We start from the raw sequence: 558,807 nt of genomic DNA on the forward strand, positions 1-558,807 counted from the left end.
AAAAACAGATACATCAACCAATGGAATAGAATAGAGAACCCAGGCTGGGCATGGTGGCTCATGCCTGTCATCCCAGCACTTTAGGAGGCTGAGGTGGGCAAATCACGAGGTCAGGATTTCGAGACCAGCCTGGCCAATATGGTGAAACCCCATCTCTATTAAAAATACAAAAGGTAGCCAGGCATGGTGGTGCCTGCCTGTAGTCCCAGCTACTCGGGAGGCTGAGGCAGAAGAATCACTTGAACCCGGGAGGTGGAAGTTGCTGTGAGCCGAGATCGTGCCTCTGTACTCCAGCCTGGGCAACAGAGCGAGATTCCATCTCAAAAAAAAAGAAGGAGAAGAAGGAGAAGAAGGAGAAGAAGAAGAAAGAAGAAGAAGAAAAAGAAGAAGAAGAAGAAGAAGAAGAAAGAGAGAAAGAGAGAGCCTGGACAAATCCACCCATCCATGGTCAACTGATTTTTCACAAACATACCAACAACACATAATGGAGAAATAAAAATAGAATAAAAAGAGAATAGTCTCTTCAATAAATGGTATTGAATAAACTGGATATCATATGCAGAAAAATGAGAATGGACCCTTGTCTCACCTCTTACACACGAATCAACTCAAAATGGATTAAAGACTTAAACATAAAACCTGAAAATATAAAATCGCTGAAAGGAGACATGAGGTAAATATCCACAACATTGGTCTGGGCAGAGATTTCTTGGATATGACATCAAACCACAGGCTACAAAAGCAAAAATAGACAAACGGGATTGTATCAAAATAAAAAGCTGCTGCAAAGCAAAGGAAACAATTAATAAAATGAAGAGACAACACAGGGATTGGGAGAAAATATTTGCAAATCATACATCGAGTAAGGGGCTAATATATACAAGGGACTCAAACTGCTCAAGAACAAAGAAAACAAATAACCCTATTTTAAAATGGGCAAACAACTTGAATGGAAATTTTTCAAAAGAAGACATAAAAGTGGCCAACATATATATGAAAAAAATCTTCAATATCTCTAATCATCAGAGAAATGCAAATTAAAACCACATTGAAATGTCACCTCACACCTGTTAGATTGACTATCATCAAAAAGATGAAAGATAACAAGTGTTGTTGAGGATATGGAGAAAGGGGAACTTTCATACACTTTTGGTAGTATTATAAATTAGTACAGTCATTTTCTCAAAAAACTAAAAATAGAATCACCATATGATCCAGAAATCCCACTACTGGGTATATACCCAAAGGAATTCAAATCAGTATGCTGAAGAGATGCCTGCATTTCCACGTTTATTGCTGCATTATTCACAATAGCTAAGATACAGAAACAACCTAAGTGTCCATCAATGGATGAGTGGATTTTAAATTGTGGTATTTATACATAATATTATTTGGCCTTAAAAAACACACAGGAAATTCCAGGCCAGGCACAGTGGCTCATGCCTGTTATCCCAATGCTTTGGGAAGCTGAGGCAGGAGAATCCCTTGAGGCCAGGAGTTCAAGACCAGCCTTAGCAGTATATCAAGACTCTGTCTCTCCAAAATAAAATAAAATAAATAGCCAGGCATGGCATGCACCTATAGTCCTAGCTACTTGGAAGGCTGAGGCAGGAGAATTGCTTGAGCCCAGGAATTCAAGGTTATAGTTACATCACTGTACTCCAGCCTGGGTGACAGAGAGAGACCCTTTCTCTAAAAACAAAAACAAAAAATAAACAGGAAATTCTGTCATCTGTGACAACATGTATGGACTTAGAGTATATTATGTTAAATGAAATAAGCCAGACATAGAGAGACAAATGCTGCAGGATCTCACTTATACATGGAATTTTTAAAAGTTGAACTCATAGAAGAAGAGAGTAGAATGGTGGTTACCAGAGGCTGGTGGTGGGAGGGGGATGGGGAAAGGGGAGACATTGGTCAACAAGTACAAAATTTCATTTAGACAAGAAGAATAAGTTCTGGTGTTGTATTGCACAACAAGGTGACTAAAGTTAATAATGTATGTTTCAAAATAGCTAAAAGAGAGGATTTTAAATGTTCTCACAACAAAGAAATGATAAGCATTCAAGGTGACAAATACGTTAATTACCTGATTTGATCATTCTGCAATGTGTGTATGTATTGAAACATCACATTGTACTCCATAAATATATGCAATTATTATTTGTCAATTAAAAATTAAAAAGAACAAAGAGGGCTAACACTACCTGATTTTAAGACTTCCTTTAAAGATACAGTAATATAGACGGCATGGTATTGGTGTGAAGATAGACAAATAGATCAATGGAATAGAATAGAAAAACCATAAATAGACTTTTACATGTAAGGACAACTGATTTTTGACAAAGGTGAAGAGGCAATTTAGTTGAGAAAGGATACCGTTTTCAATAAATGATGCTAGAGCAATTAGATAGATATGTATATGTCAAAAAAGAGAAAACACAAATCCATATCTTGCATCTAAAAAAAATAGTCAAAATGAATCATAGACTTAAATGTAGTACTTCTAGATAGAAGAGCATAGACCTAAATATAAATTTCTAGAGGAAAACATAGAAAAAAATCTTTGTGAACTTGGATTAGGCAAAAAATGTCTTAGATATGACACCAAAAACACAATACGTAAAAATGTGATAAATTGAACTTCATTAAAATTTAAAACATCTGTCCTTTAAAAGACATGGTGAAGAAAAGAGTAAGATGACCCACAAAATGAGAGAAAATATGTGCAAATCATATATCTTATAAAGGACATGCACTCAGAATATATAAAGAACTGTCAAAACTTATCACTAAGAGAACAAATAACTAAATTAAAAAATGGGCAAAAAATATGAAAAGATATTTCACTAAAGAAGATATCTGAATGGTAAAAAAAGCACGTGAAAAGATGCTCAACACTGATAGTCCTTAGGGAAAAATAAATAAAATTACAATGAGATACCAACTATTAGAACAGTTAAAACTAAAATTTTGACCATACGGAGGCTTGGCAAGGATGCAGAGGAAATGGAACTCTCTCATACATTGCTGATGGGAATGTAAATGGTACAACCATTTTTGAAAACAGTTTGCAGGTTCTTAAAAAATTAAACATACATTTGCTATAAGATCCAGCTTAGTCCATTTGTACTGCTATAACAGATTACCTGAGACTGGGTTATTTATTTATTTGAGATGTAGTTTCACTCTTGTCTCCCAGACTGGAGTGCAATGGCGCAATCTCGGCTCACTGCAACCTCCGCCTCCCACATTCAAGCAATTCTTCTGCCTTGGCCTCCGGAGTAGCTGGGATTACAGGCACTCGACACCACGCCTGGCTAATTTTTTGTATTTTTAGTAGAGACGAGGTTTCAACATGTTGGCCAGGCTGGTCTCGAACTGCTGGCCTCAGATGATCCACCTGCCTTGGCCTCCCAAAGTGCTGGGATTACAGGCATGAGCCACTGGGTCATTTATAAGGAACAGAAATTTATTTTCTCATAGTTCTGGAGACTAGGAAGTCCAAGATCAAGGTCTGGCATGTTCACTGTCTAAGGGCCGCTCTCTGCTTCCCTGATGGTGTTTTATTTGCTTCACTCTCTGGAGGGGAGGAAGACTGTGCTATCACATGGCAGAAGGGTAAAAGGAACAAAATCCTGTCAGCCCCTTTTTAGAGGGTACTTAATCCCATTCACAAAAGTGGGGAACCCTCATAACCCAATCACCTCTTAAATGTCCCACCTCTTAATACTACCACATTGGCAATGCCTGAATTTTGGAGGAGACACATTCAAACCATAGCACCAACCACACTACTCTTAGATTTTTACCCAAGAGAAATGAAAGTGTGTGTCAGGACAAATACTTGTACGTGAATGTTCATAGCAGCTTTATTTGTACTGGCCCAAAAACTGGAAACAACTCAAATGTTTGGAAATGGATAAACAAACTGATATATCGACACAATAGACTATTGCTCAGCATTAAAAAGGAATAAACTGAGTGAATGGCATAACGTGGATGAATCTCAAAAGAATTAAGCTGAGTGAAAGAAGCCAGACAAAGTGTTCATATTGTATGATTCCATTTATGTAAAACAAAAAGAAATGCAAACTAATACGTAATGACAGAAAGTAGATCAGTAGTTCCCTTGAGACAGGGCTGAAGGGGGAGAGATTAAAAAGGGTCATGCAGAAACTTTGGAGTAATGGGTATGTTCAATATCTTAATTGTGGTGGTATATACATACAACAATCTCATTAAATTGTATACTTTAAATGTGTGAAATTTTATTGTATACCAATTATATCTCAACAAAGCTGTTAAATTAAATGATCCCAGCAACATTTTTTTTTGTGGCCATAGACAAGCTTATTCTAAAATTTATATTGAAAAGTACAGGACCTAGAATAGCTAAAGCATCTTTAAAAAGAAGAATAAAATGGGAGGAATGAGTCTACCCAATATGAAGTCCTGCTACATAGCCACAGTAATCAAAACAGTGTCATGTTGGAAGAAGGATAGACACATAGATCAATAAAATGGGATAGAGAACCTAGAAATAGACACACACAAATATGTCCAATTGATTTTTGATAAAGGTGCAAAACCAATTCAATTGAGGAAGCATAGACTTTTCCATAAATGATCCTGGAGCCACTGAGCATCTATAGGCAGAAAAATGAACATCTATCTAAACCTCATACCTTATAAAAATTAACTCAAGATGAATTACAGACTTAACATAGAACTATTATTCAAAAGCTTAGAAAAATAGAGGGAAATCTTTCAGATATAGGGCCAGGCAGAATTTGTAGACTTTATACCAAAAGCATGATCCATAAAAGAAAAAAATTGATAAATTGGACTTTATCAAAGTTAAAAACTTTTGCTTTGTGAAAAAAAAGTGTTAAAGGAGGAAAAGATAAGCTACACACTGGGAGAAAACATTTGTACAACACATATTTGAAAAAGGATTTGTATCTCATATACTACAAAGAGCTCTTAAAACTCAACAATATAAAAACAATCCTATTAGAAAATGGGCAAAAGACATGAAGAAACCAAGGAGATGGTCAAATAAGCTTATGGAAGTATGTCAACACCATTAGCCTTTAGGGCGATAAAAATTGCCCTGTGTGAGGGCATAATGAGATAATCACTGTACACCTATCAGAATGGTTAAAATAGAAAAGTGACAACACCATATGCCAGTTAGTATGTAAAGACAATGAATTACCAATATGTTGCTAGTGGAAATATAAAATGGCACAGCCACTCTGGAAAACAGTTTGACAGTTTATTATAAAACTAAACATGCAATTACTATATGACCCAGTAATTACACATCTGGGTATTTATCCCCGAAAAATGAAAATTTGTATTGACATAAAAGCTTGTACATGAATGTTAATAGCAGCCTTATTGATAACAGTCAAGACTGGAAACAACTCAGGTAACCTAAAATGGGGGAATGTTTAAACAAACCACGGTACATCCATACCATGGATTACTACTTAGCAACAGAAAGGAACAAACTAGTGATACACACGTCTTACTCTGTTTTGTATTGCTATAATAATACCACAGACTATGTACTTGATAAACAATAGGAGTTTATTTGGATCACATTCTGGAGGCTGAGAAGTCGAAGAGCATGGCACCAGCATCTGGTGAGGGCATTCATGCTCCATCATCCATCCCATGGCAGAAGGCAGAAAAGCAAGAGAGGTACGAGAGAGAGAGCAAAAAGGAGGCCAAACTTGCTTTTATAACAAAACCATTCTCATGATAACTGACTCACTCCAGAGATAAGGTTATTAATCCATTCATGAGAGCAGAGCCCTCAATGACCTAATCACCTCTTATTAGGCTCCGTCTCCCAGCAATGCTGTATTGGGGGTAAAGGTTTCAAAGCATGAACTTTGGGGGAGTCATATAAACCATAGCAATGGATTACATGTGCCTTAATCTTGGACTTTCCAGCCTCCAGAACTGTGAGAAATAGATTTCTGCTCTTTATACATTGCTTATGTGAGGGTATTTTGTTATAGCTGCCTAAACAGACTAAGACAGGTCCTCATGTAGAGAAGTACTGTCTCATGTAGGAAGGATGGAGGGATAGGGGAGACTGAAAGGCAGTCTAGGCAGAAGGAACAGCAGGTGCAATAGCCCTGAAGCAAGAGAGAAGTTGAGTGGGGTTGGAGGTTCAGGACAAAAAGAACGTAGTTGAAGCAGAGAATTTCACCAGGGAAAGGAGATGAGCTCAGAGATGTGGCTTAGATCAAGATTGTATATTGCCCTGTAGACAGTTGTAAGAAGTTTAGATTTTATTCTGGTTGAGATAGAAATCATCTTATGGTTTTGAGCAGGGGAGTACCATGATCTGCTTCGTAATTTAGTCAGATCATGCACACTGGTGTGTGAGCAGAACAAGGAAGAAAGTGGAAAGGCCAATTAGAAGGTTGTTGCAGTGATCCAGTTAAGGAAAGAAGGTTTCGCCTAGGGTAAAGGGACCTGTTAGTTCTGGGAAGTAAAGAAATGGTCCATGTTATGGGTATGTTGAGGTGTCACGTTAATGTCTCATACAGAAAGATGTGTTTAATGTGAGATAGTGGCAAGTACCTCCAAATGACACTTACCAGCAGGTAGTTGGAACTCCAGAAGAGCATCAAGAACTAAAGAGATAGATATAGGTCATTATCATTAAGGGTATGATTGAGTGCTTGGAAATAGATGACATCACCAAAGAAGCAAAAGAAGCAAGAGAGAAGAACAGAGAAGACCGAAGGTAGAATTTGGGATAGCACCCATATTTATGTTATTTCTTCTGTTAAAATTACTTTAAATTATGAAAGTAATATAAATATATTACAGGAAATTTGAAAGTAGAAAAAAGTAAAAATCTGAGGATCTAAATCGACCATTTTATTATTTTGAAAGATTTGAAAGGAAGCAGAAGAAAGGGAGAAATTGGAAATGTTGTTGACAGGGTATGGAGCATAGTCTCTACAGAAGTAGGAGGGGTCTGGATTAACCGCTGAGAGAGATAAATTTCTTTCTCTGACATAGGAGAGAAGAAGAAGAGATTGGGTAAGGGAATTTTTTAATGTATCTGTTCTCTGGAGATAGGTTTTTATACAATGAAAATGTCTATACAATTGTGTGTTCTATTTTTGTCTCTTAACATTATTGTGTTTAGATTTTTCAGCGTTTATTGCAGTCCTCAGAAGTATGATTTTATTGCTTACATAATATTCCATTCAATCTATTTGGCTTAATTCTCTTAACTATTCTGATTTTGTTGGACATTTGGCTGTTACCTTTTTTAAAAGATTATGCATAATGGCATTGTAAAATGTATTTGTATATATAGTTTTTTTTCCTTCTTTTGAATGATTACCTAATGAAAAATTTCCAGGAGTGGAATTACTGTGTGAAAGGGCATGAATTATTTTTATGGCTTCTGATATAAATTGCCAAATTGCCCTTCAAAAGAATTGTCCAAATTTTTCCCGCTGCTCATACTATTGTATGAGGATATCTTTCCATTCTCTCTCTCAGAGCTGAATCAACACATGCTTGATGTTTTTTGCTACTTTAATAAGTATAAAATAATATCTCATTATTGTTCTTTAGTACCAGCATGATTGAATGAGTTAAATTATATCATCTAAGAACCCAATCTCAGATCTTGAATTAGAACTGGTGGCTCCCAACTCCTAGTCCAATGCTTTTAAAAAAAAAAAAAACTGTGCGTGTGTGTGTGTGTGTGTGTGTATGAATTGTGTGTTTCACACCTTTCCCAGCTGCCTAATGGTGTGAACTCATTGCTGGAGAGAAGATGAAGAGAAAGGCGGCAACTACAAAAGGGTTGAAGTTACTCCCTGCCATATGTTGCTCTTCCACACTATATAAGAGATGCCAGGATGCCAGGTATCACCAAGTTAATCAATGAAAGGCAGAGCAAAACTGGAAGCTGATAAGCACTGCTGAAGAATGGAGAAAACTATCAATGAAAAAACTCAGGCTTGCTTTTGATTTCTGGACCTGTACTGGTTTTCAGTCATACATAAAACCCAAAGGTATACAGGCACTTAATAGAAAATCAGTTACACAATATGTGAAGTGCTAGAAAAATTGGCAGAATTCTTCACAATCCTCCCTAATGTGTTCCTGAAGTTTCCTAGTGAGCCTACTCGTGAGATTGTATTTACTTGTACTTTGTTGCCAGGCAAGAATCAAGGTGTTGTATTTCAACCAGATGTCTTGAGCTGGGTTTTGCAAGATAGCGTAGCAAACAGGGAGACATGTGTTTTCCTTTACACAGACCTTCTTAGGCCATCACCAGCTGCTTTCAGTCTCATGGGTGGATCTCTCCAATTTTCAGATTTCCTAGCTCCTGAGGTTTTGGGAAAGCCACTCTTGGTTTCTTTAATCCATTTTAGGCATTGCTAATTCTCTTTTAGGTGTCAAATTACACTTCCAGCAGTTTCTTAGGCCATCCCTTAGGCTGCCTCCCTAACCTGGGCCCCAAGGGTTATGGGGCCTGCTGACCTTAAGGCAGTCTGATTGCAATAGTTCTCTTTAGTGTCAAGGAAAATTATGAAAGACTGAATGGGCAAAAAAGATTACTAGATGTTCTGACTTGTGCATTCTTCTGGGATATCTGCGCCTTTTATTGGCTTTGAGCTATTTAACAACTTTATAAGTGGTAAAAAACTGAAAATACTGCAAAATACTCTTATCCATAGAAATGCAAAGGAATTTTGTCTGATGCCATGCAATTGGTTATTGTCCTGGATATTGGATATTGACCAGTTTTGTATCTATCTGAAAACTCGATCCAGTATTCTTAATTGCCTGTAAGAGTCTATGTTCTTCAAATCCGCCTTTGAACTGGTTGTAGCATCTTACTGTTTCCCTCATTAAATAATGAGTTCAATAAAAATTTTTGACATGTGTTTCTTTTATATTTGCATGAGAGTCATGATTTTTTCTTTAAAAATTATCCTTTAACACTAGCCTGCCTTTCTGCAGAGGCTTGCAGGTCCAAATGAGCCTCTCTTTTTGCCCTTTTGTCTGAACTGGAAGCATTTAGCTCTGTTCACCATGATATTTCAATTTAACTATTTTTAAAAAGTTAGAGAAGAATTCAAAATGACAACTATATTAGCTATAACTTCAACTAATGCTTCCTCCAACCAGCTCTTCTCAGAATTCTGTTCTCCAGCTTCCCCAAAAGACACTTTTGGAAGAAGCAATTTACTTTGATAGCAAGTTTTTGGCCCCATCAGAATCTGGAGAAAGAAGCTCCCTGACTTGTTCACAATAGATACAATCACTCCCTTTGGAGGTTGGGGCTTCTCACAAGTCAGGTGGTCGTTTCTTGGTAAGTTTTGACCTTTCTAAAAATGTAGTTTTATGTAAAAAATGATTGTTCTATGTAGAAACTTTTCATTTCCCCCTCAAATTTCAAAATTTTAAAAGTGCATTTAGGGGACAGCTTGGCAGCCGCTTCTTCAAAAATAAATGTTACCAATTAAAGTATAAAGGTCAGTTGCACAGAGCCTTTTGGTGGCAGGATTCTGAAACAGTCAAGGTATGGTGAGGATTTGCACTCAGCTGGTTGAATACAGGAATGAGGCTGGATAAAATGGAGGAATACCTCAAGGCAAAGTACAAACCAGGAAAATTATTAGAGATTGGTAGGGAATGAGGACTAGGAATCAGAAGCTAAGCCAGTGATTTCTGGTTGATTTCCTATTTCATGCTTTTAGCTCAGCGGAAGTAAAACAAAAGTAATTCATGAGTTTTGAAAATGCCTTAAGATTGTCAGGTATAGATATGTAAGGTAGTAGCTTGAGGGGAGAGGGAGGAGCAATTGGTTCTAGTTCAGCTCATTCATTAACTTAATGGGCACGATTCTTGGCCCTTCTGGCCTTCAGTTTCTTCTTTTGAAATTGGTTGGACTGGACTCGGTGGTTTCCTAAGGGTCTTCCAGTTCTGACCTCTTGAGTTAGTTATAAAAGCTGAGAAAAAAAATGCATGTGAGTTTTGGAACTCTGGAGGTTAAAGTAAAACTCTGCTAAACTTGGGTTGTTACACCTGGTACTGCAGGCCTAAGGCCTTTGGGCCCAGGAGCCCAAGATCTGGTGGGTAGTAGTGATGCTTAGGTCATATAATTTATGGGGCTGCCAGCTCCTTCCCTCTCAGCAGCCACTCTCCTTTCTCAAGCAATTTGGCACATTCCTAAGGGCAACTTCTTTCCCGCAGGCATGGGCTTGGTGTCTCAAGTCCTGCTTCTGTGGGTTCTGCTTTCTGTTGCTACAGAAAGCTTAGTTTCCAGTCTTTTCACAAAAGAGTCAGTTTGTGGAAGCTTATTCTTCAGTAGCCATTGCTGTAAAGCACATTTCAGTCAAGCAAAGTCTGTGTTCCCAGTGTTAATCAAAGATAGGTCACAATAGGAAAATAAAATCCCTAAGTTGACTGAACTGAATTTGTATGAAAAGAAGGGTTAAGATAGTGGTCAAGACCGCTGTAGGTCTATGACATGCTGGATTTGGCCACCTGGGTATTCATTTATTAGTTCACACAGTTCACTGAAGTTCTGTGAGCTGTGAGTGCCTATAGCCAGTGCTCAAAAAAACTCTTTGAGAAGCACATGGATGAATAAATGAAGTAACAAATGGGCAAATGAAAGAATCAATATAAAACCCTCTGGGAATTTTTTACTGAAACGGTTATTTTGTAGTAGCACTTTGCAAACCCCCTCTCCTAGCAGGTACCCCACTATTTTCTCCTTGACTCTACCTCATGCAATTTCTTAAAGGGTCTCCATTTTCTACTGCTGCAATTTTCTGATTCAGTTTTGTGATTTTTCAAGATCTAATTTGGCGTGGCTGCAGTATCATACCTTCCCATTGGACTGTAAGATCATATTGGAATGAAGAAAAAGTACCACCATCTATTATCTATTAGATTCTAACTTTAAAATTAGAGAAAACTCCTTATTCCTTAGGTTTCGGAGTATGCAAAATAAATTGTTCATCATGGCATAATGAAAAGAATGTGGGCTTTTCAATCAGGACAGATTTGGATTTGAATCTTAGCACTACATCTACTAGCTGGGGGACATCAGACACAGTACTTCACTTTTCTCTGGACCTGTCTTTTTTTTTTACATGTAGGAAAATGAGCAATTTGCCTTGTAAGGTTATTCTTGAAGATCAACTTTGCCAAACATAGTGCCTGGCACATAGTAGGTACTCAATACAAAGTAGCTATTATCTTAATATCTTACATTTGTATAACATTTTATATTTTACAAATTCTACCACATTTTCTTTTACTCATCCTAATTCTAGCATCATTATTTATTAATAGAGTATATATATATATATATTCTGTATATATTATACATATATATACACACATTGATACCATAAGACTCAAGATCAACTTGGAGCTCATCTTCGCACACCAACTGTTCACCTTGGACCTAGGCTTCCACGATTCCCATCCTTCCAGGAGCCAGACTGTTACCCTGTAGAGTCCTTTCCTGAGTTTTTACTCATCAAGTGTTAAGCAGCTTAGAAGTGTGCTTAAATTCCAATAGGCTGTTAATTTAGCATTTTTTAGCCCAGGACTGCTAGTTTTCTGAGTTGTTTAAAGGCAAGCTTTTGAATTGGGGTGATTCACATCTTTTTTGTGCAATGTTTGAAGACTCTAAAGCTGTTAGGACATGGCATTTCCCAACTTATAGGAGTATGCCTGTGAATCTGGTCCAGCTCAGAGGTGTAGTGGGAGGAGGAACAAGGCCATTTAAAAGCTTTGCTGTTATACTGAATTTGTGAAATAGAGTCCTTATTTTTCAAATAAAGATGTTCTCATTGTACATTAATTGCATTAATTCTTTATTTTGTCCACTGATGTATTCCCAGCACTTAGACTGGTGCCTGGCACATAGCAGATACTCTATGAATGCTTATTGAATTATAAAATATCCAAAGGTAAGTGTATTACCTCAATGTAATCTAGTTGCGGGCAGCTGGAGTCAGTTTGGGAAAGTTATTATAACTCTAGATTTTCCAAGCCTGTCACAGGTTGCTTATCACAGAACCAAGATTGGATCCTAGAGAGTGCCTGACTCTCCAGGGTTCAGATCCCTAAGATCTGTTCTCTAATTCTCATGACCAAGAAATGCAGATTGTGGGCACAATTAGCTCTTTGGCCAAATGGAGCAGGCAAACATAAGTGTAATGAGTAAATATGACAGTTTTAGTAAGAAAAAGAACCCTACGCTAAGTCAGGTACACTGACTGTGTAACCTTGGATAAGTCATTTAAGTAGTCACCTCTCTAAGCTTCAGTTTCCTCCCATTAAATGAGGTCAAACCACTCTACCTACCACACATAGTTGTTTGGAGGATGTGAGAACCTGTGAAAAACAATGCCAGTGATTCTCTTAAAGTCCTACTTTGCCAGAACTGAATCTGCAATCTCCACTGTGGTCCTGATGTGACATGTGGCATGGCTCTGTGGAATATGTAGTGCAGTATGTGTTTCTAGGCTACTTGGTGGCCCGAATGGTGGTGCTGACACACATTGCAGGGGACACAGATGCAAATGACATTCTGCCAGCAACAGGATTTTCTATTTTTGAATGAAAAATTCCTCTCATGGAGTGAGAGCCTCCCCATATGCTCAGCCACCCATGAGTAGCCAAAGACTTTATTGCAAAAATGAATATTCCATGTTAATGTTGTGCCATTTTGCTCCCTATAGCAAGAAGAATTTCTGTCTCCTTATTATTGCTTCATGAATTTCTGCAAACATTTCCATGCCAGTCATGGCTATAGTCATTTCTCACAGCAAGCAAGAGGTCTGCTTTTCTTCCCCCTTCTTCAGTATATGTTTAATTTTTTTCCTAAATACTCCTGACAGCCTCGCTTATATAAATGTGCTCAGCATTTTATTTTACTTTGCTTTCCACCTAGAGCATCTGTCTTCTCTCCATCAAACCCAGACTCCTTCTGCCTTCAAACCACTGCTAAAATTCATCTCTTCAGAGTCTCCAATCCATTAACAAAGATTTGGTAAGGAATGGCTTGAGGTAGGTTCTGTAGGGGCTAAGACAGGGTCCTGTCCTTTGAGGAGTGCTGGCTATAAGCTGGAAAAATTAGACCCTCACACAGAATGGGGGAAGAATTAGCAATTGTGAGTGGCATACTCTGAGTGTCAGCTGTGTTGTATGGGCAGGGTGTCCTGATGGAGAGCCCTGTGGGCAGGCAGGGTCAGGAGGGGGAGCTTGAGCTGGGCCTTGAAGAATGAGCCGATTTCAAATAGGCAAAGGGGAAGGGAAAGGAAATTGGAAAGGGGAAGTGGAATAATGTCAGCAAGAGGCGAAGAGGCAGGAATGTAGACATTTGTTCCTGGACAATGAGAGCCAAGGTTATGCAGAGGCAGAGGTTTGTGGAGCCCTAGCAGTGGCATAGCTGGAAAGATAGTGTGGGGCCAGACTGGAGGACCTTGGATGTTAAGCTACTGTTCTGAAGTCAGTGGGATTACTGTGCAGAAGAATGACCTGATAGGATCCAGATTTAAACACCTTCATCTAATTATAGTATACTCAGTGGCCTTGGAGTTAGGGCAAAATGGTGGTGGCAGTAGCAGCCAGGCAGGAGGGAGAAGAAACTCTGACTTCCAGCCAGTTTATCACTCTGCCACTCCAGAAATCTCACAATTGCTGTGTGTCTAGCTCTATAAAGCTGACACACTATCTGTTATCACCTGGGAGGTAAGGTTGAGAACATGGAGCATGGAATCTTTGAGCCAGTCAGACCTGGATTCAAATTCAGACTCTGCCACTTAGTTGCTTTTGAATATGGGCCAGTCATTTAACCTCCCTGAGCCTTGGTTTCCTCATCAGTGAAACATGGAAAATACTAAACTCACACAGAAGTTAATGAGAAAGACTGGCACATCAAAGATAAATCTTCAACCAATGTTCCTTTCCTTCCTTCTCCCCTCTTCTAGTTAGCTCTGTGACCCTGAGTATATTTATCTCTGGGAGAACTGCCTCGTGCAAAATGAGACAGTTGTCCTTTCCTGCTTTACTGTGCTAAAAGAAAAGGTCTTGCCTATCCAGTAACACATCTGACCAGTCCTTCTTTCTCCTTCTTCTTACTCTACTAGGGATGGAATTCATTCAGCCCATCAACAAACATTTACTGAGAGCCTACTATGTGTCAGGCACTATTCTTGGTCCTATAGACAAAGCAGTGAACAAAACCAGACAAAAATCTCTGCCCTTGTAGAACTGATATTCTAGTTGTGGCTGCAGAGGAGTCATACAATAAACAAATAAATATATAATATGTGCTAAGAAGAAAAATACAGCAAAGTAAGGGGACAGAGAATGATAGGTTGATAGAAAATTGGCCAAGGAAGGGTTCTCTGATAAGGTGACATCTAAGAAGAGTCCTGGAGGAAGTAAGGGAGAAGCCATGTGGCTGTCTGGGAGAATAGCATTCCAGGCAGGAGGAAATACAGGTAAGAAGACCATTAAGTGGGAGCATTCTTTGCAGGTTCAAGGAACAACCAAGAGCCCAAACATGACTGGAGCAGAGTGAACAAGGAAAATAGAGGTAGATTACAAGCCCAGGGAGGCAAACAGCAATCAGATAATGCATGGCCTTGTAGGCCAAGATAAGAACTTTGAGAGAGATGGAAAACCATTGGAGGATATGGAGCATAAGAGTGATAGACTCTGACTTAACATTTTCACAGAATGTCTCTGACTACAGGGTAGGGAATAAACTGTAGGATGGCCAGGACAACAGCATGGAGACCCTGTATACATTTATAGTAATCCAGGTGAGACAGCACTGGGGTTTGGACTAGGATGATGACAGGAAGGTGGTGAGAAGTGGTCAAGTTCTAGATATATTTTAAAGGCAGAACTGACAGAACTCACTAACAGATTTGATGTGGAGTGTTCAAGAAATCGTTCAAGGATGATCTCATGGTTTTGGGCCTGTCCAATGGAAGGTTGGCGTTGCCATTTGCTGAGATGCAGAAGACCAAGGGATAAGTACATTTTGGGGGAGAAGAGGTTTGGTTTTGGTCACGTTGAGTTCGAGATGTCTATTAGACAGTTAAGTGAAAATGGAGAGGATGAAGTTGAATATACAAGCAACAAATCAGGGGAAGTTGGTGAGAACATATTAGGTCCTATCTCAAACTTTAAGTATGCAGAAGCAGGGCCAGGGACTTAGTGAAGGCAAATTATGCAAATGCTTTTCTACATTTCTGCCATGTCCTTGAGTACTGCTACATGTTTTTCCTCTCATCCTTTTTTGATGGAAATCTCCTACATAACAGGGACTAACATTTACTGTACATTTATTATATGCCACACAGCGATAGCATCTGAAGGAGTTGAGAAAGTGCCACCCCAAAATATGCCACTTTGGACTTCAAACTGAGGGCGTTTGGGGAACAGCAAATTCAGGGAGGGCTTTCTGAACTTTCCTTTTCTGTCTAAAGACAGATCCTCCAAAAGGAACTCAATCGTTTTGAATCCCCTCCCTGGAAATCTCATCAACCAGGGAAGATTAAACCCATATTACAAGAGAGGAGACTGGAGGTTGACATCAGATGACCTTTATCACAGGGTGTCACTTATTTTTCTGAGGTCTCATTTATCTTTCCCCAAAATCATTTATTCCTCCTAGTGGCCTACTTCCCCCCTCCCCTCTTCCCTATGAAGAGGGTCTATAAGCTTCCAGATCTTGCTGGGTTGGGCATTCACTTTTTGTTCATGTGATGTCCCCATGCATGTAAAAAAAATGTGTATACCTGCTATCGTTTGGATGTGGTTTGTTTTCCCTACCAAATCTCATGCTGAAATTTGATTCCGAACGTTGGAGGCGGTGCCTAATGGGAAGTGTGTTGATTATGAGAACAGATTGCTTGTGAATAGATTAATGCCCTCCCTAGGGATGAATGCATTTTTGCTCTGTTAGTTCACCCCGTAACTGTTTTTTTTTTTTAAAAAGAGCCTGCCCCCACCCCATCTCTCTTGCCTCCTGTCTCCCGATGTGATCTCTGCACATGCTAGCTCTCCTTCACCTTCTGCCATGAGTGAAAGCAGCCTGAGGTCCTCATCAAATGTCCAGTCCTAAACTTTTTCCAGACATCAGAATCATGAGCCAAATAACCTTCTCCTTTTTATAAATTACCCAGCCTCAGGTATTCCTTTATAGCAACATAAAATAGACTAAGATAATATATTTTCTCCTATGAATCTGCCTGCTGTCAATTTATTTCACAGACTCAGTTACCAAACCATCTGAGGATGGAGGAAAGCCTTCCCTCTCCTACACATCCTGTTTAAGACAGCTGTCTTGCAAAATATATACTGTCATCTCTATTTTGCAGATGAGAAAACTGAGGCTCTGTAAGAGAAGCAAAAATCACTTGTCCTAAGTCACATAGCTCATAAGTGAATAAGGTGGGATTCAAACCAGGATCTAAGTCCAAAGTTCGTGTTCCTTCCAACTATCTGCTGATCGCTAAGTAGGTCAGAGTCACCTGATCTCTATGTCGATTATTTATTCTGTGGATTAACCAGAGCTAAGAGGTATTTAAAACCTGTTCCTGCCTAACTCCTTAGCATATTCCACTCAATTGGTGGGTATTCAGTGGTTGTCAACATATTTTGAATCTTTATTATTTGGGGGTTGTCAACTAATATTGTTTTGTTTTATTTTATTTTATTTTTTAAGATGGAGTTTCGCTTTTGTCACCCAGGCTGGAGTGCAATGGCATAATCTCGGCTCACTGCAACCTCTGCCTCTCTGGTTCAAGCGATTCTCCTGCCTCAGCCTCCTGCGTAGCTGGGATTACAGGTGCCCGCCACCACATCCAGCTAATTTTTGTATTTTTAGTGGAGATGGGGTTTCACTATGTTGGCCAGGCTGGTCTGGAACTCATGACCTCAGGTGATCTGCCCGCCTCAGCCTCCCAAAGTGTTGGGATTACAGGCATGAGCCACCATGCCCAGCTATATTATTTTAATATTAGGCCCAGACAAACAAAAGTAGGAAGGGAAACTTGATGGGACAGACAGGTCAGTGAAATATTACAAACCAACTATATTTGAATTTCTTGATTATTTATTTTTCTGGATTATCCACAACTCCCATAGCAGTGCAAGTAAGAGGATAATTTCACAATTTTCATTTGGTTCCATTTCCTTTGTATCTTTTCCGTAATGTATTATGCAGCTATTCACCCAGGAAGTGTTTCATAAGTGGTACGGACAGGCATCCCTTGGATCAGTTCCCTTTTTGGAATTCTAGGTAGTCTAAGTTACCATGAGTGACTTCATGTCTTATTCATTTGACAAACAATATTGGTGCCTACCATGTGGTAGGTGCCATGCTAGGTATTAGAAATATCAAAATAAAACAGTATTGGTGTCTACTATGTGGTAGGTGCTATACTAGGGATTAGAAATATCAAAATAGAAAGGACACAATTCTTACCATCAAGGAGCTCATAGTTTAGTGGTAAGAAATCCATGTAAAACATTCAAAATGCAGTGTGGTAAGTGATATCATCGAGGTATGCTCAGGGTGTAATGAAAGCATAAAGGGAGTCTGGTTAGAGTGAGTTGTGGGGCCATACCAGAGAGAACATGTGAATTGATTCTTGAAGAATTTATCAGGTTTCCAAGGTAGGGGCAATCTTGACAAAGAAACTAGCTTGTTCAAAGGCATGGTGGTGTGAGAAGTGTCAGCAAATTTAGTAGTGTGCAAGCATGACTTCCTTGTAAAATGGTGGAAGATAATGTTGGAGAGACAGATTAGAGGTCATGTTAAGGAGCTTGTATCTTGTCTCCCGTAGTACATGGGATCAGACAGGTAAGGTGAATGAGTGATGAGGACAGTATTGAAGGATAGAAGAAAGAGGTGGTGATGGCTGTAGAACTTGATTGTTCATGCTTGTTTCAAGGAGGCAGTTCTAGCTGAATGTAGCCACATGGGAATGTGAATCCAGAGTTATCAGGTCTTCTGGTTTTTTAACAGAAAAGCGGGAAATCTGGATTTTTTAAAATGTGAAATCTCCAGAGTTCCAATAGCTGACAATTGCTTTTTTTTTTTTTTAAATTCAAAGGTTTAGTCAATACTGCACCAAACACTACACTGGATGTGGTCTGCAGACTGTCATTGAGACCTGTGCTTTAGGGGACAGGATATGTATGGAAGCATAGAAGCTAACTGAAGCAACACTTTAAAACACTTAAAAAATAACCACATACATTCCTCTCTGGATTGCCCCATTCCAACATTTCTACTGCATATGATGACACATGTTTTTTCTCTGGGGAAGCAAAGAGACGTCCCAGGTCAAATGCAACCCTCAGGGCTTCTGAGGGCAATGGTGTAATCCAGAGTCTTAGTCAAGCCTGGTAGAACATGGTAAGGTGAGACCAGTGTGGCCCCTGAACATCACCGTCACCACCAGGAGATGGCTGTCATTTGTTTCCTTTTCATTTTAGAGGAAGAAAGGGCAGCCTGTTTAAACTGTGTATGCAAGAAAGTCAACACAGCCAGTGACAACACAGATAAAATACAGTGTAAAGGCTATTAAAGTTCAAACTCCTCATTTTACTGCCAGAGAAACGAAGGCCCTGGAAAAGCACAGTGACTTGCTCAGAGTGACCCAGCAACCTAGTGGCAGGATGAAGTCTCCTGACTCCTGGTCTAGCATTCTTTCCAATAATCCTGGGCTGTGATAATTAAAGTAAATCAGCCTGGCAGTTTTCCTAGCATCTAGAATTCCTGGACTGGACAAGCAGGACTTGAGAGCAGCTGTTAGACACCTTTTTTCCCCTTAGCTCTAGCATGATGATATTCTTTGTGAACTTTATATTTCATGGGTAGGGGTTAAAGAGAGGACACGAAGATGTTTTTGAAGCACTGAGACCATTCACAAAGTGTATAGAGAAAAGTTGTCTGTGGCTAATATATTTAAGGCTTATGACCTCTGTGCTCTCTGGACTGACCTGCCAGCAGATGCTTTTGGTTTTGTGTTTTATTTCTCTTCTTTTGTCTTCTTTTCTATCTCTATCTATGTTTTTCTTCTCTTCCACCAGCCTAGGTCTTAGGCCTACACATAAGTGCTCCTGGCATTGCTGAGCCTCCATGATGACACTCAAGTCAATGAAATTGTTAATTATTCATTACTCAATTAATAACATGGAATGAGAGTGCGTAGTGACTATGAAGTGTACATGCTTCCCCTGCTGTAGTCATTTCACTTTCTATAATCTCAGACTAGTAACTCTTGTCAATTGTGACTCTTGATTTAACTAATCCTTTCCATCCTTCATTTCAGGGTCTATTGTTCTGCCATTTGCCACTTTTTTTTTTCTTTCTCTGAACCCGTTTCTGATTGGTGCAGCTGTTGAAGATGCTGCAGTTGCAGCAGTGTACATCTGGAACATTTGGCTGACTTGTTGAACTTCCCCCAGGGAGTACTCCAGGAGAAGGATGGGAGGGGTGGAGAGGCCAGAACAGTTGCCTGTAAATAAAGATGCCAGTAGTGTCTGACCATTCTGTGGACCACCCTTGTAAAAATCCACTTCATTCTGGCCCTCGGTTTCCCTATCTACTCACTGAAGGCGTATGTTCTCCAATCAAAACTGCTGCAGTGGTAGAAATCTATTCTGGCTGTGGATGCTCTCATACAGCATTTTCTGCATTGTATCAATAGATATTTGTTGAATTAATTAAGAAATCCTAGGAGACTGTTTTACCCTTCATGGGACAACATCATTTCAGTTCCGCTTGGCATGGGTCGGCTTCTCTGTTACTTAGATTGAGCCTTCAGAGTCACTCCAGGAGTGAGGCTGCTTGAGTCCCACCCATTCCCATAGTTCCCAGGCTCCTGGGTCTCCTTTTCTTCGGGCGAGCCATTGAATTGCAAACACAGCAGGCATGGTTTCATTCCAAACCCGGAGCTGTTTTAATTAGTTTAACGTCTGTTAAACGCTTTGAAGATTGGAAGCAACAGATAAGTACTGGATGATGTTATTAACAACTGCAGTTAATTGCGAACATTTCTATTAATGCTAGTTTCTGCCTCCTTTTCTTTGCTCTACTTTCTTTCCAAGGTTCCCAAATTCGTAGCCTCCCCCTCTTTTCCTCCCCGTACTGGTGATATAGGGTTAAACTGGGGCGGAGCCCAGGGATGAACGACGGCGCCAGTCACCAACTGGGACGGGGCAAGCGGGAAGAGCTGGGTGGGGCGGCCAGACAGAGGCGAACCCTCACGCCCCCAGGCCCCGCCCCGCGGCTGGACGCCCGGTTGGAACGGCACGGGGCGGGGCGCCGAGGCTTGGCGGCCCCGTGGTTGGGCGTCCCGGCAGCCGCTTGAGGGATGGGGCGGGGTCGGCCGGGACCTCCTCCTTCATTCCCTCGGCGGGCCGAGCCGTCCCTCTCTCCCGCCCCTCCTCCTCCCTTTCCCACCCCTCGGAGTGGAGCTGCACATGCGGCTGCTCCCTGCTCCGTCCCGCCCAGCCACCGTCGCGCAGGAACGGGTCCCTGCAGCCCCCAGCCGATGGCAGGACAGTAGCCGCCTGTCAGAGGTCGTGAACGGCTGAGGCAGACGCAGCGGCTCCCGGGCCTCAAGAGAGTGGGTGTCTCCGGAGGCCATGGGCTACCCGGAGGTGGAGCGCAGGGAACTCCTGCCTGCGGCAGCGCCACGGGAGCGAGGGAGCCAGGGCTGCGGGTGTCGCGGGGCCCCTGCCCGGGCGGGCGAAGGGAACAGTTGCCTGCTCTTCCTGGGTTTCTTTGGCCTCTCGCTGGCCCTCCACCTGCTGACGTTGTGCTGCTACCTAGAGTTGCGCTGGGAGTTGCGGCGGGAACGGGGAGCCGAGTCCCGCCTTGGCGGCTCGGGCACCCCTGGCACCTCTGGCACCCTAAGCAGCCTCGGTGGCCTCGACCCTGACAGCCCCATCACCACTCACCTTGGGCAGCCGTCACCTCAGCAGCAGCCGTTGGAACCGGGAGAAGCTGCACTCCCCTCTGACTCCCAGGACGGGCACCAGGTGAGTCACCTAGTAGGGGCGGCGGCGGCCCCCTCCCCTCGCGGGTAGGGCGAGGGCCCTCCGCCACAGGGGCCTGGGGGCACTCTGCCACCTCGAGCCAATTTAGAGGGCAGGACCAGGGAGGGACCAGGCGAGCAGGGGAGAGGTTGCCCAGGGCAGGTTGTCTTCGGTCCCTGGCCCAATCTGGACTCCCTGGGGACCCCTTGACTTGGAAAGTCTAGCGCGCGCCCGCGGCCCCTGGCTGCGGGCTGCCTGGAGAAAAGTTGGCGAAGCTCCCGTCGAGGAGGTGCCTGCGCTGCCCCCCGGCCGACTAACGGCTTGGCCCTTCTGCTCGTGATGAGGTTCTCTGCCCGCGGTGCTTGTTTTTTCGTGTCTAGAGCTGATGCCAGAACCAGCAGGCTCCCCTTTGGAGTTGGAGCTGTAAACAGCTGTAATAACTGCTCCACGCCCGCCTGTTGAAACAACTTTTAACCGCATTTTCAGCGCGGGTCCTTGTGCGCTGACCAGAACGTGGGCTTGTTCACACTTACCTGCAATTTGAGACTGATTGTCCTCAGCGTTCTAGTGAGGATCAGCGCCCCTGAGGAATTCTGGTAGAAATATGCCGTCTTGCTAGACAACTTCTGAACAGCAATTTTAAAAATCTATGGAAATAAAACTCACCCTTTGCATGCCGGTTCTGATTCTTAAGCGGGGTAGGTGTGCGGTGGGAAGGGTGGGTGGGAAGCGCTTTTGCTACTGCTAGCTTGAGAACAGGAATCTGCCAGTGGAATAATTACTCAGGACTAGTCCCCCAAGAGCAGTTTTGTTTTGTTTGTTTTTGCAGCCTTTATGGTGTTTGTGCCCTTATTAGCAAACTATTAGCTTTGGCGTTTGTTTTCCACTCTTTCTAGCTCTTTATTCAAGTAAATTTAGTTCACTTAATGTAAATATTGTCTTCGTTGCCATATGTGAAACTTAGGAGAAGCATCCAAGGATCCTTTTGAGGTGGCTAAAGAATAATAGTAAAATTGTACCTCTTAGGGAAGAGAGCAAGTTGTACAAATAAGTTCCTTGAGGTGAGGGACCCAAGCCTTCTATATTTACTTCCACATCCAGAGTCATTGTCACAACTCTGTAAACATTATTTGTGCCACTTTGACCTCCCATCTAAAGTGGTACACTTGATAGAGACATCACATTCATGATCATAGTGTAATGTTAGGACTGATACTTTAAAAAAAAAAAAAAAAACAACAACAACAACAAAAAAGATGTCCGTTGTAAAGTTGCCTTGAGCCTTAAAATGTCTTACTAGCACACTCCAATTTATATAACCGCTTATCAAAGAAGAGAATCAGCAGACATGCTTCTCATACTTGAAACTTTAAACATTGTAGCTAAACGATAATTAACTAGGATTCTGACTCCTTTTATTTATCTACTGCCACTCCCCCCACACCCCAATGCCCAGTAGAAATATTTAGCAGCTGAACATTGATATTCTGTGAAAAGATGAAAAAATTAAACTTCTTTAGTCAAATGTTGGCCAAGACTTTTTGGCATTCAGGATGGACAGAGCCGCTTTTATAGACTGGGGATTAGCAGAACAGCTGTACTCTAGGGCTTCTGTGATGGCATGAAACTCTTACAGGTGTGTAATGGCATTTAGTTACCTCCCTTTGTGTGGCACTAAAATAGTTCTCTCTAGGTTTAAACACAGCTTCCTACCTTCTGTCCTTTATTCTTTCTGTTTTAATATTTTTGAGCAATAGAAGCAAGGATACTAGCTCTTTACATTTGTTGACATCAGTTGGAATCAGTTTCCTAGAGTTATGAAGGGCTTATATGAGTCCATTTTGTTTGATTCCCTTGGGAAACATAGGCCCTAATGGGAAAGTGACTTGCCCAAGGTCACATAACTAGAGTCAAAACTGGGATGATAGTTGCTCTCTTAACTCCTAGTTCAGTGCTCATTCCCTCAACTACCTCCTGGGACCTTTTGCGAGGGAGCAAGATGGAGCTCCATATTAGAACTTTTGCAAAGTAGAGCACTCAGATCTGCATCATTTTGTTCTACTGTACCTGTATTTTGACCACAGTAAGTTTAACCATGTATTCCTTATTCTTCCTGAACTTCACTTTCAGATTTGGAGTATACTTTGAAGGAATTTTAGCCCAAATTCAACTTAAGTTTAAGTTATTCAACTTGTGTATCTTATCTTGTATATTAGTTTTAGTATACAAAAATAAGTTTTTTAAAAAGTTGATTGGGTATTAAATTAATACTGCTACAAGCTTGGGTAAAATTTCTAGTGCCCTGGTGCACCCTCTGCTGGCTTTACAGGGACATTTAATTTTCAGTATCTGCTGACACTCAGAATTCTACATTGTGCTGACAGATTCTGATTCGGTAAATAAGGAAGTAAACAGCCTTGTGGGATTTGGCCACGTAGGTCATATTTTTATATTTTAGTTTTTCAACACAAACAACTGCTGTTACAGCAAATCTTGGATGGAGAGGAAGAAAGATAAAAATATACATCCTTCAACGGGCAGTACATTCAGGTTTCTTACTAGTTTATCTGCAAGGAGTGAAGGCAAGCTGATGACAGTAAACTGCAGGAAGCTTTCATGAGACCAAGTGGGCAGAACAGTCAGAGACACTTCATGCAGGTAGGCAAAAGTAAACCTATTCATTCTTATGAGATGATGGGCTCTGGGCTCTCAGTTATGACTCAAGAAAGGGACCTGGAAATCACTGTAGATGTGTGCATATCATCTCTCAATTTAAAAACTTTTTAAGCAGGGCACACAAGGAAGTTAGGGCAGGTAGGATACAGAGCAGAGAGATGAGCACATTTCTCCATGTGAAATGTTAGAAAAGTCTCCCCGGTAGGGGCACACTTGCTGATGATAAAGTGAGAGAGTCACATCAGACCTTCTGTAATCAATCATCTCCTTCAGCTGGAGCAGCCAAGTAGCTGAGATTTGTCTGGATAGTTGGTGGAGATTATCTCAAGAGCAAGGGATATCTCATTTGTGTCTGAATTAGGACAATATACAGTAATATGATTGTCAGCGTAACAAACTAAAAATCAGTGTTGATCATTCTGTGGAGATGTTGCTCCAGTTGTGATTGTGGTCCTCAAAGGCCAAGAATGTAGTGGGTATCATCAGGAAGGGTGTCAAAAACAACAAAACACTTACAAAACACTTATTTTTTCCATGTACAAGATCAAAAGCAGATTTGCTTCTACAATCAGACAGGAAATTCCGGTGACTGCTCCTCAAGAAAAGCCTAACAGCTGATAAAAGTCCTCAGAAACCCCATTAAATTGATCAAAAGGATGAAGGGATTTTCTAGTTTTTTTCTCAGTCTGGATAGAAAGAGGCTGAAGGAGGAATATGATCAAAGTCTACCAAACCATGAGCGAGATGAATATGGTTAATATATTCATGTAACTTAACAATCCAGTTCAATAAATAGAAAGCCTGCTTTGCCAGACACAATGTTAAGTATTAGATACTTTTTAATGTTTGAAAAATTATTTTCAAGAGGAGGCAAATAAAGGTAGTATCTTATTCAACTCATTGTCTCAAGTAATAGTCAAAATTATGGGTAGATCAATACGGATTTACTTAAAACTGTAGGGCTATTTGGAGTATGTTCCTAATTATTTGAGGTGATGTCATAGATGTCAACCTTAAAGTTCTACAAAACGTTGCTTGACATAACTAGATAGACCATTAGTGTATCCAGAGTTGACATTACCTGTGTTAAGGCTTTTTGATCAAGAACATAACTAGGAATCATTTGAGGTGATTCAAGGTGAGCACAATGAATAAATCCAAGGATTTTTTTTTTTTTAATGGAGGTGGGATCTAGATAAAATACATTTACTGTGGGTTTAAATACAGAACTTTTGATCAACTTGCTTCATTATTCCCATCCCATTTTCTCTCTCACTAACTCTGCTGCAACCCAGCCACCATATCCTGCTTAGAATCATTCTTTAGTTGTTATTGCTGTTGTTGTTTTTAAATACATTTTATGTCTTTACATTAGAGCTCCTTAGAAATCCGCCTTCATTTTTGTCTTTCTCCATAATGCCTGACACAGTGCTAGTTACAATTACTGTACTCAAATACTTGTTGAGTTGAATATTCTTTTGGGACTATGGACGTGTTTATGTAAAACAAAGACATTTTCTCTTTCTGTAACAGGCCTGTTTTCCTCAGGTCTTGCTAAGCCTGTGACCTGTCAGCTATGCTTAGGTGAGTAAATAGTTCCACTGGCAATGTTTCACTGATTTCTAGAATAATTAGAAAGTGAAATGGAGAAGGGCCTTAACCATGTGGTCAGTCTCCCAGTTTCACATCTTCTCTCTAAGATGGTACAAAAAGCTTCCTGTAATATATTGTTTGATGTTTTGTTTTATTTGCTTTTAGGTCTCATATCTTTCTTTCTGTCTTAGATCTTGTGAAAAAATAATCTGTAATTTATCTGTAACTACCTTATAGAGAAGATCTCTTTGTAGTAGAGAACCTCTGAAGCCATTTAATTCCCAAGAACATTACCAAGAGAAACTACCTTGCCTGTAGAGGACCATTTTATCTGACTCCTCTGTAAATACTCAGGACTTAGCTTTTCATTTCATTTCTTTCTTTTATTAAAAATCTTTTCTATTGAAGTATAACTCATACACAGAAAAGTATATAAATAATATTTGTACAGTTTTATGAATCATTACAAAGTGAATATACTCATGTCACCAGCACCCAGGTCAAGAAATAGAACATTATTATATTCCACAACTCCTACTTATATCCTATTGTTATCAGTATATCCTCCTCACTCTCTCAAGTTCTAACACCATAGATTAGTTTTTTTATCTTTCTCCACAGTGCCTGACATAGTGCTAGTTGGATTAGTTCATTAGTTTTGTTCATTTTGAACTTTATATAAATGAAATAAAACAGTGTGTATTCTTTTGGATCTGGAGTTTTTTGTCAATACTGTTTTTGTGACATCCGTTCAGGTTGCTGCATGTGGCTGTAATTTTTTATTTGTATTTTTTTTGTGTGTGAGACAGGGTCTTGCTCTGTCACCCAGGTTGGAGTGCAGTGGCATGATCATGGCTCACTGCAGCCATGACCTCCCAGGCGCAAGCGGTCTTCCAACCTCAGCTTTCTGAGTAGCTGGGACCACGGGCACATGCCACCATGCCTGGCTCATTTTTAATTTTTTTATAGAGACAGGATCTCTATATGTTGCCCAGGCTAGTCTTAAACTCCTGGCCTCAAGCTATACTCCCACCTCAGTGTACCAAAGTGCTGGGATTACAGGTGTGAACCACCATGCCCAGCCATTTGTTTGTATTTTTGTATATTATTTCATTGCTTGAATATACCACAGTTTATTTACCCTATTTTTAATGAATTTGTGGATTGTTTCCAGTCTGGGGCTATTATGGATGCTGATGTTGTGGATATTATTATACATGTCTTTTGGTTACATATGCTTGAATTTCTATTGCTTGTATACCTAGGATTGGAGTTGCTGGGTCATAGGGGATGCATATTTTTGACATTATTGATAATGACAGTTTTTTAAAGTTATTGTATCAGTTTACATTCTTGCCAGCAATGCATGAGAATTTCAGTTGTTTCATATTCTTACTAACCCTTGGTATTGCCAGTCTTTTTAAACGTAGCCATTCTGGTGGGTGGCTTTGTAGTAATATCCGGTGATTTTAATTGGCATTTCTCAGAAGACTGATGAGGTTGTGCTCCTTTTCATGTTTATTATGCATTTGCATATCTTCTCTGAAGTGCCTATACAAGTTTTTTGCCCATTTTTCTATTAATTTGTCTGTCCTTTTCTTATAGATTTGTAGGGATTCTTTATATACTCTGAATATGAACTATTTTTGTATTTTTTATGTTGTAAGCCATTCCCAAATCTGTGATTTACCTTTCTTTATGGTATCCTTTGATGAACAGAAGTTTTTAATTTTAATGTGTTTAATTTTTCAGTATTTTCCTTTATGGGTAGCGTTTTCTATGTCCCATTTAAGAAATATTTTCTTACCTTGAAATTGTAGATATTCTCCCATATTATCTTCTAGAGGCTTTATGTTTTTGACATTTACATTTAGGTCTATACTCCACTTGAAATCAATTTTTGTGTATGCTAAGATACAGAAACAGCTTCATTTTAAAAAATATAGATATCCAGCTGATCCAGTACCATTAATTATAAGGACCATCTTTCCCCCAGTCCTCTACAGCATCACCTTTGTCATAAATCAGGTGCCTGTATATGTGCAAGATTGTTTCTGAACTGTTTATTCTATTCTGTTGGTCTCTTTGTCATTGCATCGCTACCACAATCTTAATCACTGGACTTTATTATTATCTGGTAAAGCAAGTCCTTTTACCTTGTTCCTCTTATTTAAAAGTATCTTGGATATTCTTGGCCCTTTGCATTTAGAATCAGCTTGTCATGTTGCACAAAAAAGAAAAAAAAAGAAACGTGCTGGGATTTTTATTGGGATTGCAGTGAATCCAAAAATCAATTTAGGGGGAACTCATCATTTTATGGTATTCAGTTTTCCAATCCATGAACATGCCCAGCAGATTTGGTGTTTGGTGAGTGCCTTCTTCCTGATCCATAGAATGACACACTCTTGCTGTATCCTCACGTGGTGGAAGGGATAAATGCACTTCCTTGGACCTATTTTAAAAGGAAACTAATCTCATTTACAAGGACTCTGCCCTCATTATTTAATTGCCCCCTAAAAGCCTCATCAAATACCATCACATTGGTGATGATATTTCAACATATGAATTTTGGGGGGAACACAAACATTCAGATCATAGCAAACCTGTTTTAGACATTTTCTCAGCATCCTTTATGTCTGTTACATACTTTTCTCTATATTCTATCCTTTTTTTTCTCTCTATACTTCATTCTGGGTATTTTTTTTTCTTTTTGAGACGGTTGCCTCTACATACTTTATTTAAAAAAAATCTTCACAAGAACAATGCAAGGTAGATACTGCCGTCTCTATTTTTACATGTGGAGAAACAGACCCAGAGGGGTTAGATAACTGTTTGCAATCATATAGCTGATTCCAGAACTACATTTTAAATAGGAATTTTATGAACCATATATAGAACTTGTATCAACTGAACCATTTAAAATGTGCAATGGAGAAGTTTCTATTTAAAGGGCTCCCATGAAAGGTAGATTAATTCAATAAGTGGTATTGGGATTTACTGACTTGCCATTTTGGGGGTTTAAAAAAAAGACAAGTAAAACTGGATCCTTATCTCACCTCTTATACTAAAATGAATTCCAGATGGAACAAAGATTTACATGTAAAACATGAAATCACAGACATCCTAGAACACATGGATGCATATTTTTATAATCTTACATTCTGGGTATTTTCCTGTGACTTAACTTCCAATTCATTAATTCTGTCTTCAGCTTTGTCTAAACTCCCTCTAAACTCGCTCATTGAGTTCTTAATATAATTTGTCATTTTTTTTTTTTAATTTTAGAGTTTTCATTTGGTTCTTTTTATAAAATAGTGTTTGGTTCTCTGCCAAAATTCACAATCAACTATCTTTTAACATACTGACCATAATTATGTGAAAATTTTCATTTGATTACTCATTATTTCAATCCTTGAGGGTGTGTTTCTATTATCTATTGTTTGTCTTAATTTTCTATCACTTTGCCTTTCTCCTGGTTAGTTTTGATTGAATGGTAGGCATTATATATGAAAAATTATAGTAGAGATGGTTTGAGGCCTCAGTTATTTTTATCTTTATCTAGAAAGGATTTATACTCACTTCTGGCACATGGTTAGAGACACTAGCAATCTCACATCTCCTTAATTCAATATGAGACTGAGATAATTTAAAGCGGCTCTTCAATCCAAGTGAAGGTTGACTTACCCTTCCTTTTAGTATTTATGCCTTCTAAGTTGAAATCCAAGGCTTGGGCTTTTTTTTTCCCTTGGGAGTTCTCCCTCTTTGAAGGGTCCTCAATTCCAACTTTTGTTCTTGTAGCTTCATGAGTCTGTCAGAAGCTCCTCTCTCTCTCTCTCTCTCTCTCAGCTGACTCTACTATATCAGCCAATGACCTTAGGAGAAAAACAGCCTCTCTCAGTTTTCTTTTTATCCTGCATTTTGGCTTTATAATATTGCATTACTTTATTAGATCTCAGATATCTTGAAACGTGTATCATTTATATCTTGCCCCAATATTCTTGTGTTTTTTTAAGCAGGAAATTTAGCCCAAATTACTTTTGCTTCCATTACTAGAAGCAGAATCAGCTTATCATTTCTTCAACAAATATTTATTGATCACCTCCTATGTATCATGCACTGTACAAAACAATGGAGAAGCAGCTATTGAACAGATTAGAGGGGATTCCTGCCATTGTGGAGCATACAGACAAGTAAACAGGCACATATAATACAATTTCATAAAGCAATGGTAGGGTTAATCATAGGATAATCTAAAGCACTAAGGAGGAGTACCTGACCATGACTTTTGAAATCAAGGAACATGTTCTTGACAAAGCATCTTCTGAGCTTAAACCTAAAAAGTAAGTAAGAATTATCTAGGATAAGACTGTTTTAGGCAGTAGGAACAGCAAGTGCAAAGGCCTGGAGATCAAAGAGAACATGGTACATCCAGGAATAAGAAAACCTAGTTTGTATGAAGCTACTATTATCAAGACAGTGTGGTTCTGGCATAAGGACAGGCATATAGATCAATGGAATAGGATTGAGAGGTCAAAAATAAACTCTTACATTTATAATCAATTGATTTTTGACAAAAGTACCAAGATGATTAGTTGGGGGGAAAAGATAACCTGTTCAATAAATGGTGTTGGGAAAATTGGATATCCACGTGCAAAAAAGATGAACTTAGATACTCACTAGAGACCATACCCCAAAAATGAACTTAAAATGGATCATAGGCTTAAATGTAAGTACCAAAACAATAAAATGTTTAGAAGAAAACATAGAAAATCTTTAATATCTTTGAGAGCAAAGATTTATTAGATATGACACCAAACACATAGTCTAAAAAAGAAATGAACCGTTTTGGAAAGAAACTTTTTTTTTTTCCAAAAGAAAACCTTGAAAAATGAAAAGAAATGCAACAGACTAGGAGAAAATCTTTGGAAAACACATATCTGGTAAATAACTTATATTCAAAGGAATTTACAAAGGACTCTTGGAATGTAATAATAAGAAAAACCAAACAAAAAAATGGGCAAAAGATATGAACAGATATTTTACCGCAAATGAAGATGCACAAATGGCTAAATAAATACATGAAAACATGTTCAACATCGTTTTGCATTACAGAAATTTAAATTAAAACCACAGTGAGATACCATTTCACACCCACTAGACTGGCTATAATGAAAAAGACAATAAGAAGTGGAGATGTGGAGAAATGGGAACTCTCATACATTGCTAGTGGAAATGTAAAATGATTCAGCTGTTTTGTAAAACAGTTTGTCAGTTCCTCCATAGGTTAACATAGAGTTACAATATGACCCAGCAATTCCACTCCTAGGCATATACCTAAGATAATTGAAAACATATGTTCACACAAAAGCCTCTACATTGAATGTTCATAGCAGCATTATTAATAATAGTCAAAAAGTAAAACAGCTCAAATGTCTGATGTGGTATAATGTGATATAATATTCTATACAATGCAATATTTTTCAGCCATTAAAAGGAATGAATTATGAATAATGTTACAACATGGCTGAGCCTCAAATATATTATGCTAAGTGAAGGAATTTAGTCACAAGAAAACCACATTGTATGATTCCATTTATATGAAATGTCCAGAATAGGCAAATATATAGAGACAAAAATTAGATTAGTGGATGCCTGGGGCAGGGGGTAGGAATTAGGATTAACTAAATATGAGCATAAGGGCACTTCTTGGGGATGAAAATACTCTAAAACTGGTTCACCACAGCCAGGGTTATAGCAGTGGAACTAGAAGTAAAGAAAATGATGCAAGAGATATCATGAAGTTACACAATTTGTAAAGTTACTAGAAATTACTGAATTGTACACTTAAAATGGATGAATTCTACAGTATGTGAATTATATCTATATAAAGTAGTTATTTTTTTTAAGTGTCTGGCACATAGAACATGGTGAATAAATGTGTAAGGGGCGTTGGTTGTTTCTGAATGATACCTATCTTTAGAGGAAGAGAATCTTCAAGGCTGTTCCATTTACTTCAGATATTTCTCCCTCTAACAGATGTGTCCAGGGTCCCAATGTAGAATCAATTGAATCAGAAGCTTCAAGGATGGAAGTCTAGTCATATATAATTTAATAAAGCTCTATGGGTGATTTTGCCAAGCACTGCAAAGTGAGACTCTGTGATTTATGGAATTGTGAATGGCTTAGTATGGTCAGAACCTAGGGTGCATGTGGGGCCCAGTAGGTACTTGCACTAGAGTGGGCAGTAATCAAGAAGCTTGGCCCAGAATCATCTCTCTCTTCCTCTCTTTCCCTTTTTTCCTCTCTACATCCCTCTCCCTTTCTGCCTCCCTGCCTCTCTCTCTCTGTCTCTTACTCTTATTCTCTCTGATAGAAATAGCTAACTAGCTATTCCCAGATCCTACTTAGAATTTTTTCAGAATTGTCGGGTTAAAATATATCATACAGATCATCCGTGGTAGTGGTTCTTAACCAGGGATGCATAGTAGTCTTACCTGGAGAACTTTTTCAAGATATGCACGTCCCTGGGCACACCCAGACATACATCATTAGAGTCTGTAGAGTGAGACCATGGGCATATATAGTTTATAAAAAGGGTTTTCAGGTGATGCTGATGCTCATCTCCATTTGAGAACTTCCTGCTCTAAAGGAAGAAATAAAAGCATAAAGAAGATGAAATTTGGTTCCCCATGCCTAACTTCAGCTTCCCTGTTACAGATTGTTAGGTCTGTATCACCTATGTTACTGAAGCTACTTTGGAAGGCCACTAGACCATGAGCTTGGGTGGTAGTGAATGCTTAATGAACACCACTGTGAAATACCATTTGGAAAATCAATTCATAAACTCTGGGGGGAGAGGGATTAGATTTCAGTTGCCATTTCCTCAGCCAGGTGATAGTGCTGTGTGCTTGGAATAGCCAAGAAAGAGGGTGGTTTCCTGTCTCTTGTGGCTTCCCGGGGACTTCGCTTGCTGCTAGCTGCTGAAACCACTTTAAAATAATAGGCTGTTGAGTAATTTTCTCCATGTATATCCACCTGTCAGTGGACCTGCACTTCAGAGATGAAGAGTAGTTTTTATTGGCGTGATGGCATATAGCAGGGATTTAAACCAAACAGCCACAATGAAATTGATTTTCAAAAAGAAATTACTTCTCAATTTTATTCTGTGGTTTGTGGATTGTTATTGTTACTTCATCCTGCCACACCAGTGGCCTACAAGGACAATGAAAGCTTGAACATGAGTAAGAGTTTTGGATCAATCCACAAGGCTCTGTGCCTAGAAAAATTGCATGCTGCAAAAGCACTTTTGCTATGTAGTCTAAATGCTTAAGTTGGGGAAACTCTGAGGGTTTCTTCTGTAAGGATGGACCTTAATACCTGCCACAACTAGTCAGACTGAGGGAAAGAAGGGCGAAGAGTAGATTTCAGGAGTTCTTTCGACTCAACCCCCACTCCATTGAGTCCCTGTTTGGTATAAGATAATGCTAGTGGGGGGATTGTATCCTCAAGACAGATTCAGCTAACAGAACCAATGAAGGAGTACAAACTTACTTCGTCCTTAATGACATTAGACAAATCCTTTGGTGCAGCTTGTTTCTGTTTGGATTCCCAGCTGACATCTCAAGTTTAGTAAGCTAAACTGAACTTATCTTCATTCCTCTCCTTCCCACCACACACACCAAATTTTACAAAAGTAAACCCTGGTTTCATGCTCTCAATCACTTACGCATAAAACTTGGAAGGCATTATATTTTTACTTCTCCCTTGTCCTTGCTACCTATATTTAGCAATCAATTGTTAAGTTGATTCCTACTTTGTGATGTTGATTTACAGTGTTCATGATGTCTCTTGCATCACTCCCTTTCTTTCTAGTCCCACTGCTATCACTCTGGCTGTATTTGGCTTAGATGATCTTCAAGGTGCCTCCCAACAAAGAAAATCTGTGACTCTTTCTCAGCTCCTTATTACCTCACTCCTACAGTGGTTGTGTAGCTGAGAGTTGCTTTGTTCTCTAGTCCATCTATACACCTCAGCTAGATTATTTTTCTTCCAGAGCTATTTTGTCATGTCACTTCCTCATCAGAAACCTTGTTATCTCCCTACTGCCTGTAGAATAAAGTTCAAACTTCTTAAACTGGCCTTCTAAGCCCCTTTGCAATTGGTTTTAAACTACTCTGCCACTCTTCTTTTTATTCTCTGTCTGAACCTTGTTTTATCCAGACTGACAGGCCTCTTGCATTCTGGCCTTCGTTTACCTGTTCCCCCAAAGAAGAATGTTCTTTCCTCCAACCTGTCTCTTGGACCCCTCCAGGTCCTTCAAAGCTCAACTTAAACCTTAACTCTTGGGTGCATTCTTCCTTGCCCATCTATCCATCCCAGCACCCTAAATTCCTCATTCCACACTGTGCTATGTTGTAGGTGCTCTTGTTTCCTTAACTAGATGTGAAGGTTTTTGAAGATACTGAGTGTTACATTCCTTTATAGCTCTTATACCTACAATGCTAACTGTACTCTTTTAGTTAAATACCAAAGTGAATCTTAAGGTATTGAAACATTCCCCCTAATATTGGACTCTAAAATATAGTTGTACACATTGATTGTGAGGATTATCATGCTACCTTAAGGATCTGGTGATTATTAATGGAGTCTATCACTAGGGCTTCTTTCCTTTTAGAGCCCTGCTTAAGGTCAAGCACCCTCACAGAAGGTTTATTAGATTCTAGAGTTTCCTTCCTCAGTTCCTTTCCCTCCTTCAGATCTTTAAAAGCCTTCCACATAACAAGTATTAATATTCCACTTTGACCTGGTATATACCTCTTGATTTCCTCAACACAGCAAGTCCTTACCTTCAAAATGCTTTTGGAATTCATTTCTCCCTGAATACTGAAGGTACCTCAACTTCTTGGCTTTTAGATTCTAACTCACATGCCAGGTCACGAGAGGCTCCATACCCAAGTTTCTTTTCAAGTCACAAACCCCATACACCCCCATTGTATATCAAAGTTCCCTAACCTTCTTGTTTGTATTTTTAACAATAACTCATTTAAAGGTGTAAATGTGGGAAAGCCCTTAAGGTCAGGACTCTCTCTGTTTGTCTTGTATGGCACAAAATATGCTGGTGTTCCAAATAATAAAGGTTTAGGGAAAAGCCCAGGTTGTGGTTATGTACATGTCTGTGTTTGTCTGTCTGAGGGAGTGAAGGAAGGGGAGGGGGAGAAAATGGAGGGACTGACTTGTGTTTTTATGTGTTTGCATATGAATATTAAATGCTAGAATTCTAGCATTTAATTTCTAGGAGAAATGTGATTCACAGTTCAAAACATAAGACCAAGTACTACTACTGTTTCATAAACTACACTCTTACATTTCCAGTTAACCCATTTTCTTCTCAGCCCCTGACTTTACCTATTCATTCACAAAGTCTGCCTCCCACCTGCTAAACCAGAGTGCTTCATGCTTATTTTGGTCTATTTTGGAGATCTTTGTTATCCTGGAGATTGTAGAAAGAGTACTGGAATAAGTTCTGGCTCTTAACCAACTAGCACAGTTCAATGTCCTTATTTGTAAAATGGGAAAGACAATACCTTCCCTGTCTCCTTCGCACTGTCTTTTTGAGGATCAAACAGAAATATATGTGAAAAATATAAAGTCTTGTGGTTATTTCTTTGAGGACTTATTGATAAATCTGTCTCTTTGTCTTGTTAATTATGTAAAACCTTTTTTCTAATTACTACCTTATATTTTCCATATAGTTGCCCTGTCTGTTGACATAAATTCACAGGCGTTGGTAATGGTACTGTATTTTTTCAAATCATGCTTTTATGTTATACTCCCTTTTTGTATTTACAAATGCTTTCTTTCAGCCTGGCCCTCTGATAATTTATTTCCACAAGTTGTAGAGGGGTAACTAGATTGGAAATTGGGATACAGTAGTAGTGGTCCCAGGTCTGTGTTTAGTTATTCTCCTCTAGTTAAGTTGGTTCACCTTAGGTAGGTCATTTCACCTTTCTGGCTCTCAGTTTACTCATCTGTAAAATGTTGGAGATTGAAGTTGGTGATCTATTAAGTTCTGTTCAAACACTAACAATTTATCGTTACAGCTAAATAGAATTCCTGATGCTGGCCCAGCACAATGGCTCACACCTGTAATCCCAGCATTTTGGAAGGCCGAGGTGGGTGGATCACCTGAGGTCAGGAGTTCGAGACCAGCCTGACCAACATGGTGAAACCCCGTCTCTGCTAAAAATACAAAAATTAGCTGGGCGTGGTGGTGGGTGCCTATAATCCCAGCTACTCAGGAGGCTGAGGCAGGAGAATTGGCTTGAACCCGAGAGGTGGAGGTTGCAGTGAGCCAAGATTGCACCACTGCACTCCAGCCTGGGTGACAGAATGAGACTCTGTCTCAAAAAAAAAAAAAAAAAAAAGAAGAAGAATTCCTGATGCTTTTTTTTTTTTCAGTTTTTCCTGCCACACACCCCGCTCCTTGAGAATCACTGGCCTAATGAATATAGTCCAGATGCCAAATTCAAGACCTATATCAGTGTTGGCTTTCCAGCATTATGTACTGTTTCCAACAAGAACCCCCAGTTATATATAGATTGGTTTTCTTACTGCACATTCCTACCTTCATTGCCACTGTGTCTTTCCCCCTGTTAAAATCTTTTTTTTTTTTTTTGTGTGTGTGTGTGTGTGTGTGTGTGTGTGTGGTAGAATACTCCTTTGTCTCTAAGGACAAGCTTAAATGTTATACTTTCCTGTGAAGCCTTTCCTAATAGCTTAACCCTTAGTAATATTTTTTCTATTTCATCTGAACCACATCTGCATTTATGATATGCCAGACACTATACCTGGCATTGTAGGAGACAGAAAGATAAAATAAGTTCCTCCCATTAGAGAAGGCTGAAATTGGGAATTAGCATTCTGGGCAGTGGTTAGCAGCATCAGCAAAAGACTTGGAAATAGTAGAGTGGAGTAGAGTGGAGGGTGAGTTTAGGTAAAGGCTTAGAGTCCATGGACCTTACTTATTTGGCCTATAACTATATATCCTTTTATGACAGTTCTTGTGATAGTATGCTACCTTATAATATGAAATTGTGATTTATTTGTCATTTATTGGCACCTAGCTGTCATTTCCTTTTCCTAATACCATTGCAGTTTCTTTTTGGAGTAGTCCCTTTCCATTATTGGATGGTGTAATAGGAAATCCAGGCGCTTGTATCCCACAAGAGAAGCCAAAGGGGTCAAGTCCTTCTACTTCCCCAGTAAAATCAAAGAGCAGTAGCCATGTGATGTGTGGTCAAGCAACCTACATTCTCTTGTGGGATTGGCTTGACTTCTTGTCTTACAGTCTATATTCTTTGGCCCATTGCTCCAATCACCCTCTTGCAATTTACCTCAAGTCTCCTGAGTCTCTGTCCCCAGTCCCCCTGCCTTAAAACCTCAGTCTAGGGTCAGCCCTACCATTTGACTTTACCAGTTCTACATGAAAGACTGTTGAATAGGACTGCAGAGAATAACCAATTACAGTCACTACAAATTCAGGCCCCAACCTCTGCTGGATACTTAGTTACCTAGCAATCTTTCTTTCTGTGAACTGAATTAGCTTGATCTTCTGAACTCAGCAGCAATTCTGTACTCTCACTTTGGTCCTCAGACCTCCTGCTCTAAGACATACTTCACTTTCAGCTGTTAAAGCCCGATCCCTACTCCCCTGAAAACAATCAAGACTATCTGTGACATCACCTGCAAATACATTCCCCTCACTCACTATAATACCACCTATGGATTTTACTCCACTTGCCCCCACTCTTGTGCTCCTGTCTCCATAGAGGAAATGTGTTCCTTTGGTTCAAGACCAGTCCTTTCATCTGAGCTTTGGATCTTCTCCCCTCTTACTATCTCATAGTCCTTTCTCTTAGTCATTTTCTTCCTATCCTGTATCTTGGATCTCTCTCAAACTTCTTTTTTCCTTCTTAGCATGTAGTCATGCTCACCTCTCATCTTTGGGGGGGACCTTTTTTGACCCAAATCTTCCTAAAACTACCCTTTCCTACTTCTCTAAATAGTTAAACTTCCAAAAAGAGTGGAATAAACTTGCTATCTTTACATTTTAACCACTCATTGATACCTAATTGTCCTGTGGTTCAGTTTCTGTGTCCTCCTCCCAAGAGTTCGTGCTTGCTCACCAGTGACCTTCATATTGTAAAATTTAATGGGATACATTTATTCTAATCATATTTTACTTCTCTGTCAAGTCTTTTATTTTATTATTTAAAAATTTCGATAATAAGCAGAGAAAGCCACTTGACATTATGAATTTACTGGGGATAGTTATTTCAATGATTAATGTTCCTCAGTGAATGTTTATTATGAAGTTTAAATTTTGTTTTAGAATTTTGTAATTGAGATATAATTTACATAACTTAAAATTCATCCTTTTAAAGTGTACAAACACTGGTTTTTAGTATATTCATAGAGTTGTGCAACTGTGACCATTGTCTAATCCAAGAACATTTTCATTGCCCCCCAAAGAAACCCTGCATCCATTAGCAGTCATTCCCCAATTCCTTCTTTCCCCCATCCTCTGTCAACCACTAATCTACTTTCTGCCTCTATGGATTTACCTATCCTGGACATGTCGTATAAATGGAATCATGTAATATGTGGCTTTATGTGTCTGGCCTCCTTCACTTAGCATAATATTTTCAAAATTCATCCATGCTGTAACATGTGTCAGTACTTTATTCCCTTTTACAGGTGAATAAAATTTCATTGTATGGATATACCACATTTTGTTTATATATTTTGTCTATTGATGAACATTTGAGTTGTTTCCACCTTGGAGTATTATGAATAATGCTGCTATGAACATGGAGGCGTACAGGTTTTTGTTTAAACATCTGTTTTCCATTCATTTGGGGTATATACTTAGTGGTGGAATTGCTGGGTCCTATGTTAATTCTATGTTTAATGTATTGAGGAACCACCAAGCTATTTTTCACAATTGTTGAACCATATTACATTGTCACCAGCAGTGTTTAAGGGTTCCAGTTTCTCCACATCCCTGCCAACCCTTGTTATGATCTTTTTTATTGTAGCCATCTTACTGAGCATAAGGTGTTATCTAATTGTTTTGATTTGCATTTCCCTAAAGACTAATGATATTGAGCATTTTTTCATATACATATTGGCCATTTGTATATCCTCTTTGAAGAAATGTCTATCCAAATCCTTTGTCCATTTCTAAATTGCATCATATGCCTTTTAATTTTTGAATTGCAAGAGTTCTTAATGTATTCTGCATACTAAACCCTTAGTAGAGATAAAATTTGCAAATATTTTCTCCCATTCTATGTGTTGTAGTTCTTTATTTTTATTTTATTTTGAGACAGTGTCTCATTCTGTTGCCCAGGCAGGAGTGCAGTGGCATGATCTTGGCTCACTGCAACCTCCATCTCCTGGGCTTAAGCGGATCCTTCCCCATCAGCCCCCCAAGTAGCTGAGATTACAGGCTTGTGCCACCATGCCCGGATAATTTTTGTATTTTTCTTTTTTAGTAGAGATGGAGTTTCCCCATGTTGGCCAGGCTGGTCACGAACTCCTGACCTCAAGTGATCTGCCCACCTTGGCCTCCCAGAGTGCTGGGATTACAGACATGAGCTACCATGCCCGGCCTCCTTATTTTTTGAACCCTCTCCTCTTTTGGTTTCCATGGCAATAGGCTTTCTTATTTTTTTTTCCTACTTCTCTGACTATTCCTTCTCAAGTTCTTTTAGAAGGTTCTTTCCTACGTATCTCTTAAATGTTGTTACAGTCATGTGCCACATAATGATGTTTCTGTCAATGATGAAGTACATGTACAATGAGGGTGGTCCCATAAGATTATAATGGAGGTGAACAATTTTTATTGTCTAATGATGTCTCATAGCTGTTGCAACATTGTAGTACAATGCATTACCTTTTCTATGTTTGCATATGTTTAGATATACAAATACTTACCATTATGTTACAATTATCTATGACTTTATGAGTATTATGTACAGTGTTCAGTATAGTAACATGTTACACAGGTTTGTAGCCTAGGAGCAATGGGCCATACCTGTGTAGTAGGCTATACCATCCAGGTTTGTGTAAATACACTCTATGATGTTCACACAATGACAAAATAACCAAATGATATATTTCTCAGAATGTATCCCCGATCTTAAGTGACACATGACACTCTTTCCTAGATCTACACCCTTGACTTCTTTACTCTTGTTAGTTTATATATTCTCCCAGCGTGACCTCTTTAAAATTCATGGCTTTTAACTGTCATCTATGTAGGAATGATTTTGAAGCCAAGATCTACAGTATATACAGTTCAGACCTCTTTCCTATGCCTCATACCCACTGGGCTCCAGTAGTATTTCTATTGGAAATCTTTTGAGTATAGCGTAGGCAACTTGAAATCAATTTATCCTAAACTGCATTTATCACCTTCCTACCCCAAACCTGCCTCTCCTTTCCTGTTCATCTCAGTGAGTAGTACTACCATTCATTTACTTATCTAAGCCAGAAGTGGGAATTGTTCTAGATTACTCCTTCTCACTTCCTTCCCACTCACATTCTAACACCATATCTTTTTTTTTTTTTTTTTTTTTTTTTTTTTTTGATGCAGAGTTTCACTCTTTTGCCCAGGCTGGAGTACACTGGTGTGATCTCGGCTCACTGCAACCTCCGCCTTCTGATTTCAAGCGATTCTCCTGCCTCAGCCTCCTGAGTAGCTGGGATTACAGGCGCCTGCCACCTTGCCCAGCTAATTTTTGTATTTTTAGTAAAGATGGGGTTTCACCATGTTGGCTAGGCTGGAGTCGAACTCCTGATCTTGCTAACACCAAATCTTATAGATTCTACCTCTTTAGTGTTTCTTCGATTTCTCTCATTTCAATACTTACTACCTCAGAGGCCACTACCAACCCAGTTTAGTTTAACTTCTACTTTTTTTTTCAACTTGAGTGTCACCTACTCCAAAAAACTTTCCTTGACTATTCTTTGCCAAGTCTGAAATGTATGCTCTTTGGAGTTCCTATAAAATTCTATGCTTACTCCTGTCACTGCACTTAACTGTAAGACACTGTACTCTACTGATATAGTTCTGATGTTTTTCCCCTCCAAATCTCATGTTAAAACATAATCCCCAATGTTGGAGATGGGGCCTGGTGGAAGGTGTTTGAGTCATGGGGGCAGATCCCTCATGAATGGCTTGATGTTGTCATTGAGATAGTGAGTTCTCATGAGGTCTGGTTATTTAAAAGTGTGTGACACCTCTTCCCCTCTTCCTTGCTCCCTTTCTCACCATGTGATGTGCTTACTCCCACTCCACCTTCCAGCATGATTTTAAGCTTCCTGAGGCCCTTCCCAGAAACCAAACAGATGTAGGTACCATGCTTGTGCAGCCAGTAGAACTGTGAGCCAATTAAGCCTCTTGTTCTTAATAAATCACCCAGTCTCACAGTCTCAGGTATTCCTTTATAGTAATAGCAGTGCAAAAATGGCCTAATACATCTGTGCATGTTATTTAACTTGTCTGCCTTCTCTAGTAAACCGAAGTCCTTCTCTACTAAACCCTTTCTTATATGACTATGTCCTCAATACCTAGAACAATGTCACGCACACCATAGGTGCTCAAACTGGTTCGTGGTTTTTTTTTTTTTTTTTTTTTTTTTTTTTTTTTTTTTTTTTTGGTGTTCAAGCTTTTGAAGGAAGGAATTAGAATGTGATACTTTATTATGAATCCCTAGGCCGAATATGTTCAAGGAAACTATTTCTTCTTGCTACTGTAACTTTTTGTTATCACAGCTTTCTATTTATTGAGAGGATTATGTTTTTCTTGGGACCTGAACTTATGTGAAGTGAACAAAACAAGATTAATTGTGTTCTGTCTGACATCCCACCTCACTTTCTCTATCATGCTCCAGTGGGGTGTTGCAAGGTTGTGGCATTGTCATAAGTGGGACGAGGATTGGAAGGGCAGGACAAGCAAAATTTTCAACCAGCAATTTTTTTAGCATTGCCCTGGGAAATCACACAATAGTAGAGCTGAAAAGAATTTCAAGAGACGTCTTATCCAGGCCCTCTGCCTTCAAGCAAGTGAATTTTAAAGCATTCATGATAAATCGTCACTCAGGAGCCCCTAATAATCTCACTAAGAAGAATATTCAATGGGGATGGGAAGAAATATAAAAATGCAAAAGTTATGTATGCCAAGTAGTCCACAGGTATACTTCAATATAGAGAAGGATATATTAGGAAATGACTGTGCTGCAAACCTACATATAGATCTGTGTTTTCTCATTGCCTTTTATTAACAAATGGGAGGTTTCATTCCTCAGATAACTGAGCATGTTATCTGGTGTGGAGTCAAAGAAAAGAAGGAATTAGAGAGCAAAGGAGGACTCTGAAATTGTTCCTGGAATCTGGGCTAATGGAATGAACAAGCTGCCTTGGGAAAGACTTGTGTCAGATAGATGAGTTAATGCTGCCTCAGGCTGTTTAATTAATGAGACTGGGTTCTGTAACTGACTTGTGGATATAAAATCTGCAGACTGAGGACAGAACATACTATTGTAAAGCAATTTTGCATTCTAAGTGGAGGATTGTGGAGTGGTACTCTACATGGCAGTTAGATACATGGACTTCGTAGCCTGAAGTCAGGATTTGAATCCCAACCCTGCCATTTACTACAAGTCTCCCACTAGTCTTCTCCATTTCTTCATCTATAATAAAGATAATAAGATGTTGACTTGATAAAGTTGTTATGAGACTCGAAGAGGCAATGGATATGAAACTTAACTTATAGCATGGTGCTTGGCATATAGTAAGTCCTCACTAAATGTTTACTACTACTACTACTACTACTACTACTACTAGTAAACACTAAATGTTTACTACTACTACTACTACTAGTGTTCTAATCATTATTGTGCTTTACTAAAGAGACAATGAGCAAGCAAAGGGGGATATGCTTGGTTAGTCTTAGCAGGAAATTCATGGTTATTTGGTGGTGGTGGTGGAGGCAATGAAAAAAGGTTGCCAATAGTATAAATGCCTAGAGAACCTTCTCATGGGTACTTGAATTCTATCACGTTTCCAATATTAGATGTTTGCCGATTATATGAGGGCTACAGCTATCATACAGTATTTCACTTAAAAAATGTTTCCATTGTCTTAATACTTTAGGCTCTCCTACTCCTTGCAAAGATCAATACAAATCCCCAAATTACCTGGAAAGCCTATTTTACATTCTCTTTCTTAAGAAATACTGTTGTTGCCCACCCCCATAATGTTGACACTTTGCCAATGAATTATACAAAAAACAAGAAAAGAAATAAACAATCATGTTGTACTAGAGGCAGCCAGTATTTCCAAATAATGGGTCCATGACATACAAGCAAGAGAAGTTCATGAATAGTTCAGTACTTGGAATTTGAATGTTGGCTAGGTTGGGAAAACTCATGTAACAGTTTTTAACCCCAGTTTGAGGGAGCTGTTTTAAAAAGAACTTCCTAATAATCATTTACAGTCCAGTTAGCCATTTTGCCATTTGTAGTAAGGGTTTTTATTTAGCCTTGCTCATTTAAAATTGGTCTTCAGTAATGCATTTAGGGCTTGATAACTGCAAATGATTTTCTCAAATAGCATTGTGATGATGCCAAGAGCTCTGAATGCTTTTTATGGCTTCACCCCAATTCTACAGAAGCATGAATGTGTTGAACAAAACTTTCTCTGGGTTAGTCTGAGCAGTAACTTCTAGTCTCTGTACTGTAAGCCTATTATGTAGGTAAGATCATAAGCTATATAGTCACAGACCTGCTTTATTGTTGTTTATTTCTTTATCGTGGTAAAATATATGTAATGTAAAATTATCATTTTAATCATTTTTAGGTGTACAGTTCAATAGCATTAAGTACATTCACAATGTTGTGCAATGATTGCCACTATCTGTTTCCAGAATGTTTTTATCCTTCCAATTGGAAACTCTTTCTACCCATTAAACAACTCACTACTCTCCCCTCCCCCCAGTCTCTATCAACCATTAATCTAACTTTTTTCTGTGAATTTGGCTACTCTAAATACCTCATGTAAGTGGAGTCATACACTATTTGTCCTTTCATGACTGGCTTACTCAGATTAGCCAAGGTTCACTTATGTTGTCACATGTATCAGAATTTTATTCCTATGATGGCTGAATGATACTTCATTGTATGTATATACCACATTTTGTTTATCCCATTTATCTGTGGATGGACACTTGGGTTGCTTCCACCTTGGGGTATTGTGAGTAATGCTGCTATGAACATGGGTGTACACATTTTCATTTGAACACCTGTTTTCAATTCATTTAGGGTACATACTGAGGAGTAGGATTGCTGAGTTGTATGGTAATTCTACCTTTAACTTACTGAGGAATCACCAAACTGTCTACCATAATTTTTGAATAATTTTCGCATTTTTACCAGAGGTGTATGAGGGTTCCAAATTTTTCCACATCCTTATCAACACTTGTTACTATCTTTTTGATTATACCCATCTTATTGTATGTAAAGTGGTATTTAATTATTGTTTTGATTTCCATTTCCCTAAAAACTAATGATATTGAGCATCTTTCCATATGCTTATTGGTTATTTGCATATCTTTGGAGAAATGTCCATTAAAGTCCTTTATCCATTTTTTAATCAGGTTATTTTTGTTGTTGTTGAGTTGTAAGAGTTTTTTTTTAATATATTCTAGATATTAACCTCTTATCCATATATGTGATTTGCAAATATTTTCTCCCATTTTGTGGGTTGCCTTTTTACTTTGTTGTTAATATCTTTTGATGCACAAAATTTTAAATATTAATGTAGTCCAATTTATCTATTTTTTGTGTGCGTGCTTTTGGTATCATATCAAGAAATCTTGAAATTTCCAATTTCATGAAACTTTTCTCCTATATTTTCTTCTAAGAATTTTATAGTTTTAGGTCTTTTGTTTAGGTCTTTGAACTGTTTTGAGTTAATTTTTGTATATGGTGTAAGGTAAGGGTCCAATTTCACTCTTTTATATGTAGATATCCAGTTTTCCTAATGCCATTTGTTGAGAAGACTGGCCTTTCCCCACTGAATGGTCTTGGCACCCTTGTTGAAGATCAATTGATTATATATGTGAGGATTTATTTCTGGTCTTTTTATTTTGTTCACAGACCTGTTTTTGATTCTTGGCTTTGTTACTTATTGGGTGACAATCTGTGGGTTACTTAACCTCTCTCGTGATAACTCCCATGATAGAAAGTAAGCTTCATGAGGGCTGACATTTTTGTGTCTTTTGTTTACTGTTATATTTCTAATTAATCAATATTTGATTATAAATAATAATATTTGTGTTGAATGAGCAATAATCTCAGAAGCCTGTTGTAAGAATTAAATGAAATAATATATGTAAAATGTTCAGCACACTTACTGGCACATAGTGTGTGAGAAACGTTAGTTATTTTACTTATTTTTCTATTAATTGTAGAACTCCGAAGAATAAATTAAATGGTAAATCTTAAAATGGTACTATTCAAAGTGGATCTCTCTTCAGATTCAAAGGACAGTTTGGTATGGGTGTGGAGTTACCTTGAATTGAGTGGCCCTCAATTGGAGGGGCACACAAGAACGCAGCACAACCATCTTCCCCTCTCATAAGTTGTTGAGACTGGCTCCCTTGTTTCTGGCACTCCAGAGACAAAGGCTGGATGAACACTGCTGCTGAGATGCCAAAGAAGAAAATGAGGGTTTAGAGTGAAGTGGGGTAAGGAGAGCAGATATTTAGGCATTTGATAGGCAGCTCTTGAAGTCTGAAAGGAAAAAATATGTGTCACCATGATGTACTAACACCAGGCCTGGCAGGAGAATTAGGGTGTTTGGATTTTTGAGGATCTACCATGGGCCAAAGTGTCAACCATTGGACTTAGAGATTTACATACATTCTAATTTGTCTTCACAATTTCCCTGCAAAGTAGATATTATCCCCATTTTACAGATGAGAAAACAGCCTCTGAGAGATTAAATAACAGATTGTAAGTAGCAGAACTGGGATTTAAACCCAAATTTATCTTGACTCCAAAGCCTGGGACCTGAAACAACATGGATTTTATTTAGTTTCCTTATAAATTCTAGCCCTTCTGGTAACCGTGAGAACAGTTAATAAAAATTTTGGGCTCATGTAATGTTTTTATTTGTTGTTTTTTTTTCCTGATACATAACTGCTAAGCATTTACATTATCACCATGTCCTGTTCTGTTGTTTTAACTGGCAGATTGGAGGTTCCAAAGCTGCTAGCAAACCGTTTTTCTGAGAAATGTAAAATTTTCTAAATTATATACCTATGCATTTTTATAATTTGCAGTGGCAATTATAAAATGCAATAGCAATTATACTATTTGTACTTTGTTACATTTGGCAAGATATGTGGTGGGGTGAGTGGTTGGGAGAGATGTGAGGGGGTGTGTGTGTGTGTGTGTATATATATATACACACACATATATAATTTGTGTATATACATACACACATGAAAATAGTGGGAAACACCCAAGTCAGTAAAATGGACAAGCACATTGAGGAAAATGCCTTTAAAGGTTTCTAACAAAAATAATGTAATTCTTGTGCTAAGTATTAGACTAGTGTATTGCACTCTGCTTCTAAGCCATGCCAGTCATTTTTATAAACTCATACTGTTGTTTGCAATGTAATAAAAATGCAGTTGGTTCATCAAAGTCACTCCCTTTGTCATAACTTTATATGGAGGGGTATTACACTATTGGTGCCAAGTTTATGGAAGGACAGGCTGTTGCTTGGATGTATGCATGTATATATATAATGGTGCAGCAAGAATTATGCTAGGACTCTCATGGGTACATTCCATTTGGACTAGGAGAAGATGAGCTCGGATTATAGAGCTAAACTGCATAGCTTTGAATTGTTGTTCTCACAGTAGCTTTGTGACCTTGAACAAACTACATAGGGAAACTGAGGCTCACACTTGATGTGAAAAGTGGAAAAAATAACAAGCTGTCTAATTCATAGGGTGGTTATGAGAATAAAATACCTGTGAAGTATTTAGAAAAGTTCCTGGCTTACAGAAAGCGTTCAATAAGTGTTAGCTGCTATGTTTGTTATTGTTGATTACTGTTGTTATTTTTACTGCCAGAAATAATAGTAGTAGTAGTTGGAGAAGGAGGAGGAGAAGGAGGAGGAAGAGGAGGAGGAGGAGTATAGGTGTGTCACAGACTGAAAATGAGTGGGGAGGCAATGCCCTATAGTGCAAAATTTTAGCTTTAGAGGCTGAAAGGCCTGGGTTTGATTACTGCTTTTATTATTTATCAGCTGTGTGACTTAAAACTTAACCTAGTTGTTCTTTCATGAGTAAAGTGAATAAAATAATATGTAAATGATTACATTTCAGTATTATTGTGAAGACCACATTAATAAAGTCACATATATAAAAATACTTGATAAACTGAAATACTATATGTTATATGTGTATATTGCTATTTGCCAACTCTCTTAAAAAGAACCAAGAAAAGTTGGCAAATAGCAATATATACACATAACATACTGTATTTATATGTTTTATTCTTATAAAGAGCCAAAGAGAATTGAAAATGACTTATAAAAATGACAAAGCATTTATATTGTCAAAATTGGTATAATATAGAAGATAAACCCAGACTAGAAAGCTTTGAATTATTATTATATCATTTATTGAATATTTTCTTTGTGCTATGATATACACTGTATAAATCTTGCCTCATTTATTCCTTTCAACACTGCTTTAGTTCTAAGGCAGGAACTTGATTTAATTCAAGTTTTGAAATATAGCTAGCTTCAATGTAAAGACCTCACAGAAAACAAAACAAAACAAAGCAGAACTGAAGTTCAGAGAGGTTAACTTGCCTGTGGTCACAAAGCCAGTAAGCCAGTAAGCTACATAGCCAGGACTGGAATCTAACCCTGATTTCAAAGCCTCTTAACTGAACTTGAAAGATGGCAGTGGGCAGTGAAAAACCTGCATGTTATGCACATGCACCCTACAACTTAAAGTATAATAATAATAAATAAATTAAAAAAAAAAAGTTCAAAAAAAAAAAAAAAGAAAAGAAAACATAAACTAAAAAAAAAAAAAAAAAAGATTTTGAGGAAAATACTACAAGAGATGAGTGGAAGCTAGACATTATTGAAGATATGCTAAATAAATGTTGTTTCTTCTTCTCCTATTTTCGACCTTAGTAAAAATGTTCTTGAGGAAAATCTAAACCTAGTCAATAACCTAAGGGAGCCAAGGAATGTAATGTAAGCCCAATGAGAGCAAAGACTATTTCTTCTTTACCACTGTATTCCCTGTGACTAGAACAGTGCCTAGCATATAGCAGGCCCTCAATAAATAATAACTATTAATTTTATGTATAAAATACATCAAAACGTATGTGGCAAAAAAAGACCTAGTCATATTTTTAGATTCTTTTTACTTAGATCTCTTTTTTTTTCTTTTCTTCAACTTTTATTTTAAATTCAGGGGTACATGTGCAGGATGTGCAGATTTGTTACATGGGTAAATGTATGCCATGGTGGTTTGCTGCACAGATCATCCCATCACCTAGGTATTAAGCCCAGCATCCATTAGCTATTCTTCCTGATGCTCTGACAACTCTAACGAGAGTTGTTTGTTTATTTTTTTTCTTGTAAATTTGTTTAATTTCCTTGTAGACTCTGGATATTAGACTTTTGTCAGATGGATAGCTTGCAAAAATTTTATCCCATTCCATAGGTTGTCTGTTCACTCTGTTGATCCTTTCTTTTGCTGTGCCGAAGCTCTTTAGTTTAATTAGATACCATTTGTCAATTTTTGCTTTTGTTGCAATTGCTTTTGGCATTTTCATCATGAAATCTTTGCCCATGTCTATGTTCTGAATGGTATTGCCCAGATTTTCTTTTAGGGTTTTTATAGTTTTGGGTTTTACATTTAAGTCTTTAATCCATCCTGAGTTATTTTTTGTATGTGGTGTATGGAAGGTGTCCAATTTCAATTTTCTGCATATGGCTAGCCAGTTCTCCCAACACCGTTTATTAAATAGGGAATCCTTTTCCGAAACCACTGCTTGTTTTTGTCTGGTTTGTTGAAAATCAGATGGTTGTAGGTGTGCAGTCTTATTTCTGAGTTCTCTATTCTGTTCCACTGGTCTCTGTGTCTGTTCTTGTACTGGTACCATGCTGTTTCTTTAACCTTGTAGTATAGTTTGAAGTTGGATAGCATGAGGCCTCCAGCTTTGTTCTTTTTGCTTAGGATTGTCTTGGCTGTTTGGCTCTTTTTTGGTTCTATATAAATTTTAAAATGGTTTTTTTCTAATTTTATGAAGAATGTCAATGGTAGTTTAATGAGAGTAGTGTTGAATCTATAAGTTACTTTGTGCAGTATGGCCATTTTCAAGATATTGATTCTTCCTATCCATGAGCTTGGAACGTTTCTGCATTTCTTTGTGTCCTCTCTGATTTCCTTGAGCAGTGGTCTATAGTTCCTCTTGAAGAGGTCCTTCACTTCCCTTGTTAGCGGTATTCCTAGGTGTCTTATTCATTTTGTAGCAATTGTGAATGGGAATTAATTCATGATTTGGCTCTATGCTTGCCTGTTGTTGGTGTATAGCAATGCTAGCGATTTTTACACATTGATTTTGTATCTTGAGACTTTGCTGAAGTTGTTTATCAGCTTAAGGAGCTTTTGGGCTGAGATGATGGGGTTTTCTAGGTATAGGATCATGTCATCTGCAAACAAAAATAATTTGACTTCCTCTCTTCCTATTTGAATACCCTTTATTTCCTTCTCTTGCCTGATTGTCCTGGCCAGAACTTCCAATACTATGTTGAATAGGAATGGTAAGAGAGGGTATCTTTGTCTTGTGCCAGTTTTCAAGGGGAATGCTTCAGCTTTTGCTCATTCAGTATGCTATTGGCTGTGGGTTTGTCATAAATGGCTGTTATTATTTTGAGGTATGTTTCTTCAATATCTGGTTTATTGAGAGATTTTAACGTGAAGGGATGTTGAATTTTATCGAAGGCCTTTTCTGCATCTATTGAGATAATCATGTGGTTTTTGTCTTTAGTTCTGTATATGTGATGAGTCACGTTTATTGATTTGTGTATGTTGAACCAACCTTGCAACCTGGGGATGAAGCTGACTTGATCATGGTGTATGAACTTTTTGATATGCTGCTGTATTTTATTGAGGATTTTTGCACTGATGTTCACCAAGGATATTGGCCTAACGTTTTTGTTGTTGTTGTTGTTGTATCTCTGGTGGGATTTGGTATCAGGATGATGCTGACCTCATAAAATGAGTTCAGGAGGAGTCTTCCTTTTCAATTGTTTGGAATAGTTTCAGTAGAAATAGTACCAGCTCTTCTTTGTAACTCTGGTAGAATTCGTTTGGGAACCTGTGTGGTCCTGAGCTATTTTTGGTTGGTAGGCTATTTGTTACAGTCTCAGTTTCAGAACGCATTATTGTTCTATTCAGGGATTCAGTTTCTTCCTGGTTCAGTCTTGGGAGGGTGTATGTGACCAGAAATTTATCCATTTTTTTCTAGATTTTCTACTTTATGTTCATAGAGGTGTTTATAGTATTCTTTGATGGTTGTTTGTATTTCTGTGGGGTCAGTGGTGATATCCCCCTTATTTCTGATTGTGTTTGATTCTTCTCACTTTTATTCTTTATTAGTCTAGTTAGCGGTCTATCATTTTATTATTTTTTTCAAAAAACCAGCTCCTGGATTTGTTGAGTGTTTCAAGGGTTTTTCATGTCTCTATCTCCTTCAGTGCAGCTCTGATCTTTGTTATTTCTTGTTTTCTGCTAGCTTTGAAATTTGGTTGCTCTTAGTTCTCTAGTTCTTTTAGTTGAGATGTTAGGTTGCTAACTTGAGATCTTTCTAGATTTCTGACGTGGGCATTTATTTAGTGGTATAAATTTCCCTCGTACCACTGCTTTAGCTGCATCACAGAGATTCTGGTACGTTGTCTCTTTGTTCTCATTAGTTTTAAAGAACTTCTTGATTTCTGCCTTAATTTCATTATTTACTCAAGAGTCATTCAGGAGCATGTCGTTCAATTTACATGCAGTTGTGTGGTTTTGAGTGAATTTCTTAACCTTGAGTACTAATTTGATTGTGCTGTGGTCTGAGAGACTGTTATGATTTCCGTTCTTTTGTATTTGTTGAGGAGTGTGTTACTGCCAATTATATGATCAATTTTAGAGTAACTGCCATGTGATGATAAGAAGAATGTATTATGTTGTTTTGAGGTGGAGAGTTCTGTAGATATCAGGTCCACTTGATCTAGAGCTGAGTTCAGGTCCTAAATATCTTTGTTAATTTTCTGTCTTGATAATCTGTCTAATATTGCCAGGGAGTGTTAAAGTCTCCCACTATTATTGTTTGAGAGTCTAAGTCTCTTTGTAGGTCTCTAAGAACTTGCTGTATGAATCTGGGTGCTCCTGTATTGGGTGTATATATATTTAGGATAGTTAGCTCTTCTTGTTGAATTGAACCCTTTACCATTGTACATGCCCTTTTTTGTCTTTTTTGGTCTTTGTTGGTTTAAAGTCTGTTTTGTCAGAAAATAGGATTGCAACCTCTGCTTTTTTCTGTTTTCCATTTACTTGGTAAATTTTCCTTCATCCCTTTATTTTGAGCCTATGTGTGTCTTTGCACATGAGGTGGGTCTCTTGAAGGCAGCAGTGCCGATGGGTCTTGGCTCTTTATCCAGCTTGCCATTCTGTGTGTTTTTTAGTTGGGGACATTTAGCCCATTGACATTTAAGGTTAACATGTGTGAGTTTGTTAGTTATATGTGAGTTTGATCCTGTCATCTTGATGATAGCTGGTTATTTTGTAGACTTGTTTATGTGGTTGCTTCATAGTGTCACTGGTTTGTGTACTTCAGTGTGTTTTGTAGTGGCCAGTAGCAGTTTTTCTTTTCCATATTTAGTGCTTCCTTCAGGAGCTTTTGCAAGGCAGGCCTGTTGGTAATGAATTCCAGCTTTTTCTTGTCTGAAAAGGATCTTATTTCTCCTTCACTTATGAAGCTTAGCTTGGCCAGATATAATTTTCTGGGTTGGAATTTCTTTTCTTTAAGTATGTTAAATATTGTCCCCCAATCTCTTCTGGCTTGTAGGGTTTCTGCTGAGAGGTCTGCTATTAGTCTGATGGTTTTCACTTTGTCAGTGACCTGACCTTTCTCTATGGTTGCCCTTAACATTTTTTCTTCTATTTCAACCTTGGAGAATCTGATGATTATGTGTCTTGTGGTTGATCTTCTCATGGAGTATCTTACTGGGGTTTTCTCCTTTTCCTGAATTTGAATGTTGGCCTGTCTTGCTAGGTTGGAAACATTCTCCTGGATGATTTCCTAAACTATGTTTTCCAGGTTTGTTCTATTCTCCCTATCTCTTTTAGGTTCCCCAGTCAGTCGTAGGTTCAGTCTCTTACATAATCCCATATTTCATGGAGGTTTCGTTCATTCCTTTTCTTTTTTTGTCTATTCTTGTCTGCCTGTCTTATTTCAGAAAGATAGTCTTGATGTGCTGAGATTTTTTCCTCCTCTGGGTATATTCTGCTATTGCTACTTGTGATTGCATTGTGAAGTTCTCGTGTTGTGTTTTTCAGCTCCATCAGGTTGCCTGTGTTCCTCTCGAAACTGGCTCTTCTGGCTATCAGATCCTATATTATTTTATCATGATTCTTTGCTTCTTTGCATTGGGTTACAACATGCTCCTTTAGCTCAGCAAAGTTTATTATTATCCATCTTTTTTTTTTTTTCTTTTGAGATGGAGTCTCACTTTGTCGCCCAAGCTGGAGTGCAGTGGCGCAATCTTGGCTCATTGCAAGCTCCACCTCCCAGGTTCACACCATTCTCCTGCCTCAGCCTCCTGAGTAGCTGGGACTACAGGCACCCGCCACCACGCCCGGGTAATTTTTTTGTATTTTTAGTAGAGATAGGGTCTCACCCTGTTAGCCAGGATGGGCTCGATCTCCTGACCTTGTGATCTGCCCGCCTTGGCCTCCCAAGGTGCTGGTATTACAGGCATGAGTCACCACGCCTGGCCTATTATCCACCTTTTGAAGCCCACTACCGTCTATTCAGCCATCTCACCCTCAGCCCAGTTCTGTGCCTTTGCTGGAGAGGTGTTGCAGTCATTTGGAGAAGAGGCACTCTGGCTTTTAGAGTTTTCAGCATTTTTGCATTGATTCTTTCTCATCTTTGTGGGCTTATCTACCTTTGATCTTTGAGGTTACTGACCTTTGAATTAGGTTTTTGTGGGTTTTTTTGTTGATGTTGTTGTTTTCTGTTTGTTTTCTTTTAACAGTCAGGCCACTGTACCGTAGGACTGCTGTGGTTTGCTGGTGGTCCACTCCAGACTCCAGTTGCCTTGGTTTCTCCAGTACCTGCAGTTATCACCAATGAAGGCCATGAAACAGCAAAGATGACAGCCAGCTCCTTCCTCTGGAAGCTCTGTCCCAGGGGGGTACTGACCTGTTGCCAGCCCACACGTACCTGTAGGAAGGAGCTAGAGACCCCCATTGTGAGGTCTTAGTCAGGAAGAATGGGATCAGAGACCCATCCAAAGAAGCAGTCTGGCTGCTTTTTGGTAGAGCAGGTGTGCTGTATTTCAAGGGGACCCTTCCTTGTCCAGACCACCTGTATTCTTCACAGCCAGCAGGCTGGAGTGTCTGAGTCAACCAAACCTCAGAGATGGGGGCCACCCCTTCCCCTAGGAGCTCCATCCCAGGGAGAGATCAGAGCTCTATCCATAGAACCCTGGCTGCAGTGGCTGAAGCCCCCACAGCCCCACAGGGAGATCCTGCCCAGTGAGGAGGAATGGATCAGGGTCCCACTTAAAGAAGCAGTCTGGCACTGATCTGGCAAGGCAGCTGTGCTGCGCTGTGGGAAACCCTTCCCCATCCAGGCTGTCTGTATTCTCCAAAGTTGGCAGGTTGGAATGGCTGAGTCTACGGATCAGCAGAGATGGTGGCCGCCCCTCCCCACAGGAGTTCAGTCCTGTCTCAGGCAGACTCCAGCCTGTCGCCTTTGGCAGCTTGAATTCCAAGCTAGTGCATCTTAACGTGTGAGATGCTGTGGAAGTGGGGCCCACAGAACTGCTTGGCTCCCTGGAATCACCCCGCTTCCTAGGGACATGTATGGATGGACTTGCCAGTGATCCTGAGGTTGGAGTATGCATTATAAAACTCCTGGGTTTCTGTGTGTGCCTGAGTGGCTGCTCTGCCGAGACTCCACACAGCTCTGTGTATTGGACCCAAGGTCCTGGTGGTGTGGAGTCACAAGGTGATCTCCTGATCCATGGATTGTATAGATCCGTGGGAGAAGCATGGTTTCCTGGGCAGGGTCATACAATCACTCACGGCTTCCCTTGGCTGGGGGTGGAGGGTTCCTTTGGCTGCATGTCACTCCAGGGTGGGCCGTCATCCCTCTCTACTTTTCTTCATTCTCTGTAGGTCGAGTTGTTTGCCTAGTCAGTCCCAATGGGAGAACCTGGATATTTCAGTTGAAGGTGCTGAATTCACTCACCCCTTTCATTCCTCTCCATGAGTGCTGCAGACTGAAGCTGCTTCTAATCGGCCATCTTGGCCCCTCCCATATTTTTAGATTCTTATGAAATAGAATGTTAGCTAATGCATGTTAGGTAGTTCCTGAAATGGTTTCAGTGAATTATGTGTGCATATAAATGTGAAGCATCTAAATGACAGGTTGATCTATTTAGTCCAGTTGTTGGTATCAATAGGAGAATGGTAACTCTATTAATTTGTGTAAACAGTGCAATTGTGGTGGCTATCTGGGGATTAGATACTGGGAACCTATTGACTGACAAATGTGTAAGGTAGGGCTATTATTTCTTTACTTTATTTGGCTTATAGCAAGCTTCCATGTAGAATAATATTAAATGCTATAAAATAAGCAAAGTGAATACTCAAACCTGTTTCCTTTGTGCCCTTGTAGTATGTGAAATACAGTCTTTTTTGTTTGTTTGTTTTTGAGACAGAGTCTCACTGTCACCCAGGCTGAAGTGCAGTGGCATGATCTCAGCTCACTGCAACCTCTGCCTCCCAGGTTCAAGCAATTCTCCTGTCTCAGTCTCTGGAGTAGCTGGGATTACAGACATGCCCCACCAAGGCTGGCCACTTTTTGTATTTTTAGTAGAGATGGGGTTTCACTATGTTGGCCAGGCTGGTCTTGAACTCCTGACCTCAGGTGATCTGCCTATCTTGGCCTCCCAAAGTGCTGGGATTACAGGCATGAGCCACCGTACCCGGCCAATACAGTCTTTTTTTTGAGGGTAGGGAAAGAGGTAGTACTTATCTCAAGGAAATTCTTTAAACCAAAGAGTTGGAACTGTGGCTGCCATATCTTTATGGGAAATGTGGCTTAATGATTTATTATACTATTTGTGTTCATACAACAAAGAACACTCCCTGTTCGCTGAGGTAGTATAATACAAGAACATTGGGTATGGAGTAAGAAGACTTTGGTTCTACTACTTACTATGTGACTTTGAGCAAACCATTGACTCCCTCTATGGAATAATAATATCTTCCGTATCTCATAGGATACTAGGAATGTCAAAAGGAAATGATGGGTGTTTGTTCACTCATTCCTTTCAAAGATACTTATTGAGTTGCTACTTTATGCCACGTATGGTGTATTAGATATTGGATATATTATAGCGGCAAACAAAATAGATAGTGCCTCTGACCCTGATGTAATTCATAGTCTAATGGCAGAGCCAGCAAATATATAAGTAAATATGTACTTACAAAGGGCTATAAATAGTGGTTACCAGAGGCTGGAAAGGGTCGCAGGGAGAGGGGTCACAAAGAGGGGTTGGTTAATGGACACAAAAATACAGTTAGATAGAAGGAATAAGTTCTAGTGTCTGATAGCACAATAGGATGACTATCATTAACAATAATTTATTATATATTTCAAAAAGGCTAGAGGACAAGATTTGCAATGTTCTCAACACAAAGAAATGATAAATGTTTGAGGTGATGAATATCTTAATTACCCTTATTCAACCATATTCAACCATTACACATTGTATGCTTGTATCAAAATATCACATGTACTCCAAAAAATATAATATGTACAACTATTATGTATCCATTAAGTTAAAAAAAGGGGTTATGAAGAGTGCTGTGAGAGAATAATAAAGGAGAGTCTGCTTTAATTAGAATGAACAGAGAAGGTTTTGCTGAGTAGGTAGCATTGATACTGAGACACAGGATGAGAAGGGCATTGGGGGAGGGGCCACATACCAGGTAATGGGAAAGCCTATATGAAAGTCTTGAAGCAAGGAAGATCATGGGATGTTGGAGGAACTAGAAAAAGAGCACTGTGACTGGAAAGCAGTGAGTAAGGGGGAAAGTTAGGCAAGATGAGAATGTAAAGATAGGGGGATCCATGGCTTCCTCACCAAAGTTAGCAGTAGAGTTCGGATTCTGTTCTAAGTGAAAAGTCCTAAAACAGGAAAGAGTTTGGCATATTCAAGGTACAAAAGGATTCCAGTGTGACTAGAGCCTAGTATGAGTGGAGGGCATGTTGGTGAGACAAGAAGTTTGGATTTTTACCTAAGTAAAATGGGAAGACATTGGAGGGTTTTAAGATTTTTATAGAAACAATTAGTGCAGATGTGGATTTTTAAAGAAGATTCCTCTAGCTCATGTGTGGAGAAGAGAGAATCAAGAAGTGAAACTAGAAGAATAGTTGGATGTTCTTTCTTTCCAGGTAAAGAAGGTGATGGCATTGGACTAATGTGGTAGTAGTGAAGGGGAAATGATGTAAAGGGGTTCAAGACATATCTTGAACATAGAGCTGAGAGAACAAGCTTTCTGGTATTGGTATCCAGGTATAGAATCTATCTACTGATGTGGGGAAAATTTGGGGGGGTCAGTTTTTGAGAGTGGGGGAGGTGTAGAAATCAAGACTTTAGTTCTGACGAAGTTTGCTTCTAAGAAGTTTAATAAAATGAGGAGCAAGGAGTATCCATTTGTTTATTTTTACAACTTGGAATGCATTGATCTTTTATAAGAGCAGTTTCAGTGGCATGGTGGGATGGAACAGTTTAAGATGGGAGTTACTGGAGTTTAAATGCCTGAGGATAATCTATAGAGATTGCTGATGCAGGAGAGAGATGCAATAAACAAAAATATAAAGTCTTTGAAAGGGGTTGGGGGAAAAAATGAGATATAGAGCACAAATGGAAAGTTTGGCCTTTGAGAGGGACAGAAGCAATTCATCCACTATAACAGGAGGAAAGAAGAGGAGAAAATGTTGATGGAGATCACCTGATGAATTTGTTAGTTGGAAGTGGGGTGAGCCCACTTCTGATGATACCCTTCTCAATTAAGTATGGGGGCAAGATCATCAGGGCAGAGAGCAGAGGAGAATGATGAAAGTCCTGAAGAGAGAAAATAGTTGTCCTGGAAAGCAAGCTTGATAGAGTTGTAGATTTCAAACAAGCAGCATTTAGTACCTGTTTGAGGTCTGTGATTATGAGTTTAAGTATAACCTGTCACTGAGATTGTGTGATTTCTTCTAGCAACATTTAGTTGCTCAGGTGCAAATTCAGAGCAGGCAAATGACTGAATTTATCCAGGGTCAAGGACTTGCCAGGCTAGGGCAAGCAAGTTGAGGAAGTGATTACAATGGCAAACCACTGAAAATCCTGCATAAGGAGGGAAGAGGTTGACAGATAATGACAAAGTGGCAGGCTTAATAGATTGGAGTCTTGATGAAGTTCATTTACTCATTTAACAAAGAATTTTAAAGACAGAAATTATAATACATGGTATTGACGGGGGATAAGGGAAAATTAGAAAAGGTAAAGGGATCATTAGGGACATGTTTTTGGCACAGCTTAAGAAAAGAGATTCTAAATTTCTCAATATATTTCATATCTGACTACACAATCCTTCATCTTACACTTTTAGTAGATTTCTAGCTTAAATACTCCCAACAGAAAGTAGCTTTACTGTTAAACAAATTCGCCATTCTTGTCTTTGACCTTTAACCTCTGGCCTCCATGGAAGTGGTCCAGGAAATAATCTTAGAATTAATTGCTTAAACTTTCCAACTATCTTGTTGAGTTACTGCCAGTCCATAAATATCTTAAGAAATAAATAAGATATAGTGCTTAAAATGTGTATGAAAGTGTTAGAGAATATTATATTGCTATAATCATAGAAGCAGCTTTCATTTCATATGATTTATTATTAAGAACAAAGTCCATACTTGATTTTGGATAGCACTCTCAGGTATAAACATATTTTCTCATTTCACTTAATAAATGTTCATAAACTTCTGCTATGTGCTAGGCTAAATGCTGGAGATACAATAGAAAATAAAACAATAGACTGGGCGCGGTGGCTCACTCCTGGAATCTCAGCACTTTGGGAGGCCGAGTTGGGCAGATCACCTGAGGTCAGGAGTTCGAGACCAGCCTGGCCAACATGGAGAAACCCCATCTCTACTAAAAATACAAAATTAGCTTGACGTGTGGTCCATGCCTGTAATCCCAACTACTCAGGAGGCTGAGGCAGGAGGCGGAGGTTGCGGTGAACTGAGATCGGTGAGCCGAGATCACACCATTGCACTCCAGCCTGGACAACAAGAGCAAAACTCCATCTCAAAAACAAACAAACAAAAAGACAATAAAGGTCCCTTCCCTCAGGAATCTTACATTCCTATGCGGAGACCTTATGATTGTGTAGAGAAGGTATTTTTTTCTTTTACACATGACAAAAGTGAAGCTCAGATTACTCAAGTCAAACTAGAAGCTAGGTCTTCAGATCCTCAGTTTTGTCTGTCTTCTGTAATGCACTATTTCCTTATTAGCATGATAATACCTACCTTTAATGATCACTTTTGGATAAATTTGAAGGATTTGGACCACATATTTTCCCCATGTGTCTGAATTCATTCCAGTTGTATGTATGGTGGAGGGGGACTATCTTGAGAAAGTTCTCCACTATTATTTACATCATTAGAATGTATATATATATTGCACTTTGTGATTTAAATTATGCTGCAATAGGTAAGGAGGATGAGAGGGAGACAAACCTCACAACAAAATACCTGTTCCCCTGTCCCATGATTCATGTCTCCATTGCTCATTCTGTCCTAGGAACTCATTCTGCCTCTCCACCTCACTACCACTTAGGTGATAATCTACTCCATTATACACTGATCTCCTTGCCCACCATCAAACCTACTGCCAATTTAGGCAAAATTACCCTTGTCTTTCCCTCCTAATTTCTCAAGCTCACCATTTGTCAGATATATGCCTTGTCTGTGCCTCTCAGGTAGCTCAGTATTTGAGGAAATCTAGGTCTACAGCTGACCTCACAAATTCCACCTGTGCAGGCAGTACTGTGTGCACATCAAGTGTTCAAATGCTATTACCTGACTAAAACCTATATTGAGGCATTTTTGAGCCTTTCACAATGCTCCTTAGTCCTATTAATCTAATCTTCAGAAATCTTTGTCATATACTTTTCTATTTCTACTGCCAGCGCTCTAAGTCAGACCCCTTGCAATGCATATACCATCAATTCCCTTTCTCTCCCTCCCTTCTTTTTATTCACTTGGCAAAATCAAAATCACGATTCTAATAACATTCTGCCTCCTTGGTGTTTTTACCCATGCAATAAAAGTGGCTGGAAAAAAACACATGACCACACTGCCTGATCTCACTTTATGTATGTATGTATGTATGCATACATATATGTATTTTAGATTCAGGGGGTACATGTGCAGGTTTCTTATATAGGTATATTGCAGGATGCTAAGGCCTGGGATATGATTTATCCCATCACTCAAGGAGTGAGCATAGTACTCAATAATTTTTCAACCTCTGTACTCCTCCCTCTCCCTGCCATTCAGTAGTCCCCAGTGTCTATTGTGGCCATCTTTATTTCTATGTGTACCCAATGTTTCACTGTCACTACAAGTGACAACATGTGATATTTGGTTTTCTGTTCCTGCATTAGTTTGCTTAGGATAATGGCCTCCAACTGCATCCATGTTGTTGCAAAAGGCATGATTTCATTCTTCTTTATGGCTACGTAGTATTCCATGGTGTATAGGTACCACATTTTCTTTACCCACTCCACTGTTGATGGGCACCTGGGTTGATTCCATGTCTTTGCTATTGTGAATAGTGCTGCAGTGAATATATGTGTGCATTTGTCTTTTTGGTAGAATGATTTATTTTCCTTTGGGTATATGCCCAGTAATAAGATTGCTGGGTTGAATGGTAATTCTATTTTGATTTCTTTGAGAAGTCTCCTAACTGCATTTCACAGTGGCTGAATGAATTTGCATTCCCACCAACAGTGTATAAGTGTTTGCTTTTCTCTGCAATCTCACCAACATGTTCGTTTGCTTTCTTTATAATAAAAGCTATTCTGATTGGTGTGAGATGGTATCTTATTGTAGATTTGATTTGCATTTTTCTGGTGATTAGTGATGTTGAGCATTTTTTCATGTTTATTGACTACTTGTCTTCTTTTGAGAAGTGTCTGTTCATGTCCTTTGCCCACTTTTTAATGGAGTTACTTGGTTTTTTTTCTTAAGTTCCTTATAGATTCTAGATATTAGTCTTCTGTTGGATGCATATTTTGCAAATATTTTCTCCCATTCTGTAGGTTGTCTGTTTACTCTTTTGGTAGTTTCTTTCACTGTGCAGAAGCTCTTTTGTTTAATTAAGTCCTATGTGTCTATTTTTGATTTTGTTGCATTTGCTGTTGGGATCTTCATCATAAATTCCTTGCCTAGGCCAATGTCTAGAAGAGTATTTCCTAGGTTTTCTTCTAGGATTTTATAGTGGGACACCTTACATTTAAGTCTTTAAGCCATCTTGATTTACTTTTTGTATATGGTGAAAGGCAGAGAGTCCAATTTCATTCTTCTGCGTATGGTTAGCCAGTTGTCCCAGCACCATTTATTGAATAGGGTATCCTTTCTCTACTGTTTATTTTTGTCAACTCTGTCAAAGATCAGTTGATTGTAGGTATGCAGCTTCATTTCAGGAGTCTCTATTCTGTTCCGTTGGCCAGTGTGTCTGTTTTTGTACCATGCTGTTTTGGTTACTATAGCTTTGTAGTATAGTTTTAAGTCAGGTAATGTGATGCCTCTATCTTTATTCTTTTTGCTTAGGATTGCCTTGGCTATTCAAGCTGTTTTTTGGTTCCATATGAAGATTCGAATAGCTTTTTTCTAATTCTGTGAAAAATGACATTGCTAATTTGATAGGAATAGCATTGACTCTGTAGATTGCTTTGGGCAGTGTGGACATTTTAACAATATTGATTCTTCTAGCCCATGAGCATGGAATGCTTTTTTGTTTGCTTGTGTCATCTCTGAATTCCTTCAGTAGTATTTTGTAGCTCTCCTCATAGAGATATTTTTACCTTCTTGGTTAGCTGTACTCCTAGGTATTTGTGTGTGTGTGTGTGTGTGTGTGCGTGCGTGCGTGTGTATTGTAAATGGGATTGCATTCTTGATTTGGCTCTCAGCTTGAACATTATTAGTATTAGAACATTATTAGTATAAACTGATCTTTGTGCATTGATTTTGTATCCTGAGACTTTGCTGAGGTCTTATCAGATCTAGGAGTCTTTTGGCAGAATCTTTAGGGTTTTCTAGGTATTGAATCATATTGTCAGCAACAAGAGATAATTTGACTTACTCTTTTCCTATTGGGATGCCTTTTATTTCTTTCTCTCACTTTAAATTCATGAATGTAGAACTCAAGTTAGACCCTTATGCAGCCTTTCTAGTTCATTCATTCCCTTCCTTTTTTTTTTTTTTTTTTTTTTTTTTTTTTTTTTTTTGAGACAGAGTCTCGCTCTGTAGCCCAGGCTGGAGTACAGTGGCCGGATCTCAGCTCACTGCAAGCTCCGCCTCCCGGGTTCACGCCATTCTCCGGCCTCAGCCTCCCGAGTAGCTGGGACTACAGGCGCTGCCACCTCGCCCGGCTATTTTTTGTATTTCTTAGTAGAGACGGGGTTTCACCGTGTTAGCCAGGATGGCATTCCCTTCCTTTTTAAGATTTTGTCATACTTTCTTCTCAAACTCTCGACATCACTGCCCACATGCTCACTTTCAACAGAGAACGCTGCTTCCTATGTTTGCATAGTACTAAAGAGTTTACAAAGCACTTTTGCATGCCTTTTCTGATTTTATCTCTCCCTCTTCTGCAATTGGAAATTGCTAGTTTAAGCAGTATTCTTCTTTAGAGCAAATAACTCTTGGTTCTTCAGTTGGTTCTAGTATCCAGTTTACCTGTCCTAACCATTTAAGCTGCACAGATCAACCTGTGCTTGCATTTCAGTCTGTAAAAGTAGGATCCTTACACCTACCATTTTCACTCACAGGAACATTGTGTAAGCATTTGTCTTTACTCTGATTCTTTTTAAGTCTTTGAGTACAAAGAAACTGATTTTCCATCCACACCCACAGCACTACAAAAAACAAACAAACAAACAAACAAACAAAAAACCTCCCTGGACTGGAGATTCAGTGATTTTTTTTTTTACTCCAAAGTGTCTGATCTGCAGTTTGATAATAAAAAAAAAAATCCATTTGCATCGTGGCCTAGACTAGCTTCTAGTCTAAATATTAGTGTGCCCTGTTTTAATATTTCTCCATGTATTAAATTGAAGTTTTCAGAGCAAATAAAATAAGGATGAGCTTTAATTTTCTGAAAGTATTTCTTTACCAAAGGATTCCTTTTAGGTTGAACAGATTCTTGGTAGATTTTAAATGAGTTGACTGATACAAATTCAGTTTATACTACATTTCAGGAACATCCTCTTGTGAAAAATGAGCTACATTTGTACAGGCAGTCCTCAATTTTCACCGCAGTGGTATTCCTGGGAACTGTCATAAAACATCATATTTTCCTACAGGAACAGTATTACAATTGGGGGTTGTGTTCCTGACCAAAGATGTAGCATCAAATAAATCATAAATATAACCAACAATGTGACATAAAAGCAAAGATATAGGAACTAGAAATCTATTATCATTTTAAGTAGTTAAAAATTATGCTCCAAATCCTACAAAATGGACACAAATGTGCTATATGCAATCATTATACAAATGACACCACTGCATTAGAAAGTGTGCATAATGCCCTTAAAATACAACCCAATTTTACAGTAAATTTTACCAAAAATAACCTGCTAGTCACAAGGGATCTATTTGTAGGAATAAATTCTTTCTTTTTGCTATCTTGTAAGGCAAAAAATCTTGTGGGGTTGGAGGCAGTGTATGGTCTAAATGATCTAACTTTGTTTCCCAAACCTGGCAGTGCATCAGTCACCTGAGGAACTTTATAGATGCAGGTTTCTGGGCCTGAACCCCAGAGATTGTCATAGAATAGAACTGGGGAAGGCCAGGAATATGTATTTTTAAAAGTTCCCTAGGTGATTCTGATGCACAGCCAAGTTTAGAATCCTAGGCATGGATGTGTCAGTACCTATTTATCTTTCCCATCCCTTTTTTCAGCAAGCTCATACATTCAGCATCATTCCACTGACCATAACATTTGTGCCGGCAATAGGTTTAATAAGTGTTTCCAAGGTGTTCCTTTCATTGAAAAACATTTTAAAAAGTAAAGGCTGTCTTGAAGTTTGAAAAACATTTCAGTAAGTGAGGATGAAGTCCACATTTCTCTACTCACCCACTACTATATGTAGCTTTGAATAGGCTTAGGTATTAAATCATGTCTTAGGAAGTGACAGTTTTTTTGACAGCCATCAGAGTTCTTCACAGTTGATTGGGAAGCAAGAAGAATTACTAGGTGATTAATCACTAGTATTTTTTTTATTTTAAAAAATTCTTTTTTTATTATACTTTTAAGTTCTAGGGTACATGTACACAACGTGCAGGTTTGTTACATATGTATACATGTGCCATGTTACTGTGCTGCACCCATTAACTCGTCATTTACATTAGGTATATCTCCCAATGCTGTCCCTCCCCCATCGCCACACCCCACGACAGGCCCTGGTGTGTGATGTTCCCCACCCTGTGTCCAAGTGTTCTCATTGTTCAATTCCCACCTATGAGTGAGAACATGCGGTGTTTGGTTTTCTGCCCTTGTGATAGTTTGCTGAGAATGATGGTTTCCAGCTGCATCCACGTCCCTACAAAGGACACGAACTCATCCTTTTTTATGGCTGCATAGTATTCCATGGTGTCTATGTGCCACATTTTCTTAATCCAGTCTCTCATTGATGGACATTTGGGTTGGTTCCAAGTCTTTGCTATTGTGAATAGTGCCACAATAAACATACGTGTGCATGTGTCTTTATAGCAGCATGATTTATAATCCTTTGGGTATATCCCCAGTAATGGGATGGCTGGGTCAAAAGGTGTTTCTAGTTCTAGATCCTTGAGGAACCGCCACACTGTCTTCCACAATGGTTGAACTAGTTTACAGTCCCACCAAGAATGTAAAAGTGTTCCTATTTCTCCACATCCTCTCCAGCACCTGTTGTTTCTTGACTTTTTAATGATTGCCATTCTAACTGGTGTGAGATGGTATCTCATTGTGGTTTTGATTTGCATTTCTCTGATGGCCAGTGATGATGAGCATTTTTTCATGTGTCTGTTGGCTGCATAAATGTCTTCTTTTGAGAAGTGTCTGTTCATATCCTTTGCCCACTTTCTGATGGGATTGTTTGATTTTTTCTTGTAAATTTGTTTAAGTTCTTTGTAGATTCTGGATATTAGCCCTTTGTCAGATTGGTAGATTGTAAAAATTTTCTCCCATTCTGTAGGTTGCCTGTTCACTGTGATGGTAGTTTCTTTTGCTGTGCAGAAGCTCTTTAGTTTAATTAGATCCCATCTGTCAATTTTGGCTTTTGTTCCCATTGCTTTTGGTGTTTTAGTCATGAAGTCCTTGCCCATGCCTATGTCCTGAATGGTATTGCCTAGGTTTTCTTCTAGGGTTTTTATGGTTTTAGGTCTAACATTTAAGTTTTTAATCCATCTTGAATTAATTTTTGTATAAGGTGTAAAGAAGGGATCCCGTTTCAGCTTTCTACATATGGCTAGACAGTTTTCCCAGCACCATTTATTAAATAGGGAATCCTTTCCCCATTTCTTGTTTTTGTCAGGTTTTTCAAAGATCAGATGGTGGTGTGGTATTATTTCTGAGGGCTCTGTTCTGTTCCATTGGTCTATATCTCTGTTTTGGTACCAGTACCATGCTGTTTTGGTTACTGTAGCCTTGTAGTATAGTTTGAAGTCAGGTAGCATGATGCCTCCAGCTTTGTTCCTTTGGCTTAGGATTAATCACTAGTATTTTTTTAAAAATACATTTCATTGTGTATATTTACGGTATGCAACATAATGTTATGGGATACATATACATAGTAAAAAGATAATTACAGTGAAACACATTAATATATCCATCTTCTCACATAGTTACCTATTTTTTGTTTCTGTAGCAAGAGCAGCTAAAATTTATTTATTTAGCATGAATTCCAAATGCAGGACAATTTTATTACATATACTTCTCATGTTGGACATTAGATCTCTAGACTTGTTTATCCTATATATCTGCTATTTTTTTTCCTCCGACCTACATCTCTCCATTTTCTCCCCCAAGCCCCCGCCCATAGTAATCGCTGTTGTGCTGTTGTGTTCTCTATCTTCGTATATTTGAACTTTTAAGATTCCATATATAAGTGATGTCATGTGATATGGTTTGGCTGTGTCCCCACCCAAATGTCATCTTGAATTGTGGCTCCCATAATTCCCACATATCATGGGAAGAACCCAGTGGAAGGCAATTGAATCATGGTGGAGGTCTTTCCTATGCTGTTCTCGCGATAGCGAGTGAGTTTTCATGAGATCTGATGGTTTGATAAAGGGGATCTCCCCTGCATATGTCCTCTCTTGCCTGCTGCAATGTAAAAAGATATGTCTTGCTTCCCCTTCACCATCTGCCATGATTGTGAGGCCTCCCCAGCCATATGAAACGGTGAGTTCATTAAATGTCTTTCCTTTATAAATTACCCAGTCGTGGATATGTCTTTATTAGCAGTGTGAAAACAGACTCATACAGTAAATTGGTACCGAGGTAGTGGTACACTGCTGTAAAGATATCCAAAAATGTGGAAGCATCTTTGGAACTGGGTATCAGGCAGAGGTTGGAACAGTTTAGAGGGCTCAGAAGAAGTCAGGAAAATACGGGAAAGTCTGGAACTTCCAAGAGACTTGTTGAATGGCTTTGACCAAAATGCTGATAGTGATATGGACAAAAAAGTTCAGGCCGAAGTGGTCTCTGATGGAGATGAGGAACTTGTTGGGAACTGGATGACTTTTGCTATGTTTTAACACAGAGACTGATGGCATATTGCCCGTGCCCTAGAGATGTGTGGAACTTTGATCTTGAAAAAATTCTGGGAAGAAATTTCTAAGCAGTAAAGCATTCAAGAGGTGACTTGGATACTGTTAAAAGCATTCAGTTTTATGTATTCAATGTGGTTTGGAATTGGAAGTTATGTTTAAAAGGGAAGCAGAGCATAAAAGTTTGGAAAATTTGTAGCTGGATGATGCAACAGAAAAGAAGAACCCATTTTCTGAGGAGAAATTCAAGCTGGCTGCAGAAATTTACATAAGTAATAAGGAGCCAAATGTTAATTGCCAAGACAATGGGGGAAATGTCTCCAGGGCATGTCAGAGGTTTCCACGGCAGCCCCTGCCATCACAGGCCCAAGGCATAGGAAGAAAAAATGTTTTCGTGGGCCTGGACCCAGGGACCCCCCTGCTGTATGTGCAGCCCAGAGACTTGGTGTCCTGTGTCCCAGCTGCTTCAGCTGTGACTACAAGGGGCCAAGGTACAACTCGGCCTGTGACTTCAGAGGGTGCATGCCCCAATTTTTGGCAGCTTCCATGTGGTATTGAGCCTGCAGATGCACAGAAGTCAAGAATTGAAGTTTGAAAGCCTCTGCCTAGATTTCAGAGGATGTATGGAAACGCCTGTATGTCCAGGTGAAGATTGCTGCAGGGGTGGGGTCTTCATGGAGAACTTCTGCTAGGGCAGTGCAGAAGGGAAATGTGGGGTGCAAGCCTCCACCCAAAATCCTTACTGGATTCTAGTGGAGCTATGAGAAGAAGGCCACCGTCCTCCAGACCCCAGAATTGTAGATCCACTGACAGCTTGTACCGTGTACCTAGAAAAGCCACAGACACTCAACGCCAGCCTGTTAAAGCAGCTGGGAGGGGGGCTGTACCCTGCAAAGCCACAGGGGTGGAGCTGCCCGAGGCCATGGAAGCCCACACCTTGCATCAGTGTTACTTGGATGTGAGACATGGAAGCAAAGGAGATAATTTTGGAGCTTTAAGATTTAACTGCCCTGCTGGATTTTGGACTTGCATGAGGCCTGAAGCCCCTTTGTTTTGGCCATTTCTTCCATTTGGAATGGGTATGTTTACCCAATTCCTGTACCCCCACTGTATCTGGGAAGTAACTAACTTGCTTTTGATTTTACAGGCTCATAGGCAGAAGGGACTTGCCTTGTGTCAGATGTGACTTTGATCTGTGGACTTTTGAGTTAATGCTGAAATGAGTTAAGACTTTAGGGGACTGTTGGGAAAGCATGATTGGTTTTGAAATGTGAGGAAATGAGATTTGGGAAGGGCCAAGGGTGGAATGATATGGTTTGGCTGTGTCCCCACCCAAATGTCATCTTGAATTGTAGCTCTTATAATTCCCATGTGTCATGGGAGGCACCTTGTAGGAGGTATTTGAATCAAGGGGCATGTCTTTTCCATGCTGTTCTCTTGATAGTAAGTGAGTTTTCATGAGATCTGATGGTTTTATAAAGGAGAGTTCCCCTGCACATGCCCTCTCTTGCCTGCTGCCATGTAAGACATGTCAAGCCCCTTTGCCTTCCACGGTGACTGTGAGGCTTCCCCTGCCATGTGGAACTGTAAGTCAATTAAACCTTTATAATTACCCAGTCTTATATCTTTATTAGCAGCATGAGAACAGCTAATACATCATGCAATATTTTTCTTTCTGTGTCTGGCTTATTTCACTTAGCATAATGTCCTCCAGGCTTATTCATGTTGTGGCAAATGGCAAAATCTCATTTCTTTTTAGACCAAATAATATTTAATTGTGTGTGTGTATGTGCGTGTGTGTGTGTGTGTGTGTGTTACACACTACAGTTTCTTTATCCATTTGTCCATTGATGAACATTTAAGTTGTTTCCATATCTTGGCTATTGTGAACAATGCTGCAATGAACATGAGAGTGCAGATATCTTTAAGAGGTGGTGATTTCATTCCTTTTAGGTATATGCCCAGAGAGGGTCTTATGGTAGTTCTATTTTTAATTTATTTAGAAACTTCTGTATTGTTTTCCATAATGGTCATACCAGTCTACATCCCTACCAGTAGTGTACAACAGTTTCCTTTTCTCCATGCCTGTGACAACGTTTGTTATCTTTTGACTTTTTGATAATAGCCATTCTAGTGGGTGTGAAGTGGTATCTCATAGTGGCTTTGATTTGCCTTTCCCTGGTGACTAATGATGTAGAGCATTTTTTCATATGCTTATTGGATATTTTTATGTCTTCTTTAAAGAAATGTCTATTCAGGTCTTTTGACCATTTTGTAGTTAGGTGTTTGTTTTTCTGCTATTGAGTTGCATGAGTTCTTTATACATTTTGGATATTAATCTCTTATCAGATATATGATTTCCAATATTCTCCCAATATGTAGACTGCCATTTCATTTTGTTGATTGTTTCCTTTTCTGTGCAGAAGCTTTTTAGTTTGTTGTAGTCTCATTTATTTAATTTTGCTTTTGTGGCTTGAACTTTTAGTGTAATATGTAAAAAATCATTTTCAAGGCCAATATCCAGGAGTTTTTCTCTTATATTCCCTTCAAAAAGTTTTATAATTTCTGGTCTTACATTTAGGTCTTTTATCCATTTGAATTTATTATGGTATAAGCTAAAGGTCCAATTTTATTCTTTTGCACATGGAAATCCAGTTTTTCTAGCACCATTTGTTGAAGAGACTATCCTTTCCCCATTGTGTTCTCTTGGTGCCCTTGTCACAAAGTAATTGACTGTATATGTTTGGATTTTTTCCTGGGCTCTGTATTCTGTTTTGCTGGTCCATGTGTCTGTTTTTATGCCAGACCAATACCATTTTGATTACTATAGGTTTGTAATATAATAAATTATATAATATAATCAGGAAGTATGATGCCTCCAACTTTGTTTTCCTTTCTCAGAATTGTTTTGTTTATTCAAGGTCTTTTATGTTTCCATACAAATTTTAGGATTGTTTTTGCTATTTCTGTGAATAATGCCATTGGAATTTTGATTGGGATTGCATTGAATCAGTATATTGTTTTGGGTAGTATGGACATTTCATCAGTATTAATTTTTCCAATCCATGAACATGGAATATCTTTCCATTTATTGGTATCTTTTTCAGTTTATTTCATCAGTGTTTTGCAGTTTTTGGTATACATATCTTTCACTTCATTGGTTGAATTTATTAAGTATATTTTTGATGCTATCATAAATGGGATTGTTTATTTCTTTTTCAGTTAGGTAATTATTTTTGTATAAAAATGCTACTAATTTTTGTATGTTGATTTTGTATCCTGCAACTTTACTGAATTCATTTATTAGTTCTAACAGCTTTTTATGGATTTGGGGTTTTTTACATATAAGATCATCTCATCTGCAAATAGAGATAATTTTACTTCTTCCTTTCTTATTTGGGTATCTATTGTTTCTTTTTCTTGTCTGATTGTTCTGTCTAGTACTTTCAGTACTATGTTGAATAGAGTTGGTGGGAGTAGGCATTCCTGCCTTGTATCACATTGTAGTGGGCAAGCTGTAAGTTTCTTCATATTGATTATAAGGTTAGCTGTGGGTTTTTCATAAAATAGCCTTATATTATGTTGAGGAACATTAATACCTAAACTTTTGAGAGTTTTTTTCAAGAAAGGATGTTGGACTTTTTTGAATGCTTTTTCTGCAACAATTGAGATGATCATGTGGTTTTTATCTTTCATTTTGTTAATGTCATATATATCACATGGATTGATTTGCTTATGTTAAACCAGTCTTGCATAACAGGGATAATTCCCACTTGGTCAGTTTATATAATCTTTTTGATGTATTGTTGGATTTTGTTTCCTAATATTTTATTGAGGATTTTTTGCATTAATGTTCACCAGTAGCCTTTAGTTTTCTTTTCTTGTGATGTCTTTATCAGGTTTAAGAATCCAGGTGATACTGGTCTCATAACATGTGTTGGAAAATATTCCTGCTAGCTCTGTTTTTAGAAGAGTTTAAGAAGTATTGATATTAATTCTTCTTTGAGTGTTTGGTAGAATTTAGTCATGAACCTACCTGGTTTTGGGCTTTTCTTTGTTGTGAAGTTTTTTGTTTTTTGTTTTCCAAATTATACTTTAAGTTCTAGGGTACATGTGCACAACGTGCAAGTTTGTTACATATGTATACATGTGCCATGTTGGTGTGCTGCACCCATTAACTCGTCATTTACATTAGGTTTATCTCCTAATGCTATCCCTTCCCCCTCCCCCCTCCCTGGTGTGTGATGTTCCCCTTCCTGTGTCCAAGTGATCTCATTGTTCATTTCCCACCTATGAATGAGAACATGTGGTATTTGGTTTTCTGTTCTTGCGACAGTTTGCTGAGAATGATGGTTTCCAGCTACATCCACGTCCCTGCAAAGGACATGAACTCATCCTTTTTTATGGCTGCATAGTATTCCATGGTGTATATGTGCCACATTTTCTTAATCCAGTCTGTCACTGATGGACATTTGGGTTGATTCCAAGTCTTTGCTATTGTGAATAGTGCCACAGTAAACATACGTGTGCATGTGTCTTTATAGCAGCATGACTTATAATCCTTTGGGTATATCCCCAGTAATGGGATGGCTGGGTCAAATGGTATTTCTAGTTCTAGATCCTTGAGGAATCGCCACACTGTTTTCCACAGGGTTGAACTAGTTTACAGTCCCACTAACAGTGTAAAAGTGTTCCTATTTCTCCACATCCTCTCCAGCACCTGTTGTTTCCTGATTTTTTAATGATTGCCATTCTAACTGGTGTGAGATGGTATCTCATTATGGTTTTGATTTGCATTTCTCTGATGGTGAGTGATGAGCATTTTTTCATGTACCTATTGGCTGTATGCATGTCTTCTTTTGAGAAGTGTCTATTCATATCCTTTGCCCACTTTTTGATGGGGTTGTTTTTTTCTTGTAAATTTGATTGAGTTCTTTATAGGTTCTGGATATTAGCCCTTTGTCAGATGAGTAGATTGCAAAAATTTTCTCCCATTCTGTGGCTTGCCTGATCACTCCTATGGTAGTTTCTTTTGCTGTGCAGAAGCTCTTTAGTTTAATTAGATCCCATCTGTCAATTATGGCTTTTGTTGCCATTGCTTTTGGTGTTTTAGACATGAAGTCCTTGCCCATGCCTATGTCCTGAATGGTATTACCTAGGTTTTCTTCTAGGGTTTTTATGGTATTAGGTCTAACATTTAAGTCTCTAATCCATCTTGAATTAATTTTCGTATAAGGAGTAAGGAAAGGATCCAGTTTCAGCTTTCTACTTATGGCTAGCCAATTTTCCCAGCACCATTTATTAAATAGGGAATCCTTTCCCCATTTCTTGTTTTTCTGAGGTTTGTCAAAGATCAGATGGCTGTAGATGTGTGGTATTATTTCTGAGGGCTCTGTTCTGTTCCATTGCTCTATATCTCTGTTTTGGTACCAGTACCCTGCTGTTTTGGTTACTGTAGCCTTGTAGTATAATTTGAAGTCAGGTAGCGTGATGCCTCCAGCTTTGTTCTTTTGGCTTAGGATTGTCTTGACAATGTGTTCCATATGAACTTTAAAGCAGTTTTTTTCCAATTCTGTGAAGAAACTCATTGGTAGCTTAATGGGGATGGCATTAAATCTATAAATGACCTTGGGCAGTATGGCCATTTTCATAATATTGATTCTTCCTATCCATGAGCATGGTATCTTCTTCCATTTGTTTGTGTCCTCTTTTATTTCACTGAGCAGTGGTTTGTAGTTCTCCTTGAAGAGGTCCTTTACATCCCTTGTAAGTTGGATTCCTAGGCATTTTATTCTCTTTGAAGCTATTGTGAATGGGAGTTCATTCATGATTTGGCTCTCTGTTTGTCTTAATTACTTCTTTAATCTGTTTATTTGTTACTGGTCTGTTCAGGCTTTCTATTTCTTCCTGACTCAATCTTGGTAGGTTGTATTTTTCTAGGAATTTATCTATTTCCTCTAGGTTATCCAATTTGTTGGCATATAATTATTTATAATTGTCTCTTTTAATTTCTTTCTTTCTTTCTTTCTTTCTTTTCTTTTTTTTTTTTTTTTTTTTTTTTTTGAGATGGAGTCTCACTCTGTCACCCAGGCTGGAGTGCAGTGGTGCGATCTTGGCTCAAGCTCTGCCTCCCAGGTTCACGCCATTCTCCTGCCTCAGCCTTCTGAATAGTTGGGACTACAGACATCCACCACCATGCCCAGCTAATTTTTTTGTACTTTTAGTAGAGACTGGGTTTCACCATGTGAGCCAGGATGGTCTCAATCTCCTGACCTCATGATCCGCCTGCCTCGGCCTCCCAAAGTGTTGGGATTACAGGCATGAGCCACCGCACCTGGCCATCTCTTTTAATTTCTTAAGTGTCTTATAATTTTTTCACTTTCACTTTTATTCTATTTGAACCTTTTATATTTTTGTCTTAGACTGGCTAAAGATTTGTTAATATTGTTTATTTTTCAAACAACCAATCCTTAGTTTTATTGATTTTTTTTTCTATGGTTTTTCTGTTCTCTATTTGATTTATTTCTGTTCTGATTTTTATGATTTCTTACCTTCTAATTTTGTTCTTAGTTTGTGTTTCTTTTATTAGTTACTTAAGGCATAATATTAGACTATTTATTTGGGACCTGTCTTAATTCATTTTTTGTTGCTATAACTGAATACCACAGACTGGGCAATTTATAAAGAAAAGATAAATGTTTTTTGTAGTTCTGGAGGCTGGGAAGTCCAAGATTGAGGGGACTGCATCTGGCGAGGGCCTTCTGGCTCTGTCGCTCCATGGCAGAAGGTGGGAGGACAAAAAAGTATGAGAAAGCAAGATGGAGCCAAACTGTCTTTTATTACAAGCCCACTCTCACAATAACTAATTCACTCTCACAGTAATAACAATCTATTCATGAGGGCAGAGCCCTCATTACCTAATCATCTCTTGTAAGGCTCACCTCCCATCACTGTTGCATTGGGGACTAAGTTTCTAACGCCATGAACTTTGGAGGACATATTCAAATAATGTCAGGATCCTTCTTTTTTAATGTAGGCATTTATTGCTATAAACTCCCCTTTTAGAACTGCTTTTGCCATTATCCCATAGGTTTTGGTGTGTTGTGTTTTCATTATCGCTTGTCTCAGGATATTTTCAAGTTTCCCTTTTGATTTCTTCTTTGATCCATTGGTTGTTCAGGGGATGTTTAATTATTTGTGAATTTTCCCAGATTTCTTACTGTTACTGATTTCTAGTTTTTTTATAATTATGGTCTGAAGTGACACTAGATATGATTTCAATCTTTTGAAATCATTTATTTCAATTTATTAAGACTTGTTTTGTGGCCGAACATGGACTATCCTGGAGAATGTTTCATGTGCATTAGAGAAAAATGTATATTCAGCTGCTCTTGGATGGAAAGTTTTTTTAATACATTTGTTAGGCTCATTTGTTCAGAAGTACAATTTAAATCCAGTATTTCCTTATAAATTTTCTGTCTGGTTGATCTACCCATTGAAGAAAGTGAGATACTGAAGGTCCCTACTATTTATTTATTTATTTATTGGAGATGATTTATTTATTTATTTATTTATTTATTTATTTATTTATTGGAGATGAAGTCTCACCCTGTCACCCAGGCTGGAGTGCAATGGTGCGATCTTGGCTCACAGCAACCTCCACCTCCTGGGTTCAAATGATTCTCCTGCCTCAGCCTCCTGAGTAGCTGGGATTACAGGCACCCACCACCATGCCCAGCTAATTTCAGCTAATTTTTATATTTTGAGTAGAGACTGGGTTTCACCATGTTAGCCAGGATAGTCTCGAATTCCTGATCTCGTGATCCACCCACGTTGGCCTCCCAAAGTGCTGGGATTACAGGCTTGAGCCACCATGCCCTGCCTGAAATTCCCTACTATTATTGTATTGCTATCTATTTCTCCTTTTATGTCCATTCATATTTACTTTATGTATTTAGGTGCTCCAATGTTAGATGCATAGATGCATAACAATTGTTATGTTTTCTTGATGAATTGACTTCTTTATCATTAAACAATGACCTTCTGTGTTTCTTGTAAAAGTTTTTGACTGGAAGTCTATTTTGTCTGATATAAAGATATAAGCATAGCCACTCAGCTCTCTTTTGGTTACCATTTGTGTAGAATAGCTTTTCCCATCCCTTTGCTTTCAGCCTATGTCCTTAAAGCTTAAGTGGGTACCCTGTAGACAGCGTGTAGTTGGACCTTTTTTTTTTTAATCCATTCAACTACTCTATGTCTTTTGATTGGAGAATTTAATTTACTTACATTCAAGGTTATTATTAATAGATAAAGACTTACTACTGCCATTTTGTTGTTTGTTATTTGTTGGTTGTTTTTTTAGCTTCTTTGTTCCTTTCTTTCCCTGTCTATCTTTGTGATTTGTGATTTGATACTTTTCTGTAGTGCTGAACTTTGAGTCTTTTGATACTTTTGATACTTTTCTGTAGTGCTGAACTTTGAGTCTCCTCTCTTTATCGTTTGTATATCTGCTGTAGGTTTTTGTTTTATGTTTACTGTGATGCTTACATAAAACATCTTATAGTTATAATAAACTATTTTAAGCTAATATCAACTTCTATCACATACAGAAACTAGACTTTTACCCTCCTTTTCCACATTTATATTTTTGATATAACAATTTACATCTTTTTATATTGGGTATTTTTAACAACTTATTATAATTTTAGTTATTGTTAACCATGTTTTTTCTTCTTCTTTTTTTTCAACTTTTATTTTAGATTCACATGGTACATGTGTAGGTTTGTTAACTAAGGATATTGCATGATGCTGAGGTTTGGGGTATGAAAGATTCCATCACCCAATTACTGAGTATAGTACCTAATAGTTAATTTTTCAAACCTTGCCTCCCACCCCATTCCATTCTCTAATTGTTCTCAGTTTCTATTGTTGGTATCTTTATGTCTATGAGTTGTTCACCGTTCTGATTTATAACCATACTAGAGATATGTATGATTTACACACCATTATAACAGTACTGGAATATTCTGGATTTGAGTATGTATTTACCTCTACCAGTAAGTTTTAGATTTTCATATGTATTCATAATAGTAATTATCTTCTTTTTGTTTCAACTTGAAGAACTTCCTTAAGCATTTCTTGTAGGACAGGTCTAGTGGTGATGCATTCCTTAAATTTTTTCTTGTCTGGGAAAAACTGTCTCCTTCATTTCTGAATGACAGACTTGCTGAGTATAGTATTCTTGGTAGACTGTTTTTTTTTTTTTTTTCTTTCAGAACTTTGACTGTATTATTTCATTCTCTTATGGCCTACAAGGTTTCTGCTGAGAAATCCATTGATATTCTAATGGATATTCCTTTGTATGTGACTTGCCATTTTTTGCTTGCTGGTTTTAAAGTTTTCTCTTTGACTTTTGACAGTTTGATGATAGTGTACCTTAGAGAGGGCCCCTTTGGGTAGTAGCTGTTTGTGAACTTTTGAGCTTTGTGAATCTGGATGTTCATATCTCTCCCAAGACTTGGGAAGTTGTCAGCAATTATTTCATTAAATAATATTTCTGTCCCTTTCTCTGTCTCTTCTCCTTTGAAACTCTCATAATGTGAAAGTTTGTTTAATGTTTGCTTAATGATGCTCCTTAAGTCCCATAGGCTCTTTTCACTCTTTTTCATTGTTTTTATTTTTACTGAATCATTTATAAAAACAAAAAACCCCCGCATTGCCAAGACAATCCTATGTCAAAAGAACAAAGCTGGAGGCATCACGCTACCTGACTTCAAACTGTACTACAAGGCTACAGTAACCAAAACAGCATGGTACTGGTACCAAAACAGAGATATAGACCAATGGAATAGAACAGAGCCCTCAGAAATAATACCACACATCTACAGCCATCTGATCTTTGACAAACCTCAGAAAAACAAGAAATGGGGAAAGGATTCCCTATTTAATAAATGGTGCTGGGAAAATTGGCTAGCCATAAGTAGAAAGCTGAAACTGGATCCTTTCCTTACTCCTTATACGAAAATTAATTCAAGATGGATTAGAGACTTAAATGTTAGACCTAAAACCATAAAAACCCTAGAAGAAAACCTAGGTAATACCATTCAGGACATAGGCATGGGCAAGGACTTCATGTCTAAAACACCAAAAGCAATGGCAACAAAAGCCATAATTGACAGATGGGATCTAATTAAACTAAAGAGCTTCTGCACAGCAAAAGAAACTACCATCAGAGTGAACAGGCAACCTACAGAATGGGAGAAAATTTTTGCAATCTACTCATCTGACAAAGGGCTAATATCCAGAACCTATAAAGAACTCAAACCAATTTATGAGAAAAAAGCAAACAACCCCATCAAAAAGTGGGTAAAGGATATGAATAGACATTTCTCAAAAGAAGACATGCATACAGCCAACAGGCACATGAAAAATGCTCGTCATCACTGGCCATCAGAGAAATGCAAATCAAAACCACAATGAGATACCATCTCACACCAGTTAGAATGGCAATCATTAAAAAGTCAAGAAACAACAGGTGCTGGAGAGGATGTGGAGAAATAGGAACACTTTTACACTGTTGGTGGGATTGTAAACTAGTTCAACCATTGTGGAAAACAGTGTGGCGATTCCTCAAGGATCTAGAACTAGAAATACCACATGACCCAGCCATCCCATTACTGGGGATATACCCAAAGGATTATAAATCATGCTGCTATAAAGACACATGCATACGTATGTTTATTGCAGCACTATTCACAATACCAAAGACTTGGAATCAACCCAAATGTCCATCAGTGACAGACTGGATTTCAAGAAAATGTGGCACATATACACCATGGAATACTATGCAGCCATAAAAAAGGATGAGTTCATGTCCTTTGTAGGGACATGGATGCAGCTGGAAACCATCATTCTCAGCAAACTATCACAAGAACAGAAAACCAAATACCGCATGTTCTCACTCATAGGTGGGAATTGAACAATGAGATCACTCAGACTCTGGAAGGGGAACATCACACACTGGGGCCTATTATGGGTAGGGAGGAGGGGGGAGGGATGGCATTGGGAGTTATACCTGATGTAAATGATGAGTTGATGGGTGCTGACGACTTAATGGGTGCAGCACACCAACATGGCACAAGTATACATATGTAACAAACCTGCATGTTGTGCACATGTACCCTAGATCTTTAAGTATAATTAAAAAATAAAAATAAAAAAATAAAAAACACAGTGATGAAAAGCAAAAAACAAAAAAAAGAAACAAAAAAAACGCACCATGTTCAGATTAACAGATTCTTTCTTCTGTTTGATCTAGTGTGCTATTGAAGTTCTCTATTGTATTTTTTTTATTTCACTGATTGAATTTTTCAGCTCCAGGATTTATTTTTGGTTCTTTTTAATGATAACTGTCTCTTTTTTGAATTTATCCTCAGATCATAAATTATTCTCCAATTTCATTGAATTGTTTCTGTATCTTCTCTTGTATCTTGCTGAATTTCCTTAAGATTAATATTTTGAACTCATTTTTAGGTAATTTGTTTCATTTATTTGGGGTTAATTATTGGAGAATTATTCCATTCCTCTGGTAGTGTCATGCTTCCTTGCTGCTTCATGTTTTTTGTGTCCTTGCATTGATGTCTGTGCATCAGGTGGTGTAGTCACCTCTTCCAAACTTTACAGAGTGGCTTTTGTATGGGAAGACATTCACCTGAAGATGGGCCTGAGGGTGACAATTGAGCAGACTATGGTGACTCTCATTCCATGTGGGCACAATGGTGTAGCCTTTGTGCAGCTTATTTAGTTGTAATCAATGTCTGTGATGACTGCAGGTGCGTCAGTAGTCTAGGCTATTGGAGTTTGTGGCAGCGATGGTGGCTTCATAGGTTATTAGGGCAAGGACTGTAGGGATCCTCCTGGTCTTACTTTTCCCACAGTGGGGTGTCTGAGCCGTAGGTATCTGTGTTGGTGTCAGATCTGACGTGGCCAATAGGCAGCCACAGTAGTACTTGGATCCAGGGTACAGTTGCTCAGAGTAGCTGTGAAGATGATTTCCTGGGCTCAGGGTCTTGTGAAACTATGGTAGCACCCAAAACTTGAGGCATACGTTCACTCTCAAGGCATGAATGACTGTGGTTTCCCATTAACCAGGAACTGTTGCTCTATGGCACACTCCAGAAGCTTGGGTCCAGGGGGCTGTGATATAGCTGTGGTTCTGACCAGCTGATTCCAAGCTGCTTCCAAGCTGATTCTGAATGGGGGAATAGGGTGGCAGAGGCAAGGTGTTTCTTTCCCTTCCCTAAGCAGCCATCCTGGGTTTGTGTGCTTTATAGGTTTTCTGCTGCTTCTTTGATGTTCTCTGGTGCTCTCCTTTAGTCATTTCTGTCAAAAATGTAGTCGTTTATTCATTGTTTTGTTTTTTGTGTTTGTGTGTGGTAGATAAAACAGTATTGGGAACTTCTCTTTGGCCATCTTGCTAATGTCATTCTTTTCTTCCTCTCAATCACTAGTCTTTTCAAAAGAAACTCCATGTGTCACCTATTAGAGACACTTATAAAAAGTTTTTCTTCCCCTAGTAGATTGAAAGCTCCATGAAGCCAAAGACTAGGTCTTAAATATCCTCTATTCTTGCCCATAAATCCTAATACATAGAAGGAACTCAGTAATTATTTATTTATTGAACAGTGAATAATAGCACTTCTGCCAATTGGTAAAACAGGCATAAGATGGTATTTCCTGACTACTGCTTGTTCACTTTTGAGAAAATTCTTCCCTGCATAGTTTGCATTCATAGGTCTGGATATGTGAATGTAAGTTTTAGAGTTGTGGAGGGGAACTTAGATCATGTTATACACCTACCACGTTTTTACATGGGAAAACTGAGGTTTTGTTTAAGGTTACCATGCCAGGTTTTTCTCCATTTCATATTTTTCTTTTTATCCATTTATCACATGTTTGAGTACCTGCTATGTATGAGCCCCAAAAAGCAAATGGTCCATTTCCTTTATGAAGTAAGAGACAAGGTCATTTTCTGAAAAGGGTGGAGCTGGGGAATAGTGCTCTGGAAGACTGAGAAGATTGGAGAATTTTTAAAAGTTGTGGCAGAAAGTGAAAAAGAAAAACACAGCAAGATTGGTGAGCAGATTTCAGGAGTCTGCTGCAAGTGATTTTTATTTTATGTATTGAAACAAATCTGCCTGTTTAACAAAACATGCCCCATAACTTGGCTACTGGATACAGGCACAGAGAAAGTGAATAGTAGGAATGATCAATGGTTAGAATTTGGCCTAGATGAGTACAAAAACATCATTATCAATAACAATAACATCATCATAGTGAGTTAAGAGGTTTTGTGGTTTTGGCAAGAGTGTAACAGCATTGATACACTATGGAACCTAAGCTGGATAGGGAAGGAAGTAAAGAAAATTTTGATTAATAGGGAAAAAGTAGAGGAAGAAGGGTCAGTGAACTAGAGGTCTTGATGACCTGAAAGAAGAGTGATAGTAGGAATAGTTGAACCAGCAAAGCTGGAAGTTTGTGATCAGAGAATTTCATGTTTGAATTAGTGATTTTGGAGATGGAGTAGGAAAGGGTGATGGAAACTTCCGAGGTGTACAGAATGAGTGGCTCATGTGGAGTGGAAGGATGAGGTCATTGGAAATGAAGAAGTTAAGGAACGGAAAGGTCAGCATATTCGGTATGCTATACCACATTTTCATGAATTTATCTTCCTTTTAGATGGTAACAAAAATACATCCTACACCCAGGCAATTTTACTGTATTCAAAAAAAATCATTTAGAAGCAAAGTTATTGGTGTGAGGTAAATATATTCTATAGTCTGAATCAGTTCATGAGATCTAATAATGTTGAGTAACTATTTCCTCCATGATCAGTTTTACTATGAAATTTATTGTCCAAATCAAACTTTGCCTTAGGTGGAGGACGGGGTCTTTATTAGTGTTCACAAGAGACATGTTTAAATGTCAGCTCTAGGACAGCTATTCTAGGCTATTCAAAGTCTATTCTCCAAGGAATTTGAAGAGCTCTCAGAATGGATATATTAAATTAGCTGTTGCAGTAAGAAAGATGTGGAATTTTCAATCTCTGCCTCTTTGCTATCCCCTTTGTCTTTGGGCATGGTCAGATTCCCTCTTCTAAAAAACATTTCCTGGAACCCTGCTGCCCCATCAAGCTACCTCTCAATTCTTTTCTTCCTTTCCTTGCTATAAATATTTACTTTTCTCTTTATTTATTGAAAACAGCTAATTTTTATTGAACAATATTGTAGGAAAAGCCTATCTATCTATCTATCTATCTATCTATCTATCTATCTATCATCATAATACATAGCTTTTGTTATTTGGGGTATACTTTTCTCTGTTACATATGTACCTTTTTTCCCCATAGTTTGAATCACAAACTGTTAAGTCTTATGAGGGTAGAAGGTCTGTCTATTTTGTCTGTCACTATATATCTAGTATATATGCCTATCACATAAGAGGGACTCCATAATCAAATGTGAAATGAATGAACGGTGTATATTTTAAATTTGTATTTTGATTTTTTTCTATTTAACATGATAAGTATTTCCCTTTTTCTTCAGTCTTTATTATATTCAAAAAGTATTTTATTGTTTTAATAGATCATAAATCACTACTTTTTGTAGTTGGACATTTCAAGTATTTTACAATCGTTTACTATTACCAACAACCATGTAATGTACAACCTTTTGCATTAATGTATTTGCTTGCTATTATTCTTTCATGGAACAATTTTTTAAAAGTTAAATTCCAGGGAGTGGGATTACTGGGCAAAAGTGAGCATTTTTGTTCTGGTGAGCTTGTTGAAAGAATTGAATACCTTTTGCCTTCGTGTCCTGACTCTTTCCTAAGTGGCTTGGAATTTGGCTCCTGCCTCTACCACTTCAAAGAAATACTTCTTCCAATGGCTTCCTGTTTGCCAAATCAGCCTGTTTGTTTTGAGCTTTAAGAACCTTCTTGACTTTTTTTTTTTAAATTTATTTATTATTATTATACTTTAAGTTGTAGGGTACATGTGCATAACGTGCAGGTTTGTTACATATGTATACTTGTGCCATGTTGGTGTGCTGCACCCATCAACTCGTCATTTACATCAGGTATAACTCCCAATGCAATCCCTCCCCCCTCCCCCCTCCCCATGATAGGCCCCGGTGTGTGATGTTCCCCTTCCTGAGTCCAAGTGATCTCATTGTTCAGTTCCCACCTATGAGTGAGAACATGCGGTGTTTGGTTTTCTGTTCTTGTGATAGTTTGCTAAGAATGATGCTTTCCAGCTGCATCCATGTCCCTACAAAGGACACAAACTCATCCTTTTTTATGGCTGCATAGTATTCCATGGTGTATATGTGCCACATTTTCTTAATCCAATCTGTCACTGATGGACATTTGGGTTGATTCCAAGTCTTTGCTATTGTGAATAGTGCTGCAATAAACATACGTGTGCATGTGTCTTTATAGCAGCATAATTTATAATCCTTTGGGTATATACCCAGTAATGGGATGGCTGGGTCATATGGTACATCAAGTTCTAGATCCTTGAGGAATTGCCATACTGTTTTCCATAATGGTTGAACTAGTTTACAATCCCACCAACAGTGTAAAAGTGTTCCTATTTCTCCACATCCTCTCCAGCACCTACTACCACCTTCTACTCTCTTGGTTTCATGACATGTCATTATTTTTGTTCTCTTGCTGCCTCCCTGACTGATGTTCTTCCTTGAACCCCTGAAGTGTGACCTTTCCCAAGGTTCTGTCCTGTCCCCTCCAACACTATTATCTCTGTTTTATTTTTTTCTTTTTGTGAAACAGGGTCTTGCTTTGTTGGCCAAGTTGCAGTGTAGTGGTGCGACCTTGGCTCACTGAAGCATTGACCTCGAGGCTCAAGAGATCCTCCCACCTCAGCCTCCTGAGTAGCTGGGACCAAAGGCACATGCCACCATGACCAGCTAATTAAAAAAAAAATTATAGAGATGAGGTATTGCTGTGTTGCCCAGGCTGGTCTCAATCTCCCAGGCTCAAGCAATCTGCCCTCCTTGGCCTCCCAAGGTGTTGGGATTACAGGCGTGAGCCTCCATGCCTGGCTTCTCTCTATATTTGAGTAACTCCTAAATTATTATATCTAGCCCTGACTTCATTCTTAAGCTTCAGATTTGTGTTTCATTTCTTGATCTCCCATTAGTGTTCCATATTGTATACTCATCATATCTAAAAATGAATTTCCACTTTCCAAATCAGTTCCCTGTAACTATTCCATTTCTGATAATGCTGTTGCCATTCCTAAAATCTGGACACCATGGAGACATTTTGATCCTTCCTCCTTTTTTGCTCCACCTATTCCATTAGTTGCCCTGCTATATGAATTCTAATTCTTCACTGTCCCTAACATTTTTTTTCAAAAAAATTTTTTCTGAATTGATTCATTTATTTAACAAATATTTATTGAGAACTACCGTGTACCAGGTACTATTTATGGCACCAAGGATATAGTAGTGAACATAACACAAAAATTCTGGCCCTCATGGAGCCGATAGTCTAGAGGAGGAAGACACACAAGCAGATAAGTAAAACATATAGAATGTCAGATAATAAAATGTTATATGGAGAAAAATTAGGGAAGTTGGAGAGAGAAGACAGGACAGGATGTGTATGTATATGTGCACATTTTTAAATTGGGTAGTCCAGGGAAGCTAACTGAGAAGGTGATATTTGAGCAAAGATCTGGAGACAGTCAGGAAAGAGCCAGGCAGATATGGGAGAGGATAAGGGAGCATTCTAGGCAGAAGTAGTAGCAAATGTAAAAGCCCTGAGATGGGGGAGAACATGAGTGTTCCAGAAATAGCAACATGGCCATTGTGACTGAAGCAGAGTGAGTAAAAGGAAGAGTAATAGAGGTGAGGTTAGAGAGGTAAAAGGACAGAAACAGATGATGTAGGGCCTTGTAGGTCATTGTAAAGACTATGGCTTTGTGTTATGAGTGAAATAGGAAGCCAATGGAGGGACCTGAGCAAAGGAATGACCTGATTTGACCTATTTTATTGGTAGGAAAACTTTAGCTGCTGGGTTGAGACCAGACTATAGCAGGGCAAGGGTAGAAGCAAGGCATAAGTAAGGGGGCTATTGCAGTAAGCTAGGTGAGAGTTGATGGCTTGGACCAGAGTAGTGGTAGTGAAAGTGGTGAAAGATTGTTGGATTCTGAATTTACTGTTGATTGAACGTGGCATGTGAGAGGAAACAGTGAAGTCAAGGATGTCTTTGAGATTTTAGCCTCGAATGGAAGAATGAGTTTTTCTGTGTGTGTGTGTGTGTGTGTGTGTTTGTGGGTGTGTATTTAATCTCTAATTTCTTAGACTCTCATAATATGTATTTTATTCTGTCTATACTATAATTACTTTTCACCTGGGCTGTATCAATAATCTTGATAAAGGTTCAGTGGTGAATCAGATCTCCTCTTCCAGCCTCTCTTCTCACTCCAGTTCACCCTTTATAAAGTGACAAACTAATCATATCTTCAGTGGTTTCCCATTGCACTTAATTCAGCAGGTGGACTCGCCTGTCTTGGATTCAAGGCCCTCCATAATATGAGCCCAACCTATTTCTTTGGCTTTATCCTTTGCTATTCCCTTATATCTTCCAAATAAAGTGGCTTGCTGCTCCTCGAGTTTAGTGTTTATCCACATGTAACACGTTATAGATGATGCTTATTTGGAATCACATAATGATTAAGAATATAGACCTCTGTAGCTGGATACCCCAGGTTTGAATCATAATTTCATTTCTCATTGTGCCTTTGGACAGTTTAACCTCTATATCTTAGTTTTCTATCTCTAAAATAGGGATAATATTAATAGTAATCTACTTCATAGAGGTGTTTTGAGGATTAAATGGGTTTATATTGAAAACACAAAAATCAGTGCCTGACCAACATGTTAAGTGCTCTAATATTTCGGCTGTCATTGTTGTTATTATTGTTACTATTTTTATTGTCTCTTTCTCTCCCCACTATAATATCAGGTCCCTGAGGGCAGAGATTTTTATCTGCTTTGTTTACTGTTCTATCCCTATTGCCTACAACAGTGCCTGGCATATAATAATAATAATAATAATAATAATAATAAATGCTCAGTAAATATTTATGAAATGAATAATTGAAGTTTCCTTAGCCCAAGATGTCTACTACTGCTGTCTCTTCCCCCTACTCTCTTCTCTTAAGAACCTGTCCAAACTACAAGGCTTATCATGAATGCCATGTATTCCATGGAATACTTCGTGATTTTCTGATCCTTCTCCCCAAGCTAAGTTTAATTTCTCAATTCTTTGAATTCCCATGATAACTTACTTATGGTTTTCTTACATCTATTACATTTCTTTGCCTTTCATCTTAGTCATTTTTATCTAATCTCGCTTACTAGATATTAAGTTCTTAAACCACGGACTGTGTCTTATTTTATATCCCTTGTGATGCTAGTATAATGCCTTGAACATGGTAGATGCTCAATAGACATTTGCTGATTGAACTAAATCTGTTTTACTATTTATATACTTAGTTGTGTACAAATTTTCAGATTTCTAAGTCATACTTCCAAGGTATTAAATCTCTGTGCAATTTATTTCTTAGGTATCCTAAATGTTCAAGCTTAGAAAGACTATGCTTTTTTTATCTGCAGTTGCAGAAGAAATAGATTTGTCTTAAATCTTGTTTTAACTGCCTAAAGACCTTATACCAGATTATGAAATTGTCCTGCATATATGATCCTAAAGGGGAAGGTTTATCAAATATGGCAGTATACAGCTGGAATTCAATGATCTAGTAACATCACCTAAGAACTCAGATTTAAAAAGGCTTTGTGCAGATAAAGTATGTGTCATGAGATCCATGCACTTAAACTCATGCATGTTATATAGTGTAAGCTTCTGAAATACTCACTTATGATTTATTTACTCATCATTATGCTTAAATCATGATTATCAGATTTCCTAGCCAACAGCTGTGGAGAAGTCATTTAGAAATGTTAACAAGGCTCATCGAATAGTAGGAGGGAGAGACAGCTGACTCTAAGGAAGGAGACAGAAAAAACAAAAAACAGCCAAGAACTCATAGCAGTGTGGGGCTAATAGCCCTATATGGCTTAAATAAGTCTTGAGGGCATCAATGTGTTATAACATAGCTCAGTAATTGATGTTCATAATAAATGACCCAGATTCATCAAAAAACAATTAAATTGTGATCATCTACTATGTTCTACTTGTGAAGATAAGCAATGAGTATTGAGTGTTTAGATTTCCATCCAAAAGATTAAATTTAAAATGGTTTTGTGTATAAAGTAATAAACCCTGAACTAGCTGGATGACTTGACTAACTCCTTCCTGAGTTACAATCAAGGTTTTCCTTCATTCAATATATATATACCTTTCTGTTCAAGCCCCTCTAACTAGAATTGAAATGCAATGGTAAGGCAACATGAGGTAGTAAATCTATAAAAATGAATTGTTCATTCACACTACATTTATAAAATAGGCAATACGATTATAGAACAGATGCTGACTGATTGAAATGCTGTATGCTCAATCATGTTATTGTTTATTTGATAAGGAATGCCATTTGTTTAGCTTTGCTCATTTATTCAGTGACTGTGGCCTGGAATTTTATTAGATGCCATATAGCTTTATATCTTGGCCCACCAGAATGCTGAGAGAATCTTAGCTTGAATGAACTGGATAAGAAGTTGGAGCTGTTTAGCTTTGGGAGTGAAGATGAGAAGACTTTAGTTTTGAAGGTTTTCCACTTGAAATGTCTTTGTTTTGTTTTATTTCATTTATATATGGGTGCCAGAACAAAAAAGTGACTAATAGTCTGGAAGTATTCATTACTTGTTTAACTTTATTCTGAAAACCTTCATCTTCCTAAAAGTCTTTCAGTGACTACCCAGGGAGAGATCGAGATCCAAGAAAATTTCCTGAAATGGAACCATTTATAACTGATGTGTTTCTGAATAATGGAGAAAACTTAAATTTAATTTTAAAAGTACCACAATACTAAACAGCTCTTATATTTGAAATAAATTATTCAACTAATTTTTTGTTCTCCTTTGGAGCCAGTTAGCAAATATCTTTTGTGTTGCAGTGAGATTACAGCAGATGATTTCATGGGAACATTTATTTAGATTTTGTATTTTATTTTATTAGTTGATAATATCTGGGCCTTTATGATATAGAAACTAGTACAATAAATATTTGAATGAATAGATTTAGGAACCAGATAATTTGGAAGGATAATTTCAAAACTTGAATGAACTATGACATTTAAAACCAGCATCTTGGATCATCTTGTAACATATTGTATAATACACTTTATAGTGAAATAGATTTTAAAATTTAATATCTTGAGCAAAATATTTTAGGAAGAATTTTTCTTTCTTTTAAAGAATAAGATAAATAGGTTTCTAGTTCCCCACATCCACATATTTTTGTGTCCATTTTACCGTATTGATAAAGGCAGAAAAGGGTTTTTAATTGTTGCTAATGCAGAATAAGAGTTGTTAACCTCTACGAACTACATAACCAAACTAAAGTCAGTTCAGAAGGATGTGGTATCTTATATAAATATAGTATGTTATGCAGCATTACAAGTTCCTTATAATCTCTACAAATAGCTTTTATAATTTACTAATTGATTTAAAAATAAAAAAACCCAATGCATGTTAACAGAAATAACGTAAATAGCATTTTACAAACAATAATTTCTACTTCTTTTTTTTTTTTTTTTTTTTTTTGAGACAGAGTCTTGCTCTTGTTGCCCAGGCTGGAGTGCAGAGGCACGATCTCGGCTCACTGCAACCTCTACCTCCCAGGTTCAAGCGATTCTCCTACCTCAGCCTCCCCAGAAGCTGGGATTACAGGCGCCTGCCACCATGCTTGGCTAATTTTTGTATTTTTAATAGAGACAGGGTTTCACCATATTGGCCAGGCTAGTCTTGAACTCCTGAACTCAGGTGATCCGCCCACCTTGGCCTCCCAAAGTGTTGGGATTACAGGCGTGAGGCACCGTGCCCGGCCTGAAATGGCATCTCTTTCTCTGAAAATGCATGATGGTAAAGAATACGATGGCCACTAGTATAGTTTGGTGTCCCTGCCTTAATCCATGCAAGGCACTAACAGTTTTTCCACCACTATTTTTTTTAAATAACAACTTTATTAAGATATAATTTACATACCATATACTTCACCCATTTAAAGTGCTAATGCATTGGTTTTTAGTACATTCACAGAGTTGTGCAACTATTATCATAATCAATTTTAGAGACACAAAAGGAAACCCTGTACCTATAAGTAGTCACTACCCATTTTTCCTGAACCCTCCCCTCTTCCAGCCCCTAGGAATCATTTATCTACTTTCTGTCTCTATAGATTTGACCATTCTGGACATTTCATTTAAATGGAATCATACAATATATAATCTTTTATGATTGGATTTTTCACTTAGCATAATATTTTCAAGGTTCATCCATATGGTAGCATGAATCAATATTTCATTCTTTTTATGGTTGAATGATATTCTATTATATGGTTATATTACTTTTATCCATTCATCAATGGATGGACATTAGGTTATTTCCATTTTTTGCCTGTTATGAACAACGCTGCTCTCAATATTTGTGTACATGATTTTGTGTAAACATTTGTTTTCAATTCTCTCGAGTATATACCTACAAGTGGAATTACTGGGTCATATGGTAACTCTCTGTTGAACTTTTTGAGGAACTTCTAGAATGTTTTCCAAAGTGGCTGCACCATATTACATTTCCACAAGCAACATATGAGGGTTCCAATTACTCTTCATCCTTGTCAACACTTGTTATTGTCTATTTTTTATTACATTCTTCCTACTGAATTTGAAGTGATATTTCAATTGTGGTTTTGACTTGTATTTTCCTGAAGACTAATGATTTTTTCATGTGCTCATTGGCTACTTATATATCTCCTTTGGAGAAATGTATTTTCAGATCCTTTGCCCATTTTTCCATTGAGTAGTTTTTTTTTTTTTTTTTTTTTAAGTTGTAAGAGTTCTTTATATATTCTGGATATGAGTCCCTTATCAGATATTTAACTTGCAAATATTGTCTTTCATTCTATGAGTTGTTTCTTCACTCTTATTTGTGTGAAGAAAAAGAAAGGGAGTATTGCCATCTTAACAATATTAAGCCCTCCAGTCTATGAACGTGAGATGTCTTTTCATTTACTTAGATCTTCTTTACTTTTTTTCAACAGTGGTTTGTAGTTTTCAGTATAAGTTCTACCCATCTTTTGTTAAGTTTATTCCTAAACTTTTATGCTACAAAGTTTAATGTCCAATTTATCTAATTTTCCTTTTGTGGCTTCTCCTTTAGGTATCATTTTGAAGAAATTATTGCCTAACCCAAGGCCATAAGGATTTACATTAATGTTTTCTTCTAAGAGTTTTATAGTTTTAGCCTTTATATTTAGGTCTGTGATCCATTTTTAATTTAATTTTATTTTATTTTTATTTTGGCAAGCCTGTATTGGCAACCTGCACTGAGGGATGCATTGATGCAGTCAATATCTGAAAATGAACTATTAAAAAATAAGTGTAAAACAGTGTCTTAGGTTAGGGTCCCTGAGAAATACACTCTAAGATGGAGTTTAGAATATAAGCAATTTGTTGGGGAATGCAATCCAATCAACCCCTGCGGGGACGTGAAGGAAAGCATTGAGCAGTGGAAGGAGTCGAGCTGTTAGTACAAAGTCTTCACAGGAGCTCTGGGGCTGGGATGGCAAAATGAGAATACTCTCACATTGAAGGGGGCCTTTGTATCCTACCCTCTTCACAGACTAATCAAGGGATTTGTACTGCCCTGGGAAAAAGAGGTTCTTTCTGGACAAGGGTAATTTCCTTGAGGGATTTGGCTGAGACTCAGTACCTCACTCCTGAAGCAATGAACAGGACATGCACCTCACAATGGTAGTGTTAATTCTCAGTGGAGGAACTGTGTTGGGATACTATGGGGGAAAGAAAAGACAATTAGTATGTGGATATGCCTCTATGTCAGTGAAAACTTTCATAGAAGAGGTGATACTTGGACTGCCTTGCAATATGGAGGTGTATTTATCAGGTAGTATAGAGAAATAGTATTCCACAGATATACATAAGCAAATCCTGGTGCTTTTTATTTATTTTTTTTGAGACAGAGTTTCCCTTGATTGCCCAGGCTGCAGTGTAATGGCGTGTTCTCGACTCACTACAACCTCCACCTCCTGGGCTCAAGCAATTCTTGTGCCTCAGCCTCCCAAGTAGCTGAGATTACAGGCATGCACCACCATGGCCGGCTAATTTTTGTATTTTTAGTAGAGATGGGGTTTTGCTGTGTTGGCCAGGCTGGCCTCAAACTCCTGGCCTCAAGTGATCTGCCTATCTTGGCCTCCTGAAGTGCTGGGATTACAGGCTTGAGCTACTGCACCTGACACAGTGGCTTAGAGTGTACGAGCCAGGAGGAGGATTGAAGAGGAGGATAGTGAGGTGGTGACAAAAGATGAAACTGCAGAAGTAGCAAGGTCTAGATTATGGAGAGGTAAATGGCATGCCCAGAAGTTAGTATTTTATTCTAGCAGCAAGGCAGGCCTTTAAGCAAAGGAAGATCTTGTATGATCCATGTTTTATTTAATTTTTATATGTGGTGTGAGGAGTGGATCCAACTTCATTCTTTTACTTGTGGATATTCAGTTGTCCCAGCACCATTTGTTGAAGAATGTTTTTCCCCTATTGAATTCTCTTGGCACTCTTGTCAAAAATCAATTGATTGTAAATATAAGAGTTTATTTCTAGACTCTCAATTCTACTCCATTAATCTATATGTCTGTCCTTATGCCAGCAGTACTACATTGTCTTGATTACTTTGTAGCTTTGTTGTAAGTTTTGAAATCAGGAAGTATGAGTCATATAACTTTGTTCTTCCTCTTCTTTTTTTTTTTTTTTTTTTTGAGACAGAGTCTTGCTCTGTCACCCAGGCTAGAGTGCAGTGGCGCGATCTCGGCTCACTGCAAACTCTGCCTCCCGGGTTCAAGCAATTCTCCTGCCTCAGCCTCCCAAGTAGACGGGATTACAGGCACCCGCCACCGTGCCTGGCTAATTTTTGTATTTTTTAGTAGAGACAGGGTTTCACCATCTTGCCCAGGCTGGTCTCGAACTCCTGACCTCATGATCCACCTGCCTCGGCCTCCCAAAGTGCTGGGATTACAGGTGTGAGCCACCGCACCCAGCCCAACTTTGTTCTCCTTTTTCAAGATTGGTTTTGGCTATTCTGTGCCATATGAATTTTAAGATCAGCCTGTATTTTGATAAGGTTTTGTTTAATCTGTAGATCAATTTAGGGAGTATTGCCATCTTAACAATATTAAGTCCTCCAGTCTATATTGTGGGATGTCTTTTTCGTTTACTTAGATCTTCGTTACTTTCTTTCAACAGTATTTTGTAGTTTTCAGTATAAGTTCTACACGTCTTTTGTCAAATTTATTCCTAATGTTTTATTTTATTTTGCTGCTATTGTAAATGGGATTGTTTCTTAAATTTTATTTTTCAATAGTTCATTGCAAAACTAGAATTAGAGCTAATTTTTAATATTGACCTTGTATACTGCAAGCTTGCTAAACTTGTTTATTAGCTTTAGTACGGTCTTTTTGTGTGTGTGTGTGGATTCCTTAGACTTTGCTCTATGTAATATTATGTTATCTGCAAATATTATGTAATATCCAGTTTTCTGGATGCCTTTCATTTCTTTTTATTGCATAAGTTCATAACTATAACCTCTAGTAACAATGTGTTGAATAGAAGTGGTAAGAGCAGACATCATTGTCCTGTTAGGGGGAAAATATTCAGTCTTTTATCACTTAGTATAATGTTAGCTCTGGGTCTTTCCTATGTACCCTTTAATCTGGTTGAGGAAGTTTCTTTCTATTCCTAATTTGTTGAGTATTTTTATCATGAGAGAGGGTATTGAATTTTGTCAATATTTTTCCATGTGTATTGAGATATTCATGAATTTTTTTCCTTTATTCATATGATATATTAATTGATTTTCTGATATTAATCCAACCTTGCATTCCTAGGATAAATTTCATTTGGTCATGTTATGCAATCCTTTTTATGTATTACTGGATTCAGTTTGCTAGTATTTTGTTGAATATTTTTATGACTATATTCTTAAGAGACATTGGTCTATAGTTTTCTTGTAATGTCTTTTTCTGGTTTTGGTAACAAGGTAATACTGATGTCGTAGAATGAGTTGGAAAGTATTCCCTCCTCTTGTATTTCTTGGAAGAGTTTGAGATGCATGGATATTAATTGTTCTTTAAATATTTACTAGAATTCATCAGGGAAGCCATCTAAGCCTGGGCTTTTCTTTGTGAGTAATTTTTTTATTACGAATTCAATCACTTGTTTTAGGTCTATACATCTTTTCTACTTCTTCCTGAATCAGTGTTGGAAGTTTTTGTTTTTCTAGGTACTTTCCCATTTCGTCTAAGTTATATAATGTGTATACATACAGTTATTCATTGTATTCCCTTATAATCCTTGATGTATGTTTATGGTTAATAGTAATGTCCTCTCTTTCCTTCTGAATTTTAGTAAATCAAGTCTTTATTTTTGGCTTCATCAGTCTAACTAAAGGTTTGTCAATTTTGTGGATATTTTCAAAGAAAAAAATAGCCTTTTGAACAGGGAAGTAGTAAATTAATCATTTGAAGGCAGCTAGTAGCCCCTATATAATGGCCTCACTGACAGTGTGTTCTTGGCCATATGTTTCTTAACCTCCTGGAACCTCAGTTGCCTCATCTATAAAATGGGGTGATATGGCTTGCCTCATAGATTTGTCTTTAAAATTAGATGAATTAACGTGTAAAATCTCTAGCACAATACCTATTTATGACAGATATTATACCTTTCAGTGAATGCTCATATCTTTTTCTTCCATATTATTGTGCTGACTCTGGTTTTTACTGCATTATTCTTCAGTAGCCAGCTTTAATTTAATAAAGTAAACATTAAAAATGACTTCTCTTTTAAAGTCTGAAAAAATATTTTTGTGCTTTTTCTTCTACCATATAATCAAAATGATACTTATTTTCACTAAAATTTAGGCATACAACCAATTTCAGAATGTAAGCAGGTGAAACAGCGGATTAATATTAATCATAGATGAATGTAAAAGCACAGCTGAGATTGTACATAATAAATTATCATGCTCTGTATTATTTTCGTCTTCTTCTCATCTCAGTAGTAATTTTATTTCCTATTAAATAGCCATAGAGATAATTTCTTTCTTCTTAAAGTAGAGCACCATCTCTCAGATAACTTTAACATTTCTGAGACAATTCTGACCTTTTAATGAACTTTATGATAGTTCAGCAGTGTTATAAATAATGAACCTGAAACTCTAAAAAGTTATCAAAACTTCTTTCAAATTGTGGTATATAATTTATTCAAGTAGAGAAAGGTAACTCTAATCAATTTTTATATGTTATTAAAAGTTTCTACGTGCTATTAGTAGGATTTATATTCTCTCTTTCCTAAGTATCTTTTGTCCTAACTTCCTCCATAGGTATGCACCTTTATTGCTTGCCTGTAACTTGAGGAAATAAGAACATTTCTTCTAGACTGTGAGTCAATGAAAAGTGACTCCCCTATGGAAATAGGAATTGAATGCTACAGTCTCATGTATGAACTCGGTATTTGGCCTAGATATTTTCCCTTTCTCTGAAATGAGGAAGATGTTATGGCACCTCACTTCACATTTGCCTGACCAGCTGTTGTAAAATGTATCTTCATGAACCCTATTTACTGGCTTCACTCTATGGATTACCTGTAGAGCAAGAATAATTGAATTGACAAATAGGGTTATGATTAGGCTATGATAGAACCTCTCTAGCCCAGCCTAACACAAGTAGATCACAAAACACCTTTATTCTAACACTGATGGTAGGAATGTCAGGGATGTCAGTAGAGTTCCCAGGGGTAACTTTCATCTCAATAGGTCTCCAACTCCAACCAGAAGACAGGTTTTGCCATGGAAAACAGAGAGTGAAAACTCATGAATGAATGAGAAAAATTCATTCTCACGAGACCTGCCTTAGCTAGCTAACACACATCATTAGCAATGCGATCTTAACGGAATTGTTAAACATCTCCAAGCTTCAATTTCCATGAATGTGGGTGGTGATAACAGGATTGCTGAGAAATTTTAATAAGATAATTAATGTAAAGTACTTAACACAGTGCCCAGTTCATTGTAAGGGATTTTCATCAAGTTTTGTCAAAATAATTTCTCTCCTATGACCCACTTGGGTGTTGTAACAGGTCCGTTAAAGCTTTCTTTTACTATATCTGAAATTTTTGTCCTATATTCTTTAGATCAGTGCTTTTATTATTGATGGTTTGGGTTTGTGTCCCTACCCAAATCATGCTGAATTGTAAGCCCCAATGTTGGAGGAGGGACCTGGTGGCAGGTGATTGGATTATGGGGGCAGATTTCCCCTTGTTTTTCTCAAGAGAGTGAGTTCTCAGGAGATTTGGTTGTTTAAAGGTGTGTAGCATCTCCGTCCTTGTCTCTCTTCCTCCTGTTCTGGCCATGTAAGATGTGTCTGTTCCCCCTTGCCTTCGCCATGATTGAAAGTTTCCTGAGGCCTCTCCAGCCATGCTTCCTGTGCAGCCTGTGGAACTGTGAGCCAATTAAACCTTTTTTTCTTTATAAATTACCCAGTCTCAGGTATTTGTAGCAGTGCGATAACAGACTAATACAACTATTTAAGATAGCTTTTATGGGTCCTCTTACTTTTACCTCTATGCCCCAGTTTTTTTCATTCCTTTCTTTTATGAGTGATTTTCAGGCTTTTTATCATTTTGGAAACCCTACTTGGATCCTATTCTCAGTTATTTATTTCTTTTAACATGTAGCACACAGAACTGGACCCCATACTTTAGAGATTATTTGTCCAGCCTAGCCTTCCTTTAATTCAGCTATTAGACTTTAATCAGTGTAGACTAAGATTACTGTAGAATTTTCTTTTCAGTGGCTATTTTATGACCTTGTGGCCAGATCAAAAGAACCATTTTTGAGATAAGAGACATATCTGAAATCATAGTTCTGAACACTGATTCAAGAATTGTTTTCTTCAGCTCTGAATATTTACATGCTGGTTTCATCAGTAATCTATTTGCTTAGAGACTGATTTACTGGAAAAATGAAAACAGCATTTGTAATTATATATTAGACATTTTATTCTTATACCTATGTATCTAGATTTGATTGGTTAATTTATAAGCACCAACATTTTCCACACTTGTTCAAATTTTATTTAGGTGGACTAGCTTATAGACCATTGACTTCGAATGGAATCGCGAAGCTAATCTTTATCTGAAGTTTAGGTGATGAAAGGCTTTCTTTGCCAAGCAAAACTAATGACACTCCCGAGTTAAATGGAAATGGCCTAACATGGAAACCAAGAGTGTGTTGCCTCCTCAGCACTGCTTTCTTTCTCTGCCCTCTGGGAGGAGGGGAGAGGGTTTATGGGGAAAGGCTGCAGGAGTCAGAGCAGCCAACCTATGGCTGACCTGAATGATATTGTTAAAGGTAAAATAAATTGCAGAAGAAAGAGAGAATCAGTTTTTATTGGAATTTAGACACCATTACTTTTGCTTGGATGATTCAGAACACACTTTTAAAGGAGAAATGTAGAAGAATAAGAGGGAAGCACTAAGGATTGAGCCTCTTTTTTACCACACTTTAGATAATGTCAGAATTATTTTGTTACATTGCTTTAAGATGTGAATGCTTACTCACTCTAGTATATAGGACCATTATTTGCAAATATTTAAGGTTTTTTTTGTTTTGTTTTGTTTTGTTTTGTTTTGCTTCTGGAAAACCTCAGCTCCCTAGACTGCATTCTCTGTATCTCAATTTCCTTATTTGTAAAATGAGGACAATAAGACTACATAGAGTACTCCCTAACTTCCCAGTTACCCCATAAGGTAAATCTTTTGTCTCTAAACTACTCTTAGGACCTCATATACTGATTTGTGTAAATTGTGGTTACTTGTGTATGTATGTTTTGTTCCCTACTAGATTATAATCTCTTTGAGGTCAGAGGCTAGCTGAGTTTTCATCTTTTTTGACCTTCATAGTTCCTTGGGTTAAAAACTTCAGTGAAATCACAAGAAAGTAATCAGAAATATAATTGGGCAGGTGGAACAAATTTGTTAAATCTGTGGGAAAACAATAACTGGTTCTTAAATAATAAATCAGCCTCAGGTTCGCTGTTCCGTAATCAGGGTGGGAACAAGGGAGAGGGGAAAGTATATGTTTCTGAAGATATCTGAGAACAGAAGCCCTGCCTTTAATATGGTTGATTTCATTGGATAATGGAGGAATCTCTTCCTAGTTATGTCCAGAAAAATTGGGAAGCTTGTCATTAGCTGTACTGTGATGCAGATGTGACTTCAAAGAATCAGTTCACTTCATCTTGTTATGTTGTGGCAGAAAGCAGTATTTCAGACTATCACAAAGCAAGGAATTTGGGTATAAGATTAAAGTCTACTATGTTCTGCATGGACAGGCATAATTTCTATTAAGTATTGATCCTTAAGGCAAAGCTAAACAGTTATAATTAGCATAGGATTTTTATTCGAAAATATTGATTTTCTACCCTCTTTCTCTAAAGCAGAGACTAAAAGTGTCATAGAATCTCTGGGTTAAAATGGAGATAGAAGTCATCCAACTCAAGATCCCATCTCCTTTGTCAATCACTTCTGCAATATCTCCATCAAGTTCTCACCATCCTAGGCTTGAAATGTGTCAGCAATGGAGAACTTGTCCTCATGGGAGATAGCTAATGTCATTTGTAGGCTGATCTAGTTGTTACAAAAGTCTTCCTTATTTAATACCACAATAATAAACTCTGCCATACCATAGTTATTCAGATGGGAGAAAGATCCCCACATCCCCCTGACTAGTCTCCAACGCCCCAACTCCAAACTAAACATACTTTCAACTGTTCCTTTGTTATTTTGTTGCACTTTCCACACTGTATATTGTAGTCATAGTTTGTAGCTGTATTTTTACACATCCTCTGAATTGTGAGCTCCTTGAGGACACAAACCACATCTTATATTTGAATGCATCTGGTATATAATGCCTTTGAGTGAGAAAAACATAGCATTAAATCTCTGCATTATCTAGGCTACTCTTGTTTGGATGTTCTCTGAGTTATCCTTTATTAAACATATATTTACTGAATACCTTTCTGTCAGTCAGATACTGTGCCAATATTTAGGAATACAATAGTGAAAGAGAAAGATATAGTTTCTGACTTTGTGAAACTTAAAATGTGTGAGATACAAGGAAATGGGCAGTACAAAACATGGTGATAGGCTGCACTAAAGGAAGGATATAGTGCATGGTTTCCAACCAAGGCTTTTGGGATCAAAGAAGGCTTCCCCCCGCCCCCATTTTCTTGTTAAAATGGGGAAAATATTTTAGATGTGGTCTGACCAGCCCTGATGATCACAGTTTTGATCTGAGTATTTCTGGATATATATGTTATTGTAGGTTAAGGTAATATTTGCCTTTATAATGCTACTACATTATTGTTCATTCATTCAATAAATATTTATTGAGTACCTATCATCTCTTTAAATCTTTAGGCAAATTAAAGTTAAAGATTATACTTTCAGGGATCATTTCTACAGTTTATTACTGGAGAAGTTTCTTTGAATGTATAGAGCACTAAAAAACATATTATCTCCCGAGTGTAAAGCTGCCTCTTGGTGTTGGTTTACTTCAATTGCCATTTGCCATTAATGATTGTTCTTCTTTTCTTTTGGGAGAGTAAGAGACAGAGGACACAGTCTGGGTGGGGAAAAATATTAAGTTTAGCAGTCTAATTGAGCAAAGAACTCTTCATGAATTGAGCAACCCTCAAAACGAGAACAAAGGGAGGGGAGAGAAGGAGAAGATGACAGGGTTGGCAATCACTACTCTGCTTTCTCTGTTTAACCACCATGACTATGATAGCTCTTCCTCACACAGGCCAAAATCAATCTGATCTCCAGAGAATAGTTTAGGTGAGTTAAGTATGGACATAATGACATACTATACTGGAAAATACTTTATAAATTAAGTGCTATGTATATACTATAATTATAATAATAATATTTCCACCTAATTCCTCCCAGTAAAACTTCATTCTCTTCCATGTCACCCAGCTCTCTGACAGAGTACCTCTGATCATACCCTTCTACCATATCACATCTTCTCACTTCCCCATTGTAAATAAGCTTCATGAAGATACAATCCAATTGATTCAGTTAACTTTGCCAGTTTCAGTTTTTAGATGCCATTTGTCCTTTCAGTCTTTCCGGAAGACTGAGGGTGATAAAGACAATGATAATGCCATTGTGTTCATGACACCTTATTCAATTGCTTTATAATTTGTCCAGTAAAATAGTACTTCTATTGCTGGAGATTTCTCCAGGAGTGCTCCATAAAGGAAATACATGTTTTAATAACCTTTTAGCTACTGTTATAGTATTGGCCTTCCTACATGGAAAGCTCCTATCCAATCAGAGAATATAGACTATTATGAGAACATACTCATATCCCATTTAAGATGGCAAATGAATGAAATTCCTCTGTAAATGTTCAAATGGCCCATCAGAAAATAGAAGTGTACCACCTGAAGTTTTTATTGTCTTCCAAGGATTACGGGTTTGACAAAGCAAACATTGGTTATAAACCATTTTGGCAATTTTAAAATAATCCCTACACTAATATTTTTTCATAATTGGCATAATTTTTTTATACTCCATGATGAGTTAGGGAGTACAGAACTTTTAATAATGAAGGCTTTAAAGACTTGAGAAAGACCAGGTGGCCATCTGTGCCCTCCATGAGTCCATGCTTAATACTGAATTTATATTCTTTTAAATATCAGATTTGTTTCTCTAATTCAGGTGTAGCACTGTTTATTAAATAGGGTAAAATAGGTATTCTGACCTCAATCAGTCTTACAGAGTTCTTTTAAATTGCGTATCTTAACAATTTCAGTACTGGCTAACTTGGTGTGAAAATCTGCGAAACCTTTTCCTTAGTATTTAATAATTCTTGTTCTGCGTTTGGGTTAGCAGTTTTATAAAACTAGTTTCTTCATTAGAGATCTGGAAATTCTCACCTACTCTAATGGTATGATATTAAAGTTATCAGAAATCTGTACTTGTCAGAGTCCTTTCCATGAATCTCCTTGAAGACAAAACACTTTAGGCTTATAGTTGCTCAGGAAAGTACCAGAGTAAACAACCATCTGTGAATAACAAGGCTTAAAATGGCCATGGATAAAGGCCTGTTGAGAGTTCACTACAATGTTGATGCAATTGACAAGGAAATTCAGTTATTTTTGCTGCATACAACATTTTAAGATAACTAGATTTATGACATCATTATACCAGGACTACTAGTTTTCTATGAATTTTATATAATTTCTGAAACACATATTAATAACACATCCATAAAAATATAACTCAAAGGGTTAGCTTTACTTATTATTTGACAACACTTTGCATATAATTTAATATATCAAGTAAGCCCAGTTAGTTTATATTTATCTTTTCATAAAGAGAGGTGTCCTTTTGAGATGTTCCAAGGGCCTATCTGGAAAATCCCAAAGTTAGTTCAAAGTCAAGAAAGAGACTTAAATTAGAATTTGATTTTGTGAAGTTTGTAAAAAATATCAAAGGTTTCAGCCTGGCATGGTGGCTCATGCCTCTAATCAAAGCACTTTGGGAGGCCAAGGCAGGTGGACTGCTTGAACTCATGAGTTTGAGACCAGCCTGGGCAACATGGCAAAACCCTATCTCTACTAAAAATATAAAAATTAGCCAAGTATGGCGGTGTGCCCCTGTAGTCCCAGCTACTTGGCAGGTTGAGGCAGGAGAATCGCTTGAACTTGGGAGGCAGAGGTAGCAGTGAGCTGAGATCGCACCACTGTAGAGAAAGAAAAAGAAAAAGGAAAGGAAGAAGGAAGGAAGATAAAGAAAGAAAAAAATATATATGGTTTGAAACACTTGATCAAAATACGATGATAAGTGACTGTGAAATAACAGTAATCATTTAAATAGAGTGATAGTTAAAAGACTTTAAAAGGCAAATATAGAAACATGGTTGTAGAAAAATCCTTAGCTCTTTTAGAGGACTCAGTTTTCCTTCTTTCTTTTTTTTTTTTATGGAGTCTAGCACTATAGCCTGGGCTGGAGTGCAGTGGCACGATCTTGGCTCACTGCAACCTCCACCTCCCAGGTTCAAGCGATTCTCTTGACTCAGCCTCCTGAGTAGCTGGGATTACAAGTGCCCGCCACCACGCCCAGCTAATTTTTAGTAGAGACAGGGTTTCACTATGTTGGCCAGGCTGGTCTCAAACACCTGACCTTGTGATCCACCTGCCTCCTGCCTCGGCCTCCCAAAGTGCTGGGATTACAGGCATAAGCAATTGCGCCCAGCCTCAGTTTTCTTAAATAATCAAAAACCCAATATAGAGCATGAAGCACAAGGAATCATCTTGATAAAGCATAGAAACTTTGTTCCTAGGCCAGTTACCTACTAAAAAGGTAAAGAAAAAACTTTCAAAATTTCCTATTAAGAGCAGATCAAAGGCCAGGTGCAGTGGCTCACACCTGTAATCTCAGCACTTTGGGAGGCCAGCACTTTGGGAGGCCGAGGTGGGTGGATCACCTGAGGTCAGGAGTTTGAGACCAGCCTGACCAACATAGTGAAACCCCATCTCTACTAAAAATAGTAAATTAGCTGGACGTGGTGGCACATGCCTGTAATCCCAGCTATGTGGGAGGCTGAGGCAGGAGAAATGCTTGAACCCGGGAGGCAGAGGTTGCAGTGAGCTAAGATCGCACCATTGCACTCCAGCCCGGGCAATAAGAGTGAAACCCCGTCTCAAAAAAAAAAAAAAAAAAGAAACAGATCAATATTCCAAGAAAGCCTTATTGTTTCAACACAAGGTACCAAATTCTAGTTTTGCATCAGTGTACATTCAGTAGTAAGGCTCAATTTTTAGAAAAACTTGTGAATAATTCCCTTCTAATCTTAGCTTGATCACACATAAAATTACTTTCATAAGATTCATCTTCCACAAGCCTTCTATACTCTTTTTATGTTTCTTATTTTTCCTATACCTTTTGGTTTCTCATTTTGGAACAATCAATCATTCTACTTTAGAATAAAAATTACCCTCTTCTTTTTTTCTTCCATACCTCATAGCTTCACTTACTAAAAACATGTCTTACATTACTCACATACAATAGTTGTTTTCCTTTTATTTCTATTTTAAATTACCGTATATTGATTAGGATTTTCACCTCTTAGTAATCTTAATTTCTAGTGAAAACCCAGGAAGTAAAACCATTTAAAACCCTCTGTTATATACAAACATTTTATGAATATGCATTTCATAATTTCTAGAATATGTGCTTCCTCGTAGAATAATTTTTTCATGTTTACTAACAGACCCAAATAGCATACCTATACTGTTTGAAAGCAAGATGCCAAAATATGTATACTTTAAACTTATGTTTTGTAATTAATAGTTTGGTATTTTTAACTTACTTAGAAATGACCTAGACATTTCATGAATATGGATTACAGTAATTCCTCCTTTACTTCAGTTTCAGTTATCTGTGGTCAATTGCAGTTCAGAAATAGGTGAGTACAATACAATGAGATATTTTGAGAGAGGGAGAGTGAAAGGTTCTTACATTGGTTCGAACCCCAAGAGCACACACAACACGAGTCAGTGTGGACCAACACGCTGTTTAAATGAGCGCCTGGGTGCAGGCGGGCTGAGGCCTAACATGGCGTCAGCACCAAATGGGGACGGGGCAGGGATTTTATAGTCTCCTGTAAACAGGAAGTGTCTCAGTCTGATGTAACTGCTACACGGTACCCTGACGGCCTCTCAGTCTTCAGGGGGTATGTGTCTTCTGGCCATCTGTCTTCCTGCTTCTGCTATCTTGCTGAGGCATGCTGTTGGTGCAAGTGATCTTGCGTCTTGGGACTGGGCCTGAGGAGGGAGGAGTTATTCATTCCCTTAAGATTTCAGGCCCTGGGGAGAATCTTTCAGAGAGAAAGACCACATCTATATTACTTTTATTGTAATATGTTATTGTAATTTTGGTATTTTATTATTAGTTGTTGTTAATCTCTTCCTGTGTCTAATTTATAAGCTAAATCTTATCATAGGTATGTATGTATAGATAACAATATAGTATATATAGAGTTTGGTACTATCTTTGGTTTCAGGCGTTGATGAAAAGAGTTGAACTCTGTAAAACATTTTAAGAGATTTATTCTGAGCCAAATATGAATGACCAATGGCCTGTGACACAGCCCCAGTAAATCCTGAGAACATGTGCTACAGCTTGGTTTTACACATATTAGGGAGACATAAGACAACAATCAGTTCATGTAATGTGTCCATTGATTTGGTGTGGAAAGGCAGGGCAACTGTATGCTGGGGCTTCCAGGTCATAGGCAGATTCAAAGATTTTCTGATTGGTAATTGGTTGAAACAGTTATTATCTAGAGACCTGGAATCAATAGAAAGAATGTCTGGGTTAAGATAAGAGGTTGTGGAGACCCGATCATGCAGACAAAGCCTCCAGGTAGCAGAAGTAACAGGCTTCAGAGAGAATAAATTGTAAATATTTCTTATCAGACCTAAAGGGTCTGTTCTATCAGTTTTAAGGTCTCTGTTTTGATGTTAATGCCAGTCAGCTGTGCCTGAATTTCAAAAGAGAGAAGGGTATAATGAAGAATGTTCCATTATCACCTGAACTAGTTTTCAGGTTAACTTTGGAATGCCCTTGCCCGTAGGCGAGGAGTAGGGGGAGTGGGTGGGAGGGTCCATCAGTGCATCCACTGGATGTCTTGGAATTTATCTCCCAAGTATAAGGTGGGGACTAAAGTACTTAATATAACATAGAATGATTTTAAGATTTTAAGTTACTGAAAAAGATTTTTGAAATTTTGACAAGTTTACTTAAACTTGTATCCCATTTACATTCACTTAATTTACTTATTCTTGACAATTCTTGAATTGCTCATTAAACAAAACTGGCCATTGTAGGAGTTCAGGAAATACCACCCTAAAATATGTATATTGGTATACATATTTTTGTTATGTTGATGACTTTGAGCTGAAGCACTTGAAAAACAGCAAAATAGGCCAGGCGCGTTGACTCACGCCTGTAATCCCAGCACTTTGGGAGGCTGAGGTGGGCTGATCACCTGAGGCCAGGAGTTCAAGACCAGCCTGGCCAACATGGTGAAACCCCATCTCTACTAAAAAAAAAAATACAAAATTAGCCGGATGCCATGGTGGGCACCTGTAATCCAAGCTACTCAGGAGGCTGTGAGGCAGGAGGATAGCTTGAACCCGGGAGGCAGAGGTTGCAGTGATCTGAGATCACTGATTTATTTTATGCGACCACCGGAGCAGGCGCCAGAGATGAGGCAAGTAGGCAAGGTAAAAAAAACTTTATTAGCTAGCCAATGTGAAGGAGGAAAGGGCGAGGTTCACCAGTCTCCAGCGGTGGAGGCCGAGGAAGTCGCTCCGGCATTCTCGGGTGAGGTTCCTAGGTCCGCATATGAGGAGGGGCCGAGGAAGTTCCCAGCGGACGTCTGCCGGGAGTGGTTTTATTATGTCTAGGGCCTGGGAGTGGGAGAGCAGTAGGCAGGACACGGGCCTGTCGGGGGGCATTCCGTAGGCCCGGCTAGGTAGGTTTTGGTCTCCTCGTTCGGACGTCACATTGCACCTGTGCAGTTGGTCTGCATTTTTCCTGGGCACGGGCTGCATTTTCCCGCGCACGGGTAAGTTGGTGATGAAGAACCCGGAAATGCGCCATCTTAGTTGTCTTTGTCCTCTCCCCCCATCCAGACAGTTCAACCTTTTATTGATTATAGTGATTGGGGGCGTCATTATCTGTCTAACTGCTTCCTGCTGTCAGAGGGCGTCGTCATGAGGGTCTGTGGTTGGTATCTGGACGTAGGGATGTAGGAGCATCTGGTTGAAGGCGACACAGGTGATCTCTTGAACTTTGGCTCGGAGAAATTTGATTAAAATGGGGGCAAAGCATACGATAAGACAGAGGATTAATATAGGAATGAGGAATGGGAGCATTTGTTGTATTACTGGTAATAACCATATAGGTGGACCAGGGGTTAAGAGAGTGTTGTAGTTTTTGAGTTCTGTTTTAATCCTGTTTAGAGTTTGGATGTTGGTGTCAACTAGACCTGACTCGTTTATGTAATAGCAGCGTTCTTCTCCTAAGAAAAGACATGTTCCTCCTTTTTCCGCTGTAAGAAGATCTAATGCTCTCCTGTTCTGTGCAGCCACCTGGGCTACTGAAGTGATTTGGCGCTGTAGAGAGGCTAGACTTTCAGCCGAAGCCTCTATGGCTTCTTGAATTTGTGCGGTTAGGGATCGAGTAGACTGTACGGAGTGGATGAGTGCCCCAGTTCCGAGCCCTGACACCACTAAGGAGGAGGCTAGAGAAATTCTGATTACTAAGGGAAGGAAGACGGCCCGTTTTTGGAGATTATTAGGAGGAGAGTTAAATGGTAAAATGAGTTCAGCCACTTCTGCTTTGCTATATAGGGTTAAGGTAGGTACTAGGGACACTGGGACACAGAGAGATTGGCTGGTGGATGTGTGATTAAGGACCTTGAAGAAGGTTTTATTACACCAGAAATAACCTCCAACGGGGGCTGTCTGGGTCTTATTGGGCGATTGGGTGTAATCACACCAGGAGGAGTTTGGGGCAGAGTAGCAGAAAGGAAGGATTGGATTTTCTGGGTTTTGGTATAGTGGGACTTGGAGTAAGAACCATTTTTGGGAGGTGCTTGTAGAGTCAGTTGTAGCCTTGAAAGCAGTAGGTAAGGGGACTGCCACTAAGGGGGCTTCTTTAAGGGCTGCACAGAGGAAACAGTGGGAGAGATGTGTTATGTTAGCTGCCCGTGTTAAGTTTAACCCTTGACGGACAAGCTTTAACCATGAGAAGGGGTCTTTGTTGGAGGAGTGTAGTTGATCTTGTAGGGCCTGTTCTTGTGATTGTATGGCTAAGGTTAAATTTTGTAGGTTTTTTATGTTTTTAGGGAGGGAGTTTTCCTGTTGGACTAGTGTCCTTTTTATTAAGAGGGTGGCAGCTGGATATGAACCTGAAACAGAATCAGCGTAGAGTCCTCCTTTTACCCCGTCCGCCCATCGGGGGTCCCACGGGTCTTGGATATTTAGTTGATATTGTTAGGTTCCAAATTGTTCGTGCTCGATGAAGAAGTGGTTTTTCTCTTTGGATGCATAGTGGATTTTACAATATTGATACGGGCATCCTAGGTTTGTTTGTTGCCAGTAGTTTTTACAATTGTATTCTGTTTGGTCATATAGGAAGCAGAGAGACGGTATAGGCCATCTATGTTTGCGAGAAGTGAGGGTGAAATTTATGGTGAGGAGGGACTGACAGCCTTGGGGTGAGCAGTCTGCAGTACCTTGTAGCTGTGAATGTTGTTTGTTGTTGGTGGTCCATGTTTCAACTATAGAGAATCTCCATATGAAAGTAGGCTTAGTAATGGACGGTGAAGTGTATGAGAAGAGTAGTAATGTAAGAGTAATGGAAGTGTAACGTAGGACTTCATTTTCAGTGTAATTGTAGAACGCACCTTGCCACTGGAGGTGTTCTATAAAGGTGGTTAAGGGAGTTTGGTGAGTTTGAGGCGGGTAGGGGCGAGTCTAGTAGATTTCCACTGGTCGTCCTCTGTGGGGGCTTTTTTAAATTGTGATATGTGGACCCAGTGTGTGTGACCTAACAGCTTGGCTGCTGTGTGTGTGGACAGGAGGACAGTATACAGGCCTTTCCACCTGGGCTGGAGATCTTTGGCTTGGATGTCTTTTAAGTATACTTGGTCCCCTGGGCTGAGAGAGGTATGTGGGCTATAGGTATCTGTTGGAGGGGGGTGTGCTAGTTCTGCATGTTGCCTTAGGAGTTGTCTTAAGAGGGTGAGGTATGGAAGATAGTTTGCCAGCGGAGAGGAAAGGGTAGGGAGCTGCTGGAGGGTGAGAGGCCGGCCGTAGACTAGTTCAAACGGACTGAGGCCTGTCGGACTCTGTGGGGCAGCTCGCAGCTGGGTTAGGGCCAGGGGAAGGAGAGTTACCCATGATTGTCGAGTCTCGAGTGAGAGTTTGGTGAGTTGTTGCTTGATGAGCCCGTTGGCCTTCTCTACTTTACCGGAGGACTGAGGTCTATAAGGGATGTGGAGTTTCCAGGTAATGTGTAGGAGGGTCGCCACCTGTTGGACTACTTTGGAGATGAAAGCTGGGCCGTTGTCAGACTGAAGAGTGAGTGGGAGGCAAAACCTAGGAATAATGTGTTCAGTGAGTATGGAGGCAACTATATTGGCAGTTTCTCCTGTGGTAGGATAGGCTTCTATCCATCCTGAAAAGGAATCAACAAGGGTTAAGAGATATTTGAATTTTTTGTGTTTTGGCATGTGGGTAAAGTCGATCTGCCAATCTTCGCCTGGTTGGTGTCCTCTGAGTTGGTGACTTGGATGGGGGTTGCATAGTCCTCCTTGAGGGTTTGACCTGAGGCATGTGGTCCCATCTGCCTTCTTTACAGGTAGAATTGGGGTGTTACAGGGAGAATGAGTGGGGATGAGTATGTGTTGGCTGAGTAACCTAGTAATGATTGGTTTCAGTCCTCGTAAGTGTTGTGGAGAGAGAGAGAACTGTGGGCGGGTTGGAAACTGAGATGGGTTTTTAAGTTTTATGAGTATTGGTGGATGATGGTCCGCCACGACAGGAGTGGAGGTGTCCCACACTTGGGGGTCTACAGGAATGGGGAAATTAGGGAAAGGGTTAGTAGGGTTGTTGGAGTCATTTGAGTTAGTTAATACTAGAAGTAGATGGCAGGTGGGGTGGGGGTAGCTAGTAGGAAGGGAGATACAGGCTTTCAGTTGACTTAGGATATCTCGGCCTAGTGGAGGAGTGGGGCATGAGGAGATGATGAGGAACGAGTGCGCAAAATAGTTGTTGGCCAGGCAGCAATTAAGAGGCGATGTTTTTCGAGGGCTGGACGGGGAGCCATCAACTCCTACAACAAAGATATTGGAGGGGAGGCTAGGCCCTTTGAAAGACGGCAAAACAGAGTAGGTAGCCCCGGTGTCAATTAAAAAATTAATTGTCTTACCTGCTACCAGGAGAGTTACCCGTGGCTCGGCGAGGGTGATAGGGGTCCCCGAGTCCCGGCACCTTCAGTCGTCGTCCAGGTGTAAGAGCTGGAAGGAGCTCCCAGGGTCCTGAGAAGGGACATCACGTTGAGGTGCCATGCCTGTTTTCAGGGTGGGGCAATCTGACTTCCAGTGCCCTTCTTCTTGGCACGCTGGACAGGGAGTTGTTGGTGGACGAGGTCTAGGGCACTTGTTAGCCCAGTGTCCAGCAACTCCACACTTGTAGCATGGCTGTGTTGGACTAGACGGTTGGGGATTCTGGGGACATTTATCAGCCCAGTGCCCAGGGGTTCCACATTTATAGCAGGCCCCTTTTGCTGACTTTGGACCTCTGGGTGCTTTGCTCTCCGGTTTTGGGTTAAGACTAGGCTGCAGAGCAGCAACTAAGGCTTGGGTTTGGAGCTGTACTTTCTGTTTTAGGCGGGCCTGTCGTTGGGCCTCAGCCGTCTCCTCCCTAGAGTTAAAGACCTTGAAGGCCGACTTGACTAGGTCTTGGATAGGGGCTTGAGGTCCATCCTCTGCCTTTTGGAGTTTTTTCCAAATATCTGAGGCCGATTGTGAAATAAAATATGGTGCTAGGATAGTGGCCCCAGCTGGGGAAGCTGGGTCTAACCAGGTGTATTGAGTTAAAGCCTCAGTCAGCCTGTTTAAGAATGTGGCCGGATTTTCATCTGGACCTTGAATAATTTCTTTTAGTTTGTTAAAATTAACTACCTTATTTGAGACTGCCTGCATGCCAGCCAGAAGACATTGAGTCATTATGTCTCGTCTTCGGCGACCCGGCTGGCCTACTTGATAGTCCCATTCTGGGTCCACAGATGGGACTGCCTGTTCCCCTACTGGGATAGCAGCATCTGTTAAATGCAGCTGATGGGCGTGCTGCCTGGCGGCCACTAGGATGCACTCTCACTCCTCTGGGTTTAGAGTAGAGGTAAGAATAACATGAAGGTCATGCCAGGTTAGATCGTAGGCCTGGCAAAGGTACCTAAATTCTTTGGTATAGACTGTAGGATCGGCAGAAAAATCTCCTAAACGTTTTTCAATTTTTGAAAGGTCTGCTAGTGAGAAGGGAACATGAACTCTAACCACACCTTCTGCTTCTGCCACCTCACGCAAGGGCGCTAAAACTGCAGGGGGGTTGGATAGGGTGGGAGTAAGGGCGGGGGCGGTTAGGCAATCTTTAGAGCGGGTATGGGAGGATATAGGTGAACTAAGGTGGCTAGGCGGAAGTGCCGAGGGGATGGAGGGAGGGGCAGCCTCAACAATGGTAGGCGGGACTGAGGTGGAGGGTGGAACTACAGCGGAAGCGGGAGGGGAAGGTGGAGCAGAAGCGGGAGGGGGAGGTGGAGTATACAGCGGGAGTGGAAGGGAGGGAGGGGAAGCTGACGCCGGGGGCCTAGAGTAGGAATTTGTGAGGTCTTTGGGCGAGTCAGACAGGAAGGATGACTCTTCCTTTTCTGGCTTTGCTAGATCCGCGCCTTTAGCCAACATGACTTGGGCCAAGGAACACTGGCTACACAAGTCTGGTCGAGAACCCAAATCCCAAAACCCTTGTATATAATTTATTTCAGACCACTTGCCTAAGCGCCGGCAGAAATTACCGAGGTTGATTAAAATGTTACTGTCTAGGGTGCCTTCGGGCGGCCATTGAGACTGGTTGTCTAATTTATATTGTGGCCACGCCACAGTGGAGAGGAAAATCAGTCGCTTTCGCTTAAGATCCTGCTCTAATTGTGAAGTTTTGAGATTAGTTAGAAGACACCCTAAAGGGGTGTCTCTAGGTATTTTGGATTGGGGATTTCCCATTGCCTTTCTCTCGTGGTAAGCAGAAACCAGGCTCTATCTGGCTACAAAGCATCCTTTGGAGCCACTAGAGACCGGATGGCTCCTGGAGCCGGAATGGAGATTACCTCCAGGTGGATGTCTCCATCCTGGACGGTTCTCATGCGGACTGGAATGGAGTTCCTTTAGGCAGAACCTTTGGGAACTCTTCTGTGGGTCACCTGGTGACCAAAAAGCCTTGGGCCTGCGCAGGACTTCTGGCCAAGGAGTATGAGAGGGAGGCAAGAGGTACTCACCCCTAGGAGGTTTGGAGGTGTGGAAAGTAGCATCTGGGTCCTGGTCTGTCCGCAGCATGGAAGGAGGAGGAGGCTCCCCGGGCCTCGGGGGCCCTGAGGAGGGGTCTCCTCCCGGGTTTGGGCACCACCTGATTTGTTTTATGTGACCACCGGAGCAGGCGCCAGAGATGAGGCAAGTAGGCAAGGTAAAAAAAACTTTATTAGTTAGCCAATGTGAAGGAGGAAAGGGTGAGGTTCACCTGTCTCCGGCGGTGGAGGGCGAGGTTCACTGGTCTCTGGCGGTGGAGGTCGAGGAAGTCACTCCAGCATTCTCGGGCGAGGTTCCTAGGTCCGCATATGAGGAGGGGCCGAGGAAGTTTGCCCCGGACGTCTACCAGGAGCGGTTTTTTATGTCTAGGGCCTGGGAGTGGGAGGGCAGTAGGCGGGACACGGGCCTGTCGGGGGGCATTCCCTAGGCGCAGCTAGGTAGGTTTCAGTCTCCTCGTTCGGAGGTCACGTTGTGCCTGCGCAGTTGGTCTGCATTTTTCCCGGGCGTGGGCTGCATTTTCCCACTCGCGGGTAAGTTGGTGATGAAGAACCTGGAAATGCGCCATCTTAGTCGTCTTTGTCCTCTCCCCCCGTCCAATCACACCATTGCACTCCTCCAGCCTGGGCTACAAGAGTGAAACTCCATCTCAAAAACAAAAAACAAAAAAAAAGGAAAAAAGAAAAACAGCAAAATACAGAGGCTTTCTGAGTTCCCCTCCATCTGCCTAGAGACTACAAAAGGAACTCAATTGTCCTCCGTCCTCTGAAGATTAACTGTTATCACAAGAGAGAAGGCCAGAAGTCCATTGCAACCAGACAAACCTTGTCACAACATCATCTATTCTTCTAAGGGCCTATTCATCTTTCCCCAACACCATTTACTCTGAAGATACCTATTTTCTTCGACCTCTGACCATTTTACTCATTGTAGCAGTAGGGATTGAGTCAAGGGACCTTTGTCCTTTTTTAAAATGACCTGCCTGATTATTGCGCTAAGCAATTTTTAGTTAGGCTTCTCATTATATTTGTCTTTGGGCTTTTAAAATTTCTCCAAACTGAGGTAAATAGAATGGACTGGTTTGGGTCCCTGAAATGTTGGGAGACCAACAGGGAGTCCCTGTGGTCCATCCATCCTTTGTTAGATTCAACTTTTGTTTTAACCCCAATACTGTCCATTTTAGTCATCTCATTTTTAAGAAGCATCTAAAATTTTCTACGCCAAATTTGCATTTCTAAAGTGGTGATTCTTAGGTAAAAGAAGGTAGAAAATTTATGTCTCAAAGGTTTGGAACTTAGATTTCAGCACTAGTTGTCATTTGCTCAAACTGAGAAAGGAAGGTATAGATAAAGTCCCAGTTAAGACAAGATGGTCAAGAAAATCACCTTAAACAAAGGTAAGGCTTGTTATGTAAATTTAAGTCAATGCTTTCTCCATTGTAAGAACTTCTAGTAAGAGTCCTGCCTCTCTTCCAGGTGCAGAGACAGAGACAGCCTTATAAATGGAGATTTCCTGTATAGATGTAAATTTATTTTATAAAACGTCTCAAAATAACTAAAAATAGGCAGATTCCCAGCCCAAGTTTTTAAATTAGATTACTGAGTTCAGAGTGGTTCCCATTAATAAATAGGGCAGACAAAGCATCTTCTATGCCAGCCTAGGATACATTTCACTATTGTTCTGAGTTTAAGATTTTGACGAAGGCACAAAGTGGTTAAAGAAGCAGGCCATGTTTATCTGAGGGCTGAACTTCTCTAAACAACTTTTTTATCCTGAGATGGGAAAATAAGCAAAAAGGTTAATAAATTTAGGTACTATCGATGAAAAGAGTCAAACTCTGTAAAATATTTTTGAAGAGATTTATTCTGATCCAAATATGAGTGACCATGGCCCACAACACAGGCCTCAGGAGATCCTCAGAATATGTGCCCAAGGTGTTTGGGGTGCAGCTTGGTTTTATATATTTTAGGGAGATGTGAAACTTCAATCAAACACATTTAAGAAATACATTGGTTCAGTCCAAAAGGCAGGACAACTCGAAGAAGGGTGGGGGTGGGGATGCTTCAGGTTGTATGTAGATTTACAATTTTTCTAATTGGCAATTGGTTGAAAGAGTTATCAATAGAAAGGAATGTCTATGTTGAGATAAGAGGTTGTGGAGACCAAGGTTTTATCATGCAAATGAAGCCTCCAGGTAGCAGGCTTCAGAGAGAATAGATTATAAATGTTTCTTATCACACTATGTTGATATTAATGCTGAAGAGGCCTAATGAGGCATGTCTGACCCCCACTTCCTGTTATGGCCTGAACCAGTCTCTCAAGTTAAATTTTAAAGTACCCTGGCCTAGGAGGAAGTCCATTCAGGTGGTTGGGGGTATCTTAGAATTTTAGTTTTGGTTTACAGTAGGCAGAGGAGGATAAAGAGAAAGATGGAGAGAAAGATAAAGAATAGTCAGAATCATCAGTCAACATAAAATATTTTCTCTCTCTAAACATCATGTTGACAAGAAAGAGGTAGACAGAGTTGGCAGAACATACAGTCAGCAGGGTTTTGAGAAGAGAGGTTTCAGTCAACTGAGAGGTTCCTAAGGGAAAAGCAAGAGTAAGTACAGAAAACAGAAAGAACTAATTCTTACAATATTTTTCTGAAAATGGCCCAAGTGGTATTCGACAGGTTTGGACACAGGAATCTTTTAGACATAATTTGAAACCTCCACCACGGAAATATTCTTTATTTCTCTCTGAGAGATTGGTTAATTATCATCCAAGGAGTGAAGCCTTTGGGGACTACTTCTAGTGAGGAAATAGTGCAGGACAAAGTGAGTGAGTTCATCAGATGTCTTGTGTAAAAACTGACAATTTATTTTCCAATTCTCTGGCTGTTTATGATAAAGGTAGACATCTCAGAGCACAGGGTACTTTAGTTTGGGACCCCTTGTTTTTGGTTTAAAATTTATACCACAAAGTCCTCTTGGTCCCTGCAGATGTTGTAATTGTAAAGACACCCAACTGTTTGCCTTTTGTAAGGAGTTTTCCCACCGTGTAACTCTAAGTTACTCTACGTTCACCCATTTCTCTAAAAAAGCACAACTTCTATATCCATAGTTCTTATACATGAAATTTGCTAGAGTTCCACATGGAGGAGTTCTAGACTTTTTGGATCTAGATATTATATGATTTCCTATCATATTCTAGTAACCTTACCTACCTATTGAACCTAGTCCAGTTTCTGTCTGATGCAGGCAGACACCTGTGGCACCCCCATACAGTACCCATTCCTGTTTCTATTGTGACTTCTGAACCCATTGTGGATAAAAAAAAAAAAAATGCTAAAATAAATTCGAGAGCCCAAGCAACAAATTTGTGGAGCCCAGTATCTGAGAGAGAAATCACCCATGACCCCAGTTGCTCTAATAGATCAGTGGGCATAATGGGCTCTGTTGGGTACCTTTACTTAGTCACTCAGTGCTACTGGCGGTCACTGCAGTTCTACTTTGGATCCGACTTCTGATGCCAATCTGTTAAAAGAAAAACTTTAGACAAACTGAATTTAACGGAGTTTAATTGAGCAAAGAATGATTCACAAATTGGGCAGCCCTCAAAACCAGAACAGGTTAACAGAACTCTTGCCTGCAGCATTTATGGACAAAAAACTGAGCGCCCTAAGAGAGACAGCTTGATTGGTTACAGCTCTGCTTTTGCCTTATTTGAGCATGGTGTAATCAGTTAGCTACCTGCAATTAACTGAAGCTTGGCTGCTGTGATTGGTGGACACTCAGCTATTTGTTACAAAAGTATACTGCGACTGGGCTTTGAGTTAGTTTTTATGTATGTAGGTTTTAGTATGTAGGTTATCAGTTCATTAGGTAAGAACTCAAGTATGGCGGCTTCACACATGTATGAGGAGCTGTGCTAGGAACTGGGGCTATAACAGTGATTAGAGGTAGATTTACTATAAAGTGAATGAAGCTTAAATTCCAAGGCCCGGCCGGGCGCGGTGGCTCAAGCCTGTAATCCCAGCACTTTGGGAGGCCGAGACAGGCGGATCACGAGGTCAGGAGATCGAGACCATCCTGGCTAATACGGTGAAACCCTGTCTCTACTAAAAAATACAAAAATCTAGCCGGGCGAGGTGGCGGGCGCCTGTAGTCCCAGCTACTTGGGAGGCTGAGGCAAGAGAATGGCATAAACCCGGGAGGCGGAGCTTGCAGTGAGCCGAGATCGCGCCACTGCACTCCAGCCTGGGCGACAGAGCCAGACTCCGTCTCAAAAAAAAAAAAAAAAAAAAAAAAAAAAAAAATTCCAAGGCCCTTTACTTGCAGGGACATCTTCTAAGGCCCTATAACTAATGTTGTATTTGTAATTTTGTATTATTGTTCTTGAAGAAAATTCTGCAACTCGTATATATTTTAAGTCCAACAAAATCTGTATCTGGCTAGGAAGAAAACAAAGTTCCTGTTACCTGCTCCCATTTTGATGGGAGCTGGGGTGGGGGCAGACAAAAAATATAAAAAATAGATCTATAATATATCAAGTGGAAGCAAATACAGGAGAAACTTAGAGTAACGAAAGGGATATATAAAAAGTGAGGGGTGGGAGTTGCTGTCTCACTTATGTGGTCAAGAAATGCCTCTGTGATAAAGCAAGACCCAGAAGAAATGAAGGATAACATCATGCAGATAATTGGGAGAAGAATCAACTGGACACAGAAAATAGCATGTGCAAAGGTCCTGAGTCTAGAATGTATTCTTGGTGTGTTTGAGGAATGGCAAAGTTGTCAGTGTAGCAGAAACAGTAAGAAATGAAGTCTGAGATTATGATGGTTCACTGGGCTTTCCATCAACTTAAAACTCTTTCACAGATGCTGCTGTGTTTATTTAATTGTAAGTCTGGACCTTTGTGAAAGGCTTTTTGTTTATGTTAGATTTCATTGTGTATGTAACAGCCAGTATAGTCTGTTAATTCCTAATTCTGACCATTCAAATATCAGCTACCCTTGTGTGCTTCAGACCATCTGCAGATTCAGTCAACTATATGCTTTCTGTTTGGTTTTCAAACCATCAGTGGAAATCTTGAAGGATATGTGGCCTTTTAGCATTTGGCTAGGGACCATTGATTGACATTTAATCTTTCAATCAGTCTTGAGTATGGTCTTTGAAATGTTTATAAGTTCTCTCAGCTCTAATGTGGCACATCAATTTTGACTCTATAAAGCTATTGTGAGACACCGTCAAATACTTTCCTAAACTCAGGATATAAAAACAGTTATAGCACTCACCTGATAACATTTATATCAAAAGTAAAGGAAGGAAGAAAGGGAGGGGACGGTGAATGAGTTTTTTTCTTAATGAACCCATACTAGCTCCTAGTGTTCACTGATTTCTCTTTTCTTTAAACTGTCTTCAGCATCATTTTTTTTTTCTTTTTAAATAGGGGGTCTCACTATGATGCTCAGGCTGGCCTTGAAGTTTTGGATGCTAGAGATCCTCTCACCTCAACCTCCAGAGTAACTGGGACTACAGGCATGGGCCATCACTCCTGTCTGTGTCCCCAGCATTTTAAACTGATGTTGTTATTGAGAAAATTGTAGATTCACACGCAATTTTAAGAAATAATACAGGGAGCTCCTTTGTACACTCTAGTTTCCGCTAATGGTAACAGTTTACAAAACTATAGTATAATATCATGACCAGGAATTGACATTGATACAATCTACCCATCTTATTCATATTTCTCCAGATTTACTTGTACATATATATATGTATATATTTAGTTTTATACAATCTTATCTGTGTAGCCTTGTGTATCTACTGCCACAGTTGAGATACAGAACACTTCCAACATCAAAAGGATCCCTTGTTTGGTCCTTTTGTAAACATATCCACTGCCTCCCTGTATACCCTCCCTTTACCCTATCTCTGACCCCTGACAACCACTAATCTCCTGTTTCTACAGTTTTGTCGTTTCTAAAATATCATATAAATGGAATCATATGGTATGTACACTTTTGGGATTTACTTTTTTTCACTCAGCATAGTCCCCTTGGAATCCATCCAAATTGTTGTGCGTATTAATAGTTTGTTCCTTTTTATTGCTGAGTAATGTTTCATTGTGTGGATGAACTGTAGTTTGTTTAACCAGTCACCTGTTGAAGGACATCAAGGCTTATTCCAGTTTTTGGCAATTACAGAGAAAGCTGCCATGAACATTTGTGTATAGGTTTTTGTTTGAACATAAGTTTTTGTTTTTCTGGGATAAATGCCCAAGAATCCAGTTGCTGGGTCATATGATAGTTGCATGTTTAGTTTTTTTTTCCAAGAAACTGCCAAACTATTTACCATAATTTATAATTTTACTTTATACAAAATTTATAATTTTACTTTACCATAGTGACTGTACTATTTTACATTCCCACCATATGGTTCTGTTTCTCCATATTCTTGCTAGCATTTGGCACTGTCACTATTTTTAATATTAGCCATTTGGATAGGTATGTAGTAGTATTTCATAGTAATTTTAATTTTCATTTCTCTGATGGCTAATGGTATTGAACATCTTTTCATGTACTGATCTGCAATCTCTATGTCCCCTTAGTTAATTTACTGTTGAGTTTTGAGAGTTCTTTATATATTCTAGATATAAGTTCATTTTCAAATATGTGGTTTGGAAATATTTTCTCCTAGTCTATAAGCTTATCTTTTTATTATGCTCACATAGGCTTTCACAGAGCAAAAGTTTTAAATTTTGGTGAGGTTCAGTTTATCAATTTTTTCTTTTATGGATCATACTTTTTGTGTCAAGTCTAGTTCCCAAAGATTTTCTCCTATTTTTCAAAAAAGTTTTATAATTTTACTTTTATATTTAAGTCTATGATACATTTTGAATTAACTTTTATATAAACTGTGAAGATTATTTCAGGGTTACTTTTCTTGCCTAGGGATATCCAATTGCTCCAGCATCATTTGTTGAAAAGGCTATGTTTCCTACATTGAATTGGGTTTGACTTTAGTCATGCATATTTATGTGAGCGTATTTTTGAGTTCTCTATTTTGTCTCATGGAGCTATATGTCTACCCTCCACTAATACCATGCTGTTGTGATTATGGTAGCTATATAGTAAGTGTTAATACGTGCTAGAGTGATTCCTTCTCCTTTTTTTTTCTTTTCCAGGGTTGTTTTACCTATTCTGGGGCCTGTACCACCTATTCTGGGGCCTGTACCTTTGCATATAACTTAAAATACGCTTGCCTATGTCTACAAAAATCCTTGTTGGGATTTTTATAGGAATTACAATAAATCTGTGGATCAATATGGGGAAATTGACATCTTTACAATGTTATCTTCCAATCAATGAACACAATATATCTATTTAGGTCTTTTAAAAATTCCTTTCAACCCATTATTTTATTTTTTTACTTTTTGTAACTTTTATTTTAGGTTCAGGAGTATATGTGCAGGTTTGTTATATAGGTAAACTCATGTCACAGGAGTTTGTTGTACAGATTATTTTGTCACCCAGGTACTAAGCATAGTACCCAAGAGATATTTTTTTCTGATCCTCTCCCTCCTCTCACCATCCTCAAGTAGGCCCCAGTGTCTAATGTTCCCCTCTTTGTGTCCATGTGTTCTCATCATTTAGCTCCCACTTATAAGTGAGAACATGCAGTATTTGGCTTTCTGTTCCTGCATTAGTTTTCTAAGGATAATGGCCTCAAGCTCCATCCATGTTCCTGCAAAGGACATGATTTCATTCTTTTTTATGGTTGCATAATATTCCATGGTGTATACGTACCACATTTTCTTTATCCAGTTTGCTATTGATGGACATTTATGTTGATTCTGTGTCTTTGCTATTGTGAGTAGTGCTACAGTGAACATACACCACATGCATGTGTCTTTATGGTAGAATGATTTAGATTCCTTTGGGTATATGCCCAATAATGAGATTGCTAGGTCAAATGGTAGTTCTTTGAGGAATTGCCATACCATTTTCCACAATGGTTGAACTAATTTATTCTCCCACTAACAGTGTATAAGCATTCCCTTTTCTTTGCAATCTCTCCAGCATCTGTTATTTTGACTTTCTAATAGTAGTCATTTTGACTGGTGTGAAATGGTATCTCATTGTGGTTTTGATTTGCATTTTTCTAATGATCAGCAATATTGAGTTTTGTGTGTGTGTGTGTGTGTGTGTGTGCTTGTTGGCCGCATGTATGTATTCTTTTGAAAAGTGTCTGTTCATGTCCTTTGCCTACTTTTTAGTGGGTTTGTTTTCTTGTAAATTTAAGTTCCTCATAGATGCTGGATGTTAGACGTTTGTCAGATACATAGTTTGCACATATTTTCTCCTATTCTATGGGTTATTTGTTTACTCTGCTGATAGTTTATTTTGCTGCACAGAAACTCTTTAGTTTAATTAGATCCCATTTGTCCATTTTTTCTTTTGTTGCAATCGCTTTTGGTGTCTTCATCATGAAATCTTTGCCTGTGCCTATGTCCTGAGTGGCATTGCCTAGACTTTTCTTCTAGGGTTTTTATAGTTTGGGGTTTTACATTTCAGTCTTTACTCATTCTTGAGTTAATTTTTGTATATGTTGTAAGGAAGGGGTCCAGTTTCAATCTTTTGCATATGGCTAACCAGTTTTCCCAGCACCTTTATTGAATAGGGATTCCTTTTCCCATTGCTTGTTTTTGTTGACTTTGTCAAAGATCAGATGGTTGTAGGTGTGTAGCTATATTTCTGGGCTCTCTACTCTGTTCCATTGATTTATGCATCTGTTTTGTTCCATTACTATGCTGTTTTGGTTACTGTCACCCTGTAATATAGTTTAAAGTATATAAAGTCAGGTAATATGATGGCTCCACCTTTTTTTTTTTTTTTTTTTTTTTTTTGCTTAGGATTGCCTTGGTTATTTGGGCTGTTACTTGGTTCCATATGAATTTTAAAATAGTTTTTTCTAGTTCTGTGAAGAATGTCATCGGTAGTTTGATAGGAATAGCATTGAATCTCTAAATTGCTTTGAGCAGTACGGCCATTTTAATGATATTGATTCTTCTTATCCATGAGCATGGAATGATTTTATATTTGTTTGTGTCTTCCATGATGTCTTTGAGCAGTGTTTTGTAATTCTCATTGATCTTTCACCTCCCTGGTTAGCTGTATTCCTAGGTATTTTATTCTTTTTTGTAGCAGTGGTGAATGGGATTGCATTCCTGACTTGACTCTCTGCTTGGCTATTGTTGGTGTATAGGAATGCTAGTGATTTTTGTACACTGATTTTGTATCCTGAAATTTTGCTGAAGTTGTCTATCAGCTGAAGGAGCTTTTGGGCCAAGACCATGGGGTTTTCTGGGTATAGAATCATGTCATCAACACATAGGGATAGTTTGACTTCCTCTCTTCCTATTTGGATGCCCTTTATTTCTGTCTCTTGCGTGATTGCTCTGGCCAGGACCTACAATACCATGTTGAATAGGAATGGTGAGAAAGGGCACCCTTGTCTTGTGCTGGTTTTCAAGGGGAATGCTTCCAGCTTTTGCCCATTCAATATGATGTTGGCTGTGGGTTTGTCATAGATGGCTTTTATTATTTTGAGGTATGTTCCTTCAATACCTAGGTTATTGAGAGTTTTTAACATGGAGGGATTCAACAGCATTTTATAATGTTCAGTATATATAGCCTATACGTGTTTTGTTAGGTATCTACCTAAGTACTCTGTTTTCTTCAGTGCTATTGTAAATGGTATTATATTTTAAATTTTAGTTTCTGTATGTTTATTGTCATTATATAGAAAAGCAATTGAATATTTGTGTGTTGGTCTTTTACCCTGTCTACTTGGTGATATGGTTTGGGTCTGTGTCCCCTCCCAAATCTCATGTCAAATTGTAATCCCCAATGTTGGAGGTAGGGCCTGGGAGGAAGTGATTGGATCCTGGGGGCAGATTTCTCTTTTGGTGCTGTTCTTGTGATAGTGAGTTATCATGAGATATGGTTGTTTAAAAGTGTGTAGCACCTCCCCACTTCTCTCTCTTCCTCGTGTTCTGGCCATGTAAAATGTGCCTGCTTCCCCTTTACCTTCTGCCATGATTGGCCTTCCCAAAAGCCGTCATGTTTCTTATACAACCTGTGGAACTATGAGCCAATTAAACGTCTTTTCTTTATAAATTACCCAGTCTCAGGTACTTCTTTATACCAGTGTGAGAATGGACTAATATTGGTAAACTCACTTGTAGATTCTAGGTGTTTTTCTGTAGTTTCCTTGGGATCTTCAATGTAGACATAGCATCTGCAAATAAAGACAGTTTTCTTTCTTTCTTTCTTTCTTTCTAAACTATATGCCTTTTTTTCTTGTCTTACTGCACTAGCTAGAATTTCTAGTACTGTGTTTAGTATTGAGAACAACTATTCTTGCCTTGTTCCTATCTTAAGGAAAAAATACTCAGTCTTTTACCATTAAGTATGATGTTACCTGTAGGACTTTGCAGATGCTTTTTATCAAGTGAGGTAATTTTTCTCTATTTCAAAATACTGAGAGGTTTTTTTTTCCTTGGTTGAGTGTTGGACTTTGTCAGATACCTTTTCTGCATCGACTGATATGATCATATGATTTTTCTTCTTCAGCTTGTTGATTATTGTGAATTACATTGATTAATTTTTTAATGTTAAGCCAACCTTGCATACCTGGAATAAACCCCACTTGGTCATGATGTATAATTCTTTTCATATAGTTTGGATCCAGTTTGCTAATACTTTTATGAGGATTTTTGTATTTAAGTTCATGAACAACTATTGGCTCTTAGTTTCCTTTTTTAAATTATATTTTCTTTGTCTGGTTTTGGTATGAAGATAACACTATCCTTATAAAATGAGTTACGAAGTATTACCTTCTTCCTATTTTTCTGGAAGAAATTTGTTAAAGTTTATGTTAATTCCTCTTTAATGATTGGTAGAATTCACCAATGAATTCAGTTGAGCCTGAAGATTTCTTTTTCAGGAGCTTTTAAATTACAAATTGAATTATTTTGACAGTTATAAGTCTATTCAGATTATCTATTTCATCTTGGTCAAGGCTTGGTAGGTTGTTGTTTCTGAGGAATTGGTCCATTTCTTCTCAAATTTATGAGCATAAAGTTATACATAGTATTCCCTTATATTTTTAATGGCTGTGAGATCTAGTGATATACTGTTTCATTCCTGACATTGATAATTTGCGTCTTTTTTTCTTTTTGTCAGTGTTGTTAGAGTTTTGTCAATTTTACTGTTTTTTTTTTCACCCTAAGGAACCAGTTTTTTTATTTTATTGATTTTCTTTCTTTTTTACTGCACAAGACTGAATTATTTTAAAATGTTTTCCTCATAGGTTCTTTATAATGCATGTAACTGTTTAACATATTTTTAAAAAAATTCAATAGCTTTAAGGGCACAAATGATTTTTGGTTATGTGGATGAATTGTATAGTGATGAAGTCTGAGCTTTTAGTGTACCTGTCACCCAAATAGTGTCTACATTGTACCCAACAGGTAATTTTTCATCCCTTACCACTCTCTCACCTTCCCCACTTCTGATTCTCCAACATTCATTATACCACTCTACATACCCCTGTGTATCAATGGCTTAGCTTCCACTTATAAGTGAGAACATGCGGTATTTGTTTTTCCATTCCTGAGTTACTTCATTTAGGATAATGGCCTCCAGTTCCATCCAAGTTGCTGCAAAATACATTATTTTGTTCTTCTTTATGGCTGAGGAGTATTCCATTACATACACATACACACACACACCACATTTTCTTCTTCTTTTTTTTTTTTTTGAAATGGAGTTTCGCTCTGTTGCCCAGGCTGGAGTGCAGTCGCATGATCTCAGCTCACTGCAACCTCTGCCTCCCTGGTTCAAGCAAGTCTCCTGCCTCAGGTTTCTGAGTAGCTGGGACTACAGGTGTGCACTACCACGCCTGGCTAATTTTTGTAGTTTTAGTAGGGATGGGGTTTCACCAGGTTGGTCAGGCTCATCTTGAACTCCTGACCTCATAATCCCCCCGCCGTGGCTTCCCAAAGTGCTGGGATTATAGGCGTGAGCCAACGTACCCGGCCACCACATTTTCTTTATCTACTCACCCACTGATGGGCACTTAGGTTGGTTCTGTATTTTTGCAATTGTGAATTGTACTGCAATAAACATGCAGTTGATGTTTGTATGGTGTATTTTTTCATTTTATTATTTGTGGTTGTTTACTTTGAACACTTTGAAAAATGTTGTGCCACTTTCTTTTTTTTTTTTTTTTTTTTTTGAGACGGAGTCTCACGCTGTTGCCCAGGCTGGAGTGCAGTGGCGCGATCTCGGCTCACTGCAAGCTCCGCCTCCCGGGTTCCCGCCATTCTCCTGCCTCAGCCTCCTGAGTAGCTGGGACTACAGGCGCCCGCCACCGCGCCCGGCTAATTTTTTGTATTTTTAGTAGAGACGGGGTTTCACTGTGGTCTCGATCTCCTGACCTTGTGATCCGCCCGCCTCGGCCTCCCAAAGTGCTGGGATTACAGGCTTGAGCCACCGCGCCCGGCCTGTTGTGCCACTTTCTATTGGCCTTTACAATTTCAGAATAGAAATTCTTGGCCTTTTGAATTGGTGTTCCCTATTAGTAATATACATTTATTTCTTTTTATTTTTTAGGTTTAAAAATTTTAATTATGGCATGTCTTAGCATGGATTTATTTGAGTTTATCCCACTTGAAGTTCACTCAGTTTCCTGGGTGTGTGTCTTTTATCAAACTTTGGAAACTTTCAACCATTATTTTTTTTTTCAATATTCATTTAGTCCCACATCCTTTCACCTCTCTTTCTGGGCCTCCAATGATATGAGCATTAGATCTTTATTCATTGACCCACAGGTCATTTTTTTTTACATCTGTACTTTCCCTGTTTTTCAGATTGGGTGAATTCCAGTGTTCTCTCCTCCAGTTCACTGATTCTATCCTTTGTCATCTCCATTGTACTATTGAGTCCTCCAGCAATCTTATTTTAAAAGTTTCTGCCATTATTTTCTCAGTTATGGAGTTTCCATTTGGTTCCTTTTTAAATAATTTCTATTTCTTTGCTGCATTTTTGTTTTTTCATTTGTTTCAAGATAATTTGTAATTGCAGAAACATTGTTATAATAGCTGCTTTCAAATGTTGTTAAATAATTCTAACATCTGATTCATCCCAGTGTTGATTTTGGTTGATTGTCTTTTCTTCTTCAAGTTGTTATTGTCTTGTTTCTTGGTATGATGGGTGATTTTTTTATTGTCTCATAGATATTTTGTCTATCATGTTAGGTGACTTTGGATCTCATTTAAATCTTTTATTTTAGCAGTCACCTTGTTTAGATTTAGCATGTGAGTTGTGGGCCTACTTTTGTGGGTTGTGGTTCCAATGGCAGTTTAATTTTCATAGCTTTTGTGTTGTTATTTTGGTTTGCTTGGTTTATCTGATGCTGCTGGGGCTTCCACTGCTCCTGCTGGTGGTGCTTGATGGGGCAGAAGGGGTTTCCCAAGGCCTGCCATTGAATGTCTCTGGAAGAAGGAAGGGCATGTTGGGATCCTCCATCAGTGTTCCCCACTCTACACTTCCTCCAGAGTGTCTGGGCAGAGGAGGAGAGTCTTGGGTTTGTGAGATAAAGAAGCTTCTAAGAACTGATGCTTCTTCTGACTCAAGTACCATCTCTGGTTCTGTTTTCTTTCCTAATGTGTTTGGGTGTAGATGGAATATTTTGAACCCACAGGGATAAAGAGGCTTCTCTGAACAGGCTGCCTGCTTCAGCTGGGTCTCTCCTATAGGCTCAACCTTGTCAGCCTGAGTATCTCTTGGGGGGCAAAGGGAAGCTCAGGCCTGGTTGGGAAAGAGAGTACTTCCCCTGTCTGCTCATTGCTGGTTGGGCTCCCAATTGATCCACTGTGCTGGTGACATTGGGCTCACCTGATGTCAGAAAACTCCCATTTGATTTAGGAGAGGAATGAGCCCACCTGGGCTGATCTCTGTTGCTAAGAGAGGGGATTCACAAACACCAGGTCTAGGTGGTCTTTCTCTGTGGAGTATGGGGATGCAAGATATCCCATAGCTTTTCTGTTCTTCCGTTCTAAACCAACTCAGCTTCTTGTTATCACTCTTCATAGTTTTCCTCTGGTTGTCTCTTGTGTCATTTCCAGGTTTTATAGTTGTTTAGCTGAGAGAAGCAGGGAAAACACCATCCTGCCCAAACTGGAAGTCTTTTTAATAATGTATTCTATAAAACCTATCTAGAATTGAGGTTACATTCACCAGCTTGTAGACATGACTTTCTCTTTTAAAAAAATCAAGACTACATTTGCCTCTCTCTAGACTTCTGCACCTCTCTCATTATTCACAATTCTGCCTAGATATTAGTTTGGAAATCTTAGTGTAAGATTTTTCCAGTATCCTGGAACTTATCCTAGGATGAGTGCTTCTTAATCTTTTCTTCTGTCTCTCTGTTTTCATCTTTCTTCAACTCATGTTTTCTGTACCCTTTCTTGTCCTTCTTTTCTTTTCTTTTTTATTTTTATTTATGTATTTTTTGAGACAGAGTCTAGCTCTGTTGCCCAGGCTGGAGTGCAGTGGTGCGATCTGGGCTCACTGCAAGCTCCACCTCCCAGGTTCATGCCATTCTCCGGCCTCAGCCTCCTGAGTAGGTTGGACTACAGGCGCCCACCACCACACCCAGCTAATTTTCTTGTATTTTTAGTAGAGACGGGGTTTCACCTTGTTAGCCAGGATGGTCTCAATCTCCTGACCTGGTGATCCGCCTGCCTTAGCCTCCCAAAGTATCTTTTCTTTAAATAGAGGAAACGTGGAAATAAAGTAGGAATATTTTTCTTTCTCTTTTTTACCTAATGTTAGTTTTCTGGTTACTGATTGCAATTTGAAACCCCTTTTTGTTATCCTCAGAATATATCTCTTTTTAAGGCTCAGGTCATTCTGAATCTTGGCCTTTTGGGTGTTTTGCAGGCTCATGAAACTCTTTTGTAGTTATCATTGGTTATGTCTATTTCATTACACTAGTAGAGCTATGAATACCAACTTGAGAGTCAGACAGACTTGCATTTGAATCTCACCTCTACCTCTTTCTATATGTGCGATTTGGGACTGGTTGTTTAACCTTTAAGCTATTATTTCCTCATCTATAAAATGGAAACAATAGTACTACTAATAATAGGACCAACTTTGTAGGGTTTTTATAAGGATTAAATGAAATAATATACATTAATCATGTGGCACCATTCCTTACATAGAGTAAATTAAATGCCATTGTTGTTATATATTTTTAAAATCTGAGATTATAGAAAAATGTTATAGCTTTCTTTTGATACTTATCTTTTTCTCCATCTTTATAATTGTATAGTCATAATTTCATCTTTGAGTGCCTTCCAGTAGCTTATATAAATTAAAGTTCTCAATGAAGAAGGTTACATATCTTTTAAACTGTGAAATTTCACCTAATTTAATTGCAACTGGCATTCTTAATGCAGTTTCTGGTGATGGTCCTCTTACTGGTAGTAAATGCAAATATTTCACATGCAATTGATGTGTAGGTGTTAAATTAGCCTTTCTGGTTAACCATCCATAAATATTTCAAAATACTTACCTGCTTGCTTCTACATGCTACAAAAGTTTTTGCTTGTTTGACATTATCATATGTCCTACCTGTATTTCTTGCTGTATTTTAAAATAAGTTCACAGTTACAGAACATCAGCATACATCCCTGGTGAAAAATGAAGTTTATGAGTCAGTAACTTGAATTTTCTGAACAGGAATCATATCTAATTTTATATTTTGTATAGTGCCCAACCCATTCAGGTCTTTATCACTAACAATTGTACCTAAAATGATGCAGCAATTGTATGAAGGTCAGCAAACTGACATCATTATGAGTGTATTCTAACTAACCTTCCAGTGTGTTTTTCCTCTGAGTTAAAGTTGGTAATCTTTTTAATCTTGGTAAATTCTTTAGGTTTCATGTTCGGTAGCTATAATTCTGGAACCTCCCAAAACTCTTAATTAGAGGCATGTTAGAATGTGTTTGAATGTTTTCTGCTGTAGTTTGGTTACTTCTGGGCAGTATTATGTAATCTTAAGATGTGTGTTTTCTTCAGGAATTCAACCTTTCCTGCTTTCTATCACCTATCACTTTTAGCTCCACCCCCTCCTCTGGGAAGAATAGGAATCCAAATTGTTGTTAGTCTTCTGGAGATGCATAGAACTAGGGTCTTGCTAACTCTAAGCTTTGAGTGTTGTAGATTGCTTTTGAGGGCCAGCCTTGGTGTTATGGTCAAATTGTAACTTGGATAATTTAGATTCTCATACCAGAAATATAATTGAAATGGCACAAGGTCTAGTGTTTTCCTTCTTGATGTCATGAAATGGTGCTGTGCATTAGTGAGGTACCTGGCTTTCTCCATGATGTTCCATTGGTGAATTGATTACTAGGCATGGTTTGTTTATGTGCTTGTAAAGTATTATTGAGTCCTTTGGGGGAATCGTGTTAATTAGTGGTGGTTGGGTTGCTTTATGTTCCACTATAGAATTGTACCCTTGCCAGAAGAAATATAGATGAAAGTAAAGTGACTGAGTCCTCGGGCCTGATTTGGAGTTGACCCTTCTCTAGGCTTTCCTGGCCTACTGCTATTTCCAAGTCTCTGTCTTCTCTTTCTTTAGGCCATTCTATAACTTTGCTTTTTTTGTTTGTTTTTTTTTAAGAAACATATTCTGGCTTACCTTTTTACAGGACCCCTTCCTTAGACTGCTTCCACAGTATACCAAGTGTCTGGAATGCCCTCTCCTTTGTCTGCCAAACCGTTTCTCTGCTGTAAGCTTGAGAGTGCTAGAAATCTCACCTCCTTCATTAAACTCTGTTGACCTGAGTGTCATAGAAGTGACAGTTCCCTGAGGCACAGATCATGTAAACACTTCTCACTGTCAGTTTATGTAGATGTTCAGTGTTTTATACTCCTGTTTTAAGTATCTTTATGGGATGGTTGTCTGTGTTGTCTGGTATCTTAGATTTTTAAATCCACAAAGGGGAGAAATCCTATCAGACTTAGTGAGTATTCAGTCACACAAGTAACTAGGCATTTAATATACTGCTCTTTGATGGCAGTGTCATTGAGGAAAAAAGTGAACAAATTACTTCTGTGAAAAATTAAAACTCTTGCTGCTTGTTGAACTTCCTAATAAATAACTGAGCTTATAGTCTTAGGAAATGGGACTGGGATGTTCAACATTTCAATTCTTGGCCACATAGTATCTACTATAATGTTTTAGAAGTTTTATTTCTCTTTCCTCTATACTACTCAGGTAACTCAAATATTTGACTTCATCGCTTAGTAATCTTCGTATACATTATAATGCTGCCTTTCAGTTTACATGCCATTAACTAGAGAAGTCTTAAATTTCTATTGTTAAATTCTCCACAGATCTGACTGAACATGTGGTGGATTTCTACCTCTGAGAATGCGATTATTTATTAACTGCCTTGACAAAAACTTTTAGACAGAGACAGAACCCTTCACAATTAGAACTCTGCCTGTATTTCCTCCTTTATGTCCTGCCATACCCTATCACTCATCTAGCTCCAACAGTACCAAAGTAATAGTAATTTCCCATGCCCACTGCAATACCTTTGTACCCATAATGTTATCTTCTCCTGAAGTGCATTTTTCTTTCTCTAAACCCTTATTCATCTGGCATATTCTTGACTTATCTCAAATTTCTTCTATTCTGTGAGCATTTTTTGACACTTGTACTAGACAAAGTTAGTTCTGTTTTCATTCTCCCATATAGCATCCTCTACACACCTCTAGTCACACCTTTAGTTTTACATACTTAAGCAATGTATTTTTCGCCGTTTGTTTGTGGTCCTACCCCTATCCATTTCACTGTAAGTTTCTTAAAGACAGGAACTGTTTGTTTTCCCAAAGTTTGAAGAGTTATTGACACATAACATGTGCTCAGCACTTGTTGAAGTGAATGAATGAATGAATGAATGAACAAACCAAGGTCACACATATCAATGGCATTAGAAACCATGGCTATGGGGACTACTGCTTTTGGCTTTGACAGACTAACTGGTATCAGGCCAACCATCCCTCAAGAAAATATAGAAAAACTGGATAAAATTACAAAATATCTGTTTAAAAGCATCACAGTGTTGCCAAAGTAACAGGGTCAAAATCCCAGAGAGAAAGGAGATGTATTGAGGTGAACCTAATAGTCTGTGCTAGATTTCCTTTGAAGGCATTTTCCAGTGTAAGTGATATAGGTAAAGAGACTGAGAAGCCAAACTGAAAGTGGTAACTAAGAGACAGATAAGATGAGCAGGGGTTTCAGCAGTCTCACAGGGCTGTAGAGATAAAAAGTGAAGTTCAGCTATATCCTGATAGTCAGAACTTGAGGGTCTAAGATGCCAGAGAAACGGAAAGTACAGTGAGTTTAGTTGAATATTTTACACTATTTTTTCCTTTGAGGAATTGGCTAATTTAAGTGATACAAGGCAAAAAAGTTGAGAAGTTAAGCAGAGAGTGGCAGATACAACGCTTAGTAGTTAAGCAGAGCTTTCATCAATTTCACAATGCTGAAGAGACAGAAATTAGAGTTCAGAGCCTGCCAAAGAGGAGGGACCCTGGTAATTATTCCAGGTTTTCAGTTGGGATCCCCAAAGGGCTAAACTCTAGGAGTAAGGATGAACTAGAAAATACCATTTTTCACAAAGACTGAAGTGGAGCTTTGAATCAGCTCAACCTTAGCAGGATTAATGTGATCTGTCCTTCACCACCTGCCAAAAGCAAAAGTAAATCTTTGGAGGAAGATAATGTCATCCAGAGCTCCTCTAACTTTTAATATGTAATGTCTGACATTCAATAAAAATATTACTTGGCTTACCAGGTATATTAGTTTGCTAAGGCTGTTGTAACAAAGTGCCATAGATTGGGTGGCTTAAACAATAGAACTTTATTGTTTTATAGTTCTAGAGGCTGGGAAGTCCAAGATCAAGGTTCTAAAAGATTTGGAGTCTGGTGAAGGTGAAACAGGAGAGTTCCCTGACCCCCTTGCAGGACTTGTGATGGGTGTGGCTCACTTGCCACACGTTCAAACCCCTTACAGGAGTGGGAGCACGCAGACAGGCAGGTGCACGAGCCGGGGCAAGTGCTTTTGGGCTCTGGCCCCATGGTAGCATCCATGGGTGTGTTACAATTGACGCTCTTTTAGCAGTTGCCATCTGCAGATGGCTACGTGTTAAGCCAGCTCAGTGGAGACTCAGAGTGGCAGCATTTTATACCCTGTCCTCTTGGTACCAGGGCTCTTTTCTGGCCTCCAGGAAGAATCAGGTCACACAGACTTGATGAATGGTGAATGCGAGTGGTGGAGTGGCTCTCAGCAGGATGGATGGGGAGCTGAAAAAGGGGTGGAGTTAGAAGATGATCTTCCCCTAGAGTTCGGCTGTCCCCAGTGAACTCCTCTCAATGACTTTTAGACACTCTTTCTCTTCTATCCTTCTCTGCTGCACTCTGCTGCTCTGCTGCTCATCTGCTCATCTGCTCCTCTGCTCGTGGAGCCTGAAGTTTGGGGTTTATATGGGTACAGGATAGATAGGGGGATGTGGAGGGCCAAAAGGCAACATTTGGGCATGAAAACAGGACTACCTGTTCCCATTTAGGGCTGCGGGTTTCCAGGCTTGTGGGTGGGGCCTTTGCCAGAGAACTGCCCTCTTCTACCCAGTATTTCCCTGCCTCCTGTTTGGATCAAAGGCATACTTTCTTGTTTATAGATGGCCGTTCTCCTGCTGTGTTCTCACATGGCAGAAGGGAGAATGGAAATCTCTGGGGTCTCTATAAGGGAACTAATTCCATTTATGAGGGCTCTGCCCTCATGACCTAATCACCTTCCAAAGGTCCTAACTTCCTAATACCATTGCGTTGGGGGTTAGGATTTCAACATATGAATTTTGAGGGGAGAGAGGATTGGTCAGCTGGAAGATATGTCAGTAGAAAATATTCAGACTGAAGGACCAAGAGAAAAAAGAAGAAGAAAAATGTCAACAATATATTGGCTTAACTTTAGTGTATTTTTTGGCAAGTCATGTAAACATTAACTCAGCCTATATAGTGGAGAGAACAAATAGAGTTATAAACAGACCTGATTTAGAATCCCAGCTCTACCCCTTACTCTTTTACTGAGTATGTGATCTTGGATTAGTGATTCTATAAGCCTCAATTTCCTCATCTACAAAGGAGGAAAATATTACCTACCTTACAGGGTTGTTATGAGAATCAAATGAAATATGTATGGGAGTGCTTTGTAAAATACAAAGTCACACATATGATAGTATTTGTTTTTTATTCTGTATAATATACAGTATTTTGGGACGTATCTATTTTAAGCAGAGATTTATAGATACAGTCAGGTATTGCATAGTAACATTTTGGTCAATGATGATGGTCCCATAAGATTATAATGCCATATTTTTATTACACCTTTTCTATGGTTACATACACAAACACCATTGTGTTACAATTGCCTACAGTATTCAGTATAGTAACATGCTGCACAGGTTTGCAACCTAGGAGCAATAGACCATGCCATATCGCCTAGGTGTATAGGAGGCTATACCATCTAGGTTGGTGTAAGTACACTCTATGTTTGCACAATGATGAAATTGCCTAATGGTGCATTTCTCAAAATCTTTTCCTGTCATTAAGCAACATATGATTATTCGTATTCTAGAGTCAACATCTTCCCTAATAACGGTTCGGAGTTTTTATTCCATTTGTTGTGTGTATACTTGGTGAAAAGGGAGGGACACTTGCTGTACAGTACCTTCTCCTTTCAGGCCTCATTTCACCATCCTTGTCTAAATTTAAATCTGCATCTTTAAGATTGCTGAGATTTTCTGTTTTGTGTTGCTTGTTTTTTCCTATTCCTAAAGCATTTAATAGAAATAGATCTTGTTTGGGTATGTTAAAGAATTTGTATTTTTTGCTTTTGTCAACTTACATTTTTGATTTGTTGCTGTTTCTAACCCCTTCTCTTCTCTTCTATTGTCAAGTCGTTTAATCAACATTTTTTGATGTACTATGTGCCAGGCCCTGTGCTAAATGATTGTGATAAAAAAATGAGTGATAGGCTGGGTGCGGTGGCTCATGCCTATAATCTCAGCACTTTGGGAGGCCGAGGTGGGCAAATCTCTTGAGGTCAGGAGTTCAAGACCCGCCTGGCCAACATGGTGAAACCCCTTCTCTACTAAAAACACAAAAATTAGCTGGGCATGGTGGCGTGTGCCTGTAGTCCCAGCTACTCCGGAGGCTGAGGTGGGAGAATCACTTGAACCCAGGAGGCGGAGGTTTCAGTGAGCTGTCATCACACCACTGCACTCCAGCCTGGGTGGTAGAGTGACTCCATCTCAAAAAATATATATATGAGTAATAGCTGGTGGGGAACTTAGACACTTAAACATTTTTGATATGGTAAGGTGAATGTTGTAGGGGAATCATATGAACACAGAAGAATGGTTACTTCTGCCTATGGTGCCACCCAGAAGGTGACATTTGAGCTAAGTCTCTAATGATTAGTAAAACATCCTGTGGAGTGAGAGTAGGTGTGCATTTTGTGTAGAGGAAACATATGTACAAGGGCACAGAGTATTGAAGCATTTGATGTATTCAGGGATCAAATATAATTCGGCATGGCTAGGATGAAGGATGTGGGGCAAGAGAAAGGGATGGAGTAACAGATTCAACTGGAAAAGTTGGCAGGAAGATGGGTAATAATGAAGCATTTTAAGCAGGAGAGTTGTAAAAACTATTTATTGGCAGATAATTGACAGTGATGGGAATGAACTGGAGAGAGGTAAGAGGAAAGGTAGACAGAAGAGTGGAGAGGCTCTTGTAATAGTTCAAGTGAAAAACAAGCTAGTGCAGTGGCAGTGGGGGTACGGAGAAGAACCCAGGTTCAAGAGGTATGATAGAGATACTAGATAGAACACATCTCTACCCCATGGTGTAGAGGTTTCCCCCATAAATAAAGAATGGTTTGTATCTATTATTCTTTTCTTAGTAAACTGCATATATAGAGTGTACCCCCAATGGAGGTAGGGGTGAGGGTTTAATGAGGGAATCAGGTCAAATACAGAGTGTCTCAGAACATATACAACAAATAAAATGAATCTGGCTGGGTGGAAATTGATGCAGAGATTCTTAGGATTTGGTAAAGTGAGTAACTGCATTTGAGTGAGTATCTTTGGATGACTATATCATGGCCTTTCTTCCTAAGTTTCTATTATATCTCTCCTTTTCACTCTTAGCTCCATGTTTCTTTTTCACTGAGAAAAAAGAAAGCAGTAAGTAACAAAACTTTAAAAGTTCCTACTCCCATACCTATTCACCTACCAGCATCTGTGCCTCTTTTCTCTCTCTCCTGTGGCTGTAGATGAACTTTCCATGCTTTTCATGCTTTTAATCTAAAGCCAACCTCTCCACCTATGTACTAAATTTCATCTCCTCTTTCCCACCAAAGGACACTGCTCCAGCAATTATACCCTACTTTTTCTTCTCTTTCCTTCACACTCCATAGCCAACCCCTTAGTCATTCTATCAACTTAACATTCTAATATATCCATGCCATTTCACATCCTCTCCACTGCTACCACCCTGATATAAACCACCATCAATCTCTGAACTATATTGTATCAATAGCCTCCTAACTTATCTCTCTGCTTTTACTCTTGCCCCCTATTTTATTCTAATTACACAGGATCCAGAATGAACCTTTTAAAACATAAGTCAAATCATGTCCCTCTTTGCTCTCATTGTTTTCTCATCTTTTTTTTTTTTCCAACCATTTTTTTTATTATTATACTTTAAGTTCTAGGGCACATGTGCACAATGTGCAGGTTTGTTATGTATGTATACATGTGCCATGTTGGTGTGCTGCATCCATTAACTCGTCATTTATATTAGGGGTATGTCCTAATGCTGTCCCTCCCCCCTACCGACTCCCCACTATAGGACCCAGTGTGTGAGGTTCCCCTTCCTGTATCCAAGTGATCTCATTGTTCAATTCCCACCTATGAGTGAGAACATGTGGTATTTGGTTTTCTGTCCTTGTGATAGTTTGCTGAGAATGATGGTTTCCAGCTGCATCCATGTCCCTACAAAGGACACGAACTCATCCTTTTTTATGGCTGCATAGTATTCCATGGTGTATATGTGCCACATTTTCTTAATCCAGTCTGTCATGGATGGACATCTCGGTTGATTCCAAGTCTTTGCTATTGTGAATAGTGCCGCAATAAACATACATGTGCATGTGTCTTTATAGCAACATGACTTATAATCCTTTGGGTATATACCCAGTAATGGGATGAGTTGGTTAAATGGTATTTCTAGTTCTAGATCCTTGAGGAATCGCCACACTGTCTTCCACAATGGTTGAACTAGTTTACAGCCCCACCAACAGTGTAAAAGTGTTCCTATTTCTCCACGTTCTCTCCAGCACCTGTTGTTTTCTGATTTTTTAATGATTGCCATTCTAACTGGTGTGAGAGGTATCTCATTGTGGTTTTGATTTGCATTTCTGTGTTGGCCAGTGATGATGAGCATTTTTTCATGTGTCTGTTGGCTGTATGAATGTCTTCTTTTGAGAAGTGTCTGTTCATATCCTTTGCCCACTTTTTGATGGTTTTTTTGTTGTTTTTTTTTTTTGTAAATTTGATTGAGTTCCTTGTAGGTTCTGGATATTAGCCCTTTGTCAGATGAGTAGATTGTAAAAATTCTCTCCCATTCTGTAGGTTGCCTGATCACTCTGATGGTAGTTTCTTTTGCTGTGCAGAAGCTCTTTAGTTTAATTAGATCCCATTTGTCAATTTTGGCTTTTGTTCCCATTGCTTTTGGTGTTTTAGTGATGAAGTCCTTGCCCATGCCTATGTCCTGAATGGTATTACCTAGGTTTTCTTCTAGGGTTTTTATGGTATTAGGTCTAACATTTAAGTCTCTAATCTATCTTGAATTAATTTTCATATAAAGAGTAAGGAAAGGATCTAGTTTCAGCTTTCTATTTATGGTTAGCCAATTTTCCCAGCACCATTTATTAAATAGGAAATCTGTTCTCCATTTCTTGTTTTTCTCAGGTTTGTCAAAGATCAGATGGCTATAGATGTGTGGTATTATTTCTGAGGGCTCTGTTCTGTTCCATTGGTCTATATCTCTGTTTTGGTACCAGTACCATGCTGTTTTGGTTACTGTAGCCTTGTAGTATAGTTTGAAGTCAGGTAGCGTGATGCCTCCAGCTTTGTTCTTTTGACTTAGGATTGTCTTGGAGATGCGGGCTCTTTTTTGGTTCCATATGAACTTTAAAGCAGTTTTTTCCAGTTCAGTGAAGAAACTCATTGGTAGCTTGATGGGGATGGCATTGAATCTATAAATTACCTTGGGCAGTATGGCCATTTTCACAATATTGATTCTTCCTATCCATGAGCATGATATGTTCTTCCATTTGTTTGTGTCCTCTTTTATTTCACTGAGCAGTGGTTTGTAGTTCTCCTTGAAAAAGTCCTTCACATCCCTTGTAAGTTGGATTCCTAGGTATTTTATTCTCTTTGAAGCTATTGTGAATGGGAGTTCATTCATGATTTGGCTCTCTGTCTGTTACTGGTGTATAAGAATGCTTGTGATTTTTGCACATTGATTTCGTATCCTGAGACTTTGCTGAAGTTTCTTATCAGCTTAAGGAGATTTTGGGTTGAGACAATGTGGTTTTCTAAATATACAATCATGTCATCTGTAAACAGGGACAATTTGGCTTCTTTTCCTAACTGAATAACATTTATTTCTTTCTCTTGCCTGATTGCCCTAGCTGGAACTTCCAACACTATGTTGAACAGGAGTGGTGAGAGAGGGCATCCCTGTCTTGTGCCAGTTTTCAAAGGGAATGCTTCCAATTTTTGCCCATTCAGTGTGATATTGGCTGTGGGTTTATCGTAAATAGCTATTATTATTTTGAGATACGTTCCATCAATACCGAATTTATTGAGAGTTTTTAGCATTAACGGCTATTGAAATTTGTCAAAGGCCTTTTCTGCATCTATTGAGATAATCTTGTGGTTTTTGTCTTTGGTTCTGTTTATATGCTGGATTACGTTTATTGATTTGTGTATGTTGAACCAGCCTTGCATCCCAGGGATGAAGCCCACTTGATCATGGTGGATAAGCTTTTTGATGTGCTGCTGGATCTGGTTTGCCAGTATTTTATTGACGATTTTTGCATCGATGTTTGTAGGGATATTGGTCTAAAATTCTCTTTTTTTGTTGTATCTCTGTCAGGCTTTGGTATCAGGATGATGTTGGCCTCGTAAAATGAGTTAGGGAGGATTCCCTCTTTTTCTATTGATTGGAATAGTTTCAGAAGGAATGGTACCAACTCCTCCTTGTACCTCTGGTAGAATTTGGCTGTGAATCTGTCTGGTCCTGGACTTTTTTTGGTTGGTAGGCTATTAATTATTGCCTCAATTTCAGAGCCTGCTATTGGTCTATTCAGGGATTCAGCTTCTTCCTGGTTTACTCTTGGGAGAGTGTAAGTGTCCAGGAAATTATCCATTTCTTCTAGGTTTTCTAGTTTATTTGCATATAGGTGTTTATAGTATTCTCTGATGGTAGTTTGTATTTCTATGGGTTTGGAGGTGATAGCTCCTTTATCATTTTTTATTGCATCTATTTGATTCTTCTCTCTTTTCTTCTTTATCAGTCTTGCTAGTGGTCTATCAATTTTGTTGATCTTTTCAAAAAACCAGCTCCTGGATTCATTGATGTTTTGGAGGGTTTTTTGTGTCTCTATCTCCTTCACTTCTGCTCTGATCTTAGTTATTTCTTGCCTTCTGCCAGCTTTTGAATGTGTTTTCTCTTGCTTCTCTAGTTCTTTTAATTGTGATGTTAGGGTGTCAATTTTAGATCTTTCCCGCTTTCTCTTGTGGGCATTTAATGCTATAAATTTGCCTCTACACACTGCTTTAAATGTGTCCCAGAGATTCTGATATGTTGTATCTTTGTTCTCATTGGTTTCAAAGAGCATCTTTATTTCTGCCTTCATTTCATTATGTACCCAGTAGTCATTCAGGAGCAGGTTGTTCCGTTTCCATGTAGTTGAGCAGTTTTGATTGAGTTTCTTAGTCCTGAGTTCTAGTTTGATTGCACTGTAGTCTGAGAGACAGTTTGTTATAATTTCTGTTCTTTTACATTTGCTGAGGAGTGCTTTCCTTCTAACTATGTGGTCAATTTTGGAATAAGTGTGATGTGGTGCTGAGAAGGATGTATATTCTGTTGATTTGGGGTGGAGAGTTCTGTAGATGTCTATTAGGTTCACTTGATGCAGAGTTGAGTTCAATTCCTGGATATCCTTGTTAACTTCTCTCTCGTTGATCTGTCTAATGTTGACAGTGGGGTGTTAAAGTCTCCCATTATTATTGTATGGGAGTCTAAGTCTCTAAGGACATGCTTTATGAATCTGGTTGCTCCTGTATTGGGTGCATATATATTTAGGATAGTTAGCTCTTCCTGATGAATTGATCCCTTTACTATTATGTAATGGCTTTCTTTGTCTCTTTTGATCTTTGATGGTTTAAAGTCTGTTTTATCAGAGACTAGGATTGCAACCCCTGATTTTTTTTTCTTTCCATTTGCTTGGCAGATCGTCCTCCATCCCTTTATTTTCAGCCTATGTGTGTCTCTGCATGTGAGATGGGTCTCCTGAATACAGCAAACTGATGGGTCTTGACTCTATCCAATTTGCCAGTCTGTGTCTTTTAATTGGACCATTTAGTCCATTTACATTTAAGTTTAATATTGTTATGTGTGAATTTGATCCTGTCATTATGATATTAGCTGGTTACTTTGCTCGTCAGTTGATGCAGTTTCTTCCTAGCATTGATGGACTTTACATTTTGGCATGTTTTTGCAATGGCTGGTACCTGTTGTTCCTTTCCATGTTTAGTGCTTCCTTCAGTGTCTCTTGTAGGGCAGGCCTGGTGGTAACAAGATCTCTAAGCATTTGCTTGTCTGTAAAGGATTTTATTTCTCCTTCACTTATGAAACTTAGTTTGGCTGGATATGAAATTCTGGGTTGAAAATTGTTTTCTTTAAGAATGTTGAATATTGGCCCCCACTCTCTTCTGTCTTGGAGAGTTTCTGCCGAGAGATTTACTGTTAGTCTGATGGGCTTCCCTTTGTGTGTAACCCGACCTTTCTCTCTGGCTGCCCTTGACATTTTTTCCTTCATTTCAACTTTGGTGAATCTGACAATTATGTGTCTTGGAGTTGCTCTTCTCGAGGAGTATCTTTGTGGCATTCTCTGTATTTCCTGAATTTGAATGTTGGCTTGCCTTTCTAGGTTGGGGAAGTTCTCCTGGATGATATCCTGAAGAGTGTTTTCCAACTTGGTTCCATTTTCCCTGTCACTTTCAGGCACACCAATCAGACGTAGATTTTGTCTTTTCATATAATCCTGTATTTGTTGGAGGCTTTGTTCATTTTTTTTTACTCTTTTTTCTCTACACTTCTCTTCTCGCTTCATTTCATTCATTTGATCTTCAATTGCTGATACTCATTCTTCCAGTTGATTGAGTCAGTTACTGAAGCTTGTGCATTTGCCATGTAGTTCTCGTGTTATGATTTTCATCTCTATCAGTTCTTTTAAGGACTTCTCTACATTGGTTATTCTAGTTAGCCATTCGTCAAATCTTTTTTCAAGGTTTTTAGTTTCTTTGCGCTGGTTACATAGTTCCTCCTTTAGCTCTGCGAAGTTTGATCAACTGAAGCCTTCTTCTCTCAACTCGTCAAAGTCATCCTCCATCCAGCTTTGTTCCATTGCTGGCGATGAGCTGCGTTCCTTTGGAGGGGGAGATGCGCTCTGATTTTTTGAAGTTCCAGCTTTTCTGCACTCCTTTTTCCCCATGTTTGTGGTTTTATCTGCCTTTGGTCTTTGATGATGGTGACGTACTGATGGGGTTTTGGTGTGGTTTCTGTTTGTTAGTTTTCCTTCTAACAGTCAGGACCCTCAGCTGCAGGTCTGTTGGAGTTTGCTGGAGGTCCACTCCAGACCCTGTTTGCCTAGGTATCAGCAGCGGAGGCTGCAGAAGATAGAATATTGCTGAACAACAAGTGTTGCTGTCTGATTCTTGCTCTGGAAGTTTCGTCTCAGGGATGTACTGAGCCGTGTGAGGTGTGAGGTGTCGGTCTGCACCTAGTCAGGGATGTCTCCCAGTTAGGCTACTCAGGGGTCAGGGACCCACTTGTGCAGGCAGTCTGTCCGTTCTCAGATCTCAACCTCTGTGCTGGGAGAACCACTGCTCTCTTTAAAGCTGTCAGACAGGGACATTTACCTCTGCCAAAGTTTCTGCTGCTTTTTGTTTAGTTATGCCCTGTCCCCAGAGGTGGAGTCTACAGAGGCAGGCAGGCCTCCTTGAGCTGTGGTGGGCTCCACACAATTCGAACTTCCCAGTGGCTTTGTTTACCTACTTAAGCCTCAGCAATGGCGGGCACCCCTCCCTCAGCCTCGCTGCCACCTTGCAGTTAGATCTCAGACTGCTGTGCTTGCATTGAGTGAGGCTCCGTGGGCATGCGACCCTCCGGGCCAGGTGTGGGATATAATCTCCTGGTGTGCTGTTTGCTAAGACCCTTGGTAAAGTGCAGTATTACGGTGGGAGTTACCTGATTTTCCAGGTGTTGTGTGTCTCAATTTCCTTTGGCTAGGAAAAGGAATTTTCTTCCCCCTTGTGCTTCCCAGGTGAGGTGATGCCTCGCACTGCTTCAGCTCTCACTGGTCAGGCTGCACCCGCGGACCAGCACCAACTGTCCGACATGCCCCAATGAGATGAACCCTTTACGTCAGTTGAAAATGCAGAAATCACCCGTCTTCTGTGTCGCTCACACTGGGAGCTGGAGGCTGGAGCTGTTCCTATTCGGCCATCTTGGGCGCCCCCCCCCCCCGTTTTCTCATCTTACTGAAAATAAAATAAGCAATGCAATATATTCTACACAAAGCTACCTCTCTGACCACATTTTCTACCACTCCACCCATTACTCTTAGCAGTCAAACAAGTCAAGCATTTTCTAGACTTGGAGTCTTTGCACTTTCTGATACCTCTGTCTAGAATGTTTCCTCCCCCTTTCCACAGATATGTACCATACGATTTGTTTCCTTACTTCTTTTGGGTCTCTCTTCAAATCTCAATCATCTTTCCTAGACTGCCCTTTATAGTAAACAAAACTCTCCTGCCCACCATCCCTGTTTGACATTTTATGCTGCTTTATTTTTCTTTATATCATTTATCACTACTCTATATTCTTTCCATTTATTTATTCATTTGTTTTTTAATTAAAAGAAAAATTTTTTTGAGACATTGTCTCACTATGTTGCTCAGGCCAGTCTCAAGCTCCTGGCCTCAAATGATCCTCTTGCCTCAGCCTGCCAAAGTGCTGGGATTACAGATGTGAGCTGCTGCACCAGCCTATTTATTTGTTTATTGCATGTTCTTCCCTTTGAATGAGAGGGTCTCTGAGGATGGAGATTTTGTTTTGTTCAGTGCTGTATCCACAGAATTGCTCAGTGTTTTAGGTGCTCAATATTTCTGAATGAACAAATGAATTAATCAATCAGGGAATCCATCCTGGAAGAGATGAACCTTGAGAGGCTTCTCAGAGCATGAAGGGCCATGACTTGGTGGAAAAGAAGTGTAAGGGCTAAGGGCATTATATACACAAGCAGTGTCATTTACCAAGACAGGGATGTAAGTGTGAGCTCCTGAAGTCTGGGGACAGTAAGCATGTTGTCTTACTACTTTGAACGACAGCTAAGATGTGAATGGAGGTAGAAGTATAATGTTCTTACATATTAAATCCTATCTAGTCTTCAGACCTTCAAACCCTACCTCTCTGAGGCCTCATTTGACACTACAAGTCTTATTTTCACAATGAAACTTGTTAGATCCTTGGGGGCAAGGACCTTGGTTCAGCCTTTTGTACCCAATAGATGCTCAAAATGCGTGTGTTTGATTTGGCAAAGGAAAATTGCTCAGTGCCGTGTTTTAGTAAATAAAAGAATCTGTCTTTTTTGACCATAATGAAAAATACGTATTACACTTAGCTTATTATCTTCATTGCTTTATGTAAGATAGTGCTACTGAACAAATATTAATTCCCAGACACCAATTTTCTGCTTTTATCCTGGGAAGATACTCACATATGTCCAGACATTATCAAATTTTTCACTTAAAATTGGTGAATGTTATTATTCATTAATTCTTTTAAAAATATTTAATAGAATTCTTCAGTGAAGCCATGTCGACCTGAAATTTTATTTGTTGGAAAGTTTATACATTCAACTTATTTAGTAGATATAGAGCTGTTCAGGTTTTCTATTTCTTCTTGAATGAGTTTAGTTATTTTGTATCTTTCAAAGAATTGGACTGTTTTATTGCATATTTTTATATATAGAGTTTTTCATAGTATTCCATTGTTGTCTTTTTAATGTCTATATTAACCTCACTTTCATTCTTGATGTTCATAATTTGTGTCTTCTTCCTTTTTTTTCTTGGTCTGTGTGGTTAAAGGCTTATCAATTACATTGATCTTTTCAAACAACCAACTATTAGCTTCATTGACACTTCTCAATTTAAAACAAAAATTATTTTATCATGCTTACTTTGAGCTTAATTTGCTATTCTTTTCCAGTTTTATTAAGCTGAATGAGTAGGTTATGAATTGAAGCCTTTATTCTGTGTTTTTCTTTTCTTTCTTTCTTTTTTTTTTTTTTTTTTTTGTTTGAGACGGAGTCTCATTCTGTAGCCCAGGCTGGAGTACAGTAGCGTGATCTTGGCTCACTGCAACCTCCGCCTCCCGGGTTCAAGCAGTTCTCATGCCTCAACTTCCTGAGTAGCTGGGATTACAGGTGCATGCCACTATGCATAGTTAAGTTTTGTATTTTTAGTAGAGACGGAGTTTCACCATGTTGGCCAGGCTGGTCTGAAACTCCTGACCTCAGGCTGTCCACCTGCCTTTGGCCTCCCAAAGTGCTGGGATTACAGGTGTGAACTGCCCTTATTCTCTTTTCTAACATAAGCATTTAATACTATAAATGTCCCTTAAGCATAGTGGTGGTGAGAGTCAACATCCTTGTTCTGTTCTTAACCTTAGGGGAAAAACATTAAATCTTTCACCATTAACTATCATGTTAGCTGTAGATTTTTCATAGATGCTCTTGATCAGATTAAGGCAGTTCCCTCCCATTCCTAATTTATTGAAATGTTTTTAAATGAAGATTAGATGTTGAATTTTGCCTAATATATGTTTTGTGCCTTTTGAGATGACCATCTGCCTTTCCTTCTTTATACTGTTGATGTGGTAATCTGTTACATTGATTAAATTTTTAATATTTTATTGAAGTTTTAATTTTTTTTTATTATACTTTAAGTTCTAGGGTACATGCGCACAACATGCAGGTTTGCTACATATGTATACATGTGCCATGTTGGTGTGTGGCACCCATTATCTAGTCACTTACATTAGGTATATCTCCTAATGCTATCCCTCCTCCCTCCCCCAACCCCATGACAGGCTCCAGTGTGTGATGTTCCCCACCCTGTGTCCAGGTGTTCTCATTGTTCAATTCCCACCTATGAGTGAGAACACGCGGTGTTTGGTTTTCTGTCCTTGTGACAGTTTGCTGAGAATGATGGTTTCCAGCTTCATCCATGTCCCTACAAAGGACACGAACTCATCCTTTTTTATGGCTGCATAGTATTCCATGGTGTATATGTGCCACATTTTCTTAATCCAGTCGGTCACGGATGGACATTTGGGTTGGTTCCAAGTCTTTGCTAGTGCTGCAATAAATATTTGTGTGCATGTGTCTTTACAGCAGCATAATTTATAATCTTTTAGGTATATACCCAGTAATGGGATGGCTGGGTCAAATGGTATTTCTAGTTCTAGATCCTTGAGGAATTGCCACACTGTCTTCCACAATGGTTGAACTAGTTTATAGTCCCACCAACAGTGTAAAAGTGTTCCTAGTTCTCCACATTCTCTCCAGCACCTGTTGTTTCCTGACTTTTTAATGATAGCCATTCTAACTGGTGTGAGATGGTATCTCATTGTGGTTTTGATTTGCATTTCTCTGATGGCCAGTGATGATGAGCATTTTTTTCATGTGTCTGTTGTCTGCATAAATGTCTTCTTTTGAGAAGTGTCTGTTCATATCCTTTGCCCACTTTTTGATGGGGTTGTTTTTAAGTTCTTTGTAGATTCTGGATATTAGCCCTTTGTCAGATGGGTAGATTGTAAAAATTTTCTCCCATTCTGTAGGTTGCCTGTTCACTCTGATGGTAGTTTCTTTTGCTGTGCAGAAGCTCTTTAGTTTAATGAGATCCCATTATCAATTTTGGCTTTTGTTGCCATTGCTTTTGGTGTTTTAGTGATGAAGTCCTTGCCCATGCCTATGTCCTGAATGGTATTACCTAGGTTTTCTTCTAGGGTTTTTATGGTTTTAGGTCTAACATTTAAGTCTTTAATCCATTTTGAATTAATTTTTGTATAAGGTGTAAGGAAGGAATCCAGTTTCAGCTTTCTACATATGGCTAGCCAGTTTTCCCAGCACCATTTACTTAACAGGGAATCCTTTCCCCATTTCTTGTTTTTCTCACGTTTGCCAAACATCAGATGGTTGTAGATGTATAGTATTATTTCTGAGGGCTCTGTTCTTTTCCATTGGTCTATATCTCTGTTTTGGTATCAGTACCATGCTGTTTTGGTTATTGTAGCTTTATAGTATAGTTTGAATTCAGGGAGCATGATGCCTCTAGCTTTGTTCTTTTGGCTTAGGATTGTCTTGGCAATGTGGGCTCTTTTTTGGTTGCATATGAACTTTAAAGTAGTTTTCTACAATTCTGTGAAGAAAGTCATTGGTAGCGTGATGCAGACGGCATTGAATCTATAAATTACCTTGGGCAGTATGGCCATTTTCATGATATTGATTCTTCCTATCCATGAGCAGGGAATGTTCTTCCATTTGTTTGTGTCCTCTTTTATTTTTTTGAGCAGCGGTTTGTAGTTCTCCTTGAAGAAGTCCTTCACATCCCTTGTAAGTTGGATTCCTAGGCATTTTATTCTCTTTGAAGATTTTTACATATTAATGAGAGATATTGGTCTGAAATTTTTTTTTTTTGTAATACTTTTCCTTTTTTAATCAAGGTAATAATTGCTTCATATTAAATGAGTTGGGAAGCTTTTTCTTCTCTTGTATTTCCTGAAAGTTTGTGGAAAATTGGTATTATTTCTTCCTTAAATGTTTGGTATAATTTGCCAGTAAAGTCATATGGGGTTGGAGGGCTTTTGTTGTTGTTGTTGTTGGAAGGTTTTTAACAAAAAAAAATCTGTTTTAAAATAGATATGAGATTATTCAGATTATCTATTTTTTTTTCTTCAGTGAGCTTTGATAATTTGTGTCTCTCAAGAAATTTGTCCATTTGTCTAAGTTGTCAAATATATGGGTACGGCGTTATTTGTAGTATTGTCTTATTGTCTTTTAAATTTCTGTGGGGTCAAGAATGATGCCTCTCTTCTGTTCCTGGTATTGATAATTTATGTCTTCTCTTCTGTTTTCTTGGTCAGTCTGGCTATAGATTTATCGATTTTGTTGATCTTTTCATAGGACCAGGTAATGATTTGATTAAAAACAGGTAAAAAAACAGAAACAAATTTTTTTATTGATTTCTGTTTTTATTTATTTCTTTTCTCCTCCTTGCTTTGTGTTTAATTTGCTCTTCTTTCTTTTTTTTGTTTTTTATTTTATTTTATTTATTTATTTTTTTATTATACTTTAAGTTCTAGGGTACATGTGCATAACGTGCAGGTTTGTTACATATGTATACTTGTGCCATGTTGGTGTGCTGCACCCATCACCTCGTCAGCACCCATCAACTTGTCATTTACATCAGGTGTAACTCCCAATGCAATCCCTCCCCCCTCCCCCCTCCCCGTGATAGGCCCCGGTGTGTGATGTTCCCCTTCCCGAGTCCAAGTGATCTCATTGTTCAGTTCCCACCTATGAGTGAGAACATGCGATGTTTGGTTTTCTGTTCTTGTGATAGTTTGCTGAGAATGATGGTTTCCAGCTGCATCCATGTCCCTACAAAGGACACAAATTCATCCTTTTTTATGGCTACATAGTATTCCATAGTGTATATGTGCCACATTTTCTTAATCCAATCTATCACTGATGGACATTTGGGTTGATTCCAAGTCTTTGCTATTGTGAATAGTGCCACAGTAAACATATGTGTGCATGTGTCTTTATAGCAGCATGATTTATAAACCTTTGGGTATATACCCAGTAATGGGATGGCTGGGTCATATGGTACATCTAGTTCTAGATCCTTGAGGAATCGCCATACTGTTTTCCATAATGGTTGAACTAGTTTACAATCCCACCAACAGTGTAAAAGTGTTCCTATTTCTCCACATCCTCTCCAGCACCTGTTGTTTCCTGACTTTTTAATGATTGCCATTCTGACTGGTGTGAGATGGTATCTCATTGTGATTTTGATTTGCATTTCTCTGATGGCCAGTGATGATGAGCATTTTTTCATGTGTCTGTTGGCTGTATGAATGTCCTCTTTTGAGAAATGTCTGTTCATATCCTTTGCCCACTTTTTGATGGGGTTGTTTGTGGTTTTTTTTGTAAATTTGTTTGAGTTCTTTGTAGGTTCTGGATATTAGCCCTTTGTCAGATGAGTAGATTGCAACAATTTTCTCCCATTCTGTAGGTTGCCTGTTCACTCTGATGGTAGTTTCTTTTGCTGTGCAGAAGCTCTTCAGTTTAATTAGATCCCATTTGTCAATTTTGGCTTTTGTTGCCATTGCTTTTGGTGTTTTAGACATGAAGTCCTTGCCCATGCCTATGTCCTGAATGGTATTACCTAGGTTTTCTTCTAGGGTTTTTATGGTATTAGGTCTAACACTTAAGTCTCTAATCCATCTTGAATTAATTTTCATATAAGGAGTAAGGAAAGGATCCAGTTTCAGCTTTCTACTTATGGCTAGCCAATTTTCCCAGCACCATTTATTAAATAGGGAATCCTTTCCCCATTTCTTGTTTTTCTCAGGTTTATCAAAGATCAGATGGCTGTAGATGTGTGGTATTATTTCTGAGGACTCTGTTCTGTTCCATTGGTCTATATCTCTGTTTTGGTACCAGTACCATGCTGTTTTGGTTACTGTTGCCTTGTAGTATAGTTTGAAGTCAGGTAGCGTGATGCCTCCAGCTTTGTTCTTTTGACTTAGGATTGTCTTGGAGATGCGGGCTCTTTTTTGGTTCCATATGAACTTTAAAGCAGTTTTTTCCAATTCTGTGAAGAAACTCATTGGTAGCTTGATGGGGAAGGCATTGAATCTATAAATTACCTTCGGCAGTATGGCCATTTTCATGATATTGATTCTTCCTATCCATGAGCATGGTATGTTCTTCCATTTGTTTGTGTCCTCTTTTATTTCACTGAGCAGTGGTTTGTAGTTCTCCTTGAAGAGGTCCTTTACATCCCTTGTAAGTTGGATTCCTAGGTATTTTATTCTCTTTGAAGCAATTGTGAATGGAAGTTCATTACTGATTTGGCTCTCTGTTTGTCTGTTACTGGTGTGTAAGAATGCTTGTGATTTTTGCACATTAATTTTGTATACTGAGACTTTGCTGAAGTTTCTTATCAGCTTATGGAGATTTTGGGCTGAGACAATGGGGTTTTCTAAATATACAATCATGTCATCTGCAAACAGGGACAATTTGACTTCTTTTCCTAACTAAATACACTTTATTTCCTTCTCTTGCCTGATTGCCCTAGCCAGAACTTCCAACACTATTAGTGTTTTCAGTTGGGAGGTTAGATGACTACTGTTAGTCTTTCTATTCTAATATAAGCATTTGATGCTGTCATTTTTTTTCTGTCAGCACTGCTTTAACTACATCCAAAAAATTTTGGTATCTTGAATTTTCATTTTTATTCAGATCAAAATATTTTAAAATTTCTCTTGAGAATTCTTCTTTGACTCATGAGTTATTGAGACAGATATTGTTTAATTTCTAAGCATTTGGAAATTAAATCCTATTTTATGTTACTGATTTCTAGTTTAATTTCATTGTGTTAGAGAACATACTTTATATAATTTAAACTCCTAAAAATCTTTGTCACACCCATTAGGATGATTACTGTTTTTTAAGAAACACAGAAAATAGCATGTGTTGGTGAGGATGTGGAAGAATTGGAACCCTTCTGCATTGTTGGTAGGATTCTAAAATGGTGCAACCACTATGGAAAACAGGAAGGAAGTTCCTCAAAAATTTTAAAATAGAGCTACCCTATGATCCAGCAATTCCACTTCTCAGAATACTTCCGAAAGAATTGAATGCAAGGTCTTGAAGGGCTATTTGCACACTTATATTCATACCGGCATTATTTCCAATAGTCAAGAGGTGAAAACGGCCGGGCGCGGTGGCTCAAGCCTGTAATCCCAGCACTTTGGGAGGCCGAGACGGGCGGATCACGAGGTCAGGAGATCGAGACCATCCTGGCTAACACGGTGAAACCCCGTCTCTGCTAAAAAATAGAAAAAAAAAAAACTAGCCGGGTGCGGTGGCGGGCGCCTGTAGTCCCAACTACTCGGGAGGCTGAGGCGGGAGAATGGCGTGAACCCGGGAGGCGGAGCTTGCAGTGAGCTGAGATCCGGCCACTGCACTCCAGCCTGGGCGGCAGAGCCAGACTCTGTCTCAAAAAAAAAAAAAAAAAAAAAAGAGGTGAAAACAACCCAAGTGTTCACTGACAGATGAATGAATAAACAAAACGGTGTGTTTGTATGTATACACACATACACATACAATGGAATATTTTTATGTGTATATACATACACATACAAAATATATATGTTGTATTTGTATATACACATACAAAATGGTATATTTATAATGGTATAACAATGGTGTATATATATACACACACACACGGTGGAATATTATTTAGCCTTAAAAGGGAAGGCTGTGACTCCTGTCATATGCTACAGCATGGATGGACTTTGAAGATACTAGGCTAAGTAAAAGAAACTAGTCACAAAAAGATAAATACTGTTTGTTCTATTGTTTGTTTTCTGATTGTCCCCTTTAGTCTTTGTTCCTCTCTTTCCCATTTTCTGCTTTCTTTTGCAATATTGGTAGTTTAAATCTTAGTTAACTTCTCCAAGCTTTTGGTGTAATTCTTTGGGTCTGTTCTGTGCATGTACAGTTTAGGGTTTGGCAGAAGACTTATGTGACTTCATACAGAGAATTAGAAGATCCCATTCTCTAGCTCTCTCTTCTCTAGAATTTTATTCATGAGTCCACTCTTGAGACCATGTTTGCCTCTTTCTCAGTTCTCCTAGTCAAAAGGACAGGGTATTCTTGGAATTTTAGCTGCTTACACAGCCATCACAGCCAATCAATTCCACAACTAGGGCTTTTGGGGCAAAGCTGCTGGAAAAAACAGAAAGAAACAAAAGAGGATTTCCCCCACACACTCTTTGCTCACAGGGACCACTTTTCTTGGTTATTCTTGCTAGTAATACAGGGTTTCTATTAGGATTGTCACCAGTCATGCCACTACTCTGCCATGCAGCTCTGCAACTGGAATCCACCCTCGGGAAAATCTGCAAGAGAAAAAAAAATAGACTGGGTGTGGTGGCTTATGTCTATAATCCCAGCACTTTGGGAGGCTGAGGCGGGCAGAACACCTGAGGTGGGGAGTTGAAGACCAGCCTGACCAACATGGAGAAACCCCATCTCTATTAAACATACAAAATTAGCTGGGTGTGGTGGCGCATGCTGTAATCCTAGCTACTTGGGAGGCTGAGGCAGGAGAATCACTTGAACCCGAGAGGCGGAGGTTGCAGTGAGCCGAGATTGTCTGGCCTGGACAACAAGAGCAAAACTCTGTCTCAAAAAAAAAAAAAAAAAAAAAAGGACACCCACTTAGGCTTCTTCTCTAAGTTTTTTTGTTTTGTTTTGTTTTCATTTTTGTTTTTTGAGACAGAGTCTTATTCTGTTACCCAGGCTGGAGTGTAGTGGTGCGATCTCGGCTCACTGCAACCTCCACCTCCCAGGTTCAAGCAATTCTCCTGTCTCAGCTTCCCAAGTAGCTGGGATTGTAGATGTGCACCACCATGCCTGGATAATTCTTCTATTTTTAGGAGAGATGAAGTTTCTCCATGTTGGCCGGGCTGCTCTCGAACTCCTGGCCACATGTGATTCACCCACCTTGGTCTCCCAAAGTGCTGGGATCACAGGCGTGAGCCACTGCTGCCAGCCTTTTCTCTAAAGTTTTAACTCCCCTTCAGAATCTACTTGTTTTTGGTTACTTTTCAGTGTTTCCAGTAAATTGATTTTTGTATTTTTTTTCAGCAGTTTTAGTTGTATCAGGAGTAAAGATAGATTATAGTGAGCTTACTCCATCTTTTTTCTTTTATTTTTGAGACAGTGTCTCATTCTGTCACCCAGGCTGGAGTATAATGGCACAATCTTGGCTCACTGCAACCTCAGTTTCCTGGATTCAAGCAATTATCCTGCCTCAGCCTCCTGAGTAGCTGGGATTACAGGTGCCTGCAATCATGCCTGGCTAATTTTTTGTCTTTTTAGTAGAGTTGGGTTTCACCATGCTGACCAGGGTGGTCTTGAACTCCTGACCTCAAGTGATCCACCCATCTCAGCCTCCCAAACTGCAGGGATTACAGGCGTGAGCCACTGCACCCAGCCGAGCTTACTCCAACTTGACCCAAACTGAAATTCATCTTTTTACTTGTAAACCCTCTGTATATTTATACTTAATGTGAGTCTCTTATGGACAACATATAGTTGACTTTTTATTCAGTCTCACAATTTCTGGCTTTAAATTTGTATGTTTAGAAAATTTTCATTTAATGTAATCATGGTAATGTTCAGATTTAAATCTGTCATTTTGCTACTTGTATTCTATTTGTTCTATTTGCTCTCTAGTTCTTTTTATCTTCTTTTCTTGCCTTCTTTTGGAGTAATTGAATTATGATTTAATTTTATCTCCACTGTTGGCTTATTAGCTATACTTCTTTGTTTTCAGTGGTTGCACCAGATTGTGCTTATCATATCCTACCTTAAAATAATATCATACTACTTCACATGTAGTGTAAGAACCACACAACAACACACTTTGATTTTGTCTCTCTCATCCTTCGTGCCATTGTTTTCACACATTTTACTTTTACATATACTATAAACCTCCTAATACATTGTTGTTATTTTTGCTTTACATAGTTATTTATCTTTAAAGAATTAAAAAATGATTACATATCTTTTATATTTACCATTTATAGTGTTCTTTATTTCTTTGTGTAAATCAAAGTTTGCCTCTGGTATCATTGTCTTTCTGCCTGAAGAGCTTAATTTAAAATTTCTTGCAGTGTAAGTCTGCTGGTAATGAATTCTCTGTTTTTGTTTATCTGCAAAGTTCTTTTTATAGAGTTCAGCTTTGAAAAACAATTTCACTGGGTAAAGGATTCTAGGCTGACAGATTTTTTTTTTCTTTCATCACTTCAAAGATGTCACTCTACTGTCTTTTGAATAGTGTAGTTTCTGAAGATATATCTGTAATTATTCTTACCTTTGTTCTGCTATATAATATGCCTTTAATTTGACTGCTTTTAGCATTTTCTCTTTATCACTGGTTTAAAGGAATTAGGTTATGGTATGCCTTAGTGTGGTTTTCACTGTGTTTATCTTGCTTGAGGTTTGTTGACTTTTTTTAATTATCAACTTTATAATTTTCAATAGATTGGTAAATTTTTGGTCATTATTTTGTCGAATTATTTTTTGCCTTTATGTCCTTTGGGGGTTCCAATGCTCTGTTCACTTATTTTCAGTCTTTTTCTCTCTATGCTTCATTTTGAATGGTTTCTGTTGCTTAGTCTTTAAGTTTGCTAATCTTTTTCTGCAGTGTCTAATCTGTTCTTAATCCCATCTAGTATTCTTTTAAATTTAGATATTGTATTTTTAATCTTCAGAGCTTTCCTTTTTTATTTCTGTAATGTCAGTGGTGATGTTCCCTATTTCTTTCCTGGTTTTGGTAATTTGATTCTTCTTTCTGTTTTGCTTGTTGAGTCTAGCTAATTCTCAATTTTGTAGATCTTTTCAAAGACTCAACTTCCGGTTTTATTGAGTTTTCTCTATTGTTTTCATGATTTCATTAATCTCTGTCCTAATCTTTTTTAATTCCTTCTGCTTGCTTTAGGTTTAGTTTGCTCTTTTTAGAGTGTCTTAAGGTAGAAGGTTATTGACTTCAGATCTTTCTTCTTTTAAAATATATACATTTACAGCTGTAAACATCCCTTTAAGCACTATTTTAGCTGCATCTCATAAGTTTTGGTATGTTGTCTTCATTTTTATTTATCTCAGAATATTTTCTAATTTCCAGTTTGATTTTTTTTATTGACCTATTGGTTATTTAGGAGTATGCTACTTAATTTACACATATTTTTAATTTCCCAACTTTATTTCTGTTATTGATTGCTAATTTTATTCCATTCTAGTCAGAAAACATACTTTGTATGATTTATGTTCATTTAAATTTAGTGAGAGTTGTTTTATGGCCTAGCATATGGTCTAGCCTGGAGAATATTCCATGTGCATTTCAGAAGAATATACATTATACTGTTGTTGGGTAGAGTGTTATATCGATGTCTGTAAGGTATATTTGGTTTATAATTTTGTTGAAGTCTTCCATATCCTCTTGGTCTTCTGCCTAGTTTTTCTATTCATTACTGAAAGTGAGGTATTGAAGTTTCCAGCTATTGCTGTTGAGCTGTCTGTTTCATTCTTCAATTTTGTTAGATTTTGCTTCATGTATTTTGGGGTGTGTTGTATGTACATAATTTTTAATTGTTATGTCTTCCTAATGGATTGATCATTTAATCACTGCATAATATCCCTGTTTATCTTTGGTAAACATTTTGTCTTAAAGTATGTTTTGTTTGACATTAATATTGCCACTCCAACATTTTTATGGTTGCTGCTTATATGCTATATCTTTTCCATTATTTTACTTTCAACCAATTTGTATTTTTTAATCTAAAATATCTGTCTTACAGACAGCTTATAGTTTAACCTTATTTTTTAAAATCAGTCTGATAATCTCTCACTTTTGATTGGATTGTTTAGTCATATTAAATTTTATTGTTGATGTAGTTGGATTTATATCTGCCACTTTGCTTTTGACCCTCTATATCTTTTGTCTTCTTTGTTCCTGTATTTTTACTTCTGTTTTCTTTTGAATTAAATAAATATTTTTCTGGTATAACATTTTAATTCCTTTTATGATTTTTTTCACTATATATTTTTAATCACTTTCACAGTGGTTGCTGTACGGCTTACCATATATGTCTTAATTTATCATAATCTAATTCATTTTTTTACTAGCTTAATTTTAGTGAGATATAGACACTTTACTCCGAGATAGGTCTAGTCCCTCCCGACTTTTGGTGCTTTTATTGTGATACATATTACACACACACAAACACATGTACAACACACATGCACATATATATTACAAATCAAGCAATACATTGTTATATGTATTACCTTATATAATTTATATATTTTAAAGAAGCTGAGAGAACAAAGAAGAGCAATTACATTTATGTAGAATCTATTATATTAAACTTTAAATTGCCTTTTCTGGTTCTCTTTATTTTTTCTTGTAGATTCAAGTTACCACTTGCTATCATTGCCTTACTTCAGTACAGCTTGTTCTCACCCACCTCTGTGGTGCTGTTATTGTCAAATTAATATATTTCTATATGTAATAAGTCCAATAATTCAATTATATACCTATTGTTTTGTATAATTAAATTAGTTCAAAGAAGAAAGAAGAAACATACATTTTACTGTCTTTCTAAGTGTATGATTACCTTTACAAAACACTCTGTTTTTCTGTGTGGGATCAAATTACCACCAAGAATCAGGTTTTTTTAGCCTGAAGAGTTTCTTTAGTATTTCTTATAGGTCATGTATGCTAGCAACACATTATCTGTCTTTGTTTATATAGGACTATCTATATCATCATCATTTTTGAAAGTTTTTTTTCCGGATAAAATATTCTTGGTTGATGGTGTTTTGTTTGTTTCCTTTCATTACCTTGAAAATATCACTCTGTTGCCTTTTAACCTCCATTGTCTCTGATGGGAAGTCAGCTGTTAAACCTATTGGGTTCCCTTGTATGTAATGAGTTGTTTTTCTCTACTTACTTTCAAGATTTTAACTTTGTCTTTCAGCATTTCTGCTATGATGTGTTTGGGTGTAGATCTCATTGATTTTATCTTGTTTGGAGTTTGTTGAGCTTTTTGTATTTGTAGGTTAATGTTTTTCACCAAATTTAGGATGCTTTTTAACATTATTTTTTTCTAATAATTTTTCTGCCTTTTTCTCTCTCATCTCCCTCTGGTACTCCATTACATTTATTCAGTGTATTTAATGGAGGCCTGCATTGCTCTGAGGCTCTGTTAATTATTCTTCATTCTTTCTTTTCTTTCTGATCTTGGATTGCATAATCTGTTGATCTGTCTTCAGATTTGCTGATTCGTTCTTCTGCCTGTCAAATCTACTGTTGAACTCCTCTAATGAATTTTTCATTTTAGTTATTGCACTTTTCAACTCTACAAGTTCCATATATATATTTCTTCTATTTCTCATATATATATATGTAGTATATTAGATGGAATTTCTGTGTATTATTGGGATTCTGTATTTGATGAGGCATTGTTATCATAGTTTCCTTTACTTCTTTAGCCATGGTTTTCTTTAGTTTTTTGAACATATTTATAATAGTTGCTTTGAAGACTTTGTCTACCAAGTCTAATACCTGAGCTTCCCTAAGACAGTTTCTCTTGCCTACTTTTTAAAAAGCTGTGCATGAGTCACACTTTACCCATTCTTTGCATGTTTTGTAATTTTTTGTTGAAAAGTGGGTATTTTTGATAATATAGCAATCTGGATACTATTTACCACCAACACCCCCTTCCCCAGTTCAAGGTTTGTTGTTATTGTTTGTTAGTTGTTTAGTGATTTGGATGTACTAGTTCAGTGAAGTCTACCTTCCCTATAGTATGAAGCCTCTGATGTCACCTCAGAAGGCACAAGGTTTCTTATGTGCACAGTCACCTTGGGATGGCATTGGTTTTTATCAGGGCTCTATTTGATGGTTTATTTCTCTGATCTCTCTGTTGTCAGTCTATTGGTATCATACATAGTCAGCTATTAGCTAACATTAGTTGCCAGCTGGTTGTTAAATTGTTTTTGTCAATTTATGGGGCATAAATTGCTCAATCTGACCCAATTTAATTAAGCACCTTTTGTATAGGTAGTTTTGAAACTAGTATTTGAAGTTTACTCTAATTGCAAGAGACCTCTTGGAACACATCTAAGCATGTGTCGTTCCCTGATTCTCTTACATATGCATCTAGCCGATGTATGGTTTAGCTTGTTGCTGTCATAAAGTAACCAGCCCTTTCTTAATTACTCACCACCAAAATCTCCTTTGTTTCCACAGGGCTCTGAGGCCTGAACTTCCTCATGCTCTGTTCCATATAAAGTCAGTTCCTTAGGGGAGAGTTTTGGAGTCTTCTGTTCTTATGGTCTTCCTGCCCCCTGGGGAAAACATCTGCATTACTCCTCCAGAGCTGGCAGCTTAGACAGTAGCCTGCTTTTCTTGCAGTTACACCCCCTACTTTACTGATGGGGTTGGCAGCTTTTGGGTTTCCCAACTTTTCTCCTGGTGTAGAATCTTGCCTTATGAGTGAGCTGAGATAAGGGTATTTGAGGCCCGGTATTCTTGGCCGTCCATGCCTTGGGTAGAGCTTCTGTTCTACAAGTGGTAACTGTGTAGAGTAAGAGCCATGCCCACCTGGATTAGAGTTTATGAAACACAGGTTTGGGTGTAGGTAAGAAATGTTGGCATCCTACCCTACCCCGTGTGACACTGTAATCCTAGGCTGTGAGCTGGAGGGAGATGGAACTCTGTGTTTTTTGCTGTAACTGCCCAAAGTAGAGTTTCTGTGACACTGATCTGGGTAAGAGAGGCAGGAGATGAATCGTGTCTTAAATGTCACAGACTGACATTGCTGCTACCAAAATGTAGTAGATTTTCTTGAAGAAATATTTCTTCATTTTCTGTATGCTTTTAGGACAGTTTCCAAAGACTTTTAGCAGTTGTTGCTTTTTTATAATTTTTCACAAACTGTGGTTGTTTAACTAGATTGAGAGTCTGTCCAGCACTTCATGCCACTATCCTGGAAGTCATTCCCCATATTGTTTTTCTGATGGTTCTTTTCCTCAGCTTTTGGTAGCTCCCTCTCACGTAGATGCAGATTGGGTAATCAGCCAAATATTCACCATGCTCTGTTACAGTTTTCTTTTCTTGCCTGTGGCCTGGATAGTACTTCTATGCCATAAACTAGGGCAATAATTGGGCTTACCTAGTTTGTTTCTGTTTTCTTAGGGGTCACAGTCCAGTGCTACCTGTTGTGTAATATCTGAAATAAATGTTGTTTGATATTTTTTATGGCTTTCCAGTTGTTTAAGGAAGAAGGATAAATGTGGTCCTTTTACTACATCCTGGCTGTAAGTGAGATTCCCAGTCCAGTTCTCTTCATCTCCTTTTTTTTTCTTTACCTGAGTAGGAGCTGAGACTTGAGATTTGAATTCTGGCTCTCCACTGGTTAAGGCAAGACTGCATTTTTCTCTACAAAGTAGAACTAATACAAGTACTTCTCTTTTACAGTTTTTGTGAGAATTGAGTTAAATGTTTGTTAAGTGTTTATAACAGAATATGGCCAATAGGAAGCTCAAATAAGTTTTAGCCACTGCTACCACCACCATCACCACTTCCGCCATTGCTAGTACTACTACTACTACTTCCCATGTATCATTGAGGAAATTGTCTAAGGCTTGCTTATGGTACAGATATGGAAGAGTACCGGACCACAATATTTAGTAGATACTTGCTGAGACCAGCTCAGTCAGAGGGACCCTAATCCAGCGGCACTAGAGGAATTAAAGACACACACACACAGAAATATAGAGGTGTGCAGTGGGAAATCAGTGGTCTCACAGCTTTCAGAGCTGAGATCCCCGAACAGAGATTTACCCACATATTTCTTAACAGCATACGAGTCATTAGCATTGTTTCTATAGATATTAAATTAACTAAAAGTATCCCTTATGGGAAACAAAGGGATGGGCCAAATTAACTGCAGCAGGAACACGCCCTTAAGATACAGTTTGCTCATGCTAATTGTTTGTGGCTTAAGAATGCCTTTAAGTGGTTTTCTGCCCTGGGTGGACCAGGTGTTCCTTGCCCTCATTCCCGTAAACCCAAAACCTTCCAGCTTGGGCATTAGGGCCATTAAAAACATGTTATAGTGCTGCAGAGATTTTATTTATGGCCAGTTTTGGGGCCAGTTTATGGCCAGATTTGGGGGGCTTGCTCCCAACATTTCTCCCTTCTTTGATTTGCAAAAAGATAAAAGCAAGGGCAGCTTTGTCACGGTTAGCTACTTCTCGCAGGAATCGGGATCCGCATCTGCAGACTATACAAAGACAAACAACATAGATTAAAAGCACAATCGTCATTGAAATCACAGAGCTTCCAAGTGTTTTTATCCATTTCAATGGGCTACTAGCTGCTAATTTGTCTGCAGCTCCTTTAAGCACTTCAGTTTCTGGCATTAAGGTCAGGTGTGCCTGGGATGCTTTAAATATTTGTTCTTTTAATTTTGCTGTATTCTAAAACAAGTTTGTGGAGTGTCCTTCTAGCTGCTTTTTTATTTTTTCCCAAATTTTGATCTTATAAGAGCGTTTAATAGTTTCTACAAATCCTTATGTTTAGCTCCTAGAGCAGGCCATATCATTTGAGGTTGAGGTGCCACTATACCACCATGGTTCCAGATAATAGGAACTTTTGCCATGCTTTTTATCATTTCTACCATCTGACTGTTTTGTTCAGATCATCTGAACATAGTGTGGCCGTGGCACACAGACTGAGAGGTGCAATTCAAGCTAAACGTCCCCTTAGGGGACCAATTAATAATGATTCCTTAGGAATCATTGCGCAGCACTTCTGCCTGTTCTGCAATGCAGTCTTCCTAAACAAGTACATTCATTTTTTCTAACTGGGTCCAATTCTGTTTACAAATAGGTTTTTAAGGGCGATATGCCTGAATTATAGGAGCAGATTTATTATGGTAAATACCGAGATCAGAAAGCATGTGTAACTGTGTCACAGTGATTGCATCCAGGCATTATTACCAGCCCTTATTGAAGGAATGCTCACAGCAGTGGTGATAACCACTATCATAGCTACCATTAAATTATTCATTGTGACTGGTTGTCCCGCTTTCCTCAGATTTTCTTCCGCCATCTGTGACAGCTTCTTGATTTGTCCCCAGGTGGGTGGCTGTGTTCGACGGGTGTCAAAGGTCCTGGAAGAGGTGTATGAGCTCTAATGTGAGTGATGTAAAAAGGGTGCATTCTACTCCTAACTGCTGTTTGCAATTGGGTAAATAAAGTCATCAGTTGTTCCTCTGTATGAAATTGTAACTGAGAATTTTCAATTAACTGTGTGGAATGAACCACATATGAAGAATCAGAAATCACATTAATAGGTATATCGAAAGCAGTCAATACCTCAATTACAGGTACAAGCTCCACTTTTTGAGCTGAAGTATAGGGCGTCTGAAAAACTTTACTTTTTGAGCCAGAATAAGAAGCTTTACCATTACTAGACCCGTCTGTAAAAACATTCTCAGCACCTTCAATTGATTTAAATTTAGTTATTTTAGGGAGAATCCAATTAGTTAATTTCAAAAACTGAAACAGCTTCATTTTAGGAAAATGATTATTGAGAATACCCACGAAGACAGCTAAATGGGTTTGCCAAGTAAGGCTATTTATAAAAGCTTGCTGTATTTGTGCCTTCATGAGAGGGACAATAATTTTTCCAGGATCATATCCATGTAATTTAACAATCGAGTTCTCCTAATCCCTATCATAGTAGAGATTTGATCTAAATAAGGAGTTAGAGTCTGTGAATTAGTATGTGGAAGAAAAAGCCTCTCTACTAAGTCCTGTTCTTGGACAATAACACCAGTAGGCGAATGCTGAGTTGAAAACATTAGCAAATCTAGAGTCTTCTCTGGATCTATTCTATTTATCTGAGCTTTATGGACTTGCTTCTCAATCAGTTGTTAAGTCTGCCTCCACCTCCTTTGTTAATTGCTGAGGGCTAGTGAGACTAGGATTTCCTCTAAGGATAGAAAACAGATTACTCATGGCATAGGTAGGAATGCCTAGAGCAGGTCATATCCAATTAATATCCCCTAGTAATTTTTGAAAATCATTTAATGTTTTTAATTTATCCCTACGTATGATTACTTTCTGTGGCACAGTGGTAGTGTCATTTACTAAGGTCCCCAAGTAGGAGTAAGGAGGAGTAGTCTGAATTTTGTCAGGAGCTATAATTAAACCAGTGCGAGAAATCAAATTTTGCAAGTGATCATAACATTGGAGTAATATTTCTCGAGTGGGGGCAGCACAAAGCATATCATCCGTATAGTGAATAATGTAACACTGTGAAAATTTTTTATGAGTAGGTTCAATTGCTTGCCCCACATACGTCTGGCAAGTAGTAGGACTGTTTAACATGCCCTGTGGCAACACTTTCCAATGATAACGTTTAGCAGGCTGCAGGTTGTTTACTGCAGGAATTGTAAATGCAAACCGTTCACAGTCTTGCTAAGGGGATAGTAAAGAAACTGTCTTTTAAATCTATGACTATTAAAGGCCAATTTTTTTGGAATTACAGCAGGAGAAGGCAATCCTGGCTGTAATGCTCCCATATACAGGTTGTATAACTGAATTGATGGCTCTTAAGTCAGTTAACATTCTCCATTTTACTAACTTTTTCTTAATTATGAAAACTGGAGAATTCGAAGGAGAAAATGTTGGAGCTATGTGCCCATTTTCTAATTGTTCAGCAACTAATTTCTCTAAAGCCTCCAGTTTTTCTTTACTTAGCGGCCATTGTTCTATCCAAATTGGCTTATCTGTAAACCATGTCAAAGATATAGGTTCTGGAGGCTTAACAATGGCCACCATCAAAAATTTTTTCCTAATCTTTGGTGGGAACTGTGTTTTTCCGCTTGAAGTGGTTCTTTCAAACCTTGCAATTTTTTTTCTAGTCCCATACCAGGGACATACCCCATTTCATGCATTGTATGTTGACTTTGAGTGCTATATAATTGTTCTGGAATTAGAACTTGTGCTCCCCATTGTAATAAATCTCTTCCCCATAAATTTACAGGTATAGAAGTTATAATTGGTTGAATAGTCCCAGGTTGTCCATCGGGCCCCTCACAATGCAAAATATACCTACTTTGATATACTTCAGTGACTTTACCAACTCCAACCACGTTAAATTCAGCAGGTTGAATTGGCCACGTGGAAGGCCAGTGCTGTAGAGAAATGATTGAAATGTCTGCTCCTGTATCTATCAAACCTTTAAATTTCTTTCCTTGAATAGTTATTTCACAGGTAGGACGTCTATCAGTAATTTGATTTACCCAATAAGCTGCTTTGCCTTGTTTATTTGTGCTTCTAAATCCTCCTGTTTGCTTAATTTCACTTTTCCCCATTCCCACATATGGCACAATCAGGAGCTGTGCTATGCGCTCTCCCGGTTCTGCTTTCCAGGGAACAGAAGTAGATATAACAATTTGAATTTCCCCATTGTAATCTGAATCAATGACTCCTGTATGTATTTGTATGCTTTTTAAACTTACACTAGACCTTCCTAAAAGTAATCCTATTGTCCCTGCTGGCAAGGGTCCACAGACTCCTGTTGGGACGTTTTGTGGGGGTTCCCCGGGCAAAAGGCTCACAGCTTTTGTGCAGCATAAATCTACTGCGGCACTACCGCCTGTGGCGGGGGACAGATATTGTACAAGGGTGAGGGAATGGCCTCAGCTGGAAATGCCCCGGTTTAGAATGGGGCCCAGGACAGGCCCCTCATGGCATTTCCCAAAATTGGGTTCCCATCTTTATCAAACTTAGAGTGACACTGACTAGGCCAGTGTTTTCCTTTTTTACATTTTGGACGTATTTCAGGATCAACAGTTTTCTTTTTTCCCATATCTGGCAGCCTGACTGACTGATTTTTTCTACATTCTTTTTCAGTATGACCATGCTTCCCACAGTTAAAACAAGCTCCAGGAAATGGAGTATTTCCTTTATCCACTCTCAGTCCTGCCATTGCCTGTGCCAACAAAGTAGCTTTATGCAGATTACCTCGATACCATCACAGGCCTTGATATAAGCAACTAAATGTGCTTTCCCTCTGATAGGTCACAGAGCAGCCTGGCAATCGGGATTAGCATTGTCGAAAGCTAATAACTGCAACACTATATCCTGAGCAGCCGAATCTGCAATCATCTTTTTAAGAGACTCCTGTAACCAAGCTATAAAATCAACCTATGGTTCTCTAGGTCCCTGTTTTATAGCACTAAAGGAAGGGTATTGTTCCCCACCTGAAGTGATTTTTTCCCAAGCTCTAATGCACACTCCTCTAAGCTGTTCTATGGCATCATCCTGCATGACCAGTTGTGCATCTAAACCAGCCCAGCCACCAACCCCCAAAAGTTGGTCTGCAGTTATATTAATTTAAGGTTGGGCCTGAGCATTGTGAGGAGCCTGAATGGAAGCTTCATCTGCCCACCAAGTTTTAAATTGTAAGAACAGAGCAGGAGTTAGACAAGCTTGAGTTAAGAGCGTCCCAGTCAGTAGGAATCATTCGACTGGAAACAGTAACATTCTTTAACAGTCCCATTACAAAAGGAGAACCTGGTCCATACTGACTTATTACTTGTTTTAATTATTTGAATAATTTAAAAGGAAAAGGCGCAAATGTAGCTATAATATTTCCCTCTTGATCTGGGGGGGTATATTCTAACAGGGAACTGCCAAGCCTCTAAATCTCCCTCTCATCTAGCTTGCTGAATTCCTGCCTGAATAGAACTAAGAGCTCAAGGCGCTGCTCGAACAGTCAATGGGGCAACCACTTTTCACCCAGTGTCCTCCGGAAAAGAAAGATCTAGGGGGTCATTTTCTTCAAAATAATGAGGAGGGGGTGCAGAAGGGTAGGGATGAACCTCTCCTTCCTTTGCCACTTTAGCTTTAGCTGCCAAATAAACATGCTCTGTAACCTTTTCTGTTACACTCTTGTTCTTCCTCATTATCAGTGTGAAAAAGTTCCAAGGTAGAACGAACCAGACCCCAAACTTGCCCCATTGTTACCCTGACACTTCCGAGCTCCCCTTCTTATTCACCACAGGGATTGCTTTAAGAGTACTCCGGTGTCCTCCAGCTAGTTTTCCGTTCTAACCGTCACTGCGGCAACCCTTCAACCTGCATTCGAGCCTCCATTAATGGACGCCACTTGCTGAGACCAGCTCGGTTGGGAAGACCCTAACCCAGTGGCACTAGAGGAATTAAAGACACACACACAGAAATATAGAGGTGTGAAGTGGGGAATCAGTGGTCTCACAGCCTTCAGAGCTGAGAACCCCGAACAGAGATTTACCCACATATTTCTTAACAGCAAACCAGTCATTAGCATTGTTTCTATAGATATTAAATTAACTAAAAGTATCCCTTATGGGAAACAAAGGGATGGGCCAAATTAACTGCAGCAGGAACACGCCCTTAAGACACAGTTTGCTTATGCTAATTGTTTGTGGCTTAAGAATGCCTTTAAGTGGTTTTCCACCCTGGGTGGGCCAGGTGTTCCTTGCCCTCATTCCTGTAAACCCACAACCTTCCAGCTTGGGCTTTAGGGCTGTTAAGAACATGTTATAGTGCTGCAGAGATTTTTTTTTATGGTAAGTTTTGGGGCCAGTTTATTGCCAGATTTTGGGGGGCTTGCTCCCAACAGATACTGCTGGATATTAAACATTATGTAGTAGTTGGGTTTTTGTATGTATGAACTCTCATTTGTTTGTATTAATGTGCAAACTTAGGATGATAGAACTTCAGAGCTGGAAGAGATCACCTTTGTCAATCACGAGCAAAATTAGGTACATAGAGCTGATTCCCTGAGCTAAGATTATGTAACAAGTTCATCTCTGACTTCCAGTAAGTGCTGTTAGTGTCACACCATGATACCACTTGTCTCGTCTGTATCTAATGTCCTCCTCCACCAGCATCCAAGGGAAAATTGTGCTAATAGTTCTCTACAATTGGGTAAATTTAAAAATTGAGGTAAAACCAAAGATAGTGTTAACTGCCCACATTGAACTCTTAGGGTAGTTCAAGCTAGGTAGGTAAATGAGTTCAATATCCAGGCATTAGTAGACGTCCACAGCCTGTTTCTATTTATAAAGATCTGGAAATAGTTAAGGTGGCTAATTTTGGAAATGTATTTCATTTCCATCTGGTCTGAATCAATGAACTTAAACTTCATGCTATGTGGGATGGAGACATTTTATGAGATACCAGATTTAAAGGCTATCATGTAATGTTCTCAGAGTCTTCTTTTGGTGTTACAAGATAAGTTTAATTACTTATCTGTGCTCAAGTGATATGATATCAGTAATATCTGATGAAGAAGCAAGTGGATGCCTCCTGCTGACTTGGATATCCTTCTTTGAGTCTTCAAACCTTCCCTGTATGATGTTCTCTGTCAGGAGAACAGTGCATTGGTGCTTTACTTTAATACTCCTCAGCATATCAAGGTGATATAATAGCACTGGCAACCTGTTTCTGAATATCTATGTGCCAAGGCATTGTTCTAAATTCTAAACCTTTTCCCCACATTATCTCATTTTAATTATCACAGAAACATTCCAAAATAGGTATTATATTCCAGTTTTATAGAGGAATGAAACTGAGGCTCAAAAAAGTGAAGTATCTTGTCTAAGATTATGTAGAAGGCCAGGAACAGATGTGGAATTCTCACCCAGAGTGCCTGACTCTGAAGCCCTGTGTTTCCCACAGGGTTTATCATTGGAATTAGCACTGAAATCATTGGTCATAGACTAAATGCAAGGCTCTACTACTAAAAGTTTTAAAGGCAATGTTGTAAAGATACTACAGTGTATCTTTGCACCCAGAAGATTAACGGGAGGAACAAGTAATTAAAGGTTTCATATTAGATAATACTTTGGTGAAAGAACGCAAGAAGCTAAAGTAGTACTATGGGCTTAAACCCCCAAATGGTATCCATCTATTGGTTTTACCAGCCAGCAGGTGGTCTTCAAGAGAGGAGGATGTTTTGGTTAAGCAAAAAGACATTGTGGTTTAGAGTAGCAAGGGTTGATTGGAGTTAGTGCTGCGAGGTGCTTTATGTACTTCTCATTTGATCTTTATAATGGTGCTTTAAATTAGGTGGTATCATCCTCATTTTCAGATAAAGAATTGAAACTTAATAACTTGCCTGCGGGCACAGGCTGTTATAGAATTTGGCAGTTGTTACCCAGGTCTGCCTACTCTGAGCCTATGTCCTTTCCTCTCTCTCACTCTGCCTGAAGTCGGGTCCAGGTAGCATCATATCTGCTACTATCTCCTTTTCCTCTTTGCTTTGGACTTCAAATTATTTTTCAATGGATAGAGAGAAGGTATATTTCTCTATTACTTAAATTTTTTTCATTGGACAGATAGATGTGTGGGATTCTTACATCACACTTAATTCATCTGGGGTCAGCGAAGGGCAGGGATGGGTATCTGGAGCAGTTTTCACATACTGATTAACATATCCAGTTTCTATGCTTTACCTTGAAATTCTGTCATTCATGATAACACTCATTATTTCAGGCTGATCACAAGTTCTGATGGGTAGCTATGTATGTTTTTGACTGATGAAACCTAAAGAATAGTTCATTAATAGATGCCATTTGTCTAGGAAATTAAATCTTCAAAAATTGGGTCTTTTTGGGAAAATAGAATAAAAGAATCTTCGGTAAAAAGGCAGTTCTTGTAGTTGATAGTACTTGGGATTGGTGATCTTGCAAGTTAATGATCCCAAGTCCTACCTCCCATTAGCCTTCAATGTCAGCTGTCACAAAAAACAAAACCAAAAAATGGCTATGAGCTTCAAAAATCATTTTACTTTGGCTCTCCTGTGTTCTGGTTCATCGAAGCAGTCTTTTCTTTGCTCGTTAAGAAAAAAGAGACCCTGCAAATAAAATACTAAAAGCCTCACTAGTGGAGTTGACTTATCAGTGTTCCAAAATATTTAGTGCTCCAGCAAACTCAATCATAAAAACTAAATTATAAAAATGAAGATCTTCTGACTGGGCACAGTGGCTCACACCTGTAATCCCAGCACTTTCAGAGGCTGAGGTGGGTGGATCACCTGAGGTCAGGGGTTTGAGAGCAGCCTGGTCAACATGGTGAAATCTCATCTCTACTAAAAATGGAATTACTAGCCAGGCGTGGTGGTCGGTGCCTGTAATCCCAGCTACTGAAGAGGCTGAGGCAGAAGAATCACTTGAACCCGGAGGAAGAGGTTGCAGTGAGCCAAGATCACACCACTGCACTCTAACCTGGGTGACAGAGCGAGACTCCATCTCAAGAAAAAAAAGAAAAAGAAAATGAAGATCTTCCACTCCTTCCCTCCTTCTCCTACTGCCTTCCTCTTCTTACCCTCCTCTCCCTCTTCCTTCCCCCACTTACTTTCTCTCATTCTCTTGCTCTCATTCTCTCTCTTTTGTTCCCTCATTTTCTCTGCCTTTCTCATTCTCCTTCTCAGTCTCTCTTTTATTTTCTCGCTTGCATTGTTTGCACTGTAGCTGCCTCTCCTTTATGTGAACACTAAGCAATGTCATGTTTGCCCCAGGTTGCCATGGAAATGTTGCAAGTAGGCCTTTTGAGGAAGCTGACTTGCTCCATTAGTGAAATCATACTCAAATTTTCTAAGGATGGTAATTTAGGAATATTTCTACATAGAGATAAGGGCTCAGAACTCTGAAGTCTAGGCACCCCTCTCAACCCCAACTTCTATTCTCCTACATATAGAGTTTTCTTCCGTTGTGTCTTCTTGGAGACCTGGGTATGATTTTATTGAGGGAATATGTGGATTTCTTTAGACTTCTGTTATTCTCTGATTTTTTTCTTTAGCCCACAGAACAGTGACTTCCAGTATGCCCTTTTTCAGAGCAGAAGGGAAGGGTATACATTGAAGTTTTGGGCATATGAAACGTGGCTTAAGGTGGAAACAAAAGTGTTTTACAGTGGGGGAGAGAAATCTTGACTCCTGCAAACGCATGCAGGTAGAAAAAGATGAAGATTTTATCTGGTAAAGGGGATTCCTACCCTCCTCTTTGCCCTCCACACCAAAATAAAAAAGAAAGAAGGTGAAAAGATTCACCATCCTCTAGATGGTGAGGAGAGAAATGGAGAAATGAGTCACATGTTCCTGGCCTCTAGGGATGGGATGAAGGAAATACTTGGTACTGCTGTAGCCCCAGTGGAAAGGGATTTAATGCCCAGTATAGCAATAGAGAAGGGCAACTTTAGGAAGGCCCAAGTTTCATTAAGAGGTTTAACACTGTAGCAGAGGCATCCTCTGTGCACTGCAGTGAATAACAGCTTCTCACTCACACAAATATGTTCTGAGGTTCTAGGCACTGGAGATAGAGTTATGAATAGATACAATTCCCTGCCTTCCTAGAGTACATAGTCCTACTGGGAGAGGCAGGCAACAGATTTCAAAAATTGCTGAGAAAATATCAGATGGTAATAACCAGAAAGAAAGAAATAAACAGGATAGTGAGAAAAAAGATAGTAATGACAGAAAGGATACTCATGGTAGGATGGTTAGAACTCCTCTTTGAGGAGATAACATTTAAACTGAGACTTATAGATGAGAAGGATCTATCCACACAAAGAGCCAGGAGAGAAACAGCATTCAGACAGAGAAAAAGGCAAATTCAAAAGCCCTAAAATAAGAAGTATTTGGCCTTTCTTAGGAACCAAGGGAAAGTATGGGCAGTGTGAAATGTTGGCAGAGGCCAGATTATGCAGATTGGGATTTATAAACCATGTAAGGAATGTGGATTTTTTTCTGAGTGCAGTGAAAAGCTATTGTGGGATTATTAAACTGGAGTGCAACCTATCAGATTGTGCTTTAACATGATTACTGTCTGCAGAGTGGACACTGGATTGAAAGAGATCAGCAGTGGAAGCAGAAATATTGGTGGGGAGGCTACTGCCTTTTTCCAAGGAAGAGATAATGTGATCTTGGATTAGAATGGTAACAATGGAAGTGAAGGGAAGTGGAAGGATTTTGGTTATAATTTGAAGATAGAGTCAACAGGGCTTGCCCATGGATTAGATGTGGGGATAGAGGAAAAGAAAGAAAAAGGCTGTTTTCCTTTCTAGTTTTAGTAACTGGGTAGCTTGAAATGGAGTGTTGGAAGGGTGGTGGTTAGGATTTGCAAGTGAGAGTGATTTGGGAAAGGAGAAGTCTGCGTGAGACTGGCAGAGTCTTGGAATTGACAGATCAAGAGCAGTTAATTCAGCCACTGCTATGCTGGTAAGGAGGGCTGCCAGAGAAAATGAGAGAAATGTTGCAAATACGCCTTTTAAGGAAGCTGACTTGCTCCATTAGTGAAATCATACTCAAATCATAACTCCTACAGGAAAGAAGTAGGCCCCTGGAGGAGACTGAAGGTGAGAAGCTGCTCAGCCCACTCCTGTGGTAGGGGAAGCAGTTAACAGATGCAGAAGAGATCCTGCCTGGCTCAGGAGAGAATGGGAAAACCTGGAGTTCTAAGATTTGGTGGAGGAGGGTGGGTTGAGGTTCTTGTTGCCTTTGTTGTGATCAGATACCTCAATTTTAATCCTCAGGCTGATGGAATCCAGAGAAACACTTGTTGAATCTGTAATAGAAAAATCACTGGAAATGAAATCCACACTCTTCTATTTATAAAAGAGGGTTGATTTGATAAAGGGATGAGAAATAAGATGATTTGCAAAGTACTGTTTCTGACCACTCCTGACCACAGGGATATGCAAAGCTTTATTACCAACAACTGTGCTAAAAAGGCCCGTCATGTGATATGTTGTAAGTTTGCATCATGTAAACAAAGTTAGGATATGTGCTGCTGTTTGCCTTTAAGGAATTATAACTTCAATATTATTATTGTTTTTTAAAAAAAGAAAAAAGAAAAGAAAGGCATCTTTAGGATAATCAGTACACCAACAACTGTCACTTCTGTCTTTTAGGAAGACAGCATAGCATAATAGCTTAAAAGCATGGACTCTTGAGCTGCCCGGGGTTCTAATCTCTGCTCTACCATTTACCCGCAGCATGGTCTTTGGGTCAGTTAGTTAACATTCTTTAAGCCTAAGCTTTTAAATCTGTAAAATAAGGATACAGAGCCTCCATCATAAGGTTGTTTTGATGATAAAATATGTTGATATTTATAAAGTGCTTAAAACAGTATCCATGTCAGTGTTTGTTAAATAAGATAAAATGAATAAGCATTTGAATAGGAGGCAAATCAAAGAAATATAAGACTAGCCCAAAATACAGGGTCATTTTAAGTAGGCAGGACAAAGAAAGCAGCTGGCTGAGAGTTGAGACTCAGGTCTAGAGTAGCCAGCATTGGTTCTGAAGTAGGACCGTGGTGCTTGTTATGACTTGATTACTCTCTTCCTGGCTGCAGGAAAAGAGCTGATAAAAACCTTTTGAGGCCCAGAGACAGGTAAAGTATCCCTAAATCTCTAAGAACATTGAACTACATACAAATAACACAGATAACTCTCTGTTGACATAGGCCTAATAGGATATTAGTTCCTGAAAAACCACTGTTTTTCCAAAGCTCATTATGACTCCCAGTGTGTCCTTTTAGAAACTTCTTCTCACTAAGGTTTCTGTTTTCTTTTTCTTTTTTCTTTTTTTTTTTTTTTTTTTGTGGTTGAGGAGAGGGGGCCATCACTTCTGTCAGAAGAATAGACAAAATAAAACAAGTTAGTTTTCATTTTCTTTTTTCTTATTATTATACTTTAAGTTCTATGGTACATGTGTACAAGGTGCAGGTTTGTTACATATGTATACATCTGCCATATTGGTGTGCTGAACCTGTTAACTCGTCATTTACATTAGGTATATCTCCTAATGCTATCCCTCCCCACTTCCCCCACCCCACGACAGGCCCCAGTGTGTGATGTTTCCCACCCTGTGTCCAAGTGTTCTCGTTGTTCAATTCCTACCTATGAGTGAGAACATGCAGTGTTTGGTTTTCTATCCTTGCAATAGTTTGCTCAGAATGATGGTTTCTAGCTTCATCCATGTCCCTACAAAGGACATAAACTCATCCTTTTTTATGGCTGTATAGTATTCCATGGTGTATATGAGCCACATTTTCTTAATCCAGTCTATCATTGGACATTGGGGTTGGTTCCAAGTCTTTGCTATTGTGAATAGTGCCGCAATAAACATACGTGTGCATGTGTCTTTATAGCAGCATGATTTATAATCATTTGGGTATATACCCAGTAATGGGATGAGTTGGTCAAATGGTATTTCTAGTTCTAGATCCCTGAGGAATTGCCACACTGTCTTCCACAATGGATGAACTAGTTTACAGCCCCACCAACAGTGTAAAAGCATTCCTATTTCTCCACATCCTCTCCAGCACCTGTTGTTTCCCGACTTTTTAATGATCAACCTTCTAACTGGAGTGAGATGGTATCTCATTGTGGTTTTGATTTGCATTTCTCTGATGGCCAGTGATGATGAGCATTTTTTCATGTGTCTGTTGGCTGCATAAATGTCTTCTTTTGAGGAGTGTCTGTTCATATCCTTTGCCCCCTTGTTGATGGGGTTGTTTGATTTTTTCTTGTAAATTTGTTTAAGTTCTTTGTAGATTCTGGATATTAGCCTTTTGTCAGATGGGTAGATTGCAAAAATTTTCTCCCATTCTGTAGGTTGCCTGTTCACTCTGATGGTAGTTTCTTTTGCTGTGCAGAGGCTCTTTATTTAATTAGATCCCACTTGTCAATTTTGGCTTTTGTTGCCATTGCTTTTGGTGTTTTAGTCATGAAGTCCTTGCCCATGTCTATGTCCTGAATGGTATTGCCTAGGTTTTCTTCTAGGGTTTTTATGGCTTTAGGTCTACCATTTAAGTCTTTAATCCATTTTGAATTAATTTTTGTATAAGGTATAAGGAAAGGATCCAGTTTCAGCTTTTTACATATGGCTAGCCAGTTTTCCCAGCACCATTTATTAAACAGGGAATTCTTTCCCCATTACTTGTTTTTGTCAGGTTTGTCAAAGGTTGTAGATGTGTGGTATTATTTCTGAGGACTCTGTTCTGTTCCATTGGTCTATATCTCTGTTTTGGTACCAGTACCACGCTGTTTTGGTTACTGTAGCCTTGTAGTATAGTTTGAAGTCATGGCGCGTGATGCCTCCAGCTTTGTTCTTTTGGCTTAGGATTGTCTTGGCAATGCAGGGTCTTTTTTGGTTCCATATGAACTTTAAAGTAGTTTTTTCCAATTCTGTGAAGAAAGTCATTGGTAGCATGATGGGGATGGCATTGAATCCATAAATTACCTTGGGCAGAAAGGTCATTTTCACAGTATTGATTCCTCCTATCCATAAGCATGGAATGTTCTTCCATTTGTTTGTGTCCTCTTTTATTTCGTTGAGCAGTGGTTTGTAGTTCTCCTTGAGAAAGTCCTTCACATCCCTTGTAAGTTGGATTCCTAGGTATTTTATTCTCTTTGAAGCAATTGTGAATGGGAGTTCACTCATGATTTGGTTCTCTGTTTGTCTGTTATTGGTGTATAGGAATGCTTGTGATTTTTGCACATTGATTTTGTATCCTGAGACTTTGGTGAAGTTGCTTATCAACTTAATGAGATTTTGGGCTGAGATGTTGGGGTTTTCTAAATATACAATCATGTCATCTACAAACACGGACAATTTGACTTCCTCATTTCCTAGTTAAATACCCTTTATTTCTTTCTCCTGCTTGATTGCCCTGGCCAGAACTTCCAACACTATGTTGAATAGGAGTGGTGAGAGAAGGCATCCTTGTCTTGTTCCGGCTTTCAAAGGGAATGCTTCCAGTTTTTCCCCATTCAGGATGATATTGCCTGTGGGTTTATCATAAATAGCTCTTATTATTTTGAGACACATCCCATCAGTACCTAGTTTATTGAGAGTTTTTAGCATGAAGGGCTGTTGAATTTTGTTAAAGTCCTTTTCTGCATCTATTAAGATAATCATGTGGTTTTTGTCTTTGGTTCTGTTTATATGATGGATTAGGTTTATTGATTTGTGTATGTTGAACCAGCCTTGCATTCCAGGGATGAAGCCAACTTGATCTTGGTGGATAAGCTTTTTGATGTGCTGCTGGATTCGGTTTGCCAGTATTTTATTTTGGATTTTTGCATCAATGTTCATCAGGGATATTGGTCTAAAATTCTCTTTTTTTCGTTGTGTTTCTTCCAGGCTTTGGTATCAGGATGATGCTGGCCTTGTAAAATGAGTTAGGGAGGATGCCCTCTTTTTCTATTGATTGGAATAGTTTCAGAAGGAATGGTACCAGCTCCTCTTTGTACCTCTGGTAGAATTTGGCTGTGAATCCGTCTGGTCCTGGACTTTTTTTGGTTGGTAGGCTATTAATTATTGCCTCAATTTCAGAGCCTGCTATTGGTCTATTCAGGGATTCAACTTCTTCCTGGTTTAGTCTTGGGAGGGTGTATGTGTCCAGGAATTTATCCATTTCTTCTAGATTTTCTAGTTTATTTGTGTAAAGGTGTTTATAGTATTCTCTGATGGTAGTTTGTATTTCTGTGGGGTCGGTGGTGATATCCCGTTTATCATTTTTTGTTGCATCTATTTGATTCTTCTCTCTTTTCTTCTTTATTAGTCTTGCTAGCAGTCTATCTATTTTGTTGATGTTTTCAAAAAACCAGCTCCTGGATTCATTGATTTTTTTGAAAGGATTTTTGTGTCTCTATCTCTTTCAGTTCTGCTCTGATCTTAGTTATTTCTTGCCTTCTGCTAGCTTTTGAATGTGTTTGCTTTTGCTTCTGTAGTTCTTTTAATTGTGATGTTAGGGTGTCAATTTTAGATCTTTCCTGCTTTCGCTTGTGGGCATTTAGTGCTATAAATTTCCTTCTACACACTGCTTTCAGTGTTTCCCAGAGATTGTGGTACGTTGTGTCTTTGTTCTCATTGGTTTCAAAGAACATCTTTATTTCTGCCTTCATTTCTTTATGTACCCAGTAGTCATTCAGGAGCAGGTTTTTCAGTTTCCATGTAGTTGAGCAGTTTTGAGTGAGTTTCTTAATGCTGAGTTCTAATTTGATTGCACTGTGGTCTGAGAGACAGTTTGTTGTAATTTCTGTTGTTTTACATTTGCTGCGGAGTGCTTTCCTTCCAACTATGTGGTCAATTTTGGAATAAGCGCGATGTGGTACTAAGAAGAATGTGTATTCTGTTGACTTGGGGTGGAGAGTTCTGTGGATGTCTATTAGGTCTGCTTGTTGCAGAGATGAGTTCAATTCCTGGATATCCTTGTTAACTTTCTGTCTTGTTTATCTGTGTAATGTTGACAGTGGGGTGTTAAAATCTCCCATTATTATTGTGTGGGAGTGTAAGTCTCTTTGTAGGTCTCTAAGGACTTGCTTTATGAATCTGAGTGCTCCTGTACTGGGTACATGTATATTTATGATAGTTAGCTGTTCTTGTTGAATTGGACCCTTTACCATTATGTAATGGTCTTCTTTGTCTCTTTTGATCTTTGATGGTTTAAAGTCTGTTTTATCAGAGACTAGGATTGCAACACCTCCTTTTTTTTGTTTTCCATTTGCTTGGTAGATCTTCCTCCGTCCCTTTATTTTGAGCCTATGTGTGTCTCTGCACGTGAGATGGGCCTCTTGAATATAGCACACTGATGGGTCTTGACTCTTTATCCAATTTGCCAGTCTATGTCTTTCAACTGGGACATTTGGCCCATTGACATTTAAGGTTAATATTGTTATGTGTAATTTGATCCTGTCATTATGTTAGCTGGTTATTTTGCTGGTTAGTTGATGCAGTTTCTTCCTAGCATTGATGGTCTTTACAGTTTGGCATGTTTTTGCAGTAGCTGGTATTGGTTGTTGCCTTCCATGTTTAGTGCTTCCTTCAGGAGCTCTTGTAAAGCAGGCCTGGTGGTGACAAAATCTCTCAGCATTTACTTGTCTGTAAAGGATTTTATTTCTCCTTCACTTATGAAACTTAGTTTGGCTGGATATGAAATTCTGGGTTGAAAATTGTTTTCTTTAAGAATGTTGAATATTGGCCCCTACTCTCTTCTGGCTTGGAGAGTTTCTGCGGAGAGATCCGCTGTTAGTCTGATGGGCTTCCCTTTGTGGGTAACTCGACCTTTCTCTCTGGCTGCCCTTAACACTTTTTCCTTCATTTCAACTTTGGTCAATCTGATCATTATGTGTCTTGGAGTTGCTCTTCTTAAGGAGTATCTTTGTGGTGTTCTCTGTATTTCCTGAGTTTGAATGTTGGCCTGCCTCACTAGGTTGGGGAAGTTCTTCTGGATAATATCCTGAAGAGTGTTTTCCAACTTGGTTCCCTTCTCCCTGTCACTTTCAGGTACACCAACCAGACGTAGATTTGGTCTTTCCATTTAGTCCTATATTTCTTGGAGGCTTTGTTCATTTGTGTTTACTCTTTAAACTTTCTCACTTCATTTCATTCATTTGATCTTCAATCACTGATACCCTTTCTTCTACTTGATCAAATCAGCTCTTGAAGCTTGTGCATGTGTTATGAAGTTCTCATGCCATGATTTTCAGCTCCATCAGGTCATTTAAGGACTTCTCTACACCGTTTATTGTAGTTAATCATTTGTCTCATCTTTTTTTCAAGGTTTTAACTTCTTTGCGATGGGTCTGAACGTCCTCCTTAGCCTCGAGAAGTTTGTTATTACCAATCATCTGAAGTCGTCTTCTCTCAACTTGTCAAAGTCATTCTCCATTCAGCTTTGTTACATTGCTGGCAAGGAGCTGCAATCCTTTAGAGGACAAGAGGCGCTCTGATTTTTAGAATTTTCAACTTTTCTGCTCTGGTTTCTCCCCATCTTTTTGGTTTTATCTACCTTTGGTCTTTGATGATGGTGATGTACAGATGGGCTTTTGGTGTGGATGTCCTTTCTGTTTGTTAGTTTTCCTTCTAACTCTCAGGACCCTCAGCTGCAGGTCTGTTGGAGTTTGATGGAGGTCCACTCCAGCCCCTTTTTTTGCCAAGGTATCACCAGCAGAGGCTGTAGAAGAGAAAATACTGCAGAACGGCATATGTTTCTGCCTGATCCTTCCTCTGGAAGCTTCGTCTCAGAGGGGCACCCGGCTGTATGAAGTGTCACTAGGCCCCTACTGGGAGGTGTCTCCCAGTTAGGCTACTCGGGTGTCAGGGACCCACTTTAGAAGGCAGTCTGTCCATTCTCAGATCTCAAACTCTGTGCTGGGAGAATCACTACTCTCGTCAAAGCTGTCAGACAGGGACGTTTAAATCTGCAGAAGTTCCTGCTGTCTTTTGTTCAGCTATGCCCTGCCCCCAGAGGTGGAGTCTACAGAGGCAGGCAGGCCTCCTTGAGCTACAGTGTGCTCCACCCTGTTCGAGCTTCCCAGCTGCTCTTTTTGCCTACTCAAGCCTCAGCAATGGTGGACACCCATCGCCCAGCCACGCTGCCACCTTGTAGTTCGATCTCAAACTGCTGTGCTAGCAGTGAGCGAGACTCCGTGGGCATAGGACCCTCCAAGCCAGGTGCGGGATATAATCTCCTGGTGTGCCCTTTGCTACGGCTGTTGGAAAAGCTCAGTATTATGGTGGGAGTGTCCTGATTTTCCAGGTACCATCTGTCACAGCTTCCCTTTGCTAGGACCCCTTGCGCTTCTCAGGTGAGGTGATGCCCCGCCCTGCTTTGGCTCACCCTCTGTGGGCTGCACCCAGTGTCCAACCAGTCCCAATGAGATGAACCAGGAACCTCAGTTGGAAATGCAGAAATCACTCATCTTCTACATTGCTCATGCTGGGAGACTGGAGCTCTTCCTATTTGGCCATCTTGGAACCTCCTCAGTTTTATTTTTCTTACAGTTTATTTTTCTCCTGAAGAAGTAACTCTAAATTTTTTATTGAACACACAATGTGTATTTTACTCCTATTAACAAGGATGTTTCCTCCTCCTTCCCGTTTTGTTGCAGGTATTGATATTCAAAAGATTTATAATTGCATTTTTTATATATTAGAGGAACTACCAAGTGGTGTTTTATGACCATCAAATGGCAAAAGTCAGCATCTGTGGTTGGATCAGGATAGTAATTATACATGGCACATTTATCTTATTCTTTCTGTGGAGTAGAGCAGAATTAAGGCCCTTTTTAGAGTGTTAGGGCTGCATAGGTTTGGAGAGGCCTCATCCATCTTCTTCCCTGTAGGTTCAACTCTACCTAAACCTTTCTAGAAAGATGAATATCTTATTTTTAAAGGGCCTTTGGGAATTAAATTTTGAAACCTCCTTCTAAGTCATTTCTGTGTTTAGGATTTTCACTGTCAGGACATTATGTTATTCAAGTAAAATCCCATTACAAAGACGCAGATATTTTCCTCTCCTCTTGAATGCTTTATAGAAATGATACTTTGTTGTGCTGACCGCAATGGACTACATTACTACAATAAACCTATACCAGCAAACTTTTTTCTGTCCCCAATTCCGTACCAGCTAGTTTATAATACAGATATCTGGTCTTATGTCTGCTTTGTAGGGGAAAGAAGAGGACAAAACTGGGGTAGAGGTATGAGAGGTTTCCTTTTATAACCTTTCCTCTTTACTGCTAGGTTGTGATCACTCGCAGATTTACCATTGACAGTGTGAGGTGAGCTCACTCGTTTTCTGGTCTTATGTATGGGTTGGGAATGCTATTTATAGCAATATACTAATTATTAAAAAATTCTACTCAAACCAAAGAAACTGGAAGGTTGGTTAAGGGGAGATCAATTAGTGATGAACCCTTAGCTGTATTTGAGTCCCTTTTCTCTTTCCCAGTGTTTGTTAGTCTTCTAGTCTTTTTGATTTTCTCATTCTTCTGAATGTATCCCGTGAGAAAGTCCTAGTACATGCTGTTGAACTAAGAAGAAACTTAATAGTTAAGCTATGTCTCTTTAGTAATTAAAGGGGGTGCTGCAAATAATTTAGTAAAAAAAAAGGGGGGGAGTGCTGACTCATCTTGGTTGGTCAGGTTTGATAGCTCACAGTTAACATTTGTTTAGCCAACTTAATTCCAAGGTTAAGCATTACTTTAAATCTCTCTTTTTTGGATAATATTGATTGCATGATCCTGAGTGTTCAACATTAAGTTATCTTAATGTATTTCTTTTAGGAAGTAAAAGCTATCATCTGGTATATAGTAAGGACCTAACATAGTTCATATCTCTTTCTTTATAATTAAAAATATATTCTCACTTCATCACAGCAGATACTATGTTAGCTGCTTAGCAGCAACATGTTCATAAGGAAGGAAAATCTTATAGATTTAATTCTGCCCAGAGGGGTATATAAAGTATTATGAACAGAAAGCTGAACTTTCATAATGAAGCCATTGTGGATATTGTGTCAAGATGTCATTTTAATAATCCAAATTTTAATCATCCTGACTTTACCTGTCACATCATATTTTATTTTCTATTAGCCACACATCTCTGAAATGTTCTCTAAGAGGCAGTGGTAATAGAATCTATGCTGTCCTAATATATTTGCATTGTCAGGCATTGATGAGAGAATAGGTTTAATATACTTTGTACAAAGCTCTCCACATGGGCTCAGTCTCTGTGTGGAATATATTCTCTATGTGACTAACAATATGAACTTAACAGCATCATTTCATTATGGAGTCATTATGCTCAAGCGATTTGTCTGCATTTTTATTGTGTATCACTCAGAAGTAGGGTTTATACTGAAATGTATCCTGGATGAAGGCCCTGCTAAAATATTTCATGTTTATATTCCTCCAGTTCTACTACTACATGTGCTTCTCTTTGGAACTGTCTGTTAAGACCACTTTCAGACATTGGGTACAGGCTTCAAAGGTGTTCATCTTCATCTTTATACACAAAGAGCAAGGGTTAAGCATTGTAATTCATCCAGATAATTAAGCATAAGCCAAAAGTTCCAGTTGGGTAGAGGGTAAGACTGTTGCCCATGGGATGAGAGAAATGGGTGTCTTGGATGAAATGCTCTAATAGTGTGGACTAGATGATCTGATAAAAAGAAGATTCAGTGTCAAAGTGTTAGCTCTTTGTGTCCTTATAGAATTTATAGATTATCTTAGTGTGCTTGCTTCTTCCTTTTCAATTGCCCTGATTTGGGCTTTCTCACTGTTGTTTAGCCCTGGGAACGTTTATATTCAGCAAACATTTTTTGAGCAATGCTTAAGTACAAACTTAAAGAAAGAAGTTTGAAGGGCAGGTGTGGTGGCTCACGCCTGTAATCCCAGCACTTTGGGAAGCTGAGGTGGGCCTATCACCTGAGGTCGGGAGTTCAAGACCAGTCTGGCCAACATGATGAAACCCCGTCTCTACTAAAAACACAAGAAATTAGCCGGGTGTGGTGGCATGCACCGGTAGTTCCAGCTACTCAGGAGGCTGAGACAGGAGAATCGCTTGAGTCCGGGAGGTGTAGGTTGCAGTGAGCTGAGATCTCACCAGTGCACTCCAGCCCGGGCAACAAGAGTGAAACTCAATCTCAAAAAATAAAAAGACAAAAGACAAAAAAAAAAAAAAAAACACAGATGGACACCACATCTTTTTTTTCCATTTGAATACTTATGAAACCAATTGTCAAGTTGGGGATTTTGGGTCATATCTGACTCCTGGTTCCACACAAGAATTTATGTGCTGTCTAATCTGTTTATCCTCTAATGCATTTTGATCTTTAAAGTTACTTCAAGCCATTAAACATTTGCATTACTTGAAAAATAGAATTTATTATTCAGTAATTCTGTATATTTTAAGATTTCTTTCCTCTTTTTTCTAGGGAAATTAATGACTTTCTTTTTTAAACCAACATCATTCTCCGATACAACATTGTAACTAATGATAGATGGGATATGCTCAATTCCAAATGGTCCCATGTCATTTTTCTATATGGTAGGAGTGAATAAGATCATTTGTAGATCAGCCAGAAGGCTTTGTGTTTTACCTTTGTAGCAGCCTCTTGAAGGATATCTAATTGGATACTGTTATCTGTAAGAAATAGAATAAAGCAAGATAAAGCACGTATGTTCAGATATGTGGCTGACAGCTCTCCTGAAAGCAGAATGCTAATTTTTTACTTTAAAAAAAATCTGGAAGAAGGCCCCAAATAATTCAGGGGAAGACAAATGATGCTGAAATGAAGTCACATGACTCGGTGGATAATTCCAGTGAAACCCAGGAAGAACCGCATTAGTGATAGTCTGTAAGTATACACAGTGTTTTACAATAGGTTGATTGCACTAAACAAAGGAGAAAATCCTTTCTCTGAGGAGCTTACAATCTAAAGATGCAAGTTGGTGCGGTGCAATATGGAATGAGAACAGTAAGTGAACCCCATGGTGGGTGGTCTTCATAGCTGAAATGCTTCGAAACAAGTGCCTTCTTGGAAAGGTAGAGGTTGGAGAGGGAGTGGCCCAGGTGTGCAAAGAAGTTGAAGGCTGTTCTTTCGGGACTGGGGAATAAGGATAAGGAAGGAGAGGGTTGGATAGTCTGTCTGAAAAGAGGCTCGACATAAAAATGGGTAAAGAGATCAGACTGACATTGGCATGGTATAGCGTGGTGATTTAGATAACAAGGGGAAATTCCAGCAGAAGAGGACTGAGAGAGAGGGGCAAACAACATACCTTAGGACTGTATTACAGCAAATACCATGTCTTTAAAGATTTTCCAGATCTCTCCCTAGATCTGGAGAATGCTGCTTGTAACAGATTCTTGCCAGTGTGAATGGATTCTGTACCAGAGGAAAGAACAGTCTAGTATGGTTGGAACAATCCAATAAGATTCTGTATGCGAAAAGGGCTTTGTACAAACCGCCCATGGGGTTTTATAAAAGCTCTTTTGTACCAAAAAAACAAAAAAAAAAAAAAAAAGCAAAGCAGTACAAATGTACGTCATCGTCATTTTGCCTAGCTTTGATTTTATTAAATTTTTGGTTGGTAAAGTATTTTAATAAAAGGTTAGCAGTAGAACTTCCCATTTCAGAGATGTTATCAGAAACAGATTTGATAAATGCTTCACTTGTTTCCATGTTAGCTCATTATAACTTCTCATAGTAAATGTTCCCACAAAAGGCTCTCTATTTTCCTTACAATTGAATTAATACTTTGTATAAGTGAAGATCCTCATTCTCATCCTCATTCCTGCCCCCTCTTTTGTTATCCAGCCTCTTTTTCACTTGTGTTCATATGGTCATACGTTTTCTTTGGTCTCACAAAACCATTTTTATACTCTGCCTTATTCCATCTAGGATATCAGTTGGTTTACCAATAAATACATACAATAACGGGATTAACAAATTGACAGGGAAATGGGTATGTAGGGAAAATAATTATAAGAAACAAAATGAGGCCAGAGTAAGGTTAGTACACCAAGTATACAGCACTGGGGACTTATGATTGTGCCCTAAATTTGACTCAGCTTCTTAGCACACAGATCAAGGAAGGAAATGCTAGTTATAAGAGTTGCAGGTGTCCATAAGGTAAAAATGAACTCATTTCTCAGAAGCAGCACAGCTTTTCTTCAGACTTGTAAGAAATTCCTCCCATGGGGTTTTATAAATGCCAGTTTGTTGGATATGGATTGTATCCTGAGGGCGCTGGGAAGCCAGTGAAGTTTTTGATTTAGGGGATGACATACACAAAGCCATATTTAAAGCAGGTATAGGAAAGCTCAAATGAATTGGGGAGGGGGAACCTAGATGCAGGAACAAGTTAGAGATGAGGCTCTAAGAGTCTGGGCAATGAGGATATATCAGAGGGAATGGCAAATGAAGGAAAGCTATAAGAGAGGTTAGGAAGATGTACAGGTCATTGCTTAGATATCAATGGAAAAGGAAGAATCAAGGGTGCCTGTAGGGTTCAGGTACAAGCTAAAGTGATGGTATCATAATCCCTTGCAAATAAAAGAGGAGGAAAGATGTGTTAAAGTGGAAAGCCCAGAAGATGATGAAAAAGCTGAGATAACCACTATGGGTTCTTATAGTCACATTTTAGAGCAAGCAGAACAAAGAAAATGGAGAGTTATCATTTATTTAGCACTTTATAGTTTATGAAGTACTTTTACATACAGTATCTTATTTTGTCCTCATGACATTCCTGTGAAGGAAGTAGTACTATCCACAATTTACTGATAAAAAATCTTGGACAAAATGATTAACTGACATATAACTAGTAAGTGCCTTGTTTTCCCCCCACTGTATTACAATGCCTCAAGAAGACCACCTGCTTGGATCTGTTGACATAATATTATTAGATGAAAATATCAGGACAAGGTTAGAGTTTTGCCATCATTATAAACATCAATATTTTGCTTTGCTTCATACACTTGTTCTACTGGGGAAATTTGATAGGGATAAGACTGTTTGCCCCTACACTAAATGTCCCCAGACTACTATGCTTTTAAAATTTCATATCTGCTTTTTATACTTCTTTAATCTCTTCCACTGCTGTCAGCTGTTACTACTTGATGTGTCTGGCAGCTCCCCTCCTCCTAATCATTTGTACCCCTGAAAACCAAACAAATATGCTTGTTACTTTTAGACACAATCTTAAGAGTGACTATGCATTGAAGTAGAACATAGGGAGTCCTCTTATGAGAACTCTAACCCTTATTTATGTTTTTATGGGTAAAGAACATAAGTCTCACTGTACGTTCATTCTTAGAATATATAATTTTGGCTCTCTTCTAGTGTCTTGGCCAATTTTGAGTAGTTGAAAGTGCTGGATAAGTTACCTAGACAGGTGAGGTGTCAGTGTATATATTTAATATGTAACCTTGGCCAATATTTTTTTAAAAATAGATGTTTTGGTGGTGACTGGAAAGTAATCATGCTTTATAAAGGGAAGGCTGTGAATTTTTAGTGAATATTAGTCTAGATGCCAAAGGTTTGAAGTGACTGCCCAACCTCCTTTATTCCAGAATGACTGGTGACCACTTCTCTCAGTCCCCATTCCCCTCTACTGGAAAAGTTGCAGACATTTTCTTTGTTCTCCAGTAAGTCTTTCTTCCCAAAACAGTCATAGAAGCTTCCAACCAGCCCTTTCTTGGTTCACTTGTCTTTCTCTTTTTCCCTCTGTGAGGAAGGCTTTTCATAAAGATTTATTGACTCTCCATGGGGCATTGTTCCTATAGGAAGCACTGAACTCCTCAGTGTGAAATCTGTGTCTCCAGCTGGCTAAATAAAGCACTTTGTGACACTTGGTACAGCATGTGCATAATTCAGATGTGTGGACTGTGGCCCTAGCATCATGAGCACTCAGCCCATGTCCAAATAGAAGCGGTATTTTTTGCAAATTTACTTTTCAAATTAATTTTTAAGTTGAAGAGCAATTAGTGGCTAATCAATACATTTATGAAGCCACCTGAACTGGGTAGAAATGAGAGAGAAGATGAAAGGTGATTTCCCTTCACACTCTATTGAAGTATGAAATTAATAAAAGTTGATGTCATTAGAACTCAGCAAGGTCAATAATTAAAACTCTTGGTCTTTCAAATGTTCCTAGGAAAGATTGTATCCTTCATAATGATGGAAATGGAAAATGCTTATTTCTTTGCACAGGTAGTTTGGGACAAAGGAACTACTTTTACTGTTAGTTAGAAATATCCTCATGTCACCTTGTGCCCAGAAAAATAGGAATTATTTTGGATTAGTTGTGGTCTGTGAAAAATACAGTGGTGATACTACCATTTTATGGCTTTGAATTGGGCTTTGGGAAAAAGTTTCTAGTTTGATGCTTTTAGGAGCTCATGATTGGATATAAGATTTACAAAGGTAATTGGGAGAAAACAACTTCCTATGTCCTTGAATGAATTCATTTAAGGTGTAAAAGTATTTTCTAGAAATAGGCAGGATATCTAGGCCTTGATAGGAGTGAGGGACATTTCTTCATCTTTAGTAGTCATCCTGTTTTGCATGTGACCATGACAGTATATCCATTTTAGACTGACCTTTCAGAAGAAGAGAAATTTGCTTTTCCTTCTTTTTGCTTTTGTATCTAAGTGTCTATTACAGGAATGTACATTTCGTGGGTATTCAAATGCCTCTGATGAGATGTTTATTGGTAAATGAAAAATGTTTCCTGAAGGGAGCAAATGGTATGTTCTCTAAAGATAATCAGATTTATCAGTTCAAAAATATGGCAATGCAACTGAAGTATCCAGATTGAATAGTAAACTATGAATTATGCCTACACAATGCTGCAACTGCCACCTTATGTGACCTCAACTTTTGCAGTATAATGAGGGTATATTATTAAACATTTAAATAGCCTCACTTACTGAATAAACAATCAGCGGCTTGATACATTATGTTTGGACCTAGCACTAGAGATACTTCACTCATTATAGTGCTTGTGAGCACTAAGGCCAACCCCTGATATTTGAGGGACATTATGCAAATTTCCCCAGAGCAGCATGGTTTGGAGTTCTCTGTCTGATACATCAGTTAGCGTTAGTGCCCTGTGGCTAAAAAGGATATGATGATGGGTGAGTATCCAAGTGTGAGATTTAAAATAAACCAATGAGATTTGAGACTTTAGACTTCAATTTCCTTTCATCCATCAGCTACATCAAACTTTCCTTTAGAAAACCAGACTAGCATTGACCTGCTAGGGTCCATGGGGAAACTATGCTATAATAAATTTTGATTAGGTATTAGTAGATATAAGAGAGAGAAGAGATGAGCTAGCCAGGAAGGGTGAGGTGGGCAGAAGGGACATTACTGAGCTGAGGAGGGGATAATTAGATTAGAACAAAGGAAAGTGTATATACCTCCTCACCCTTCCTCTCAACTACTATTTTGGTCTAGCAATGAACCTTGCTCAGAGATCTGTTATCCTTCCTATCTTAGTTTTCTTCCACCACTACCACTCCCATTCATTTATTATTCTTTTTTTTTTTTTTTTTTTGAGACAGAGTCTCACTCTGTTGCCCAGGCTAAAGTGTAGTGGTCCAATCTCAGCTCACTGCAACCTCCGCCTCCTGGGTTCAGGAGATTCTCATGCCTCAGCCACCTGAGTAGCTGGGATTATAGGTGCCTGCCACCACGCCTGGCTAGTTTTTGTATTTATAGTAGAGACAGGGTTTCACCACATTGGCCGGGCCAATCTTGAACTCCTGGCCTCAAGTGATCCACCTGCCTCTGCCTCCCAAAGTGCTGGGATTACAAACGTGAGCCACCGCACCCTGCCCGTTTCTTATTCTTGATGCCTTCTGTCCTTCTGGATATTCCCTATTAAGTATTACATAATAAATGAAAGACAACAAGGAAAACTGTTGTTTTTCTTTGTTTTTGTTGTATTTTTGAAAAAATTTTCCTACTTTTCCCCCTTTACCTTTCTTCATTGATGCTGCCCAAATAAAACCTTTATCAGATAATCTCCTCTACCATATTTGTACAAAAGGATTCTATTATAAGATACTGCAGCTGAGCTCATTTTGTTTATTTAACAATATTCTCTGGATGGCATCTCAATCACTCTGACACCTTATCATCTAGTGTGGCATCCCAGGGTATTTATAATCTTCTCAATGGTTAGCATGAAATTCTCAAACCAAAATTAATTTGAAGTCACTTTAACTTAAAATGATTTGAAAAGATCCCCAAATCAAATTGTCATAGGCATGGCACCGCCTAACAATTAGAGATTAGTGCTTTGGAACAATGATTCTTAAACTGTTTTGTTTCTGAAGGAAATATTTAGTCAACACCCCACCCTAAGAAGAGGAACAATCATTTATGACTGAACAGCCAGAATTTTCTGATCTCAAGCACTCTCTCAAAAAAAGTTCTTAAAGGCTATGAGAGAATATAGCAACAGTGGTGGACATAAGAAGGGAATTGGCTTACCTATTCATTCATTCATTTTCATGCATTCATTCAGCAAATATATACTGAGGGCCTACTATATGCCAGCATTATTTTATATAGGTTCTATCTACCTTGTTATACGAAAGATAATATTCCCTGGTTTGAAAATGCTCATTCTCTAGTGGTGAGTAACCTATGGATGAATTAGAGTAACCCTTAGTTCCATTTCTCTTTGGTAACCAATGATTCAGTACTATGTAGTTTGGATCACTTTGCAGTATAGTGGTTTTGTCTTCTCATTCTGTGATGTTTCTCTAGCCTGTAGCCTCTTACCCATCATTCATAACCATCACTGGTGCTCGTTGAATTGTACTTGTAGTTGTTTACAGTGTGTTGATTTTAATGTTCTTTCTTTTTGAACTTTTTATTTTAAAATATTTTAAACATAACTTTTTATTTTCAGAAATACATGAAGTTTCAAAAAATAGTACAGAGAGGTCTGTTGTACCCTTCATTCAGTTTTCCCCAGTGTTTATATATTATATAATTAGAGTGCAATATCAAAACCAGGAAACTGAAATTGGTACAATGTGTGTATAAATTCTATGCCATCTTATCACTTCTGAGGATTTCTATAACCAATAAAAACACAGAACCATTCCATCACCATAAAGATCTCTTTCTTGCTACCTACCCCTTTAGAATCAAACCTGCTCCCTACCATTCTTCACTGTCTGTAACCCCTGGCAACCACTATTTGCTTTCCATCTCTAAAATGTTGTCTTTTCTAGAATATTAAATAAAAAGAATCATACAGTATGTGACCTTTTGGGGTTGGCTTGTTTTTCACTGAGCACAATACCCTTGAGATTTATCTAAGTTTTTGTCTGTATCAATAGTTTGTTCATTGTTACTGCTGAGTAGTAGTCCATGTTATGGACGTACCACAGTTTGCTCAATTGTTTGCCCACTTTATTGTTCTATTTCCTTGTTCACTGATTCTTTTCTCCTGTTCTCTGTGTTCTGCTGTTGAGCCCACACATTGAGTTTTCAATTTGGCAAGTATATTTTTTCAGTTCTAAAATTTCCATTTGATTTTTTTGTAGGGGGGAAGTATCTGGCATTTTTTAACTTCTATTTTAGGTTCAGGGTCACATTTGCAGGTTTGTTATATAGGTAAACTCACGTCATGGGGTTTGAAATTATTTCATCACCCAGATACTAAGCTTAGTACCCAATCATTATTTTTTCTCACCCTCTCTCTCCTCTCACCCTTCACCCTCAAGTAGGTCCCAGTGTCTTATATGTCCATAGGTCCCCTCATTGTGTCCATGCGTTTTCATCGTGTAGCTCCCACTTTTAAGTGAGAACATGTAGTATTTGGTTTTCTGCTCTTGCATTAATTTGCTAAGGATAATGGTTTCCAGCTCTATTCATGTTCCTGCAGAAGGTGTGGTCTCATTCTCTTTTATGACTGCATAGTATTCCATGGTGTATATGTACCACATTTTCTTTATCCAGTCTGTCATTGTTGGGCATTTAGGTTGATTCCATGTCGTTGCTATTGTGAATAGTGCTGCAATGAACATTTGCATGCATGTGTCTTTGTGGTAGAATGATTTATATTCCTTTGGGTATATACCCAGTAATGGGACTACTGGATCAAATGGTAGTTCTGTTTTTAGCTCTTTGAGGAATCACCACACTGCATTCCACAGGGGTTGAACTAATATACACTCCCGCCAACAGTGTATAAGCATTCCCTTTTCTCTACAACCTTGCCAGCATCTATTATTTTTTGACTTCGAATTGGCCTTTGCTGAAGGTGCTGTGGATGGGAGTGGAGCCACAGTCTTATCTGTGGTGTTTAGGTGGAGTAGGAAGGTGATTAGAAGTATTCTGTCTTGCTAGGCTGCCATTTTCCTAGTCCTTCGGCTAGAAAGAGCCACCTTTCCTTGTGACTTGATGTTAAACACTTAGAAATCCTTAAAAGTAGTAACATAATTACTAGTAACATTGTGATTGTGTTAATTATGCCACATTTTACTTACTTTTTAGTACTTTTATTGAAGTATTGACATACAATTAAGTACATTTAAAGTTTACAATTTGAGGCACGTACCCATCACCACAATCTAAATGATAAATATAACTATCATGCCCAAAAGTTTCCTTGTGTCCCTTTGTATTCCCTCCATTCCTTCCCTACTCACCTCCTCCTATCCTAGGCAACTATTGATTTGCTTTTTTTCAATACAGATTAGTTTGCATATTCTAGAATTTTTGTAAATGGATTCATAGAGTATGAACTTTTTCTCTGGTTTCTTTTACTCAGCATAATTATTTTTATACTCATCTATGCTGTCATGTATATAAATAGTTCATTCCTCTTTTATTGTTTAGTAGTAGCAGTATATTGTATAGATATGTGACAATTCATTTTTCCTTTCAACTGTTGATAAACATGTGACTTGTTTCCACTTTTCGGCTATTACAGATAAATGCTATGAACATTTATATACAAGTGTTTTTGTGTACACATGCTTTTATTCTTAGATAAAAGGACAGTGGAATTGCTGGGACATATGGTAGGTGTATGTTTACCTGGTAAGAAGTTGCTAAACTTTCAGATTTGCACTAGCACTACCAGTGTATGAGCAATCTAGTTGTTTCACATCCTGCCAAGACTTGGTATACTAAGTCTTTTTAATTGTAGCCATTCTAGTGATGTACAGTATTATTTCATAGTAAGAAGTTTTAATTTGCATTGTCCTAATGGCAAATGATATTGAACATCTTTATGTGCTTATTTGCGATGTGAATATATTATTTGATAAAGCATTCATTCAAGTATTTTGCTGAATTTTAAGTTCTTTGTCATCTTATTATTGAGTTGTAAGAGTTCCTTATATATTCTAGGTGTAAGTCCTTTGTCACATATATGTTCTGTTAATAGTTTTCCCCATCTGTGACTTGGCTTTACATTTTCACAGTGATGTCTTCTGAAGAGTGAACATCTTTAATGTCCATGAAATTCAATATAATGATTTCCCCTTTTGTAATTTCTGGAGTTTTGTAATAATTAAGAAATATTTGACAAACCTAAGTGCATTGAGATTTTCTTCTGTTTTCATCAAAAAGTTTTATAGTTGTAGCTCTCACATTTAGGTGCATGATCCATATTGACTTCATGTTTTATACAATGTGTAGTAAGGGCCAAGGTGTCTTTATTTATTTTTTTCCATATGGATATCCACTTGTTTCAGCATTATTTGTTGAACAGACAGTTCTTTTCCCAATGTATTGCATTGGCATCTTTATTGAAAATCAATTGATGATATAAGAGCAGATCTATTTCACGGTTCTATTATGTATTATTAATAAATTTGCCTGTTTTACACAATAAGATACTGTCTTGATCATTATAGTTTTATATTAAGTCCCAAACAAAGTAACGTATGTCCTCCATAATTGTTCTTTTTTGAAATTATTTTGACTCATTTAGGTGCTTTACATTTTCTTACAAATTTTAGAATCCAATTGTCAGTTTCTACAAACATTTCTCCTTATTTGGGTTTAATGTGTTGTTCTTCTGCTACTTATTTAATGTAGTAAGATGGAGTCATTGATTTGAGAACTTTCTTGTTCTTTCCTAACGTAGGCATTTAGTGCTATAAATTCCCCTGAAATATTGATTATGATATACTGTTTATTCATCATCATTCAGTTCACAATCTTTTTCTAATTTCTGTTTTGATTTCCTCTTTGACCTATGGATTAGTTAGAAGTGCAATTTTTAATTTCCAGATACTTAATGATTTTCTAGATGTCTTTCTGTTCTTGACATCTAATTTATTTTCATTGTGGTAGTGGAGCATTCTTTGTGTCACTTGCATTTTTTAAAATTTGTTGAGACTTGTTTCATGGCCCAGAACGTGATCTAGCTTGGTAAATGTTCCACGGGCAGTTGTGTACTTTTCAATGCTGAGTTGTGTGTTTTATAAATATCAAGTAGTTTACTTGGTTGATAGTCTTTGCAAAGTCTTCTGTCTCCTAACTGATTTTCTGTCTGCTTATTCTATCAATATTAAGGGATGAGTAATGAAATCTTTGAATATAATTGTGTATTTGTCTATTTCTCCTTGCACTTCTATCAGTGATCCAGCTTTCTTTTGATTAGTATCAGTGTGGTATATCTTTTTTCATTCTTTAACTTTTAACTCATTTGTGCCTTTATATTTAAAGTGAGTTTCCTGTTAAGCAGTATGTTGTTGGATCTTGCTTTTTAAATTCCATCTGACAGTCTTTGCCTTTTAATTGAGGTGTTTAGAGCACTTCCATTTAATGTGACAATTGATGTGGTTAGGTTTAAGTCTGTCATCTTGTCATTTGCTTTTTATTTGTCCCATGTATTCTTTGTTCCCTTTTTCTTCTTTTCCTGACTTCTTTTTGATTAAGTATCATTATAATTATATTGCAAAGCCTTTGTTGGATGATTAGCTTTATCTCTTAGTATGTTAGGGGTTGCTTTAGGGTTTATAGCATACACAACAAGAAAAAAATTATGTAGTTATGATTTCTGGTGTTCTTCATTCCTTTATATACATCCATATTTTCATCTGATGTCATTTTATTTTTTCCTGAAGGATGTGCTGTAACATTTCTTATACCATAGGTAGTAGGCAATGAATTCTTCCTTGTATGGAAGGGGTGGCGTGTGTGGTGTAACAAGGCAACAAGATGGGATTGAAAGTATGGGATTGAACTCATAGCAATCACTAATCTGTTCTATCTTTATAATTTTCTCACTTCTAGATTATTTTACAAAAGGAATCATAGCATATATGTGTCCTTTTGATATTGGCTATTTTCACTCAGCACCATTCTCTGCACATTCACCCAAGTTGTTGTGTATATCAAGAATTTATTCCTTTTATTTGTTCAGTTTGTTTAACCATTCACATGTTAAAGGACATTGATCTGTTTCCAGTTTTTGGCTATAATGATTTGAGCTTATATGAACATTTGTATATAGGTTTTTGCATAAACGTAAGTTTCCATTTCCCAGAATTATTGCTCAAGGGTGCAATTGATGGATTGTATGGTAGTTGTGTTTAGTTTTATAAGAAACTGCCAAGTTGTTATCCAGAGAAACTGTACATTCCCACCAACAATGTATGAGTGATTCCGTTTTTCCAGAGTCCTGCCAGCATTTGGTGTTGTCACTAATGTTTATTTTAATCATACAGACACGTGTGCAGTGATATCTCATTGTGGTTTGAAGCTGCATTTTCTAACGGCTAATGTGGCAGAACATCTTTTCATGTGCTTATTTTGCCATCTGTACACCCTCAGTGAAATAGCTCTTCAAATCTCTCTCCAATTTCCTAATGGGATTTTTTTTTAACTGTTGACTTTTGAGAGCTCTTTATGTATTCAACATACTAGTCCTCTTGGATATGAGTCTTGCAAGTATTTTTCTCCCAGTGTGTAGCTTGTCTTTTCATCCCCTTAAGAAGGTCTTATGAAGAGCAAAAGATTTAATTTGGATAAAGTCCAACTTAATCACTTTTTTGATAGATTATGCTTTTGGTGCCAAATCTAAAAACTCTTTGCCTAGTCTTTGATTCTGATTGCTCATATTTTTTTTCTAAAAGTTTAGTTGTTCTACATTTTATACTTAAATCCATAATTCATGTTGACTTAATTTTGTGTAAGGGTGAAAGTTAGTTCAACAGCAGTTTTTTCCTTTCGACTATAGATGTTCAACTGCTCTAGCATCATTTGTTGAAAAGACTATACTTACTCCATTGAACTACTTTTGCTGCTTTGTTGAAAATGAGTTATGCCATGCAAAGAAAGGAAGTATTTATTTATTTATTTATTGAGATGAAGTCTCGCTCTGTGGCCAGGCTGGAGTGCAGTGGCACAATCTCGGCTCACTGCAACCTCCGCCTCCCAAATTCAAGTGATTCTTCTGCCTCAGCCTCCCAAGTAGCTGGGACTATAGGCATGCACCACCTCGCCCAGCTAATTTTTTTTTTATTTTTAGTAGAGACAGGTTTTCACCATGTTGGCCAGGATGGTCTTGATCTCTTGACCTCATGACCTGCCCACCTCAGCCTCCCAAAGTGCTGGGATTACAGGCGAGAGCCACCACGCCTGGTGAAGAAAGGAAGTATTTTTATACATAGTACTCCTTGGATGAACCTTGAAAACATACTTAATTAAACAAACTAGATGCAAAAGGCTATATATTATATGATTTAGTTTATATGTCCAGAATAGGAAAGTTCATAAAGACAAAATTTAGATTAGTAGTTGCAGTGGCTGGTATGAGGGGGAAATAAGGAATGACTGTTACTGGACATGAGGCTTCTTTCTGGGGTGATCAAAATATTCCAAAATTAGATATTGGTGAAACAACTATGTGAATATACAAAATACCATTAAGTTGTATAACTAAGAGAATGAATTTTATTGTATGTGAATTTAGCTCAATAAAGCCATTATGAAAAATAGATTGGGCATATTTTTATGTGTTCATTTATGGGTTATGTATTCTGTTCCACTGATATCTACATGAATCACTCTACCAGTGATGGTAAAGATGGAATCATATGATACACAGACCTTTATGATTGGCTGTTAGCTGTGATGTTAGCTGTAGGAACTTTGTAGATACATTTTATCAAATTGAAGGATTTCTGTATTGCCACTTACTGAGAAATTTTTCATAAATTAGTGTTGGACTTTATCAAATGCTTTTTAATTTTTTAATATTTTTTATGGAGTCTTGATCTGCTGCCCAGGCTGGAGTACAGTGGTGCAATCATGGCTCACTGCAGCTTACCTCTTGAGCTCAAGTGATCCTCCTGCCTCAGCCTGCTGAGTAGCTGGGACTATAGGCACACACCACCCTGCCTGGCTAACGTTTTATTTTTTTAAATATTTTTAGAGACAAGTTCTCCCTATATTGCCCAGCCTGATCTCAAACTCCTGGCCTCAATCCTCTCACCTTGGCCTCCCAGTGTGCTGGGATTACAGATGTGAGCTACTGCACCCAGCCTATCAAGTACATTTTATGTGTCATTTAATATTATCATGATGTTCTTATACATCCTGTTGATATGGTGGATTACGTTAAATGATTTTCTAATATTGAACCAGTCTTGCATGCCTGGAATAAGACCCATTTATAATGAATCATTTTATACAATGTTAGCTTCAATTTGTTAAAATTTTATTAAGTTAAAATGTATATAATGTAAAATTCAACATTTTATTTTATTTTTAATAATTTCAATTTTCATTTTAGATTCAGGGGTACATGTGCAGATTTGTATTATGGGTATATTGCATGTTGCTGAGGACTGGGGTATGATTGATCCCATCCTCATTAGTGAGCAGAGTATCCAATAGGTATTCGACTCCTGTGCTCCTCCCTCCCTCCTCCATTTAGTAGTCACCAGTGTCTATTATTGCTGTCTTTATGTCCATATGTACCCAATGTTTAGCTCCCACTCATGAGTGAGAAAATGTGGTATTTGGTGTTCTGTTCCTCCATTGATTTGCTTAGGATAATGGTCTCCAGCTGTATCCATGCTGCTGCAGAGGGCATTATTTCATTCTTTTTTATGGCTGTGTATTATTCCATAGTGTATATGGACTACATTGTCTTTACAGTCCACCTTTGATAGGCACCTAGGTTGATTAAATTTGCCACTTTAGACTGTACCATTCAGTGGTTTCTCGTATATTCACAGTGCTGTGCAATCATTGCTACTAATTCCAGAATATTTTCATCACCCCCAAAAAAGCCTCTATCCATTAAGCAGTCATTCCACACTTCTTCCCTTACACATTAAGTAGTCATTTCACACCTGTTCCATCCCTAGCCCCCGGTAACTACTAATCTACTTTATATTTCAATAAATTTGTCAGTGATAGACATTTCATATTAATGGAATCATGATACACACACCTTTACGATTAGCTTCTTTCAGTTAGCATGTTTTTAAGGTTTGTCTGTGTTATGATTTATATCAGAAAGTCATTGCTTTTTAAGGCTGAATAATATTCCATTGTATGAAAATACTACATTTTGTTTATACATTCATCTGTTATTGATAGACAGTTGGGTTGTTTCCACACTTCAGCTTTTTAAAATAATACTACTATGAACATTGGTGTACAAGTGTGTATTTGTGTCCCTGCTTTCAATTATTTTGGTGATATACCTAGAAGTGGAATTTCTGGATCACATGGGAATTCTATGTTTAACATTTTGAGGAACCACTATTCTGTTTTCCACATCAGCTCCACCATTTTACATCCCGCCTGCAATGGACAAGGGTTCCAATTTCTCCATATCCTGGCCAACACTTGCTATTTTGTTGTTGTTGTTTTTAATAATAGCTATCCTAATGGGTATGAAGTGGTATCTTATTGTGGTTTTTATTTGCATTCAGCTAATGATTAGAGATGTTGCACATCTTTTCATGTGTTTATTGGCCATTTATGCATCTTTTTTGGAGAAATAACCATTAAAGTTGTGTGTGTGTGTGTGTGTGTGTGTGTGTGTGTGTGTGTGTGTTGAGTTGTAAGAATTCTCTATATATTCTGGAATTAATCTCCTATTAGATATGATTTGCAAATATTTTATCCCATTCTGTGGGTTGTCTTTTCACTCTCTTGATAATGTCCTTTGGTGAACAAAAGTTTTTAGTTTTGTGGGTGCTGGATTTTTTTTTATTCCATAAATAATCTTTAGTTCTATTCTGGGATGCAGTCAAGTTACTAGGAAACAGTTTAATTCCTTCAGGTATTGCTTTTAAAATTAGTTAGATGAGTACAGAGCAGAGATAAGCCTATTGCTAATTATTCCCTACTCCGAAGGCAACCCCCTGTTAGGCACTCTACTCAATGCCTAGTGAATTATGAGTGTTTCCATTATGGCTGAGACAAAAGCTATTAGTACTGGGTTCTGTGTGATCACTGGATAATGTTCTCTCTTATCTTTTTGGATTTTTTCCCCTCTGGCCTTGGGTAGTTTCCTCACATGCATCCACTGATTAGTGCTCTGCTGAATACTCAAGTGGGAACATTTACAGGTCTCCAGGATTTTCTTTCTGCACTGCTTTCTCCTCTCCAGTACTCTGTCCTGTGAACTTCAGATAATCTTGATCTTCTTAGCCTCTTAGCTCTGTCTTAACTCAGAAAGTCTGCTAATCTCTACTTGGGTTCTTCAGTCCTGTACTGCAGCCTAGAAACCCACTCATGGCAATAAGCTAAGGCAGCCACTGGACTCATTTTACTTGCTTCGAGGCTCTGGAGAGTTATTCTCTTTTGTTACCTGATGTTCAGGTTCTTGAAAACTTTTTATTATATATTTTGTTTTGTTATTTAAGAAAAAACAAAATGTAGTTTTGTTTTGGGCGTTTCAGGCTGTTACTTCTTCATGATCAGAAGTGAACCTGTCTTGTTGTTTTAAATTGTAACTGTATACTAGTAGCTCAGAGAAATTTCTGACTCTAGAGACTTCCCTGAACTTGCACAGGCTCAAATTCTGAGCCATATGATATTTGAAAGGCTAAATATACAAATGTAATAGGGAGATCAACATAATTATCTTGGTTGTTCTCTTTGTTCATTTTCCAACCCTACCTATTCAACTGAGTGGAGATCTTTATTCCTCTGTGTGCAAGGCACCCTTCAAATTATTATTATATTTGTGTTGAACAGAAGCATTAAGGAATGTATTGTAGAATGGCATGATTGATTCTGCTGTCCCCAACCTCCCACATTTAGGATAAACTCCATACATCCTAGTTTAGAATAAGCTTCATACATCCTAGTTCTCCCAAGTAAAATATTACGGGTCAATTATTGATGAACCTTTAAAAAATCATTATATGTGTATTTTGAACTATATTTTGAGATTCTTTTAAGTTTATTGCCCACCATGAAAAGTATTCCTTCTCTTTTATTTGTCTTTCCTGGACTGAAATCCCTGAAATTTCAGACAGAACTTTTCTTCCAGTATCTTTGACAGACGTGTTTGGGCTCACTGCCCCCATGTTGTTCATGTTCTTGTATGACTTTGATAGTATCCCATCTCCGTCATCATCTTTTGTAACTAAAGAGACCTCACTCATCCTTTTAATCTATTGTCTTTTTTTGTTTTCTTTGTTTTGTTTTTTTTTTGTGTGTGTGTGTGTGTGTGTTATTATTGATCTTTTTTTTTCTTTTTTTTTTCTTTTTTTATTTTATTGGGTGCTGATGAGTTGATGGGTGCAGCACAGCAACATGGCACAAGTATACATATGTAACAAACCTGCACGTTATGCACATGTACCCTAGAACTTAAAGTATAATAATAATAAAAAATAATAAAATAAAATAATCTATTGTCATACAGCCACCTTCCCTTCTGTACCTATGTCAATCCTTTTGATCATTTCTCTATTTCCATTCTGTCTTAAGGTATAGCTCCCAGAGCTACATATAATATTCCATATTGTAACTCAAATATTTATATATTGGTGTGACTGAGAATAATATCCTTCTTTTGCCTTTATTGAAAAATCCCAGTATTTGTAAAAAACTTTTTTGATATCTTCTGGAAATGTTCCCATGTTCCTTTTAAGCTTATACAGTTACTCCAGAACACATCACATTGTAAGTTATTTGTACTGTTGTTCACCAAATTCACCCTATAATATCTGTAAATACTCACCTAATTGGTATAATTTATTTTATAAGTCCAATTTCTATCATTTGTTATAAAGTTATCACATTTAAATGAGATTAATTTAATGAACACCAAAATTTGAAATAAAAAGTTATAGATGATAGTTACATCCTATATCTGTCTCAACATCTATTATATTTCTGTATTTTGGTTTTGATGCATAGTATGGAGGAAATGTTCATTCACACAGATAAATAATTCTAAATGGCAGCAATTTTTAATAGCTCATCTTGTAATCATAGACCATTACTTAATTAACTGATCCTAAAACTTGAAAGAATAGTAGGAAACTTTTATTTTGAAATTGAGTCATTGACAATATCTGACAAGTGCTTATATTCTTTAACAAAATATAAGAGAAACATCCAAAACTCACAAGTGCATAAATTGTAATGTAATGTATTAATTTCTTATAATGTATTAATGTCACTTGTTATTTTATAACTGATTGTTATAACGTGACAAAAGAATAGTTGAACAAAATTCACAAGTGCATAAATTGTAATTTAATGTATTAATTTCTTATAAAGTATTAATGTCACTTGTTATTCTATAACTGATTCTTACAACATGACAAAAGAATAGTTGAACAGATGTGCAAGGGCTCAATTTGATGCCAGGCAAGCGTTAGGTACATATGCCATAGTGTTATACTTTTTACAAATTTTTATATGAATAGTGATATGGTTTGGCTGTGTCCCCACCCAAATCTCACGTAGAATTGTAATAATCCCCATGTGTCAAAGGCGGGACCAGGTGGAGATAATTGAATCATGAGGGTGATTTTCCCCATACTGTTCTCATAGTAGTGAATACGTCTCAAGAGATCTGATGGTTTTATAAATGAAAGTTCCCCTGAACAAGCTGTTTTGCCTGCCACAATGTAAGACATGCCTTTGCTCCTCTTCTGCCTTCCACCATGATTGTGAGGCCTCTCCAGCCATGTGGAACTGTAGTCCACTAAGCCTCTTTTTCTTTATAAATTACCCAGTCTCGGGTATGTCTTTATTAACAGCATGAGAACAGAGTAATACAAACAGAAATGCATAGCCCTGAAGAAGAGGGGAGCTGTGGCCTTCCTAATCACCTACCTATCTAGGAGAATTTTAATATATGCAAAGAAATGGCAGGAGATTTATTCTGAGCTTTAAGCAAACACTAGTTGACCCTCTGAAACAGGTTAGTGAGTAGGTGGTCTTCAACAATATATATTTAGTATCTAACATAGTCAGGTGTGTGTGTTGATGGTTCTTAACTTTCACTACAGTTTTTTAAAGTATTTTAAAAATGATTTTCAAACTAAGTATTTGCAGAATTCTTGAAGTACCTCTGTATCCTAGAGTCCTGGAGAATACAGTTTTAAAACTATTTAAGATCTAAATATTTATTATGATTCTCTAGCTAATTTATTTTCCTTAGTTATATTGATCTCAAAAAAAAAAAATAAATACTTTTAGTCAGGGATTATTTTCCCTTACAAAAACCTATGAGTCTTTTCTCCAATAGCTTATGACAATGGTTTGTTTCTGTTGATTCTGGGTTTTGTTGGGTTTTGTTGTTGTGGTTGTTGTTGTTGGACAGGTTTTAGAAACTTTCCCAATATGGAGGTTAAACATGCTGGTTTGTGGTTCTATAGAGATCTCTAGTGAATGTTGGGGGTGAGTGGGTGACTATTTTGTTGGCAGTTCCTCAGCCCTTTGGTAGAATGGCCATAAATCATGGCAAGTCGCACCTTTATAAAGGGTAATTTTGATTTCTCACCTGTGTCTCTCTAAATTCTTGAGTGACCAGGACCCCAATTTATATAACTATACATAGTTTGTCATTTGGGGGTTAGAAGTTACCACCGTGGATTTAGTACATCTAACCGACGTGTTTCATAAGCCAGTTTGGGAATAAAAGACTATCTAAGATCCTCTAGGTAAGTAGTGACTCACATAATTTACTTGTTTAATCTCTCTGATAGTGCTTTTTCATCTGACTGTATCCTTTTCACTGTGATCTTCAAGTAGCTCTGTCACTTTCTTATATGTCCTGTGGTATGACCAGAGCCATGAACTGGGCTAGACTACATTATTTTACTTGTGATGCTATATGAGTTGGGGAAAGAGAAGTTTTGTGAAATTGGCCCCCAAATTATTAAAGTTATAAATTCGAGTATAAATTATAAAATGATAAATTACAAATTTAGGTGTAAAACAATGTAGTTTTATAACATTGAAGATAAATTAACATTTCAGAAAAGGTTTTGCTAAAAATACATGTGGATGTTGAATATGTAGTATATGAAAACAAACTTATACCTTTTCTTGTTTAGAGAATGAATTCTACATGCACCTCCAGTAGACAGGGATTCTTGTAGATAGATTACTGTTTGTGTGATTTATGACTCCTGTCATAAGAAGACATTGCTAGTTTTTTGTAATGAAGTCTAAATTCTCATTCATGTCAAATCGATATAATGATCATATTTAGTTGAGTTTCTAAAGTTTACCTTTTAATTCAAACCTTTTGTATAATCTTTAATGTGTACACATTTCCCAGTTGTATTATCATTTAACTATAGCAGTGTAATACAAAAGTCAAAGTTAATATACTTAGATTTTAGAAATGGTGACAAATAGAGACTCCCTACAAATAGTTGAGACTTCATTAAACATTTGGATTCAAGCTGGTGAGCCAAAGCAAGAATCTTTATAGCTGCAGATAAAGGAAGTATGGTTTTGATATTGGTTCTTAATATTATTGATTGAGAAAAAATAACTGGAGGCAAAAGATGAGCCAGACTCCTGAACAGTAATAAATAGTGATCTAAAACTCATACCACTAAAGGTTTAAGAGTCTGAATGCCAGAACGTACTTGTTAAATGTCTCCTCCATAATCTATTTAGACAGTTCTGCCTTTTGAGTGCCCCTTCATTTTCCTTTCTTGAAACGTTTGCTAAATAAACTGTCTAAAACTTCTTGTGGTAAACCATGATGATATCCTTTGTTTTTGACAATTGAAGGGTTCATTGGATTTTTATGCTGGCTGTTAAGTACAGTCATCATGGTTTATACATAGTATAAGAGGTCTGGCTATCTATCTCCTTTATGTTTGAGATGCAGTTAGGGTAATCTCCTATTTGAGCTTGAATCTTGCTGTCCCAAGTTTTCTTAGTGATGAAAGTGAGCAAACCAGTAACTGACCCATGAACCTTTAGAATGATGGACTAAAAACACTTTCTGCAATTTTCTGGCACAACCTCTACCTTCAGCTGTTAGCAAACGTTTTCTTTAAAGGACCAGAGAGTAAATAGTTTGGGCTTTATGGGTCATAAGATTTCTGTCACAACTACTCAACTCTACTGTTACAGTGTGTAAGTAGCCATACACGGTGCATAAATGAATATGGCTGTGTTCTAGTAAAATTGTATTTACAAAAATAGGTGTTGGGGAGGATTCAGAGAAATTGGAACCACATATATTACCAGTTGGAATGTAAAATGGTACAGCCACTGCAGAAACAGTTTGGCAGTTCCTCAGAAAGTTAAATATAGGATTACCATATGACCCAGCAATTCCATTCCAAGGTATATACCCAAAAGAATTGCTAACAGATATTTGAACAAGTGCTTGTACACAAATGTTCAAAGCAGTATTATTCTCAATAGCCAAAAGCTGAAAACAACTCAGATGTCCATCAACAGATGAATGGATGATCAAATTGTGGTATACTCATACAAAAGAATATTATTCAGTGATAAAAAGGAATGGACTGCTGATACATGCTAGTACATGAATAAACTTCTTAAACATCCCAAGTGAAAAGAGCCAGACACAAAATGTCACCTTTTTATATGGTTCGATTTATCTGAAATATCCGGAATAGGTAAATCCATAGAGATAGAAAGCAGATCAGTGGTTTCTAAGGACTGGAGGTAGGTAGAAATAGGGAATGACTGCTTCGTGGGTATGGAGTCACCTTTAGGGGTGATGAAAATGTTTTGGAACTAGATAGACATGGTGGTTGCATAAGATTTTGAATATTAAATGCTACTGATTTGCATAATTCATGCATTTAGTAGTACTAAACGCTACTGAATTGTATAATTTAAATGGTTAATTTCATCTTATATAAATTTCACCTCAAAAAAACCAAAAACAAACAAACAAAAACAAACAAAAACAGTCAACTACCCTAATTGGCCATAGCTTGCTGACCTCTGCTCTACGTAATTCAGGAATACTGTACATCTTCTATCTCTGAATTATTTTTGTCTCTAATGTCATTGTGGTTACTTGAGAATATGTTGTAAAATGGTAGAAAAGGCTTATATGGCCATGGGGCAACTTGACTACCAAGAACTGATAAAGCATGAAATACCAACATTTTCTCTGAGGGCTTTGTCAGTCACTTTAGTATTCATAGTTTAAAGACAGAAACAAAACTTGTGGCTACTTGTATCAATAAAAATATTAAGCTATTGTATATGTATATATATACAGATATGGTTGTAAATGCATTGCTCTAAAAGAATTCTGTCTCTAACCTGTACCCCTTATAACATTTATAAAGAAAGATACAAATAATAATAAAACATATATAGATGAAATCTTGTCTATGTATATAAATGCTGTATATATATATATAATATAAATAATATCTCCAAGAGTACTCACACCTTTATCCTACAAAGCAAATGCTCTCAGGCGAAATCCAGCCTACTACCTGTTTTTGTAGATAAATGTTTTTTAATGGCCGCTTTATTGAGATATAATTCACATATCATACAATTCACCTATTTAAATTGTACAATTCAATAATCTTTAACATATTCACAGAGTTGTGTAACCATTACCACAATCCATTTTAGGACATTTTAATCACCATAACAAGAAACCCTATACCCGTTAGCAGCCATTCCCTGTTTTCTCCTGAGGACTTGGTGATTTGGTTTGGCTCTGTGTCCCCACCCAAATCTCATGTCAAATTATAATTCCCAATATTGGGGGAGGTACCTTTTGAGAAGTGATTGGATCATGGGGACAGATTTTCGCCTTGCTATTCTCGTGATAGTGAATAAGTTCTCATGAGATCTGGTTGTATAAAAGTGTGTAGCAATTCCCCCTTTACTCTCTCTTTCCTGCCACAATATGAAGACATGCTTGCTTCTCTTTCATCCTTCCACCAAGATTGTAAGTTTCCTGAGGCCTCCCCAGCCATGTCTCCCATACAGCCTGCAGAGCTGTGAGTCAATTAAACCTCTGTTCTTCATAAATTACCCAGTCTCACCTAGTTATTTATAGCAATGTGAGAACAGACTAATACACCTGGCAACCACTATTCTACCTTCTATGTCTATAGATTTGTCTATGATGTACATTTTATATAAATAGAATCCAACAATATGCAGTCCTTTGTGACTGACTTTTTTCACTTAGCATAGTGTTTACAAAGTTCATCCATGTTGTAGTATGTATCTACTTAATTTTTTTCTATGACTGAATAATAGTCTATCGTATGAAAATACATTTTATTTATCTACTCATCAGGTGATGGCCATTTGGGTTGTTTTCATCTATTGGCTATTATTAATAATCCTTCTGTGAACACTCATGTATAAGTTTTTGTGTAGATGTATGTATTCATTTCTTTTGTAAGAAATTCTACCTAGGAGTAGAATTATTCGATCATATGGCAGCTCTTTTAACCTTATGAGGAACTGCTAGATTGTCATTCAAGGTGTCTGTACCTTTTTCATTATCACTAGCAGTTTATGATAGTTCAATTTCACCACAATCTCACCAATACTTATTGTCTATCTGTAAATAAAGTTTTATTGGAACACTACCACATTCATTCATATATGTATTATCTATGGCTACTTTTGCAGTACAACTAAAGAGTTGGATAGTTATGATGACACAGACTGTATGACTCAAAAGGCCCAAAATATTTACTAATTGGCCCTTCACAGAAAAAGTTTGCTGCAGAGGTGTTGTTATAAAGTTGAAGTTAGTCATGTTATGTTTTGAATATCTTGGTGAAGTATACTAATTACAGGAATTAGTCTAGTATATTCCTTCATATGACTTTCCTAAGTGGCCTCAACAGAAACCTATAGTCACTTAAAACAAAGTATACGTGTATGGCCAGTATCCTAGATATGCAATTATATCTGTTAGACAGAAATTCTATGATTAAAAAAGAGAAGACAAGTCATTGTCAAAATTTGTCATCAAAAGCATTATAAAAAATTATAAAAATACTAGAAAAGGTAGGTGGTATAGTATCAAAATAATAAATACAAAATGAAGAAAACATGATGCTCTAGAACATGTAAAATATATATCTTGGAGTATCATAGCATAGCATGGGGAGGGGAAAATTAAGTTTGCAAGTCAAGAATAGTGTGGGGGAGGGAGTTTGAAGGGAAAAGACAAGTTGGGTAAGACTGGAGGATATGGCAGCTGCTAAATCTTAGAAGAATCTGCAATGCTCATTTTGTTCCCAGAAGTAGCTACACCCAAGTCAACCCCTGGCTTGTTTTCCACTAAGGGAGTCAAATACAGACTGGGGTGGCTACAGATATGGAAAGCTGGTATCAAGATCTTGTTTTTGATAAGTAAAAAGGACTATACATGAGGAGTACCATAAATATGGGGATGGGGTGACTGAGAGGAGGAAGAGAAAGGTGAGTTAGTCGTGCACAAAACTTAATTATTTTGGGTCCTCAACAGTTTTGTTTGTCACCAAGTGTGTGTAGACAAATAGCATTAAATGCTCTAAAAAACAAACCAAAAAAAAAAAAAAAAAAACCATTAAGCAGCTACTAAGGAGACTTGGACTAAGAGGAGAGGAGGGGTTAAAGAGCCTTGCCCAGAAGCTATTTTGCTCTTGTGTAGCCACACAAATGTGTATCTTAGCAACTGCATTCAATTATGAAACACATTAGTGCTGCTTTGTGTGATTATATAGTGGTACTTGTTTTGAACAGGACCGATTGCATTATAGAGGAGCTTTCCTGGAGGATTTGTTCATCCAAGTGTCTCAGTGATAGAGTTCTGCTTTAAATGTACTGAAAGAAATTACAGGCCTAGGATAGGGAGCGGGCCAATAAAGCATATGGTACCTGGCATCTCTGTTGTAAATTAACTGGTAAAAAGATCTTTGAAGCCAACCAAGGACTGGGAGACTGAATAACTTAACAAAGTATCTAAAATATAACTTGACTGAGCTCTGAAACTATTACTAGAGAAAAATAACCTGTATATACACCCTCAAAATGAAAAGAGGTTTGGGTAACTAACATAGGATGTTTTCTCCTTCCCTCACTTGTACTGCAGGATTACTACTTGTATAGAATATATTTGAAGCCATGTCAACAAATTTTTTTCTATGGATCATTCACCAGGTCACAGAAATAGTCATGTTCTTCAGAATATGAGTCTTGTTTTGATAAGCCTGAAGTGTAAGTATATCTGTAGATCAATAAAGAATTATAGAAAAGGAATTAACATCAGTATATAACTTCTATTAAAATTAAACATAGTGGGCCAAGGGTAGATATGCTATTGTCATTGGAGTTAAAAGTTTAACCAAGAATGTTGAATATTGGCCCCCACTCTCTTCTGGCTTGGAGAGTTTCTGCCGAGAGATCTGCTGTTAGTCTGATGGGCTTCCCTTTGTGGGTAACCCGACCTTTCTCTCTGGCTGCCCTTAAGATTTTTTCCTTCATTTCAACTTTGGTGAATCTGGCAATTATGTGTCTTGGAGTTGCTCTTCTCGAGGAGTATCTTTGTGGCGTTCTCTGTATTTCCTGGATTTGAATGTTGGCCTGCCCTACGAGGTTGGGGAAGTTCTCCTGGATGATATCCTGTAGAGTGTTTTCCAACTTGGTTCCATTTTCCCCCTCACTTTCAGGCACCCCAATCAGACGTAGATTTGGTCTTTTTACATAATCCCATACTTCTTGCAGGCTTTGTTCATTTCTTTTTGTTCTTTTTTCTTTTGGTTTCTCTTCTCACTTCATTTCATTCATTTGATCCTCAATCGCAGATACTCTTTCTTCCAGTTGATCGAGTCGGTTACTGAAGCTTGTGCATTTGTCACGTATTTCTCGTGTCATGGTTTTCATCTCTTTCATTTCGTTTAGGACCTTCTCTGCATTAATTACTCTAGCCATCAATTCTTCCACTTTTTTTTCAAGATTTTTAGTTTCTTTGCGCTGGGTACGTAATTCCTCCTTTAGCTCTGAGAAATTTGATGGACTGAAGCCTTCTTCTCTCATCTCGTCAAAGTCATTCTCCGTCCAGCTTTGATCCGTTGCTGGCGATGAGCTGCGCTCCTTTGCCGGGGGAGATGCGCTCTTATTTTTTGAATTTCCAGCTTTTCTGCCCTGCTTTTTCCCCATCTTTGTGGTTTTATCTGCCTCTGGTCTTTGATGATGGTGATGTACTGATGGGGTTTTGGTGTAGGTGTCCTTCCTGTTTGATAGTTTTCCTTCTAACAGTCAGGACCCTCAGCTGTAGGTCTGTTGGAGATTGCTTGAGGTCCACTCCAGACCCTGTTTGCCTGGGTATCAGCAGCAGAGGCAGCAGAAGATAGAATATTTCTGAACAGTGAGTGTACCTGTCTGATTCTTGCTTTGGAAGCTTCCTCTCAGGGGTGTACTCCACCCTGTGAGGTGTGGGGTGTCAGACTGCCCCTAGTGGGGGATGTCTCCCAGTTAGGCTACTCAGGGGTCAGGGACCCACTTGAGCAGGGAGTCTGTCCCTTCTCAGATCTCAACCTCCGTGTTGGGAGATCCACTGCTCTCTTCAAAGCTGTCAGACAGAGTCGTTTGCATCTGCAGAGGTTTTGGCTGTGTTTGTTATTGCCCTGTCCCCAGAGGTGGAGTCTACAGAGACAGGCAGGTTTCCTTGAGCTGCTGTGAGCTGAGAGAAACAAGAAATGGGGAAAGGATTCCCTATTTAATAAATGGTGCTGGGAAAATTGGCTAGCCATAAGTAGAAAGCTGAAACTGGATCCTTTCCTTACTCCTTATACGAAAATTAATTCAAGATGGATTAGAGACTTAAATGTTAGACCTAATACCATAAAAATCCTAGAGGAAAACCTAGGTAGTACCATTCAGGACATAGGCATGGGCAAAGACTTCATGTCTAAAACACCAAAAGCAACGGCAGCAAAAGCCAAAATTGACAAATGGGATGTCATTAAACTAAAGAGCTTCTGCACAGCAAAAGAAACTACCATCAGAGTGAACAGGCAACCTACAGAATGGGAGAAAATTTTTGCAATCTACTCATCTGACAAAGGGCTAATATCCAGAACCTACAAAGAACTCAAACAAATTTACAAGAAAAAAACAAACAACCCCATCAAAAAGTGGGCAAAGGATATGAACAGACATTTCTCAAAAGAAGACATTCATACAGCCACCAGACACATGAAAAAATGCTCATCATCACTGGCCATCAGAGAAATGCAAATCAAAACCACAATGAGATACCATCTCACACCAGTTAGAATGGCGATCATTAAAAAGTCAGGAAACAACAGGTGCTGGAGAGGATGTGGAGAAATAGGAACACTTTTACACTGTTGGTGGGATTGTAAACTAGTTCAACCATTATGGAAAACAGTATGGCGATTCCTCAAGGATCTAGAACTAGATGTACCATATGACCCAGCCATCCCATTACTGGGTATATACCCAAAGGATTATAAATTATGCTGCTATAAAGACACATGCACACGTATGTTTATTGCAGCACTATTCACAATAGCAAAGACTTGGAATCAACCCAAATGTCCATCAGTGACAGATTGGATTAAGAAAATGTGGCACATATACACCATGGAATACTATGCAGCCATCAAAAAGGATGAGTTTGCGTCCTTTGTAGGGACATGGATGCAGCTGGAAACCATCATTCTTAGCAAACTATCACAAGAACAGAAAACCAAACACCGCATGTTCTCACTCATAGGTGGGAACTGAACAATGAGATCACTTGGACTCAGGAAGGGGAACATCACACATAGGGGCCTATCATGGGGAGGGGGGAGGGGGGAGGGATTGCTTTGGGAGTTATACCTGATGTAAATGACGAGTTGATGGGTGCAGCACACCAACATGGCACAAGTATACATATGTAACAAACCTGCATGTTATGCACATGTACCCTACAACTTAAAGTACAATAATAATAAATAAATTAAAAAAAAAGAAAAGAAAAAAAAAAATCTTAAAAAAAAAAAAAAAAGTTTAACCAAGGCAGTGAAATCATTCTCACTGGATTAAGTAGAGATGGTTTCCTAAAGAAACTGGAAATCTTTCAACAGTTTAAATGACAGAAGAGATGTTTTGTGAGCCAGGGTAAGGGAATACAATCTGGTTTTGTTTCTTAGCAGAACCAGAAGTAGTAGCAGAATAACCTAACGAAAGGATTTATGAAATCAGCAGAGATAAATTGGGTGATGAAGTCATCTCATATTTCTTGGGGTGAATTTTTCAAATGAAGGCTCTGCACCAGCTGTGTCTATTTCATCCCTATTCACTATCACCATTCTATTAAAACATTTGCCAAAGTAATTTTGGCCTAAATTCCCAAACTCATTGGCCTTTACTTAGTCCTCATCCTTCATGAATTTGATGTACCCTCCCACAAGTATTCCTTGATCTCAGTAATACTATGCTATCCTAACTTTCCTTCTGCTTTTAAAAAATGTTGTATCTATATTCCTCCTTGTCTCTTTTTCCCTCATTTTCTATATTCATTCCCTTTTAACACTACTTTTTAGACTGCAGTTATACAGTCTCTTACCATGGCCTCAAAAAGTAGATAGGAGATCTACTAATTTAGTTTACCATTCCAAGTGGCTGATGGCAAATCTTTTCTAAATGAAAAGGGGAAAATTGAGGCAGAGAGGCACTTTGTAATTTGGTAAGTGTTAAAATAATGGATTAAAGTTGAATCTAGCATGAACTTAGATTTCTGATTCCCAGGTCTGTTTAAAAACACTTTAGAAAATGTTTTCCCAGGTTTATTATGTGAGCACATCTTGAGCATCTTGAATACTTTTGGCTTATCAGCATGGTGGCTGCTTAACTAAATTATTCAATTCGTAACAAATCCTAATAGCTCAGAATCTCCATACTGTTTGGTGAATGAAAATATATAAAGGAAACCTAGTAATTCAATAGGGCCAATGCCATGAGAAGATCCCTTAAAGTCCTCTTTTTTCAAGATCTATATATGTCGGGGGAGGGGGAAGAGGGATGAAAGGTAGAGAAAGGGAAGGGGAAGAGAGGGAAAGAGAAAGAATGTGTTCAGATACTACTTTTACCCATTAAATTGCTTAGCTGTATATTTTATTTAATCTTAGTTCAATTGATAGCAAATTAATCAGGAAAGAATATTCAGAGTGTGACCCACTCAATGACTGAAATACCCTGCTATTAAGAGTTCTAAGAGTTCCTAAATATATGTAGTATGCATACCTTGTATATTACTAAGACTATTTGGCCCCGGAAGTATAACAAAACAAAGGATGAATCACCTGGCAATCAACTTTTGTTGTTGTTATTGTTCTCAGCTTCATGTTCTTTTACAGAATAATACGTTTCACATGAAACAGTGTCTGACCGTCTTCTTCGAGCAAGTAGAGCAAAGCATCTAGATGGTCTGCTCTACACTATCATATTTAAACATACTGCTGGCGCCAGCAGTTCAGAGTCCCTCATAGAATTTCTTAGATGCATTGTAAATTTTGTCAACTAGTAATTTTCTCATGGCTTTTTTTTTGGTCACTTAACAAATGCTCTAATTTGTGTAATCTTTTCACACATACCCCTCAAAACAGGCAACTGAAGTAGTTATAAGTGAAACACAGTGCTTTGGTTTTCATTTGAATACAGTATTGCCTTTCGAAGGGCATATATGCTTATACTTAACTTATGACAGGGAAGATATGCCTCCTTTAAGCTTTTTTATTTTTTCTTATGAAAAATTCAAACATATACACAGGTAGATTAGTATGAAGGAATGGACTCCTCATGTATGTACACATCACCCAGCTTCAACAAATATCAATTCATGGTCATTTTTTAAACAAAATTTGAGTTTATGAAGTTGGAAAATAAATTACACCTAAGTACTTGATAGAATGTAAAGGTAATTTGGAAAGGCCTGGAGACAGGAATAATAAAAATAATAAGAAATATTTATATGTTGATGACCAGCCCTTTGTCAATTGCTTTTCTTATGTTAATTACTTCTCACAAAATCCCACTTTATGGGAACCACATTATTATAATTTTCAAATACAAAAAAAAATTTGAGACACAGAGAGGTAAAGTGACATGTCTCAGGTACCCAACTAAAAGTGACAGACTTGAGATTTGATCCTAGGAAGCCTGGCTCCAAAATCTATCTTCTTAATCACCATAAGAGGGATAAGATGTAGAAAATAAGTGTGATGGATATCCAACTGAAGGTAAATTAGAAATTAAAGCTCTAATTCATGAAATTGTAATGTATGCTAATAGACAAATACTAATTTTATAGAAATTTTATTTTCTGCGCAACAATTGTTTTTTTTTGTTGTTTTTTTTTTTTGTTTTTTTTTTGAGATGGAGTTTCACTCTATCGCCCAGGCTGGAGTGCAGTGGTGCTGTCTCGGCTCACTGCAACCTCCACCTCCTGGGTTCAAGCGATTTTCAAGCGATTTTCCTGTCTCAGGCTCCTGAGTAGCTGGGATTAGAGGCACGTGCCATCACGCCTGGCTAATTTTTGTATTTTTAGTACAGATGGGGTTTCCCCATGTTGGTCAGGCTGGTCTTGAATTCCTGACCTCGTGATCTGCCGGCCTCGGCCTCCCAAAGTGCTGGGATTACAGGCGTGAGCCACCGTACCTGGCAACAATTGTATTTTTAAAATTTTTCTGTTTATTTCAACAGTTTGGAGGGTACAGCTGCTTTTTGGTAACCTGTATAAGTTCTTTAGTGGTGATTTCTGGGATTTTGGTGTATCCATTACCTGAGCAGTGTATAGTATACCCAATATTTAGTCTTTTATTCCTCATCCCCCTTCCAACCATTCCCCCACCGAGTCTCCAAAGTGCATTATGTCATTCTTATGCCTTTGCCTCCTCATAGCTTAGCTCCCACTTATAAGTGAGAACATATGGTATTAATATTTGATTTTTCATTCCTGAATTACTTCACTTAGAATAATGGCCTCCAGCTCCATCCAAGTTGCTGCAAAAGACATTATTTTGTTCTTTTTTTATGGATGAGTGGTATTCCATGGTGCATATATACCACATTTCCTTTATCCACTGGTTGGTCACAGGGCACTTAGGTTGCTTCCGTATTTTTGCCATTGTGCATTGTGCCGCTATAAGTATGGGTGTGCGTGTGTCTTTTTCATATAATGGCTTCTTTTCCTTTGGGTATATACCCAGTAGTGGGATTGCTGAATCAAATGGTAGTTCTACTTTTAAACCTTTAAAGAATCTCCATACTGTTTTCCATAGTGGTTGTATGAATTTACATTCCTACTAGCAGTCTAAAAAAATGTTCCCTTTCCATCACATCCATGCCAACATCTATTGTCTTTGACCTTTTAATTATGGCCATTCTTGCAGGAGTAAGGTAGTATTTCATTGTGGTTTTAATTTGCATTTCCCTGATAATTAGTGATGGTTGAGTATTTCTTTCATATGTTTGTTGGTTGTTTGTATATCTTCTTTTGAGAGTTGTCTATTCATGCCCTTTGCCCATATTTTGATGGGATTATTTGTTCTTTTCTTGCTGATTTGCTTGAGTTCCTTGTAGACTCTGGATATTAGTCATTTGTCAGATGCATAGTTTGCAAATGTTTTCTCCCACTCTGTGGGTTGTCTGCTCTGCTGATTACTTATTTTGCTGTGCAGAAGCTTTTTAGTTTAATTAGGTGGCATCTATTTATTTTTGTTTTTGTTGCATTTGCTTTTGGAGTCTTAGTCATGAATTGTTTGCCTAAGCCAATGTCTAGAAGAGTTTTTCCGATGTTATCTTCTAGAGTTTTTATGGTTTCACATCTTAGATTTAAGTCTTTAATCCATCTTGAGTTAATTTTTGTGTAAGGTGAGAGATGGGGACCCAGTTTTGTTATAATTTTATAGAAATTTTGTTAGCACAACTTTTCAGGACTACATCTGTTTCACAAAGTAAAGGCATACTTGTAGATTGAAAAGAAACACAATTAAGATGTCAGAAACTCTCTGATATAAGTTTTATTTTGTAGTTCGCGTTCTATCACACCATATCATTAATACCAATTAAGATTTCTTTGGCTACAAGTAACAGAAAACTCAACTCAAAGTGGTTCTAATAGTAGGGTTTTTTTTTTTATTATCTCCCATAACACACTAGTAAAATGGTTCTAGAGTTGGGAAATTCCAAGGCAGAGTGATATTATCAAGGACCCAGGTACTTTCTGTCTTTCTCTTTCACCATCTCTTGCATGTTGGATTTTGCCTTTAAGCTTGTCCCCTAATGGTTGAATGGGGATTTTTGTTTGTTTGTTTTTGTTTTTTGTTTTTTTTTTTTTTTTTGCTCCAGCTTTAGCTTATAAGACCAACCAAATAAGCAGATCTTTCTAAGGATAGCAGTTTTAGGCCTGTTATGCTTTTGTCTCTACAAGCAAGGAAGAGGAAGTTTCTCTTTATGTCAGAGCAAAACCTTTCTCAGAATCAAAACTACCTATAAGCTGAAGTTCCATTGTCAAGATTGGACTGCTTACCCATAATCTAGCTGAAAAAGAGGCTGGAAAAGCTAGTGTCTCCTATTTTTAGCTTCTAATGGAAGGTGGGTTTTAGCAGAAAAGAAAGAGAAAATGGGTTAACTTAGGGAGGGTAGATTCATTCCTGGATGTAGAAAACTCATTGTCTCTGGCAAAACATCTTTACATGTATCTTGGTAATGGGCTTACTATTTGAGCTTGTGCTTCCTGCATTTATTCACTCAACAAATATTTACTGAATGCTTTTCACTTAGAGATGCTTGAGTTGAAATCTGAAGGGTGAATGGTATTTAATTAGGCAAAGAAAGGAGGGAGGTGTCTAAAGAGATTCCAGACAGAAGAAACAGCAGCATTAGAAAAACAAGGTATATTCAAAGGACCATACACAAGCACAGATAACAAGAAGAGTGGTTGGGAAAAAAAAAAAAAAAAAAAGCCTTGCTTTGAGATATAGGCAGAGGTCAGACTCTGCAGGACATCGTAGGCCATAGTGGTAATAAAGGTTTTGGCCTTTAGCCACTGAAGGGCTTTAAGTAAGGGATATTGTGATCAGCTTCACATTAAAACAATTTTCAACATTTTATTTGGAAATAATTTAGACCCACGAGAAGTTTCAAAATTAGTACAGGAAGTTCCAGTGTACCCTTCACTCTTATTCCCCAAGTAATAGTATCTGAAATAATGTTAGCACAATTATTAAAACCAGGAAACAGGCATTGATACAGTACTATTAACTGAACTATAGACACTTTTTGTATTTTATCAGTTAGCTATGAATTTCTAAAAGATTCCTCTAGCTACAATATAAACAATGTTTTAAAGGACCAGAGTGGATGTGTGGAGACCAGTGAAGAGGCTATTGCAGTAGGTAAGGTGAGATGTTGGTGGCTCAGACTAGGATGTTGGCAGTGAAGATGCTGAATATTAGATTCAATAGATATTTAGGAGGTAAAATATAGTGGACTAAGTGATTCATTGGATGGGATGTTGGAAGAGAGAAAGGTCATTATTTCTAGGTTTCTGGCTTGGAGAACTGAGTAGAAGGTGATGCTATTCACTGAAATAAGGACTAGGTTTGTGTGTATGGAGGGGCAGAGTTGAGAAGCTCACTCTTGGATAGACAGGTAGATCTGTTGAGTATGCAATTGAATGTGAAACTCTGGAGCTCAAAAGAGGGGCTACATAGTATTCTATAGCATGGATGTACAATGACATATTTATTTATTTTTTATTTTTAAATTCTTTGTAGAGTTGGAGTCTTGCTCTGTCACCCTGGCTGCAGTGCAGTGGCCCAATCGTAGCTCACTGCAAAAGCTTGAACTCTTGGGCTCAAGCAATCTCCCTGCCTCAGCCTCCCAAGTAGCTAAATGGGAGGCTAATCCACCCCACCACACCCAGCTAATTTTATTTTTTGTAGAGACGGGATCTCGCTATGTTGCCCAGGCTAGCTTCAAACTCCTGGCCTCAACTGATCCTCCTGCCTCAGCCTCTCAAAGTGCTAGGATTACAGGTGTGAGCAACAGCTCAGCCTCAAACATACTTAATAACTATTTTCTGTTAGTTCTTAGAACTTTTTCCAAATTTTTCTTCTTACAAACCGTGATACAATAAACATAATTGTAGTTAAATATTTGTGTACATCCTTAATCATTCCTCAGGATAAATTCCCAGGAGTAAAATTTATAGGCCAAATGACATGTTCATTTTAAATAAAAACTTGTCAAATATTGAAATTATTTTCCTTCTGTATGATTCTATAAATCATTAAAAACATAACCTGAGTAACGCAAGGACTGAGGTGCAAGTGAAGCATGGACTGCCACAGTCAGGGCCCAGGTACAAGTAAGGTGCAGACTACCACCATCAGGGCCAAGGAGCAAGACCACTGGGGCTTAGGTGCAAGCAGCACATGCATTACCCACTCACTGGCCTAGGCTGCCACCTCTGAAGGCAGCTGTGCCCTCCCCAGTGACAAAGCCACAGCATGACCAGTACCACTCCCAACCTGAACATTTCACCATGGGCCTGGAGGTCACCTCACCCCATCTATACACTGTCAGGGGCTTGAGGACAAGCCCACCTGGCCTGGCTTCACCACCTCCCCCATCTAGAACATACAGTCCTGGGACCAGGGGATTGCCCAGCCCAGTCCACCACCATTAACACCTCAGAACTACTCCAGGGGTCCTGAGGTAGGGCCTACCCACCCTGCCACTACCACCGCCTGCATAGCACTTACCTGCATAGCAACTACCTACATAGCACCTACCTACTAGCACCTTCCACCTATGGGTCTGAAGACTGGCTCAGCCAGCTTATCACAGCCACCACCACCACCAGTGCACATTGCTCTAGACCCAGAGGGTCATTCTGCCACTGTCACTGACATCGCCTAAGCCACGTTGGCTATCCAGGGGCCTGGTAACCCACCCATCTGCCTGGCCCACTGCCACAACTACCAACTACCAACATCTGAGTAAGTCAGCTGGAGGCCCAAGAATTGGCCTACTAACACTGGAGCCAGTGTATGCCACCCTGGGCCCCAAGAATAGAAATGTTCTGCTTAATGCTGCCACCACTAGGAGCCAAAGACAGGCCCACCTAGAATCCCACTACTCAGCAAAACTTCACCACAGCTTCCACAAATAACTACACCCTAAGCCACTGAGGAAATTACAGATATCCCTGATGCTGTTTATAGCCAAAGAAATCATACAGAGACTACACTGCTGCACACACCCAGAATCACAGCCAAAGTGCCCTACTCAAAACCAATACCATAGATACGTCTTCAGGAAGATGTCCTCCCCTATGAATGCAAATTCAAAAAATTGAAAGACGTGGCTATTATACCAGATGTGCAGATATCAAATAAAGAAACAGGAAACATGAAAAAACAAGGGATGACGACATCTCCAAAGGAACCCAATGATTCTGCAGCAACAACTACAAATAAAAAATAGATTAATGAAATCTCAGAAAAAACATTCACAATTATGATTTTAAAGAAGCTGAGTGAGATACAAGAAAATACTGAAAAACAATACACAGAAATCAGAAAAACAATTCAGGATGTGAATGAAGTTTTACCAGAGATAGATACCATAAAAAAGAACCAAACAAATTCCAGAACTGAATAATCATTTAATGAGATACAAAACATATTTGAAAACCCTAACAATAGACTAGATCAAGCAGAAGAAAGAATCTCAGAACTTGAAAACAGGTCTTTTGAAATAACCCAATCAGACAAAAATGAAAAATAAAGAAAAAAGAATAAAAAAGAATAAACAGAGCTTTTCTGTATACATAGGACACCATAAAGTGAACAAATACTTGAGTTATCCAGAAGGCAAGTGGATAATAAAAGGGTTAGAAAATGCATTTAGCAAAATAGATTTTATAAATAAAACTTCCTAAGACTAGCAAGAGATTTAGATATCCAGGTACAGGAGGCTCAGAGGACCCAAACATACATAGCAAAAAGATCTTCTCCATGGCACAATGTAGGCAAACATTCTAAAGTCAAAGAGAATAAAATAAAATAAAATAAAATAAAATAAAATAAAACAGCAACAGAAAAGCATCTAGTCACCTATAAGGGAATCGCCATCAGACTAACAGCAGATTTCTCAGCAGAAATTTTACAAACCAGAGAGAATGGGATGATGTATTCAAAGTTCTGAAAGAAAAAAGCTGCCAATAAAAAATACTATACCCAGCAAAATTGCTGTTCATAAAAGAAGAAGAGAGACAAACAAAATATGAGAGACTTTACCACCACTAGATCTGCCCTAAGAAAATTCTCAAGGGAGTCCTAAACCTGGCAGTGGAAGGATTACATTTACCATCATAAAAACACACATCATTATAAACCTCACTGGTAAAGCAAACACACAAATGAGGCAGAGAAATAGTTCAAACGGTACCACTGCAGAAAACCACCAAACCATAATGAAAAACAATAAGAGAAAAAGGAACAAAGTATATAAATAACAACCAGAAAAAATAACAATATGCCAGAAACAAATCTTCACATATTAATAATAACTTTGAATGTAAATGTATTATCCACATAAAAGATATAGACTGGCTGAATGTATTTTTAAAAAGCATGACCTATTTGCTGTATACAAGAAATGAACTTTACCTGTAAAGACACATATAGGCTGAAAGTAAAGACATGGAAGAACGTACATATCCTACTCAAATGGGAACCAAATGTGAGCAGGAGTAGCTATACTTACAGTAAATAAATTAGAGTTTAAGTCAACAACAGTAAAAAAAGAAAAAGGCAAAGTCACTATAAAATGACAAAGGGCTCAATCCAGTAAGAAGATATAAAAATTCAAAATATGTACACACCTGACACTGGAGCTCCCAGATTCAAAAAGCAAATATTACTAGATCTAAACAGAGAGATAGGCTTAAATACAGTAATAGTGGGGGACCTCAACACCCCACTCTCAGTATTAGATGAATTATCTAAATAGAAAATCAACAAAGAAGCATTGGATTTAAACTGAACTCTAGACCAAATGGACCTAACAGACATTTACAGAACATTTTATCTAACACCTACAGAGTAGACATTCTTCTCATCAGCACGTGGAACATTCTCCAGGATAGACCATATGTTAGGCCACAAAACAAGTCTCAACAAATTTTTAAAAATTGGAATCATACGAAGCATCTTCTCAGACCACAATAGAGTAAAGCTGGAAATCAATACCAAGAGGAACTTTGGAAACTATACAAATACATGGAAATTAAACAACATGCTCCTGGATGACCACTGAGTCAATGAAGAAATTAAAATGGAAATAAAAAAAATTCTTGAAGAAAATGATAACGAAAACACAGTATACCAAAACCTGTGGGATACAGCAAAAGCAGTGCCAAGAGGGAATTATGGCAGCAAATGCCTACATCAAAAAAGTAGAACAGAACTAGAAAAACAAGAACAAACCAAGCCAGAATTAGCATAAGGAAAGAAATAAAGACCAGAGCACACCTACAGAAAATAAAGACTAAAAAAATACAAAGTATCAACAAATAAAAAGATGGAAAATAATCCTAAAATTTATATGGAACCATAAAAGACCCAGAATAGCCAAAGCTAGCCTGAGCAAAAAGAGCAAAACTGGAAGAATCACATTACCTGACTTAAAATTATACCACAGACCTATAGTAACCAAAACAACATGGTACTGGCATTAAAACAGACACGTAGACCAAAGGAACAGAATAGAGAACCCAGAAACAAATCTGTACAGTAAATTCATTTTCAACAAAGGTGCCAAGAACATACACTGGGGAAAGATAGTCTTCAATAAATGATACTGGGAAAGCTGGATAAATATATATGCAGAAGGAAACTAGACTCCAATCTCTCATCATACACAAAAATCAAATGGATTAAAGACGTAAATCTAAGACCTCAAACTATGAAACTACTAAAAGAAAACATTGGGGAAACTCTCCAGAACATTGGACTGGGCAAACATTTTTGGAGTAATGTCCCAGAAGCACAGCCAACCAAAGCAAAAATGGACAAATAGGATTATATCAAGTTTAAAAAACATCTGCACAGCAAAGGAGACAATCAACAAAGTGCAGGAAACCCCACAGAATGGGAGAAGGTAATATGCTGGGACTGATGAATTAATCTGACAATGGATTAATAGCCAGAATACATAAGGAGCTTAAACAACTCTACAGGAAAAAAACTAATGATCTTATCAAAAATGGGCAAAAGATCTGAATAGGCATTTCTCAAAAGAAGACATGTAAATGTCTAACAGGTGTATGAAAAAATGCTCAACTTCTAACCACTGGGGAAATGCAAGTCAAAACCACAATGGGATATCATCTTACCTTCAGTTAGAATGGCTATTACTAAAAATACAAAAAGAAAAAAAAAAAAAACACAGATGCTGGCAAGGATGTGGAGAAAGGGAAACTTTTGTCCACTGTTGATGGGAGTGTAAATTAGCACAGCCATCGTCAGAAACAGTATGCAGATTTCTCCAAAAAAAAAAAAAAGAATAGAACTACCATATGATCTAGCAATCCCACTACTGGGAATTTATCCAAAGGAAAAGAAATCAATATGTCAAAGAGATATATGCATGCTCATGTTTATTGTAGCACTATTCACAGTAATCAAGATATGGAGTCAACCTACATGTCCATCAATGGATGAATGGAGAAAATGTGGCATGTATACACAACGTAATACTATTTGGCCATAGAAGATAATGGAGTCAAAAAGGATGAGTTTGTGTCCTTTGTAGGGACATGGATACAGCTGGAAACCATCATTCTCAGCAAACTATCGCAAGAACAGAAAACCAAACGCCGCATGTTCTCACTCATAGGTAGGAATTGAACAATGAGATCACTTGGACTCGGGAAGGGGAACATCACACACTGGGGCCTATTATGGGGAGGGGGGAGGGGGGAGGGATGGCATTGGGAGTTATACCTGATGTAAATGACAAGTTGATGGGTGCTGACGAGTTGATGGGTGCAGCACACCAACATGGCACAAGTATACATATGTAACAAACCTGCATGTTGTGCACATGTACCCTAGAACTTAAAGTATAATTAAAAAAAAAAAAAGAAAGAAAATAATGGAGTCATTCCCTTTGCAGCAACATGGTTGAAACTGGAGGTCATTATGTTAAATGAAACAAGCCAGACACAGAAAGACAAATACTGCACATTCTTACTCATATGTGGGAGCTTCAAAAGTTGATCGCATGAAGATATAGTGGAATAGATATCAGAGACTGGGAAGGTTATATGGGTGGAAGGGGGGAGCAGGGGATGAAGTTGGAGGGTGAGAGATTGGTTAATGAGAATAGACATACAGTTAGTTAGGAGAAATAAGTTCTAATGTTCAGTAGCAGAGTAGGGTTACTATAGTAAACAACAATGGGTTGTATTTTTCAAAATAGCTAGAAGAGAGGACTTGAAATGTACCCAACACATAGAAATGATTAATACATGGGTTATGGATACCCTAAATACTCTGACTTGATCTTTACACACTATGCATGTAATAAAATTTCATGTGTACCATATAAATGTGTGCAAATATAATGTATCTTTTTTTAAAATAACCTGATGCCTCATTAGCCTAGGCATGGAATAAACTTCAGTATTCTAAGAGGGGCTGGAGACTGATGAATAATGAGAAAGAGCTGAGAAAATTATACAAAACAAAAGTAGTATCTGAACTTCTATCAGCCACTGATATAGTATGTTATGATATTAACCATCATAATCCATTTGTTACCACATTTTAAAATTTAAACTATTAGAGAATTTCTCTACCTTTTGGGATAGTAAATTTTGTTTCTATAGAATTTATTCTATATTGAACTTTTGCTGCTCCTTAAAGCAAATCGTACCTGAGAAGTTAGTGTTAAAGAATCTCATAAAGTCTTTATCTGTGACCTCTGCACATTTACCAACACAAGAACCATGTTGTACCTGAGAGTATTGTGGAGACTCTTTTTAATACTTGGGAGGTCATGCACAGTTCAGATTAGATCTAGGGAGTGCCTTGTTCAACCACATTTATGATGTGTCCCTTGTTGGCCAGAGCAGATCCTGACACCTAAGTAGAATGAAGAACATTTCCTGGGTGCAGTACATACTTCAAAACATTTAATTTTAGTGTGTTGAAAAGAGCTTCAAGGCAACACTTTTAAATTTTTAAGTAAAAGTATGGGAAATTTTATTTATGACTTTGGAGTAGGGAAACCTTTTTTTTGAGAGACAGGGTCTTGCTCTATCGCCCAGGCTGGAGTACAGTACCATGATCAGGGCTCATTGCAGCGTCAAACTCCTAGGCTTTAGTGATCCTCCTGCCTCAGCCTCCCTAGTACCTAGGACTATAGGCACATGCCACCATGCCATCTTTTTTTTTTTTTTTTTTTTTTTTTTTTGAGAAACAGATCTCACTGTGTTGCCTAAGCTGGTCTCAAACTCCTGGGCTCAAGTTACCCTGCCCCCCTCAGCCTCCCAAAGTGCTGGGACTTTAGGCATGAACCACTTACTGTACCCAGCAGGGAAATTCTTAAGATAAACTGAAGATCACTCATAATATAAGTTTATAAATTTGACACATTAAAAGTATAAATTTCTGTTCATCAAAAGACATAATTAAAATATGAAAAAAATCCAAAAACCAGGAAAAGGTATTTGTTACACATATAACTGATAAAGGATTGTTACCAAGAATATATAAAGAACTTCTCAAACCATTTTTTATAAAAGACACCCATTATAAAAATGATTTGAATAGGCATAGAAGAGGAAACATGAATGACCAATAAACATGAAAAGATTATCATTCTTACTAGTAATCTGGAAAATACAAGTTAATACCACCAAGTTAACATTTCATGCCTATAAAATTTGCAAAAATCACCAAGTCTGACAGTTCCACTTTTGGGCTAGAATGTAGAACGTGAGACATTTTCTACACTGCTGGTGGTAGTGTAAATAGTTATAACCACTTTGGAGAACAATATGGAAGTATCTATTAAAGTTGAAGATGTATATAACCAATGAATGACCCAGCACTTTTACTCCTAGGTGAATTTCTGGAGAGACTTTCTCATGATAAGTCAGGAGATACACACATGAATATATTTTTAAAGGCATATTGTTTATAATACCAAGAAATTGGAAACAACTTAAATCTCCACCAACAAGGGAATAAATAAATTATGGTATATTAAATATACAGTGAATACTATGTAGTAGAGGAAAATGAATGGACTAGAACTACATGAATAAATATAGATGAATATCATAAACAGTGCTGAACAAAAACACATGTAGAAGATATGTATATAATGGAACAGTTTATATAAAGTTTTAAAATATCCTCAACAATTCTATTGTTTTAATATATAATTACATATTTATGTATAATTACACATGTAATTATAATGTATAATTATAATTATATAATGTATTATAATTATAATTATACATTATAATTACATGTGTAATTATACATAATATATATTTGTATATATACATGTATATATATACATAATATGTATAATTATACATCTATAATTACATATGCACTTATACATAATATAGACAATATATACATATAATTATAATGTATAGCTACATATATAATTATATAATATATAATTACATATTATATATTGTTGTAATATAGAATTCTATATAGTATACTTATAAGTATGTTTAGAAATATATAAAAGTTATATACAAATTCAAGATGGTATTTAATTGTTGGGCAAGAAAGGGCAAGGTGATCAGGGAAGAGGTACACAATAAGAATTCAACTATATTAGTAATGTTTTATTTCTTAAGTTGAGTAGTAGGAACATAAGTATTTATTGTATTATTCTTTGTGCCTTTTTATAACTTGTAAACATTTTAAGTGGTTTTTGAAGGTATTGGATCGGATTTAGAGTCAGGAGGAGACTCTAGCTTGCCACTAACCAACTGTATGTCCTTAGGCAAGTCACTTCTCCAGGGAAAATTGGAACGACTTTTATGATTCCGGAAGTTGGACTTATTTAAAATCATGGTCAAACTGTAATATACACTTGTCCATGGCTGTCTGGCAGTGTCTGCACAGTTTTTCAGTTTCACCAAAATTTATTAAAGTCAAAAGAAAAATATGCATAAAGGCCACAAAACACTAAAGTAAAACTTAAAATGTCAAAAACCTTGACCACATTGTGTGTAAATTGTTTTGAGTTCATTATTCTATCCCTGGCTACCAAGATATAGACAGACAGGTGCTAGGCCTACACATAGAAGATTCTACGTGATTTGGAACCAGCCACCTGTACTTAAAGAACTGAAACAAGCAAACTTAAGTGTTCACAGGGAAGATTCTGTAGTTGCTGGGGTTTTATTTTTCCCCCTCTTGGTATGTTAAGATTTATATGAGTGGCTGAAATAATTATGTACAGCTGATACAGATACTCAGATTTTTGAGATGTATCCATACCAGCCCTTCTGTGAAAATTCTCTGTAATAGAATGCATCTTGTCTTTTTAGCATTTGAAAAAGATGATTCAGGGGATGGTATTTTTTCAAAGCTTGTTTTAGAAAAATGGTTGACATAGCATGCATGATACCTAACATCACTCAGTTTTTTTGTGTTTTTTTTTAAGACTTCAGTTTTGATTTTTTCATGAAATGTTGAAGATGTTTTAAGTGTGTGGTGAATAACTTTTAGTGTTTTTTAAAATTTAGACCCTCTGATTAATATTCAGTTTGTCCATAAATAGGCCTTATCAGTCCATTCTATTGCCCTTTACAGAAACCCTTTGTTTCATTTAAGTGGGTCTATCTCTCTATCCCTTATTTTAATTCAAACATTCCATTGTGAAATTTTGCTTTCTTGGCAAATTCCAACAGTGCAAAAACTGCAGTTACTTTTGCAGTCACCGTAATTATGGTGATCAGATCAGGGTAACTAGCATATCTATCATCTCAAACATTTATTATTTCTTTGTTTTGGAAACGTTCAATATCCTCCCTCTAGCTATTTGAAACTATATATTATTGTCAACTATAGTCATCCTGCATTGGTATAGAATACTAGAATTTATTCTCCTATCTAGTTGTAATTTTGTATCCTTTTGCAAATCTCTCCATATCCCTTCCTTCCCTCTCCCCTTTCCAGCCTCTAGTATTCTTCTTTTCTACTTTCCACTTTTATGAGATCAGCATTTTTTAGTTTCCACATATGAGTGAGAATATGTGGTGTTTAATTTTCTGTTCCTTATTTCACTTAACATAATGTCCTCTAATTCCATCCATGTTGCCACAAATGACAGGATTTTCATTCTTTTCTGTGGATGAGTAGTATTCCATTGTGCATATTATACCGTATTTTCTTTATCCATTCATCTATTAATGGATACTGAGGTTCATTCCAAATTTTGGCTATTGTAAATAGTGCTGCAGTAAAATGGGGGTGCAGATGTCTTTCTGATATAATGACTTCTTTTTCTTTGGATCAATTCCCAGTAGTGAGATTGCTAGATCATATGGTAGTTCTATTTGTAATTTTTTGAGAAATCTTCATATTGTTCTTCATAGTGTCTGTTGCTCTCAATTGCTACTATACTAATTTATATTTGAGAAAGAATGTGATTCACTTTCTAATATTTCTTCGATAGAAAGTAGATAAGATTTCTGATTATGTCTTAACAATCTTCTCAAAAGATTGCAGAAATCACAGTTGGAAACAGAGATATTCAGTCTGCTAAGATGGCTGAGGTTATAATTTAATCATTGTTTATACATCTGTGAAATATTATTATAGGAGGATGTCAACTACCAGTTTTCCTTCTCTTGTGAAGACAAAGCTAAAAGAAACAGTTTTAAACTATATTGCTAGTGTTAGGTTACATATAACAAAGAAATGCTCAATAATGAGGTTTGTTAAATACTAGGTTAGTCAACAAAAAAAAGATAGCTGAATTTCACTCCTGGGAAAATCCTTATGAAATAGGATAGATAATCATATAACATGATCGGCTAGTGGGAATGATCTTCATGTAACTAAATGGCCTCATAGGACTCCTTCCAAACTCTGAATTCTGTGAAAATAATGTAATTAAAACCTGTTTCCAAAATAAATATATAGTTATTAATACTACATAGAATTGTTTAATAAGTTTACAGTAAATGTCTACCAAATTGGCATACAAATCTAGAATACCCTGGGAGCCGTGTTATAACATTGTCATAGAATCTTTGTTATTGGTATTGTTATTGTTGTTTAAGTTGGAAAATTAATAGATGAGGAAACTGAGGATCAGAGGTTAAGGGACTTGCCCAAGGTCATAAGGTAGCACTTTCAGGACTAAAACCTAGCTTTGTATTTCTACTTCTGGTTCAGAGCTTTCCATCTCATCACCCTCCTGACCTTGGGCTTCCCATTCTGGGAGTGCTTAGAGTTGAGGCTGAGATATGTCCTAGAGAAACTTATTGTCAATTATGTTCTGTATCAAATAGAACTACAAGAGATCTAGGAGAAGCTTCAGCAACCTTGAAATTAAGGAACACTGGTTCTCTCTGCCTCTGTAGGGGCCAGAGTAGTTATATATAATCAGTCTCATTCAAAGGAACCATATCTGCCTTTGCTCATTGCTGAAACTGTAGTGCCTGACACAAAGGTACGAAAATATCTGTTAAATGAGTGAATGGTTATAAATGAAATTAGCTTTCTTTATTTTATAATCAGACATAAATTTTGTACTAGGCCACTGGCTATTTGTAAAGCTGGGTATATCCTTTCTTTTATTTTTCAAAAGGCCTCTCCAAGATATGTCTTTTTTAGTTTTATTTTTATACCTCCTCTGCTTAGGAAAGTGAGACAAAACTACACTTAAAAAAAAAAAAATTTCACTTTTTCCCAGGTAGGAGCTTCCATGTTGGTTTGCCTCTTGTGGTAGAGTCAAATTTACTGCAGCAATTAACAACATGTTGTGCTATTAAATCAGCACCAACACAAAATGCTTTAATTAAGCAACCATGTACCTAAGATGCCGATTGAAATTAAGCAGCTGTGGTTCCTGCATGCAGTCTAACTCAGACAATACGGATCAGGACATGCTGTATGTGTAAAAGGACCCAAAACTTGAACAAATGACAAATAGTAAATTATTTACATACATGAATTTGACTTGGTATATAAAACACTCTGATATAGGAAGATCCAGTATACAAGATTTTGAATTTTAAGATGAGCTAACTGAGATTTAGGTTATAGCATGTCTGCTGTTTATTTACTACCTACTCTGTGCAAGACATTATGCTGGGGCTCTCAATACTTACTTTTTGAATTTTCACAAAAACCCTATGTGATTGGCATTATCCTCTGTATACAGACAAACAGGCATGGAGAAGTTAAGTAATTACTCATTGCCACTTTGTAAATAAGGCAGAATTCAAGGCCAGGTTACCTGAATTGATAATCTATTATATTTCTGTTGTACCATCCTACCTTTTCCAATGTAATGAAAGGAATACTGGATAAGTAATCAAGATATCCAAATTTTAGACTTTGTTCTGTCTTGGGAAAGTCAACTAGTAACTCTGACTTTAGATTTTCTTTTATATATATATATATATATGTAATGGAGAAAGATCATTTATTGTCTACGTTAGGGCATGCCTGTGGTGACAGTACTTCCTATATGAATAGTCTTGACTCGTTCTACAAATAGAAGAGAGTATTTAATATTGGGATTATCAACATATCTGCAACTCTTTTGTATTTAGTTGGCAGTACATATTTATCTAACAAATATTTGTTGAGTACTTAACATATGCAAGGCACTGTGCTGTGTGCTAGAGATATAGTGATGTGGGGAAACAAAAAGACAATGTACCCCACCTTCATGGAGCATACAATAATTTAGTGGGAGACACAGGCATTAAAAACCCACCAATAAATGTAAAAATTACAAATGTGTTCCGTGCTACAAAAGAGAGGAATGTGATTCCATGAAAACATATGATATGGTACCTTGACTCACATGACAATGAAGAGGGCTTAGACTGAGATCTGAAGGAGGAGTAGGAGTTATCTACGCAGAGGGTAGGGGGTAAGAGAGTTCCAAGCAGAGGAAATGGCATGTGCAAGGTCCTGTGGTATGAAAGAGCATGGAGAGTTTCAACGACTGAAGAGTCAAGTATAGCTGGAACATAGAAAGAAACAGGGGGACAATAGAGCAAGAGGAGGCTTGAAGGGTGAGACTAAACTACGCCAGGGCTCATAGGCCATGTTAATATCTTAGTTAAGCTCTGGTTAAGTTTAGCTTGCTTTGGACTTTATGAAAAAGAAATGACTGGATTTTTTATTGTATACTTATGTTTACCCAGTGATTTTACAAAGAAATTTTCTGGTTATGTACCATCCACATTTTAACCAATTAAAAAGAGTAAACATAGTTGGAAATGTGACTTAGAAATGAATGACATACATTTATGAATGGAAACTAGGAAGAACGTTCTATAGATGAGGAGAATTAAAATCTCTGACACATAGTATCTTAAGAGGATTCAGTTCACTAAGTAGACAAAATTTTAAATGTAACATGTAGTTTTTGGACAGCTATTATACAAGATACTGCTAAATAAGAAAAATAATGCCATATCTGGGTAACAGCTATTGCTGGTAAAAGTGAGAGCAAGAAGAAAATGGTTGTGTGCTAGTGTAGTCTGGGAAAACATGATGAAGATGATTAGAGTTGAATTTATCCCTGTATACTGGATATAGACTACAGGAGGAGGGTACACTAGATACCTCTATTGTGTCTCAAAAACACAAATAATAATTTTAGATTTTGGAGAGCAAGAAGGAGGACATTGATTTCTTAGCCTTTATCTCTTTTATCACAGTTTTTTCATCCAGAGTAATCCAAAGACAAGTTGGGGAGTTATTTCCTAGAGCAGATACTGTGTGTGTCTACCTACCAATCACTTCTAATGCCATAGACTTTCAATGTACAACAGCATCTTAGAGATCATCTGGTCTACTTCCTTTATTTAATAAATTAAGAAACAGGCTCCTGTCAGACATTGAGTCAGAGTTATCAGTGTCAACCCATCTGATCGCTAACAGAATATTCGAAGAGATATCATTTAAAGAGAGAAGCAGGGACAGAAAATGACCTTAGTGTATCAGTAAAAAGAATACAAACTTTGGACTCAGAATGCCTATCTTTGCAGTTCTGCTACTGCCAGGGACCTTGAATAAATTACTTAGTATCTCTGAACTTAAATTTCCTCAAGTGTAAAATAGGGCTAAGAAAAATACTTCCTTTACAAGTGGGCATAAGGAATAAATGTGATTGTGAGTAAAAGTGTTTTGTAGTAAAAATGTAAATTATGAAACCTTATGTAAATATAAATTGCTGTGCTGACAGAATATACCAAACCAAATTGTACAGTCAATGATAGCAACTGTACTGAATAGTGTTGTATTTTGGCTTCCTCTTTTTTCTTCTCCCTATTTTGTTAATTTTATTATTTTTATTGTTTGTATATTATATATTTATTGTATGTATATTATAAATTTATTGTATTCATCTATTACAGGGAAAGGATACAAATTACAACCAGCCAAAAGAATAGTCCCATAGGGCAGAGTCCAGGAAGGTTCCAATCATGAAGCTTCCATTATCCTCAGGACATGTTACCCTCCTAGCATCAATATGTGTTAGTACACATGGAGTATTGCCAACTTAGGAAGCTCACCTAAGCTTTAGTGTTCAGACTTTTTGTTGAAGATTCACTACATAGGCATGATTGATTCGTTTATTAACCATGTGGTTGAACTCAGTGTTTAGGTCAACTGATACTGCATGACCCAAAGCCTCCAACCTAAGTCACATAGTTGATCCTTGTGATGTGGCCAGCTCCCACCTGAAGACTCAGGTTTGTAATGTCATAACTGTGCTCCTGGAAGAAGTTGGATGTGGTTAAGATCTTGCTAGTAAATGTTATCTTTGATGATAGGGCTGTTGAGGTACCCCACGAGTAGCCAGATAAGGTATATTTTATTCCTTTCGAGGTGAAGACAAACTGCAACTGACAGGCTATTCAAATAGACACTAAATATTAACAAAAATCTATCAAAGCAAAATAACTTTTCAATAGTTAATTGAGTGGAGTCAGTAATTTCAATATTATTGGCTATGGGCCTTAATCAGCAGTATCATGGCATTAAGGTTGCAGTAGCCCACTGTTAAGTGCCATTCATTTTCATTAGGTTTGGGCATTAGCCATATTGGGCTCATCAAGAAGAAGGCAGCAGGAATAATAGCTGCTTCTTTTAGTAGGTCTTGTATAATGGGTCTTATTTCTTGTATGCCTTGTTTCTATCTATATTGGGCCACATTTACTATTTTAACCTTGGTGGTGGTGGTGGGGAGGTCCATGGGGTACCATTTGTCAAGCTTATTGTAAGTGCCAAATACTTAATATTGTTTAAATTTGTTACTCTTTGGGTCAGAGCATCAATGCTCACTGTATTAGTCCGTTCTCATACTGCTATAAGCTACCCAAAACTGGGAAATTTATGAAAAAAAAAAGAGGTTTAATTGACTCACAGTTCCACAGGATGCACAGGAAGAATGGCTGGGAAGCCTCAGAAAACTAACAATCGTGGCAGAAGGCGAAGGGGAAGAGAGAGAGCAAAGAGGGAAGTGCTACACACTTTTAAACAAGATCTCATGAGAACTCACTATCATGAGAACAGCAAGGGGGAAACCCACCCCTGTGATCCAGTCACTTCCCACTGGGTCCCTCCCCCAACATAGGAAATTACAATTCGACATGAGATTTGGGTGGGGACACAGAGCCAAACCATATCATTTACAATGGGATATTTTAGGTCAGTGAGTACTATGACCCTGAGGAATTTAGGCAAGGTAAATTGTTAAGGTGAGGCATACCTGTTTGTCCTCTATTTTTTATTTGGCAACTCCCCTAACAGTATAAGAGGTACTTTGTTTAAAAATTTAGTGTGATCTGCAGATACAACTGTAACTGGAGTCCCAGAATTGATTAAGGCCATGAAGATTTGCCACTTGGTGCATCTTGGTAGATGTTAAAATTAATAAATTAATTTAGAACTGATGTTGTAGAGGCACAAAAGCTAATCAAAGTCCTTTTTACCTTTCTTTTGCATACATTGTTTTAATAAATGTTGGATTTCCAATTGGGTAAAAAAAATCATGAGCCTCTGCTTTAGTTATTGTTTCCTCCTCCATATCAAGATTTTTTGTTTTATTTTTGTGGTTATTGGACATTGATCAAGGAGAGAGAGTCCTCTCTCCCTGCTCATATATATAAGTTTCTTTCTCCAGAGAGTTACAATTCAGTATCATCAGGGTTAAGGGCCTCCCTGCAGTGATTGTTGCTCTGCTGGGTTTAGGAAACCTGGGCTGGCTGAGCATGGTGGCTCACGCCTGTAATCCCAGCAGTTTGGAAGGCCAAGGCAGGTGGATCACCTGAGGTCAGGAGTTTGAGACCAGCCTGGCCAACATGGTGAAACTGCGTCTCTACTAAAAATACAAAAATTAGCTGGGCGTGGTGGCGGCCACTTGTAATCCTAGCTATTCAGGAGGCTGAGGCAGGAGAATCACTTGAACCTGGGAGGCGGAGGTTGCAGTGAGCCAAGATGGCACCATTGCACTCCAGCCTGGGCAACAAGAGCGAGACTCGGTCTCAAAACAAACAAACAAACAAACAAACCTGGGCTTCAGTCAGATTTAATTTAATCCTTTGGCATGTTGACAAGTCACAGCCCTCAGTTGAACCCAGAGTCTTTGTTGGTCATTTTTATAGTTGTCCAATAGGGTGATAGTTTCCTCTGGACATTTAAAAGGGGTAAGGGTAAAACATTTGGGGCTGTCTTCTGTAAGGGCTTGTGCCACTGGATAACATGGGCATCTGTTTATAGCCTTGAGGACCAGAATCTGTTTGGATGCCATAGGCAGTAGCAGCAGTAGCAAAGGTATCATACGGTCCTAGTTAGCCATCTGATTTTTGGAGTGTAGACTTCAACATGCCACATGATGACTACTCTGCTTCATATAATAAACTAGCCATTGGGCCCATATACTGTACAAGATGTAGACTTTCCCCTGAGCACTGTATAAAATGGGGACCAAGGCATCATTAAGGCGTACAACCAATGGTCATAGAGTAAAAGTCCTCTCCCTGAGCCTAGCATCAATCATGCCTTATTCTAGAATTGGGACACATGATTCAAACTAAAACACTCATAAAGGCCTGGGCCAATATGTGTGACCCAGGGCTACTCTAAGTAGGGCCCCAATACCATATTCCTATCCCTAAATGTAAATCACTGAAACTTGTTTATTAGGTAGATTAAATCTATAGCAGAGTCCTAGTAGGAGTTGGCATATGCAGTAGAGCACAGCACAGCACAACACATAGTACAGGCTGACCAGCAGGCAGCAGCACATTTCAAAGTGTACCCTGGCCAGTTAGCAAGCCAAAAGCAAGAGAAGAAAGACCCCTAGGTAGTGATGGTTATTGCCTCAACATCCTCCTCACAGTGCCAATTTTCTTGTGGTTGCCCTGCAAGAGGGGATAATTCCCCTCACCCAAAATGTGGTTTGGATGTCAAGACCAATGATGCCACACATGCAGTAAAAAAAGCATGAGAAGGTTTATTACAGACATAATGAGGTTTTCTGGGGAGAGCAAGGATGGCTCCCTAGCTAATCTGAAATGGCTTGAGTGAAGAGAATGGCGCGTATCTTTGGTTTTTATTGTGGTTAGTTGGTGGGGCCAATGTGAGGTTTCCTGTGCTGGTTGTGCTTTGTGTGGTTTGAACTTTGAGGCTTGCACCATGGGAAAGAGTGCCCAGGCCCTCTTATCACCTTGTCCTGATGTGGACAAAAAAGGGAAGGGACAGGAGTGGGGCTTCAAAGCTGTCATCAATTACACAACAAAAATATACTCAGGCTCTTTATTATAATTTTTATCTCTAAAAATAAATTCCAGTGCCACCAGTAAAAGGAAAAGTAGAAGTTTACCAGCTAAACAAGATGGCTAAAATGAAAACATGTTCAATTTATTTTAAAAAGCTACTAGTGTTTTTTAAAATATCAGTGTTAATAATCTCAGATTTATTCTTCTTAAATTTATCAGCCTTCTTTTTGATGCTGTACTGAAAATTAAGATATAGTAGTGATATCCATTATCTTCCACTATGTAATTCTATTTTTAGAAGTCCTATGTAGCTTTAATGCTATGCTTTATTTTGAAAATATAGTTTTATTTATAAAGATTTCTTATCTGTCTTTGGATAAAACCAAATATTGCCTCACAGAAGCTGAGACCTCTGGTCTGCATCAGTGCACGTGTATTCTGTACCACAAACTAACTGTGCTGTCTTGGAAAAACCATTTGTTCTGTGCATTAGATTCTTCATCTGTAAATTTATTCATCCAGTATCTGTTTTCTATGAGATAGACTTTGAATGAGGTGTTGGGGGCACAGAACTGAATAAGGCATGCTCCTCGCTCTTAAAGAGCTCACAGTCTGGTGGGGGACATAAATGTCTGCAATTACAATATGATATGGTAATTGTCATAATAGAAGTGTGTGTGTGGTGCTGGGAATAATAGTGATATGGATAACACCTTTACTAGGCATTCTTCACTAGGAGGGGAATAAATGGAGAACAACCGTGTTAAAGTACTTTGAGATGTATGAAGTGAAACAAAATCACAAATAGATACCCAACTTCATTTCATCTAATTTATTCATTTTGAGCTTACGTACTTAGAGCTTTTGGTACTCTTGAAATGTATTTTTGGAATTTTGGAATTACTGTGGGACTGTATTTGATACATTTCTAATTAAGATTTATTTTTAGTTTCTGATGGTCATATTCTCCAGATTATGGAACTGTGTGTTCTTCTTACCACAATGGTTGAGTGCAGCTGGGGCAAATAACACAACTGGCAGACTGCTAACACTATAAAATTATGGTTTCTAAAGACTTCAACTGGGCCCCCAGAGCACCATTCAGTAATCCTTTTATGTGTTCTTAATTATTCCCCTCTCCTGTTGTCAGGGGCTACTACCGTTGCGAACCTTGACTACCTGTCTCATGAGCACTGCTCCACACATTCTCCTCAATATGAGCCATGCCAGCCAGTCTTACCAGTCTTACCTTCTATCATTCTCTAAGACACAGTTATACTACATTTCTATCTACCTGTTGAGTGAATCATGCTGCTTTAGGTCTCTGTACCTTTGTACATTCTATTCCTCTGACAGGAATCCATCACCCCACACCAAACTTAACCAACTTCTATTTTTTTCAAGACTCAGCTCACATATCTCCACTCTGTGAGGCCTTCTTTGGCAGCCCAAGTATAGTTAGTCACTCCTTCATTTGCACCACCACTAGACATAGTATTTTCTGCTGTTATAGAATGTAGCATACTCTATTATACTTATTTACTGTCTTAATTTTCTCCTCTAATAAACTGTCAAGTCCTCAAGAACAGGGACTATCTATCTTCAGTCTCCAGCACCTAGTATAATGTTGGCACAAACATAAATATTTATTGAGAGAGGAAAGGTAAGGACACAACATAAATATTAGACATATACAGCTTCTTTCAGAAAGCAAAGCCACTTTTTTATTAATTTCAATCTTTTAAGCTAATTTGCAATGGCATACCCAGTTTCCTTTTTCTCTCAACCTTTAGGAAAATTTCTTTCAATTTAATAGAAAGATGTTGAATTTTTTAAAAAAATACTCCAACAAAGACAGCTGTCTGACAGCTGTAGACCATCTGTACTTTCAGTCCTGGGTAAAAACATCTGGCTACTTGAGAATAGAAGCTCTGTTTTAAAGGAGTTTCCTAGACTGATGGTGATTAATATTCTACAAATATGCCTTGCATTGTCCCACTTTGACATGATATAATGTACACAACTTGTCCCTCTAAATTAAGAAGTTTCTTTTTGCTTGTGTACCTCAATGAAGGTTAACAAAAAAACAAAAGAAAACGAAGTGTTATCATGCTGCTACATTTTGGCCATGAAAGCTGCTTTTGTCATAAAAGACAACATCACAAAAAGTAAATGATGAATCCAGAGGAGGTGTGTGCATATGTACCCATACATGTATGTTGTTAGGCAACAGTCTATACCACATATAAATTTCTCCTCAAACAAAATATTCAAACTAAATGCCAAACATCCTTTTCTATGTTTCCCAGATTTGGAACTACCTCAGGGACTATTTCCATTTAAAAAGCCATGGAAGAAATAAAGTATAAAAGACCTGGTTCCCTATATCAAAATACCTGCAGTTCTGTCTAGCTATGTTTAACCCTCCTTAATCAACTAGTAAGCTTCCTCTCATTTGTACAGAATTCTGAAAAATATCATATCAATTACATGAATAGCATCATATGCACACATTCTATTTCAAATATTCAGCCTTTAATAAAGCTGTGAGTAGCGGGATTGATCCAAGATGGTCGATTAGAAGCAGCTGCAGTTGTGGCACTCACAGAGAGGAATGAAAAGCGGTGAGTGAATTCAGCACCTTTGACAGAAATATCCAGCTTCTCACACTGGGACTGACTAGGTAAACAACTTGACCAACAGAGAATGAAGAAAAGCAGGATGGGGTGACAGCCCATATGGGAGCAGCACAGAGCCAAAGGAACCCGCATCCCCAGCCAAGGGAAGCTGTGAGTGATTGTGCAACCCCAAACAGGAAAACATGCTTCTCCCATAGATCTTTGCAACCTATGGATCAGGAGATCCCCTCATGAGCCCATGCCACCAGGGCCTTGGGTCTGATAGACAGAGCTGTATAGAGTCTTGGCAGAATAGCCACTCAGGCATATACAGAGACCCAGGAGTTTTACATACTTTGGCCCTGGGATCCCCAGCAAGGCAGGAAATTCGTCTGTACATATCCCTAGGAAAGGGGCTGAATCCAGGGAACCAAGCAGCGTCATTCTTTGGGCCCCACTTCCACATCATCTCACAAGTTACGACCTGCTGGTTTGGAATTCCAGCCAGCCAATGGCAATGGGCTGGAGTCCGACTGAAACAAGTCCAAGTTCCTGGGGGAAGGGGCAGCTGCCATCTCTGCAGTTCAGTCGACTCAGCTGCTCCAGCCTGCCAGCTTTGGAGAGTCCAGATGGTCCAGAGGAGGAGAGGTCCCCCACAACATAGCACAGCTGCCTTGCCAGATCATGGCCAGACTGCTTCTTTAAGCAGGACACCCATCCATTCCTCCTCGCTGGGTGGAATCTCCCTGCAGGAGCTTCAGCCACTTCAGCCAGGATTCTATGGACAGAGCTGTGATCTCTCCCTGGGACACAGCTTCCGGAGTTGGGGTGGTGGTGGGGGTGGGGGGTAGCCGCCATGTCAGCAGTTGGGTAGACTCAACTGTTCCAGCCTGCTGCCTGTGGAGAATACAGACAGTCTGGACGAGGAAGGGCCCCTCACAATTGCAGCACAGCTGCCTTGCCAAATCTTGGCCAGAGTGCTGCTTCAATTGGGACCCCGATCCATTTCTCCTCACTAGGCGGGACCTCCCTGTGGGGGCTTCAGCCACACCAGCAAGGGTTCTATAGACAAAGCTCTGATCTCTCCCTGGGACAGAGCTTCTGGGCAGAGGGGCAGCTGCCATCTCCACAGTTCAATTGACTCAGCCACTCCAGCTTGCTGGCTGTGGAGAATACAGGTGGTCTTGATGGGGAAGGATCCACCACAACACAGCACACTTGCATTACCCAAAAGCAGCCAGACTCTTTCTTAGGGCAGGTCCCTGATCCAGTTCCTCCTGAATGGGTGAGATCTTTCAACTATAGGAGGTGGTGGATCTCCAGCCACCTCCTTTAGGTGCATGCAGGACAGCAACAGGTCAGTAGCCCACTAGGATGGAGCTACCAGAGGACGGAGGTGGCTGCTGTCTTTGCTGTTTCATGGCCTTTACTGGTGATAACTCCAGGTGTGGGACAAACCAAGGCCACTGGGGTCTGGAATGGACCCCCGGAAAACCATGGCAACCCTGAGGTAGAGTAGCCTGACTTAAAATAAAAACAAACAAACAGAAAACAATTACATCAACAAAAAGGTCCCCAGAGAAACCTCATTCAAAGGTCAGCAATGTCAAAGATCGAAGGTAGATACCAGTACCGTGCTGTTTTGGTTACTGTAGCCTTGTAGTATAGTTTGAAGTCAGGTAGCATGATGCCTCCAGCTTTGTTCTTTTGGCTTAGGACTGACTTGGCAATGTGGACTCTTTTTTGGTTTCATATCAACTTTAAAGTAGTTTTTTCCAATTCTGTGAAGAAAGACATAGACCAATGGAACAGAACAGAGCCCTCAGAAATAATACCACACATCTACAACTATCTGATCTTTGACAAACCTGATAAAAACAAGAAATGGGGAAAGGATTCCCTATTTAATAAATGGTGCTGGGAAAATTGGCTAGCCATATGTAGAAAACTGAAACTGGATCCCTTCCTTACACCTTATACAAAAATTAATTCAAGATGGATTAGAGACTTAAATGTTAGACCTAAAACCATAAAAACCCTAGAAGAAAACATAGGCAATACCATTCAGGACATAGGCATGAGCAAGGACTTCATGTCTAAAACACCAAAAGCAACAGCAACAAAAGCCAAAATTGACAAATGGGATCTCATTAAACTAAATAGCTTGTGCACAGCAAAAGAAACTACCATCACAGTGAACAGGCAACCTACAGAATGGGAGAAAATTTTTACAATCTACCCATCTGACAAAGGGCTAATATCCAGAATCTACAAAGAACTCAAATAAATTTACAAGAAAAAAACAACCCCATAAACAAGTGGACAAAGGATATGAACAGACACTTCTCAAAAGAAGACATTTATGCAGCCAACAGACACATGAAAAAATGCTCATCATCACTGGCCATCAGAAAAATGCAAATCAAAATCAATGAGATACCATCTCACTCCAGTTAGAATGGCGATCATTAAAAAGTCAGGAAACAACAGGTGCTGGAGAGGATGTGGAGAAATAGGAACACTTTTACACTGTTGGTGGAACTGTAAGCTAGTTCAACCATTGTGGAAGACAGTGTGGCAATTCCTCAAGGATCTAGAACTAGAAATACCATTTGACCCAACCATCCCATTACTGGGTATATACCCAAAGGATTATAAATCATGCTGCTATAAAAACACATGCACACGTATGTTTATTGCAGCACTATTCACAATAACAAAGACTTGGAACCAACCCAAATGTCCAGCAATGATAGACTGGATTAAGAAAATGTGGCACATATACACCATGGAATACTAGGCAGTCATAAAAAAGGATGAGTTCGTGTCCTTTGTAGGGACATGGATGAAGCTGGAAACCATCATTCTCAGCAAACTATTGCAAGGATAAAAAACCAAACACTGCATGTTTTCACTCATAGGTGGTAATTCAACAATGAGAACACTTGGACACAGGAAGGGGAACATCACACACTGGGGCCTGTTGTGGGGTGGGGGGAAGGGGGAGGGACAGCATTAGGAGATATACCTAATGTAAATGATGAGTTAATGGGTGCAGCACACCAACATGGCACATGTATGCATATGTAACAAACCTGCACGTTGTACACATGAATTTAAAGTATAAAAATTTTTTTTATAATAATAAAAAAAATTTTTTTAATAAATAAATAAAACAAAAGAAACTTCCTCAACCTGAAAAAAAAAAAAAAAAAAGATCGAAGGTAGATAAGCCCACAAAGACGAGAAAGAATCACCAAAAAAATGCTGAGAACTCAAAAACCTAGAGTGCCTCTTCTCCTCCAAATGACTCCAACACCTCTCCAGCAAGGACACAGAACTGGGCTGAGGCTGAGAAGGCTGAATTGACAGAAGTAGGCCTCAAAAGCTAGTTAATAATGAACTTCACTGAGCTAAAGGAGCATGCTGTAACCCATTGCAAAGAAGCTAAGAATCATGAAAAAAACAATACAGGAGCAGATAGCCACAATAGGCAGTTTAGAGAGGAACATAACTGAGCTGATGGAGCTGAAAAACACAAAACATAAGAACTTCACAATGTAATCACAAGCATCAATAGCAGAATATACCAAACAGAGGAAAGAATCTCAGAGCTCAAAGACTATCTTTCTGAAATAAGGCAGGCAGACAAGAATAGAGGAAACAGAATGAAAAGGAATGAATCAAACCATCTGAGAAATATGGGATTATGTAAAGAGATGGAACCTATGACTGATTGGGGTACCTGAAAGAGATGAGAAGAATGGAACCAACTTTTAAAACATACTTTAGGATGTCATTCCAGGAGAATTTCCCCAACCTAGCAAGACAGGCCAACATTCAAATTCAGAAAATGCAGAGAACCCCATGAAAATACCCGAGAAGATTGACCCCAAGATATATAATCATCAGATTTTCCAAGGTTGAAATGAAAGAAAAAATGTTAAGTGCAGCTAGAGAGAAAGGCCAGGTTACCTACAAAGGTAAACCCATCATACTAACAGCAGACCTCTCAGTGGAAACCCTAAAAAGCCAGAAGATTGAGGCCAATGTTCAACATTCTTTAAAAAATAAAAAGAAATTCCAACCCATAATTTCATATCCAGCCAAAACAAGCTTCATAAGCAAAGGAGAAATAAGATCCTTTTCAGACAGGCAAATGGTGGGGGAATTTGTTACCATCAGGCTTACCTTGCAAGAGCTCCTGAGGGAATCACAAAATATGGAAAGGAAAAACCATTACCAGCCACTACAAAAACACACTGAAGCACACAGACCAGTGACACTATGAAGCAACCACATAAACAAGTCAGCAGAATAACCAGCTAGCATCATAATGACAGGATTAAACTCACACATAACAATAATAACCTTAAATGTAAATGGACCGAATTCCCCAATTAAAAGACACAGAAAGTCAAGCTGGATAAAAAGCCAAGACCCATTATTATGCTGTCTTCAACAGACCCATCTCACATGCAAAGACACACATAGGCTCAAAATAAACGGATGGAAGAAAATTTACCAAGCAAATGGAAAACAGAAAAAAGCAAAAGTTGCAATACTAGTTTCTAACAAGACAGATTTTAAACCAACCAAGATTTAAAAATAGACAGGGCATTACATAATGGTAAAGGGTTCAATTCAACAAGAAGAGCTATTTAGGTATCCTAAATGTATATATGTGCCTAATACAGGAGCAATCAGATTCATAAAACAAGTTCTTAGAGACCTACAAAGAGACTTAGACTCCTGCACAATTATAGTGGGAGACTTTAACCCCCACTGACAATATTAGACAGATCGTTGAGGCAGAAAATTTCAAAAAAATATTCAGGACCTGAAACTCAGCTCTAGATCAAGTGGACCTAATAGATATCTGCAGAACTCTCCACCCCAAAACAACAGAATATACATTCTTCTCATTGCCACGTTGTACTTAATCTGAAATTGATCACATAATCAGAAGTAAAACACTCCTCAGCAAATGCAAAAGAACTAAAATCATAACAGTCTCTTAGACCACAGCACTATCAAATTAGAACTCAAGATTAAGAAATTCACTCAAAATCACATAACTACCTAGAAATTGAACAACCTGCTGCTGAATGACTCTTGGGTAAATAATGAAATTAAAGCAGAAATCAAGAAGTTATTTGAAACTAATGAGAACAAAGAGACAGTGAACCAGATTCTCTGGGATGCAGCTAAAGCAGTGTTAAGAGGGAAGTTTATACCACTAAATGCCCACATCAGAAATTCAGAAAGATCTCAAGTTAGCAACCTAACATCTCAACTAAAAGAACTAGAGAACTGGGAGTAATCAAACCCCAAAGCTAGCAGAAGACAAGAAATAATGAAGATCAGAGCTGAACTAAAGGAGATAGAGACACGAAAAACCCTTTAAAAGCTCAACAAATCCAGGAGCTGATTTTTTTAAAAAATGAATGAAATAGACTGCTAGCTAGACCAATAAAGAATAAACATGAGGTGAATCAAATAAACACAATCAGAAATTATAAGGGGGATATCACCACTGACCCCACAGAAATATAAACTACCATCAGAGAATACTATAAACACCTCTATGCACATAAACTAGAAAATTTGGAAGAAATTGATAAATTTCTGGTCACATACACCCTCCCAAGACTGAACCAGGAAGAAACTGAATCCCTGAACTGACCAATAACAAGCTCTGAAATTGGGTCAGCAATAAATAGCCTACCAACCAAAAAAAGCCCAGGACCAGACTGATTCACAGCTGAATTCTACCAGACATACAAAGAAGAGCTGGTACCATTTCTACTGAAACTATTCTAAACAATCGGAAAGGAAAGACTCCTCCCAAACTCATTTTATGAAGCCAGCATCATCCTGATACCAAAACCTGGCAGAGCTACAACAACAGAAAGGAAAACTTCAGGCCAATATCCTTAGTGAACATCAATGCAAAAATCCTCAATAAAATACTGGCAAACTTAATCCAGCAACACATTAAAAGGCTAATCCACCACAGTCAAGTTAGCTTTATCCCTGGGATGCAAGGTTGGTTCAATATATGCAAATCAATAAGTGTCATTCATCACATAAACAGTACTAAGAATAAAACCACGTGATTATCTCAATAGAAGCAGAAAAGTCCTTTGATAAAATCCAATGTCCGTTCATGTTGAAAACTCTTAATAAACTAGATGTTGAAGGAACATACCTCAAAATAATAAGAGCCATATATGAGAAACCCACAGCCAGTATCACACTGAATGGGCAAATGCTGGAAGTATTTCCCTTGAAAACCAGCACAAGACAAGGATGCCATCTCTCACCACTCCTATTCACCATAGTATTGGAAGTACTGGCCAAGGCAATCAGGCAAGAGAAAGAAATAATGGAAGAAATAAAGAAATTCAAATAGGAAGAGAGTAAGTCAAATTATCTTTGTTTGCAGATGACATGATCCTATATCTAGAAAACCCCATCATCCAAGCCCAAACACTGCTTAAGCTGATAAGCAACTTCAATAGTGTCTCTGGATATAAAATAAATGTGCAGAAATCACCAGCATTCCTATACACCAACAACAGGGAAGCAGAGAGCCAAATCATGAATTAACTCCCACTCACAATTGCTACAAAAGGAATAAAATGCCTAGGAATATGGCTAACAAGGGACATGAAGGACCTCTTCAAGGAGAACTTACAAACCACTGCTCAAGAGAGGGCACAAACAAATGGAGAAACATTCCATGCTCATGGATAGGAAGAATCAGTATCTTGAAAATGGCCTTGCTGCCCCAAAGTAATTTATAGATTCAGTGCTATTCTCATTAAACTACCACTGACATTCTTAACAGAATTAGAAAACACTTTTTAAAAATTCATATGGAAGCAAAGAAAAAAGAGCCCAAATAGGCAAGATAATCCTAAACAAAAAGAACAAAGCTGGAGGCATCATGCTACCTGACTTCAAACCATACTACAAGGTTACAGTAACCAAAACAACATGGTAGTGGTACAAGACCAGCACATAGACCAATGGAACAGAATAGGAAACTCAGAAATAATACTGCACACCTACAACCATTTGATCTCTGACAAACTTGAGAAAAACAAACAATGGGAAAATGACTCCCTATTTAGTAATTGGTGCTGAGAGTTCTGTCTAGCCATATGCAGAAATTTGAAACTAGACCCCTTCGTTATACCATATACAAAAATTAACTCAAGATAAATTAAAGACTTAAATGTAAAACCTAAAACTATAGAAAACCCTAGAAGAAAATCTAGGCAATACCATTCAGGACATCGGCACAGGTAAAGATTTCATGACAAAAACACCAAAAGCAATTGCAGCAAAAGCAAAAATTGACAAATGGGACCTAATTAAACTAAAGAGCTTCTGCACAGCAAATGAAACTATCAACAGAGTAAAGAGATAACCTACAGAATGGGAGAAAAGTTTTGTAATGTATCGATCTGACAAAGCTCTGATATCCAGCATCTATAAGGAACTTAAACAAATGTATAAGAAAAAACAACCCCATTAAAAAGTGGTCAAAGGACACGAACAGACACTTCTCTAAAGAAGACATACACGCGGCCAACAAACGTAAAAAGTGTCCAACATCACTGATCATTAGAGAAATGCAAATCAAAACCACAATGAGATATCATCTCATGCCACTCAGAATGGCTATTATTAAAAAGTCCAAAATAACAGATGCTGGCTAGGTTGTGGAGAAAAGGGAATGCTTTTACACTGATAGTAGGAGTGTAAATTAGATCAACCATTGTGGAAGCCAGTGTGGTGATTCTTCAAAGACCTAGAGACAGAAATACCGTTTGACCCAGTAATCCCATTACTGGGTATACACCCAAAGGAATGTAAATAATTCTATTATAAAGATACATGCACACATATGTTTCTTACAACACTATTCAGAATAGCAAAGATATGGAATCAACCTAAATGCCCATCATTGATAGACTGGATAAAGAAAATGTGGTATATATACAGCATGGAATACTATGCAGCCATAAAAAGGAAAAAGATCATGTCCTTTGCAGGGGCATGGATGAGTTGGAAGCCATTATCGTCAGCAAATTAACACAGGAACAGGAAACTAAACACTGAGTGTTCTTACTTATAAGTGGGAGAGTTATGATAAGAACACATAGACACATGGGTGGGACAACACACACCGGGGCCTGTTGGGGGACATTGGGGTGGGGGCGGGAGAGCATCAGAAAGAATAGCTAATGGATTCTGGACTTAATACCTGGGTTATGGGATGATCTGTGCGGCAAACCACCGTGGCACACGTTTATCTATGTAACAAACCTGCACATCCTGCACAAGGGCCCCTGAACTTAAAATAAAAGTTGAAGAAAAAAAAAATAAAAAATAAAGCTGTGAGTAGCTATCAACAATAGCATTTGAATTTCCAAAATTTTCAAATACCGTATATTTCAGATTTCACAACTTTGATCTTAAATGGTTAGTCTCACTAATAATAATGTAAAAGTACTTGAATTTATGAATTTTGTAATTAACCTTCATTAGCTTAACTTTAATATTAGCACAAAATTAACAGCAGTTCAAATTTCAGTACCAAGATCTTGATGTATATGGGTGTGAGTGTGCATAAAGGTAAAGCATACAGATGTAAGTCAGATATGCCAGCAAGTGGTTAATAAAATGTCTAGCATTTTATTAATATGTTAATAAAACAGCTAGCATTTGTGCCTAGCTCATTTGCATCAGATTTACTCTTCTGGGTGCCTCTTGGATGTTTTTCTTTTTTTTTTTTTTTATTTTATTTTTTTTATTATTATTATACTTTAAGTTGTAGGGTACATGTGCATAACGTGCAGGTTTGTTACATATGTATACTTGTGCCATGTTGGTGTGCTGCACCCATCAACTCGTCATTTACATCAGGTATAACTCCCAATGCAATCCCTCCCCCCTCCTCCCTCCCCATGATAGGCCCCTGTGTCTGATGTTCCCCTTCCCGAGTCCAAGTGATCTCATTGTTCAGTTCCCACCTATGAGTGAGAACATGCGGTGTTTGGTTTTCTGTTCTTGTGATAGTTTGCTAAGAATGATGGTTTCCAGCTGCATCCATGTCCCTACAAAGGACACAAACTCATCCTTTTTGATGGCTGCATAGTATTCCATGGTGTATATGTGCCACATTTTCTTAATCCAATCTGTCACTGATGGACATTTGGGTTGATTCCAAGTCTTTGCTATTGTGAATAGTGCCGCAATAAACATACGTGTGCATGTGTCTTTATAGCAGCATAATTTATAATCCTTTGGGTATATACCCAGTAATGGGATGGCTGGGTCATATGGTACATCAAGTTCTAGATCCTTGAGGAATCGCCATACTGTTTTCCATAATGGTTGAACTAGTTTACAATCCCACCAACAGTGTAAAAGCTTTCCTATTTCTCCACATCCTCTCCAGCACCTGTTGTTTCCTGACTTTTTAATGATCGCCATTCTAACTGGTGTGAGATGGTATCTCATTGTGGTTTTGATTTGCATTTCTCTGATGGCCAGTGATGATGAGCATTTTTTCATGTGTCTGGTGGCTGTATGAATGTCTTCTTTTGAGAAATGTCTGTTCATATCCTTTGCCCACTTTTTGATGGGGTTGTTTGTTTTTTTCTTGTAAATTTGTTTGAGTTCTTTGTAGGTTCTGGATATTAGCCCTTTGTCAGATGAGTAGATTGCAAAAATTTTCTCCCATTCTGTAGGTTGCCTGTTCACTCTGATGGTAGTTTCTTTTGCTGTGCAGAAGCTCTTTAGTTTAATGACATCCCATTTGTCAATTTTGGCTTTTGCTGCCGTTGCTTTTGGTGTTTTAGACATGAAGTCTTTGCCCATGCCTATGTCCTGAATGGTACTACCTAGGTTTTCCTCTAGGATTTTTATGGTATTAGGTCTAACATTTAAGTCTCTAATCCATCTTGAATTAATTTTCGTATAAGGAGTAAGGAAAGGATCCAGTTTCAGCTTTCTACTTATGGCTAGCCAATTTTCCCAGCACCATTTATTAAATAGGGAATCCTTTCCCCATTTCTTGTTTCTCTCAGGTTTGTCAAAGATCAAATGGCTGTAGATGTGTGGTATTATTTCTGAGGACTCTGTTCTGTTCCATTGGTCTATATCTCTGTTTTGGTACCAGTACCATGCTGTTTTGGTTACTGTAGCCTTGTAGTATAGTTTGAAGTCAGGTAGCGTGATGCCTCCAGCTTTGTTCTTTTGACTTAGGATTGTCTTGGAGATGCGGGCTCTTTTTTGGTTCCATATGAACTTTAAAGCAGTTTTTTCCAATTCTGTGAAGAAACTCATTGGTAGCTTGATGGGGATGGCATTGAATCTATAAATTACCTTGGGCAGTATGGCCATTTTCACGATATTGATTCTTCCTATCCATGAGCATGGTATGTTCTTCCATTTGTTTGTGTCCTCTTTTATTTCACTGAGCAGTGGTTTGTAGTTCTCCTTGAAGAGGTCCTTTACATCCCTTGTAAGTTGGATTCCTAGGTATTTTATTCTCTTTGAAGCAATTGTGAATGGAAGTTCATTCCTGATTTGGCTCTCTGTTTGTCTGTTACTGGTGTGTAAGAATGCTTGTGACTTTTGCACATTAATTTTGTATCCTGAGACTTTGCTGAAGTTGCTTATCAGCTTAAGGAGATTTTGGGCTGAGACAATGGGGTTTTCTAAATATACAATCATGTCATCTGCAAACAGGGACAGTTTGACTTCTTCTTTTCCTAACTGAATACCCTTGATTTCTTTCTCTTGCCTGATTGCCCTAGCCAGAACTTCCAACACTATGTTGAATAGGAGTGGTGAGAGAGGGCATCCCTGTCTTGTGCCAGTTTTCAAAGGGAATTTTTCCAGTTTTTGCCCATTCAGTATGATATTGGCTGTGGGTTTGTCATAAATAGCTCTTATTATTTTGAGGTACGTTCCATCAATACCGAATTTATTGAGCGTTTTTAGCATGAAGTGCTGTTGAATTTTGTCAAAAGCCTTTTCTGAATCTATTGAGATAATCATGTGGTTCTTGTCTTTGGTTCTGTTTATATGCTAGATTATGTTTATTGATTTGCGAATGTTGAACCAGCCTTGCATCCCAGGGATGAAGCCCACTTGATCATGGTGGATAAGCTTTTTGATGTGTTGCTGAATCCGGTTTGCCAGTATTTTATTGAGGATTTTTGCATCGATGTTCATCAGGGATATTGGTCTAAAATTCTCTTTTTTTGTTGTGTCTCTGCCAGGCTTTGGTATCAGGATGATGTTGGCCTCATAAAATGAGTTAGGGAGGATTCCCTCTTTTTCTATTGATTGGAATAGTTTCAGAAGGAATGGTACCAACTCCTCCTTGTACCTCTGGTAGAATTCAGCTGTGAATCCATCTGGTCCTGGACTTTTTTTGGTTGGTAGGCTATTAATTATTGCCTCAATTTCAGAGCCTGCTATTGGTCTATTCAGGGATTCAACTTCTTCCTGGTTTAGTCTTGGAAGAGTGTAAATGTCCAGGAAATTATCCATTTCTTCTAGATTTTCCAGTTGATTTGCGTAGAGGTGTTTATAGTATTCTCTGATGGTAGTTTGTATTTCTGTGGGGTCGGTGGTGATATCCCCTTTATCATTTTTAATTGCGTCGATTTGATTCTTCTCTCTTTTCTTCTTTATTAGTCTTGCTAGTGGTCTGTCAATTTTGTTGATCTTTTCAAAAAACCAACTCCTGGATTCATTGATTTTTTGGAGGGTTTTTTGTGTCTCTATCTCCTTCAGTTCTGCTCTGATCTTAGTTATTTCTAGCCTTCTGCTAGCTTTCGAATGTGTTTGCTCTTGCTTCTCTAGTTCTTTTAATTGTGATGTTAGAGTGTCAATTTTAGATCTTTCCTGCTTTCTCTTGTGGGCATTTAGTGCTATAAATTTCCCTCTACACACTGCTTTAAATGTGTCCCAGAGATTCTGATATGTTGTATCTTTGTTCTCATTGGTTTCAAAGAACATCTTTATTTCTGCCTTCATTTCGTTATGTACCCAGTAGTCATTCAGGAGCAGGTTGTTCAGTTTCCATGTAGTTGAGCGGTTTTGATTGAGTTTCTTAGTCCTGAGTTCTAGTTTGATTGCACTGTGGTCTGAGAGACAGTTTGTTATAATTTCTGTTCTTGTACATTTGCTGAGGAGTGCTTTACTTCCAATTACGTGGTCGATTTTGGAGTAAGTACAATGTGGTGCTGAGAAGAATGTATATTCTGTTGATTTGGGGTGGAGAGTTCTATAGATGTCTATTAGGTCTGCTTGCTGCAGAGATGAGTTCAATTCCTGGATATCCTTGTTAACTTTCTGTCTCGTTGATCTGTCTAATGTTGACAGTGGAGTGTTGAAGTCTCCCATTATTATTGTATGGGAGTCTAAGTCTCTTTGTAAGTCTCTAAGGACTTGCTTGATGAATCTGGGTGCTCCTGTATTGGGTGCATATATATTTAGGATAGTTAGCTCTTCCTGTTGAATTGATCCCTTTACCATTATGTAATGGCCTTCTTTGTCTCTTTTGATCTTTGATGGCTTAAAGTCTGTTTTATCAGAGACTAGTATTGCAACCCCCACTTTTTTTTGTTCTCCATTTGCTTGGTAAATCTTCCTCCATCCCTTTATTTTGAACCTATGTATGTCTCTGCGTGTGAGATGGGTCTCCTGAATACAGCAGACTGATGGGTCTTGACTCTTTATCCAGTTTGCCAGTCTGTGTCTTTTAATTGGAGCATTTAATCCATTTACATTTAAGGTTAAGATTGTTATGTGTGAACTTGATCCTGCCATTATGATATTAACTGGTTATATTGCTCGTTAGTTGATGCAGTTTCTTCCTAGCCTTGATGGTCTTTACATTTTGGCATGTTTTTGCAATGGCTGGTACCGGTTGTTCCTTTCCATGTTTAGTGCTTCCTTCAGGGTCTCTTGTAAGGCAGGCCTAGTGGTGACAAAATCTCTAAGCATTTGCTTATCTGTAAAGGATTTTATTTCTCCTTCACTTATGAAACTTAGTTTGGCTGGATATGAAATTCTGGGTTTAAAATTCTTTTCTTTAAGAATGTTGAATATTGGCCCCCACTCTCTTCTGGCTTGGAGAGTTTCTGCCAAGAGATCTGCTGTTAGTCTGATGGGCTTCCCTTTGTGGGTAACCCGACCTTTCTCTCTGGCTGCCCTTAAGATTTTTTCCTTCATTTCAACTTTGGTGAATCTGGTAATTATGTGTCTTCGAGTTGCTCTTCTCGAGGAGTATCTTTGTGGCGTTCTCTGTATTTCCTGGATTTGAATGTTGGCCTGCCCTACGAGGTTGGGGAAGTTCTCCTGGATGATATCCTGAAGGGTGTTTTCCAACTTGGTTCCATTTTCCCCCTCACTTTCAGGCACCCCAATCAGACGTAGATTTGGTCTTTTTACATAATCCCATACTTCTTGCAGGCTTTGTTCATTTCTTTTTGTTCTTTTTTCTTTTGGTTTCTCTTCTCGCTTCATTTCATTCATTTGATCCTCAATCGCAGATACTCTTTCTTCCAGTTGATCGAGTCGGTTACTGAAGCTTGTGCATTTGTCACGTATTTCTCGTGTCATGGTTTTCATCTCTTTCATTTCGTTTTGGACCTTCTCTGCATTAATTACTCTAGCCATCAATTCTTCCACTTTTTTTTCAAGATTTTTAGTTTCTTTGCGCTGGGTACGTAATTCCTCCTTTAGCTCTGAGAAATTTGATGGACTGAAGACTTCTTCTCTCATCTCGTCAAAGTCATTCTCCGTCCAGCTTTGATCCGTTGGTGGCGATGAGCTGCGTTCCTTTGCCGGGGGAGATGCGCTCTTATTTTTTGAATTTCCAGCTTTTCTGCCCTGCTTTTTCCCCATCTTTGTGGTTTTATCTGCCTCTGCTCTTTGATGATGGTGATGTACTGATGGGGTTTTGGTGTAGGTGTCCTTCCTGTTTGATAGTTTTCCTTCTAACAGTCAGGACCCTCAGCTGTAGGTCTGTTGGAGATTGCTTGAGGTCCACTCCAGACCCTGTTTGCCTGGGTATCAGCAGCAGAGGCTGCAGAAGATAGAATATTTCTGAACAGCGAGTGTACCTGTCTGATTCTTGCTTTGGAAGCTTCCTCTCAGGGGTGTACTCCACCCTGTGAGGTGTGGGGTGTCAGACTGCCCCTAGTGGGGGATGTCTCCCAGTTAGGCTACTCAGGGGTCAGGGACCCACTTGAGCAGGGAGTCTGTCCCTTCTCAGATCTCAACCTCCGTGTTGGGAGATCCACTGCTCTCTTCAAAGCTGTCAGACAGAGTCGTTTGCGTCTGCAGAGGTTTCGGCTGCGTTTGTTATTGCCCTGTCCCCAGAGGTGGAGTCTACAGAGACAGGCAGGTTTCCTTGAGCTGCTGTGAGCTCCACCCAGTTCGAGCTTCCCAGCAGCTTTGTTTACCTACTTAAGCCTCAGCAATGGCGGGCGCCCCTCCCCCAGCCTCGCTGCTGCCTTGCCGGTAGATCACAGACTGCTGTGCTAGCAATGAGGGAGGCTCCGTGGGTGTGGGACCCCCCCGGCCAGGTGTGGGATATGATCTCCTGGTGTGCCTGTTTGCTTGAAGCACAGTATTGGGGTGGGAGTTACCCGATTTTCCAGGTGTTATGTGTCTCAGTTCCCCTGGCTAGGAAAAGGGATTCCCTTCCCCCTTGCGCTTCCCAGGTGAGGCAATGCCTCGCCCTGCTTCAGCTCTCACTGGTCGGGCTGCAGCAGCTGACCAGCACCGATCGTCCGGCACTCCCCAGTGAGATGAACCCAGTACCTCAGTTGAAAATGCAGAAATCACCGGTCTTCTGTGTCGCTCGCGCTGGGAGTTGGAGACTGGAGCTGTTCCTATTCGGCCATCTTGCTCCGCCCCTCTCTTGGATGTTTTTCAGTTTTTTTAATTGTTATACATGTAACATAAAATTTACCATCTTGGGCATTTGAAATGAACTGTACTTCGGTGTTACTAAATACATTCATAATGTTGTGTCACCATCACCACCATCCATCTCTAACTCTTTTTGTCTTGTAAAACTCATCAGTTGAACATACTTGGTGAGTATGCCATAACTTTGTTATTGAAAATTGGGAGGCCAGGCACAGTGGCTCACTGCTGTATTTTCAATGCTTTCGGAAGCTGAGGCAGGAGGATTGCTTGAGGCCAGGAGTTTGAGGCCAGCCTGGGCAACATAGTGAGACTCCATCTCTACAAAACACCTTTTAAAATTAGTTACGTATGGTGGTGTATACCTGCAGTCCTAGCTACTTGGGAGGCAGAGGCAGGAGGATGACTTGAGCCAAGGAGTTCAAGGTTACAGTGAGCTTTGATCATGCCACAGCACTCCACCTCCAGCCTGGGCAACAAAGCGAGAGTCTGTCTCTAAAAAATTTAAAGAAATTGGGGCCTTAACTTTTTACCTTCGAAAGTTTGTAGGTATGTCCAGAGATAGTGTGCTTTTAAAGTAACTTTCTGATAAACTTTAGTGTGTCTGGAGGAAGCATAACTTCTAGATGAACTGGAAGCCCCAAACAGTGGTCAAAGTACATCAGTCCTAGAGAAGAATATTGAGGGACAATATAGTATTTGCCTTTGAAAGGGCAGAACTCAAGCCAATGAGGGTGAGTGCCAAAAAGCCACTTTCAGCTCAATGTAAGAAGAAACTTTCTAGTAGATGCCTTAAATACATAAGCAGTAGAATGATGATTGTCTGCATGGAATATATTGTGTGGAAGTTTAGACTAAAGAAATTCTAACATCCTTTTGTTATGTTATTCTATTAAAGATAGTAAACACATTGAACAGTAGTCAGGTTTCCTGTCATATCGTGTTTTTCATTAGCGCATCAATGAAACCATCTTCCTTACCTTTCTAGATTGTTACACCATTTTGTCAAGTGACACCTACTGTACCCTTCAGTTCTTCCTGTTTTCTTTGCCTAAAATGTTCTTCTCCTAGATCTTTTAATAGCAGTGCCTTTTTTATCATTCATTTCTCATCTCAAATGCCATCATTTGAGAAAGGCATTCCCTAACCATCCTATTTAAAATAGTCCAACTATGCCCCTTCATCATCATCCCCCATTATTCTCTATCAAATCACCTTGTTTATTTCCTTCAGGGAAATGATTATATTCTGTAATTTTCTTGTTTGCTTTTTTCTGTCTTTCCTCACTTAGACGTAAGCCCCATGAGGTCATGAACCTTTTCTATCTTGTTCATGGGTAAATCCTGAGTTCCCAACACACTGCTGTCCACGCATAAAGATGGTAAATATTTGTTAAATGGATAAAGACCCTCACACCACATTTAGGTTTTTTTTGTTATGTTAAAGACATTCTTGGACTGGAAGAACCTTGCTCAGAGACATTTTGCACTTCCCCACCACCTCATGTCAAGTATTTGGATGTCCAAGGTTGATAATCTTTCCATTTTTATAATATGTCAAAAAGTGGTCCATTATCTGTTACTGCTTTCAATGATATGTTTTCCAAAATGTAAAGACAAGAAACTGGAGCATTCATGGAAAAAAATGTTGTTGTAATTAAACTTTTGTGGCTATATGTAAGGATAAATGATGACCATCACAGATGGTTGTTTGCACAGATATATGTGAGTGCTTGATTACTTGGTCTTCATCCAGTGGTTTGCTATAATTTAATTATTTATTTAACTGATAGAATCAGAAATGGAATCACCTGAGACATTAGGGTAGCACCTGCTTCTGAAACCATTATCAAAGTGATCTTTATGGCATTTTTCTTCCCAGGGTCTAGTGAAGATGCCCACCTGCTTGACTTGGCTTTTCTTTATGCTCACTAGTCATGTTTCTTTTTTTTCGCCACCTAACTTTAATGATTTTTTAAAAATAATTTCGGCCGGGCGCGGTGGCTCAAGCCTGTAATCCCAGCACTTTGGGAGGCCGAGACGGGTGGATCACGAGGTCAGGAGATCGAGACCATCCTGGCTAACAAGGTGAAACCCCATCTCAACTAAAAAATACAAAAAATAACTAGCCGGGCGAGGTGGCGGGCGCCTGTAGTCCCAGCTACTCGGGAGGCTGAGGCAGGAGAATGGCGTAAACCCGGGAGGCGGAGCTTGCAGTGAGCTGAGATCCGGCCACTGCATCCCAGCCTGGGCGACAGAGCGAGACTCCCTCTCAAAACAAAATAATGATAATAATAATAATAATATTATAATAATAATAATAATAATTTCATTCATTATATGTGGGTGCTATTAACATCAAAACACATTTCTCTTTTCATAAATTCCCTAAAAGCACATCTTTCTAAGCAAAACATTTTAGTTTGCAATGACCCTGTGTTATAGTTTGCCATTACTTTATTTTCTATATTTGACAGTATTGTCTAATATATTTTGAGCAAGCTTTTCGATCAGCTTTTTTACTGGTAATAACAGACAAGTATTTCCATTAGTCTTCCTGCTCTTTTATCCCTATATTCTTTCTTCTTTCTTCCTGGCTTTTCATCTTCTTCCCCATGCATTTTTTTCTATTTATCTTAAAAATATTTTTCTTGTGTGATGTGCCATAAATTGATGTTGACAAAATGGTTTCTATCAATAAATGACTTCTTACATTTACTGAAAATTTTATTTGAATTTTTTAAAGCCAGAATGACTCCTTGTTCTTCCCAAAGACAAAAAGCTGTTCATGTCCACACCTGCTAATCTAAGCCATGGATTCTTAATCCTTCGAAAGCCACAAAACAGTGCTCAGGAAAATTTTTTATTTTTTCTAAATGTCAGAATTCTGGCTGCTGCTGAGGTAATTAGTTAGCCACAAGCATTCCTATGCACCATTAACAGACAAACAGAGAGCCAAATCATGAGTGAACTCCCATTCACAATTGCTAACAAGATAATAAAATACCTAGGAATCCAGCTTACAAGGGATGTGAAGGACCTCTTCATGGAGAACGACAAACCACTGCTCAACGAAATAAAAGAGGACACAAACAAATGGAAGAATATTCCATGCTCATGGATAGGAAGAATCAATACCATGAAAATATCCATATGCCCAAAGTAATTTATGGATTCAATGCTATCCCCATCAAACTACCAATGACTTTCTCCACAGAATTGGAAAAAAAAAAAAAAAACTACTTTAAATTTCATATGGAACCAAAAAGGAGCCCGCATTGCCAAGACAATTCTAAGCCAAAAGAACAAAGCTGGAGCCATCATGCTACCTGACTTCAAACTGTACTACAAGGCTACAGTAACCAAAACAGCATGATACTGTTACCAAAACAGACATATAGACCAATGGAACAGAACAGAGGCCTCAGAAATAACACCACACATCTACAACCATCTGATCTTTGACAAACCTGACAAATACAAGAAATGGGGAAAGGATTCCCTATTTAATAAATGGTGCTGGGAAAACTGGCTAGCCACACGTAGAAAGCTGAAACTGGATCCCTTCCTTACACCTTATACAAAAATTAATTCAAGATAGATTAAAGACTTAAATGTTAGACCTAAAACCATAAAAACCCTAGAAGAAAACATAGGCAATACCATTCAGGATATAGGCATGGGCAAGGACTTCATGTCTAAAACACCAAAAGCAATGGCAGCAAAAGCCAAAAGTGACAAGTGGGATCTAATTAAACTAAATAGCTTGTGCACAGCAAAAGAAACTACCATCAGAGTGAACAGGCAACTACAGAATGGGAGAAAATTTTTGCAATCTACCCATCTGACAAAGGGCTAATATCCAAAATCTACAAAGAATTTATCCATTTCTTCGAGATTTTCTAGTTTATCTGTGTAGAGGTGTTTATAGTATTCTCTGATGGTAGTATGGGGCATTGGTGGTGATATCCCCTTTATCGTTTTTTATTGCGTCTATTTGATTCTTCTCTCTTTTCTTCTTTATTAGTGTTGCTAGTGGTCTATCAAATTTTGTTGATCTTTTAAAAAAAAACTAGCTCCTGGATTCATTGATTTTTTGGAGGGTTTTTTTGTGTCTCTATCTCTTTCAGTTCTGCCCTGATCTTAGTTATTTCTTGCCTTCTGCTAGCTTTCGAATGTGTTTGCTCTTGCTTCTCTAGTTCTTTTAATTGTGATGTTAGGGTGTCAATTTTAGATCTTTCCTGCTTTCTCTTGTGGGCATTTAGTGCTATAAATTTCCCTCACACACTGCTTTCAGTGTTTCCCAGAGATTCTGGTACGTTGTGTCTTTGTTCTCATTGGTTTCAAAGAACATCTTTATTTCTGCCTTCATTTCGTTATTTACTCAGTAGTCATTCAGGAGCAGGTTATTCAGTTTCCATGTAGTTGTGCGGTTTTGAGTGAATTTCTTAATGCTGAGTTCTAATTTGATTGTACTGTGGTCTGAGAGACAGTTTGCTATAATTTCTGTTCTTGTACATTTGCTGAGGAGTGCTTTAGTTCCAATTATGTGGTCAATTTTAGAATAAGTGCGATGTGGTGCTGAGAAGAATGTATATTCTGTTGATTTGGTGTGGAGAGTTCTGTAGATGTCTAATAGGTCTGCTTGTTGCAGAGCTGAGTTCAATTCCTGGATATCCTTGTTAACTTTCTGTCTTGTTGATCTGTCTAATATTGACAGTGGGGTGTTAAAGTCTCCCATTATTTTTGTGTGGGAGTCTTAGTCTCTTCGTAGGTCTCTAAGGACTTGCTTTATTAATCTGGGTTCTCCTGTATTGGGTGCATATATATTTAGGATAGTTAGCTCTTCTTGTTGAATTGATCCCTTTACCATTATGTAACGGTCTTCTTTGTCTCTTTTGATCTTTAGTCATTTAAAGTCTGTTTTATCAGAGACTAAGATTGCAACTCCTGCTCCTTTTTTGCTTTCCATTTGGTTGGTAGATCTTCCTTCATCCCTTTATTTTCAGCCTATGTGTGTCTCTGCATGTGAGATGGGTCTCCTGAATACAGCACACAGATGGGTCTTGACTCTTTATCCAATTTGCCAGTCTGTGTCTTTTAACTGGGACATTTGGCCCATTTACATTTAAGGTTAATATTGTTATGTGTGAATTTGATCCTGTCATTATTATGTTAGCTGGTTATTTTGCTCATTAATTGATGCAGTTTCTTCATAGCATCGATGGTCTTTACAATTTGGCATGTTTTTGCAGTGTCTGGTACTGGTTGTTCCTTTCCATGTTTAGTACTTCCTTCAGGAGCTCTTGTAAGGTAGGCCTGGTGGTGACAAAATCTCTAAGCATTTGCTTGTCTGTAAAGGTTTTAATTTCTCCTTCACTTATGAAGCTTAGTTTGGCTGGATATGAAATTCTGGGTTTAAAATTCTTTAAGAATGTTAAATATCGGCCTCTACTCTCTTCTGGTTTGTAGCGTTTCTGCAGAGAGATCCGCTGTTAGTCTGATGGGCTTCCCTTTGTGGGTAACTCGACCTTTCTATCTGGCTGCCCTTAACACTTTTTCCTTAATTTCAACATTAGTGAATCTGACAATTATGTGTCTTGGAGTTGTTCTTCTTGAGGAATATCTTTGTGGTGGTCTCTGTACTTCCTGAGTTTGAATGTTGGCCTGCCTTGCTAGGTTGGGGAAGTTCTCCTGGATAATATCCTGAAGAGTGTTTTCCAACTTGGTTCCCTTCTCCCCATCACTTTCAGATACACCAATCAAATGTAGATTTGGTCTTTTCACATAGTCCCATGTTTCTTGGAGGGTTTGTTCGTTTCTTTTTACTCCTTTTTCTCTAACCTTGTTTTCGCACTGTATTTCATTAATTTGATCTTCAATCACTGATACCTTTTCTTCCACTTGATCAAATTGGCTCCTGAAGCTTGTGCATGTGTCATGAAGTTCTCGTGCCATGGTTTTCAGTTCCATCAGGTCATTTAAGGTCTTCTCTATGTTGTTTATTCTAGTTAGCCATTCATCTAATCTTTTTTCAAGGTTTTTAGCTTCGTTGCAATGGATTCGAACATCCTCCTTTAGCTCAGATAAGTTTGTTATTACCGACCTTCTGAAGCCTACTTATGTCAACTTGTCAAAGTCATTCTCCATCCAGCTAGCTTTGTTCCACTGCTGGTGAGGAGCTGCAATCCTTTAGAGGAAAAGAGGCGCTCTGATTTTTAGAATTTTCAGCTTTCCTGCTCTGGTTTCTCCTCATCTTTTTGCTTTTATCTACCTTTGGTCTTTGATGTTGGTGACCTACAGATGGGGTTTTGGTGTAGATGATCTTTTTGTTGATGTTGATGCTATTCCTTTCTGTTTGTTAGTTTTCCTTCTACCAGTCAGGTCCCTCAGCTTCAGGTCTGTTGGAGTTTGCTGGAGGTCCACTCCATACCCTGTTTGCCTGGGTATCACCAGTGGAGGCTGCAGAACAGCAAATATTGCAGAACAGCAAATATTGCTGCCTGATCCTTCCTCTGGAAGCTTCATACCAGAGGGGCAGCCACCTATATGAGGTATCTGTCAGCCCCTACTAGGAGGTGTCTCCCAGTTAGGCTACACAGGTGTCAGGGACCCACTTGAGGAGGCAATCTGCCCATTCTCAGCTCAAACGCTGTGCTGGGAGAACCACTGCTCTCTTCAGAGCTGTCAGACAGGGATGTTTAAGTCTGCAGAAGTTGTCTGCTGCCTTTTTTTCAGGTATGCCCCGCTCCCAGAGGTGGAGTCTAGAGGCAGTAGGCCTTGTTGAGCTGTGGTGGGCTCTGCCTAATTCGAGCTTCCAGGCTGCTCTGTTTACCTACTCAAGCTTCAGCAATGGTGGACACCCCTCCCCAAGCCAGGCTGCCACCTTGCAGTTGGATCTCAGACTGCTGTGCTACCAGTGAGCAAGACTTTGTGGGCGTGGGATCCACCGAGTCAGGCACGGGAGAGAATCCCCTTGTCTGCCGGTTGCTAAGACCTTGGGAAAAGCACACTGTTTGGGCGGGAGTGTCCCATTTTTCCAGGTAGTCTGTCACGGCTTTCCTTGGCTAGGAAAGGAAAATCCCCCAACCCCTTGAACTTCCCGGGTGAGGCGATGCCATGCCCTGCTTCAGTTCATCCTCTGTGGGCTACACCCACTGTCCAACCAGTCCCAATGAGATGAACCAGGTACCTCAGTTGGAAATACAGAAATCACCCGTCTTCTGCTTCGATCACTCCGGGAGCAACAGACCAGAGGTGTTCCTATTCGTCCATCTTGGAACACCCCCAAGAAATCCTTTTATGGTAGGCCAACTCTTAGTGTATTATGAGACACTAGTGTTTTGGAGAGCACAGTTTGGAAAATTCTGTTTTAGAATACTCTCCAAAATCTAGCTGAATAAGCTACTCTCTTTTTTAAATTCTTTAATTTTAAAAAAATTTTTGGTGTCTTTTTCATTTTTGTGGGTATATTGTAGCCATATATATTTATTGGGTGCATGAGATATTTTGATACAGGCATACCATGCATAATAATCACATCAGGGTAAAAACCTGGCATATCTTTAGGAAGTTTGATAGTGTGTCTGGTGTACTTCAACAGCAAACTATAAAAATAAAGTCTAGAAAAGTATAAAGGTGACTACACAGTTAAACCCACAATCAGAGTTGTGGCTTAGTGCAAATCTCCCTTCTTTATCTCTACAGTCAGTCCATGGTACTGCCACACAACCACTGTGCCACTGCCACAAAACCTATCTTCTGGCTTTTATTTTGGATTCTTTTCTTTTAATTGTTCCATGAGATGATGACTTTTCATTGTATTAAAGACCAGCTGAATTACCTGTCACTGCTTAAGAGACTCATAAATGAGTGTTAATGAAGGCTCATAAGAACAATTTAAAAATGGAGTTGTAACAGTTTTCTATAATTGTTGCATATGCTTTTTATGTTTAGATCATGTTTCTATTCTCTGAGGCACGTATGAATAAATCCGTTTCTACTCACTCTGTAACATGCTATAGAGAGTTGTCTATAGGATAAGTAGCTCAATTGAAAGTCAATGACTACAGTTCAAAGTGTCTTCCTTTGCAAATAGTCATGGAGATCCTCACCAGGAAATGCAAATCTTTTAAAGCAAAAGGATCATCCAAAGGAATTGGTGGCATATAAGGAACTGATTGTTCTCTTTACCATACCCTGTTGAAATGTGCTGTGGCAGGACCCAGAGCTGCATGAATTCCAGATTTTGTTCTTCAAATTAAGTTCTCAGGGAGACCTGGGGACTCAAGAATTGATCCCAATATGATTTTACCATTCCATCTTTAGGCTGACCTTTCCATTTTACAGCTTGACAATGGTGATACATTGAAGGGGTGGCCTGCCCCTCTACACCTGTGGGCGTTTCTCGTTAGGTGGAACAAGAGACTTGAGAAAAGAAATGAGACACAGAGACAAAGTATAGAGAAAGAAAAAGTGGGCCCAGGGGACCGGGGCTCAGCATACAGAGGACCCACGCCGGCACCGGTCTCTGAGTTCCCTTAGTATTTATTGATAATTATCTTTACCATCTTAGAAAAAGGGAAGTAGCAGGATAATAGGATCATCGTAGGGAGAAGGTCAGCAGTAAGACATATGAATAAAGATCTCTGTGCATAAGTTTAAGGAAAAGTGCTGTGCCTTGATATGCATATGCAAACATCTCCATAAACATTTTTAGTGCATAAAGAGCAGCATTACGCTAGCAAGTCCCACCTTTCGCCCTAAGGCGGTTTTCTCCTTTCTCAGTAAACAGAACATACAATCGGGTTTTAAGATGTTCCATTGCCCAGGGACAGGCAGGAGACAGATGCTTTTCTCTATCTCAACTGCCACCAACCGCCAAGAGGCCTTCTTCCCTCTTACACTAGTCCTCCTCAGCACAGACCCTTCACGGTGTCAGGCTGGGGGACGATCAGGTCTTTCTCTTCCCACGAGGCCATATTTCAGACTATCACATGGGGAGAAACCTTGGACAATACCTAGCTTTCCTAGGCAGAGGTCCCTGCGACCTGACCTTTGGCAGCGTACGTGTCCCTGGGTACTTGAGATTAAGAGAATGGTGATGACTTTTAACAAGCATTCTGCCTTCAAGCACTTGTTTAACAAAGCATACCCTGCACAGCCCCAAATCCTTTAAACCTTGAGTCACCACAGCACATGTCTCTTGCAAGGACAAGGTTGGGGGTAGAGTCACAGACTAACAGCATCTCAAATACAGAACAAAATGGAGTCTCTTATGTCTACTTCTTTCTATATAGACACAGTAACAGTCTGGTCTTTCTTTTCCCCACAATACATTTCAGACATTATAAAGATGTTGGATTCCTTTGAAATCACTGTTTGTTTTCTCTGCCACGATGTCTCAGCATTGCAAAGAGGATCTCTCACTTTTGGCAGCCACAATCTCCCCATGCTGAACATGAGTCTACTTTATGGTAAAGAACAGGCTGTCCCTTTCAGTAAACACATAGCCTCTGAGTGGAACTCTGTTTCATCTACTGTAGTAGAGGATCCTGCCTTGCACTTTGAGTGGTGAGACACTCCTCAGATTAGGCATTAGGTTTAGTTGCCCTTGAAAGAGCATATTGCCTTTGCAATCAACTACCAAATGATCTTCACATTAGCTAATGCCATGTGATAAAATGTGCATGTAGGATTTCAAGAAATAAACATCTGAAATTCATGCAGCTCTGGGTCCTGCTACAGCACATTTCAACAGGGTGTGGTAAAGTGGCCATACAATTCCTTATAAACCACCACTTTCTTTGGATGATCCAAAGGAATATATCCTTTCATTTGCCCTCAAAACTGCCTATCTCTCATGTTTGGTCCTTAGGTGATTATTCCTTTCAGACTGACTTTCAGATTATCAAAACTCTCATTTGCTTTTAGTTTTTCCCAATCCAAATTTGTTCATCTTCAAAATGCTGTTTTGTTAGTCTAATTTCATGATAATAGCCACACAAAGAAATAAATGCAAATACGTAAATGTTTGAAAAACCCTCCAATCCATATAGGCAGATATAGAAAACGTCTATTTAAGAACCGAACAAATCAGCATTTTAAATGAGATGTATCCCAGCCTGTATTTTAGGTCAGACCATCCCAATTTTGTTGAATTGTTGGAATTTCCATTTAGCTGTTTTCAATAGTAACAAACAGGAAGAAAGTTACTTTTGTTTGTAGAGATTTGGTCCAAATAGCTTCAATTCACCGGACCACTCTTCAGACATGCTCATTTCCCTTTGCTTCTATTCACCATCTATTCTCTCCTCTTAGAAAAATGAGTTTCTTTATTTCCTTCATCTTTTTAACCTATAGTAGCCATTGAACCTTTCCAAAATCTATAACTTGGGCTTGGAACTTCCTACCCTAAATCCCCAGCCTCTTCCCTTCATTTATCCAGGAATCTTTTGAAATCCTACATGACCATTTTGTCACATGGCTTAACTAACTAATTGAGAGACAGATGGTACAACCTTTGCTTTACTCAGTCTAAAAGTATTGAGTCTAAAAGTATTGTCACACCATAATATGCATTTATTCCTCTGCCTTGTCACAAGAGTAATATGTTATTTCCTTTTGAAAACATTCTGTTCAATAGTCAGTTGTCTATAGGCTCTTTATGACCATCCATGTATGATCCCCCTTACTTTTTAGAGACAAAGTAAAACTCCCTCTGTTCAGTATTCTGCAAATGTGTGCTACTAATGAAAACCTGTGTGTGATGGAGGGTAAGGTTGGGGAGAGGAAGCCAACTCTGGCATTGAAAAGATATGATCAGCCAGATGGTGAAGTAGTTGAAGAATGGCATTATCAGCTAGGGCTGGGGAGCAATATGTGATCAAATTGGTCAAGAGCTCAAAATGATTTCAGAGTTATAACAGGTCAGTTCTGTACACTGATGTTTCCCAAACTCTGCTGCAGTATATTAACAAGTGTTATGAAAAAAGAAGGGGAATGTGATTACGTTTAACCTGATGTGTTTACTTACTGCTCTCTTGCCTAAAACTTTTCAGTAGTTACTCTCTGCAGTTCAAATAATTTCCAACCTCTTTTCCATCAACTGATAAGGTTCTGCCTGCCTCTAGACTCTCATCTGGTGCTATGCTCCTGTGAATTCAACTGCACTCCAGCCACACTGGCCTTTTTTTTTTTTTTTTTTTCTTTTCCTCAAACTCACCAAGCTTTTTTCTAATTCAGGCTTTGCACATGCTCTTCCTTCTGCCTGAAAAGCTCAAGCTTATTCATGGCCAGCGAGAGACAGCACTCCTCTTTCAGGTTTTGGCTCACACACTACCTCCTAAAGAGGCCTCCAAACCCATTGTTTTCTCTATTCCTTTCCTTCATAGAAATACCATGTTTAATTATTTTTCTTACTTATTGTCTATTAGTCTTCCCCTACTGGAATGAAAGCAAGGTTCTGCTTATTTTGTTTACTTTTGTATCTCCAGAATATAGAACAGTGCCTGGCATATGGCATGAGCCCGATATATATTTGTTGAATGAATGAATGAAATGTTGTTGAAAAGAATACAGGAACTAACTCAGATGTCCAACAAGAAAATGATCATATATATTATTTTATTAAATTCAATATAATATTTTTAGTTATAAATAACAGGAATATTATGCAAAACTTAAATATTTTTGTTAAGTGGAAAATATAGAATAAAATTGTCTTAGTCCATTCAACCTGCTGTAACAAAATTCCATACACTGGACAATTTGTAAAGAACATAAATTTGGCTGGGCGCGGTGGCTCAAGCCTGTAATCCCAGCACTTTGGGAGGCCGAGACGGGCGGATCACGAGGTCAGGAGATCAAGACCATCCTGGCTAACACGGTGAAACCCCGTCTCTACTAAGAAATACAAAAAACTAGCCGGGCGAGGTGGTGGGCGCCTGTAGTCCCAGCTACTCGGGAGGCTGAGGCCAGAGAATGGCGTGAACCCGGGAGGCGGAGCTTGCAGTGAGCTGAGATCCGGCCACTGCACTCCAGCCTGGGCTACAGAGCAAGACTCCGTCTCAAAAAAAAAAAAAAAAAAAAAAAAAAGAACATAAATTTATTTTCTCATAGTTTTGGAGGCTGGGAAGTCCAAGATCAAGCTCCAGCAGGTTCGGTTGTCTGGCGAGGGTTTCTCTCTGCTTCCAAAATGGTGCCTTGTTGCTGCATTCTCTGGCAGGGTGAAACATATCCTCACATGTCAGAAGGCAGGTCAAGAGAGCCAAACACTGTGTGAAGCCTCTTTTCTGTGTGCCTTAATCCCATTCACAAAGGAAGAGCCTTCATGGCCTAATTACTTCTTAAAATCCCACCTCTTAATACCATCACATTGGCTGTCAAGTTTCAACATCTGAAATTCAGAGGGGACACATTCAAACCATAGCAACAATATTGTCTGTATGCTATGGTGAAATATGTATAAATATGGACAATAAAAGTAATTCAGTATGTGTATATGGGCTAAGCTGTTTGTTCCATGAATTTTAACATGTTTGTATTGTCTTCATAATAAAAATAAATAATGTACCTAAAATTCTAGGTGAGCAAAAGAAATATCAATGCATTAGCCTTGTTACTATGGACAATAGTAGAGGAGAACAGCAAGAGGAATTTCAAAATTCCTATTGCAGTGCCAAGATTGGTGCTCCAAATTTTTTCTTGAGGGACGTGGAGAACGTGGAGAGATTTAGGAGAGTTTGGATACAGAATTATTAGAGAAATACTAAGGAAGTTCATTTTCTTTTCTTTTTTGTGACTGGGTCTCACTTTATTGCCCAGGCTCAAGTAGTTCTCCCACTTCAGCCTCCCACGTTCCTGGGACTACAGGCACATACCATCATGCCCAGCTATTTCTTTCTTTCTTTTTTCTTTTTTAAGCAGAGAGAAGATCTCACTATGTTGTCCAGGCTGGTCTTGAACTCCTGTGCTCAAGCGATCCTCTCACCTCAACCTCCCAAAGTGCTGGGATTACAGGAATGAGCCACCATGCCCAGGCAATATAGTTTCTTCTTCAGGCAGAATAATTCTACTTTATAATCTCCAGTGAGAGCTGAATAAATAGTAAGGGACCTAAGTTACAGTAAATTATAGAATTATAGAAATAAACTCTTCAAGATGAGTGTTTTAAAAGCAAGGAATTTGTGACAAAAGGAGTGTGTGGGATCTCCTACATAGGAGAACTCTTAGTAACAGGGAATTTAGATGATTGTCTTTTAGTCTTGACAAGGCTAAATGTAGAACTACCTAAAGCTAAAGAAAAGTATAAAATTTTCTACAGGGTTATTTCAGTCTTGTCATTCTGCTTTTTAACTTTGGGAAGACAGAAAAATATTTCTGCTATCTACTATATCAGGGGTCCCCCCACGTTGGGCCATGGACCAATCGGTGGCCTGTTAGGAACCAGGCTGCACAGCAGGAGGTGAGAGATGGGCAGACGAATGAAGGAAGCTTCGTGTATATTTACAGCTGCTCCCAATCACTTGCATTACCACCTAAGTTTCGCCTCCTATCAGATCAGCAGTGGCATTAGATTCTCCTAGGAGCACAAACCCTATTGTAAATCGCACATACGAGGGATCTAAGCTGCGTGCTCCTTATGAGAATCTAATGTGTGATGATCTGTCACTGTCTCCCATCACCCCCATATGGGACTGTCTAGTTGCAGGAAAACAAGTTCCAGGCTCCCACTGATTCTACATTATGGTGAGTTGTATAATTAGTTCATTATGTATTACAAAGTAATCATAATAGAAATAAAGTGCACAATAAATGTAATGCATTTGAATCATCCCAAAACCAACTCCCCACCCCAGTCCATGGAAAAACTGTCTTCCACAAAACCGGTCCCTGGTGCCAAAAATATTGGGGACCACTGTACTATACAGACTAAATCCATTTCGTTGAATAACTTGTTTACTAAGCATCTTGAGCAAGGCTAGAGATTGTAAGATGAGAGATGCAAAAATACATATCATATGGTTTGGATCTGTGTCCCCACCCAAATCTCATGTTGAATTGTAATCCCCAGTGTTGCAGGTGGGGCCTGGTGGCAGGTGATTGGATCATGGGGATGGATCCTTCGTGAATGGTTCAGCACCATCCCCTTGGTGCTGTACTTGTGACAGAATCCTAACAAGATCTGGTTGTTTAAAAGTGTGTGGCACCTCCCCCACTCTCTCTCTCTTGCCACTGCTCTGGCCATGTAAAACATCCTTGCTCCACCTTTGCCTTCTGCTATGATTATAAATTTCCTGAGGCTTCCGCAGAAGCCAAGCAGATGCCAGCTTCATGCTTCCTGTACAGGCTGCAGAACCATGAGCCAACGAAACCTCTTTTCTTTATAAATTACCCAATCTCAGGTATTTCTTTATAGCAATGCAAGAACTGACTGATCATATAATAAAGAAAGTGCCTTAAAGGAGCTTATGGGTTAGTAAGTTATACTTGATAAAAATAAATGCGCAAAGGAATATAATTTCTAAAAAAAATAAGGTGCAGCAATCCTTCAACACTCCAAATTTGTAACTTTACTCTTTATAGAGACTTTAACAGTTGTCTTTTTTATTTTGTTTTTAAATTTAGTTTTAATAAATTTAATTGTATATTTGAGGTTTATAACATTACATTCTAGGATACATATAGATAATGAAATGGTTACTCTAGGGAAGCAGATGAACATATCTATCATCTCACTGTTACTTGTTATGTGTGACAAGAGCAGCTAAAATATTTAACAAAAATTCCTAATACAATCACATCAGTATGGTGGTACTGGCATAAATAGTTGTCTTTATTCTCTTCTATCTGACCATTTCCCTCTTTAGTGATACTCACCATACCTTTAATTTCATTATACAAAGTATTTCTAAGTCAGTGCAGTACAGAGGAAAGAACACTAGATTTGGAATGAAGAGATCAGTTTTTTTTTTCCATTCTGCCTTTCCTCTGCATTAGCTGGGTAACTTAGTTGCTTTATCTGTTAAAATGCGGATGGTAAGACTTGCCCTACTTACTTCATATAAAGACAGGTACTTTGTAAACTATAAAATGCCATATATATGGGATGGAATTATAAAGACTCCATTAAATAAAGCACAGTATAAATGAGACAACTCCCTTGAAGAAGAAAAAAGGGGGTGGGAGAAGTAAAATATAATGAGAAAGAAATGTAGACTACAGTGAATTTTTAATCTAGCCTTTTATGGTTCTTAGGCATCAAGATCAGATCTCTGGCCCAAATTGACCCAAGCGAGATGAGAAATTTGGAGAGAGGATGAGAAAAACTCAAATCATCTCATAGCCTTTAAAAGATAGGCTCTGAAAAAACATATTGGTTGGTATCACTATTTTTTGACTTCTGAAAAATCCAAATAGACTTTTAATTAGCCCATTTAGAAGTGGTGGGAAATAAGGAAGCTTTCCTAAGGCTGCTGTAGTGTTGATCTTCTAGTGGAAATCAAGCTGTTTGAATTTTTGGTGAAGAGTTATGCCCCCAAGCATGATGGGTTTTCTCTGCCTTGGCAGAACTACCGAATACTCTTAGATGATGTGTGTCTATCCCTTAAACTTCAGCTTTGAGAAGCATTGGAAAAAAAGGTATCAGCCCACCAAATTGTCACAAGCCTCCTGGTCCTAGCAGAACAAATTCTGCAATGTAGGGCCTCATCCCTCAACAGTTTTAGGTTGGATCTCTGCAAACTTTGGCCATCACTTGCATATGTTTTCTCTCTGCAGACATTTGTTTAGAACACTCCATATCTGCTTTTGTCTCCAAAGTCCCACAAGCATAATTTATTCAATCCTATATAAAAATGGCATGAAATGAATGTGATGAAACCTGCTGTAATGATGACCAATGAGTTCTTTCCCACCACCACCTGATATAATTGGCATCAGCTACAGCCCAGTTCTACACATTCTTTCCCAGGAGTGACCTCAGCATAAGTACATTTCTGCTCTTCAGGCTTAAATTTGATTCTCGTGGAATGTGTAATTAAAGTCTTGATGAGTTGAGAAGAAGGAAATGAGGGAAAGGAAAATAAGTAATTATCACCAGTTGGTAACCTCGTAAACTTGGCTTTTCATGGGACTCATAAAATAGCATGCAGAGTGTATTCAACTATAGTTATTCCCTTAGAAACTCCAGACATATTCAAGCATGTTCATATATTAGGGTAGCTCTAATTCAAACATAGTTGAAGGAGAAAAAACATTTTCACTTTACATCTTTAATTTGAAACAGATTTTGCTCATGTGGTCGTTTAATTGTGGATAACCTTTCACATCTAGTTTCGTTACAGTTGGTTTTAGTGATGGTCTTTATAACACAGAGATCTATCTGATTCTTAGATACATTTTTCATACATTTGGCTAATTGGGAAATCAGTGAAATTGGTCTCCATTCATTTGTGGATTTTGTGGATAGTTATTCTTCTCTTTGACATACTTTTGTCTCCCAGTGACTAATTATAGCTTCAGCCTTACCTGTTAAGGCTTTATCTGTCAGATACTTGGCATCCTAATGAGGAAAGACAATTAGCAACTTTACATAGCATTTCTGTGTTTCTTTTGCCAGGGTTAATAGGTCAGCCTTTGGCCTTGCTCAAATCTATTAGTTCAAGAAGTTATGAAACTCTTTTTTGGGTTTAGAGTGGTAGGGCCCCCAAGATGGCCCCTACTTATCTCTGATTTTTGATATTAACACCCTTGTTGTTTTCTCGCCCAGAATAAATAGGGCGTTGTGGACATGATGGAATGTGAATTCCAAGGCTAGGTCATAAAAATACATTGAGTCTTCCACTTTGCTCTTTCTTGGATATTTGTACTAAGGGAAGCCAGCTGTCATATCCTAAGGGCACTCAAGCAGCCTGTGGAGAGCTCTAGAATTGAGACCTCCTACCAATAGCCAGCAAATAGCTGAGGCTTTCTGCCACAACCATGTGAGTGAACCATCTTAGAAGAGAATCCTCCAGCCCCAGTTAAGTCTTCAGATGACTGCAGTGCCAGTTGACATTTGGATTACAACCTTATGAGAGACCCAAGGCCAAAACTACATAGCTAAACTGCTCCTGTATTTCTGACTCCAGCAACTGTGTGAGATAATAAATGCTTGTTGTTGTTTTAGGACACTAATTTTTGAGGTCATTGTTTAAGCAACAATAAATAACTAATATAGGAATCAATGTTTGCGAAATTCAAACATGGTCTGGTTTACTAGTGGCCAAACGCAAGGACAAAATTTTCAAATTAAGTTTTTAAATAAACAGTCATCCTTATAAATAGAAGGCTAAAGAGAAAAATAATTCGTGAAAGTTGCACTTTTTCTTCATGTCATTTATTTGTTTGTTTTTGGTTTGTTGTTATTGTTTTTTGAGACGGAGTCTTGCTCTGTCACCCAGGCTGGAATGCAGTGGCACCATTTCGGCTCACTGCAACCCCCACCTCCTGGGCTCAAGCGATTCTCCCACTTCAGCCTCCCAAGTAGCTGGAATTACAGGTGCCTGCCACCATGCCTGGCTAATTTTTGTATTTTTATTAGAGACAGGGTTTCACCATGTTGGCTAGGCTGATCTTGAACTCTTGACCTCAGGTGATCCGCCCACCTCAGCCTCCCAAAGTGCTGGGATTACAGGTGTGAGCCACTGTGCCCAGCCTGTTTGCTTTATTAACTTTGTCAGTCACCAAAAAGGGGGAAAAAGTTGAGAAGGTACTGCCTGTGTTAGAACACAACCAAAATGTCCTAAGCCTTGACTTGTTAGTATTGAGAAGAAGGAATAGAGGTTTGTTCCCGTGTTACCAAATAACTCCCAGGAATATTTGGAGGAACCTGGCACCTGGGCAATCAGCAGAAACATGTGTTTAATTGACTCCTTGGGTATACTAAAAGGAAATCTTGGTCTCTTCAGATTCCAGGTGAAGAGTGCTTTGGAGCCCCAACTGATACAGGCCCCCAGTTTTATTGCTGTCTCACTCATATCTAATAAACCTTACTGCAAAATTGAAGGAAGAGAGCAGAAAATTTTGAGTATGTGAGAGTGGCAGAGACTAAGGTAGCTTATTCAGATGCTGATGTAAAGGATTGGGTACTTTTTGACCAGTTGATCGATAAAAGAATCACCTTGTGTAATATGGGTTATGTATGGAGTTTTGAAGAATGAAGGGGAACCCAGGGTTGTGTTAAGACTTTTTGGTGCTTATTGAGAGGTCCCAGTCAGAAATGCGAGTACCTTTCTAGCACCAACAAGAAGGTTCTTAAGGATATCTGCCCCTCATTGGCCTATACTAGACATATCAGACATTTGGACAAGTGCAATTTCCAAAATGTTGGGGATACTGATAAATGAATGCCTACTTTTAAATGTAGTAAATTAGCATACAGTAAAATGTACTTCTTGTGGGGGGAGTTTTACTGTTCAGTAAGTTTTCATACACATGGATATTTATTTACAACATAATCAGGATACAGAGCAGTTCCATCATCAAAAAACTCCTTCATACTACCTATTTGTAGTCATACCCTCCTCTCTCCTTACTACTACCAACCATTGATTCGTTTTGTCTTTTCAAGAATATTATATAAATATATGTAAGTGCATATATACAGCATGTAACCGTTGAGTCTGGTTTCTGTCACTCAGCATAATGCCTTTGAGATTCATCTAACTTGTTGCATGTATCAATAGCTCACTTCGTTTTTGCTAAGTTGTATTCCCTCGTATGAATGTACCACAGTTTTTTTAATCCATTCACACATTGAAGGAAGTTTCAGGGTTTTTTTTCCAGTTTTGATGATTATAAATAGAACTACTCCATACATTCATGTACAGGTTTTTATGTGAACATAAATTTTCATTTTTCTGGGATAAATACATAGGAGTAGGTCATATAATAATGTGATAATACCTAGTACTGGGTCATAAGATAAGTCTATTTTTATGTTTTACTTTAAATGAAACTGTCAAACTGTTTTCCAGAATGGTTGTGCCATTTTGCATTCCCACTAGTAATGTATGAGAATGCCACTTGTTCTACATCTTTACTAGTACTTGGTATTGTCACTACTTTTCTTTAAATTTTAGCCATTCTAATAGGTGTGTAGTGTTGTAGTGATTTTAATTTTACATTTCCCTAATGGCTAATTGTATGGAACATCGGTTCATATGTTCAACTGTCTACTTTTTATTTTGCAAAGTAAGGACATTCAAAACTTAAATATAAAAGGACATTTTAACATCAGAAAGTAAATAAATGTAGCTTCATGAAAAGTTTACCACATTGTCTTAATTATTTTACGTTAGGCCAAGTGAAATTTGGTTGTGAATAGGCATTGGTCTGTAGTACTGACAAGCCCCTAATATCTAGGACCAGTTCTTTTGGCATTGGCATTAATGTAAGAATTCAAGGATCAGCATAGTAGTTCCCCTTGCTGAAGGGTCTTACTAGATAAATCTTCATTGGCTGTATGCCATTTACAGGGTCACATGCAAACTTTCTGGCATGATAGTTTGGATACTTTATAGTTTTTCATCCCACTACCATTTTTTGCTTTATCTCCTACCATTCTCTCTACTACTTTGTTTCTAGCCACCTCACTTACTTTACTGTCCCCCATACAATCTCCAGTTTCATCCTTCATCTGGAATGCCCATCAAGCCTATTCAGATCCTACTTATTCTTCAAGCTGTTATTCAGTGTTTCACCAAGTATATTCTGAGGAAAACCTGCATTGAAATATTCTAGAATTATGAAATGTGCAGATTCCTAGGCTCTGCTCTGGACTTACTGAATTAGACTTTCTGGGGATGGGCCCCAGCAATTGAAATTCCAACAGGTGTCCAGTATATGATCCTTAGGCACAACTGAATGTGAGAACCCCTGAATCTAGCTGAAGTCCTATCTTTGTGAAGCCATCATGTGTGACTCCTACTCCATAGTGATTTCACCTTTCTTTTAAGGATTGTCAAACTTTCTTCCTATTTAAATTTGTCAGTAGCACTCATTTTGACATTTCATCTATTATTTAAATGTTAAAGTGTGATTTAGTTTATAAGCCACTGAAGAATAGGAATTCTCTTCATATCCCATTTAATAAGTAGTATAATATAGTTTAATATAATGCACACAAAGTCTATACACACACACACACACACACACACACACATATTATTTCCATCCTTTTTGGTAGTGGAGTTCTGAGATTCAAGGAGAACAACAATTGTTTCTAATCATTTTTTCAAAGGCATAGTTCTGTGAACAATGATGATGTAAAGCTTTGGGAATCTTGCCTTTGATTTGAGATATTTTCTACTCCCAGTGCTAAATTGAATTAAGCCTTTGAAAATCCTATTGACACTTTAAAAAATCTTAAATATTTGTTGTATGAAAGGGTGGTAGTGTCTCATTGCTTTTGTAGTATGTTGACTAGTCAAGCATGTTTGTCTTTGAAACATACCATGTTGATTCCACTTGCTCCTCAGTGCTTTACTCATGCCATCTAAGTTTCGTATACTAACCTCCCTTCCTGCTGAAATTTTTCCCATTATTCAAGTTCCACAGCAATTCTCAACTCCTCTATAAAACTTACTGTTACAACTTCAGCCTACAAGGATTTCTCCCTCCTGTGAACTCGTAGTACTTCCTGCCTGTAGTTCTCATTTGGCACTTAACATATACATTTTCTGGTAACATACTGTTGTTTTCTTGCTCCAGTGTTATTATTTAACTTTCCATGGGTGAATGTCATGCTTTGCAAGCTAGCCACGATTCCTTGATGTTCAGGACCTTTTTAAAAAATATGTTTTTCTAGTGTAGAAAAAAAATGAAGAATTTAAGTAGTTGTAGCAATACATTGACATTTATAGAAACAACTGTTGGTGGTGGAAGCTGACAGAGGATGTCACAATGCTAGGTTCTTAAAGAGGCAACCAGTGTGCAAATCAATATTATATAAAGGCAGATGTATAGAGATATGACTTATATACAAATTTAAGTAATGTTTTTTACTCCATGCTTGTAAATATATTCATACTTTGCAGTACATAATGATTAATGATGTGAGGGTGTGATTAAAGCCATATCTATACCTGACCTGCATACTGATCCATGGCAGGCATGGCCAAACTGCTCTCTTGCCATCTTTATAATCAATATTAATTGTTGTGGCTGAATCCATCATGTGATGAGTCCCATTTGTTGCTAAGAAATCCTTAAAAACAGATGGCCAGTACCTTGGTCTGTTGATTCCACGCATGTAGTTGTGGCTTTATATTCTGAAGGACAAATGACAGCATACAGCACCTCTGTGGCTTGTTAGTAGAGTTGGTCTGATTCAGAGGATACCTGGGAAACTGAACTTTTTTCCCTTTTACAGGGTCCAAAGAAGTAGGAATGGTTTGAGCCTCTGTCATTTTCTCAAATTCTCTTTGGTTCAGAGGCTATTTATCCAGTGTAGAAACATAGGAATCACCCTTAGCTTTTACCTTCCTCTGACTCATTTAATCCAATCAGGAACCTAGTTCTGTGCAGCCTACCCTTATAACATCTTTTGAGTCCATGCTGTATTTCCACCCTTACTACTACTGCCTTATTTCAAGGTTTCTTATATCATCAAGATTAACTGTTTCCCTACCTACAGTCTCATCTGCTTCCAATATATATTCCATAGTCATTGGGAGGGATCATGTTATTCTTCTTTAAAATGCTTCCATGGCTTCTATTGCTTAAATGATAAAATGTAGTCTTTAGGATGGCATCCAAAGCCCTCCATTGTCTGGCCTCTGCCTAACTTTCCAGAATCATCTCTGGAGAATCCCATTTGTATTCTCTAGCCACACTGAATTAGTTCCTGGATGTATCATGCTGTTTTATGCCTTCATGCTTTTGCACATACTACATTCTATGCTTGGAATGCTCTTTTCCAGTTTATCATTCTACCCCATGAAGGCTCTGAACAAGTACTGTTTTACACTCTTCTATTATTTGTGCCTCCACTGCTTCCTATATACATTTTCATCTTAGCCCTGTGAAATCTTATTTGTTTATATGTCTGACTACCTCAAATAAACTATAAACTTCTTTTGGAGGGGGGTTATAAAAGAAAAATTTATTTAGAATGACAAAGAAATTATAACAAATTATAAATTTTTAAACATTTACACCAAAACATCACAAAATCTAGATCAAGGGTTTGTGTGTGTGTGTGCGCACACATGTATAACTTTTGTAAATTTTCCTGAAGCAAATAGGGTATCTTTTGAATGGTTGGCACTCTCAGATGAAAGTAAGTAGAGATCAGGTCTTCTTACCCTGCTCAATTTCTTCCTTCATGGCTTCTCACTGTAACTATTACTTTTATTCTCTTTTGTGCTTATGCATTTAAAATTTTCTGTATTTTATCAATATGTTCTAACTAAATTTAACCAGGTTCTATTGAAAGAGCAATGAAATAAAAGCAAATTTAATCACACATATTATAACTTACGCCAGCGATGCTTTGGATGTATTCACCTATGTGTGCATCTGTTCTTTTTCAGCTCTCATTTATTTGTTGATTAGATTTAAAAGCACTGTGCCTTGTGCACATTGGCATCACATCTCACTTAAAAGAGAAAAATCCTCAGTAGATATACAATGATGTAAATCCTGTGACTATCAAATGAACAGGTTTCAGTAACATCTTTCCACCTGTTTGGCTACTTCCAAGAACTTTTATTTTTCCCTATTATACAACTGGAAATGAAGGCAGAGAATGATAAATGAACTGGGTTCCTATAGTCCAACACAATGATTCTCTCCTTGGTCCAGTGGCATCCCTATCATTTGGAAACTTAGAAATGCAGATTCCCAGCCACATCCCTTATCTACTGAATCAAAAACTCTAAAATGTGGAGGGAGAGGCAGCAATATGTATTTTAACATGAAGTCAAGATGATTCTGATGCATGCTAAAGTTTGAAAACCACTGGAACTTAAAGATCCTAGTATGCTATTGATTGCCCTGTTTTCTCCTTGTTCTGAAATTAATGTATAAGGCATGTTATATCCTACAGAAAAATGCCTTAGTGGTATTCTATCATTATGCAAAACTGAAAATCAAGAGAGATCTTTGTGTGTCCTCCTTCATGGAGGGTAGGAAGTTTGGCATTATAGCAGATTGTAGATCTACAGAGACAGAGTTTCCCTCTTGTTGCCCAGGATGGAGTGCAATGGTACAATCTCGGCTCACCGCAACCTCTGCTTCCTGGGTTCAAGTGATTCTCCTGCCTCAGCTTCCCAAGTAACTGGGATTACAGGCATGTGCTACCATGCCTGGCTAATTTTGTATTTTTAGTAGAGATGGGGTTTCTCCATGTTGGTCAGGCTGGTCTCGAACTCCCGACCTCAGGTAATCCACCCATCTCAGCCTCCCAAAGTAATTTTTAAAATACCCTTTTAAGTACATGGTTGAACTGGACCAAAATTAAATAACATCTCTAAAAGCTACAAATAATAAGACATCACAAATACAGAGCAGTAAACTAGGGGTAGTGAGCTACTATTTGGCATTTGTCTGGGTGTATCTGCTGATCTCCATTGGCCTTTAGTTCAGTTTTAATGGGCCACTCAAGTTTGGGAGCAGAAGATAAAACTAGAGACCTGAGAAAGGTGGGAGGTCAGATTGGAGAGCCCCGAATTAAGCCAAGATTTCCAAAGGGTCACAGGCATATTGGATGAACTAGGAAAAGAAATCCTTGCAGATGGAGCAATGGAAATACATGCTTGTCTCAGTCTTAGTGCTGATTGGAGTGAGAAAAAAAAAATTCTCCACTGAGATTTCCTAATCACAAGCCCACACTCAATAAAAGGTTGCAACTGGAATTCCCACTGCTTGTGTGGCCTGAAAAACCCACAAAGATATCTAGAACTTTAAACATGTCCCACATTGGTACTCCTTTCTACTCACCTCATATATATAATGCAAATCATATTTTGAAGAATTCATTTAAACACAAGCTTCATTCCCACAGATAAAGTTCCCATGAACATGAATTCACAATAAAAAAAAATCACATAATTTGTGAAGAAATAAGCCATTATAAGTGACTAAGCAGAAATAAATAGCAAACTACAGGAGCAGATCTACAAATACAACAGAAATTATCAGATAACAGACTATAAATTAATTGGCATAATATAGTTAAATAAAAGAAAGCCCTGAGGTATGTTGAAGGTATAGGAGACTGTCAAATGTGACAGGCAAATTTGAAAAAGAACCAAATAGATTATCTATAAACGAAAAATATAATCATTAAAATTAGAAATTCCATAGATTAAATAGATTACACACAGATGAAGAGAGAATGAGGAATTAAAATAAATTATACAGAATGTAATACAGCAAACAAAGAGGTGGAAAACAGACTAGGTTAAGAAACATGGAGGATAGAATGGGAAGGTCTACCGTGTGTTTAATTGGAGTTCCAGAGAGATAAAATGGGGGAAAGTCAACATTTAAAGAGAGAATGACTGAAAATTTCCCAAAATTGATGAACAGTACCCAATTTAGGATTTTCAATAAGTTCTAAGCAAGTTAAATTTAAAAATCGTAATCCAGACTTAGACATACTGTAGTGAACGTATGAAACACCCAAATCAGAGGAAAGCTCAACATTAGCCAGGCAAAAAAGATTATGCTTAGAAGAAAGACAACTAAACTCAATAAAATGACAGCTAACTGACAGCAACAGTGGAACCCAGAAGAAATTGTAATAGTATCTTCCATAGTCAATGACAGTGGTCAGCAAATGTTTTCTGTAAAAAGCGCAATAATAATCATTTTAGGCTTTGCAGGTCATGTACAGTCTTTGTTGCATACTACTCTGTTTTTGGTTTGTTTGTTTTTGTTTTTTTTTTCACAACACTTTCAAATATAAAAACAATTATTAGCTCAAGGGTCACACCAAAACACACTGCAGGCCAGATTTGGCCTGTAGGTCATAGTTTGCTTACCCTAATTTGTAATATAATAACTATTGTTTTGTTCATTTTATTTTATGGTCAGGGGTACATGTGCAGGTTTGTTAGGCATACTTGTGTCATGGGGGTTTATTATATAGATTATTTTGTCACTCAGGTATTAAGCCTAGTACTCAACAGTTATTTTTCCTAATCCCTTCCCTTCTCCCACCCTCCACCCTCCACCTTCCGACAGGCCCCAGCGTGGTTTGTTTTGTTTTGTTTTGTTTTTTGAGATGGAGTCTCGCTCTGTCACCCAGGCTGGAGTGCAGTGGTATGATCTCAGCTCAATGCAGCCTCTGCCTCCTGGGTTCAAGCACTTCTCCAGCCTCAGCCTCCCATGTAGCTGCAATTATAGGCACCTGCCACCATGCCTGGCTAATTTTTGTAATTTTAGTAGAGACAGGGTTTCACCATGTTGGCCAGGATGGTCTTGAACTCCTGACCTCAGGTTATCTGCCCGCCTCAGCCTCCCAAAGTGCTGGGATTACAGGCATAAGCCTCAGTGTATATTGTTCCCTTCTATGTGTCCATGTGTTGTCATCATTTAGCTCCCAATTATAGATGAGAACATGATATTTTGGTCTTCTGTTCCTGCATTAGTTTGCTTAGGCTAATGGCCTCAAGCTGCATCCGTTTTCCTGCAAAGGACATGATCTCATTCTTTTAATGGCTGCATAGTATTTCACGGTGTATACATACCACATTTTCTTTATCCAGTCTATCACTGCTGGACATTTAGGTTGGTTCCATGTCTTTGCTATTGTGAATAGTGCTGCAATGAACATATGCATGCATGTGTCTTTATAATAGAACAATTTATATTCCTTTGGGTATACACCCAGTAATTGGATTGCTGGGTTAAATGTATTTCTGTCTTTAGGTCTTTGAGGAATCACCACACGTCTTCCACAATGGTTGAACTAATTTACACTCCCACCAACAGTGTATAAGCATTCCTTTTTTCTGCACAATCTTGCCAGCATGTTATTTTTTTTTTTTTTGCCTTTTTACTTTTTCATTATAGCTATTCTGATTGATGTGAGATGGCATCTCATTGTGGTTTTGATTTGCATTTCCCTAATGATCAGTGATGTTGAGCTTTTTTTTCACATGATTTTTGGCAGCATATATGTCTTTTGAAAAGTGTCTGTTCGTATCCTTTGTCCACTCTTTCATGAGGTTGGTTGTTTTCTTATAATTTTAAGTTCCTTATAGATGCAGATATTACACCTTTGTCAGTTGCATGGTTTGCAAAATTTTTCTCCCATTCCATAGGTTGCCTGTTCACTCTGTTGATAGTTTCCTTTGCTGTGCAGAAGCTCTTAAGTTTAATTAGATCACATTTGTCAGTTTTTGCTTTTGTTCCAATTACTTTTTGAAAGCAAAGATTTCTTCGTTGTGAAATCTTTGCCTGTTCCTATGTCTTGAATGGTATCACCTAAGTTTTCCTCCAGGATTTGTATAGTTTTGGGTTTTACATTTAAGTATTTAATCCATCTTTAATTAATTTTTCTATATAGTATAAGGAAGGAGTCCAGTTTCAATCTTCTGCATATGGCTAGACAGTTTTCCCAGCACCGTTTATTGAATAGGGAGTCTTTTCTCCGTTGCTTATTTTTGTCGGGTTTGTTGAAGACCAGATGGTTGTAGGTGTGTGGCCTTATTTCTGGGTTCTCTATTCTGTTCCATTGGTCTACATGTCTGTAGTTATATGAGTATCATGCTATTTTGCTTGCTGTAGCCCCATAGTATAGTTTGAAGTCAGATAGCATGTTACCTGCAGCTTTGTTCTTTTTGCTTAAGATTGCCTTGTCTAATTGGTCTCTTTTTTGGTTCTATCTGAATTTTAAAATAGTTTTTTTCTAGTTCTGTGAAGAATCTCAATAGTAGTTTATTTTTTTTGCTCAGTATTTTATTTATTTTTTATTTATTTCAGTAGGTTTTTGGGGAACAGGTGATGCTTCGTTACGTGGATAAGTTCTTTAGTGATGATTTCTGAGATTTTGATGCACCCATCACCCAGGCAGTATACACTGTACCTTATTTGTAGTCTTTTATCCCTCACCCCTCTCCCATACTTCCCCCCAAGTCCCCAAAGTCCATTGTATCATTCATATGTCTTTGCATCCTCATAGCTTAGCTGCCACTTATAAGTGATAATATACAATGTTTGATTTTCCATTCCTGAGTTACTTCACTTAGAATGACAGTCTCCAACTCCATCCAGGTTGCTGCAAATGCCATTATTTCATTCCTTTTTGTGGCTGAGTAGTATTCCATTGTGTGTGTGTGTGTTGCAAATTGTGCTGCTACAAACATGCATGTGTAAGGTGTGTTTTGTTTTGTTTTGTTTTGTTTTTTCACATAATGTCTTATTTTCCTCTGGGTAGATACCCAGTAGTGGGATTGCTGGATCAAATGGTAGATCTACTTTTAGTTCTTTAAGGAAACTCTATACTCTTTTCCATGAGGACAAAGAGAACAGGAGAAGAAACTTCAATTCATGAGACAGTTTAATACATGTTGAAGAGAATAGGTAGAAGATAGATGACAGCAAGTATTAGTTATCTACAGCTGTATAATAAATTACTCCAAAACTTAGTGGCTTAAAATAACAAGCACTTATCTCATACCGTTCCTGAGAGTTAGGAATCTAGAAGTAATTTACTTAGGATTCCTGGCTCAAAATTTCTCATGAGGTTGCTGTCAGGAAGACTACAGTCATCTGAAGATTCGACGGGGGCTAGAAAATATGCTTCCAAAGTGGCTCACTCACATGGCTATTCACAGGAGTCCTCAGTTCTCCACCACATGGGCCTCTCCACAGGTTGCTTGAGTACCATTAGGACATGTTACCTGGCTTCCTCCAGAGCAAGTGATCCAAAAGACAAATGATGACGCCACAGTACCTTTTATGATTTAGCCTCCAAAGTTGCATACCATCATTTCTGCTTTATTCTATTCATTAGAAGCAAGGCATTAAGTCCAGCTCACATTCAAGAGGGAAGTTAGGTTTTATTTATTGAAGGAAGGAATATTTTTTAAAAGTTGTGAACATATGTATTTTCTTGAGACAGAATCTCACTTTGTCACCCATGCTGGAGTGCAGTGATGCATGATCATGGCTCACTGCAGTCTCAACCTCCTGGGCTCAAGTGATCCTACTGCTTCAGCCTCCCCAGTAGCTAGGACTACAGTCATGTGCCACCATACCCAGCTATTTTATTTTATTTTTTGTAGACTCAGGATCTCTCTATGTTGCCCAGTCTAATCTCAAACTCCTGGCCTGAGCAAACCCCTCTCCTCAGCCTCCCATAGTCCTGCGATTACAGGTATGAGCCACTGTACCTGGCCAAGAACATATTTTAAAACAAACACTGAGTGGCAACTGAGTAAAGTAGAGTAACTACAACACAAATGCCTGCATAATGTGGTACTTACTAGAAGGAGCCAATTGGCCCTGTATAACCCCTGAGAGATTTGTAACTTTTAAGCACTATATCCTACAAGAAGCCAGGGAGATATGCAGGGCTGAAAACAATAGCCTTGACTAAAAATCCATATGGGAAATAGTTGGACTCTCAGATCCCCTCACTGTAACACACACCACAACAGCACCACCACCAGGAAAGAAAATGGATCTTTATTTTCTGAAAAAAAAAAAAAAAAAAAAAAAAAATAGATGAATATCTCTATGGTAATATTAATAGATGGTAAACCAGGGGATACTGTCCTGCCCTCAAACTGGTATTCAGTGAATTGTGTGCCTCCATCCACTCTCTTGCCTCTCCTGCACAGTAAGGAAATACAGGATTCTTAAAAAATTAAATGGCCAGAGAAAGGACCTCCAGATACTGATATTTGAGACTCCCCTAAACAAATAATCACCTTGCCTTCAATGACCCTACCGTATGGTCTACCCATTGACAAGCTCCAATCATGTGCATACAACTTTCAGTCAGTTTTTTTACTGATTCATTTTTTAACATGAACATGTAGGCAAGGATTACTACATAGCTGAGGAAGCCTCAAACATTAAAGATAGGGTAAATATCAGCCATACAGAAAAAAGGAACTTGAAAAAAATAGACAATAAAGAAAACAGAAGAAAAGTATATATATGTGTGTGTGTGTGTGTGTGTATTTACACATATATGTGCATCTACAGGTGTATGTATATGTGTGTGGGCATATATGTATATACATACACATGTGTATGTATATGTGTGTGTGTATATATACTGTGCAAAGTGAGAGAGGGGATAATTGTGTACTAGCTTAAATATTGCACCATTTTGCATTTTGAGATGGTTAAAATGGAACCAGGCACCAAAATTTGAAACAATCTTATACACATGCAAAAACTGGCAGCTTTTCACATGTAGCATTATATTGACATTTTACTTGACTTCCTAAGCCACTAGTGAATTAACCTGGCTTCTTTGTACTTTATTATTTTAAAGAATGTATTCATTTGTTTTTACATACTAATGTTGGAAGTAGGTACTGGGGTACAGCTAACTTAATTGCTCTCTCTCTCTCTCTCTCTGTTGTTATTCTTTTTTTAAAAAGTTTGTTTTATAGAAGTATAATTTACATACAGTAAATATTGCCTTTTAAATTTTTAATTTTAAAATTGTACTATTCTGACACAACCAAGGACCCTCACAGAGTCCACTTCGCTCCCCTGCTAACTCCACTGGAGCAGGTGCTGGTACTCACAGCTACAGGAGCAGGTGCTGGTACTCACAGCTGCAAGACCTGAAGATGGATCACACCTGAAAATGGATGCACTCTTTGCAGACACTCCCTAGTACCAACCCAGAGCCCAGTAGCTCCACTGGGTGACTGGACCGAGAAGAGAAAAAACAGCCACTACAGTTCGGCTCTCAGGAAGCCTGATTCCTAGGGGATGGGGAGAACACCACATCAAGGGAGCACCTCGTGGAACAAAAAATCTGAACCGTAGCCCTTGAATCCCAGATCTTCCCTCTGACATAGTCTACCCAAATGAGAAGGAACCAGAAAAACAATTCTGGTAATATGACAAAACAAGGTTCTTTAACACCCCCAGAAGATCATACCAGCTCACAAGCAATGGATCCAAACCAAGATGAAATCTCTGAATTGCCAGAAAAAGAATTCAGAAGGTCAATTATTAAGCTAATCAAGGAGGCACCAGAAAAAAGTGAAGTCCAACTGAAAGAAATCAAAAACATGGCCGGGCACAGTAGCTCATGCCGGTAATCCCAGCACTTTGGGAGGCTGAGGCAGGTGGATCACTTGAGGTCAGGAGTTTAAGACCAGCCTGGCCAACATGGTGAAATCCCATCTCTACTAAAATCACAAAAATTAGCCAGGCGTGATAGTGCATGCCTGTAATCCCAGCTACTTGGGAGGCTGAGGTATGAGAATTGCTTGAACCTGGGAGGTGGAGGTTGCAGTGAGTTGAGATTGCCACTGCACTCCAGCCTGGGTGACAGAGCGAGACTCCATCTCAAAATAAAAAACATGATACAGGATATGAAAGAAAAATTCTTCAGTGAAATAGATAGCATAAATAAAAATCAGTCACAACTTCTGTAAATCAGGGACACAGAGAAATGCAAAATGCACTGGAAGGTCTCAGCAATAGAATCAAACAAGCAGAAGAAAGAACTTCAGAGCTTGAAGACAAGGCTTTCGAATTAACCCACTCCATCAGAGACAAAGAAAAAAGAATTTAAAAAATGAACAAAGCTTCTGTATTAGGTTTCTCTTAGAAAGACAGAACTAATAGGGTATATATTTAAAGTTAATACTTAATAAACTCCCTTACATATACATATATACATAGATATATATAGTGGGATCACAGGGTCCCACAATAGGCTATTTGCAAGCTGAGGAGCAAGAAGAGCCAGTCTGAGTCCCCAAACTGAAGAACTTGGAATCCATTGTTCGAGGACAGGAAGCATTCAGCACGAGAGAAAGATGTAGACTGGGAGGCTAGGCCTGTCTCACCTTTTCATGTTTTTCTGCCTGCTTTATATTCACTGGAAGCTGATTAGATTGTGCCCACCAGATTAAGGATGGATTTGCCTTCCCCAGCCCACTGACTCAAATGTTAATCTCTTTTGGCAACACCCACACAGACACACCCAAGATTAATCCTTTGTATCTCTCAGTTCAATCAAGTTGACACTTAGTATTAACCATTACAAGTCTACCTCTTGTCAACTTGAACCCATACACATCTCCTGAGATCATTCATAATCTTCAAATAAAGACAATGGGGTCATAATTACACCTAACATAATACAACTATCCTTTTTACAACTGGAATCGCACCAATCCCCAACTCAAATACTATTACATAAAGTTAACACTTAAATGCTCATATGAAGTCAGTAAGTCTTATGTCACATGATGAAGGAAAAGGAAATAAAATGAAGCTATTTTCTTAGTACAAGTATATAAATGCACCAACATGTTTTTAACAAAAGAAGTAGGAAATATTCATGACAGTTACAGTCCCCGTTTCTGCAGCTGGTCACATGGTCGTAGCTGGTATTGATGACTACTACCTTCTTCTACTACCCATTCTGCATTCCCTTTGCCTTCAGCAAGCACCTCAGCAGGTCATGGCTTTTTTCCTTGTGGAGTGACCCAAACCTTCATTCCTGAAGGGTCTGGGTCATTCATAGTCCTGCCTGGATTGGGCTGTTACAGTTTCCCATTGACCTTAATCACAAGGTATGGTAATACTAAGAGACACCCTAATGGATCTCCTGTATTCCATGCGTACTCTTCCTTACCACCATTGTGGAGCAGTAGACTTATTTCATCTTGATAGCCCGGGTCAGTCACCCCAATAAACACTGTAACTCCCCGTTTAGCCTGTTGACTTAAGGGTAGAAGGAGCCCAAAGTGTCCAGGTGGCAATCTTAACTTCCAGTTTAATGGAATCATTGTTGTGTCTCCTGGTGGCAGCATTCCTCCCTCTGGAACTAAGACCTCTAGGCCAGCAGAACGTAATGCTGCGGGAACAGGAGGCAAAAATTTTGCTAGTGGATCACTAGGGGTGATGGTGAGTGGTGCCACTTCCACATCCATCCCTTGATTCCTGGACTCCTGAATTCTGGCTATGGGAGAAACAGTACCATGTATTGGATGCTGATTCAGAGCATACACAGCCTTCTGGAGAACTTTGCCCCAGCCCTGTATGGTGTTGTCACCTAGTTGGCATTGTAATTGTGACTTCAAAAGGCCATTCCACTGTTCTGTCAATCCAACTGCTTCAGGATTATGGGAAAAATGATAAGACCAGTGAACTCCATGAGCATGAGCCTACTGCCGCACTTCTTTAGCCGTAAAGTGAGTGCCTTGGTTAGAGGCAATGCTGTGTGGAATACCATGACAGTAGATAAGGCATTCCATGAGTCCATGGATGGTAGTCTTGGCAGAAGCATTGGGTGGAGGATAGGCAAACCCATATCTATAGTAAGTGCCTATTCCAGTGAGGACAAACCTCTGCCCTTTCCATAATGGAAGAGGTCCAATATAATCAACCTGCCACCAGGTGGCTAGCTGATCATCCCAAAGAATGATGCCATATCGAGGCCTCAGTGTTGGTCTCTGCTGCTGTCAAATTGAGCACTCAGCAGTGGCTGTAGCCAGGTCAGCCTTGGTAGATGGAAGTCCATGTTGCTGAACCCATGCGTAACCTCCATCTCTGCCACCATGGCCACTTTGTTCATGGGCCCATTGGGTGATGACAGGGGTGGCTGGGAAAAGAGGCTGAGCGGTGTACACAGAATGAGTCATCCTATTCACTTGATTATTAAACTCCTCCTCCACTGAGGTCACCTGTTGGTGAGCATTCACATGGGATACAAATATCTTCATAGTTTTTGACCACTCAGAGAGGTCCATTCGCATACCTCTTCCCCAAATTTCTTTGTCACCAGTTTTCTAATCATGCTTCTTCTAAGCCCCTGACCATCCAGCCAAACCATTAGCTACAGGCACGAATCATTGTATAATGGCATATCTGGCCATTTCTCCTTCCATGCAAAGTGCACAACCAGCATTGCTCGAAGTTCTACCCACTGGGATGATTTCCCTTCACCACTGTCCTTCAGGGATGTCCTAGAAAGGAGCTGTAGTGCTCTAGCTATCCACTTTCAGGTGGTGCCTGCATATCGTACAGAACCATCTGTGAACAGGCTGTAATCTCTTCCTCTGTCAAGTGATCATAGGGCACTCCTCATGAGGCCATCGGTGCAGGCTGGGGAAGAAAAGGTGGGGTGACAGGAGTGGAGACCATGGGCATTTGAGCCACTTCTTGATGTAACTTACTTGTACCTTCAGGACCTGCTCGAGGCTAATCACGTATATACCACTTCCATTTAATGATGGAATGCTGCTGTGCATGACCCACTTTATGGCTAGATGGGTCAGAAAGCACCCATTCATGATAGGCAGTTCAGATCTCATGGTAACTTGATGACCCATAGTCAAATGTTTAGTTTCCACCGAAGCCCAGTAACAGGCCAAGAGCTGTCTCTCAAAAGGACAGTAGTTATCTGCAGAAGATGGCAGAGCCTTGCTCCAAAATCCTAGAGGCCTCTGCTGTGATTCACCTATGAGAGCCTGCCAAAGGCTCCAAACAACATCCCTACTGGCCACTGACATCTCAAGCACCATTGGATCTGCTGGGTCATATGGTCCAAGTGGCAGAGCAGCTTGCACAGCAGCCTGGACCTGTGGCAGCATCTTCTCCTGTTCTGGGCTCCACTCAAAACTGGCAGCCTTTCGGGTCACTTGATAAATGGGCCAGTGTAATACACCCAAATGAGGAATGTGTTGCCTCCAAAATCCAAATAAGACCACTAGGCATTGTGCCTCTTTCATGGTTGTAGGAGGGGCCAAATGCAGCCACTTATCCTTTACCTTAGGATAGGCCCCACACCACTGGACCCCTAGAAATTTTACTGAGGTAGAAGGTCCCTGAGTTTTAGCTGAATTTATTTCCCATCCTGTGGCATGCAAATGTCTCACCATTAAATCCAGTGTGTTCGCTACTTCTTGCTCACTGGATCAAATCAGCATAATGTCATCAATGTAATGGACCAGTGCGATCAAGGTCTCTCCAAATGAGATGATGACACAAAGCCAGAGAGTTAATATACTCCTGAGGTAGGACAGTAAAGTTTGTTGCTGGCCTTGCCAGCTGAAGGCAAATTGCTTCTGGTGGGCCTTATGGACAATAATGGAGAAAAAGGCATTTGCCAAGTCAATGGCTGCATACCAGGTACCAGGAGATGTGTTAATTTGCTCGAGCAATGAAACCACATCTGGTACAACAGCTGCAATTGGAGTCACCACTTGGTTAAGCTTATGATAATCCACTGTCATTCTGCAAGATCCATCTGTCTTCTGCACAGGCCAAATGGGAGAGTTGAATGGGGACGTGGTGGGAATCACCACCCCTGCATCTTTCAGGACCTTGATGGTGGCACTAATCTCTGCAATCCCTCCAGGGATGCAATATTGTTTTTGATTTACTATTTTTCTAGGTAGAGGCAGCTCTAATGGCTTCCATTTGGCCTTTCTTACCATAGTAGCCCTCACCTTACTAGTCAGGGAGCCAATGTGAGGGTTCTGCCAGCTGCTAAGTATGTCTATGCATTCTGGCACTGGGGAAATGACCACAGGATGAGTCTGGGGACCCACTGGACCCACTGTAAGTCTGACCTGAGCTAAAACTCCATTGATTACCTGACCTCCATAAGCTCCTACTTGATGTTTTGGGTCCCCTGGAATCAAGGTCAGCTCAGAGCCAGTGTCCAGTAGTTCCCGAAATGTCTGATCATTTCCCTTTCCCCAGTGCAGTTACCCTGGTAAAAATCCAGAGGTCTCCTTGGGGAAGGATGGGAGAAAGATTCACTGCATAAATTGTCAGTAATATAGTGGGGTCCTTCCTCAAGGGGACCTAGCCTCCCCTTCATTCAAGGGGTTCTGGGTCTGTAAACTGGCTCAAGTCTGGAAATTGATTGAGGGGCCGTGATTCAAATTAGTTTTTTGTCCATTTGACCTAGCAGTTTTCTGTTTGTATAATTTAAGTAGGAATGCAGTAGGCTTCCAATCAATTTCACTTCTAGGAACACCATGATTAATTAGCCAGTGTCAGAGCACTCCATGAGTCATACTATTCTGATTGTTGCTTTGCCTCTGCTGTCCATTTTGGTAACTACGCCCACCTTGCCTTTGACAGTTGAGTGCTGTCACTTGGCCCCTGCCACCTCGGGATCCAATTATTCCCATTGTATTTGAATTTTGTAGTTGAGTGACTATGGTTCCCACCGTTAGATCTGACATACAGAGAAGAGCAATTACAGGGCTCTTCAAAGATGCAGGTGCTGCCCTCACAAATCTATTTTGCAAGGCATCAGTCAAGGGTATATCTTCCAGACCCTCCCAGCTGGGATGAGTAAGTCTAAAGTAACTAATCCACTCCACCATCCCAATCTCCCTAAGCCTTTGGATCCCTTCCTCTACATTAAACCAAGAAAGATCAGGCATTTCCAGCTCACTCACGGTGGACCATCTTTTAATCCATATTTCAGCTAACCAAACAAATAAACTATTATAGCATTTTTTAACTCCCCGAGCTGCAACATTAAAAGCAGAGTCCCTACTTAGTGGGCCCAAATCAATAAATTCAGCCTGACCCAACTCTATGTTTCTTCCACCATTATCTGATACCCTTAATATCTATTCCCATGCTTGTTCTCCAGGTTTCTGTTTATATTAATTAGAGAACTCAAACAGTTCTTTTCCAGTGTAGCACACCTCCCCATGGGTCACACTCTCAACCTTACCTCTAGGGGCCTGCTGGGACTTTAGTCTAGTTATAGGTCTAGAGACAAACAGATGTTGGCCATGGCTTCTGAGGAGAATCAACATTATCTTGCCTGGCAACTGCCTCAGGGGAGGCCATTACTGTTGCCTCAGGCAGTGCAGGGTTTATCTCCTCAAAGGTGGAAAAGCTGATGGCAGCATAGGTCGGGGAGGGGATGTTGCCACTACTAGGGATGGGGAAACTGTTCCTTCTTGCAAAAAAGGTTCATCAGAGTTTGCAAACTCAGTGTGCCCAGCTTCATCAGGGTCCTCCCACACATCACTATTCCAAGTTGCAGGGTCCCATTCTTTTCCAATCAATGCCCTCATTTTAACAGTAGGTACCTGGCAAGGCTGTGCATGCATCTTTCATTGTAGGTCAACCACTCGTATAATAAGAGCTTGTTTTTTCCAGTTTCAGCTCTTTCTCTACAGGAGATAAGACTCTCACTCAGGGCAATCTTAGCAGATTTGAGGTTCAGTATCTGCTTCTGAAGTCAAGCGACAGAATCCCTGAGTTCATTTTCTTTTGTCACTTTTTCCACTGAACTTAGGAGCAACCAACCAGCTTCGTTATGTTCCTTGGTTCTCCACATATGATCAAAGGTATTATGTATAGAGTCACTAAGCTCCTTGCCTCTCATGAGCGGTGAATCAGAAGTGTCAAATGCATTTATTTTGCATAACTCTCTAAACAGTTTCTGCCAAGGACTGTCAGTGTTCTCCATACTATTAGAAGTAGAGTCTTTAGCATTTTTGAGTCTAATCATACTAAGCAGCCAGCTCCAGAAACCCCAAAACCAACAAAAGAACTCCATGCTTAATATTCTGTTCCTCTAGAAACACTCCTGGTACCAAAATCTGTATTAGTTAGGGTTCTTTCAGAGGGACAGAACTAATAGTATAGATATATAAAGGGGGATTTATTAAGTATTAACTTATACAATCCCAAGGTCCCATAGTAGGCTGTCTGCAAACTGAGGAGTAAGGAGAGCCAGCCTGAGTCCCAAAACTGAAGAACTTGGAGTCCAATGTTCGAGGGCAGGAAGCATCCAGCATGAGAGGAAGATGTAGACTGGGAGGCTAGGACCATCTCTCCTTTTCACGATTTTCTGCGTGCTTTATATTCACTGGAAGCTGATTAGATTGCCCACCAGATTAAGGGTAGATCTGCCCTCCCCAGCATACTGATTCAAATATTAATCTCTTTTGGCAACACCCACACAGACACACTCAGGATTAATACTTTGTATCCCTCAGTCCAACCAAGTTGACACTCAGTATTAACCATCACATCTTCCAAGAACTTTGGGACTATGTTAAACATCCAAACCTAAGAATAAGAATAATTCTCTTAATTATTCTTATTTAACCTAAGAATAATTGTCTTCTTCCCGAGGAAGAAGAGAAACCTAAAATTTTGGCAAAGATATTTGAGGAAATAATCGAGGAAAACTTCCCTGGCCTTGCTAGAGAGCTAGACATCCAAATACAAGAAGCTTAGAGAACACCTGGGAAATTCATCACAAAAAGATCATCACCTAGGCACACAGTCATCAGGTTATTTAAAGTCAAGACATAGGAAGGAATCTTAAGAGCTGTGAGACAAAAGCATCAGGAAATCTATAAAGGAAAACCTATCAGATTAACAGCAGATGTCTCAACAGAAACCCTGCAAGCTAGAGGGGATTGGGGTCCTATTTTTAACCTCCTTAAACAAAACAATTTTCAACCAAGAATTTTGTATCCAGTGAAACTAAGCTTCATACATGAAGGAAAGATACAATCTTTTCCAGACAAACAAATGCTGAGAGAATTTGTCACAACCAAGCTGGCACTACAAGAACTGCTAAAAAGAGCTCTAAATATTGAAACAAATTCTCGAAATACACCAAAATAGAACCTCCTTAAAGCATAAATCTCACAGGACCTATATAACAGTAACAACAACAAAAGATATTCAAGCAACAAATAGCATGATGTATAGAATAGTACCTCACATCTCAATGCTATCTTTGAATGTGAGTGGCCTAAATCCTCCACTTAAAAGATACAGAATGGCAGAATGGATAAGAATTCACCAACCAAGTTTCTGCTGTCTTCAGGAGTCTTGCCTAACACATAAGGACTCACATGAACTTAGGTAAAGGGGTGGGAAAAGATATTCTATGCAAATGAACACCAAAAGCAAGCTGGAGTAGCTATGCTTATATCAGACAAAACAAACTTTAGAGCAATAGCAGTTTAAAAAGACAAAGAGCAACGTTATATGATGATAGAAGGACTAGTCCAACAGGAAAATATCACAATTGTAAATATATATACACCTAACACTGTACTTCAAAATTTATAAAACAATTACTACTAGACCTGATAAATGAGATAAACAGCAACTTAATAATAGCAAGGAACTTTAATACCCTACTGACAGCACTAGACAGGTCACCAAGACAGAAAGTCAACAAAGAAACAATGGACTTAAAATATACCCTTCAACAAATAGACTTAACAGATATATACAGATCATTTTACCCAATAACTGCAGAATATACATTCTATTCATCAGCACATGGAACATTCTCTAAATAGACCATATGATAGGCCATAAAAAACTCAACAAACTTAAGAAAATTGAAATTATAGCAAGTACTTTCTCAGACCACAGTGGAATAAAATTGGAAATCAACTCCAAAAGCAACCCTTAAAGCCATGCAAATACATGAAAATTAAGTAACCTGCTCCTGAATGATCGTTGGGTCAACAATGAAATTAAAATGGAAATTTAAAAATTCTTTGAACTGAACTATAATAGTGACATAACCTATCAAAACCCCTGGGATAGATCAAATGTAGTGCTGAGAGGAAAGTTCCTAACATTAAATGCCTACATCAAAAAGTCTGAAAGAATACAAATAGACAGTCTAAGGTCACACCTCACAGAACTGGAGAAACAAGAACAATCCAAACTCAAATCCAGCAAAAGGAAAGAAATAACAAAGATCAGAGCAGAACTAAATGAAATTGAAACAACAACAAAAAAATACAAAAGATAAATGAAACAAAAAGCTGGTTCTTTGAAAACATTAATAACATTGATAGACCATTAGTGAGATTAACCAAGAAAAGAAGAGAGACGATCCAGATAACCTCAATTATAAATGAAATGGGACATATTACAACTGATATCACAGAAATACAAAATATCATTCAAGGCTACTATGAACACCTTTATGTGCATAAACTAGAAAACCTAGAGGAGATGGATAAATTCTAAGAGATAATTGAAATGGTAATTTAAAAATTGCCAACAAGCAAAGAATCCAGGATCATACAGATTCACAGTTGAATTCTATCAGATATTCAAAGAAGAATTGGTACTAATCCTGTGGAAACTATTCCAAAAGATAGAGAAAGAGGGAATCCTCTCTGAATGATTCTATGAAGCCAGTATCACCCTAATGCCAAAGCCAGCAAAGGACATAACAAAACAAGAAAACTACAGACCAATATCCCTGATAGATGCAAAAATCCTCAACAAAATACTAGCAAACCGAATCCAAGAGAATATCAAAAAGATAATCCATCATGCTCAAGATGGTTTCATACGAGGGTTGTAAGGATGGTTTAATGTACGTAAGTTGCCGGGCATGGTGGTTCATGCCTGTAATCCCAACACTTTGGGAGGCTGAGGCAGGCGGATCACCTGAGGTCAGGAGTTCAAGACCAGCCTGACCAACATGGAGAAACCCCGCCTCTAGTAAAAATACAAAAAGTTAGCTGGGCGTGGTGGCACATGCCTGTAATCCTAGCTACTCGGGAGGCTGAGGCAGGAGAATCACTTGAACCTGGGAGGCAGAGGTTGTGGTGAGCTGAGATCGCGCCATTGCACTCCAGCCTGGGCAAAAAGAGTGAAAATCTGTTTAAAAAAAAAAAAAAGAAAGAAAAGAAAAAGAAAAACAGAAAAGAAAAAAAAAGTAAGTCAATAAATGTGATACATCACATAAACAGAATTAAAAAAACAAAAATCGCACGATCATCTCAATAGATGCAGAAAAAGCATTTGACAAAATCTATCATCCCTTTATGTTCAAAACCCTCAGCAAAATCAGCAAACAGGGGACATACCTTAAGGTAATAAAGGCTATCTGTGACAAACCCACAGCCAACATTATACTGAATGGGGAAAAGTTGAAAGCATTCTTCCTGAGAACTGAAACAAGACGAGGATGCCCACTTTCACTGTTTCTATTCAACATAGTACTGGAAGTCCTAGCCAGAGCAACCAGACAAGAGAAAGAAATAAAGGGCATCCAGATTCGTAGAGAGGAAGTCAGACTGTCACTGTTGACTGATTTTATCGTCATATACCTAGAAACCCATAAAGACTCATCCAAAAACCTCCTAGAACTGGTAAATTAATTCAGCAAAGTTTCAGAATACAAAATTAATGTACACAAATCAGTAGGTCTGCTATACACCAACAGCAACCAAGCTGAGAATCAAATCAAGAACTCAACCCCTTTCACAATAGCTGCAAAAAATAAAATAAAATACTTAGGAATATAACTAACCAAGCATGTGAAAGACCTCTATGAGGAAAACTACAAAACACTGCTGAATGAAACAATAAATGACACAAACAAATGGCAACACATTCCATGCTCATGGATGGGTAGAATCAATATTGTGAAAATAACCATACTGCCAAAAGCAATCTACAAGTTCAATTTTCATCACAATGCCATCATCATTCTTCACAGAACTAGAAAAAAAATCCTAAAATTCATATGGAAGCAAAAAAGAGCCCACACAGCCAAAGCAAGACTAAGCAAAAAGAACAAATCTGGAGGCCTCACAATACCTGACTTTGAACTATACTATAAGGCTATAGTCACCAAAACAGCATGGTACTGATATAAAAACAGGCACATAGATCAACAGAACAGAATAGAGAACCCAGAAATAAAGTCAAATACTTAGAGCCAACTGATCTTCAACAAAGCAAACAAAAACATAAAGTGGGGAAGGACACCCTATTCAACAAATGCTGCTGGGATAATTGGCAGGCCACATGTAGGAGAATGAAACTGGATCCTCATTTCTCACTTTATACAAAAAACTCAAGATGGATCAACGACTTAAATCTAAGACCTGAAACTATAAAAATTCTAGAAGATAACATCAGAAAAACCCTTCTAGACATTGGCTTAGGCAACTACTTCATGACCAAAAACCTAAGAGCAAATGCAACAAAAACACAGATAAATAGATGGGACTTAATTAGACTAAAGAACTTTTCCATGGCAAAAGGAACAGTCAGCAGAGTAAACAGACAACCCACAGAGAGGGAGAAAATCTCTGCAAACTATGCATCTGACAAAGGACTAATATCCAGAATCTACAAGGAGCTCAAACATCAGCACCCCCAAAAACCAAAGAATCCCATCAAAAAGTAAGCTAAGGACATGAATAGACAGTTCTCAAAAGAAGATATACAAACAGCCAACAAACATATGAAAAATACTAAACGTCACAAATTATCAGGGAAATGCAAAACAAAAACCATGTGATACCACCTTACTCCTACAAAAATGGCCATAATCAAAAAATCAAAAAATAAGAGATATTGGCATGGACATGATGAAAAGGGAACACTTTTACACTGCTGGTGGGAATGTAAACTAGCACAACCGCTGTGAAATACAGTGTGGGGACTCCTTAAAGAACTGAAAGTATATCTACCATTTGATCCAGCAATCCCACTACTATGTAACTACCCAGAGGAAAATAAGCCATTATGCGAAAAAGATGCCTGCACACGCATGTTTATAGCGACACAATTTGCAGTTCCAAAAATATGGAACCAGCCCAAATGCCCATCCTTTAACGAGTGGATAAAGAAACTGTGGCATATGTACATATGGGGTGAGGTATAAAGGACTACACATTGGGTACAATGTACACTGCTTAGGTTATGGGTGCACAAAAATCTTAGAAATCACCATTAAAGAATTTATTCATGTAACCAAATATCACCTGTTCCCCAAAAATCTATTGAAATAAAAAAATAAGAAATGTTTAAAAATTATACTATTCTGAGAGTTTGGGCAAATACGTACAGCCATGTAACCAATACTTCAATCATCGTATTAAACCGTTGATCATCTTCCTAATTATCCCAGAGATCTTTTTATAGTCAACCCTTACCCCTGCCCTCAGCTCTTGGTAACTACTGATCTGTTTCCTTTCCCTATAGTTTAGCCTTTTCTAGAACATCCTAAAAATGCAACCATGGAATATGTAGCTTTTTGCATCTGGCCTTTTTTCATTTAGCACAATGCATTTGAGGTTTATCTGTGCTGTTGTACATTTGCTTTCTATGCCTTTTCATTGCTTAATAAGATTATATTTTATGGACATGATGTAGTTTGTTTATCCATTCACAGGTTGAAGGACAATTAGATCATTTCTAGTTTTTTATGAATAAAACTGTTATAAACATTTATTTATGGGGTTTTGTGTAAACATAACATCATTTCTCTTTTTTAAATATATAACCCAGTAGCACTACTGGGTTATATGAGGAATGTGTATTTAACTTTAGAAGAAAATGCCAAACTGTTTTCCAAAATGACCGTAACACTAGACCGAGCAGGGTGGCTCCTGCCTATAATCCCAGCACTTTGGGAGGCCAAGGTTGGAGGATGGCTTGAGGCCAGGAGTCTGAGGCCAGCCTGAGCCCATCTCTATGAATAGGTTTTTTTTAATTAGCCAGGCATGATGGTACACACCTGTAGTCCCAGCTACTTAGGAGGCTGAGGCAGGACAACTTGAGCCCAGGAGTCGGAGGCTGCAGTGAACTATGATCATACCACTGTACTCCAGCCTAGGTGACAGAGACCCTGACTGAAAAAAAGTGACCATACCATTTTGCATTATATTGAGCAATATATGAGAGTTCCTGTTACCATCTCTTCATATTGTTCGTTTTTAAAATTATTATCTCAGACATTCTAATAAGCATATAGCAAAATCCCATTGAAATTTGGATTTCTTTAATGATTAATAAAGTTGAGTATCTTTTATAATGTAGTAAAGTGTCAGTTTAAACCTGTTACCCATTTTTTGGTTTTGTGTTACGTTTTTATGACTTTTGAGAGTCCTTTATATTTTCTGTATAGAAGTTCTTTATAAGATACGTGATTTGTAAATATTTTTCTCAGTCTGTGACTTGTCTTATTGCCTTCTTACCAGTGTGTTTCACACAGCAGAAATTTTGAAGTCCAATTTATCAAGTTTGTTCTATTACAGATTGTGCTTTTGGTGTCATATCTAAGAAATCTCTGCCCTACCGAAGGTTACAGAGATTTTCTCTTATTTTTCCTTCTGGATATTTTATAAGTATTACATTTATATCTTTGATCTATTTTGAGTTAATTTTTGTATATGGTGCAAGGCATGAGCTGAGGTTCATCTTTTCTGCATATAGATAACAGTTGTTCAAGCACCATTTGTTGAGACTATTCTTTCCCTATTGAATTACCTTGACATCTTTGTCAAAAAGCAATTGACCATATATGTGTAGGTCTATTTCTGGATGCTCTCTTTGTTCCCTCGATCTATGTGTTCATTCTGTCGCCAGTAACACAGACTTGATTCTCTCCTCTAACTTTGTGCTTTGGCCATCCTTGTTCTTTGATTCCACGCCCCCCGCCCCCGCAAAGCCTTCAAGGTACTACTCAGCTCTTTTCCACATCTGCATCACTTAGTAGCTAGTTTAGCACCTGCATTGTGGACTACTGCTTAGTTCAGTTCTCGAAGTCTTTCATATTGCTGTTTAGGATCTGATCCTTGCATTTGCAGCTTGGGGATGAGTCCAGGGATTTATAAGCAACTTTCTGGAATGGCTTTCCTGATCTTTTCGCTCTCTACAGTCTCTATAGTCTCTCAGTCCTTTCCTATTCCTTGTTGCTCTTCTTTTTGGTTTTTCAGCCATAGTGATAGGGCTTTAGTTATCCGTTTCTGTCACATACTTATCACTACTTTACCTGCATCCAGGGCCAAGTGGTGGCTGTAAGAAAGAAAGAAAAGATACAATGGTGGTCAACTCACCCTCTTCCTCCAACAGGAGAGAAAGTTCGCCTTCCCTCAGTTTTAGGCAACTACAGCATCCCCGCCAATGCTAATGCTGCCATTAATGCTACTGCCTCATAATGGAAATGCTTGTAACTAGGTCATGAGAGTATGGAAAAAAGAACCAAAAAACCACACAGAGTGTTTACTCCTCTGTCTCCTTCTCAAAACAGAACAGGAGATACTGCTGTTTCTTCAAGAGGAAAAGGAAGATGGCATACCTGGGCTGGAGAAAAATTTTCTCCACCTACCCTTTGTTTCTAGCAGTATGGCTTCCTCTTCCTCTGTGCCTGTGTAGCCTCCATCCCCACCTGACCATGGGTGCAGGTTCTTCCTTCCCTCCCTCCTGTGAAGTTGCACTATAGGACACAAACTGTGAAAAATCTAAAGTCAGCTCTCCCCATGTGTTGGTATTCTTAACTTTCTTGGCAAGCAAACTCTGTTCTCCAAAACAGTAGTAGTAGGACAACAAATTGTTCTTAGCAAAGGAAAAAAATCACTTTATTGTTATTTTAGTTTTTTAAAAAACCAAAAAAGTGGCATATTGTATCTGATTATATTGGGGGGGTTAGCATTTTTTTGTTCTGAGGGGGATGGGACCAACCAAGCCATTCACAACGAACATGGGTTCAGAGGACTTTCTAAATGGAAAGAGCTTAATCTGTAGCACTCAGAAGATAAGACAAACTATGTCACTTTGAGTGAACAGTCAGGTTGGCAAGGAAATGTACTTGAATTTTCATTCACCTTTTCAACTACCAAAGAATGTTTCTACCAGTCTCTTGACCTAATCATCCTGCAGTTTGGAAAATCAAACTCTCCAATACATGAGATGAGCCAGCAGAGCCAGACCATGACCAGGAGATAGCTCATTCCAGAGAAGGACGTGCTAAAAAAAAAAGAAAAAACTCAAAAATTCAAAATATCTATCTCCTCCACTTCCAGGGACTTTCAGCTAGTTAGGCATGTGACTTCCTGGTGACTTAGGGGACAAAACTAGTGATGAAACAGCCACCACCATATTGCCAGTAGTGGACAAAAAGAGAAGGAAAGTGAATCTGCCTTACAACTGCCAGAAGAACCTCAGGATGTGGAATCATCGGGTCAGAAAAGGAAAATTCATGTGTCCTTCTATGCCAGTAGCTGAACTATAGCATTTTAGTTGGCCTGCCTTATCAGAAACCAAGCCCATGAAGATCTTCTCCTCATGGGTCCATAGCAGAAGGCTTAGGACTCAGTACATTGGGCTTCATTGAACAGGAGGGTAAGATTGATTGGTGCTGGAAAAATTCCAATAAAAAGGAGACTGAAATGAAAAGTCTGAAATTATCTTCTCCATTGGACATAGACTCTTTCCAGATAAAATGGCCAAGCATCTAGAGCATGTTCTCCCTAGTATACCATCTACCTCCCATCCTGGTATATTCACGTGACATATTCCCCTGAAGGGTCTCAGTTCCTCATTCACTACTTGAAAAGTTAATCATGTATGGAGTTACTCTATTCATGCCCAACTTTCATTTGTATTCAGAGGCTTAATTAGATAGTGACTTCTCATTCTAGATGTGACAGAGGAGAAAGGATTATTTACATCAAGGAAAGATGTCTTATATTTGGGAGAAGAGTAGATCAACACTTTCCTTTTGTCCTTTCATTCCCACATTTCAGTGAAGCTAGAGGGAGGTAACCATGGAGGACAATGGCTGGTGACTTAGTCTGCTGGTTTATGGAGCACAGAAATCTTTGCTTCTGGCTTGAGGTGTAGGGCTGTCTTTTGGTGGAACGTGTGGGGATACTTTCTGGTAGTTAGCATGTACTGACAAGTCTCCTGGTATACCTCACATTGGGCAGAAATACCTATATTAGCAAGGATCATAGTTACTGGGCTTCACCTGTTCCCATGGGCCTTGGTTAGGGAATATCACTTCGTTGGCTTCAAACATGCTTATCTTACATACAGATTGTAATCTTTCCTTTCTTTAAGGAAATTTTCCCGTATGCAAAACATAGAGTGGCAGGGAGATGCAATGTCATGCCCCTTCTCCACAAGGACTTTGGATATTGCTTTCTTGCCATTACCTAGTGGTTAAGGCCCCATCATTGAAATGTATATAGTTTCTCAGTTGGTATTTGGGCAACTTGAACTTCCCATGTAGAAACTTTGACTTCCTTATCCCTGTATAGAAGAATCCTTGCCTTTGGCAAGGGGGAATGGTGGCAAAGGCTGACACATCCTGACACCTCATACCCCATGAAGTGCCCTACCTCCACAAGAAAAAGCAAAGCCAGTGACCAGCTTGGCTGCAGGGCCAGCCCCTTTGCAACTAGCTTTCCAACATTTTTGTTTTAAATTTTGTTTAAGGGTAGCTCTTTTTTTATTTATTTTTATTTTTTATTAGTATATATATATATATATATTTTGAGACAGAGTCTCGCTCTGTCACCCAGTCTGGAGTGCCATGGTGCGATCTCAGCTCACTGCAAGCTCCGCAGCCTCCCACGTTCACGCCATTCTCCTGCCTCAGCCTCCCGAGTAGCTGGGACTACAGGCGCCTGCCACCATGCCTGGCTAATTTTTTTTTTTTTTTTTTTTTTTTTTTAGTAGAGACAGGGTTTCACCGTGTTAGCCAGGATGGTCTCGGTCTCCTGACCTTGTGATCCGCCCGCCTCGACCTCCCAAAGTGCTGGGATTACAGGCATGAGCCACCGCGCCCGGCCAAGGATAGCTCTTAAGGGGTTGATCCTGAGAAGTTGGGCAGGAAGCTTCCTTCCTAATGTACTGTTCTCACTCTTCACCACCCTCTGCCAAAAAAAAAACTCTTACTAGATATTTGGCCTTCATAACAAAGGTAAAGAGCCCCAGGTCCCTTTAGCATGCAAAGTAATGGGGATCCCTCCAGGGCCATTGGCACATCAAGGTGGTCCCAGACTCATAGGAGATTCTGTTGTCATCTTTCTTAAATAAATTTGAATACCTCAGAAGTGATTTGGTCACCAGTTCAATCCTCATCAAATCCCAGGACTCCCTCCTTAGCCCAGTTGCCACAGTTGCTTAGCTATATGCCTCAGCCAGATCCTTGGAATTGGTCCCTCTTACTGGCCCCTATCCACTCAAATCCATTTGCTCTGTAGTTTTTGAGCTGTCTCCATTTCACTGCTGCATTAGTCCATTTTGCGTTGCTATAAAGAGACACCTGAGACTGGGTAATTTGTAAAGAAAAGAAGTTTATTTGGTTCATGGTTCTGCCAGCTGTACAAACATGGCACCCACATCTGCTCAGCTTCTGGTGAGGCCTCAGGAAGCTTTTACTCATGGTGGAAGGTGAAAGGAGAGTAGGTGTGTCACATGGCAAGAAAGGGAGTGGGAGAGATTGGGTGGTGCCAGACTCTTTTTAACAATCAGATCTTGTGGTAACTAATAGAGCAAGAACACACTCATTACCACAAGGACAGCATCAAGCCACCCATAAGGGATCCACTTCCATGACCCAAACACCTCCCACTAGGCCCTACCTCCAACATTGGGGATCACATTTGAACATGAGGTTTGGAGGGGATGAACACCCAAACTATCTCAACTGCCAAGATGCCTGAGGATCTTTCTCTTTGGGATTGATGCAATTGTTTTTTCTTAATTTAGCATCTGTTTATTGAAAAAAAAAAAACTAGCCTTAATATTATACCATTAGAAGTTCTCTTAAGCCATACAGTCCTTCCAGCATTGCATTCTGAGCAGATTGAGGCAAGCAGGCTAGGATTCCATGGAGCTATAAGTAGTCTTCCCTTGGTGACCAGAGCATAACTCATGTCTATGCAGTCTAAGCATATAAGGGTTTATCAGTTGCTATACGTACCTTGGTGCTTCCCAGAGGTCTCACTCCAGACTGCTCTGCAAATGTGTATAGAATACACCAGCACCCAGTGTGCATTCATGATTGCCTTAATGAACATTCTCTTGCTATTTTTGGTCTGTCTAGGAGTAAACAAGGTCTAAGAAGGTGCAAGTCAGGTGACTAGGTTAGCCTCCAATTGAAGTTCCATTTTATGAGGTCCCCAGTAGAAGTGTTGATTGCCTGTTTAGTCACAGTGAGCTTTAAGTACGTAGAAAGAGCCCCCTCTCTATTAGGCAGAAATATCATCCTCCAAAGTAACTTCCAACTTACTTCAGTGAAAATATATACTGATGGTGCATATTCAGTGTTAATTCTCAGTGTTTGTAACTACTTTTTTTTTGAGATGGAGTTTCACTCTTGTTGCACAGGCTGGAGTGCAATGGCGCGATCTCAGCTCACCGCATCCTCCGCCTCCCAGGTTCAAGCGATTCTCCTGCCTCAGCCTCCCGAGTAGCTGGGATTACAGGCATGCGCCACCATACCCAGCTAATTTTGTATTTTTAGTAGAGACGGGGTTTCTCCATGTTGGTCAGGCTAGTCTCAAACTCCCAACCTCAGGTGATCCACCCCCGCCTTGGCCTCCCAAAGTGCTGGCATTACAGGCATGAGTCACTGCATCTGGCCCTGTAACTACTTTTAATGCCAGAAATATAAAATGTGATGCTTTTAAGTCAAAGTGATTACTGAAGATTGCAAGCTTAATTTTTAATGTAAATATATAATCTGTTCCCCCTCCTAGTGAGCAAGCATGGCCTACATTTCTCAAATATAATTACTTCCATGGCAGCCTATAATGTATCTCCTCAAAGGAACTTGATCTTTCTTCTGATGCATGTCTTTCAAGCCCAATGCCTACTGTGTCCCAAATACCTCTTCCATTTTCATATTTCAATCAGTTTTTCATTCCCAGTGAGTTGACCTGACAATATTGTCTTGAGTGTCAGAGCCATGTTAGGGCTAGAGTTTCTCAGATCAGGAACTTGTAGTACCATACAGCCAAATTGCCTTTGCCAGGTCACTGCCACCATTACCACCATTGACTCAAGGTGGGAGGATGAATTCTAGAAATCCTTAGGGAGCCAGGATAACTGGGTACCCAATTTGGATTGACCATGTGGGCAGCAGGAATTTGTCTCTAAGATTCTTGCCTTTGTTGACTCCCCAGTGCTGTGGGAAAGTCCTATCTATAGGTTGATGGCCAGTGACTCCCCAGTCTTCCCCATGATGGGTTGGTAGAAATCTAATTGGGATTCCTTTGGTTTTGTTTCCTTAGACTTTTTTGATGGGAGGTTTATTTTGTTTTTGAATAAGAAAAAGAAAAGAATACCATGGCCCTTCTGAGGGTTTATAGAGTTTTGAGCAGTATTTCAGCCATAAATAAGCAATCTTAGAAGTCTTTGATCAACTAAGTAGTCTTAAAAATATGCTTTTTAGGGGGCCAGGTGTGGTGGCTCATGCCTGTAATCCCAGCATTTGGGAGCCCAGGAGTTTGAGATCAGCCAGGGTAACATAGTAAGACACTGTCTCTACAAAAAATAAAGAAGAGAAAATTTAGCCAGGCATGGTGGGAGGATTGCTTGAGCCTGAGAGGTCGAGGCTGGAGTAAGCTATGGTTGCATCACTGCATTCCAGGCTGGGCAATAGAGCAAGACCCTATCTCAAAAAAAAAAATTTTTTTTCTAGCTACTACTGCAAGTGACTGAGTGCAAAAGAATAGGTTTCTCCATTGTATTCAAAATAATAAGTAGGTCCGAAAATATAAATAGTAGTAGTTGACATATTTCCTCAAAAAGCAGCCAGGAAACTCACTTCAGTATTTGTTTGTATGTCAGCTTACAAAAGAAGAAGTGAACCTGTACTCCATGTATTTCTAGTTTAATTACCAAGTGGATTAATGGTTGCCTAGGGGTAGAGAGAAGGTGGAAATATAGAATGACTGCTAATAGGCAAGGAGTCTCTTGTTGGTGATGAAAATGTCATAAAATTAGATTGTGGTGATGGTTGCACAACTTAGTGAATATACTAAAAACCAGTGAATGATAGACTTTAAATGGATGAATTATATAAGTGAATTATATCTCAATTTTTTAGAAATGAAGTAAAAGTGGAAATGTTTCTGTCTTTACAGATTTGCTTATTCTGAATATTTCATATAAAAGGAATCAGGATCATATAAACTGTGGTCTTTTGTGATTGACTTCTTTTACTTAACATAACATTTTTAAGGTTTATCCAGGTTGTACTGTTATTCTATTTTATTGTTGAATAATATTTCTTTTTTTTATTATTATACTTTAAGTTCTAGGGTACATGTGCATAACGTGCAGGTTTGTTACATATGTATACTTGTGCCATGTTGGCATGCTGCACCCATCAACTCATCAGCACCCATCAACTTGTCATTTACATCAGATATAACTCCCAATGCAATCCCTCCCTCCTCCCCCCTCCCCATGATAGGCCCCGGCGTATGATGTTCCCCTTCCCGAGTCCAAGTGATCTCATTGTTCAGTTCCCACCTATGAGTGAGAACATGCAGTGTTTGGTTTTCTGTTCTTGCGATAGTTTGCTGAGAATGATGGTTTCCAGCTGCATCCATGTCCCTACAAAGGACACAAATTCATCCTTTTTTATGGCTGCATAGTATTCCATGGATATGTGCCACATTTTCTTAATCCAGTCTGTCACTGATGGACATTTGGGTTGATTCCAAGTCTTTGCTATTGTGAATAGTGCTGCAATAAACATACGCGTGCATGTGTCTTTATAGCAGCATGATTTATAATCCTTTGGGTATATACCCAGTAATGGGATGGCTGGGTCATGTGGTACTTCTAGTTCTAGATCCTTGAGGAATCGCCATACTGTTTTCCATAATGGTTGAACTAGTTTACAATCCTACCAACAGTGTAAAAGTGTTCCTATTTCTCCACATCCTCTCCAGCACCTGTTGTTTCCTGACTTTTTAATGATTGCCATTCTAACTGGTGTGAGATGGTATCTCATTGTGGTTTTGATTTGCATTTCTCTGATGGCCAGTGATGATGAGCATTTTTTCATGTGTCTGTTGGCTGTATGAATGTCTTCTTTTGAGAAATGTCTGTTCATATCCTTTGCCCACTTTTTGATGGGGTTGTTTGTTTTTTTCTTATAAATTTGTTTGAGTTCTTTGTAGGTTCTGGATATTAGCCCTTTGTCAGATGAGTAGATTGCAAAAATTTTCTCCCATTCTGTAGGTTGCCTGTTCACTCTGATGGTAGTTTCTTTTGCTGTGCAGAAGCTCTTCAGTTTAATTAGATCCCATTTGTCAATTTTGGCTATTGTTGCTGTTGTTTTTGGTGTTTTAGACATGAAGTCCCTGCCCATGCCTATGTCCCGAATGGTATTACATAGGTTTTCTTCTAGGGTTTTTATGGTATTAGGTCTAACATTTAAGTCTCTAATCCATCTTGAATTAATTTTCATATAAGGAGTAAGGAAAGGATCCAGTTTCAGCTTTCTACTTATGGCTAGCCAATTTTCCCAGCATCATTTATTAAATAGGGAATCCTTTCCCCATTTCTTATTTTTCTGAGGTTTGTCAAAGATCAGATGGCTGTAGATGTGTGGTATTATTTCTGAGGACTCTGTTCTGTTCCATTGGTCTATATCTCTGTTTTGGTACCAGTACCATGCTGTTTTGGTTACTGTAGCCTTGTAGTATAGTTTGAAGTCAGGTAGCGTGATGCCTCCAGCTTTGTTCTTTTGACTTAGGATTGTCTTGGCGATGCAGGCTCTTTTTTGGTTCCATATGAACTTTAAAGCAGTTTTTTCCAACTCTGTGAAGAAACTCGTTGGTAGCTTGATGGGGATGGCATTGAATCTATAAATTACCTTGGGCAGTATGGCCATTTTCACGATATTGTTTCTTCCTATCCATGAGCATGGTGAATAATATTTCATTGTATGGATATACCACATTTTCTTTATCCATTCATCAGTTGATGGACATTTGTATTGTTTCCACCTTTTGGCTATTGTGAATAGTGCTGCTATGAACATTCATGTACAAATTTTTGTTTGAATACCTGTTTTCTGTTCTTTCGTATATATACCTATGAGTGGGATATCTGGGTTATATAGTTACTCTACGTTTAACTTTTCAAGGAACTGCCAAACTGTCTTCCAAAGTGGCTGCAACATTTTACATTCTTACTAGCAATGTTGGAGGATTCCAGTTTCTCCACATCATTGTCAACAGTTACTATTATCTCTCTTTTCTATTATAACCACCCTAGTGGATATAAAGTGGTATCTCCTTGTGGTTTTTTACTTGCATTTTCCTAATGACCAATGATGTTAAGCATCTTTTCATGTGCTCATTGGTCATTTGTACATCTTTTCTAGGGAAACATCTATTCATATCCTTTGCCCAATTTTTAATTGGTTCAGTTGTCTCTTTTATTGTATGAAATATAAATAACATAAAATGTATCATTTTAACCATTTTTAAAGACATAGTTCTGTGGCATTAAGTACATTCCCATTGTTGTGAAACCATTACCACTATCCATCTCCAAAACGTTATCATCTTCCCAAACTGAAGCTCTTTAACTATTAAACACTAAGTCCCCATTCTTCTCCCCAGCCCCTGGCAACCACCATTCTACATTCTGTCTCTAAGAATTTGACTACTCTAAGTACCTCATATAATTAGAATCTTACAGTATTTTTTATGACTGGCTTATTTTACTTAGCATAATGTCTTCAAGGTTCATCCGTGTTGCAGCATGAATCAGAATTTTTTAAGGCTGAATGGGAGAGTGCTATCAGCAAGATCATGAAACAGGATGCTGTTCATATTCCTCCACAGCAACAATAATTTTGCAGCCATCCACAGACAAAATTGTCTTTGTAGGAGCCTTGGAATTCAGGTACAAGTTTGTGAAACCCCTGTAGAACCCAAGACTTAGGAAGGTCATTTTGAGAGGATGTACCCACATCCAGATAACATACTTGTTAACCTTTGTTTCAACTCCAGACCCAGAAACAGCCCCATCTAGCTTTGGTCCTGATACCAAAATCATCAGCCAAGAGGCCCAGGAGGAATTATGCATACATACTAGTAGGCTTCAGGAGAGAGGCCTACTAGCCTCAGTAACAGATGTGGACCTTGAAATAACACTGTAACTTATCTTCAGCCTTTCTTAGTAATTGTACAAGATCAATCCTGCTCACATAAGGATCCAGAGGGTGACACACTTAGGTCCCTGGGGCAGAATTGCCAACCTCACTCCCACAGCAGGTGCCTAAATGGCTCTGAATCTCATCTTCAGCCTCTCCCAGCTTTGGTCTGAGAACAATCCTTCCCACACAGGGACACAGAGGGAGGCATGCTTGGCTGCGCTCTGCAGGCAGGCCAGTTTACCTAGTTCCCATAGTAGATCCTGAAACAGACCTAAAAAGTGGCAACAGCCCCTCTCAGCTGTAGCTTGGGAGCAGTCCTGCCCATAAAGAGACCTGCAGGAAGAAATGACCATCAGTGACCTTGCAGATGGACCTGATGTTCTCAGTCCAACTGTGGATCTTGAAATGGCCCTGTAATTTGGCTCCAGTGCCTCTCAACTGTAGGCTGAGAGCAGGACTGCCCACCCAGGGACCCACCAGGAGACATGCCAATCTGTGACCCCAGAAAAAGGCTGAAGACTTAAGTTTCAGCTTGTAGGCCCTAAAACAGCCCTGCAACTTGGTTCTAGCCCTTCTCAGCTGCAGACTACAGTAGTACTGCATGCCAAGGTACCCACTCGGTGATCCAATAAGAGCTTTCCCAGGGACTCAAAGTAAGTCACACCCATACCTAGTAACAGGCCTGCTATCTGTGGGCCCTGAATTGGATGCTCATCCTGGCACCAGTCCCACAAACCAACATCCTAGAGACAGTCCAGTCACCCAGGGACCAGACAGGATCCACACCTGCTAAAACCCCTGATAATAGACCTGCCAACTGTGGACCCCAATTACAGACCCAGCAGCAGCCACGTTACCCAGTTCAAACTCTATTTGACTGCGATTCCAGAGGCATTCCATCAACCCAAGAACCTAACAGAAGAAGGCCTTAACTTGCCAAAATCAGTCTGCAAAGACTGAAAGAGGAATTTCCTTCAAATACATGGACATCAATGCAAAACTACACAAATAATGAAGAATCAAGCAAATGTGAGTCACCAGAGGAAACAAATAAAGTTCCAATTACTGACGGCAAGAAATGGAGATCTACAAATTACCTGACAGAATTTAAAATGATCATCTTAAAGAAACTCAATGAGATTCAAGAAAACATAGATAGACGACTAAATAAAATTAATAGCCTAGGCAGCATGGGGAGACCTCATCTCTACAAAAATAATCAACTGGACATGGTGGAGTGTGCCTTATAGTACCAGCTACTTGGGATGCTGAGGCAGGAGGATTACTTGAGCCCAGGAGGTAGGCTGCAGTAAGCCATGATTGCACCACTGCACTCTAGCCTGGGCAACAGAGTGAGACTCCATCTCAAAAAAATAATAAAAACAAATAAATAAAATTAAGAAAATAATGCATGATGAAAGTGAGAAGTCTAATAAAGAAATAGGAATCATTTAAAAAGAACTAAATGGCGCTAAAGAATACAATGACAGAACTGAAGACTTCAATAGAGAGCTTCAAAAGCAGACTCCATCATACAGAAGAATTAGCACATTTGAAGAGAGAAAAGGAAAAGAAAGTTTATTTAAAGAAATACTGTCTGAAAACTTTTCAAATGTTGAGAAGGGATATAGACCCCCTCAGATTTATGAAGCTCAAAAGACCCCAAGTAAAATAACTCAAAGAAGAATACTCCAAGGTACATTATATTCAAATTGTCAAAAGTCAAAGACAAAGCATCAAGAGATAATTCATCACATATAAGAGAACCCTCATAAGGCTACTGTGAGACTTCTCAACAGAAAACCTTGCAAGCCAGGAGGGAATAGGATGGTATGCACAAAATGCTGAAAGAAAAAGAAACTACCAACTAGGAATATTATACCTGGAAAATCTGTCTTTTGGAAATGAAAGAGAAATAAAGACATTTACAAGCAAAAGCTGAGGGAGTTCATCACCATTGGGCCTGTCTTACAAGAAATACTAAAAGAAGTTCTTAGAATTGAAACAGAAGGATGCAAATTAACAACATGAAAACACGTGAAAGTAAAAAGCTCAATGGTAAAGGTAAATACATAGTCAAATTCAGAATACTTTGATAATGTAATAATGGTATATAATCCCTAGTATAAAAGTTAAAAGACAAGACTGTTAAAAATAACTATAGCTATAACATTTTGTTAAAGGATACACAATATAAAGAGATGAATTATGATATCAAAAACATAAAATGTTGGGGGAGACAAAAGTGTAGTTTTTAAAATAACCTCCTGTAAATATAAGATATTCTGTCTAAGTCTTATGATGACCACAAAACAAAACCTATAGTAAATACACAAAAGATAAACAGACAGAAATCAAAGCATACCACCATAGAAAATCATCATATCACAAAGGAAGACAAAAAGAGGAAGAAAGAAACAAAGGACCTACAAAGCAACCAGAAAACAAGTAATAAAATGACAGTGATAAGTCCTTACCTATCAATCAAATGAGAGTGATAAGTCCTTACCTTGAATGTATAGGGATTAAATTCTCCAATCAAAAGACAAAGTGACCGAATGGATTTTTTTTTAAAAAAGACCTAATGACATTCTGCCCATGAGAGACTCATTTAAACTTTAAGGGGACATACATTGAAATTGAATAGATGAAAAAATATGTTGCATACAAATGGAAGCCAAAAGAGAGCAGGAGTAGCTGTGCTTATATCAGACAAAATAGACTTTAAGTCAAAAACTGTAAAAAGAGACAAACAAGGCCATTATATAATGAAAAAAGGGGTCGATTCATCAAGAGGATATAAAAATTATGAATATATAAGGCTGAATAACATTCCACTGAATGTGTACATACCACATTTTGTTTAGCCACTAATCTGTTGATGCACACCTGGGTTGCTTTCACCTTTTGGCTATTGTAAATAATGTTGCTATAAACATGGTGGTACAAATATCTGTTCAAGTTCTTGCTTTCCATTTTTGGGGGCATATACCCAGAAGTGAAGTGGAATTGTTGTACTATGGGGTAGTTTTACATATATATGTAAATATATATAAAATATATTTTTTATATATATAATTATGTATATAGTTTTATATATAAATATATAAAAAATATATATTTAAAACCACAATACATATATATGTAAATATATATATATATGTTTTTCCACAGCAGTTGCACCATTTTTACATTCCCACCAGCAATAGACAAGGGTTTTAATTTCTCCACATTTTTGCCAAAACTTGTTATTTTCTGGTTTGTTTTTTACTTTTTATTTATTTATTTACATATTTATTTTTTGAGAAAGGGTCTCATTCTGTTTCCCAGACTGAAGCGCAGTGGTGCAATCACAGCTGACTGCAGCTTTGACCTCCTGGGCTCAAGCAATCTTCCCACTTCATGCTCCATAGTAGCTGGGACTACAGGGACACACCACCACACCTGGTTAATTTTTAAAATTTTCTTGTAGATACAGGGTCTTACCATGTGGCCCAGGCTGGTCTTGAACTCCTTTGCTTAAGCCATCCTCCCGCCTTGGCCTCCCAAAGTGCTGGGATTACAGGTATGAGCCACCACGCCTGGCCTTCTGGTTTGTTTTTTTAATAATAGTCTTCCAGTTAGTGTGAAGTGGTGTCTCATTGTAGATTTGATTTGCATTTCCTTACTGATTAGTGAGGCTCAGTATCTTTTCATGTGCTTATTGGCTCTTTGTATGTCTTCTTTGGAGAAACATCTACTCAAATTCTTTGGCCAATTTTTAATTGTTTTTTGTCATTTGATTATTTATTTATATGGATTCTTTATATATTATGGGTGTAAATCCCCTAACAAATATATGACTAAATATATTCTCTCATTCTGTAGGTTTTTATTTCACTTTCTTATGCTGTTCTTTGAAGCACACAGATTATGCCTTTGATGATGTCTACTTTATATTTTGTTGTTATTGCTTTTGCTTTTGGTGTCATATCTAAAAATTCATTTTCTAATCCAAGGTCATGAGACTTCATATCTATTTTCTTCTAGCAGTTTTATAGTATTAGCTTTTCCAGTTAGGTCTCTATGGTCTACCTTAAGTCAATTTTATGTATGGCATGAGGTAGAGGTCTAACTTTTTTCTTTTGTGTATGGATATTTGGTCATCCAAGTACCATATGTTTAAAAGGCTATGCTTTCTTCATTGACTTACCTTGATATCTTCCTCCTTTTTATAAAATTCAAAGTGAGTGCATGATGAATGAACTCCCATTCACAATTGCCACAAAAAGAATAAAACACCTAGGAATACAGCTGACAAGGGAAGTGAAGGGCCTGTTCGAGGAACATTACAAACCACTGCTCAAAGCATTCAGAGATGACACAAACTAATGGAAAAACATTCCATGCTCATGGATAGAAAGAATCAATATTATGAAAATGGCCATACTGCCCAGAGCAATTTAGAGATTCAATGCCATTAACATTAAATTACCAGTGATATTCTTCACAGAATTAGAAAAAACTATTTTAAAATTTATATGGAACCAAAAAAGCCCAGATAACCAAGGCAATCCTAAGCAAAAAGAACAAAGCTAGAGACATCATGCTACCCAATTTTACTATACTACTGTACTGCCTAACTATACTATAGGGCTACAGTAACCAAAAGAGCGTAGTACTGGTACAAGAACAGACACATAGTCCAATGGAACAGAATAGAGAACTCAGAAATAAGACTGCACATCTACAACCATCTGATCTTTAACAGACCTGACAAAAACAAGCAATGGGGAAAGGATTCCCTGTTTAGTAAGTGGTGCTGGGAGAACTGGCTAGCCATATGAAGAAAATTGAAACTGGACCCCTTCCTTACACTATATATAAAAATCGACTGAGGATGGATTAAGACTTAAATGTAAAACCTTTAACTATAAAACCCCTAGAAGAAAAGTCAAAAATAACAGATGCTGGCAAGGTTGTGGAGAAAAAGGAACACTTTTACACTGTTGGTAGGAGTATAAATTAGTTCAACCATTGTGAAAGACAGTGTGGCAATTCCTCAAAGACCTAAGGACAGAAATACCATTCTGCCCAGCAATCCCATTACTGGGGATGTACCCAAACCACTGTATATATTCCTTATATATGTGAAGAAATATAAATTGTTCTGTTATAAAGACACATGCATGCATATGTTCATTGTAGCATTATTCACAATGGCAAAGACATGGAATCAACCTAAATGCTCATCAACCATAGACTGGATAAAGAAAATGTGGTACATATACACTATAGAATACTGTGCAGCCATAAAAAGGAACGAGATCATATCCTTTGCAGGTACATGGATGGAGCTGGAGGCTGTTATGCTTAGCAAACTAATGCAAGAACAGAAAACCAAGTACCACATGTTCTCACTTATCAGTGGGAGCTAAATGATGAGAACACATGGACACATGGGGGGAAAATACACACTGGGGCCTGTCAGAGGATGGGGAGTGGGAGGAGGGAGAGGATCAGGAAGAATAGTTAGTGACGCTGGGCTTCATACCTGGATGATGGGATGATCTGTCCAGCAAACCACTGTGGCACATGTTTACCTATGTAACAAACCTGTACATCCTACACATGTACCCCTGAACTTATAAGTTGGAAATTTTAAAAAAGTGAGTGCATGAAGTTAGAAAAGGACACAGGAGAAAATTTTTCATGTGATGATCTTTAGAACCTAAGCTTTAAGTTTGTTAAACCTTCATGTTTCTCATGAGTCCAATATGGTAATGAGCTTAGTAAGATACTGTTGATTACAAAGTATTGAGGGGTACACATCACATTTTCAGAAAGTATTTACCTTCACAATCTACTGTTATAAGGTATTTGTATGCTTCTTTGACAAATACCTGCAAAGGTAAATATGCAGGTTAATTGAGTTTTTGAATGCCATTTCTACTGAACAGGAGAGTTTCAGATATAAATGTCTTTGCTATATGTAAACTAATATTACATGCTCTTTCAGCTTCTCTTTTGCATACCCAATAAAGCTTTTAGTAAATAAAAATGATGCAGATAGAGAAAATGCTTCTTGAGGTGTATTTTAATAGGAAAAGTTTCTGACCTGTCAGTCAGTTTTTAAAAATCCAGAAAAGTATCTGCCATGGCTTCTTTTTTAGACACAAACTAACAAAAATGTCACACTTATGCTGTGACCACAGCTACTATTGTCCCCACAGAGCTAGGGACCAAAAAATCTTCCAGTTCTAATAACATATTTCAATGCTAGGATAAACCAATTGAGAAAGAGATTAGAGCCACGAAGAACATTAGAGATCATGTATTATTTAGCTCACAAATTTAGTTTGTTTGACACACAGTGTTTTAACAATTAAAATTAGTTCCCCCTATTTTTTAAATGGAAATAATTTCAAATAAAAGGTTGAACTTTTCTTGAAAACCAGATGCTCTGGCAATCCTGGGCCTGCATTCTCACATGGTAACAATGGGCTGGAACTGAGGAATGTTCTTCAGGTCACCACTCACTCTTGTCCCTCTGACACTAAGATGCTTGTTTCATTTCCATGAATCATTACACTTACAGTTATATTTCACGTAGCAGCCCATTTCATTCATTAATGTTACCTGTCTGGAACCTCACATCTGATTCAATTCTCACCCCACTGCCCCTCCATATTAGCTTTCTAATGCTGCTGTAACAAATTACTACAAATTTAGTGGCTTAAAACAACAAAAATTTGTAATTTCACACTCCTAGAGGCTAGAAGTCCAAAATCAAGGTGTTGGAAGGTTTGGTTCCCTCTGTGGGTGCTGAAGGAGAATCTGTTCATGTCTCTCTGGTGGCTGCTGGCAAATCTTGCTGTTCTTTGGCTTGTGGACCCATCACTCCAGTCTCTGCCTTAATCTTCTTATCACTTTCTCATCTGTATCTGTGTGTCCCAAATCCTCTTCTGCCTATTTCTTATAAGGACACCTGTCTTTGGATTTTGGGCCCACCTTAAATCCAGGATGATCTATTATTGAGATCATTAACTAATTTTATCTGTAAAGGCCCTTTTTCCAAACAAGGCCGCATTGACAGGTTCCAAGTTAGGACATGAACTTATCTTTTTGTGACTGCTGTTCAACTCACTACACCACCATTTTAAAGATAAGAAAACTGAATCCAAGATAGGTTTAGTTACTCCTCCAAAATCATACAACTAGTTTGTGATAGAATTGATTCAAGAACATTAGTCCCCTAACTCCCAAATGAGTTTCCTTTCCACTATTTTATGTTGCTCTTTTACTTCAGATCAGTTCATGTTCCAAATAAAATATAGAATAAACATAAAGAATAATAAGTTGCCTCTAGCTCTATCACATTGTAATTTTGTGCATTATTTCAGCTGATGGAAATCTTTAAAAGGTGTGATCTCTTTAACAGTTTCTGTTATTCTCTATTCAAATATCAGAAATTAGTAAATAAACCAGTTGCATGTTAATTTAAAGCTGTCTGAAGAAAAGATTTTGCTGTTGTTCAAATCCTGGCTCTGTTACTAACTTGCTGTGTTTTCTTGGGCAATTCCCATCCTCTCTCTGGATTTCAATTTGCCCACTTGTAAAACAAAGGAGTTGGACCAAGATGAATTCTAAGGTCTCCTCCAGCACCAGCTTTCTGGGATTCTGTTTTTGCAGAATTATTCTGAATGTGATTAATCAGCCACTTTGAGGTACTATTGTCCAGCTAAGCTTTTAGGAATAGTAGTTTCCAGAAGAGAAAATCTATTTCACCACCACCTCTATTTTGAGTTGATTTTTGTATATGGTATAAGAAAGGGGTCCAGTTTCAATCTTCTGCGTATGGCTATCCAGTTATCCCAGCACCATTTATTGAATAGGGAGTCTTTCCCCCGTTGCTTTTGTCGATGTTGTTGAAGATCAGATGGTTGTAGGGGATGGCTTTATTTCTGGGCTATTTCTGTTCCATTGGACTGTGCATCTATTTTTGTACCAGTACCAGTACCAATATTTTTGGTTACTGGAGCCTTGCAGTATAGTTTGAAGTCAGGTAAGGTGATGCCTCTGGCTTTGTTCTTTTTGCTTAGGGTTATGTTGGCTATTCAAGCTCCTTTTTGGTTCCAAATGAATATTTAAATTATTTTTTCTAATTCTGTGAAGAATATCATTGGTAGTTTGATAGGAATAGCATCAAATCTGTACATTAGTTTGAGCATTATGGCCATTTTAACAATATTGATTCTTCCTATCCATGAGCATGGAATGTTTTTCCATTTGTTTATGTCATCTCTGATTTCTTTGAGCAGTGTTTTGTAATTCTCATTGTAGAGATCTTTCACCTCCTTGGTTAGCTGTACTCCTAGGTAATTTATCTTTTTTGTGGCTATTGTGAGTGGGATTGCATTCTTGATTTTGTTCTCTGCTTGGATGCTGTTGATATATAGGAATGCTACTGATTTTTGTACATTGATGTTGTATCCTGAAACTTTGTTGAAGTTGTTTATCAGCTTAAGGAGCTTTTAGGCAGAGACTATGGGGTTTTCTAGGTATAAAACCATATTGTCTGCAAACAGGGATAGTTTGACTTGCTCTCTTCCTATTTGGATGTCTTTTATTTCTTTCTCTTGCCTGATTGTTTTGGCCAGGAGTTCCAGTACTATGTTGAATAGGAGTGGAGAGAGAGGGCATCCTTGTCTTGTTCTGGTTTTCAACGTGTTGGGTGGCGGGTGCTTCCAGCTTTTGCCCATTCAGTATGATGTGACTATGGGTTTATCATACATGGCTTTTTATTATTTTGAAGTATGTTCCTTCAATGCCGCATTTGCAGGGGGTGGGATTAATATGAAGGGATGTTGAATTTTATCAAAGGCCTTTTCTGCATCTATTGAGATGATCATGTGGTTTTTGTTTTTAGTTCTGTTTATGTGATGAATCACATTTATTGATTTGCATATGTTGAATCAAACTTGCATCGAAGGGATGAAGCCTACTTGATCACACCACCTCTATTACGATGAGGGGATGAGGGTACTTTAAGTGTAGTTTCCAGCGGTGAGAGTGGATTTGTACGAAACCATCCATCTTCCTCCTCACCCCATCCCTTCTTTGCAGCCTTTCTCAACCTGCACACATACACACACACACAGATGTACATACCCTTTTCATCTTTCTGTCCCAGTATATAGCTATTGAAAAAGAAGCCAACTGGCAGACCAAGATGTCAGACCCTGATTTTAAACACTTTAACACCATCCTGAAACCAAAAAATACCTGTTTTGACTATAAACAGGTAAAAAAAGTAAAAATAAAATATCCTACATTATATAAATCTTGTTCTGACAAACTGTTTTCACCCTGATTTCTCTTCATTGTGCTCTAATGTTTAAACCTCCTTGACATTTGACTTTATAGGCTACAACTTTCCACTTTCCACAGCAGTAATTATCTGTGGCTAGTTCTGAGAAAGGAGCCAGGAAATTTGAGCTTCCAGCAAAATCTCCCTGAGTATAATTCACTAGATAAACTGTACAAGTCTATTCTCTTTTAAATAAATTACTTGAGTTCTTACTTAAATGATGTACTGTATTCGTTTGCCAGGGCTGCCATAAGAAAATACCACAAACTGTGTGGCTTAAACAACAGACATTTATTTTCTTGCAACTCTAGAAGCTGGAAGTCTGAGACCAGACTTCTAGTCAGGTATCAGCAGGATTGATTTCTTCTGAGGTCTCTCTCCTTGGCTTGCAGATGGCCCCTGTCTTGCTGCCTCTTTACATGGTCTTTCCACTGCCTCTTCACATGGTCTTTCCTCTGTGAGCACACATTCCTGATATCTCTCTGTATATTCTAATCTCCTCTTCTGATAAGGACACCAGTCAGATTGGATTCAGGCCCACTCAGCCTCATGTTAACTTAATTACCTCTTTAAATATCTTATCTCCAAATATAGCAACATTGTGAGGTACTGGGGGTACTGGTGTGATATCTTGGTCTGCCAGTTTGCTTCTTTTTCAATGGCCATATACTGGGACAGAAAGATGATAAGGGTATGTGCATCTGTGTGTGTGTGTGTATGTGTGTGTGTGTAGGTTTAGAAAGGCTGCAAAGAAGGGATGGGGTGAGGAGGAAGATGGATGGTTTCACACAACATACAAATCTGGGGAGAAGAGGACACAATTCAGCCCATAACATGTACCATATTATTTAACACATTATGAAATGTTAAACCTAGAAGTAATTTAGAGACCATTTAGTATAATCCTCTCATTTTGTAGGTTATAGAGACTGAGGTACAGGGAAGTTAAGACACTTACCTCAGGAAAGCCATATGGAATTAGTGGCAGAGGCAGGACTAGAAATCAGGTCTTCCAGCTCCAAGTTCCATGCCCTTTCCACCATACCATGCTGCTACTTTAGTCCATTTGATTTATTCATGCCTTTAACTTCTCTTCTTCTCATTCTTTCTCTTGATGATTTAGAATAAATTTGGCAAATATATTAAATTAGCTATTTTTAAAACTATATTTACCTTAATTTTCCTGTACTCACGACCCTCCACAACTCAAATTTTGAAAAGAAAAAGATTTAAGGAGTTTTCTACTTAATTTCCTATCAGTTTTCTCTTTATACATATATTTTTCACTCTTGCTTTGAAATAACAGGATTTTTCTTTTTTTTTTTATTTATTTATTTTTTTAAATGTATTTATTATTATTATACTTTAAGTTGTAGGGTACATGTGCATAACATGCAGGTTTGTTACATATGTATACTTGTGCCTTGTTGGTGTGCTGCACCCATCAACTCGTCATTTACATCAGGTATAACTCCCAATGCAATCCCTCCCCCCTCCCCCCTCCCCCCTCCCCATGATAGGCCCCGGGTGTGATGTTCCCCTTCCTGAGTCCAAGTGATCTCATTGTTCAGTTCCCACCTATGAGTGAGAACATGCGGTGTTTGGTTTTCTGTTCTTGTGATAGTTTGCTAAGAATGATGGTTTCCAGCAGCATCCATGTCCCTACAAAGGACACAAACTCATCCTTTTTGATGGCTGCATAGTATTCCATGGTGTATATGTGCCACATATTCTTAATCCAATCTGTCACTGATGGACATTTGGGTTGATTCCAAGTCTTTGCTATTGTGAATAGTGCCGCAATAAACATACGTGTGCATGTGTCTTTATAGCAGCATAACAGGATTTTTCTAAGATAAATGAATTTGTGCTTGCCAGAATAGACAATGAATTGAAATCCAAGAAACCTCAGCTTTTTGTCACCTTCTTGGAATCTGAGGTAGAGAAGAAAATTAGCACAAACCTATGCCTCTCCCCTTTCTTATTACCTGTCCTTCTCTTTCCCTACAGTAGGATTTTAAAGCTTCTAGAAACGTTGATATATACACTCTTCCTCCCTCCCCCACCAAGACAATAAATACTATCATTGAACTGGTGCCATAAAAATGCCCAATTTTTCATTCTTTAGCCAGAGGTATTTAAGCTCAAACCCTGGAACCTGAAAGGAAAGAAAATTCTGAATATAAATGTACCTTTTCTTTACTTGTAAATATTCTCCATTCGTCTTTTAGAGTGAAATATCAAGAGAGAAAATGGAGAAACTTTGAGTTATAAAGTGAATGAAGTGAATGTTTAAAAGATTTATTAAAATTAGGTGTTCGCTTCCATTTAATCCAGGGTTTTACTTTTACTTAAACTACTAACAGAAACTGTTTTCAGTAGTCAGCTAGTTACCTCAGTGGACCAGGGAACACTTTTTTCTCTCCTGTCTAAATCTCCAGTTGTTTGCTTCTTGAGAGACAGATGTTTAATGACAAAAAGCCTTTCTTCAAATGAGTCCCTTGGGTAACATAGCCCCCATGCTGCCCCTCTCTTACCTTGCTGATTACTAAGGAATTCATCTGGATAAGTCACCCTCTATGGAGACAAGAAAGGGGCAGGGATTCATCCCATCCCGCCTCTAGTGCAACGTGTCAGAGCTTGATCCTATTGCCTGCTTATTCAGTACAGACAGAAACAATGGGAAGCACTAAAATATAGATGTCTGTGCCATTAAGGTACAAAAGGCAATTAAAATATGTCTGTCAAGCAGGTCTGTATTGTACCACAGTCTTAATGATTTTGACTGTCCAGAAGATAGAAATATAGATTAAATTTTACTACGACTTTCAGCAGACATTTGCACCCCTGTAACTTGGTGGGTGCTGCTTTTGCTATGATTTTTAAGTGTCATCTTCTATGAAGTATAGTACTGAAGAGGAGTTATTGTATAGTGGGAATAAAACTGTTGAGCTCTACTGGATGGTTCTTTTAATGTGAGATCATACCATCCAATAAGACTCACAGGGATATAGTGAAAGCAGATATTTGAGAATCACTTCCATTCTTCTCCAGCACTGTTGCTTATCATGAGGATTGAACTAGTTCTGTGAGAGACACAATGAGGTACATCTCGTGGGCTAGATTTTCTGTAATAGCCTCATCAAATGGTCCACGTTAATCACAGCAACTAGCAATTGCTTTACCATTGTTCAGGTTGTCATTTGCAATCTGATTATTTGGTAATGCCTTTAGGCGACCTGCCAACCTCAGGTCTGTTTACCAAACTTGTGACATTATGAGAAATACAGTATTCCTAGTAGCATAATCCAAAAATCTAAAATACCATGTTGCAAATGGAAGGGAGGTCATAATTCCTGTCTGAGTATTGGAAGTTGCAGTTATTAACAATTGTGTATGTGTGTGTGTGTGTGTCACTAGATAATATGTATATACATATACTGTAATTATTACTATATATACAGTGAATACATATATATAATTTCTTAACTGTTCCTACCCACTCTATTCATTAATTCCATACAATTATATATCACTTTACATTCTCCAAAATACTTCCGCATACATTCTTGTTTAATCCTTATACTAGCTCTGTTAGTAAAAATTGTTCTCTATTTTATAAAGAAAGTGAAGCTATGAAAGGTAATATGTCTTGCAAGATTTCAGAGCTAGGAAATGGTTCTGAATTGTTTTTCTAAACTCCTAGCCTACTGCTTTTTTCTGTTACACCCCAGCTGTCTTTGTTATAGAGGCAGTGTGTTATAATGGACCCAGACTGCCTGGATTTGAATCAGAGATCTTTTACTTCCTGGTAGTATGACCTTAGACAAATCATTAAACCTCTCTGTGCCAAAGTTTCCTCATCTGAAAAATGGGGATAATAATAGTATCTACCTCATAGGGTTGTGAGGATTAAATGAGTTGATATAGAGATGGTATTTGGAACAGTGACTTGAATAGTTAGCATTATGTTAATGTTTGATGCTATTATTACCTGTATTATTATCATTCTTGTCATAATCAGCATATTGTATAGCATGGTGGCTAAGATCTCTATTTTTTAAGATCATAGTCACTGCATGCAAACAGTCTAGATTCAAATCCAAACTCTACTACTGTGTGACCTTGGACAAATTGCTTTGACTTTCTGTGCCTCAGTTTTATCATAAATATATATATATCATATATATGATATATATATATATCAAACATTGGGCTAAGTATGTTACATGAATTAACTAATTTAGTAGTCATAACAGCCATGTATGACTAACACTTTATATATTTATGATATATATCATGGCTGTTATGACTACTAAATTAGTTAATTCAAGTAACATACTTAGCCTAATGGTTGATGTTAGAACCCCCACTTGCATTATTCCTAACATCTTGGCTGCAAACTCAGACCCATGAGGTGTCTGTATGGCAATTGTGTATTGTATATGACATATGTAATTCATCAGTCCTCTGTAGTCTAATCACACAAGCTAGTGGTTTGGTTGTCATGATAGTTCTTGGTAGGAATGTATTTGTCATATAAAAGTTATTTTGGTATGGTGTGGTGAAATGAGTATTCACTGGAGATCTGGTTCTATTGTGGAGTGGCCTTACAAGTGAAAATCTGGAGCCTGGAGAAAAAAAAAAAAAAAAAACTTTAGCAAGAGTAAGAAATGAATTCTCAGTCACCCTCTTTTCTCTCTCCCTACTAATGCTGTAATGCTATATTTTCCATCCTGTGGTGGGGTGGGTCTATAGTGGTAAGACAGTATGCTATCATTATATTTAGGAGGAAAATTGTTTCAAGTTTGAAATTTTTTCCAATATTATACTGGAAGTCAACTGGAAAATGATATTTACTTAGTAGTTACTTTAGAAATAACTTTTCTAGGCCGAGTTTATTAAGAAATAAAGGAGATCATCCTACAGACAGATCACAGGCAAACCCTCATTTTTGGGGATGGCTTTATTCCAGAAGATCATTTCTAAGTTGATAGTTTGGCACTTGAGTATTTTTCTGTAGAAATTATGTTATTTTTCTGTAGCAATTAGGTTATTGTGTTATTATGGTGAAGTTTCCAGGTTAGCCCACAACCTGCGATGGGAATGAAATACTGTGATAGAACTGAAATAGTGTACTGTACTGAAATATTATTAACTAGCAATTAAAGCAAAATATAATTGAATAAGAAATAACACCTTGACACTAAAGCATGAGCATAGCAGAGTTAATTACAGGTTAAGAAGATAGATAAAGGCTTTGGGAGAGTCTTTCTGAAGAGCACTTCTAGGTACTTTCAATGGGCATTAGAAATTGATGGCACAGGTTTTATGTCTAACTTCACTTCAGAAAGGATGACTTTTCCTTGAAACAGGTATCTCACAGTGCTCTTATAACTATCAGCCATTATTATGGCTATTTGGGGTTCATAAATAGAACAAAGAGACCAAGAAAGGTTATTTTGAAGTAACTGGGCAAGAAATAGCAGAAGAAAGAACCATTTAAAGGGATAATATGGATCCATGTGAGGATATGTGATTGCTTAAGGTGGAATTGACTGCAGTAAATGATAAAAAGAAGAAAAGTGGGGAGCTCAATTTGTGCCTAGGATCCCAGTGAAAAGAAAGACAGTGAGAAGCTTTCCATGAAACCCCAGCACCTTTTTAACTTCAATTCACACACTGTTTCTGTACTGTTCCTTTTATGTTCCCTTTCTCCCCTACTAGACTAGCTCTTGAAGGGCAGATATGGTTTCTTATTCATCCCTCTGCTTCCAACAATGACTAGCACATAGTAGGTGTTAAACACACTATGTTGAAATATCATGTATAATCTTTTAGGCAAATTCATGTGCTTCTTACTTAACCAGGGCATTAGAAAGCTGTAAAATTGTGCTCTCAACTAGCATTTGGTACATAGTTCTAGCATTTGGGTTGAATTCAGAATTGTAATATTACAAAAGCAGAACTGAGAACCCGCGCATGAATTGTCTGTTTGGTTATAGACGTAGTCTCTTCTCCCCATTTCATGAGTGACATCATCCCTTCTTTCTCCATCTCTCTGCCTTGGAGCAGGGTCTGGCCAAACTAATTTTGTAAATACCCTAAAGATGGAGCTTTGGACACTCCCTGATTGACAAAGCTCTCTGCAGCTTTTATACCTTCTCTCAGAAACACATAGCAACATTCTGGTTCCAAAGAGATGGTGTAGAGTTTGACTATTGATTCTTTGTCCTCCTTGCTTGCTTTTATTCTGTTTGACCCCCTCCCTGATGCATTCCTGCTGGAGACAAAGCCACATGCTGAACCATGGGGAACAGTCTGTAATGAAACAACAAGCTGCTCCCAATTTTAAATATTGCATGTTGGGGCAAAGGCACAGTTCCTTTTCCTCTAAAGCTATAACATTAAAAAAATTCTGTTTGATATTCAGAGTTATTTGATCTGGCAGTTTAACAACTGTTGATGTTTTAATTGCTTCTTTAAAGGATTTCATCTACATTTCTAGGTTTATTTTTATTTTACTCTGAAGGAATGTCAATATTAGCCATCACTTTGCCCAGTAAGTTCCCATTGCAGGATCTTGGAGTAAAATCCAGTAATTACTGGAGCTGGTAACTTAAGACCCTGCTGAGAAATTTGGCAGCTTCACTTTTCCTGAGGAGGCATCTCTTCCCATGGAGCTAGCAATCATTTTATTGTTCTGAATCAATTTTAAGTGAGTTGTGTACCTTAGAGACCAGCTTTCTATGTTCCTTTGAAAGCGATTTACATCATTCTCTTTGGGTGAAAAAGGAATGTTAAGTCATCTTAAGTCACTCTTTTTTTGTATGCACCTAATGAGAGCAACAAAGTAACTCTTAGATAAACTTACAATCGTAAGATGTGCTAGCAAGAAAAATTTAGCAAGTTTATAATCCCTTAGGGTCTTACTTCATTTTTATTTGTCTATTCATAATTCTGTTTCCAAAATCAAATAGAATGTTTTGTTGGCATGCTACTTATATGTATGCAACTAGCCATTTGAATTCTCTCAACAAAACTACACACATTCAAAGCAGTTTAGAGATGAAAGGGTCCTCTGAGATCATCTAGCCTCTTCTAAATGCTTTAACCTTGTATTTATTAATAAAAGGAGAGCTGGATGAGCTTGCATCTTTGCTCTTCTGTCATTTATACTTTGAATTATTCCAATGAAAAAATGTTTGTTAAATGCTTACATGCTGAACCCAGTCTGAAGCAATTTGTTTCAGAAGGCATGGTTCTTGGAGTTTTGGAGCCTTCACACTAAAACCAATAGCACTGATGTACTATATATTGTCTGTCACATTTTCTCTTCTGAAGTTTCTTTACACTCCATCACCACCCCTACCAGCCCCCCTCCACACACACACACACACACACACACACACACACACACACACACATCTTGGGGAGATGAAAACAAATCTCTTAAACTTTTATTTTTCTGCTTTGAAGCAGCACTCCCAGAAAAGACTTTTTTTTTTTTATACTTTAAGTTCTAGGGTACATGTGCATAACGTGCAGGTTTGTTACATATGTATACTTGTGCCATGTTGCTGTGCAGCTGGAAACCATCATTCTTAGCAAACTATCACAGAAAAGACTTTTAAAAAAAAAGTGTTTAAAAAATTATTTAATTTTTAAAAATTTTTTTGAAAATTTAAAAAACTATATTATGGGTACATAATAGTTGTACATATGTATGGGTTACATGTGATATTTTGTTTTTTGTTTTGTTTTGAGATGGACTGTTGCCCAGGCTGGAGTACAGTGGTGCGATCTCAGCTCACTGCAACCTTTGCCTTCTGGGTTAAAGTGATTCTCCTGCCTCAGCCTCCCAAGTAGCTGGGATTACAGGCACCCACCACCATGCCTGGCTAATTGTTTTGTATTTTTATTAAAGATGGGGTTTCCCATGTTGGCCAGGCTGGTCTCGAACTCCTGACCTCAAGTGATCCGCCCCTCTAGGCCTCCCAAAGTGTGAGATTATAGGCGTGAGCCACCGCCCCCGGCCACATGTGGTGTTTGATACAGGCACACAATGTATAATGATCAAATCAGGTTAATTGGAATATCAATCATCTCAAGCATTTATCTTTTTTGTGTTAGGAATATTCCAAATCCATTCTTTTAGTTATTTTGAAATATACAAGAATTATTGTTAACTATAATTGACCTATTGTGCTATCAAACACTAGATATTATCCCTTCTATTCAACTATATTTTTATACCCATTAACCATTCCCTCTTCTCCTCTTTTTTTTTTCTTTGAGACACTATCTTGCTCTGTTGTCTAGACTAGAGTGCAGTGGCACGTTCATGGCTCACTGCAGCCTTGAACTCTTGGGCTCAAGCAATCCTCCCACCTCAGCATCCCAAGTAGCTGGGATTAGAGGCATGCACCATAATGCCTGGCCATTTCTTTACATCTTTGTAGAGATGGGGTCTCACTATTTGTCCAGGCTGGTCTCAAACTCCTGGACTTAAGTGATCTTCCCATTTCGGCCTTCCAAAGTGTTGGGATTACAGGCATGAGCCATCGTGCCTGGCCCCCTCTTCCACTCTTTATCCACCCTCCCCACTAGCCTTCCCAGCCTCTAGTAACCATATCATTTTACTCTATCACCATGAGTTAAATTTTTTTGCAGCTTCCACATGTGAGTGAGAACGTGCAATATTTGTCTTTCTGTGCCTGGCTTATTTCATTTAACACGGTGATCTCCAGTTCCATCCATGTTGTTGCAAATGACAAGATCTCATTCTTTTTTATAGCTGAATAGGACTCCTTTTTTTTATAAGTACCACATCTTCTTTATCCATTTGTCTGTTGATGGACACTTAGGTTGCTTCCAAATCTTGGCTATTGTGAATAGTGCTGCAATAAACATGGGAGAGCAGATATTTCTTCGATATACTGATTTCATTTCTTTTACGCATATACCCAGCAGTGAGATTGCTGGATCATATGGTAGTTCTATTTTTAGTTTTTTGAAGAACCTCTATACTGTTCTTCATAGTGGCTGTACTAACTTACATTCCCACAGCAGTGTACAAGAATTCCCCTTTCTCTTTTACCCTTGTCAGGGATAATCAAAGGTTAAATGAAAGGACCAGCCAACTGATTGATGGGAGGGACGTTGGTTAGGATGGTTGAGGAGAAGTGGACTTAGCCACAAGGTGTATTATTCAGCTTTCCCATATTTTTCCTTCCTTTATCTCCTCAACACTGGGAATATAAGACTTTTCACTCATAGACTTAATACTTATACAATATGTCCAACCACCTTTTTGGGAGATGGAATTTCTAGTTCAGCTATCTGGTCCTTCCTCTGAATTTTTTTTTTTTTTTTTTTTTTTTTTTTTTTTAATGCTGAAAACCCAGAAACTTCAAAATGAATCTCCTGGCTTTTTCTACTGGTTATTTCTTGTGCAGCTTCACTAGGCTTAAAACGTCAGCCTCTTCATTGGGCTATGATGTTATGATTGTAACTCTAGACTGTTTTCTTCTTGGCATCCCTTCTCAATAGATAGCACTCAGTGATTGAAAATGTAAGAGACTGCTACTGTATGAGGAATTTCAGAATATAAACTATGGTAGTTAGAAAATGATATGTATATAGTATATGTTAGAACCCATCTTTGCCTGGATCACCTTTCCTGAGTCTTTTTCTGTTCATGTTGACCCATTCTAGCCCCTCCGAACCTAAGGTTTTTGTTTTTGTTTTCACTTGACTTAACTAGACCATCAGCTCCATGAGGGAGGAGACTATCCTGTTTGCCTTATTCACTGCTATAAATTTCTATATCTCATATGCCTAATACAATACTTGGCACGTAGAAGGTATTCAATAAATATTTATTGACTGAATTAAATAGTCAGTAGCCTTGTCCTAGTTCCTGTATTTGCTACAGTAAGAGCCCTCTTGCTGAACTCTGCCTGGTTATTGATGAAACAAGGTCATCTATGTCTTCTGTTTTTCTTTGAGTATAGACTATACCCAGCAACTTCCAACAACCTTCTGGCAGCAATATTTTTCTGATTGCCCGCTGTTAAAACTCTTCAAGTGCCCTCTTCTCACTCCAGATTTCTCTCCTAACTAACCATCCTACGTCATTTCTGACAAAATCTTTCCTTTATCTATTGTTCAAGATTATATGGGTTCAAAAATTTCTTACAATGTACTACACTTGCAGTCAGTCTCCTACTTGATGTCCTGTAGAACACAAAGTTACATTTACATAATAAGGGCCACCTCCTTTCTACCTCCCAGAAAGGCTACCCCAAATCACAAATGGTAAGAGGAATCTTTTGAGCACAAGGACAAAAAGAAGCAAGATAACTCCATTTTTTGAGAAGAAAATTTTAAAATATCACATTGAGGTGATGGTGTGAAAGTACTTTCCTGAAGTTAAATTTGCAAGTGTCTGCCTTCTTCTTCTCTCCTCTGGATATCACACTGACACATCTGCCATTCGAATTGGATTTTGTGAAGCTTTTGAATTGGGAGTGACACAGAATGCTGTGGCTTTCGGAATGTCTTTGTATTGTTCCCTCCTGAGAGCTAGGATGATGGGATATATTATGGTGGTGCTGTCTGTATTCTCAATCATCAGCGCAAATTGACAGCAGCACTATAAAGTCAGGTTTACTGGCACATGCGCATGCGCGCACACACACACACCCCACAGGTTGTTAGAGTACAAGTTCTACAATGTTTATGTATAAGAAAAAAAAATACTTTTAGCTAAACGTAATGTATTTTCTTCTCTGTATTTCCATGCATACCTGAGAACATAGAAGATGTTCAGTAAGTATGTGGCAAAGTTAAAATTGTTGCCTTGATAACAGTTTCATTTCTTGGGCTGTAGAATAATTCAAGCAAGGAATTGCTACTCTGGTCATAATTCTGAAAAGGAAGGAAGAACTGGTTGGTGAGATAGTGATGATAGGCACCTTGGGAGAAAGTGAGTGTGTCATATTAGAGTTCGTAATAATGAAGGAAGTGCTGTTGATGGTTCCACATCTATTATAGGCTTTACAAAAGCATATTTCAGAAATTAGGGCAATGAAAGATAGGTATGTCCCCCTTGTCTTGATATACTACATTTTTTTACATGATAAGAGGCTTTCAAAATTGAATACTCCTAATTTCTTGGCAATAGAGAAGGAAAGGGAGTATCTAAAACAGTCATATTCAACACCGGAAAGGACATGACATATACCTAGTACTCACTACAAAAGGTACAATAACACACATCACAATTTATAGAGAATCATATGTATTTTGAATCCCCACCCAAAGGGCCATTCTCCTCTCCCTGGCCTCTACACGTGGTATCATTGATTTGTGTGACTGCACAGGAAGTTCTTTGATAAGTTCAGATGTGACATGATAAAAGGAAGAACATAGAACCAAGTACACATTCCAGACAAGGACATTATTCTATAAATAGTATCAGGAAAGTCAGAGCCTTGTAAAAAAAATGCTAAAGACCACTAAATGTGTACATATATTTAGTTCTGTTTAGGGTAAGAACAAGGAAGAACTAGGCCTATTTGGCATCCTGTTAAAAGTGACAGCTGGCAGAACTATTCACCGAGACTTCTGTATTAATGATATTGATGTTCAAACAGAAAAGGGTGAATGGAACATGGTTAAGAAGGAATTTTTGAAGCTCAAGGTAGATGAGAAATTAGAAAATAGATATTTATTCCCTTTGAGTCTCTAATCCCAGAAGAACTAGATCTAAGAGAAAAGAAAAAAAAACTAGAAAAGAAAAACTAGATCTACAAGAAAGAAGCTACAGAGATAATCACAAAACTACTACTCCCAGTTTTTGAGATGTCATAAAGGGTAAATTCCAAAAGACAAGAGATGGACAAATTCCCTGATTTTCTCAAACAGAGAGGAAGGCTGGGAGTGATTTGCTGAAGCTATGGATCTGTACACTTGACAGTTACTCCCAGCATAATTCTAAAATGTATTCTCAGTGAGATGATTTATAGACATTCATTACAGAAAATAATGGTCACCAGGACCTCCAAGTTGGTACTCTAAGAAGTCATTAAGAAAATAATATTTATGTGTCATTTCTTGATAGGATTACTAAACTAGACTTTAAGGGAAAGACATCATAACATAGGGATCCAGTAAGATAATTAATCCTATATCTTGTGTTATCCTTGTGGAAACAAGGATGTAAGAGAAGTCTGATAGCAGTTAGAGGAATTTACCTTGGTTGAACTCTGTGTATTAATTTCAATGTAGAGGGAATTATTGAGTAGCTTACCATAGAGCTCTGTCCTGTTCAACACTTTTATCAATAACTTGGACAAAGATATAAAAAGTGTATATATATACATATATATATATAATTATTGGATTATACAAAATTAGAAACAACAGAGAGCATATGCATGACAAATGGCTTGTCTGGAATCAACCAAGGCAAGGTACCATACTTCAGGAATCACTGGAAAATATTGCATCTGGAGGAAGGTTTTACTTAGGGGCTGAAAACCATATCTGATGAAGAATGGGGATTTTTAGCTTTGCAAATAAAAGACTTTAGTGGGACATGGTAGTGGTCTTTAAATATTTGAAAAAATGGTATACGTAGGAGAAATAAGAAGGATGTGGGAATAGTTGGAACTGAGTGGAGGATATATAGGAAGGAAGATTTTGGCTTAGTTGAGGACAATTTTCTATCATTTTTTTCTGTTTAACATAGCAGTGGTCTGTTTGATAAGTTAGTGAGCTCCTTCCCTATCAATAGAGGAACTCAAGCAGAAGCTAGACAACCATCTTTTGGAGTGATTCTTAATGTGATTCTTTCATTAGAGGAGGATTTGGACAAGATGAGTCTAAAATCTCTTCCAACTCTGAGATTTTATGATTACTATCTCTACTGGCAGTTTTTCTTGTTAACAACTGTGTCCATCATAATTTTCAAGGGGAAAGTCAGTAATCCTGAAAATTACATCACAGATACCTTATCTATAACGCTTTTCCCCCCAAATGTTTATTTGCCATCTTCTCATATCTTCCTTCCTTTCTTTCCTTCCCATATACCCATTTAAAGGCATATTCAATTAGTAATACACCCATAGTGATAATCAGAGCCCTACTTATTTATACCTTCTACAGTTATTTGGGGTTTTTTGTTTGTTGTTTTGTTTTGTTTTGTTTTGAGACAGTATCTCACTCTGTTGCCCAGGCTAGAGTGCAGGAGCTTGATCTCATCTCAGCTCACAGGTTCAAGGGATTCTCATGTCTCAGCCTCCCAAGTAGCTGGGATTACAGGTGTGTACCACCATGCCCAGCATTTTTGTGTTTTTAGTAGAGACAGGGTTTCACCATATTAGCCAGGCTGGTGTGGAACTCCTGAGCTCAAGTGATCTGTCCACCTTGACCTCTCAAAATGCTGGGATTACAGGCGTGAGCCACTACACCCGGCCCTTCTACAATTATTTGTACCATCAGAATGAACTATAAATTTGCTTGCTCTTTTCTTTTGTATGTATGTGTTTGGAGAAAAAAGCTTCACAACGTTTTTAACAGAATAAGTCAATATTTATTTTGAAAAAGTAATATACTGCTTAGTCTCCACCATCCACCCAGTAAAATAATTTGTCTTCTAGAAGTATCAAGTACTGTTTTATAATTTAGGATGTCACCTGAAAAGATTTAAGGATAGTCCAAGCATTCTAGTATCCCCTATTAAACAACTATGGATTTATCTCTTGTCTATAAATGTATAACTTCTCTTGAACCTTTTTTACCCATTTCTATTTTCAGCCTAAATCATTTCTAAGTATAATGATGATAATGAACTTATAAATTTTTGATAAAGTAGTATGCATTTTCTTCCACACAAATGTTTGGTATTGTTGCATATCTCTTTTAAGTGGATAATTCAACAGTTATTAAGCCCCTACTATGTGTTAGGCAGTTTTATATCTATTATTAAAGTGCTTGTGAAGTAGATGGAATTACTCATAGGTTTGGGTTTTTTTAATTAATTGATTTTTTTAGAAACAAGGTCTTGCTACATTGCCCAGGCTGGCTTCAAACTCCTGGATTCAAGTAATCCTTCTGCTCAGCCTCCTGAGTATCTGGGGCTATAGGCACACTCCATTGCACCCACCTACTAATAGATTTTAACTTTGGTTTTCAGTGGGTTATCTATAATATGCTAGGTAAAGGAGTGTGTGTGTGTGTGTGTGTGTGTGTGTGTGTTTCAGTCTTCCTAGGGGTTTACTGTACTTCTTGAATTTTAAATCTATAAATTTATATCTTTGACCAAATTTGGGGAAATTTTGACCATTTCTTCAAATATTTTTCTACCCATTTTCTCTCTCCTCTGCTTCTAAGATTCCAATTACATATGTGTTTGAATCTTTGCTTTCATCTTACAGGTCCCTGAGGCTCTGCTTATTTTTTCCAATCTTTTTCCTTCCTATTGTCTAAGTTGGACCTTTCTGTGAATCTGTCACGTTCACTGACTGTTTTGTCATTTCCATTCTTCTAAGTCTGAGGGTGAACTTTTATCTCAAATATTGGATTTTTCTGTTTCAAATGTTTTCTTTCTTTTTCAGTTACTATTTCTCTGTTGAGATTTCCTGTCTTTTAATTTATGACAGATATGTTTTCCTTTATACCCTGAAGCATAATTAACAATAGCTGCCTTAAAATCTTGTCTGCTGATTTCAATGTATGTATCACTTCAGAGTTGGTCTCTGTTAGAATGAGTAACATTTTCTAGTTTTTTCATACGTTGAATGTGAAAAAACATATTGTATACTGGATACTATGAAAGATTGTATACTACATACTTTGTGTTATATACTGGGTACTCTAAAAGATTATGTTATAGACCCTCTGGATTCTGTTACATTCCTCAAAAGAGTCTTTTTTTAAGCAAGCATTTAACTTGGCTGAACTGAAATGATAAACCCTTTCTCCCCTGCAGTGGGAAGTAGCTCAAATCTGTGTTCGGAACTTTTATGTTTAGCTGGGCTGCTCGTAGTCTGCCCTGCACATGTACAGTTCAAGGGTTAGCCAGCGATTCAGACAGAATTTATATGCAGAATTTAGGATCACCTCTGGCTTTCTCCTTTCTAGGATTTCTCCCTCACTTTCCAATAGCTGTAGATGCCCACTCTCTCCTCCAGTTTTTTAAGCCAGTGGGAATGCAGATTTCTTTCTGAGTTCTACACACTCCATGAGATGCTAAAAGCCATTTTTAAAAATAGAAAACTCACTCAATTTCCCTTCTTTTAAATATCAACTCCCTTCTCATGTGTTCCATCTGTATGCTTGTTTTATTCTCCAGTGCTTTCAGGTAGTTTTTTTTCTTTTTCTTTTATCCAGAGTTACAGGCACACCTCAGAGATATATTGTGGATTTGTTTCCAAGCAACCAGAATAAAACTAATATCATAATAAAATGAGTCATATGAATTTGGGGGTTGCCCAGTAAGTATAAAAGTTATGTTTACATGATACTATAGTCTGTTAAGTGTGCAATAGCAATATGTCCAAAAAAACAACGTACATACCTTAACTCAAAAATGGTTTGTTGCTAAAAAGTGCTACCAATCAACTGAGCCTTCAGTTATAATCCTTTTGCTGGTGAAGAGTCTTGCATTGATGTTGATGGCATCTGACTGCTCAGGGCAGTGGTTGCTGAAGGTTGAGGTGGCTGTGTCAATTTCTTAAAATAAGACAACAATAAAGTTTGCTGCATCAATTGACTATTGTTTTCACAAAACATTTCACTGTAACGTGTGATGCTGTTTGATAGCATTTTAGCGATAATAGAACTTCTTTCAAATTTGTATTAAATCCTCTCATTGTCATTCCAACAGTGTTCACAGCATCTTCACCAGGATTAGATCCTATCTCAAGAAATCACTTTCTTTGCTAATCCATAAGTAGCAACTTCTTATGTGCTCAAGTTTTATCATGAGATTGCAGCAATTCAGTCACATCTTTGGGCTTCGGTTATAATTCTAGATCTCTTGCTGTTTCCACCACATTTGCAGTTACTTCCTCCACTGAAGTCTTGAACCCCTCAAAGTCATCAATGAGGGTTAGACTCAACTTCTTCTAACCTTGTATTAATGTTGATATTTTGACCTGCTTCCATGAGTCATGAATATGCTTAATGGCATCTAGAATGGTGAATCCTTTCTGGAAGGTTCTTTACTTACTTTGCCCCATCATCTATGGCAGCTATGGCCTTATGAAATGTATTTCTTAAATAATAAGACATGAAAGTTGAAATTACTCTTTGAGCATTTTTTCATGTGTCTGTTGGCTGTATGCATATCTTCTTTTGAGAAATGTCTGTTCATATCCTTTGCCCACTTTTTGATGGAGTTGTTTGTTTTTTTCTTGTAAATTTGTTTGAGTTCTTTGTAGGTTCTGGATATTAGCCCTTTGTCAGATGAGTAGATTGCAAAAATTTTCTCCCATTCTGTAGGTCGCCTGTTCACTCTGATGGTAGTTTCCTTTGCTGTGCAGAAGCTCTTTAGTTTAATTAGATCCCATTTGTCAATTTTGGCTTTTGTTGCTGTTGCTTTTGGTGTTTTAGACATGAAGTCCTTGCCCATGCCTATGTCCTGAATGGTATTACCTAGGTTTTCTTCTAGGGTTTTTGTGGTATTAGGTCTAACATTTAAGTCTCTAATCCATCTTGAATTAATTTTCGTATAAGGAGTAAGGAAAGGATCCAGTTTCAGCTTTCTACCTATGGCTAGCCAATTTTCCCAGCACCATTTATTAAATAGGGAATCCTTTCCCATTTCTTATTTTTCTGAGGTTTGTCAAAGATCAGATCGTTGTAGATGTGTGGTATTATTTCTGAGGACTCTGTTCTGTTCCATTGGTCTATATCTCTGTTTTGGTACCAGTACCATGCTGTTTTGGTTACTGTAGCCTTGTAGTATAGTTTGAAGTCAGGTAGCATAATGCCTCCAGCTTTGTTCTTTTGACTTAGGATTGTCTTGGCAATGCAGGCTCTTTTTTGGTTCCATATGAACTTTAAAGCAGTTTTTTCCAATTCTCTGAAGAAACTCATTGGTAGCTTGATAGGGATGGCATTGAATCTATAAATTACCTTGGGCAGTATGGCCATTTTCACGATATTGATTCTTCCTATCCATGAGCATGGTATGTTCTTCCATTTGTCTGTGTCCTCTTTTATTTCACTGAGCAGTGGTTTGTAGTTCTCCTTGAAGAGGTCCTTTACATCCCTTGTAAGTTGGATTCCTAGGTATTTTATTCTCTTTGAAGCAATTGTGAATGGGAGTTCATTCATGATTTGGCTCTCTGTTTGTCTGTTACTGGTGTATAAGAATGCTTGTGATTTTTGCACATTAATTTTGTATCCTGAGACTTTGCTGAAGTTTCTTATCAGCTTAAGGAGATTTTGGGCTGAGATGATGGGGTTTTCTAAATATACAATCATGTCATCTGCAAAGAGGGACAATTTGACTTCTTCTTTTCCTAACTGAATACCCTTGATTTCTTTCTCTTGCCTGATTGCCCTAGCCAGAACTTCCAACACTATGTTGAATAGGAGTGGTGAGAGAGGGCATTCCAGTCTTGTGCCAGTTTTCAAAGGGAATGCTTCCAGTTTTTGCCCATTCAGTATGATATTGGCTGTAGGTTTGTCATAAATAGCTCTTATTATTTTGAGATACGTTCCATCAATACCGAATTTATTGAGAGTTTTTAGCATGAAGGGCTGTTGAATTTTGTCAAAGGTCTTTTCTGCATCTATTGAGATAATCATGTGGTTTTTGTCTTTGGTTCTGTTTATATGCTGGATTACCTTTATTGATTTGCAAATGTTGAACCAGCCTTGCATCCCAGGGATGAAGCCCACTTGATCATGGTGGATAAGCTTTTTGCAGCACACCAACATGGCACAAGTATACATATGTAACAAACCTGCACGTTATGCGCATGTACCCTAGAACTTAAAGTATAATTTAAAAAAAAGAAAGAAAGAAAGAAATTACTCCTTGATTCACAGGCTGCAGAATGGGTGTTGTGTTAGTAGACATGAAAACATTTATCTCCTAGTACATTTCCATCAGAGCTCTTGGGTGACCAGGCATATTGTCAATGAGCAGTAATATTTTGCATGGAATCTCTTTTTTCTGAGCAGTAGGTCTCAATACTGGGCTTAAAATTTCAATAAACCATGCTGCAAGAAGATATGCTGTCATTCAGGCTTTTTTGTTCCATTACTAGAGCTGAGGCAGAATGGATTTGACATAATTCTTTTTCTTTTTCTTTTCTTTTCTTTTTTTTTGTTTTGTTTTGTTTTGTTTTGTTTGAGACAGGGTCTCACTCTGTTGCCCAGGCTGGAGTACAGTGGCATGATCTTGACTCACTGCAACCTCTGCCTCCCAGGTTCAACCAATTCTCCCACCTCAGCCTCCTGAGTAGCTGGGACTACAGGCACACACCCACACCCATCTAATTTTTGTATTTTTAGTAGAGACAGGGTTTCACCATGTTGGCCAGGCTGGTTTTGAACTCCTGATCTCAGGTGATCTAACTGCCTCAGCCTCCCAAAGTGCTGGGATTACAGGCATGAGCCACCATGCCCAGTGAAGATTTAGCATAATTCTTAAAGGCCTGTGATTTTTGGAAAGGTAAATTAGAATTGGCTTCAACTTAAAATCACCAGCTGCATTAACCCCTAATAACGAGAGTCAGCCAAGCCTTTGAAACTTTGAAATCAGGCATTGACTTCTCCTTTCTAGCTATGAAAATCCTAGATAGAATCTTCTTCTAATACAGGAGTATTTTGTCTGCTTTGAAAATCTGTTGTTTAATGTAGCAACCTTCATCAATTATCTTGGCTAGATTTTTCTTTTTTTTTATGCAAATGGGTTTTTTTTAATTTATTTATTATTATTATACTTTAAGTTGTAGGGTACATGTGCATAACGTGCAGGTTTGTTACATATGTATACTTGTGCCATGTTGGTGTGCTGCACCCATCAACTCGTCATTTACATCAGGTATAACTCCCAATGCAATCCCTCCCCCCTCCCCCCTCCCCCCTCCCCATGATAGGCCCCGGTGGATAACCTGCTGCAGCATCTTTGTCGGCACCTGCTGCTTCATATTGCACTTTTATGTTATGGAGACAGTCTTTCCTTAAACCACAAGAACCAACCTCTGCTACCTTCCAACTTTTCTTCTGCAGCTTCCTCACTTCTTTCAGCCTTCACAGAGTTGAAAAGAGGGCCTTGCTCTGGATTAGGCTTTGGCTTAAAGAAATGTTGTAGCTGGTTTGATCTTCTATCCAGACCACTAAAACTTTCTCCATAGCAGCAATAAGGCTGTTTTTCTTTCTTATCATTTGTGTGTTCATTGGAGTGGTGCTTAAAATTTCCTTCAAACACTTTTCCTTTGCATTCATAACTTGGCTAACCCCTTGGTACAAGAGACCTAGCTTTCGGCCTATCTCGGCTTTCAACATGCCTTTCTCACTATACTTAACCATTTCTAGCTTTTGATTTAACATGAGAGATGTGCCACTCTCCCTTTCAGTGACACTTAGAAGTGATTGTAAGTTTATTAATTGGCTTATTTTCAATGTTGTTTTGTCTCTGGGAATAGGAAGGCCTGAGGAGAGGGAGAGAGATGGGGGAACAGCTGGTTGGTGGATAAGTCAGAACACACACAATATTTTTTAATTAAGTTTTCTGTCTTATATGGGTGCAGTTTGTAGTGCCCCAAAACAATTACCCTAGTAATATTAAAGATTACTGATCACAGGTCATTATAACAGATATCATAATTATGAAAACTTTTGAAATATTGTGAGAATTACCAAAATGTGACACAGAGACACAAAGTGAGCACATGCTGTTAGAAAGCCAACACCAAGGTAAGTTTACCACAAACATTTAATTTGTTTAAAACGCAGTATGTGTGAAGCATATTAAAGCTACTGTCAGATCAAGCCTCTTGCAGATAATAACTGTATTGATCTGACAGGAGCTTACATGGCCATGACCAGAAGTGGAGCCATCCTGTAATATATCTACTCACATGTTTTAGAAGAGAATACTGAGGCTCAGAAAGATTAAGTGACCTTCCCAGTGTCACATAACTAGAAAATAATAGAGCAAAAGTTTAAATATAGGCTTTCTGGCTCCCAATCCAGAGCATTTCTACATGTTACTTTTTATAATTTACCTTTTAATTTTGTTTTTAGTTGACATGTTATAATTGTACATATTCTGGGGGTCCATAATGATGTTTCAATACATATAATGTATAGTGATCAGATCAGGGTAATTAGCATATCTGTCCTCTCAAACATTTATCATTTCTCTGTGTTGGGAAATTCAGCATCCCCCTTCTAGCTATTTGGAACTATATAATAAATTATTATTAACTATAGACATCTTACAGTGGTATAGAAGACTAGAACTTACTCCTCCCAGCTATAATTTTGTATCCTTTAGATATCAGTAATATTCTTCCTCAGGCATTATTCTCCCAGACGGATAAGTCCTGACTCTTTTATCTCTCCTCATATGATACCTATTACTCCCATTACCTTAATAAGTTTTCCTTGTAGATGTCCACTAAACATTTTTGAACTTCCTTCTCATCTTTTTTAGGTTTCCACTGTTTTCTGGTATTGGCTTTCATTACATAAAAAGAGGAAAGTATCTCTTGCTTTCTTTCCAATGACCTTTTTTAATTATATCCCAGCAACATCTTCATGGAGTAGTTTTTGAGGCTTTAAATATGATTTCTGTGTTAAAAGTAGAAGCTTAGATACCTTAATCTTACATAATTCAGATTATTCTCCTCCTAAATATGTTACTTTATTCCCCCTTATAGGAAAGTTTACCTTTTCTACCCTCTCATAAGTCTCATTAGGCCTTTCTTTTTGTAATGTTTCCCACTTGTTGTAGCCTTTCATATAGAGAGAACTTTGTGTCCTCTGTAATCTTAAACCCATATTCTTCCAGATCGCTAGCAAAACTGTTAAGATTGACCGTGTGGTGTTGTGAATAAAAAGAGCATCATGGACCGGGCACGGTGGCTCATGCCTGTAATCTCAGCACTTTGGGAAGCCAAGGTGGGTGGATCACCTGAGGTTGGGAGTTAAAGACGAGCCTCACCAACATGGAGAAACCCCATCTATACTAAAAATACAAAATTAGCCAGGTGTGGTGGGACATCCCTGTAATCCCAGCTACTCGGGAGGCTGGGGCAGGAGAATCACTTGAACCCAGGAGGCAGAGGTTGCAGTGAGCTAAGATCATGCCATTGCACTCCAGCCTGGGCAACAAGAGCGAAACTCTGTCTCAAAAAAAAAAAAAAAAAAAAAAAAAAAAAAGCATCATGACAGGTGTACATATGTGCAAAAACTATTTATTGAGTGCCTACTCTGCACTGGTCACTTTGCTGGGTGCTGAAGGTATAATAATGAGCAAGACAGACAGAGTCCTTGCCTTCCTAGGGCTTTTATGGTCCAGTAGAGAAGTCAGACAACTAAACAAGCAATAAAAGAATAAAAACTAAGTGTGGACATGGGAGGAAGTGCAGGGTGCTACGGAAGCACATAACAGTAGAATCTAACCTGTCTGCGATGGGAGAGGGCAGAGAAAACCCTCCAGATTAAGATAGATTCTGATCGCAGTTCTGCTGCAACCTTATGTGGCTTTCTTGTCAGTGCTCCTCTCTTGGCCTCAGTTTTCTCTCAAGTAAAATAAAGTTGTTGGACAAGATAGTCTTCAACATCTTTTCCAATTAGTTAATTCTGCAGTTTCAGTAGATGATACCATAAGTGCTGACTTTGAAGGCAGATACACCTGAGTTTTATACTCTCTCTGGGCCCCAACTTCCACATCTACAAAATAGGAATAATAACTACTTCAGGGTACTGGTATGAGAATTAAACGAGATCAGATATGCAAGGCTGAGGTTACAGAGAGGACACAGATTAAACATGAGCCATTTTCCTTTTATGCCAATTTCAATCAATAAGTGACTTAAAGCATTATCTTTGAAGTAAAACATTTATTATAAAGTAGAATGCAAAGTTTATGTGAATTTTAAGATAAACCAAAGAAATTTTCTGTTTTGGTACATGCCACCAGACAGTAGTAGCATTAATCTCTTCTGTTCTTTTTTTTTTTTTTTTGAGAAGGAGTCTCACCCTGTCGCCCAGGCTGGAGTGCAGTGGTGCGATTTCGGCTCACTGCAAGCTCTGCCTCCCGGGTTCACCCCATTCTCCTGCCTCAGCCTCCCGAGTAGCTGGGACTACAGGCGCCCACCACCACGCCCTGCTCATTTTTGTGTATGTTTTTAGTAGAGACAGAGTTTTACTATGTTAGCCAGGATGGTCTCCTGATCTTGTGATCCACCCACCTCAGCCTCCCAAAGTGCTGGGATTACAGGCTTGAGCCACCACACCCAGCCTAATCTCTTCTGTTCTTATGGGTACTTTATTGAAAAGTTTGAGAAGCACTGTGTGAAAGTACCTAGTATGGTGCCTGGTATAATAATACTCTTTATTGATTTCGTAATTGGAACTCAATAAATGATAGATCTGGGGAGTGCTCATCATTACATTTTTTAATATCTAGATCAGTCTCCTTTGTTTATTGTCCTTAAAATTGTTCTCCTGGTCCTACAACTTATGTGTTAACTATTTTTTTTTTTTTTTTTTTTGATACAGAGTCTTGCTCTGTCACCCAGGCTGGAGTGCAATGGCACGTCTTGGCTCACTGCAACCTCCACCTCCCGGGTTCAAGCAATAATCCCTGCCTCAGCCTCCCTAGTAGCTGGAATTACAGGTGCCTGCCACCACACCTGGCTAATTTTTGTAGTTTTAGTAGAGACGGGATTTTGCCGTGTTGGCCAGGCTGGTCTCAAACTCCTGACCTCAGGAGATCCACCCACCTTGGCCTTCCAAAGTGCTGGGATTACAGGCGTGAGCCACCATGCCCGGCTGCTCATTTTTGTTTGTAAGCAATCTTCGGTATATAACCTTAAAAAAAACTTGAAAACCCAAATAAATATCATCCATTGGTTTCCCATTGGCCATATTCTTATTTACTTCCTCAAAAACTCTTGCAAATGAATCAAGACATGATTTCTACTTACAGAAAATAGGTTGCCTTTCCCCACTGAGTTATGTTGCCATTTACATATTTGGTCTTATAGATTAAGGTGTTTGAACTCAAAACTAAGAGAGTATTTCAGAACCACAGTAAGCTTATAAAGCCCAACTTCAGTGTTTGTGTTAACAAGTAAAGGAATATCATGGATAAATATTGTCCACAGATGATCCTCAAACCTTCCTTTATCTATAGTTTGCACACATTTCTTCATCAGAAACTATATACCAGAGGAAGAAAATTGACTAAAATCACTTTTCATCTACATCAAGTAATCCCAGATTAACTCTATTTTATGCCGATCACCTCTTCATTCCAAATTTCTATGGCTCCTAGGTTATCGATTTTTAAATAATAGTATTGTTAATATAATATGTTTTAAGTCAGTCTCTGGCTTTCGTATACATTGTGTTTTACTACCCCCAGAAGATAACAAACTCCTATGTAAGCATGAAATATATTTTGAGGTTCTCTTTTCATATATATCTGATTCTATAATGTCTGGTAATTTACAAGTTCTGTACAGGGTAGATGCTTAGTAACCATTTGTTAACTAATTTTATACCTCCTCATGGTTATAACTACTTTGAAAAAGGCAAAGGAATATCAGCAGGAAGGAAATGGAAGGGAATTCATGATGGCAAGTACTGGTGATGAAATTATGCCTAAACTGAATTTATTTCCCAAATTCAAGAATAGACTAATCCATCCTTTCTGCTAAAGGAAGCTGAATATCCCCATCCCCTTCTTTTTTTTTTTTTTTTTTTTTTTTTTTTTCCCCCAGACAGAGTCTTCCTCTGTCATCCAGGCTGGAGTGCAGAGGCACGATCTCAGCTCACTACAACCTCTGCCTCTCGGGTTCAAGAGATTCTCCTGCCTCAGCCTCCCAAGTAGCTGGGACCATAGGCGTGTGCCACCACGCCGGGCTAATTTTTGTATTTTCAGTAGAGACGGGGTTTCACCATGTTAACCAGGCTGGTCTCGAACTCCTGACCTCAAGAGATCCACCTGCCTCGGCCTCCCAAAGTGCTGGGATTACAGGTGTGAGCCACCGTGCCCGGCCAGGAAGCTGAATACCTATTAAAAGTGAAATGTAACTTGAACTCTATGCAAAGAAATTGTTATTTTGAAATCATCTGCCTTACTATGAAGTGACAGTTCTCTAAGAAATGTGTTACTTTTTTCCTAAAAAGAGAATCTTCACTCCTTTAGCAGTCAAGTGAGTTAATTTCCTTTCAGTTTTATTAAAACCATTTCCAAACTCCATCTTAGCTTTTCCTGTAAAGACAGTCAACTCTGGTGGTATCCATACGCACAGACTGGTTTGAAAAAAATCTCTGGAAGAGTTAAACCTAGGGTTCTTTCTAAAGTAACTGATTGGATTCACTCTAAATAGATTTATTTTTGACAGATAACTGAGAGTATTTGTGACTGGCTAACAGCAGGAACTAGAATAGACTTCGTAGTCTAGCAGGAGTTAAAACTTGAGAAATGGCAATTGATGATGAAGACCCATAGCTGATAAGTAACCATTTGGAGTACTACAAAATGGAGCAGAAAAGCCACTGATAATTTATTGTATTTTTTAATCCCCATTACAAAACAAAAAACAAAAAAAAACTTTTGGGTGCATTTATAAACACATAGACACCAAACATGACTGGGATCACACCTGGGCTATTCAGCTTCTCCAAATTCATTAACTGAAAAGATATAGATTAATTGGAGGGAGTTCAGAGAAGAGTAACAAAAATGATTAAGGGGCCAGAGGGATTGATTTATGAGCAAAGATTAAAAGAATTTTGTCTATACAATTTAACTAAGTAATGACTAAGGGGGAAGGGGGTGGGGATACAACTGTCTGAAGGGTGTAAACACCAAGGAGAGAGGAGAATAATTTACTATGCAACATGAGAATATAACTAGGGCTAATAAGCTATAATTACCCAAAGGAATAACAGAATAAATATTTCAGGGAAACTCAGAACCATGAGACTGCCAACTTGTTTCTCAAGGAGACACTGGCAGATACTTTTAATGTTAGTCTCATCCAGATTAACAAGTATGTGGTGTGAAACAATCATTTTATGCCACTGAGCTCTCTCTTCCCCCATCCTCTTCAACAGTCTTGCCTTTTACATTATTGTGGCATAGTTCAAGTCCATCTTAGTGCACAGGTCTATATAGTTTTATCTTTGTTAGTGCGGGTAAGTCAAAGTTTAATTCCAATAGTGGCCGTACAAGAGCCCTCCCTTTTGGATTTACTGTGAATTTAATTGAAAAGCATCAAAATAAGGGATCATATCTGAAGAGGAGAAAATCTTGGATTCTGCTTCAGAAGTCACAGTGTTTGTGTTTTGGATCTCCAATAATAAACTTTCAAATTATATTTAATGTCTAGAAAAGTTCAATTTTAGCATTATTGCAAGAAAAAAGACACTAAAAATAAATCTTTGTAGGCTTCATGATTTGTGTAAACTTTGGAATGTGGTTCTTCAGAAAACAAATTAGTCTGTGGGTAACTGCAGGCTAAGTTATTTGGCTAATTCCTATTGTGCTATCATGACATTCCAGAGCATTGCTATTTAACTTTGCCAGATAAGGTTTTGCATGTCACTGCAGTGAGAGCAACTTCTTTTGTATGCATACTTTTCTCCTTCTTTTCCTTTGTGTTGGGAATCTTCATAGGGTGATCCCATTCTGGAAATACCATTTTTTCCCTTCACCATTGCATTGAGGAGTTCTTCTGGTTTTATGTTAAATTTTATACTTCCTTGTCAACATTTTTCTTAGATAAATAATATATTAATGCAATATTTTAAATAAAAATTTTAAACAAACTTTTAATGTTATAATAGTTTTACATTTACAGAAAAGTTGTGGAGATAATACAGAGTTCCCATATACTCTATTCCCAGTGTCCCCCTATTACATTAGTATGGTACATTTGTCATATCAAATGACCTAATACTGATACATTATTATTAATTAAAATTCATACTTTATTCACTTTTTTTAGTTTTTACCTAAAGTCCTCCTTCTGTTCCAAGATCCCATCCAAGATGCCACAGTACATTTAGTATCCCCTTGACTGTGGTAATTTCTCAGACTTTCCGATGACCTTAACAGTTTTGAGGAGTACTAGTTAGGTATTTTGCAGAATTTCCTTCAATTGGGATTTGTCTAATGTTTTCTCATGACTAGAATGGGGTTATGGGCTTTTGGAAGGAAGACTACAGAGGTAAAATGCCATTTGAAACACATCATATCAAAGGTACATAGTATCTTCAACTTGGGGAAGCTGATTGAAAAAATAAATTTTTAAGTACATAGTGTCAACATGACTTATCACTATTATTGTTAACCTTGGTCACCTGGTCAAGTAGTGTTTGTCAGATTTCTCCACTGTAAACTTATTTTCCCTGTTCATATTTCACTCTTTGTAAGGAAATCATTATGTACAGCCCATGCTAAAGGAGTGAGGAATTAGGCTCCACCTCCTTGATGGTGAAGTATGTACATAAATTATTTGGAATTCTTCTGCACAGTTGATTTGCCTATTCTCACACATTTATTTATTTATTTACTTATTTATTTATTTAAGTCTAGAAACAATGATATTTATTTTATACTTTGGGTTATAATCCAATACTGCTTTATTCTGTTGTTCAAATCATTCTGGCTTTGGCCACTGAGAGGTCTTTCAGTTGGCTCCTGTGTCCCTTTGATGTACCCTCATCCATGTGGGCTTTTATTGAACACTTCTTAATTTGATGGCACTACAAGATGCTACAGGTTCATATGTATATTTCCTGCCCCAGTTAGTCCTATGATCAACCAATTCTCCAAGGATCTCTGGTTCCTTTTATTGAAGAATGGTATTACAAAACAAGATCTGAGTGCTAGACGTGCTCATTGCTACCGGATGTCATTACTTCTAGGCCTTCTCAGCTGACAGAGGAAGAAAATGTATGTGTATACTAGCCCATGTATGTATACACATATCTATGAATATTTCCGTATGTAACCATCTGTATCATTACTAAGCTAAACATGAGTTCATACTGATGTCCCCAATGCTAATACAATACCACATGGATCATTCTAACCTTCTCTCCTGCTTGCCTGTAACTTCCTGTTGCCATCCACTATCCATTTACTTGATCATCCAATTCCAATTTGTGGCTATAGTGGTTTCAGGCTTGTTAATTCACACCTCTGTGGGGACAACTTTATCAAATATAGTAGATGCTTATCTATGGTTCCTTTTGTCTTTAGTCTTACAAACTCTTTTCCAAAGTTACTTAGGTTGGGCCTTTTTCCCCCACATCCTTCAGTTAAGTTGTTTCATACATATAATTAGATTCTTTTGTCAAATTCTGTATCCCATCCTGAGATCAATCCCCTGATGACTTCTTAGATTATTTTTTAACTTTTGCATACATTAAGATTTACTCTTTGGGCTGTAAAGTTCTGTGAAGTTTTGAAAAATGCATAGTGTTATGTGTCCACCATTACAGTATCATACAGAATGTTTCATCACCCTAAAAATCTCCTGTGTCCCACCTACTCAACCTTCCCTCCTCCTCCACATACCTCTGACAACCACTGATCATCTGTGTACCATCTCTACAGTTTTGCCTTTTCCAAAATGTTGCATAAATAGGATAGTGAAGTGTACAGACTTTCCAACTGACTTCTTTCACTTGGCAATATATAGTTTAGATTTAGCCATGTCTTTGCATAGCTTGATAGATCATTCCTATTTTATCACTGAATAGAATTCTATTATATGGATGGACCACAGTTTGTTTATTCGTTCACCTATTAAGTGACATCTTGGTTGCTTCTAATTTTGGTGATTATGAGTAAGGCTGCTATAAACATTTGTGTGCAGATTTTTGTGTAATCATAAGTTTCAAATCAGTTGGGTAAATACAAAGGAGTGTGATTGCTGGATCATATGGTAAAACTATGTTTAACTTTGTAAGAACTGCCAAACTGTCTTCCAAAGTGGCTAACCATTTTTGCAATCTCACCAGCAGTGAATGAGGGTTCCTGTTCCTATGCTTTCTTGCCAGCAATTGGTATTGTCAGTTTTTGAATTTCAGCCTTTCTAATGAGTGCTTAGTGATATTTCATTTTTGTCTTAATGTTTGTTTCACTAATGACAACCTTGCCCACCTTTGAGTGGTTATAAACTATGAATTTTTAAACAATCGTTTTAGTTTTACTGATTCTCTTTGTTGGAATTGAGGGAACAATGCTTTTAAAGTGTTAGGCTTTATTTATATTGGAAACAGGTTTAAAATTCAGGCTGCTACCTTTTTATAAATGTGTTGATTTGTGCTTCTGTAGTAATTAGCTACAACATAGGCAAAGGAAGCATCTACTAAAGTGAAGGCCAAGTCACCAGTGGCAGAGAGTGAATCACAAGAACCTTATGTGATTGTTGTGCACAAAGTAGAGGGAGTTTTGTTGGTAAGCAAGATGCCTATAAGACGATTGTTTTTCTGGATGTATCCAGGACTTCATTTTATCTTTTTTATTCTTCCCTCTCTCATTACCATCACCACACACACACACACCTTTCTGTCCTCCCCACCTAAAGATGGAAACAACAGTAAGGAGGACTAAAATGTAATCAGAATATATATGCAGCTTGACTTCTTCTTGCTTTAAGAACAGATAACCAGAGTGACTTTCTTTTTCCTTTTCCAATGTGACTAGCAGATAAATGATTTCTTTCACAGCTGTTAGTTGTATCTGATTTTGATGGCCTTTTTTAAAATTTTACTTTAAATTCCTGAATACATATACAGAACATGCAGGTTTGTTACATAGGTATATGTGTGCCATGGTGGTTTGCTGCACCTATTGACTCGTCCTCTAAGTCCCCTCCCCTTGCTCCCCACCCCCGAACAAGCCCTGATATGTGTCGTTCCCCTCCCTGTGTCCATGTGTTCTCATTGTTCAACTCCCACTTATGAGTGAGAACATGAGGTGTTTGCTTTTCTGTTCCTGGGTTAGTTTGCTGAGGATGATGGCTTCCAGCTTCATCCAAGTCCCTTCAAAGGACATGATCTCATTCCTTTTTATGGCTGCGTAGTATTCCATGGTATATATGTGCCATGTTTTCTTTATCCAGTCTATCATTGATAGGCATTTGGGTTGGTTCCATGACTTTGCTATTGTAAATAGTGCTGCAATAAACATATATGTGCATATGTCTTTATAATAGAATGATTTATTTAGGTGATTTATTTATAGTAGAATGATTTATCCCTTTGGGTATATACCCAGTAATGAGATTGTTGGGTCAAATAGTATTTTTGGTTCTAGATCCTTGAGGAACTACCATACTGTCTTACACAATGGTTGAACTAATTTACATTCCCACCAACAGTGTAAAAGCATTCCTATTTCTCCACAGCCTCGCCAGCATCTGTTGTTTCTTGACTTTTTAATAATTGCCGTTCTGACTGGCATGAGATCATATCTCATTGTGGTTTTAATTTGCATTTTTCTAATTATCAGTGATGTTGAGCTTTTTTTCATATGTTTGTTGGCTACGTAAATGTCTTCTTTTGAGAAATGTCTCTTCATGTCGTTTGCCCACTTTTTGATGGGGTTGTTTGTTTTTTTCTTGCAAATTTCAGTTCCTTGTAAATTCTAGATATTAGACCTTTGTCAGATGGGTAGATTGCAAAAGTTTTCTCCCATTCTGTAGGTTGCCTGTTCACTCTGATGATAGTTTGTTTTGCTGTGCAGAAGCTCTTTAGTTTAATTAGATCCCATTTGTCAATTCTGGCTTTTGTTGCAATTGCTTTTGGTGTTTTTGTCATGAAGTATTTGCCCATGCCTGTGTCCTGAATGGTATTGTGTAGGTTTTCTTCTAGGGTTTTTATTGTGTTGGGTTTTACATGTAAGTCCTTAATCCATCTTGAGTTAATTTTTGTATATGGTGTAAGGAAGGGGTCTAGTTTCAAATTTCCACATGTGGTTAGACAGAACTCTCAACACCATTTATTAAATAGGAAGTCATTTTCCCATTGCTTGTTTTTGTCAGGTTTGTTGACAATCAGATGGTTGTAGGTGTGTGGTGCTACTTCGGAGGTCTCTGTTCTGTTCCATTAGTCTATATGTCTGTTTTGGTACCAGTACCATGCTGTTTTGGTTACTGTAGCCTTGTAGTATAGCTTGAAGTCAGGTAATGTGATGCCTCCAGCTTTGCTCTTTTTACGTAGGATTGTCTCGGCTATACGGGGTTGTCTTTGATTCCACATGAAATTTAAAGTAGTTTTTTCTAATTCTGTGAAGAACGTCAATGGTAGTTTGATGGGAATAACATTGAATCTATAAATTACTTTGGGCAATATGGCCATTTTCATGATATTGATTCTTCCTATCCTTGAGGATGAAATGTTTTTCCATTTATGTCCTCCCTTATTTCCTTGAGCAGTGGTTTGTAGTTCTTCTTGAAGAGGTCCTTTAAATCCCTTGTTAGCTCCGTTCCTAGGTATTTCATTCTCTTTGTAGTGATTGTGAATGGCAGTTCACTCATGATTTGGCTCTCTGCTTGTCTGTTTTTGGTGTAAAGGAATGCTTGTGATTTTTGCACATTGATTTTGTATTCTGAGACTTTGCTGAAGTGGCTTATCAGTTTAAGGAGTTTGGGGGCTGAGACAGTGGGGTTTTCTAAATATAAAATCATGTTGTCTGCAAACAGAGACAATCTGACTTCCTCTCTTCTTATTTGAATACCCTTATTTCTTTCTCTTGCCTGATTGCCCTGGCCAGAACTTCCAATACTGTGTTGAATAGGAGTGGTAAGAGATGGCATCCTTGTCTTGTGCTGGTTTTCAAAGGGAATGCATCCAGCTTTTGCCCATTCAACATGATATTGGCTGTGGGTTTGTCATAAATAGCTCTTATTATTTTGAGATACATTCCATCAATACTTAGTTTATTGAGAGTTTTTAACATGAAGGGATGTTGAATTTTATCAAAGGCCTTTTCTGCATCTATTTAGATAATCATGTGGTTTTTGTCTTTGGTTCTGTTTATGTGATGGATTACATTTATTGATTTGCGTATGTTGAACCAGCTTTGCATTCCAGGAATGAAGCAAACTTGATCTTGGTGGATAAGTTTTTTGATGTGCTGCTGGATTCAGTTTGCCAGTGTTTTATTGAGGATTTTTGCATCAATATTCAGCAGGAATATTGGCCTGAAGTTTTCTGTTTTTGTTGTGTCTCTTCCCAGTTTTGGTATCAGGATGATGCTGGCTTCATAAAATGAGTTATGGAGGAGTTCCTCCTTTTCAATTTGGAATAGTTTCAGAAGGAATGGTACCAGCTCCTCTTCGTACCTCTGGTAGAATTCGGCTGTGAATCCATCTGGTCCTGGGCTTTTTTTTTGCTTGGTAGGCTATTAATTACTCCCTCAATTTTAGAACTTATTATTGGTCTATTCAGGAATTCAATTTCTTCCTGGTTAAGTCTTGGGAGGGTGTATGTCTCCAGGAATTTATCCATTTCTTCTAGATTTTCTGGTTTATTTGCATAGAGATTTTTATATTATTCTCTGATGGTAGTTTGTATTTCTTTGGGGTCACTGGTGATATTCCCATTATTATTTTTTATTGTGTCTACTTAATTCTCTCTTTTCTTCTTTATTAGTCTAGCTCGTGGTCTATTTTGTTAATTTTTTCAAAAACCCAGCTCCTGAATTCATTGATTTTTTTTTTTTTGGAGGGTTTTTTGTGTATCTATCCTCTTCAGTTCTGCTCTGATCTTAGTTATTTCTTGTCTTCTGCTAGCTTTTGGATTAGTTTGCTCTTGCCTCTCTAGCTCTTTTAATTGTGATGTTAGGGTGTCTATTTGAGATCTCTCTAGCTTTCTGATGTTGGCATTTAGTGCTATAAATTTACCTCTTAACACTGCTTTAGCTGTGCCCCAGAGATTCTGGTACATTGTCTCTTTGTTCTCATTGGTTTCAAAGAACTTGTTGATTTCTGCTTTAATTTCATTATTTACTGAGGAGTCATTCTGGAGCAGGTTGTTCAATTTCCATGTAATAGTGTGGTTTTGAGTGAGTTTCTTAATCTTGAGATCTAATTTGATTGCATTGTGGTCTGAGAGACTGTTTGTTATGATGTCAGTTCTTTTGCATTTGCTGAGGAGTGTTTTACTTCCAATCGTGTGGTCTATTTTAGAGTAAGTGCCATGTGGCACTGAGAAGAATGTATATTTTGTTGATTTGGGGTGAAGAATTCTGTAGATGTCTATTAGGTCCACTTGTTCCAGAGCTGAGTTCAAGTCCTGAATATTCTTGTTATTTTTTTTATCTCACTGATCTGTCCAATATTGACAGTGGGGTGTTAAAGTCTCCCACTATTATTATGTGGGAGTCTAAATCTCTTTGTAGGTCTCTAGGAACTTGTTTTATGAATCTGGGCACTCCTGTATTGGGTGCATATATATTTAGAATAGTTAGCTATTGTTGCATTGTTGCCCTTACCATTATGTAATGCCCTTCTTTGTCTTTTTTGATCTTTGTTTTTTTTTTTAAGTCTGTTTTGTCAGAGACTAGGATTGCAACTCCTGCTTTTTTTGCTTTCCATTTGCTTGGAAAATTTTCCTCCATCCCTTTGTTTTGAGCCTATGTCTGTCTTTGCACATAAGATGGGTCTCCTGAATATAGCACACCAATGGGTCTTGACTCTTTATCCAATTTGCCAGTCTGTGTCTTTTAATTGGGCCATTTAGCCCATTTACATTTAAGGTTAGTATTGTTATGTGTGGATTTGATCCTGTCATCATTATACTATCTGGTTATTTTGCACACTAGTTGATGCAGTTTCTTCAGAGTGTCATTGGTCTTTATATTTTGGTGTGTTTTTGCAGTGGCTGGTACTGGTTTTTCCTTTCCATATTTAGTGCTTCTTTCAGGAGCTCTTGCAAGGCAGGCAGGTGATAACAAAATCCCTCAGCATTTGCTTGTCTGGAAAGGATTTTATTTCTCCTTTGCTTATGAAGCTTAATTTGGCTGGATATGAAATTCTGGGTTGAAAATTCTTTTCTAAAAATGCTGAATATTGGCCCCAAATCTCTTCTGGCTTGTAGAGTTTCTGCTGAGAGGTCCACTGTTAGTCTGATGGGCTTCCCTTTGTAGGTAACCTAGCCTTTCTCTGTGGCTGCCCTTAACTCTTCTTCCTTCACTTCAACCTTGGAGAATCTGATGGTTATGTATCTTGGGGTTGATCTTCTCGTGGAGTATCTTAGTGGTGCCCCCTGTATTTCCTGAATTTGCATGTTGGCCTGTCTTGCTAGGTTGGGGAAGTTCTCCTGGATAATATCCTGAAGTGTGTTTTCCAGCTTTTGGATTGCCTTTTAACACTAATTTAGGTCCTTCCTCTCTGAGTATACCTGGTGCTACCATGTTGCCCCATCTCCCCCCAAGCTGCAAACTTGTCTTTCTCCCTTTGTTTCTGATTCCATCTTATCCATTCTATATGCCATTACTTCAGGGTCACACTAGGTAAAAAAATAATAGTAGTCATGTCTAAATCAATTTTATTTTAAATGTTAGTGGGGAAGAATACAACTAACATTAACTGAGCATCTACAATGCACCAAGCACTTTTATACATGTTCTCATTTAATTCTCACAACAATCCCATGGGTGATTGTTATTCCTGTTGTACAGATGCCATTAATTTAGAGGCAAGTGGCATGCTTTAACCCTTTTGTACATACTATTCCCTCTGTCTAGGATACCCCTTCAGTTCCATCTTTATCTAGCAAACTACCAAACCTTCAAAAGCCACTTCAGATGTCATCTCCCTAGCTGGTGGTCTTAGCACTGCCCATGTCAATTCTGAAAAGACTCTCCAAGTAATTCTGATACTGGCCACTGGTTAGGAGTCATCATACGAAACAATACTGTGTAGAGAGCAAGAGCCACATCTTACTGATATCTGTATTCCTGTTGCATTTCACAGTCTATTTTGCATTCCACAGTAGTGTATTGGTCAGTGTTTATTGAAGGAATTATTTAGGTTTATGGAAATGCAGGTGTTATGTTGTATATTACTGTGGGTGGGTAGATTTAAATAAATTTATTCAGATAAATGCTACGTCTCTGGAGAGCAGAAGAAGCGAAAGGTGGTGATAACTATGAATGAAACCCATATAAACACAGAGGCAACAATTTTTAGAAAGACGATAATGCTTATCATATTTTTATTCTTTTTGGAAACAAACTACTTTTCTCATAAAGCAAACTAAAAAAAGTAAAATTTGATAAAGTCTGTTTGGCTGGTACAAATACATAGCACATAATTGTAAACCAGGGATATTTCCTTGGGAAGCAGATTGCCATCAGAAAAAAAAGACTGCATGAAATGTTTAACATTTATTAAAGCCGCATAGGTTAAAGTGTTAAATAGCTGAAAATCACTGAAGTAGGAACTCATAGAAAAGTTTGGGTAGCCTACTATCCTTTATGAAAAGCAGGATCTTTGTTGATTCAAAATACTTTGTTTGCCTTGGGCTCTATGGTATTGAACATTGCTAAAAATAAATGTGCCACCAACTTATACTTGGAAATTTCTTCATTCTATAAAAGTTTACATTGTGTTGTAACAGAATTTGACCTTTATTGGCAATAAATAATGTAAAACATTTCTAATCAATTCTCAAGCATGATATGGCAGCACTTTGCACACAACTAGGTACCAGCTGATAAGAGATGAGATCTCTGATTACTATTTCAGCAGTTACCATTAGTACAACTAAAAATGAAAATTGTGACTGGCAAGTGCTCAAGCATTTTAGTACTAACATAATTATTTGTTGCTTAGAACTTGGCTCTGCATGGTGCAAGTTCAATGTCAATTTAAGACCCCAGCAAGATACTGTACAGCTGACTTCATTTGCCAAAGAAATTTGAAAACTTTTTTAAAGCTATTAAAAGCATTCTTGCTGTTTTTTGGCAGTGCTAGGTAGAACTTGGCTCATCATGGAGCTGGGGTAATCAGAGAGTGAGCAAATGATTATTTAGGTCCTTAGGCAAACATGCAAGCTTTGAAGCCAGGGTATTTCTAATTGCCTGCCTAGTGCCTGATTGACATGATTCTGAGGTTAGACAACTATCCCGAGAAGCTACTCCTAGTTGCCGATTGTTTACCAGTGACCCTCCACTCCTACACATAGAATTGTGTTTCACCTACTGACAGTGGTCTGCCAAAGTCCAGAATGAATCTTCCTGGAGTGTAGATTCTGCTCAGGGTTAACAGAAAACACTTCATTCTGTGTGTGTGTGTGTGTGTGTGTGTGTGTGTGTGTGTGTGACGTATAATGCAAAATTCTTCTAAAATGGGAGACTTCAAAGAAATGTTAGGACTTAAGCCTGTCCCTCCCACTCCTGCCATGGGGAGACAGCATTTGGAAGTATGGAGAGACTTAAGTTTCTCTAAGTTGCTCTAAGTTATGGCCACTTTTCTGGAATGCTCTTCTCTCTCACCTCTGCCCAGAAGTATCCTGCTTATTTTTCAAAAGTCATTGTCCCCATCTTCTCTACCCCAAGCAGAGTTAACACTTCTCTGTGGCTCCATAGACTTTCCTTTATGAACCTCATATGGCATTCATCCCATTGGTGTGATTACCTGTTTGTCTTCTCACTAGGTAGATGGTGAGCCTCAGAAGAACAAGGTCTACAGGTTCTTTATATCCTCAGTGCCTTGCACCATATTTGACTAGAGCAAGTAACTAGCAAACAGTGAATAGTGAATAGGTAGATGGATAAATGGATGATAGAACAGACAGGAAAATGTCCGTTGATATGTCCACCCACATGAATAAGATTCTGAGCTCCTCTCCTAATATTCTAGTTTAGGCCTCTGAATATAGAAATGAGTGTTCACTGGGCTGTTTTCAACTTGCATATCAGTTATACCCTTACTTTTAATGGGGAAATATCAATGTAATTCATTCCACTATAAGGCACAGGAAGAAAAATCATATGATCATATCAATTAATGCAAACAAAGTATTTAACAAAATCCAATACCAATTCACGATTTAAAAAAAAGAAACCCCAACCAACTAGGAGTAGAGGGGAACATCCACAAATTGATAAAGGACATCTACAAAAGTTCTACAGGTAACATCATACTTTATGGGGAAAGACTAAGTGCTTTTCTTCTAAAATCAGGAACAAGATTAGGATGTCTGCTCTCATCATTTCTAGTCAACATTGTGCTAGAGGTTCTAGCCAGTGAAATAAGGAAGCAATAAATAAGAGGCAACCAATTTGGAAAGGAAATAAAACTGTCTTTATATACAGACGACATGATTATCTTTGTAAAAAGTTGTAAGAAATCCACAAAACAACTACCAGAACTGGTAAGTGAATACAGCAAGTTCACAGGATTCAGGGTCATTATTAAAAATCAATTCTATTCCTATATACTAGGAATAAACAATCAGAAATTGGAAATATTAAGAATGGTATTCTTAATAGCATCAAAAATATGAAATATTAAGATGTCAGTTTTCCCAAAATTGATCTATAGATTCAATGCAATTTAACATTTTTATAGGAACTGATAAGCTGATCTGAAAATTTATGTGGAAAGTCGGAGTACCTAGAATATCCTAAACAACTTTGAAATAAAGAACAAAGTTGGAGGACCTATGCTACCTGATTTCAAGGGTTATTAGAAAGCTACAGTAATCAAGGCATAGTGTTTTTAATATAGACAGTAGATCTAGTTGCAGAATAGTGAGTCAAGAAATAAACCCACACATATATGGTCAAATGATCTGCAACAAAAGTGTGAAGCAATTCAATGGAAAAATTATATTAAAAGACAAAATACAGTGTGGAAGAAAATAATTGCAAATCACATATCCGATAAAGAACTGTTATCAAGAATATATAATCTTTTAAAAATTCAGTAATAAAAAACACACAACTCAATATTTTTAAATGGAGGAAAGAGAGTCAGGCACAATGGTAGGTATCTGTAATCCCAATTACTTGGGAGGCTGAGGTGACAGGATCACTTGAGCTCAGTTTGAAACCAGCCTGGGCAACATAGCCAGATCTTGTCTCTAAAAACAAACAAACAAACAAATTTAAATGGGTGAAGTATTTGAAAAGACACTTCACTAAAGAAGATATATGAAAAGATCATCAACATCATTAGCCATCAGAGAAATGCAAATTAAAGCCATAATGAGAGACTACTACATACCTATTAGAATGATTAAACTTAAAAAGACTGACCATACCAAGTTTTGATGAGGATATGAGAGCCTGAAACTCGCATACACTGCTGGTGGAAATGTAAAATGTAAAATTCACTTTAGGAAATAGTTTGGCAGTTTCTTATAACATGTACTTACCACACAGTATATGTTACCCAACAGTTCTACTCCAAGGTATTTCCTGAGAGAAATAAAAGCATATGTCCACACAAAGACTTGCACACCAATGTCCGTAACAGTTTTATTTGTAGTAACTAAAAACTGGAAACAAATCATCTTGTCCCTCAACAGATAATGGATAAACAAACTCTGTTACATCCATGCAACAGAATACTACTTATCAATGAAAAGGAATGAACTGATACATATTATAACATGATAGAATCTCAAAATAATTATGCTGAGAGAAAGAAGCCAGACAAAGTATACTGTGTGATGCTATTTATATAAAATTCTAGAAAATGAAAACTGATCTATAGTGATAAAAAGCAGATCAGTCATTACCTGGAAATGCAGAGCACATCGGAGACTGGGCTGAGTGGGAAGGGATTACAAAGGAGCATAAGGAAACTTTTGGGAGTGATGGATATCTTTGTTATTTTGATTGTGATGATGGTTTCACAGGTGTACAGATATGTACATACATATGTAAAAACTTAAAAATTATACACTTAAATATGTACAGTTTGTTATATGTCTATAAAACCATAAAAATGATCTCTGGCTGAAAATGAAGCTGGTTATAACTTAATCCAGAGTTTGTGTCAAGTACCAGTGGGTTATAAGAGAAAGGATATACAAGGCTTTGAGGCTGGGGTTAAGGGAAAGAGGCAGGTTAAATAATAGAGACAGGGGCTATTCTTTAGTTGGCTTCTTGCCAGAACTCTTTTTCAGGTAAAGGTTCTGAGAGATTGATTCAAATTTAGTAATGGCAAAAGAAGATTTCTGTTTCAAAGTTACTAATTGGTTTTTAAATTGCCATATGATTATGTTTATATCTTATGAGTATTACATGCACATAGTTTTTAAAAATATGAACTAAGTACCTAAAAGTTTATAATGCAGGCAACGTTTCACTGTTCCAATCCTCCTAATCCTAATCCTCTGAGATTACCTTTCACTCTATTAACTGTTTCTGTTTAGTTCTTCTATTGACTGCTTCCCTATATACTGCTATTTCTTAATTCATCTATTTTAGGCTTTATTAACTTTGTAATTTAATAAATGAGGCTATAACTCACTTATACTATCTCTTGTCCCAATTTAGTTATCATGCTTTTTAGTTCCTCTTTTTTTTTTTTTTTTTTTTTTTGAGGAATATACTTAGACCTTTATTTCTTGTTTCATAAACTATGGACAGTATCTCTTAGTTCTCTGTAAAAATTAAGAGTTTGTAAAAAGAGGCCATAAGTTCCCTTTATCTCTCTCCCCTACCTACCAATTCTAGTCATTTGTACTTTTAGTTTTTACATTGCCAAGAGTGGTAATGTTTATGTTTTGTTCTACATTTATAATTAACTATCTCTATAATTAAATATCCCGTGCTTTTGTATATTGGTTATTTCCAGAAGTTGAAAATCAATATACAGTGTTTATACTATTGTTAATTATTTAAAATTTTTCTCTCTTCTGTCAAGTGTTGATAGTATTACATTTCTTAATTTGTAAAACTTGTTTTTTTCTGGATTTTCTAATTACCTTTATTTTTTCTTGCATTGTCTGCTACATTCATAAGTTTCTCTAATTTCTTAAAGATGGATAGGCGTGGTGGCTCACGCCTATAATCCCAGTACTTTGAGAGGCCGAGGTGGGCAGATCACGAGGTCAGGAGTTTGAGACCAGCCTGGCCAACATGGTGAAACACCGTCTCTACTAAAAATACAAAAAATTAGCTGGGCGTGATGGCGCCTGTAATCCCAGATACTCAGGAGGCTGAGGCAAGAGAATCGCTTGAACCTGGGAGGTGGAGGTTGCAGTGAGCCGAGATCGTACCACTGCACTCCAGCCCAGGTGACAGTACAAGACTCCATCTAAAAAAAGAGAAAAAAAAAAAAAAGGATAAAATGGTGAATCCTTTTCCTGTCTTTTTCTTGATGCCTCTCTCTTGGAGCCCTCCTTCCTTCCATTCAGACTAAATGTTCCTTAGGCCTACTGTACAGCTGGGACTTACTTTTATTAGTCTTTGCGATCTTAAAATGTCTTTCTTTTGTTATCAGACTCAATTGATAGTTGATTAGGACAAAATTATAGGTTCGAAATAATTTTCTGTCAGAATTTTGAAGGCATTCCTCCATTGTTCTCTCTAAGAGCCAGCGTTGCTGATCAGGTGATCAAACCATTCCAATTCTTGTTCCCGTAACTATTAATGTTTTTCCTCTCTGGAAGCTTTTAGGATCTTTTCTATATCTTTGCTGTTCTGAAATGTCATAATGTGTGTAGGAGTTGAGCAAACTGGTTTAGTACCCCAGATATAAGGCCTGCAACTCAATAAGCCTCACCTATGTAAATAGAGCCATTATACTGGGGGACCTCTAAATTCCAGATAGTAGAGATCTTTGTTTTAGAACATGAATGCCCACATTAGTTACCTCAATTAGACAATTTATTCAATCTCTTTAGAGAATAACCTTCTGATTTTTTTCTTTGCCTTGGGAATCAATGCCTGAATACTAGCAGTTCTATATGCAGTGGAGGAAAATGATTAATATACAGATTTTCAATGAATTTATCATATTTCATTGTCACCCTCTGCCTTACTTGGCATTTCCAATTTTCAAACTTTTCTGTGATCCTACAAGCTGTAAGCCCCCTCTGTCATTTTATCTGCCAATCTTTATCAGCCAGCATCCTATTGAATTTCTGTCTATCAGAAATGTATTGGGATCTCTTTTCCACTGACTCCCTCTACTATTGTCTTCATTATATCTTTTTTATTGTTTAATGTCATTTAAAAAATTTTTTTATTTTTAATTTTTGTGAGTACATAGTAGGTACATATTTATGGGGTACACGAGATACTTTGATACAGGCACACAATGCGTAATAATCACATCAAGGTAAATGCAGTAACCATCACTTCAAGCACTTATCCTTTCTTTGTATTGCAAACAATCCAGTTATACTCTTAGTTTTTTTAAATGTATAATATTTTAAAATGTACAATATTAAAATGTACAATAAATGATAGTTGACTATAGTCACCTTGTTTTGCTATCAAATACGAGATCTTATTCATTCTAACTATATTTTGTACCCTTTAATAATCCCCACTCCCCCACCCATTACTACCCTTCCCAGCCTCTGATAACCATCATTCTACTCTACATCCCCATGAGTTCAATTGTCTTAATTGTTTAGCTCCCACAAATATGTGAGAATATATGAAGTTTGTCTTTCTCTGGCGTCTTTCACTTAACATAATGACCTCCATTTCCCTCCATGTTGTTGCAAATGACAGTATCTCATTCTTTTTATGGATAAATAGTACTGCATTGTGTATGTGTACCATATCTTCTTTATCCATTCATCTGTTGATAGAAACTTAGGTTGCTTCCAAATCTTGGCTATTGTGAATACTGCCACAATAATCATGGGAGTGCAGATATCTCTTTTGATATACTGATGTCCTTTCTTTTGGGTATTTACCTAGCTGATATCCTTTCTTTTGGGTATATACCTAGCAGTAGGATTGCGGGGTCATATGGTAGTTCTATTTTTAGTTTTTTGAGGAACCTCCAAACTGTTCTCCATAGTGATTATTATAATTTACATTCCCACCAACAGTGTACAAGGGTTCCCTGTTCTCCACATCCTCATAAGCATTTGTTATTGCCCATCTTTTTTTTTTAATAAGAAAACATTTTTAAAGCCTTTATTTACAAAAGCTTTAAAAACAAATAATACCCTCTGTTTTGCAAATAATATTTGTTTAAAAAGGACCACCCAGTTACAGCACTGTAATATCATGAATAAAGAATGTACAAGGGAAACAAATCAATGTGACTAACATTTGGAGATTTGCCAATATTATTGATTGAAGTATAGGTAATACACATTCTAACTTGTAGTCCATCATTTCAGGGTAGAGTTAATGGTTACCGAAAAGTCTTCCTACATCCTACACATGCTCTGGTCTGGTCACGTGTTCTGCATGGTGAAATATTTCACAGTCTCTTTTGTCAATATATGTAAAATAGATTGCAAAGATATACACAAAAAAATAAACAAGCATTACACTCCTCAGGTAATTTTATTAGCTCTCTATATATATTCTCAAGCATCAAAATGTTATACTTGATTGAAGATTTGTTTCAGAAAATATTTTATCCTTTATTTATGTACTCATATATATATGAGTACATAAAATATATGTTATATATATACATATATATGGATTTTGTTGTTTTGTACCACATCTCTTCATTACTTACCTTTGTAGCAACTATGAAAGCACAATTTTTAACTTCTAATTTAATTTGGTACAAAATATACCTACAGACTTGTTATCTTTGGATTTTAAAAAAATCAATTTGTATAACCAACAAATCAAGAGCATCGTAAGTATGGCTACAAAATGAAAAAAAAAAAACAAGAGTAAACAGTGATGGAATAAAAATAAGCAGATCAAGGGAAGTGTGCTATCATAAAGTAACTGTAGCTTCAACATCTTGAGTACCAGTTTCCTGGCAGATACGAAATATCCAATCACAAGGGATTTTTCCTGAAGGATGTAAGACTGGTTTGAAAATTCTCAGGAAGGGGAACATCACACACAGGGGCCTATCATGGGGAGGGGGGAGGGGGGAGGGATTGCATTGGGAGTTATACCTGATGTAAATGATGAGTTGATGGGTGCAGCACACCAACATGGCACAAGTATACATATGTAACAAACCTGCACGTTATGCACATGTACCCTACAACTTAAAGTACAATAATAATAAATAAATTTAAAAAAAAAAAAAAAAAAAAGAGGAAAATTCTTCAGTCACAGAGCAGCCTACACATGCCAATTAGAAACTGACAGACACTAGATGTGCTTGGAAGATTAAACACTACGTACAGAAACAGCAGTTACTAAGCTCCTCAGTAGTTTCTCGTCTTTTTTTTTTTTTTTTTTTTTTTTTTTAGTATCACTGAATTGACAGTTTGCACAATGAATGTGCTATATTCTGTGGGTCAAAACCGAGTAAATGCTGTGTAAAGTTGGCAGATGGTCATTTTTCCAGCTAAGATCAAGTAAAAACAAAATTTCTGATAAAACAGAGGTTTTGAGTCAGAATCACTCTCCAAAGTACAAATTTGATGGTCCACATTCTCAAATAGCTAAAACTCCTGTAGAATGGAAGGGAGAGACACGAAACAGAGAAATAAATTACAGTCAGTGCTAGTTAATTTAGGAAAAGGGAAAAATAAACCAAACTCCCAAGTAGGTAAAGCTTATCAAAATATTCAGTGATGTAGCTTTCTCCACTCTCTGTTGCACACGCTTGCTAACAAGTATATTAAATTAAGGCCAAATTTAACCTGAATGTGTTTTTTGTTTGTTTGTTTGTTTGTTTGTTTGTTTTTTGATCTGAGATAGGAACAATCATACTTAGTACTGAAAGGCAGACAATAAAATGGGCCATGAAAGGGTGGGGGGAGGTACTGTCTATTTTTCAAGGGATTCAACCAGAGATAAAACCTATATACAAGCATGTGTGTAGCTTGAAATAAAATAAAAATAAAAGGACTATTTCACGTCATGACTGCTTATTGGCTTCCTCTTCATATGCATTCCCTGTGCCATTCTGTACATAGGGTGATGAATCAGAACCAAGGCCATACATACAAATGACCACAATATTTGTCATTATCAATATGACCTTCAAAGAACATTTCTCTCATTTTGAAAAAGGCCATTCCTGTGAGCAATGAATTAGATCCTGCCTGATGTTGTGGTCCTATCTATTCCAGTTTTAACTGTTCTGCCACCTCCTGTAATCCATCTTTGAGATTTTTGCAGCTCTTCATGAGGTACTTCACATCATAAATGGCAGGTAAAAACAATGGAAGGATCTCAAAGAAGTCAAGTTCTTCTTCAGGCAAGTTAGAGTTGGTCAGGATTTTGATTAAATAGCCAAAGTTGTAACTGCTATGAAATGACAACCATTTGACCCCTTCACAGAGGACCACTCCTGAAGTCATAAGAAGTTCTACAAAGTACTGGGTCTCAATTCCTTCCTCATCATGTTTTTTAAACCGGATACCACGTGTTGTTAGTAGCTCTATAGAGTCCTGGGCATACATGTCCTCCGTCAAATTAAATTTAAAATTAAACTGCCAAGTTGAAGTTCCTGGAGGGTATTCTCCTTGCTCATTCATAAATGTCAGTCCTAGCTGAATTATCTTTAGCAAGTCTACATTACACCGCAATAGTTGGTATTGATAGTCAGCATTGCTCCTGAATTCCCCAGTGGGTCTTGCAACCACACCTGGAAACTCAAGTGTCCATAGCAATGTAATTATATTTTTGGATAACTTGACGAATTTTCATCATCTCTTCATCCACGTTGCAAGCCCAAACTTCACAAATTCTTTGGCTATAATCCACAGTTGCTGCTGGCATAGTGAGGGCACAAGGGAGTATAGATGCCAAGCATCAAAATGTTATACTTGATTGAAGATTCGCTTCAGAAAATATTTTATCCTTTATTTATGTACTTGTGTCGCTGAGCTTGCGCTCCTCCTCTTCCCCTCGCCATAGAGACAGTACCCAGCGGCAGTGGCAGTGGTGGGTACCCCATAGATACCTCTCGCCCAGCAAGGGGGAAAGGTGAGCAGGAGCTGCACCACACCATGCTGCGCCATCGCTTTTCACACTGTCCATCTTTTGAATAAAAGTTAAAATGGATAAAGGCCATTTTCACTGGGGTGAGATGATATCTCATTGTAGTTTCAATTTGCATTTCTCTGATGATCGATGATGTTGAGTACCTTTTAATATGCTTCTTTGCCATTTGTATGTCTTCTTTTGAGAAATGTCTATTCAGATCTTTTGCTCATTTTAAAATCAAATTATTAGGTTTTTTTTCCTATAGAGTGGTTTGAGCTCCTTATATATTCTGGTTATTAATCTCTGTCAGATGAGAACTTTGCAAATACTTTTTCCCATTCTGTGGGTTATCTCTTAATTTTGTGGATTGTTTCCTTTGCTATGTAGAAACTTTTTAATTTGATATGCTCCCATTTGTCCATTTTTGCTTTGGTTGCCTGTGCTTGTGGGATATTAAATTTTTGCCCAGTCCAATTTCCTGGAGTTCCCTCAATTTTTTTCTATTAGTGTCATAGTTTGAGGTCCTAGATTTAAGTCTTTAATCCATTTTAATTTTATCTTTGTGTACAGTGAGAGATAGGGGTCTAGTTTCATTCTTTTGCAAATGGATATCTAGTTTTCCCAGCACCATTTACTGAAGAGATTGTCTTTTCCAAATGTATGTTCCTGGAACCTTTGTCAAACATGAGTTCACTGTAGATGTATGGATTTATTCCAGGGTTCTGTATTCTGTTCCATTAGTCTATGTGTCTCTTTTAATGCCAGTACCATGCTGTTTGGGTTGCTATAGCTCTGTATTACAATTTGAAATCAGGTAATGTGATTCCTCCAGTTTTGTTCTTTTTGCTCAGGATAGCTCTGGCTATTCTGGGTCTTTTGTGGTTCCATATACATTTTAGAATTTTTTTTATTTCCATGAAGAATGTCATTGATATTTTGATAGGGATTGCATTGAATCAGTAGATAGCTTGAGGTACTATGAATATTTAACAATATTGGTTTTTCTAATCCATGAACATGGAATATCTTTTCCACTTTTTGTGTGTCCTCTTCAATTTCTTACATCAGCATTTTATAGCTTTCATTATAGAGATCTTTCACTTCTTTAGTTAAGTTTATTCCTAGGTATTTTATTGTATTTGTGGCTGTTGTAAATGGAATTACTTTCTTAATTTCTTTTTCAGATTGTTTGCTGTTGAAATATAGAAATGCTATGTTGATTTTTTTTATCCTGCAATGTTACTGAACTTGTTTATCAGTTCTAATCGTTTTTTTGGTGGAGTCTTTAGTTTTTTCCATGTATAAGATCATTTCATCTACAAATAAAGATAATTCAACTTTATCCTTTCCAATTTGCGTGCCCTTTATATCTTTCTGTCATCCAATTGCTCTAGCCAGGACTTCCAGTACTGTCTTGAATAACAGTGGTGAAAATGGGCATCTTTGTCTTATTCTAGATCTTGGAGGAAAGGCTTTCAGTTTTTCCCTATTGAGTATGATACTAACTGTGGGTCTGTTATATGTGACTTTTATTGTATTGAGGTATGTTCCTTCTAAACCCAGTTTGTTGAGGGTTTTTATGATGAACAGATGTTGAATTTTATCAAACTCTTTTTTCAGCATCAGTTGAAATGATCATATCATTTTTGTCCTTCATTCTGTTGATATGATATATCACATTGATTGACTTGCATATGTTGAGCCATCCTTGCATTCCTGGGATAAATGCCACCTGGTCACAGTGAGTGATCGTTTCAATGTATTGTTGAATTCAGTTTGCTAGTATTTTGTTGAGGGTTTTTGTATCAATGTTTATCAGGGATATTGGCTTGTAGTTTTCTTTTTTTTGATGTTTTTGTCTGGTTTTGGTATCAGGGTAATACTGGCCTTATAGAATGAGTTTGGAAGTACTCCCTCATTCTCTGTTTTTTGGAATAGTTTGAGAAGGATTGATATTAGTTCTTTTTTAAATGTTTGATAAAATTGAGCACTGAAGCAATTGGGTCCCAGGCTTTTCTTTGCTGGGAGATGTTTTATTACAACTTAAATCTCATTATTTGTTATTAGTCTGTTCAGGTGATGGATTTCATCATGGTTCAATCTTGGTAAGTTGTATGTGTCTAGGAATTTACTCATTTCTTCTAGATTTTTCAATGTATTGGCATACAGTTGCTCATAATAGCCTATAATGATCTTTTGTATTTCTTCAGTGTCAGTTATAATGTCTCCTTTTTCATCTCTAATTTTATTACTTTAGGTTTTCTCTCTTTTTGTAGTTAGTTGGGCTAAAGGTTTGTTGATTTTGTTTTGTTTATCTTTTGATAAAAAGCTTTTCATTTTATTGATCTTTTGTATTTTTATTTCAAATTTCTACTCTGGCCATTATTATTTCTTTTCTTCTACTAATTTTGAGTTTGCTTTGCTCTTGCATTTCTGGTTCTTTTTTAACTTTTGTGAGTACATAGTAGGTGTATATATTTGTGAGTTACATGAGGTTTTTTGATACAGGCATGCAGTACATATTAATCACATCATGGTAAATGGGGTATCCATTTCCTCAAACATTTATCCTTTATGTTACAAACAATACCATTATGCTATTTTAGTTAGTTTTCAATGTGCAATTAAGTGCAATTCTAGTTCTTTAAGATACACCATTAGGTTGTTCATTTGAAATTTTTCTAGTTTTTTATTGTAGGTGCTTATTGTTATAAACTTTCCTCTTAGTACTGCTTTCACTGTATTCCATAGGTTTTTGTATGTTGTATTTCCATTTTCATTTGCTTCAAGAAATTTTTTAATTTCCTTCTTAATTTCTTCATTGGCCCACTGGTCATTCAGGAGTATATTGTTTAATTTCCATGTGTTTGTATAGTTTCCAAAATTCCTCGTTATTGGTTTCTAGTTTTATTCCATCGTGGTCAGGGAAGATACTTGATATTATTTCAAGTTTTTGAATATTTTAAGACTTCTCTTGTGGCCTAACATATGGTCTATCCTTGAGAATGATCCATGTGCTGAGAAGAAGAGTATGTACTTTGCAACCATTGGATGAAATGTTCTGTGAATATCTATTAGGTCCATTTGGTCTATAGTGCAGATTAAGTCTGATGTTTCTTTGTTGATTTTCTGTCTGGATGATCTATCCAATGCTGAAAGAGAAGTGTTGAAGTCTCCAGCTATTACTGTCTTGGGGTCCATCTCTCTCTTTAGCTCTAATAATATTTTTTTTATATATCTGGGTCCTCCAGAGTTGGGTGCATATATATATTTAAAATTGTTATATCCTCTTGTTGAATTGACCCCTTTATCATTATATAATGACCTTCTTTGTCTCTTTTTATAGCTTTTGTCTTGAAATATATTTTGTCTGCTATAAGTATAGCTATTCCTGCTAATTTTTTTGTTTCCATTGGCATGGAATATCTTTTTCCATCCCTTTATTTTCAGTCTATGTGTGTCTTTATACATGAAGTGTGTTTCTTGTAGGCAACAGATTATTGGGTCTTGATTTTTTATCTACTCAGCCACTCTATGTTTTTTTATGTTATTATTGATAAGTAAAGACTTACTCCTGCCATTTTATTACTTGTTTTATATTTTTGTGGTCTTCTCTTCCTTCTTTCCTTTCTTCCTGTCGTCCTTCTAGTGAAGGTGATTTTCTCTGATGGTATGATTTAATTTCTTGATTTTGATTTTTTGTGTATCTGTTGTATTTTTTTACTTAAGATTACCATTATGCTTGCAAATAATATCTTATAACCATTTATTTTAAACTGATGACAACAATGATTACATATACAAACAAACTAACAAGCAAAGAGAAAACTAATAGAAACTCTACACTTTAACTTCATCCCCCCACTTTAAAACCTTCTTTTCTATTTATATCTTATTTTATTGTCTATGTCTTGAAAGGTTGCTGTAGTTATTATTTTTTATTGGTTCTTCATTTAGTCGCACACCAGAGTTACAATGTTATAATATTCTGTGTTTTCCTGTGTACTTACTATTACCAGTGAGTTTCATATGTGCAGGTGGTTATTTATTACTTATTAATGTTCTTTTCTTTCTGATCGAAGTACTCCCTTTAGCATTTTTTGTAGGACAGGCCTTGTGTTGAAATCCCTCACTTTTGTTTGTCTGGGAAAGTCTTTATTTCTCCTTCACGTTTGAAGGAGATCTTCACTGAATATAGTATTCTAGGGTAAAAGGTGTTTTTTTTTTTCCTTCAGCACTTTAAATATGTCATGCCACTCTCTTCTAGTCTGTAGGGTTTCCACTGAGAAGTCTGTTGCCAGATGTATAGAGCTCCATTGTTATGTTATTCGTTTTTTTTCTCTTGCTGCTCTCAGGATCCTTTCTTTATCCTTCACCTTTGGGAGTTTGATAATTAAATGCTATGAGGTAGTCTTTTTTGGGTTAAATCTGCTTGGTATTCTATAACCTTCTTATACTTGAATATGGATATCTTTCTCCAGGTTTGGGACATTCTCTGTTATCCCTTTGAAGAAAGTTTCTACCCTGATCTCTCTCTATCTCTTCTTTAAGGCAAATAACTCTTGTATTTGCCCTTTTGAGGCTATTTTCTAGATCCTGTAGGCATGCTTCATTTTTTGTATTCTTTTTTCTTTTGTCTCCTCTGACTGTGTATTTTCAAGTAGCCTGTTTTCAGGCTTACTAATTTTTGCTTCTGCTTGATCAATTCTGCTAGTAAGAGACTCTGATGCATTCTTCAGTATGCCAATTGCATTTTTCAGCTCCAGAATTTCTTCTTTATTCTTTTTGTTTCAATCTCTTTGTTAAATTTATCTGATAGGATTCTGAATTTCTTTTCTGTGTTAGCTTGGATTTCATTGAGCTTCCTCAAAACAGCTATGTTGAATTCTCTGAGAAGTCACATATCTCTTTTTCTCCAGGATTGGTCACCAATGCCTTATTTAGTTCATTTGGTAAGGTCTTGATGCTTGTGGATATTCATCAATGTCTGGGCATCGAACAGTTAGGTATTGACTAGTCTCCACAGTCTAGGTTTATTTGTACCCATCCTTCTTGGGAGAGCTTTCCAGGTATTTGAAGGGACTTGAGTGTTGTGATCTAAGTCTTTGGTCACTGCAGCTTTAGGGCCACCCCAAGCCCAATAATGCTGTGGCTCTTGCAGACTCATAGAGGTACCACCTAGATGGTCATGGGTAAGATCTGGGAGAATTCCCTAAATCACCATACAGAGACTCTTGCTCTCTTCCCTTACTTTCCCCCAAACAGAGTCTCTGTCTCTATGCTGAGCTGTCTGAGGCTAGGAGAGGGGTGACATAAGCACCACTGTGGCCACCACCACCTGGACTGTGCTGGATCAGACCCAAAGCCAGGATAGCACTGAGTCTCACCCCAGGCTGTGGTGACCACTGCCTGGCTACTGCCTATGTTCACTCAAGGCCCAAGGGCTCTACAATCAGCAGGTGGCAAATCTAGCCAAGCTTATGATATTCTCTTCAGGGTGGCAAGTCTCCCTGGCCCCAGACAGGTCCAACGATGCCATCCAGGAGCCAGGACATGGAGTCAGGAAGCATAGGAACCTACTTGGTGCTCTATTCTACTGTGGCTGAGCTGACACCCACAGTGCAAGACAAAGCCCTTCACACTCTTCCTTCCCCTTTCCTCAAGCAGAAGAGTCTCTCCCTGTGGCTACCACTGCCTCAGGCCCGTGGCGAGTACTACCTGGCTATTGCCAGTGTTCACTCAAGGCCCAAGAGTCTTTAGTCAGCTTGTGGTGAATGCTGCCAGGCCTGGGACTCTTCCTTCAGGGCAGTGGGCTCCCCTATGGCCCAGGACAGGTCCAGAAATGCCATCCAAGAGCCAAGGCCTAGAATTTGGGACCCCAAGAGCCCACTTGGTGCTCTACCCCACTGTGGCTGAGCTAGGACCTAAGCTGTAAAACAAAGTCCCTTTTACTCTTCCCTCTCCTTTTGTCAAGCAAGAGGATTCTCTCATAGCCACCACAGTTGGGAATGTACTGGGCCACACCTGAAGCCAGCACAGCTGAATCTCACACAAGGCCTGTGGTGAGTACTGCCTGGCTACCACTGCTGGTTTTTCAGGGGCCAAAGGCTCTTCAGTCAGCAGGTGATGGATTCTGTCAGGACTGGATCCTTCCCTTCATTGCAGCAGGTTCCCTTCTGACCCAGGGCGTGTCTAGAAATGTCATCCAGGAGCCAGGGCCTGGAACGGGAGCCTTAGGACTCTGCCTGGTACCCTATTCTACTGTGTCTGAGCTGGCATCCAACTTTCAAGACAAAGTCCTCTTTATTCTCCCCTCGCCTCTCCTCAAGAAAAGGGAAGGAATCTCTCCTGGAGTTCTGAGCTGCACTGCTTTTGGTTGAGGGAGGGGTGATGCAAGCACTCCCTTGGCCACCCCAGCTGATATATCACTAGATTGCATGCATTCCAAGCCACTGTCTCCAAACCCAGCACAGCACTAGGACTTGCCAAGGAATTGTTGTCCTTGCAGCCTAGACTGCCTTTCAAGTTTATTTAGAACCCCAAAGCACTTTAGCCTGCAGTGTTAGGGCTTGCCAGAACTTGGGTTCCAACCACTGGGATGGACAGTTCTCCTCTGGCTAGCACTGGTCTAATGTCCTTCGGTGGTTGCCAGCTGAGTTCTGCCCCAGGTTGCTTTCCGCTGTGACAGGGCAGCACTGAGTTTCAATGCAAAGTCACAGTCACTGTGTTCTCCCTCCCCAAAGTGCAGATTCTCTCTGTGCTTCATGGCCACTGTCTGGGGATGGGTGAGAGGTAGCATAGGTGGCTTAAGACTGTCTTTCCTACCCTTTTCAGTGCCTCTTTCCTTAATATGATATTAAAACTAGGTACCATGATCACTCATCTGATTTTTGGTTCTTATTTAGATGCTTTTTTGTATGAATTTTGTTCAGTTTGGTGTTCCTGCAAGGGGGATGATCACTGAAGGCTTTCATTTGGCCATCTTGCTCCACCTCCTCCACCTCTGTTTGTTTAATGTCATTTTAATGGGATCTTGGGAGATAGAGGGGCTAAAACTGTTTGGTTAGTCAGTTACCTTGATGCAGATGACTATATACTTGTTAAATTTTAAAGTTTATGGAGTTTCTGTGGATTTTTTGGAAAATATTTGTAATTAGGAGCAATCAGGTATGAACTGGACAAACCTACATTGTTTATCCATTTATAGAAATCAGAGGATTCGTTAGAGTTAAAGCTCTGTGAAAGAGATTAGTACAAAGCATTGAAATCTAATTCTCCATTGCTCCATGGAAAGATATCGTTAGTCCCTAATACTAACAATCAAACAATGAATATGCATAAAATTGACTCTAATGAATAGGGTATTTTGCTATACTTCATTTCATTTGTTTATATTTTATCCTAATTTCTTTTTGAGTGGGTTGCTCCATTGAGATACTATACAAAATATTCATGAGACAACACTTAACATACTTTCTTCACTCACTTTCATGGTCACAAACAAGAGTCGGGAATTTTCCTCTAAGAAAATGACATTTCCATAGACACCCTAATGCTGGATTCCAGTCAGTAGCCATATTGAAAAAAATTGTCTCTCAAGACATTTGTCTTTCAGTTTTACAGCCACTGAAATACTATTGGCCTGCCATGATGTCACATAATGAATTATTTTGTATTTATCCGAAGGGAGGCCCTGGAACACACTTGGACACATGAGGCACTAAAATGCCAAGCTAACAGAGAACAGCATCGCAGCTTTGGATTTGTCTAATCTCACAGTGGTCTTGCTGGTCTCGTAGTTTTCTTACCAGTCCTTTTATGCCCTTGGTGATTCTAGTGTTATAGTCTTTAAAATCCTGAATTTGTGTCCCAGGCCCTTTACTGTTTTTCCCAATTCTCAGGTTTGTTTCAGGCATTTATTACAGACTAAATCCTTGCGGATTAACCTGCCTGCCCCTAAGATACCTGTATCTTAAACTCTTCTTTGAATTCAATCTGCTGTGCTTATAGCCTATCCTTCTTGACCTTTTCCTCTGAAGTTACTTACTGATCTCTGAGATTCACTTTCTATACTCACATTCCTGTGAGCCAGTCCTGGATTAATGATCCACTGGCCACATATCTGCGTTCATATCCTTGTTATCTACCCAAGCCCATGAGTCTATTTGGACCATTGTTTCTAGTCTTTCTTTCATTATCTGAGCCCTAGTTATAACAGTTGAACTCTAGTCTACAATGTATTTCAATATCAATGTAAACTGAATATCACTCATCATTCCTTAAAATTTTTCCCACTACTTAATTTTTTTATAATATTTGGAACATTTTTGCCTTCTCAGAATCAATAGTCATCTGTTTCTTAATTTGCTTCTTACTTGTATCCTATTCCCCTCCCCCAAGTTCTGACTGTTGCAACTCTCTTTTCACTAACTACCTCACTTTTATCCTTCCTTCATATTTATCTTGAATGTTGTAGTCAGATGTGGCTTAGGGGTAGTTTATGTGGTTTAAGTCTCCATTGGCAGCAGAATGGATTTCGTAGAATGCTATTAATAGTGAAATTTTGGACAAGGAGAAAAAAAAATCCTAGTTTAAATGTATTTCTCAGGCAATGTCATTTTAGTCATAAACGCTACTCTAACTTGTGCTAATCCAACTTCATAAAGGTAAATTGCAACATCATTATCAAATGTTTAAGAGCCATTTAACAATTCACAATTAAGAGGTTGTGTTTCAGCTAATGTTTTCTGAATCCAGAGCTCATTTAATTTATAAACTCACAACTGATTGCCTTTAGTGATTTCCAGGTACTGCAAGTGGAAGAGTATGTTTTTCTCTTTATGTGCCAAAGCACCTTTCACTTTAGAAGTACGAGAAATTACAAAATAAATAAGCACACACTTCCAAGGGAAGGCAGTGTCATCCAGTATATATAGTTGCCCTTCCTTTTATTCAAAGATGTCACTACTGATCTCATCCACTCTCATGTGGAGCAAAGACTAAATCTTCAACCAAAAGTCCTTTCTATATGACGTACATACAAACCATTTTTTAATTTGTGTCTGCAGCTGCTACTTGTAGAGCCTGTCACTGTATGTATTTCTGTGTTTTACTTGTGGTCAGCTGAAAGCCTTTGCTCAAAAAGTTCAAAGAATCCATATTGTTGCATTCTAAGCTGGTCTCTGCTGCTGTTTTCCCCAGCAGCCCACAGCTATGTTAATGTTATTTGGAGCTATTCTTGAATTCATCCTTTAGAGTATTTCTTATGCCACGCCTGCTTGTGGTTATGCCATAAAGCTCACCATACCAAAGATGCTTGGGTTTCCTTCTGCCATTGTATCTCTACACATGTCAGCAAGGAACAGTGATTTAATGCTGATAGACCAGCTGACTTCCAGAATCTCAGTAGTAGTCATCCCCTCTTACCATTTTACATTAAGCATGACTCTGACTCTGACAATAAAACAGTTCACCAAGTAGATGTGATATCTGTGGTGGGTGTACATTTCAAAGTCATACAAAAGCTGGACCCAACTTATATTTTCCATTGATGAGGATCAATTCAGTAAGCTTTTAGTTTTTCAACTCTGTTCTGGATGTTAGAAATCAAGCTAAACCTAGGAAACAAAAAGTCAGGGCAGGGGTACATTTTCCCTCTTTGCATTAATAGTTATATGTGTCTAATAACTCATCTTTCTCCTTGATGTACATCTTAAATAGATTTCACCCTGTCCAGAGGACAAGTACACACTGGTTCTGGGCCCACAAATATACCTGCCATTGAGGAGCTTACTACCTATGGGGGAAGAAAAATTACAATTAAGATATATAAGGCATTATTTGATAAATGTGAGGCGATCTGTTCTGCCCCAAAATGGGATCTAAGAAAAGCCAGAGATTGAACTGGTCTGTAGTACAATTTCACACTGGTGCCATTCCATGGTAATCTTCCCAAGTAAAAATAGTTTTTTATTTTCCTTTCTACTTTGTAGTTACTTGCATTGTTGGGCAGTGATTTTTAAGTCAAACTGCCTAGGAAGCAAAATTCAGTGACTGCTTTTAGCTCTATGTGATGAAAAAATGTTGGTTGTGTTTTGATTCCACATTTAGCCTTACTCCATAATTTCAGTCATCCTCTGACATATCTACAAGACATGCCAATCCCTGGCACTCACATCAGAGATGTCCAAGATGCCAGTTTCATTTGGCATTTGGCCTGATTGCTGCCACCTCCACCCCCACCCCACTGGTGACAGCTCCCATGGGATGCTGTGATCAATGTTGAATGTCCTTGTTTGCTTACTCCCAGGAGTTGGCACACTCTGTTCAGCAACTAGCACATACTGTGCTTCTGTTGTTGTCACACTGTTTTTGAATCCTTACTACCTCCTATTGTGTAGTGCTATCACTGCTACAAAAAAACCAAAAAATTATTTGTATGTTGTTTGTCTATATATATTAAAAATAGTTTCTAGTTCAGTGCCTTCCATATGGTAAGTACTCAATGTTTATTCAGACAACACCACCCTGAATGACCTTCTCTAGACCTTTTGTTGATAATCAAAGGATGTCGAGTTAAGGGTTCTTATGATTAAAAGTGCGTTCAATGCCATCTTTTGTAATCATTTTATATCTATGACATATCCATCATGGATATGTACCAATGAGGCAACCCTATTTCACTCATTGGTGCCAGGATGCTCATATCTTGCAATAGTGAAATCAGAGGTTTTGTTGAATGTTTCAGGGCATAAATGGTTTAATTTATTTGAAGGTCCCAGCTGATTGCTCATGGCTGATGATAGCGATAGCAGTGCTTGCAATAAGAAACATAGATTTTATATTCAACAACATTGAAAGAGAAATCTGATTCGCTGATTTTACAGAGCCTGGTATGTACCTGCCTTCTCTTGAGGCACATGAAGTACCAATTTCATAAATACATTAACTCTGGGAATGATAGAAGAAAAGGTGAAAAACACTAGCTGTGCAATACCCCTATTTTACCCAGAAGAAAACAAAGGACTTTGTTTTTTCAGCCTAAAGGTAATGAACTGATAAATGAACAAGACAGCTGTTTCTCCAAGTTTAGTTCAAAGACTGGGTGCATCAGAATCCCCTAGTGAGCAAGTTGAAAAGTCAGATTCTAGGGTTCCACCTCAGATTGACTCTAAATTTGGGAAGGGAAAGGCCTAGGATTCTGCATTTGACACTCATGCCTAGTGATTCTGATGTACACTGAAGTTTGAGAACCACTGACCTATAGGATTCTCAGTCTTAGGATCCCTTTGATTTGATTCCTGCCAGTAGTGTATTGAATCCTTAGTGTACCTCTCCATGATGGATCTCAAAAACTAGGCTCAATTAGAGTAAAATATATATATATATTGGCTTTAGGGAATGAATTGGTGATAGTCTGCTCTCTGGTTTAAGTATGTCCCCTCCGAAATGCAGGTGTTGCCAATGTGGTGGTATTAAGAGGTGAGGCCTTTAAGAGCCAATTAGGTCATTATGGCTCCTACCTTGAGAATGGGATTAAGGTCGTTTTAAAAGAGGCTTTATGCAGTATTCAGCTCTCTCGCCCTTCTGCCTTCCATCATGTTCCTCCCCTCTGGAGGATGCAGCAACAGGATGCCATCTTGGAAGCAGAGAGTAGCCCCAACTTCATAATCAAACCTGTTGGCACCTTGATCTTGGAATTCCTAGCTCCTAGAACTGTGAGAAAATAAATTTCTCTTCTTTATAAGATACCGAATCTCAGGTATTTCGTTATAACAACATGAACAAAGACAATCTAATTATTCTTTCAACAGAGTGAGATTTATTAGGCCCTATTATGTGCCAGGCCCAGGGCTAGGCACTAGCTATACAAAAATGTCTGTGTGATCCCTTCCCTAAAGAGGCTTATGAGTAATTTTCTGCGAATTATCTAGTAAAATCAAGGACATTAGCCATGAAATAGAAAATGAATTAAATTTATTCTATGTCATGGTACCAAAAAAGTACCACATAATTTTGTGGGTTTACATATATATAAAAAATATGTTTGTAGAAGTGTCTGGAGAGTCACTAGCAATAATGGATGTATCTCTCATGTCTCACTGTTAATGAATTGTTTCCAGCTGAGATCCCTGTAATCTGCAGGTGCTGTTTACAATGTAATTTTACCATAGGAAACAAGGGTGTAATCACTTAATAAAGTGTAAAGAATTAGATTTCTTTTTCGCCTTGAGCAAAATGCCTGGCTGTGGCCAACATTCCTGATGCTTCCTCCCTTGTGCAATAGGAAAGCAATATTCTAAAAGTGAAGACTGTTTTGTTCATATCCTGCAACTTGCCTCTGGAGGCTATGCTGATGAATGCAAAACTCAAACTAGAATTTCAGACATTTTGTGTGAGCAGCCACTGACTTTCGTCTTTACCATTATACAGAGGATAGTTTTCCCTTCTACCTCTAACTGAGATGCAAAAAAGGGCCCTGCGAATAGGGACTCTCTCATTTTAAGCAGTGTTTTTGTGTTGTTTTCTTCTGGTTTTTATTGAAAAAATAGAAACTACGTGTATTAGTCCATTTTCATTCTGCTAATAAAGACATACCTAAGACTGGGCAATTTAAAAAAGAAAGAAGTTTAATTGGACTTACAGTTCCACGTGGCTGGGGAAGCCTCACAATCATGGGGGAAGGCAAGGAAGAGCAAGTCATGTCCTACGTGGATGGCAGCAGGCAAAGAGAGAGAGCTTGTGCAGGGGAAGTCCTCTTTTTAAAGCCATCAGATCTCACGAAACTTACTCACTTATTACGAGAACGGCAGGGAAAGACTTGCTACCATGATTCAGTTCCCTCCCACCAGGTCCCTCCCATAACACATGGGAATTAATCATGAGATCTGAGTGGGGACACAGCCAAACCATGTAACTGTGTTCAAAGCATTTTCATATACAGGCAGGCAGTTCTCTTCTAATGAACACTTGATTTATGAATGTCCCATATTCATCAACAACCTCTCTTGAGGGACTTTGAACTACTCTTCCTACTCATGGAAGGTGGAGTTGTTTCTGCTGTCTGCAGAAGTTTGTTTCTCCCTCAGCCCTCCTCTTCTGGGGGCTTGAGTTCTCACAAGCTCCTATTAGAACCTTAGAACAGTTAATACAAGAGTATCTTTTCCTACTGCCACCACTAGGACATAGGAAGGTGCTAGGGCCCCTGCCAGAACTCCCATAGGAGCTGAGCCCATGAGGGAGCACAACAAGTATGAGGGAATCTCTGGACTTATAGTTGGTAATGGCGGGGAGGTTCTTCATTTGCATTTCAAAAATCTATTTTCCTAGAAATAGCATTATGCTTAATAACCTACTCTTATAGAACTTGTGTATGATAGATTCACCTATCTAGACCACAGCCAGAAATCAAGTAGTAAACAAATGGCTTCTAAGCCACTAGAAAATATGCATCTTACTTATTGGAAAAGCCATTGAAAACCACACTCATTGCCTGTTTATTCTGTTTGTACATGAGTCTAATTAGTTTTAACTAAATGTCAAGCCTATAGCAAGTTATAAGTAGCAAATCTGAAGGGACTGGACAAGATGTTACAGGTAGGTAAAGTGAAATCTGATAGTTGAAGGCAAGGTAAAGGATAAAATAACATTAAAAATAAGTTTAAGCACTCAAAAACCAAGCACAATGAAACAGTACTTCACATCCACCAGAATGGGGGATATACTGACAGTACCAATTGTTGGTGAAGATGCAGAGCACTGGGACCCTTATATGTTGTTGGTGAGCATTTAAAATGGTACAGTCACTCTGGAAAATAGTTTGGCAGTTTCTTACAACAAATACCATGTAACCCAGAGGTTCTACTCCTAGGTGTTTACCCAAGAAACATGAAAACATAGGTCTACACAAAGACTTGTACATCAATGTTCATATGAGCTTTATTTATAATAGCCCCAAACTAGAAACAACCCAAATGTCTATCAATGGGAGAATTCATAGAAAAAATGTGATAGAGCCATACAGTGAAATACTGCTACTCAGCACTAAAAAGGAATGAACTAATGATACACGCAGCAACATGAATGAATCTCACTAACAGTATGTTGAATGAAAATTCATATTCATACATATGAAAAGTTATAATGGATGATTCTAATCTAGAACAGGAAAAATTAAGCTATTGTGATAGAAATCAGAACGGTAGTTGTCTCAGGGTCGGAGGCACTGGAGAATGACCGAAGGGCACAAGGAAAAATTTTAGGGGGTGATGGAAATCTTGATTTATCTTGATTTGGGTGGTAGTTACAAAAGCGTGTCCATTTGTCAAATCTCTTCAACCTGTATGCTTAAAATTTGTGCATTTTATTGGATGTAAATTATATATCAAATTTTTATAAGGTACAAAAATTTCAGAAGGGAAAAAATCCTTCAGAAGATCCCCCTGCTGCAGGATCTAAGTCTAAATTCCTCAACATGATAATCTGGCTCTTACTTAATACTCCTTGGCTTATTTCTCACCATTCTCTCTCCTTATTCCACTTATTCTAAGCTACTTATAGTTCCAAAAATTGTTATTCTTTCTTTTTCCTCTGAACCTTTAAGCACAGTGCTCCTTTTTCCTGGAATTCCTTTTCCATTTTCCATTTATCACTAAATCCTTGACATCCTTTAGGACTCACAGAGGTAGCACACCTCCTCCAAGACGACTTTTTCACTTTCAGTTTGTGTTAGATACTTCCCCTCTTGCTCCCAGAGAAGTTAAAGCTCCTCTCCATCAAAGCATGTATTGCTCTATCATGTAATTGTAATATTAAAAAACCCTCAAAACCATAGTGGACTGAGGTCATTTAACGTACAGGCAAATAGTCCTCCACATATTCAGTAAGCCCTGAATTAAATCACATATTATAAACTTATTTCTTTTTTATTGCATTATACTAGGCCCTATCATATACTTTAATATTCACAAACACTGAAGTAAATATTATTATTACTGGGGTCTTTGGGGGGTTTTTTAGTTTTTATTTTAAGTTCAGGGGTACATGTGCAAGATGTACAAGTTTGTTACATAGGTAAATGTGTATCCTGGGCGTTTATTATACAAATTATTTCATCACCCAGGTATTAAGCCTAGTATCCATTTGTTATTTTTCCTGATCCTCTCCATCCTCCCACTTTCCACCCTCCAATAGGCTCCAGTGCGTGTTGTCCCCACCATGTGTCCATGTGTTCCCATCATTTAGCTCCCACTTATAAGTGAAAACATGCCATATTTGGTTTTCTCTTCCTGCATTAGTTTGCTAAGGATAATGGCCTCCAGCTCCATCCATGTCCCTGCAAAGGACATGATCGTGTTCTTTTTTAATGGCTGCATAGCTGAAGTAAGTTTCAGCACTCAAAGTTATTAAGAAAACTCTTCTATCCAGGATGACTTGTAGAGTTGCAAATGATTGAGATTTTATTGTAAACAGCAATAAAATCTGTTGGTTTTATACTATTATTAGTACATTAGCTTATTTATATTGTGAGTTAAGTAACTTTCTGTGGGCTTATCGGGAAAACTAGCCAAACTTTATTATGTTGATTTTATGAGAAAATGCATTTTTACATTCCACTTAAGTGGCTCAAAAATACTACTCAGTTGAACCATGTGAAATTGTTGATTGATGTTCAACCATTTTTGAGAAAAATGGCAGTTTATTTTGAAATGCAATCCTGTTGACAAGATGGAAATTACCTACACATTGATTTATTAATTTTATATTTAATACATTCATGTATCCTTCAAGATGCTAATCCTACACCTTAAGGATATTGGGTAAATCACAGAATTTTGAAGAAAGTTTGTGTAGAATATTAGGACTTTCTTGGGTCCAACCCATTTTTTTCCACTTAATCAGAGATGGAGCAGACATGAGGACTCTGGAATTGTTTATTTTTTGAACTGATAATAGAATGCAAATGCAGATTCATTTGTTCTTTTTCAGGCCCCAAATTAACCATTCTATTTTGAAGATTAAGTTTAACAATAATAGTAGTAGCAAACATTTATTAAGTGCATACTACATGCTAAGTACTGTTCTAACTCTACAACTGTTTTATCTGCAAAGTACTATTATTATCCCTATTTACCGATGAGGAAACTAAAGCTTCAGTAATTTGTTCAAGGTTATACAGCTAGTAAGTGGCAGAGTTGGCATTAGAATCACTCAATCCTACTACCGTGTTTACTGTTTACCTGAAGCACATGGTTTTACCACAATAAAGCACCCATGCTAAAAGATTATGATTCAATTCAGCAAGTATATATTTAAGCTATGATCATTAGTGAAGCCAGACTCATTCACATATGAAACATATTATATTATTATAAGAGACCATTATAAGACAGTAAAGGACCAGGTACCAAAATTAGTTTTATAGACCACAAGTGCTGTAGGAATCTCAGAAGAGGAGAAAATAATTGGGTGCTTTGTCATGACTTAACTCCCAGAGCATTGACATGGTACCTCAGTATTGGATGCACAGCATTTTGGGAACAAACCAAAATTACATCATAAATAGGAATGCAGCAAAATCATGAATGTGTAATAATGAAGTCCAATGGGGAGTAGCAAACTCAAGGTTTTCTTTCTTTCTTTCTCTTTCTTTCTCTTTCTCTTTCTTTCTCTCTTTCTCTCTTTCTCTCTTTCTCTTTCTCTCTCTTTCTCTCTCTCTCTCTCTCTCTCTCTCTCTTTCTTTTCTTTCTTTTTTTTGACAGAGTTTTGCTCTTGTTGCCCAGGCTGGAGTGCAGTGGTGCGACCTCAGCTCACTGCAACCTCCGCCTGCTGGGTTCAGGTGATTCTCCTGCCTCAGCCTCCCCAATAACTGGGATTACAGGCACCCCCCACCACACCCAGCTAATTTTGTATTTTTAGTAGAGATGGGGTTTCACCATGTTGGTCAGGCTGGTTTCGAACTCCTGACCTCAGGTGATCCGACCACCTTGGCCTTCAAAAGTGCTGGGATTACAGGCATGAGCCACTGCTCCCAGCCAAATTCAAGGTTTGCTGTTCAATTTTCTGTGCAACTCAAATTCTGAGTGGGCATCCTCAGTATGTGTGGGAAGTTAGAAGTTTGTGGCTGGGCTCTCTGAATCCCAGAAATATATGAAGAAATGGGACCTGATGGATTACTTATTAGATATTCAGGGTGGAAGAAACGGGATTCAGAAATTAACCAAAATTTCATGCCTACATGATTAGAATAATAATGGTATCAAAAATAAAATGGTTTGTACAGTGGAGGGGAAGATGGGCTCAGGCTTTAGACACATCAAACTTAAGGTACAGGTAGACTGTCTATGGAAAGCTGGTTTTTTATGTTGGCTATGACTGAATGAGGTCAACCTTTGACTAATGTACTTGTAATTTTTACAGATGGCCCTATTGAATTTCTTCTTCCCTGACGAAAGGCCATACTCTGAAGAAGAAAGTAGGCGTGTTCGCCGCAATAAAAGAAGCAAAAGCAATGAAGGAGCAGATGGTAAGTCTATTCAGCTGATCCTTTATCATTTCTGAATTATCTGTTAGTAAAAGTATCCTTTTAAGAACTACCTTCTCCGTAGGGCACAGTGACTCTTGCCTGTAATCCTAGCACTTTGGGAGGCCCAGGGGGGCGAATCACTTGAGGTGAGGAATTCAAAACCAGCCTGACCAACATGGTGAAACCCTGTATCTACTAAAAATACAAGAAAAAAATTAGCTGGGCCTGGCTCCAGCTACTTGGGAGGCTGAGGAAGGAGAATCGCTTGACACTGGGAGGTAGAGGTTGCAGTGAGCTGAGATTGCGCCACTGCACTCCAACCTGGGTGGCAGAGTGAGACTCCATCTCAAAAAAAAAAAAAAAAAAACCTACCTTTTCAAGTGTGCTTTATGATATTATATACTCTCCGTAGACCCAAGGTCATAGACTATTTCTGCAGCCTAACCTAACAATCAGTTCTTTAACATAGAACTAACTATACAAGGATCCTCCCTCCTCCAACTCCAGATACCTTCAGTCCTTTCTCAGTATGTCTGAGAGCCAATGGTAGCATTTGTATCTCTCAAGATCACCCTCTGTAAGGACCTCATCTCTCCCGGAGATGTCCTACACCTATTAAGGTCACCAGGAGGATTTGGTCCTATTCTTGGAATTGACAGTGTTGTACCCTGCTAGCACTTACATGATGTGCTAATTCCAATGATAATTTTGTCAATGTTGGTATCCACTACCATGCCCAAATCTGAACTAGACCTTCTAGAACTAGTTTATAAGTTTCTTGTGGGCAGAGATTTCATTTCTCTTTGTATAATCCTAGAATCTAGCCTACTATCTGGAACATTGTTGGTGTTTGTTATGTAAGTTGATGATGTTGACTGCCCCTTCAGCTAGGCAGTGATGTATCAATGGAAACCATCCCTGTTCTGGGTGTAATAGCTTTGAATTAACTAGCAATGCATTCTGTGGGGCATAACAAAATGTTGAACTAGCTCCTGGGCAGGGTCTTTGAATTGCTCTGATATTTCAGCATCACTCTGTCAATTGACATAATGCTACCCCCTTGGGCACAGGGGTTTGTAGAATACATAGCTCTGGGCTGCTGCAGAGGCATCTGGATTCAAAGACAGTATGTGTCTGGCTACATCTGCCAATAATATGTGTCTGGAGGGTTACAAAGCAATATGACTTTATACAGATAAAAATGAAATTTTTAAACTGACATTTGTTGATGTGAGTAAGGGCCAATGATGGAAGCAGTTTTAGAAGGCAGGAGCTATTAAAGAGATGGAGCCAGGACTTTGTCAGTAGGGGCAAGAAGAAGTATAAATGGCTGAAATCTGAGAAAGAGCTCAGAACAAGGACCCCATAAGAATACAAAAAGAAAAAAAGAGAGCAGTAAGATAGGGTTTTCTAGTCAGTGGAGATGGCAACAGCATTGAGCCTTTGAATGGAGAACTGGACCACTGGGACCATTCTCTAGAGCCGTCATTTTACATACAATTGATGACCAATTCAAGCCTAAGAAATGCAGTCCATGAAGTAAAAGTTATCCATTATTCACCTACTACTTGTAGCCAGTTTCCTAGAAGTCTTCTGGCTATGTGGAAGCAGGGAGCTGAGAAGCATAGTCCCTTTCCTCTCCTAATCATCTCACCCTCTGATACATGTAAGTCTCTCCACCTTTGGCTTTTCCCTTGAGGCTGCTCCCACAGCCATCAAACTTTTCATAATCCCTGGTTGCGAAGGAAGAGAGGAGACAGGTGGTAAGAGCAATATCACCTTCTATAGTGAGCGTGGTCTTCCCTCCCTGTCTGAGTGGAAAGTCTTATGGCTTCTAAGGTTTACCTCTTCATCTAACCTCCCAAGTTTTCTCTTAAAGAAGGTAATTTCCTCCTTTCCCCAAAACTGCTTTATCCAAATCCGGCTACCAACATCTCCGATACTGGTCTTCTTAGAGTGTTTATTCTTTCCTGATACAAAACAGTTTTCTCTCTGGTCAAGGTCAAAGCCTCTCTTATTAATTTTTAGCACTTCTTATCTACTTCCCTCCTGATCTGATACTCTAGTCAGTCACTAGACTCTAGTCTATTGATGCCAATGCCAAGTTTCTCATGCAATCCAGGCATTTTTCTTTAATCAGTATAGCTTGGAGGAATCTAAGAGTCCCTTAAAGTTAGGAGTAGAAAATGCCTGGGGGTCCTTGAATTTTATTAGATTTCCAACTTTTCACCTAGTGGTCTGGAGAACCATTTCTTTAGATGTGGCATGTGCGCCAATGAGTTAAAGAGTGATAAGTCAATCCAAATCTCCTTTTCCTTTGAACCATTCTTGTTACTCTGCTGAGTGTATACTATATTTATTCAATACACTCATCAAATATTTACTAAGTAAATACAGCAGCTTATATAATACTTGAATAAACATTCAATAAGGATATGTTTTTAATATCCCCACTGCCTAGAAACAAACTTGGCACCTAGTAGACCCTCAATAAATATTTCCTGTTGCCCTCAAAGTGATTTACTTCCAGCATAAAGAGACAATAAAGTTGGTTAAATTTGACAAGTGGTATGAAGAAAAATATAGCCGAGCAACAGGGAGAGACAGTGATGGGGTATGCTGTAAGGTGATCAAGGAAGGTGTCTCTGATAAGGGAACAGTTGGGAAGAAACCTGAATGAAATGAAGTAAGAGCTATGCAAATGTCTGGGGAAAAAAGAAACAAAATTCAAAGGCTCTGAAGCAGAAGAATGTTTGGTATGTTCCAGAAAGATCAGTGTGGCTGGGAGCAGAGTAAGAAGAGGAAGAGGGAAGGAGATGAGGTCAGAAAGCAAAATCCAATCTAGAGCCTTGTTGGTCAAGGTAAGGACTCTGGCTTTTATTCTGCATGAGATGGAGGACCATTGGAGGATTTTGAGCAGAGGAATGACAGGATCTGATGTATGTTTTAACAGCATTCCTCTGGCTGCTGTATTGAAAATAGGTGCAGGAAGAAAGGATACAAGCAGGAAGAATCTTTAGGAGAGTATTACCATAATCCAGGCAAGAGATGATGGTGGCTTAGACCAGGATAGAAGCAGTGTGGGTAGGGAGAAGTGGTCAGATTCTAGAGAGATTTTGAAGGAATGGCTGAAGGATTTTCAGATTGATTAGATAAGAGATATGACAGACAGAGAAGAGGCATCAGTGACCCCAAGGTTTTGGACTTAAGGAACTAAACAAGTAGAATTGTCATTTCTGAGATGGGGAAGAAAAGGGGAGACATGTGTAAAGGAATATGGGGAGAGTTTAGTTAGGCTTGTTAAATTTGAGGTAGCTATTAGACAGCCAAGTGGATATATAAGTCTACACTATACATCACTGTGTATCATGACAATGAGATATCTCTCTTTTGTACAAATAAAGGACTTCTCATTGAAGAAGCAAGTCAGTCTGGAAACTGCTCTGAACAGATAAGAGGTAGGATGGGATAGGTAAGTCATATTGGGGTGAGTTAAGGCCAAAAAAAATCTATGCCAAGAGATTTTTTTTTAAATCTTATCAGGTGTTGATTCTAAATTCACAAATTACTTGATATATTATAATAAAAATTTAGCTATCTAAGCTCAGGTTTGCCTCACAAGTGTCAAAGAACAAGTCATTTACCTTGAAGAGTTAAGAACATGGCAGAAGTTCATGACCAGCCTGGGCAACATGGTGAAACCCCGTCTCTACCAAAAATACATAAAAATAAATAAGTAATGGGTCACCGTGGCACACACCTGTGTCCCAGCTACTCCAGAGGCTGAGGTGGGAGAATTGCTTGAGCCCAAGAGGCAGAGGTTGCAGTGAGCCAAGATCGTGCCACTGCACTTCAGCCTAGGCAACAGAGTGAGACTCCGTCAAAAAGGAAGAAGAAAGTCTAGACCCAACTTCATTTGTTTGGTCATTCATCATTTAACAAATGCTTTTTACAGGTGCCCGCCACGACACCCAGCTAATTTTTGTATTTTTAGTAGAGACTGGGTTTCACTATGTTGGCCAGGCTGGTCTCGAATTTCTGACGTTGAGTGATCCGCCTACCTCAGCCTCCCAAAGTGCTGGGATTACAGGCGTAAGCCACTGCACCCAGCCTAGACTTTCTTTCTAGGAACTATAGATATTAAGCTTAATGATCTCCACAAATCGCTGTGGGAGAAAAATATTTTAATAAATAGTTCATTAACTCTTGGAAAAGGAAGGGATGTAGTGATCCTTAGGAGCCTGCATAGGTTTACCAAGAATAAATCAGGCTGCAGAAGCCTATTCTCCTCTTTTCATCAGACTATTAAACTAGTTGATTAGAGGCATAGCATATGCATAGTCTATCTTGCCTTTTAAAAAGAAAGTCAGTGGCAATATCCAGGGTATATACAATCTTTCTGACTCACCATTCAAGAATGACTAGGCTCATCTCAGTTTCTCCATTCAAATTACTTTATAAATGAAGGCATTGGCTAGCTAAGCAGGAGTCCCAAACACACGGTTAGTTTCAACTCTTAGAAAAGAAGTGAATTTCGTTTTCTTTACTACATTTCTTCCTTGAATTCACTGACTTGAGTTGGCCGGAAGTATTTCAGATCATTTAAGTTTATTTGTACTAATTATTTGAGGCCTTTGGTGGTGGTTGTTCTTCAAAGAAAGTATGATACTTTCATTGTGGGTATTGAGTCACAACAGTTCTAGAAATCTGTGCCAGGATTTCCTGCTGTGTCTTATCTTTGTGATGTGTTTCTGAAGTAATAATAGCTCCAGGTGGCTTGTTTGGTCATCTCTTGCACAGCACTCCAGAAATCCACAGAACTTTATTTTCTAGTTAGAATGAAATGTAGAATGTATTTGGGAGGTCAGAGGCCTTAGAATCAGGTAAAATGGATCCAGAATTCCCAAGGAGGTAGTTTCCATATTTCACAAATATTATTGTAAAAACACCTGTTCTCTTCCGAAAGGAGAGTTTTCAGGAGTTAATAAAAATCTTAATATCTCTCCACACCCGCCTGCCTTCCATGTTTCTGTCCTGGTAAGAGAATGAAAGTGCAGCATGGTGTAATAGAAAAGGTACGAGACTGAGCTGCAGTTTCTTGATCCCAATCTTGATGTCACTGCCACCTTACCAGCCATGTGATCTTGGAGAAGTCACATACCTCTAAGCTTCAATTTTCTTGTCCTTAAAATGGGGATAATTAGCCCTGCTTACCTCATAGAGTTGTTATATTTATCAAAAGTGTTAATATCTGCAAAAGTACCTCCTTTTTATTTTATTTTATTTTTGAGAGGGAATCTCGCTCTGTCACCCAGGCTGGAGTGCAGTGGCACGATCTCAGCTCACTGCAGTCTCCGCCTCCTGGGTTCAAGCAATTCTCCTGCCTCAGCCTCCCAAGTAGCTGGGATTACAGGCACCAGCCACCACACCTGGCTAACTTTTATATTTTAGTAGAGACAGGGTTTCACCTTGTTGGCCAGGCTGATCTCGAACTCCTGACTTCAAGTGATCCACACTCCTCAGCCTCCCAAAGTGCTGGGATTACAGGCATGAGCCACTGCACCTGGCCTGCAAAGATACTTCGAAAATTATTAAGTGCTATTACTATGCTCTCTCTGGAAAATGAACATACTAGTATGGTCTGCCAGGCATTTGGGGCATTCACCTTCCCTAATTTATGGACAACAATTATAATTTCTTCAAAAATGCTCTCTATCAGCCAAATTGCCCATTTTTGTTCTCACTCATGCTATCCAGGCCCATAGGAAGAAGACTCCAAGCCTCACACTATGGCCTACCTCATCACAGCAAATGATCACATCTGTACATTGCTCTGTGGCACTATCTCACTCTGGCTGGCTGGCTGTATATATGTAACCCTTTTTGTTAGTATCCCTTAGAAATTTCTCTTCCTTGTAGTTTACTTTTGGACATATCAAAAAACTTAATATTCTTTTCTACTATTATCAAAGAGCAGAGGGAAAAACAAGATTGGAATATATCCTCTGTACTTCAATTTTTAAAAATAATCATGGAATGGGGCATAGCTACTATTAAATTGATACAGATGAACATGAGAGTCTATGATGTCAAAGAAAACAGACTTTCTGCCTGTACAAATGTTAGCTAGAATTAAGAATTGCCCTCATTTTAGTATTGCTCTTGTATTTATTGCTTTCAGAGAGCCATTACTGTGGATTATCAAATGAGAGAGTAAAATCATTTTGAGAGCTGATGGAGTTTCAGGGGCTTGTTCACAAGACAAAAGTAAAGCTTTTGAAGGCTTACCATGTGTGTGGACTCAAAGAGGATCGTTGATTTCAGATATAGAATCCCCAAGGTTGCCTGCTGGTAGTGGATGCCAACAGCTGAAGTGCCCACAGCAGAACACTCTGGAGAGTGGCTTTATATCAAATAAGACATTAAGTAAGCTAAAATATCTTAGCTTGCTCATACTCCAGAATATCCTTTAAAGCTGTATTTTCATTGATGGAACTAGCCCTGCAGTAAATGTTCTCAACAGGCCATCACCACTAACACTTGGTTAACAAGCATTTTTAGAAAACCAACTACTTGTAAGACATTGTACCAGGTTCTGTAATTGGTATAGCTGCCAAACTCCTGTACTTAGTATGTAAGGCCTAAATTGAACTGGGTATAGAGGTTAAAGATTAAGATGCTTAAAATGTTTGTGGGATTTTTTAAATTACAAAAATAATACATATATTATAACAAATATGAGCAATACAGAATGAGGAAAGGTATAATGTGAACATGCCCTCCCTACTCCCTGCCCTGCTACAATAGTACTTATAAAGTTAAGACATCTTTGAGGAATATCTCACTTGCCTAAAGGAGGTGACAGGCCCACCTGACCTGATGTTCTCTAAAGGTCCTTCCTGTCTACTCAGTCTCTCTAAAGTTCCTTCTAGTTATTTTTTTCTCAATATTAGGGAAATTGGTGAACTCTAAGCCAGGAGATCTAGATTCTAATTCCAGCTCTGCCATTAGTAGTTATAGTGGCAGGATGACCTTAGGAAAGTCTTACTTCACTTCTCTGATCTTAGTTTATTCTAAATGGTTAAACTAGAATCAGTGATTCTCAAGTGGAGTGTAAGAGATCCAAAAGCATATAAGGAGTTTTTTCGAAGCATGCATACTCCTGGGAATTTTGACCACTCTACACCCCATTAAGAAAACTATACTGAGGAAGGTACTATTACTGATGAGAGCATATAATGTCCTTCAGATATATTAGAATAAGAAAAGATGTTGAACTACTAGAATAGATGGTTGAATTGTTTCCTGCCAACTCTAATATAACTTGTTACTAACTATTCCTGACTTCTATAATATAATGATAACAGCTAGGCTAGTTTTAGCCAATCAGATGATGTCTAGATGATTAAATACTAAGGGTTTCAATTTGGATGGTCAATGAGCCTTTTCATTAGCATCGCTGAGAATGCTCAATAAGGATTAAGTGCAAGCAAATGGTTTCATGAAGTGAAGGCTAAGAAGGTTAATCTGTTGGCTGAGTGGTGAACTGCTAGCTCACTTCTGTATGGCTCCTCAAAATATCACAGGCAGATATAGATGTGTGGTCAGAAGGCACCTGTTGGCTCTGTAGTGTATTACTTACACAACCCTGCCTTACTCTAGATTCTACTCCTTGACCTGTAGGGCCTCTTCAGTCTCAAAGATAAGGAACTACTACAGCTTCCTTTTTAAAAAAAAAAAAAACTCATTCATTCAGTAAATGTTTAAGTACCAAACTAGTTGTTAAATCAATGTTTCTTGATCATCCTTCCAGACACTAGGGGCACAGTAGTGAACAAGATAAGACCCTACCCTAATCAAACTCACAGTGGATGATTTCAGTACAGTGTAGTGAGTCATATAATGGGGCAAGCAGAGGGTGCTATGGGACACATTGGCACCTGATCTAGACTTGGGAGGACAGGGAATGTCTCCTAATAAGTGTAACATCTGAGCTGCAAACTGATGGATGCTATAGTTAGCCAAATGAAGATTTGAGGGAAGTGTGCACCAGGCAGAGAGAATATACATGTTAGAAGGCTTAGAGTAAAGAGGGAGCATGGCTCATTTAAGGAACTGAAAGAAGTTTGTAAGGTTGTAGTGTAAAGATCTAAAGGGAAAATGATAATAAATGAGCTGGCCAAGAGGGGTCAAATCACGCAGAGCTTTGGAATCCATTTTATGGAATTTAGAAACTATCCTAAAGACAATGGGGAAGTGCAGGATCAATGTCAAGAATAGATTATATGGCAAATATCTTCAAATGCTAAACACACATACTGTAATCCAGCAATTCCACTTCTATTTATAGATATACTGACACACTGGAAGTCATTTATCAATGAAGATATTCTTTGCTGTACTATTTATAATAGCAGAGAATTGGAAATATCCATTATTTAGGAACTCATTAAATATGATAAATCTGTAACTGGTCATCATGGTTGCTCTGAGGAAGAAAACTGAGTGTTTGGGGCTGAGGTGGGGAGGGAGTTGACTAGTTGAACATGTGCATGTTCTACAAATTTAAAATAAACAGATAAAATTTAATTTTAAAAATAGTCTGGACACGGTGGCTTACACCTGTAATCCCAGCACTTTGGGAGGCCAAGGTGGGAGGATGGCTTGAGGCCAGGAATTTGAAACCAGTCTGGACAACATAGTGAGACTGCATCTCTACAAATTTTTTTTTTTTAATTAGCGAATTGTGGTGGCATGAACCTGTAGTCCCAGCTACATGGGAGGCTACGGTGGGAGGATTGCTTGAGCCCAGGAGTTCAAGGCTGCAGTGAGCTGTGATTGAGCCTCTGCACTCTAGCCTGGGTGACAGTACAAGACTGTGTCTCAAAAACAATAACAATTAAAAAATAAAAATAAATAAAAGGGGCATGATATGCCATTTTCTACTCATTACCTAAATACATTAGCAACAATTTTATAATACATTAACATCCTATTATAATTAGGAGGTGGAAAAACTCATATATTGCTGGAAAGAATGTAAATTGTTACAACCATTTTGGATCTTAATCTCTCTAGTAAAGTTAAACATTAGGATACCTGTGATCCAGCATTCGCTGTCTTGGGAATCTATCCTACAAAAATGAGAATTCACCTGGGTGCAGTGGCTCATGCCTGTAATCCCAACACTTTGGGAGGCCGAGGCAGGTGGATCACCTGAGGTCAGGAGTTCAAGACCAGCCTGGCTAACATGGTGAAACCCCGCCTCTACTAAAATGCAAAAATTAGCCGGGTGTGGTGGCATGGCCTGTAATCCCAGCTACTAGGGAGGCTGAGGCAGGAGAATTGCTTGTACCCGTGAGGTGGGGGTTGCAGTGAGCCGAGATTGCACCACTGCAGCCTGGGCGAAAGAGCGAGACTCAATCTCAAAAAAAAAAAATAATTGAGAATTCTAGTATATAGGTCATACATAAAAGGGTATTTATTATATCAGTGTTTTGTTGCCAAAAGGAGGGATAACTCTAATATCTATGAATAAGAAAATGGTCAAATAAACTATGACATAGACATACTATTGAATATTATGTATATTATCATTCAATGTACTAATAATAGTAATATTACTATTAAAAGGAATGAGTTCTATGTAGTTCTATGTAGGGATCTGAAGTAGCCATGTTCTATTGCTAGGGTTAAAAATGTGAGTTTGAGTAATGTGTATAATATGACTGCATTTTCATAGAGAAAGTTTTTAACATATATTTTTTATTTTATATGTAAACATATAAAATATTTTATAAATATGTACAGGTGTATATATGTGTGTGTGTGTGTGTATATATATATATGTATACACACATAGGAACAGATGTAGGAAGGGGAAGCATCAAACAGTGAATATCGATTACCTTGGGTGGAAGAGGGTTGGATGGGAAGGGAATAATTATTAAGTGGTTCTTTATGTAGTTCTATATGTTTGATTTGTTACAATAACATGTGTAACTGTAATTTATAAGAATATAATTTAAAAAGTGGTTAAAGTGGATAGAAAATAATGGACTGGAGAGGGCATAATGAAGACAAAGAAGGGAGGAGATTGCTGTAATGATACACAAAAGGAATGACAGTGGCTGAATTAGAGTAACAGCAATAAAGACAGAAGTAGATAGATTGAGTTCATAGGTAGAAAAAATAGGACTTGGTGTTTTGATTGAAGGGAGAAATAAAAGAGTCAAGGAAGCCACCCAGGTTTCTGACAAGGTACTATACTAGTCACTGAGATAATGATCAAGGGAAGAAGATGTGTGGTTTTGGACAGGTTGAGTTTCAGGTACCAGTGGGAAATTCAAGGAGGAGAAACCTGCAAGCAGTCTGAGATATGCATCTGAAGCTCAAGAGAGATAGCTGGGCTGAAAATATAGGTATGGAGATAATTAGCTACATTAGGACTCTCTCAGTTACAAGTGACAGATAGCTGGCCTAAATTGGCTTAAAAAGGGGGAGGATTTATTGGCTCATTTAACTGCAAAGTCCTTGATGAAGCTGGCTTAAAACATGGCTTAACCTTGGGGCTTAAATGATATCATCAGGACTTTCTCAGCTCTGCTTTCCTTTGTATTGGCCTCATTCTTCATGTAGGTTCTCGCTATGAGGTGACAAAAATAGCTACTAGAAGCTCTAGACTTACATCTTACCAATTCAACATGCCCAGTGGAAAGAGGATGCCTTATTCAGTATGAAATATGTTGTTGGCAATGCTGGTGAGAGCAGTTTTAGTACAGTAGTTGGGGCAGAAGGGTTCATGATGAAACCAGATGAGGAATTAGAAAATAGCAAATATAAACAAAAGAGAGGAGGAGAATAGAGTAATAACTAGAGATTCATTAAGCATCTATTATGTGGAAGGCACTGTGTTATATTACACATAGGGACACAAAGATGCATAAAATATGGGGTTTTTTAAGCTCTGGAAGCCCACAGCCTTCAGAAAAGAGAAAATCTTATAAGTAATTCACAAAGGTGATAGGTAAGTACTTATATAGAGGTATGATAAGACTGCAATGGGAGCATAGACGAGGGAACCACAGAATGGTCAACCAAATACATTAAATACATCTCTGAGGAGAAGTGCATAATGGCTGGCACATACTAGGCATGCATATATGAGAATTGGGTGACAATTTTATGTTTTGGAAGGTGAATGGGACTTTGATGAAGAAAGGTAGACAACCCATTTCTAACAAAGGGAAAAGCAAGTACAAAGCTAACCAATCCCCTAGGTTTGCTGGCTTTCGTCTTGGCATGAGGCTTGGAATAAGGGCTGAGAGAAAGCCAAAACCGTTGGGCAGAGAAAATGTGAAAAGAGGTCAAAACAGCCTAAGGGGGCCTTCAAATGCCCATTCAGGTACTTAATAAGTGACCTTTCAATCCCAAATTATCTTAGCATCTTCCCTACCTCACTATTTCTCTCCGCTAGCCTCCATACACAGAAATAAATGTTAGCAAGGCAAGCACAATTCTTCCTTGTTAATAAATATAAAATGTAAGCCATGTATAATGGCTCTTAACACTGGTAGCCGTTTTAATTTCTCTCATCTTCTACTCTACCAATATCTGGTGCAAGGTAGCAAAATACACTTAGTACCTTGATGTAATTTAGAAGCAATGATTGATCCTACCTTCTTCCTTGTGTAAGACTCTTAGCTGACTTAGAGAACATAGGTCCTATGTAATTAACATGTTTACAAATGCTAATTTGTAATGGTGAAGTACCAAGGATGCTTTGCTGTAGGCTTATGAATCTTGGCTGCATTTTACCACTGCTTCCAGTATGTAGCTCCTTTAATGAACCTAGTACTCTGGTGTATTAAGTCACTTGTTTAGGATCTAGTCATGCTGAATTCTATATACTGCAAACCAGAGGTCTAATCAACCTATGCTCTTTGTCACATGGTATACTGGAAAGAAGAAGTCTTTGTGCAGATCTATTCTCCCTATAGCAAAACAAGTCGTGGGCCTGGCTTGCTGCCAGAAAGTTAGTAGTGTCATCTGTGTAGATGAAATTCAGCACCTCATTATCTTACATTGTGCCAGAAGAGTGGGAAGAAGATTGACTTGGTAATTTGCTATGTTTCGATCCTAATCTGTTTAGAAATATGATTTCTTTAAGAGGAAATGGAAAAAGAATGTGTTTCTCATGATAGCTTCACAGTATCTCCTGAGAGGATGTTCAGTTATTGTAAATACAGCAATTTAATTCTCTTCTTGAATTTCAGATGTATTTCATCTCTTTAAAAAATAAACTGCGTTGAAATGATCAGATTATAAAGTATGAATTGTATACTTCCAAAAGTGGAATTTTATATTTCAGATTACACAAAAAAAATTTTTCATGAGTCACAAAGTTATTGGTTTGTATACTATGTTATTTTTATACATCATCTCCCAAACTCTTTAAAAACGTAAGTTTACGTTGTAACCTATTTAAAGGAGAAAGGCATATTTGTGGTGCACATATTTTGCCTCGGAGGTTACTTTCAAGTTTCATTTCAGCATTTTGAGTCTAATTCATTCTTCCCACCCTGTAGCATAGTATGCAAAATTCAGAAGCTATCAGAAGCAAGGCCCATATTTAGTGTAGTAAAGTTCCTAGTACATGGATGAAATACACACATAAGAAAGAAAAAAGCACAAGGCCAGGTGTGGTGGCTCACACCCATATTCCCAGTACTTTGGGAGACCAAGGCAGGAGGATCTCTTGAGACCAGGAACTTGAGACCAGCCTGGGAACATAGCAAGACCCCTATCTCAAAAATTTTTTTTTTAAAATTAGCCAGGCTGGGTGGTGCACACGTGTAGTCCCAGCTACTTGAGAGGTTGAGGCAGGAGGATCACTTGAGCCCAGGAGTTTGAGGCTGCAGCGAGCTATGACTGCACCACTGCACTCGAACTTGGGCAACAAAGTGAGGACCTGTCTCAAAATGGAAAAGAAAGAAAGAAAAAATTCAGTTAATACCAAGTTTCTGACTCTTAGTTTCTCTCTGAGACAGCTTGGGGTAAGGAAAGAGCATAGGAATTAAAATCACACAAATCCTAGCTCTCCTACTTTTAGCTTTGTGGCCTTGGCCAAGTCATGTAACCTCTCTCAGGCTAACTTTTCTCATTATATGATGATAGTAATGATACTTCCTTTGATAAGATTTTATAAGGACTAGAGATAAAGTAAAATGCCTAAACCATTGCAGGCATATGACATGTGCTCAATAATTGGTAATTATTAGTATTTACTATAAAATGAGAATAGTACCAATCCATTTATTTCTCAGGTTATAAGTCGAATGAATGTGAATGCTTTTTTTTTTTTTCAAGCACCTCAATCTCTTAGCTATTTCATAGTTGAAAAGAAGTTATCCTGCTTATCTCACAGGATTGTGATGATCAAAAAGGATAATAAATGCTAAAACACCTAGAAAACATAAAGTGCTGCTCAACATTGGAACCATTAACGTAGGTGTTCAAACTTCCCTATATACTGAACATCTCAATATATGGTCCAGAATGGGATCTTCATGGTGATTCTTAGTCCTCAATAGACAGCTGTATCTAGCATGAGAAGACAGGGAAATCTCAAAACACTTTACAAAGATTTCTATCAAGTTTCAAAGTTTGCTGTTAATGAAGTAGACCTTAATTACCCAGAAAACTCATTTCTGTGGAACTCCTTATATGGAGCCAAGGAAACAAGGTGTTAAACTGTGCATAATTCTATCAGGTGAGGACTATATAGCATTGTAATTAGAAAGAAATCTGAGGTATAGTGTTCAAGCCAACTCTATAAATGCCATCTTAAAGATTATACAATGTATTCTAAAATATTTCATATGGATTTTTAAAGAATTGAATAACAATCAAATATGCTAAATATAAAAATGACTCAGGACACAGTTTAATAATTCCTGATGCCAGATATATATATATCAGAATCTATAGGACCTTAACAATATTATTTATGAATATAAATTATTGATCAAAACTATACAAGTAAATGTTGAAGATTGGACCAAACCTGATCTGGGTTGAAGTCCTGAGCTCCCTCACTCACTCGTCCTCTAATTTGGAGCTAGTCAGCCTCCATGTCATTTCACTGATTGCTGCAAAGATAAAATGAATTGATGTCTGTGCAAATGCTATGCAAACTGTAAAGTGATGTACAAATGTGAAGTATTATTTATCATAAAAGTTGAATACAGAAAAATGGTTTGTAACGGTTTATTGGTTTGGGAATGTCAAAGAAATAAGAGATTATAAGAAAACCAAAAGCCTGGTTATGTTTAGTATATCATGCAACATTGCCATGGGGTGGCAACCATAGCAACAAAGTAAGTAATCTTTTCCACCAGACATTTCTGGTTACAGCCTCTTGTTTGACTCAAGCCAGTCCCCCTCCTTGACTGCCTTTTTACCTCCTCACTTTTGATCCTTATTAATCCTTCCAAGATCCAGCTGTAGGCTTCATAGCCTTTAAGAGGCCTTGATAAACCTCTATCCAGATAGCTCATCTTCTTAGTTTACATTCTTCCACATGCATGCTTAAGATATTTATATTTTCTAGGCCTTTTTCATGTGCTTCTTGCATCTTCACAGCTATGTAACAAGCCAAAAGAGGTTAGAGATTCCTTCTATCTCAGTGTGGCAACTAGCATAATGCAAACAAACAGTTAAGTAGTTAATGAATATTTGTAGATTGAAAGAAAACATGCTGCAGGCCTAAAGCTAAAGCATACCCTTCTTCCAAAAAAGAAAACTATATTTGAAAGAGCTTAAGAGATGGTAGTAGACAATGCAGTTATCTTTGAAGCCACAAGGAGTTATATATAATGGCAAATAATTGGTAACTTATTGGGAGATCAAGGGAAGAAGTTGTTAAAAATATTTGTTCATGAGGGAGCAGCCTTCTGGCCCTTTCCAGTTCTATCCCTGTACCACAGTAATGATACTGTGCACAAATGACTTCTTCAAAGGGCTATACTGTGTAATATACATAATGTTCCATTTTCACATTTAAACATAAGAAACAAAATTACATTGTAATTTATCATCATATATTTCTTATCTCCCCTTCATCTCCCAATTTTCATGATTTTTCTGATTGCTAAGGTATAGAGTGGCACTCTTCACCATTTATTGGCATAATACAGAACTTGGATACATTCACATGTAAAACACCCTCCCTGGGGCCCCTAGGGTTCTGTAGATTTTTCTAGCACAATGGCTATAACTAGGCCCCCTTTTCTTCTTACTCAAGAAAACTTATCAGAATGTAAATAAGAGTGACACTATTATAGAAATAACATTTGTTCCAGTTTTTATTTAAGTAAATTATTAGTGACCTTCAGGGCTTTGTTAGAAACGAAATGTTTGCAATACACTTCAATACCATAGTTGCAGTCACTGGGGCAGTAAAATTGACTTTGGTTTCGCATTTAAGGACCTAGGTTCAAGTTGTAAGTCTGCCGTTTATTTTCTGTGAAACTTTGAACATGCTTCTTGATCTCTCAGCCTCAGTTCCTATAAAATGGCAATAACAGTAATACATCACTGGGATGATATGGGGATTAAATGCAATGTTATTTGAAAAAACAATTTTTAAAATGTAAAACCCTGGGCAAATCTGAGTTCCATATCCCCTTATGCACCCATGTAATTCTCCTTTCTCTCATTGCCATGCCCTTGGTTTAGGCCTTCCAACTACCTATTGCTTCGTCTCCTTCCTTACCTTATATGAACTCCTCATCCCCTTTTCCTTCAAAATCATCCTCTTGTAGTTGATCCAACTAACAGTCACAGATTCATGTTCTTTTCCATTAGAATTAGCTATGCTAAGCCCTAACTCCTAGAGGTTGTTCTTAATTATGAACTTGCATGCAGTCTGGGATAGAAAAACAGAAAACTCCTTACTTATTTTAGAGTTTTCAATCTTTTCCCCCACCCCCAGAGAATGTTTTTATATACACCAAAAGTCAAGTTCTTCTCTTGCCTTTCCAATACCTCCAGTATATACCCACACATACCCCAGTGCTGAAAGACAGCTTAGGGAATACAGAGGAAAGGGATTGACCACCAAAAACAAGACAGGGGTCTTGTGGGAAGACAGGACCCAAGTTCCCTAGATGGCTGAACTACAATCTCAAATGTGTTGGCATTCTCAAAATTTGTATGGGAACCTTCAGCAGTAGGGCCCGGCTATACCTACTGCTACTGTTCCAAGCTCTAACACCACATGGTCCAGTCCAGTCGAGCAAACAAAGATTGTAAAACTAGGGGGCGGAGCAAGATGGCCGAATAGGAACAGCTCCAGTCTCCAACTCCCAGCGCGAGCGACACAGAAGACTGGTGATTTCTGCATTTTCAACTGAGGTACTGGGTTCATCTCACTGGGGAGTGCCGGACGATCGGTGCTGGTCAGCTGCTGCAGCCCGACCAGCGAGAGCTGAGGCAGGGCGAGGCATTGCCTCACCTGGGAAGCGCAAGGGGGAAGGGAATCCCTTTTCCTAGCCAGGGGAACTGAGACACACAACACCTGGAAAATCGGGTAACTCCCACCCCAATACTGCGCTTTAAGCAAACAGGTATACCAGGAGATCATATCCCACACCTGGCCGGGAGGGTCCCACGCCCACGGAGCCTCCCTCATTGCTAGCACAGCAGTCTGTGATCTACCGGCAAGGAAGCAGCGAGGCTGGGGGAGGGGCGCCCGCCATTGCTGAGGCTTAAGTAGGTAAACAAAGCTGCTGGGAAGCTCGAACTGGGTGGAGCTCACAGCAGCTCAAGGAAACCTGCCTGTCTCTGTAGACTCCACCTCTGGGGACAGGGCACAGTAAACAATAACAAACACAGCAGAAGCCTCTGCAGACGCAAACGACTCTGTCTGACAGCTTTGAAGAGAGCAGTGGATCTCCCAACACGGAGGTTGAGATCTGAGAAGGGACAGACTCCCTGCTCAAGTGGGTCCCTGACCCCTGAGTAGCCTAACTGGGAGACATCCCCCACTAGGGGCAGTCTGACACCCCACACCTCACAGGGTGGAGTACACCCCTGAGAAGAAGCTGCCAAAGCAAGAATCAGACAGGTACACTCGCTGTTCAGAAATATTCTATCTTCTGCAGCCTCTGCTGCTGATACCCAGGCAAACAGGGTCTGGAGTGGACCTCAAGCAATCTCCAGCAGACCTACAGCTGAGGGTCCTGACTGTTAGAAGGAAAACTATCAAACAGGAAGGACACCTACACCAAAAGCCCATCAGTACATCACCATCATCAAAGACCAGAGGCAGATAAAACCACAAAGATGGGGAAAAAGCAGGGCAGAAAAGCTGGAAATTCAAAAAATAAGAGTGCATCTCCCCCGGCAAAGGAGCGCAGCTCATCGCCAGCAACGGATCAAAGCTGGATGGAGAATGACTTTGACGAGATGAGAGAAGAAGTCTTCAGTCCATCAAATTTCTCAGAGCTAAAGGAGGAATTAGGTACCCAGCGCAAAGAAACTAAAAATCTTGAAAAAAAAGTGGAAGAATTGATGGCTAGAGTAATTAATGCAGAGAAGGTCATAAACGAAATGAAAGAGATGAAAACCATGACACGAGAAATACGTGACAAATGCACAAGCTTCAGTAACTGACTCGATCAACTGGAAGAAAGAGTATCAGCGATTGAGGATCAAATGAATGAAATGAAGTGAGAAGAGAAACCAAAAGAAAAAAGAAGAAAAAGAAATGAACAAAGCCTGCAAGAAGTATGGGATTATGTAAAAAGACCAAATCTACGTCTGATTGGGGTGCCTGAAAGTGAGGGGGAAAATGGAACCAAGTTGGAAAACACTCTTCAGGATATCATCCAGGACAACTTCCCCAACCTCATAGGGCAGGCCAACATTCAAATCCAGGAAATACAGAGAACGCCACAAAGATACTCCTCGAGAAGAGCAACTCCAAGACACATAATTGCCAGATTCACCAAAGTTGAAATGAAGGAAAAAATCTTAAGGGCAGCCAGAGAGAAAGGTCGGGTTACCCACAAAGGGAAGCCCATCAGACTAACAGCAGATCTCTTGGCAGAAACTCTCCAAGCCAGAAGAGAGTGGGGGCCAATATTCAACATTCTTAAAGAAAAGAATTTTAAACCCAGAATTTCATATCCAGCCAAACTAAGTTTCATAAGTGAAGGAGAAATAAAATCCTTTACAGATAAGCAAATGCTTAGAGATTTTGTCACCACTAGGCCTGCCTTACAAGAGACCCTGAAGGAAGCACTAAACATGGAAAGGAACAACCGGTACCAGCCATTGCAAAAACATGCCAAAATGTAAAGACCATCGAGGCTAGGAAGAAACTGCATCAACTAACAAGCAAAATAACCAGTTAATATCATAATGGCAGGATCAAGTTCACACATAACAATCTTAACCTTAAATGTAAATGGACTAAATGCTCCAATTAAAAGACACAGACGGGTAAACTGGATAAAGAGTCAAGATGCATCAGTCTGCTGTATTCAGGAGACCCATCTCACACGCAGAGACATACATAGGCTCAAAATAAAGGGATGGAGGAAGATTTACCAAGCAAATGGAGAACAAAAAAAAGTGGGGGTTGCAATACTAGTCTCTGATAAAACAGACTTTAAGCCATCAAAGATCAAAAGAGACAAAGAAGGCCATTACATAATGGTAAAGGGATCAATTCAACAGGAAGAGCTAACTATCCTAAATATATATGCACCCAATACAGGAGCACCCAGATTCATAAAGCAAGTCCTTAGAGACTTACAAAGAGACTTAGACTCCCATACAATAATAATGGGAGACTTCAACACTCCACTGTCAACATTAGACAGATCAACGAGACAGAAAGTTAACAAGGATATCCAGGAATTGAACTCATCTCTGCAGCAAGCAGACCTAATAGACATCTATAGAACTCTCCACCCCAAATCAGCAGAATATACATTCTTCTCAGCACCACATCATACTTACTCCAAAATCGACCACGTAATTGGAAGTAAAGCACTCCTCAGCAAATGTACAAGAACAGAAATTATAACAAACTGTCTCTCAGACCACAGTGCAATCAAACTAGAACTCAGGACTAAGAAACTCAATCAAAACCGCTCAACTACATGGAAACTGAACAACCTGCTCCTGAATGACTACTGGGTACATAACGAAATGAAGGCAGAAATAAAGATGTTCTTTGAAACCAATGAGAACAAAGATACAACATACCAGAATCTCTGGGACACATTTAAAGTAGTGTGTAGAGGGAAATTTATAGCACTAAATGCCCACAAGAGAAAGCAGGAAAGATCTAAAATTGACACTCTAACATGGCAATTAAAAGAACTAGAGAAGCAAGAGCAAACACATTCGAAAGCTAGCAGAAGGCAAGAAATAACTAAGATCAGAGCAGAACTGAAGGAGATAGAGACACAAAAAACCCTCCAAAAAATCAATGAATCCAGGAGTTGGTTTTTTGAAAAGATCAACAAAATTGACAGACCACTAGCAAGACTAATAAAGAAGAAAAGAGAGAAGAATCAAATTGACGCAATTAAAAATGATAAAGGGGAGATCACCACCAACCCCACAGAAATACAAACTACCATCAGAGAATACTATAAACACCTCTATGCAAATAAACTGGAAAATCTAGAAGAAATGGATAATTTCCTGGACACTTACACTCTTCCAAGACTAAACCAGGAAGAAGTTGAATCCCTGAATAGACCAATAGCAGGCTCTGAAATTGAGGCAATAATTAATAGCCTACCAACCAAAAAAAGTCCAGGACCAGATGGATTCACAGCTGAATTCTACCAGAGGTACAAGGAGGAGTTGGTACCATTCCTTCTGAAACTATTCCAATCAATAGAAAAAGAGGGAATCCTCCCTAACTCATTTTATGAGGCCAACATCATCCTGATACCAAAGCCTGGCAGAGACACAACAAAAAAAGAGAATTTTAGACCAATATCCCTGATGAACATCGATGCAAAAATCCTCAATAAAATACTGGCAAACCGGATTCAGCAACACATGAAAAAGCTTATCCACCATGATCAAGTGGGCTTCATCCCTGGGATGCAAGGCTGGTTCAACATTCGCAAATCAATAAACATAATCCACCATATAAACAGAACCAAAGACAAGAACCACATGATTATCTCAATAGATGCAGAAAAGGCCTTTGACAAAATTCAACAGCCCTTCATGCTAAAAACGCTCAATAAATTCGGTATTGATGGAACGTACCTCAAAATAATAAGAGCTATTTATGACAAACCCACAGCCAATATCATACTGAATGGGCAAAAACTGGAAAAATTCCCTTTGAAAACTGGCACAAGACAGGGATGCCCTCTCTCACCACTCCTATTCAACATAGTGTTGGAAGTTCTGGCTAGGGCAATTAGGCAAGAGAAAGAAATCAAGGGTATTCAGTTAGGAAAAGAAGAAGTCAAATTGTCCCTGTTTGCAGATGACATGATTGTATATTTAGAAAACCCCATTGTCTCAGCCCAAAATCTCCTTAAGCTGATAAGCAACTTCAGCAAAGTCTCAGGATACAAAATTAATGTGCAAGAATCACAAGCATTCTTATACACCAGTAACAGACAAACAGAGAGCCAAATCAGGAATGAACTTCCATTCACAATTGCTTCAAAGAAAATAAAATACCTAGGAATCCAACTTACATGGGATGTAAAGGACTTCTTCAAGGAGAACTACAAACCACTGCTCAGTGAAATAAAAGAGGACACAAGCAAATGGAAGAACATACCATGCTCATGGATAGGAAGAATCAATATCGTGAAAATGGCCATACTGCCCAAGGTAATTTATAGATGCAATGCGATCCCCATCAAGCTACCAATGAATTTCTTCACAGAATTGGAAAAAACTGCTTTAAAGTTCATATGGAACCAAAAAAGAGCCCGCATCTCCAAGACAATCCTAAGTCAAAAGAACAAAGCTGGAGGCATGATGCTACCGGACTTCAAACTATACTACAAGGCTACAGTAACCAAAACAGCATGGTACTGGTACCAAAACAGAGATATAGACCAATGGAACAGAACAGAGTCCTCAGAAATAATACCACACATCTACAGCCATCTGATCTTTGACAAACCTGAGAGAAACAAGAAATGGGGAAAGGATTCCCTATTTAATAAATGGTGCTGGGAAAATTGGCTAGCCATAAGTAGAAAGCTGAAACTGGATCCTTTCCTTACTCCTTATACGAAAATTAATTCAAGATGGATTAGAGACTTAAATGTTAGACCTAATACCATAAAAATCCTAGAGGAAAACCTAGGTAGTACCATTCAGGACATAGGCATGGGCAAAGACTTCATGTCTAAAACACCAAAAGCAACGGCAGCAAAAGCCAAAATTGACAAATGGGATCTCATTAAACTAAAGAGCTTCTGCACAGCAAAAGAAACTACCATCAGAGTGAACAGGCAACCTACAGAATGGGAGAAAATTTTTGCAATCTACTCATCTGACAAAGGGCTAATATCCAGAACCTACAAAGAACTCAAACAAATTTACAAGAAAAAAACAAACAACCCCATCAAAAAGTGGGCAAAGGATATGAACAGACATTTCTCAAAAGAAGACATTCATACAGCCAACAGACACATGAAAAAATGCTCATCATCACTGGCCATCAGAGAAATGCAAATCAAAACCACAATGAGATACCATCTCACACCAGTTAGAATGGCGATCATTAAAAAGTCAGGAAACAACAGGTGCTGGAGAGGATGTGGAGAAATAGGAACGCTTTTACACTGTTGGTGGGATTGTAAACTAGTTCAACCATTATGGAAAACAGTATGGCGATTCCTCAAGGATCTAGAACTAGATGTACCATATGACCCAGCCATCCCATTACTGGGTATATACCCAAAGGATTATAAATTATGCTGCTATAAAGACACATGCACTCGTATGTTTATTGCAGCACTATTCACAATAGCAAAGACTTGGAATCAACCCAAATGTCCATCAGTGACAGATTGGATTAAGAAAATGTGGCACATATACACCATGGAATACTATGCAGCCATAAAAAAGGATGAGTTTGTGTCCTTTGTAGGGACATGGATGCAGCTGGAAACCATCATTCTTAGCAAACTATCACAAGAACAGAAAACCAAACACCGCATGTTCTCACTCATAGGTGGGAACTGAACAATGAGATCACTCGGACTCAGGAAGGGGAACATCACACACCGGGGCCTATCATGGGGAGGGGGGAGGGGGGAGGGATTGCACTGGGAGTTATACCTGATGTAAATGACGAGTTGATGGGTGCAGCACACCAACATGGCACAAGTATACATATGTAACAAACCTGCACGTTATGCACATGCACCCTACAACTTAAAGTATAATAATAATAAATAAATTTAAAAAAAAAAAAAAAGATTGTAAAACTAGGACCAACTGCCACTTACAGTGTTTCTTGGGCCTTCACAAGCAACTTCACTCCTTGCCCATTGCTCCTCCTAGTGGTTCTGATCCATATCGGAACTCCCTCTGACTTGCATTGCCTTCTCCCTCATTAACTAATTGTCCCAGTTGGGTGAGAATTGTGAGTTCCTAGGTCTCTCTCAAAAGAAACTCTTCCATATATACAACAGGAAACTTATACAGTGGCAAAATCTAACAACCCAAATGCCCATCAACAGAATAGTGTATGGGTAAACTATGATATATTCATACAATGAAATATTAAACAACAACCAAACCAATGAACTGTAACAACACTTATGAATATGAGTGAATCTTACCAATATAATGTTAAGCTTATAAAAAGTAAATCCCATATGTTGAATTTGCCAACAAAAGAAAAAACTATGTTTGTATTAAATGTATTTAAGAAGCAAGTCATCTTGGACCTGTAATAAAGACAAACCTAATTTAATACTGAAAAACCTAAGTCCTAAAATATTAAATGTAGCATAATAACCTTTGTAAGTTACAAACAACTAACTTTAAATATATATATATATATAAGGAATATGTATAAACATGATATAATTATATGAAAGGGAAATTGAGGAAATGAATGAACACAGGATTCAGGATAAAGATTACTTGAGTGGGTAAATTGTAGGGAGATGAAAGTGAGAAGGAAACATATGGTTGAATGTAAGTTTTTAACAAAGTCCTAGCTTTTGTTTTGGGTGACTGTTTTATAAGTGCTTATTACATTATTTTATTAAAGCTAAATAAATACAAAAATAAGCAATGGGGAAAGGAGTCACTATTCAATAATAGTGCTGGGATAACTGACTGTCCAAAAGAATGAAATATGCAGAAGAATGAACCTGGACCCCCTACCCATCACCACATACAAAAATTAACTCAAGATTGATTAAAGACTTAAATATAAGACCTCAGACTATAAGAATCCCAAACAAAAAACAAGGAAACACCATTCTGGACATCAGCTTTGGAAAAGAATGTATGACTAAGTTCCAAAAACAATTGTAACAAAAACAAAAATGAGTAAGTGGGACCTAATTAAACTAAAAAGCTTCTGCACAGCAAAATAAATTATCAACAGAGCAAACAGACAACCTACAGAATGGAAGGAAATATTTGCAAACTATACATCTGACAAAGGTCTGATATCCAGAATCTATAAGGAACTTAAGTTTGTCTTTATTACAGGTCCGAAATGACTTGCTTCTTAAATACGTTTAATACAAACATAGAACAAGCAAATTGAACAAGCAAAAAACAAATAACCCCATTTAAAAATGGGCAAAAGATATGAACAGACACTTCTCAAAAGAAGATATACAAGTGGCCAAGAAACATGAAAAAATGTTCAGCATCACTAATCATTAGAGAAATGCAAATCAAAACCACAATGAGAAATCATCTCACACCAGTCAAAATGGCTTTTATTAAAAAGTCAAAAAATAACAAGTGCTAGTGAGGTTGTTGAGAAAATGGAACACTTATACACTGTTGGTGGGAATGTAAACTAGTTCAACCAGTGTGGAAAGCAGTTTGGATACTGCTCAAAGAACAAAAATAGAACTACCATTTGACCCAACAATCCCATTACTGGGTATATACCCAAAAGAAAATAAACCATTCTACCAAGAAGATGTATGCACTCATATGTTCATGGCAGCACTCTTCACAATAGCAAAGACATGGAATCAACCTAGGTGCACATCAATGGCAGATTAGATAAAGAAAATGTGGTTCATATACACCATGGAATATAACGCAGCTATAAAAAAGAATAAAATTATGGCCTTTACAGGTACATGGATATAGCTGGAGGCCATTATCCTAAGCGAATTAACACAGAAACAGAAAACCAAATACCACATGTTCTCACTTATAAGTGGGAGCTAAACATTGGGTACATATGGACATAAAGATGGCAACAGTAGACACTGGGAACTACACGTGGAGGGAGGGAGGGAGGGAGGAAAGGAGGGAGGGAGAGGACAAGGGTTGAAAAACTACCTTTTGGGTACTATGCTCACTACCAGGTGATGACATCAATTTTACTACAAACTTCAGCATCACACAACATACCTATATAACAAACCTGCACATGTACTCCCTGAATCTAAAATAAAAGTTGAAATATTTTAAAAACTAAATAAACGAAAGTGGGCTCCACATAGACCAATGTGAATGTGCTATAAAAGTAAAATAGATTTCATAATAGATTTCAAAGACTTAGTACCAAAAAAGCAATGTAAAATATCTCATTAATACATATCTATATTGATTACATGCTGAAATTAAAATATTTTATATTTATTGGGTTACATTAAATATATTAAAAATTAATTTCACCTGATACTTTTTACTTTTTTAATATGGTTAATAGAAATTTTTTAATTACCTATGTGGCTCACATTTGTGACTCACATTATGTTTCTATCAGACATAGAAACATGTCATGGTGGTATACGAATTCTAGAGCACTGCTCTTTATGTGTATAGCCAGCTGTTTTCAGGCTTAAAGCTATCAGTTTAGTTTGTCTTTTTAGGTTTAATAATTCTAATTTATTTTATTTCAGGGCTTCTGAAACCTTAATTGAAAGTTTTAATAAATACAAAAGTAATACATGCTCCTTTTAAAACAAAATTAAGTATCAGAGAAATTTATGATATAACAGAAAGAATGTAACACCACAATCTCAGCTCCCAGATACAGACACTGTTAAGAATTAATAAGATTTTCTAGGTATATGTGTTTTTAAAGTATTAGAATGTGAACATCAAAGTTATCCCTATTCTTTCTCATTTTTTCTGATACCAGAGAGGCAATGGAAGGTCATGGCTCAATGTTTGTGCCAAGCAGATAACTAAAGTAGTGGTTCCCACCTCTGGAGTTACAGCCCTCTATTGTTGGCTGGAGTTTGGATGTTTTTTCCTGGCCAAATCTCTTCCCCTCACCCCAAAAAAGTGCCATTTGGCATATGTTTATACTGAAAGTTGAAGTGAACTAAAATTAGTGTTTTGAGAATTCCCTAATACCCCTTGGGAAAATATCAGAGACCCAATGGGATATTGTAAGACCAGAACTAACAATCACTATTTCAGTGTATTGATTTCCAACAAAGTACCTGATCATTTCTCTCAGTGGGTATGAATCAGGCTTCTGATGGGAGTGTAATGATTTGGAGAAAACAAGATGGATCTATTTCTGTATAGGTTACTCTCTATAGGTTTCTCTCTGTTCTTAGGAAGAAATTCAATGGAGGTAGCTGTGACAGGGGGAGGAGTGGGGAGGAAAAGGAGTCCAAAGGTCAGATTTTGATTATGTGCTAGATCTTGAAACTTTTCTTTTCAAATTGCCTGAGGCCCTATAAAAATAATTAATATAGAAACAGCTATTTTTTCAAGCCTTGGACTAAGTGCCATGGAAATTACAGAAGTTATTTTCTCTGTTCACATTATTGATTGACAAGTTCAAAGATTTTGGATACATTTCTTGGAACAGACATCAAACAGTTTGACATTTTTCCTTCTTTTCCATTCAATGAAATGAATCCTTTGTTCAACATCATATTCTTAGGAAACACACCAGCGAATTTTTAAATCATATTCTATATTATCCCAGTTCCTGCACTGGTTGAGACCTGTGAGAGAAAAATAAATACAAACTGCTCTCTTACTGCTATTCTGATTAGAATCTCTTTCCTCTCCTTTTTCAGGGAAATGGCAGACTTGAATTAGGCATTCCAACGAAGGCTTTTCTGAAACTCTTTTTAAGTCATTGTTCTCAGCCATCCTATCTATTCTGAAGTCCATTATCATTTTTCTTATAACCTGAGCCCCTTGACTCCACAATTCTAATGTATTTGTCTGTTGCTTTCTTGGTCATATGTTCGTTTGTCTTGCTTCTGCCTTCTCTTAGATTGGCAGTTCCTTGAGATGAGAGACCATGTCTAGGTCTAATTCCAAAGTAATATAAATCTACATGGTCAGAAAATACTTATTAACAGAATTATTACCTAGAACCCATTTACCCCAAACCCTGCCTAGGTTTATTTTATGAAATCCATGCTTTCATTTAAAAACCATTAAGTTCACATAACAGCAAACTTCTTCAAAGATCACAAAAAGATAAATTGGAGCTAGAAACACAAATGAACAGCATGGAAGAGTTTTGGATATTAATGGCCCATGTATATATTTTTCACATTTTTAGTTTTCTTTTGCTATATAAAAATGTGTCCTGTTTATGGAGTACTGTGTGATCTTATTTATTAAACAGAACAGTAGATTAGACAGAGCATTCAGTTGGAAATACATCTGGAATTCAGATCTAGTTCAAACACTAACTAGCTATGGGACTTACAAGCTCACTTTTTTGGGCAGAGGAAGGAAATGACCTAACACTGATCCTGATAACCTCACAAGGATATTGACAAGATCAGTGCATCAGAAATATATCAGAAAGTGTTTTGTAAACTAAACACCATATAAATATGTGGGATGTCATTACGTTTGCAGTTTCAACATTCAAGAAGACCATTCATTTCCTGTTAGCATCCCTTGTACTTTGAGGATATGGCCACAAGGTCCTTTGGCCTTTGTCAATATCGTCAACAATGCCAGCTATGAGACACAAATGTGATTTATTTGAAAGAATTATATCAGCTCACTTTTATCGTTTAAAAAATTAAGACAATATTTTATTAAAATAACTAAACAGTCCTGGTCCAGTGAGGCACACCTGTAATTCCAACACTTTGGGAGACCAAGGTGGGAGGATTGCTTGAGTTCAGCAGTTCAAGACTAGCCTGGCCAATATGGTGAAACCCCATCTCTTAAAAAAAAAAAAAAAGAAAGAAAGAAAGAAATTAGCTGGGTGTGGTGGTACACGTCTGTAATCCCAGCTATTTGGGTGGCTGAGGCACAAGAATTGCTTGAACCCGGGAGGTGGAGGTTGCAGTGAGCTGAGGTTGCACCACTGCACTCCATCCTGGGCGACAGAGCGAGACTCTGTCTCAAAAAAAAAAATAAATTTTTAAAAAATTTAAAAAGCAGCTTTCTTGAGATATAATTCACATATGATACACCACCCATTTAGTATATACAATGCAGTGGTTTTTAGAATGTTCTCAGACTTGTGCAATCATTACCACAATTCATTCTAGAACAATTTCATCACCTCAAAAAGAAATCCTTTAGGTATTAGCCCTCAATTCCCCCATTCTCTCTCTCAGTCATAGGCAACCAGCAATCTACTTTCTATCTCAATAAGTTTGCCTATTCGGGACATTTCATATCAATGGACTCATACACTACATGGTATTTTGTGTCTGGCTTCTTTTCCTTAGCATAATTTTTTCAAGGTTTATCCAAGTTGTAACATGTATCAATACTTCATTCCTTTTTAATCATGGTAAAATATACATAACATAAAATTTACTATTTTAACCATTTTTAAGTATACAATTCAGTAGCACTGAGTACATTCATAATGTTGTACAACCATTGCCACTATACATTTCCAGAACTTTTTCATCCTTCCAAAAAGAAACTCTGTGTCCATTAAACAATAACTCCCCATACCCCGGCTCCCTGCAGCCCCTGGTCACCTCTGTTGTACTTTCTGATGACTGCCTATTCTAGTTCCCTCAGATAAGTGGAATCATACAATATTTGTCCTTTGTGTCTGGCTTACTTCCCTTAGCATATAAGTCAAGGTTCATCTGCGTTATAGCATATATCAGTACTTCATTCGTTTTTGTGGATGAATGATATTCCATTTATGAATATACTATATTTTATCCACTCATCAGTTGATGAACACAGGTTGTTCCTGCTTTGGAATATTATGAATAATGCTACTGTGAACATTCATGTACAAGATTTTTATGGAAATATGTTTTCATTTATCTTAGGTATGTACCTAGGAGTGGAATTGCTGGGCCAAATGTTAACTTTGTGTTCAGCTTTTTGAGGAAATACCAGACTGTTTTCCAAAGCAGCTATATCATTTTATAATCCCACCAGTAGTGGATAAGGGTTCTAATTTGTTTATATTCTCATCAACACTTGTTATTATTTATCTTTTTGATTATATCATAGTGGGTGTGAAGTGGTATCTCACTGTAGTTTTCATTTACATTTCCCTGATGACTGATGATGTCAAGCATCTTTTCATGTGCTTATTGGTCATTCGAATATTTTCTTTAGAGAAATGTCTATTTAGGTATTTTGCCTAGTCTTCAAGCAGATTATTTGTCTTTTTATTATTAAGTTCTCCATATATTCTGGATCCCATCTCTTTGTTTTTGTTTCTGTTTTTGTTTTTGTTTTTTGTTTTTTGTTTTTTTGAGACGGAGTCTCACTTTGTCGCCCAGGCTGGAGTGCAGTGGCACCATCTCGGCTCACTGCAAGCTCTGCCTCCTGGGTTCCCGCCATTCTCCTGCCTCAGCCTCCAAGTAGCTGGGACTACAGGCACGCACCACCATGCCCGGCTAATTTTTTGTATTTTTAGTAGAGACGGGGTTTCACCGTGTTAGCCAGGATGGTCTCGATCTCCTGACCTCGTGATCTGCCCACCTCGGCCTCCCAAAGTGCTGGGATTACAGGCGTGAGCCACCGCGCCCGGCCCATCTCTTATAAGATATGTACTTTGCCAATATTTTGTCTCATTCTGTGGATAGCCTTTTCACTTTATTGTTGGTTTCATTTGCAACACAGAGTTTTTAATTTTAATAAAATCCAATTCATCTATTCTTTTCTTTTGTCACTTATATTTCTCATTTTTTAGTGTTTCTACTTTCTATTTTTTAATGTTTCTATTATAACTTAGAAAAGTCCAGGGTCTGTTTTCTTACTGAGAAAACTTAGAAAAGGCCAGGGTATGTTTTTCACTGAGATTTTATATCACTCACAACTCAAGTGGCTCTGTGATTTCACTATGATTTCAGGGCTCCATAGCTTCTTTGACCAAGTAGTCTGCCTAGCTTTGCCATCTTAGTTTGTCTCGTATTTGACTCTCTGCAGAATGGGATGGTCTAATCTGGGTGACAAGAGTCAATATTTCTTCTCCCTCACCCTCCTGTAAAGACCTTCCTTCCCATCTTACAGTTGGCAGAAATGGAGTGGACTATATCATATAGGTATGTCTGTGCCTTAACATTGAACTAACCTGTATGTGGTCTTTCCAATAACTGACTGCATTTTGCCTACAGAGATCTACTATAGTAAGTATTCTGTAACACTTAGCTATGATGTTGGCTGTTAGGCCCTAGCAACCTGTGCTTTTTCTGAATAGCTTAGTTACAGAATACTGTAGCAAAAGAATTCGCCAGAGCTGATTACTATAACAATGTGCCAGAATAATACGTTTACATTTAAAAAATCTTAGATGACCTCTGAGATTCCTCTCAGCCATTAAATTATATTAATTTTGAGCAGACAGTTAAAATTATTTTATAAAAACTATTTAACATATCTGATTTACTTATTCTAGACTAAATAAGCCAAGTGCTGTAATAAAGATCTCAAGCTATATTCTAAAAAAATTATCATTGATTACATTCCTACTATGTTCCAGGCACTATGGTAGGCACTCTAATCCTCACATCACCTCTGCACATGAAGTGGAAGTTATTCTCATTTTACATATAGACACGGACAACAACCTCAGATATATTAAATAACTTGAGTAGAGTTACAAGTGATGTGGAAAGATTAGAACAAAAATAAAGTCTTCCTTGTCTTATTTTGCCCCTCTGGGCAGGTGTTCATTTTGTCTTTTTGATGCTTCCAGTATCTGTGTTGACCTTTTCTTGCCTGAGCCTTGGGCAGGCTGGGCTTTCTGTAGAGCTACTTGGCTGGAAGCTTTTTGTAGCCACAAGCATTCCGCTGGGGTTGTGGGGCATCTGCTCACTTTACTGTCTCTTGGTGGAAAAGCTTAAAGTGAATTTTTAAAGTGAAAGTTTAGAATCTTAGTAAAGCTATAAGACGTAGACCCAACCCCAAACTGCTGTCTCAGTGGGGTTCATCTCTCTTTACCACTATATCCTTTTATGTCAGTAGGATAGGACCTTGGACATTATTGCCAGTGGTATACGGTATTACTATGGTATGACTGAAAGTTTGAGTACCATTTCTCCGCTCCTACACCACAAAAGCAATCTCGTACTATAGAAACAAACCTGTACTGTAGAATAGAAGAGAATTGAGCAGGAAATGTTTAGTTTGCATTGCAAACTTTTTTTATTTTTTGTTTTTTTCTCACTTTGAGCATCTTGGGCTTCTATTCTGGGGACTAGAGATAATAAGTAATTATAATATCAAGATGAGATGACGATATCATTCTTTTTTCTATTCCAAGTGAATGATGGCTCTTTGGCCCATAAGCTGTAACATACATAAGTAAAGGGGTTAAATTGAAGGCATGCAAGAAGCAGGAAACAGCCACTACATGGTCACGTGGGAGAAGCATTAGTTGAATACAGATGTAATTGTTAGAAGTCAGTCACATTCTCTAGAAGCTTTTTCAGACTTATTGAATACCAACTTTGTGCCCTCACTTTCTGTGGTTTATGTCACTGAATTCTCATAACAATCCTGTGAAGTTAGTGTTATTATTCTCATTTTATAGACAAGAAAACTATGGCTCAGAAAGATTAGGTAATTTGCCCAAAGCAAATGAGTGGCTTTTGCCACTCATTTGAGTGGCAAATGCAGAGACTGAACCAAAGTCTTTGTGACTCCAAAGTTCTTTCAACTACACTGCCTCCAATGACTTAGCATGGTCAGATACTTGCTTTTCTCCTTATAGTATCCACTGTTATGATCAGCCTGGTGCTAGTAATACAGCAGCATCTGAAGCATAGTGGTTTGAGGAGAGGGGAAGGGAGCGTTTAAGGACCAGAAAACCGCATCTAAGATAGGAGTTGTCAAGTGGAGACATGGGGCCTCTCTCCTGAAACCATGAATTTAAAATTGTATTCTTTACACTAAGAAGCCCAACGAGTAAAAGTCACTAATACTTACAGTTGAGAGTGTGCATGTGGGGAAAATTTTGCTGCCGTTACTTTTGAGACTTAGAGCAGCTGCTATTGCAACCTCCAGGGTACCCTACTCCCACCAGTCTTACTTTTACCAGTAACTGTGAATGTCAAATCTTGTTTTAGGCACAAGAAACAAAAGTTTTCCTGCCACTTACATCTTTCCCCCCAAGAAGCACAAAGGGCTTTACAAACCCACAAAAGAGCATTGAATAGAAACAGAACTTGGACCATACCAAGAGTGATTGGTTTAACATTCCACACATTTCCAGTGAAATTGGGAAAGGCATCTTGCATGCCTTTCCATAAACCTACTAAATCTCCATCTCTTCAAGTTTCCTTAGACTGTCTTTTACTATGGTTTATTCCCTAAATTATTGGCTACTGTCAGAAATCCTGTTAGATATCCAGAAATTCACTTTCGAGGATATTGTTTGCTCTGCTGATTTTTGTTTCTTAAAAATAAAACAGAGTGACTTCCATTTCCACTAAGATGGAGAAACCTCATTCCTTGTATGTCCTCCCTCTTACAACTAAAATACCCTGGATATAACACAACAAACAAGACTGAGTGGTGGAAAGAAAAATGAAGACTGCCTTGGAACTTGAAGAACCAGTGGTGGGCTCCCTGGGTTTCCTTTTTGCCTCTCACATATCCCAGACAGGGCACTACAGAAGCTTCCAATTCATAACTGCAACTGAGCACAGACAAAAAAACACTCTAAGAAAAGCCTGTTTCCTGTATCCAAAAAAAAAAAAAGAGAGGGAAAGGGTCACTTCACAGCAGAAAACTTTTTGACCATACTTTTCCTACTCCAGCGTAACAATAACAGAAAAAGTTTTACCCTCCCCACCAGCCTACAGTTTCAGTGGGACCTACCTAGAAGTTAAGATTCTATTCCATTTCTTCCCCCCACAAAAGCAGACAGCTTGCTCTTAATCCACTACTAGAGCATTGTTGGCAGGACTGATCAGACAGCTCATCGTCTCTCCCCCATCTGTCAGAAGCAGATGGTGCTCCTATTCTCCTGCCAGAGTAGTGTCAACCCAGTCCAGTGGCAACCTAAGCCACCACACTTACCAAGCAGTGAGGAGAATTAATGGCTCAGTATAAGGTGGGCTAATTGCCATTAGATTTAACCCCCCACCATTTCATGTCATTGCTGCCCAATGGGGGTAAGAGGTTGAGCTTCCACCCCTACCTAGCATCAAAAAGACTGAACAAGGAACTGCATGTCAAGACTAGTAAGCTCATTATGTTAAGTGAATTAAGCCAGGCACAGAAAGACAAACTTCACATGTTCTTGCTTATTTGTGGGAGCTAAAAATCAAAACAGTTGAATTAATGGAGATAGAGAGTAGAAGGATGGTTACCAGAGGCTGGGAAGGATAATGAAGGGTTAAGAGGGGAGTGGGGATGGTTAATGGGTACAAAAAATAGTTAGAAGAATAAGACCTAGTATTTAATCATACAACAGAGGGACTATAGTCAATAATAATTTAACTGTACATTTTTAAATAACCAAAGGAGTGTAAGTGGATTGTAACACAAAGGATAAATGCCTGAGGGGATGGATACGCCATGTTCCATGACACGATTGTTTCACACTGCATGCCTGTATCAAAGTACCTCATGTACCCCATAAATATATATACCTACTATGTACCCACAAAACTTAAAAATAAAAAATAAATTTTAAAGACTAGTAAGGGCCAGTCGTGGTGGCTCACACCTTTAATCCCAGCATTTTGGGAGGCCGAGGCGGGCGGATCACCTGAAGTCAGGAGTTCAAGACCAGCCTGGTCCACATGGTGAAACCCCATCTCTACTAAAAATACGAAAATTAGCCGAGCGTAGTGGCAGGCACCTGTAATCCCAGCTGCTCAGGAGGCTGAGGCAGGAGAATAGCTTAAACCCGGGAGGTGGAGGTTGCAATGAGCCAAGATCGCGCCACTGCACTGCAGCCTGGGCGAGAGAGCGAGACTCCATCTCAAAAAGAAAAGAAAAAATTTAAAATAAAATAAAAAAAATAAGGGCTCTGCTTTTCCCTCAGCCCCTGGTGCTAGGAGGCCCGGTGGAAAGCTGAACCCCCACACCCACCTGACAGTAATGAGACTGAAAGAGGCAGCGTGAAGCAAGGCTAGTCAGCACTCCTATTCCCACTGCCCTGATGTCAGCAAGGCCCAGTGAGGAACTGAACCACCACCTCCAATCAGCATCATTGAGGCTTAACAAGATGGTGAAAGGTAAAGCTAATTGGCAATCTGCTTCTCCCCCTCCCATCCCCTGATGCCAGCAAGGCCTGTCAGGGAGCTGAGCTTACGCCTCCATTCAGAAGCAACAAAGGCCAGAAGCCTTGTCAGTCATTGCCCCACTTTCACTGGGATAGTGTCAGTGAGGCCAAGGGGGTAGCCAAACTTTCACTCCACCCATTTGCAACATGAAAGTGTGAGTCAATGCCCCACTTTGTTGCCAGGGTCATGTCAGCAGGACATAGCAGGAAGCTGAACATACTTGGCCCTCACATTATAACTCACATTGGGATTTCCTGCTTTAAAAAGAAGATTAAATAGAATCCAGAGTTTCATAATATATAATAATATCCAAAATTTCAAGATTAAAGTTGAAACTTACTAATCAGAAAAGACAATCCAATGGACACCAACACCAAGCAGATTTTATCTGACAATTATAAAACATCGGTAGTAAAATCCATAATGAAAATTATCTAACAAGCAATTTCAAATCCTCCTGAAGCATAGAAATATATATATAATCTCAGCAAAGAAATAGAAGTTATAAAAATAAGCAAATAGAAATTATAGAACTGAAAATTATAGTAACTGCAATTTTAAAAGTTGGCAAATGAGCTCAATAGTAAAGTGGAGATAACAGAAAACAGAATCCATATACTTGAGGACAAATGAGTACAATTACTTTATCTGAACAACAGGAAAAAAAATGATCAGAACCTCAGAGAACCCGTGGGACAATAACAAAAGATCCAGTATTCATATCATCAGTGTCTAAAAGGAGGGGAGAGAGAAAGAGATTAGGCTATTTTTTTTTCATTTTTTATGTGTTCAAAGTTATTCATTGAAACATTCTTATGATGGCTACTTTAAAAATATTTGTCATATAATTCTATCATTTCTGTCATCTCACTGTTGGCTGTTGGCTTCTACTGGTTATCTTTTTCTCATTCAGTTTGACATATTCTTGGTTCTTAGTATGATGGGTAACTTTTTATTGAAACCTTAACATTTTTCTATTTTGTTTTAATGTTCTTGATCTTATTTAAACCCGCTTTAGTTAAAGCTTTTTGTGACACTGCCTGGTAGGCGTAGAAGGGTTGCCACCTCATTACTGCCTGGTAGAAGTAGAAGTGTAGGTCCCACACTTGGTCTCCTCTGACACCTGAAGGATAAAGAGCTTCTCGTTACTGCTAGGTTGGGGTAGGAGTTCCAGCTACCTGTAACTAGCTATCAGTAACTAGACCAGTTCCAGCTGCCAGAGTCTAGTTATCTGCCAGGGGGGATGAAAGTGTTAGCTCTCTTCTTGGCCTTCTCTGATACCACATCAGCAGGGTACCCTGTTTCAGCCTCACGAAGATGGAGTTCTAGGCTCCTCACTTGGCTTTTGTTGGTTGTTTGTGTGAATGGGGTGGGGCCACAGGTTTCTTTTTCTGTAGTGTTTGACTAAAGAGGATATTATCTAAATGTTTTCTCTCATGCTGGGTTGCTCCTTTTTTGGTCCTTTGGCTCAAGAGAGCAGGATTTTGCTAGGGCTTTTTTTTTTTTTTTTTTTTTTTTTTTTCTGTCTGTTCTTGTTGGCGTTTCTAGGTTGCTGGCTTCTTCATTTCCAAGTCTGGGATTTATGAGGCAAAAAGAAAACCAGGAGAACTTATTACCCTGTTGCTCCTTGGGTCCCAATGGTCAGTCCATTTTCTCTGTTCTTCAGATTGAGTAAACTGTATTCATCTGTCTTCAAGTTTGTTGTTTCTATATTTTGTCATCTCTACTCTATATTTGAGCCCATTTAGCAAGTTGGTTTATTTTGGTCATTTTAAATTTTAGTTATGTAATTTCCATTTTTTTAACTTCTATTTTTTTGTTTTGTATTTGTTCATTAGTTTCAAGGGAATTCATAATTATTGAAGCAGTTTTTGATGTCTATTTTAAAACTTCTGTCAAATAGCTCAAAAATCTGATTTGTCCCTGTATTATATCAGTTGATTTTTTGATTCACATTATTATTCCTGCTTCTCATTATGATGTGTGATTTTTTTTTATTATATTCTGGATATTTTTAATATTATGTTAGGAGATTTTTGACCCTACTTACATCTTCTATTTTAGCATTTTTTAAGTACAGTGTGTCAGTTCTGGCCTACTTCTGTGGGCTATAATTCCAATGACAATTTCGCTTTCTAAGCCCTTGCAATGCCGCTATTCTGGCCTGCTTCATGATCTGGCTCTACTTGAGCTTCTGCTTGACTCCTACTGGTGCTACCTATGGGAACAGAAGGTGCTTCCATGGGCCATCCAGTTTCACTACTAGAAGGTCAGGAATACTAGACCTGCAGGACAGAGAAGGTTTTCTCTTGACTATTCTCCAGCCACCCAGAGCTTGTGGGCTTTCCACTCCATCTCTGCTAGTGCCTGCAGAGGAAGAAATTACCTAATTGGGCTCCCTTCTTCTGCTGGGTAGATGGATAGCAGCTACAGATTCTGTATGAGTCTTTGCCACTAGGTGGAGGTTCAGAAATCTCCTAGCCAGAGATCATTTTCTGTCATTTTTTACCACTCATTGGAGGGCCAGGAGGCACTAAGGCCTGTGTTGCCTTCTGCCATTGGGTAAAGGTCTGGTGGCAGATGCCTGGCCTGGATTATCTTCTGTTGCTAGGTAAAGGGTTAGGAGCCACTGGATCTGGGGAGAGACGGTTGGGAAGCACCTGGCCAGCTGGCACTGCTGGTGCAAGAGAAGTGCCTGCCACCCACTGGTGTGGGGCAGAGGATGGGTTAGCCTGCTCAGGTTCCACTGTTGTATTAATAGTTACTTTAAGAAGATTGGGTCCTCTGTCACTGGATAAGAATTTCCCTGCTAAGTCCTTGTTGGGCTTTCCTTTTTCCAATCCTTTGGCCAGAGACAGCAGGCTTTTTTTTCATTTTTGTCTATGCATGTTGGTGATACCAGGTGGCAGACCTCTCTAGCACCTAATCTGGGATATATGAGAGATAGACGGAAAACCCAGGGAACTCACCCCCCATGTAGTTCCTCAAGTTGTGATGGCCCTAGCCAGTCCACTTTCTCTTTTCCACTTTTCAAAGCTTTTGTGATTGTCTGTTGAATTGTTTCCAGGGTATTTAGTTGTAGTTAGAAGGAAGAAGGCATCTTGTCCCAGAACCAGAACCCTGACTTACATATATTTTCAATTGTAATAACTGGCATCCTATTGTCTTTAGGTTTCTTCAATGTGCTTTTTTCACAGAATATCATGTTTTTGAGATCCACTCATTTTGGTAAACATACATGTATAGTTTATTCATTTTAAATGCTATAAAATTTGCTGTTATATGAATATGCCACAAGTTATTTATTCATTCTCCTGTTGGTGGACAATGAGGTTTCCATTTCTCTCTATTACAAGCAATGCTGCAGTAAATGTTCTCATACATGTCTCCTTGTGCACATGTGGGGGAATTTATTTGGGTCTATACCCAGAATGAAATTACTAGGTCCCAGGATATATACAGCATGAACTTTATCAAATATTGCCAAATTGCTCTTCAAAATCATACCAGTCTATACTCTTGCCAAAAATGCGTGAGATGTTTCATTTTGCCACATTTTCACCAAAACTTGTATTAATGTAGTCAACTTTATTCAGCTCTTTTCCTATGAGTCTGCTTTTGTGTCTTCTTTATGAAACCTTTCCCCACACTTTTATGACTTTATGAAAGTCATAAAAATATTCTTCAGTTTTTTTCTTCAATGTTTTTTCAAATACTTCAAAAATGTTTTTTCTCCAATTTAGGCCTTTAGTCTGTGTCTGTAACTTATTTTTGTGTATGGTCTGATAAAAGAATCTTGTTCTACTTTTTCTACTATGGATAGCCAATTGCCCCAACACCATTCATTGAAGAGTCCTTTCTTTCCCCATTTATAATGCCACTTCAATCATGTTTCACAATCCCATAAAGTCTAGGTTGACTCTGAAGTTTAAGACAACCCTTAAAAAACCCTTAAAAAACAAAAATAAAAGTAATATAAAATAAAAAAGTAAAAAATAAAATAAAAATAACTCCCAAAAATGAGGGTTAAGCACAATATTGAGTTTAAAATGAGAAACTTTTTATTACAGGTACCCCAAATAAAACCTTAACCTTAAACCAACTTTCTACTGTAAAGGAACTTAGAGGATCGGGGGTGGAGATTAATACTGATTAAGTACCTGTTAACATTGATAAAGCACCTATGATGCATCAGATACTGCTGCTCAATTTACTGCCATGGTCATTTTATTTATCATTTGCAATAACTTTGAGAAAGAAATGATGTTATTACCATTTTACAGGTAAGAATACTAAAACTTTGAAAGGTTAAGTTGCCTAGGCCACACAGCCGGATAGACAGAGCTTAAATTCAGGTCTGTCTGATTCAAAAGAGCTTGATTTTGTCAGTTTACTATACTACTTCCAAGGAAAGCTCGTAGCCCTGAACTGAGGAAGACACGACTTGCCCATTAGGAGTAGAATATGTGTTACAATGCACTGTTGTGCGTTGAATGACCAAGTATTCTCAGAATGACTGCTTTACTTGTTTGCACTCCTGACTAGTGCATAACATTAGTTATGAGCTCCTGCTTCCTCTCTCATCCTCTTCTAGTTTATTTATATCTCTGTCTCATATTTCCTCAACTTGAGGTACATAATTTGGTTGTCAGAGACTTTCCTGCTAAGCTCTAGGTAGCATGGGGGAGGAAAAAGTAAACAAGGGGTGGTTAAGGGAGGGCTAAATCACTTATTCTTGTTAACATTTTTGGATTGGATTTCATATATTAAAGGAACCAAATGTAACGCTGATGTGATATCAGCCCTTGCATTATTTTATCATATTACCACAATTGGATATTGACTTCTTATTAAACTATCATTTTTTCCTCCTTTGAACTCAGTGCTCATTGCTCCCCAAGAATGTTATGAAGAAGTTGTAATAAGTGGCAAAAGCAAGAGATTTGGTATCAGATAACATAAGTTTGAGTCCTAACTCTGCTTTTCGCTCTGGGATCCTCAGACAAGTGATCTCTCCTTCCTTGAGCTTCAGGTTTCTTCTCTGTAAAATGGACATTAACATTAGTTAATGTGAGGATTAAATAAAATAACAATTGCAAATTTACCTTGTAAATTAATGTGCAAAGGGAGGTGGCACTGTTCTTACTCATCTGCCATTCTCTATAATCATTTCTGTTCTTTTCACATCTATACCAACAACACCCTGCTAGATGACCCTGATGCAGCAACCCTAATGCCATTGTTTTCAAATTCATAAGAATCACCTAGGACTTGCTTTGTAAATACAGATTTCCTGACTCTACCCTCAGATTTTATTAATAGATCTGAGATGACGCCCAGAAATCTGTACTTTTAAAATTCTTTCCAGACAGTTCTTTAAACACAGCCAGATAGAAGACATACTTTGCCTAAAACACTTAGCACCATATATACAAAGAAGAATTTCTTGGCCCTGAGTGGGATTCAAGGTTAAAGCAGCTTTACAGTGAGAGGTTATAAGTCACTCTTCCCTAATGTTCCAAACTCCTGTCCCTCCTAGGTCAAAGAGGACCCAATCACATGATATCTTAACATTCCCTTCCACTTCTGTGATTGCAGCTGCATCGTGAGTCCTTAGAAGCAAAGCCTAGTAAATTAAACCACAATTATTGCTGTTTAAAATGGTAGTGATTTTAAGAGTTTTCTTTGAAAAGTCTGTCAATAGGAGCAGAAGACTATGAATAACACCAAAATATTTAACTGTCTATCGAAATTTCTTTACAGTATCGAATAAAATGGGAACAGATGCAACTAGACCAGAACTTGGTTAGTAGGTAACAGATTTATTGGACTTGCTCATTTTAAAAATTAAGGTTATAAACAACATATGTCAAAAATCCTATAAAACTGCTGTGGAAATCATCTTCCTGGAAAGCCAGAATCCCTGCTAATATTCCGAATTTGCTTTTCAGAACTGAAAATGACATTGTATACATCTGCAGCACTATTTGAAACAATGTTTCCTTGAGACAGAGCTTACTCTGCCCTGGGTGTGCATTCCGTAGCTACCCCAAAGTTTCAAATACCTGGTCTCTTCCTAGAATGTAATCCACCCAGTCCCTTGAGAGAAGACAAATTCTTTATTTACAAATACAGGTGGAGTTGCTATTAGTTACAGTTTTCTGGAAGTTTTCAAATATAGCTCATGATTTGAAAGTAAAAGGAAGTCATATGACAGTGAAGTCACCAGGTCTTCCATCTATCCTGAAGGATAGAGAGAGACCTGATGAGAGAATCTCAATTGGCTGTTTTTCTTTTTACTGTCACATATGCAGGTTTCCTGTTGAATCTCTCTGGTCCACTGTTCCCTCTAATGAAGTCATGTTCTGTGCCCAGGGCAGTAATATCCTCAGAAGCAGATGTCTCCCATAAAGCATGACCTCATTCCTTGGAATGGGAAGAGCCAGCAGTTGACTGTTGTGCTAATGGGTGGGGAGGGCTTTGTTTAAAAATAGTTTTCTAAAATAATGTGTTTAACTTTTTAATAAACTTCTATAAAAAGGCAAATTAGTTTGTTGCGGTTTTTTTGTTTTTGTTTTTGTTTTTGTTAACCTCACTCCTTACTTCCAGAAGGGGCAACCACTAGGCCAGAAGGAACGGAGTCCTCGCAGAGCCAGGCACTTCCATCTAGTTGTTTGTACAGATGGGTGAAACTTAGGATTTTCCAGATGCTGAATCTAGGCTCTGTATCAGACCCCACTGAATCACAACCTAGATTTCAACAAGCCTTTTTATAACAGCCCTGGAGCTTAGAGGAAATAAACTGAAGTACCCAAGGAAAGTTACTGACCCAGATGCTCCAGCAAATTAAGCAAGTGGGAATATTGCTAGAGAAGGGAAGAGTAGAGGAAAAGGGTGAACCATTTAGAAGGATGCAGTTTGAAGCCAATTCACACTTGCTAAAGAGAATGGGCTTTCCAGGCTATTCCTGTTCCTTTACAAAAGTATATGTAGGGTAGTTCCTGAACACTGACTTCTCAAATTATTAGGAATAACCAAGATGAATGGCCTCCTGTACTGTCTGACATCCTATCATCAGGGCTTACAGGCACAGCCCATGTGTTCTACTGTGTTCCTCACTTCTGTTTCTGTCTATGCAGAAGGTGATCACTAAACAAGGTCCAAAGAGCTAATTTCCTAAACATGGATGACAAAGACCTTTTCCATAAACAAGATCCATAAACAAGGAAACGTGATAAGGTACTTACCATCTGAGCTTGGTACCTGCAATTTGTAAATTTAATCACTACATCCCCATAAGAGATCATTTCAGTTACAGCTATGCATTAAAAATGAAGATATGCCAATAATTCTGTAAATATTAATTGATGGCAGTAAATACTGAAATTACATTTCCTTTCCCAACTCCCATATTAGTCACCTTGGCCAGCAACCAGTCCTCCTCCAGATAACTCTTTAAGCTTCATGCCCACCATAAAGCCTGATATGGTTTGGCTCTGTGTCCCCACCCAAATCTCATCTTGAATTATACTCCCATAATTCCCACATGTTGTGAGTGGGAGATAATTGAATCATGGGAGCAGTTTCCCCCATACTGTTCTCATGATAGTGAATAAGTCTCATGAGATCTAATGGTTTGATAAGGGGAAACATGTTTCGCTTGTCTGTCATTCTTTCTCTTGTCTACTGCCATGTGAGACATGCCTTTTTTTTTTTTTTTTTTTTTTTTTTTTTTTTTTTTTTTTTTTTGAGACGGAGTCTTGCTCTGTCACCCAGGCTGGAGTGCAGTGGCCGGATCTCAGCTCACTGCAAGCTCCGCCTCCCAGGTTTATGCCATTCTCCTGCCTCAGCCTCCCGAGTAGCTGGGACTACAGGCGCCCGCCACCGCGCCCGGCTAGTTTTTTGTATTTTTAGTAGAGACGGGGTTTCACCGTGTTAGCCAGGATGGTCTCGATCTCCTGACCTCGTGATCCGCCTGCCTCGGCCTCCCAAAGTGCTGGGATTACAGGCTTGAGCCACCGCGCCCGGCCAAAACCTTTTACCTTCCACCATGATTGTGAGGCCTCCCAGGCCACATGAACCTGTAAGTCCATTAAACCTCTTTTTCTTCCTAGTCTTTGGTATGTCTTTATCAGCACCATGAAAAGGGACTAATACAGAAAACTGGTACCAGCAGAGTGGGGTGTTGCAGAAAAGATACCCAAAAAAGTGGAAGCAACTTTGGAACTAGGTAACAGGCAGAGGTTGGAACAGTTTGGAGGGCTCAGAAGAAGACAGGAAAATGTGGGAAAGTTTGGAACTTCCTAGAGACTTGTTGAATGGCTTTGACAAAAATGCTGATAGTGATAGAAACAATAAGATCCAGGCTGAGGTGGTCTCAGATAGAGATGAGGAACTTGTTGGGAACTGGAGCAAAGGTGATTCTTGTTATGTTTTAGCAAAGAGACTGGCAGCATTTTGCCCCTGCCCTAGAGATTTGTGGAACTTTGAACTTGTGAGAGATGATTTAGGGTATCTGGCAGAAGAAATTTCTAAGCAGCAAAGCATTCAAGAGGTGACTTGGGTGCTGTTAAAAGCATTCAGTTTTAAAAGGGAAACAGAGCATAAAGGTTTGGAAAATTTGTAGCCTGACAATGGGCTAGAAAAGAAAATTCCATTTTCTGAGGAGAAATTCAAGCCAGCTGCAGAAATTTGCATAAGTAACAAGAAGCCGAATGTTAATCCCCAAGACAATGGGGAAAATGTCTCCAAGGCATCTCAGAGGTCTTCACAGCAGCCCCTCCCATCACAGGCCTGGAGGCCCAGGAGGAAAAAGTGCTTTCGTGTGCTAGGCCCAGGGTCCCTGTGCTGTGTGCAGGCTAGGGACTTGGTGCCCTCCGTCCCAGCCGCTCTAGCAGTGGCTAAAAGGAGCCAACATAGAGCTTGGGCCATAGCTTCAGAGGGTGCAAGCCCCAAGCCATGGCAACTTCCACTTGGTTTTGAGCCTGCGAGTGCACAGAAGTCAAGAATTGGGGTTTAGGAACCTCTGCCTAGATTTCAGAAGATGTATGGAAATGCCTGGATGCCCAGGCAGAAGTTTGCTGCAGGGGCAGGGTCCTCATGGAGAACCTCTGCTAGGGCAGTGCAGAAGGGAAAAGAGGGGTCAGAGTCCCCACACAGAGTCCCTACTGGGGCACTGCCTAGTGGAGCTGTGAAAAGAGGGCCACCATCCTCCAGACCCCAGAATGGCAGATCCACTGACAGCTTGCACTGTGCACCTGGAAAAGTCACAGACACTCAACACCAGCCCATGAAGGCAGCTGGGAGGGAGGCTGTACCCTGCAAAGCCACAGGGGCAGAGCTACCCAAGACCATGGGAACCCACCTCTTGCATCAGCTGGATATGAGACATGGAATCAAAGGAGAACATTTTGGTGCTTTAAGATTTGACTGCCCTGCTGGATTTCAGACTTGCATGTGGCCTGTAGCCCCTTTGTTTCAGCCAATTCCTCCCATTTGGAATGACTGTATTTACCCTATGCCTGTACCATACCCTTACTGTATCTAGGAAGTAACTAACTTGCTTTTGGTTTTACAGGCTCATAGGCAGAAGGGACTTGCCTTGTCTCAGATGAGACTTTGGACTGTGGACTTTTGAGTTAATGCTGAAATGAGCTAAGACTTTGGGGGACTGTTGGGAAGGCATGATTGGTTTTGAAATGTGAGGACATGCAATATGGGAGGGATCGGGGCAGAACAATATGGTTTGGCTTTGTGTCCTCACCCAAATCTCATCTTGAATTGTACTCCCATAATTCCCACGTTGTGGGAGGGATGTGGTGGGAGATAACTGAATCATGGGGGCAGTTTCTCCCATACTGTTCTCGTGGTAGTAAATAAGAATAAGTCTCACAAGATCTGATGGTTTCATAAGGGGAAACATGTTTCACTTGGCTCTCATTCTCTCTCTTGTCTGCCACCATGTGAGACGTGCCTTTCACCTTCCACTATGATTGTGAGGCCTCCCCAGCCACGTGGAACTGTCAGTCCATTAAACCCCTTTTTCTTCCCAGTCTCGGGTATGTCTTTATCAACAGCATGAAAACAGACTAATACAAAGCCTTCCTAGGGCAAACCTCCCAGACTTTGTTTCTTATCTCCTTGAGCCCATCCTTCCTGTCTCCTCCTTCTGTACCTTTGTCCTTCATCCTTCCCACCTCTGATGCCTCTAGAGACAGTAACATTGGTACCTGAAATGAAAGCACATGGAAAACAGATAAGAAGAGATTATGAACTTTACAAAAATCAGCATAGCTGGGTGGACTGAGAAAAATAAACTGAGGTCATGTATGAGTTGTTTTCTCTCAAGAAAGTGTTACACACTAGGAATAACCATATTATTTTTAATGAAGGTTACTGGACTTTTTTTCTACCAGGGAGGAAAAAATCACCCAATGATATCTTAGAAAAAGAGAGTTAGGACTGAGTATGGTGGCTCACGCCTATAATCCCAGCACTTTGGGAGGCCAAGGTGGGCAGATCGCTTGAGGTCAAGAGTTCAAAACCAGCCTGGCCAATATGGTGAAACCCCATCTGTACTAAAAATACAAAAAAAAAAAAAAAAAATAGCCGGGCACAGTGGCAGTTGCCTGTAATCCCACCTACTTGGTAGGCTGAGGCAGGAGAATTGCTTCAACCCGGGAGGTGGAGGTTGCAGTGAGCTGAGATGGCGCCATTGCACTCCAGCCTGGGCTACAAGAGTGAGACTCCATCTCAACAAAAGGAAAAAAAGAAAAAGAGAAAACCGGAGTTAGGCCCAAATTGAGATATTACAGAACAAAACAGTTCCCATGTTCCTTAAACTGGTGCAAAGCATAGAAAGAGAAATAATTCCTCTCAGTTCATTTTATAAAATTGGTATAACCTTGATAACAAACTCTTCCAAAACAGTACCAGAAAGGCAACTAAAGACATCTCACATTAAAAATCTTAGTTAACTACTAGCAAATCAAACCATGCAATATATTTAAAGTATAGTGTGTCATGACCAAGTAGGGTTTGTCCTAGGAATGCAAAGATTATTCAGTAATAGGAAACCTCTTAATATTATATTATGTCATCAACTCAAAGGATATAAATCATTTGATTACCTCAGATGCCACAAAGGCATTTAGTAAAAATTTATCACTCTTTCCTGATTGTTCTTAGTAAACAAGGAATAAAAGGACATTCTCTAATATGATAAAGAATATCTTGGCCTAATAAACAGCATAGTACTTAATGGTAAGTATATTAGAGGCATTTCTGCTAGAATTGGGAATAAGACAAAGATGCTCATTATAACTACTGATGTTCAACATTATTCCTGAAGTTCTTACCAATGTAATGCGGCAAGGAACTGAAATAAGAGATATAACTGTTGGAGAATTATGCAAAGTACCGTTATTTACAGATATTGTTCTATAACTAGAAAACCCAAAAGAATGGATTAAAAAGATATTATAAATAGCAATTACTGAGGTGGCCAGGTCTTATATTATCTGTTTGTAGTACAAATATGGTACTAGCTGATCTTGTGTTCAAACAGCATTTATAAGTTGAAAATAATTGAAAGAATTAACTGAAAAAGAACTCTCTCCAGGCAGTTAAATCCTTCAAGGCCATTTCAGAATCTTGCTGTGTCTTGTGATAATTATTGTGAACACCAATTTATATTGGATAAAGAGGTTCAATTAATTGAGATTTCTGTTTGCTTGAGTTTGGGACAAAGGAAGTTTATATGGTTATAGAATTTTGCAGAAAGATGAATTTGTCTTTATTGAGTACCTAGAGAATATCTTATACTTGCTTTTCATGTTATCTTGTATAAACCTCATAACAACTCTGTAAGGTCGGTAATAGTATCCCCATTTCATAAATGAGAATGTACTCAGAGAGATGAAGCAATTTGCTCAGTGTCATGCAGCACTTACTAAGTAGTGGAGCTGGGCTTGAATGCAGTTCTGTGACTTCAAAGACCATGCCTTTTCCACTAGTGACTTTCAATTATATGTTCAATTTCCCTGGAAGGGAAAGGTATTTCCTGGGATAAAGTTCTGCTGAGTATAATGTATAGAGGATAGCCAACACACAGCTACCAAAACAGACACTGACTTTATCGAGAAGGGAGTGGCAATAATGAAAATATTAAAGGCAAGATAAATATTTACCATGTTGAAGGATAGTCCCAGAAGAATCCAGGTAGTATACCCTTCTTGGGGAAAAAGATTGGATTGTCTCTTTCTAAATCAAAGTATTAGCAGCACCTCCATCCTAGGGCAGGCACTAATGTAAATGACTGGAGTACACACAAACTGAACATCAGAAATCCTTAGTTTGTCCCATCAGAAGAAGAATCCAGTGTGACTCAGGATAAGCTCCATTCCTGATTAAAGGGACACAACATGCATAATAGCACAATAGCTAGCCATCGTGAACTGTTCTGGGACCCAGTCTAGAGCCATGTTGCATATGTGTGGTTCTCGATGTAATCGCTGTTTGTGGTTTGGCTGGCCAGCTGCTGTGGCAGCACTCCTCCTCAGTGAAGAGGAGCCAGCCAAATGGCTGTCATCATGTGCTTCTGGGAATAGCACATCGATGCCAGCCATTTGGACTCCTTCAGCCCATTGATGGGGTTAACCTGCCCACAATGAGACAGGGTAGCTCTGATGATTTGTGTCACATCCCAAAAGTAGATTCCCTTCTGACTCCTATGTTCTGCTGAACAGAAAGGCTGGATGATAAATTGCCAGTGTAACCTTTACTATGTTTAGTGAGTTAACACATCTCAACTAGTGAAGCAATCCATTTGATTCATGTGCATACTGCTTAAAATAATTCCTTGCATTTGCTTAGCACTTCATACTTTCCAAAGCTGTTTTTGCTTCTATTATCTCATTAATCCCAGGAGCTGGAGATGGAATACTCTGGAATATTCTTACCCTCAGACTTCTGTTGAGCCCAAGTGAAGGAGAAATGGTGCTCAGGGCTTGTCCTAGAGTAGTGGTTCTCAACCTTGGTCACACATTAGACTCACCTGGGAAGGTTTGAAAAATCCTTATGCCCAGGCCTGACCCCACACCAATTGCATCAGAATTCCTAGGGCTGGGGTCCAAGCATTGAGAGTTTTTGAAACTCCCCAGGTGATTATAATGTATAGACAGATTTGAGAACCACTAAGAAGATAAATTCAATCTGAGGCATGTGAGTTCCCAGTAACAGGGAATGCATTCAAGTGGCAATGTCACAGTGGTATTAGAGACATGGGCTGTGTCATTCTCCTTGAGGGTTAAAGTCCTGGAACAAAATGTGCTCATGAAAGAGTGTGTAGATAAAGAAAAGCAGGGGCCTGAAGACTAACTTTTGATATTCAATGTGTTAAGGTTTCTATCTATGTTAACCTAGTTTTTTTTTCAAAGGCAACATGATTTCATAATGAAAAAAAAAATAAAACATCACTAATCAGAGGCCTTTGTGGAAGGAACTGTGCATATATCTAAAGGGATCAATGGGTGTAATTTATTTAGACTTTCAAAAAATCTCTAACTGACGTTCCACAGCAAAGGTTATTATGCTTTAAGTTATGTCACCATGAACCATGGAATTATAGGAGCCATCCTATGAAGAGGGCTTGAATGCAGGGATAAAGGGGAGTGATAAATGCTGTTTCTGGTTTTATTAAACATTTTTACATATAGTCTGAGTGAAAGAGTTTGCAGTGAAATCTCTAAGTTTGCAGATGATGATTCATTTAGTCCAAACACCCATTCAAAGCTCTGCCACTTACTAGCTGTGTGACCCTTGAAAAGTTATTTAACCTCTCTTGTCCTGTTTCCTCGACTGTAAGATAATGGAATTGGACATGAACATCTCAGCTAGAAATTCTGTAGATTAGCTTAACTCAGCTCCCCTCTCTGTGCTGATAATGAAAACAACACATAATCAAGTTCTTTGGTTGATTAGGACAATGTTAGAGAGTGACAATTACAGGGTCAAGACCAGAGAAAGCAATTGTTATACAGAATTATTCACTATATGGAGTTCATTGTAACCAGATTGGCAAAGCACTATTTCTGCCAGCCATCTGCTGGAACACAAAAATAGCTTTGTTATACAGGACTGTCCTTTATAATTGGATTTAACCTGTATGACAGATTTCTTCAACAATAAATTTATAAATCTCTTATATAGCATTTTAGACCTGAGGTTCATAAAATTTTGGAGTAAGAGGTTACCTAGTCCATACCTATATTTGGCAGGAGGACAGAGAAATGCAAACAGGTGAAGTGATTCGCCCAAGGTCAGACAGCAAATAAGTCATAGAGCTATATCTCTGGACAACTACTCTGGTTTTCTTCTCCCTACAGTCAGTTCTCAAAGCAGTCAGATACAGCCATTTGAGTCCCAGGTCAGACCAATTTTGAAGCTGTTTTGTTAGCCCTGTCAGGTAGGTATGTGGCTTGATAATGATGGTGATAGAAAATGAATGTGATGATTATAGCTGCTATTTATTGAGTGTCTATATGTGCTAGGCCTTGTGTTAAGTACTGTAAATTATCTAATTCAATCCTCCTGACATCCCTTTTGAGGTAGATATTATTGTCCCAATTTTCGTAAATGAAAAACTGATTGAGAGGTGAAATAACTTGCCCAAGGTTACATAGCTATTGAATATTATTATAGAACTAGAATTCAAACCCAGTTCTGAAAAGTTAACAAAGCTCATCCTCTTTCCACAACCCCAGCATTTCCCAAACAGTACAATCCAGAGCATTAAGTCAGCAAGAGATAGGTATTTCTTTAAAAAGCTTCTATAACTGAATAAGTTTGGGAAATGCTGCACTTCCTATCCCCTTTTTGAAGAGTCACATTTCCAAATAGTATATTAAAGGATATGAGAAATCTTCAAAGAAGAAATCTGTTTTTCCTTAACCATGTGTTTCCCAAACTCTTTTTGACCAAGGAGCCCCATTTCCAATAACATCCATTGATGTCACACAGGACACTGGTGCTCTCTAGAACATAGTGTGAAAAACACTGCATGATCTCCCATTCATCTTTCTGATTATCTTCAGAGACTGTTACCCTTAGGCCTGGCTTTCTCCATCCTAACCACTAAAGTGACCAAAGACTAAGTGTTACAGAATACTTGTTTAGCAAAGACACATGCTTATGACTTTGGGAACATCTTTGGTAACATGAAGAAACCTACACCTCATGAAACTTTGAGGGACCATTATGCTTCTGAAATGTCAGTAGTTGGTAGGACTCTTTTAGTACTGTCTTAACCACAGTAATATTTGTTAGTCTTTCCCAAACTAAGCCAGAACTGAACCAGAGAAGTTTCACAGCTGATCATAACTTAAGTTTTTGGAGCCTGAAGCCCCAGAGATGGGCCCCTGCTGCAAGGGCTAGAGAGGAAATCCTTGAATGACGAATGTAAGCCATCTCACATAAGAAATACTTGGGATTGGGATGAGATGGGGCGGGACGAGAATCAACTTGCAAACCCCTACCTTTTCTTGCCTTTTTGTCATGCTTAGAGCAGATGTTGAAACTGTAATCTGGGTTCTGAACATGGGCATTCCATGTGGTTTGCATTCAAAATTCTCACTCTTCTTTGAAGCTAATGGCTTCTATCTTCTTCATATATATTGAGCTTGCCACACGTATTTGCACATTTCCTCTGTTTACAATTCTAATAGTGTGAGATAGAAAATAAACTGTTAAGATGCCAAGATTTGAAGATACAAACTGTATTGAAGAATGGTTTTCTTTTTCTTGAATAAAATGTCCATTCCTGTACCTCCCCGTTTGCTAGCCATTGCCTTCTCTTTATTCCTTTACTAACTGGTACTGAAGAAATGTTGACAATGTCCAGTTCTCTGGTATTGTTCTCAACATAAAGGGAGAAAAGCATGAAAGCTAGAAGCCTGGGCCAGGAGCAGTGACTCACACCTGTAATCCCAGAGAGGCCAACGAGGGAGGATAGATTGAGGCCAGGATTTCGAGACCAGCCTGGGCAACATAGTGAGACCCCATTGCTACAAAAAATAATTTTAAAAAACTAGCTGGGTGTGGTGGCACATGTCTGTAGTCCTAGCTACTTGGGAGGCTAAGGCAGGAGGATTACATGAGTCCAGGAGGTTGAGGCTGCAATGGGCCATGATTGTGCCACTGCACTCCAGCCTGAGCCACAGAGCAAGACCATGTCTCAGGAAAAAAAGGTGGGGGAAAGCTGCTACTACCTGTATAATCAGATAACAAATAAAATTAAAATTTATGAATACCTACTCTATGCACGACTTTCATTTATTTAGGCCATAAAATAACTATACATTGATAGAATTATGCCCATTTTACAAATGGACAGTTTTTTGAAACTATTATTGTTAATACTTTAAGCTTAGCATGACTGTGATTCAATGGAAGGTACCATGAGCTTGGAGTCAGAAGAATCTTGGTTTACTTCCCAGGCTTACCGCTTTCTTTGTCATTCATTTGTTCATTTAACAAACATTTTTATTGAACAGCTACTATAAAAGAAATGCTTTAGGAGCTGGAGATACAGAGATGAGTAATTCACAGCCCTTGCCCTCAAGGAGTTAACAGTATATTAAGTAGAACAATCACATATCAGAAAATTATAATTTGATAAATGCAACAGTGTGTTAACGGAACACAGAGGAATTAGTGTCTGAGTTTTAAAGTTTTAAAGGATGTGCAGGTATTGAGAGAAAGTGGGACTGGAGAAGGGCACTTCAAGCAGAGTGAATGGCATGAAGACAGGTATAGAGGCAAGAGGTATGTGAAAAGTGTGGTGGATGTAGAGCCAGGGCTTGGAGATTCATGTTGAACTACATGCCATGCAGTGTTGCTTTTAAACTAGCGGATGTTTTATAAATTTATTTTTATAATTACAGACTATTTTTAGAACAGTTTTTGTATACAGTAATATTGAACAGAAACGGAGAGTTCCTGTATACTCCCTCTCTTCCCACCCTTGGAAACCACTGATATTTTCACTATCTCTGTAGTTTTTCCTTTTCCAGACTGCCATATGGTTGGAATTATACAGTATGTAGCATTTTCAGACTGACTTCTTTCACTTAGCAATATGCATTTAAGGTTCCTCTCTTTTTCTGGCTTGATAGCTTATTTATTTTTATTGCTGAATAATAATCCATTATATGGATGTCCACAGTTTAACCATTTACCTATTAAATGACATCTTAGTTGCTTCCAATTTGGGGCAATGATGAATAAAGCTGCTATAAACATTGGTATGAAGGTTTTTGTGTGGACATAAATGTTCAGCACATTTGGGTAAATAAATACCTAGGAGCACAATTTATGGGTCATGTGGTAAGACTATGTTTAGCTTTATAAGAAACTGCCAACCTGACTTCCAAAGTGGCTGTATCATTTGAATTCCCACCAGCAATAAGTGAGAGTTCTTTTTGTTCCATATTCTCTCAAGCATTTAGTGTTGTCAGTATTTTGAATTTTAGCCCTTCTAAGAGATGTTTGGTGCTATCTCATTCTTTTAAATTGCAAGTCCCTAATGACAAATGGTGTTGAGCATATTTTTCTATGCTTATTTGCCATCTGTATATCTTCTTTGTTGAGGTGTCTATGCAGATCTTTTGCCCATTTCTTAATTGGATCTTTTTTTTTCTGATTTTTGAGTTTGCTGTTCAGATCTTTGCCCATTTCTTAATTGGATTAACTGTTTTCTTATTGTTGTTATAAGAGTTCTTTATATATTTTGGATAAAAGCCCTTTATCAGATATATGTTTTACAAATATTTTCTCCCAGTCTGTGGCTTGTCTCTTGGTTCACTTAACAGTATCTTTCTCAGAAATTTTTAATTTTAATGAAGTCCAATGTATCAATTTTTTTTTCTATTACAGATTGTGCTTTTGGTGTTCTATCTAAAAATTCATTACCAAGCCCAAGGTCATCTAGATTTCTCCTATGTTATCTTAAGAGTTTTATGGTTTTGTGTTTTGCATTTGGATCTGTGATCCATTTTGAGTTAATTTTTGTCAAAGTTGTCCAGATTTTTTTTGTATAAATGTCCAGTTATCCCAGCACCATTTGTTGAAAAAAAAAAAAAAAAAAACTATCCCTTCTCCATTAGATTGCCTTTGCTCCTTTGTCAAAAATTTATTGACTATATTTGTGTGGGTCTATTTCTGTTCCATTAATTTGTGGTATTTCACAAATACCACTGTCTTGATTACTGTAGCTTTATAGTAAGAATTGAATCAAGTAGTGTCATTCTTCAACTTTGTTATTCTTCAATATCGTGTTGGCTGTTCTGAGTCTTTTGCCTTTCCATATAAACTTTAGAATCAGTTTGTTGATACCCACAAAGCAACTTGCTGAGATCTCGATTTTGTTTGGCTGTGTCCCCACCTAAATCTCATCTTGAATTGTGGTTCCCATAATCCGCACATGTTGTGGAGGGACCTGGTGGGAGGTAATTGAATCATGGAGGCAGTTACTCCCATGCTGTTCTGGTGATGACGAGTGAGTTCTAGTGAGATCTGATGGTTTTATGAGGAGCCTTTCACCCTTTGCTCGGCACTCCTTTCGCCTGTCTCCATGTAAGACGTGCCTGTTTTGCCGTCTCCCATGATGGTAAGTTTCCTGAGGCCTCCCCAACCATGTGGAACTGTGAGTCAATTAAACATCTTTTCTTTATAAATTACCCAGTCTTGAGTATGTCTTCATAGCAGCATGAAAATGGACTAATACAGATCTTAATTGGGATTGCTATAGACAAAGTTGGAAAAAAGTGACATCTTAACAATATTGAGTCTTCCTATCCACGAACATTGATCATGGATAGGAAGACTCAATATTATTAAGATGTCCATTGATTTAGATCTTTATTTTCTTTCATCAAAGTTTTGTAGTCTTCCTCATATATTCGTGTTTTGTTAGATTTATACCTAAGTATTTCTGTATATATTGTGTTAATATAAATAGTGTTTGTTTTTAATTTCTAAATTCCAGTTGGTCACTGCTAGTATGTAGGAAAGCAATTGATTTTTATATATTAGGTGTGTATCCTGCAACCTTATTATAATGCTACTTAGTTCTGGAAGATTTTTGTTGATTCCTTGGAATTTTCACATCAACGATCATGTAATCTGTGAACAAAGACAGTTTTATCTCTTATTTCTCAATCTTTATGCCTCTTGTTTCTTGTTCTTGCGTACAGCATTAGGTAGCATTTCCAGTATTATGTTCAGTAGGAGTGATGAATGGGAACATCCTTGCCTTGTTCCCAATCTTAAAGGGAAAGCATCTAGTTCCTCACCATTAAATTAGCTGTATGGTATATGGATGTCCAGTTATTCCAGGATCATAAATATTCTGAATGTTATAGATGTTCTCTATCAAATTGTGGAAGTGCTCTTTGATTCATAATTTGCTGAGAGTTTTTATCATGAAGTAATGTTGCATTTTGTCAAAAATCCTTTTTTGGATCTATTGACATGATCATATGATTCTTCTTTAACCTTTTGATGAGTAATGGGATTCAATTAATTGATTTTTGAATGGTTAACCCTAGCCTTGCATACCAGGAATAAATCCTATTTGGTTGTGGTACATAATTATTTTAATACATTGTTGGCTTTGATTGGCTAATATTTTACTGAGGATTTTTGCATCTATATTCAAGAGAGATAGCAGTGGTAGTTTTCCTTTCTTGTAGTGCCTCTGTCTGTTGGGGATATTAGGGTGATGCTGAACTCATAGAATGAGGTAGGAAGTGTTCCCCCTGCTTCTATTTCCTTTTTTATGTAATTTCAACTTTTATTTTAGATTTGGGGGTACATGTGCAGGTTTGCTATATAGGTATATTGCACAGTGCTGAGGTTTGGGGTACAGATGATCTCATCACCCAGGTAGTGCCTCTGATTTTATTTTTTGAAACAGACTGTAGAGAATTAGTATGATTTCATCTTTCAATATTTGATTAAATTCACCAGTGAAACCATTGGGGCCTGGTGCTTTCTCTTTTGGAAGGTTGCAAATTGTCAATTCAGTTTCTTTAATATATATAGGCCTACACGGATTACCTATTTCTCCTTCTGTGAGTTATGGTAGATTGTGTCTTTTAAGGAATTAGCTCATTTTACCTAAGTGATCAAATTAGTGGGCATAGAGTTATTCATAATATTCTTTTATTATTCTTTTAATGTCCATGGGATCCATAACGATGGCAGCCTCTCTTTCATTTCTGATGTTAGTAAAATGTGTGTCTTCTCACTCTTTCTTGGTAGGAGTTTATCAATTTTTTTTTATCTCCCTAAAGAACCAGCTTTCAATTTCATTGATTTTCTCTATTGCTTTCCTGTTTTTATAAACTTTCTTTTTTTTTTTTTTTTTTTTTTTTTTTTTTTTTTTTTTTTTTCAGACGGAGTCTTGCTCTGTCGCCCAGGCTAGAGTGCAGTGGCAAGATCTCGGCTCACTGCAAGCTCTGCCTTACGGGTTCATGCCATTCTCCTGCCTCAGCCTCCCAAGTTGCTGGGACTACAGGTGCTCGCCACCATGCCAGGCTAATTTTTTGTATTTTTTTAGTAGAGATGGGGTTTTACCCTATTAGCCAGGATGGTCTCAATCTCCTGACCTCATGATCCGCCCGCCTCAGCCTCCCAAAGTGCTGGGATTATGGGCGTGAGCCACCATGCCTGACCCACTGTTTTTACTTTCATTTATTTTTGCTCTCATTTTTATTACTTCCTTTCTTCTGCTTACTTTAAATTCAATTTGTTCTTTACTTCTAGTTTCTTAAGGTAGAAGCTTAGATATTGATTTTTTATCTTTCTCCTATTCTAATATATATATTCAACACTATAAATATCCCTCTCAGCACTGCTTTTGCTCCATCCCACAAATTTTGATAGGTTTCCTTTTAATTGTCATCTTGTTCAAAATATTTTTTTTAATTTTCCTTGAGACTTTTCCTTTGACCCATGTCTTATTTAGAAGGGTGGATTTGTTTGTTTGGTTTGGTTTGGTTTGGTTTTGATACAGAGTCTCACTCTATCTCCCAGGCTGGAATGTAGTGGCTCCATCTTGGTTCACTGCAACATCCACCTCCCAGGTTCAAGTGATTCTTCTGCCTTAGCCTCCAGAGTAGCTGGGATTACAGGCATGCACCACCATGCCCAGCTAATTTTTGTATTTTTAGTAGAGACAGGGTTTCACCACGTTGGCCAGGCTGGTCTCAAACTCCTGACCTCAGGTGATCTGCCCACCTCAGCTTCCCAAAGTGCTGTGATTACAGGTATGAGCCACCGCACCTGGCCTAGAAGGGTGTTTTTAAATCACCAAGTAGTTTGGGATTTTTCCAACTATCTTGTTATTAATTTTTAGTTTAATTCCATTGTGATATAAGAGCATACTTTGTATGATATCTCTTTTGAATTTTTAAGGTGTGTTTTATGGCACAGAATGTGGTCTGTCTTGTTCAGTGTTCCATGTGAATCTGAGAAGAATGTGTTTCCTGCTATTGTTAGATGAAGTATTCTATAAATGTCAATTAGATCTAGTTGATTGATGGTACTATTCAGCTCAACTATATTGTCACTGATTTTCTGCCTGCTGGATCTGGCAATTGCTGAGGACATATTGAAATCTCCAACTAATGGTAGATTCATCTATTTCTTCTTGTAGTTATATCAGTTTTTGACTTATGTATTTTGATGTTCTGTTATCAGGCACACATACATTAAGGATTGTTATGTTTTCCTGGAGTACTGACTCTTTTTTATCATAATGTAATACCCGTCTTTATCCCTGATCATTTTCCTTGCTCTGAAGTTGGCTTTGTCTGAAATTAATACAGCTATACCAGCCTTCTTTTTTGATTAGAGTTAGCATGATATATCTTTCTCCATCCCTATACTTTAATTTCCCTGTGTCTTTATATTTAAAGTGGATTTTTTATAGACAACATATAGTTGGGTCTTGTTTCTTCATTCACTCTGACAGTCTTTGTCTTTTAACTGGTGTGTTCAGAGCATTCACATTTAAATTGATTATTGATATAGGTGGATTAATACCTATCATTGTATTAGTCTGTTTTCACATGGCTGATAAAGACGTACCTGAGACTGGGTAATTTATAAAGAAAAAAAGGTTTAGAGAGGCACGCCCAAGATGGCCGAATAGGAACAGCTCCAGTCTCCAGCTCCCAGCGTGAGCAACACAGAAGACAGGTGATTTCTGCATTTTCAACTGAGGTACCGAGTTCATCTCACTGGGTCGTGTCGGACAGTTGGCACTGGTCCGCAGGTGCAGCCCAACTAGCAAGAGCTGAAGCACGGCGAGGCATCGCCTCATCTGGGAAGTGGAAGGGGGAAGGGGGAAGGGAATTCCTTTTCCTAGCCAAAGGAAATTGAGACACACAACACCTGGAAAATCGGGTACTCCCACCCTAATACTGCGATTTACCAAAGGTCTTAGCAAACGGCACACCAGGAGATTATATCCCACACCTGACCCAGAGGGTCCCACACCCACGGAGCCTCCCTCATTGCTAGCAGACCAGTCTGAGATCTAACTGCAAGGCGGCAGCGAGGCTGGGGGAGGGGCGCCCGCAATTGCTGAGGCTTAAGTAGGTAAACAAAGCCACCTGGAAGCTCGAATGGGGTGGAGCCCGCTGCAGCTCAAGGAGGCCGGCCTGCCTCTGTAGAGTCCTCCTCTGGGGACAGGTCATAGCTAAACAAAAAGCAGCAGAAACCTCGGCAGAGGTAAATGCCCCCGTCTGACAGCTTTGAAGAGAGCAGTGGATCTCCCAGCACAGAGGTTGAGATCTGAGAATGGACAGACTGCCTGCTCAAGTGGGTTCCTGACCCCCGAGTAGCCTGACGGGGAGACATCCCCCACTAGGTGCAAACCGACACCTCACACTTCACACCTCACACGGAGGGGGTACACCTCTGAGACGAAGCTTCCAGAGCAAGAATCAGACAGCAACACTTGCTGTTCAGCAATATTCTATCTTCTGCAGCCTCTACTGCTGATACCCAGGTAAACAGCATCTGGAATGCACCTCAAGCAAACTCCAACAGACCTACAGCTGAGGGTCCTGATTGTTAGAAGGAAAACTAACAAACAGAAAGGACACCCACACCAAAACCCCATCAGTACATCACCATCGTCAAAGACCAAAGGCAGATAAAACCACAAAGATGGGGAAAAAGCAGTGCAGAAAAGCTGGAAATTCAAAAAATCAGAGCGCAACTCCCCCTCCAAAGGAATGCAGCTCATCGCCAGCCATGGAACAAAGCTGGACGGAGAATGACTTTGACGAGTTGAGAGAAGAAGACTTCAGTCGATCAAACTTCTCGGAGCTAAAGGAGGAATTACGTAACCAGCGCAAAGAAACTAAAAACCTTGAAAAAAATATTTGACAAATGGCTAACTAGAATAACCAATGTAGAGGAGTCCTTAAAAGAACTCATAGAGATGAAAACCATGACACGAGAACTACGTGACAAATGCACAAGCTTCAGTAACCGACTCGATCATCTGGAAGAAAGAGTGTCAGCGATTGAAGATCAAATGAATGAAACGAAGCAAGAAGAGAGGTGTAGAGAAAAAAGAGTAAAAAGAAATGAACAAAGCCTCCAAGAAATATGGGATTATGTGAAAAGACCAAATCTACGTCTGATTGGTGTGCCTGAAAGTGACAGGGAAAATGCAACCAAGTTGGAAAACACTTTGCAGGATATCATACAGGAGAACTTCCCCAACCTAGTAAGGCAGGCCAACATTCAAATTCAGGAAATACAGAAAACACCACAAAGATACTCCTTGAGAAGAGCAACTCCAAGACACATAATTGTCAGATTCACCAAAGTTGAAATGAAGGAAAAAATGTTAAGGGCAGCCAGAGAGAAAGGTCGGGTTACATACAAAGGGAAGCCCATCAGACTAACAGCAGATCTCTCGGCAGAAACTCTCCAAGCCAGAAGAGAGTGGGGCCAATATTCAACATTCTTAAAGAAAAGAAATTTCAAGCCAGAATTTCATATCCAGTCAAACTAATTTTCATAAGTGAAGGAGAAATAAAATGCTTTACAGACAAGCAAATGCTTAGAGATTGTGTCACCACCAGGCCTGCCCTACAAGAGATTCTGAAGGAAGCACTAAATATGGAAAGGAACAACCGGTACCAGCCATTGCAAAAACATGTCAAAATGTAAAGTCCATCGATCCTAGGAAGAAACTGCATCAACTAGCGAGCAAAACAATCAGCTAATATCATAATGACAGGATCAAGTTCACACAAACAATATTAACCTTAAGTGTAAATGGACTAAATGGTCCAATTAAAAGACACAGACTGGCAAATTGGATAAAGAGTCAAGACCCATCAGTTTGCTGTATTCAGGAGACCCATCTCACATGCAGAGACACACATAGGCTCAAAATAAAGGGATGGAGGACGATCTAACAAGCAAATGGAAAACAAAAAAAAGCAGAGGTTGCAATCCTAGTCTCTAATAAAACAGACTTTAAACCATCAAAAATCAAAAGAGACAAATAAGGCCATTAAATAATGGTAAAGGGATCAATTCATCAGGAAGAGCTAACTATCCTAAATATATATGCACCCAATACAGGAGCACCCAGATTCATAAAGCAAGTCCTTAGAGACTTACAAAGAGACCTAGCCTCCCATACAATACTAATGGGAGACTTCAATACTCCACTGCCAACATTAGACAGATCAATGAGACAGAAAGTCAACAAGGATATCCAGAAATTGAACTCAACTCTGCACCAAGTGGAGCGAATAGACATCTACAGAACTCTCCACCCCAAATCAACAGAATATACATTCTTCTCAGCACCACATCACACTTATTCCAAAATTGACCACATAGTTGGAAGGAAAGCACTCCTCAACAAATGTAAAAGAACAGAAATTATAACAAACTGTCTCTCAGACCACAGTGCAATCAAACTAGAACTCAGGACTAAGAAACTCAATCAAAACTGCTCAACTACATGGAAACTGAACAACCTGCTCCTGAATGACTACTGGGTACATAATGAAATGAAGGCAGAAATAAAGATGTTCTTTGAAACCAATGAGAACAAAGACACAATATACCAGAATCTCTGGGACACATTTAAAGCAGTGTGTAGAGGCAAATTTATAGCACTAAATGCCCACAAGAGAAAGCAGGAAAGATCTAAAATTGACACCCTAGCATCACAATTAAAAGAACTAGAGAAGCAAGAGCAAACACATTCAAAACCTAGCAGAAGGCAAGAAATAACTAAGATCAGAGCAGAACTGAAGGAGATAGAGACACAAAAAAACCCTCCAAAAAATCAATGAATCCAAGAGCTGGTTTTTTGAAAAGATCAACAAAATTGATAGACCACTAGCAAGACTAATAAAGAAGAAAAGAGAGAAGAATCAAATAGGTGCAATAAAAAATGATAAAGGAGATTTCACCACCAACCCCACAGAAATACAAACTACCATCAGAGAATACTATAAACACCTCTACGCAAATAAACTAGAAAACCTAGAAGGAATGCATAATTTCCTGGACACTTACACTCTCCCAAGACTAAACCAGGAAGAAGTTGAATCCCTGAATAGATCAATAGCAGGCTCTGAAATTGAGGCAATAATTAATATCCTACCAACCAAAAAAAGTCCAGGACCAGATGGATTTACAGCCGAATTCTACCAGAGGTACAAGGAGGAGTTGGTACCATTCCCTCTGAAACTATTCCAATCAATAGAAAAAGAGGGAATCCTCCCTAACTCATTTTACGAGGCCAACATCATCCTGACACCAAAGCCTGAGAGAGATACAACAAAAAAAGAGAATTTTAGACCAATATCCCTGATGAACATCAATGCAAAAATCCTCAATAAAATACTGGCAAACCGAATTCAGCAGCACATCAAAAAGCTTATCCACCATGATCAAGTGAGCTTCATCCCTGGGATGCAAGGCTGGTTCAACATACGCAAATCAATAAACGTAATCCAGCATATAAACAAAACCAAAGATAAAAACCACATGATTATCTCAATAGATGCAGAAAAGGCCTTTGACAAAATTCAACAGCCCTTCATGCTAAAAACTCTCAATAAATTCGGTATTGATGGAACGTATCTCAAAATAATAAGAGCTATTTATGACAAACCCACAGCCAATATCATACTGAATGAGCAAAAACTGGAAGCATTCCCTTTGAAAACTGGCACAAGACAGGGATGCCCTCTCTCACCACTCCTATTCAACATAGTGTTGGAAGTTCTGTCTAGGGCAATCAGGCAAGAGAAAGACATAAAGTTCATTCCGTTAGGAAAAGAAGTCAAATTGTCCCTGTTTGCAGATGACATGATTGTATATTTAGAAAACCCCATTGTCTCAGCCCAAAATCTCCTTAAGCTGATAAGCAACTTCAGCAAAGTCTCAGGATACAAAATTAATGTGCAAAAATTACAAGCATTCTTATACACCAGTAACAGACAGAGAGCCAAATCATGAATGAACTCCCATTCACAATAGCTTCAAAGAGAATAAAATACCTAGGAATCCAACTTACAAGGGATGTAAAGGACCTCTTCAAGGAGAACTACAAACCACTGCTCAGTGAAATAAAAGAGGACACAAACAAATGGAAGAACGTACCATGCTCATGGATACGAAGAATCAATATCGTGAAAATGGCCATACTGCCCAAGGTAATTTATAGATTCAATGCCATCCCCATTAAGCCACCAACGACTTTCTTCACAGAGTTGGAAAAAAACTGCTTTAAAGTTCATATGGAACGCATTATCAAGACAATCCTAAGCCAAAAGAACAAAGCTGGAGGCATCACGCTACCTGACTTCAAACTATACTACAAGGCTACAGTAACCAAAACAGCATGGTACTGGTACCAAAACAGAGATATAGACCAATGGAACAGAACAGAGCCCTCAGAAATAATACCACACATCTACAACGATCTGATCTTTGACAAACCTGAGAAAAACAAGAAATGGGGAAAGGATTCCCTATTTAATTAATGGTGCTGGGAAAATTGGCTAGCCATAGGTAGAAAGCTGAAACTGGATCCTTTCCTTACTCCTTATACGAAAATTAATTCAAGATGGATTAGAGACTTAAATGTTAGACCTAATACCATAAAAACCCTAGAAGAAAACCTAGGTAATACCATTCAGGACATAGGCATGGGCAAGGACTTCATGTCTAAAACACCAAAAGCAACAGCAACAAAAGCCAAAATTGACAAATGTGATCTAATTAAACTAAAGAGCTTCTGCACAGCAAAAGAAACTACCATCACAGTGAACAGGCAACCTACAGAATGGGAGAAAATTGTTGCAATCTACTCATCTGACAAAGGGCTAATATCCAGAACCTATAAAGAACTCAATCAAATTTACAAGAACAAAAAAACCCATCAAAAAGTGGGCAAAGGATATGAACAGACACTTCTCAAAAGAAGACATTCATACAGCCAACAGACACATGAAAAAATGCTCATCATCACTGGCCATCAGAGAAAAGCAAATCAAAACCACAATGAGATACCATCTCACACCAGTTAGAATGGTGATCATTAAAAAGTCAGGAAACAACAGGTGCTGGAGAGGATGTAGAGAAATAGGAACACTTTTACACTGTTGGTGGAACTGTAAACTGGTTCAACCATTGTGGAAAACAGTGTGGCAATTCCTCAAGGATCTAGAACTAGAAATTCCATTTGACCCAGCCATCCCATTACTGGGGATATACCCAAAGGATTATAAGCCATGCTGCTATAAAGACACATGCACACGTATGTTTATTGCAGCACTATTCACAATAGCAAAGACTTGGAATCAACCCAAATGTCTATCAGTGACAGACTGGATTAAGAAAATGTGGCACATATACACCATGGAATACTATACAGCCATAAAAAAGGATGACTTCATGTCCTTTGTAGGGACATGGATGCAGCTGGAAACCATCATTCTCAGCAAACTATCACAAGAACAGAAAACCAAATACTGCATGTTCTCACTCATAGGTGGGAATTGAACAATGAGATCACTTGGACACAGGAAGGGGAACATCACACACCGGGTCCTATTGTGGGGAGGGGGAAGGAGGGATAGCATTAGGAGATATACCTAATGTAAATGACGAGTTAATGGGTGCAGCACACCAACATGGCACATGTATACATATGTAACAAACCTGCACGTTGTGTGCATGTACCCTAGAACTTAAAGTATAATAATAATTAAAAAAAAAAAAAAGTTTAATGGACTCACAGTTCCACGTGGCTGAAGAGGTCTCATGGTCATGGTGGAAGGTGAATGGCACTTGTTACATGGTGGCAGACAAAAGAGAATGAGAGCCAAGCAAAAGGGTTTTCCCCTTTAAAACCATCAGATCTCATGAGACTTACTCACTACCACGAGAACAGTGTGGAGGAAACTGCCTCCATGACTCAATTATCTCTACCAGGTCCCTCCCACAACACGTGGGAATTATGGGAGCTACAATTCAAGATGAGATTTGGATTTTGGATGCAGTCAAACTGTATCAACCATATTTGTAATTATTTTATATTTGTTGCCACTCTTCTTTGTTTCTTTTTTGGCTTCCACTTTTTCTGCCTTCCCTGATTTTAATTAAGCATTTTATATGATTCCATTTTCTCTCCTCTCAGCATATCAATTACACTTTGTTTAAAGAAAAGTTTAATGGTTACCCTACAGTTTGATATATACATATATACATATGCAACTAATCCAAGTCCATTTTGAAATAACACTATACTACTTCTCCCAATCCTTCACTTTCATCCCTTAAAAGGGAATCAAATGCTGTGATTTGTTTCACATATCCACATACTACAATCACAGAAAGCATTTTTGCTTTTTTTTTTTTTTTTTTGGAGACAGGGTCTCACTCTGTTGCCCAAGCTGGAGTGTAGTGGCATGATCTCGGTTCACTGCAACCTCTGTCTCCTGGGTTCAAGCGATTCTCGTGCCTCAGCCTCCCGAGTAGCTGGGACTACAGGCATGAGCCACTGTTCCTGGCTAATTTTTGTATTTTTGTTAGAGACGGGTTTTCACCATGTTGGCCAGGCTGGTTAATTATTTTGGAGTTATCTAGTAAATCTATTAAGAACAAATAAAATGTTTTATTTTACCGTCATTTATTTGTTATCTAATGTGCTTTCTTTCTTTATGTAGATCTAAGTTTCTGACCTATGTCATTTGCCCTCACTGAAGAACTTCTGTTAACATTTCTTGCAAGACAGATCTATTAGCAACAAGTTCCTTCTTTTTTGTTTGTCTGTAGAAGTCTTTATTTCTCCTTCATTTTTGAAGGATGGTTTCACTGGATACAACATTCTAGCTTGCTATTTTATATTATTGATCCTCATCAGAACCCTGGGCTTTGAGTAGAGACAAAGTATGTAGTGTCCCCTAATTTAGCCGTTGAAGAACCAGAAGAAAAGTCACTTGCTCTATGGTCATTTTGTGGTTGAGTAAGCACTAGAATCTGGCTAGACCTGCTGCTGCTGGCCTCCATGGCCCTGATTCCATCACAAAATTCCCTTTTCTTAGTGTCAGATAGGCAAACTACCTGCCCATATTGATCAAAATTTGTCCAATCCCAATTTTACTCCTATCAAAGCAGTCCCCCGTACTGCATAGCTATATGTCCCCCTCTGATGCAGGTGGGTTTTGTCTAAAGAAAACATATGGTTACAAATAGGGAGAATTAGAATGATATAGAAATGTTGCTTATTACACTAGAAATAGATATGTAATAGTGCTAGTGCTCTGAATAGGTGTGAATAAGGTTCTGAAGCATATAGAGAAAACAAATAGATATATCTAAAAGATTATAGAACTCATCAGGGATTACTGCTTTTGCTCTGAGCCAAGATGCTCACGTCTAGTATGGGACAGCTCTAGCTCCCTGACATTTTCTCTCTAGAAGCTACAACTACAATGGCCTCAAGCAAAAGCAATGGGCATGATAGAGACAGAGCCAAATCTTAGAGGTCCATGTTGAAAATAATAATAAGTATTTACTGGTCATGGTGAGCTATCTTAGAACAAGAAGAAACTCCTATACTGCTGAGATGATGTACTTATTAGCACTTATGGGAAATGTGATACTATCTAATGACAATCTTGTGTATACTTTTACATCCTTGTTTTTTCCCAAGGGATATGCCAAATGTCCACTAAGCAGGAGCTCTCTGAGAGCCCTTCTATGACCCAAGCTATAGTGGAAGAAGACTTTGTGAGCCCCCAGCCCAGCGCAGCTGCCTTACAGAAAAGCAGCCAGACTGTTTTCCACGTGGGTCTGTGTCCCTGCTATTCCTCACTGAGCAAGGCCTCCCGACCTGAGGCCCCAGCCACCCCACCACTACCTAGGCTCTTGGGCCAGTAGCAGCTCTGCACTTCCCTGGGACAGAGCTCCCAGTGGAAGCAGACAGGCCCGCCACTTTTGCTGCTCTACAGCTCCCTCCTCTACTGCCCTCAGGCTCAGGAGGGATCATGGTGATTAAGGACTATCATGGACCTCCAGCACAGTGCGGATGCCTTACAGAAAAGCAGCCAGACTGTTTTCCATGCAGGTCTCTGACCTTGTTACTCCTCACTGGACAGAGCCTCTCCACCTGGGCCCCCAGCACAACCACCCTGCCCCTGCCTGAACACTTGTCAGTGGTGGCTCTGCATTTCTCTAGGGAAAGAAATCCCATAGACAACCTACAGCCCCTCTCCCATTGCAGCTGCAGTGGTATCACCCTTACTGCCCATGGGCTGGGGAAGGAACAAAGGGCCTGGTTGTGTCACTGGCACCTCCAGCACACTGCAGCAACCATAGGGAGAGAAGCCCAGTAGCTCTTCCCTGTGAGCCCTTACCCCCTACACTTCACCAGATAGGGCCCCCAACTTGGGATCTCCGAGTAGCTGCCCCAACCCTGACTGAGCATTCCCAGTGGCAGTGGCTCTGTGTTCCCCTGGGGTGGAACTTCAGAGGAAACCGACAGCCCCTCTGCCACTGCCACTGCAGTGGTTCTGCCCTTGCTGCCCTCAGACTGAGGAAGAAACAAAGAGCCTAAGGGCTTTACTTATACTTCCAGCACACCACAGTTGCCATATGGAAAGGAGCCCAGTCTCTCTTCCCGGTGAGCCTCTGACCCTCTGCTCTTCACCAAGCAGGGTCCAGCTCAGGCCCATAGTGCAGCTGCCCCACCCTCTGGCTGAACATTCCCATTGGCAGCAGCTCTGCGTTTCTGTGGGTTGGAGCTCCCAGAGATGACTGAAAGCCCTTCTGCCACTGCCACTGCCACCGCCACTGCACTGATACTGCCCTTGCTGCTCTCTGAGTGGGAAAAGAGCAAAGATCCTGAGTGCTTTACTCACAACTCCAACATACCCACACAGCTGCCCTAAGGAGAAGAGGCCAGTCTGTCTTCTCCCACAATACCCCTGCCTCCCTGCTCATCACCAGGCAGGGTGCCCTGGCTTGGGCCCATGGCACAGCTGCCCTACCCCAGGCTGATTGCTCCAATTGGTAGTGGCTCTATATTTATCTGGGGTGGAGCCCCAAGATACAAGTGACAGGCCCTCTGCCATTGCCACTGCCAAGGTCCTGGCCCTTGTAGTCCCCAAGCTGGGGAGGGAACATAATGCCTGAGCACAGCCCAGGACTGCCAAGTAGAGAGCTGACAGCTGAGATCTACAGCCAGCACTCATGTAGGAAATGAGCCCACACCCTCAGAGCATTGAGAGGGAGCACAGCTGAAGACACAAGAAAATACAGAGGAACCACATGGCTGAGCAAGAGCCTACCTACTGGCCATTATGCATCAAATTTCAACAACAAAAATACTTTGCTAGTGTATCCCCCGATAAAATCAAGGACAAGAGTTCAGCTACAAATGAAGACCTAGCGCAAAGTCTCAGCCCTCTGATAACATCCAGAAACAAAGTCAACTGACCATAACTGAAATTATGCCACAGTTAAAGGAACATCAGCCCAAACAGATGAAAAAGAACCAGCATGAGAACTCTGGCAATTCAAAAACCCAGAGTTCTCCTTACCTCCAAATGAATGTACCAGTAACCCAGCAAGAGTTCTTAGCCAGGCTGAAATGGCTGTAATGATAGTCATAAAATTCAGAATAAGATTCAGGAGAAAGTCAAAACCCAATCCAAGGAATCTAAGGACTACAATAAAATGATACAGGAGCTGAAAGATGAAATGGACATTTTAAGAACCAAACTGATGTGATAGAACTGCAAAATACACTATAAAAATCTCATAATGCAATTGCAAGTATTACCAGCAGAATGGACTAAGCTAAGGAAGAACCTCAGGTCTCACAGATTGGTTCTCCAAACTAAATCAGTCAGACAAAAATAAAGAAAAAAAAAATTTTAAAAGAATGAGCAAAACCTCTGAGAAATAGGAGATTATGTAAAGACACCAAATCTAACACTCATTGGCATCTCTTGAAAGAGAGGGAGGGAAAACAAGCAAATTGGAAAACCTACTTGAGGATATTATCCATGAAAATTTCCCCAACCTCTCTAGAGAGGCCAACATTCAAAGCCAGGAAATGCAGAAAACCCCTATGAGATACTGTATAAGACAACCATCCCCAAGACACATAGTCATCAGATTCTCCAAGGTCAACATGAAAGAACAAGTATTAAAGGCATCTAGAGAGAAAGGGCAGGCTACCTACAAAGGGAACCCCATCAGGCTAACAGTGGACCTTTCAGCAGAAACCCTACAAGCCAAAAGAGATTGGGAGCCTATATTGAGCATTCTTAAAGAAAAGAAACTCCGGCCAGGCTCAGTGGCTCACGCCTGTAATCCCAGCGCTTTGGGATGCCAAGGCAGGTGGATCACCTGAGGTCAGGAGTTCGAGACCACCCTGGCCAACATGGCAAAACTCCGTCTCTACTAAAAATACGAAAATTAGGCATGGTGGGGCATGCCTGTAATCCCAGCTACTCGGGAGGCTGAGGCAGGAGAATTGCTTGAACCCGGGAGGCGGAGGTTACAGTGAGCCTAGATCACACCTTTGCACTCCAGCCTGAGCAACAGAGTGAGATTCCATCTAAACAAAAAAAAAAAAAAAGAAGAAAAAAAAAGAAGAAGAAGAAGAAAGAAACTCCAACCAAGAATTTCATGTCCAGCCAAACTAAGCTTCACAAGCAGAGGAGAAATAAGATCCTTTTCAGGCAAGCAAATGCTAAGGAAATTCATTACCACCAGACCTTACAAGAGGTCCTTAAGGGAGTGGTAAATATGGAAATGAAAGACCCTTACTGGCTACCACAAAAGCACAATTAGTTACATAGACCATTGACACTGTAAAGCAACTACACAATCAAGTCTACATAATAACCAGCTAACAACACAATGACAAGATCAAATTTGCATGTATCAACATTACCCTTGAATGTAAATGCCCCAATTAAAAGTCACATAGTGGCAAGTTGGATAAAGAAGCAAGACTCAGCTGATTTCTTCAAGAGACCCATCTCACGTTTCAGACAAAGCAGTCTTTAAACCAACAACAATTTAAAAAGACAAAGAAGGGCATTACATAATGGTAAATGGCTCAATTCAACAAGAAAACCTGGCTATCCTAAATATATATGTACCCACCACAGGAGCACCCATATTTATAAAACAAGCTCTGAGAGACTTAGATAACCATACAGTAATAGCGGGAGACTTCAACACCCCACTGACAGTATCAGAAAGATCATTGAGGCAGAAAACTAACATAGATATTTGGGACCTGAACTTGATACTTGACCAAATTGGCCTAACAGGCATCTACAGAACTCTCTACCAATTAAAAAAATATATATATATACACAAACACACACACACACACACACACACACACACATTCTTCTTATCTGCACATAGAATATACTCTAAAATTGACCACACAATTGGCCATAAAACAATTCTCAGCAAATTAAAAAAAAAAAAAAAAACAGAAATCATACCAACTACACTCTCAAACCACAGCACAATAAAAATAGAAATCAATACCAAGAAGATCACTCAAAACCATACAATTACATGGAAATAACCTGCTTCTGAATGACTTCTGGGAAAATAATGAAATTAAGCAGAAATCAAGAAATTCTTTGAAACTAATGAAAACAAAGATACAATTTACCAGAATCTCTTGGGCACTGCTAAAGCAGTGCTAAGTACTAGATGCCGACGTCAAAAAGTTAGAAAGATCTCAGGTTAACAACCTAACATCACACTTTGAGGAACTAGAAAAACAAGAGCAAACCAACCTCATACTAGTGGAAGACAAGAAATAACCAAAATCAAAGCTGAACTGAATGTATTTGAGATGTGAAAAAACATACAAAAGATCAATGAAGTCATAGTTGGTGTTTTGAAAGAATAAATAAGATAGACCACTAGCCAGAGTAATAAAGAAAAAAAGAGAGAAGATCAAAATAAACACAATCAGAAATGACAAAAGGGACATTACCATCAATACAACAGAAATGCAAAAAAAAAAAAAAAATTGACTATCACAAACACCTCTATGCACACAAACTAGAAAACCTAGAAGAAACTGATAAATTCCTGGAAACATACAACCTCCCAAGACTGAGCCAGGAAGAAATTGAATCCCTGAACAGACCAATAATGAGCTCCAAAACTGAATCAGTAATAAACAGCCTGCTAAGGGGGAAAAAAAAAAAAAAAAAAAAAAAAAAAAGCACAGGACCAGGTGGATTCACAGCCAAATTCTACCAGATATACATAGAAGAGTTGGTACCATTCCTACTGAACCTATTCCAAAAAGTTGAGGAGGAGGGGCTTCCCCCTAACTCACTCTGAGGCCAGCATCATCCTGCTACCAAAACCTGGCAGAGACACAACAAAGAAACTTCAGGCCAATATCCTTGATGAACATAAAAGCAAAAATCCTCAACACAATACTAGCAAACTGAATCTAGCAGTACCTCAAAAAAGCTAAGCCACCACAATCAAGTAGGCTTTATCCCTGGAATGCAAGGTTTGTTCAACATATGTAAATCAATAAAAATTATTCACCACATAAACAAAACTAAAAACAACAACCACATAATCATCTCAATAGATGTAGAAAAGGCTTTTAAGAAAATACAGCACCACTTTATGTTAAAAATCCTCAACAAACTAGGCATTGAAGGAACATACTTTAAAATAACAAGAGCCATTTATGACAAACCCACAGCCAACATCATACTGAATGGGCAAAAGCTGGAAGCATTCTCATTGAGAACGAGAACAAGACAAGGATGCCCTCTCTCACCACTCCCATTCAACACTGTACTGGAACTCCTAGCCAGAGCAATTGAGCAAGAGAAAGAAATAAAAGGCATTCAAATAGAAAGAGAAGAAGTCAAACTATCCCTGTTTGCAGACAATATGATTCTATGCCTAGAAAACCCCCATAGTCTCTGCCCAAAAGCTCCTTGATCTGATAAAACAACTCCAGCAAAGTTTCAGGATATAAAATCAATGTACAAAAATTAGTAGTATTCCTATACACCAACAACATCCAAGCTGAGAGCCAAAGCAAGAATGCAGTCCCATTCACAATAGCCCAAAAAGAATAAAATACCTAGGAATACAGCTAAACAAGGGGTAAAAGACCTCTACAATGAGAATTACAAAGCACTGCTCAAAGAAATCAGAGATGACACAAACAAATGGAAAAATATTCCATGTTTATGCATCAGAAGAATCAATATTGTCAAAATGGCGTTACTACCCAAAGAAATTTACAGATTCAATGCTATTCTTATCAAACTATCAATGATATTCTTCACAGAACTAGAAAAAACTATTTTAAAATTCATATGGAACCAAAAAAGAGCCTGAATAGCCAAGGCAATCCAAAGCAAGTAGAACAAAGCTGGAGGCATCATGTTACCTGACTTCAAACTATACTATAAGGCTGCAATACCCAAAACAGTATGGTATAGGTAGAACAATGGAACAGAATAGGGAGCCCAGAAATAATGTCACACACCTATGACCATCAGATCTTTGACAAAATTAACAAAAACAAACAATCTACAAAGGACTTCCTATTCAATAAATGGTGCTTGAATAGCTGGCTAGCCATAAGCAGAGATAATTGAAACTGGGCCCCTTCCTTACACCATATACAAAAATTAACTCAAGATGGATTAAATACTTAAATTTAAAACCCAAAACTATAAAAATCCTTGAAGAAAATCTAGGAAATACCATTCTAGACATAGACCCTGGAAAAGATTTTATGACAGAGACACAAAAGCAATTGCAACAACAACAAAAATTGATCAATGGGACCTAATTAAACTAAAGAGCTCCTGCATAGCAAAACAGCAAAAGAAACTATCAACAGAGTAAACAAACAACCCAAAAACTGGAGAAAATGTTTGCAAACAATGTATCTGACAAAGGTGCAATATCCAGTATCTATAAGAAACTTGCTGAGACCAGCTTAGTGGGGGAGACCCTAACCTAGCGGCGCTAGGAATTAAGGATGCACACGCAGAGATATAGAGGTGTGAAGTGGGAGATCAGGGGTCTCACAGCCTTCAGAGCTGAGAGCCCTGAACAGAGATTTACCCACGTATGTATTAACAGCAAACCAGTCATTAGCATTGTTTCTATAGATACTAAATTAACTAAAAGTACCCCTTATGGGAAACGAAGAGATGGGCCAAAATAAAGGAATAGATTGGGCTAGTTAACTGCAGCAGGAGCATGTCCTTAAGGCACAGATTGCTCATGCTATTGTTTGTGGCTTAAGAATGCCTTTAGGCGGTTTTCTGCCCTGGGTGGGCCAGGTGTTCCTTGCCCTCATTCCCGTAAACCCACTACCTTCCAGCGTGGCGTTAGGGCCATTATGAACATGTTACAGTGCTGCACAGGTTTTGTTTATGGCCAGTTTTGGGGCCAGTTTATGGCCAGATTTTGGGAGGCTTGCTCCCAACATGTCTCCCTTCTTTGATTTGCAGAGATAAAAGCAAGGGCAGCTTTGTCACAGTGAGCTACTTCTCACAGGAGTCGAGATCCGCATCTGCAGACTATACAAAGACAAACAACATAGATTAAAAACACAGTCATCATTGAAATCACAGAGCTTCCCAGTGTTTTTTAATCCATTTTAATGGGTTACTAGCTGCTAATTTATCTGCAGCTCCTTTAAGTACTTCAGTTCCTGGCATTAAGGTCAGGTGTGCCTGGGATGCTTTAAATATTTGTTTTTTAATTTTGCTATATCCAAAAACAAGTTTGTCAAGTGTCCTTCTAGATGCTTTTTTATTCTTTCCTAAATTTTGATCTTATTAAGAACATTTAATAGTTTCCACAAATCCTTGTTTAGCGCCTAGAGTGGGCCATATCATTTGAGGTTGAGGTGTTACTATACTGCCATGGTTCCAGATAATAGGAACTTTTGCCATACTTCTTATCATTTCTACCATCTGACCATTTTGTCCAGATCATCTGAACATAGTGTGACTGTGGCACACAGACTGAGAGGTGCAATTCAAGCTAAATATCCCCTTAGGGGACCAATTAATAATGACTCCATAGGAATCATTGTGCAGCACCTCTGCCTGTTCAGCAAAGCAATCTTCCTAAACAAGTACGTTCATTTTTTCTAAATGGGTCCAATCCTGTTTACAAATAGGTTTTTGAAGGCGGTATGCCTCAATTATAGAAGCAGATTTATTATGGTAACTGTGTCATAGAGTGATTGCATCCAGGCATTATTACCAGCCCTTATTGAAGGAATGCTCACGGCAGTGGTAATAACTGCTATCATAGCCACCATTAAATTATTCATTCTGACTGGTTGTCCTGCTTTCCTCAGGTTTTCTTCTGCCATTTGTGACAGCTTCTTGATCTGTCCCCAGGTGGGTGGCTGTGTTCGATGGGTGTTGCTCGTGACAGTTTGGGTCCTCCTCAGCGTCAGTCTCAACATGGCTGCAACCGGGGGGTCCTCGGGATCCTCCCGGAGTCTCTTCCTCAGCATCTGGCTCATGATAAGGTTTCAGGTGTCTTGATGGTATCCAAATCAGCTATTGATTTTGGCCTGGAGAAATACAAGCATAACCTTTACCCCAAGTTATTATTTTACCTATTTCCCAACTTTTTGTTATTGGATCTCTCCACCAAATCAGTTGTTCTGTTTCTGTCTTTGCAGCTGGTTTCTGTAGATGCTGTTCAGCTGCTGATAACATCTGGCCTTTGGGCAGGCTCAAAAAATTTCAAGTTAATGCTAGGTTCAGTTGCATCAATGGGGTTCCATATTCTCTGTCTCTCCCTTTCTGCTTTTGCAACTGCTGTTTTAGGGAGAGATTCATTCTTTCCACTATGGCCTGTCCTTGAGAATTGGATGGGATACCAGTGAGGTGTTTAATATTCCACATAGAGAAAAATATAAGACGTCTGGAAAACTTTACTTTTTGAGTCAGAATAAGAAGCTTTACCATTACTAGGCCCATCTGCAAAAACATTCTCAACACCTTCAATTGGTTTAAATTTAGTTATTTTAAGGAGAATCCAATTAGTTAATTTCAAAAACTGAAACAGCTTCGTTTTAGGAAATGATTATCGAGAATACCCACCAAGTCAGCTAAATGGGTTTGCCAAGTAAGACTATTTATAAAAGCTTGCTGTATTTGTGCCTTCGTGAGAGGGACAATAATTTTTCCAGGATCATATCCATGTAATTTAACAATGTGAGTTCTCCCAATCCCTATCATAGTAGAGATTTGATCTAAATAAGGAGTTAGAGTCCATGGATTAGTATGTGGAAGAAAAAACCACTCTACTAAGTCCCGTTCTTGGACAATAACACCAGTAGGTGAATGCTGAGTTGAAAAAATTAGCAAATTGAGAGTCTTCTCTGGATCTATTCTATTTATCTGAGCTTTATGGACTTGCTTCTCAATCAGTTGTAACTCTGCCTCTACCTCCTTTGTTAATTGCCAAGGGCTAGTGAGACTAGGATTTCCTCTAAGGATAGAAAACAGATTACTCATGGCATAAGTAGGAATGCCTAGAGCAGGTCATATCCAATGAATATCCCCTAGTAATTTTTGAAAGTCATTTAATGTTTTTAGTTGATCCCAACATATGGTTACTTTCTGTGGCACAATGGTAGTGTCATTTACTAAGGTCCCCAAGTAGGAGTAAGGAGTAGTAGTCTGAATTTTGTCAGGAGCTAATTAAACCAGTGCGAGAAATGGAATTTTGAATTTCCCCATTGTAATCTGAATCAATAACTCCTGTATGTATTTGTACCCCTTTTAAACTTACACTAGACCTTCCTGAAAGTAATCCTATAGTCCCTACTGGCAAGGGTCCACAGACTCCTGTTGGGACCTTTTGCAGGGGTTCCCCAGGCAGAAGGCTCACAGCTTTTGTGCAGCATAAATCTACTGCGGCACTACCGCCTGTGGCGGGGGACAGACATTGTACAGGGGTGAGGGAATGGCCTCAGCTGGAAATGCTCCGGTTTAGAATGGAGCCCAGGACGGGCCCTTCATGGCATTTCCTGAAATCAGGTTCCCATCTTTATCAAATTTAGAGTGACACTGATTAGTCCAATGTTTTCGTTTTTTACATTTTGGACATATTTCAGGCTCAACAGTTTTCTTTTTTCCCGTATCTGGCGGCCTGACTTGCTGATTTTTCTACGTTCTTTTTTAGTATGACCATGCTTCCCACAGATAAAACAAGCTCCAGGAAATGGAGTATTTCCTTTATCCACTCTCAGTCCTGCCATTGCCTGTGCCAACAAAGTAGCTTTATGCAGATTATCTCTGATACCATCACAGGCCTTGATATAATCAACTAAATGTGCTTTCCCTCTGATAGGTCACAGAGCAGCCTGGCAATCGGGATTAGCATTGTCGAAAGCTAATAACTGCAACACTATATCCTGAGCAGCTGAATCTGCAATCATCTTTTTAAGAGACTCCTGTAACCAAGCTATAAAATCAACCTATGGTTCTCTAGGTCCCTGTTTTATGGCACTAAAGGAACGGTATTGTTCCCCACCTGAAGTGATTTTTTCCCAAGCTCTAATGCACACTCCTCTAAGCTGTTCTATGGCATCATCCTGCCTGACCAGTTGTACATCTAAACCAGCCCAGCCGCCAACCCCCAAAGTTGGTCTGCAGTTATATTAATTTGAGGTTGGGCCTGGGCATTGCAAGCAGCCTGAATGGAAGCTTCATCTGCCCACCAAGTTTTAAATTGTAAGAACTGAGCAGGACTTAGACAAGCTTGAGTAAGAGCGTCCCAGTCAGTAGGAATCATTCGACTGGAAACAGTAACATTCTTTAACTGTCCCATTACAAAAGGAGAACCTGGTCCATACTCATTTATAGCTTGTTTTAATTATTTGAGTAATTTAAAAGGAAAAGGCTCAAATGTAGCTGTAGTATTTCCCTGTTGATCTGGGGGGTGTATTCTAACAGGGAGCTGCCAAGCCTCTAAATCTCCCTCTTGTCTAACTTGCTGAATTCCTGCCTGAATAGAACTAAGAGTGGTCGCTCGAGGCGCTGCTCAGTCACTGGGGCAACTACTTTTTGCCCAGTGTCCTCCAGAATAGAAAGATCTGGAGGGTCTTTTTTCTTCAAAATAATAATGAGATAGTGCAGAAGGGTAGGGATGAACCTCTCCCTCCTTTGCCGCTTTAGCTTTAGCTGGTAAATAAACATGCTCTGTAACCTCTTCTGTTACTTTGCTATACCCTCCTTCCTCCTCATCATCAGTGTGAAAAAGTTCCAAGGTGAAACGAACCAGACCCCACACCTGTCCCATTGTTACCCTGACACTTCTGAGCTCCCCTTCTTACTCACCACAGGGATTGCTTTAAGAGTACTCAGGTGTCCTCCAGCCAGTTTTCCATTCCAACTGTCGCTCTGGCAACCCTTCGACCTGGATTCGAGCCCCCATGACTGGACACCACTTGCCCAGACCAGCTCAATGGGGGAGACCCTAACCCAGTGGTGCTAGAGGAATTAAGGACACACACACACAGAAATATAGAGGTGTGAAGTGGGAGATCAGGGGTCTCATAGCCTTCAGAGCTGAGAGCCCTGAACAGAGATTTACCCACGTATTTATTAACAGCAAGCCAGTCATTAGTGTTGTTTCTATAGATACTAAATTAACTAAAAGTATCTCTTATGGGAAACAAAGGGATGGGCCAAAATAAAGGAATAGGTTGGGCTAGTTAACTGCAGCAGGAGCATGTCCTTAAGGCACAGATCGCTCATGCTATTGTTTGTGGCTTAAGAATGCCTTTAAGCGGTTTTCTGCCCTGGGTGGGCCAGGTGTTCCTTGCCCTCATTCCCGTAAACCCACAACCTTCCAGCACAGGCGTTAGGGCCATTATGAACATGTTACAGTGCTGCAGAGATTTTGTTTATGACCAGTCTTGGGACCAGTTTATGGCTAGATTTTGGGGGGCTTGCTCCCAACAAAACTTAAATATACAAGCAAAAAACAAGCAACCCCATGAAAGAATGGGCAAAGGACATGAACAGACACTTTTCAAAAGAAGACATATACATGAGCAATAAGCATATGAAAAAATGCTCAGCATCACTGATCATTCGAGAAATATAAATCCAAACTAAATGAGATACCATCTCACACCAGTCAGAATGGCTATTACTAAAAAATCAAAAAACAAGAGATGCCGGTGAGGTTGTGGAGAAAAAGGAACACTTATATACTTCTGGTGGGAGTGTAAATTAGTCCAGCCATTATGGAAAGCAGTGTGGTGATTCCTCAAAGAACTTAAAGCAGAATTACCATGCAACCCAGCACTCTCATTATTGGGTATATACACAAAATAATATAACTTGTTCTACCATAAAGACACATGCACATGTGTGTTTGTGGCAGCACTATTCACAATAGCAAAGATGTGGAATCAACCTAAAAGTCCATCAACAGTTGACTGGATAAAGAAAATGTACATACATGTCATGGAATACTATGCAGCCATAAAAAAGAATGAGATCATGTTCTTTGCAGCAACATGAATGGAGCTGGAGGCTATAATCACAAGCAGGGACAGAAAACCAAATGCTGCATCTTCTCACTTGTAAGTGGGAGCTACACATTGAATACATCTGGACACAAAGAGGGGAACAATAGACACCAGGGCCTACTTGCAAGTGGAGAGTGGGAGGAGGGTGAAGATCAAAAAACTACTTATTGGGTACTATGTTTATTACCTGGGTGATGAAATAATATATACACCAAACCCCTGTGACACACAATTTATCTATAGGACCAACCTGCACATGTACCCCTGAAACTAAAATAAAAGTTTAAGAAATGACTTTGAGCCCTGTTTCTCTTGGTACTCTTCATGTCATGGGCATTTTAGGGAAAAAATATAAAAATTTTACTTAACTCTTTGTCTTACACTGTTTGCCAAAATCTATACCAGATTAATTGTAGATTTAAAAATAAAAATGAAACCATAAAAGAACTAGAAAATATATAAAGAGTTACCTATAATGTCACATTAGGGAAGGCCTAAGTAAGCATGACACTGAAGGCAGTAACCATATAGGAAAAGATTATTAGGTTTAATTACATGTAAGGAAAGCTTTTCACACCCTTTGACCCAACAGTGTCATTTCTAATGACACATCCTAAAAAAACCTTTGGACAAGTGTATAAAAATTTACATATGTAAAAACATTAACTACATCATTGTTTATAATAGTGAAAAACTGGACCCAGTCTAAATACCTATCAAAGATGATTAAACGCTGATGCATCCATATTAAAAATTACAATGTAAAAATGTAGTTATTGACATAAAAAAGGTTATCAAATGACACTTTTCATCTGATCCGATTTTGTAAAAATACCTATTTATACACATAGAAGGCTTCTAGATGTGCATGAAATGTTAGTAGAGGTTATTTGGGGGTACTTTAATAAGCTCTTTTTCCTTTTGCTCCTCTTTTTTATGCATATATGTATGTATGCATGCATTTATGTATATGTAAGGAGTAGGTATATCTTGTATAAAAATAATTGAAGCTTAAAAAGATTTTGAAATTTCCATTTCTCTCTTTTCACTTGTGGATTTAGGTCAGACCTTCTCCAGGAAGCTATTTGTTCCCCTTAAATGGCCAGTATAATTCCTGAAGCCACCCCTCATCTTTTGTATTTCCCTATTCAACTGTCAGTTCTTGAAGATAGAGTTGTAAGTTGTGTTTCATTATTTACTGCCTTCCATACACATGCTCAGTAAGGACTGGTTGGCTGGTGATGGCCCGATTTCCTCAAAGCATGCTTTTGAAGTCTGATATAACAGTGCTTACCCTTAACCAGCTGAAATGGTCAAAATCTTGGTCCGGGCTAGCACACTTTTGCCAAGAGGGCAGGGTGGCTATAATGGCTGTCTTTCTACTACTCTCCTAGGCTGTGGTGGCTGGCTGGCTGGCTGATAGAGCTGAGCCCTTTCTGTGTAAATCTTTCCCCAGACAGCTTTCTTGTTCAAGAAAAAGGCATTTCTCAGGTTGAGTCGCTGCCTCTTATCATTAATGTCTATGTAGTTGTGGTTTCCTCTCAGAACTTCCAAGCACATTCTCAAGAACTCACAATGCTGTTAAAAAAAATTCATAAAGGATGGGTAACAAAGAAAGAAGACAAAGAACTAAGAGGAGAGGAAAGGAGAAGAGAGAAGGAAAAGAGAATTGAGATTCATGACCTTAAGTACAGCAGGTTGCTCCAATCTAAAACATCCCCTGGACATAACAATAGCTACTGTTGCTCATGAAATTACTTTGCCAGAAAAGTCTACACAGACGTTGGTTTTTCAAGAGACCTGTGAAAGCTCTGATGGCCACTCTGGCAGCCCTCCAGGTTAGAGACTTTACTGATCTCTAATAGGGCCTGCTCTTACAGTTAGAGATCATTCCAGGTTTGTTGCAAATATCAAATGAGATGATAAATGGAAATATGTTTTATAAACTATAATATTAAAATGCTTGGTGTTCCTTTTGTAAGCTCTTGAGGGCACTGACAGTGGTTTAATGTATAATTGTGTCTTCATGGCAGTTTGGAACAGATTTTAAATACCTGTATTTAAAGAAAGTCAAATCCAAATATAGAATGAAGAGAACTGATTTCCTAGAAGGGAAAAAAAAAGTGACTGTCTGGGAGTGACCTAAACTGTTTGGTGAGTTGTGGTCACCTAACTATATTAGAAACACCTTGGGTTTTCCAAGTGCCTTCAATTGATTAGAATTATTTTCCTTAGAAGTAATTCCCAAGAAAATGCTTGTGATTTCACTGCCAATGAAATGGTTGACATTTCTCATTTTATTTTATTTTATTTTATTTTATTTTATTTTGAGATGGAGTCTCGCTCTGTCGCCCAGGCTGGAGTGCAGTGGTGTGATCTCGGTTCACTGCAAGCTCCACCTCCCAGGTTCACGCCATTTTCCTGGCTCAGCCTCCCCAGTAACTGAGACTACAGGCACCCGGCTAATTTTTTGTGTTTTTAGTAGAGACGAGGTTTCACTGTGTTAGCCAGGATGGTCTTGATCTCCTGACTTCGTGATCCACCCGCCTCAGCCTCCCAACGTGCTGGGATTACAGGCATAAGCCACTGCGCCCGGCCGACATTTCTGTTAAAGTGTCCGTTAACTTATGGTAAATTACAATGGAAATGCATGTGGCCCTCACGAGTGTATTATGGTCAAACTTTTAATAAGTAACAAATTAAATCATGATAAGGAAGTGACTAAAAGTTAATCAAACACTGCTGCTCTGCTCTTTCCATGAAAATAACCCTTTGCTCCTTCCAAGTTCAACACATGAGACTTCATATCAGATTCTCACCTGAATGCATGACTCTTCAACCTCAGGACTTGCAGAATTAATGGAATGCCGTCCTAAGGTTGTTGAGTTGTGCGTTTCTGGGCATTTCATCTCTATGGAGAAGTACCCATTCCCTCACCCCAAAGACTGAGGTAGAATGATTTTTCTCCCTAGGGAAAAATCTTCCTTGAAAGTTTTGTGGCCTCAAGAGCCAGAAGACAGAATGGGGAGGTTTGATAGTTGGATCCTTGCCAAAAGCCTGACCCTTGACTGTGAGACTCCCTCAAATTTGCAGTGTCTTGGGGATCCCTCCTAGTGACTATCTTAGAAAATAAACATTTTCTGTTCATTTCTAATGACTTAATTTTCTATTTTCTTTTTCATATAGGTCCAGTTAAAAACAAGAAAAAGGGTAAGTTCCTTACTTTATAAAATTGCTGTCTTGTCGTATCTTTTCTAAAATTAGAAGAAAAAAAATCAAGAGTACGATTTTTGTATTACATTCTTTCAGCATTGTCTGTCCGTTATTTTATTCAATATGTTATCTTCTTGAGTATTGTAGTTTCTGAAGAACAAGAAATCATTCTTTAGTGATGATTCACCTCTTTCTTTCATTCTTCCTTACTCTTCTCCCTGCTCTTCTTTTATCTTTTTTTTTTTTTTTTTTTTTTTTTTTTTTTTTTTTTTTTGTGAGACGGAGTTTCACTCTTGTTGCCCAGGCTGGAGTGCAATGACGCAATCTTAGCTCACTGAAACCTCCGCCTTTGGGGTTCAAGCAATTCTCCTGCCTCAGCCTCCTGAGTAGCTGGGATTACAGGCACTCGCTTTTATCCTTTTTTTTTCCTCCTTTATCAAATCAGTGATTGGGTATGAATGAAATCCTGAGTCACCATGTAGGAACTAGATACGCTACCTATCAAAAGATGTCAGCACCCTGTTTCTTGGACTTAAAGCTTCCCTGATTTGATTTCCCAAAGAGTCAGGGAAGGTATTTCTTGCTTTGAGGATTCAATATCATTTTCTCTGTAATGAAAATGCTATTCTGGGATAGTACCCTGACCGTTTAGTCTTTTCAAAGCAGCTTCCATTGTGCCGTTGTTGAGTCAGTAAGTCCCCAGTGTACTTGCAATGAAACTGGCCCTAGGGCACGTACAAGTGCTCACTTAACTAAAAGAGGAGAATCAATCCAAAGACAGAACAGTCTCCAAAGACAGGGCCAGGCAATATGGTCTACTACTTAGGACTGAAAAACCCAATTATGAAACTAGCTAAAGCACCTGTTTGTTTCTGGGTTCTGACCTGGGAGGAAGACAGAGTAAAACTAATGATTTTTCATGAAAATGCTTTAAGTGAAATGATGCTGTGTGATAAGATTTATGGAGCTTTATAGAATAGATTGCCAACCCCAGACTAGGCCAAAAGACTGGCTTCACCTGCAGTCTGCCACTTCTTCGAACACTAGGGTACTCTGGTGCCTTGAGGTATCATAGTCCACATGGAAAAGTTGTGTGCCTGTTGTAAAGAAGCTGAGGAATGACCTGACCTCCTGAGTGCCTGAGCTGAGCAAGGTTGGAAAACAGCCAGGGAGCTGGAGTCAGTGAGGAAACCTTTCCCTGTGGGGCCTGGGCATTTACCACCAAGATGTTCTGTCTTTTAAGAAAGTAGATTTGATTTTCAAACATGTAGTTCTTAAATCTTGTCACATCCCTTTAAAACAGAAATTATAACTCAGATCATTGCCTGGCACTGCTACCTTGGACATTATTGAGAAGAGAGTGCACGTAGGCCTTAAACATTTACTTTGGCTGAAAGTTATTTAGAAGCCATTTAATATGGATTTCCTTGGATATGGTGAATAGGCACATGCTTGAAGACGTAAATTGAATTGTTCACTTAATTTTCACCCTTTAATGGAATTTTCCTCCTTCCACAACTCTCTCTCTCTCACTCACTCATTCACTCACTTTTGGTTGTTCTTTCATTTGGGGCTTAGCTAAAAGGTTAAGGAAATACTCCTTTGATGAAGTTTAGCTTTGAAAGAAATGTGTATATTCTTTCATCTAACACTACATAGGGTATGTTTCTAAGTACAGACGTCTCTGGGCTTTTATATCATAAGGTGTTCTGCTAAAGTAAGGAAATCCAGAGAAGGGAGTCAATCCTCTGAAGTTATCCTCTTGCTCCAGGGGTCATTTTGTACATTCTCTTCTCTGAGCCCAACTTTGTGTAAGTATACAAGTGTGAGAAGCACACTTGCCTAACCCTTGTTGCAGAGGAACAGAGGACCAGCTGCAGAACTGGAACAAAGCAGGAGTTTTTTCTCAAATGCCTTCTAACATTTTCATAAGTGAACATTCTCTTTTCACTGCAACCATTAGTCTCTTGGACTGGAGGAGTTTCTGGCTGTAAGTCTTCCAAAATTACATTAGCAATTACAGGAGACTCACATTCTTGAAGCTGAAGTTTGTGCTACCCACAGAACACCCTGTAGCTTGAAAATCACTGTTAGGCTTGGAAATCTTGGGACCCAGGACAGCCTAATATGCACCAACCTCTGTGTCTATGCCACCTAGAAAATAAGGAGGGAGAAGCAAACCTTACAACCAGGCTAAGGAAGCTTCCTGACTGCAAGTGGTAAGTCACCCCTCCTTATGGAAGCTCAGTCAGTCTCATAAGGAAACAGAGAAATCATTGAGGCCAAGCTCCTTGTTTCACAGATGTAGAAACTGAGGCTCAAGGAGAGGAAGGGATTTGCCCAAAGTGTGTCTGTGGCAGAGCTGGGGCTTACATCCTTATCTCCTGAGTACAGATTCTGTGTTCTTTCCACTACACTAGCTGGAATTGAAACTTGGGCTCTGAATAAGCCTGATTTGGAAGGTGCCCAAATCTGAAGGGAGATGGTTTTCCTGTTCAGCATCTTGAAATTGGCTAGATCTAGAAACGGGGCAGATCCAATCTTTTGCTGCTAAGTGCAGAGAAACCTCTAAAGCTCATGCCTCTAGGTCTTTAAGGCTACAGGGACTCTTCTGGGAGAGATGTTCTCTGGACCTTCCTTTCCTTCCTCTCTGAGGAAGAGGCCCCACGATGACCCCATGGTTTTATTCCAAATGCAGATGTGGTTAGACATAGACAACTGGCCTCTTGAGTGGCATTGCCATGAGGATTTGGTTTCTTGGCCATGAGGCATTCTTCTTAAAGGAGGACCTGATAAATCAGGACAGGATTTTCCTGCCTAAGGGTCTGGGGAGCAGGAAGTCAGAGTCAGTAAGAAGGTCTTTAGTGAGACTAGAAAGGTTGTATTTAAAACTAAGAAACTACCTCAGGTGAAGACATTGTGATGAAGTCTGGAAACAGGCTTCCATTCCTGAAACTTTCCATAAAATTGTGAGAAGGTGGTGAAGGAAGGAAGAAGACCTGCGCCCACCTGTAGTCTTTGAGTGTAGCAGCACAGAGCAGAGGAAGTCAACAGGAGGAGCTGGAGGTTTTGGTTCAAGACCACAGTTATGACTCATTTAAGATAACTACATCCTGGTGGGAATGTTGAAAGGACTGGAATATGAAATAGGAGGGTCGAGATTGTTCTAGAAGGATAGCAAGGAGGAAATGGGGGAAGAGTTGGTGGGCATGATTAGTAATACATTTGAGAATAGGACTTCTGAGGAAAGACTTTGGGAAGCTGGATTATTTAGCCTATAGAAATAGGGGTTGGTGGGTGACTTAATTTCTTTTCATATATAAGGATTATGTATATGTATATTCTTCTCTGTCTACGCAAATAGAATAAGAGCTTAAACTGCCACAAGAGGGACATCAGTTAATATACCAGAGAACTTCCTAACAGTGAGCAGTGAGGGGCAATAAACATTGGAACATGTTACAATGGAGTTTACAGAATTTCCTTTCCCAGAGATCTTTTTAAAAAGAGTTTACAGAGGTCAGCTAAGAAAGTGAAACCTGCTGCCTCCTCCTCAGCTCTCTCTACTCTCTGTCACTGCTTCTTTCCTGTTTCTCGATATCTCTCTCTCCCTCCCCCTCTTCCCGTGCCCCTCCTCCTCCTTCTCCATTCCCCCATCTCCAAAACTCCTTCCCATTTCTCATTCCCAACTAGCACTGTCCCCATCCCAACCCCCATTTCCTGTACATCCTGACTCCTAGAGGAACCTTCCTGGAGCTGATACCGTTCCTAAGGCCAGGCTGTACAGCTTCCTCTTGTTATCGACATCAAGTCCACCAAACTGGGCAGCAAACATAAAAGCTCTACATTCTTCAACAATAGCCCAATTCTAAAAAGAACCACAAAGTGACCCATAGGTCTAATCACTTGGTAGTTCTCATCCTTTGGACTCAGCTGAAATGTAACCTCCTTTTTGAAACCTTCCCTGACCTCTTCAGCATTTGGTCCCTACCCACTAAGGTAGCACTTCTACTATCCCATTACTGTGTCTGTTTCCCCACAGACACAGACTGATCTCCTGGAGGGCCACTTATTTCTAGATGCTCAAACCTAGCTTTGTAAATGCGTATTCACAAAAGGGAGTGGGGGGAAGGGAGAGAAAGCACAAGACACACAGAGACAGGGAGACAGAGCTGTGTGATAAAGGTATCCAACTCTTTAGCAGGGACTCCCAGAGAGCTGACTTTGTGTCCTCAGAAGTCTGTAGAACTCTTGACAGTCCACTCATCCAGGAAATAACTACAAATGCAACACTGAGGCCAGGCATGGTGGCTTGCGCCTGTAATCCCAGCACTTTGGGAGGCCAAGGCAGGCAGATCACCCGAAGTCAGGAGTTCGAGACCAGCCTGGCCAACATGGTGAAACCCCATCTCTACTAAAAATACAAAAATTAGCTAGACACGGTGGCACGTGCCTGTAACCCAGTTACTCCAGAGGCTGAGGCAGGAGAATCGCTTGAACCCGGGAGGTGGAGGTTGCAGTGAGCCGACATAGCACCACTGAACTCCAGCCTGGGTAACAGAGCAGAACTCCATCTCAAAAAAAAAAAAAAAAAAGTAACACTGAACCCTATTTTTCAGGAAAGAAAGCAGGACCTCCTGGACCCAATGGCCCTCCAGGACCCCCAGGACCTCCAGGACCCCAGGGACCCCCAGGAATTCCAGGGATTCCTGGAATTCCAGGAACAACGGTTATGGGACCACCTGGTCCTCCAGGTCCTCCTGGTCCTCAAGGACCCCCTGGCCTCCAGGGACCTTCTGGTGAGTTCCCCTGTCTTTCCACCCCACCAGGTGCCTTACAAGTACTTTAGGAGAGCAAGAGTGGGTGATCCTGAGAGCAGTTTCAAACGGTGGAGATGGGGTTGGTGTGCAATGAGGGATGCAGCTCTCCAAGACCAGTGTAAAACTAGGAATTGAACAAGCCAGTAGGGCCTGACCTGCTCTAGCTTCTTACATCTACCAACCTGTCAAGGACAGGCCACCTGTTCTTACCCCATCTCAACCCTTCTATCACAAGTCCTCCCTGACTCTTGGCCTCCCTGTAGTGGACCAGTAAAATTCATATGAGCCAGAGACAGAGGCCCTGGTGGTTCATTGGAGTTCCAGTGGGGAATAGATTTAATCTTCTCTGATTCCCTGCATCTAGCTCCACATGCTGATGTTTGCATAGAAACAGGCTATGGAGTGGAAAGTTGAGGACTGAACAAAATGACAAGCCCTAGGACAGTTTCATCTTATGAAGTCTGAAGTGCTTTTCCCATAGCAAGTAGTCACTAATGGTCAAGAAGTTGGAAACTTAAGAGTCACTCAGTCTGTGGATAAAGCAAACCCAGGCACCAAGGCTGTCCCATCCAGGAACCAAGTGCTTCTTGCACTAGATCCTTACCCTACCACACTTGCCATTCAAATGTCATTTCACCCCTTTGCATTTTTCTCCTTCAGATGCCTGAAGGGCATCTGAAAGGTATGAATGCAGATCCAAACCTGCATTGACAAGAGTCAGACTGCCTGGGCTTATGTCAGTTGTTATTTCTTCCCCCTGCTCCCCACTCCCCCGCCCTGTATCTTGGGGCTTTAAAGAAATGGACCCTTACAGCTGATTTCTCCAGGGGCAAGAATTCTGCAGCAGGATTCAGATTCTTTAACTTGTACTTCACACAGGGCTAAGCAGTGTTACCATGACCACAAGAGATGGAGTTGGGGATTTTTTTTCATCCAATCATTCCTTAAATATTGAGCGCTTTCTGTATACAAAGAGACATATTGATACATGGTCCTTTTTCTCATAGAGGTTATCTCCTAGAGGAAAAGAGAACAAAGAAACAAGATATTTACAAACAGCAGTGGGCTCTATGAAGAAAATTGATAGAAAGGGAGCGAAAGGCTAGAGAAGCCAATGCCATTGTCTCAGGGTCACACAGTGACAGGAATGCCCTCTCATTGTTCTCCATGGGTGCCTGGTGGGGCTTGCCTTGGGCTAATATTGGCCAGAGGCAATACTCAGAAGTTTTCCTGCTGGGTGCTGGGCCCACTGAAGATGAAGGTCGGGGCAGGAAACAGAAGAGGTGCACTCTGACTCTTCCTCCAGCTCTAAGCCCTGGAGAATAAAGCTCAGACAGGGCTGGCTGCAGGGAGCACGGCTCACCACCACTAGCTGCTCAGGTGAGGGGAAAAGGAAGTCAAAAGATTATGCCCTCTGATAGGCCTGTCCTATTTTGCAGGTGCTGCTGATAAAGCTGGAACTCGAGAAAACCAGGTTGGCTGGGGATTGCTCTCTTCTTGGGTAGGAAGGAAAGCCACAGGCTAGAGCCACCTTTAAATTAGCTTCTTATTAGATTTCCTGAGGCTTTATTTCATGAGAACACCCTGGAGATTCTGAGGGTTTTCACTCACAGCCCCCTCCCATCTCTATGAATAGAAAAGCTTTGCCCCAGGGCATGTTTTTAGCTAAGGAAAGGGTGTCTTGCCAGGATCATTTTTCCTCATTCCACAGGAGACCCCAGGGTCACCATAGCCAGGCCCAGTAGTCAGCTGAAATAAGCTGCCAGTCAGACCTATTCACCTGAGCCTCCAACTCCCCAGCCACCCCAGACACCTTGTCGGCTCTCAGACCACCTGGGATCCGGACCTGAAGAGTTGAAGAGTATGTCCTTGAAAAACAGCCAGCCAGCTCCAGGCCCAGCCTAGCCTGGGCGTCTGCCTTAATGGCCTGAAGAGCTCCTCCCAGTCTTTGAGCTTCCTAATCTGTCTCTATTGGCAGGTTCTGCTGCCTTGCCTTGTCTCATCTCAGCCTCCCTCGCCACAGCTGTGTGGCCACAGTGATAAATCTACACAGCTGCACAGTGCTTGACGGCTTGCAGGGCAATTTTATATCCATCACCTCATTTGATCTTTAGACATCCCTGTGAGAGAGGCCAGACATTCTTATAATCCCCATTTTACAGGTAGGGAAATGAGGCTCAGAGGCATTACATTTGGTTGAGGTCACATAGCTAGCAAGCGGTAGAGCTACAAAATCATACTACCCTCTAGTAGAAACGTAGTCAGTAACATCCCAAGAGAGGGGAGAGGGATCAGAATTGGATTACAATAGAAGACTAGAAACCAGGATGGAAACATGGGACCGGTGACTGAGCAAGCAGCCATTACTCATAGTGACTACTCTCTATCCTTCTCATCCTGCCAGCCAGCTGTGGTGCATCTACAGGGCCAAGGGTCAGCAATTCAAGTCAAGAATGGTAAGAATCAAAATAGGCTCTCTCCCAAAGAGGAGCTTCTCCCCTTCCTCCTCCCCAACCTCCAAATAATCACCCAGCCTAGTTCCTCCCAGGGCCCTGAGGTACCCTTGGCATACGAAGTCATTCTTTGCTCCATCATGCCCTCTACTGGCTGTCCTGAGCAATTGCTAGCATCAAGACCAGTTGCTACACCCAAATTGCATTTAGAATCACTGATTGCGGAGCTGAAAGGGGACTTGAGACATCATCTAGCCCAGGCATTCTCAGGCGATGGAGTTTATATCAGAGCCACCACGGAGATATGTGTAGTTAGATTAATATTTTCACAATACAAATTATAGAAAGTAAAACAATGTAAAATTAAATTCTTCTTGTCTGATGGATCTACGCAGATGGGCAGACGGGCTGCTTCTCTCAGGGCAAGTGGGGCATGTTGGAATCTCCAGGGGGTTGAAGATGCTAGTGTCTATCAAAAGGGAGAATGTGTTTAATGGGTTTAAGAAGCACTGATTTATCGTAATCCCCGCATTTAACAGATGAGGAAACAGAGTCCCAGAGAGATTGGATAATACATTAATAAATCATGCTGCCTCATTTTGTATGATACTTTAGAGTTTTCAGCATGCTTTCTTTGTCTTTAATTTCATCCAGTCCTCACAACCACCCTATGAGGTAGGTATGAGCTCCTTCTTACAAAGACAGAAAGTGAAGTTCAGAGAGGTTAATTAACTTTCCCAATATTTCTTAGTCAAGTTCGTTTAGGAGCCAGGATTCAAAACTACATCTTTCTGACTCTTTCCTCTCCCCTATGCTACTTCAGTGATATGTATGTACACTCCACTGAATGATAAGGTTCATTTTCTTCCCCCAAAGAGACATGAACATTCATGAAAGAACAGCACTTTGGAATAATGTCCAGTCCCCAGAGTGCACAAAGCCTAAAATGCGTGAACCCCCAGGAGCCTTGGGAAGCAGCAAGCTAACCAAAATGCTAGATGCTTACAGAGCTTGGAGTGGAAGGGAGGGGTTTTGAGTACAGAAACGGTAAAGGAAGGTTAAAAAAAAAAAAACAGCTACCTGGGGACAGTTTCTAAGAACTCAGTCAGTCCTGAACTGGCTGTACTGAGTTTCCTTAATGACTGTATTTAGTTACTTCCCTGACTGCCACCTCCATGTCTGACTTAGTAGCCTCAGAAGTGTAAATAGGAAGAGAATGGCACCAAAACCCAATTGGTCCTGCTGGGGACCGCAAGGCCCTGAGTGGGCCATGATCCCCACCTGTCCAGGGAGGCCAGAGACAGGCCAAAATAGATTTGTTTGGGTATCTAGACAGATAGTGTTTCTTCTGTGCCAGCAGCCACTGATTTTGCTCCCACTGCCACACAGTAGGATTGTTTCCAGCCCCTCTGGGCCAATCCTCAGAAGTGGTCTGTGCTGACCCTTAGTACTACCAGAAGAAGTGATGGGGGTGGGGTGCAGTGGCTCACGCCTGTAATCCCAGCACTTTGGGAGGCCGAGGGGAGCAGATCACTTGAGGCCAAAATTTGAGACCAGCCTGGCCAACATGGTGAAACTCCGTCTCCACAAAAAATACAAAAATTAGCTGGGCATAGTGGCACGCACCTGTAATTCCAGCTGCTCGGGAGGCTGAGACAGGAGGATCACTTGAACCCGGGAGGTGGAGGTCGCAGTGAGCCAAGATCACACCACTGCACTCCAGCCTTGGTGACAGAGTGCGTGACAGTCCCTCTCAAAAAAAAAAAAGAAGAAGAAGAAGAAGAAGTGATGGGGTCAGGGATTGGAGGACGTCATGCAGAGTGGTCCACTGATGGGACAGAGCCAGGGCAGTTCCTCCTAACTCCCAGCCCGTCTACTTACCACCTCAAGGAAAGATGGTCACCTTTTCCAGAAAACCTGTTTCCTCATCCCTCAGAGAGACAGGCCTACTGAAACTGACCAAAGATGGACTTACAAAATATAATTTCTTGGGTGCAGGATGGATGACTTAGAAGGGAAAAGGCTCCCTGGGCTTGGATGTCCTCCTCTCATGGTGGGAGGGAACATTCCTCTTTCTGCAGGATGGAAAGAGAAGATTTTCCTCCACCCTCACACGCTGGCTTCCACTGTCCAAAGGAATGCGACTGCCCCTCCACCCCTGCCTGGGGTGGAGCTGAGACAGATGTTTTGCCAAGGGTGCCTCGGCTCCTATCCTCCCGGCTGGCTCTGTTGCAGCCTGCCAGTCTATCTTTCACTCTCATAAGGATCCCTCTCACCTATGGGGCCCTGGTACTGGTGGTCAGTAGCCCCAGCTGCCGTGGAGTCTGAATCATCTCTAATCCCTAAGGTTCTCCAGATAGACAGTGGGCTGAGTGGTTTCCTCCCAGGGAGGCTTTCCAGAAAGCTGTGGGTGTGGAAGAACCATAAAAAAAGAATCTCTTAAGGAGAAAGAGAAAACCCATGAACCTATGAGACAAGAGGAATTCAGGAGCTCTGACTGGGAAAGTAAAATTGAATAATAAGACCTAGCCTGCCACTCAGTGTCTGAATTTTGCCTGTGCAGGCCCCATAACAACAAAGAAAATAGGGCAGCATGCCCACTCTCATCCTCCTCCGGCAAATTCCAGCTAGAAGGTAATGGTTAAAGACCCTTCCAGATGCAAGGGTCAAGAAAGGAAGTATAAAGACAGACAGGAGCCCAGGAGCCCTGAAGCAGGCCTGGCAGCTGCTTTACAAACAGAACAGCTTCTCTGCTTTCAAATGCTCTTCTTAAAGTTTGGCCTTCTAGGCTACCCTGGTTGCACTGGGATAGGGTTGGGGGTCGTGAACTCCTTGGTATTTATTTTCTGTTGCCTCGATTATTCTGACATGTACTGAGTGACTGCCCTTCTCTCATACTGAGATCTTTCAGGTGGAGTGCTCAATGACTGGTCTCGCATCACTATGAACCCCAAGGTGTTTAAGCTACATCCCCGCAGCGGGGAGCTGGAGGTACTGGTGGACGGCACCTACTTCATCTATAGTCAGGTAGAAGTGAGTACGGTCTTAGGCCTAACTCTTCTTATATCCAGAATGCAGATCCGGTGCAGACCACATAGGGGCACTGTGGAGCCAGCCAAGACCATCCAATGGCTAACTTCCTGCTTTGGGTGAGGGGGTGGGGGGACCGCACTGGGAGGGAGTTGAAAGAAGGAAAGAGAGAGGAGGCCAGCTTGTTTTGTTTTGTTTTGTTTTGTTTTGTTTTGTTTTGTTTTGTTTTGTTTTGTTTTGTTTTTCCCTAGCCAAATATTATTGAAAAACTGTGAAAAAGGCCCCTCCTACATTCTGCCATCTGATTCCCTCCTGCAGGGCCTCAGGCCCCTGTTTACCATCCGAGCTGTTTGGCTCCACTGCCAAACTTGAACTTGGTCTCAGTATATTCTTTGAAAGTCAGTTCCAGGGTTACTGAGAACCCCTCCCCTCAACACTGCTGGCTCGGGCGTTATAATGAATAGTGCTCCTGCAGACTTTCTTTCTACCTCAAAAAGATTTCTGACTGTCTTTCCTTCCTCTTTCTCCCATTTGTTTCCCTATCTTTCTATTCCTCTATTCTTGCCTCCTTCCTGCTGTTATTCTCCCAGCCCTTTCTCCCTCTGCTTTTGTCCTCTTCCTGCCCTGGGCCCGCTCCCCAAGTCTGCCAGTGTCCATCTACTTCCATTCCCCGATTGTTTGCCTCCATGGGGATGGCTCCTTGGAGATAGAGGAAGATGAGCCATGAGGTTGGGACTTTTGTGGGGTGGGCAGCAAGCAGGCAGGTGGGCAGAAGGACTATGGAACCAACACATGGGTGTCACAGGAGAGCGGCCAGCAAAGGTGGGCTAACAAGCATTTGCTAGGCACACTGAGCACCCCGGTGTAGCTTGGGTCCTGATCCATATGTGGCACCCAAATATGCTGTTCCCAGCTGAAGAGCTGATGGAGGGAGTGACCTTTCATAAAAAGATTTACAGTGATATCTGAGAGTCCCAACACCCATGGGGCACATGGGCATAACCCTGATGTCCTATGAGCCAAGCTCCACGTGGTGGGGGCAGTGGGGGCGGTGGTGGGGGAGGGCAGATCACAACTTGGTGTGAGGTATGATGGATAAGGGTAGTGAAGGATGGAAAAATTAATTTTCTGAGCCTAGGAGAGAATTGAGAGTGGCCCATGCAGGCTGGGAAAATCCCCATGACATTAGGCCACTGAGCATAAGTTAGTGCCTCCTTCTGGCCACAAAGTCAGGGGCCTGGGCTTTTCCAAATTCTTTGTCTTGTTTGCGGTAGCTAGCTCTCCATCTCTCTGGACCTGTTTCCTCAATCATCAAATGGGAGGCTCAAGGGGTACTGTGAATCAGTGAGGGGAGTCCAGGCACAGGGGAGGGGTGGTGCAAGCTGAATAAGCTTCTGTTAAGGAGCTGAAGAAATCGCAAGTTGTTATATGACCCCTCTGGGGAATCAGTGACTTCTAAGTTTCTCCACAAATAGTCCGCGGGGCTCAAGAGTGGAAGTCGGTTTGTGTCTACGGCACTGTGTGCACACCTGCTATGTGCAGGGCACTCTGCTTTGTGTCAGAGCTGGGGCAGGGGCGGGTGGGGGTACAGGGACACGGTGAAGCTGCAAATAGGGCATGGTTCTTAGCCTTACAGAGTTTACGACAGGTGTGCTGTTGTAAGAAAGGTTTGCTCAACCAGCTGAGCCCCATGGACTAGGGGAAGGGCAATGCATCCGCCTGTCACCCTGCCTTTCCTGTTGGCCAGCTAGCACGCCTTCACATGGCACTGCCCCATCCATGGGGTATGCTGGCAGCTCATCTGAGAAGATTCTGTCAATTCACCACAGGGAGGGCCCCCCACCCTCTCTTTCCTCTCTTCCCCAATCCCTTCTTGTTGCCTCTCACTCAGGTATACTACATCAACTTCACTGACTTTGCCAGCTATGAGGTGGTGGTGGATGAGAAGCCCTTCCTGCAGTGCACACGCAGCATCGAGACGGGCAAGACCAACTACAACACTTGCTATACCGCAGGCGTCTGCCTCCTCAAAGCCCGGCAGAAGATCGCCGTCAAGATGGTGCACGCTGACATCTCCATCAACATGAGCAAGCACACCACCTTCTTTGGGGCCATCAGGCTGGGTGAAGCCCCTGCATCCTAGATTCCCCCCATTTTGCCTCTGTCCGTGCCCCTTCCCTGGGTTTGGGAGCCAGGACTCCCAGAACCTCTAAGTGCTGCTGTGGAGTGAGGTATATTGGTGTTGCAGCCACAGAGAGAAATGCCTCAGTGCTATTTATTCCCCAGTGACTCCAGGGTGACAAGGCCTGCTTGACTTTCCAGAATGACCTTGAGTTAACAGGACAGTTGATGGAGCCCCAGGGTTTACATGAAGCAGAACCTTCTTTGGTTCCATGTTGACTGGCTTATGGCATGACTCTTCAACCCCGAGGTCCCTGTTGTCAGATCTATTGTTTGTTGCACTAAAATGAGGATCCAGGGCAGCAGGCCAGAGAGAGCAGAGGTGCACTCCAGACTCTGGGGGTGGACATCTGACCCCAAGGGGCTGCTGCTCCTCTCTTGGGTAGGGTGGTGGTGGGGGCGGAGTGGGAAGGTAGCATTGCAGCCTGAGAAGGCCAGAGAGGGAAAAGGCAGGTGCTTTTGGCAAGAGACCATGAGAGAAACCTGCCAAGAGAGCATCCTTGGCAGTGGGGATGTTCTTTCTGCTCTATACTGTGGCCTGCAGGAGGGTCGGAGTGTTCTTCCCACTCCGGCTGACAGCTACATTGTGGCAGCTTGCTGGGCTTTGGGAAGGGGAAGTTTGCTCTGCCTTGGAACAATCACAGGGAATGGCCACAAACCTGCCCGCATAAGACCCTGAATCCGTACTTGGGTCACACGTCTCTCATTTTATTTACAGCTGTGCTCCACACTCAGAAAACTCCCTGGGGTCACCTAGTTGCCCCCATTCCCAGCCTGACTAGAACTCCTGCCTTCTTTCTCCACAGAGCCTACCTCTGTCTGAGACAGGTGCCTAACCTGGGACCTGTGCTCATGTGAGTCTGGGATATTCTTTAGCTTACCTGGGCACAAAGAGAATTTTTCGTTTATTAAACAGTACAAATGTTTTTCATCCATTCCTAATCAATTCTGTCTGGAGACAAAGGGTTGGACTGGATGACCTCCAGAAGTCCCTTCAATTTCTAGTACTTGTGACTCTTAGCAGGTGGCCCTCACCACAGCCTTCTAAATTCCCAAACCCTAGGCTGCTCCTGGGCATTAGCAAGGCAGAGCCTTTTTACCTGGCCTAGAAAGGGCAAGGGGTGAGGATAGGACAGAGGGATTTTGTTCCAGTTTGCTGCAACACAAGTGGACATTAGGCCAGGCCTTACCTGAAAGGCCAGCTGCTGATGCCATACTGACCCAGTCTTTCTTCACTCTGGCTTCAAAAAGCCATAGCAGAGCATGGTCACCACAGATGCTCATGCTGCTCCTGTGAAGCCAGACTCAGGAGAAGCCAGTGTCTAGGCACTGAGCAGGGATCTGCCCCCTAGTTCAGGTCCAAATGCACCTTCCCCTAAACCCCAAGCTTCCCACCAGATCGTGTGGTAGGACCCTCGAGGGCCTTACTTCAAAGTGCCTTGGCTCAGCCTGGCTTCTGAGTGCTAGGTCCAGCCCAAACCTGGGAAGGCCAGCCTTGTACAGTCTGCTCCTCTTGTTTCTGAAATATGTTTCCTTTTCAGGAGATGGGGAATAAGTTCCTCCAGGCAGCTGAAATTCATCGAGAACAGAGGGTACTTATTTCTCAGCTGTGCCTTCCCTTTCTAAGCAACCACACTGCTTGGCCCTTCAAGGGTCAGGGTGAGAGGTGATGGGCTAGGCCTCCATTGTCTGGTTGCTAACAACAGCCTTGCAACCGAAGGTGAGGTGAACTCCAGGCATGTGTCTGTCCCTAACTCCTATAAAGTGCCTTGGACAGTCTGCAGTTGTAGCAGAAACCAACAAGAACCTCTCCTTCATATTTGGAAAATAATTTCTCCTTTATTATCTCTTTTGAGGAAGGCAAGGCTGATAATATGACAAACATCATTGTTTAGATGAGGCTTAGTGAGGTAGCACTCTCAGAGCGTTTTGACCAGTTTAAGCCGCAGACCTGGAGCTTCAGCCAGGTCTGACTCCAAAGTTGTTCCATTATACCACAGCACTGTGTGGAATTTGAGGTCTAGAGAGAACGAATAAAAGTGGTAATTTGGAACTGAAATCCTTGAGGGCTCTAGGGAGAAGCCCAGAGATGCCCGTTTTCATTCCTCGACGGTAATACCTGTCCTCTTGGCTGCCAGGGGCTCTGTGGCAAAAGGAGTCAGGCATTCCTTTGGGAAGCAGCCATCAACCTTAGAGCTCTTGTGTTCAGAAGAATCTTTCTGGCACCTTGTTGAAGCAGCAGGCCTCTGGGACCCACAGAGCTGGTGGCCTTTATGTTCTTTCACCCATCCTAGGAACCAGCCAACCATCATGTGTGGAGCCCCTACTGTGGGCAAGGTCCTCCTTCCATTACCCTACAGACAGCTTACAGGAGCCAGCTTGCTTCCCACAACTACTAGTGTGACTCCTTATCTCTTTCCACCATACCTTAGAGACTTTGATACTACCAGGGTCTCTCAGGGATGGAGGGAAGACCTGAAAGAGGACTGGTTCTGAGGCCAGAAAGATGTGAGGAGAGAGGAGGAAAAGTCTTCCTAATTGTGCCCCTAAAGGGCATCCTGATACCATTCTATTCTCCGGACATGGAGGGGATGATAAAGGAAATAAGATCTCCACTGGACCCTTGATTCATTCTGAACCCTCCAAAGGAACTCCAGGGGGCAAGGGATGATGAGGGAAGCAATAGGTAGCTGGGGAGCCCTATTGCTGCTAAGTCATTGGCGGCAAAGTGACAAAACAATTTACTGATGAGAGAATGTGCAAATAGATGTACAGTTTGGAATTATGCTGGTGTGAGTTTGCCAGAGGACCAATGCTAGCATGGAGAATGGGACAAGGACATTTGTGGGCAAGCAGATGACAGAGGTTTGAAGGAGAATTGCATGGCAGGAGTCTCTGCCAGCTACTTGGGCTTTAACAGCCAAGCTGGCACAAAAGACAGCTGGTGGAGGCTGCTCGGCTACTGGTTACCTGGAGAAGTAGTATTTGCCTATTTCCCGCTTCGTCCATCCTGAGCCAAATTTCTTTTACTGAACAGGAAAGAGCTAGGAACCCTGGAGGTAAACAAAGACTTTGATCCATGTATGAGCGTGTGTGTTTATGTAACTTCCTGTGGACGCAAATAGATTCAGAGAAATTTAGAGCTAAAAAGGCCCTTAGAGGGAATCTAGCCCAACCTAGATTCCACCCTGCTACTTATGTAGAAACTGAGGCCCAGAGAGGGAAGATGACCTGCCCCAAGTGGTGAACAAGCCCCAACCTCTAGAGTCAGCAGACTGAGGGGATAAAGCAGTTCCTGTCCCACATGGCCATCTTCTTTCTTCCACCCACAAACTCCAGGATGGAAGTACTTGGCCCTTTCAGGAGCCTGGCCAGGCAGGGAGTAGCTGCAGCCTTCATCAGAACTCTTCCTCCTCTCAAGGCATTCTCCCAGCTCTAGCTTCTGGACTGGAAAGCAGGAGACTGGCCCAGTACCAGCAAGTCCTTAGGCTACTGTAATGCTGCCTCAGGACCCATCCCTGCCTGGAGGCTTCTCTAGGCCCTGTGAGCACAAAGAATAAAGCTGATTTTTGTCTTTTAATCCATTTCAGGTCTCTCTCCAGGAGGGCTCGGGGTGTGTCATTTCTATATTCCTCCAGCTCTGATATTAGGGGGTGGGCTTTGTTGTGAGAATGGCCTGGAGCAGGCCCAATGCTGCTTTTGGGGGTCAGCATCCAGTGTGAGATACTGTGTATATAAACTATATATAATGTATATAAACTGGGATGTAAGTTTGTGTAAATTAATGGTTTATTCTTTGCAAATAAAGCGCTTTCCCTATCTGTTCTTGATATCCGCGTGAGCACTTCCTACATGTTAAGTGCTTCTTTGCAAATGACGCCACACATGAGCTAGGGGAAGGACCAAGGCACCCATTTCAAAGGCAGCAACAGAAGGAAGATGGTCTGAATTTCCTGTTGGAACATCCCACATCCTCTCTGTGCCTCAGACCACACTCCCACATCCCCATTACCTTAGGTCAGAAGAAGAAGAATTGTCTTGGGCCACAAATAAAATACACTAACACTAATGATAGCTGATGAACTAAAAAAAAAAAAAAAAAAAAAGTCACAGAAAATTCTCATACTGTTTTAAGAAAGTTTATGAATTTGTGTTGGGCCCCATTCAAAGCCGTCCTGGCCCGCATGCCACAGGGTAGACAAGCTTGCCTTAGGTCTTCTGTGACCACATGACAAGCAGGCTAGATGTCCTGCCAAAAGGAACATTGTCCGGGGGCAGCAATACACAGAACTGACTCTCAGCTTAAGAATGTGGCATCTACAAAATACACTTCAGGCCTGGGCCCCAAATAGCTTGGGTAGACCCAGCCTCCAGCTCATTTTGCATATGAGGAAACCAACACTTAACGAATTTAAGTCACTCACCCAGAGTTACCCAACTAGTAAGTGTGTCAGCCTGGTCTGATTCCTTCCCAGCCAAGGCTGCTGTTACCTGGAAAAGTAGTATTTGCCTATTTTGCCCTCCATCCATCCTGAGCTAAGATCAATAGGGAAGAGGCTCACAGGAAGAAGACCCGATAGCAGCTCAAGAACACGTAGCTCAAGAGAGGTCTGGCGCTTTTCACAATCCCAGCACCTTTCGCCCCGGGCCCCCACCAATCTTTTGGCTTCCCCGGGCCCACCCCCATGCCATCGTATAGGTGGAGCAATGTGCACACAGTAGACCACGACAAATCTGCAATGGCCAGGTATGCATGGGCTGGGTGTTGCAGCCCAGGCTGGTCCTCTAGCCACCTTAGAGTTTTTTTGTTTTGTTTTGTTTTTTTTAAGGAAACCAGTCACAGGAAAGCTGCAGACTGTTTAAAAACACTTTATGGAAGCTCAGGGAAAATGTAATCTCTGGCACAACAAGTGACAAAGACAGCAGAAAAGCAGAAGCATGTCTCTGGCCACTGTATACAAATCATCACATGAGGCAGGCACCCAGGGTAGAGGCAGCAGCTCACACTGCAGTAAACACGCAGGATGTTGTAGACCAAACTGACGAACGTAATGCAGGTAAATCACTGGACCAAATGGCACCCACCCAAGAGGAATGGAATGAGAGGGCTGTGAGCCAAATGTTGTAACCTGTCATTGCAACAGCCATTAGACCAAGAGTCTGAGAGACTTGCCATTCAGAAGGAGAGTTCTTTATGGCTGCTAAAAGCTAGGCGCCTCATTTCCATCCTGAGCAGGCTGGCTGACTCTCAAACAAAGGGCAGAATTATAGGGCCACGCAAGTATAGGCAAGTTGCTGAGGGAACAACAGAGAAAATTAGGCCTGAGTCCAACCTATTCTGTTATAGCTTTATGAGGCGGAAACTGAGTGCGGGCTAGTGGGTAGCAGAGGGTATTTAGGGCATTGTTTGCTCAGGGACAGGAAATGAGGAAGATGGTTGGAAAAGAAAATGGTTCACGTAGCTCTCCAGTGTATAAAGTTCAATCACATCCAATATTGTTTCATCTTCCCAACAGCCTTTGAGGTAAGCAGGGGACAGATTGTTAGTCTCATTTTATAGACGAAGAAAGGAGGCTCAGAGATGACTGATTGCCCCACAGTCACGTGGCTTGAAGTTGGTGGAGCTTGAACTCAAAGCCCACTGGCTCTGCAGGTCCCAGTCCTACTCCTGTAGGAAGTAGGACTCAATGCCAGGAGATGGGGCTCAATGCCAGGAGATGGGGCTGTTTGACAGCTAGAGAAGGAGAGACATGCGCAGGGATCCCAGAGCCCTCGAAACAGAGGAGTGGGTGCACACGCAGTATCAGAACATGGGCTTTTTATTTTGTCCATTGTTTTCCTCAATGCTGGCACCAAAGTGCCTTCAGGGCACCTCTCCCCTAGGCTCTTCCCTGTTTCTTGGGACTCTGTCTCCTGTAGCTGTGAAGAAAGGGCAGAAAAGAGCTGGAAGGAAAAAGAAATGAAGTGGGAAAAGGAGTGCAGAAAACAAGCAAATGAACAGGCCCTCCCCATAAGGAGGACTGGTCAAATCAGGAGCAGGAGGCCCATAGGTGACTCTTGTCCTCCTGTTCTCACTGGGTCCATACCTTCCAGCCAGGCTGAAGGCTGCTGGGGATGTCTGTCAAATTATCTCCAGCTCCTGGGTCTCTGAGATACCAAACTTGGTCTTATGCTGGTCAAACAGTTTACGTAGGGCATCAATATAGAGTGCGTGATATTTAGCCACGATCTCCTGGCTTGGATTCTCAATCTTGGGCATTGGTAGAGGCTCCCCGACTGCCAGGGGAGACAATGAAGGAAAAGAGAAAAGCATCAGAATAGTTCATTCCTCAGAATAGGCCCCAGGCCTCAAGCCCAGACTATCCCCATCCTCACCTCAAAAAGCTGCCACTCATCCTAGCCAGCCTCCCTGCCTCTGAGCAGAGTCAGAGCTGAGGTTCAGCCTCAGAGCTAGATCCTGTGTCCTAGACTGAGGCTGCCAGCAGAAAGGCCCACTCACCAATGGTGGTTACAGGCCGACTATAGGGCAGAAGGCCCCAGGATTTCTTGGTGAAGCCACGTCCATAGAAAGCACAGGGGTAGATGTGTATCATACTCCGGAACCACTTCTGGAAGCGGTTGACAAAGCCACCAGGTGTGAAAATGTGCTGATCATAGAGGTCCGTCTCCCCAAAGGCATACGCAGGTATTAGAGCCACCCTGCAGAGCAAAAGCATATCCTGTGAAGCCCAGAAAGGTAGGGACTTTGTCAAATGCCAGACACGCTGACGGTCCGTGATCCCTGGGTCTGCCTACAGGCTTCCCAGACCTCAGTCCAGCTGTGCCTAGGTCCAAGTTGGGAGCTCCATGGCCTACCCCTGGCTGCCTGTGGGGGCAAAGCAGTAGTAAGCTAAAGGAGGAGGCAAGCTCAGACCCTCCTGGGAACCCCTGGGTCTGAAACGGTGGAAGGTAAGACCCAAGGGCCATGCCAGTTGATTTTCTTCACTTTAACACAAGCTAAGCTTGGCTCTCTCTGAGACAGAGTTGTTGCCAGTCCCCTTGTATAGAGGGACCGGCCCAGATGAGGGCTGGCCCTCTGCCCTTTCTACTTCAGCAGAAACGCCTCCAGGACCTGGTCTCAGCTCTTCAACCCAGAGGTGGCTTTCCTCCTCCCTCTTTTTTTTTTTTTAACTTATTTATTTTTTTAATTGACAAAAAAAATTATCTTCCTGATGACCATAGTTCATAAGAATGTATTGTATACTTCCTTCTCTCTCTGTGGATGTCCTTTCCTCAAAACCCCATCTTCTTCTTTCCCTGCAACACTTTTGGATCCCTTCCCCCAGCCTGGACTGGAGCTGTCCTTACCCATGCTGAAGGGCCGTGCGCACAAAACCAGACCGGTTCTTCAAGACCAGGGTGGAAGAGCCTGGCAGGCTGTATCTGCACTCAGCCAGTCCACCAACCACCACAATGATCATGTTGCCTGTGCCTTTATGAGTCAGCAGAAAGTCAATGGAGGATTGACTTACAGAGCAGATCCCTGGTGGAGAGAAAAAGCCAAACAGCCATTGGCCACTTCCCAAACCCCTACATTTCCTCTCTACTGCTTCAAAGGAGGGACAGTGCAAAGAGCCTCACATCAGGCAGGTGAGCCTATGATAGCTGTTTCAGACCAGAGGGGATCGGGAGCTGGCCTTGCTCTCATGCATCCCCCTACACTTCTCCCTTGGGGAGCCATTTTTTCTTTGGCTTTGTGTCCTAGGAGCCAGCTTACCTACAGACATTACATATTCCCTGAGGAAAGGCATCCAGAAAAAGGCTCCCAGTGTGAGCACGTAAGGGGTGATGCCAGGAAATATCTTGGAGAAGCCTGAGGCCTCTGTGGCAAACTGGCCAAACCATCCAAAGGCCAAGATCCCATGAGGGTGGCAGACGAGGATGTAGTTGCGGCTGGGGGAGATGTCATGAGTCTTCAGAAGCTGCGGAAGAAAGTAGAATCAGGAGGGCTATCCCCAGGGTAGAGAACTCCTCTTTTGGGCAGAGATCTGAAAAGAAAAGGACTGCTAGGTCTAGCCATGCAGATTGCCCAATGTACAACTCCAGGGGGCGTCATTCTCAAGAGCCTCAATGTGGATGGCACCCTCCACCCCTAGCCTGACCCAACTCCTAGCACTGAAGTCGGGGCTGAGCCCAGGCCTGAGTGGGGACCTGGGGCTACTGACCTTGAGAGGGAAGTAATCCCTGTAGTGTTTCCACAGGCGCCAGTGCCTCACACAGGTAAACCGGCGGCCGCCTGAAAACAGAGGCAATGCAGCCAAGCTTTGTCCATTCCCACTGTGGGCCTGCCCTAGGATGCTCTCACCCCCTGCTGTTTCCTGGCCTCTTAAGTGGCAACGGAGGTGGGCATATCAGGGCAATTTAGGACAGGCCTAGCTTCTGCTTCACTAGCTGCCCCTCCCCTAACCTACTCCAGTTCTGATCTGGGCCTTTCTACCACATTAAAAGGACCCCTTCCCTCAGCCTCTCTAGCCCAGGGAGGGACAGGCTAAAGGGCTGTCTGGGAATTGGCCAGAGCCTCTCAGGATTGTGATGAGAGAAGGGGAAAGAGCATGTGGCAACACAGCACCAGCAGGACCCTTACCTCGCTGAGGGGTCTTCCAGTCAAAAGCCAGCCAGATGAGAATAAGCACAGTGACAGGCCAGTATGGTGTGAACACCACCAGGTAGAGGTTGACAATGGTCACAGTGGTTACTGCAGGAAGCCCAGACCAGAGTTAATGAATTTCAAGCGGTCCCTCATACTTACCCTATCTCTGGAGTTCTGTCCATCCCAAAGTCATATGCACTCTCTCTCACACATACCCACTCAACACTCTCACTTCTTCACCCCAGCACCTGGCCCACCTGCCCATGTCCCCAGCCCCCTCTCCTATCTGGTCTTGGAAACCTGATTCAGGTCTAGAAGGCAAGGTGTCTTCCTCCCTAGCTGAGCTTCACACTGTAAGCCCTCTCCTCCCTGCGCCCTGCTCCAGCACTGCACTGGGCTCTGCCTGCAGTGTGGTCAGTGGCAGTGAGCCAGTGGTGGGCCACCAGAGGTGGGGAATCCTGGAACAGTTTTCCTCCAATTCACATCCCCCTCTCCATGTCTTCTCTCTGAGGCATTAGTTAAGGGAATACCAGGGAAAGCACAAACCCACCTTCAGCCCAGTTGGGAGCACACCAGATGGCAAAGAAACAAAGAAAAATACAAACCGGAATAGAATAAGGTACTGGGCTGTATTAAGTTCCAGTAAGATAGGAACGCTGTAGGTTAGTGTAGTTAGGAAGAGTTACTAGAGATGAGTCATAGGGGGCCACACTCAGAATTATTACTGAACTCAGTTTTTAAGGCAGCCGTAAGTAAGATTATTTGGGAAAGTAGGTCAATAAAAGGTTAGAAAAGACAGAGAACATTTCAAATTGAACATCGTAGATTGAACACAAGTTTTTGCCTTGACTTCTTGCTGGAGCTCCATGAAAATTATCATTAAAATGTTTTTTAAAATATAGATCCACAAGGAGAAAGAGAATTAATGAGATGCCAACAGCAGATAAGAGATATTAGCAAAACATTTCCATATAGGACAGCAGATGGAGGAGGGGGTAACTGACTTAGAACAAAAAAATTAAAATCTAGTTACCTGAAGGGGGATGCCTACAAGATGTGAGCCTATTTGCACTGGAGGATCTAGGAAAGATTCAGAATTTGGAGGCATCAGGTGCCACAAGAGGCAGGGATGAGGCACAGGGCTAGAAAAACTGGAGGACAGGTTGAAAGTCTGCCAAGGAATTAGAACCCCAGGTTCCCTCTCCTCCCCTACACAACTAGATGATGGGAAGATTGTTCCCTGAAAAATTGAACCAAATAGACTCTAGACTCAAATACTTACACTAGACACAGCTAAGATATTATATAAGCAGTCAAACTATTAATCAAGTATATAAGTGGAATAAAGGCAATTTTAGATGCACACAGTCTCAGATAATTTGTCTCCCATGCTCCTGTCTCAGAAAACTACTGGAGAATGTGCTTCACCAAAATGAGGGAGTAAACCAAGAAAGAGGAAGGCATAGAATCCAGGAAAAAAATGACCCAATGAAGGAGGGCAGCAAGCAGGGCCAGGGATAGGGAGAGGTGAGCAAGGTGCCCAGGGCACAACATTGAGCAAGACACTCACTCTCAGGTCATGCAAGTACTGGCCCATCACTTGCACAGCCCTGAGAGTGAGCACTTTCTTAAATTTTGCACCCAAGGTGCCTCAAGGGCCCTGAAGGTGACAGCTGTGCATGAGGCCAAATTGTAACAGGAATATGCTGAGCTCCAGCAGCGATGTTCTAAAGGAAATAAAATGATGGAGGGGACTTAGATTCTTGTTGCATTTGCCCATACTGAGAGATTGACATGTCTGCAGAGATTCAGAGGGTGAATTCGTGATAACTAATAGATTTCTAATAGATAACAAAAGAAACGTAAAATGAAGCAATTAACTACAATTCATTTCAGTGCATGGTATGAGTAAGGCTACAACTAGAGTTTCTGAATGAAACGAACGATTTTCCTGATACTTTGTGGTAAGAAACTCATCCCCTAAATGGCTTTAGGATGCTTCACTATGAAATATTAAATTTGTGTGCCTGTTTCAAGACCACTGTACTCAATTTTTTTTTTTTTTTGACAGAGTCTTGCTCTGTCGCCTAAGTTGGAGTGCAGTGCCATGATCTCAGCTCACTGCAACCTCCACCTCCCGGGTTCAAGCAGTTCTCGTGCCTCAACCTCCCCAGTAGCTAGGATTACAGGTGTGCACCACCACACCTGGCTAATTTTTGTATCTTTAGCAGAGACGGGTTGTTGCCATATTGGTCAGGCTGGTCTCGAACTCCTGATCTCAAGTGATCCACCTGCCTCAGCCTCCCAAAGTGCTAGGATTACAGGCATGAGCCAGTGCCACCGACCTGTACCCAATAATTTTATCTGTGAATTCTAGAGTCTGTGAAGCTTTTTATGTAACAGTTTTCTGCCCAACATTTCATAGGGAACGTTCACAACTGTGCTTCCTCTTTTCTAATCTCAACGGTTTCTTTTTCCAGATAAACTTTGAAATTATTTTGTCAAATTGCAATGATGATACTTCTAGGATTGGAATTAGGTATTTTTAATCCTTATGTTAAGTAGAAAAAGTTTTATTTCTATAAAATATTTAGTACTTAGATTCAAAAATTGATTTTAAAATATTACATTAAAAATAAAATAAAACGAGGCAATTATTAACTTCAGGGAAAACAAGAAATTCCACGGGAAAGGAAATATAATCTTGGTGACTAAATAGCTCAATTATGAATCATATTTTCTAGTCATAGGCATTTAACCAAAACCTGTGCTATAACAATTTTGGGAGGATGGGGAAAGAGGAAGTTCCAGTGATAGTGTATACAGCCAAATTCTCATCTTCCATATTAGGAAGTCAATAGACAATGTCTAAAATTGTTACATCAGCAAATAATAAGATTTAGAAATATGGAAGTAAATTCCAGAAGAAAGAACCAACAAAGTTGAAAAGCACTGCCTTGGGAAAGAGCATTAAGGGTGGAGCAAAGGCCAGTAGTTCTTGGGTTTTGATAAGCACCATATGACACTACTGACTTCTTCGAGAAGTAAAGAGAGGCATGAGCCTAGTCCAGAGGACACCTCCCAGTTTCCTTTAGGCTCTGCTCAAACCTAGGCAGTGCTGGGGACATCTTGTAAGTGTGGCCTCAGGTAGGGTGCCCTGTGATGTGATGAATCTTGGATCTGCCACTTACTGTGTGTGACCAAAGACGTTGCTGAGCCTCAGTTCCTCATCTGCAACATGGGAACTAAAATACCAATATCTGCCCTATTTCCCTCACTTATTGGGAGGGCCTTCTCTCAAGGCCTTTACGGTCCAAATGGATTCAATTGCACTCCTAGAGTGAAGAGCTGAGAGGCCTCCGAAGGGCCATTGCCCCACTTGCCCTATGTGAGCTAGTGAGAAAGGGGCAAACACTGGCAGCCCACGTCTGCTGCCAGGACCGAGAGCTCTTCTGCCTGCCCTCTCTGTACTTCTTAGTATACCCAAAGTCAAACTCCAGTTAGGAGTCCTCTGAGTCCATTTTGTCCCTGGACTCATCCCCTTTCAGCCACTCTCCTCCTTAACCCTTCTCCGCTCCACCTGCGCCCCTGCCAGCTCACACTGGGACCTGATCCCTCAGTCTTGCTTCCTCCATTTCTCTCGTGCCCTGTCCCCATCTTCAAGTCCTATTAATTCGACTCCAATTTCTTGAATCTCCCCTCTTCTTTCCTCTTCTCTGCATCACCATCACTAATGGCCTGGTCCAAATTACTGCCATCTGGATTACTGCAACAGCCTCCTACCTGGCATTGCCCCTTTCACTTCTATCTTCCTATGATCAGTTTACTTCACAGAGCTAGAGTAATCTTTGATGCCATCACCTTGTGTCAATCTCCCTCATGGCTCCACATGGCTCTCAGAAAAAGTCCAAACTCCTTTCCATGGTTTACAAAGCCCTATACAATTTGTTCCCTGCCTGTTTCTCCAGTCTCTTCCTTCTTCCCTCTCTTGTTTGTTCATTCATTCATTCAATATCTATCGAACACCAATTCTGTACTTCTCACCCTCCACCTCACTTAACCACTGGCAGCTTCTTGAATGCATTATGTGCCCTTTGCCATCCTAGCTTTTCCATGTGTTGCCCACTCTCTGCCCCAAATGCTCTTCCTTTCTTTGTCTATTTCCTATTTGTCCTTCAAGAGTCAACTCAAATTCAAGGGAAAAATGGGCAGAGGTCATAAATGGGCAGTTAACAGAAAAAGAAATACTAATTGCTGATAAGATGAAAAGATGCTCAATCTCATCAGTAATTAAGGACGTTCAAAGTGAGGCGACAGCTAATGGTTTCTTGCCTGTCACTTCTGGGTGGAGGTAGTAAGGACTGCGGATGAGTTCTCCATTCACTTTCCCTCCCATGCTGTGGTAATCCCTCAAGTTCCATTTTGCAGCGACACAATTTGGTGGTGCCTCCATCTGCCTGAGTATTAGTGTCCGCAGTGAGCGGTGACTCCCACCAACCTATGTTGGACATTCAGCATGAACAAGAAGTAACCATTTGCTGGGTTAAGCCACTGAGATTTCAGGGTAAATTTATCAGCACGGCATAACTAGACCATCCTGATTAATACACCCTGAATGCTCTCACTTTGCAAATGAGGAAAATAAGACTCAGAAAGGATAAATACCTTGCTAACAATTGCACAGATAGTAAGTAGTAGACCTGGAATTTGAAAACAAGTGAGGTGAGGTAAGGAATGCCCACGCTTCCTGTTCACTGGCATGCCTCTGTGGCAGCCCTGTGCACCAGGGCCTACTTGCATTCTTTATTCCTAGATAGTTTACAAGGTCACTTAATTCATGTCCCTGACTCCAGCCGGTACTCACCTGAACCACTGGAAAGGCGAGAATGTTTTCTAGGACCCCTTCCCACAGTAATGATTTGTTTCAGCATTTAGAACACAGTGGCCAGCATAGAAATAACTTTGACCAAGTGTTTGTAGTGTAGGTGTTGGAAGACATGGATGGATAAATGGTCAAATTCCTCTGGACGAGGTTTCCAGAGCCTCAGTCTGCCACCTGACCCAACTGTCTGTCACTGGTGGTTTGCTTGAGCCCCTGTGATTGCAGCTAAGCCCTTTTCCTTGGCTAGCCTCAGTGGAACTGCTCCTAATCTTCCCAAAGCATGCCCTCTACACCCCAATGTAGACCCAGGAGGGCTCACACCTGCAGCAAAACCCATGTGCATACACGCACATATACACACCCCTGCATAGGCACACACCCATATGCACACACACATATGCCCACAGGGACACTCACAGATCCCACAAATACCATGGCCCACCTTCCTGGTTTTGCTGGAACAACCCTAGTTTGACCATTGAACATCCTGCAACCCTAAAATCCTTCAGTCTCAGGCAAACCAGGATGGTTGGTCACCCTACCAAAGGCTGAAGACTCACTGATAATAAAGGCAATGGAGATCCAGTGGAAAACAGCAAAGACCTCCAGGGTGGTCTTGAGGTCCTTCTTAGAGGGCAAGAACATTGTGCCCAGCGTCCCAGTGGCTCCAGTTAAGTGCTGTTCAGCTGCCCAGCCCTGATTGCTCAGGAGTCTGTGATGTTCCCTCTCTTAATGTTTTCTTCTCCAGCCCCTGCCTAGTCTCCGCCCCTGTACCACCACCCCCCCAACAAAATTACAGGACCACATAACGCCTCTGCTTATCCTGTTCCTTCCAGCTGCCCACTCACCTGTACTTTTACCCACTTGGGTATTGCCTGGACTGAGATTGTGACACTCCTTTGCACACTTGGCTAGAGAAATGTGGATGAAGCCCTGGAGTGGGAAGTTAGTGTTGGCGTGCAGCTGACAAGAGGCCTCCAGGGCCAGTCTGGATGGTGGAGGGTGATGGGCAGGAGGGAGCCCAGGGCTCAAATGGGACACAGGACTTGCATTTCTGTTTCTGAGGCCCAACTGTCTATGATCTCTCAGTGACAATGTGATTGGAGGGCAAAGGGAAGGAGGTCACAGGCCAGGCCTTAGAAATACCTTCAGCCTTTTGGTCAGTCTGGGAGAACTCATTACTCACATTGAAGAGACATCACATGTATGTCTGTGAGCTATCACAAGTACTGAATAAAACTGTTACTGAAAGAAGAAACAAATGTTAGGGTATATTATTCTGTGTACGTAAAATTTTAGAATAGGCAAAACCAATCTGTAGTGAAACAAATCAGAGCAGTGGTTACCTGTGCTGGGGGATTGACTAGGAAGGGGCATGATGGAAATCTTTAGGGGTAACAGCGACGTTTGCTGTCTTGATAGGACTTTGAGTTACACAGATCAAAACCTCATTACTCAGTGAGTATACACTTAAAATTTGTACATTTCACTGCCTGTGGATTTTACCTCAAAAGTAAACAAATATAGAACTCTCATTAATTCTGAAGTGTTTAGGGGTGAAGAATACTAGGCTGGGCATGGTAGCTCACACCTGTAATCCCAGCACTTTGGGAGGCCAAGGCAGAAGGATCAGTTGAGGACAGGAATTAGAGATTACAGTGAGGTATGACCATGCCACTGCACTACAGCCTGGATGACAGAGTGAGACCCTGTCTCTAAAAAAACAAAACGAAAAAAGAGTGCTGATGTCTGCAATTTACTTTGAAATACATATAAAATATACTGATGGGTGGATACAGGGATGTATTGATGGATAAATATGTAATAAATCAAACATAGCAAAATATCTGTGCAATCTAGGTGGTGGGTGTTCACTGTACGATTCTTTAAACCATTCTGTAGGTTTGAATTTTTTAATAATAGAATTTTGAAAAAAGAGTTCCCTCAAGGTCATACTTTGGGAGACCGAGGCAGGTGGATCACCTGAGGTCTGGAGTTCGAGACCAGCCTGACCAACATGGAGAAACCCCATCTCGACTGAAAAATACACAATTAGCCGGGCGTGGTGGCACACACCTGTAATCCCAGCTACTCGGCAGGCTGAGGCAGGAGAATCACTTGAACCCAGGAGGCGGAGGTTGTGGTGAGCTGAGATTGCACCATTGCACTCCAGCCTAGGCAACAGGAGCAAAACTGTGTCTCAAAAAAAAAAAAAAAAAAAAATGCAGTGGCTCGCTCCTGTAATCCCAGCACTGTGGGAGGCTGAGGTGGGTGGATCACTTGAGGTCAGGAATTCGAGACCAGCCTGGCCAATATGGCGACACCCCATCTCTACTAAAAATACAAAAAATTAGCTGGGCATGGTGGCGCGTGCCTGTAATCCCAACTACTCCGGAGGATGAGGCATGAGAATCACTTGAACCCGGGAGGCAGAGGTTGCAGTGAGCTGTGATCCTGCCACTGCACTCCAGCCTGGGCAACAGAGCATGACTCTGTCTCATTTAAAAAAAAAAAAAATTTTACAAATGTGACTTTTTTCATGCACATACATGTGCACATGTGGTCTTTGCCTGTGAGCATATATATACAAAGGGAAAATACATATCTAGTTGTCAACACATGTTTATATGTGCACATTAGTAGGTGGCATCTCCAAGTCTGTGTGTGATGGGAGATATGCGAGTGTGAAAGATACCAAGTCCAGCCAGGTGTGTCCTATAGACCAAATACATGGAAGGGTGGAAGCCTGGAAGGGTGTCTTAATGCAACATCTAATTATTTTGAGGACATAATATATACCAGGCACCATTCTGGGCAGCAAAACAAACTAAAAAAAAAAAATCATGCTTTTGTGAAGTTTATATTCTGGTGGAGGAAGTTTGTCTTCCTCCGTCTACTTCCTCCTTCTACTAAAATGATAGAAATTAATTAATTAACTAATTCTATAGTGTGTTCTAAGGTGATAAAACCTACGGGGAAAAAACATTTGAGCAGAGTAAGAGGGATGGATGCAGAGTGCTGGGCAGTGGGAAGGGATCAGGCAGGGAGAGCAGGCTTTACAATTTTAAAAGGAGTGATCAGGAAAGGGCACGCTGAGAAGGTGGCATTTTAGCAAAGGCTTGAAGGAGATGAGGAAGCAAGCAGTGTGGCAATTTGGATTGAGAATGTTCTAGGCAGAAGAAACAGTAAGGGCACAGCCCCTGAAATAAGGTGTCCCTGGCAGGTCATGAGGAGGAGCAAGAAGACTTGAATCAAGTGAACGAGAAGAACTGAGTAGGTGACGGCAGAGAGCAGAGAGCCTGGCAAAGGCCTGCTCATGGAGGGCCTTGTAGGCCAACATAAGGACTCGGCCTTCTACTCTGACTGAAATGGGAAGCCTCTGTAGGGCTTTGAGCAGACAAAAGTCAGAATGACTTAAGTTGCTAAAGGGTAGGGAAGAAGGAAGAGACCTTTGAGGGGCTACGACAATAATCCCCTGTGAGAGATAACAGTGCCTCACACCAGGTTGGTGGCAGTGGAGATGGGGAGAAGTAGTTGGATTCTCCATGAACATAGAATTCCACAAAAGACTGTTTGGCAGAAGGGCTGGAGTTGGCACGAGGCAGAGGAATAACATTCTGTACGGCCCTGTGGGAAGGATCTGCACTTGCCTGCCAAGGAGAAGCCAACTCAGCACAGCTGGGGTTGGGCTGTGGGCCAAGTGCGTGGAGCCCCAGGACACTTCCAGGGACCAGCACCCAGGCAGCGAGTGGAGACCGCAGCAGCCTGAAAAGAGAGGAAGAGCTGCCTACCAGAGAAGAAGGCCTGGGACTGAGAGGCCACTTCACTCCCTCCTCTGAGACACTCCTGAGACGGGCCTCATTTGTATCAAGCCTGGCCTTGCGGAACTGTGTTGATTCCACCTCTTCACACATCTGTCCCCTGCCCCTGATGCCTCACTCTCCCATCTTGGTCTGGGAGCTCTCAGGGGCAGGAATTGGGTGGTTCTGGGTCTGACTGTTCTCACGTGCCCAGCCCCTAACGCAGGCCACACAGTAGCCACTCACTGACAATTGTTATGAAAATGCCTGAGTGGATGGAGGCCTGGCCCATATGGCACTGGGCAAGTCTCTGAGGCTTGGTTTCCTCACTTCTAAATAGGAGATAATGAATGGTCACTCTCAGACATGTGAGAATCCAGAGAAGTCATAGATGGTCAATCACTTTGTGAACCGTGAAATGGTGTCCAAACACAGGTTGCCACCGTTGCTGCCATTGAGAGAAGGGGTGGGAAGGATACAGTGGGGCACTGAGGAGTGAAGGCCCAGAGCCAAACTGAACCTGTCCCAGAATGGGCTTCCCTCCAACAGCGTCACTGTGGAGAAAGAATGGCAGAAATTCTGGAGCAGAAGCCATGGCAGGGTGAATGTTTTGGACATTTTGGAAGCCCTGCCCTCTCGTCCACAGAAAGAAGGCCAGGTACCTAGCTGATGCATCTGCGTGCATCCCCCCCCCATCCTAACACCAAACAGAGAAGTGGTCAAGATTGTGTGGGGGCTTCCAGTCCTTAGTCTTATCCCCCTCCACCATCTCTCCACTCTATCCTCACAGCATTCCTGGACTTTCTGAGACTCAGATGGTCAAAGCTGGAAGGGTTCTTGGAGTTTTCCATTAATAATTCCAAGCTACTCAGGGGAAGACTCTCCATGGCTTTCATTGAGACCCCTGCCAGTGAAATCTTTTTTCATGCTCTCAGACCCAGGCTCAAACCTCACTGGTCCTACTCTCTAGGCTCCTGGAAACATGAAAAATAAAGCCAGTCGTTCTTCCTTTACATAGCAGTTTTTACTCTGTCCAGGTAGGGTTGTCAGGTAAAATAACAGGATGCCAGTTAAATTGGAATTTCAGATAAACCATGAACAATGTTTGAGTGTAAGTACGTCCCATGCAATATTTGGGACATACTTACACTAAAACATTATTGCATGGGACGTACTTCTACTCAAACATTATTTGTTGTCCATCTGAAACTCAAATTTAACCAGGTTCTGTACTTTTATTTTTATTTATTTATTTTTTTTTTTTTTTGAGACGGAGTCTCGCTATGTCGCCCAGGGTGGAGTGCAGTGGCCGGATCTCAGCTCACTGCAAGCTCCGCCTCCCGGGTTTTTACGCCATTCTCCTGCCTCAGCCTCCCGAGTAGCTGGGACTACAGGCGCCCACCACCTCGCCCGGCTAGTTTTTTTTTTTTGTATTTTTTTTTTTAGTAGAGACGGGGTTTCACCGTGTTAGCCAGGATGGTCTCGAACTCCTGACCTCGTGATCCGCCCGTCTCGGCCTCCCAAAGTGCTGGGATTACAGGCTTGAGCCACCGCGCCCGGCCGGTTCTGTACTTTTATTTGCTAAATCTGGCAACCCTATGATCAGACCAGGATCACGTGGTCAAAGCAGTTGGCACACCCTGGCAGCCACAGCCGGGCCTTGTCTGGCACATCCAGAGAGCAGACCCCATTCAGTGGCTCACGAAGTCTGAACGTCATCCCCAATTTCTCAGCTGCCCCAGAAATCAGGCTAGCCTCCATCTCCTGCGCTTAACGGCTTACTCAGATTCTTCCAGCAGAGTCCCCACTGTGCTGAGGGATATTTCCTGCATGCCCAGCACCCACTGCCAGCCCACTCATCTCTTCTGATTCTGGTTCAAGGGCCAGTTCTCGCTTTCTCTCATTTAGCAAACTAAGAATGATCAGGGTATGGGAGCCTACCTAAGAAACCAAAGCAGGACATTAGTGATGGAAGGCAAAGAAAATCAAGCATGACAGTTTGAAAGTGCCAGAGCGGGCCTCTTCTGACTCAGAGGATTGGAGATGGTCACTGTCCTCTGCTCTGGTGGGTAACATGTACCTTTCCTGTTTCCAAAGGGCTCCTGGGATTGGCGGCTTTCACATGGCCACTTTTTCCCAAACATTCACATTCACTTCCAACCTCATGCCACTGGTGACAGTAACAAGTCTCAAACTCTCCCGGGAATGCTTATGCAATCCTTCAGCAGATGTGGAAAGGGAACAGGAGAAGCTTCTCTGGGTACATAGACCATTGCTGAGGACGGACAGAGGGAGAAAAGAGGCTAGAACACTAATCAAGAGCAAGACTAGGAACCTGTCTTCCAAAGGTCAGCTTCAATTTTGTATGCAGTTCTGTAGTTGTTTTTTAATCTGTCTTCTCCTACTTGGCTGTATGCTCCTTGAGATCAGGAGCCTCTATTTTGTTCATTGTTACATCCTAAGTGCCTAGAACAGTGCCTGGAACATTGCAGGGCTGATAAATGGTGGCTCAACGACTGATTGAATGAATGAGCAAAGGGGGTCGGCATAGGAGAGGGGTCAGGAACAAGGTTGGGGCAGCACAGAAACCAGGCCTGAACAGAGCAGGAAGCTCTTGTGGCCCCAGAGCCTTAAGGGACACGTGGGAGGATGAGGAAACAGTAAATCCACAGTGATCTACTCAAAAGCCTTCAGTGAGGTTGCCTCCTTGTTGCCCAATCTGCTGTATCCCTTGACTCATGACTCACACTCCAACACCTACAGTCCGGTGATATAATCCCTCATAGGCAAGTTCTAGGAAGACAGTTATTCTCTAGATGCCCAGAAACTGTAAGCCCAGGACAAGATGGGATGATTTCCTTACATCCTCTCTCTTTAGATTCAAATAACACATGTGCTATTGTGTCTAGTTAGGAGAACTTGGTTGTGTTAGCTTATGTTTGACAATTTTTCAACAGCCCTTGAGCTCACTGGAAACTTCCCTCTGATGTAGGCTAGAAACTCAATCCAGACAGACACTTAGAGACCATTAAACTCTGAACTAATGAGGATCCTGATTACCATGGAAACTGCCATCTCTGGTGACCTGTGAATGTGAGAAGAAATAAGGGTAAAAGGGTGGATGTGGGGATACAGAATGGGGAACAGGAGCTGGGAGGTGGGGACTGAGGTATGGTAGAGGGAAGAAACTGCAATGTATTACTGGCCTCTTTGGTGCCAGGCACTGAGCATTGCATTTCACATACATTTGATCATCACAGCCCCCTGGAAGTTAGGCACTCATTCTCTTCTCCACCCACCTCACTGACTGGCAAAGCATAACCGTTAATCAACAAGACGGCCTATCACCATTCCTAGTGCTTATTATTGGAAGAGGTAACCTTGAACTCCCTGCCATCTAATCCTTATCAAAAGCTCACTTGTGAGAAATGATATTCATAGAGAGATGCTTGAAGAGCAGGCAGCTCATCCATTGCTGAAGACACGTGACTTTAAAAGGCAAGGCCTGTGCTTCGGAAGTTGGATCAGAATCTCCAGATGGGAGACTATGTGTTGGGGGAGTAGGCTTCACTTCAGAGCTGGAAAAGGCACATTCGATATTATAATAACTATGGTTTCCTTAACACAAACTACAGACAGGAAAGCTCAACATTTGCAAAGCTGGTTTTTCTGCACTTCAGGCCACAAAAGCAAACCCACACAATGGGGTTTGACATTCAGAGGGACCTGTCATTCCTTCTGCAGAATCTCAAAAAGCTATCTTGATTGCAGCAAACAAGCAGACTCTACATGACCATCGCTATCACACTATCAAAGTCCAAAAGACGTCTCTTTCAGGATCAGCATAATGGTTTTCTAAAATTATCATTGCTTTGATTCATTTTAAGTCACAGTATTTAATTTCTTTGAAACATGCAAATGCCAGTAAGGGAGAGTGTGAAATAGTTCCATTTATTTCAAATAAGATAGGAGAAGATGGAATAGACATCCTTTGCCCTATTCCTCTTGCTATTACAACTAAAAACTCTGGATATTATGTACAAAACAACACAAGACTCCAAAAAGTGGAAAGAAGGCAGACCACATAGGGTCTTCAGGACAGGAGGAAAGACATGAATTTTCTTTTTGATTCATGTAGACTTGAAGTTAAAGAAGCCAGCAACCAAAAATACACTAACAGCCACAGACAAAAAGAGCCCCTATAAAAGCCTGTTTTCTCCAGCCAAAGGACTAGGAATGAATTAGCCTAGCAAGACAGAAAAGTTTTAGACAATAATCACTCTACGCCAGCCATAACCAGAGAAAAAACAACTGTGGCCCCACCCCCACCAGCAAAGACTGAGTGGGAAGCCTAGACTTCCAATAATGATAAAAGGATGGATATACCAAGAAGATACAAAGATCTTAAAATGTATAGGATTTGCAACAGAGGTGCAAAATATGAAAAGCAAAACCTGATAGAACTGAAAGGAGAAATAGAAAAGGCTACAATTACAGTCAGAGACTTCAAAACTCCTCTCTCAACAATAAACGTAAGAATTTGACAGAAAATCAGCAAGATATAAAAGAATTCAACAACATCATGAACCACTGGGATCTAAACATTTTTAGAACACCCCACCCAACAGTAGCAAAACATGCATTCTTTAAAGTGCCCATGGAACATACATTAAGATAGGCCATATTCTGGGCCATAAACTAAACAAACCCCAACAAATTTAAATGAATGGAAATCATATACAAATATGTTCTCTAACCACAAAGAAATCTATGGTAGGCTATTCTTGCATAGCTATATATAAAGAAATACTGGCTGGGCCAGGAGCTGTAGCTCACGCCTGTAATCCCAGCAGTTTGGGAGGCCGAGGCGGGTGGATCGCCCGAGATCAGGAGTTCAAGACCAGCCTGACCAACAGGGTAAAACCCCATCTCTACTAAAAATACAAAAGTTAGCCGGGAGTGGTGACAAGTGCCTGTAGTCCCAGCTACTTGGGAGGCTGAGACAGGAGAATTGCTTGAACCCAGGAGGCGGAGGTTGCAGTGAGCTGAGATTGCACCACTGCACTCCAGCCTGGGTGATGGAGCAAGACTCCATCTCAAAAAAAAAAAAAGAGAAAACAGAAAAAGAAACACCAGCTGGGTGCAGTGGCTCATACCTGTAATCCCAGCACCTTGGGAGGCCAAGGTGGGCGGATTACTTGAGGTCAGGAGTTCGAGACCAGCCTGGTCAACATGATGAAACCCTGTCTCTACTAAAAATACAAAAATTAGTTGCTAGAGGCTGAGGCAGGAGAATCGCTTGAACCCAGGAGGTGGAGGTTGCAGTGAGACGAGATCGCCCCATTGCACTCCAGCCTGGGTGACAGAGCGAGACTATCTCAAAAAAAAGAAAAAAAAAAAAAAAAGGAAGCATACCAGAGACTGGGTAAGTGATAAACAAAAGAGAAAGGAGATTTAATTGGCTTATGGTTCTGCTGGCTGTACAGGAACCATAGCAACTCTGCTTTTTAGGGAGATCTCAGGACACTTCCAATCTTGGAGGAAGCAGGAGCAAGAAAGAGATTGGGGGAGGTGCCACACACTTTTGAACAACTAGATCTCACAAGAACTCACTCACAATCTCAAGGACAGTACCAAGAGGATGGTGCTAAACCACTCATGAGAAATCTGCCCCCATGATCCAATCGCCTCCCACAGGCCCCACCTCCAACAGAGGGGATTACAATTCAACATGAGGTTTGGGCAGGGACACAGACCAAAACCATATCAGAATCAAAGTAGAAATCGTTAACAGATAACAGGAAAACCTACAAACACTTGGAAGCTAATAACTCACTTGTAAATAATCTATGGGCCAGAAAGTCTCAAGGAAAACCAAAAAGTACATTGAACTGAAAGATAATGAAAACTAAACATATCAAAACATGGAAGAACCAGTTAAAATAGTACTGAGAAGGAAGTTTGTATCATTAAGTGTATACATTGGAAAAAGACAAAAAGTCTGAAATCAATTATCCAAGCTCCCACCTCAAGAACCTAGCAAAAGAAGGGCAAACTAAACCCAAAGCAAGCAGAAGGAAGAATATAATAAATAGCATAAATTAATGAAATTTAAAACAGAAAATCAATGGGGAAAATCAATAAGGCAACATGTTAGTTCTTTGAAAAGATCAATAAAATTGACAAATCTCTAGCAAGACTGACAAAGAACAAAAGAGGAAACACGAATTACCAATAAAGCAGGGAATACCACTATAAATCCTCCCAACATCAAACAATAAAAATGGAATAGTACAAATAATTCTACATACATAAATTTGACTACTCAGAATAAATGGCCCAATTCCTCAAAAAACACAAGCTACCAAATTTTACTCAATATGAAATACATAATTTGATTAGTCCTATTAAGGAAAAATATTTTTTAATTTTAAAACTCCCAAGAAAGTGATCTCTTGGCCCTGAAGGTTTCACTGGAGAATTCTATCAAATGTTTAAAGAAGAATTACTACTGATTTTACACAATCTCTTTCCAAAAAATAGAAGAGGAGGGAACACTTCCCTCCTCTTCCTGTGAAGTTAGTATTTACCCTGACACTAAAACTAAACAAAACAGTACCAAAAAAGAAAACTGCAGACCAATACCTCTCATGAATGTATATTTTTTAATCCTTTTTTAAATTACCAAAAGAATTCCTCAACATATAAAAATAATGATAAACTATGACCAAATCGGGTTTATTTCTGAAATGCAAGACTAGGTCAATACTTAAAAATCAGTCACTGTAATCTATCATATTAATAGGTTATAGAAGAAAAATCATATTAGCATATCAATACAGAAAAAACACTGACAACATTCAATACCCATTCATGTCAAAAACTCTCAGAAAAATAGGAATAGATGGGAAAGGCCTCAACTAGATAAATAACATCTACAAAATCCTACAGCTAGCATCATACTTACCAGTGAAAGACGAAATTCTTTTCCTCCTAAAATCAAGAACAAAACAAGGATGTCTGCCCTTGCCACTCTTATCCAACATAGTGCTGGAAGTTGTAATCAGCACGATAAGGCAAGAAAAGGAAATAAAAGACACACTTACTGGAAAGGATGAAATAAAACTGTCCCTATTCACAGATGACATGATTGTCTACATAGAAAATTCCAAGGAATCAAGGGGGAAAAAAAAAAAAACCTCCTAGAAATAATTAGCTAGTTAAGCAAGGTCATAGAACACAAGATACATTTTTTTAAAATTGTATTTTTTTTTTTTTTTTTTTTTTTTTGAGACGGAGTCTCGCTCTGTCGCCCAGGCTGGAGTGCAGTGGCCGGATCTCAGCTCACTGCAAGCTCCGCCTCCCGGGTTCACGCCATTCTCCTGCCTCAGCCTCCCGAGTAGCTGGGACTACAGGCGCCCGCCACCACGCCCGGCTAGTTTTTTGTATTTTTTAGTAGAGACGGGGTTTCACTGTGTTAGCCAGGATAGTCTCGATCTCCTGACCTCGTGATCCACCCGTCTCGGCCTCCCAAAGTGCTGGGATTACAGGCTTGAGCCACCGCGCCCGGCCAAAAATTGTATTTTTATATACTAGCAATGACCATGTGAACACTAAAAATACGATACCATTTACAATCACTCAAAAAAAGAGAAATGCTTAAGTGTAAATCCAACAAAATGTGCACAGGATTTATATGCTGAAAATTATACAGTGTCACTGAAAGAAATCAATGAAGATCTACATAAATGGAGATAAACATCCAGGTGTTCAAGGACTGGAAGACTCAACATAGTAAAGATGTCAATTCTCCCCAAATTGATATACAGCTTGAACATGATTCCTACAAAAATCCTGGCCAGGCACGGTGGCTCACACCTGTAATCTCAGCATTTTGGGAGGCTGAGGTGAGAGGATCGCTTGAGCTCAGGAGTTTGAAACCAGCCTGAGCAACATAACGAAGCCCCCATTTCTACAAAAAGTAAAAAAATAAAAACAAAAAGTTAGCTGGATATGGTGGTGCGTGCAGTCGTCCCAGCACTTTGAGAGGCCAAGACAGGAGGATCGCTTGAGCTCAGGAGTTCAAGACCAGCCTGGCCAACATGGTGAAACTCTGTCTCTACTAAAAATACAAAAATTATCCGGGTGTGGTGGTGTGCACCTGTAGTCCCAGCTACTCAGGAGGCTGAGACATGAGACTTGCTGGAACCCAGAAGGTGGAGGCTGCAGTGAGCCCAGATCATGCCACTGTACTCCAGCCTGGGCAACAGAGCAAGACTCTGTCTCAAAAAAAAAAAAGAAAGAAAGAAAGAAAGGAAGGAAGGAAGGAAGGAAGGAGAAAGAGAGTAAGAGAGAGAGAGAGAGGAAGAAAGAGAGTGAGAGAGAGAGAAAGAAAATAGGCAGATGAAGGGCTGAGCGTGGTGTCTCACACCTGTAATCCCAGCACTTTGAGAGGCAGAGGTGGAGGATCACTTGAGCCCAGACTGGAGTGCAGTGCTGCTGTCTTGGCTCACTACAACTTCTGCTTTCCAGGCTCAAGCTATCCTCCCACCTCAGCCCCCAGGAGTAGTTGGGACTACAGGCACACACCACCACACCCGGCTTATTTTTTGTATTTTTGGTAGAGATGGGGCTTTACCATGTTGCCCAGGCTTGTCTGGAACTCCTGACTTCAAGAGATCCTCTCACCTTGGCCTCCCAAAGTGCTGGGATTACAGGTGTGAGCCACTGCATCTGGAAAAAAAAAAAAATCCCCAAAATTAGCCAAGCATGGTGGTGCCTGTAGTCCCAGCTACTCAGGAGGTTGAGGTGGGAGGATCATCTGAACCTGATCCCAGGAGTTTGAGGCTGCAATGAACCATGATCATGCCACTGCATTCCACCCTTGGTGACAGAGCTAGACCCCATCACTAAAACGAAAAGAAAAGAGAGAGAAAATAGGCAAATGACATAAACATTATACTGAAAAGGATATGGCATAGATGGCAAATGAGCACATAAAAAGAGGAACATCATTAGCCATTAGGGAACTATAAATTAAAGCCACAATGAGATACCACTTCACACTTATCAAAATGGCTAAAATAAAAACTTGTGGCTGGGCACAGTGGCTCACGCTTTAATCCCAGCACTTTGGGAGGCCGAGGTGAGTAAATCACCTGAGGTCAGGAGTTTAAGACCAGCCTGGGCAACATGGCAAAACCTCGTCTCTACCAAAACTACCAAAATTAGCCGGGCATGGTGGCAGGCGCCTGTAGTCCCAGCTACCCGGGAGGCTGAGGCAGGAGAATCGCTTGGACCCGGGAGGCAGAGGTTGCAGTGAGCCGAGATTGCACCACTGCACTCCAGCCTGGGCGACAGAGCGAGACTCCATTACCCGCCCCCCACCCCGCCAAAAAAAAAGTGTAAACTGAAAGGACTGTGTTTGCAGGAATGTAGGGAAATGTCCTTTGATGCACAAAAGTTAATGGTTCCCTGGTTAAGGGACCTGAAAGACTGGAGAAAAACGCACTGCTTCCTCAACAGTAGGGGCAATGCCAAGTCCAGGGTTAGAGCACATTCAGCGGTGTAGTATCTGTCGTGTGGCTGTCAAGTATGGCTACTGCCTGCATTGCGTGCAGACTTGGAAATGAACTGGGCTGTCAATCAGCGAAAGACTCTACAAGCCCAACTGCCACACACATTGCAGGAAGGCCATATTTGAATCCCGCCAAAAACCTTTGCTGTGGGGTCCAATGGGCGCATACGTCTGTCTCTCAACAGCCAATCCTAGCACTGGGCATGCCTGCGGGGGCGTGGCCATGGAGACACAGTAACCAATGGCAGGGAAGAATTGAATGGGGGAGGGGAAGCGGTGGCTGAGGTGAGCCAAGAGCGGCGGTTAGAGCCGGCTGAGGTGAAAGAGAGCGACCGTTAGGGCAAGCTGAGGACTTCTGGTCTGTTTGGTACTTGAACTGTCAGCGTATTTGAACTCCCGCTTGCCATTCAACATCATGGATGATCCGAAGAGTGAACAGCAGCGCATACTGCGCCGCCACCAACGCGAGAAGAAGGAGCTGCAGGCCCAGATCCAGAGCTTAAAAAACTCGGTCCCCAAGACCGATAAGAAGAAAAGAAAGCAGTTGCTCCAAGACGTGGCCCGCATGGAGGCCGAGATGGCGCAGAAGCACCGGCAGGAGCTGGAGAAGTTCCAGGACGACAGTAGCGTTGAATCTGTCGTCGAAGACCTGGCCAAGATGGATCTGGAAAACCGGCCTCCCCGCCCCTCCAAAGCCCAGAGAAAGCGAGAAAGAATGGAGTCCCAGGAGAGGGAGCGCCAGGAGAGCATCTTCCAGGCCGAGATGTCCGAGCACCTGGCCGGCTTCAGGCGCGAGGAGGAGGAGAAGCTCGCCGACATCCTGGGAGCCAGAGGTCTGGAGATGAAGGAGATCCCGGCCGACGGCCACTGCATGTACCGCGCCATCCAAGACCAGCTGGTGTTCAGCGTGTCGGTGGAGATGCTGCGCTGCCGCACCGCCAGCTACATGCAGAAGCACGTCGACGAGTTCCTGCCCTTCTTCAGCAACCCGGAGACCGGCGACCCCTTCGGCTACGACGACTTCATGATCTACTGCGACAACATCGTGCGCACCGCGGCATGGGGAGGCCAGCTGGAGCTGAGGGCCCTGTCGCACGTCCTGAAGACCCCCATCGAGGTGATCCAGGCCAACTCGCCCACCTTGGTCATCGGGGAGGAGTACGTCAAGAAGCCGATCATCCTGGTCTACCTGCACTACGCCTACAGCCTCGGCGAGCACTACAACTCCGTGAGACCGCTCGAGGCCGGCGCCGCCGGGGGCGCGCTCCCGCGTCTCCGGTAGGCCCCGAGGCACCGAGCGGCCCCGCGGAAGCCTTTCCTTCGCCGCATCTCCTCAGTAGGCTCAGTTTATTTTCCCCCTTTGCTTTTCTCAGTTGTTTGTTTTTTTTTTTTCCCCCTTCCTTTTGATCATAACTATCCCCCCTGCCCCGCCCCCGCTTTCCTAACCTTGCTGCTTTCACGGGGTGGGAAATGAAATTCGAGGGAAATTCCCTGGAAATATGAGGGAAATCTCGGCATTGCACCACCAGAGGGGCATACGTTTGATAAGGGCTAACCTCTTCTTGCCCATAAGGGTCTTTACCTCCCTCACCGACTAAGATTTGGTCACGTTGTGCATAACTTAACGATAAAAATGGAAATGTTGGCCGGGCGCGGTGGCTCACGCCTGTAATCCCAGCACTTTGGGAGGCGGAGGCGGGCGGATCACGAGGTTAGGGGTTCGAGACCAGCCTGACCAACATGGTGGCACCCCGTCTCTACAAAAATACAACAATTAGCCGGGCGTGGCGGCGGGCGCCTGTAATCCCAGCTACTCGGGAGGCTGAGGCAGGAGAATCGCTTGATGGGAAGCGGAGGTTGCAGTGAGCCGAGATCGTGCCTTTGCACTCCAGCGTGGAAGACAGTGAGACTCCGTCTCAAAAAAATAAAAAATTAGCCGGGCGTGGTGGCGGGCGCCTGTAATCCCAGCTACTTGGGAGGCTGAGGCAGGAGAATCAATTGAACCTGGGAGGCGGAGGTTGCAGTGAGCCGAGATCGTGCCTTTGCACTCCAGCGTGGAAGACAGAGCGAGACTCCATCTCAAAAAAAAAAAAAAAAAAAAAGGAAAAAAAGGAAATGTTAAGTTTCATGTGTTCTGGGAAAAATAAATCTAGTAGACTAGCTCGGGGAGTCTTCAGGTTTTCCTATGAATATCTTGGATTACTTAGACAAAATTGGAGTTTATGTGATCAAAATGCCTTGTGAAGGCCTTTTGCTGAGTTTTGGGGGGAAAGATTGTCATGGTTTGCTTTTTACTTAAGCTGGGCTACTCAGGAGATGTCTCAAGTTATGAACAAGAGATCCGCTGGTACTTTGTTTTGTTTTTTTCATCAAAACTTATGTGGTTCCTAATTAACTTTAGTTGCTCCCATGTTTGCTAATTCTAAATAACAGCATTTGTTAAACATGTAAGGTAAATCTGTTAAATAGAGAAAGTAAATTTAGATTAACTGATAGGCTAGATAAGGTTTACTCTAACATGTGAAAGATCTAAACTTAATTTCCTTTACTAAAGGTAGGAAGATATATGACTTTATTCAAATAGTTGATATGTTTCATTACCTTTACAACTGGTATAAAGAAAAAAGAGACACATTGATAGATAATTTACTTACTCTAAGGGGTGAAGATCTGAATCGAGTAAGTTTCCTTTATTCTTAGAGATATAAAAGGCTATGACTTTATTCAAGTACTTGATCCACCTTGTTATATCATCTGGTATGAAATGTGAAAGATATGAATGTAACAACTTTCCTTATTTCTTAGAGAGAGAGAAATATCTAAAAAGATCCTTTAAAATATTAAAGTTTTATTCTATTTTGTTATATCAATAACTGACATGAGACAAAAAAGTAAACAATATACTTTTGTTATTTGAGACTTGTTAATATCCTTGAATTTTCCAAAAGAATATAAAGTGAAATGATTTACAGTCAACAACTTATGAAAATTTTAATCTTTACTTTCTGTAATTCAGTGAGATTAATTTTGGAAATTCTTTCTACATTCCAAATGCTCTAAGATAAAATATATATGTTTTTAAAAGTTTTTAAACATGTAGTTTGTTCAAAAATAAAAACCATTTAAAAAATACCTGCTTCTCTGTTTTTGTGTAGCTAACTTCATATAGAGTTTATATCCCAGGATCTACTAATCCTGGAGGGTTAGGGAGCATAGGCCTGTTGGGGGTGGCAGGGTGGTGGTTGCTGAGTGGGGACAGGGGCAAAGGCTGGCGAAGTGCTCTAGAAATGGGAAAGGTGCTCTACTTCAGTGAGCTACATAGGGTCGGGGGGGGGTGACAAGCTAAAAGAAGAGGCCTGGCTAGGGTAGGGGACCTTCATGGACAAAGAGGCCCAGCTGGGTAGGGGGGCACAGGCTAGGAAAGAAGGCCTGGCTGAGGGAGGATGCCTGGAAAGGGTCCAGGCTGGAGGCTGGAGCATGGGCTGGTGAAGGGTTCCTGGTAGAAGGTGGCCCAGTTGGGGCAGGCTGGAGAAGGAGAGGAAGGGGGCCTGGCTTGGGAAGGGAAGCTGTTTGGGAACTGGGCTACAGTCTGGAGAATGGGTCCTGGCAGGGGTGGAGTTGGGTGGAGAAAAGGTCAGGCAAAGGGGCTGGGTCAAGAAAGAGTCACTGCCTATACAAGGAGGAATAGGCTGACCAGGGGGCAACTCAATGAGCAATGGGACTTTGGCTATTGAATGGGGAAATGGCTCAGGCAACCTGCCTGGCCAGGGGAATTGAAGGGAATTGGGAAATTGGGCCTGGATAGGGAAGAGAGCCTCACTGGGGAGGGCACACAGGCTGAAGAAGTGACATATGGTGTGGAGGGGTCATGGAAGAAGGAAACCTGGCTGGGATGGGGGGAGAGGGGACCTGGCTGCAAGGGTAGGGGAACACTGGCTGGGAGAGGTGGCCAGGCTGATGATGCAGGCTTAGGTGACCAAAGGTGCCAAGTATGGGAGTGGCCTTGGCAGGGCAAAGAGGAAGATGTTGGGGAAGAGGGAACAGGCTAGGGAGGCACAGGCAGAGGAAGGGGACAAGGCTGGGCAAGGGAACCTGGCTATGGACTGGGACACGGGGTGGGCAAGGAAGCCTGGCTGGGAGGGGCATAATAGGGTGAGCTGGGGTGGAGGGAGCTGGTTAGGGAAGAACTGGCTGGTCAAGGGAAGGAGGCCCAGTTGAGTTAGGAGCCAAAGGATGAGAAAGGTGTTCCTAGCTGTTAATGAGAGGAAAGGCTGGGGAAGGACACCTGGCTGGAGGAGGGGACATGGGCTATCCAATGGAGTCCAGGCTGGAGAAGGCACTGGATCAGTGAAGGAGATCTAGCAGGAAAGCAAGCATAAGCTGGGGAGGAGGACATAGACTTGAGGAGAAGGACATAGATTGGCGGAGAGGGCGAGACTGAGGAAGGGTCCCAGACGTGGGTATATGCCTGTCTTGTAAAGGGACCACAGTCTTGAGAGGCTGGCACAATCTATGGAAGACAGATGGGTGTGGGGTAGGGAGGATCGTGGGGTAAAAAGACCCCTTAGGGAAAGGTTGCCTAACTGGAGGCGGACTCTGACAGCGGAAGGGGCTGGGGAGGGAGGCACAGACTAGGAAAGGGAACCTGGTGGTGGGAGAGGTTTGAATACCGAGAAGGACATAGGCTAGAGATGGGATCATAGGCAGTTTAGTGGGCCTGGCTGGGAGAAGGGGCCTAGCAGGTGGAGAGAGCTTGCTGGGAAAGAGATCATGCCTGGGAATGAGAGCCTCTCCACCTGACGGGAAGTTGGCTGAGGAAGGGCACATGGTTGAGAAAACGGGCTTAGTTGTGGAGGGGGACACAGGATAGGAATGGCGTCTGGCTGGGGTAGAGGCAATAGGCTGGATAAGAGGCCTGGTCAGGCGAAGGTTGTGGAAGGAGGCCTGCCTGGAAAAAGGAGCACAGACTGGGGCAGAGGGCATATTGCGTGAAGAGAGCTTGGCTGCAGGAGGGGCACGGCTAGGAAAGCGTTCCTAGCTGGGGAAGCAGACTTGGCTTAGCATGGGGCACATGTGAGTGAAGGGATCCTGGTGGGAAAGGTTGCATGGCTAGGGAGGCCACTGGGCAGGTGAGGGAGAACTGCCTGACTGCGGAAGGAAGTGCTGGCTGGGAAAGGCCAGCAAAGGGGCAACTCCTTGGAAAAATGGTCCAGTTGAAAAGGGGAAAGGCTGGGGATGGGTGCCTGGCTGTGGGAAGGGGACATAGAGTTGATAAAAGGCCTGGGCTGGGGAAGGGCAGAGTGCCTATGGAGGCTGTCAGCAGGGTCTCAGGTTGGGGAATAAGCTCTGGCTGGGATTGAGGCTGGCCTGGGGAGAGGAAGGAAGGAGGGGCATCCAGTGTGGGTACAGGATGAGGAGGAAGCCCCACCGAGACACAGACTGGGAACCTAGCAGTAGTAAGTGGTTAGAGGGCAGAGAGGTGCGCACAGACTGGTCAGATGGCTAAGAAAGGGGCCAATCTAAAGACACAGCTTGAGGAAGAGAGTCTGGCTGGGGAAAGGGGCCCTGGGCAAGGGGACACAAGCTGAGCAAGGAAAATAAAGTTGGGTCGTGGAACCTGCCTGGAGATAGGGATATTGGGCAAAGGGGACCTGGCAGGCGAAGGGGCTCTGGCCGGGGTAGATTTCCTTCATGATCCAGGACCAGCTAGAGACAGGAGTTCAGGCTCGGGAAGGCTGCCTGGTTGCCAAAGAGGGCCTACCTGTCCGGGGGCACAGGCTGGGGAGAGGCAACAAGCTGGGGCAGAGAGCCTGGGTAGGGTTGCTGCAGAAGGCAGTACTGGCTGGGAAATGGGGCCTGACTGGGGAGGCTGTATCAGTAGATACAGGGGAAGCATGCCTAGCAGGGCAAGGTGACCTGACTGGAGAAGTGGCCTTGGCTTGGGAAGGGAGGAAAGGTATAAATGGATGGAAGGGGCCTGGCTAAGTGAGGGGGCCTGGCTGAGAAAGTGGGCATGACTGGGTTCCAGGGAACAGGCAGGTTCGGGGCTCCTGATGAGAGAAGGGCAGGCAGCATAGGGTGGGGATCGGGTGGGGAAGGGGGACTCCCTGAGAAAGGAGGCCTAGGTCTAGAAAGGAAATCGACTGAGGAGCAAGGTTAAGGAAGTGCAGCTGGGCAAGGAAGGGGGAATAGGCTGGTGACACTGCTGAAGGGAGCCTAGTTGGCATAGGGTATATAAGTTGGTATAGGATGAAAAAGAGATTCCTCGCTTTTGAAGAGGGGAGGGCACCTGGCTGGGGGCGGAGACACTTACTAGGCAAGGGGTTCACAGGGTATGGGGGGATGGCTGGGGATTGGGCACAGTTGTGGAAGGGTGCACTGGCTGGGAAAGGGGGCATAGGCTGGGCAGGGGTCTTAAGTGGAGAAGAGGCATAGGTTGCTGAAGAGGGCACTGCCTGGATAATGTGAGCCTTGCTGGGGGTGGGGCTGGTACAGCCCAAAAAATTCTGTGACAGATGGCACCAAAGATGGTAAAGTCCCATTTTACAGGCTTGTCCCTGAATACAAGAGAAATAGCTATTCCTATTTTGGGAACCTTTAAGATCTCACTGGGCCTGTCCCCAGCTGCCCCCACTGGGTCTGCCTTCAGCAGGAAGCAGAGGGAATTGTTAACCCAGGCCAGATCCTAACCATGCCCAGAACACAAAGAGGGGGTCTCCACTGTGGTATCTGGCAGGACACGAGGGATTTGCAGTTTGTTCCATTCCATAACAATGACCATAGTCACTGAGGACAGAGACTATTCTGGGCAAGTTCATGAAAGTCATGGGGTACTGTTCTCAAAAGGATCTAACTCCAGAAGCAACTTTCATTCATTTCCTTAGTGTTTTTCATTTATTCATTATCATTCCCTCTCCCCTCTTGCCATAGTAATAAAAAATAAGATGCTTCCTGTATGCAGATGTAGGCTCTGGAGTCAGACATCTACCTGGGTTTAATGCCTAACTTGCCCACCTACTTCCTAGCTTTGTGACCTTGGATAAGTCACCTGAACTTTTGGACCTCAGTTTCCTCATGGATAACGTGGGGAGATTAATACTTGTCTTAGAGATATTTCTTCAGGATGTTAAGAACACGAAATGAAAACGCAGCCAGGCATGATGAGTCACACCTATAATCCCAGCACTTCGGGGCCAAGGCAAGCGGATTATTTAAGGTCAGGAGTTCGAGACTAGCCTGACCAAAAAGGTGAAACCCCGTCTCTACTAAAAATACAAAAATTAGCTGGGCGTGGTGGCACATGCCTGTAGGCCCAGCTACTTGGGCTACTTGGGAGATAGAGGCAGGAGAATCACTTGAAACCAGAAGACAGAAGTTGCAGTGAGCCAAGATGGCGTCATTGCACTCCAGCCTCAGCAACAAGAGCGAAACTTCATCTCAAAAAAAAAAAAAAAAAAAAAGAGGAAAAGAAAATGTGTATCAAGTGTCCAGTAAATAAGCACCCAACAAATGTTAGCTACTATTAATATTATCTAGGAGCCCGTGAACATGACATTATCAGCTCTGGCAGCAGCCACTTCTTGATTTTGTCTACAGTGACTTTTGGGGCCACTTGGCCTCTTCCCACAGGTCCTGCAGTGGAAGCAGAGACTCTCCCAGGGCTGTCTGCCCCAGCTGTTGCTATCAGAGCTTCTGCTGGAGCTCACCGAAAGTGCCCCCCTGGGGACAGAGTGACCTGCATGGAGGGACTCCTCAGGCTCTTCTTTTCAGGATTTTTCTGCACAAACACATAATAGACTCATATGTTTTGAAAAACAATATTGGTGTCATTCTATTGAAATTGCCTTTTAAACTTAACAATACATTATAAACACTTTCTTGTGTCCTTAAACGGTCTTCAATATGATTATTTTAATGCCTGTATTCTAGCCAATGAATGCGCCATAATTTATTTATTCAATTTTATTGTTGGACGTTTAGATTGCTTTCAATTTCTCACCACTATAAATATGCCACTGTAATATCCTTGCAGCTGAATCTTTGTCTATATTTCTGATTATTTCCCTTTGATAAGATTTATAGAAGTGATCTAGGTCAAAAAGGAGAGGCTCTTAATGCATACTGGGAAAGACTGCATGAATTTACACTCCCAGGCTATGATGGTGTTATTTTCTCACATAATTGCCAACATGGAAAATTATCATTGTTGCTAATTTGTTAGATGAAAAATGTTGTGTTAGTGGATGTTTCATTGATTACTAGTGAGATTGAATATTCTTCTATGTGTTTATTTCATTCATGCAGGAACAAGTATTTCTCTTTTATTGAATTTCAACTTTTATTTTAGATTCAGGAGGTACATCTGTAGGTTTGTTATGTGGGCATATTGCATGACACTGAGGTTTGGAGTACAAATGATCCCGTCACCCAGGCAATGAGTATAGTAGTCAACAGGTAGTTTTTCAGCCGTCACCCCTTCCGCCTCCACCGCCCCCATAGTAGCCAGGTGTCTATTGTATCCCTCTTTAGGTCCTTGTTTACCCAATGTTTAGCGCCCACTTATAAGTGAGAACATATGGTATCTTGTTTTCTAAGAACAAATATTTCTTATTTTGTTGCCTATTCCTGAACTTCACTTAATTTTCTCTGAATAAGTCTTTCTTTTTCTTATGTTTTTTTTGTTTTTGTTTTTGTTTTTGTTTGGTTTGTTTGTTTTTGTTTTTGTTTTTTGAGACAGAGTCTCGCTCTGTCGCCCAGGCTGGAGTGCAATAGTGCAATCTCGGCTCACTGCAACCTCTGCCTCCTGGGTTCAAGCATTTCTCCTGTCTCAGTCTCTCGAGTAGCTGGGATTACAGGCATGCACGACCACGCCCGGCTCATTTTTTGTATTTTAATAGAGACGGGGTTTCACCATGTTGCCTAGGCTGATCTTGAACTCCTGAGCTCAGGCAATCTGCCCACCTCGGCCTCCCAAAGTGCTAAGATTACAGGTGTGAGCCACAGCCCCCCGGCCTTCTTATGCATTTTTAATAGGACCTTCCATATTAATGAATCTGACCACTTGTCATTTGAATATTTTAAAAAATAGTTGACCGGGCACAGTGGCTCATGCCTGTAATCCCAGCACTTTGGGAGGCCAAGGCAGGCAGATCACGAGGTCAGGAGATCAAGACCATCCTAGCTACTAAAAACACAAAAATTAGCTGGGCGTGATGACGCATGCCTGTAATCCCAGCTACTCAGAAGGCTGAAGCAGGAGAATCATTTGAACCAGGAAGACGGAGCTTGCAGTGAGCCAAGATCGTGCCACTGCACTCCAGCCTGGGCGACAGAGTGAGACTCTGTCTCAAAAATAAATAAATAAATAAGTTTTTCCTGTGCATTAATTAGCCTTTCAGTTTTGTTTCTTTCTTTTTGCATATGTGTAAGTTTAAAATCATAATGAAATCTATTAATCTTTTTCATTAAGGTTTCCGTCTTGGTGTCAGTCTTAGAAAAGGCTTCCTTATCCTGAAAATGGATCGATACTTATGCATAATTTATTTTGATTTTTTAATGCTTTCTCTTTATATTTAACTATATTTAACATATCCACCTGGAAATTACATGGGTGTAAGATAAAGACATAAAGTGATTTTCCTCAATTATGATAGTTAACCAATTAGCTCAACACTACTTATTGAATAACCCACTATTTTGCCACTGATTTGAATTGCCACCTTCCATATATATTATATTCTTATACTATAAAAAGGTGAATCTCTTTCAATCAGTTATATGGAATACCTATATTTTTTTACCTCAATTTGAAACTGTCAACTGTCCATTCATCCACTCATTTCATATTTACTGATGATAACAGTGATAAACAATAGCTTAAGAGAGAGAAAAGATCTAGTTCCAGTGCTCACCGTCTAGAGGTGGCAGACAGGAAAACAGAAATAGACAGAAAGCAACATGACCAATGCTGTGATGAGAGGAAGCACAGAGGAAGGAAGGACACTGCATCCGACTTGCTGTGTCAGGAGGCTTAGCAGGAGCGCCCAGAGAACACAACCAGAGCAGAGACAAGAAGGAGTGAAAAAATAACAGATGTCTCCTATTCAGCCTAGCTGAAGGGTAGCTGTGAGAGAGTTGTGGAAAAGAAGCTGAAGAGGGAGGCAGGAGAAGTAACCCAGCTTAAGTAAACATCGGTTTTACTCATAATATTACAAATTAAATGAGATACCATGTTTCATCAATCAGATTAGCAAAGAAGTAAAGTTTGTTCGTATGCTGTGTTGATGAGGGAATGCAGAAACAGGCACTCTCAAACATTGCTGATGGATGGTGTATAAATGGGTACAATCTCTTTGGAGGGCCATTTGGCAATAGCTATCAAATTTAAAGTGCATAAACCAGTATCATTTGCATTTTTAGCAGTTTCCCTTGCACATGACTAGAATATATATTTAAAAGGATGTAACTGGTCACTTTTGAGGAGGGGAACCAGGTTCCTAGGGGAAAGGATGGGAGGTGGCTTTTCACTGTGTAATCTTTTGAACTTCTGGTATTTTGAACTATATGAATTAAAAATTTAAACCTAACCTACTTAATAAAATGCACATAGCTTTTGACCTCGCAGTATATTGAGAGTATACGTATTGTGGCAGGCCAGGTCTCACTAACACAGGCCTCCATAACAACTGTTTCAGTACTGACTGAGTGGTTAAGTTAAATATTAAAAGTCAGTGCCCTTCTACAAAGGTTGAGATGTAACAAAAGCCCACCAAGAGTTTTGCCTAGGCCTTTCCTGGGCCTTAAACCATGACAAAATAATGAAGGATTTTTTTTTTTTTTTTTTTTTTTTTTGAGACGGAGTCTCACTCTGTTACCCAGACTGGAGTGCAGTGGCACCATCTTGGCTCACTGCTGCCTCCGCCTCCCGAGTTCAAGTGATTCTCCTCTCTCAGCCTCCCGAGTAGCTGGGACTACAGGTGCCCGCCATCACACCACCACGCCCAGCTAATTTTCATATTTTTAGTAGAGATGAAGTTTCACCATATTGGTCAGGCTGGTCTCAAACTCCTGACCTCATGTGATCCACCCACCTCGGCCTCCCAAAGTGCTGGGATTACAGGTGGCGTGAGCCACTGCGCCTGGCCATAACGAAGGAATTCTTAACAGGACCTATTTATGATTAAAATAGTTTTACTGGGGGTCTGAAGAAACTCCCCAGGCCTCCACAAACAAGTTTATTGGAGGTCTGAGGGAACTCCCCAAACCTCTATGATTTAGCAACAGACAAGATAAGGGTAATCACCCCAGCACCTAGACCCATTTAGATTAAGTAAATTTACCGAGTCTCTAGAGGAAGGTCTTCAGGACTCAGACCTTAGTTATAGATTAAAAGAAGTTAATTATTGGGCGCAGTGGCCCACGCCTGTAATCCCAGCACTTTGGGAGGCCGAGGCCAGCGGATCACGCGGTCAGGAGTTCGAGACCAGCCTGACCAACGTGGTGAAACCCAGTATCTACTAAAAATACAAGAATTAGCTGGGCGTGGTGGGGCACGCCTGTAATCCCAGCTACTCGGGAGGCTGAGGCAAGAGAATCGCTTGAACCAGGAGGAGGCAGAGGTTGCAGTGAGCAGCGATCGTGCCACTGCACTTCCCCCTGGGTGACAGAGTGAGTCTCCATCTCATAAAAAAAAAAAAGAATTTAATCACATATGTCTTTAGATGAATGCACACTTACATGTAGACATATTGCTTAGAAGGTATATAAGCTCTGGAAAACTTTGTAATTTTGAGTTGATCTGGTGATAATTTCCAGGCCTTCTCCCTGTGACTGGTTACAGAAATAAAAACTCTCTTCCTCCCCAGTTCATCTGCATCTCGTTATTGGGCATGAGAAATAGCAGCCCAATCCTCGGTTTGGTCCAGGAACAACATTACACAAAGTTTATTTTTAGGATGTTCATTACAGCATTGTTTGTCAATGCAAACATCTAGACACACCTTAATATCCTCAGTAAAGCCTAATTAAATAAATTTTGGTATAGCTATATTAATTATTACCTCTAGGGAGAGGAATAGAAATGGGTGAGTGAAAGGAGGAAGATGGTGAATTTTCACTTTGAAACAACGTACTTCTATATAGCTTATTTTTTTTTTTTTCTTTTAAGACAGAGTCCTGCTCTGTAGCCCAGGCTGGAGTGCAGTGGCACAACCTCAGCTCACTGCAACCTCTGCCTCCTGGGTTCAAGCGATTCTCTTGCCTCAGCCTCCCAAGTAGCTAGGATTACAGGCACACACCACCATGGCTGGCTAACGTTTTTGTATTTTTAACAGAGACGGGGTTTTGCCATGTTGGCCAGGCTGGTCTCGAACTCCTGACCTCAGGTGATCTGCCCACCTTGGCCTCCCAAAGTGCTGGGATTATAGGCGTAAGCCACCGTGCCCAGCCTATATAGCTGAATTTTTGTATCGTGGTGGCATATACATAACAAAATCTACTACTTTAGCTGTTTTTAAGTGTACCCTTCAATGGCACTAAGTACATTCATATTGATTTGCAACCATCAGCACCATCTGTCTCCAGAATTTTCTCATCTTCCCAAACTGAAACTTCATACCCATTAAACACTAACTCCCCATTCCCGCTCCCCTCAGCCCATCAACCAATATTCTTTTTGTTTGTTTGTTTGTTTTTGTTTTTTTGTTTTTTGAGATGGAGTCTCGCTCTGTTGTTACCCAGGCTAGAGTGCAGTGGCGCCATCTCGGCTCACTGCAACCTCCGCCTCCCGGGTTCAAGCGATTCTCCTGCCTCAATCTCCTGAGTAGCTGGGATTACAGGTGCCTGCCATCACGCCCACCTAATTTTTGTAGTTTTAGTAGAGACGGGGTTTCACCATGTTGGTCAGCCGGTCTCGAACTCCTGACCTCGTGATCCCCCTGCCTCAGTCCCCCAAAGTGTTGGGATTACAGGCGTGACCCACTACGCCCGGCCCATCAACCAATATTCTACTTTATGTCTCTGTGAATTTAACTACTCTGGGTACCTCATACAAGTGTAATCATACAGTGTTTGTGCTTTTGTGTCTGGCTTATTTAGCATCATGTTTTCAATCCTTATCTGTGTTGGGGCATGTGTGAGAATTTCTTTCTTTTGTAAGGCTGAATAATATTTCATGGTGCCTATGTACCACATTGTGTTTATCCATCATATTGTTGAATTTTTAAATAAAAAATGTTATCTATGTATTATCTAAACACCAGAAAAAAAATTTTTTTAATCGGATGGTTTCCTTTTTTTTTTTTTTTTTTTTTTGCTCTGAAATAATTTAAATAGCATAGGAATTATCTGCTCCTTGCAACTTTGAAATAATCCATTCACTTGTGAAACTGGGCCTGGGCCTTTGAGGTAAGACTCTTGACAGATATAATTCTTGAAAGAAAAGCTATGTAGTGTAAAAACAATAATAATTCATCTAAAATACATAGGGACAAAAACTGAAGACCAAAAAATCAAGAGGTAAAAAGGAGAGGTGACAATTTTCTCATCTCTCAGAGGGTGAATCAGACACAATTTCACTTTTGAAGCTGAAATATTGAGAATTATAGGCATAGGCATGGTGTTTAACATCATAAAAATAACCACCAGTAGAACTAAAAACAGACTGCCTATCTTCCCATTTAGAAGATCTTGTTTAAAAAAAGAAAAGAAAATCCAGCCCTTGGAGCAACAGCTAGAAAACCTAGGTAATTGGCCTTTTGTGGGGGTGAGGAGGGGGTGTAGTTGTGCATCTTGGTATCTTCATTTTTCCTTGGGTTTACGTTATTTTGCATATGGAGATGAGATTGTGGTAGGCTACTGTGGCCTGAACCTAGTTTAAGATAGAAGATAATAGAAGATATCTATTTTTCTGGCATTGGTTCCTTTTCATTTCAGTGGGTCTTAACCTAAGGGAATTATGCAAATATGCGTTTACCCAACTATCAAGTCCCATCTTAGCTGTGAATGGAAAAAATGCGTCCCCTAAATATGCTTATTGTTCCTGAATATCTTGAAAAAAAGAAAACTTGTTAACAACCATTGACCTAGATTGATCACTATAGGCCTTCCCAGCTGTCTTTCTTGCTCTCTCTCTCTCCCCACTTCCACACACACACGCAAAAGACCTGAGACCTGTCTCAATGTTGTGCATGACTCCACAACACAAGGCAGAAGCGATAGGAAAGCAGTCGTGGTTTGGTGTAAGAATGTTTTCATAATCAGAGGTATTCAAAAATATAAAGGACCATCTCACAAGGAGGCGTGTAAGCCAGGCTGGATAACCACCACCTACCACCTCATAAAGAGGTTTTCAGGTCATTCAAGCACCTGATGGTAATTTAGAAGCTTTCCACCTCACCTGAGGATTTAGAAAACAAAAGAGATTTCTTTTGCATGGAGGTGAGGAGTGAACCAGAGGAAGCAGACAGCCCTAAGTCATGGGGAAGACTAGCTTGGGAGGTGGAGCAGCACTGACAGAGGTTTGCTTTGGCCCAGTTGAGTCCTCTTTCTAGAACCACATAAATGTTAATCCCCCACCAAGCCCTGATCAGTCTTGAGTTTGGGAACACACTTGTTTGGTTAAGCTGAAGAAGCAGCCTGAGGTGGAGACACCATGACTGCAATGTTGATTCCAATCGCCCTTCCTAAGTGCAAAACAGCTACTTCAGCCCAACTTGGAGAGTTGCTTAAGGGACCTGTTCTAATGAATAGCCTAGAGTGACTGGAACACATTCTCAAGTGTGTAAATAGTGCTTGTGAAATATTTGAGGGGGCTTAAAAACAGCTTGTTCTCTTTACGTAGCCTATTCAGTTAAACAAAATGTATCAAGTGTCTCCAACGACAGGCACCGCTTGCAGGGCTGGGGCCCAGGAAGGCCCCAAAACAGTAAAGACTGCCTTGGTGCTCTCCAAGGAGGCCTAGCCTCGGAGGTGAGACCAACATAAATCCAAGTGACCCCAAATCCAAGGCCCAACAGTAAGTGCTGTGGTCCAATAAGAAGATGAGGAAATGAAGCGGGGATGCCCTGAGCCAGCTTGGGGTGGAGGAATCGCAGAGCAAGGGGACATGGGGAGACTTGAAAGGCCAGCTTAGATTTAGGTGGGCAATGCTGAAGGTAAGGGCATTCCAGGCAGAGGAAACCCCATTAGGCAAACACACAAAGATGACAGTCTGTGAGACACATGTAGAGAACAGTTGTTCACATTTCCAGCATCCATTGCCCGCTATTCCTGCAAAAGCCCCCACTTATCTTTAGGTGCATCATCTCTCTCCCACCCTCTTAAGTTGAAAGGGGTTCACCAGGGCCCTCCCCCTCAGGCCTGCCAATCAAAACACCTCTTCTCCCTGGCCACAGTGACTGGTTCACGATGTTATATGTAAAAATGTTTATTTAGAAATAGAATGTTTGTTCCCTGGTGCTGTAAAGAAATAGCACTTGAACATAAATTTAATTTCCTCAGCAAGACCATTTTTACTTTCTGCAGAAAGGGCACACTCGCCAGCAGTTTTGCCATGAGAGTACACCCAACAGAGGAGACGAGGTCATTTATAACCTGAGGCATCCACCCTGCTGCTGTCTCCGGTTTCCATTGGCTGGAACGGGACCTCACATTCTGTATTTGTCCCGATTGGCTAGCAACTTAGAATTTTTTAAAAGAGGCAAAGGCCGAGGAGAACAAAGGAAGGAGGAAGTAACTTGTGGAATGCTGAGAAAGGTAAAAAAAAACACCTTCAAATAAGGAAGGAGAACGGGCTATGACCTAATGCTTTCTTGGACCAGTATAAGCATGCCAGGGCAAATCTTTAGGCTAAATTGTGGGAGCTAAGAACACAAAGTACATTGATTTCTTTATTACAGCTAGCAGATATTTTAAAATGTTAGCACAGGTCTTTGAATACATTTCGCTTCTAAGAGAAGTTACTATTTATTCCTAATTAGACGGGGAGGAAAGTCTCTTTGAAGAGGAACCCCTACTTCACTTTTTACAAAGATGAGCTCGTGGCCTGGGCCCATCCAATCAGAGGAAAACTCGGGATATGATGGGTGCATGAGCTTTGTTGCTTTTTTGTTTTGAGACGGGGTCTCGCTCTGTCACCCAGGCTGGAATGCAGTGGCACAATCTCAGCTCACTGCAGCCTCCGCCTCTCAGGTTCAAGCAATTCTCTCACCTCAGCCTCCCAAGTAGGGAGGGATTACCGGTGCCTGCCACCACGCCCAGGTAACTTTTGCATTTTTGGTTTCCCCCTGTTGGCCAGGCCGGTCTCGAACTTCTGACCTCAGGTAATCCACTCGCCTTGGCCTCCCAAAGTGCTGAGATTACAGGCGTGAGCCACCGCACCCGGCTGCTTCGTTGCTTTTTATTTTTATTTTTATTTTTATTTTTTGAACCCTGGTCCATCTTAACCTTCGGATCGGGACTGCTGCAATTGCCACAGGCTGTTCCCTTTGAAGCCACCTTGGAAAATCACCAAATTGAATCAGTTCCTAGGAAGAGGCTATTAAGGCCTTCCTAGAATTTCAGGTGAGTTGAGTTCCTGGAAAATCCCAATCAGAGTTCTATTTGAAAGGAGGAAGGAAATGGTAGCAAAAACAGCGTTTTCCAATGTTCTGAATCTGTGTGCATGAAGCAACTTTTTCTAGAATTCTCAGCCACCCGGAAACCAAGAAGAGGTTACTCAGGGTATATTCTAGCCCTCAATCATTACTGAGGGTACAGAGAGTACTCAGTTTTTCATCCTAAGGACCAGCCCCCACAGCAACTTCTTGAGCTACCTTTTCTGTAGAGCCTTGACTCAGCAACCACCCCATACCTGAGATAAGAGATAATGTTTTTTCTGCAACTTGCTCACGCTCCCAGGAAAAACTCTTCTTTACTGACGATTCAGAATGTTACAATATAGGCAATGGGATCCATTCAGTTAATGTTTTTCAGAAGGAATGAGACATCAGAGCTACGCTTTAGGAATGACACACTGGATGACATTTGGGGGAAATAATTAATTGCAAGGAGAGATTGAAGGGAAGAAGATGAATTGAGAGTTTCTCTTTTAATTCATGACAGATGATGCTGACCTGGATTGGGACAGTGGCAGCAGGGAGAGAGGAGGGGACCAAAGTTGTGAACATTCGGAATAGAATTAGCATTTATGTGGAGGGTAAAACCAGGATCAGAGGTGATCCTGGCGATTCCCCGGTTTCTAAGTAACTCTGGAAATGGTTCACTGAAAGTTAGGCCCTTAAAAATACTTTAAATCAGGGCCGGACACGGTGGCTCATGCCTGTAATCCTGGCATATTGGAAGGCCGAGATGGGAAGACTGCTTGAGCCCTGGGGTTCAAGACCAGCCTGGGCAACATAGTGAGATCCCATATTTACAAAAAAAATCTAAAAATTAGCCAGGTGTGGTGTTATGTGCCTATAGTCCCAGCTATTTGGGGAGCTGAGGAGCTGAGGTGGGAGGATAGCTTGAGCCTGGGAAGTTGAGGCTGCAGTGAACCGTGATTGTACCACTGCATTTCAGCCTGGGCAACAGAGCAAGACCCTTCCCCTCAACCCCAAAAAAATCCCTTAAATTGTCCATTCCTCCGAAAAATATCCCTTAAATCGTCTATCAAGTAGAGTATATCCAGTTTCATGTGTACAACCTTTGTACACTAAAGGTTTTTGGTACCTCTGAGCTAAACTAAAAAGAGGTGTGTGCGTCTGTGTGTGTGCGCGCATGTGCGAGAGAGAGAGAGAGAAAGAGAGAATGTGAGAGAGAGAGAGAGAGAGAGAACAGACTATCCTAGAAAAGATAAGAAAGTACACGAAAACAAACTCAGTGGCTAAGGGGCAGGGTGTGAATGTATTGCTTATTCAAAATATAAATATGGTTAAAATTTAAAATATATATAATTAAAATTAATAAAGTTAGTAGCAAGCCAAGCGTGTGTCAACAGTCATCCAGCAGTAACCCTCAACAAACAACATTGCCGCCAAACTCAGAATGATTCAATTCACTTGATAACAATAAGATGGGAGCTTCAGCAGGACAGTGCAGGGAGGGCTCTGGCACTCTGGCTGCAATGAGCTCTGCATTGCAGTTAGTTGTAGTTCTCCAGTAAGTAACTAATTGGCTAGATTTCATAACCTCTCTCTTTGTCATATATATATATCCCACCCCTTTCGAGGAAAGCAGTGATTCTCAGAAATAATAAAGTCTAAATTCACATTTTAAAAGCAATAATTTTTTCCCTGAATTCAGACCCATGATGGATTTTAGGTTTTAACAACATTTTGCAAAGCAGTTTCTGTTCTTTCTGTTTCTACTGGTGGAGAGACCTGAGGCCCATATAATGCTTTGTCTAAAAACAGATCCATTAAACCCTGGTGACACAAAGAAACTGCAGCAGAAGCTTTGAAATTCAAGAACTTTTTGCAGGCTTTTTTGTCGTTTTGTTTTTGTTTTTTACTTTGGGCCAGGTCAAATTTTTAGCTTTGGTGTATTTCCCTCTCTGATCTTTGAAGATAGTCCCCCAAAAGCCAGGCGAGGAGAGTGCAGGAAAGAAAGGATGGTGGGGAGTAACCCTTAAAATTATTTGCATAGAATAAGCACTGCGAGAATAGACATCAAATATTATCAGAGCTTTGTTTTTTCCCCAGTGGAGTAATAGGTGAATTTAATTTCTGCAGATTATCAGCTGTGAGCATATGTTACATTTTATTTTACATTGTATTTCAATAAAAACAAATCAGTGTAAAGACTCCCAGATAGTGTAAGAGACTCATTAAATGATTTTATAGTATTTTTTCTGCAAACAAAATGCCTTTCTGTAAATGAGAAAAAAAAAATCATTCTAAATTGCAAATGTTTTCCCTTTTTTTAATGGAAAAATAATCAGCCGCAATTTTTTTCAATGAATAAAGATTTCCCCAGACAGACTTGTACTAAATGTTAAAATTTTAAACATTTCAGTGATGCAGTATGCTAACTACATACACATACACAATAGCTAACATGATGAAAAGTTAAAATCTCCCTTAAAAAACTGAAAATTGATCAAACTAATAATTCAAATTTTTAAAAAATTCAATGTTTTCCTAAAAATAGTTTTATATTTTAAGGACTTATTAGAAAAATGAAGCTGCAAAGTAACTTATAGAATAAAACCATACAAGCAAGTAGGTAATTTACTATAAAATTCATTGTCATCCTCCTAAGTTTTTCAGTATTATATAAAAACTATAAATGTTAAAATAAATGTTTATAAAGGAGGATGTGACTAAGGGAGCAAGAGGATGGGGTTTGGGGAGACGCTTCTGGGATAATCATAAATGTTTTATTTCTGGATCTGAGCACTGATAATATGGCTGCATTCATTTGGGAACACTTGTGGAGTTGGACCCTTATGAAATGGCCACTTTTCTGTATGTGTGTTATACTTCTATTTTAATAAATAATATTAAAAGCAAAAAAGAGGGGAAAGTCAAACAGAGTTGAATGTTACAGAATTTTAGGATGGTGACCAAGACTAGGTTGAATATTGTGAATAACAATAGTGACAATAACTACCATGTATGTGGCTAATAATTATTTCAGTGAACACTTATCCTGTGCCAAATATTGCTATAAGTACTTTACATATGTTGACAAATTTAATTCTCCCCAACCCACTGAAGTATGTGCTATTATAATCTTCATTCTACAAATGAGGAAACTGATCAACAGAGTGGTTAAGTAACTTGCCCAAGGAGGTTACAGACTACTCTTTCAAGAAGTTTATAGTGAATGAAAAAAGAGAACAGTAAATCATGCAGAAAACAGGGAGGTTTGTTTTTTGTTCTGTTGTATAGGCAGGGGTTGAGCGCATTTATGTTTCAGGAGAGAAGCCAGGGAAAGGGGAGTGAAAGTGCTTGATCCCTCCCTCAGGAGGCCAGAAAGGATGGATCAAGAACCCAAGTATGTACAGCTTTGCCCAAGGGAATGGCCTCTCCTAAGATCTGAAGAGCCAAGAGTTCTGTGCACTAGAGAGCAGAGAGAACACACATTAGGTAAAGTAGATTGTTGAGGACCTTGCTGAGTGATGAGGAGGCCAGGAGTGGGTAAAGAAAGCTGGAGGAAATATGCAGTGAGGAGTGCTCAATGTTTACCACTTAAAGCAATTGCACATGTCTGGATCCCACCCCAGGCCTACTGAGTGGCATTCTCTGGAGATGGAGTCCCAGTGACAGCATTTTTAACCAACTCTAAAGGTGCTTCCGATGTCCCTTAAGTTTAAGAGACATAGTGGCATCTGAGATCCACAGACAGAGGATGAAGTGAAGATGGATCCACCCTGTAAGACACAGCATGGAGGGATAGTTTCCCCAGGAACTGGGACTTTTTAAATAAGTTCTTCAAACGATTCTAATGTAGGTAGTCTGTGGGCCACACTGAGGAAGTTTTGCCTGTAGGGTGACAGTGGCTAAGCATGTAGACTCTGGAGCCAGATTCTGAATACTGTACTACTATTACCTGTGCAACCTTTGGCAAGCGAGTTAACCTCTCTGTGCCTCAATTTTCTCATCTGAAAAATGGAGCTAATAATAGATAGTACCCACTTCATAAGGTTGTTGTATTAAGTAAGTTGATATATGTAAAGTGCTTGAAACATAATAAACATTCAATACTTCATAAATATTAACTATCAGTGTTGCTTTGTTTTTATTATTCACCATATTTGGGGGGCCCAGGACCACTGAAAGTATGACCTGAAAAGTAGGTTAGGCAATGGAATGCTCAAGTAGACTCATGAAAATCACCCAGAAAGTCTTGCGACCAGCTCAGGAGGAGAAAGGAGGGCTTAAACCTAATAATGTGGCAAAGTGAGTGTTGTACTCCTTTATGACTGGTCTGACTAGGGTCCCTGGTTGGTGAAGACAGTCATTGACAGGGAAAGTGTCACACAGTATAAAGCTACATCTGGCAAAGTGGGAGTGGCAGGGAGATGTACATAAAACTGCTGCTAGGCCCTCCCCAGATGGAGAACATACTGGTTATTAAAAGAGGCTAATGTATTCGGGAAAGACTTGATAAAAAGAGTAGCTTGGGAACCAGTACTGCAAGGATGGCCAACTGCTTAAAACCTGCCTTGTTTTGTCCCTGGGGGGCAACACCAGGCTCTAAAAGTGCTCTCAAATGAACTAAAGTCCTTTATTATCCATCTGACTAAAGGCCATAGATTGTAAGCTAAGCCTCCTTGGCAGGCATTTGGATCCCTGTCGCCAGCCACAGGGCCAGGCTGCTGCTTAGCCTCTCGGTGTGTCTTTTGCACCTCTGCAACTTAGTCCTGTTTTGGATGTCAGTTAAGCGGGGCACAGAGAGGCTAGAGAGAAAGCTAGAACCCAGGTCCCAAGAGAAACAGTTGAAGGAGCTGGGGCTGCTTAGCTTGAAGAAGGGAAGACTTGCGTGTTTTGAATGAATTTCTTCAAGTTTTTTTTTTTCTTTTTTTCTTTTTTGAGATGGAGTCTTGCTCTGTCGCCCAAGGTGGAGTGCAGTGGCATGATCTCGGCTCACTGCAACCTCCACCTCCTGGGTACAAGCGATTCTCTGCCTCAGCCTCTCGAGTAGCTGGGATTACAGGCACCCGTCACCACGCCCAGCTGATTTTTGTATTTTTAGTAGAGACAGGGTTTCACCATCTTGGCCAGGCTGGTCTCGAACTCCTGACCTCATGATCCACCTGCCTCGGCCTCCCAAAGTGCCGGGATTACAAGCATGAGCCACCGCGCCCAGCCCAAGTTTTTTTTTAAATCAGTTTAGCTGGTAGCAACTGTCCCTCGCAGCCACCAGAGGCTCTGTCAAAAGAACATCAGCAGGGTACCAACTTGCATGGGTCCCTTTTGGCAGGCAGTCTCATGGTCAGGGGTCGGATTGCACGCACAGCTTCAATGACACAACTACAATGTGAAAGTCTAAGAGTTCTTATTAGCACTTACCCACCCTGGGGTGTACACAGCATGCCCTGGAAGCCGCATGCACACACGCACACGTGCAAGGTCAGGGAGCAGGTGAGAGAGAAGAGAGCATGTCAACTAGCCGCATATATTGCAGAATAGGGTGTGTGGGGGTCGCTTTTAATTTCACAGGCAAATGCCTGAATGGTCCTGCAGGAGAGATGTTTCTAAGTTCTTATCTCCAGACACCTACTTGAGCCATCTGGGTGCGGTGTAGAACTGGAAACGGTGTCAAGGGTGACTGAATGAGACCTGCCTCTGGCACGAGAAAGCTATACCTGCATTCAAAATGGATGCCGAGGTAACATAAAATTATAAGCATTCACTACATCAATGCAGTGTGGGTCTGTACCTCTGAAGGGCTATTATAAAGCTGCAAGAGCAGGTGGGAGGTGAGGGGTGGTACCCAAGGGGCAGAACTAGGATTCATAAGTGGGTAGAAATTTCAGGGAGGCATATTTCAGCTCAATACAAGGAATTAACTTTCTAACAGAACTGATCGACCATGAATCAGAATGGATACCTTGTGAGGTACCGGGTAATGAGTTCCCTGTCACTGGAGGAGTGCAAGCTCAGGTTGTATGACAAGTTTGCAGGAGAGCACGTTTAAGCATCCAGTTAAACTTTATAGCTACAATGCTTGTTCTCTATTTGTGTTCAGCAGCCTGGTTTCATTTCATAACCCTTGGCTTCTTAGCCCTGGGCTTTAACGGGCTGCTTTAACATCTGGCAACCAGGTCGCATCTAAATATAACTAGGAAATGGATGTTGGGTAGCACTTTGATTCTCCCATAGGCTCCAATTAGGTCCATGCGCATCTCTCCTCTCTAGCTACCGTCACCTCTCCTCTCTCAGACTGCCTACAAAGTAGGATACGTTTCTCTGGTTCACTGATTTCTTGCTGGCTTTGAAACAAACCCATAAGCCCTTTAGGATTTAGGATAGGAGGTGACAAAACAGCAAACATGGGCAAGTAATCTAGAGGCCCAGGAACCTTTGTATAAGTTTCCAGAGCAGATGTCCATGGTCTACTAAACAAGTGCTTCTCAAACTTTCATGTGCATTGAATCACCCCGGGATCTTGTTACAATGAAGATTCTGATTCAGGATCCTGAGAGTCTCCATTTCTAACAAACACCTGATGATGCTGATGCTGTTGGTCCATGAATCTAAGTCATTATGTAAATGGCAGGTAACTCACATGCCTACAGGATTAGCATAAATAGGTGAGGGAAGCCCAGGGGTTCTGAGAAGGGAGCAAATGGATAAACCAGTTGCTCTTCGAATATCCCTGGACTCCCTGGGCCCTAGATCTCATTACCTATCCCATCTGCCTGCCCAGGTGAAGGTTTCCTTGGCATTTTCTTCAGATTTCTTCCTTCAAAACAAAGGGCTCGGAATCCACAAAGGGTGCTGCCCACCACGAGGTACAACGTTTTAAAAAGTTTTTAATTAAAAAAAATTTTTTTTGGCTGGGTGCAGTGGCTCATGCCTATAATCCCAGCACTTTGGGAGGCTGAGGCAGGTAGATCATGAGTTTAGGAGTTCGAGACTAGCTTGGCCAACATGGTGAAACCCAGTCTCTACTAAAAATACAAAAAAAAATTAGCTAGGTGTGGTGGCACACGCCTGTAATTTCAGCTACTCGGGAGGCTGAGGCAGGAGAATCGCTTGAACCTGGGAGGCGGAGGAAGCAGAGGTTGCAATGAGCTGAGATCACGCCAATGCACTCCAGCCTGGGTGACAGAGCAAGGCTCTGTCTGGTGGGGGTGGGGGGATGGGGGAGCTCTTTTTTTTTTCATTCAATACAATTTGCAATGGGTGTCTCCATCTTGAGCCCTCCCACCTCACACACACACTATTTTTTTTTTTTTTTTTTTTTGAGACAGAGTCTCACTCTGTAACCCAGGCTGGAGTGCAGTTACCACTCCACTCCAGGTGATCTTCCCACCTCAGCCTCCCAATTAGCTGGGACTACAGGTGCAAGCCACCACGCCTGGGTAAGTTTTGTATTTTTAGTAGAGACAGGATTTCACCACGTTGCCCAGGGTGGTCTCAAACTCCCGGGCTCAAGTGATCCACCTGCCTCGGCCACTCAAAGTGCTGGGATTACAGGCATGAGCTACCGCACCCAGCCTGACTTTTTGTTTTGTTTTGTTTTTTTTAATACAGACGGGGTCTCATGTTGCCCAGGCTGCTCCTGTGCTCAAGCAATCCTCCCACCTCAGCCTCCCAAAGTGCTGAGATTACAGGTGTGAGCCACTGTACCTGGCCACACACACACTTTAAACAGAAGGTTTGCTGCAGTTGATTTTTGCCAGCAGACTCCAGGACAAACCCCAAGGTGCAGGGCAAAGACTTTCACCTCTGTAAAAGAATTGTTCCTTCCATAAGAGGTCCATCCAGTAAGAAAAATGGTAGTAGAGAAAGAGACTTAAGCCTGGGTTTATAATCATTGAAGAATCACCACCTTGGTACCTCTGGGAAGTAGCATTGGAGAGCAAAACCCAGCTCATTCTACAGAAGCCCTCTTTCATAATGGAAGCACAAACACCTCCCCCAAAAGAGTTGTGCTAACATTCAAGAGTGGTGGGCATCCTGTCATGAAACAGCCTGGGCACACAGCCGTATGAGCCAGATGTGGTGAACACCAAGGATCCCAAGGAGGGGAAAGATTCTCAGAATTAGCTGCCTCCCTGAGGGAAGGAAGAGTTGTGTTCAAGGCTCCAGGACATCATCCCTCCCACACTATGCTCTGGGCCCATGGAGGGGTGGTGGATCTCACACCTCAGGGCCATGTTCTGTTGGAAGTGACTCAAACGAGACACTTACAAACCTGTCTCCGCAGCCTGCCTGTCAAATTATACCTCTGTGCTGGGTCAAACTGTTGGCCAATTAAAACTTAGAAGAGCAGACCAGGTGCAGTGGCTCACGCCTGTAATCACACCACTTTGGCAGGCTGAGGTGGGAGGATTGCTGGAGCCCAGGAGTTCGAGACCAGCCTGGGCAACATGGTGAAACCCCTTCTCTACAAAAAATAGAAAAATTAGCACAGCATGATGGCGTGCGTCTATAGTCTCAGCTACTCAGGAGGATGAGTTGAGGCCGCATGGGGTGACTCACACCTGTAATCCCAGCATTTCGGGAGGATGAGCCAGGCAGATCACTTGAAGTCGGAGTTCAAGACCAGCCTAGCCAACACGGTGAAACCCCTTCTTTACTAAAAATACAAAAGCTAGCTGGGTGTGGTGGCAGACGCCTGTAATCCCAGCTACTCAGAAGGCTGAGCCATGAGAATCCCTTGAACCCGGGAGGTAGAAGTTGCAGTGAGCTAAGATCATGCCACTGCTCTCCAGCCTGGGTGACAGAGCGAGACTCCATCTCAAAAAAAAAAAAAAAGGGAGGCTGAGGTGGGAGGATCACTTGAATCCAGAAGGTCAAGGCTGCAGTGAGCCGTGATCACACCACTGCACTCCAGCCTGGGTGACAGAGTGAGACCCTGTCTCAAAAAGAAAAAAAAAAAATTAGAGGAGCAAAGGCCACTACCAGCTGGCCCTTCACAGGTGTGGTGAGAATGGTGGTGGTGGCCCCAGTTGGGCACAAAGGTAGGCCCTGGGATGGAGAACTGACAGGGCCTAATAGTGTCTGCTCCCAGATAGACAGACTGCTACTTGGTAGGAATGCCACGGTTGTTGCAGAGAAGCTGTGTTAAGCTGGGAAAAGCTTGCTTTGAGAATCAATCCAATTAGACTGGAATTCTAGCTCCCCCACTTCCTAGCACTGAGACCTTGGAGCAAGTTACTTCACTGCTCTGTGCCTCTGTTTCCCCCTCTGCAAAAACAAAGCAAGACCTACCTCTTCAGTGTATTGCGAGGATTTAATGAGGCATTTGTGAAGGCACTTGACACAGAGCATGTGCTCTAAAAGTGTTTCTTTCCTTCCTTTGGCCTGGCAGCATATGTTTACTAAGGAAAGCTGAGACATAGAGAGGCCAGCCCTATCCCTTGGACTGATGCCAAATTGGAGGCCTCTACATGCCATGCTCAAGAAACAAATATAAGACCAGAAGAAGATTAGATAAAGCTGCTGTCTGCCTGCTTGCCAATGTGACAGCTCTTTTGGGTTCTGACAAAGGAGAGCAAGCCAGTCTTCACAGAGTACCAGCTCTGGGAGTTTCAGATCCCAGAAAAAGGTCCTACGTCCTGGGTGGCAAAGACAAGGTCCCTAACTGCCCCAGTCTGGCATATATAGTCTGAGGCTGGCAGATGTATATAGGAGAGGCCTAGACGGGGAAATCAAGATGGCTCCAACTCTGACTGCCACGAAAAATGTGGTTTCTGGAGTCCCGGATCAAGAAGCTTCCCTCTTTTTGAGAGCCAGAGAAGAGTTCCAGAATGAACAGGAAGTGCAAAGAGAGAGCCAGCCGAGAGGCAACCCTAAAAGAACGATCCATCAGAGGCTCAGATCGCAACTGCTCTTCTATGCATTGGCTTAAAAATGAAATTCCATTCTGGATAAATTTCCTTATTGCATGCAAGCTGCTCTAATTTCAAGAATGTCAAACACGCAGCCAAATGCAATTACATTTTAAGCACAGCACTCACTTGAAATATAGCACAAATTTCTAAACCAATTTTAATCAAATTACAGAGAGGGTAGACATGCTCAGCAATCTGAAATTCCACCTGATCCAGAGAGCCTTTCCTGATTAGTTAGAAGAGTGGCCAGTTCACTGGCTCTCCCCTGCCTGTTGTGTTCACTCTCTGCTCTCAGGTATGTCTTTATCCTTTTCTTGTACACTGTGTAGATGTGTTTGGTGATTATGCATTTCTGCCCTGGTTACCTGTTTGCTCAGTTAATCACATGTCCTTTATGCCTGAGCAGCCTTTTGGCTATTTCCTTCTGGTACCTCTCTGTGGGCATGGGCCTGGCCTTGGAATCCTTCCATGCAGGGCTCACCCCACCCCCACTCCTGCCCAGGTGCTTAATAAGGGTTCTTTGAGAATGAAAGCTCAAGAAGTTTTAGGCCAAAGTAGGTGGCTGCTGGGACATTATGTGTCCCATAAACATTAAGTTTAAGCCCTCCCCCAGAATTTAGGCAATAACTCATTTATTATCTGGGCAATGGGTCTAAGTGCCTTCGTGTCACAGCAGCACCAGAGGTGCCTGCATATATATTCCTGCCACAGGTGGCTGGAGGAAGAGCTGCCTGGGTGCTCCCTGTAATGCTCAGCCCACTGACCAAGACCTGAGGGAATCACGTCCAGGGGGCAGCTGACAGAAAGGAGATCAGAAGTTAGCTAGTGACAAGGTCTGAGACTGTCTGGCTTTGGGAGTTCTTCCATTGGGAAATCGACATTGTTGATTTCTGGATTGCCCCAAAAGGCTTCAGGACCATCATTCAGGCACGAAAGGGCTCTGGGCTCCATGGACAGCCTGTATCTCACACCCACTTCTTGGTTGTCTCTCACTCTCTCTCTTTTTTCCTCCCTCTCTCTCCCTCTCCCTCTCTTTCTTCTCCTCTCCCTCTCTCTGACTCTTTCCATCTTTGAAGGCGTGTGTTTGTCTCAGTCTTTTTCTCCTCCATCTCCATCTCTCTGTTCTCTCTGTCTCTGAGTGTCTCTTTCTCTTTCTCTTCCACTCCCGCTCTTCTCTCTCTGTCTCTGTGCCTCCACTCTCACTCTTGCTCTCTCCCCCTTCTCTCTCCTCTCTCTGACTCTCACTGTCTCATCACTAGACATTCCATATGCCCATATACAGAAACACCCATTTTTCCCTTTAACAAGCCCACAAATTAAAAAAGGTAATTTCACTTAGAAACTCAGAGAAAGGAAGTAGCCCAGAGCACAGATGTCAGCCTCAGTCAGGATGCTAAACCAATCCCCCTTAACTCTTCTTCTGTTGTGTGATCAGGTCTCAGGGCTCCAGCCCCCACAGGAACTGCCATCCTGCCAGAACTTGACTCACTGGAACCCAAGAGTGACTCACTGGGATGGACAGTCATGAGTTGGATGACAACTTGCTGGGATCTCTAGCATCAGATTGAGGAGTTGAGGGATGAGGGTGGACTAGAAGGAGCAGATAAATGACTTTTAAAGTCTGTCCTTAATGCAAGATTCTGAGATTTTTACAGTTGTGACATACTTGAACCTGAAATGACCGGATAGTACTGCGTTCTGGGCTTTATACATTAAGAGGAACAACCTAGAATATGTCCAGGAGAGTGCTAGTAGGATGGAGCAGGGACTGGAGGCCGTGTCACTGTCTCAAAACCAACATGAACTAAGTGCCTACTGCGTGCCAGACACTGGCCTCAGCACTGGGCATCCAGATTAATGAGGTATAGCCTCTTGACTTCAAGAACTCACTTGAGTGATCAAATCTAGAAATAGGAGTTTAATAATAACAACATTCATTGAGTGCTTGCAATACATCACACACTGTTCAAAGCTTTTTGCTTGTATTATCTGATTTAATCCCTATTTCACAGGTGAGGAAACTAGGACACAGAGAGGTTACATGTGGTGACAGTTTGGTACTATGAAGATTGATTGAGAGAGCTAGGGCTGTCTAGCCTGAAGAAGATTCAAGGGAATGTGGGCCTCTTGTCTTCAGACTTCTGTCAGAGTCCGAGAGAACAGGTGTATTTGTACATGGCCACTGAGGGCAGAGCTGGAACCCAAGAGTGGAAGTATATTTGGACTTAATAAAAGGAAAAAAATCTGCCTTAGGAGTCAGAGTTGTCTGTGGGTAAAACAGGTTGCCTGGAGAGGAAGGGAGAAGTCTAAGCAGAGGCTGGATGACCACTCAAGAAGGGAGGAGGTGAAGAAGATGTTCCTAAAGGTTTCTTGTAGTTCTGAGTGGCTGAACATCTCTATTTTCTGGCTGCACACTGGCTTGAGGACCCAAATATGTCCCCTTTAAAGTCCTATGGCTATCCATACTTCAGCTGTCAGAGATAAATATGCCCATCTCTACGTAGGAAGCCCCTGTGGCCTGCTTTTATGCTCATCCTCCTGCCAGAGTCCCTAATTATCTTCTCTTGTCCCATGCCCAAGGGGTTTGGGGCCATGCTTTGAAAAGAATCCAATGACAGTCCTCTCCCTCAAGTTTCCTGCTCGGATCTAAGGCTGATCTTATTGCAGTGGAACTGCAGGCCAAGAGCTAAACGATGGTTCTTCCTCAATAGGGTGGTCAGGCCACAGCAGATGACCAGCAGGCCAGTCACCATCAGCAAAGTCCAGGTAGCCCAAGGCCCCCATGCCTCATACATGATGGGCTGTGGTCACCCATTACTGCCAAGATATATGCTCTGTTCTTCCTCCAAGTCTAGCACACTCGCATTGACCCTTAGCAAAGCATCCAGCAGTGGAGAAGATTGCTAGAGACAGCTAAGTTAGTGAGGTGACCAGGTGTGGCTTCCAGGGTCCCTCCTTCCAGGGCTTGCAGCCTATTGTAGTGGAGGCCCAGACTAGCCAGGGGAAACCAGCCAAGGCCCTTAGGAAGGCTTCTCAGCTTATCAGGGCTGTCCAAAATATGGAGCTTCTGCAGGCAGAGAGGCCATGCATGGGAGCTCTTCATCCTACTGCAAGCCTCAAAATGTCCCTGGGGTTAAAAGCCATCCTCATGTTGCCAGAGAGATCCAGACAGTGAGAGTGGCAGGGGCAGACTCCTAAACATAGGACCCTGGCTGATTCTTTCGAAGGCTCAGATTCTTCACTAGGAAGGCTGTCAGTGGTGCTTCTGAGGGAGGGGCTCTTTCCCCATGCTCCATGCCCCCAAAACAGGTACAATATGTTATCCCCCAAGTCTACAGCTTTCAGCCTGGGCATAATCTCAAAAAACCAGACAGGCGCACACTGAATCAGAGTCCCTGGAAATCCAGAGATGTCATGGGCAGAAGGACAGTGGAGAAGTAGGGAATGGCCTTGGAACTGGTGATGTCATGGGCAATGGGCTGTCGCATTTCAGAGACAGTTCTAGGCCATGCTGAGGTGCTGAAGGGCAGGAAGCCTACCAAGGAAGTCTCTTGGGAATGATACCAGTCAGTTTCTACTTAGGTCAACTGGGATATGCCAAGGTAATGTCACTCAGGTTGGATGTTACGTCATGGCTACTCCGAGTCAGATTCTACTAGTCACCTCTTAGTACCAACTGGCAACCCCCGAAACTGGAGATAGGGGATTTGATTCTAGAGACATCAGGTAGTTGTCAAAGAGGGGAAACTGTCAGAGATGGTTTGGGGTGGGGAGAATTGGGAAGGTGCTCAGAAGCCAGTTATGACTCGGGTCTAATACCTAAAACTAGTATGCCCCTTCTCACTCCTCAGCTGCAAATAACTGCAGGGCATTGGGGCTCAAGTGGAGCTGCCACAGGTTGGGGAGGCTAAAGGCGGAGATGCAGTGAAGATCATTGCTGACTGAGCTGAGCTCCTACAGCAGGGGCAAGCCAGCCAAGGCCCCTGACTCAATCTCCAGAATGTACTTGCTGCTCAGGTTGATCCAACAGCAAAGGGGAGCCCAAGAAGGTGTCCCAGGCCAGGTGAGTCATGTAATTATCTGAGAGATTTAGGCTCTCCAAGGAGCTGCGTTTGACCACCTATGGCACCATTGAGGCAGTTGGCTGAGAGATATGGAACCCAAAAGCGACACAAGAACTGAAGTGCTCTGTCATTAGCCAGATGACAGGAGGTTGGTCAGGAGGTTGGATGCCAGGATGAGGGAGCAGAGCCAGTGAAGCTGGTGGAGGGCCTCTGAGACCAAAACCTTCAGCTGGTTGCCCCAAAAGTCCGAGTGTTGAAGCCTTGCTCTGGCCTCAATTGCACCATCCCCCCTAGAACTTTTAGAAGGTTGTGAGAGAGGCCAAGTTGTTCCACACTACATGGGAGCCCTGCCAGAAACATTTGGAAGCAGAAACCCTGGCAGAAAACACTCGGCCTGGCCATCAGGGTTGAGGAGAAAGAAGAGTATCTTGGGAGCTAGTGAAAGAATAGGGTGGAACTGGGGAGGAAGAGATGAACCCCACACCCTCAAAACAAAAGATCTGGAGCGCCTCTCATGGCACTGCCAAATACATTACCTCACTCCAAGAAGTAGGGGTGGTTGTTCCTGTCTTACTAGATGATGAGAGAAGCTCAAAAGAGTGAAGTGACCTGCCCAGCATACAGGATTTTAACCCAAGTCTGGCTGACTCAAAGCCCATGCTCTTTCAATTTATCTTACCTCCTTAAGTGTATCTTTTTCTACTTCAAAAAGCCCTTGTTCCCTATGGCAACAGAAAATTTGTTTCTATCCATGAATGAATCAGGCGGTCTTACGGTACAATGCAATCATGTTGATCCTTGAATGTCAGAGCTGGAAGAGACCTTAGAGAGCATTTCTCTCTAACAACCCTCTCATTTTATAACTAGCACAACAAAAGGCTCAGAGATGGGAAGAGGCTTGTTGAAGGGGACAGCAAACCTGAGCCTGCCTGCTCAGCCCCTGCCCCAGGAGCTCACCAGATAGGGACCAAGAAAGGAAGGAGAGGCAACAATGAATCTATTTCTGGATTCCATAGGGTGGATGCCGCCCACCCATAGTTACTTTTCCTTGGAGATGGAGCACCCACCAAGGACAGGAGGAACCAACTTCTAGCACTTTCCCTTGGAATAAGAGTCAACCAGGAAGGTTCTCCACTCCCCGATCCCTACCCTCAACCCTGCTCCCTGGAGAATATAACTTACTGGGTAAAAAGGGGTTGGTTTTGAGGTTAAAAAACACATGAGTTGACTGGGCGTGGTGGCTCACGCCTGTAATCCCAGCACTTTAGGAGGCCAAGGCAGGCGGATCACCTGAGGTCGGGAGTTCAAGACCAGCCTGAACAACATGGAGAAACCCCGTCTCTACTAAAAAAAATACAAAATTAGCCGGGTGTGGTGGCGCATGCCTGTAATCCCAGCTATTCGGGGGGCTGAGGCAGGAGAATCCCCACCAGGATTGGAGGTGGAGATTGCGGTGAGTCGAGATCGCGCTATTGCACTCTAGCCTGGGCAACAAGAGTGAAACTCCATCTCAAAAAACAAACAAACAAACAAAAACACATGAATTCAATTCCCAAGCTCACCACTAACTAGTCTAATAATCTTGGGCAAATTCTGTGACTTCCCTGAGCCTCTTTCCTCATCTGTAAAATAGTGATACCTCTCTCACAGGTTGTTGTGGAGATTCAATGCAATGACATATGTAAAGCACTTAACGCAAAGTATGCATTTATAACTATTCATTTGTCTCTTATCTACCACAGACTCCCGTATTTTGTTTTTTCTTTTCTTTTCTTTTTTTTTTTTTTTTTTTTTTTTTTTTTTTTGAGACAGAGTCAGCCAGGCTGGAGTGCAGTGGTGCGACCTCGGCTCACTGCAGCCTCTGCCTCCCAGGTTCAAGCGATTCTCCTGCCTCAGCCTCCTGAATAGCTGGGATTACAGGCACACGCCACCATGGCTGGCTAATTTTTTGTACTTTTAGTAGAGACAAGGTGTCACCATGTTGGCCAGGCTGGTCTCGAATTCCTGACCTCAGGTAATCCACTGGCCTCGGCCTCCCAAAGTGCTGGGATTACAGGCATGAACCACCGCACCTGGCCTCTGGCTAATTTTTGTATTTTTAGTAGACACAGGGTTTCACCACGTTGGTCAGGCTGGTCTCAAACACCTGACCTCAAGTGATCCACCCACCTCGGCCTTCCAAAGTGCTGGGATTACAGGCATGAGCCGCCGCGCCAGGCCAACTCCCATATTTTCATCCCAGACTGGGCCAGGAAGGCAAAAGTCCCCGGCATGGGGAAGATAGCAGCCTCAGGGCAGAGGTAGCCTTGCAACAAGGAGGCAGAATGATTTCTTCTGCTGCTTGCAGAAACGGCAAGACCAGGAGTAGGCTGAGATCTGGTTGGGCCATGCTGTTGGGGTCCTTCAATTTCCCCCAAAACCATGAACCTAGGCTGGGCTTCGGAAACTTTTAAGTAGGCCCATGCCAGGGCAGGAAGTATTGATACAGGATGGGAAAAGTAGGGACCAATGTTCTCCCTGGGGGAAAGATGAAAAAGAGAAGTTGGGGAGGGAGTGAAGGCTTTTGAAAGTGAAAAATAAATCGGTAGAGGAAACCTGCTGGGCTTTTCTGAAAGGAGTCACCTCTTGGGGTACCAGGAAATGAACCAACTAGGACGCTTTCTCTAGCTGGCCTATAAGTTTCCCTCAGTCCTTGGGGACCATTTTAGGGAAACTCCTCCATTAAAAGGGAAATCCAAGCTCTGAGTAAAAGACCAGCCTCTCACCCCCTATATTGTAGGGCTCTGTCTCAGAGATAACAGGAAAGTCAGAGGGTGGGGACCATGGTGAAATTGGGATAGGGCCCTGCCTCTTGGCAAGTATTGTTCTGGGTGCCCCTCCCTCCACTCATTCAATTACTTAGTGCCAGGCCCTGTGGGGAATAGAAGAGTGTCAAGTCTCACCCATATTAAAAACAAAACAACAACAACAACAAAAACTGTACCAGCTGGGCATGGTGGCTCACGCCTGTAATCCCAACACTTTGGGAGGCCAAGGCGGGTGGATTACCTGAGGTCAGGAGTTCAAGACCAGCCTGACCAACATGATGAAACCTTGTCTCTACTAAAAATACAAAAATTAGCCGGGTGTGGTGGCACGCGCCTGTAGTCCCAACAACTCGGGAGGGTGAGGCAGGAGAATCGCTTGAACCCAAGAGGTGGAGGTTGCAGTGAGCTGAAATTGTGCCACTGCACTCCAGCCTGGGCAACAGAGTGAGACTCCGTCTCAAAAAAAAAAAAAAAAAAAAAAAGAAAAGAAAAAACAAAAACAAACTGTATCATGACGCTACTTCCTTCTCTGTTCCTGGCTCTTCTTTCTTTTTCAGGCAAGCTCTTGGCAGGTTCTTCCTCTGAAAAGAGATCCATGAACTTCATCCCTTTATCTCTATCCCGAATACAACTTCTCTAGTCTAAGCGCAGCTCACGTCTCACCTGCCTCCAGTTTCTGTCTTCCTTCAAGGTAGCTGGACCTCCAGGTCATCAGTTGTATGCATCCACTTACTTGCTTAGAACTCTTCGATGGCTCTCCACTGCCCCCACCAGATCAAGTCCAGTCTCCTTAACCTGGCACATGAGGTCCTTTGTGATCTGGTCCCTGCTTATCTGTCTGTATTTCTTGTCACTTCTCCCACAAGAAACATGCAGTTCATACTTACTTACTTACAGTTCCTGGAATGACTGTGAGTAGCTACCATTTCACACCTCTCTTTATTTGCACATACCGTTATTCCTGGAATGTTCTTTCCAGCTTGACTGGTGTAATTTGACCTGTCTTACAACCTGTGGCTGAACCGTGATCTTTTTTGTGAAGCTTTCCTTCAGCCTTCTAGTCATCTAGTTGGCGCCCTCCTCAAACTCCTTGGCAAGTTCCTGCCATGCCTGGTCTTGTTTATTCCCATTTTTGACCTTCATTTTTCTTCAATTGAGTTTCATTCTATACCAAACACTCTAATTATGTTGTACGCATGTTATCACATTGAATCTTCACACCCACCCTGTGAGCTTGATGCCATTATTATCCCCATTTTACAGCTGACAAAACCGAGGCTTGAATATCTACGTTAGTTGCTCAACATACCCAAGATACAAGGTTAATAAGTGGCATAGTGGAGATCAAACCCAGGTTGATTCAAAAGGCTTAATCATGGTGCTAGAGTCCCTAGCCTTTACCTAGTTGAGGGGTGCAGTAGCCCTGGGAGAGGCTTGCTGAAGCTGGGCAGAAGTGGAGGTGAAATCTCCTTAGGGCCATGTGTCCTGATATCCTAGAGGCTACAGTTACTTTGGGGCAGGTCAGTGGCTAGTATGTGGCTTCTTCCATCTGAGACAGAGCAGGGTGTGGCAGGAACGAAGGTAGTGCCTTTCTAAGGACAAAAAGATGCAAAGTTGGGCTGGTCGCCGTGGCTCATGCCTGTAATCCCAGCACTTTGGGAGGCTGAAGCGGGTGGATCACTTGAGGTCAGGCGTTCGAGACCGGTCTGGCCAACATGGTGAAACCCTATCTCTCCTGAAAATACAAAAATTAGCTGGACGTGGTGGGATGCACCTGTAGCCCCAGCTACTCAGAAGGCTGAGGCACAAGAATCGCTTAAACCCAGGAGGCAGAAGTTGCTGTGAGCCGAGATCGCGCCACTGTACTCCAGCCTGCGCGACAGAGTGAGACTCCGTCTAAAAAAAAAAAAAAAAAAAAAAAAAAAAAGGTTTTAAATACTGAAGCTGCCTACTTTAAGAGCTCTCACAAAATCCTCTAGCCATGCCTAGGCAAAGAAGGTCAAATTGTCCTGGGCAAGACTGACAGGCAGCAGAGAGAAGGCAAAGGGACGCAAGTGAAACAGAAGTTAGGCTCCAACTGCCATCTGGTGGTCAGCCTTAGAGAAGCAAGTGGATGGTTCTAGGGTTGCAAGCTTAGGACACAAGCCAAGGGCCAGAGAGGCTGCTCAGGTGAGCTGGGCCTTGGCTCACGACATTCATTCATTCATTCACTACTCACGTATCCATCCACTCATCTATCTATTCATTTCTTCATTCATTTAAGAAAGGTATGTTATACTAGACAGAGTCAGCACTGGGAATACAGCAATGAACAAAAACAAAAATTCCTTCTCTCATTGAGCTCATACTGCAGTGGTAGGAGACAGAGCAAAAAAATCCATGACATTGTGTGTTAGATGGCGATGAGTGCCATGGAGAGAAAGTGGGGAAAGGGCAGGAGCAGAGGCTTTGCCATTTTAAATAAAGTCTCACTCAGGTGAAATTTGATAAAAGACTTGAAGGAAGGTAGGGAGGTAGCCATGAGGATGTCTGTGCGAAGCAGATTCTGGGTTAAGGAAACAATCTGTGAAAGCCCCAAGAGTAGGATCATGTGTTATGTGACTGAGGATCAGTCAGGAAGCCAGCGTGGCTGCAGCAGAGTGAACAAGGGGGAGAGTAATAGGAGACCGTCGTAAGGAAGCAGGCAGGAGATCCATCATGTGGGGCTCTGGAGGCACATTTTATATACTGAGTGAGAGACAGGAAGCCAGGGGAGGGTGACTTGCCCAGGGTCACCCAAGCTGCCAAGTGGTACTAGGCATTCTGTCTCAAAGGCCTGAGCTCTGACCAGTGGGACACAAAAGAGAGCTCAGAAATAGACGTATACACATCTGCCCAACTGATTTTTTGACAGAAGTACAAAAGCAATTCAATGGAGGAGAAGGATAATCTTTCCAGCCATTGAATTGTCTAGTGTTTTTTTGGGTTTTTTTTTGTTGTTGTTTCTTTTGGGGTTTTTTTTTGCCTATGGTTGTCTAATGCTCTAGAGCTGGGCAGAAGTGGAGGTGAAATCTCTTTGGGCCATGTGTCCTGATGTCCTAGAGACATCATACCTTGGGGCAACCCAACAGCCAGTATCTGGCTATCTAATTGCTCTGGAGCATTAGACAACCATAGGCAAAAAAATAAACCCTGAACTAAACCTCATACCTTATACAAAAATGAACTCAACATGGATCACAGGCTTAAAAGTAAAATATAAAAATATATAAAACTATAAAACTTTTAGTTTTTAGAAAAAAATAAGAGAAAATCTTTGGGACCTCAGACTAGGCAAAAAGTTTCTAGACTTGTCACCAAAAGCATAATCTATAACAGAAAAAATTGATAAACTGACTTCATCAAAATAAAAAATTTTTGCTCTGTGAAAGACATGTTTCAGTCACACAAAACCATGAATATTCATAGTAGCTTTATTCATAATAACCAAAATGTGGAAGTAACCCAGACGTCCTTCATCAAATGACCAATTAGACACACTGGAACATCTCCACCATGGAATACTACTCAGCAATAAAAAGGAACAAATTATTGGTACATTCAACAACTTGGATGAATCTCTAGGGAATGATGCTGAGTGAAAAAAAAAAAAAGCTGCTCCCAAAAGGTTATATACTGTATGATTACACTTTTATAACATTCTTGAAATAGCAAAATTACAAAGATGGAGAACGGATTTGGGGTTGCCAGGGATTAAGAATGGGGAGAGGGAAGCTGGGTTATAAAAGGACACCATGAAGAATCCTTGTGATGACTAAACAACTCTATTTCTTGACTGGGGTTGTGGATACATGAATCTCCACATGTGATAAAAGTGCATAGAACTACACACACACACACACACACACACACACACAGATGAGTTCATATAAAATATGAAGTCTGAATAAGCTCTGTGGACTGTATCAATGTCGGTGAACTTGTGTTTTTTTGTTTGTTTGTTTGTTTTTGTTTTTGTTTTGAAACAGGGTTGCCCGGGCTGAAGTGCAGTGGCGTGATCACAGCTCACTGTAGCCTCAACCTCCCAGACTCAAGTGATCCTCCCGCCCCAGCCTCCCAGTTAGCTGGGACTAAAGGTGTGCACAACCAGTGGGTTAATTTTATTTTTTTTTTGTAGGGACAAGGTTTTGATGGGTTGCCCAGTCTGGTCTCACACTCCTGGGCTCAAGCGATCCGCCCACCTCAGCCTCCCAAAGTGCTGGGATTACAGGCGTGAGCCACCGCGCCAGGCCAGTTGACTGGTTTTGATATTGTACTATAGTTATGCAAGATGCCCGCATTGGCAGAGGTGAGGTAGAGACTGCACAGGATCTCACTGCAACTTTCTGTGAACTATTTCAAGATAGAAATGTAAAACCAAAACTTAAAACCCTACAAGAAACCAGGAGAGATTCTAAACAATAAACTTAAGATGTTAGATCAAAAGTTTGGAGGCCGCCACTGTCAGTTAAACAAACAAAGAAACAAAAAACCTTAATGTATTTACTGTTAATAATATTCATAACTGAAAAACCAGCTCCTCAGTGAGATTAGAACTACTTCTGATCTGACCTTACATAAGGGGATATTCAGGAAGATACTTAGTCCAACACTCTTATTTTAGTGTTGGGGAAAATGAAGCTCAGAGAGAACTTGTCTACAGTCACATAGCAAAAGAGAATGGTGGAAATAAAATCCTGTTGGTTTTCCGTTTCAGTGAGGATTATAAGAAGCTCAGGGGGAATTAAGGGCAAGTACCTTCGCTTCTCTGAGCCTTTCTTCCTTAAATTCTGTAAAATGGCCAGTTACGAGTTTGAGTGTGTAAAGTAACTAGCTTAGTGCCTGGCACATAGAAAGTACTCTATAAACCATAGTTTCTTTACCCCCTTTGTTGAGAGAAGGACTGCTATGCTTTCAAAGCCAGAAGGGACAAAGAAGACAGCAGCTACTGCAGAGAGTCACCCTCCCCTTCTAGCCCTCCCTGAGTTCTAGACCTCCAGTAGAAATTGATCCTAGTGATATCCTGGGGATAGTCACCATGGAAATGACTAGGGAGAGGGGCGTTCAGTTTCTATGGTGACAGCCCAAGAAGCAGGGATGTGACTTGAAAAAAACGTTGGGGATCATGGAGTTCTTTCCATGGAGATGGGAAGAGAGCTTTCTGAGGCTCACATAGGGGGCAGGGGTAGGGGAATTGGAGAAATGAAGCCATTCATCTATATAGCAATAGATGGAAAAGGAGTGGAGTCACCCAAGGAACAGTTGACAGTGAAGCTTTCTATCTCCGATGCTAGAGGGCTGTTACAGGTTCACTTAGACCTATTTAAATTTTTAAAATCTCCCTCCATGTGCCGTATAAATTCATCTTTCATATCACCAGTATGCCTCCACACTTTGGGAAAACTGGACCAGTATATCTACTATAGTCTGTCTTCAAACAATTAAGGGGAGTAGTTAAGACATTGTTTATCTGAATTCTTTGGAAATAAGTGCTTTACAAATGGGGGGCATGCAGTAGCACCAGCTTACCTTTCATGATCCATGAGGGCAGGGAGTTTGCCTGTCTCATTCACTCCGGCACTTTAGAATGGTGTCTCACACATAGCAGGCATTCAGTAAATGTATACGGAGTAAATTAACCATCCTCTTCTTGTTGCCCCCAACTGGAAGTTCCAAGAATATAAAAGTGCTTCAAGTTCCCTGCATATGATATCACCATTTAAGACTCAGTTTAGGAGCTAGGCACGGTGGCTCATGTCTGCAATCCCAACACTTTGGGAGGCGGAGGTAAGAGGATCACTTGAGGCCAGGAGTTTGAGACCAGGAGTTTGAGACCAGCTTGGGCAACATAGTGAGACCTTGTCTCTACAAAAAATAAAAAAAATAGCCAGGCAGGGTGGCACACGCTTGTGGTCCCAGCTACTTGGGAGGCTGAGGTGGGAGAATCGCTTGAGCCCCAGAAGATTGAGCTGCAGTGAGCCAGGATCACATCACTGCATTCCAGCCTGGGTAACAGCTATAAAGCCCCTAGCTAGGCTCTCCTCCTGGATGTTTCTGTCATACCCTCCAGGTATCATGATAACAGCATTTGCTTCATTACATTGAATTCATGCGTTTCTTTGTCTGTCTCCTCACCAAGCTGTTAGAGCCTCAGGAGCAATGACTATGCATATTTATATCTCAGCAGTTAGCACAGTGCCTGGCACTCCAAAGGTCCTCAATAAATATTTAATTGACATAAATGCCTTTCTCTTACTTATCAAGTCTGCACTCTCCTGGCACACTGTACATCCTCCATAATGTGAGCCAGCCTACTGATTCAATCTTTCTTCCTTTTACTTTCTAGCACATATGTATTACATTTTCATTTCTTTTGTCCTTCACTAGGTCTATAATTCACCCCTCTTCTGTAGTACAGTGTGGTGGTTAAAAGCATGGGCTCTGGAACCAGATCTGGATCCAACAGAGCTGGGTTCAAATGTCCCCTGAATGTAACACTATTGGGCCAGTTACTTTAACCTCTACGAGCCACAATTTCCTTATCTGTAAAACAAGATGCTGTGGTTTGAATGTTCCCTCCAAAGCTCATGTTGAAATGTAATAGCCAATGTAACAGGATTGGAAGATGTGGCATTTAAGAGGTGAACAGATGAATGCCGTTTTCATGGGGGTGGTTAGTCACTGAGGGAGTGGGGCTCCTGAGAAAAGGATGAGTTCAGCCCAATTTCCTCTGTCTTGTGCACATACTCACCACGTGATGCTTTCCAACATGGGATGAGGCCCTTACCAGATGCCAGCAGCATGCTCTTGGACTTACCTGCTTCCAGAACAATGTGCTAAATAAATTTTTTATTTATAGATTACTCATTGGTAGTATTCTGTTATAGCAGCAAAAAAAAAAAAGGACCAAGAAACTGCAGTATAACAGCACCTATTTCTTATGGCACTACACTTGTGAGGTTTATTTTATTTTATTTTTTTATTTTATTTTATTTTTCTGAGATGGAGTCTGGCACTTGTCACCCAGGCTGGAGTGCAATGGCACAATCTTGGCTCACTGCAACCTCCACCTCCCAGGTTGGAGCGATTCTCCTGTCTCAGCCTCTCAAGTAGCTGGGATTACAGGCGCCTGCCACCAGGCCCGGATAATTTTTTTGTATTTTTAGTAGAGATGGGGGTTCACCTTGTTGGCCAGGCTGGTTTTGAACTCCTGACCTCAGGTGATCCGCTCACCTTGGCCTCCCAAAGTGCTAGGATTACAAGTGTGAGCCACCTCGCCTGGCCACTGGTAAGGATTAATTGAGAAAATGCAGGTGGAGGCAGTGAAAAATGGCTTCCCTCCACTCTTCTAGGTTCTGTGGGTGGGCTACGAATTCAATGGACGTAAGACAGATTAACAGTAGAAGAAACATTAATTACATACATATGCACAGGAATCCCACAAACTATGAGACTTCAAGAAGGGTCAGATGATTGAAGCTTATCCTGAGCTATAGGAAGGAATAAGGGCTTGAGGCTTCTAGGGAGTGGTGGCAACACAAGTTAGCGGAGGGTAAGGGAAGGAAATGTGTGGTGCATAAACGTTGTTTTGTTAGGCAGACAAAAACTCTCTCAGCTGATGAAAGTCATCTCCCAGCAGCCCTCAGAAAAATAGGTGATAGTCGGCCTGGGTGTGGTGTCAACCTCCAGTCTCCTCTCCCGTGATCTACGTTAAATCTTCCTGGTTGTTAAGATTCACAGGGAGGGGTTTCATGACAATTAAGTTCATTTTGGAGGAGCCAGCTTTAGGCAGATAAGGGAAGCTCAGAGACAGCCTCTGCCTGTATCCACTGTTCCCCAAGTGCCCTCGGTTCAAATAATGAGTACACCAAAGGAACATATTTTGAGGTAGCATTTCCTGAACTCCTCCATTTCCCCTGTCTGAAACTTGCCTGAAGTTTCACACACTAACTGTTGAGTTAATGGCTGAGAGAAAAATTGAGTTAGTAACTGAGTGGTAAGAGACCTGAGAACAGGCCAATCTACCTAAACAGTTGTGTCTCATTTCAGGAGGTGTGTTGCAGGTGGGTTCCCATCAAAGTTAGACCTCTAGATGACGCAACCAGGTATTTAATAAGAAACATTTCTATGGAAACAAAAGAAAGACAAAGGTTAATGTTTGGAGCAGTCTATAAAGTCAGGTTTTTTTCTTTTCTTTTCTTTTCTTTTTTTTTTTTTTTTTTTTTTTTTTTGAGACACAGTTTCACTCTGTCACCCAGGCTGGAGTGCAGTGGTGAGATCTCAGCTCACTGCAATCTCTGCCTCCTGGGTTCAAGCAATTCTCATGCCTCAGTTTCCCAAGTAGCTGGGATTACAGGCGCCTGCCACCACACCTGGCTAATTTTTTTGTTTTTGTTTTTGTTTTCTTTTTAGTAGATGTTGGAACCGAACTGTCGATTCCTTCCTGGGCAGGGGTCGCCGCGAAGGATCACCGACACGAGATTCACAGCAGAGAGTTATTTATTACTAGCGCGCTAGGGTCCCAAGCTCTAAGTTGGCCCTGGGACCCCGACTGCTTGTTACAGGTTGTTTATATAGGCAAACACAAGTTCAAACACAGCTTATGGCGCGAAATTCAAACAAAGCTTAAGGCGCAAAATGATTGGGTCTAGCTATGGCCTGAGCAAGGTGTCTTATGCTAATTGGTTAGAGCAGGACCTTATGAGGTTTTTTCCTGGAGTTGTTGATTCCGGGAACTTCGAGGCAGGGTGGGACCCCCGGAATTGGCAGGGTGGGACCCTATCAGGGTGGGTCCTTATCGAGGCAGGGTGGGACCCTATCCAGAGCCACCTGGTGTTAAATTTTTTTTTTCTATATGAGGCCTAGTTTCTAAGTTTTATGAGGCCTAGTTTCATTCCCTCCTCTTTTTGTGTCAGAGGCTCAATCTTGAGCCTCTTCTTCAGTCCTGAGGGTCTGGTATTGTTGGGTCAGAACCATAGCATGTACTATGTTTAATCTATTTTTAATAAGGGTGAGTAAGCGGTTGAGTATGCATGGCCCGAAAGTCAGGATGAGCGTGAGCAGGATGAGGGGTCCTAAGATGGTGGAGATTAGGGTGCTAAGCCAAGGGGATTGGTTGTACCAATTTTCAAACCAATTTTGCTGAGATTCTCTCTCTTTTTTTCTCTTGTCTAATCTTTCTCTTAGTTTTGCCATAGAATCTTTAACTACTCCTGAATGATCTGCATAAAAACAACATTGCTCTTTCAGGGCTGCACAGAGCCCGCCCTCTTTCAGAAAGACAATTTCTAGTCCTCGTCGGTTTTGTAATACAACTTCAGACAGAGAAGTCAAGGACTCTTCAAGTTTTGTGATAGATTGTTCTATGGCTCTAAGGTCTTCATCTATGGCTATTCTAAGTTGTTGCAGATGATGGTTACCATGCACTAGGGCTGCTGTCCCGGTCCCAACTCCAGCCGCTACCCCAATTCCTAACATAACGGCGAGGGTGAGGGAGATAGGTTCTCTCTTTGGTCTAGTATGAGTTTTTTGCTCATACCGGAGATCAAAGGAGTCTCCAGAGTGATAGTATACTCGGGGAACAACTTGTACCAATACGCAATAGTGGGTGCCGCTGCTAAAAACGGCTGTGGATACACAGGGGGTGAGCCCAGTGTTGCAAGCCCACCAGTCCGTCTCGGAGGGGACCAAATAGTGATTGGAGCTGGGTACTGTCAAGGTTACATTACAAAGATGCTGGTGACTAGGGCGCACTCGGCCTATGCAGGTTCCCAACCCAGAAACCTCAGCCAGGGTTAGTTTTCTTTGTTGTTCCCACGCGCATCCAGTAGGATTGGCGGAGTTAGTGAAATTATTAGTGGAGGCGATGCCTTCATAGTAAGGGGGGCCTGTTGCCAGACATAGCCAGCAAGAGGAGGTAAATTCTGGCTTTGTCTGGTTTAAAGCGAAATAGGAGCCTTTTATGAGATTTAGGAGCCTGTCACCTATTCCCAAGTCAAGGGGCCCGCGGGTGACGTTTTGGGCTGAGGGTGTGTATTTAGAGGAGGTGGAGATTAAGGGCGGGGAAGTGCTTTTAGGAGCTCTTGGTTGGGGCTCTCTCGATGCAGGAACCAGGGGCTTCCCTGTTTCTGATAAAACTTGGTTTGGTCCTACTGCGACAGGGGCTGTGATAGGGTTGACTATTAATTTGATTTGGATAGGGATTCCATACAGTGGCTTTTGGTATAAATATAGGCCCCATGTTAACCCGGATATCCAACGGTTATCAGATTTTGCTGCATCTTCAAACTTGATGCGGACCAGATTGCAAGTTTTTGAATATCGGGTTCTGGTGCAGCGCTGGACAAAGGACATGGTTATGTACCAGGGTTTCGTGGCCCATTTCCATTCTCCATCATTAGTAGTTATACAGGACCAACTAGCGCAAAACAGGGCATCTATTTCTCCACAAGTTTTCCTCATTTCTCCTGTCCTGAATCTGGGACAGGCATAGAACCCGTTCCGGCTTACGGACACCCTTCTAGCCTGTTTTCTCCATTCTCCCCCTTCCATGTCATCTATCTTTGCTATTTTGTCTAGGTTGAAATAGAGGTCAGGGAACCAAGTCCCTATAGGAGCAATTTTTGAGGTTTTATCTAAGACCTCATGAGTACTAAAATCAGTTACCTGCCAGGTCAGGTTATATGGCTGGTGGGGGTTATTACTGCCAGCGACGCAGGGAAGGAGGGCTAGTAACAAGCAAGGGGCTAGATACGAGAGAGTCTTATCTTGAGCGGGTCCTCGGAGCGTTGGAGTCTCCATGTCTCAGGTGGTGTTGGTCCGGGCGTCCCTGGAGCAGCCTTGGCGTGGGATGCGTGGATCCAAGTGGAGATTCCGTCAACCTTTATGGCTGTGGGCATGGTCAGGAGAACAATGTAGGGTCCTTTCCACCGAGGCTCTAGTCCTTGAGTGCGATGCCGTCTAACGTAGACAGAGTCTCCCACCTGGAAGGGGTGACTGGTTTGTGGATGTCCTGGTTGGTACAGTTCTGCCAAGGGGGCCCAGATTTGGGCCTGTACTGCTTGGAGTCCTTTTAGCCGGGCCTGTAGGTCAGTCTTAGGATCGGAGGGGGAGAAGGAGTTAAGCAAAGTTGACAAAGGGGGAGGTCCTCCGTAGAGGATTTCATATGGAGTGAGCCCAAAACGGTTAGGCGTATTTCGGGCCCTTAACAGAGCTAAGGATAGGAGGCGTCTCCAATCTTTTAAACCAGTCTCTAAGGTCAATTTAGTAAGGGTCTCTTTTATTGTTCTATTCATTCTTTCTACCTGTCCTGAGCTCTGGGGTCTATAGGCACAATGTAATTTCCAATTAATCCCCAATATCCTGGCGAGCCCCTGACTTACCCGAGAAACGAAGGCCGGCCCGTTATCTGACCCAATTACCTTGGGAAGTCCGAATCTAGGAAAGATTTCTTCCAAAATTTTCTTGGCTACTATGTGTGCCGTTTCTTGCCGGGTGGGATAGGCTTCTACCCATCCTGAAAAGGTATCTACAAACACCAGTAAGTACTTATATCCAGCATAGTGAGGTTTTACTTCAGTGAAGTCTATTTCCCAATAGACTCCTGGGCGGTTACCACGAGTTCGTTTCCCTTCTGGCACTCGGGTAGCCCCAGCGTTTACCTGCTGACAGACCTTACAGGCAGATGTCACTTGTTCTACAAGGGTACTTGCCTTTGGGATTAGAAAGTCAGTTTTTTCAATCAGTAATTTTAGCTTTCAACTACTCAAGTGTGTCCAGGCATGCATCTGCTGGATCATTGCCAGGGCCTCCTTTTGGGGAAGGACTATTTTTCCTCCTTTTTCCCAGTTTTTAGTGTCTTTGTTTTCTATAGCCCCTATGGCTTTTGCTTTTTCCTGGTCTTCTGGGGTATAAATATGTTCAATAGTTATATGGCTGGTTTCGTCAGGTTCTGTGGCTAGGGTCAGTACTTCCGCCATGGCGGCTTGCCTGGCCGCTTGGTCAGCCTGTCTATTTCCTACTGCGACTGGATCCTGTCCTTTCTGATGCCCGGGGCAGTGAATTATAGCCACTTCTTGAGGAAGAAAAAGGGCTTTCAATAAGGCAATTATTTCAGCTTTGTTCTTGATTTCCTTTCCTTCTGAGGTTAGGAGACCTCTTCTTTCATAGATACTTCCATGAGTATGAGCCGTTGCAAAGGCATATCGGCTATCAGTATAAATGTTAGCTTTCTTTCCCTTGGACAGCTCTAGGGCCTTGGTTAGTGCTATTAACTCAGCCTTCTGTGCAGACGTGCCAGGAGGTAGTGATTGTGCCCAAATGGTGTTGTGGCCATCTACTACCGCCGCTCCCGCCCTCCGGGTACCTGAGTCAAGGTAACTGCTGCCGTCTGTGTACCAGGTGTGATCCGCGTCTGGGAGTTCTTGGTCTTTAAGGTCTTCCCGTGTTCCATGGGTCTCAGCCAGTACTTGCCAACAATCGTGTGGGCTTGGTTGGTCTTCTGGTACCGGCAGCAGCGTAGCAGGGTTTAGGGTGACCGGAGGGCCAAACTGGACGTGGTCCATGTCCAGTAGGAGGGCCTGGTAGTGGGTTAGGCGTGCGTTGGGTATCCACTGGTCCGGGGGCTGCCACACTATGGCCTCTAGAGCATGTGGGGTAATAACAGTCAGTGGCTGCCCAAGGGTTAACTTAGCAGAGTCCTTGACCAGCATAGCGGTGGCTGCCATGATACGGAGACACGGGGGCCAGCCGGCCGCCACAGGGTCTAGCTTCTTAGACAGGTATGCTACCGGTCTTTTCCAAGGCCCTAATTTTTGGGTCAAGACCCCTTTGGCAATTCCTTGCCTCTCATCCAGGAAGAGGGTAAAGGGCTTTGAGGTGTCCGGTAACCCAAGGGCCGGGGCAGACAAGAGTGCTTGTTTTAGTGCCTCAAAAGCCAATTGATGCTCTGTCTGCCAGGTGAAAGGGGTGCTCTCCTTGGTGAGTGCATAAAGGGGGGCGGCCAGTTCAGCAAAACCGGGTATCCACAAGCGACAGAACCCAGCAGTTCCCAAGAATTCACGTACCTCCCTGGGATTTCGTGGTGGTGGAAGGCGAGCCACTGTCTCTATGCGCCCAGGGGTGAGCCACCTTTTCCCTTCACTCAGGATATACCCCAGATATGTTACCTTGGTCTGACAGAGCTGTGCCTTCTTGGCGGATGCCCGGTATCCTTTTTCACCCAGTGCCTGGAGTAGATGCCTGGTACCTTGTATACAGATTTCCTTTGTAGGAGCAGCCAAGAGGAGGTCATCCACATACTGGAGTAGAGTCACGTCTGGATTTTGGGTCCGGAAGTCGGTCAGGTCTCGATGAAGAGCCTCATCGAAGAGAGTGGGAGAGTTCTTGAATCCTTGGGGAAGCCGGGTCCAGGTCAATTGGCCCGAAATTCCTTTCTCAGGATCCTTCCACTCAAAGGCAAAGAGTTCTTGGCTTTGGGGGGCCAGAGGTAAACAGAAGAAAGCATCTTTTAAATCTAATACTGTATACCAGTTATAGCCTGGTTTTAAGGTGCTGAGTAAGTTGTAAGGATTGGGGACCGTGGGATGGATGTCCATGGTTCTTTTGTTAATTTCTCTCAAGTCTTGGACAGGCCTGTAATCCTGAGTACCAGGCTTTTTTACTGGCAAAAGAGGAGTGTTCCAGGGCGAGCGACAAGGTCGCAACACTCCGAGTTCTAGAAATTTGTTAATGTGCTGCCGAATTCCTATATGAGCCTCTCGGCTCATGGGATATTGCTTGATAGACACGGGCACCGCCGTGGGCTTTAGATCAATTATGATTGGGGCTTGATACTTAGCTAGCCCGAGTCCTCCCATTTCCGCCCAAGCTTGGGGAAAATCTTGCAACCAAATATCAGGGAGGCTAGTGATGACCGGAGCGTCGAAAAGCCGATGCTCATCTTGCAGAGACACAGTTAAGATTTGGATGGGCTGACCGTCCCGATTTAATACCTGGGCCCCTGTCTCGGAGAAATGGATTTGGGCTCCGAGCTTGGTCAGAAGATCTCGCCCTAGGAGGGGGTAGGGGCATTCAGGTACCACCAAGAAGGAATGTGTCACCATTCCTTGTCCAAGATTAACTGTCCGGTGGTTAGTCCACTTGTGCAATTTTCCCCCTGTTGCCCCCTGGACCCAGGATGTGCGGGAAGACAGGGGCCCGTCTGCCTTTGTCAAAACTGAATGTTGGGCGCCTGTGTCCACCAAGAAGGTGGTGGGTTGCCCCCCTACAGAGAGAGTTAGCCGGGGCTCGGGGGGGGCTCCAGAGCCTTGACACCCCTATTCGCTATCTTCACCTAGGGTGAGGACAGCGGCAGGTTTCTTTTGGTCTTTAGGATGCTTGGGGCAATCTTTGATCCAATGTCCCCGTTCTTTGCAGTAGGCACACTGGTCTTTTTCCACTTTTGGCCGCCTTCGCTTCTCTCCCTCTCTCCCTGGTCCTTTCTCTTTCACAACTGCCGCCAGGATTTTTGTTAAATGCTTATCTCTCACTCGGTCCCTACGATCCTCTCGCTCCATCTGTTCCTTCACTAACCTGGCTTCCCTTTCCTCAGGGGTTTCTCTCTTATTATATACTTTTTCTGCCTCCCTAACCAATTCCTGTAATCCATAGGTTTGGATTCCATCTAGTCTTTGGAGTTTTCCTTTTATATCTAATGCAGCTTGGTCTATGAATGCCATAGCTACGGTAGCCTTATGTTCTAGGGCCTCTGGATCGAATGGGGTATACATTCGGAACCCTTCCAGAAGCCTTTCCATGAAGGCTGCCGGGCTTTCGTCCCTTTCCTGAGTTATGGTCCTTACCTTGGCCAAATTTGTGGGGCGCTTTCCTGCCCCTTTGAGACCCGCCAACAGAGCCTGGCGATAGATTCGGAGACTCTCCCTACCTGGTGCCGTTTCATAGTCCCAGTCTGGGTGGGTGAGGGGAAATCCCTCGTCTATTTCATTGGAAAGTTGGGTTGGGAGGCCTCCTGGTCCTGGCACATTTTTCCGGGCCTCCAGGAGGACTCGCTGCCTTTCTTCAGTGGTTAGGAGGACCTGCAAGAGTTGCTGGCAATCATCCCAAGTGGGCTGGTGAGTGAGGAGAATGGATTCTATCAACGAGGTTAGGGCCTGGGGGTCTTGGGAAAAGGAAGGGTTATGGGTTTTCCAGTTGTAGAGGTCAGAGGCAGAGAAGGGCCAGTACTGGACCGTACGATTGACAGTACGGAGGGGAAAAAGGGAGGATTGCCAAGTAGAAGGGCCCTCTGGGTCCTCAGTCCGCCACAAGCGGAGATGAGGAGGTGTCGGCGGCGGCGTCCGAGGGGTGAGTTTGGGCGGGGCTGGAGAAGGAGACGGGGTGGAGGGAGGGGCCGAGGGAGAAGTTGGAGAAAGGGTAGGGGCCGAGGTGGTAGAGGAAAGAGCTGGGGACAAGACAGGGGGCAAGGGTGAAGCATAAGGTGGAGGTCCCAGAAGGGGGTTCTGAGGTGGAGGAGGCAGGGGGTCAAGAAGGAGGAGATCCCTCTGGGGTTCATCTGGGAGGACTGGCTTAGGCGGGTCCGGATTCCAATTCTTTGGGGCTTCTAAGGCAAGGAGGGTAGATTGGGATGGGGAAGGGGGATGGAGGAAGGGTTTCACCCAAGAGGGAGGATTTCGGACCAGATCCTCCCAAATAATTATGTAGGCCACCTGGTCCGGGTGTCCGAGTGGCCCAGGATCCATCACTTTTGCTTTAACCTGCAAGATAATTGAGAGGTTAAATGTTCCGTCCCGGGGCCACTCCCCATGGAGGGTTGGCCATTCGGACGAGCAGAATGTTTTCCATCGTCCCTTACGGACTTCTACAGAGAGATGGGGGGCTCGAGCCTGGACGTCAGGGAAGTGAGTCAAGGTTAGAGACAAAGGAGTCGTCAACGTCTGTCCCATTCCGTCCACGTATAACAAGGACAAAACGAAAGAAACAAAAACAAAGACCAGACAAGTAAGGAGAAGCCACGCGGCCAGAGAGTGGCGCCACAAGATCACAAAATATTCAGATGGCAGGGGCGACCTGCCTACAGATTTGAGAAGGCTGACTGAGTCATCAGCCTTCTCCCAGACTACCTCCAGGGCGTCCCCCGGGGCGTGAGTGGGAAGGTGCTGGACACGTCTGTCCCCCTTCCCCACTTAATTCAGAAGGAGTACTCCCCAGAGTTCAGAGTTAGCCGGCAAGACAGACAGAACAAAACGAAAGTACCTGGTAGGTCCGTTCAGTCAGCAGTCCGTGGCCCGGGCCAGATGGGTCTCCGCCGGATGGGTCGGGGGTCCTCGGATGACCCCAGTTTCCGGTCAATGCACCAAATGTTGGAACCGAACTGTCGATTCCTTCCTGGGCAGGGGTTGCTGCGAAGGATCACCGACACGAGATTCACAGCAGAGAGTTATTTATTACTAGCGCGCTAGGGTCCCAAGCTCTAAGTTGGCCCTGGGACCCCGACTGCTTGTTACAGGTTGTTTATATAGGCAAACACAAGTTCAAACATAGCTTATGGCGTGAAATTCAAACAAAGCTTAAGGCGCAAAATGATTGGGTCTAGCTATGGCCTGAGCAAGGTGTCTTATGCTAATTGGTTAGAGCAGGACCTTATGAGGTTTTTTCCTGGAGTTGTTGATTCCGGGAACTTCGAGGCAGGGTGGGACCCCCGGAATTGGCAGGGTGGGACCCTATCAGGGTGGGTCCTTATCGAGGCAGGGTGGGACCCTATCCAGAGCCACCTGGTGTTAAATTTTTTTTTTCTATATGAGGCCTAGTTTCTAAGTTTTATGAGGCCTAGTTTCATAGAGAGGGGGTTTCATCATGTTGACCAGGCTGGTTTTGAACTCCCGACCTCAAGTGACCTGCCTGCCTCAGCCTCCCAAAGTGCTAGGATTACAGGCGTGAGCCACTGTACCCAGCCTCTATAAAGTAGTTTCTGAGTCTGGAGGGCAACCAGTTGAGAAGATTTCTAGATATTAAACTTCAAGCATTTTCAGTTGGAGTAGGGGCAGGCAGTGGCAATATGACCCATTTTCCTGGTTTGCAGTTGGCATCAAGTGTTACAGTGAACTTTCTGAATAGTCCATACATCAACAGGCACAATGTTTATCCATGTATAAGTTGTTGTGGTGATTTCTCCGACATTTCTATCAAGTCATACAGCTTCAGCTTTCAGGGCTTCTGGAAAGGGCAGTTTTAATTTCAGAAATTACAAGTCATCAGGGTACGAGAAAAATTGTAAATATTAGTTTGCAGAGTCATAGCCAGACACTGGAGAAACTAGAAGAATTCAAGATTTAGTCTAGTTTACAGGTAAATAGTAAATTCTCAAAAAGAATGAACTAAGATCTAATAATGGGTGCACTGTAATTTTCTTTTGAAACATAATTTTTCTGTCTACAGTCACCCCCATTTCTACCAAAGATAATCACAGTAAGACCAATTTATTTACAAAATAATTTATTTTCATAAGTTTTGGCCTGATTATTCATATAAGTGCTGCAAGAATGGTGATTGAATTATCCAAGCGTGGTGGTGCATGCCTGTAGTTCCAGCTACTCAGGAGGCTGGGGTGGGAGAATCATTGAACCCAGGAGGTGGAGGTTGCAGTGAGCCAAGATCGCACCACTGCATTCCAGCCCGGGCGACAGAGTGAGACCCTGTCTCAAAAAAAAAAAAAAAAAAAAGAAATAGTAATTGATCTTGTAGTCTATTTTAAGTCTGGAGCTTTTAATAAGGAATTACAGATTGGACTTTTGAAAGCCTCTTGAGGCTATAAAGCCAAACTGAAGACTCATCATCAAATTTTGCCTGTAATATTTGTAGATTTGTATGAATTCCTCTCTTCTCAAGGTCCCCAAAATATTTTGAGGTTCCTGGGCTTGCCAGGAAATAACTTACCCGTAAGGCAACAAGATGAAGTGTGTGTTCAAGATACCAGGCCAGTTTTTTCCCCAAGGGCTTTATTGGTTTTATAAAGTCAACCTTAGTTCCCTAAATTATTTAGTCATATCAGAAAATACGACATTTCAATCAAGCCTTGTTAATATGTCTTGGCCGGGCGCGGTGGCTCAAGCCTGTAATCCCAGCACTTTGGGAGGCCGAGGCGGGCGGATCACGAGGTCAGGAGATCCAGACCATCCTGGCTAACACGGTGAAACCCCCTCTCTACTAAAAATACAAAAAACTAGCCGGGCGTGGTGGCGGGCGCCTGTAGTCCCAGCTACTCAGGAGGCTGAGGCAGGAGAATGGACTGAACCCGGGAGGCAGAGCTTGCAGTGAGCCGAGATCATGCCACTGCACTCCAGCCTGGGCGACACAGCGAGACTCCATCTCAAAAAAAAAAAAAACATTTCATTAAATTTTAGTCAGTTTGACCACACAAGATTCTCTCTCACTTACTCTCTCTCTTCCCAATTTCACATCCATTAAATTTTTGTCCATCTTTTCTTCATTTGTTCTGAAACAATCTTTAAATAACCTCCCAAATGGACAAAACTATCTTTCTGTAGAAAGTAGAAAAGTTCCTCTTCAAAGCTTATCTTGGTTTAAAAATAAAATAATAGACACTAGGAATAATACCTTCTTACTCTAAAGCCTCCTATCAACTACCAGTTCTTATACTTTAGCCCAGTTAGTTGCTTTGGCTTTACTCAGGCATGTCTGGACATACCCAGGCAAGTCTTAGCTCATAGCTTACCCGCCTTCCTCATTTGGAAATGTTGTTGCTTCCTTAAACCTTTCATAAGCAACTTCCTCTCCTTCTTTGTTCTCCCTTACACTTACCTATTTAGGAAAGATTTAGGCTATTAGCAAATCGGGTATCAGTTTAAGACTGTGAGGCCCAGCTCCAGCCAATGGATGCAGGACACAGCAGTAAGGACAACCCAAATGCACAAGGGATAAATATGTCTGCTTTTCCTTTGTTCAAGTGTGCTCTCACCATTGTTCCATCTGCAAGAGGCACCCTTTCTGCAGAAAGTAAAAATGTCCTTGCTGAGAGAATTAAATTTATGTTCGAGTGTTATTTCTTTGTGGCACCGAGGAACAAGCATTTCTAATGGTTTCCCTCAACAACAAAAAAAACCACATTTTCGTACCATAGATCATCTTTCTTTGTACATTTTGTATACAATGTTCTCTTATTTCTTGTAGTTTTGATTACATATTAGGATTTTAAGTCTTAGAAACCTATATGGTTTGACTCTGTGTCCCCACCCAAATCTCATCTGGAATTGTAATCCCCACAGTGTCAGGGGAGGGACCTGTAATCCCCATGTGTCCAGGGAGGGAAGTGATTGGATTATGGGGGCAGTTTCCCCTATGCTGTTCTTGTGATAGTGAGTGAATTCTCACAAGATCTGATTTGTTTTGTTTTGTTTTGAGTCTCGGTCTGTCACCCAGGCTGGAGTGCAGTGGCTCAATCTAGGCTCACTGCAACCTCCACCTCCCAGGCTCAAGTGATTCTCCTGCTTCCGACTCCCAAGGTGCTGGGATTACAGGCACATACCACCATGTCTGGCTAAGTTTTGCATTTTTTTAGTGTCGACAGAGTTTCGCCACGTTGGCTGGGCTGGTCTCGAACTCCTGGTCTCAAGTGATCTGCCTGCCTTGGCCTCCCAAAGTGCTGGGATTACAGGCATGAGCCACTGCACCCAGCCTCGAGATCTGATGGTTTTTAGAGTGGCAGTTTTTCTTGCACTCTCACTTCTCCCTTCTGCCACCTTATGAAGAAGGTGCTTCATTGTAAGTTTCCTGAGGACTCCCCAGCCATGTGGAATTGTGAGTCAATTAAACCTCTTTCCTTTATAAATTGCCCAGCCTCAGGGAAGTTCTTTATAGCAGTGTGAAAACAGACTAATATAGTAACCTAGGAAGTAAGCAATTTTGAACTGTCATGTACCAACACTTTATTAATACACATTTCATAATTTTTGCAAACATGTTTTCTCATAGAACAATTTTTCGTTGTGGAACAGGACATATTTACTAACAGATCCAAAATATATTTTGTACTTCTATAGAATTCAAGAAGCCAAAAGTAAATAAACTTATGTTCAGAAATTAATGTTTTAATATTTTATCTTATTTGGAAATGATCTGGATGTTCAGTGAATAGCCAACATTCAATTTAACTTAGCAAAACTCTGTAGGTAGGAGTTACCAAAGAGATTTGGGAAACTTTTTAAGTAAACATATAATAAAACATAATTATTGTTTAAGTTTATTTATAAATTTTATTTACATCTTATTTAATTTACTCATTCATAACAGTTGTGTTTGGATTACCCATAAAAATTTCATGAGACATTAGACAAAACTAGCCATCATCTCAAGTTATTTCACTATTAACTTTTTCTTTTTTTGTTTTTGAGACAGAGTCTTGCTCTGTAGCCCAGGCTGGAGTGCAGTGGCACAATCTTGGCTCACTGCAACCTCCTGGGTTCAAGCAATTATCCTGCCTCAGCCTCCCTGGTAGCTGGGATTACAGGTGTGTGCCACCACACCCAGCTAATTTTTGTATTTGAGTAGAGACGGGGTTTCACCATATTGGCCAGGCTGATCTCAAACTCTTGACCTCAAGCAATCCACCAGCCTCAGCCTCCCAAAGTGCTGAGATTACAGGCATGAGCCACTGTGCCTGCCACTATTAACTATTTTTACAGCATATGAACATCAGGCAGTCATCACCAAAGCAAATTACACGGGTGTTGTTTTGGTTTTTTTTGTTGTTTATTCGTTTGTTTCTTGTTGACAGCTCAGAAGATGCAGCTGTCTTCGTTAAACCAACAGTATCAAGCTAGTCTTATTTACCAAAGATTTACCCAAGTCACATAAACTTGAAAAATATTTGGGTTAGTTCCCATATTTCTAGCAGTTTTAGTTTTCCATTTAGGTAAGCACTCATTTACCTCTAAGTCAATTTGGTTTTTGGTTTTTGTTTGTTTGAGACATGGTTTTGCTCTCTCAGCCAGGCTGGATGTAGTGCAGTGGTGCAATCATAGCTCACTACAGCCTCATCTGCCAAGCTCAAGCAACTCTCCCACGTCAGCCTCCCAAGCAGCTGACACTTGCAGACACACACAACCATGCCCTGCTAATTTTTTTTTTTTTAAGTAGACATAAGGTCTCACTATGTTGCACAGGCTGGTCTTGAATTCTAGAGCTCAAATGATCCTCACATCTCAGCCTCCCAAAATAGTTGGGATTACAGGCATGAGCCACCATGCCCAGCTGATGTCTACAGCCAATTTGAATAGAACTCCTTTAAGAGATTTTATAACATGGGCCTGGCATGGTGGCTCATGCCTGTAATCTCAGCACTTTGGGAGGCCAAGGCAGGCAGATCACTTGAGCTTAGGAGTTCAAGACCAGCCTGGCCAACATGGCGAAACCTAGTCTCTATTAAAAATACAAAAATTAGCCAGGCCTGCTGGCAGGCCCCTGTAACCCCAGCACCTTGGAACACCAAGGCGGGTGGATCACCTGAGGTCAGGAGTTTAAGACCAGCCTGGCCAACATGGCAAAACCCCATCTCTACTAAAAATACAAAAGTTAGCCGAGCGTGGTGGCGCGTACCTGTAATCCCAGCTACTCAGGAGGCTGGGGCAGGAGAACCGCTTGAACCTGGGAGGTGGAGATTGCAGTGAGCCGAGGTCACACCACCGCACTCCAGCCTGGGTGGTAAAGCAAGACTACGTCTCAAACAAAAAATTAAGAGATTTTATATCATGTAGACATAACATGCAAACATGCTTGTGTATACACATCCATAAGCATACATAGGCATACAAATAAACACAAATAAAGATCTTATGGCATTTTACTTTAAAAGTTTTAGTCTTGAGGCAGTAAAATATAGTAATATAAACTCACTGATTTATCCTCACTTATATTTTTATGTAAATTGTGTTTCTGACCCCCAAAAATAGAACAAATTAAGGTTACCTACTCACAAGGCTAAAGGTTTTTTGTTGTTGTTGTTGTTTTTTAAAGATGCAGTTTCACTCTGTCACCCGTGCTGGAGGGCAATGGCACAATCTTGGCTCACTGCAACCTCTGCCTCCTTGGTTCAAGTGATTCTTCTGCCTCAGCCTCCCAAGTAGCTGGAATCACAGGCGCCCACCATCACGCCCGGCTAATTTTTGTAGTTTTTAGTAGAGACGGGGTTTCCCATGTTGGCCAGGCTGGTCTCCAACTCCTGACCTCAGATAATCCGCCCACCTCGGCCTCCCAAAGTGCTGGGATTACAGGCGTGAGCCCCCGCACCCAGCCGGCTAAAGCTTTTTACTGTTAATAGAAAAGAATTTTTTAAGATTTTTTTTTCAGGCCGGGCGCAGTGGTGCACGTCTGTAATCCCAGCACTTTGGGAAACTGAGGCAGGGGTATCACCCGAGGTCAGGAGTTCAAGACCAGCCTAACATGGTGAAACCCTGTCTCTACTAAATACAAAAAAAATAGCCCGACGTGGTGCCACATGCCTGTAATCCGAGCTACCTGGAAGGCTGAGAAAGGAGAATCGCTTGTATCTGGGAGGTGGAGGTTGCAGTGAACCGATATCATGCCACTGAACTCCAGGCTAGGCAACAAGAGTGAAACTCCGTCTCAAAAAAAAAAAAAAAAAAGGATTTTTCAGGTTTTTTGTTGTTGTTGTTTGTTTATTGCTGAGAATCATCTTCCTAAAGTTTGCATTTCAAAAGGGATAAGACAGAGTAGAAAGTTACATCTCAAAGGCACAGAGAAAGAATGTAAGTTTTCACCAAGAAGGAGGGGGCATGTTTGCCTATTAGAGGTCTAGTGTAGTTACTTTTTACATTTTTCTTTCTTTTTCTTAAGTGTAGGACCATTCTGTTTCCAACGCTTTAATTTTTTAAAGTCTCTGCAGACATCTTGAGATGAATAAGTGAAGTTTGGAGATTGATAATAAGGATAGGTGGGCTTTGAAATGCTTCTAGAGGCACATTCATGTTTTTGTAAGGACTCAATTTGTAAGACAAGGACTGCTGTTTTTAATTCCCCCAAAAATTAGGTTGCAGGCTGAATTATATCAAGGGGTTGACCAACCCATCTGATTACATTATCTATAATTTGCTCTTTTATATCAGGGAGATTTCCAACTAAAATGGAAATTAAAAGATTCCTCTGTTCTAGATTTACAGGTGTTCATCTTTGGAATGTTTTAATAATCTGTTTTCTTTCGTTCTGAGTATATAGTTCCATTTTAGCTCAAGAGAGAAGGCCCACCCCCCCCAAAAAAAAACAGTTCCTATTATGCTCTGAATATATATAAACCAAAGTTCTAAACCAAAGGTATACCTAATAGATCACTCAAACCAAAACTAATAAGCCTCTTTTGGCTTTAACCATGGACATATGAGGCATCTCCAGAGAGGGAGCAAGAAGATGCAGCCCTTCCAAGATACAAAACCACTCCCAAAGACAGCCAGAAGAAAACCTTAAGACGATGATCCTGAGAGCTGGCAACAGTAGGTACACTAGCCTCAAATGGGGCACAACCCACATTCCTGTCCAGCCATACTTCGGGGTGCTCCCAACCTTTTGATTGGCTGCTTATACATGCAGGCCTGATAACCCATGTGCCTCTAACAGGCAGAAAGTTAAACCAAGTTCTCAAGACACAAAAATGAGACAAACAGGAAAACAATAGCTGTCCACAAGAGGGAAAGGATCACTACCAAATGGGTACTCCAAAACCAAAAGTCATAATTCAAAGCAATTCTTACAAATGTTTCTCTCCTTAGCTAAAGGAATGTAATGAGGAAATGGAGCTGGATTTGGAGGAGGGGAGTTTTAAATTAGGACCATGAGATCCAAAAGATATTCTGAAGGGTCAGAGACAGGGAGTTGGGGAAGTATAAGAGGGCAGAGAAGTAGAATTTACAATGAGTTAAAAGGATTTTAACTTTGTTCTAATCTGATTTCTGCTTTTTGATCTTGCTAAGGGTATCTCTAAAGCTAGCTGTTATACCCCTTTATGCCCTTTTTTCAATCTGACCTTCTCATAGGTACCAATAAATAGTTGTTTAGAAGAGCCCTCTGAAAATACATTTTTTTAGTATAGTCAATTCAGTTATCCTAAAAGTGACTCAAACCAATAAGTCTTTTCACAGAAAGATGTAGAGTTAACCCAAAAGTTATTCTAACTTTCCAGGTTTAGAATATGTGATCTGAGAGACCAAAATAGATTCTATCAACTAAGATGTACCCTAAGGTTAAGAAAATAAAAGTTACCTGTATTAGTCTGTTCTCGCATTGCTATAAAGAACTACCTGAGACTGGGTAATTTATAAAGAGGTCTAATTGGTTCACGATTCTGCTGGCTGTACAGGAAGCATGATGCTGGCATCAGCTTGGCTTCTGGTGAGGCCTCAGGAAACTTACGATCATGTCAGAAGGCAATGGGATAGCAGGCAGGTCACATGGTGAAAGCAAGAGCAAGAAAGCGAGGGGGAGGTGCCACACACTTTTAAATGATCAGATCTCACTCGCTATCATGAGGAAAATACAAAGGGGAATGATGCTAAACTATTCATGAGAAATCCACCCCCATAATCCAATCACCTCCCTCTAGTCCCCACCTCCAGCAATGGGGATTACATTTCTTTATTTTATTTATTTTTATTATTTTATTTTATTTATTCATTTATTTTTGAGACAGAGTATTGCTCTGTTGCCCAGGCTGGAGTGCAGTGGCACAATCTCGGCTCATGGAAACCTCTGCCTCCCAGGTTCAAGCAATTCTCCTGCCTCAGTCTCCCAAGTGGCTGGGATTACAGGCGCCTGCCACCACACTGGGCTAATTTTTGTATTTTTAGTAGAGACGGGATTTTGCCATGTTGGCCAGGCTGGTCTAGAACTCCTGACATCAGGTGATCCTCCTGCCTCGGCCTCCCAAAGTGCTGGGATTACAGGCATGAGCCACCGCCCCAGGCTGGGATTACATTTCAATACGAGATTTGGGTGGGGACACATGTCCAAACTATATCATCCACAGAATGTGGGATGCCTCCAGTCACAAACCTCCTGGTCTTTAACACTAGGCAAGTGATATTGGGATGGGAATTGCCAAGCACTAACCAAGCAATGAAGGTTAAAACAACAAAAGCCCCTTATGGACTGGGACTGCCTATTGTGACAGACTCTCCTGAAAGTTGACATGGTCAGTCAAAGAGAATGCTGCTTGTCACTTCTTGTCTCAGGTTCCAACCTGTTTGACTGGCTGCCTGATACAAGCCCATACTTGAGCCCCACTCCACCAGATGGCAGATATCAGAGAGAGTGTTCTCTGGTCAGAAAGCCAAGCTCTCAGGACATAAAACAAGATGAAAGGAGAACCTCATCCAGTTTATTTGTCTCTGGGACCCACACCAAATTTTGTCTAAACTCACACCACTTTGGTGAGAACTCTAAACTCACCAATCTGTGAGGCCAGCTTGAACGACAGGTTTATAAGGGCCTGTTCCCATGTCCTGCCCTATGTTTCTATTCCTCATGACACATGACATGAAAGACAAAATAAATGGAAAACAAAGGCCATATCTGGGAGGAAAGGGATCAGAAAACAAGAATAGTCATACTCCCCTCCCCAAAATACTAGAATCCTTATACAGGAACTAGTTCAGTGGCCAGATGCAGTGGCACATACCTGTAATCTCAGCACTTTTAGAGGCTGAGGTGGCCAGATCACTTGAGGCCAGGAGTTTGAGACCAGCCTGGCCAACAAGACAAAACCCCATCTCTATTAAAAATACAAAAATTGGCAGGGTGTGCTGGTGCACACCTGTAATCTCAGCTACTGGGGAGACTGAGGCATGAGAATCGCTTGAACCCACGAGGCAGAGATTGTAGTGAGTCAAGATCATGCCACCGCATTCCAGCCTGAGTGACAGAGTGAGACTCTTGTCAAAAAAAAAAAAAAAGAAAGAAAAAAAGAACTAGTTCCCACACATTTCTTCTGCTGAACCAAATTTAGAAAGGGTAAGACAAAGAGACTCAAAACTCTTGCTTCAACCAGACTCTGAAGGAAGAGACCTGAAAACCTGATGTGGTCAGAAATCTTACCTGTGGCTAGCATTTTCGTCAGGGGTCCCAGAATCCTATAGTTTCAGCATTTGTGGAGCAAGCTGGTCCCTTCCAGTGAGGCCCTGGGTTGGGTGCCAACTATAGGGGAGTAAAAATAGGCTTTCCTCCACCCTTCTATGTTCCTTGGCCGGGCTATAAATTAAATGGATATGAGACAGATTAACTGGATTTTAAAAACCTATTTCATTACATACATATGTATGGGAATCCCACAAATTATGAGACTTGTAGAAGGGTCAGATTACTGTGTTATAGGACCAACAGGTTTGTATGCCCACTGTGCAGTAACATACCAATACACTGAAACAGAAGGGTTTGCAGCAGAGAAAGAGTCTAGTGATTGCATGGCACCAAGTGAGGAGATGGCAGGAGACCCTCAAATCAATCCTCTCAAGGAGCTCTGGGCTGGGGTTTCTAAGGGGATCCTGGAGGGTAAGGGGGCTGGAGAATTGGGGCCATTGCTTGTTTGGGGTAAGGGGGATGAAATAATCAGGATGTGCAAACTGCATTCTTTGGTGAGTCAGCTTCTTGTGGGGTTCTTCACCCCAGCTGATGTCAGTATTTTTACTGGCATACAGGACCTGAAAAACATATCGCAAATGGAAAACTTAGTATTTTATAATGTTCAAGTTGTGCACTTTATTATTATTATGTTCATCAAGCATGAATGAATTAGCACCTTATGGTTATAAATGTTGATTCATAATATTCAATTTAAGTACAGCTACAATTGATTTGGCTGGGTTCAGGCTCCCACCATGCTGGATCATAACATCCCCAAATTTTAAAAATACCAAATGCATGACAGTGCTCCCATGAGTGATCATGAGGTGATTAGTCATTGTTCCATTGAGATGTCTTATTTAAGAGGAATAAGCTGGCAATCTTAGTGTCCATGGCCCTGAAGAACCAGATGCCAGGTTTAATTTCAGTATAAGTCACACCCAAGTGTTATGGGCCTGGAGCAAGAAGGGTGGAACTTCCCGGATGGGCTTCTGATTTCTCGAAGGTTGGTAGTTTAAGAAGGTGAATTGGAGGTCATAAGCATGTTGACAGGGAATGATTTGATTTGGATGTGCTATGTACAATAAATGACTGAATGTCCTATGTAATATTAAGGATTTGCTGTACTGGACAATGGGTGTGTATGCAAATCTGTCCTTGTGATATGTTCAATAAATGTATGATAGGCTATTATGGCATTATTGTTCTTGCTGGATATTCATGGAAGTAGGAATTTAATGTATGACAATACATCAATGTACAATGTATGATTAAGCATATATGATACTGGTACGTTAATTCTTGGGGTGGAGCAGGAATGAGCAACGTACATAGTTGTAATATTAATTTTTGTGGATTCTTCAATACTGACATAGCAGTTAAAATAAAATTATTGTACTCCCAAGTAGAGAAATCAGGGGATAGTTAAGGTACAACTTAAGCTTTGGGTGCTGGTGGTGAAGCAGGAAGCTTCCTCCTTGAAACTGTCCTGGGGAGGAGGGCCCTCCATTTTTGGTTTGCAAGACCAGAGTAATTTAGTTATACTACAAGGACTTCTTCATTTGAGTAACTTATTTTCTATTAGACTAGTGAGTAACATAAAAACCAGGATGAGAGAAAAATATGCAATAGATGCTGCTTAGCCGACGATGATGAAGCCTCGCCTCTGATTCATGCAAGCTTAAGAAGGTCTGCTACTGACCGGGCGCGGTGGCTCACGCCTGTAATCCCAGCACTTTGGGAGGCCGACGCAGGTGGATCACGAGGTCGGGAGATCGAGATCATCCTGGCTAACACGGTGAAACCACGTCTCTACTAAAAATACAAAAAAATTAGCCGGGCGTGGTGGCGGGCACCTGTAGTACCAGCTACTTGGGAGGCTGAGGCAGGAGAATGGCGTGAACCTGGGAGGCAGAGTTTGCAGTGAGCGGAGATCAGGCCACAGCACTCCAGCCAGACAGAGCGAGACTCCATCTCAAAAAAAAAAAAAAAAAAAAAAGAAGGCCCGCTACTAACATTCAACACAACATTGACTTAATGGTTGAAATATCATGCTTCGCTGCTTGGATATGTGAAGTATTGGAACAATAGTTAGGATAAGAATGGAGAGGACAAAGGTCAGTACCCCTCTTAGTTTGTTAGGGACAGAATGTAGAACTGTGTAGGCAAACAAAAAGTATCACTCTGGTTTAATGTAGGGTGGTGTATTGAGGGGATTTGCTGGAGTCTAGTTGGTCAGGTGAGAATGAATGGGTCAGGTGAGAATAAAGTAGTAATAGAAGAAAGGGGATCAGGCTTAAGATGTCTTTGTATTAGTAGGGGTGAAATGGAATTTTGTTAGAATCTGATGAAACTCCTGACAGGTTGTTAGATCCTGTCTTGTGGAGAAATAAAAGGTGGACAGCTACTAGGGCTACAATAGCAAAGGGTAAGATGAAGTGAAGGCAAAGAATCATGTGAGGGTGGCCTTGTCAACTGAAAAGCCCCATCAAATTCACTGCACAAGATCAGTGCCAGTATATGGAATAACTTATACGAGGTTGTGATTTCTGTTGTACCTCAAAAGTTTATCTATTCTCATGGCAGGACATAACCTATAAATGCTGTACTATTATAGCAAATAATAAAATAATACCAGTGTTTCAGGTTTCTAGGCAAGGATAAGACCCATAATATAAGCCTCATCCTACATGTAAGAAGAAGCAGATGAAGAATATTGATGCTCCATTGGCATGTAGATATTGGATAAATCAGCCATAATTTACATCTCAACAGATGTGTGTGATGGAGAAGAAAGCAGCTATTATATCTGATGTATAGTGTATGGCTAGGAACAGTCCTGTAATAATTTGTAGGGCCAGGCAGACACCTAGAAGAGAGCCAAAATTTCATCATGCAGAAATGTTTGGTAGTGCTGATAGGTCAATAAATGAGTGATTAATAAGTTTTATTAAGCGGTGGGTTTTTCGGATGTTGGTCACTAGAGTTCTTATAGTTGAAGTACTGTATTAGGGTTCTCTAGAGGGACAGAACTAATGGAATATATATATATATATATTTCATCATATATATTCCTTTTATATATATGTATATATATGAGAGTTTATTAAGTATGAATTCACATGATCACAAGGTCCCACAATAGGCTGTCTGCAGGCTGAGGAGCAAGGAGAGCCAGTCCGAGTTCCAAAACTGATGATCTTGGAATCTGATGTTCAAGAGCAGGAAGCATCTGGCATGGGAGAAAGATGTAGGCTGGGAGGCTAGGCCAGTCTCTCCTTTCACATTTTTCTGCCCTCTTGCATTCTAGCTGCACTGGCAGCTGATTCGATGATGCCCACCCAGATTAAGTGTGGGTCTGCCTTTTCCAGCCCACTGACTCAAATGTTAATCTCCTTTTGTAGCACTCTCACAGGCACACCCAGGATAAATACTTTGTATCCAGGATCAATACTTTGTATCCTTCAATCCAATCAAGTTGACACTCACTATTGACCATCACAAGCACAATGATGATTTTTCATGTCATTGGTCATGGCTAAATTCCATGTGAAAATTATGACATAGACTGTGTAAGAGTTAAAGAAAGAGGAGCTGGGCACAGAGGCTCATGCCTATAATCCCAGCACTTTGGGAGGCTGAGGCAGGTGGATCATGAGGTCAGGAGATTGAGACCAGCCTGGTCAACATGGAGAAACCCCGTCTCTACTAACAATACAAAAATTAGCCAGGGGTGGTGGTGCATGCCTGTAATCCCAGCTACTCAGGAGGCTAAGGCAGGAAAATCGCTTGAACCCGGGAGGCGGAGGTTGCAGTGAGCCAAGATCACACCATTGCACTCCAGCCTGGGCAACAAGAGTGAAACTCCATCTAAAAAAAGAAAGAGAGAGAGAGAGAGAGAGAGAGAGAGAGAGAGAGAGAGAGAAAGAAAGAAAGAAAGAAAGAAAGAAAAAAGAAAGAAAGAAAGAAAGAAAGAAAGAGGAAAGAAACACGAAACGCAGCTGGCAGTTAAAAATAGGTTTACTTTAGATAAAACCTGAGAGGCACTCCTGGCTGATTTCGGTCAGGAGCACTTTCTCTTACGGACTAACAGTATATATTGGTTTTAGGGTGGGGGGACTTATCACAAGCTTGGAATGTTTCTGTGTGAGGAAGAAGTTTTATGGTGGGGTTGGAATGTCTCTGGGAGGAGGGGAGGTTATCTTGGGCATGACATCTTTCCGGCCAGAGGGGGCATATCTCGAAGCTGGCATCTTCCTGGCTGGAGGGGTGTTTATCTCAAGGCTGGCATGTCTGTGGTCAGGGAGGAGTTTGGAATGTTTCTGGTTGGAGATGTTATTTGTGGTTTATGGTCATGCCGACCTTAGCCATTAGGCTGATACCCTTTGGATTTAGGCGGTTTTCTACTAAGATGAACTTTAGAATGAGGGACTTGTCCAAAATGGCGATGCTCCTGCTCTGTCAGACTGTGTTTTTATTAAGTACAATTTTTGTTGTGGGCTTTGTGGGTTTTTCTTCAAAGCCTTCACCTATTTATGGAGGTTTAGGGTTGATCATTAGTAGACGAGTAGGTTGTGGTATTGTGTTAAATTTTGGTGGTGCTTTTCTGGGGTTAATTTTTTTTTAATTTACTTGGGGTGAATGATAGTGGTTTTCAAATGTGCTACAGCAATGGCTACTGAGGAGTACTCTGAAGCTTGGGGCTCAAGTGTTGTTATGAGGTGCCCTGTTGTTGGGGTTATTGTTAGAATTATTTATGGTTATGTGAATAGTGCATTATGATGAGGTAGAAATTATTACTGATTATTAAAATATGGAAAATTGGGTGGTTTTTAAGGGTGAAGAAGTAGGGCTTTGTGAAGATTCTGTAGGTACTGCTGCATTGTACAGTTATGGTAGTTGATTAATGGCGGTTTCTGGTTTCTCTTTGTCAGCATTTTTATTGTGATTGAGATTACTTGGGGAAACCGGGTTATATGATTAAGAATAAGATTAGAAATACTGGGATAAGAAAGGCGAGAAAATAGAGTTTGGTTAGGCCTTTTTGACTGGATACAGTGATTGAGGTTAGTTTTTAGAGCTGGGCTATATTTTTTGGTGTTGCTTTTTCTTTTCTTTTTTTTTTTTTTTTTTTTTTTTTGTCTTTTTTTGTTGAGACGGAGTTTCACTCTTGTTGCCCAGGCTGGAGTGTAATGGCACAATCTTGGCTTACCGCAACCTCCGCCTCCCGGGTTCAAGCAATTCTCCTGCCTCAGCCTCCCGAGTAGCTGGGATTACAGGCATGTGCCACCACGCCCAGCTAATTTTGTATTTTTAGTAGAGATGGGGTTTCTCCATGTTGGTCAGGCTGGTCTCGAACTCCCGACCTCAAGTGATCCACCTGCCTTGGCCTCCCAAAGTGCTGGGATTATAGGCATGAGCCACCACGCTCGGTCTGGTGTTGCTTTTTCTATTTGAATTAAGTATCATAGAAGGAATGCTATATTTTGGCTTGCAGTGAGGTTTGAGTATGGTGTTATGTGTTGTATTGTAATTGGGAAGAACCCCAGTATATCGTAGGAGAATTTATATGTGTGTGAGGGAATTTTAAGATTGTTAGTCATAGATTGTTAGTCAGGAAATTAGTTCTTTTTTTTTTCTTTCAGACAAAGTTTTGCTTTCATTAACAGGCTGGAGTGCAGTGGCATGATCTCGGGTCACTGCAACCTCCACCTCCCAAATTTAAGCCATTCTCCTGCCTCAGCCTCCCGAGTAGCTGGGATTACAGGCCTGAGCCACCACGCCTGGCTACTTTTTTGTATTTTTAGTAGAGATGGGGTTTTGCCATGTTGGCCAGGATCGTCTCGAACTTCTGACCTCAGGTGATCCACCTGCCTTCGCCTCCCAAAGTGCTGGGATTACAGGTGTGAGCCACCTCACCTGGCTCACATTAAGTTCTATTGCTACTGAAAATCCTAGAATAATAGTTATGCCAAGGGCTGTAAGTTTTAGGAAGAGGGGCAGAGTTATTTGGGGAATAGGTATAGGAGTAATATTGTTGGAGATGAAAAATCCAGCAAAAATACTACCAATTGCTAGACATTTAATTTAGTTTATTAGAAGAGGGTTACTTTTTGTTTTTTGTTTGTTTGTTTGTTTTTGAGATGCAGTCTCACTCTGTCGCCCAGGCTGGAGTGCAGTGGCACGATCTTGGTTCACTGCAACCCCTGCCTCTTGGGTTCAAGCAATTTTGCTGTCTCAGCCTCCCAAGTAGCTGTGATTACAGGCGAGTACCACCATGCCCGGCCGATTTTTTGTAAATTTAGTAGAGGTGGGGTTTCACCATGTTGGCCAGGCTGGTCTCGAACTCCTGGCCTCAAGTGATCCACCCACCTCAGCCTCCCAGAGTGCCAAGATTACAGGTGTGAGCCACTGCACCTGGCCTGAGTTATTTTTGTTGATGACAACTAAGGTTATAAAGCAAGGCTGTCCTAGCAGTGTGAAGAAAATAATTTGGGTACTGTATACAGCCTTTAGGGAGGTGGTGATGAGTGTAATTAACAGGGCTCAGCCATTAGTATATGATGTGCTTGTGGTTTAAATGATGAGATCGTTGGAGTAGAAGCCTGTAAGGCAACATATACCTGCGAGGCTGCCAATGATAAGTGAGGACGAAGTGAAGATGTCTTGTTCATTATTTAGTTTATGAATAATAGATCCAGAGCATATACACTATGGCTTTGAAGAAAGTGTGAGTATAGATATGAAGAAATGTTAGGTGAAGTTGATTAACGACAGTTGTACCTATTGAGACCTAGTTGACTTGAGGTAGAAAATGCTACAATTTTTTTGATATCATTTTGTGTTAGAGCTCAGATTGCTGTGAATAAAGTGGTGATGGCACCTAAGCATAGTGTAAGTGCCTGAACGATTATATTATTTTGTATTAAGGGGTAAAAGCAAATTAGTAGGCAGATACCTGCTACTACTATTGTGCTAGAATGAAGGAGGGCAGAAATGGGAGTTGGGCCTTCCACGGCTGATGGAAGTCATGGATGAAGTCCAAATGGAACTGATTTGCCAGTTGCTGCTACTAGGAGCCCAATTAGTAGGATATTGGGGTTGGGGTTAAGAATAAATATCTGTTGAAATTCTCATGTATTAGAGAATGACAGGAACCATGCTATTGCTAAGGTGAAGCCAATGTCTCCAATGCAATTATGTAGAATTTCTTATACAGCTGCAGTGTTAGCATCTGTTCAGCCATATCATCAGCTGATTAGTAGTAAAGATACAGTACTTGCTCCCTCTCATCCAACAAAAAGTTGGTAGTGACTAGAATTAGTATGGTGATGAGAAATGTGAGTAATATTTGAAGAATGACTGATATTAGGGCCTGAGTGTATATATAATATTTATTTATTTATTTTGAGATGGAGTCTCACTCTGTCGCCCAGGCTGGAGTGCAGTGGCATGATCTTGACTCACTGCAACCTCCACCTCCTGGGTTCAAGCGATTCTCCTGCCTCAGCCTCCTGAGTAGCTGGGACTACAGGTACACACCACTATGCCTGGCTAATTTTCGTATTTTCAGCATGTTGGCCAGGCTGGTCTCAAACTCCTTACCTCAGGTGGTCCTCCCACCTCAGCCTCCCAAAGTGCTGGGATTATAGACGCGAGCCACTGTGCCAGGCCATCATATTTAAATTCTATAATCGACCCTGTGATGAAGAGTGCTACTGGTATAAATACTATCGAAAAATAATCTAGTTTAAAGCTAAGTGAGAGTTTTAGGGTTTGGGTGGTCTTTCAGTGTCAGTTTGAGGTGATGGTTTCCTGAAGTAGGTAAATAAATGTAGTAGTTGGAATGAGACTGGTAATGAAGGGCTCATGTGATGGAGGTTTTTATGTAGGTGAGGTAGGAGTTACTTTTGTAAATATTAGTTGAAGTAATAATAATTGGAAAAGTTAAAGGAGGAGAATATACGTGTATTACTCTTATTTGGAGTTGCACCAATCTTTTTGGCACCTAAGGCCAATGAATAGCTTCTATCCTTTAAAAGTTGAGCCTTATTGTTAGATATGGGGGCATGAATTAGCAGTTCTTGCATGCTTTCTTGGTAAATAAGAAGTTGGAGGCTTCTATTATTAGACTCGCAATCTAATGTTTTGGTTCGACTGTATTTACAATATATGAAGCCCAAAATCATTTTGGGGTTCAGTGACAGGAAGAGGAATGGTAAAAGATGTATGGACGTCAAGGTGTTTTCTCATGTAAAGGAAGGTTTAATGCTATTAATGTAAAAGGTAAATATCCCTCATTGTATTATAATTTATATATATAGTGAATAGAGGCCTGTAATTGACATGTTAAGTCCTATTAACACATACTGAAGTTACATCAGGAGAATGAAGCTATAGTTACAAAAAATTCTCCAATTTGGTTGATGGTTGTGGGGAAAGCGAGATTAGTAAGACTAGCTAAAAGCTATCACATCCCTATTAGGGGAGTGTTTGGAGACCTCAGTGCTGCTTGGCCCACTGGAGACCTCTGTGGCCGGCAATGCCCCTGCCTGGGCCTCACTCAGCCCTGGGCTCTCCACAGGAGGTACCCTGCTCACTCAGCCCAGTGGGTTGCACTTGGCTTGTGCTCCGGCCCAGATCCCCCACTCACTATGGGATCCATGCTCAGCCCTCAGCTGGGCCAAGTGTGCCACGACCTACTTCCACCTTGGGCACAGGCGTCTGGATGAGGGGACTGTGGTAGTGCCTGAACAGGGATGCCAGTGACCTTGAAGCCCCAAAGAGGGTGTTGCAGCATGCTAACAGCTCTTTCAATCCCACTGTCCACAGCCTGACAAAGGGGGGCATGTGGTGCCCAGCAGCTCCCTCTCCTGCTTGCTCAGCAAGCCAGAGGGGAGTGCTACAGGGTTACAGTTCTGTTCACACACACCATTCGGGTGTCCCAAGTTCTTGTCCCACATCCAAGAAGAATGAGGTTATGCTGTCAGCCAGTGGGTGAGCAAGGCAAACTGAGTGATGAAACAGCTCTCAGTGGAGAGGGGACCCAAGTTGGGCAGCCCTTTTACCCAAAGTCAGGTAGGCTCCCCACAACCTGAAGGCAGGTAGTCCCAAAGTGTGAATGAGTCCGGGGCTTTTATGGACTCAGAATGGGGAAGCGTGTGCTGATTAGTTTATGAGTGTGCAAAAAAGGCTAAAAAAAGACACCACTCAAAGATGGGCACAACAGTGTAAAAAACCAATTAGGGAAGGGTAGGTATATGTAAAATAGGTGAAGGGTGGGGATCAATCAGAGGAAAGCACGCCAAACAGGAAGAGAGGTTCTCAATCCGGTCTGTGGATTTATTGAGACTTGTAGCTTGGTTTTCAGACTTTAAACTGTCTTTGGTTTGAAGGTCAGGTTTCACAGAGGACCCGCCCCTGTCTGCCTAGGGATTTGTCTGCCTCCTGCTGCTATCATCAGGCTAATAGTATTGTTCAACTATGGATTCGTTCATAATTTGAGTTTGCAAGGCAAAACAGTATAGATGATGTGAGTCCATGGGCAATTTTTAGGACAACTGCACCTATAAAACTTCAGGGTATTTGGATGAGGATGGCTACAATAAAAAGTGCCATGTGGCTGCTTACAGAAGAATAGGCAATGAGATATAGAACAATTAAGGGGAACTATAATCTTGTAACAGGGTCTACATGATTTTGAAGCAGTAGGCAGCAAACTATGAGGAAGGAAGCGAGTCAGAGGGCAAGCTGACCTCATGATTCATGCTGAATTTGCTGCGAGCTTGGTTTATTTTTTCTCTCTCCCTCCCTTCTTCCCTGATTAATTTTATGAAGTTTATAGGGATTGTTTCAATTGAAGCTTAAACAGCATCCTGAACTACAGAAAGGAATAGGGGCTTGGGGCTTCCTGGGGGCTGGTGGCAATACAAGAGTTATGGGAGAGCAAGGGAAGGAAATGTGTGGTAACAGAGGTTGTCTTGTTATGCAGATAAAAAGTCTTTCAGGTAATAAAAGTTGTCTCAAAGCAGCCCTCAGAAGAATAGGTGATTGTCTGGGTGTGCTGTCAGCCTCCGATCTCCTCTCCTGTGATCCAAGTTAATCTTCCCTGGTTGGGAAGATTCCCAGAGAGGGTATTCATGACAATTACGTTCCTTTTGGAGGAGACAGCTTTAGGCAGATAAGGGGATCTCAGAGACAGCCTCTGCCTGTATCCACTGTTTCCCAAGTGCCCTTGGTTCAAATAATCAGCATACCAAAGTGGCATATTTTGGGGTGGCATCTCCTGAACTCCTTCACATGTAAAGTACTTAGCATAGTCACTTGGCAGGATGTGAGCACTCAGAGAAGGTTGGGTATTACTATGATACAAAGTTATTCATTTAACATTGAGTCTCTCCTACCTAATGGGTGGCAGGTTCTGTGCTAGAGTGAACAAAGATGAGTAAGACACTCTGCCTGGCCTCGAAGAGCGCTCAGTTTAGTGAGAGACAGGTGTGGATAAAGATAACCACAGTACAGTACTATCACAGGGGGATGAATCAAATGCTGTAAGAGCTAAGAAGGAGGCAGCCTCGCCTACGGGGGAAAACCAGGAAGTGCTTCCCAGAGGAAGTGATCTTTGAGCCAAGTTATGAGTAATGAATAGAAATTTGCCAGGCACAGACAAGGAAGATGACATTCCAGGCAGAAGGTACCACCTATGTGAATGCATGAAGGCCTAAGAGAACATGATAGGTTTGGAGAACTAGGAGAGTTGGCTAAAGGTTCAGCTTAGGATCCATGAAGGAACAAAATGAAAAGGATGTCAGCAGGCAGATCGGAAAGGATCTTGAAGTCATATTATTGAGTTTGACCTTAACAGAATGCCCCTCCGGGCCAAAGTTATTCTCTCCATTCTTCTAACACCTTGAACACACCTTTATCAAAATATTTATCAAATTACTATTTGATTATTTGTTTACCTGTCTTTTCCATGGAACTATGGACCCCTTAAGAGCTTAAACCTTGGGTGGTGTTCAAATTCTCAATGCCTAGCATTCAGGTAGCACACAGCACATATGGAAAGAGTAAAGGAAGGAATTTCTCCAAAGTCACACAGCTATTCAGTAACAGAGTTGGGCTAAAGGGATCCTCCCACCTCAGCCTCCCAAAGTGCTGGGATTGCAGGCGTGAGCCACCGCACCTGGCCAGATTAGTGCTTTTCATATTGTGTTACTTAGAGCCCTGGAGTCCCTCACCTGGAGTGCCACTCACTGAGCAGGTTGAGGAAGATGGGCCAGTGGCTGAGTTGGCAGACTTCTTTGTATCCTCTTCAAATACATCAGTCCTTTTAGAAATTGTAGGTTCTTTAAAACTTGTTTTGGAAAAAGAATTATGCTACTACAAAAAGTTTAAGTACCATTATACTTTCATGATTGCTAAGTGCCCTAAACTAGGATTTTAAAAAATCTCCCATGCACAATAGGAGTTTAATGTGATAAAGTGTTTACACACAAAACACAGCAAACGACTCGTTTTTATTATTCCTTTTTTTCTTTTTCTTTTTCTTTTTTTTTTTTTTTTTTTTTTTGAGACAGAGTCTCACTCTGTCGCCCAGGCTGGAGTGCAGTGGTGCGATCTCGGCTCACTGCAGCCTCCGCCTCCCGGGTTCAAGCGATTCTCCTGTCTCAGCCTCCTGAGTAGCTGGGATTACAGGCCAGTGCCACCAAGCCCAGCTAACTTTTGTATGCTTAGTAGAGACGGTGTTTCACCATGTTGGCTAGGCTGGTCTCGAACTCCTGACCTCAGGTGAGTTGCCCACCTCGGCCTCCCAAAGTGCTGGGATTACAGGCAGGAGCCACCACGCCCGGCCATTATTCCTTTTCTTCTAACCACTTTTTAATCTTGGTATTCTTTCAAAATAAGATGAAATGCTATGCTTAAAATGACAATTCTAATATTATAACAGGTACTCTAAAAGTAATTGGCATCCCCCATAAAGACTGTCATTTTGGTTGGGCACAGTGAATCACGTCTGTAATCCCAACACTTTGGGACAGTGAAGTGGGTGGATCGCTTGACCTCAGGAGTTTGAGACCAGCCTGGGCAACATGGTGAAACCCCGCCTCTACAAAAAAATACAAAAATTAGCCAGGAGTGGGGGCTTGCACCTGTAATCCCAGCTACTTGGGGGGCTTGAGGGGAGAGGATCACTTGAGTCCAGGAGGCGGAGTTTGCAATGACCCGAGATCGTGCCATTGCACTCCAGCACTCCAGCCTGGGTGGCAGAGAGAGACCCTGTCTCAAAAAAAAAAAAAAAAAAAAAGACTAATTTTGAAAGCCATAGAAAAAATGGCTTACAAAGCTTAAGACCAAATTAAGATTCTGCATATTTTTTTCCTCTTAAGTAACAGTAAAGGCATGTTTTAATCCAAGCAAATGCAGAGAAGCAAATTATCTTTACTCTCACAATTACTACATTTCTAAGTCTCCTCCACAAATACTATCTTTTTCTTCTTTATATTCCCTGCTGAGCCTGACCCTGAAAGGTCAGTTTACTAGAGTTACTAGAGGTGCCAGATAAACCAAATAGGTAATTCGCCAAAGTCTCACTTCCTTCTTAGTTTATAAAGCAGGGGTTGCAAGGGAAGGTTTATTAGAATCACCTGGGAAGCTTTTTCAACCTGCATGTGTGCCACAGTCTCCTCTCCCTCTTAGGAAGCACTGTTCTAGTTTGGGGCTTCAATCTGTCCCACATTAAAGGTCTTCATCTTTCTAAATCCTACCCAACTGAAGGCTAATGGAGTAGAAACAACTGAACTCAGAAGTCACTGACTTTGTCACAAACTGGCTGGGCAATTCCCTTAACCTTTCTGGTCTCAAGTTTTTCCTCCGATTTTGGGGGTCCCCTTTAAACTTTGACATTCTTCTATGTGACTGCATGTCATGTCTAAGAAGCCTTCTGAACTACTCCTAGCATAGAACCAAGACTTGCCCTTTCTTGGTTTTCCAACAGCCTGTGCAGTACAACGTATCACCTATTTTATACTGTCCTATATTGCCCTCTAGTTGTTTTTTAATGAAGCTTTTCTCTTCTCAACTATATGTAGTTTAAAATACTAGTTTAAAAGTTTATATTCAGGGTTAGACAGTGTGCCTGCTACTTAAATCTCCTAGGACAATTCAGGCTGCGTCCTAAGGTAATCAGTATGTATTTATACTGCTTTGTTCAAAACAATGATGTCCCTTCTTTGAAGTCCTGAAATTATATTTTTCATCAGTTCTGTCCAGTAGAAATATAACGGGAGCTACAAATATAGTTTTAAATTATCTGGCAGGCACATTTACAAAGTGAAAATAAACAAGTACAATTAATTCTAATAATATATTTAATCCAATATATCCAAAAGACTATCATTTCAACATGTAGTCCCTGTAAAAAGTATTGACATTTTTCATTCTTTTTTTTTTTTAATGTCTTTGAAATCTGGGTTTTTTTTACACTTGCAACACACCTCGATTCCAAATAGCCACTTTCAGGTGCTTAGTAGCCACAAGCAGCTAGTAACTACCTACTGAACAATGCAGTTCTGCATAACTGGGCTGCTTTCCAAACTGATCACTTTTTTTTTTTAATTCAGATAATGACTGATACTGAGTACTCAGGCTAGCCAGAGTGGTGCAAAGATGAGTCAAATTCATTGCGATAAGAGACATTTGTAAGTCACTAGCAATTATACAGTGTGGTAGGTGCCATGATAGAGATGCAGAGAAGAAACCCAGACTTGGTGGCTGAAGGGCACAGGATGGAAGGCGGTGGGGAGACAAGGAAGGTTGCACAGAAATAACATTTGACATAGGAACTAAGTGCACGAAGGGAAGCCGGCTGTGCGGTGACCGAAGTTGCAGGTTACCAATCTTGCTGAGGGGGGCTCCACTGGACCCCGGGTCGTAGGCATGTGTGGTGTGAAGGGGGAAGAGGACGGGAGAGGATTGGCCGGGAGGAACCCGGAGCTCCAGCTGGTGGGTGGACGGAAGCCGCAGGGGGGCGCTACTTGCACTTCGCGCTCAAGCGACGGGATCTTCAAACCGTGGGAGTGGTGCGGCGGCTGGAGTCCCTGGACTCCTCAATCGAGGGAGCTACTCGCTAGGTAAGAGGCGCGCCTGACCGG

General features: G+C 40.0%; 3 protein-coding genes and 2 pseudogenes across 7 annotated transcripts; 3 read left to right on the forward strand and 2 right to left on the reverse strand.

Moving 5' to 3' along the window:
• The first annotated feature begins 20,379 nt into the window (after positions 1-20,379).
• Positions 20,380-462,080, forward strand: EDA (ectodysplasin A). Of its 4 annotated transcripts, none has more exons than XM_028842414.2 (8): positions 20,380-21,105; positions 366,386-366,491; positions 445,740-445,763; positions 450,386-450,565; positions 452,026-452,060; positions 452,991-453,042; positions 455,942-456,072; positions 457,961-462,080. In XM_028842414.2, exons 1-8 carry the CDS (start codon positions 20,710-20,712, stop codon positions 458,210-458,212), a joined length of 1,176 nt encoding a protein of 391 aa, XP_028698247.1. In that variant the 5' UTR covers positions 20,380-20,709; the 3' UTR covers positions 458,213-462,080. The 4 variants fall into 4 exon arrangements, with proteins under 4 accessions (XP_028698247.1, XP_028698248.1, XP_028698249.1 ...); XM_028842415.2 differs by having other exon boundaries at positions 455,942-456,066; XM_028842416.2 differs by having other exon boundaries at positions 455,951-456,072.
• LOC114675290 (small nucleolar RNA U3) lies at positions 96,618-96,812 on the forward strand (annotated as a pseudogene).
• On the reverse strand, positions 347,906-348,760 carry LOC694244 (CCR4-NOT transcription complex subunit 7 pseudogene; annotated as a pseudogene).
• A 1,023-nt stretch (positions 462,081-463,103) lies between the features above and the next one.
• Positions 463,104-472,468, reverse strand: AWAT2 (acyl-CoA wax alcohol acyltransferase 2). 2 transcript variants are annotated; one of them, XM_001085075.5, is made up of 8 exons: positions 472,322-472,442; positions 466,874-466,984; positions 466,455-466,525; positions 466,007-466,211; positions 465,598-465,772; positions 464,750-464,949; positions 464,337-464,526; positions 463,104-464,193 (listed from the first exon to the last, which is right to left on the reverse strand). In XM_001085075.5, the coding sequence occupies exons 1-7, from the start codon at positions 472,404-472,406 to the stop codon at positions 464,372-464,374; spliced, it is 1,002 nt and encodes a 333-aa protein (XP_001085075.1). In that variant the 5' UTR covers positions 472,407-472,442; the 3' UTR covers positions 463,104-464,193; positions 464,337-464,371. The 2 variants fall into 2 exon arrangements, with proteins under 2 accessions (XP_001085075.1, XP_077844622.1); XM_077988496.1 differs by having other exon boundaries at positions 463,104-464,526; positions 472,322-472,468.
• Positions 472,469-485,553: 13,085 nt separating this feature from the next.
• Positions 485,554-486,420, forward strand: OTUD6A (OTU deubiquitinase 6A). Its single transcript, NM_001193698.2, is given in 1 exon segment — positions 485,554-486,420. A coding segment is annotated over 1 exon segment (867 nt).
• The last annotated feature ends 72,387 nt before the right edge of the window (positions 486,421-558,807 follow it).

The sequence above is a fragment of the Macaca mulatta genome, chromosome X (genome assembly GCF_049350105.2).
Source record: "Macaca mulatta isolate MMU2019108-1 chromosome X, T2T-MMU8v2.0, whole genome shotgun sequence".
In the NCBI taxonomy this organism is placed as follows: domain Eukaryota; kingdom Metazoa; phylum Chordata; class Mammalia; order Primates; family Cercopithecidae; genus Macaca; species Macaca mulatta.

What these genes read in the sequence shown, in the direction of transcription:
- AWAT2 (XM_077988496.1), bottom strand. Translation starts at nt 472,406, where the DNA reads ATGTTCTTGCCCTCTAAGAAGGACCTCAAGACCACCCTGGAGGTCTTT. An exon ending in CTCCATTGCCTTTATTATCA is followed by an intron (nt 466,985 to 472,321) that starts GTGAGTCTTCAG and finishes GGCTTCCTGCAG; the next exon opens with TAACCACTGTGACCATTGTC. An exon ending in GGAATATGTAATGTCTGTAG is followed by an intron (nt 465,773 to 466,006) that starts GTAAGCTGGCTC and finishes TCTCTCCACCAG; the next exon opens with GGATCTGCTCTGTAAGTCAA.
- EDA (XM_028842414.2), top strand. Translation starts at nt 20,710, where the DNA reads ATGGGCTACCCGGAGGTGGAGCGCAGGGAACTCCTGCCTGCGGCAGCG. An exon ending in AGTTAAAAACAAGAAAAAGG is followed by an intron (nt 445,764 to 450,385) that starts GTAAGTTCCTTA and finishes CCTATTTTTCAG; the next exon opens with GAAAGAAAGCAGGACCTCCT. An exon ending in TGGCCTCCAGGGACCTTCTG is followed by an intron (nt 450,566 to 452,025) that starts GTGAGTTCCCCT and finishes CCTATTTTGCAG; the next exon opens with GTGCTGCTGATAAAGCTGGA.